This window comes from Mesoplodon bidens (assembly GCF_964165515.1).
Source record: "Mesoplodon bidens genome assembly, chromosome: 3".
NCBI lineage: Eukaryota > Metazoa > Chordata > Mammalia > Artiodactyla > Ziphiidae > Mesoplodon > Mesoplodon bidens.
The window spans coordinates 85816897-86256343 of NC_138178.1; the positions used below are offsets into that span (position 1 = coordinate 85816897).

Genomic DNA, 439447 nt, shown 5'->3' on the forward strand with positions numbered 1-439447 from the left:
AAGAACAGGAACAAGACAAGGTTGCCCACTCTCACCACTCTTATTCAACATAGTTTTGGAACTTTTAGCCACAGCAATCAGAGAAGAAAAGGAAATAAAAAGAATCCAAATCAGAAAAGAAGAAGTAAAGCTGTCACTGTTTGCAGATGACATGATACTATACATAGAGAATCCTAAAGATGCTACCAGAAAACTACTAGAGCTAATCAATGAATTTGGTAAAGTTGCAGGATACAAAATTAATGCACAGAAATCTCTTGCATTCCTGTACACTAATGATAAAAAATCTGAAAGTGAAATTAAGAAAACCCTCCCATTTACCATTGCAACCAAAAGAATAAAATATCTAGGAATAAACCTACCTAAGGAGACAAAAGACATGTATGCAGAAAATTATAAGACACTGATGAGAGAAATTAAAGATGATGCAAAAAATGGAGAGATATATCATATTCTTGGATTGGAAGAATGAACATTGTGAAAATGACTCTACTACCCAAAGCAATCTACAGATTCAATGCAATCGTTATCAAACTACCACTGGCATTTTTCACAGAACTAGAACAAAAAATTTCACAATTTGTATGGAAACACAAAAGACCCTGAATAGCCAAAGCAATCTTGAGAAAGAAAAACGGAGATGGAGGAATCAGGCTCCCAGACTTCAGACTATATTACAAAGCTACAGTAATCAAGACAGTATGGTACTGGCACAAAAACAGTAATATAGATCAATGGAACAGGATAGAAAGCCCAGAGATAAACCCCCACACATATGATCACCTTATCTTTGATAAAGGAGGCAAGAATATACAGTAGAGAAAAGACAGGCTCTTCAATAAGTGGTGCTGGGAAAACTGGACAGCTACATGTAAAAGAATGAAATTAGAACACTCCCTAACACCATACACAAAAATAAACTCAAAATGGATTAAAGACCTAAATGTAAGGCCAGACTCCATCAAACTCTTAGAGGAAAACATAGGTAGAACACTCTATGACATAAATCACAGCAAGATCCTTTTTGAACCACATCCTAGAGAAACGGAAATAAAAACAAAAATAAACAAATGGAACCTAATGAAACTTCAAAGCTTTTGCACAGCAATGTAAACCATAAAGAAGATGAAAAGACAACCCTCAGAACGGGAGAAAATATTTGCAACTGAAGCAAGTGACAAAGGATTAATCTCCAGAACATACAAGCAACTAATGCAGCTCAATATCAACAAAAGAAACAACCCAATCCAAAAATAGGCAGAAGACCTAAACAGACATTTCTCCAAAGAAGATGTTCAGATTGACATCAAGCATATGAAAGAATGCTCAACCTCATTAATCATTAGAGAAATGCAACTCACAACTACAATGAGATATCATCTCACACCGGTCAGAATGGCCATCATCAACAAATCTAGAAACAATAAATGCTGGAGAGGGTGTGGAGAAAAGGGAGCCCATTTGCACTGTTGGTGGGAATGTATATTGATACAGCCACTATGGAGAAGAGTATGGAGTTTCCTTTAAAAACTAAAAATAGAACTAGCATATGACCCAGGAATCCCACTACTGGGCATATACCCTGAGAAAACCGTAATTCAGAAAGAGTCATGTACCAAAATGTTCATTGCAGCTCTATTTACAATAGCAAGGACATGGAAGTAACCTAAGTGTCCATCAACAGATGAATGGATAAAGAAGATGTGGCACATAATATAGAATGGAATATTACTGAGCCATGAAAAGAAACGAAGCTGAGTTATTTGTAGTGAGGTGGATGGACCTAGAATCTGTCATACAGAGTGAAGTAAGTCAGAAAGAAAAAAACAAATACCGTATGCTAACACATATATGGAATCTATAAAAAAAAAATCAGAAGAATCTAGGCTCAAGATGGGAATAAAGATGCAGACCTACTAGAGAATGGGCTTGAGGATATGGGGAGGGTGAAGGGTAAGCTGGGACAAAGTGAGACAGTGGCATGGACATATATACACTTCCAAACGTAAAATAGATAGCTAGTGGGAAGCAGCCACATAGCACAGGGAGATCAGGTTGGTGCTTTGTGACCACCTAGAGGGGTGGGATAGGGAGGGTGGGAGGGTGGGAGATGCAAGCGGGAAGAGATATGGGGACATATGTATATGTATAACTGATTCACTTTGTTATAAATCAGAAACTAACACACTATTGTAAAGCAATTATACTCCAATAAAGATGTTAAAAAAAAATCTGCCTGCCAATGTAGGGGACACAGTTTTGAGCCCTGGTCCAGGAAGATCCCATATGCCGTGGAGGAACTAAGCTCGTGTGCCACAACTACTGAGCCCACGTGCCACAACTACTGAAGCCCATGCTCCTAGAGCCTGTGCTCCACAACAAGAGAAGCCACTGCAATGAGAAGCCCGTGCACCGCAATGAAGAGTAGCCCCAGCTTGAGGCAAGTAAAGAAAGCCCGTGTGCAGCAACGAAAACCTAATGCAGCCAAAAATAAATAAATTAATTAATTTTAAAAAACCAGTAATTCTTTAGTTTTCTTAGCTGTCTTGGTATTGAAGCTAGACATATTCACAGGTTCTAAGAAATATAATGCTATTTTTTCTGTTCAGAAAAGCTGTGTGGATTTAGATTCTTAAGTATAAAAATTTCCATCTATTCCTTGTTATGAAATGTGTGTGAAGTTGTAGGACTAGGTAAGAGGGTGAATAAGTTAGGAAAAACTTTTCTCTCAAGTGCTGAGATATAATGCTCTGAAAATTCCTTTAACATAATTCACTGGATTGTTGTGAGGACAAATTGAGGTGATCATTGAGAATGCTGCTTGGAAACTCTAGATTATAGACAGGTGGGACATTTGTGAAAAGTAAGGTTTTAAAGCAAAATAAGGCCTTTTAAACACACGGAACTTTTGGTGTCCGACAATGTATATGCTGCCTAATGAAGATTAAAGATTAATCCCTGTTCAGGTAATATTATCTAGTGGGAATAGCATAACATTTACCATTTTAACCATTTTAAGTATATGGTTCAGTGGCATTCAATGCATTCCGAATGCTGTGTTAACTATCACTGCTCTCCATCTCCAGAATTTTTTCATCATCCCAATCTGAAACTCTATACCCAGTAAAGAATACTTCCCGTTTTCTCCTTCCCCCAGTCCCTGGTATCCTCTATTATTATTATTATTTTTTACCTACTCTAGGTACATCCTATAAGTGGAATTATACAGTATTTGTCCTTTTGTATCTGGCTTATTTCACTTAGCATATGTTTTCAGGGTTCATGCATGTTGTAGCATGTATCAGGATTTCATTCCTTTTTAAGGATGAGTAATATTCCATTGTATGTATATACCATATTCTCCTTATCTGTTTATTTGTTGATGGACATTTGGGTTGTTTCTATCTTTTGGCTATTGTGAATAATGCTGCTATGAACATTGGTGCACAAGTATCTGTTTGAAACCCTGTCATCAATTCTTTTGGTTCTGTACCTAGGAGAGGAAAAAAGCAGAACTTTTAAACCCTTATTTTTGCCTGTGACTTTGAGCAGAGATATACTTTTCTTTTGGGTTATCCAGAGCAAGTATAGATCCTCTGTTCGTGCCCTGAAGAATGAGCAGATGATTTCTTCACCTTTGATGTGCTATAGGCCTCTATCCTTTCCCCTAGCCTCCTCCCCCTCCCCTGAATTTGATGCTGCAAGATGTAGCTACAAAGGGTTCTGATATCTCACTCTAAGCACATGCCTGTGATGAAGTCTATTTAAATTAGGCCTGTCAACTGGTACTACTTTGGGGACTGACAAGGTGAGCTGAGAGAAATTAAGTTGAGAGCACCATATAAAGGGAAATTTAATAGAAATGGAAAGTGTCATAAAGATAACTATACTTGAAAGTTCAACTTTAATTCAATTGTGAATGAATTACTCTCTGCTGGTCACTGTTAAAATACAACAGAGAATGAGACAAGAGCTCACGTTGTAGAGGAGGATGCATACATATTTAGTAAGCAGCAAAGAGCTACCAACTATGTTATTACTACTCATTTGTTTATTCAACATTCATCAAGCACCTACTAAGCACAGTTCTAGGCCCAGGGTATATACATCAGTGAACAAGACAAAGTCCTTGCTCTCCTGAAGCTGACCTTCTGGAGGGGGAAACTGGACTAGAAACAAGAAAATACACAGTATGATGGCTGTGTATTTTTCCTATGGAGAAAAAGGAAGATAAGGGATAGGGAGTGATAGGGGTGTGTGTATTGTTTTAGGTGGGCTGACCAGGGCAGGCCTCTTGGAGTGGGTGACTTTAAGCACAGATCAGAATGAAATGAGGAAGAGAGTCAAGGGGAAATATGGGTGACAAGGGAGCCTGGCAGAGGAATAGTGGTGACTGCTGTAATCTTATATTTTGGAGATGGATAAAGAGCTTTGGGGCTTAAATTGATGGGACAAATCTGATGCTCTTTGATTTTAAGTACATAATCCTATGACACTGTAAAATTATTTTTTTATTTAAACACTCAAAGATCTATTTGCAAGAGAATATTCAGTGGCAAGATACTTGCATTTAAAAATAAATGAATATTTCAAAATGATAAGGAATCAGTGCTAGAAATCTCTCTCTCTCTCTCTCTCTCACACACACACACACACACACACGTGTGCATTTTGAGAGCTTCTGTGCATGGAATAAATGTGAGGTGGGTCTTTTGTGGTCTTGCTGTAGGCATGGCAAGCCCTTCTATACTTTCTCCTCCCATTAAGATTCCTCATTCTGTCAGTGTCATTGGTTAGAAAGAAATATTATATTTTAATCAGTTCAGACTAGGTAGTACATGAATAACTAGAGCATTTAAGACCAAATAATATCTCTTAGAAGCATTTAACAAAAATATGCTTAGTAATCCAAAGAAAGCCAACTCTAGTCTTGAAATTTCAGGAAGGATGATAAGAATGTCAGAAACTTTTGAACAAATGGAAAAAATCACCACATGTAGCTCCTTAATGTTGACTCTCTCCTTCACAGTGTAGGGCTGTGTGTGTGTGTGTGTGTGTGTGTGTGTGTGTGTGAGGGGGGGGGCTTGCAAAACTGAAGACACAGTTCTTACAGTCCTACCTTAAGCAACCTATAAGCTGGGAGGGAAGATAGCAGACATTGTAGGATAAGGACCGGTGGACAGTACCAAACCTAAACCTGGTCTCTGGCAGTGCCCACGAGAGGGGGATCAGAGATGCTAGGAAGATGGTCAGAAAAGGGGTGAGGAGGGAATGTGTGATCTGGTCCTTTAAGGACAGGTTGGGAAAGGTCTCCCAAAAGGAGAGGATGGCCTGAGCAAAGATGCCAACATAGGGATGTGCAGTTGATGTTTAGATAATGGAAAGGGGTCCCCATGGACTAAGGCAGAGGATCTGGCTTGGAGATTATAGGAATAACTTTGGAAAGATCAATGTAAGGCCAAGAAGAGAAAAAGAGCTCTTTGCTCTCCTTCTTTTGTAAGTTGCTTTCTGACTCATTAATTTATCAGATTATGGGGAAAATCATCACTTGCTTCCCCATCAGTGTGCTGCTAGTGGGGTCAGCCGTAGATCTCAAGATGTTCCCTGCACACAAAATCACTATCTTCTAAGAGCTGCATTTTCATTGGTTGGCATACAAGCTGACTGTGAAAAATTTAAGCAGTACAAAAGGGTAAGAACCAATGAAAATGGTATAGGGGTGGAGAGGCCCACCAGCCCCTCCACCCCTATACCATTCTTCGGAGGTAGTTGTTATTAATTATTTCTTCTTGCTTGGCTTTCCTGTTATCATTCATTCAGTCAACAAATATTTATTAAATGCCTATTATGGACACTGATGTTACAACAGTGAACAAAAGTCCCTGCTCTCAAGCAGCTTATATTTTAATTGGAAGAAACTGACAGAAAGCAGCAAGCACATTTAAAATGTTTTTACCAAATGGGATTACCCTATATACACTCTTTTGCAACTTGTTCTTTTCACTTGACAATACCTCTTAGACATCTTTCCAAGTCAGTCTGAAGAGGCCTACCTCTTTCATTGATAATAGCTAATAATTATTGAGCATCTACTATGCTCCAAGCACAGTCTTAGTCACAATAATCCTCTATGGTAAGTACTATAATGATCACCTTTCTACAGATGAGGAACTGAGGTCCAGAGAGATTTGGGAACTTGTTCAGTCACCTGGCCAGTTACTGATGGAGCCAGATCTGAACCCAGACCATCAGATTCTTCACTCCAGTTCTATCCCCTCCTGATGGCTATGTAGTACTCCTTTGTATGAATGTACCTTGACTTACTTAGCCAGTCCCCTATATTTAAGCCATTTTTAGTTTTTTGCTATCACAGTGCTATAATGAACAGATATGTTTGCATATGTTTGCATATGTTTGGGATTATCCTAAGAGATAGAAACATACACATTTCTATATTTGATAGGCATTACTTAGTTTTCCTTTGAAAATATTTAATCAACTTCTATTCCCACTAACAAATGTAGGAAAAGGTGTAGATTTCTTTAAATATTCTTCAGCAAAGGTAATTACCAGATTTATAATAGTTGTCAATATGAAAATTAAAAAATGGTATAGAAGCTATACTTAATTCTTTTAAAATTTGAAACAGTTTTTCATTGTAAATATTTTAAAGAAATGATTTCTTCCGCATATAGGCTGTTCTTGGTCCTTTTTATCATGCAAGGAAGAAAGCCATCACTCTTGTGTCAAGAAATCTGTCCTTTTTTTTTGTGACTGTGGAGCCCTGGCATGGAAAGTCCCTCCCTTCTCTCTGATCTGGCTCTCTGTGGAAACCTGAGGGCTCAGTACCACATTGTTTCAGGAGAGTGGGATTGACACACGGGATCAACTTGCTCTGGTTAGAGAGACATGATTAAAACATATTTGGTTTCAGTATTTAACAGCAAATCTGATGCAACTTCTGGAAAATCCATAAACGGCTTTAGATGTATTGAAAAATAGCATAATTCTTTCTTTTAAAAATAGCTACGAACCAAAATATTTTGTTTTCATTTAATCCCATCTTAAAAATGAGAACCATCTCAAAGCGATTCTAAACTAAAAAGTTTAAATCTATTTCCCGTGTGTGTTTGTTCTTCAGCATCCTTAGAGTTAATCGTTTGCTTCCTCTGAGCTGAAATTAAGGATGTTGGGAAAGAAGTCATCGCTCTGCATATTACATGTTGCTTGAGTGTGCTTAGCTTTCATCCATAAGAGAGTTGAACTCCCCTTGTAATAATTAAAAAAAAAATTGGCATTGCTAATTCCTTCATCTCTAGGAAAAACAGGTGGGAACTCCAAAGATATTTACTAATCTTCCTCAGTCGAGGGCTGATAAAACTTTGCTAAGCAGAAGCCGTAGCTGGTGACTCCTTTCGTTGTCTGCGTCTGTCCTTCTGAACTCTTGATTCTCACAGAAGAAGCCATCCTGGCGAAGACAGCCTCTAGGGAGCTTCCTTTTGTTTCTCCAAGATTAACTAGTTCTGCCCTGGTAGCAGCAGTAGGCAACTATTCCAGGAGAAACTCTTCTGGGCTTTTGGTATTTTTCCAAGGACCGTTTTTACTCCCTCAGTTCTTCACTGGCAGGGAAGCTGCTTTCCTGCAACACCTTCCTCTTTTTCTGATGAGATGCTGATTCTGATCTGCCATCTAGCAGCTTCCGGTAGTGGTAAGTGGTCAAGAGTGTTTTTCCGGGAGTTGGTCTCAGGGTTTCAAGAATGTCCCCTAGAGACCCAGTTTCTTTTCTATGTAATTACTAGAGCTTTCAGAATAGCCTTGCTTTTCTCGCTTTTCGCTCTTCTCGTTCTTCTCATTGACATGGTCATGGAATGGGTACCTGTTTGATCTTGCTGCACTGCTGGGAAATCTCCCTTTTGGGCGAGAGGCTTAGGTCCAGGCTGAGGTGAGTCTGGGGAGCATTGAAGGGTTGGTGAGACCAAGAAGAGAGGTAGCTCTGGGCTGTTTGGTGCTTTTGGTTTCTCTTTTCCAGGTTGCTGTTTTGCTTTGCTGTTTTCATTTTCTGTGTGTTGAAGTTTAGCAAAGAGTATTAATTATTCTTCTCTCATTAAAAAGTAATTTTGAGGGGCTTCCCTGGTGGCGCAGTGGTTGAGAGTCCACCTGCCGATGCAGGGGACACGGGTTCGTGCCCCGGTCCGGGAAGATCCCACATGCCGCGGAGCGGCTGGGCCTGTGAGCCATGGCCGCTGAGCCTGTGCGTCCAGAGCCTGTGCTCCGCAACGGGAGAGGCCACAACAGTGAGAGGCCCGCGTACCGCAAAAAAAAAAAAAAAAAAAAAAAGTAATTTTGGGGGAAATTAGTTGGATTTGGGAAACAGAGCATTTTCTTTTTTTCCTTTGAAGGTCAAATTTTTCTTCTGTTAGCATCACCTATTACATGGCCAATGGGAGTAACATCAATGTCCATTTCTTCTTGGTTTGTGGGTACTTGTCACTTCCTTTGATAGCAGTTGGTTTGAGTTTTTTCCCAGCGGGTTTGTATCTGATGCACCTATTCAAGATATTGTTCATTTTATGATCAATTTATGCTTTGGACATAACAGTTTGTCACTAAGCTCTCCCTCTGAGGCTTGAGGGGTATGTTTTTAGGGCTGAGATTTGTCTGAACAGATAAATGGATTCTTCTAGCTGTTTTGTTGATAGACATGAGAGAGTCTCAGGTCCCTGGCTAACAATTAGCTGTTTCAAAAAAAAAGGAGATGGGCAAGAAACATTAATTAGGGGCTGAAGGCTTATTAGAAAGGAGGTGAGGAAATACGGTATTGTGTATGAGATTACCTGTGTCCAAGAACGGCCACCTGTGTGCCTGTGTTGTTCCCTGCTTGCCTTTATAGCAAAATGTGAATTCAGAGGGATTTTTGGACATATATTTATCTATCTTGTGCTTTTATATTGTTTCATCATGCATTCATGCATCTTTAAAAATGAGGGACCAAGTGATATTTTTGTGCCCCGGGGGGTTTTTTTGTGCTCAGGAGGATTTTATTTTTTTTCTTACGTGGTAAATTGGAAATTTTCATTTAGAAGGAAAAGACTTATCTTTTCAAAGAAAATTAGAAATTGTTGCTGTCCTTGAAATAAAATTTCTTAATGTATGTATCCTAGATGCTTGCACAGCGTGTACAAGAATCAGATGCTAGTATTTGTTTTCAGGATTTCCCAAGAAATGATGTCAAAGAAAACAGTATCCTCCAAATGTTCCACATTTGTAGCGTATGCCTAAAGTCTTACTTGACTTCTTAGCAATATTACGTATTTTCCAAATATTAACAAATAAAATTCGAATTAAATGTTAAATATAAATATTATATTGGTCAATAATGAATATTATTGACCATTGTGTTTTTGGAAACATAGTCCTTCTTTAATTTGCGGCTACCTTTTTCTCCTCTCTCCTCTTCTTTACTCAGTGCTGGTTTGTTGAGCACCTACGTAGCCTGTGCCAGGCTCTGTGCTAGATGCTCTGAAGAAGAGGGCGTAGGAGGAAAGCCACAGCGTTTTGTTTCAATACATGTTTCTCTAACACTTCTTTTGAGGTTGGGTGTTCCCTAGGACTCTGTCCTTGTCCTCTTATTGACATCCTCACCCGCTGTCCTCCCCTCACTTCTCTTCATTCTCGTTCTTCCTGAATGAGATCATTCATTCCCCGTGACTTCAATGTTTCCTCATATGTTGATGATCCAAGTCTACAAATCTGTCTTTTCTCTTTCATGCTGAGGATATTTTCCATGATCAAGAGGCATTTCAAGCCTAGTGTGTTCAAACTGAACTTAATATTCTCCCACATCAGTTCCTGCTCCTGCTCTCCCACCTTCTCCCTTCACTGCTGTATTTGTCATTTTCGTTAATGGCACCTCTATCCTCTCATTGTCCTGAGCTGAAAACGTGGAAGTCATCCCAGATTCCTCCTTGTTTTGCACCCCAGCATATAGACCCCTTATAAAGTCTGTCAATTCCAACTGCAGGAATATTTCCAGAATCCAGCTCCACTTGCCTGTTGTCACTGTTCCCCCACTTCTTTCCATGCCAGTCCTTGTCATGAGAGTAAAACCTTCCTAAAAACCCTGATGGCATACACTTGCATAGAGAGACACGAGGAAGCAACGACACTGGACAAGGGGGCCTGGATTCTAAGTGTACCATTCTGCAGAGAGAGCCCTTCTGCCTCCCCATTACCTGAGGATCAACCACAGGATCTTGCTCGTGGCAATGCTCTGTGTCACCTCATCTATCAAATAGGGATAGTCCCTGCCTGTAAAATTTTGTTGAGGATTAAATGAGATGATACATGTCAGTGCTTAGCATGAGGCTAAGTACCAAGTGAATGGGAGTGATGATGATGACAATGATGACTTCTTTCAGAATCCATCTCTTATCTACCTTGCCAGCCCCATATCACACTACACTCCTCCATGCCCCTTGTAATCTGGTTGCCATGAATATCACTGCTTCCTATCACAACACTTGGTCTTTCCACATGCTGTTCTTTTTGCCTGTACTTACCTTGTTTTACCAAGCAGACTCTTCTTTTCAAAAGGACTTGACTTGGAATCGCCATCTGTGAGCTCATAGCTGACTCTGCAAAGCAGGCTTGGTGACTCCCTTCCCTCTGTCTCCATAGTTCTCAGTCCCTCCTTCTGTCATAGTCCTGCACTAATGAACTTTCTATGTATCTGGTCTCATCTACCCCAGACTCTTGGTTTTTGAAGGATAGAGATAGGGCCTGATGATCTTTTCCTCCCTCTACCCAGCCCAGGTTTGACATAGAATAGGCATCTGATAAGTGTTTGATAATTGAATATCAGTAAGGATGCTCTCAAATTTGATAGGTTTTCTACGTATGTAGAGTTAAAAATACATTTAAGAAAAATAAAAATAACAATAGCTTTCCTTTCTTGAGTATTAACTTTGTAGCAGGAGGCACTGTGCTAATTTTTTTTTTCCCCCACAGGCATGACTTCATTTAGCTTGCTAAATGATCCCATGAGTTACCCTGATTGTCTCTGTTTACAGATGAGAAAACCAGGGCTTAGAAGGGAGGGGAACTTGCTGGAGGTCGAGAGATAACAGGACCAAACCTGGCCCCCTGACTCCAGGCTCGGGGAGGAACGGGAAAGTGAGAAGGGGAAGGAAGATGACCAAGCCAGGGGAAGTGTGTTTGGGAGAGAAAGGGAAGGATGAGAAGGACATTGAAAATGCACAAGAGAGGCAGTGAGAGCAGGAGAGGAAAGGAAGAGAAAGGAAAGAGAGAAGGAAACTAGGAGACCAAGTTGGAAAATAAGCAGGACATAAACAAGAGGAGAAAGGGAAGAAGTGTTCCCACCACTTTAGAATTTTGTGGTAACAGCTGCGTGCCTAACAGAATATAAACAGACTTCAGTGTCGACATGACAACTTACAACAAAAGCAATCTGATATACATTATATGGGAAATAGAATAATTTATTGTTGAGGCATGGTAATTAGATATAATTGGTAAGCAGTTTATAAATTTGGCTGTGCTAGCCATCACTTTGACAAACACATACACAGACTAGCTTAAATATTTTTACTTCTATTTTTGTCCAATATCTATACTCTGTAAGCCCTACAGCTGTTGGCAGCTGTCAATATGATTAAAACATTATCTATACCTGATTCACTTTGCTGTACAGCAGAATCGAACACAACATTGTAAAGCAACTATACTCCAATAAAAATTAGTTAAAAAATAAATACAACATTATCTATACCTCCTACCCTCACGTCACACTCAGAGCTGCACACATGTAGGACTGAGGCCTGGGCTTATTCCTTACCTTATCCCTCACTGGTCTAACCTCCCAAGGCTAAGATTTCCCTTTTGCATCAAGATGTCCCTTCCCTGGAGTCTTAGAGGTGTGTTCCATCTCCCACCCCCCATCCCTTAGGGACCTGGAACAGGGGGCTCCTGGGGAATATTCTTGGGCTGGTAGGCAGGGTTGCCAGCTGATATGTTGCAAGGTCACCATGTCCAGAGGTGGGAAGACTCACTGAGGCTTTGCTTTTCAGGCTTTGGGAGCTTACGGCCAGAGGGAGGAAAGGGGCAGGGGCAGGACCAGAGAAGGTAGAGGGCAGCAGGAGGAGAGAAGGGGCTGATTCCCTAATCCTGCCATCCCACTTCCCATCCTTAGACCCCACTATTACTCAGGAGATGGGTTCTCCATTGTTCACCTAAGCCTTCCAGGCAGCTCCCCTACCCTCCGCTCTTGGTGGGTCAGTCCTCTTGGTGGGTTGTGTTGAGAGGCAAGTGCCTGAGTGAGGAATATGAAGGAAAGTCAGGGAAACAGGGAAAGGAAACTGAGAGAGTGAAAGCGGAGAAAAGGGGAGGGAGTAGGAGGAGAGATGACAGATGGGGAGGAAGGAAGGAGGGGGAGGAACCACATTCTTATGGAGTGAGCTGTATTTACATGTATATTTATCCTGGAAACAGCCCTGGGAGGAAGGAATTATTACCTCTATTTTACAGATTCGGAGATTGAATCTTAGGAAGGGTAAGTGACTTGGTCAAAGTAACACTAGATAGAAAGTAACTGAGCTAGGATCGGGGTCTGTTATCCTAAAAGTCTCTCCTGTACATTACAGTGTCTCCGAAGAGGAGGAGAAGGCAGAGTTGGGGAAAGAGAGGCAAGCAGAACAGAACGGAGACTGGAGAATAGACGGGTGGGGGACAGGAGGCCCTCACAGGGGCTGAGGACTGGGGTTGGGGTCCTTGAAGCTGTGTGGGACCTTTCCCCCTTGGCCCATCTTGTCCCTGAGTCCTGAGTACTGGAGAGGACCCACTGCTCAAAGGACGTAGAGGATGCATGCCCCTGCGGGGACACCCCAGCTCCTCCCTTGACCCTGAGTTGAGGCCAGGCCTAGGGGCGCTCCCTGAGCAGCACCCTGGGCAAGGAATGAGAGCTGCCAAGAATCTGCCTGTGCTACTCTCTGGCTTCAACTCCTCCTCCTGTCTCTTCCCCCACTGTCCTGGCCCCTACCTCTTCCCTTTCTTTCCCAATCTCCTCTGATTCCTTTGTCTTCCTGTCACTCTCCCTCATGTTTTCAATCTGTCTTCCCACTGGTTCTATCCCCTTAGTTTATTGCCATGGCCCTGGCCTCCCACTGTAAGCACATCTTCTCTTTAAAGCCTCATTACCCATTCACACTTACCTCCTTTATTTTGCTGCAGAATGTCTTACAGGGGTTATACTCACTGTCCTCAATTCACCCTAATGTGTATATAGACATTTTGACAGGGGAAGTTCAGAGGGCTGCCTTCAAGATAACTATCTAATGAGCATTTTCATTATGTGTCACTGTCCCCAACAACCTGTCCAGGTATGTTCTGAGGCTCAGAGAGCTTACTTGCCCTGGATTCTGTAATGTTAGTAGAAAAAGCAGGAATCCAAGATCAGGTTGTTTGACTCCAAAGGACAAGCTTGCAGCCACCACATCCTGCTGCCCCTTGAGCAGGTCAGCAGGCTGTTCCCCTGGTTGCCAGTTGGTGAGTTTGTTATGGCTAGAGTGGGTCATATGTCCTGTAGACTTTGGACCATAAGTCAACAGCATACCAAAAACAGAGCTACCTTTCTGGGGAAGACTAATATTAGCTCAGGAGACTGATGATCTAGAGTAAGATGAATGACAATTTATTAATTGAAAATATATAATATATAACTGTCAGGAGGACCAGAATGTTCACTTCAGCATGCATGACTGGTGTATTCTTCCCCTGTAGGCAGACTTCTGGGGGAAAGCAAGTTATTATCAGTAGGTTGCTTGGTGATCGTGGAACTGGAGCAGGGGGAATTAACTATAATAACTTGATTGTTGAATGGCCTCTGATCATTAAAGAGAATCTCCATTTTAATCCTTGGCTTAAAGCGTTGAGTCACCTGCAAGCAGGTGTACCCATTTTCACTATAAGTAGGGACCTCTTTGAGGAATCATAATATGACCAGTATGCACTCTTCTGCTCACAGCTGCTTAAGTAGCATTTCCAACTTGGATGTCTTGTTATGTCCTCAATCTCAAGGTATCTGAAACCAACTTCTTATCTTCCCTAAACAAATTGGAGTTTTCTCATTACTTTGCCATTTTTTCCATTAGAAGAATTACTTTCTGTGACCAAGATTCAAAACCTGAACTTGAAATGTAAAAAAACCCAAATTCTTCATGCAAGCGTCACTCTCAATCTTTTCCCAAAAAAGTACTCACTTAAATGAATTAATATACGTGAAACACTTAGCTATTTTGGGTACATTTACCTCTCTACTTACTTTCCCCAGACCTGTCTTTCTGTAAAAACCCACTAAGACTTTCACACAAGAAAACCACCATTTTAATCCCTTGCATAAGGTGAAGGCGAGGGTAAGATAAAACATATTCAGCAACTTAACTTTTTCTATTTCTTCTGCTTCGGGGTGATTTCATAAAAGGAGGAATGTTTTTATGTAAACAATGTTTGCTTCAGTACTTGTAAATGTTGAATTTCAAAATCCTAAGTTCCTACTTCTAGAGCTAGATTTCGTTTTAACAAATCCTTCTTTGTCACCTGAGTTTTTTCAGTGTATTTCCATAGACCCTCACTGATCTGAAAGTTCAATAAAAGATGGCTTTTTCTTTACTCTGACATCCTTTAGAGGTGGAGCGAGTGTCAGCTGGGGTATTTTGGTGAATTGATAAGTGTACAACAATAAAAGGACTAAATTTTACTTCCTCAAATTTACACTAGAATCTGCTACATTAGTATAAATCCTCCATTAAATATACCTGGGTTGCTGCTATTAAAAGGAAAAGATTTGATTGTAGGAGACATGGACTTGAATCCTTAGTTTTTGTTGTAACCACATGTCTTAGAGAGTAAAAACACTTGAATAAGATCATTAATAAGAAACACTTCACAAACCTTAGAGAAATATTGTTTAATTCGTACAACTGTAATTATATTATCACTCTGGATTAAACATGAAATAGAGAATATTTTCTTCAAAAATAAAAATGGGTAAAATTTAAAAAATGGATTTACTCATTATTTTAAAGATAAAAGGTTTCAAAGATACTTTGGAAGATGGTATTAGAGAAATTAAAAGCAAAGAAATAATTGGATGGTTTAAAGGTAATTTTAGGAAGGATATGGTTTTGCTTTATGTTTAATTGTCTAGTGGCTTTTAAAGTGAAAAGTGCTTATAAGAAGATCTAAAATAAGAGAAGGTTTACATGGATATTTTCTCTTTAGTTACCTTTATATTACACAAATACATATTTAAGTTCATCCTTTGTTCTGGCTATCTGTTAGTGCTAATCCCTCAAAGCAAGCTAGCAAACCAATAAGGAGAAAGAAAGAAAAGGTTGGCCAGTGGCCGGTACTCCTAATAACTTCCTGAGAGATTGAATTTCTTTCTTCTGCCTGCATTCTCATTGCCACCTGTCAGGGTGGAGAGTCCCTTTTGCCATCCTACTTAAAGAATCATTCTGCTTTTCACCAGCTCGAGGGACTCTGAGCCCATGAAAACAGAATATGTTTACTTAGTCCCCAGAGAGAGTTTTCAAGCCCTAACTAGTTGGCTTAGAACTTGCTGATGAGCCTTAACCCTCTGGCCAGGTGGGGCCACCAGATCAAGGTGTCATTGTCACAGAATCCATTCATCCTTCTCCATGTTGCCATTTTGTATTGGTTGTGACTATTTGTTGGAACAAAGATAGTCCCTCATGGATAAAAAACCCACTTTTGTCCATGTTATTTCTCACAGAAAGGCTTTTCCTCAAAAGATCCTTTCTGTTCATCTTCTTTTAGAGCCAGAGTGCCTCCTCTTGCCCTTCTACCCCAAGATTTGCAAATTCCTCCTCCTTTCTTGTGCTCTTCAGTTTGCCTGCAACACTCTTCTTATTGCTAACCAAATACTTCTCATTTTTTGAGGTTCTTCCTAGGCTGGAGGTGGGGGATGCACAGGACGATAGGGACCAGCCAGAGGTAGGGAGCAGCCAAGAAAGCCATGACGGTTCCCAGTTTGGGAAGATCTAAGATGTTCTTGAACTTGGGGTTGGGGTCTAGGAAGGGATAGTTGCTAAAAGGGAAATAAATGCCTTTTAGCATCTGGAAGCCCTTGCTTCATTCCTCATAGACACTGAGAACATTAATCATTCTTTCATTTAGCAAATTTTTATTGAGCACTGCCACATGCCAGGCATGCATTAGACACTGAAGATACAACTATGGACAAGACAGATTGGGTCTCTGCCCCACTGGAGTTTGTAGACTAATGGGAAAGCAGCCAATATAATAGGCAAATACATTCTAGAATGATAAGGGCTCTGAAATGGGAAGTTCTGGATTCTATGGGAGCACATAGGAGGTGCTCTTACCTCTGATTTGGGGGACCAGGGGAGAACTCCTAGAGGAAGTGATGTATGAGTTGATATTGAAAAGATGAGTACAAGTTAGTCAGGTGAAGGGGCTGGTGATGGGGTTAGATTATGACAGGCAGAGAGAAGAGCATGTGTCAAGGCCCTCAAATAAAAAGAAGCTGAGTGGGCTTCCCTGGTGGCGCAGTGGTTGAGAGTCCGCCTGCCGATGCAGGGGACACGGGTTCGTGCCCCGGTCTGGGAAGATCCCACATGCCGCGGAGCAGCTGGGCCCGTGAGCCATGGCTGTTGAGCCTGTGCGTCCGGAGCCTGTACTCCGCAACGGGAGAGGCCACAACAGTGAGAGGCCCATGTAACGCAAAAAAAAAAAAAAAAAAAAAAAAAGAAGCTGAGTTATATCTGTAGTATAGACATGGGGTGGCGGAGCAAGGAAGAATGGGGGCTGTAAGGAGAGTGATGAGAAATCAGGGTAGAAAGACTAGCAGGGACCAGGTTGCAGAGGGGCCAAGGAGTCATGCTGCAATTGGATCTTTTTTTCTAAGGCCAGTGGGACGTTATTGAAGGGTTTTAAGCAGGGGTGTGATATGATACCATTTAACTTTTAAAAAGATCACTGTGGCTTCAGTGTGGACCCTAGTCTATGGGTGGCCAAGGCTGGAGCGGGGAAACCTGTTAGAAGGAATGCAGGGGAAAGCAGTCACTGGTCAGCAGGCATGTCCTAGAGGCATCTGCTGCTTAAAACTGGGGTAGGGGGAGCAGTGAGGAGGGGGCGGGGGGATTGTTTTAGGCAGCCTTGGTGGCCGTTGGTAGAAGGCATGGGAAGAAGAACAGAAGAGTTATTGATGGGTTATATTTGAGGACCTATCCCTGCTTCTAGCAGCACCTGGCAGCAGTACTCCCATCTTGTTGCATTCATCAATTTTAGTGACTGGTTTCTGGAAAAGCAGTAGGTTTTACAAAGTGTTGATGGCCCTACTTGTCAGGGGCACCCCAGGGGTGGCTATTCCCTCAGTGGGCTGCTGCTTTTCCTGGAGGTGGTGGAAGGGAACTCATGAATCTGGGAGCACAACAGGGAGAAATATTGATGGTTTCAGGCCTTTTAAACACTAGAAATTTGTAATGGAACAGTAGGTGTTGATGAAATTCCTCTGCATCCTCCATTCTTGTAGCTGCTAAACCATAAATGCTGCTCTTCCTCTTTTCTGGTCTCCATATGACTGACCAGCTTCTTCTTTCATGGGTGTTTAATGCATCCTGCCACACCATGTCTTTGAGCAGGAACAAACAAGTCATGTCTCTTTCTAACCTAAAGAGTATGAATTCAGAACCTCTGCCTACCCTGTCATGTGTTTGCAAAGGTGCTTGAGTTCATTTCCATGGTCCTTTGGGTTCTAAATGTTGAAGTTATTTGTTAGCCCTTTATTTATTCACTCTAAATCCTTAATAGAGTTTGCCATATGAAGGAAATTAGACATGTAGGGAAAAAATAAAAGATAATAATGACATATTTCTGCCCCCTATTTATTTATTTCTAAATAATTTTTTTCTTCCAGTTTTATTGAGAAATAATTAACATACAGCACTGTATAAGTTTAAGGTGTATAGCATAATGATTTGACCCACATCATGGAATGATTACTACAGTAAATTTAGTGAACGTCCATCATCTCATATAGATAAAAAATTTTTGAAAAGTTGTTTTTCTTGTGATGAGAACTCAGGATTTATTCTCTTAATGACTTTTATATATAACACACAGCAGTGTTAATTATATTAATCATGTTGTACATTACATCCCTAGTACTTACTATCTTCTAACTGGAAATTTGTACATTTTAATCACTTTTATCCAATTCCCCCTCCTCCCACCCCCTGTCTCTGGTAACCACAAATCTGATTTCTTTTTCTGTGAGTTTGTTGTTTGTTTTTTGAAGTGTAACTGACCTACAACACTATGTTAGTTCCTGGTGCACAGCACAGTGATTGCATATTTCTGTGCATTACAAAATGATCATCATGATAAGTCTAGTTACCATCTATCACCATGCAGAGATATTATATTACTATTGACTATATTCCCCACACAGTACATTTCATCCTCATGACTCATTTTGTCACTGGAAGTTTATACCTCTTAATCTCCCTATTTCACTCATCCTCCCTCCCCCTGCCCCCTCCCCCACAACTACCTGTTTGTTCTCTGTACCTATGAGTCTGTTTCTGTTTCGTTATATTTGTTCATTTGTGTTGCCCAGTAAGTGAAATCATACAGTATTTGTCTTATTTCACTTAGCATAATACCCTCTAGGTCCTTCTATATTGTCAAAACTGGCAAGATTTCATTCTTTTTTATGGCTGAATAGTATTCCATTACATATATACATCACATCTTCGTTATCCATTCATCTATCAATGGGTACTTAGGTTGCTTCCATATATTGGCTATTGTAAATAATGCTGTGATGAACATAAGGGCACTTAATGTCTTTTTCAAAAAATAAATTTATTTTTATTTATTTCTTTTTGGCTACATTGGGTCTTCGTTGCTGCGCACAGGCTTTCTCTAGTTGCACCGAGCAGGGGTTACTCTTTGTTGCAGTGTGCAGGCTCCTCATTGTGGTGGCTTCTCTTGTTGCAGAGCATGGGCTTCAGTAGCTACAGCACATGGGCTCAGCAGTTGTGGCTTGCAGGCTCTAGATCGCAGGCTCAGTAGTTAATAGCACATGGGCTTAGTTGCTCTGCGGCATGTGGTATCTTCCCAGAACAGGGCTTGAACCCATGTGCCCTGCATTGGCAGGCAGATTCTTAACCACTGAGCCACAAGGGAAGTCCCTCACTGTAGTTTTGATTTGCATTACCCTGCTGATTAGTGATGTTGAGCATCTTTTCATGTGTCTGTTTGCCATCTGTATGTCTTCTTTGGAAAAATGTCTCTTCGGGTCTTCTGACCATTTTTTAATGGGATTGGTTTTTTTTTTTTTTGATGTTGAGTTGTATGAGTTCTTTGTATATTTTGGATATTAACCCCTTATCAGATATATCATTTACAAATATCTTCTCCAGTGCAGTAGGTAGCCTTTTTGTTTTGTTGATAGTTTCTTTCACTGTGCAAAAGCTTTTTAGTTTGATGTAATTCCATTTTTTGCTTATGTTTCCCTTGCCTATTATCATACTAAGTAAAGTAAGCCAGACAGTGAAATACAAATATCATATGACATCACTTCTATGTGGCATCTAAAAGAAAAAAAAGACACAAATGATCTTATTTCCAAACAGAAAGAGACTCACAGACACAGAAAACAAACTTATGGCTGCCAAATAGGAGAGAGGGTGGGGGAGGGGTTATATTAGGAGGCTGGCATTAACATATACACACTACTATGTATAAAATAGATAGCCAACAAGGACCTACTGTATAGTACAGGGAACTATACTCAGTAGTATGTAATAATCTATAAGGGAAAAGAATCTGAAAAAGAATATATATATATATATATATAGATAGATAGATAGATATAGATATTGATGCAATTTATGGCAGAGTGTTCTGCCTATGTTTTCCTCTAGGAGTTTTATAGGATCTGGCCCTTACAGTTAGGTCTTTAATCAATTTTGAGTTTATTTTTGTGTATGATGTTAGAGAATGCTCTAATTTCATTCTTTTACATGTAGCTGTTCAGTTTTCCCAGCACCACTTATTGAAGACTGCCTTTTCTCCATTGTATTCTTGCCTCCTTTGTCATAGATTAATTGGCCATAGGTGAGTCAGTTTATTTCTGGGCTTTTTATCCTGTTTTAGTGATCTATATCTCTGTTTTTGAGCCAGTACCATATTGTCTTGATTACTGTAGCTTTGTACCATAGTCTTAAGCCAGGGAGCCTGATTCCTCCAACTGTTTTTCTTTCTCAAGATAGCTTTCACTATTTGAGGTCTTTCATGTTTCCATATAAATTTTAAAATTTTTGCTTCTAGTTCTGTGAAAAATGCCTTTGGTAATTTGATAGGGATTGAATTGAGTTTGTAAACTGCCTTGGGTAGTGTGGTCATTTTGACAGTCTTGATTCTTCCAAATCAAGAACATGGTATGGGCTTCCCTGGTGGCACAGTGGTTGAGAGTCCGCCTGCCGATGCAGGGGACATGGGTTCATGCCCTGGTCTGGGAAGATCCCACATGCCACGGAGTGGCTGGGCCCGTGAGCCATGGCCGCTGAGCCTGCACCTCCGGAGCCTGTGCTCCTCAACGGGAGAGGCCACAACAGTGAGAGGCCCGCATACCACAAAAAAAAAAAAAAAAAAGAACATGGTATATCTTTCTAGCTGTTTATGTCTCCTTTGATTTCTTTCATCAGCATCTTACAGTTTTTGGAGTACAGGTCTTTTGCCTTGTTAGGTAGGTTTATTCCTAAATATTTTATACTTTTTGATGTGATGGTAAATGGGATTGTTTTCTTAATTTTTCTTTCTGATCTTTCATTATTAGTGTATAGGATTGCACCAGATTTCTGTGTATTATTTTTTTTTCCTGCAACTTTACTGAATTCATTGATGAGCTCTAGTTGTTTTCTGGTAACATCTTTAGGATTTTCTATGTATAGTATCATGTCATCTGCAAACAGTGACAGTTTTACTGCTTTTCCAGTTTGTATTCCTTTTATTTATTTTTCTTCTCTGATTGCTGTGGCTAGGACTTTCAAAACTATGTTGAATAAAAGTGATGAGAGTGGACATCCTTGTCTTTTTCTTGATCTTAGAGGAAATGATTTCATTTTTTCACCATTGAATATGATGTTAGCTGTAGGTTTGTGGTATATGGTCTTTATTATATTGAGGTAGGTTCCCTCTGTGCCCACATTCTGGAGGGTTTTTATCAGAAATAGGTGTTGAATTTTGTCAAAAGCTTTTTCTGCATCTATTTAGATCATATGGTTTTTATTCTTCAATTTGTTAATGTGGTATATCACACTGATTGATTTGCAGATATTAAAAAATCCTTGCATCCTTGGAATAAATCCCTCTTGATCATGGTGTATGATCCTTTTAATGTATTACTGGGTTTGGTTTGCTAGTATTTGTTGAGGATTTTTATGTCTGTGTTCATCAGTGATATTGACCTGTAATTTTCTCTTTTTGATGGTATCTTTGTCTGGTTTTGGTATCAGGATGATGGTGGCCACATAGAATGAATTTGGGAGTGTTTCTTCCTCTGCAATTTTTTGAAATAGTTTCAGGATAGGTGTTAGCTCTTCTCTAAATGTTTGATAGAATTCACCTGTGAATCCATCTGTTCCATGACTTTTGTTTGTTGGGAGTTTTTAATCACAGATTCAATTTCAATACATAGAATTGGTCAAGTCATATTTTCTATTTCTTACTGGTTCAGTCTTGGGAGATTGTACCATTCTAAGAATTTGCCCATTTCTTCTAGGTTGTCCTTTTCATTGGTGTATAGTTGCTTGTAGTAGTCTCTTATGATCCTTTGAATTTCTGTGGTGTCAGTTGTAATTTCTCCTTTTCATTTCTGATTTTATTGATTTGGACCCTCTCCCTTTTTTTTCTTGATGACTCTGGCTAAAGTGTTATCAATTTTGTTTATCTTTTCAACTCTTAGTTTATTGGTCTTTGCCATTGTTTTCTTTGTCTCTATTTCATTTATTTCTGCTCTGATCTTTATGATTTCTTTCCTTCTGCTAACTTTGGGTTTTATTTGTTCTTCTTTCTCTAGTTGCTTTAGGTGTAAGGTTAGGTTGTTTGTTTGAGATTTTTCTTGTTTCCTGAAGTAAGCTTGTATCACAATAAACTTCCATCTAAGAACTGCTTTTGCCACATCCCATAGGTTTTGGATTGTTGTGTTTTCATTTTCATTTGTCTCTAGGTATTCTTTTTATTTCCTCTTTGATTTCTTCAGTGATCCATCAGTTGTTTCATAGCATATTGTTTAGCCTCTATGTGTTTGTGGGTTTTTTTTTTTTTGCGGTACGTGGGCCTCTCACTGCTGTGGCCTCTCCCGTTGAGGAGCACAGGCTCCAGACGCGCAGGCTCAGCAGCCATGGCTCACGGGCCCAGCCGCTCCATGGCATGTGGGATCTTCCCGGACCGGGGCACGAACCCGTGTCCCCTGCATCGGCAGGCGGACTCTCAACCACTGTGCCACCAGGGAAGCCCTGTTTGTGTTTATTGCATTTTTTTCTTGTAATTGATTTCTAATCTCATAGTGTAGTGGTCAGAAAAGATGCTTGATATGATTTCAGTTTTCTTAAGTTTACCAAGACTTCCTTTGTGGCCCAGCATGTGATCTGTTCTGGAGAGTGTTCCATGTACACTTGAAAAAAAGGTGTATTCTTCTGCTTTTGGATGGAGCACTCTATAACTATCAATTAAGTCCATGTGTTCTAATGTATTATTTAAGGCCTGTGTTTCCTTATTGATTTCCTGTCTGGATGATCTGTCCATTGATATAAGTGGAGTGCTAAAGTCCCCCTCTATTATTGTATTACTGTGGATTTCTCCTTTATGTCTGTTAACATTTGCCTTATATATTGAGGTGTTCCTCTGTTGAGTGCATATATATTTATAATTATTATATCTTCTTCTTCGATTGAGCCCTTGATCATTATGTAGTGTCATTTGTCTATTGTAACAGTCTTTATTTTAAACTCTATTTTGTCTGATATGAGTATTGCTACTCCAGCTTTCTTTTGATTTGCATTTGCATGGAATACCTTTTTCCATCCCCTCACTTTCAGTCTGTTTGTGTCTCTAGATCTGAAGTGGGTCTCTTATAGACAACATATATGTGGGTCTTATTTTTGTATTCATTCAGCCAGTCTATTTCTTTTGGTTTGAGCATTTAATCTGTTTACATTTAAGTTAATTATTGATATGTATGTTCTTATTGCCATTTAAAAAGTATTTTGGATTTGTTTTTGTAGGTCTTTTTTATTCCTTTTCTCTTTTGTTCCCCTCTCTTGTGATTTGATGATTATATTGTTGTGTTTGGATTCTTTTTCTTTTGTGTGTGTATATCTATTATAGATTTTTCATTTGTGGCTACCATGTGGTTTTGATATAGAAGTCTATATGTATACATGATTGTTTTAAGTTGCTGGTCTCTTAATTTCAAATGCATCTCAAATATCCTGCATTTTTGCTCTCCTCCTCTCACAATTACTGTTTTGATATCATATTTGTGTGTAGATTATTTCCTACCCTTACTGTATGTTCGCCTGTACTGGTGAGCTTTACCATTTTGTAATTTTCCTGTTTCTAATTGTTGCCTCTTCTATTGAAAGAGTTCCTTTAGCATTTGTTGTAATGCTCATTTGGTGGTGCTGAATTCTTCTAGCTTTTGATTTTGCAATCAATTCTGAATGAGAGACATGCTGGGTAGATTATTCTTGGTTGTAGGTTTTTCCCTTACATCACTTTAAATGTATTGTGCCACTCCCTTCTGGCCTGTAGAGTTTCTGCTGAAAAATCAGCTGATAGTCTCATGGGGATTCCCTTGTATGTTATTTGTTGCTTTTCCTTTGTTACTTTGGATATTTTCTCTTTGTCTTTAGTTTTTGTCAATTTGATTACTATGTGTCTTGGCGTGTTCCTTCTTCAATTAATTCTATATGGGACTCTGCACTTCCTGGATTTGGGTGACTGTTTTGGGAAGGAATTACTTTTGGTACTTGAATAAAAGGAAGGTAATGGAGTGTCACCTCTGAGATAGTCTGATTCACAGGGTTTTGGATATGTTAGAACATTTGGCTCCATTTTAATGCCAAATTGAATGTTATACTTGTGCTTACCTTACATTGTTCTATATAGCCACCATAATACAAATAGATAATTTTTGAATAGAATTATTTGTTTCCTTAAAAATTTTTTTTATTGAAATATAATTGATTTAAAATGGTGTGTTAGTTTCAGGTGTACAGCAAAGTAATTCATATATATATATATATATTCTTTTTTAGATTCTTTTCCATTATAGGTTATTACAAGATATTGAATATAATTCCTGTACTATACAGCAGGTCCTTGTTGGTTATATATTTTATATATAGTAGTGTGTATATTTTAATCCTGAACTCCTAATTTATCCATTCCCCCTTTCTCCTTTGGTAACCATAAGTTTGTTTTCTATGTCTGTGAGTTATAGAATTATTCTTATCTTGTTAGATTTAAGTCTCATAAATGGAGTCTATTATTCCTTATTGTGTTAATGACTTCCTAGTCATCTAGATTTGACTAGGAAGAAAGCTGAATGATGGCAATTTATGGTTAATGAGCATTTCTCAAATACTAATGTTGTGTACATTTCTTATTTTCTTATGTAGGCCAGCTGTTGAGGCCTGGTGAAAAAAAATCAGGTGCAATAATGTTCTGCAGTAAAAAGAAATCACTTGGTAAGTACTGAGTTCTTTAGGTGACACAAAGCAAATATGATTTTTTAATATTTATTTTAATTTCACGGAGGTGTAATTTATAAACAAAAACCACACAGATCTTAAGTGTTCCATTTGATGAGCTTTAAAGGCTGTATGTAAATGTGTAATTACCACCAAAAAGCAAGAGTTAGAACATTTCTATCACCTGAGAAATTTCCCTTGTGCCCCTTTTTATTCATTCTCCCTGTGTTCTACACAACCACCTTCTGATTTCTATCAGATTGGTTTTGCCTGTTTTTGAAATCGATATAAATGAAATCATATGGCATGTATTCTTGTATTTTGCTTCTTTCACTCAGCATAAGGTTTTTTTTGACATATATCCATATGGTTGTATGTATCAGTAGTTTGTTCTTCTTCATTTTTTTCTTTTAAAACAGTATTCCATTGTATGAATACACCAACACTTAAGACTAAGTTCATACGTTTAGAAATAATTTGGGTTCATGATGGCAAGTAACACACTTTGATTTTGGTTGAGTAATTGGTCTAGCTGAACAGTGTTAATAGTATTCCAATTTTTAAAAATACAGCATCCTGACCAGAGAGTATTAATCTTGTCTTATGTCTTGTTAGTCAGCAACAGAGTATTCTGTAGTTTTTCCTTCAATGGAAATGTGTTCAGTTTATTACTGCTATTTTCTTTATTATGTTAAAAACTTTAATTAATTAATTTTTAAATGGCTGCATTGGGTCTTAGTTGTGGTACACGGGATCTTCATTGAGGCCTGCAGGATCTTTTGCTTTTGTGCGCGGGCTCTTTGTTGAGGTGTGCAGGCTTCTCTCTAGTTGTGGCGTACAGGTTTTCTTTTCTCTAGTTATGACATGCAGGCTCCAGGGTGCAGGGGCTCTGTAGCTGGCAACATGTGGGCTCTCTAGTTGAGGTGTGCAAGCTCAGTAGTTGTGGCAAGTGGGCTTAGTTGCCTCACGGCATGTGGGATCTTAGTTCCCTGACCAGGGATCGAACCCGCATTACCTGCATTGGAAGGCAAATTCTTTACCACTGGACCATCAGGGAAGTCCCTATTTTCTTTATTTTTGACTATGGACTTGTTAGAGACCAAAGGCTGGATTAGAGTATATCTAATACCCTATCCCTCCTTCTAATCATATCTCTGACAGGTGGTTAAGCTATTTTGATAGGCAATTATTTCATGGTTCAGTCTGTTCCCTTGTTGGACACATTGATTGCAATGTTCAGTCTCATAATGAGCTGAAATCTGTCTCAATGTAATTTGCACACATAGGTCATTAGTTGTGCCCTCTGGGACAATACTTTCATATTCCCAGTGCCAATTTAAGAGTCTAGAATTATTGTCATCGTTTTTTTCTTTTTCAAATAAAATGATTTATTTATATCCAGTCACTGGTATAATCTTAATAGTGTAAACAATAGATTAACCAGTTTTGACAGGGACAAGTTTCCAACAGAATATATTGTTGCAAGGTTTTGATAAGTTCATTCTCACTCTTTTAAAATAATTTGTACATATATGTGAATGTATATGTATAAAATAAGCAATTTTTTTATAAATAAAAATAAGAAAACAGAAGTGACTGTAATTGGACAATCCAGAGATAAACACTCCAGACTGCCAAGCTGCACAATTTAGAGGGCTCCAATTCAGTGACCTCTATTAATACATTAATGTATATTCATCCATATATTCCCAAATGGAACTGTGGTGTGCATTACTTTGAACCTGCTCTTAAAACATAATACTGTAATCGTAGATACCTTTTCTGTCTTTAAACCTTTCTCTATAACATTATTCTTTTTTACATTTTCCTCTAACTTTTAATTTTGAAAATGTTGGATTTTACAACAAAATTAAAAGAATGGTAAACACCCAAATACCTTTCACCTAAATTCTACAATTATTACCATTTTGCCACATTTGCCTCCTCTCCTCCCCCTCACTGCCACCAGCACACACCCACACACATGCACACACATACACTTTTTGTTGTCATTAGGATATTTGAAAGTAAGTTGTAGACATCATGACTCTTACCCCCAAATATTTTTTTAAACCTCTTTATTGGAGTATAATTGCTTTACAATGTTGTGTTAGTTTCTGCTGTATAACAAAGTGAATCAGCTATATGTATACATATATTCCCATATCCCCTTCCTCTTGCATCTCCCTCCCACCCTCCCTATTCCACCCCAAATATTTCAGTACAGATCTCCTAAGAACAAGGACATTCTCCTATTTAACTACAATATCATCACCACACCTAAGAAATGTAACATTGATGAATAAGTAACATACATTCCAGTTTTCAGTTTTCCCAATTGTCCCCATGTCTCATGTCTCAGAGCTTGTTTTTATTTTTGGTACAATATTTAACCAATGTTCACACATTGTGTTTGGCTTTTAATCCCTTTATTTTCTTTTAGATTTAGAATAGATTTTCATTATATTGAATTTTGGAAAAGTCCAGTCCAGCTCCTAAATCTATTTGGATTGAATATTCTGGATACAAATACTATATAGATTATATATAAATATTTATAAATTTTATTTATTTATTTTTGGCTGCATTGGGTCTTCATTGCTGTGCACTGGCTTTCTCTAGTTGCGGTGAACGGGGGCTACTCTTTTTGCGGTGTGCAGGCTTCCATTGTGGTGGCTTCTCTTGTTGCTAGCATGGGCTCTAGGCACATGGGCTTCAGAAGCTGTGGCACGCAGGCTCAGTAGCTGTGGCTCACAGGCTCTAGAGCACAGGCTCAGTAGTTGTGGCGCATGGGCTTAGTTGCTCCATGGCATGTGAGATTTTCCTGGACAAGGGCTCGAACCCATGTCCCCTGCATTAGCAGGGAGATTCTTAACCATAGCACCACCAGGGAAGCCCAATACTTGTTTTTTAAATGGACAATTAATAAATTAGTTACTTGAAACTGTTTTGATTGGGAATGCAACTTGCTGATCTTCCTCATACAGAATTTCATTTTACAGTCAGTCATAGGTATTTGTAATGAGCTGTAAATAGCTCATTTGTAAATAGCTGTGTAATGAGGCTAAATGTTTTGGCTACATAGCTGGGTCTGTATCCACTGTGGTGCTGATTGGCAGAGAAAGCTGAGGTCAGTTCCTTCCTCTTGGACTTGTTAGAATGGCCAAATGACTTGAGGGACTGACATTGGTGTCACCATCATTTACATCATCATGATTGGGAATGAGGCATCTTTAGGTTATATCAATTCCTATAGATCTAGTTATAGACTGGAGACCGTTTTCAATCTAAAATATTCATTTACTTATTCAGTTGGTCAGCAAACATTTTTGAGTGCCTATGATATGCTAGGTAGTACCAACTTTTCTTGACTTCCTGTAGCTTTTTATGATTCAATAAAACACATGTATCCTCACACAAATAAGTTTACAGTAACAATGATAACTTAATAACAGTTTACTAAACATCGCTACCAGTATATTTTCCAGAGAAGCACAAACTAAAGAACTTCTAATCAGCCTGGGGTTGTCAGGGGGAAAATCATGCAGAAGTGATATTTTACCTCAGTGAGTTATTCAATATCTGCAACATTTAAGAAAGGTGCACTTATATTTATATAAACTTCTACAACATTATCAGGAAGCTTGGGACATTGATGATGTATGTCAGAATTTAACAAGCCAACCATGAATGTTGTGGGAAAACAAAAATTTTCTCCTAGATATATGCTTTATTATTTATTATCTCCATATTCACATAAATCCCACATTCTTCAAGATGTAAAAAATTCTAATTGACTCAAATATTTAAAACATGCTTACAATCTATTTTCTATTTGTTATTTGTAATTCACCCTTTCTGTATAAGCTCAAATATGAGGTCCAGAGACAATTACTTTAAAGTGTATATGTGCTTTTCTACAAAGCAATCAGGAAGAGCATTGTTCATGTGTAAAATACCTAATTCAGATTTTAGGTACTTTGGTAATATGGGAAGCAAAAAAAGCAGATAATTTGAGGCTTTCTTTAAGCTAGCTAAAGCTGTTCTTGATTCCAAAATGTGAGGGTTGTGGAGCAACTTGCATTACTCCACAGTGAAGCCCTTAGCATGCTCATGGGGTATGGGATGGGAAGAATCAGACTAAGGTCACACATGTCTTTCATGGGGCCTTCATGGGCCCCTTCCTCCAAAAAATATTAAAAATAATGTTTTACAATTGTGTGGGTATAAAGACAAATATAAGCCAGGTTGGGTTCATTATTATGTAACCATTATTATTATATTCTTTTTTTCTTCTAATTTAAAAACAATTTTATTGGAGTATAGTTGATTTACAATGTTGTGTTAGTTTCAGGTGTACAACAAAGTGAATCAGTTATATATATACATATGTCCACTCTTTCTTTTTTTTTAGATTCTTTTCCCATATAGGTCATTACAGAGTATTGAGTAGAGTTCCCTGTGTTATACAGCAGGTTCTTATTAGTTATCTAATTTATATATAGTAGTGAGTATATGTCAATCCCAATCTCCCAGTTTATCCCTCCCACCCCCCACTTATCCCCTCATAACCATAAGTTTGTTTTCTACATCCACGACTCTACTTTGGTTTTGTAAATGAGTTCATATGTGCACTTTTTATTTAGATTCCACATATAAGGGATATCATATGATATTTGTCTTTCTGTGTCTGACTTCACTCAGTATGACAATTGCTAGGTCGATCCATGTTGCTGCAAATGACATTATATTTTGTTCTTTCTTATGGTTGAGTAATATCTGCTAGAATGAGTTTAAACTTTAGCTATGACACATACACAAATATAAATCTATCTTGAACTACCTCATTACAGTGAATAATAAAATAATAAAACTCAGAATAGCAGTCTATGTCATACATATTTATTGTGCTTAGAACATATTTCCAAATACATTGCTCCAATTCTCTATTTCTTTATTATTTAGGATTCCCAAATGTATAATATTAATTGTCATACTTTGGTTTTGTAAAAAAAATTTCTTAATTGAAAAATTTCATCCCAAGAATTATAATCATTTATTATTAAAAAATGCTTTTATATTCCTTCCATAGACCCACACCTTAGACCACACCTTTAATTTAGTATTTGAGCCAGTATCTGGCATATAGCAAGCACTTAATGAATGGTGGCTGTCATTATTATTTTAAGTAGTTTTATTATATGCTACTTGAGTTATAGTTCTCTGGTGGGCCTACTTCTCAACTAATGTTGCTTTCACTATTCATTCGAACAGAACTTCCTAATTTATTTTTGTTATTTTTTATTTATTTATTTATTTATTTTTTGCGGTACACAGGCCTCTCACTGCTGTGGCCTCTCCCGTTGTGGAGCACAGGCTCCGGACGCGCAGGCTCAGTGGCCATGGCTCACGGGCCCAGCCGCTCCGCGGCATGTGGGATCTTCCCAGATCAGGGCACAAACCCGTGTCCCCTGCATCGGCAGGTGGACTCTCAACCACTGCGCCACCAGGGAAGCCCCAGAACTTCCTAATTTAAAGGAAAATAAAATTTTTTATTTCTTGGTTTAATTTTGAAATCTGGATTTCCTTTTGATGGTGGAATGAAATCTGAAAGTTTATGAGATAATTGGTATTTTCTATAAAGAAAAATACTTTTAATAATTCAGAAATTAAAATCCTACTATGAATTGTAAATCTAACTTCATGTGGTGAATAAACCAATTAAGACATCACATTTCAGTGACTTTGGCTGGAATGATCTTGTCTCACTGTGGTAGTGCTGGTTGTCTTATGATAATCTAAACTTTGATTTGTACTTCATTCATTCATTTATTCATTTATCCATTCATCCAGTCAGCCAGCCAGCCATTTCACAGATACTTACTGAACACCTGTTATGTGCCAGACACTGTTCCAAACAGAAAAAAACAACTATGGACAAAACAGATTTAAAGAAATAAAAGAACCTTCAGTCTGTATGGAGCTTACATTCTTTTGGGGGGAGGGAAAGATAGTCAGCAATATAAATGAATAAGTAAGTCATCTTGTACATTGGAAGTGCTGCAGTTTTAAAAAGGGTAATCAGGGAAGGCTGAATTGAGAAAGACATAGTTGAGCAAAGATTTGAAAGAAGTGAGAGGGGAGCTATGTAGTTATCTGGAGAATAAGCATTCTAGGTGGAAGGAGCAGCAAGTGCAAACGCTTTGAGGTGGGAGTGGGCCTGGCGTGTCCAAGGAACAACATAGACGCCACTGTGACTGGAGTTGAATGAGCAAAGGGGAGGGTGGTTATGGCTGGATCCAGTTTTTTGAGGCTTTAAACTAATACAAAATTAGGTATGAAAGGACATGTTCATTTAGCATGAGAAAATAAATCCCTATATATCACAAACTTGAAAATCTGAAACATACCATACATTTCACAAAACCCCAAAAAATAACATAATAGCTTCATTAATTCACTGCCTGATACACTTCTATAATACCTTTCTTCCTGTATTTTTGGCCCCATATTTTTTGACTGCCTCTGTCATGACCATTATTTTGTTATACAATTTTCTATAGAGACACTAGAAAGATAATTCAATTTTTCCTCTAGCACATTATTTAAATTAGTTTTTCTTTTTAAATTGAGGTATAGTTGTTTTACAATGTTTGTTAGTTTCTACTGTACAGTGAAGTGGAGTACCCTGTAATACACAGCAGGTTCTCATTAGTTATCTATTTTATACATACTAGTGTATATATGTCAATCTCAATCTCCCAGTTCATGCCCCCCACACCCACCTCTGCTTTTCCCACTTGGTGTCCATACATTTATTCTCTACATCTATGTCTCTGTTTCTGCCTTGCAAACTCATTTGTCCCTACCATTTTTCTAGATCCCACGTACATCTGTTAATATACAATATTTGTTTTTCTCTTTCTGACCTACTTTACAATGTATGACAGTCTTCAGCTCCATCCACGTCTCTACAAATGACCCAATTTCATTCCTTTTTATGATTGAGTAATATTACATTGTATATATGTACCACATCTTCATTTTTTTAAACATCTTTATTGGAGTATAATTGACTTACAATGGTGTGTTAGTTTCTGAGTTATAAAAAAGTCAATCAGCTATACATATACATATATCCCCATAACTCCTCCCTCTTGCATCTCCCTCCCACCCTCCCTATGCCACCCCTCTAGGTGGTCACAAAGCACCTAGCTGATCTCCCTGTGCTGTGCGGCTGCTTCCCACTAGCTATCTATTTACATTTGGTAGTGTATATATGTCTATGCCGCTCTCTCACTTCATCCCAGCTTACCCTTCCCCCTCCCCGTGTCCTCAAGTCCACTCTCTACATCTGTGTCTTTATTCCTGTCCTGCCCCTATGTTCTTCAGAAACTTTTTTTTTTTTAGATTCCATATATATATGTTAGCATATGGTATTTGTTTTTCTCTTTCTGACTTACTTCATTCTGTACGACAGACTCTAGGTCCATTCACTTCACTATAAATAACTCAATTTCATTTCTTTTTATGGCCGAGTAATATTCTATTGTATATATGTGCCACATCTTCTTTATCCATTTGTCTGTTGATGGACATTTAGGTTGCTTCATGACCTGGATATTGTAAATAGTGCTGCAATGAGCATTCAGGTGCATGTGTCTTTTTGAATTATGGTTTTTTCTGGGTTTATGCCCAGCAGTGGGATTGCTAGGTCATATGGTAATTCTATTTATAGTTTTTAAAGGAACCTCCATACTGTTCTCCATAGTGGCTGTATCAATTTACATTCCTACCAACAGTGCAAGAGGGTTCCCTTTTCTCCACACCCTCTCCAGCATGTATTGTTTGTAGATTTTCTGATGATGCCCATTCTAACCAGTGTGAGGTGATACCTCTGTAATTTTGATTTGCATTTCTCTAATAATTAGTGATGTTGAGCAGCTTTTCATATGCCTCTTGGCCATGTGTATGTCTTCTTTGGAGAAATGTCTATTTAGATCTTCTGCCCATTTTTGGATTGGGTTTTTTGTTTTTTTGATATTGAGCTGCATGAGCTATTTATATATTTTGGAGATTAATCCTTTGTCAGTTGCTTTGTTTGCAAATATTTTCTCCCATTCTGAGGGTTGTCTTTTCATCTTGTTTATGGTTTCCTTTGCTGTGCAAAGCTTTTAAGTTTCATTAGGTCCCATTTGTTTATTTTTATTTTTATTTCCATTTCTCTAGGTGGTGGGTCAAAAAAGATCTTGCAGTGATTTATGTCAAAGAGTGTTCTTCCTATGTTTTCCTCTAAGAGTTTTATAGTGTCTGGCTTTACATTTAGGTCTTTAATCCATTTTGAGTTTATTTTTGTGTATGGTGTTAGGGAGTGTTCTAATTTCTTTCTTTTCCATGTAGCTGTCCAGTTTTCCCAGCACCAGTTATTGAAGACACTGTCTTTTCTCCACTGTATATCCTTTCCTACTTTGTCATAGATTAGTTGGCAATAGGTGGGTTTATTGCTGGGCTTTCTATCATTTTCCATTAATCTATGTTTCTGTTTTTGTGCCAGTACCATATTGTCTTGATTACTGTAGCTTTGTAGTAGTGTCTGAAGCGAGGAAGTCTGATTCCTCCAGCTCCGTTTTTTGTTTTTTTCCTTCTCAAGATTTCTTTGACTATTTGGGATCTTTTGTGACTCCATACAAATTTTAAGATTTTTTTGTTCTAGTTCTGTGAAAAATACCATTGGTAATTTGATAGGGATTGCATTGAATCTGTAGGTTGCTTTGGGTAGTATAATCATTTTCACAATGTTGATTCTTCCAATCGAGGAACATGGTATATCTCTCCACCTGTTTGTTTCATCTCTGATTTCTTTCATTAGTGTCTTATAGTTTTCTGAGTACAGGTATTTTACCTACTTAGGTAGGTTTATTCCTAGGTATTTTATTTTTTTGTTGCAGTGGTGAATGGGATTGTTTACTTAACTGCTCTTTCTGATCTTTTGTTGTTAGTGTATAGGAATGCAAGAGATTTCTGTGCATTAATTTTGTATCCTGAAACTTTACCAAATTCATTGATTAGCTCTATTAGTTTTCTGGTAGCATCTTTAGGGTTCTCTGTGTATAGTATCATGTCATCTGCAAACAGTGACAGTTTTATTTCTTCTTTTCCAATTTGTATTCCTTTTATTTATTTTTCTTCTCTGATTGCTGTGGCTAGGACTTTCAAAACTATGTTGAATAATAGTGGTGAGAGTGGACATCCTTGTCTTGTTCCTGATCTTAGAGAAAATGCTTTCAGTTTTTCACCATTGAGAATGTTTGCTGTGTGTTTGTCTTATATGGTCTTTATTATGTTGAGGTAGGGTCCCTCTATGCCCACTTTCTGGAGAATTTTTATCATAAATTGAATTTTTTCAAAAGCTAGTTCTCCATCTATTGAGATGATCATATGGTTTTTATTCTTCAATTTGTTACTATGTTGTGTAACATTGATTGATTTGCGTATGTTGAAGAATCCTTGTATCCCTGGAATAAATCCCACTTGATCATGGTGTATGATCCTTTTAATGTGTTGTTGGATTCTGTTTGATAGTATTTTGCTGAGGATTTTTGCATCTATATTTATCAGTGATATTGGTCTGTAATTTTCTTTTTTCCTAGTATTTTTGTCTGGTTTTGGTATCAGGGTGATTGTGGCCTTGTAGAATGAGTTTGGAAGTGTTCCTCCCTCTGCAATTTTTTGGAAGAGTTTGAGAAGGATGGGTGTTAGCTCTTCTCTAAATGTCTGATAGAATTCACCTGTGAAGCCATCTGGTCCTGGACTTTTGTTTGTTGGAAGATTTTTAATCAGAGTTTCAATTTCATTACTTGTGATTAGTCTGTTCGTATTTTCAATTTATTCCTCGTTCAGTCTTGGAAGTTTATACCTTTCTAAGAATTTGTGTATTTCTTCAGGTTGTTCATTTTATTGGCATATAGTTTCTTTTAGTAGTCTATTATGATGCTTTTTATTTCTGTGGTGTCCATTGTAACTTCTCCTCTTTCATTTCTAATTTTATTGGTTTGAGTCCTCTCCCTCTTTTTCATGATGAGTCTGGCTAAAGGTTCTTTTTTTTTTTTTTTTTTTTTTGCGTTACGGGGGCCTCTCACTGTTGTGGCCTCTCCTGTTGCGGAGCACAGGCTCCGGACACACAGGCTCAGCGGCCATGGCTCACGGGACCAGCTGCTCCACAGCATGTGGGATCCTCCCAGACCGGGGCACGAACCCGCGTCCCCTGCATCGGCAGGCGGACTCCCAACCACTGCGCCACCAGGGAAGCCCCTGGCTAAAGGTTTTTCAAGCTTGTTTATCTTCTTAAAGAACCAGCTTTTAGTTTTATTGATTTTTGGTATTGTTTTCTTTGTTTCTATTTCATTCATTTCTGCTCTGATCTTTATGATTTCTTTCCTTCTACTAACTTTAGGTTTTGTTTTTTCTTCTTTCTCTAGTTACTTTAGGTGTAAGGTGTAGATAGGTTATACCTTTAGGTGTAAGGTTAGATAAGTTTAAATTTCAAATCTTTATTTGAGATTTTTCTTGTTTCTTGAGGTAGGATTGTGTTGCGATAAACTTCCCTCTTAGAAGTGCTTTTGCTGCATCCCATAGGATTTGAATCATCATGTTTTCATTGTCATTTGTCTCTAGATATTTTTTGATTTCCACTTTGATTTCTTCAGTGATCTCTTGGTTACTTTGTAGTGTATTGTTTAGCCTCCATGTGTTTCTATTTTTTTAGTTTTTTTTCCTGTAATTGATTTCTAATCTCATAGTGGTGTGGTCAGAAAAGAGCTTGATACAATTTAAATTTTCTTAAATTTACTGAGGTTTGATTTATGACCCAAAATGTGATCTATCCTGGAGAATGTTCTGTGTGCACTTGAAAAGAAAGCGTAATCTGCTGTTTTCTGATGGAATGTCCTATAAATATCAATTAAATTTATCCTGTCTGTTGTGTCATTTAAAGCTTGTGTTTCCTTATTAATTTTCTGCCTGGATGATCTGTCCATTGGTGTAAGTGAGGTGTTAAAATCCCCCAGTATTATTGTGTTACTGTAGATTGCCTCTTTTATAGCTGTTAGCAGTTGCCTTATGTATTGAGGTGCTCCTATGTTGGGTGCCTATATATTTACAATTGTTATATCTTCTTCTTGGATTGTTCCCTTGATCCTTACGTAGTGTCCTTTCTTGTCTCTTGTGACAGTCTTTATTTTAATGTGTATTTTGTCTGATATGAATATTACTACTCTCTCATTCTCATGATCTCCATTTGCATGGAATACCTTCTTCCATCCCCTCACTTTCAGTCTGTATGTGTCCCTAGGTCTGAAGTGAGTCTGTTGTAGACAGCATATATACGGGTCTTGTTTTTGTATCCATCCAGCCAGTCTGTGTCTTTTGGTTGGTGCATTTAATCCATTCACATTTAAGGTAATTATTGATAGGTATGTTCCTATTACCATTTTCTTAATTGTTTTGGGTTTGTTTTTGTAGGTGCTTTTCTTCTCTTGTGTTTCCCACTTAGAGAAGTTCCTTTAGCAATTGTTGTAGAGCTGGTATGGTGGTGCTGAATTTTCTTAGCTTTTGCTTATTTGTAAAGTTTTTGATTTCTCCATCAAATCTGAATGAGATCCTTGCTGGGTAGGGTATTCTTGGTTGTAGGTTCTTCCCTTTCATCACTTTAAATATATCATTCCACTCTCTTATGGCTTGCAGAATTTCTGCTGAGAAATCAGCTGTTAACCTTATGGGAGTTCCCTTGTATGTTGTTTGTTGTTTTTCCCTTGTTGCTTTTAATTATTTTTCTTTGTCTTTAGTTTTTTGTCAGTTTGATTAATAAGTGTTTTGGTGTGTTTCTCCTTGGGCTTATCCTGCCTGGGACTCTGTGCTTCCTGGACTTGGGTAGCTATTTCCTTTCCCATGTTAGGGAAGTTTTCAACTATAATCTCTTCAAAGATTTTCTCGGGTCCTTTCTCTCTCTCTCTTCTCCTCTGGGACCCCTATAATGTGATTTTTAGTGTGTTTAATGTTGTCCCAGAGGTCTCTTAGGCTGTCTTCATTTCTTTTCATCCTCTTTTCTTTATTCTGTTCCATGCAGTGATTTCCACCATTCTATCTTCCGGGTCACTTATCCATTCTTCTGCCTCAGTTATTCTGCTATTGATTCCTTCTAGTGTGTTTTTCATTTCAGTCATTGTATTGTTCATCTCTTTTTTTTGTTGTTCTTTAATTCTTCTAGGTCTTTGTTAAACATTTTTTGCATCTTCTCAATCATTGCCTCTGTTCTTTTTCTGATGTCCTGGATCATCTTCACTATCATTATTCTGAATTCTTTTTCGGGAAGGTTGCCTGTCTCCACTTGATTTAGTTGTCTTTCTAGGGTTTCATCTTGTTGCTTCATCTGGAACATAGTCCTCTGCCTTTTCATTTTGTCTGTCTTTCTGTGATTTTGGTTTTCCTTCTGTGGGCTGCAGGATTGTAGTTCTTCTTGCTTCTGCTGTCTGGCTTTGGGTGGATTAGGCTCTCTAAGAGGCTTGTGCAAACTTCCTGATGGGAGGGACTCGTTATGGGTAGAGCTGGGTGTTGCTTTGGTGGGCAGAGGTCAATAAAACTTTAATTTGCTTGTCTGTTGATAGGTGGGGCTGAGTTCCCTCACTGTTGGTTGTTTGGCCTGAGGTGACCCAGCACTGGACCCTACAGGCTCTTTGGTGGGGCTAATGGTGGACACTGGGAGGGCTTACACCAATGAGTACTTCCCAGAACTTCTGCTGCCACTGTCTTTGTCCTTGTGGTGAGCCACAGCTGCCTTCCGCCTCTGCAGGAGACCCTCCAACACTAGCATTTACGTCTGATTCTGTCTCCTACAGGGTCACTGCTCCTTCCCCTGGGTCCTGATGTGCACACTACTTTGTGTGTGCCCTCCAAGAATGGAGTCTCTGTTTCCCCCAGTCCTGTCAAAGTTCTGCAAACAAATCCCGCTGGCCTTCAAAGTCTGATTCTCTGGGGATTACTCCTCCCATTGCCAGACCCCCAGGTTGGGAAGCCTGATGTGGGGCTCAGTACCTTCACACCAGCGGGTGGACTTCTGTGGAATAATTGTTCTCCAGTTTGTGAGTCACCCACCCAGCAGTTATGGGATTTGATTTTATTGTGATTGCACCCCTCCTAGTCTCTCATTGTGGCTTCTCCTTTGTCTTTGGATGTGGGGTAACTTTTTTTGTGAGTTCCAGTGTCTTCCTGTCGATGATAGTTCAGCATTTAGTTGTGATTCCAGTGCTCTCACAAGAGGGAGTGAGTGCACGACCTTCTACGCTGCCATCTTGAACTAATCTAAATTAGTTTAAAAATTATGTTAGCTTATGATAGATTAGAATAGTTTTTCAGCTTCATGACTTCGTAATGTCATGTAAAGATTTAGAATTGTCAACGTTGGGAAAACTTCCATCAAGTTTCCTTCATATCTGAGCTGTGACAGATGTACTTACTATATTTAGTACTAGTACAAATTGGTTTGTGCTCTATAAGCACAGGAATACTAATAAATTTTATATTTTGCAATGCCTATGTAAAAACAATATATGATATGCTTATTACATATAGTATTGAGGATACTCAGCACTTCATTCTCCTAATACTGCTAACATGAGATAAATTCTGTTTTGACTAGTAGTTGATGAAAGTTAAATCTTCCCCATACAATTTTCCATGTGTGATGATTTGAAGAATCCTGTGTAGGCTACCTTCTGTCTCTGTGTTGAAAACCCCTGTCTCCTCCATGATCCACATTATTTTGGTGCCAGGTGCTATCAGACACAGTCATGCTGCCATATGACCTTGGGCCCTGCACCTTCATCTTGCAATGCTGGGTGATTCCCCATGGAGATAGGAGAACCATTCCTACTCTGGGGTGACCACCAGTAAGTTAAATCTATACAGAAGTGACAGTGAATCACATAATTACACTCCACTAAACACAGCCTCAATGTATTTCCCACTTGACAGCCCCTCATGTGGATTCCAGCATCGTCTCATACGAGGCAAAATGTGACAGGCGGAGATAGAGTGGAGGAGACAATGGTCTTAGCTCTTGTGGCTAAAATATTTTAATATTGCAAATCAAAAAGCAAAACAGAGTAAAAGCAATGCAAACAAATTTCTAGTGCTACTCCCAGGGCCTTGGGATGGAAAGTGCAAGTGAGGTGAGCTGAAGCTTAAGCTTCATTAACTTCATGGAGGGTCTGCTTCTGGTAGCTATTTGAGGTCAGAGAGGTAACAGGGTGGGTGTGTGACGATCAAGCAGGGCCCTGAAGCCTTTGTAAGAGCTGGCTTCTCTCTTGAGATAGAGCAACAGTGGACATTTTGTGCAGAGAAAAGAGATGATTTTTGTGGTAGGCAGATTAATGCCCCCTCCTGCAAAGATGTCCATGTCCTAAACCTCAGGACCTGTGGCTATATGACCTTACATGGTAAAAGACACTTTGCAGATGTGATGAAGTTAAGGATCTTAATATGGAAAGATTATAAGGGTGGTCCCATTGTAATCGCAAGGGTTCTTATAAGAGGAAGGCAGCAGAGTCAAAATCAGAGAAGGCAATGTAATGGTGGAAGCAGAGGTCAGAGTGATGCACCCATGACCCAAGGAGTGTGGCAGCCTCCAGAAGCTCAAAAAGGCAAGGAACAGATTCTCTTCTAGAGCCTCCAGAAGGGACTCAGTCTTGAGGAAACTCCTTGATTTTAGCCTTGTGAGATCCATTTTTGGACTTCTGACTTCCAGAGCAATAAGACAATATGTTTGTGTTGTTTAAGCAACTACATTTATGGTGATTTGCTAGAGCAGCAATCGGAAACTCATGCAATTCTAAAAGGGTCACTCTGGTTGCTCTGTTGAAAATAGGTGATAGGGGCAGGGGTAGAAGTGAGGAAACCTGAGGAGGGGTTATTAGGACAGCTGGGAGGAGAGGTGAGCTGGCTTGGACCAGAGTGTGTGCAGAGGAGGGGCAGAGAAGTAGGCAGATTTCTTTTCTGCCCAAAGTTCTGGCTCTATTTTATCTCCTTTAAAATGTGTATTATCTGAATGCTTCACGAATAGGTAAATAAATCGAGGCCCCTATTTTTTTCTTTCTGTCTTTTCACACTTGGTCCAATATTCTACTAGAAGGCACATCCGAGGAGGAACTGTAGATATCCTCTTACAAAGCCCATATTTCACCCCATCTCAGGTGGCAGACCACCTCTACCAAATGTCTTCTCTTTTCAGTAAATGACTATGGCTCAGCTTAGATAAGGTGCTTGGCAAAAACAACCTACCACACTCCACAGTTTGTATACAGCTGCCTAACTTCCCTTCAGAGCTGCCTAGGACAGGTGGGGATGCCTTTTGACCACCCACCTGGACTTGACTTTCCTTTTCTCTGCTTTCTGTGGCTCCCTAGGCCTCTCTTCTGCTTCCTTGCTGTGCAGGTATTGTAGGCACGTTTACCCTTTGAAGACGATTGATGTCTTGTTTGTTTTTCCTTCACTGTCTAGAATAGAGCCTTGCTCAAAGGAGTTCATTAAATATTTCTGCAATAAATCACTTTGTCTTGGCTCCAGCAGATTTTATTTGCCACACGGTTTCAGGGATTGAGACCTGAAACCGATATGTACTAAAGAAACTCATATTTATAGCCCTATGCATCTCAAAATGACAAACACAAGCTTTGAGAAACACAGCTTCCTGTGTAAGCTGATAAGGTATGAAGCAGATAAGAACCCTCCTCAGATTTCCTTCTCACATGTCTCTGTCTTCCCCACCTGGGGTTCTTTCCTCTCACTTTGTGACAGGTGGCTTGATTTTCCTTGGATGGCTGGAATGTGTCTCACAAAGGGAAATTAAATGTCCTTCAGCTTTTTCTAGGCTCTTGGGATCCTTGGGGTAGATCCTGCGGGTTTTTTTTTTTTTCTTTTTTGCATAGGCAGGCTATGGAAAAATATAGCTGTTTTTCATCTGTACAGAAAACATTCTGATCCTGGCGTAGTTTATAACAATGCAATTTTTGCTGTATATAATCAAATTGTAAAAGAATGTAGATTAAAAAACCAGCAGTCTAGCACCGGATCCATAAGAGAAAGGTTGCTAAGAAAGCAGTAAGTTTTGGACAGGGGTTTGGGAGAGTCTTCTCAGCAACGACTGCTGAAAGTCTCCAAGGAGAGGGCAGTCAGGTTCTCTGACGGGGCCTCTACTGTGAAGCAGAGAGAGGGCTGGAAGGAATGAAATATAAGAGGTCCCAGGGCGCCAAGGTTAATTGGGAAGGAGCCTGTGACTTATAGTACATCCTGGAGTATCACTTTTGTCTAGAGAGGCCTCTTTTCCCTCTCCTTGACCTCTGGCCACAGGCATACATTAATTTACAGTTTCCCAATCACCTCTGCATGGTACCACCCACCATCTCCTTATACCTAGAATCTCTTCCAAGCTCCTTTTACAAGGTTGGAAGTTCAGTGTTTTAAATCTGACTCTATTGCATAATCGTGCTAGGCCTTTATTTTTCTCACTTGTAAAGTGGGGCTAATAATAGTGCATACCTAATAGGATTGTTTTGAGGGTTAATGCATGTGAAACACTTCATATAGTATCTAGCTTTTAACCAGTGCTCAATAAATGTTAGCTGTTACTATCTTCACTATATTACAGTAAGTCTTAAATCTCTAGTTGTGAATCTATACTTACAGAAAACCACATGGTGAGGGCTCAAAAGAAAATTTTTTGTCGATTTTACTTGTAATGTGTATAATATAATTCACGTATGCTTGAAGAAGAATGAATTGGTAAAATATTTTTATTTTTCTTTGTGAAGATTTCGTAAGCCATGAGAGGAACAAAGCTCCCAATAAATCAAATTTTCCAGATATCTGGACCTGATGAGCAAATTGGCTCAGCCCAGAGGAAAACAAAACCAAGGCCCTTTAGTATTTGTTTGACTCCCCTAATTCTGTTTCCAAGCTCTTTTTTGAGGACAAGAATTTTTTTAAAACTTGTGGAAAGATTTTTTTTTTTTTGCCTCGATTCTCTCTTTAGTTTGCTGATTAAATGTCAATAAATCCCAGCAGCTGCAGGTCACCACTGGGTTTCAATAGGAAACCCTGATTCAGGACACATATTTTTCAGTTGTATCAGAACGTGCTTTTGGAATCAAATCAGGAAATCTTGAAGGCTGGGAAACTCTTTTCTTTAAAGTTCTCCCTACTCATTGTTCTTTCCTCATGTCTTTAATGAATTGCTTTGGCTCCCAACCACAGACCAGATTGTGACAAATGAAAGAAAATTAAGAAGGGAAAAAGCTTAAGTTATTGATTTGGCTTGAGGGAATTTTTGTGAGATTTCTGACCCAACCCAAAAAACCAACAACTCCAAACCCCAAATGATTCTCCATGTTTCGAGACCTTCTTCAGCTTCTGGACTGGGACCAACCTTGATAAAGAAATATCAGTCCATGCCATCAGGATTATATTCAGAGACCCCTAAATTCTCTGTGGTGCTTCATCATTTCATGATTTTGGGGAGCTAAAGCCAACTGCCTGGAGGCTGTCTCCTAAACCACATTTGGTAAAGGGCAAAATGCTCTGGAGTTAATTGAAGAAAGACAGTGTGTTCATTAATTGTGGGCTCATAGTTGCTGTGATCACTCGTGGGCCTGGTGGAAGCCTCCTAAATCTTCCCTTTACTCTTGGTCTTGTTAACAGAGTTGCTGCATTCACTAACTAGTCTTAAACCCTAAGGTGTTATGCATTGTTCAGAGACAAACTCATCAAAAAAGATGTAAGTGACCTGCCTTCTCTTGTCTCCTGGAAGTGGAAGCTGGATAATGTAAAATTTATTTTGTTATGAGGGAGAAGAGCCCAGATTAGGAAGTGGGTGTTGCCTTTGAGGACCTAGAGTAGAATCAATGGGCATTTGTCAATTTCTACTGAGAATATTCAGAAAATTACTTCAGACCCTCTTCAGCAATAATAGTAATAGTGACGTTAAGACTGACTAGCCAAGCTTGGATGATTTCCTTTTTTTTCACCTCTTACTTTCTATTTTTTTTCATTAAAAAAAAGACTCTTCAAGTATTTTTCTGTTTATAAAGTGCTTTCCCTACATTTTCTCACTTAATGATGGCAACAGAAAGTGGCATTATTTTACAGAGGAAGCATAGGTAAGGAGAGGTCCTGAGTTAAAATGTGCTCACGCAGATGGTTTGGTGGAAGATCTCGGGCCTCTTCTGAGGGCTCTTTGATCAAACCTATTTTTATGGGTCTAAAAAGTCTTGGTGACGTGAGAACAGCATCTTGATTGCAATTAAAAATTCCCAGCAGAGTAGTGTTAGGTCCCTCCCATCTTTTTTAATTTTTTGTTTTGTTTTGGTTTTTGGCTGTGCCATGTGATTCTGGGATCTTAGGGATCTAAGTTCCCAGACAAGGGATTGAACCTAGGCTCCCTGCAGTGGAAGCGTGGAGTCCTAATCACTGGCCCACCAGGGAATTCTCCCCCCTTTTTTTCTCCCACCTTTTAAACTTATGTCTTAGTTATCTGATAACACTGTTGGATTTTTCTAGATGCATCTCCTGCTTCCAAAAGGAAAGACAAGCACACATGCATACATAAATGGATATGGTTTCATTGTCTGAAACCAAGTCAAACAAACTGTCAGCCCTATAAGATAATTATTTCAGGGAGGGAGGGGGTACCTCCAGGTCATATTCTGAAACTCAGGTTATTCTTTTTGATAAATGTTCCCTAACATTTAACTGACTTATAAATAACCATTTCATAAAATAGGTGAGGTATCCTCAGTTAGTTATCTTGGATTAAGTAACAGGAAGCACGTGGCTCAACAATAAGCATTCTATGAGTGCTTCATTGATATTTTATTTGATTGAGGCAGACATCAAATTATTTTGGCCTTGACGAGATTTGGGGAGTAAAGGCTATTTCCAACACCCTGTGTGAAACAGAACTTTGAAGGTTTAATGACCTCTTTTACTATATTCTGGAGCAGATTGAAAACAATGTCTAAGATAATTTTGCCTGTGCTAATGGCTATTGTCTTGGCTCACTGAAATGGTGAAGGATGGCTTCCTGTCCAAACACGTGTCTTGGTAGGCTCCTCAGCTCTCTCAAAAGAATGCTAACACTATTAAGCATTGCTCTTCTGTCTTACACATCTATACTCAGCTAGCAACACAGCATAGCAGCTCTCCAGGTATTTTCTAGGAAGTTCAATCTCAAGCTTATAGTCATTTAGTGTTTAGCGCAAGTGCATTTGAGAGAAATAATTAGGATGATTGCTCGAAGGACATGTAGTTCATATGTTCTTTTAAATATCCTAAAATACATTTCTGAATTTCATCAGCTCAGCAGGGACTGAGTACAGAGACTCTGTCATTGGGCCCTTGGAATTGTGTTTGAGATGATATCCATAGGCCTGTTATAAAACACAGCTCTAAAATTCTCATATTATATTCTTTATCTCAAACAATGACTACTTTATGAGGAGTTGTTAGAGAAATTATTGTTTGAGCCAACAAGTAACACATAATTGTACTTTCCCAAAGAAATTAGTTTATTTTTACCTTACAGACTATGAAGTAAAGGGCAATAGACAGGCCTTCCCTTTTTCTGTAGAATTGGTGGTCCACCTGGAACAGGTGTGTGGGTCATCATGTCAGGCATTTTTATTTTCATTAGGGACACTAGCTGATCATCATCCTTCTATATTTTCTTCCAGTTAACTTTACTTTAAAAACTTAAACCATTATTTTTCCTGTTGTACATTCTTGAGTACAACATTACATTATTTTGGAGATGATCTTGTGTGTAAACCCTCTTGCATGTCTGAAGATGTTTTTATTGCCCTTTCATACTTGATTGATTATTTGCCTGAGTATAGAATTCTAAGTTCAAAAACATTTTTTCCTTAAAACTGGAAGGCATCACTCCTGTGTTTTCTATTATCCTGTTGCTGATGAGAAATTTCATGTTGTTCTAATTCTCATGACTCTGGGGCTACCCATTTTTTTCCTTCTGGAAGTTTTTAATATTTTTCTCTTTGTTTTTTATCAAAATTTTATGAAGATCTGTAGGTCCATTTGCATTCATCCTGACTGGCACTTGATGGCCCTTTTGCTTTGAAGAGTTGCCTTACTCTGGTGCAGAGAAATTTTCTTCTATTTATTTAATTATTTCCTCCCATCCATTGTTTATGTTCCTTTCTCCTAAGTGTTTTTTTTTTCACATTTCTTTTTTGTCATTTTCTTATATATTTTAAGAGATTTCTTAAGTCTTATTCTTCATTCTGTCTTTCCTACTATACAGTTCGTGCATTAAATATTTTTAATTTCCAGGAGCTTTCTCTTGTTCTCTGTTTTCTTTGTTCCTATCAGCTTGTTCTTGTTTCATGGATGACGTGTCTTGAATATCTTTGAGGTACTAATTAGAATTAAAGAGAAAAACAACCCTCTTTCCTCACCTGTTTTCAGCATTATCTCTTCCTCTTGGATCCTTCTGTTTTGTGCTCTTGGTTTTTCTCAGATGTCTGGTGACTTATGGTTGATGGTTTGTATTTACAAATGAAGGACTAGATGGATTAGTGCAGTTTCGAAGGTCTTTTTCCCTGTCAGGCCTCTCCTTTAAATAGGAGGACCAGTGATATATCCAGCACACAGAGAGGTTTTTCTGTGTGTCTTAGTCCATTCTGTTTGCTATAACAGAGTACAAAGACTACGTGGCTTGTAAACAATAAAAATTTATTTCTCACAGTTCTGGAGGCTGGGAAGTCCGTGATCAAGGCATCAGCAGATTTGGGGACTGGTGAGGGCTGCTTTCTGGTTCATAGATGGTTATCTTCTTTCTGTGTCTTCAAATAACGAAAGGGGCAAGAGAGCTCTCTGAGACCTCTTTTTTAACGACACTAATCCCATTCATTGGGGCTCCACCCTCATGACCTAATTACCTTCCAAAAGCTTTCAAATATCATCACATTGGGGATTAAGTCTCAATATATGAATTTGGGAGGGGCACAAACATTCAGTCTGTAGCATTGTGGTTTAGTCAGGGTATCTGGCAAATCCCACAATTGCCTCAGTAAGGCAGGCTTTACGAGGGCCTGAGTCTCCTATAGCTGATGTGGAGGTTCAGAGCTTCTTCTCTCTTAGGCCTGAACATCCCCTCTTGGTTTCTTCCCTAGGCATGTTGCCTGGTCTCTTAAGTGGGTAAGGGAGGGGTGTGTGAGAGGGCCCAACTGGCTCAATTATAATTATTTTGGTAATTCTCCAAAACTAAGGTGATCAGATAATTTATGTTCCAAACTGAGACACTTTTGAGAGTACAAGGCCACCCTATTAATTATTTTGCCAAGACATTAGGCATCACTGGGACTGTCACCCTATCTACAACACACTCTCAATCTTTGTATTTATTGGCTGAATTTGGAACTTCTCTGGGGCTCCATTGGGAAAACAACTCTCCTAAGTCTTTTGGCTAGCATTGTTCCTATCTTTTTTTCTTTTTTTTGGTCAAATTGATCCCATCTGATTTCTATTTTATTTTGTAGACTTTCTTTAAAATTTATGAGCCTCTGCTAGCCCCATTCTTATTTTCCAGCACTGTTATGTTTTTATTCTTAAAAAAATATTTTCTGTCATTTCAGTGGGACCTGAGAGGTAAGGGAGGTAGAAGGACATGCTAACTTGAACTGGAAGTTCTTTTATTCCACTGTAAACATATTCTGGTTTACTATATTTTATACATCCATGTGTATCACTTTACTCGTTTTTGGAACCAGACACATTTAGTGATACCAGTTGTGCAGGAATGAGCTTACTGTGTTAACTCATAAATCCCTTGATGAACACTTTCCTTTTATTCCTCTCACACCTGGAAGGATGCCTACAAAATGTTGGGCATTAAGTCACTGAACCTCTGAGCAATCCATAGTGGGCGTTGTTTATGGGGAATTTGTGCTCAGCTTCCCCTTCTTGCAGGATGTGACTTATTGCCAACAGGGGTTTATATCCCCTCATGCACTGTTGTAGCACATGGAAGAATGTAAATTCCTACAAAGACAATTCAGGCCTAGCATATTCAGGTTAAAGGCAGAAAACTGTAGGGATTTAAAACCCAAAGCCAGAATTTTGCAGAGCTTAGTGAAGGGATGGAAAATCTTCTCCCAGAATTTATCCATGAAGGCTCAGTTCAGAAAGATAATACTTAATGGAAGTACAGAGACAAAGATGAAGTCTTAATAAGAAGATTTTAGAAGCAAAAAGAGGAGAGGACTTCCTGGCTCTGACAAGGTCTCGTGGGATAAGAGCAATGTGGATACCCAGGAGAGGATCCAAACTTTCCCAGCACAGAAATTACTCCTTTGGCCACTTTGGGAAAGGGCTATTCTCAGTCCTTGGGGAGGATGGTTACATGGAGACACTGGACAGGAGTCAAGATTCTGGTGTTTGGAATAAGTAAAATTAGACACAGAACTATAGAATTCTATTCTTAGATGTGCTTCATATAAATGTGAAATTTAAAAATGATCATCATCTGAATGTATATGCTCTAAACTAAAGCCATCAATATACAAGTTAGCACGTCTGATTTTTGATTTAAGCTAAAGTTAATCTGTAAATTACATGCAGGAGGCCAGTGGGCCAGGTTAGCCTTCGCCATGCGGAAGAGACCCCCCCCCCACCCAATCCCAAGTAATATCCACTGTTCTCCTGTCGGCAGTTTTACTATGCCTGGGTTAAGGTGGGGATGAATAAACAAATCATCTAGCTTTCTAAGCTTTTAAGTCTCTCAGCCTCCAAAATTCCATTTTGGGCTTTGATATTTTTGCTCTTTGTTGGGGAATGGTGAGAGAGGATGATGCTTTTACAGTCAGACTTTGAAATCTTTCTTTCAGGGGATGGTTGGTTGAGAGGTTGCTTCCTGGTGGGTTCTCAATTTCAGAGTTATACACAAGGAACTGACTTTATTAGATGGTAAAGAAGGAAGCCATGTAGGCGGATATCAAACAGATAAACACTCTATGGAGCCCAACCATAACCAAAGACAGGGTGTCATTTGTCAGGAGCAGTCCTCAGAGGTGAACTTCATACTTGAAAGCTGAGCCACGGGGACTGTAGAGACATTTAGATTCCTCTTGGAATTTTGGGAAAAAGGAATCAGTTCTTATAACTCGTGGTACCTGGTATACAGGGAGCAGGTGGTAAGATATTCTCCTATCTTCCTTCTTTCGCTATTCACCTCCGTCTTCTTTCTCATCTCCCTTCTACTTCCAGCTCTCCTTCTCTTTGCTTTTCTCTTGCTCTTCCTTTCCTCATTCCTACTTTTCACTCTCCAGTCTCCTTTATCTCTGTGGTTGTACGTACCTTCTCTAAAGTCAGACTCTTACCACATCCCTATACTTTTTACAACCTGTCACTTACCCAGGTGGGGAACTGTGGGATTAAGGGACTCCCAGGTTGAGATGGTCAAGTTAGTTACTAGGAGAGTCCAACATTGATGTCTGTTGGTTACTTGGCTGATCTTCCTTCCATAGCTTTCATTACTCCACCGTTACCCTTTTGCCAACTCTGGATTAAGTAAACATGGAGCAGGAACGTGCTACCCTTACTACAAAAACATGCTCTGCTGGTGTTTCTGGGGCATTGTCTTTTCTTGCCCTCTACAAATTTTAATTTCTGCACTATGATAATCTTTGGGTTTGTTGTCCTATTGTTTTGTTATTTGTACTTGCTTTCAGGTGATATAGAAGTGTCCCCTGGCAGTAGCCGGAAAAATTGGGGCACCAGAGAAGGGTATAAGCTCCTTTCTGGAAGATCCTGGCGAGCTGGAGCGAGGCAGAGAGAGAGCACAAAGATTGTGTCCATTGGCCTCCATTCCCTGAGAGCCTCTCCGTAGTCCCCTGTAAGAGTACCAAACCAGAAGCCTGCCCCACAGGCCAAAGCTTTTGGACGTGCAAACAGGCCTCTTTCTCAGAAAGACTGAGAATGTGTTTCAGTCAGCTGTCTGTGCAGTGCCCTGGGGGTGGTAGTCTGCCAAGAATAGAATCTTTGATTGTTACAGTCCCATGGGATCCAGAAACACAAGCCCATGGGCTTCAGAGTCAGGCAATCAAGAAGTGTTCCCTGGGTGGCAGCTGTGAAAACCAGCATCAGATGTAAAAACTGGGGCACCAGGTGTGTGTTGACGCTCCCCTCCAGGAGATCCTGGGGCTCTGCAGTGTGGCAGAGGGGGAGTGCAAAGACGGCACCCAGTGGAAAATAAAAATAAAATAAAAAAAGAAAAGGAAAAGAAAAGAAAAATAAGAAAAAAAAGACAAGGGGGATAAAAGAATAAAGGAAGAAAAAAAAGAAAGATGGCGCCCGTCCGCATTAGCAAGGCAGAGGGAGAGCAGGGAGATGGTACCCACCAGCAACCGTCCCTGGAGAGTATCCCAGAGGTCCGTGCCCCTTAGACCAATGCTTTAAAATTAGTGAGTCTTTTTCTGGTGCTTTTCAAAGGGCTGCTTCTGTGCTGGGCCCTGGGGTGAGTCTGCCTGAGGGCACTTGTAAGAGCTCCTCCTCAGTTTGCCACAGCCCTGCCCCACTGGTCTTCAAAGCAGGTGCTTTGGAGGCTGTCTCTCAGGTACCTGTCTGAAAAGTGGGGGTGCCCGATGTGGGGTCTGAACCCTTTGCTCCTCGGATTGAAGCTCTGGGTTTTGAGTTGCCTCCCGCTTTGTCTGAGGGTGGGGTTTATAGTGAGATTGTGTCTCAGCGTTTCCTACCTGCTTTGATTGGTTTCCCTCTTGTTTGCCCGATGTGAAGGGATCTCTTAGCCAGTTTCTAGGTTTTGTTCTGAGGAAGTTGTTCCAGATATATCTGTACATTCAGTATGTCCATAGGAGGAGGTGAGGTCAGGATCTTCCTAAGTTGCTACCTTGGACCGGGACTCTACATTTGCTTTCAGAAGAGATTTTATTTTTTTGGCCACTTCCAGCTAAGGGTAGGTCTCAGTCCCCTGATACTGTCAAGTTCCTCTCAATATGCATGGGTTGTTTAGAAATATCACCTTTGGCTTCGTGACTATAAGGTCAGTGACCTCACTGGCCACTTCAGTATGGTTTTGTTTGGGTATGTTATATCTTGTAACTCTGAAGCAAAAAAAACAAAAACAAAAAAAGATTCCTTTCCAGTGTGGCATTTGACTTTTAGCAGCTCCTTCTTTTTTAGGAACTACTTGAGGTTAACAGAAAGGGTCTTTGTGGAGTTGAAGGGATATAGAAATTGGAGACACATACTGTTTTGCTTTATGGCTGGCATCAGAAAGACAATGAAAAACATTTCAGCTTTCCATTTTGGGATTTTCCAATACACGTTCCAACATTTAGGCTGGAAAAAAACCAATGCCCTTCAAATTTCAAAAGAAAGAATTCTTGTAACCTTGATGACAATCAAAGTAACCTATTTGATATTAGTTTAAAGAGTTGTATGTTTCTTTTGGTTGAAAATTTAATTTCATACCTGATTTCTCTCTCTTTAGAAGTGGAACGGATAGTAAAAGCCAATGACCGTGAATATAATGAGAAGTACCAGTACACAGTGAGTAAAACACTCATAGCACACACGTGCTGGGGTAGGTCTGATCTTAAGGATAGTAGGATTCTTGCCTTCTAGAACTTTGATTTCACTAAAAACTTTGTTGGCCCATTTTAATAGCAAGGTGCCATATGTTTCCATAAATTCAGATTTTAGTAATGTTTATACATTTATTTCTATTCTGTGCTGAGTGGTTGGTATTCATATTGGTATGGGAATAAGATGAAGTATCTTCTTTCTCAAGAATTTATGCTTAATTCATCTTGGTGCCCATTGGGCACTCAAATAATGTAAGAATACTATGAAAGCAGGCCTCCATGGTAGTACTTGGTGATAGAAGTGGTAATAGTGGCTGATGGGTGATGAATAACATTTGGGGATTTTCTCAAAGCAACTCAGGCTGAATGTGGAAAAGTGCATGTAGGAGAAAGTTCCCAGACCTGAATGATTGTATTTATCAAGTGAGCAGTGAGAATGATTAGTTAAAATGTGTGATCTTTAAGCTTGTACTGAACTACTTTTTTTTTAATGAGAGCTTTCTTCATTCACATAAGAACTATTTATTGAGAGTCTACTAAGTGACTGGCACTAGTCTAGAAACTTGGGATACTCTGGTGAGCACTTTGTGAATTATTTCATGGGCCCTCATAAAAATCTCCTCATCTTTCCTTGACTCAACCTAAGTTGCTACATGAAGTTTTTAAAACAAGTTCTAAGAAAGATAATTGGTAGAATTGATGCTGTGGGTGACATGTGGCCTAGAAGACCTGCTGTGATTGAGTATACCAGCACATTAATGAAAGAAATTCTCAATTCACAGAGGGGTTTGATGACTATCAAAGCATAGAAATGTGAGTGTCATGGGGCAAACTTTGGCAGTCTCCATCTAGGAACTAGCTAGAGGAGAGAGAATTTTGGCCAATGGATTATTTTTAGTACTTAGTTCCTGTTGGCAGTGTTTTTCCATATGTGTGGAAGGCTACATTGGGCTATTGTAGCTTGATACCAGTAGAGGTAGCTAACAACCCCTCTTTTCTCATACTGTGATAATCACGTAAACTTGTGATAATAATTTGATGTTCAATGTAAGTGTCTCTACAGGGAGTCAGCACACTGCCTCTATGACAGATTTCTCATTAAAGTAATATATTGGCACCCTGATTTTATTCATCAGCCTTGTAAGCTTGGTTCAAGTAAATCTGTCCTTGAGAAAAGGAATCCCTCGCAGGAGGCTGATGAATGTGCTTTGTTGCCAGGGGTGGGGGGTGCCGAGGACTACTTTCTCCATGGTGATTAATGTCACTTTGTGCAGCCTTCTGACCGCTGGTTATTTAGCCCTACTGGTCATCACCAGACTTGGCCCCATGCCTTTCTATCCATTCTACCACCAGTTCTTTAATTCTAGAGGATGACCCTTGAAAGCCTTGACCATCAAACCCTAAATCAGATGAGTAGATGTCTATATTTTAAGACCTTGGGGGCAAAAACCCAGTAATAAGTAATGTACTACTGGGTAATTATGCATTTATGTACTTGGCTTTATCCTTATTTTCCAACGTGTAAGAGGTATTTTCATTCTGTGAGTAGTAACTAGATAAGGAAAGCCATATTTTGTCTGCATTTTGTAAGATGATTCTTTTATATTTATAGTTATTTTTACTTGATTTATGAAATATTTCAAACTTAGAGGAAAGTACAAGGAATAATATGACACCAGTGTGCCTACCACCCAGATTAAATAGATGTTAACCATTTGCCACATTTGCTTTTGATCTTTCTTTTAATAATAACATGCCAAGGATAAAGAGACGGTTTTCTCTTGAGCTTGCATGATATTGAACAAAAGCACACAGGTGTGTAGCTGGGGCTGGGTTTTCTGTTGGGCTTCCTAACAATGACAAGGCAGTGGAACAATATTCTGCAGCTACAGCAGACGGAATAAGGCAGCTTTGTCTCGGAGTTAAAACATACTAAGGAAAACACCAAAACCCATTATGGGCTGGCAAAACCAAGAATGAGAGCAAAAGTTGAGAAAGGGAAGGTGCAGAGCAGAGAGGGGCATGAGTATCTCAGGTCTAATGACCCCTACCGTGGCTCAGAGGGGATGAGCCAGGCCCTCCTAGAATGAGCAAGGGTCCCCACTAGACCTGGCTGGTGGTGTGTTGATTTGGGAACTCCCAACAGGATGTCTGGCCACACAGTGAACTCTGGAACCCTTCTCAGCCTCAGCCTATTCAGATACAAATTGGGGATAACAAAAGTACCTATTTCATAGAGTTACTGAACAGACTGAAGTAGAGTAACACACAATGACTCTATGAGCTAGTCTTTATAGAGATGGGATTTGAATCTATATCTATCTGATTTTTAAGGATTTTTGAGCACGTCATACGTGGACTATCCTTTTAAGAAAGGCAGAACCCACGGGTCTTTTGCTCAGTCTTGCCTAGTTTAAAGGGTATTACTGCAAATGGAAATGGATTTGAAGAAACCCCAACAGATCTCAGCGCGAATGCTTATAATAATTGATGAAGTAGTCTTCCCCTGTAAGGCTGAAAAGGAGATGGGAATAAACTGAAAATTATAAAAAAGGTGAAAGGAGAAATGGTGAAGTTTCCTCAAATGTAGTGGAAAGAGTGTTTGTGGATAAGATAGACCACAGTTTGAATCTTTTCTCTTTCTCGTTTGCTAACTTGTGATCTTGATTTATTTATTTTTCTGCATATCATTAATTTCACCTGTGAAATGGGGAATTTTCCTTATAGGATTATCTACCAAAGGGTTAAATGAAATAATTTATATAAATATTTGATAATAGTAAGACTAGCTAATATATATTAGATGCTTACTATGTACCAGGCTCTCTGCTAAACTTTTTACATGGATTTTTTCTTTAACCTAATATGGCTGGGCAAGTATGCACGATAAACTTTAGATTCCCTATAAAGTACTGGATAAGGTAAGATATCAGTGAAAATAATGTTCAGAAGATACTGAGAAGTTGGCTGAAGTTGTAAACTTTTTGCAGCAGATATCATGCTGAAAAGTTAGCAAATCTGTGATACTGAAGGTGTGGAAGTTGCTGATAAATTATGCAGGGAATGCAATAGCAGAGATACAAATGCACCTAAAGCAAGAAGATTAACAGTGTGAACAACTGTGGTTGTAGAGAACAGCCCCCTGCACCTGCTGAATAAGCAATATGGCAATGATAATGATTTGATGAGATACTTACTGATTACCTACTCTGTGAAAAGCATTTGATGAGTTCAGGAAATAGTTCTGACACTCTCAGTGTGGATATTGACAGATATATGGTTAACAGTGATGATAATAACAAAGTTAGTTATAATAATAATAGTAGCTTACACATATATAGTGCTTACCATCTGAAAGGCAGGGTTCTAAGCACTGTATTATATTAAACTAATTTAATCTCACAACTCTATGAAGAGAGCACTTTACTTATCTCACTTTTGTATATGAATACATTGTTGCACAGAGATCTCACTTAAGTGATTTACTCAAGGTCACACAGCTGGATAATGGCTCCCATTCTTACAGCTGTGAGTCTAACTGTGTACCAGGTACTTTACACATATAACTAATCTTCCACAAATCCCAGAGAGTTGAAGTGGAGTTCCATTTAGTAACTTGTCTGAGGTCACACTGCTAATAGGTAGAATTCTAATGTAGACTGGCCAGATTCAAAGCGTGTTTTGTTTCCATGATACCCTGCTGTTCTTTTGACCAATCTTGAAAGACAAACTGCAACAACAACAAAAAAACCCCAAACAAATCCTCTGAATCTCCTCTCCTTCTCTTACATACCTGCTGGTAAAGTTTTTATACTCAGAAGAAAAAGGCAGATAAAGGAGATTTAAAATTTTACAAATGTGAGACTAAGAATGACCTTAAATCTTACCCTTAGTGTTTGTAGATGAGAACTTGGGAGAAAAATTTACACAAAGCTCAGATAACTGGTATGATTTCCACAAACACAAAGACTGGCCAAGCAAACTTTTCTCTTTGAAGGCTGAAGGAAGATATTTCAATACCTAGAGGACATTAATTTATCAACAGACCCTTAAGCTTCAAAGCACTTTATAGGACATAGCACAGGCTTAAAAAATGATCAAAAGTGCTTTTAAAAGATAAAGCGTTTAGAACACAAAAGACAAGGTTAATGATTCTAAGTGAAATTAATTGGGAAATGACACATGATATTGTGAAAACTGGAAGGTGGAAAACATAAAACAAGTGGGATTTCAGACTGCCAAGATGTGTAACACAAAGTGAGATTGGAGAGTGAGGGAAGAGTGAGCCGAATGCTAGAATTATTATTCTCATTAGAAAGGAGTTCAAAGTTTTCTTGGTTAATGATAGGAATGAATAATAGAAGTAATGAGAACAGTTGTTGCATTAAAATATGTTAATAATGTTAGAAAAACGTGAGAGCGAGCCAGACAGCCACTCATGATCCCTATTAAAAGGAGTTCAGAGTGAATGGTAGAAGTACTGAAAACAGTTGTATTAAAATGTGTCGATGTCAAAAAATGTCAGAAAAAGTGTTGGATTAATTATAGCTATTTTCCAACTTTATTAAAAAATAAAGAAATGGAAAACATTGGTTCCCACTGGCTCCTGTTATTTTTATGTCTCACATCAGCACAGGCATACCCTTCCCCCATTCAATTCTCTTGAACTCTAACAGAATTTGAGAAGGGGGATGAACTTGTCTGAGTGCTGAGAAACTTACCCTGCCTCAAACTCAGAAAGTTCAGTAAATGTGAACGCCTAACAACTTCTCTCTGAATGTATTTCATGCACGAATGTAGATGGGAAGTTTCTAAAGCGCATTTTCCTGAGCTGAATTATTGATCCTATTTCAGGAAGTGTACAGCCTTATATAAGTTGGTGAAAATTTAACCAAGTAGTTTTGGATGCTTTTAAAGAAAGCTTTCCATCCAAAAACTGTGATTCGAACACCTTAATTTATTCCTTGAATCTTGAGATGGCTTGTTGATATTATGGTTATTGGATGGAAGCTCTTGTTGCTCTTATGATTTTTGTGATTGGTAGAACAATGACCATTTGGGTTTTCCAAAAAGTGTTAATTCAATGTGGCAATATGGCTGATTCTTATCAGTCAGTGTTACAATGATGCCACCAAGATGCCCTTCAGCATGAGCCCCTTCCATGTCCCTCCCACCCACTTAAATGGGACTTTCTGTGTTTCCACAGTCACTTCTCTTTTAACTCAGAATCAATGGTTTGAGTGGAGTAAAAAATTATGGCTCACCATCATTCTGGGTGTGTGAGCTTGGACAGTCACTGGACCTCTTTAGACCCACATCGTAATGATGTGTCTGTGTTTCTCTGAGACCAGACTGGCATAACAGTAAAACCTGTATTCCTGTGTGCGTGGGTGAATCGATGAGTCCTAGTCCCTTTTTTTTAATAGCAATGATTTTTAAAATTCAGTATGTTCACAATGTGCCTGCTCTATGCCGAGTAACATGTGTGTTTGTTGACTTAATCACTTTCCAAAGAGGTTTTGAGGCCATGAGCAAAAAGAATGTGAAGCTCAAAGGAGTAGAAACACATGAGGAAACTGGGACGGGCAGGGTATATTTAGGTGGGCCCCAAACTGCACGCGACCTATTGCTTAGACTGGCAATGTGTTGAGTGCTACCAGGGTTATTAAAAAAGCAGGTATAAATTTTGCTTTCCACCTTCAAGGAGCATGTATAATCTCCTTCAGAAGAGAAGACCAGGACATAAGAACGAATTTGACAGTAGGTAAAACTGAAAAGGTAATGCTAAATTTTACTTGTGTGATGTGGCCTGTAAGTGTTAGGGGAATGAAGGGTGAGTGAAGTATTTGAGGAAGTGTCACCAGAGGAAAAGGGAAATGATTCGAGCCTCGTTTGTTTATTTGTACCACCAATGTTAGGAACGAGAGACAGGAGCAAAGTCCCGAAGTCCAACCTAATTCATGGGAAATGATAGTTCAGGTAGGTGAGACATGACTGTTTAAAATAAGAATTTGAATATGAGGTAATAGGCTCTCAGGAGCTGAGTAGTCAACAGAGTGAAAAAGGATGTTATTAGCACTTGGGGTTAAATAGATTCGATATCCAAATTGAAATGCCCAGGTTAATATGGAATGTAACTTGGGTGGGGTTAGAGTTGTAGATTCGGGATATCCATTGGAAGGAGGTGCTTAAAGCTAGGAGAAAAAATAGAACTGAAGGCTGGACAGCTGAAAGGTGTGGCGGTAGAAACTCCCCCACAGTTAAAGGGGGAGGGAGGGAGCCCAAGAAGCAGTGGAGAGCTGAGGAAAGCAGAGAAAGGGTGAGGCGAAAGCTGGGGTGGGGTGGGGTGCAGGGTGGAGCCCCTCAGGCAACAGGGAGCGGGAAACCATATCTGATGCTAGGCGCTCATGAGCTAAGGCAAAACATCTTTAAGTCAGAAGGAAGCAGTTGGAGGACCTGAAGAAAGCAGTTTAAATTTGTTTAAAAGTCCGGGATTTGGAAGTCAGAGGGCAGGGGAAAAAAACATGCAAAAAAAGAAGGGAGTGGGGTATAGCCCCCTTAATTAATAATTTGCAGTAAAAAAGAGAAATAGTATTTAAGCGTTCAGGCTCATTGAAATGAAGTGAAGCATTTTTGAATCAATTTTCTGACATTTTGACTATCCAAGTACAAAAAGCCTGTGGGAAGGTAAAACTCTAAACATTTTCTTTGGGAGACTCTTGGGATATCCACATGCTGGGACACATCCTAGTCCTGCTTTAATCCTTGGCCCGATGGGAAATTTGGATTTCTCTTTCTTTTTTTCATGAGCAGCATAGTAGCACTGCCAACATGCTATATATAGATCCTCACCAAGAAGCCTGATAATCAAAGCAATTTCTGCACCAACCAAAGAGTACAGATGATGAGAAACTCTGTGACCAAGCTGGAATTAGTTGTGGAAAGTGCCAGTAACTTGCATTTGTTATCGGTTTCTGGTTGTTGGTTGTTGCATGTTTTGTTTGTATTGCAGCGTTACTATAGTAGCAATGGCTTTTTAGCAAACATTGAAGTGCCTTCTGTTTTGTGTGCTGTTAATATCCGTGTAAATTATTCTACATTCTACATGACAGAGGTTTTTATCTTTATAAATAATTACTTGGAGAGAAAAGATAATTTTTGGACATCTCTCAAATTCATTTTCATTCTGGATTCAGGACTTTAAAAGTATAAATGTTTTATCTTTTTAACATCTGATTTATTTAAATAGTGTTATTCTTTGGCTAAGCATTTGGCTGATTTTTTTGTTTCCTTAATTTGGTTGATCTGTTTTAATCTTTTGTTTTAGCCTCTGAATTCCTATTCCTAAACGTTCTAAAATGACACATTAAGGTAATTTAAAACTCCAGTTAAGCTCTAAAACTCTGAAGTGTTTGTCATTTACCTGTTCCAGGATTGAGATAATTTAAGCATCCTCATAAACTAGTTCCATTCCATCTGCTCTGTGAAGTAAGTTTCAAGTAAAGCCACGTAGATTAGGTTTATTTATTTGTTTATTTTACTTTTACTTTATTCGTTGCAATGATATAAAATTTAAAAGTTTCCAAACAATGTGTAATTGGAATTAAAAGAGTTAAGATAAGCTAATTTTGCTGTTAGAATTTTGGAGCTCTGCTGTAGCCTCGCTGTGGTGGGACAGATTTAAACTAAGACTGAGAAATGTAAAGATGGAGCAGGAAGGAAAGTAACCTTCTGTGTGAAGCAAGAACTACAACTGCAGTTTCCTTTGTTGGCAAATGGTTTATGAAAGTAATCCATAAATCAATCACGTGGATAACATTGGGCAAGTTCAGTAACAGTTGGGAGGTTAACGGAAAAACCCCAACCCCAACGGTATCAAGGTTTTTAACCCTGTTTTGTAATTTTCTTTACTGGACCAGATAGTTTGTTTCTGTGATTCATATTATTAAAAGATAGTAACTCTCACATTTTATGTTCTGTAGTGGAAAGATTAATCAAATCATTTGTGTTAACAATGTAGTCTCAAATTCATGTCTACTATTATAAAACCTGTGCTCAGGTTACTTTTGAATTTTACAAAAGTAAACTATTTAGGCATTAAAGTTAAATCTGGAGGTAATTTAAAAATGATACTAGGAGTTGATTAGGGGCCATATATATAAATGTTTGTGTGTTGCATGTTTATGTGCATGTAGAAAGGGTTGTAGTTACAAGAATGTGTGTATATCTTTGTAAGAATGTTCTGGCTTGAATGGTGAGAGACTGTTCTTTGAAGCACAGAACAGCAATCAGATTCTTATATCTAGATCGGTGGTCTAAATTTCTACTTGCTGATACCCTGATTTGACATCTCTAGCAGCCCTAGTTTTTCTGGATTTTACGTGTGCTCTTTGGTTGTAAAGTTTGCTGTGAATCAAGGTCACCTCATTGTAGATGTGGCTGTCCAGGTACAATATAGATATGCTGCAGGTGGTGATATCATTCTGTCCCAATAGCCCAAAAGTGCATGGAAGAGGAGTTGTTTTATACAAATGGGAAAGCCTGACTAGTACAGTAAGGAAGTTAGCTGAAGTTCATCATAGAATCTCAGTGTAGAATTATCCTTTAAAGCTTTTCCATCAACTTCTCTCCACAGAATTTTTAGTGATGACATATCCAGTCTGTGTCTATATCCCTCTAGAGGAGGAAAACACACCACTTCTGAAACGGGCCTTTTCTGTCTTTGCATAGTTTTGATCATTAGACAGTTTGTCCATCATTTGATCCAAATTGATCTTCTTTTGCTTTATTAGTCATTGGGTTAGTTTTTCTTCTGAGGCCAAAGCAGAGCAAATGTGTCTCCTGTTTCATGTGACAACCCTTTTGATGTTTGGCTCACTGAGTAGACTAGTCTCCAGAACAATCATCTCCAATTCCCTTTCTTTTCAAAGAGCTTCAGCTTTGCTATCATTTCTTAAAGTGGGTTGCTCCAAAGTCAAGCAGTATTCCAAAAGCTATTTGATCAGCTTGAAGTAGAAGGATTATTAATGCAGCCCAAGATTGCTCTGGCTTTTTGGTGATTGTTGACTCCTATTAATCTCCTATTAATCTCATTTTCATTATTAATGATCAGGACTGTGCCACATTTATCTCTGCATCTTGCTTGTCATAGAACAGGCCTTACTCTGCTGTGTCACGTGTGGACTTACGAACATGTCTTCTGAATCTTCACTGAATTCTAAACCAATGGGCTAATCAAAATAGAGGCTCTGGGGGGTGGAGTCCAGGCATGGGTATTAAAAAAAAAAAATCTCCCCATGTGGTTCTAATGAGCAACCAGTTTAAGAGTCACCAATATAAGCTCTTAATTAAAATATTGAGCACAACACAGTTGAGGACAGAGTCATGTGCTGTATCATACCTCCCAACAGGTTGTCACTGGGCCATTAATAATTATGTCTTGTTGCCTTAACTAGTTCCCGATTTCTATAATTAACTGTCCTTGTCCTGTCTGCCAACCCAATTTTTGTTTAATTATGCTATATTATTACTCTCTATCTTAAAAAGCAGAGAGCCTTTTAAAAAATATTAAATCTATTATACTGCTGGTTTAGATAACTTTTATATGGAAGCAGAAGGATAGAATGAATAATTGAACTTTGAAGATTCCTTTCCAAGTCATGTTTCTATGATTCTTGCAAACCACAAAGTCCTGTGCTGCAATATTTTAAACACTCTTGTAGGCCAAATGCCACAAAAACGCCATTGTTATAAGCAAGACATTTGTGAGTTTAGGAGCACAAATGGGCTGGACTTCATAATGTCTGGCAGAGAAAGCACTGCTCAGACTTTTCTAGGTGAGAAAATAAGCTAAAGGAATGTTTGATTTGTTTTCTTCTCCCTTAGTCTCTGATATGGAAAAGTTAATGAACTGCACAAAGATGTTATGCTAAAAAATGTGAAAAATCTATATTTATGCTAGAGCCTATCTTTCTTTGGCAAATGTACTTCTCAAAGTTATGTACTGAAAATTACTTGTTTGTGTTGTGAATTACTAACAATTATATTAGCTCCTGTTTGTTCTGATAAATGGAATTGCATTTCCCTCATGTATTATTTTGCATTAAAAAATTGGGTTTATTAGGCTTGTATTGAGTAATTAGGAATTGTTTATCACTTTGTTAAATCCTTTAGAGACTTAAAAAAGTATAAGGTAGGGTCTTAGCTCCTCAGGGATTTGCTATCCCCTTGAGATTATTTATATACAGAAATGAAATAACAGTACAAGACATTGTAATATTAAGTATAAAATTGAATAGTGTTAGACTTACAGTTAATGTTTTCACTATATCTGGGTAAGGGAGATAATTTTCTAATAAGAGATAAATTCTTTTTTTTTAACATCTTTATTGGAGTATAATTGCTTTACAGTGGTGTGTTAGTGTCTGCTGTATAACAAAGTGAATCAGCTATACATATACATACATCCCCATATTCCGTCCCTCTTGTGTCTCCCTCCCACCCTCTCTATGCCTAACACATATATATGGAATCTAAAAAAAAAAAACAAAAAATACTCCAAAAATGGTTATGAAGAACCTAGGGGCGGGACAGGAATAAAGAGGCAGACGTAGAGAATGGACTTAAGGACACAGGGAGGGGGAAGGGTAAGCTGAGACTAAGTGAGAGAGTGGCATGGACTTATATACACTACCAAATGTAAAATAGATAGCTAGTGGGAAGCAGCCGCATGGCACAGGGAGATCAGCTCGCTGCTTTGTCAGATAAATTCTTTTTAAAAAACTTGTTCATGTTGTTAATAAATGTCTTTGAAAAATATACCATGTTGCATTTGTATGGTATAAAAATGGTCTAACTTGATTTGGAAACTTACTAATTTGCACTGCACTTTGAACCCTTGTCTGGATTTGTGGAACCATTGGCTACTCAGAAAGCCCAGTATCAGTCCCCTATAAGTCCATCTAAATAAACCTAAACTGACTGAAGAAAATGATGTGCTCCTTCGAAAGTTCTAGGTTATTCTGGAATTGAATGTTTTGAGTATGAAAGGCAGTTGAATTTTTGTTTGTTTGTTTAGTTCAAATGTGAATTTCATATGTGTGATTATTAAAAATAACTAAAGTATTTTGACATTAGGAATAGTTCTGAATTTATGCTTTATGAGCAAATAATTATAAATAAATTCCTGAACCTATACAGGGCCTATATGTTATTTCCCGTGCAAATGGTCAGGTGTTTTGCATTTTTTCATTTTTAAAAAAGGGTTCCTGGGCTTCCCTGGTGGTGCAGTGGTTGAGAGTCCGCCTGCCGATGCAGGGGACACGGGTTTGCGCCCCGGTCCGGGAAGATCCCACATGCCGCGGAGAGGCTGGGCCCGTGAGCCATGGCTGCTGAGCCTGCGCGTCCGGAGCCTGTGCTCCGCAACGGGAGAGGCCACAACAGTGAGAGGCCCGCGTACCGCAAAAAAAAAAAAAAAAAAAAGGGTTCCTCCTGCCCTCTTCCCCTTCTTTTCCTGCCATGCTCCCCCGTGCCTCCACATACCTGTGGAATTTCTTCCACGGTCTTTTGTTTTCCAACTCAATGCTTGATCTGATCTTTTTATTTGCCAGAGCTTTAACTGAGAATGCATGAAGAATCTCTGATTTTTATTTTCATCCAATGTATTTTTCTAAGGATTGAATGAGAAATCTAGAAAAATATCTTCAGCTGAGTCAAAAGGACATTTTCTTTCTATAGTGTAAGCAGTGGTGTAAGGCATTTCAGTGTTTTAGCTCTGATGTTGATTCCGCTCCATAGCCTACTGGTGAAATCAAGTATCTCCCAAGGTTCCTCATCTATAGTGGACAAATGGGACTTTTTTGGATATGTACGAATTTCACTAAATTATTTGCACAGCCTTTTGAAAAATACATGTACGTTTCTTATATCATAGAAATTTGTATTTATCAAAACTCTTAGAGGCTATTTAATACTTTGCTTCTTGAAAAGCGGGCCTCTAACAAGCATCATCTTCTCCCCTGGAGCTTGTTAGAAATTCAGAATCTCAGGCCACATCACAAAACTACTGAGTCAGAATCTGCATTTGAACCCAAATGATTCATATACACATTTGAGTTTCAGAAGCACGGGACAGATCCTCTATTCTTATTTCAGTTAGGAGTGCCCTGAAGATTCTGGCAAGAGCAAAGAGGTGAGGAGGGAGAAAAGTATTTAATTAGGAAGCACAGTGCCAGTGCTTTTATATGCATTACCTCATAGGATCTTCCCAACTCTGCATGGTAAATATTATTACTCACATTTTACAGATGGGGAAACTGAAGATTGGTGGGACTAAAATTTTTTTCCAAGGCCACTTAGTTGGTAAAATGTGGAGCCACCTTTCAGATTCAGGACTCCAAGACCTCCCTTTTTCCTTTTTCAGTTATCTTCTGGGACAGTTAGCATTTACCCAGTCCTTATTAATTGGATTGTTGTTTCTTTATGGTGAATATGACTTAGATTTTGGGGGAAAAGGTCTTCAGGAAGCTCTTGAAGATTTCCTGAAACAAGGTATGCAAGGAGGCTCTTCCTTCTTTTTTTTTTTTTTTTTTGCGGTACGCGGGCGTCTCACCGCTGAGCCCTCTCCCGCCCCGGAGCACAGGCTCCGGACGCGCATGCTCGGGACGCGCATGCTCCGGATGCGCAGGCTCAGCGGCCATGGCTCACAGGCCCAGCCGCTTCACGGCATGTGGGATCCTCCCGGACCGGGGCACGAACCCGTATCCCCTGCATCGGCAGGCGGACTCTCAACCACTGCGCGACCAGGGAAGCCCTGAGGCTCTTCCTTCTTAATCTCTGCATCTGAAGTTTGAGGTTTGATTTGTCCTCTTCCATATGTAACTCCTTTCTTTATGGCATGTCTGCCTTCCTCCCTCCCTTTCCTTCTGTTCTCTGCCTCTTCCTTCTTCTTTACAATAGCTCCTGTCAAAATGGTTGTGTGTGTCTGTCATGAGTAAGAATGCATATGTTGAAAGTATTTTATGTTGTAATTTTGCAACAGAAACTTGCCTTATTTCAATGGCATTTTCAGGGAAACTGTGGGGCTTTGTCACAAATGCAAAATCCAGTTTGAATTCGCAGTGATTAGCACTGTAGGTTGTGATAAGCCCTTTCCTCAATTCTATGTTAATGGTAAGTGAAGTGCTTTCAGCTGAAGCTAGTTATGGGTGGACTGTGTCACATCTGCTTTCAAGCTTGCTTGCCCAAATCTTACTCCCCATGTCTGCCTAGTTGCCTGGTGCTTTCTTGTTTCCAAGATCTTTCTCACAGGAAGGATATCCTCCTCACATTGACATGTTAGAAATTAATGTGTTGTTTTCCCTGGGTATTAGGGTTGTACAGTGGAGGACAGTGGCCAAGAACAGTGTTTAACACAAAGTGATGCATCTGTATCCTCCTTCACCCCCTACCCCATGCCTAGCACATTGCCAGGCATGTACTAATAGGTGTGAACTTTTTTTTGGTAGAAGGTTTCTCTGGATCATTGCAACAGTGAACTTCTTATTTGTTCATTTATTCATGCATTTATTTAAAAAACACAACTATTATTAAAAATTTTTAAGTATTATTACGAATTAAATGACTAGCGACAAAAATGACTGAAGAATTACTCTGCTCCTGGCACAGGGGTGAGGTACATAGAGGTAGATAAGACTCATTCATATCAACCTTCAAGGAGCTAAACCACAGGCCCCTGGGGGCTTTTCTTCAGGTCTGGAACCAGAAAATTTCCTAGAAGCCTGCGTTGTGCCATGGGCCTTGACTCTGGCATGGCCTATGCAAGTGTTTTCTGGCTTTCTAGATGTCACTTTCCTTACTGAGTATATAAACAAATCATCTCACTGGAAGGGACTATTGAGGGAAGATAATATCTGAAATGGGTTTGATATCCTTTGTTGTTATAAACAGTAACCATTTTGGGAAGACCGGTTTCCCAAAAAGGCTTCAGGCTACATGCCATAGTCACACCTTTAGGTTTTTCCTCCTTTATTCCCTTCAAATTCCTCGTGCTATTTCTGGTGCCACTGGTGACCCTCCGTGGGAGGAACACAGAGCACAGTCTTCCATTCTCATGAAATGCCTCCTGATTCTGTTCTGCCAAATCCATCAACGTCTCTGGCTTCTTCCTCCCCCAAACCAGCACATTTGTATAAGGGTCTGGGTGACCTTTGCTTTTGAACACTTACCCCAGGTGGAGTGAATCAGGAGGAGGAATGTGGAAGAGGAATTTGAAGGATGTAGGATGAGATGTTGGAGAAGGTACAGGTGCTGCAGCTGGGAGCCCCTCAATTCATTCATCCATTCATTTATTCAGGGAGCAGGGGAAAGGATCTGGTCTGCTTTGTTTCAAAGCAGCTTTGTACCCTGTTGTACAGTTCCTAGCTGGCCTCCCCAGCTAGGAGGCAGGGGTGGATCATTAACTACTAAATAAATAAATGCCCACTGTAACTTGCCCTGGAACCTGGTTCTTGGAATTGCTCCTCTGAGAAGCAGCTCAGTTGCAAATCAGTTCAGAAACTTAGTGTATCTGTCCTAGTGAGTTTTCTGGTTTTTTTTTTAATAACATCTTTATTGGAGTATAATTGCTTTACAATGGTGTGTTAGTTTCTGCTTTACAACAGTGAATCAGTTACACATATATATATATCCCCACATCTCTTCCCTCTTGCGTCTCCCTCCCTCCCACCCTCCCTATCCCACCCCTCTAGGCGGTCACAAAGCACCGAGCTGATCTCCCTGTGCTATGTGGCTGCTTCCCATTAGCCATCTGTCTTACATTTGGTAGTGTATATATGTCCATGCCACTCTCTCACTTTGTCCTAGCTTACCCTTCTCCCTCCCCATATGTCCTAGTGAGTTTTGATTGGAGACTCACATATGAAACCACTGTGCATTTTCTCTGTTCACGTCTTGGCAGCTCTTGCTCTGCTCAGCACTCGCTTGAGCTTCTTAATCTATTTGTCAGCTCCTACAGAGGACACCTGCCTACTTATATGTATGTCATTAGGGAATCCCATTGCCAATTACTAGAAGCAAATTTAGGGTAGTCTTTATTTTAACCTAAGCCATCCTAAGTAAAACTTGCAAATTTGATGAAAATTCATTAAATATCACACACAAAAAAGATTGACACTTCCATTTATTTATAAATTATTGTTATTGTGTTTTAATGATAGAAGGTGGTTTTAAAGCCTCTCTCTTCCCCCATTCCATGTAGACAAGTTTCCTTCCCTCTTTCCCAACTTGTCCTCCGTTCTTTCCCTTCAATACCTTTATTCCCAAACAAACACCACTCAACAACAACAACAAAATCACAAAGCCAGGTAGTGTGGGTTTGTCTAAATTTAGGTTTATCATCCTACCCTGAATGAGAATGGGCTGGAGGCCAGGAAAGCCTGGAATGTTGGAGGAGGACACCTCCATGAGTTGGCCAGGGGTCCCAGTTGCCCCAGCATCCTGCAGAGGGTGAGAACTCAGAGCTGCACACATTTCTCATCTGATCCTCAGGGGTTCAGGAGAAAATTGCATACTTCCCCAGAGCTGGTGTTATTTGTGTAGAACCCTAGTGTAAGAGGTAGAGTCTTAGGAAGGATTAGACTCTATGTAGTATGTTATTATAACCCCTTGACTCTTTGGGGAATTCTTTATGGGTGCCTTTCCTCATTAACTGGACTTTTCCACTGTGCCTTTGTTACTGTCATAAATGCTGAGGTCCTGCCTGAAATTTGGCCTAGTTCCCAGGTTGTACTACATGGTCTAATTTTTAGTCCTAATAAACAAAGCGGTTTGTATGCACTAAGTTATCCAAAGGCGCCCTTGTAGTTCAGCAAGCCAGCCCCACATCAACTCAAAGAAATGCCCACTTAGGTCGTCCAAGGCCTCTGAAGCCCTAGACTGAGATGAAGCAATGAGCCAAAGCTGAGGGCCTGCTCCCCAGCAGATAGCAGACTTTCAAAGGGGAGGCATAGAACAATTTTGGAAAAGCAGAACTAGCAGACAAACAAATCATTAGGGATGCCCTGTGAAAGTCCCACTGAAATACAACATTTGACTTCTTTTTTCTTTTCTATGCCTTTCTTTTGTTTTACCTCTTATCTCTCTGGAGAAGGCGTATACTAGATCTGTCTCCCTCTGTATAATTTTAAGAGCATTTTTAGTCCTTTTTCAGAAGTCACAATAGAAAAGTTAACATTTTATCTGGAAAGATTTAAAAGTCTTTTATATTGTATGCATCTAAACACCCTGGAGAAAAAAAGTTTAGTGTGATTAATCTCAGAGGGAAATTTATTTTGTTCCCCTGGTAATTGTCCAATATTAGTTTTTTGTAGATATATTACTATTCATAGGCCACTTACTAGCTCTAGAACAGTCTTTAAGATGCTGGAACACTAAACCAAGGCCTGAGAGTGGAAAACAGAACAGGGTTTATGACATTGTCAGGCAGATGGCTTTGCGGCGAGACTGAGACCATTCTGAAAGCTTGCTGACACTGTGATTCTGAGGTCTAGATGGGAAATGATGCTCCCTAGACAAGGCCTGTGACATTCTTCCTAGATTGAAAAGGCTGAAAGCGACTACTCTAGCTGATTGGATTAGTGTGCGTCCTTCATTGTGCTTTGGTTTAGGGAGATTCTTTTCTTCACCAGCTGAAGAATGTTCTATGAGGGTCAGTGAGTTCACTGATCAAGAGAGAGTCTAAGGACTTCTTGTTTCTGACTCATTTCCCAGGAAAAACATACCATTTGGGAGAACACATGACTCTATGAAGCATAACTCTTATGAGCAACCCTTGGAACTGCTCTGAGCCTCAGTTTCTTCATCTGTAAAATGGTGCTAAAATTGTAACAGCTCCCTGAATTTTTAGATTACCTGAGATGATGTATGTACAGTGCTCAGCACAGTGCTTGGCATATGTAAGGAGCAATGCCTGTTAGCTGGTGTCATTGTGTGACACGGAGACACCATTACACACACAGTCACACGTTCTCCATTGTGGGTCCAAGTCTTGGTGACACATGGATCTTATTCATTTCCTTTGACCATGACAATGTTTAGTCTGACACTCTTCAAAAAAAAATTTTTTTAACATCTTTATTGGAGTATAATTGCTTTACAATGGTGTGTTAGTTTCAGCTGTATAACAAAGTGAATCAGCTATATGTATACATATATCCCCATATCCCCTCCCTCTTGCATCTCCCTCCCACACTCCCTATCCCACCCCTCTAGGTGGTCACAAAGCACTGAGGTGATCTTACTGTGTTATGTGGCTGCTTCCCACTAGCTATCTATTTTACATTTGGTAGTGTATATATGCCCATGCCACTCTGTCACTTTGTCCCAGCTTACCCTTCCCCCTCCCTGTGTCCTCGAGTCCATTCTCTACATCTGCGTCTTTATTCCTGTCCTGCCCTTAGGTTCTTCAGAAAAAAAAATTTTTTTGATTCCATATATATGTGTTAGCATGGGGTATTTGTTTTTCTCTTTCTGACTTACTTCACTCTGTATGACAGTCTCTAGGTTCATCCACCTCACTACAAATAACTCAATTTAGTTGCTTTTAATGGCTGAGTAATATTCCATTGTATATATGTGCCACATCTTCTTTATCAATTCATCTGTTGATGGACCCTTAGGTTGCTTCCATGTCCTGGCTATTGTAAATAGTGCTGCAATGAACATTGTGGTACATGACTCTTTCTGAATTATGGTTTTCTCGGGGTATGTGCCGTAGTGCGATTGCTGGGTCATATGGTAGTTCTATTTTTAGTTTTTTAAGGAACCTCCATACCGCTCTCCATAGTGGCTGTATCAATTTACCTTCCCACCAACAGTGCAAGAGGGTTCCCTTTTCTCCACACCCTCTCCAGCATTTATTGTTTGTAGACTTTTTGCAGATGGCAATTCCGACCAGTGTGAGGTGATACCTCATTGTAGTTTTGATTTACATTTCTCTAATGATTAGTGATGTTGAACATCCTTTCATGTGCTTGTTGGCAATCTGTATATCTTCTTTGGAGAAATGTCTATTTAGGTCTTCTGCCCATTTTCGGATTGGGTTGTTTGTATTTTTGATATTGAGCTGCATGAGCTGCTTGTAAATCTTGGAGATTAATCCTTTGTCAGTTGCTTCATTTACAAATATTTTCTCCCATTCTGAGGGTTGACTTTTCGTCTTATTTATGGTTTCCTTTGCTGGGCAAAAGCTTTTAAGTTTCATTAGGTCCCATTTGTTTATATTTGTTTTTATTTCCCTTTCTCTAGGAAGTGGGTCAAAAAGAATCTTGCTGTGATTTAGGTCATAGAGTGTTCTGCCTATGTTTTCCTCTAAGAGTTTGATAGTGTCTGGCCTTACATTTAGGTCTTTAATCCATTTTGAGTTTATTTTTGTTTATGGTGTTAGGGAGTGTTCTAATTTCATTCTTTTACATGTAGCTATCCAGTTTTCCCAGCACCACTTATTGAAGAGCCTGTCTTTTCTCTACTGTATATTCTTGCCTCCTTTATCAAAGATAAGGTGACCATATGTGTGTGGGTTTATCTCTGGGCTTTCTATCCTGTTCCATTGATCTATATTTCTGTTTTTGCCAGTACCGTACTGTCTTGATTACTGTAGCTTTGTAGTATAGTCTGAAGTCAGGGAGCCTGATTCCTCCAGCTCCGTTTTTCTTTCTCAAGATTGCTTTTGCTATTCGGGGTCTTTTTTGTTTCCATACACATTGTGAAATTTTTGGTTCTAGTTCTGTGAAAAATGCCTTTGGTAGCTTGATAGAGATTGCATTGAATCTTAATAGCAGATTGCTTTGGGTAGTATAGTCATTTTCACAATATTGATTCTTGCACTCCAGAAACATGGTATATCTCTCCATCTGTTTGTATCATCTTTAATTTCTTTCATTGGTGTCTTATAGTTTTCTGCATACAGGTCTTTTGTCTCCTTAGGTAGGTTTATTCCTAGGTATTATATACTTTTTGTTGCAATGGTAAATGGGAGTGTTTCCTTAATTTCTCTTTCAGATTTTTCATCATTAGTGTATAGGAATGCCAGAGATTTCTGTGCATTAATTTTGTATCCTGCTACTTTACCAAATTCATTGATTAGCTCTAGTTGTTTTCTGGTAGCATCTTTAGGATTCTCTATGTATAGTATGTCATCTGCAAACAATGACAGTTTTACTTCTTCTTTTCTGATTTGGATTCCTTTTATTTCTTTTTCTTCTCTGATTGCTGTGGCTAAAACTTCCAAAACTGTGTTGAAAATAGTGGTGAGAGTGGGCAGCCTTGTCTTGTTCCTGACCTTAGTGGAAATGGTTTCAGTTTTTCACCATTGAGAATGATGTTGGCTGTGGGTTTGTCATATATGGCCTTTATTATGTTGAGGTAAATTTCCTGTATGCCTACTTTATGGAGGGTTTTTATCATAAATGGGTGTTGAATTTTGTCAAAAGCTTTTTTTGCATCTATTGAGATGATCATATGGTTTTTATCCTTCAATTTGTTAATATGGTTTATCACATTTATTGCTTTGCATATATTGAAGAATTCTTGCATTCCTGGAATAAACCCCACTTGCTCATGGTGTATGATCCTTTTCATGTGCTGTTGGATTCTGTTTGCTAGCATTTTGTTGAGGATTTTTGCATGTATGTTCATCAGTGATATTGTCTTCTAGTTTTCTTTCTTTGTGACATCTTTGTCTGGTTTTGGTATCAGGTTGATGGTGGCTTCATAGATTGAGTTTGGGAGTGTTCCTCCCTCTGCTATATTTTAGAAGAGTTTGAGAAGGATAGGTGTTAGCTCTTCTCTAAGTGTTTGATAGAATTAGCCTGTGAAGCCATCTGGTCCAGGTCTTTTGTTTGTTGGAAGATTTTTAATCACAGTTTCAATTTCAGTGCTTGTGATTGGTCTGTTTATATTTTCTATTTCTTCCTGGGTCAGTCTCTGAAGGTTGCTCTTTTCTAAGAATTTGTCCATTTCTTCGAGGTTGTACATTTTATTGCCATATAGTTGCTTGTGATCTTCTCTCATGATCCTTTGCATTTCTGTAGTGTTAGTTGTTACTTCTCCTTTTTCACTTCTAATTCTATTGATTTGAGTCTTTTCCGTTTTTTTCTTGATGAGTCTGGCTAATGGTTTATCAAATTTTGTTTATCTTCTCAAAGAACCAGTTTTTAGTTTTATTGATCTTTGCTATCATTTCCTTCATTTCTTTTTTATTTATTTCTGATCTGATCTTTATGTTCTTTCCTTCTGCTAACTTTGGGATTTTTTTGTTCTTTCTCTAATTGCTCTAGGTGTAAGGTTAGGCTGTTTATTTGAGATGTTTCTTGTTTCTTAAGGTAGGATTGTATTGCTTTAAACTTCCTTCTTAGAACTGCTTTTGCTGCATTCCATAGGTTTTGGGTCATCATGCTTTCATTGTCATTTGTTTCTAGGATTTTTTTGGTTTCCTCTTTGATTTCTTCAGTTATTTCTTGCTTATCTAGTAGTGTATTGTTTAGCCTCCATGTGTTTGTATTTTTTACAGATTTTTTCCTATAATTGATATCTAGTCTTATAACACTGTGGTCAGAAAAGATACTTGATACGATTTCAATTTTCTTAAATTTACCAAGGCTTGAATTGTGACCCAAGATATGATCTATCTTGGAGAATGTTCCATGAGCACTTGAGAAGAAAGTGTATTCTGTTGTTTTTGGATGGAATGTTCTGTACGTATCAATGAAGTTCATCTTGTTTAATGTGTCATTTAAAGCTTGTGTTTCCTTATTTATTTTCATTTTGGATGATCTGTCCATTGGTGCAAGCAGGGTGTTAAAGTCCCCTACTATTATTGTGTTACTGTCGATTTCCCCTTTTATGGCTGCTAACATTTGCCTTATATATTGAGATGCTCTTATATTGAGCGCATAAATATTTACAATTGTTATATCTTCTTCTTGGATTGATCCCTTAATCATTATGTAGTATCTTTCTTTGTCTCTTGTAATAGTCTTTGTTTTAAAGTCTATTTTGTCTGATATGAGAATTGCTACTCCAGCTTTGTTTTGATTTCCATTTGCATGGAATATCTTTTTCCATCCCCTCACTTTCAGTCTGTATGCACCCCTAGGTCTGAAGTGGGTCTCTTGTAGACAGCATATATATGGGTCTTGTTTTTGTATCCATTCAGCCAGTCTGTGTCTTTTGGTTGGAGCATTTAATCCATTTACATTTAAGGTAATTATCGATAGGTATGTTCCTATTACCATTTTCTTAATTGTTTTGGGTTTGGTATTGTAGGTCTTTTCCTTCTCTTGTGTTTCCTGCCTAGAGAAGTTCCTTTAGCATTTGTTGTAAAGCTGGTTTGGTGGTGCTGAATTCTCTTAGCTTTTGCTTTTCTGTAAAGGTTTTAATTTCTCTGTTGAATCTGAGTGAGATCCTTGCTGGGTAGAGTGATCTTGGTTGTAGGTTTTTCCCTTTCATTGCTTTAAATATGCCCTGCCACACTCTTCTGGCTTGGAGAGTTTCTGCTGAAAGATCAGCTGTTAACCTTATGGGCATTCTGTTGTATGTTATTTGTTGCTTTTCTCTTGCTGCTTTCAATATTTTTTCTTTGTATTTAATTTTTGATAGTTTGATTGATATGTGTCTTGGTGTGTTCCTCCTTGTATTTATCCTGTTTGGGACTCTGTGCAGTTCGTGGACTTGATTGATTCTTTCCTTTCCCATATTAGGGAAGTTTTCAACTATAATCTCTTCAAATATTTTCTCAGTCCCTTTCTTTTTCTCTTCTTCTTCTGGGACCTCTATAATTCGAATGTTGGACTATTTAATGGGCTCCCAGAGGTCTCTGAGACTGTCTTCAATTCTTTTCATTCTTTTTCCTTTATTCTGCTCTGCAATAGTTATTTCCACTATTTTATCTTTCAGGTCACCTATCTGTTCTTCTGCCTCAGTTATTCTGCTATTGATTCCTTCTAGAGAATTTTTAATTTCATTTTTTGTGTTGTTCATCATCGTTTGTTTGCTCTTTAGTTCTACATCCTTGTTAAGCGTTTCTTGTATTTTCTCCATTCTATTTCCAAGATTTTGGATCATCTTTACTATCATGACTCTGAATTCTTTTTCAGGTATACTGCCTATTTCCTCTTCATTTGTTTGGGCTGGTGGGTTTTTACCTTGCTCCTTCATCTTCTGTGTATTTCTCTGTCTTCTCATTTTGCTTCACTTACTGTTTTTGGGGTCTCCTTTTTGCAGGCTGCAGGTTCATAGTTTCCATTGTTTCTGGTGTCTGCCCCAGTGGGTAAGGTTTGTTCGGTGTGTTGTGTTGCCTTCCTGGTGGAGGTGACTGTTGCCTGTGTTCTGGTGAATGAGGCTGGATATTGTCTTTCTGGTGGGCAGGACTGCACCCAGTGGTGTGTTTCGTGGTGTCTGTGAACTTATTATGATTTTAGGCAGCCTCTCTGCTAATGGGTGGGGTTGTGTTCCTGTCTTGCTAGTTGTTTGGCATGGGTTGTCCAGCACTGGAGCTTGCTGGTTGTTCAGTGAAGCTGGGTCTTAGCTTTGAGACGGATATTTCTGGGAGAGCTCTCATCAATTGATATTATGAGGGGCTGGGAGGTCTCTAGTGGACCAGTGTCCTGAACTCAGCTCTCCCACCTCAGAGGCTCAGGCCTGACACCTGGCCAGAGCACCAAGAGCCTGTCAGCCACACAGCGCAGAAGAAAAGGGAGAAAGGAAATAATAAATAAATAAATAAATAAATAAATAAATAAATAAATAAAATAAAGTTATTAAAATAAAAAAAGAAAAAAAGAATTAAAAGAATGAGAGCAACCCAACTAATAAAGAAATACACCAATGATAACAAGCAAAACTATACAGTCTTCAAACTTTTGGGCATGCTTCCTACTTGTAAAAAGAAAACTTTCCCAGTATACTCGTATTTACTTTATATATACATATAATTGTAATATTTACATATATATGTATTTATATAAGTGTATATATGTTTGTATGATTATATATGTGTATACATATATAATAAAGACAATCTGCACATTAATCATTAGGGAACCTTAACTGTTATGGAAGTTCTTCTTAATTTTTTTTTTTTTTTCTTTGTGGTATGCGGGCCTCTCACTGTTGTGGCCTCTCCTATTGCGGAGCACAGGCTCCGGACGTGCAGGCCCAGCAGCCATGGCTCACAGGCCCAGCCACTCCACAGCATGTGTGATCCTCCTGGACTGGGGCACGAACCGTGTCCCCCGCATTGGCAGGCAGGCTCTCAACCTCTGCACCACCAGGGAAGCCCCTCTTCTTAATTTTTTTCCTGATAGCCTGAAGAACTGTTTGGGGCATCCCGTGGGGACACAGGTACCCCAGCGGTCTCATCAGATAGCGTAATCCTGAGTTTGCATTAACCTGGAAAGCCAAACAAGCTGGCTTCTTAAGGGAATCCTGTCAGGCCAGGTGCTCTTGCTCTATTGCTCACTGTTTTCTTCGTAGCATTGATCACTATCTTAAATTGTGTCATCAGTTTACAAGTTTATTGTCTGCCTCTCTCTCTACAACTAAAGTGCAGACTTGCTGTAGGAGGGTAGGGACTTTATTCAGTTCTGTAGTCCTGGCTTAATGACACAGTGCCTGACACATAGAAGGCCCTTAGTTGAATGAATAGATGAACGTTGGGGGAATTGTGGCCTCTGCTCTTTCACTCCCACAAGTTTTTGTTCATGTTGGGGAGCCCAGGCTCAGGAGAATGTTATACTGCTGCTGATGGTGGTGATGGTGGTGGTGATGATACTGATTGTAGCCAAGGTTTGTCGCCAGCTCCCTGTAAAGCCCCTTCTGTGGGTTGACCCTCCCTTAATAGTTCATAGAGGAGCATTATCACCTCTCCATTCCTCCCAACCTGGAACGCTGTAGACTCCTCAGTGGGCAACATTTGACTAATACTGAGGAGTTGTGCTTCTGCCTGGTACCAGTGAGGTGCCAGACAACCAATCTCCAGGCCCTCTTGCCCCATACATGCATTCTTCCGGGATCTTTGCATAAACATTGGTGTTTTGCATATTTCCTGCATGGTGCAAATGCCTTTAGGCCACTTCCTTTTTAATGCAAGTAGTCTGTGGGCACAGTCTCTTTTTGGTTTTCATTTTATGGTTTAGAGATAATTTCTCCCTTAAGAGTCAGGCTATTTCTCTCTCTGGAATCCAGATTGTACTGTAACAATTCTATATCTGTCTCCTCTTCTGGTAAGAAAAACAGGCTTTTTCCCCACTCAAGATCCCTCAGTTACTTTTTATACCTGTCATGACATAAAAATGTTTCCTCACATGTGGGAAGATCTTTTGCTAGTGCTGAAAATTTGGTACTCATTGCGAAAACTCCTGGGGTTTGGCCTGTGGGATTCACAGATGCAGGCAGTGTCCCCAGACAACCGCCAAACACATTTAGGCTCAGCCTTCCATGACTCACTGTTTAAAGCAAATATAGAGATAAAAGTAAACTACTATATAAAAATGTAAACTGATCTTGTATATATTATTAATGGTCTTACCTGGCATTCAGTTGGTTGGGTGTAAAAGAAAAATCAGCTCAAATTGACTTAGACAATACAATACATGGACAGATCATATAACTAAAAAGTCCAGAGATGGGGCTAGCCCCAGGAGAGGCTTGGTCTAGTTTTGTTCTCTGCATTTCCTGGCCCTGCATCTTCAGTGCAGGATTTATTCTTTGCAGCCTCCTCCACTCATGGTCCCGAGATGCTGTCAGTGACGGCGAAGGCTACTTGCTTCCAGATTGGAATCTAGTAAGAGAGAGAAAGCCTACATCTCCAGCAAATTACCAGAACTGAGTGTTAGTAAGACCTTAATCACATGACATAGTGACGTGCTAATCCCTGAAATCAAAATTGTAATTAAGAGGATGGGCCATGTAGTTAGTTTAAACTAATCTGGGCCTGACCCTGGAGTTATGGAGGGGAGTTAAGTCCATCCAGATCACAGGACTAAGAAATTTGGAGCACTGTTAGCTGAGGGGAAGGGGGAAATAGTCAAATGTCTCTTATACCTGGCATTAAAACAGGACTGGATTGGGGGCACTAAGGTTTGTTTTTAATATTTACTTTTTGTAGCTGATGTGTCTTGCACTCTTCAGATATTAGGGTTAGTTTCCATTTCTGGTTGTGATAGCCATTAGTGGTGTCCATTAGTGTTTCTGGCTTTCTGCCTTTTGGACACATGGTTACGCTTTCTGGTCAACGAGCTGTGAGCATTTGGGTTGAAGCATTAACTTGTGGTGTGAGACTCTTCAGAACTTTCTCTTTCCCTCTGGTATGGCAACTGGAAGCCTTTGAGATGGTGGCTGGTCCATTGTGAGTAACTATGATGAGCAGAGTCTCCCTGCTGGCTCATGCTGAACAAGTAGTATGAGCAAAAAATAAACCCTTATTTTATGTTAAACCATGAAGATTCTGGGTTTGTTACTATGGCATACCCGGTTTATCCTGCCTAGGACATTGGATTTCCTAAACCCATTTGGGTTATTTGAGGATTGCTCACAAAAATCCTCTATTTGTATAATTTTTTCAACTTAGCAAAGATGCTTTCATGTCTATGATATCACCTTATCTCCACAACAATTGTATAAATGTATAATGAGAAATATTATTAGCTCCATTTTGCCAGTGGAAGGATTGAGGCAAACTCCTCAAATGCTCTGTTTCCTAGTTTAGCAGTGTTTGTTACTGTCTATTTGCTTTGTTTTCTTAAGCAATATGATTATACAACAAAATCTGATTATAAAAAATAATGCTTCTCATTTTACGAATATTTTATTTGATGACCCCCTTGAAGAATATATCATTTTTTACTTTATTCGTCCCCTCCACCAAATAGTCAGTGTTGCAAATGTAAAGGACCTCGGCTGCTTCTGTTGGAAAGCTGAAATAAGGGAGTGGTTAGCTATACTATTTGTGTATATTGAGCTTTGGGGGAGATTGAAAGGGAGTACAAGGACGTTGTGGTCATACATTAGGCAGTAGGTAACTGGGGCTCCTACTGAGGGGATTGACTCAAGAGGAGGGGGTAGACATGACACTATTTCTTTGGTGAGAAAGTGACAGCAGGCCAGAAATACAGAGTAGAGGAGAAAGCAAGGGCTGATTGCTCTGAAAGCAGAAGAGGCATCTGCTTTGCAGTGAACTGGAGAAGCACAGTGGTGAAGAGAATGGGTTCTGGAAGCAGAGTACCTTGATTCAAATCTTGGTTCCACTACTTATAAGCTGTGCAGTCTTGCATAAACTACTTAATATCACTGTACCTTGGATTTCCCTTCTATAAAATGGGGATAATAATACCTATTTCATAAGAATGTTATGAGGATAAAATGACCTATGAAATGTAAAGCCCTTAGAACAGTACACACAGTAAGAGCTTGATAAATATCAGCTATTATTATTGTTGTTGTTGTTATTATTATTATTCATTGCTGCCCCTTCTACCATCACCCGGTCTAAGCCACCCATCATCTCTCATCTGTACTAAGTGAAAGACCTCCTCATTGGTCTTCTCACATCTATTCTTTGTCGCCTCCATCTTTGTTCTCCCCCTCCCCCACTACCCCCATAGCTAGGGTAATCGTTTAAAATTAGAATCTTATCAGGATTACTCAAGACATTAAAATAAAGACAAAAATCCTTAGTATAGATTGCAAGAAACTTCTCTCTCTAACTTCAGTTTGTGCTGACCTCTGTAGTCCAGCCTCATAGTCCCTCTTGTAGATCTGCAGGTGTGCCACCTTCTGCTCATCTCAGGGTCTTTGTATTAATGTATTTTAGAGGAGCAATGCTTTTTCCTCATTCTGATGTTGCCTTCCAGATGGAGGGGTCTCTACAGGGGTGACATTTCTCTGTCCACCCGTTTTCTCACTCTGCCCCATGAGACGTGGAATTATTCACTTGATGTATCAATCTTGGTGGAATATCTGGGTCTCTTCAGCTCAGCTCTGCCCTCTTCCTCTTGGAAGTGAGCTTCTTACAGGGAGAAGATGGTCCCTGATGCTCCTCTAGGGTCAGGCTCTTTCCCACCACATGGGAGGCCTGTCTTGGTCCAAGATTCCTTGTGACCGTGTGGTTAAACCTACCTCATCATGGGATCAGTTAACTGGTCCACCTGGCTAACAGACTAAAGCCATGACTTCCAGCCTGATGTATGTCAGCACTAAAGATGCTCTACAGATTCCCTAGATGTTCTCCTTTCTCCTTGCCTTCCTCCTCCTCCACTTCCTCCTCCTTTCTTCTGAACTGTGATATTTCTAGTTATCCTTCGTGGAAAAGTAGTGCTAAGAGGATAGTGGTGAAGATCTTCCGTGCTGTATTATAGAATGAGTTGTGATACAATTTGACTGTAAGCCAATAGACTGGCTCAGTGAAGTGACTGAATATTAAGGTCTTACGCTCACATTCTTGGATAGGACAGTGGAAGTGGAAACGTTTTTTTCCTTTCGATTGAAAAACAAAGAAAGGTAAAAGGGTGCAGAGATTCTCCAGGAGGGGGAGCCGTTGTTCCTTGTTCCCAGTCAGCTATGAGGGTTCACATCATCTGTGACTAAGTCACAACAGAGCCCGTAGAACAAACACATCATTGCTATACACCAGTTTAAATAGAAATGTCACAGTCCCCATTTGGCATTATCACTTTATCCCATACAATTTACTCTTCACCTATGTGGAATTCAATTTTGTAGGAGAGTTTCTTTATAATTCCTGCTATAGTTTTGAATGTCGTGGTCCCAGCAGATGTTCTGTCTGTTTTTAGCAAGATACAGGCTTAACCTCTATTTTAGTTTCAACTTGGAAGGAAAATGTAAAATAGAATTAGGAATTTGTGATCCTTTTGGTTAACTGCTTTTTCTCCTTAGCTTTCCTCTTCCCCATTATTTTTCCAAGTCCCTTTTTTAGAAAAATGTGTTGTGACCAACAGCTCTCACAGCCTTCCTACCCAGTCCATCTCTTGGGTAGAGAACTCACTGCAAAATAGTCATCATCAGCTCACAGACAGTTTTCAGCACAGTCCTATGCATCAGACCAACTAAGCTGCATATCTTTCTCTTGACACCTCTCCTACTCTCCCACAGCTTGTTTCACAGAGCTGGATGCATTGATTCCTGGTAGATGTTAAAAATGGCCATTTAACAGATGACAGTATTTTCTTTAAACAGGTAGTAGTGATTGCTAGGAGTCAGTGTAGGTTCATTTAAAACAAGTCACATGGCAGGAGGCTCCAATCAAGATGGCAGAAGAGAAGGAGGTGGAGCTTACCTCCTCCCACAAATGTATCAAAAATATTTCTACATGTGGAACCATTCTCACAGAATACCTACTGAATGTGGGCAGAAGATCTCAGACAGCCAGAATTGCAAGAAAGATTACCACATAACTTGGTAGGATGAAAGAAAAAAAAATAAAAAGAATCAGGATAGGACCTGTTTCTCTGGGAACGAGCTGTGAAAGAGGAGAGGTTCCCTTACCCTGGAAAGTTGCTTCACTGGTGGGGAGATCAGCTGGGACAGAAAGGGAGCTTCAGAGGCCCAAAGGAGAGTGCAGCAGTGGGTTTGCAGCAGGCAGAACAGAGAAAGACCAGTATCGACGGTCTGTGCCACCTCCCTTCTGTCCCCAGCCCTAGACACATGTCTGCTGGTGCATGTGGGGGCTGAGTGCTGAAAGTCAGGCTTCAAAGGACAGACCCAGGGAGAGGATTGAGGTTGGCTGCACAGAGACAGCCTGAGGTGGCTGGAGTGTGATACAGGCTGCAATCAGGGAGTATACATGGAAGGAGCCCAGGCCCACCATAGAAGTGAGGTGCCATTGTTAATGGGGGCATGAAGGGAGGAGTGGGGCCCCCACCATAGCAGCCTCACTCTTGGTGTGCTCACAGTGGGTGTGGCTCCACCTCCGTGAGCTCTGGGAGAGTGCAAGAGCCAGTGGATTGCCCACAGGTGGAGGCGGGGCTGAAATCAGAGCTGATCCCCAAGGGGTTGCGTGATGTAGGAAGTAGGGCTGAAATCTGAGCCCTCTCTCCATGGCTGTGCGATCCACAGATTTACACCACAGGCACTGGGGCCTTTGTGAACTCAGTGTGTGCAGGATATTCTAGTGGACTATGGGTGCTCCCGTGTCTGGGGCAGGTCCAGCATAAGTAGCTGTGGGCTTTGCGGGCAGGCGTATGCACATGGAGGTGGGGCCGTGTCTGGGCTGCTTCCATAGCTCCCATGGCAGGTCCAGGTGCGTGACTACTGAGGTCTTGGTACTTGACTTTAGTGAATCTGCACCTATGGATCTGTGCTGGTGGCTTTGTGAATACAACACTGGAGGAACACCAGGGCCAACTGCCTGCATTCCCACAGTTGAGGCAGGACTGTGTACTTTGTGAGCCCACACCACATGTATCAGGCGACACCACAGAGCATACTCACTGGTGGACAGTTCCAGGGGAGGAATACTCAGTGGCTTGTCCCCCAGCAGGAGTGCCCTAGTCCTGCCTACCTCACACCACAGCTCAGAAATGGATCTGGGGGCTTCTACTCCAATAACTGGGGAGCAGGCTCTGCCCTTGACAGAACTGTGACAGTCACAGAACAAAGAGGAGGCCCTCAATATCCAGTGCAGGCTCTCATCACCACACCAGTCACACCCTCTACCAAAGAGAAAATGGCCAGCACACACTGAGGAAAGATGCAGCAGGCATCCATACTAAAAGCAACCCACACACCAAAAATATTAGACTCATTCAAGGCTACACAGGGATGCTCCCACATAAAAACATCTCTCCAAGACCACAGTAGATAACTGTTTCTCCTAAACTCATAGAGTAAGAGAAATATAAGTAAAATGATGAAGGAGAGGAACCATTCCTAATTAAAAGATCAAGAGAATTCTCCTGAAAGAACAAACAATGAAACAGACCTCTCCAGTCTAATAGACTCCAAGTTAAAAAAGGAAGTAATAAAAATACTGAAGGAATTAAGAAAGGCTGTTGATAGAAATGCAGATTATTGTAAAAAGGAACTAGAAACTATAAAGAGGAACAAAGAAAAATTAGAAAACTCACTTGCTAAGATGAAAGCTGAGCTAAAGGCAATAAGTAGCAAACTGAATAATGAAGAAGAATGAATAAGTGATATGGAAGATGGAATAATGGAAATCACCCAATCAGAACAGCAGGCAGAAAGAAAAATGAAAAAAAAAGAGAAAGCAATATACACGGCCTATGGGATAATATAAAGCATGCCAATCTACACATAATAGGTAGGAAGAGAAGAAGAGAAGAGGGGATCAAAAATGTATTTGAAGAAATTATGGCTTAAAACTTCCCAAACCTAAAGAAGGAAACAAATATCTAGGTACTGGAAGCACAGAGGGTCCCAAACAAGATGAACCAAACAGACCTACACCAAGACATACTATAATTAAAATGGCAAAAATTAATGGGAAGATTCTAAAGGTAGCAAGAGAAAAAGAGTTAGTTACAAGGGAACCCCCAAAAGGCCAGCAGCTGATTTCTCTACAGAAATGTTGCTGGCCAGAAGGGAGTAGCAAGATATATTTAAAGTCCTGAAAGGGAAAAATCTGCAACCTAGGATACTCTACCCAGCAAGATTATCATTTAGAATAGAAGGAGAGAGAAAGAATTTCTCAGACAAACAAAATCTAAAAAGAATATAGCAATACTAAACCTATCCTAAAAGAAATATGAAAAGGTTTTCTCTAGGTAGAAAAGAAGCAAGAATCTATAGGAAAGAGAAAATCACAATCGGAAAGTAAATCACTTAAGCCAGTACACAGATTTTAAAATTTTTTTTTAAATTTTGTGAAAGTGATGATAACCACAATGAAGAGCAAAAGGATATACTTGAAGATGTAAAAAAGGGCATCAAAATAATAAAATGTGGGGAGGAGGGTAAGAAAATGTAGATTTTTTTTAGAATGTGTTTGAGCTCATATGACTACCAGTCTAAAGCAAGTAGATATTGGAATGGGTTAACGTACTTGAAAAATAAGGTAACCACAAATCAAAAGCATACAGTAAGTTCACAAAAACCAAAAAGAAGAGAACACAAGCATAATACAAAAGAAAACTGTCAAACCACAAAAGGAAGAACAAAAAGAAAAAGAAAGGAACAAGAATTAATACAAAACCAACTGGAAAATGAGGTTTAAAATGGCAATAAATACATATCTATCAACAATTACCTTAAGTGTCAATGGACTAAATACTCCAATCAAAAGACATAGAGTGGCAGATTGGATAAAAAAAACCAAGAGTCTACAATATGCTGCCTACAAGAGACCTACATTAGGGCAAAGAACACACATAGATTGAAAGTGAGGGGACAGAAAAAGGTATTTCATGCAAATGGAAATGACAAGAAAGCAGGGGTAGCAATACTCATATCAGACAAAATAGACTTTAAAACAAAGGCCATAAAGAAAGATAAAGAAGGACACTATATAAGGATAGAAGGATCAATATAAGAAGAGGATATTACATGTGTTAACATATATACACATAATATAGGAGCACTCAAATACATAAAACAAATACTAACATATGTAAAGGGAGAAATTGATGAGAATGCAATACTAGTAGGAGGCTTTAACACCCCACTCACATCAATAGACAGATCTTCCAGACAGAAAATCAATAAGGCAACAGAGATCCTAAATAATACAATAGAACAGTTAGACTTAATCGATATTTTCACGATATTACATCCAAAAATAATGGAATACACATTCTTTTCAAGTGCACATTGAACATTCTCTAGGATTGACCACATACTAGGACACAAAACAAGCCTCAACAAATTTAGGAGGAGAGAAATTATCTCAAGTTTATGTTTCCTTACCACGGCATTAAACTAGAAATCAACCACAGAAAGAGAAATGAGAAAAAAATGATTACATGGAGATTCAACAACATGCTACTAAAAAAAAACCAATGGGTCAATGATGAAATCAAAGAGGAATTTTAAAAATACCTTGAGACAAAGGACAATGAAAGCACAACCATACAAAATCTGTGGGATGCAGCAATAGCAGTTCTAAGTGGGAAGTTCATAGTGATACAGGCCTTCCTCCAGAAATAAGGAAAGTCTGAAATAAATGACCTAATTTACCACCTAAAAGAATTAGGAAAAGAACAAACAAAACCTAAAGTCAGAAGAAAGAAGGAGATAATAAAGATCAGAGAGGAAATAAATAAAATAGAGATTAAAAAAACAGTAGAAAAAATTGATAAAACAAAGAGCTGGTTCTTTAAAGGGGTAAAAAGTTGACAAACTTCTGGCCAAGCTCACCAAGAAGAAAAGAGAGAAGACCCAAATAAACAAAAGAAGAAAGGAAAGAGGAGAAATAAAAACCGATACCGCGGGGAAAAAACAAAACTTTAAGAGAATACTATGAACAATTATATGCCAACAAATTGGACACCCTAGAAGAAATGGACAACTTTCTAGAAATATACAGCCCACCAGAATTGAATTAAGAAGAAATAGATAATTTGAACAGACCCATCACTAGAAGTGAAATGGAATCTGTAATTAAAAAAAAAAAAAAAACTCTGGCAAGCAAAAGTCCAGCACCAGATGGCTTCACTGGGGAATTTACCAAGCATGCAATGAAGAACTTATATTGATCATTCTCAAACTCTTCCAAAAGATTAAAGAGGTGGAAGCACTCCCAAAGTCATTCTATGAAGCCACCATCAGCCTGATACCAAAACTAGACAAAGACACTACCAAAAAAAGAAAATTACAGACCAATATCTTTGATGAATAAAGATGCAAAAATTCTCAACAAAATACTAGCAAACAGAATCCAACTACACATAAAAAAGGTCATACACCATCATCAAGTTGGATTCATCCCAGGGTAACAAGGATGGTTCAACATATGCAAATCAATGTGATACACCACAGACACAAAAGGAAAGACAGAAACCACATGATCATCTCAATAGATGCAGAAAAAGCATTTGATAAAATTTGACATCCATTCACAATAAAAGCTCTTACCAAAGTGTGTATAGAGGGAACATATCTCAACATAATAAAAATTATTTATGACAAATCCACAGCCAAATTAATACTCAATGGTGAAAAGCTAAAAGCCTTCCTGCTAAAATCTGGAACAAGACAAGGATGTCCACTGTCACTTAACATAGGATTGGAAGTCCTAGCTACAGCAGTCAGACAAGAAAAAGAAATTAAAGGTATTCAGACTAGTAGGGAAGAGGTAAAACTGTCATTATAAGCAGATGACATGATACTATATATAGAAAACCCTAAAGACTCCACACAAAAAACTACTAGAACTGATAAGCAAATACAGCAAGGTAGCAGAATACAAGATTAACATACAGAAATTGGTTACATTTCCTTACACTTACAATGAAATATCAGAAGGGGAATGCAAAAAAACAATCCTTTTTAAAATCGCATAAAAAAATACTTAGGAATAAACCTCACCAGGGAGCTGAAAGACATATGCTGAGAACTATAAAACATTGATAAAGGAAATTGAAGATGATTCAAGAAATGGAAAGATATCCCAGGCTCTTGGATTGGAAGAATTAATATTGTTAAAATGACCATACTACCCAAAGCAATCTATAGATTTAATGTGATCCCTATCAAATTACCCATGAGATTTTTCACAGAACTAGAACAAATAATCCTAAAATTTATATGGAACCCAATTCTGTGTCATAAAAGACCCAGAATTGCCAAACCAATTCTGAGCTAAAAGAACAAAGCAGGAGGAATAACCCTCCCAGACTTCAGACAATACTATAAAACTACAGTCGTCAAAACCACATGGTATTTGCACAAAAACAGACATATGGATCAATGAAATAAAATAGAGAGCCCATAAATAAACCCACACACCTATAGTCAATCAATCTTTGACAAAGGAGGTGTGAATATACAATGGAAAAAAGAGTCCGTTCAGCACGTGGTGTTGGGAAAGGTGGACAGCTACATGTAAATCAATGAAGTTATAACACACCCTCACACCATACACAAAAATTAACCCAAGATGGCTTAAAGACTTAAATATAAGATGTGACATCATAAAACTCCTAGAGGAGAACATAGGCAAAACATTCTCTGACATAAATCATACAAGTGTTTTCTTAGGTCAGTCTCCTAGGGCAACAGAAATAAAAGCAAAAATAAACAAATGGGACCTAATCAAACTTACAAGCTTTTGCACAGCAAAGGAAACCAGAAACAAAAAGAAATGACAGTCTACGGACTGGGAGAAAATAGTTGCAAATGGTGCGACTGAAGAGAGCTTAATTTCCAAAATATACAAACAGCTCAGCAACAACAAACAACCCAATCAAAATATGGGCAGAAGACCTAAATAGGCATTTCTCCAAAGACAACATACAGATGGCCAATAGGCACATGAAAAGATGCTCAACATCGCTAATTATTAGAGAGATGTAAATCAGATCTGCAATGAGGTACCACCTCACACTGGTCAGAATGACCGTCATTAAAAAGTCTACAAATAACACGCTGGAGAGGTTGTGGAGAAAAGGGAACCCTCCTGCACTGTTTGTGGAAATGTAAGTTGGTGCAGCCACTATGGAAAACAGTATGGATGTTCCTCAAAAATCTTAAAATAGAGTTGCCGTATGATCCAGCAGTCCCACTCCTGGGCATATGTCCAGACAAAACTCTAATTTGAAAAGATACATGCACCCCAATGTTCATTGAGTAATATTTACAATAACCAAGATATGGAAGCAACCTAAATCTCCATTGACAGATGAATGGATAAAGAAGATATGGCATATATATAACGGAATACTACTCAGCCATAAAGAGGAATGAAATAACACCATTTGCAGCAACATGGGTGGACCTAGAGATTATCATACTAAGTAAAGTAAGTGAGAAAGAGAAAGACAAATACCATATGATATTACTTATATGTGGATTCTAAAATATGACACAAATGACCCTGTCTACGAAACAGGAGCAGACTCACAGACATAGAGCACAGACTTGTGGTTGCCAAGGGGAACAGGGGGTGGCGGATGAATAGATTGGGAATTTGGGGTTAGCAGATGCAAACTATTATGTATAGAATGGATAAACAGAAAGGTCCTACTCTATAGCACAGGGAGCTATATTTAATATCCTGTAATAAACTATAATGGAAAAGAATATGGAAAAGAACATATATATAAGAATATATATATAAAGAATATATATATATATCTGAATCACTTTGCTGTACACCAGAAACTAACACAAAATTGTAAGTAGAATATACTTCAGTAAAAAATAAAAAAAATAGGTCACACAGACTACCCTCCATTTAAAAATATTAGTGGATGGAAATTCTCTGGGTATGTTGATTCTGAATGTCAGTAAGATCTGTCACCCCAAATTTTCCTGCTATCTTTGTGAATAAGATAGAGTTAAGCCTCATGGGAATATAGTTAGGTAGATATAAACACCTGAAAAAGATATTAACATTAATCTGTGGAGAAGTCTCTAGTAGCTTGCCATAGTTTTATTTCCTTAATTAAAAAATTGTTTTTTTGGTTTTTAGCTCTGAACTTTTTAATGTATTAGTTTTATATAGCTTTGGAAGACTATATAAAAGGCATGTGTTTGAAATTTTTTGATGACATAAAGCTGGGAGGAATGTTTACTACTTTGGGATAGAACACTCATGATTAATTGCTTTCATTTGGCTTGTATAGTAGGAATATATGAAATATCATCAGTATTTAAAACAAAATCAACTGTGAATGTTTAGGAAGGGGAACCCTGATTTGTTAGTGATTTATGAAGAAATGACCTAGAGATTTTAGTTCATCAAAACTCATGAATATATATGTGGAACCTAGAAAAATGGTACAGATGAACCGGTTTGCAGGGCAGAAATAGAGACAGATATAGAGAACAAACGTATAGACACCAAGGGGGGAAAGTGGCAGGGGGGTGTGGTGGTGTGATGAATTGGGAGATTGAGATTGACATATATATACTAATATGTATAAAATGGATAACTAATAAGAATCTGCTGTATAAAAAAATAAATAAAATTCTAAAATTAAAAAAAACCTCAATATGAATAAACAGTGAGATTAATTGACAAAATGCTAATGAATTTTTAAGGCATATTAGTACAATAATCCAGAATATGGAACATCAAAGTTTCTTTTGTACACGGATCAGTTGAAGCAGATCTGCAGTATGTGTTTAGTTCTGGACACCATGTTTTAAGAGAGATGCAGAGAGGTTGAGATGGATGCAGAAAACGCTGACCTGGAAAAGATGTCCATGAAAAGTCATGGAGAATGGCTGAGGGTTTTGGGAATGTCTAGATCATAGTGGAGAAGATTTAGGGGAGTCCTATGAGTCATCTTCAAGTATTTGAAGGTTGTCAACATGGAAAAGGCTTAGACTTGATTTAGGTGGCCCCAGGGATGGAATTTGGCATATGGCAAAATTTACAGGGAGGCAGATTTGAATCTCTCATAATAAAGACCTTTCTAGCAATTCCCATTCTGAAATGGAAATAGGCTGCCTGGCAAGGTGATCAGTTTCCTATCAGAAGACTTTCAAAGACAGACCTAGGGGCCCCTTGTCAGAGTTATCTACAGGGTCATGCTTTGGGAAGGTGAACCAGGTGATCCTTAAAGTTCCTTCTTACCTCACGAGACCCAGCATGAGCTCAGTGTCCGCGTACAGTAGGTTCTCAAGAAATAGCTGCCAAATGAATGAAGCATAAGAATAAAAAAAGTCAGGGGCAGACTTTTGCACTTGATAAATTTTTTAGTCATGGATGATTTTATGGAATGAAACAGTAATTGCACCTAGTATCAGGAGCATGTCATCTTGGGAAAAATGAAACCCTTGGCCCACACAGAGTTTGAAATTTCCTAGATAGTTGACTTATCTTTCTTGCTCTGGCATAACTCATGCTCAGTCTTGTAAGTTTAGAGCTATTTGATAATGAGCAATGCTTCGCCCCAACCTAATGTGATTCTGTTTCTTTTTCAGGATAATCGTATCCACACATGCAAGTACAACATTCTCACCTTCTTGCCCATTAATTTATTTGAACAGTTTCAAAGAGTGGCAAATGTGTATTTCCTTTTCCTTCTGATTTTACAGGTAATGTTTAGGTTGTATTTCATCATCTGTTTGTTTAAAATATTCATATAACTTGAAAAAATAAGTTATTTTACTTAGCTAAATAAGTGCTTAGAGAAATGCTTAGAGAAAATCAGCTTTATCAGATTTTTAATTATTTAGTTATTATTGCTGTTTCTCTTCACAACGGTGGGAGGGCTAGGAATGGGTAAAAACTAGTACATTCATCATTTTAAACACTGAGGTCATTTTAAAATGCTGCCTTGTACTTTATTTGAACCAAACCAGAGCCTAATAATTACTGTTCATAGCCTCCTTCCTTTTTTTTTTTTTTTTTTTTTTTTAGCTAATTGGGCCTCTCACTGTTGTGGCCTCTCCCATTGCAGAGCACAGGCTCCGGACGCGCAGGCTCAGCGGCCATGGCTCACGGGCCCAGCTGCTCTGCGGCATGTGGGATCCTCCCGCACCGGGGCACGAACCCGCGTCCCCTGCATCGGCAGGCGGACTCTCAACCACTGCGCCACCAGGGAAGCCCCCTTCCTTCCTTTCTTTATCTCCCTATCACATTCACAGTACGGGTATTGAGAGAGTTGAAGCAAAGAGTCTAGCTGAGTAGTACTTTGTGGAATTTAATTTGGCAAATTTCATTTGCATCTAAGAACAATGATGTATTTTACATATATATATAAAATAAATGATGTATGCTATATGTTATTTCACTGTGACTATTTTTGATAGTCTTGAGTGGTTAATTGGTAGTTAGAAACCTTTCTTTTTCTTCCCATTTGACTAAATTTTGAACCTAAATGAAATTTCAGCTTTTATTGATATTTTAGGAAGAAAGGGCATAAATCAAAGAATGTACATACATATAAACAGCTCATGTTAGCCAGTTATTTACCTAGTATTTACTTCAGAGTGATTTAATGAGATCAGACTGGTAGATTCAGAATGTACTGGGCTATGTGTTAATTATAGAAAATAAGAAGATGGACTAGATACATACAATCTGGATTATACCTTGAGTACTATTTTTTCTTTAATTGAATAAATATTCAATAGAATAACTGTGTTAAGAATCTTTTGGTTGTAAGTGGTAGACATCTAAATTCACTTAATGTATTTTATGTATGACAATTCATGGGCAAACTATTTTAACAGGATGTGACTCCTCTTTCGATTTCCTCCATGTTTATTTACAGGCCCTCTCTACTTGGTGATCCTTGAAAACTTTAGACTTTTATTCTCCTAGCTTCAACTCCCACGTAAAACAGAGGCAGAGGCAGAGGGGGAGAAGGGGAGAGAGGAAGAGGGAGGGGGAAGAGTAAAGAGGGAGAGGGAGAGAGAGAATGAGAATGAATCACTTTTTCTGTTGCTCCAGCAAGTCTTGGGATTAGTTGTAATTGGACCATGCTGTTACCTTCCTATCCTAAATCAATCACTGTGGCTCAGGAATTGCCTTGACCTAGATCACATGCCAAAGCCTAGGAGCCAGCTGGATGGAATCAGTCCACCAAAATTACATGTACAAAATTACAAGTAGAGGGGTGGGGTAGTTCTTTAAGAATTAGGGTAGAGTTGAGAAGAACTGGATGCTGAACAAGCAAAAAAAAAGCAGTGAAAGTATACCTTACAATTTTTTTTTTTTTGCGGTACGTGGGGCTCTCACTGTTGTGGCCTCTCCCGTTGCGGAGCACAGGCTCCGGATGCGCAGGCTCAGTGGCCATGGCTCACGGGGCCAGCCGCTCCGCGGTATGTGGGATCTTCCTGGACCGGGGCACGAACCCATGTCCCCTGCACCAGCAGGCGGACGGGCTCTCAACCACTGCGCCACCAGGGAAGCCCTACCTTACAATTTTTGAGGAGGCTTTCTTTTTCCCCCATGAATTTTGGTTTCTTCATAGAACCCTTTACACTGTTACAGAATTTTGAGCTCATTTCTCTAATGGGTTTCTTATTTATGACCAAAGGCTCTTGTTCAGATAGTTTTATATCTGGAAGGGATCTTTGGCATGGTTCAGTACAACCTCCTTTCTTTTATTGGTGAAGAAATGAGACCTGGAGAAGTTAAGTGAGGTGTAAAGGTTTTACCATGAGTTAATGATAGAACTCAGACTAGAATCCAGCTTTTTCTGCCACCCAGCCTAATATTTTTGTTGGTACTTCAGAGGCTTTTGAGGTTTGTTTTTAAAAAAATTTTTTTTGGAAGTTATTACATAAAATTACATAAAACAGCACTACAATAAATTTATTGTAGTGCTGTTTCGATGGGGCCTGATTGCCACACTCTGACCATCTCCACCCATCCTTCCCCGCCTGATGGCCCTGACGTAGCTCCATAATGAACCCCACTTGAAAACTACCTTTGTAAGGGAGTCATGTCAACTGTCACTATGTCTCTCTCAGATGGGTGGCTTTACAGGTACAGGTCCAAGCTTTGGAGTTAAATAGACCTAGGCTCGAGTTTTAGCAGTGTATGTTCTTGGCTTAGTTGTTTGACATCTCAGATACTTTTTTTTTATAAAATGGGAATATGATACCCAGGGCCGTGGCATTTCCTGACTCCAGACTGCCATTCACAGTGTATTCTATGCTGTGCACACCTTTGGTACAGAATCTAACTCAAAAAACTTCTCTGAGGATCGAATGGCATAATATCTAAAAGTACTTGGCACAGTGTCTGGTGCAAGGTAGGTGCTCAAAGATTCTCTCTTGGGTTTCCCTGGTGGCGCAGTGGTTGAGAGTCCGCCTGGTTCGTGCCCTGGTCCGGGAAGATCCCACATGCCGCGGAGCGGTTGGGCCCATGAGCCATGGCCGCTGAGCCTGCGCGTCCAGAGCCTGTGCTCCGCAACGGGAGAGGCCACAACAGTGAGAGGCCCGCGTACCGCAAAAAAAAAAAAAAAAAAAAAAAAAGATTCTCTCTTTGGAAATTGGTAAAACTGTGAAAAGTTGAAATGAGAAGCTGAGAAAAGATAGGTGACATTTATCATCCTAGAGAAAGATCATCATTTGTGAAAGATTTCAAGAAGCTTACTTCTCAACTTGTTATAAAGATTTAATTTTTGTCAGGCAGTCTGAAAATTGTTTCAATGATACTTCTGTTCTATGTGTCTTATACCTGAGTGCAAACACTTAAATTATTGAAAAGCTGTTCCATATTTGTACAAATATCTGAATATCATTTCATTAATTTCTGTCAAGTCATAAAATTGAGTGACAAAAATGGAAAGCTATCTTTATGAAATTTAAAAGCCCTAAACTACTTGAAATATTTGTTTCAGCTGATTCCAGAAATTTCCTCCTTGACCTGGTTTACCACCATTGTACCTTTGGTCCTGGTGGTAACTATGACAGCTGTCAAAGATGCCACAGATGATTATGTAAGTATTTGCTTTTGAGCATTCCTAAGGTCTCAGTTTGAATTGTGACCTCTCAGAAGTAGAAGATAGAGATCCATTTGAAATTTTTGAATGAAGCTCTTTTGGTAAGTACCATAAGAAACTGTATGGTTACTTATTTGATGATTAAAATAGATGTCATAGAGCCAGAGCCTGTTTATGATAATAGCAAGGGGGCTTCAATAACTAGACTCACACCCTCATTTTATACTTGAGGAAACTAAAGCCTGTAAGGAACTAAGGATTTTCTAATAAACATACAGCCAGTTAGTGGTAAGACCAGAATTGGATCACAAACCTGCATCCACCTAGTGAAGTATTATCCTATATCTCTAGTCTTTGTCTAAGTTTTGGGAGTTGGTAGATATTAGGTATTCTTACATCCTCTGCTCATTATACCAGAAATTACAATATCAAATAACTTCAAAAGTCGGGTAACTAATGTAAATAATTAAGGTATAAGACAGCAGAGAGTTTTGAAGTCTCCATAATCCAAAGGTCATTCAAATTCACAGATTTAAAACAAAGCCTTGGGCAAACCAAATAGTCTAAATCCAGACAAGTTCTATTCTCTCCTACGTGATTGCATGCACCCTAGCCTCAGTAGCTTTCTATTTGCCAGTGACTGACAGATGTATATCTCCTCTGAACTCATACATGGGATTACTGTTTCTAGCCCTTCCAGTATCCATCTGTGCCAATGCCAAGACCCCTTGGCAAAGCCTGAGCATCCTGAGGCCCAGAGAGTGGGCCCCTCAGCTTTTAGGTGGTAAACTGCTTGGTCCTTTTCTGTGATGCCAGCTAGTCAATTTAGGGGACTATTTTCAGGTTAGATACAGACGTGACTAAATACTAAGTCTCTTTTTGTGTCTTCTGCAGTTAGTGCTTGAATATGCTTTTACTTTTGTGATAGTATGTGCCAGTTAGTCTGGGTCCTGGCAGGAAAGAGATGTCACATTGGAATGGGGGTAGATTGGAGAAAGATTAATAATGAAGGGACTACTTAAAGGGTTGTGAGTGAGAAAAAGCACATAGGGTAGCAAAAACATAGGTGGCAATACTACTTCTAGACCTGAAGGAGCAAAAGGAGGAAGCAATTGCTGGACCTGGAGCTGTAGCTGAGGGCTACCTGTAGAGGAAGTGGCCACTGCTGACTCAGCTCAAAAGAAGTCAGGAATACATGCCCCACTTTCCTCTCCTCTGGCCCCATGAGTTTCTGTCAGTACCACCTATTGGCCAAGCCCGATGAATAGCCGAAGGGCAAGGATTAAATAGGTCAGCTTCCCCTGGCACAGAGCAGAGTGTAGGAGGACAGGGTGTAGGTATGGAGGAGCAGAGACTATACACCCCTGTCAAATTATATACTCTGTCAAAATGATGTTCCCCGTCTATGGCAGTGTTGGTGGAAGGAAGTTTGCATGCCAATGATGGACTAGCTTAACTTACTCCTCTACCGGCAATATAAACTCTTTTCATGTTAACCAATGCTAAGTATCTTTATTTCCCTAGTAATATTCATTGACTTATACCTGGCAATCAGTGTAATTGTAGGCACTGAGCATAGTCTAATAGAAAGATTGGGATGAATTTGGGAGGGACATTGAAAAAGGGAAGGGCTAATGAAAGCAATCTATATATTGTGATATTGATACAATATTATGAGTTTTTCTTAAAGGAAAAAGTAATAATCCTGATGATTATAATATATAAAATCAAAATTTCTTATCTCTTGTTCATCTGTGCATTTAGGCTAATTGATTGAAATAACATCTTATCTCTACTTCAGCCTATTACTATCTGGTCTTGGCAGCTCATGTAGAAAGCCTTATCTGAATGGTTGCTAATTTATGAGTTTAGTAGAAGGCTCATAATATGTGGATTCTTCTAAGTAATATAGGATATTTTCATTACTGGAATACAAAATAAGAAATAAGATCACTTGGGCATAAAAACATAAATCCACACCAAATGTGGTTCAGTATTGTATTCTGATTTTTGTTTTAAATGCTCAGTATTTCATAAGATCACTGTTAACAATTAGAATTTCTGGAGAACAAGAATACATGTTGTTACAAGTAATTGCTTGACTTCAAAGAAATCCATAAAACAGAATGAATGATGTTCCAGTAAAGTATTGAGCACATATGTGAGAGAAATGGAAGCCCCATTCCTTGTTGAAGACATCAAAATTAATGTATGGTTTTCTCTGGAACTGTGTGGCAGAGTAAAGGGCACACTGTCTTCTTCAAAGCAACTATAAATGTGTAGGAATTGGAAGAGCATGTGGCTAGACTTGTTGCATTGGTGACACCTAGAATGAAGTTTAGTGGGAAGGGTCTTGATTCAGATTTAGAACACGTGGAGCTGGGTCCAAGGTAAGCATAAATCATGCTCATTTTAGACTGGTGGTGATATTGTCCAAGCAGATGAACTCAAAGTATTTTCAGTGTCACTATTTGTGCTGACAAAGTATGATTTAATATGTTTTTTCACAAACACTTTGATTTTCAGTTTCGCCACAAGAGTGATAATCAAGTGAATAATCGGCAATCTGAAGTGCTCATTGACAGCAAGTAAGAAATATATTCTTTATGCTATTTTTAAGATATCTGGTCACAAAACAGGTCTTGACAATTGGTGGCTTTCTCATTTAATTGAATATATGTTTCTTTCCCCCTTTAACTTTTTAAAAAAATTTATTTATTTGCTTTTATTTTTGGCTGTGTTGGGTCTTTGTTGCTGTGCGCGGGCTTTCTCTCGTTGCAGTGAGCAGGGGCTACTCTTCGTTATGGTGCACAGGCGTCTCATTGTCATGACTTCTCTTGTTGCAGAACAGGGGCTCTAGGTGCTTGGGCTTCAGTAGTTGTGGCTCGCAGGCTGTAGAGCACAGGCTCAGTAGTTGTGGCGCATGGCTTAGTTGCTCCGTGGCATGTGGGATCTTCCCGGGCCAGAGATCAAACCCGTGTCCCCTGCATTGGCAGGCAGATTCTTATCCACTGCACCACCACGGAAGCCCTCCCCCTTTAACTTATTAAAAATTACAGTTGTAAGTCCTTTGTATCTTCATGGCTCTTTTTTAAGTTCAGCAAATGCTTGTGCTACCCACTCAACTTTTACTTCAAATTCCTTTGGAGTTTCCTTTGTGGAACACAGACATATTATTGTTACTTTTCATTTCTAGATCTAATACTATTTAGAACTGGCACACATGTGATGTTTGTAGCAGATGTTTAATGTATTTGAATTATTTGCTTTGGTAATTTCTGGGAATATTGCTAGAGAGACTTCAATACATATCAAGTGATAGTGATAAGCATTTTTAATTAACTTGACAGTTTAGAATGAATTATCCACCATAACACAGATTTTGAATTGCTGTTAAATTCATCCATCTATAAAGAAGTATAAACGGGAATGGTTCTTGAATCTGAAATGGTTTAAAATGTGTATTTATAAACGAACAACAGCAAAAACACCTCCAGAAAACTTAGCAAAAAGGGAAATTTCAAACCTTCATTCCATGTTTCTTAGTCTCTTTCTTTGTCCCTTTTTTTTTAACATGTGACAAAGTAAATTTTTAACATTGTACTTTAATCTGGCAGTCAATCACATCTGCTGATGATTTTGAAGCATTTGGATACTGTGAAGAATGTAATTTTTAAAGGGAATATCATAAAACATATTAATCACATGAGATGGAAAATTCCAAGAAATGGATATCAAGAGGGGCTAGGTAGTCTAGACAATAACTGGTAGGATTAAAGTAATTAATCTCCTTCTGCAACCAAAACCATTGACTGATTATTAATAATGTAATGAATACATATAGTTTTCCTTTATTGGATTATTTTAGAAAATGGCATTAAATGCACAGTGAAAAAAATAATCTTATTCTAAAACCACAGTTGTAGAAACACAGCCTCTGAAAGTGTGATCTTGATGTGACATGGATAGGCCATAAAGATGCCTGGAACCATGTGGTTCATTTCCAATGTCAGCAGGTTTTGAATTGTTGCCACTACAGCATGGTGTTTAAAAGTATGGGTTTTGCACTCAGGGAGACTTGAATTTAGTCCTGACCCTGAATAATTCTATGGTCTTGAGCAAATTCTTAAGAGGTGGTGACTCTTTGTAAGCTAATGTAGTGTGTGACTTTGAGCTGGACTGTTGCCTATCCTGATTTTCTCAAGCCTTGCAGTTCTGACTGGGAATTACATCTGACAATATGATCTAATTCCGCAAGGAACATTTGATAATCAGTCTCATTACTTTGAAGTATCATCTCTCATGAAGTATTTTAAAAATATGTACAATTATATAATGAATTTGAACTAATAGCCTGAGCATATCTTTTAATGTCTCTCAAATTACCAGTTAAATTTTGTGACAGTATTTGGGCAGTGATAGATATTGGCACCTCTACCTGGAGGCCATGGGAGTATCCAGTAACTTAGATATTCAGAAACTTGATGATTGTATGTGTCCCACACATGCTCGCTATCATTGTCATTATAAGTAGCATTGGTCTTACTTTCTTGTGGTTTCATTTAGCATCTTCTCTATTCCTTATGAGGTAACATCTCTTTGTAATTTGATATGGGGTGATGTTTTGAAAAGTATTGTTGCTGATCCTGTGATGTTGAAGGTAGAAGCACATCATTGAGAATGGAGTATTCTTTGGGATTCGGTTAAAAATCACACAAAATTTTCCATTTGTAAGATTACCTTCTACTGTGAGCTCCTTTAGGGCATCTCTCTTGATCATGTCTCTGTCCCTTGAGCCTAGCACAGTGTCTATGGAATTTTCAAACTGAGCAGTAACTACCAGAGGAGCTTGATCTGTAAAATTTTCCTGAGTCCCATTACTAGCCAATTCCAGTGGCTGGGGTTGTGGTCTTTGCAGAATGTTCTCAGGCTATGGAGACTGGCTTTTCATTTCTTGGAATTTGAGAAGTTGGAGAAATCAAATGGGCTTAGATTTGAGATAGCCCAGGGAGCTCTGAGTCCTCTTTTGGAGCTGGTGGTCATAGAGGATGCTCTCAGCGCTCTGCACAGACCACTACTGTCTTGCTGTGCTCACCCTCAGCTCCTGTCTGCATTATTTGCTACTTCAGAGCACTGTCCTTGGGCTACTGGAGCCAATGACCAATTGGTGCAGGAGTAAGAAAGAGCAGCACCCCTGCCTCAAGTTGGACAAGCTCTGAGGTGCAATTAGCACCCCAAGTGCCTGTTGAAATCAGGGTGAGGATGGGACTTTGCCTGCAGTCATACCCTTGCGTGGCTTCTTCTCCTTCCATGTGTTGCTTCTCATCTTCCTTACCAGTTTCTCCCAGAAGTGATTTCCTAAAGAACCCTTTACATATGAATCCTCATCTCAGGATCTGCTTTTAGGGAAGTTGATCTAAGACAGTAGTTAATGCATACTTAATCCCATGGCAATGTTAATGGAAAATGTTAGGAAAGTGCTTTGGGGTCTATGCTAGACACCAATGGGTCATGATGCACAGATAAAGTAAAAAGCCTGGAGGGGATCAGAGGCATCCAGATGTTGCTGGATGTGGGTATCACACTGGGGTGGGCACTGCTAAGTACTGTGGTTTCCCTGTGTTCTCTGGCAGAGGGCTTCTGGACTTGAGGTTCATGCTAGGGCAGGAAACTTCACTGGCTTGTCCTGGAGGGAGGGGAGGCATGGTCCTCTTCGGGGAGGATATTCCTGAGGGAAAGGGGGTACGATGAAAGCACCAGTCAGGAAACCTGGTCTATGTAAGTGATCGATGTGCTACTCTAGGCAATTAGTTGTCATTCTGGCCTTCAGGTGTCCCTTCTCCTGTGCTCAGAAGCAAGGAACATGGCATTTACATTCAGGTTCAACTCATGTTTATTCAGCAACTACCATGTGTGGGCTCCAGTGCTTCCACATTTAACTCTCATAAAACCCCAGGGTGTGGGTGATAGTGCCTCTTTTTAGAGATGGAGAGATTAAGGCCTAGAAAAGGAATGACTTTTCCAGAGTTCCATGGCAAGTAAGAACCTAGATTAGACTTTTACCTACTCGTGTTGTGATGTGTAAATGTAGACTTTGTGGTCTGACCACTTCTTCTTTATTTATTTTGCATTTGAAGGGCTTTGCACACAATATAGAAATATAAACATAATATATATATATATATAATCTAAATGTAATATATATGTGAATAAATATATATGTCCTCATTTTTAGTGCCTGGAGCATTATTCATCTATGTTCTTAGCATTGTGCAAGCGAATGAACAATGTAAACTTAAGCCACACAATAATTAGAGAGACAAAACTCTCCCTTTATAACATTCCTTTTCAAGGTTTTGTTACTTATATTCCTTTCCAGTCAGGACCAATCTTCTGTATCCACAGTCTGTTAAATATGTGAAAGTGCTTAAGAAATAGGTGTTGAATTAGCCTTTGATAAAATCTTTTGGTGACTTAAGTTTTAAAACTAAGTAGAAGCGAACAATTCCAATTTCTAGAAATTACTGTGCCTGCTGTATAGGAAGTTCACATTCTCCCCCAGGCTACGAGTGCCGTCTGCTGACTGAACCTGTGGAAAATGTACCAGGAGATACTTAGTGTTTCTCTTGAGGGTTTCTCAGGTTATGCTAACATCCCGGGCCACTGGCCACCATGAGAGCACCTGGGCAGGTGAGGGGCAGTGAGAGGGAGTCTGAAACTTTCCGCAGAGGTCATCCCATACGACACTCCACAACCTGGGCTGCCCATTGTATCTGTACCCCAGCCATGCCCAGAGCAAGTAAATGAGGGGCTTGCAGGGGAGGCTCTGGTGTTTTATAAAGTTTCCAAGATGATTCTACTATGCAGGCACAATCGAGAACCTCTAGTCAAGGCCATCTCTTTACCTACGCTTTTATCTCTATGCCTGTATCTCTCAAATTTTAAAAGACATCCAAGGGAAGGTATTCCATTAATTTTTTAAAATGATAAGCATAGTTTTTCACATAAATCCTCACAAAGGAATAATTCTGTAATGCTGATTTACACTTTTTTTTGTAGTAAGGCTCACATTTTTAGTCAAACACATGGCCAATCAATAATTATTTTTGCCATATTTTTCTTTCCTTCAGAAATCCAGATTTTAATTTTTCTCATTTTCATCTTTTATTTCTTTCCCCATTACATGTGTTGTCCTCAACTCTGAATCATTTTCTGACTTTCATGTATTTATGCAACTTCCAATTTTTGTTCTGTTCCATCAGCATTTCTAGTCATATGGATTTGGGACAAGGGAAGGAGTGTGGAGGTCTTCTGCTACCCAGCTAGGTAGCTGTTTAGTCTCATGTGGCACTTGAGCACTTGAAATGAGGCTGGTCCAAATTCAGATGTGTTATTAAGTATATAGTATATGCCAGATTTTGATGGTATAGTACCAAAAAGAGTATGTAAGATATGTCATTAATAATTTGTTTTATATTGATTCCAGTTTGAAATTATAGTATTTTATATACATTGGGTTAAATAAAACATATTATTAAAATTAAATTTACCTTTTGAAAAACTTGTTTAAATGTGGTACCATAAAATTTATTTATTTACTTATTGGAGTATAATTGCTTTACAATGGTGTGTTAGTTTCTACTGTATAACAAAGTGAATCAGCTATATGTATACATATATCCCCATATATCCTCCTTCTTGTGTCTCCCTCCCACCCTCCCTATCCCACCCCTCTACGTGGTCACAAAACACCGAGCTGATCTCCCTGTGCTATGCAGCTGCTTTCCACTAGCTATCTATTTTACATTTGAGATTACCTTTGTGGTTTATATTTGTGACTGGCCTTCTATTTCTATTGGATGGCACTGCTCTTAGTTACAGGTGAGAGAATGAGTCGAGAAGAAAATGAGCTCTATGCTATAAACCTAGCCTCTGGATTCTCAGCTCAGGATTATCTGTTTGATCTTGCTGGCTGTCGGCATAGTGGCTTGTGTCACTATGAACAAATAAAGTCAGCGTTACTTTTTCTTAGTATTTTTTACTTCCCTAACATCTTCTGAACTTACACTTGTGCATTAGAACAATCTGAGCTCAGATGCTCTGGTGCAATCGTCCCTCTTTCATGCGGGATGTTTTTCCGCCTTCTCTAGATTTCAAACTGCTCTTGCCCATCAGCTTTTTGTGTAACAAATTCCACTTTATACTTTCATGAGCTTTGGTATGCTTGGCTTAAATCTCCCAGACTCTTTCACAGAACTCTTCCCATCAATCTTCTTCAATCATTTCTCATTTGGAAACTGTGAGTATTTATAGGGAGAGACAAGGGCTTTCTTTACTGCAGAGTATTGTCTGTACTCTTCAAGTCTGGTATTCCTAGATGCTGCATAATTATGCAAACAAATATATTATTTCAGTAGATGCAAATTTTCTGTTTGTTTAATCAACTTTTCTGGTTTAAGTGATAACTCCCACTGGATATTAGGATAGAAAATTTCGTTTCATTTATTTCTTTAGTATGTAGGGTTTTTTTCCATTATAAAAGTAGCATATGTTCATTAAGAGAAATTTGGAAAATAGGAAAAAGTAGAAGGAAGAAAATAACATTCATGCTTCCACTATCCAAAAGTAATTATTACTATTTTCTTATATTTCCTTTCTGTCTTTTTTTTCTATGCCAAGATTTCTCATAATTATGTGTATATATTTTTATCCTTCTCTTTTTACTTTTTGTTTTTTGGCTGCACCATGCAGCTCGTGGGATCTTAGTTCCCTGAGCAGGGGTCAAACCCCGGGCCCTCAGCAGTGAAAGCACCAAGTCTTAACCACTGGACCACCAGGGAATTCCCTCCTTCCGTTTTAACTTCACATCATATCATTACCGTTTTCCAAATCTTTTTCTATTGTCTTTATATACCTAATTTTTAAGGGCTGCATTTTTAAGGGCTGCATTCCTTTGAGTTCATGTCTTATAATTCACATAACCATTTCCCTATTGCTTGATATTTAGTCTGTTTTTAATTTTAAAGTATAGTTTCTTCATCTTTCTAAATTGATAGTTACCCTTTTCCATAAGACTGGGTTTTTGTGATATATTTACAAAATCCACTGAGAATGATTACATTGAACCTGTTATTTCCTATATTAAGTAATTGGAACTTGAAGCATTATTACTCAGTCTACTGATAGCAACTTTTATCGGAAGGTTTAAGAGTGAGCAGGAACAGGTTGGGCGTATTGACTAAAGCATGGGAGGTTTCACTTCCGTCACACATGGGAGTTTCCAGAAACAAGGGTTTCATGTCAGACCACCAACCAGCAAGTTTCAAGTTTATCTTTTCTTAATCATAGCCAATATGAAAAAAAACCCCAAATGTTCTGCTTTAAAAAATGTATTAGTGACACATGTAAAGCCCCAAACATCAATAATGTGAAACAGTTTGAATATAAGTTTTATACTGCAATTACTAGCTATATTGCACTCATCTGTAAAGTATCTGCATCAGTTTTGGTTTGCAGAATTCCCTGAGTAAATTTGGGCAGAGATTCAGAAGTGTGGCTAGCAGATCCTTTCAGGCAGCTCTGAAGGAACTCTTCCCATCTTCTTTGTCCTCCCAGATTAGAGGTATGTAGAGGTATGTGATCAAAAGCTCTATCATTTGCTGTTGACTTCTTGGCAATAACTTACTCAGGAGAGGAGTAATTCATGGATGTTATCCCCCTGTATTGGATTTGATCCACAATGTTGGTCTTGGGTAAGAGTGGCTTATTATTCTTATTAAATATGCTCTTTTTGTCCTTGAGCTCCCTCAACAAAAAATGCCCAAGGTCATTGAACTTAATGAATCTGCAGCTGACACATATTTAGTGTGTCTCTGTGCTTCTTGTAAGTGGGGGAGTGGGAACGTGCAAGGTTCTGGAATCCTATTGATTACATGGGAGAACAGATGAACCCTGCTTTGAGTTATTTCGTCTTCATCAGGGCCTGTGGACTTGCAGGGGGAGTGGAGACTTCTGTGGTTAAACACAAGGCAGAGCACCAACTCAATTTTTTTTTTTTTTTACCTCTAGCCCATGTAAATAATTTATGTTATGATGGTACCATTGGGTCTAGGGGACAGCTATTCGGGGTCTATATGAAAAAATCTGCATATTTGAAAGGAAATTTTGAGGTGAAAAATATTGATTCTTCTTTTTTTAAACAGTGTTAATAAAACACACTATTATGGGCTTAAATGACAATGAATTGAAAAGCAAACTAATGGGAGTAGTCTCAGTACTTTTTGGGCTCAGTGCAAATGGTTTAAAATTGATTTAATTTTTAGCTCACAGTGCTACTCAGAGTAAAAGTGTTTCAAAAAGAGTTTCACCCCCGATAAATTAATTTCAGTTTCTTAAGTCTTGGACTGATCATTTCTTGGGCGATTCTGCATGTCAGCTTTGCAAATGGAAGCGTCCATTTGCCAATGCGCTGGTTTCTGTATGTGAGCCGTGACATTGCTGTAGTTCTTATAAGTGATTTTCCATTGTAATCAATTATTACATTGCATGAATACAATTTTTTGTGTTGAATTTCTAAATGGTGACTGTTTCCCCAAATGAGGTGCATCTTGAAATAACAGGAAATTATAGTACTTTCAAAACTCTGCACATGGGTTTTTATCAGTGGCATCTCCTAGTTTCTTTTTAAAGTTTATATAACCCAGATGTTAGTGGCTCTCTTTTTCTCCTCTTAAAGCTCCCTTGAAGAACCCCCCAGGTGAAAGCATTAGAGAGCAAGGTAGAGTTGAATGAAGACTTTGTGGGGGATATAAATGAAGTTTATTTCACAAACTCCATAGCAAACAATATGAAATCCCATTTTGACATTTTTCTTCCCCAAAGTTCTCTTTCTCTGCTGCTGGCCTTTATCATCTCTCCTTTCCCCATTCAGTGCTCAGTATAGCTGTCTCCAGTCTCCTCTCAGTATCTGGGGTCCCTCATATTTGTCTCCTTTTTATTAATTAGAGTAGTTTGGTTCTGCCTTGGCTCTGAACTCAAACCCATGCAGCTGCTCACCAAAATAGCAGGCTTTTCTGGAGCTAGGACCCACTTATCTGAGATGACAATGGAAGTTAAAAATACACCACATTCTATGTAACATTTAAAACTTGATTCTCTTTTTCAAAAATAGGTTTATGTATCTCTTCTCTGTTGTTATAGGGAGAGATCTAGAATTTCTTTTGAAAAAACAAACCTAAACCTAAGCCACAGAGGCCTTGGAGATTTTAGAACATTAACTTTAATAATGTAAAACCTTCTTAAGATCTTAAAATCTGAAAGCTGAAAGAGATCATAATATTATAGTGAGTAAATTTGGTTTCAGTCAGAGCCCACTGGTTGTCTATACCAAACCAAACAAATGTTTTGACAGCATTTGTCAATTAACTACTTACTGCTGATGAACTGTATACACATTTCTACTACAAGGGCATTTTGCTTTAGATCTCCTGAGATAATCTCCATGGCTTCGTTTCTCCCATGCATTTTATTTATTTATTTATTTTTAACATCTTTATTGGAGTATAATTGCTTTACAATGGTGTGTTAGTTTCTGCTGTATAACAAAGTGAATCAGCTATACATAAACATATATCCCTATATCTCCTCCCTCTTGTGTCTCCCTCCCACCCTCCCTATCCCATCCCTCTAGGTGGTCACAAAGCACCGAGATGATCTCCCTGTGATATGCAGCTGCTTCCCACTAGCTATCTATTTTATATTTGGTAGTGTATATAAGTCCATGCCACTCTCTCACTTCTTCCCAGCTTACCCTTCCCACTCCCAGTGTCCTCAATTCCATAGTCCATTCTCTATGTCTGCATCTTTATTCCTGTCCTGCCCCTAGGTTCTTCAGAACCATTTTTTTTTTCAGAGTCCATATATATGTGTTAGCATACGGTATTTGTTTTTCTCTTTCTGACTTCACTCTGTATGACAGACTCTAGGTCCATCCACCTCACTACAGAGAAGACAATTTTGTTTCTTTTTATGGCTGAGTAATATTACATTGTATATATGTGCCACATCTTCTTTATCCATTCATCTGTTGATGGACACTTAGCTTGCTTCCATGTCCTAGCTATTGTAAATAGAGCTGCAATGAACATTGTAGTACATGACTCTTTTTGAATTATGGTTTTCTCAGGGTATATGCCCAGTAGTGGGATTGCTGGGTCATATGGTAGTTCTATTTTTGTTTTTTAAGGAACCTCCATACTGTTCTCCATAGTGGCTGTATCAATTTACGTTCCCACCAACAGTGCAAGAGGATTCCCTTTTCTCCACACCCTCTCCAGCATTTATTGTTTGTAGATTTTTTGATGATGGCCATTCTGACTGGTATGAGGTGATACCTCATTGTAGTTTTGATTTGCATTTCTCTAATGATTAGTGATGTTGAGCATCCTGTCATGTGTTTGTTGGCAATCTGTATATCTTCTTTGGAGAAATGTCTATTTAGGTCTTCTGCCCACTTTTGGGTTGTGTTGTTTGTTTTTTTGATATTGAGCTACTTGTATATTTTGGAGATTAATCCTTTGTCAGTTGCTTCATTTGCAAATATTTTCTCCCATTCTGAGGGTTGTCTTTTTGTCTTGTTTATGATTTCCTTTGCTGTGCAAAAGCTTTGAAGTTTCATTAGGTCCCATTTGTTTATTTTTGGTTTTATTTCCCTTTCTCTACGAGGTGGGTCAAAAAGGATCTTGCTTTGATTTATGTCATAGAGTGTTCTGCCTATGTTTTCCTCTAAGAGTTTGATAGTGTCTGGCCTTACATTTAGGTCTTTAATCCATTTTGAGTTTATTTTTGTGTATGGTGTTAGGGACTGTTCTAATTTCATTCTTTTACATGTAGCTGTCCAGTTTCCCCAGCACCAGTTATTGAAAAGGCTTCCTTTTCTCCATTGTATATTCTTGCCTCCTTTATCAAAGATAAGGTGACCGTATGTGCGTGGGTTTATCTCTGGGCTTTCTATCCTGTTCCATTGATCTATATTTCTGTTTGTGCCACTACCATGCTGTCTTGATTACTGTAGCTTTGTAGTATAGTCTGAAATCCGGGAGCCTGATTCCTCCAGCTCCATTTTACTTTCTCAAGATTGCTTTGGCTATTCAGGGTCTTTTATGTTTCCATACAAATTGTGAAATTTTTGGTTCTAGTTCTGTGAAAAATGTCATTGGTAGTTTGATAGGGATTGCATTGAATCTGTAGATTGCTTTGGGTAGTATAATCATTTTCACAATGTTAATTCTTCCGATCCAAGAACAACCCATGCATTTTAGATTGGTATATTATCTGTCTTTTGTGGGTAGAAAATTAAGAAAACTTAAAAGAGTATAAAGAAAATACAGAAATTTCTCTTGATTCCATTATCCAGATCAGAGTGAACTACAGTGAACTTGTGAAGGCATTTTATTACTCCCTTTTCTCTCCCATCTTTGTATCTTTGTCTTCTCCTCTTCTTATTACTCTCTACTCCTCCACACACTATTTATTTAAAAAATAATTGAGGGCTTCCCTGGTGGCGCAGTGGTTGAGAGTCCGCCTGCTGATGCAGGGGACACGGGTTCGTGCCCCGGTCCGGGAGGATCCCACATGCCACGGAGCGGCTGGGCCTGTGGGCCATGGCCGCTGAGCCTGTGCGTCCGGAGCCTGTGCTCCGCAATGGGAGAGATCACAACAGTGAGAGGCCCGCATACTGCAAAAAATAAATAAATAAATAAAAAATAATTGAGATTATACTATACCCTATTGTCATGGCTTGAATGGTGCCCCCAGCCCCCCCCCATAAAAGGTAGGTCCACTGGAGCCTGTGTATGTGATCTCATTTGGAAAAAGGGTCTTTGCCTATATCATTAAGTTAAGGATCTTGAGATGAGATCATCCTGGTAATCCAATCACAAGTGTATAAGAGAAGAGCAGGGAAGAAGATACATAGACAAAAAGATAATGTGAAAGCAGAGGTTGAAGCTATAGAGCCCCAGGTCAAGATGCCTGAGGCTACCAGGAGCTGGGGGAGGGGTGTGGAACTGTTCCTTCTCTAGAGCCTCTAGGGAGAGCACCACTCAGCACACACCTTGATTTTGGACTTCCAGCCTGTAGAACTGTAAGAGAATAAAGATTTACTGTTTTAAAGCCTAGTTTGTGGTAATCTGTTATAGTGGACTTAGGAAACTAATGCTCTCTGGTTTTTAGCTTTTAATCAGAGGTTCTATGTTTGTTCATTTGTTCATTTATTCACTCAGTAGACATTTATTAAGTGCCTACCATGTGTCAGGAAGAATGCTATGTGCTGAGGGTTCAGAGTTAAATAAAAGGTAATTTCTGCCCCCAATAGAATGCAATCATACCTATATTATATGTAATAGGTTTATCTCTAGAATTTCAGGATACTCTCACATTTCATTGTTTTTACTCACAGGTAAGATGAGTGAGCAAAATGACTCATCTCATTAGGAATGTGCAGCTTTCAGAAATTCTTGTTGGTATGCAGGCTCTGTTGATAAACCAAAGCCAGGTGGTAGAAAACCTTAGTAGGACTTTGGAGCCTGGGTGGAAATGGTGCCTTGAAGCTGTGATTCAGGGGAACATTAAACCACCTTTAAACTTGAGCAGAATTGTCAAAAACTAAGATCTAGTTCCTTATTCCATGTCAGGAACTTAAAAAATTCTCTCTTTAATTTTGACAAGGAATAGAGGTATAATAATGGAAGAAAAAAAAAGAGGGCAGTGTGAATAGAAAGTAAGAATAATGATCTCTAAATTAGATCTAAAGACTCAGAAGCATCTGGGAAATTTGGAGGCTATAAGAGTGATATTGTCAGCAACACATGGGAAGAAAACTCTGACAGTGGCATTGTGGACTAGTTACTAGAGGTAAGGAAGAAAGGGAGAGTGTAACTGGGATTGTGATGCTGAACATTGCAGAAGGAATGGACTCTAATGATGGAGAAAGAATAGATTTTGAAGATGTGAAGAAAGTTGAAAAATAGTATCAACTTAGACTTAATAAAATACAGTAGTCTCCCTGTATCCAAGACCCCCCCCCCCGGGGGATACCTGAAATCGTGGATAGTACTAAACCCTATATGTGCTATGTTTTTTCCTATACATACATATGTATGATAAAGTTTATAAATTAGGCACAGTAAGAAAATATCTGAATCACCAGCATCACTGCTCTTGCACTTTGGGACCATTATTAAGTAAAGTAAGACTACTTGAACACAAGCACTGTGATGCCCTGACAGTGATCTGATAACCTAGTCAGCTCTTAAGTGACTAAAGGGTGGGATACACTGAACAAAGAGATGGTTGACATCCCAGGTGGGATGGAGCAGGACAGCACAATATTTCATCATGCTACTCAGAACGGCGCACAATTTAAAACTTATGAATTACTTATTTCTGAAATTTTCCATTTGATGTTTTCAGACTGTGGTTGGCTGCAAGTAACTGAAACTGCAGAAAGTGAAACCGCAGATAAAGGGGAACCACTGCAGTCACGCTAAGTAGTGTGTAATTACATGCCAAGGCAAGTGCTGCTAAGGAAAAGACTGTGATTCTAAGAAAGTGTTTTTTTGTGTATGTGTCGGGGGGCAGTAGACAGGTAAGGAAGTTTAGAAATGGGTTCTTTGAGGAAGTAGTAAATTTAAGCTGAGAACTTATGACAACTAGGAGTTAATCAGACAGTGTGTGGGGTGATGGGATTAGAAGGAGAATTACAGACAGAGGGAGCAGCATGTGCAAAGGCCCTGTGGAGGGAAGGAGGATGCGATTATGAGGGACTGAATGGCAGAAGCACAAAGAGCAAGACTGAGAGAAAAGCAGTGTGAGGCGAGGCTGGAAAAGTGGTCAGAAGTCAGAGCCTGCAGGGCCTTGAAGACCACATTGAGAGTTTGAGTGTTTTTCCTAAGAACAGAGAGAATACATGGAAGGATTTGCCTTTGGAAAAGCTCACACCTGCTGCGTGGAGGAAGAGCCAGTGGAAGGGGGCCAGGATAGATGTGGGAGAGGGGGATTGTCCTGCTGTGCTTGTCTGTCTGTCATGCCACTGTGAGTTACTGGAGACTGAGACAGTCTCTATTTCTGTCACCTGACTGAACAGCATCCTGCATGTAGTTGATGCTCAATAATTATGTGACAGATGAACCAAATGCATTTAAATTAAACAAATGATTTTGAGGCAAGATCAGAATATCTTTTTAGTATTCTCTACCCTCCTTCTTCCCTGCAACTAATATGAGACAAGAGGAGGTGTCCACATATCGCATGTTCTGTGAACATCATTGTCTGCTGTCATTACCACTGGAGAATGATGTCTGCTATAGGGTCATTGGATACCAGACCCATCTTTAATCCAAATGCTCTCTGTTACTTGGAATCTCCCTGATGCCTCTGCACCTTAAGGTGCATGAGACTGTGCCTGACATTTAAAGAAAGAGAGAGAATTAGCTCCATCTGGGCTTCATTTCTGAATTGGCAGAGCTTAAGGAAGTATTTGAAGCAATGCTTACTGTTTCTTTCTCAGCTGCTCCCAGGTTGTAGCATGTCAGAAAAACAAAAATGTGGGAAACTGGGCAGCCCTAGACACTGGGAAGGGGATGCGGAGATGGGCTTCCTTGTGTCTGCAGCAGATGTTTCCCTCCAGCAGGACTTTCTGAATTGCCTGGCTAATGAATCCTGTTAACCCAGCTTGCCTTATCTGGTTACCTTGCCCTGTGCCAGGCATTTGTGTTCAGGCATACTTTCCCCTTTCACACTGCTAAATTTAAGGCTTAATTTTCAAATCAAATGTCCATCTGGCTGGCTGCCTGAGAAATCACATGTGGAGAGCCGAGAGACCCAGGCAGGAAACTGCCCTCGCTTCTGGAGAGCAGGTCTGGAAACCATATGAACTGTAAAGAGTTTTAAAATGTAAAAAAGTAAAGCTTTCTGCCAAAGGGGAGAGCTGAAGTTTTCTTCTTTCTAGACTCAGTTATTAGATATCTGTTGGAAATTACTGACCTCTGCCATATAGTCTGTTTACTGCCTCTATCGGCGGGGCCTGGACTGTCCAGATTTAATCCCCTTGAGGATTTAACTCTGCCAACACTTGCTTTATTAGATATGGGTTTTAGGGTGACAGCTATGTAAGTTATTAGGTATATGATTTTAATGGAAATTTGCCTTCTTTCACTTAACATTTCCTTCTGAAACTTGGATGATAGAATTAGGTTAATATTTTAAAAAATAATAGAACATAATTTTCCAGTAAGAGGAAGAAAAAGAATAAATAGAAAAAGGGACCTGGCTTCCTTTGTTTGCTCCCCCTCAGGTAACTCATATGCTACAACATCACTTCCCACTTTGAGAAATACGCTCAGCATCGGTCCTATTTTCTGTGTTGGGCTTTCTCTTTTTCACCTGACACTTCATTATAGAAAGTAGTTCCATAGAATTTTTTTTTTTTTGTCTTTGGTGTTAATTCTTGTGGGTGCCAGGGCACAGAGATGCTGTCATTCTTTCTTATATATAGACTATCAGTGATGCCATTTCATTGTGTATTGGTGAATATCTACAGAGTTTTTGTTCTTTTTCTCTTCATTCCAAATTTTGTCCTTTCTCTATATCACTTTTCTCACTCTTCTTCTAGGAGTAAAGAAGAAAGAAGACAAATTGAGATACAAAGAATGATAAGAAAACAATACTCAATATAGGCCTTTTAAAGTAGAGAGCATTTTAGAACATTAGATGTCTAAAATGGTAGAAATTGTAGCAGAGCTTGTGCAAATAAATACAAAATATCCCAGCATAAATACTTAGAATTGGCCTGCAGATTTGTTCATGTTCAGTTTCAAACCTGGTACTGATAATGTCGACCTAATGTAAGTCCTACTCAAATGGTACCTAATTATTGGCCACCATCCCTGGCTTAAAATCTCCCAATTAACCAAGTCGAAAATACAATTCCCAGCAGTGGCTCTTGTGATTAGGAAAGAAATTCTGAAGAGAAAAGATTGTTATATACGTATTTAGATATATATTAGCAGATTACAAATAAAACCATAGGGCCTGAAACCCCCTGATAGCTAGAAAGCATAAAGGGCTGTGACAAGCATAGAAGCCATCTTGTCATTGCTCTGAAGCAGAAAAACTTCATCCTGGAGCTGTGTGGAGCACACAGTGTAGAGTATTTTCCACAAAGAATTCAAAGGGCAACTTTCTGGCAGAAAGTTTTCATCTTTCTAACAAAGGAAACCAGAGTCTACTCTAGACAGATCTATCTATTATCTAGATTGATCCAGGGATCAGAAAATTCTAGAGGCTTTGGGACTTGAGGAATACCGGAGAGAAATGAAGGGATTGTATTAGAAGGCCTTTACCATCCCTCTTGCCTCTAAAATATGAGAAATGGAACTACCATTTGATAGTCCAACCCTTGACCCAAGCCATCAGCTGTTCCAGGGACTTCCAGAGCTGTGGTCTATGGGGTAGCGGATGAGGCAGTGCACGTGTTAGGACCTTCAGCAGAAGCTGGGTTTACCTAGGCCTTCAGGGTCCAGGTAGAGTGGATTACTTTGGGAGTTCTAGTTCATGTCCTAGGTTGGGGTAGGGGAGAATGTTACAGTTCCTGCTTACACCCAACCCTATTGGCTTGGATAGGGCTCAACAATAGAGCCAGTCTTGTTGGGGCCACTTGAATTATTGTCCCAGCACTATTAAAACCAGACATATGGCTGTTCTGAGCCAAAGAGGAATGTTTAGGTCTGTCTTAGTTCCCTAAATATTGAGTATCTTCAGTGTACCAAGGATGATTAAAATGCCATTGCTAGTTTCATGAATTCTCATTTTGTGGGGAGAGAGATAACCAAGTAGGTAGTTTCAGTATAATGTGAACAATGATGGGGGTTTTCATGGACAGACATGGAAGTACTGAAGAGGGGGTACTTAGCCCAGTCTAGGAATCAGAAGAGGCTTCCTGGAAGAGGTGAATCTTTACCTAAAATTAATCAATAAAAAATGTGAAAACACAGAAAAATCAAAAATTCTACTTTTTGGAGAAAAGTATTATCCCTTGTGTTGTATTTTTTTGTTTTTTGAAAATATGCATATATATAGCTTTGTATTTTACTTTTTTCTTTTGATATAACTCATTTATGTCATTAAAAATTATTTGAAAACATTTTTAATAGCTAAATAATAGATGTGCTATAATTGATCACTCCCTTATTATTGGGAAATTAGCTTGTTTCTAATTTTTTGTTTTAATAAATAATTCAGAGAAACATTTTTGAATGTAAGTTTCATATATATCTTTGTTTCTTTAGGGTATATTTCTAGGGAATCTAAACTTTGCCTCTTTTAAAGATTCTTAATACATACTGTTAAATTGCTTTCTAGGAAGTTTGTGCCCATTTATCCTCCCATTTGAATAAACAAGTGGTTTTACCACAGCACCATTACAACTTTGAGTATTATCTTTTAGAAAATCTAGTCCAACTGCATAAGTTGTCTTGCATAACAGATGTCTTGTTGTTTTAAAAATTCATTGTTTTCTAGTGAAGGTGATTATTTTTTCAAGTATTTATCAACAGTATTATTTCTCGTTTTAGTGACTTGTCTATTTATATTCATTGCCTTTTGTTGGTCTATAGTATTTTTTGTGCTCTGTTTGAGAATATATTTAAAATTTTGTCTTGTAGTAAATTTTTCCAGTGGAAACAATGACATCCCTACATGGTGTATAGAGATAGTACTTCAGGGTCTTTGCTAGCGAACTGTGCATGTTGAGTATAGTTCCTGTGAGCAGGACTGGGTTATGCTAAGCCAAATATATTCCTGACAGTTTTCTTTCAACAAAACAACTCACATCAAAACATATTGCTGCTAAAAACTCCTTAGTAACTTCCTATTCTATCCTTACCATCAAAGCACCTACTCCCATCAAGATTCCAGCTAGTCTTTCTAACATTATCTACAATCACATGGAGCTACTTGCCTTACTTCAGCCTGCAATGTTACACTTTCCTTTCCCCGCTTTTCATCCATTAGTGCTCAGCTCCTGTGTTAACTGTTTCTGGAAATCCTTCCAATATCTATTTCAGTCAGGTAGAATGATCAGTACCCTCGTTTTACTCCCAGAGCAGGTACCTGTCACCAAGCTAGAGTTAAGCATAGCATTTTAGTAGTCTATTTTAGGCTCCCCCCTAAGAGTAGCGGGGGCTACTCTTCGTTGCAGTGTGTGGGCTTCTCACTGCAGTGGCTTCTCTTGTTGCAGAGCATGGGCTCTAGGCGCAGGCTTCAGTAGTTGCGGCACGAGGGCTCAGTAGTTGTGGTGTGCAGGCTCTAGAGCACAGACTCAGTAATTGTGGTGCACAGGTTTAGTTGCTCCGTGGCATGTGGGAGCTTCCCGTACCAGGGATTGAACCTGTGTCCCCTGCATTGGCAGGTGGATTATTAACCACTGCACCACCATGGAAGTCCTCTTCAGGCCAGGAACCATACTGTGTTTATTCTCAGTACTTGGTCTACTGCTTTACATGTAGTAGGTGTTCAATATTTGTTGAATTCAGCAGAATCCACTTACTCTTTCAACCAGCAACTTACATTCGTGACGTAGATCATAATGAAGAAACTGGAAATGTAAAGCTATGAAAGAAGTTGGCGTCCCTTTGGGATGTGCCTCTTGCCTTACAGCCGTTAAGAAACAGAACTCAGAAGTACACACTTTGAGGAAAATGAATAATGCTTTTATTTTCTAAACTGTTATCCTTTGCCCTGCAATGATTCATCCTATACTTACTATCTTTCTCTACTTTGTGGGTATCTCTACTAGATTTTTAGGGCCTTCCCAGCAGGTGTAGCCATGTGGAACTATTACTCATTGCAACCCTAGAGCTAAATGTGCTAAGCACACAGCACGAGTAACTATGTAAATAACTAGTCCATTCAAATATTCATTCAGCAAACACATATTGCACCCCTGATATATGTCAGGCACTGTTCTACATACTAAGGATACAGAAATGAGCAGGACAGAAAAATACCTGCCCTAAGGAGCCTACTATCAAGTGAGAAAGATGGACAGTAAACAAAATATTAATAAGTAATATGGTTTCAGTTATAACTTCAGTTACAAGTGCAACTAAGAAGACAAAATAGGATAATAAGATAGTAAGGATACAGAAATGAGCAGGACAGAAAAATACCTGCCCTAAGGAGCCTGCTATCAAGTGGGAAAGATGGACAATGAACAAAATATTAATAAGTAATATGGTTTCAGTTATAACTTCAGTTATAAGTGCAACTAAGAAAACAAAATAGGATAATAAGATAGTCAGTAATAGGATGAGAGGTGGGGAGATGATTTTAAATAGGGTGGCCAAACAGGCACGTGAAAAGTTGCTAATATCGCTAATCATCAGAGAAATGCAAATCAAAACCACAATAAGATATCACCTCACACCTGTCAGAATGGCTATTATCACAAAGAACACAAATAACAAATGTTGGCAAAGATGTGGAGAAAAGGGAACCCTACACTGTTGGTGGGAATATAAATTGGTGCAGACATTGTGGAAAACAGTATGGGGATTGCTCAAAAAACTAAAAATAGAACTACCGTGTGACCCAGCAATTCCACTGCTGGGTATATATCCAAAAAAACCAAAAACACTAGTTTGAAAAGATACAGGCACCCCAATGTTCATAGCAGTGTTATTTACAATTACCAAGACATGGAAGCAGCCTAAATGTCCATCAACAGATGAATGGATAAAGAAGATGTGGGATATATATATATATATATATATATATATATATATATGATGGAATACTCAGACATAAAAAAGAATGAAATTTTGCCATTGCAGCAACATGGTTGGGCTTGGAGGGCATTATGCTAAGTGAATTAGGTCTGAAGAAGAAAGAAAAATACTGTATGATATCACATATATGTGGAATCTAAAAAATGCAACAAACTAGTGAATAAAACAAAAAAGAAGCGGACTAACAGATACAAAGAAAAAACTAGTGGTTACCAGTGGGGAGAGGGGAAGGGGGGCAATAAAGGGACAGGGGATTAAAGAAAGGGGTTATTATGGGGTTATATGAAATCATGTGGGTGGAACTTTTGAAAATTGTAAAGCACTATAGAATTTAAAGAATCTTTCATTCAATTAAAAAAATAAAAGTGATCCTTCAAATCTGAAAAACAAACAAACAAGTAAATAAATAAATAAGGTGACCAAAGAAGGTCCCTTAAGAAGATAAGGTTTGAGTTGAGAGGGAGCTAGCCATGCCAAGATCTTGGGTAAAAACAATAAGTATAAAGGCCCCAAAGTGGCAATGAACTCAACAGTAAAATGTCTACTGTGGCTAGGGTATTGTGATAAAGGGGAGTTCTGAGGGGTTGGCAAGAGCCAATTCTTATAGATCATGGTGGGAAATTCCAATTTTATACTAAATGTAATGTGAAGCTGGTTTTAAGCAGGAGAATTACATGGTGTGACCAAAAGATTTCTCTGGCTGGTATGTGGACAGTAGACAGCAAAGAAGGGCAAGAGCAGAATGGGGATGACAAATATTGAGTTTTCTACTGTTTCCCAGGTGAAATGATGGTGGTAGTAGTGCAGAAGATACAAAGTAGGAATATTTCTTATTATGGATTGTCAAATACATGAAAATAGACCAGTACAATGAACTCTTTTTTATGTATTACCCAGCTGAAGACACCATCAACTTTTTGCTATTTTTGTATCTATTCTCACTTTTTATTTTCTGGGGTATTTTAAAAGTAAATCCTATATGTCATACTACATTATTAGTAAACACCACTATAGCATTTCTCTTGAACAGATAAAGACTTATAATATATTTAACCATAATACCGTTACTACACCCAATGAAGTAGCAGTACTCCCTTAACATTATCTAATACCCACAGATTGAGATGAATTTTGAAGGTAGAGCCAGTAGGAGTGCTGCCATGTTGGAAGTGTATGAAGAGAGAAATTAGGAGGAGTGGTTCTTGGCCGAGGTTCCAAGACGGGGAAAACTGGGAAAGGAGCGTGTTATTGTGGTGTTGACTTTTTTTGACTGGACTGGGAAACCAGAGTTCTATTGAGATATTAACCATTCTGTAGAGATGTAGAATGGGCATCTGAAGCTTAGGGGAGAAGTCTGATCTGAAGATATATTTGAAAGTCATCTGGCCACCTGGGGTGAGAGTCCAGACTCTAGAGAGTGAAGAGAGGAGCTCTGTGGCACTCCAAGGTTTGAAGATGTGAAGAAAAGAAAGGGCTGGCTAAGGATTTAAGGAGTGACTAATGAAGTAAGAGGAAAACCAAGGGAATGTGGTACTCTGGATTTAAAGAAAAGAAGGTGTTTGAAGCAGGAGGGGGTGGTTAACTGTGATGGGTATAGTGAAGACTGAGAACTGATTCTTGGATTTAACACCATGAAGAGGGATTGCAGTTGGAGGGATGGAGACAAACTCCTGATTGGAGAAAGCAGGGGTAATCTTGAAGTGGAGATACTAAATATAGATAGCTCTTTTGAAGACTTAAAAATTGGAATGTGCCATCCTTATAATGAGGTACTTAATAATAAGTAGTCACAATACTTTAAGGTATATGTTATTTTATGGTTTACAAAATTCTTCATAAACTTCTGTAAAATTCACTGGTAGATACATAATATAGATACATGTTTGAATGTCAGGTGGGTTTATCCCATTTTAAAAGCTTAGTATTATGAATAAATAAGCATTCTGAGGAGCTGGTATGAGCCAATTAATGTAGTTCATAGTGGGGAATTCCAGTTTTGGTCAACTTCTTGACCAAGTGACATGGTTGGTTGGTAGTAGACTTAGGCTCAAGTCTAGGTCTTCTGCTTCTCATGACACAGACACTTCCTACTGTTACATCATGTCTTTCATAACTTAAGGTCAAGATTCTCCTCTATAAGAATGTAAGGATTAAAAAAAATTGATTCCTACTTCTGGTCCATTCAGAATAGTATTCTGTTTCTGCAAGTATCAAGATTCTCCCTACAATGTCATCCTCAAAGGACAGAATCTTTTTTTTAACATCTTTATTGGAGTATAATTGCTTTATAATGTTGTGTTAATTTCTGCTGTACAACAAAGCAAATCAGCTGTATGCATACGTATATCCCCATATCGCCTCCCTCTTGAGCCTCCCTCTCACCCTCCCTATCCCACACCTCTAGGTCATCACAAAGCATCGAGCTGATCTCCCAGGACAGAATCTTTACTTTAAAATTTCCTAGTTTTTGTTTAAACAATCCATTAGACTTTGTCGTTCATGAATTTCAAACATTACTTTGAACTTTGTTTCTCCTCATAATGAAAGTGTCTAGGGTACAAAACTAGCCCAATGAAAGGAAGTATTCTAGTAATTGCGAGCAATAAGATTTATCTTGGTCCTGAGAGAAATGTGAATGACATAATGGCTGAAGACTCAGAAAGCAGAGATATTTTACTCATGACCACAAGTAAATCCTGATTGAAATCTGTTGGCGTGACGTTAAGTCATGATTCTGAGAAGCTAAGTCTAGAGGGACCAGAGTAATACAGTCCAGGCATATAGTTTTCTGATGAGCTCACAGTATAAGGGGACAAAGCTGGGAATATCTTGAGGAATGAAAGTTAATATATCCTTTATTAGACAATTTCTCTGGTCTGTCAATTTTCTCACTGGGCGTTTGATGACAGCTTTATGGCAAACAATCTAACACTGAGATCATTCTCTTGAAGTACAGGTACTCCTCACTGCTGAGTGGAAGAATGTCCACATGCTCTAGGTATTAGAAAGCAAAAATAATTTAATTAGGGTTATTTAAGAGCCAGATTTATATCCCACTAGTCTCTAGGTTTTTTGAAACCACGGTCTGTATCTAATTCTACTTGTAGCTTCAATACTCAGCTCAATGCCTGGCTCAGAATGCTCATTTTGTATGTATGAAGCAGTCTTTTGTTTTTTTTTGGTTGCACTACGCAGCATGTGGGATCTTAGTCCCCTGACCAGGGATCGAAACTGCACCTCCTACATTGGAAGCACGGAGTCTTAACCACTGGACTGCCAGGGAAGTCCCCTATGGAGCAGTCTTGAACTCATTAAATGAAGGGTGATGGTACCTCACATGCCAGTGGATGATGATCTAATGAAGAGTTCTACCTACATGCTATCTTATTTCTGAGGAACTCAAAGTGATAAATATTAGAACCTACTTTAAAGTAACATTTTAACATTTTCTTAAAAATTGTTTAGGACTTAATATGACTGCAAACCTAGTAAGAAAATTAACTCCCAATCTTCCAGTGATATCCTTAGCTGTGTTTTGTGCTGCAGAGTCAGGAATGCTATTTCCAGAGATGCTAGGTTTTCTGACCAGAGTGAAATAAATCACCCCCCCCAAGAGACACCACCTAGAGACACCTTTGCTCTGTCTGTGTCAGTATGGTACGTATTATTACTTGGCATATTAAGCAACTTTTTTTTCTGGTTTAAAATATGTTTGCTTCTCTCTTAATTTGGCTCTATGTAGGAAAAATTATTAAGAACATCATTAGAGGCAATGGGAAAATATAATACAGGCCTTCTATCCTGGAACCAAAATTCTCAGGTTTTATTTTCCTCCAATGGAACCGTCTTTTTGGAAGTATTATTCAGAAATAGAGGTTGTCATTTAATACGAGCTAGATAAGAGCATATTCTCTGATTTCTCAAAATAAAGTGTGGCAATATAGGTGAAGAGAATGGTTGATCTGCTCAGGCTAAAGTAATTGCATGCAAATTTTTCATCAAAATATATTCTTCAAAATCATATCAAGTATCTTTTCCGACCAGAACACTATGAGATAGATATCAGTTAGAGGAAAAAATCTGTAAAAAATACAAATACATGGAGGCTAAACAATACACTACTTAATAACCAAGAGATCACTGAAGAAATCAAAGAGGAAATCAAAAATTACCTAGAAACAGGGCTTCCCTGGTGGTGCAGTGGTTGAGAGTCCGCCTGCCGATGCAGGGGACACGGGTTCATGCCCCTGTCTGGGAAGATCCCACATGCCGCAGAGCGACTAGGCCCATGAGCCATGGCCACTGAGCCTGTGCGTCCGGAGCCTGTGCTCCGCAACGGGAGAGGCCACGACAGTGAGAGGCCCGCATACTGCAAACCAACAACAACAACAAAATGACAACAAACAAATGACAATGAAAACACGATGACCCAAAACCTATGGGATGCAGCAAAAGCAGTTCTAAGAGGGGAGTTTATGGCAATACAATCCTACCTCAAGAAACAAGAAACATCTCAAATAAACAACCTAACCTTACACCTAAAGCAATTAGAGACTGAAGAACAAAAAAAAGCCTAAAGATAGCAAAAGGAAAGAAATCATAAAGATCAGGTCAGAAATAAATGAAAAAGAAATGAAGAAAACAATAGGAAAGATCAATAAAACTGAAAGCTGGTTCTTTGAGAAGTTAAACAAAATTGATAAACCATTAGCCAGAATCATCAAGAAAAAAAGGGAGAAGACTCAAATCAATAGAATTAGAAATGAAAAAGGAGAATTAACAACTGACACTGCAGAAATACAAAGTATCATGAGAGATTACTACAAGCGACTCTATGCCAATAAAACGGACAACCTGGAAGAAATGGACAAATTCTTAGAAACCCACAATCTTCCGAGACTGAACCAGGAAGAAATAGAAAATATAAACAGACCAATCACAAGCACTGAACTTGAGACTGTGATTAAAAATCTTCCAATAAACAAAAGCCCTGGACCAGATGGCTTCACAGGCAAATTCTATCAAACATTTAGAGAAGAGCTAACAACTATCCTTCTCAAACTCTTCCAAGATACAGCAGAGGGAGGAACACTCGAAAGCTCATTCTATGAGGCCACCATCACCCTGATAACAAAACCAGACAAAGATGTCACAAAGAAAGAAAATTACAGGCCAATATCACTGGCGAACATAGATGCAAAAATCCTCAACAAAATACTAGCACACAGAATCCAACAACACGTTAAAAGGATCATACACCATGATCAAGGGGAGTTTATCCCAGGAGGCAATGATTCTTCAATATATGCAAATAAATCAATGTAATATACCATATTAACAAACTGAAAAATAAAAACCATTTGATCATCTCAATAGATGCAGAAAAAGCTTTTGACAAAATTCAACACCCATTTATGATAAAAACCCTCCAGAAAGTAGGCATAGAGGGAACTTACCTCAACATGATAAAGGCCATATATGACAAACCCACAGCCAACGTCATTCTCAGTGGTGAAAAACTGAAACCATTTCCACTAAGATCAGGAACAAGACAAGGTTGCCCACTCTCACCACTACTATTCAACATAGATTTGGAAGCTTTGGCCACAGCAATCAGAGAAGAAAAATAAATAAAAGGAATCCAAATCAGAAAAGAAGAAGTAAAGCTGTCACTGTTTGCAGATGACATGATACTATACATAGAGAATCCTAAAGATGCTACCATAAAGCTACTAGAGCTAATCAATGAATTTGGTAAAGTATCAGGATACAAAATTAATGCACAGAAATCTCCTGAATTCCTATACACTAACGATGAAAAATCTGAAAGAGAAATTAAGGAAACATGCCTATTTACCATTACAACAAAAGAATAAAATACCTAGGAATAAACCTACGTAAGTAGACAAAAGACTTGTATGCAGAAAACTATAAGACACTGATGAAAGAAATTAAAGATGACACAAACAGAAGGAGAGATATACCATTTCTTGGACTGGAAGAATCAATATTGTGAAAATGACTCTACTACCCAAAGCAATCTACAGATTCAGTGCAATCCCTATCAAAGTACCAATGGCATTTTTCACAGAACTAGAACCAAAAATTTCACAGTTTGTATGGAAACACAAAAGACCCCGAATAGCCAAAGCAATCTTGAGAAAGAAAAACGGAGCTGGAGCAATGAGGCTCCCGGTCTTCAGACTATACTACAAAGCTACAGTAATCAAGACAGCGTGGTACTGGCACAAAAACAGAAATATAGATCAATGGAACAGGATAGAAAACCCAGAGATAAACCCATGCACATATGGTTACCTTATCTTTGATAAAGGATGCAGGAATATACAATGGAGAAAAGAGACCCTCTTCAATAAGTGGTGCTGGGAAAACTGGACAGCTTCATGTAAAAGAATGAAATTAGAACACTCCCTAACACCATACACAAGAATAAACTCAAAATGGATTAAAGACCTAAATGTAAGGCCAGACACTATAAAACTCTTAGAGGAAAACATAGGCAGAACACTCTTTGACATAAATCACAGCAAGATCCTTCTTGATCCACTTCCTAGAGAAATGGAAATAAAAACAATAATAAACAAATGGGACCTAATGAAACTTAAAAAGCCTTTGCACAGCAAAGGAAACCATAAACAAGACCAAAAGACAACCCTCAGAATGGGAGAAAATATTTGCAAATGAAGCAACTGAAAAAGGATTAATCTCCAAAATTTACAAGCAGTGCATGCAGCTCAATATCAAAAAAACAAACAACCCAATCCAAAAACGGGCAGAAGACCTAAACAGACATTTCTCCAAAGAAGATATACAGATTGCCAACAAACACATGAAAGAATGCTCAAAATCACTAATCATTAGATAAATGCAAATGAAAACTGCGATGAGGTATCACCTCACACCAGTCAGAATGGCCATAATTAAAAAATCTACAAACAATAAATGCTGGAGAGGGTGTGGAGAAAAGGGAACCCTTTTGCACTGTTGGTGGGAATGTAAATTGTCACAGCCACTATGGAGAACAGTATGGAGGTTCCTTAAAAAAAAACTAAAAATAGAAATACCATATGACCCAGCAGTCCCACTACTGGGCATATACCCTGAGAAAACCATAATTCAAAAAGAGTTATGTACCACAATGTTCATTGCAGCTCCATTTACAATAGCCAGGACATGGAAGCAACCTAAGTCAGATGAATGGATAAAGAAGATGTAGCACATATATACAATGGAATATTAGCCATAAAAAGAAACAAAATTGACTTATCTTTATGAAGTGGATGGACCTAGAATCTGTCATACAGAGTGAAGTAAGTCAGAAAGAGAAAAACAAATACCGTATGCTAACACATATTTATGGAATCTAAAAAAAAAATGGTTCTGAAGAACCTTTGGACAGGACAGGAATAAAGACACAGACGCAGAGAATGGACTTGAGGACACGGGGAGTGGGAAGGGTAAGCTGGGACGAAGTGAGAGAGTGGCATGGACTTATATATACTACGAAATGTAAAATAGCTGGAAGCAGCCGCATAGCACAGGGAGATCAGCTCGGTGCTTTGTGACCACCTAGAGGGGTGGGATAGGGAGATTGGGAAGGAGACACAAGAGGGACGGGATATGGCGATATATGTGTATGTATAGCTGATTGACTTTGTTATAAATCAGAAACTAACACACCATTGTAAAGCAATTATACTCCAATAAAGATGTTTAAAAAAATTGTTCTTCATAGTAGGAATATTTCAGGAATAATTTTTCCCATTGACATTACTCTTAGGATATTTGGGTAGTCAGTGGTTATCTGTAGACTATTTTTTTTTTTTTTTTTTCTTTTTGCGGTATGCGGGCCTCTCACTGTTGTGGCCTCTCCCGTTGCGGAGCACAGGCTCCGGACGCGCAGGCCCAGAGGCCATGGCTCACGGGCCCAGCCGCTCCGCGGCATATGGGATCCTCCCAGACCGGGGCACGAACCCGTATCCCCTGCATCGGCAGGCGGACTCTCAACCACTGCGCCACCAGGGAGGCCCTGTAGACTATTTTTAATGGAAAGGTAATACAATTCTATCTTCCAACTTCTTTAATAATCTTTGGAAAAAAGGATGAGCCAAAGTTTCACAGATTTTTTTTCCCCCAAAGTTTTAAAATGAAAGTAGGGAGCTTAAGGACTCAGGGCAGCTGGTTGTATTGACTTTGTGGAATTGAAATTGGAACTAAAGAAAGGTGAAATAGCCTAGAATTAAAAAGGAATATTCTAATTACAAGAGTATGTTGATAGCAGAATTGGAAAGTGAGCTCCCAATTTGTCGAGGGTGGTCTGCTGTTCCACCTACATCCCTCCTCCAGACTGCAGAATGCATTTCTCCAGCTGCTGGGTGTGCTGCCTACATACAGCCCTCAGCTGTCAGCTCTCTCTGGGAATTGCCCTTGGCTGAGGAGAGCTGTTTTTCTTAAGGTCACACCTCATTGCTGGGGTCAGACCGCATCCCATGACTGAACAAAGCCAAGGTATAAAGGCCTGGTCCCCTTGATCCAACTCTGAAGGCCCGTTCCAGCTCCAGAGCTTCCCTGGGGTTGGCTGAGCCTTTACTGTGACTGAATCAACAGCCTAACTCCTCCCTCTGCCCAGCTGTTTCCTTCACTCCCCACAGGTGTTATTCCCAAGAGAACTTGCCAATAAATTTCTTCCACACAGATCTCCCTCTGACTCTGCTGCCCAGGAATGTGACCTAGGCCTAAATTACTCTGTTTTCTCCGTGGTCAATCTAACGTATTCCCTCAGCATTAGTATGTGAGAGCAGATGTAATAGTCTTCCTTTAAAATAATTTTCTTCTGATTTCCTTGGGGTTTCTTCATCTATTAGCCATATATTAATGGAATTCTACTAAGAATTTTCAGAGAAGACAGAAAGGATCTAGAGACTCATTCAGGAGAAGTGTTTCAGTTTATGGAAATGATTAAAACATGTAGATTTTCTGCACAGCTGTCAGTGGGCTTATTTATTGTTCAGGTAAAACTTAGTAAGTGAATTGATCATTCTGTTTTCAAAATAGTAAGGCCAAATTGTGTGTGTATTTCTGCACCCAAATAATGCACAAAAGGCTCTACAAGGATTTGTATAAATTAGGCAGGGCCTCTCTGATATTGATTACTTTCTCTCAGAAAATTTTTAAACGAAATTATCCATGCTGTAGGACTCTAACTTTTATCATTTCTCCTTCTTCTCACCCTATCCCCCTACAAAATGGGTGTGAGACCTAACCCTCCCTATGTGGTTCTACCTCAGCATGAGCATGGTGCTAATAAGAAGGGAGGAAAAGGAGGAAAACATCTTCATTCTTCAAAATAAATAGATTCCAAAGATGTGAGTATTATGCTCATTCTCAGTGTAATGAGATCCTGTTTACCAGTCTGTTGTTAGAGGATTAGGGCCAAACTGTATCTCTTACTGTAGTGTGGCTCTGACAGCAATGGAATTGAAAAGAACCAGGAACTGCTGCTGTCCACTGGACACTTTTGTCAGGGGACCATGACGACCAGCTGTCTTTGGATCAGCTGGATTGAAACACTGGGAGTCTGCACTATTGCTGTGCTTGAATCTCTTCAGCTCCTTAGGGGCCATTCTCTTTCTAAATAGGCAATACATAATTATCATGGAAAATAAAGTTAAAAAAAGAACAATAAGTATAGATTTATTAAAAGCATGGCTTTGTAGTCAGGCAGATTCAGGTTGTAGTTCTGATTCTGCCACTCACATATGAATTTGGAGGAGTTTTCTTTTCTTCTATTTTTACTCCCCAATTGCCCTTTAAAATACCAATATTTGTAATGCCAAAAATTCAAACAGTCCAGAAAAGTATACAGTGAAATGGAGTCTCCCTTACATCCTGGTTCTCCTTTTCATTTCCTTTCTCTAATGGCTACCACTGAAGAGTTTCTTGTGTGTCTTTCAAGAAATTTTCTATGCATGTAACAACAGACATATGTGTAGGTTTATCCTTGCTTCAAAACACAGTTAGAGGGCTTCCCTGGTGGCGCAGTGGTTGAGAGTTCGCCTGCCGATGCAGGGGACACAGGTTCATGCCCCGGTCCGGGAAGATCCCACATACCATGGAGCAGCTGGGCCTGTGAGCCATGGCCGCAGAGCCTGCGCGTCCGGAGCCTGTGCTCCGCAACGGGAGAGGCCACAGCAGTGAGAGGCCTGCGTACCGCAAAAAAAACCCCACAAAAAACACAGAATCTTACAGCACATGTGCAGTGTTGTGCATGTGCTTGTTTTCAACCTAATAATGTAACTTGGAGGATATTTCACATCAGCGCATATAGACCTATCTTATTCTTGTTAGTGGCTGCATTGTATTCCATTGAGTAGATGGGCCATGTTTGGATAGGTGTACCCTGGTATATCTATCTAATTCTTATTGATGGGCAGTGATGGTTTCTCATAGATTGCTATTACAAATAATACTGTAATAAACATTCTTATATATCCATCTTTGAGCACCTGTATGATCAGTTTTTTAAAGTGGAATGTCAAAGTATGTGGACATTTGAATTTTTGACAGATGTTGCAAAATAGGGCAAATGTCTCAATTTCTTTGAACTTCAGTTTTCTATTCTGATTAAAGTTGCTAAAATGGGGGTAGAAACAGTACCTATCTCATAGGGCTGCTGTGAGGATTAAATGAGATAAGATACTATTCAGTGTTGCCAGATGTAGCAAGTTAAAATATAGGATATCCAGTTAAATTTGAAATGCAGATAATGACAATATTTTAGTATAACTATATCCCAAATATTGCATGAAACACACTTAAACTAAAAAATTATTGGTTGTTTACCTGAAATTCATATATAATTGGGTGTCATTTATTTTTATTTGGCAACCCTATACATTAAGGGATCAGCACACTTCCTGGAATACAGTAAGCACTAAATAAATTGTTCATTGCTATAATTCTTATTAGACATTCAGAGAAATGCTGTCATTCAACAACTGTTTTTAGAAATAATGATTCTATATTCATTAATTCACTTATCATTCATTCAACAAATACTGAATGCCTACTCTAAACTAGGCATTATTCTAGGTCCTGAAGATACAGTGGTGAATAAAACAAAGTCTGCATGAGCAGTTGAATACTTTTGTATGCTATAGATCTGACATGGGCTTGAGATTAAGGAAGAAAGCAAGCTCAGTGTATGTGGATTGTTTGGTTAATTAGGTGAGGTCAATTATACTGACCTTCTTTATTATCTTCTTTCTCTAGTATGCCAACATAACTTCTGTAGCTTTTGAGGAAATCTTCTTTTCAGGAATCTGTGATGCTAATGGGCAATCAGGAGAATTAGATTGTGGAAAGGATGAAAGAAGCCTTGAGGAGACCCATGAAGATCTCTTCCTTCTGCCCCTTAAGCTTCAGCAATGGGCTTGGTATCTTGCTCATGGTAGTAAATACTTGATTTCTAGCCCCTGGAGCCAGGGATTCAGTGACATGGAGAATGGGACATGCTATCCCACTCTCATTTTCTCAAGGAGGTCTTCAGCAAATTGTAGCAGCTCCTAGTATGCTATGCCTTATCAGGAAGAAGCAGGTTCAGACAAATTTATCAACAATTATTAGATACAGCTGCTATCTCTCACCACCTTTTCTCAGAACTCAGATTCTCTGATGTTCTGAGAGTAGATATATAGTTAGTGGGTGTGTTTTTAAAAATTCTTTCCTCAAAATAATTCTGGTCGCTATTCTGTGACAATTAACCCCATATGTTTTATGGTACCTTTGGAATTTAAATTTTATGAGTCCTTTTCTTGAATTTTGGCTTATTATGTAGTGATTGGCTTGTGAGCTTATAAGGTAAAAGCTAACTTATTACCCCAACTATTTTTGAAAAATCTGGTTCAAAGAAGCATTAGCTAGATTATGTCCATTTCAAAAGCTGAAGCAATTATGTGGTGATACTGATAATTGAAGCATTTTTTAAAATCTTGGAGTTTCTTGATTCAGTGCAATTACATGAATTAACTTGCTTACAGAGTATATACTACAAATCCTTTACTAGAGTGGGAGGGCTTTTCTTGACAACGGTAAAAGCAAAGTTTGAAGGTGCCGAGTCTATGGAGCCAAGTGTCATTTTCACATCCCACAAGGCCACCCTGTGTTCCCTGCACAGAGCTATGACGCAAGTTTGCTTCAAACATGAATCTTGGGAACAGCTGCACCACACATTGAGGGCCGGGGAGTGTGTGTTTTCGTTGTTTCAGGATGATGGCAAAATGAAATTACTATACAAGCTAAAATCTTAGAAGTCTAGAAATATTTTGAAGATGAGCCTTAAAGGAAATTTTCCTATCTGTCCTTCCAGTCTTCTGATATGCGTTTGATGTTATGAAGTCAGTGGTGGTTGTAGTGTGTAGGAAAAGAAAAATGGTGGGATTTAAAATATATTCGATTTAAATTCCTTTGCAGATCTTTATCAGTTTATACTTGTTAGTAAGTTTGGGTACTTTTGTAGCTATGATCCTTAGTGCTAACTGAAGTGTATCTCTGAGGTCCTAGTTAAATGAAATTATCATTACCTGGTAAGAAAGAATAGGAAATAACATTAAAAAAACTCCTCTGATTGTGTTATACATATTGATTGTTCTACAGATATAGATTCAAATAAGAGGCTTAACCAAGACATCACACACAACGTATGGTTTACTGATGTCTCCAGGCCCTTTTTCTTCAAAACCCTAATTAAATCTGTGGAGTGTTACTTTCTCCTCTCCAAAATAATCTGTTTTGTACTTCTTCCTCTTCGTTCAGTTTCTGGTAGCCTCTTCAAGTCATAACTTTCTGTCACAATCTTTTTTTTTTCACAATCTTCTTTGTAAGAGTTATGCTCTCTTCTTGGTAGGATGCTGTGTACAAGTCTGACAAATGTGTCTGTGGGTTGGTTGTGTAGGTTATTGATGAAATAGTTGGATAGCGCTAGGGTCAGGGTCAACATCCAGGGAATACCACTTGCTGTTTTTGTCATATTGATCATTAGTTTTGGATAATATTTCCTTTGAGGAAATTTCTCCCATGTTTGTGTACCTTTGCAACAATATTTTCCTTCAAGTTCTGAAAAATTTTGTCGCAAACATTGTTGCCTTGTGAACTTCTCTATAGCTCATAGCCCACAGAGGTGATATTTTGTCCTGTGGAATTTGTACATGTACATACCAGAAGGTTTTTAAGATTTCAAATACTGTTAGTCATAGACTTTGGAAGTAAAGTGTTTGGAGTGCTCATTTTTAGGGAAGGAATTTCCATTGGAATAGGTGGAAAGGGGTAGGTGACCAAGGATAAGAGTAGGTGTTAGAAGGGGTTACAAAGGGGCCTTTTGGGAAGAGGAGTTCCGAGGTATATGTTCTGGTCAGAGGGCAGACAGGTGGCAAGAGAGAAAGAGAGAAAAAGGAGTAGAGTGAGATAAAGTAAGGGAGACTGGGCTCATACATGGTATTACAAATATTTTCTGCTTTCTTGGCCTGTTGGATGACATTAGCAGACTAATGGTCAAATCTTAGTGGGGGTTGGTCAGATGATTTATTCTGAGTGTTTTTCTATTTTTGGAAATATTTAATAGGTTAGAAAGTAGAGGGTAAAATACAGATGGGGTGCATGTGGGTAGGAGGAGAATGGGCATGAGAATTTGGCATGAGGGAAGGGATTTTCCTCTGCTTTATCACTTCTCTGTATTGTCCCAGTAGGAATCCATATTGACCATATTAGATTCTTCCTTATCAAGGATTCTTTGCATGCCCTGGGATTTTGCAAGTTTTTTTCTTAAAGAGATTTTATTCCAGTATTTTTCCAAGTGTATCAGTTAATTCAACTAATTCCCATGGATATCACCAGACTTTTAAAAACATATTTCCAGTTGCTTTGGTTTTATGGGGGGAAATATTATGACACTAGACAAGTTAGAATTTATTACCCCAAATAGTGGCTATTGTTACTTACCTGTGCAAACTTAACTCTCAAGTGTGCATTTTAAAATGTATAAGAGATCCCGTAGAGTTTCCTTTTACCTTGGGTTGATTTTTCCATTTTGGTGGAAGAGGTAGGACGTGGTCCTTTGTAGAGCTTATAGTATACAGGTAAGAGGAATAGAAGTTTGCAAATGAGACTTAGTATCATCTCAGCTTCTTCTTGAAGCAGATGCACTTTCATTTTATCTAAGATACTGTCCCCTGAGAAACGTGACTAATGCTCCAAAGGAGATACCCCAGGAGAAATAGACCAGCACATAATCTATCCATACCTGTAAAAATAAATAAAATGAGATTTAAAGACTTCCTAGGATCTTTCATTGTCATTGAACTAGATAAAATGCAGAAAAGTATGGCATTGGAAAAATGATTGAATTCTGGCTAGAGATGAAAATGCTGCAATTGAAAACTTTCCAGAACAACATGTACTTGGATCCGTATTAAAGAGAAATTCTTTGAGTGTTTAAGCCAAATGACCCAGCAGGGTTGATAGTGTGAGGCATATTTTACAGTTGTATAAATATTTAAAACTGTTTTCCAGCTTATAAAAGAAGTAAATTAGGTTGTTTTTTAAAAACTGCACAATGAAATTAACCTGCCCACCTTAACTTGTTGGGGAACCTGGCCTACTCGTCCCAGCCTTCTCTCCTAGAAGGGAATCGCTGAGAAAGAAGTGTGATGAAGGTCTCCAACTTGGAAAACAAAGCTGGTTTACATTTCAGAGAACTTCAGAGGGGATGATTAGCATCACGGATACTGCCACAGGTGGTCTGTTTCCAGATGGCCTGTCTGCCTAACTGTTTCGAGGGGCCTGACCAGCTAGACACAATAGCTTTTTGTCATAAACCCCTTTGAACTTGGTGAAGGGTAGACCTGTGACTCCATTATATACATGAGCCTTGAAGAAAACAGTGCAACATCTTGACTGTGTTCTCAATTCTGAGCTGTTGGTCCTAGCCGTTAGAATGCCACCAAGCCTGCCCTTTGGCCAGAGTGCTGTGGATGATTTGTAGGTGGTCTTTCTTGTTCAGTTTTCTAAGGCTTCTTTTGTCACCCATTGCTGTTCTTGTCCTTTCCAGAATTTTTGTTCTTTTCCTCTTACTTGCATTTTAGCTATTGCCCCCTTGCTTCTGTCTCCTTCACTTCTTGCCTCCAGTTAAACAGACTTCTGAGACAACAGCAGTGATGTTTCTATATTTATTAATACAAAGGTTGAAAAGAATGTTAATGACTGAATTTCTTTCTTTCCTTCCCCCTGAGTATTTTTTTTTTAATATCCTGCCCAAGGATATGCAAGTAAGAGTTAATAGCTGCTGTATAAAGCTGGTACCATGGAGTGGTGGAAAGAGCACACAGCCAAGAGTTAGGCATTTTGAGTCTAGCCCCAGGGATAACTAACTCACTGGGTGTCTTTGGGCAAATCACTTGACTTCTCTGGGCCTTAGTTCCCACATCACTCAGGTAAAGGACTTTGTTATGCAAGGTTCTTTGAATTTAGTATTCTAGAAAAAAAGTCTTATCTGCTTCTTCTGTCATATGATGCTCCATTGTGAATACATTCTCTTGATTCTTCTCTGTTCCTGAAAAAAATTAATTTTGTTTTTGTTCTTAGACTGCAGAATGAAAAATGGATGAATGTCAAAGTGGGAGACATCATTAAATTAGAAAATAACCAATTTGTTGCTGTGAGTATTTAGTATTGTTTAAGAAATTTATCTCAGCTTAAAATAGCATATGTACTAAAATATTTACATTTGCAAATTTAATAAATCTGTGCTAATTTAGCATAATTAAGGAGGGAATACCAGGATGTATTATTAAAAAGTCTCAATTATAAAATATTTGAAAGACATATTGATTAATTACTTTCAATAAGCTGATAACTCAGATAAGGCTGAGTGATTATCACCTTGTTATTTCCTTTGGGAAATTAATAGATAAAAAATATTTAAAATCAGGCTGTCAATTGTTTGATGTAAATAAGAGCTTTTAAAATTCTCCAGAGTACTTTAAAAATAGTTTGTTCTCAAATAGTTTGAATATTATCCCCCCAATAACGGAATTAATACTGTTGATGGGCAGTATCATAGAAGAAAAGATTTGCTATAGAAAGAGAAAATGGATGTTCTTTCCTGGATAATCACGATTGGAAAATGTTGATTGAATGTTCTTAATAAATGCTATTTATGAGGTTTTCCTTTGTATATCAAATGCACTATAATTTATATTCTCAAGCTGCCTGTGTTACAGTTTCCTTAATAAAATTCAGGGGGTCAGTTAAAACTAAAATATATGTGACTAACTATAGTTTGTATTAAATGCAAGGCTATAAAAGCTATCCAGATCAGAGATTAAAAATTATAACTATTGTAGTCTTTATGTCAAATATATATTAGATTACTCATGAAAATTTTTGTGTTTATGCCATTTTATTTATCAAGCTGTGTTCTTCATTAAATTTGAGACATTTTCCCACAGCATAAAACAAATGGTCCCAAGATCTATTTACAAGAACAACTCAGTTAAGACTCTTAAACATTCACTTTCAGAAACAGTCTTCTTTCATTAATGTATCATCTGTGTATACTGATTCTCTGGAACAACCCATGCTAAGGTGACTAGTCAGTGGATAGGCCATTCAAAAAGAGTGCACAGTTTAAATAGAGAAGTGCTTATTTCTCTGACAACCTCAAGTCTCTAGAAAATAGCCGAGAGCCAAAAATAAGCAAAAAGGTGTTGGTGCAGCCAAAACGGAGGTCTCAGAGCCCACCAATGTAACCTGGGTTCCTTAGACCTAGGGCAGTCTGCCAGGTTTTCAAAACCTATTTACTTTTTTTGGACACAATTTAAAGTAGCATGTCCAGCTTATTTTCCAGCTCATTAAATACTAGGAGCAGTACACTGAGGGTAGCATCTGTTAGAAGAACATACCCTGTGGGAAAGATTGAGGCTTAGTGTAAAATACAGTGTAAGGATACTGGGTGGGGAATTGGATGAGAACTGAGTCTTTGCTCCATTCCTTCAGTGATAGCACTTTATCTTCTTTGCCTTTCGTTTGTTTCTTCACGTGTCAAATCAAGGTGCAAGAGCACTATATGATCTCAGAGATCCCTTCCAGCCCGTAGTTGCTGTGATTCTCTGTCTGAGCTGAGACTAGACTACAAGATTCTTACAAGCAAAGAGCACATTGATTTGCCTGATCCGTAACATCTAGTGCCATGTGAGATCATAGGGGGCAGTCAGTAAATGTTGGCTGAATGAATTAATGTCAATATTTTCTAAGAAAGAAGACAGAAAAATAAAAAGAAAAGTGGTTATAAATTTCCAAAATTCAGGGTGTTCTGGATCCATGAGGTACTAATATGCCCTAATTAAGAAAAGATCACATATATTCAGGGTTCTTTGCTTAAGAAGAAAGGGCTCCATATAACTCATTTTGGTTCTACTTTCAATTAAGATAATTACAATGAAAAAGTTTTGGTGCTTCTTAGTGGATAATCTTAACTTTTTTTTTTAATGGGCATATATAGAATTCTAGGATGTGTGCATTCAAAAAAATTTTTTTGGAAATTACTTTATGCCAGGCATGGTGCTAGATATAGTGGAATTAGGAAAAATTAAAGTATCCCAAACACTTAACTATTATTTTGTTTGGAATTATATTTCAGGGGAAATGCTAGGTAATTTCTGCTTAAGGTATTCAGTAAAAATAATGTTTTAAGAGCCCTGTGGATATACTCTAACTGGGGTAAATATTGGGCTGAACTCACTTGTTCACTGATAATATACTATGTTCATTTATCAGATTCTTTGAGGTGAATCCCATAAAGGCAGGAGTCAAATTTGTGTCTCAAATCTCTTAACTCCAGGGATCTCATGGACAGCATATCTGTGCTCCAACTTGCCCTCTAGCCTTAATATTCTAATTTGCGCTTCCCTTGGTCTTTGTTTTTAATTTAGTTGTATTTTCTGCGTTATAGAAAATAACACATGCTTGCTTGTTATTGCAAACCTTTCTGTGGAATGAAGCATGGAAGTCAAGTGTAAGTGCAAGCATCACATGGAAGGAAACCAGTTCCATGCATGCATCATTATCATTGATTTAAAATGAATCCCACATTTAGATGAGTTTCCATGAAGTCAGTGATTCACGTGTCCCAGCACTGTCCAATAGAAATTTCTGCAATGAAGAAAATGTTCTATATTTGTGCGTCCACATATAGAACAGCCAGTAGCACCTTGTGGATACTGAGCACTGGAAATGTGGCTAGAACAACTGAATGTTAAATTCTATTTAATTTTAATTAATTTAGATTTAAATAGCCACGTGTGACTTGTGGCTACCTTACTGGACAGTGCAGATGTAGCCTTTGTATTGTGGCTACATGATGGGGTAGAAATGCTTACTCCCTACTCTTTCCTAGTTCGTCCTTCTTGTTTTCACTTGGAGGGGCAGCCCCAAAATAACACTAAGCGTCTTGCACCCCCTTGCTTGTTCCCCTCTCCCAGGAGTGACTTCTCCGATTTTTGAGTGCTGGGGCAGTGAGTGGTGTGCATGACCTGGCACCTCCTTCCTTCCCTTTCTCTTTGGGCTCTGTCTGTGTACAGAGAGTACATTCTGCCCTGTTCGTTCGAAGTACCAATTTTACAGGAGTAAATCCCCATGGTGGGGGTAGCAGGAGGGTCCAGGTAGTTTCGAGCTTCCAAAGAGCTTCAACTATGACTAGATGAGTCTAACAGGGGTGAAGTGTTAGCAAGCCCACTGGGCCCACAGACCTAAAGCCTGGTCTCCAATAGCTTGATCAGTGACAAAGATGATACTTTTATCTCCATTGATCTCTGTCTGACTCATACAATTATAGCTTGTTGGTTTAATCTTTGGATAAGTGAGGAAGGGATTCCTTCAAACGCCAAAACACCACAGTGCCTCTTGATGAGGTCACTTTGTTCAAAGTTTATCCATGTGTAGCTGCGCGGCACTTATGAAACTGTTTTCGAGGACAAATAAATGTTTCTGTGGGTGAACTGCTGTAATCACTTAGGAGTGCTAATATAACTTCCTATTCCCTGGCATCGGTTGGCAGGGGCTGTCAGAGAGCTTACATTTGGGGAGCAACAATCACAGGTCTCTAAAAGAGACTCACTTCGGAGTTACTGCACAGAGGTACATCTTGGGAAACCAGATCATGAAGATCATGATAATAATAGCTCACCTTTATTGACTATGTGCCACATGACAGACAATATTACAAGCTCTTTATATAACTTAACTCATTTAATCCTCACATTATCCCAATGGCAGGTTAGGTACTATTATTGTTTCCATTTTACAGATGAGAAAATGGAGGCACAGTGCCATCAGATAGCTTGTCAGTAGGAGAGCCAGGAGTTTTAACCCCTCCCTTTACCGTACGCTGCTCCTGCCTCCACTGGAAAAGTTGGTCCTGATTACCTTGCGACTGGGCTTCCAGAGTCAGGGCCTCTAGGCTTGGATGATGGAGGTGAAGTGGCCAGAGAATGTTGCACCCAATTCTGACGCATAACCTCTAGCTGTCCAAACTTAGAACTTCTCACTGGATTTATGTCATCATATCAGTACATTTTAAGGAAGGAAAAAGGAGCTTGCCTGAGATGATGAGTTAGCTGGCATGTTCAGAAGTTACTCACCTTTGTTTTCCCAGTAAGGAAAACTGCCCCTTACCTTTTTAAAAAAAACTCTAAAACACTTTTGAGCTGAATTTCCAGAGCTCCTATTTTTACTTCGGGACCAAGAAAAAAAAAAACAACGTAGAGCATAATTCAGTTATCACAATGAGATTGACTTGCATTAGAAGAATTAAGTAAACTGTGTGAGAAAAACACACTGCAGAGTTCTTGATACTGCCAGAGCCTGGACCCTGGGAGCCAGGCCTACCTTCCTCCTTTACTTGACAGCAGTGCTCTTGTCTTGTTTGGCTTTTCTCATCTGGTGGTAGAAATAAACCTCTTACTGGACATGAGCATATTTGAACATCACATGAATTTAATTGTTTAGCTTATTTGAAAAACAGTCCACCCTCCATCCCCTCCACAGAAAGGCCTTCATGTTTTAGGTGTTTACAACAGTAAATTTTTGCTTTAAAACAAAGACATTCTTCTGTTACAGAACTGAAAATTTCACCGTAAGAAATGAAAGGGCTAGTTTAACCTAAACTCCAGTGCTGACCATGGGCAGGCTTTGGCTTTCTCTTGACCCATCATCAGGGCATTTTCTCCAGTCTTTTTCAGCACTGTTTTTGGACATCCTTCGGGGAGGCCATTTTGTGGTTGAATTGCCTTTTTTAGTTATTTTAAGTTTTATAGCTTCAAATCAGAGTTAGTTGTTTTACTCTAATTGCTGAAATAAATCTTCCTTTTTAAAAGATATGTGAGACATTCAACATTCATTTGCTGGATCTGAAATTTAAATTTTAAATGAAAACATTAACTATAATCTTACCCATTTTTATGACTTCATTCTGACTTTTGTCCACATCAACATATTTTTCCATAAGTATACTCATACTGCATGAGCCATTTTGTATTCTTATTTTTGCACTGTAAAAGAATAAAAGAAAAGATAATTTTGTAGATGATAAAGAAAATAAAGAAGAATTCCACATGTGAGAATGGCTTAAAAAAAATGAAGGGAGATCCAAATATGGTGTTCCAATTAATTCTGCAAATTTATCTTTCTATCACATCATGAATCGAATCCCAGTATTCTTTTACCATTGTAGTTTTGGTTTTTGAACACCAACAAAGTGAAATGCTGTCTGTTTTTCATAGTTGTATTCCAGTGATTTTGTAGCCAACCAGTGGAAAGAGCATACATTTTGGGATCAGAGTTCTGAGTTCTAGCTTTGCCCTTAACCTCCATGTGGCCATGAGTATGGCCTTATATTGCTTGGAGTCTTGGGATCCTCTATTAGATGTGATAAAACTTTCACCATGACTTTGTAAAGGGTATGGGCATTACATGGGTTAATTTAGCTCATCTAGTGCTTGTGAGGCCAGAAATTGCCTTCCCAGGTTTCTTATACACACAATGGGAACAATATTATCACCTAATGGGGTTGTTGAGAGAATAAAGTGATGCAATTATGTGAGAGTGTTTTGTAAACCCTTAAAGAATTCTACAGCTTTCAGGTGTTATAACACTTGAAGTTTTGCTTCATTTGTTCTTTAATTCAACAAACATTAATCATGCCTAGTAAATCTAGGAGTCCAGTGTCATTGGCGCCTAGAACTCAAAGATGTTCAAGGTTTTCAAGGTTCCTCTGGCTGGTATATTTGTTTCAGTTTTCCGTGAAGCCCCTGCTTGGGCTTTTTGTTACCTGTGGAAGGTGGGAGAAGAAATATTGTGTTGAAAAACATTCCTTAATTTTTGGGAGACATAGCTGAGCCTTTCCTGGAAGGACGTGGGGAAAAGGCACCAATAATTGACAGCAGAAAGTACAAATGGGGGTCTAAGGAAGATGGGTATGGTTGGAATTAACTGCTGCCTGGTCCCCCCGTGAGTTCCAATAATCACACCTTCCCTTCCCTGTGCTGCATTCCTGCTAACACCTCTGCCCGCGGAGACCTGCCCTCCATTCCACCCAGAATATTCCATTAGGCCCTTCCTCAACTACCAACCCGACGTACTCCCTTTCTCGTTTGCATTCCTTCCACAGCACTTTGTTAATAAGACACTTAGAACCCTTGTCATATTCTGCCTTTACTAAACTATAAAATCCTTGAAGGTAAGAAGTTTTTATTTAACTAGTACTCCTGGCAGTAAATGCCTTAGATTGCCTAGATTCACATCCTGGTGCCCTACTTACTATATGGCCGCAAACAAGTTACTGAACCTCTCTGAGTCTCACTTTGCTTATCTGTAAAGTGGAGATAACAAGACCTACATTTAGGATTTCTTTGAGTTAAATAAAATATTGCATGTAAGGCTATTGGCATAGTGCCAGACACATAGTAAGTCCTCACCAAATTTTGGCTACTGGTATTATAAACACCTACAGCTCAAACACCAGTTTCTGGATCGACTAGGAATTGGGTCCCTGAGAGATACCAAAGGGATCAGTTTAAGGAGGACTGACCTGAGGCTCACAGAGTCATGGGGTTTGTTGGGCCCTAAGACCACCCATGTGTTGCTCCACTCCCTTCCCAGAACCTCTGACCAAAGGGCTACCCAGGACTAACAGGGCTGTTACTACAGCTCTCTTGCCCTTCCTTTCCAGAATGACTACTGGGTGCACGTGGAAATAGGACGGCATGATGATGAGTGAGCTGGTCACTTATTCCACTGGATGCCACGATGGTCCTGCCCCTTCACACTTCCTCCTCAACTAATGAATTTAAAAAAACTTGAAGGGAGAAGTTAGCAAAAGGAAAGACCAAGGCTCAGCAGTAGGGCAGGGAGAACAGAGGAAGAATGAGGGGAGGCAGGACAGAGATCAGGGAGTGGGAAAACAGGAGGAAGGTTCAGAGGACATAGAGAAAGGTGACAATGGAGGTGACAGGAGGAGGCGGGGAAGGTAGAAGACAGGAAGGTAGAAGTCCCAGGTTCCCAGCGGGTAGAGAGAACAGGAAGAGTTAGCCCAGAACCCATGGGGTTTACAGTTCTCAGTTTATGCCTCTAGGAAGTTGAGTCACTGCTTAGGAAAGAATCTGGTCAGAAGGTGGCAGTGGTGACTCAGTCACATGTTCTGAGCCAACTGTGGCCAACAATTCCTCTCTTTGTTTATCAAAAGTATGTCTTAAGGCAGCTGAGCTCAAAATTAAACTGTAACAAGAAAAAAGTAATGGTTCTTACTAGGCAGAGTTTTGAAGAAAAGCAACTCTAGGTACAAATGGGTATCTTTCTCTAAACTTCACAACTATTTCAATCACAGATGATAGAATTAGGGAATTGTGGATTTTTTTTGAAATGATCCTGTTAAACTTGGGGAGGAGAACCATAGGCCAAAGAGCATGAAGCTCTACTGCTATTGTGCTTTGTGCCTTTATTCATTGGAATTTAAATGTGAGAAGTAAAATCAAGGTAAATTTTCGTAACATTTTTTCACTTTAAATGCAAGATGGGTAATTTTTGGCTCAAGAGTGGCATACATTCTTCACATGTTCTCTTCAGAGCGGGTTTGCTTAGGTCACGTTGTGAGAAGTCAGAAAATAAATAACTTCTGCCTTGACAGGCGTCTCTGGCTTTTTCATCCAGAGTTGAGGCGGAGCCTTGATAGTGCAAACCCATTTATTCAGTTAGGGGTTGTCACTGAGTTGTTTTTTAGTTCTGTTTTATTACAACTTAGACAAAACTATACCCCCTCCCCGCCACATGCACCTACACCACACCTATTTTTGAGTTGAAAATTTAAAAGCTTGAGACAATGAAATGAGTGGATTGATTCTAAATTTAACCTCCAAGGTTTGAGAATGGGACAATTCAAATATTTAAAAAGCAAAGGTAAGAAACGTTTACAGTTTTGGAATGCCAGTTGTACATTTAGACAGAGCTAAAAAATTGTTAGGCTAATATGTCAAAATAAATTGCTAGGATTTTAGTCAGTTCTTTTTAGACATGTAAAACCTTCAGAATTTCATAAAAACCCTCATTTAAAAATCTATTTTGAAATTTCAAATACACAATTTCCCAATGTAGAAAGCTACCAGAATTCTAAAACTGAATTGTGATGGGTCATTCCCAAAACACAAATGGATGGCCAAATAGAATAATTTATCTCTGTGAAAGACCAGCTTCCCACCTCTGAATGTTTTCTGTTTACCATGTTTTCTATACTATCCTGCCCTCTTGCTTATAGCCCCTGCTTTTCTTCTCTTTCCCTTTTCTTACATGCCAACATCTTTTTCTTTTCTCTTGTTTATGTTTTAATCTTGTTTTTCCTTTAATCCTTTTCTCTTTTAAAAATTTCCTTGCCTCTCTTATTTTTTCTATTGTTTTCAGTTTCCTCCATCCTACTTTACTTTTGTCTTTCCCCATCTTCTTTTCCTGCCTCCGCTCTTAACTGATAACCACGGAATTAAAGTATGTGCATATAAGTGTTTCCAGTTATCTTATTTATTGGGGAAAGTTTTGTATTTCCCATTAGTAATTATCAAAGAAAGAAAATAGAATTTTATATATTTCTATGAGATATATACATTTTATATAGAAATATATAAAAATGTAAACATTTCTATTAAAAAAATAAAGTGGCTATTAATTTATATGCTATCTCTCCCCTTGCTTATGTTCTGATGGTCAAGGGCGTGCAAACCAGGAACAAGGAAGTAGAGGGTGGGTTTGATTCAGGGCATGTGGTAGAGAGGTGGAACAGAACTTCACCTCTCACTTTTTTTCTAAGGCTCTGATGGCTCATTAGTAGTGGAGGGATGATACAATGTAGAAGGCTTTCAATCAGTCTTCCCTTTTCAAGTATTCTTTATCCTGGTTTTTCAAAATAGGCTGATCTGCTTCTCCTATCAAGTAGTGAGCCACATGGCCTCTGTTATATTGAAACTGCTGAGCTTGATGGGTAAGTTATTAAGGTCAAAATAATTATTTAGATTGGTTTTCAATTTATTTAAGAGTAATAGCTTTAGACAGCCGCATAGCACAGGGAGATCAGTTTGGTCCTTTGTGACCACCTAGAGGGGTGGGATAGGGAGGGTGGGAGGGAGGGATATGCAAGAGGGAAGAGATATGGGGATATATGTATATGTATAACTGATTCACTTTGTTATAAAGCAGAAACTAACACACCATTGTAAAGCAGTTATACTCCAATAAAGATGTTTTTTTAAAAAAAGAGTAATAGCTTTAGAGACAGGACCTAACTTAAACCTTATTCTTAGATGTGGTATATGTATACAATGGAATATTACTCAGCCGTAAAAAAGAATGAAATAATGCCATTTGTAGCAACATGGATGGACCTAGAGATTATCATACTAAGTGAAGTAAGTCAGACAGAGAAAGACAAGTACCATAAGATATCGCTTATACGTGGAATCTAAAAAAAATGATACAAAGGAACTTATTTCAAAGCATAGACTCACAGACATAGAAAACAAATTTATGGTTACCAAAGGGAAGGGGGGCGGGATAAATTAGGGATTTGAGATTAACGGATACACACTACTATATATAAAATAGATAAACAACAACAAGGACCTACTTTATAACACAGGGAACTATATTCAATATCTTGTAATAACCTATAATGGAAAAGAATCTGAAAAAGAATATATATATATATATATATATATATATATATATATATAACTGAAGAACTTTTCTGTACACCTGAAATATTGTAAATCAACTCTACTTCAATAAAAAAAAATTCTAAAACGGCCCTAATGCTTCATTTTATTTTCTTGGAAGAAATAAGACTCTAAATTGCAAAGTCCATTTGCTAATTACTTTGCAGATCTTGTGAAACCTCTGTTTTTCTCTTGAATTTATTTCTTTCAGAAACAGCGAGCTAAACATATATACGTAAATAGCTTTACACAGGGACTTTTCACTCAGATTCCCTGGAAGGGTTTTCTGTTTGTTTGTTTGTTTGTTTGTTTTTAATTTCAAGTGATTGTCTAAGGAAAATGAGAGGAGTGACAATCAAGATCCGTTGAAGAAAGAGGACTGATGTTACTTTAGAAGGCAACTTTTGGAACTGGGTCAAATGAAGATGTAGAGAGATAAGAGAGAAATGGAATAGGATGCAGTTTTGACATTGATGCTAATTTGGAATTTAGTTATAGACTGTATAGTAATTCTGTTTCAGTGGATTCAGTTTGTCTGACATCAAAATATTTATTGAATGCTTACATTTTAAAGATACTGTATGTGTGCTTTAGATGAATTTCATCATTTAATCCTAACTTAGGTACTATATAAGCCCTGTTGTACAGGTGAGAAAATGAAGGCTTAGAGAGATGAAAGAATTTGTCCCAAACTTCTAGAGAGTGAAGCCAGGACTCAAACCTGGCAGCTGACAAAAGAGCCCATGGTTTTAACCACTGCCTTCTAAATAAATGCTGTATTGAGCTATCCAAATAGAGTTCAGTCTGTGTGATCTTACCTTTGGTCTGGGCAGAAGCTAAAATAGTGCTAAGAGGGAAATTTATAGCAATACATGTATACACTTGAAAAGAGAAAAAGCCTCCAATCAATGATATAATCTTCCATCTCATGAACCTAGAAAATAACAAAATAAACTCAAATCAAGCAGAAGGGAGGAGATAAAGAGTGGAAACCAATGTATTTGAAAATAGAAAAACAAGAGAAAAGTCAGTGAAACAAAGAGCTAGTTCTTTGAAAACATTAATAAAATAAACAAACTTTTAAGAAAACAGGGAAAGAAAAAAAGAGAGAAGACCCAAGTTAACAATATCATGAATGAACCAGGGGATATTATGACAGATCCTGAAGTCATCAAAAGAGTATGGAAATACTACAAACCACTCTATACACATTAATTTAACAAAGTAGATAAAATGGACCACTTCATTGGAAAACAAACTATCAGAACCCATCCAATATGAAATGGATAATTTGAATAGCCCTGTAACTATTAAGGAAACTGAATTCAAATGTAAAATATAAAACTATAAAATCTTTAGAGAAAAACAGTAGAAAATCTTCAAGATTTAGGGCTAGTCAAAGAGTTCTTAGATTTGATCCCAAAAACATAATACATAAAAGGAAAATTTGACAAACTGGAATTCATCAAATTAAAAATTTTTTCTGTGTAAAAGACCCTGTTAAGAGGGTGAAAAAATAAGCTATGGACTAGGAGAAAATATTTGCAACCTATCTACCTGACAAAGAACTTGTATCTTGGATATATTAAAAATCCTCAAAACCCCACAGTAAAAAAACTAAACAATCCAGTTAGAAAATTGGCAAATGACATGAAGGGACATTTCACTAAAGATGACATACAGATGGCAAATAAGCACACGAAAAGATGTTCAACAACATTAGCCATTAGGGATATTAAAATTAAAACCACAATGACATATCACTTCCCACCTATCAGAATAGCTAAAAGAAAAAATAGAACTCTAAATGCTGGCAAGGATGTTGGGAAACAGGGTCACTCACACATTGCTGATGGGAATGTAAAATGCTACAATCACTCTGGAAAACAGTTTGGCAGTTTCTTAAAAAACTAAGCATGTAACACCCAGCAGTTTCATTCCCAGGCATTTATCCCAGAGGAATGACATATGTTTACATAAAAACTTATATACAAATGTTTGGGGCAGCTTTATTTGTAATATCCAAACACTAGAAACAACTTATATGTCCTTCAACAGCTGAGTGGTTGAACAAACTGTGGTATATCCATATCATGCAATATTACTGAGCAGTAAAAAGGAATGAACTATTGATACATGCGACAACCTGGATGAATCTTCACAGAATCATTTTGAGTGGACAAAAGCCAATCCCAAAGGGTCACATACTGTATTATTTCATTTATATAACATCACTATAAAATTAGAGTAGTGGACAACAGATTAGGGATTGCTGGGAGTTAAAGATGGGTTTCAGGAGGCAGGGAAGTGAGTGTGTCCATAAAGGGAGACTGAAGGAACCCTTGTGGTGATTGAAATGTTCTGGATCTTGACTGTCAATGTCAGTATCCTGCTCATGATATTGTGATACAGTTTTGCGAGATGGTACCAGAGGGGAAATTGAGTAAAGGGTACAAAAGATCTTTCTGTATTGTTCCTTATGCTGAAACTCATTTTGAAGTTTATCAAGATATTGAGGCAGATTAAGGAAGAGTATGGCATGACACTGAAGGTAGTAATCAAGAGTTTTGGAAAAGAAATTTTTTTTATCAGTAAGGTCTATGTGTGATTATTCTTCCCCTTTAGCTTCTACATCTGCAGGTGGAAGTGAGCTGGTAGAGAGAATCCTGAGGAAGTAACTTAACATGATGATGAACTTTGATGAGTGACGGGATTTATGGTCATGGAACGAGGGCTGTCTGGTCCAGCTGGTGTGACTGACTGTTTCAATTATTTGAAAAGTTGTTTAAATGACCAAACTCATTTTGGTCCTTTAGCCTCAACACCACTGTCTCACTCTTTTCCATCAAGCTCAGCTCAATATCTGCCTCAATTATGAAGTTATTCTTGACTATTTCAATCCCTACTCATCTCTGCCTCCTACGAATTGATAGATTTAGAGCAATAAGATTACTTTTAAACAAAAACATTTCAATTATACATTCAACTTAATGTTTCATGCAGAAAGCTATTTCACCAATGGGCATTCCTTGGGTTGGGTATATATTGTCGTAACATCATTGTGAAGCTCACTCATGGGAAGTTTAGATTAAATGCAGTCTCAGGTACCTGCTCAGTTCTCTAAATTCAATTATTTCATGGTTTGACATGTACTTCTAAAAGGCGATATTTGCTTTTTTACCTACCACTTGTTTCCTGCAAGAGGACAATAACCTTTAGTGGCTGCATTGAGGTTCATGAGTGACTATGATATATATTCAATCAATATTTGTTGACTAAATTAGCCCACTACTAAAATCCCATAAAGGTAGAACTCTGACAGATGATCTTAAGTTACAGTAGAAGAGAATTAGGTTGAACTCAGTGAGGAAACTGGCATTGCAAACTCTTTAACACAAGACTTTAGTGATGGCCATAGAATCTTCACTGCTGGTCATTTCACAAATACCAGAGAGCCATCTGTCCAGTGTATATGTGGTCTTGCCTGGAAGACAATGACCAGCTCACTGTGATCTACTTAGTTCTTGTCTAGTTGTATGATTCTAGACTTATGGGATTCTTGGCTTGATTCTCCAAGAAAAAGAAAGCTGTATTCCTTTTCCCATTTGAATTTCAGCTACTGTGAAATTAGCCATGACCATCTCTTACAAGTAAAACTCCTGCATAGATAGCAGACTCTGGAGTGATACTGGCCTCCTTTATTTGGCAACTGTGTTCCCATTCCTAATGTGTTTTGTAACTCATGCATGATGTCTAAGTAGGTTTGAATGAAAGCATATTTATTACATCCTCTGTTTTTTCAAATAGCAAAACAGATTACTCTGTTGTTACACAGATGTGCCGTGGGTGGAATGCCAGCTCTTAGGAGCCTGCAAAGCCCTGTCCATTTTCCAGAGGTAGTGTGGGAGGTGTGAATGACATTCAGGGGGAGTTTCTTGAATCTCTTGTGTTGGATTTTGCATGTGCTGAGATTGCTGAAGTGTCTCTGATGACTTTGTGTAAGATGCTGTTGGGCTGTTCCATTTAAAAGTTCATGCCGTGTCAATTAATTTCACAGGGAAACGAACCTTAAAGTGCGCCGTGCGCTATCAGTTACCTCAGAACTTGGAGCAGATGTTAGCAGACTTGCAAAGTTTGATGGTAAGTGTTTAAAACTGACAAACAAAAATCTCAAAAAGCTTTTGTAACAAAGCAATGTAACAAACTAATTATATGAAATTCAATTTATGTTTCTTTTTATTTGGTGGAAAGACATAAAATTCTCCAGGCATCAAAGCCTGTAATCTCTTCTCACACTAAAGAGTAAAAGTGTTTTACTCTTTTACTCTCCAAGGGGAGAATGGCTTTATCAGTTCATCGTTCCTTTCATCCATGTTTCCTCTTCTCTAGATCTCGTTCTCTCTAGTCCCACAATACCCTTCACTTGCCTGACCTAGGTCTCCTTGGAGCCTTATGCAGACATGCTGAGGATGAATACAGGCCACACTCATATTTCTAGCTTTAACCAGCCATCCATTCTCTGGCTCCATAACAAAGGCCAAACACTAGACTGCAGACTTCACGAAAACAGTAATCCTGCCTCATATACTTCTGTGTCTTTCAGAGTGCCTGGTATAATGTCTTAAAGATAGCAGGTGTTCTAGAAGAATATTCTGATTTATTAATCAGTTGGTCAGCTGTTGCACTTTATTTTAGACCATGGTTTTGCTATCACCATCTTCACATCATTCAACCCAGTCCCCTGCTCCTCAGCATGGTCTCTCTTGCCTTTTCTACTCCAGCTGTGTCTTGTTCTTTTCTATTAAAGCTGTTGCAGAGAAATAAAATCCTTCGAGTCAAAGCAGAGAGCCATTAATGGTAGGATTCTAGGCACCCTGACAGACGGTGGGAGAATCTTTGGTTCTTTCTGGCACCCCTCAGTGGTTTCTTGCTTTACACACTTATAGGTCTGGCCTTGAATATCAGTATTTCCATATAGATTGGTTTTATTTATTAACAAATATTTATGAGTTTGAGACTATCTTTCAGAATGTTTTCTTTGGAGTCCACTAAAGGAAAATGTGGACAAGGGTCTTAGCATGATCCCATGATTTAGAGCACAGGCAAATTTAATTTTAAAGTCTCTCAGTGGACAGCTTAGAGCTTATACTGCCTGTGCTTTGCATTTGCTTGTAAACTCCCTCTGATACTGTTAATATTTTAGTCTTTCTTAAATGAGTGGTGTTGTAGAAAACGTTTATAGAAAAAAAATTGTTCCTCCAGTGTGAGTCAAGGGAATAGCCAGGAAACTGAATGGCCCAAGAAATATTTTGATTAGATTAAAACAAATTACACATTTTCTACTAAGTAACTTTTTCAATGAAATGTTACTGTTACATGAATCCAAGAAAAGTAAATTGTGCTCATGAATCAAAATACTTTCTTAAAATATGTCATAGAATATTTATGGAGTCCTAAAAGGGCAAACTAAATGTAATTTACTCATTTCTTTCCTGGCAGAATTGTACCTTTACACCTCTGTCCGTCTATGAGGAGGTAAAAATTCATGACTTTTTGCTTACTTTACCATCAAAAAGAAAAAAATGATGTTATAATTACAAGTTCATTTTCTTTCACAGATACTGGTACAGATAGCCTACACTATGATTCACTTACAAACAACCCTTAAATCGTAGTGACATAAACAGTTGAAGTTTATTTCTTCCTCATGTCACATCTGATGCAGGTTGGGTGGCCTTCTTCATCTTGTAGCCATGATGCCTAGACTAATGGACTTTAAGGTGAGCACATCAGAGTAAGGATGAGATGAAAGAGACAAAATGACTTTCAACTGCTCTTCCTCTCACATTTCGATGGCTAGTGTGGGTCACATGGGCCTGACCTAACTGCAAGGGAGACTGGGAAATAACGAGTATGGATATTTGTTGAGTAGTGTCTCTACCACACACATCCTCTGACCATAGGTCAGTTCCAGGGTAGTGTATAAAGGGCCAGGCTGGATTAGGTAGACTTCTTACTTGGAATTACAGGAATGGGGCCAAGAATCCTCCTCCTCAGCATGACTCCTTATAATCTTAGCCCCCCTTCCCTGCTTGACTTTTTCTTCTCATAGCACTTATCACCATCTGGCATACTCTACAAACTGCTTATTTTCTGTTTATTATTTATTGTCGATCTCTACCTGCTGCCATGTAAGCTGCACAGGGATCTTTGTTTTGCTCACTGATATATGCCAAGTCCCTAGAACAAAGCCTAGCACAGAATAGGCGCTCAATAAATACTTGCTGAATGCATGAATAAATGGTCACAGGTGCTGGAGAATGGGGGACAGGATCAGCCTCAGGACCCAGAGAGATTTGATAGAGCAAAGGAGTGGCCTAAAGTAAGGGATTGAGAGTGCAGTGTGAAACGATGGGGTGAGGAGGAGGCTTCCTGATGGGAACTTGTAAGACACAGCAAGGGTGCTGGGTCCCCTTCTCCTGGAGGGCAGTGGCTAGGAGAGGGGTCACCTGGTGGTTTTACAATGTCTTTTCTTCAGAATCCTTTCTCCAAACACAATTTAACACAAAAATCCCAAATTTAAACCAATACAAGTGCTGCTGCTTGGGCTGAAACAGGAAAATACTTCCTCACCTAAAATAATTCCTTTATCATAGATGGGATAACAGGTCCTGAGAGGTCAGAGGATTTGCATATATATATAAATAGTCTTTTGTTAATGCTTCATAAAATTTATTATAAAAGTGTATTAATAATTATTACCTAATAGTTGTGGCCTGAATCTGCTTCACATAGCACAGATAATTCACCAAATCTCCAACATATAATCGTTTTCCCAAATAAAGGCAACACAGACCTCTCTTTTCTCTCATTTATACGTAAACTGTGGTCACTTTTCAGAGAACATGTAATGCCACATTTATGAGGCTGGTACGCTTCTGGGCTAAATACCAGATTTCTGCTAAAGTTACTCTTTCATTCTTAAATCTTGGGTTGAATTTCAATCTACCTTAAAGTTCAAGGCAATTTGATGTTCCGTGGGTTTAGCCATATTAAAATATGATTTTTGGGGCTTCCCTGGTGGCTCAGTGGTTGAGAGTCTGCCTGCCAGTGTAGGGGACGTGGGTTCGTGCCCTGGTCCGGGAAGATCCCACATGCCGTGGAGCGGCTGGGCCCGTGAGCCATGGCTGCTGAGCCTGTGCGTCTGGAGCCTGTGCTCCGCAATGGGAGAGGCCACAACAGTGAGAGGCCTGTGTACAGCAAAAAAAAAAAAAAAAAAAAAAAAAATATATATATATATATATATATATATATATATGATTTCTTGTTTCCAAGAAAGCATCTGAAAATGAACGGAGGGATTAGGGGGAAATACTGTAAATTAGATACAATATACAAATTAGATTTCCCCTGTTGGCAGCCAAATTTAAAGATGAAGAGAGTGATGCAAGATGTGGAAAAGTCTTTCAAAGAGTTGGGACAGTTAACAAACCCCAAATCCTTCCCACAATTGCTTTTGCTTTCTTATAACCTTCAACTTTTCCTTCATTTCCTTTTCTCCAAGCCCTAGTTTTACGTTCAGTCTCTCCCTGCCTCTGTGACACACACATTCACACACCGTATACTATATACACACATTTCTCTAATGACCCCATTTCACCATTTTTCTTTCCTCTGTTTTTACATTATTTCTAACTATTCTCTTTGCATCTTCCTCTTTCACTCTTTATTTTAGTTTACTTATCTCCTCTACCCACATTGTCTCTTTTTCTGTTATTTTTTATCTTTTCTGTTTTCATCACTCTCTATTAATTAGTTTATTAAGCTTATTCATTAAGCACCCCTAAGGACAAGATACAATACAAAGTATGTAGAATTATAACACATCTTCACATGTATTATCAAGGTTCTTTAGATCCTTTTACTCCTCCAGTCTTCTTCTATCCCCTCTTTTATGTCTCCTCTGTTAACCTTTGTCATAATGAGGTATCAGTAGATTTCAAGTTTTCTTCTGGTGACTAAAAAAAGATTTCCTTGAATCATGGGAATTAAAGCCAGATATTGCATCTTTTAGCTTAAATTAAAACTATGATATCAGCATTCTGTACATTTGAAAATGCCCTGCCTGGCTATGGTAAGGTCTAATAGATGAGACAGACGTGTGAGGCATGCCCTTTCTGTCTGTGCTAAGAATATCTTTTAGCTTGTGACTTCTGGGCAAATCTGGGTATGGCCTTATTTTTGCTTCTAGTTACCATGTGGTTTTTCTTCTGAGATTTGTCAAAATACTTTCTTAACACCAAACTACAGTTTTTTGTCCTTGTGTCGTAAGGGCATATCACATCTTCTAAGTAGCTGAAGACCTGAGTTTCCCAGTCCTAACTCTAGAGAAGTCCCCACTGGGAACTCCAAACTGGGGACAAGACCAAGAGTCAAAACTGAGATGGGTAGGGCTCCAGGATGTCTCTTGTAAGTCTTCCTGCCTCCCCACTTTTGCTCTTAAACCCAAGGACAGTGTCTTGTTGGTGGCCTCTTTAGGCATGGCATGAGCTTTTTTTTTTTTTTAAAGATTGTCACTTCAGACTACTTAAAATTTATTTATTTATTTATTTATTTTTGGCTGCGTTGGGTCTTCATTACTGCATGCAGGCTTTTCTCTGGTTGCAGCGAGCAGGGGCTACCTACTCTTGGTTGCGGTGCAAGGGCCTCTTGTTGCGGTGGCTTCTCTTATTGCGGAGCATGGGCTCTAGGTGCATGGGCTTCAGCAGTTGTGGCTCGAGGGCTCTAGAGCACAGGCTCAGTAGTTGTGGCACACGGGCTGAGTTGCTCTGCGGCATGTGGGATCTTCCTGGACCAGGGCTTGAACCCATGTCCCCTGCATTGGCAGGCAGATTCTTAACCACTGCGCCACCAGAGAAGCCCAGGCATGGCATGAGCTTTCATTCATTCTTTTCTTTCTTTTATCCATTCACTCAGTCACCTGTTCATTTTTCCACTAAATGTATATTTAACACAATGGCAAGGAGATACAGTATTTAGTAAGCCTGGGGATACAGTGGTTAATAGGTCAGACGCAGACCTTGCTTTCATAGCACTTATAGCCCAGGGGAGAAGACAGACTTGAACAAGAGCTCATTCCCAAGGAAGCCTTTAATTAGATAAAAGTCCTAAAGTTCTCAGTCACTACACATGATGTTGACACATGAAGAAGTACTCACTATGTACCAGGCACCATGCTAAGTAATTGCACATATTATCTTACTAAATCCTTACAGCCCTGGGAGGAAGAGATTATTATTACTTCCAACTTATGGGCAAGGAATTTGAATCTCAGATAAATTGAATAACTTTCCCAAGGTCCCAGGGTTACTAAGTGGAGGAGTTAGAATATGAATCTAGGACTGCTGGCAAAGCCTAGTCTATGAAAGGACATGAGAGGCTCTAAACTGCAAACAGAAAGGCAGCATGGGAGAGTCAGGGGAATCAGCATGACTGCTTAGCTCCTGATCAGGGTAAGATACACATTTCAAGAATATTTTAAACCTGAAAATGCAAAATGAATTTCCAGAGATCAAGTCCATCCAGGACTCAGATGACATCATCATGTTTTTAAAAAGTAGCCAATGTTCGGGCTTCCCTGGTGGTGCAGTGGTTGAGAGTCCACCTGCCGATGCAGGGGACACGAGTTCATACCCCGGTCCGGGAAGATCCCACATACCACGGAGCGGCTGGGCCTGTGAGCCATGGCCGCTGAGCCTGCGTGTCCGGAGCCTGTGCTCCGCAAAGGGAGAGGCCACAGCAGTGAGAGGCCCACGTACCACAAAAAAAATAAATTAAAAAAAAAAAAAAAAAAGTAGCCAGTGTTCTCAGTGATCTTGAATGTCAGGATCCCCGAGAAGAGCTCATAGAAGAGCTGGCCAAACGTAGAGACCAGCACACGCAAGACAGAGGTGGGTTTTGGTAGGTAAATCCATTTATTTGAAAAATTCTCATATAAATATTTTTATACATTTCAAACATCAGAAAAAAATTGATATGTAGTCTGTTGAATTTTATAAAAAAAGATACATAACTTGACTTAAAATTATAATAAGTATAAAAATAGAGTGGATCTTGATTTTTCATTTTGAAGTCTTATAGGAATTGACAAGATTTACAAATAATAACTGGAAATAGTTTCAATTATACATTTGTAAACTGGTCATTCTTATGCCTTGGGGAAAGCCCCGGATGTTAATTGTCCAAATGTGCTTAAGAATCTTTTGCATATTGTTACTGGCTGGACTAAGATCTGTTTTTTTGCAAATATGACAAGTTTACATATTTTGTATGACTGTTAATACTGAGTTTCGAACCAGGGAAAGGTTGACTCTTTTTTTTTTTTTTGCTGTACGCGGGCCTCTCACTGTTGTGGCCTCTCCCGTTGCGGACCACAGGCTCAGGACGCGCAGGCTCAGCAGTCATGGCTCACGGGCCCAGCGGCTCCACGGCATGTGAGATCTTCCCGGACCGGGGCACGAACCCGCGTCCCCTACATCGGCAGGCAGACTCTCAACCACTGAGCCACCAGGGAAGCCCCCTTGGTTGACTCTTTATTTCAGGAATCTTTGTGTGTTTTTGTGATCCTTTCTAAAGAACAGCATGTGTGTAATTAAAACACAGAAAAACAAGCATCTCTTTTTGGTTAAAAAAAAAACACACACACACAGAAAGGCTTTGTTAGCATCTTGTGACTTTTTAAACCTATCAGATATGTTTCCTATTCACCTGGACAGAAACACAGCCTAACAGCAAAGCTGATGTGACTGTGTAAGGCATAGATGCCTTGTGAAGACAAGGAGGAATAACTCTTCTCTTTACTGCTGGTGTTGATGTGACCATTATGGTGGTGATGCTGGGTGGCTAAGGCTTAATAGTTGAAGAATAATGAGGTTTTAGAAAATGGGAAAGTGACATTCTTCTAAGAAAAAAGTATTTATTACAATCATCAGGGCAACAGTAGAGGGCAGTCTTCTAAAAACTCTAAGAAGCTCTTGGCTGGAGGAACTCTTGAACAGCAATGATGATGTCTTATTTATTTATTTATTTTTAAATTTACCTATTTATTTATTTATTTTTGGCTGCGTTGGGTCTCCGTTGCTGCACGCTGGCTTCCTCTAGTTGCGGCGAGCAGGGGCTACTCTTCATTGCGGTACGTTGTGGTGCGTGGACTTATCATTGCGGTGGCTTCTCCTGTTGTAGAACATGGGCTCTAGGCATGCAGGCTTCAGTAGTTGTGGCTCGTGGGCTCAGTAGTTGTGGCACACAAGCTTTAGAGCACAGGCTCAGTAGTTGTGGTGCACAGGCTTAGTTGCTCTGCAGCATGTGGGATCTTCTCGGACCAGGTATCAAACCCGTGTCCCCTGCATTGACAGGCGAATTCTTAACCATTGTGCCACCAGGGAAGTCCCATGATGTCTTATTTAATAGGTAATTGTCTTAGGGAAGAGTTTTAGCACAGATAATCAAGAAGCATTGCTAATAATAATATCCATAAAGAAATAAAGCCAACTGCTCTGGAAAAATCTTGAAGTATTGGGTACTGAATTCCATTTTCATGATAAACTATAGATTTCCACTTTAAGATAAACACTTTAGTTTGAGAAGGTTATTAGGATGGTAATTAACCAACAATCCAGCGGACTAAATTTAGAATGCCGGCAGGGTTCAGAGTGAAATCTCATGGATTTTGTTCGGTATGGCCTAGAGTATTTCTGTGCGATTGCAAACTGGATGAATTGCTATCTGCTTACACGTCTGTTATCTTCAGAGAAACAAACAACTGTGACTAGCTAGTTTCATTATACTTATACTTCATTATTGACATGATTTTTTCCCAGTTATTTTATTGCTCATTAAAGATGACTTTGTTCTCTAAACATGTGTTCAGTGAATAATTATGTGAGAAACAATGCTATTTTTCCTAAACTGTTTTCTCATCCATTGTCATCTGTTAACTGCCTCTTACTCTTTGACACAATTAGCAAAGGGAAGAAAGGTCCTACAGTTTTTCTCTAGTCCTTATTTTGCTTTATGAGAGGAATACAGTTTTGATTGCTTCTGATGTGCTTTAAGTTGCCCACCTTGTTTTCAGATCTATTTGTATCCCTTTAGAGTTAGGCCAACCTGAGTCCCCCGTTGTGGCTGGGCGATTAGGTCTTCCAATCCCCTTTATCATATTACCATGGAAATATACCACTTCTTTCATTCATCTTAGATCTGCTCTAATACTCATATCATCTCCCAGTCTTCTCTCTTAAAACCATCTTTCCATCCATCTCTCCAACAAGTATTTATTAAGAACCTATTATGGAGCCAGTATGATGGGTTATGGGGATATAGAAGTGAATCCAGTGCTCCCTTCAAAGAAACCTGCTCACCCCTTTTGGAAAGAGTCAGAAAAGACATTGGGAAGCTTGTGTTTTGTGCTAACAGGGCTAAAAGGGGGAAGCTGAGCACTTCTAAAGATTAAAAAAAAAAGTAGTTTGGCTTTGTTCTTGCCACTTTGTTTTGACTAGGCCCTGTATTTAGTATGTATTGAAATCACTGGGCCCACACTCTTCCAGAAGGGCTGAATTGGAGTTTGGCTGCCAAAAACTGAGGCAGAGCCCTTTGGCCTTACTGCCTGTTTCTGTCTAGAACCACACCCTTGGTGTCAGGCCAGAAGTGGATGAGCCTTGGGGCCAGGGAGGAGCGAGCCAACATGTTCAAGGCTGTATTTGCCTCCATGTCAGTCTTTGCTTACGACAATAAAAATGATCAAATGAGCCTGTTTTTTATATTCCTGTTGGCAGGAACTGTGTATCATGTTGTTTTTGCCCAAAGCACTTTTTTTTTTTTAGTGGCAGAGTTTGAAGCCTGAGAAATTGAGTCTTGGGTCAAGAATTTGGAATAAGCTTTGAGGGTTGCTGTCGACCCGTAATTTTATGTAGGTTTTGCTGGTGACACCCAATTCAAGGTTCTACAAAATTCAAGAATGCATATTATTGGTCAAGAAAAAAAGATACTGAATTCTTAGGGTTTAGAAAAAGTCTTCTCTTCTACAATGTAATTGTCTAAACAACTTGGGCCAGTTGAAATCAGTTTTCATTTACTTTTGAATATCTGTGATATATGCTGTAATGGGAGCAAACAAGGACTTAGCCACTTCCCTTCGTATAAAAAGTGACTTTGTACAGGTTATTTAGCCTCATCCAAATCCTCCTGCCAGCACGCTCACAGTTAGCAGTGGATGTCTGGGAAGAAGCCAGTGTGTGTCCCAGTTGGGGGTGTTCAGGCAGTGACACTTTTATGATACTGGAGAAAGGTAGATGGAGTTGGAAAAGCAGCCTGAGCCCTCGAGTCTCTCATTCCTTCCAGACTCTTGTTTTTGTTTTTTCAAGCAAGGTCTATGAATATTAGTAATCTGGTTGGTTAGGAGTGATCAGGCCATGTGAAAACTGACTGCTGTCTCCTCGGTCCATGAGTTTTAAAAGGAAAACATATCATCCTACTAAGGAAGGGAGCCCATCTAAGAAGGCTCTAGGTTCAGGAGGTGTTTGTTAGGGGTGTAACAGTGCAATACAAGGTTCTGTAGGCCTGGCTGGCCTCTCTTCCTTTCAGTCAGTGCTGAAAATGTGCTTCCTTTTTTCATTTTCCAAATGACACTTTTTATGTTGCAATCTACCCTTTTGGCTTCTGATTAAATAAATGTATTTTTATTGTCTTCAAGAGAGAATTTTGTAGACACTAATCTTTCCCCTGGCTGGCTTGAACCCTGTTTGGATCTACCCTCAATCTCCTTTTTCATTCCTTCCCTCTCTCTTTTTCTTCCTCTCTTTCTCTGTCTTTCAAATCTTTGTACTCATAACTTATAAAAAGTTAACCCCAACTGTTTGCAATGCAAATGTACTTGAATCTAATAGATATATTTTGTGACAGGGCCCATGAAAGATTATTTCTGGTTTGTTTTTCTATCAAGAGAACCCGCACCTAAAAGTGTATTTCCTTATTGAAATAATGGAACGAATTGATTCATTGATTTAGAATGGGCATGCCCTTAGTTTGGAATGGGCTTGGTATTAAAAAAAACTAGAAACATCTTCTGGACAGTTTGGGGCAAGTTATATGGTGCCTCTGAGAGCCCCCAGATCTCTGAATCTAATCAAGATAAGAAGCATAGAACAGCTGAAAGGAATCACACGCATTCTCAGGCACATGTGGCAAACAAGACCCAGGTTTCTTGGGGGTGGAATATAGTAGGAACCCCAAAATTCTGATTATCAGCCTAGAAAGACCCAGTTAACTTTGGTTGTGAAACTGGAAGTATGCCACTTTAACCTGTGTGAAAGTTACATTAAATACAAAGACATGAAATAAGAAAAACTTTTAGGATCATCCCTGCTTTATCTTTTCAAAAATCATTTGTTACAAACCAAAAGTAGAGATTAGTGTTTTTTTTTCTTTTTAGAGGAATAAACATCCCATGGCTCTTGAGGTTTCTGTTCTTATTTGGACAGTGCAGAAAATAATGTTTCAAAATATCTGATGGATTTCCATCTTTGTACCCCTCCCACATGATTTTTCCTAGCACAGCCTAGGATATATGTACATATGTGTATATATGTGTATTTTGCTGTCCAAAAGAGAAGGAAACTGTACTGTATGTTAGAAGTTGGGTGCTAAAGCAGTACTGTGGACCTCTAAAGAGAGTTTGAGGTGAGTCATAAAGATGTTTGTTTTTTGTATTTTACAGGGATTGTTGTCTGTGAGGCGCCTAACAACAAACTAGATAAATTCACTGGAGTCCTCTCTTGGAAGGGCAGCAAGCACTCCCTCAACAATGAGAAGATAGTCCTGAGGGGCTGTGTCCTGAGAAATACCAGCTGGTGTTTTGGAATGGTTATTTTTGCAGGTACAGAAGACTCCAGGGTCTGTTATGGGAGGGCCCTTCCTGAGATCTGGGTGAGCACAGTCTGTGGCTCTCCAGGTTGGATGAGCACGGTGCTTTTATTGCGTGCAAGGTGCCCTTCTGGGTTGACTGCAGAGTAAAGGGCACCAGGATAAGACACCGCTGCTCTGGAAATAGTTTGTGTGGCCCCAGTCTGCAAGGAAACACTGACATCATGAACTTATTCTTAAGAGTGCATGGGCCTTAATTACTCAGATGCTAGATACCTACTGGTTTTTTTCTTTTTTTTTTTGGATAGATGTTTATTGGAGTATAATTGCTTCACAATACTGTGTTAGTTTCTGTTGTATAGCCAAGTGAATCAGCCATATGCATACCTATATCCCCATATCCCCTCCCGCTTGAGCCTCCTTCCCACCCTCTCTATCCCACCCCTCTAGGTCATCACAAAGCACCGAGCTGATCTCCCTGTGCTATGCGGCTGCTTCCCGCTAGCTATTTTACACTTGGTAGTGTATGTATGTCGCTACTCTCACTTCGCCCCAGCTTCCCCCTCCCCGCCCTGTGTCCTCAAGTCCTTTCTCTATGTCTACGTCTTTTTTTTTTTTTTTTTTTTTGCGGTAAGCGGGCCTCTCACTGTTGTGGCCTCTCCCATTGCGGAGCACGGGCTCCGGATGCGCAGGCCCAGTGGCCATGGCTCACGGGCCCAGCCGCTCCGTGGCATGTGGGATCTTCCCGGACCGGGGCACGAACCTGTGTCCCCTGCATCGGCAGGCGGGCTCTCAACCACTGCACCACCAGGGAAGCCCTCTATGTCTACGTCTTTATTCCTGCCCTGCCACTAGGTTCATCAGTACCATTTAAAATTTTTTTTTAGATACCATATATATGTGTTATCATACAGCATTTGTTTTTCTCTTTCTGACTTGGTTCACTCTGTATGACAGACTCTAGGTCCATCCACCTCACTACAAATAACTCAATTTCGTTTCTTTTTATGGCTGAGTAATATTCCATTGTATGTATGTGCCACATCTTCTTTATCCATTCATCTGTTGATAGACATTTAGGTTGCTTCCATGTCCTGGCTATTAATTCAAAAAGAGACATGTACCACAATGTTCATTGTAGCACTATTTATGATACCTATTGTTTAATTTCTCATTCTCTAACCCCGTCTCAATCATCCCCATCATTATGTGTATTAATCAGCCTGCCTTTAAAGTGGAGATGAGCATGAAAGGAAGCCCCAGCTCTGCTGTTAATTTTGTAGTTTGCCAAGTTCAAGCAATCCTTTTGGAAAAACCTTCGTAGAGATCCTGCAGTTATTTCTGTGTCTATTTCAGAGCTTCTTCTACTGTTCGTCAACAGGACAGTGGGTCCTGGAAAGCCTGTGCATGCTGGAGGTGGGGATGGGACTTGGGGGAGGGAGGGGAGTGCCTCTTCCTCTGCCTGCTGCCACTTTTCCTGTCTCTACTTTGTCTCTATGGGCCCAAGATGGCACTCTCCTGCTAAGGAAGCTTACAGTAGCACCATTTCGTAAAGCCTCTCAAATTTCACTCATGGCTTCAATTGCCAGTCCTTGATTTTTTAAAAATCCTGTTTATTGTGACACCAAATTAAGATGTGTTTTGGGCCCATTGACTATATGTGCAATCAAAACTGGAATGTTCTTCTTAACTGACTTCCTTCAACAGCAACAAAATGTTCATTAAAGACTCAAAAGTGTTCCAAATCTAGAGAAATCCTCCCAATTCCTCTTAAATACTCTCAGCTGTGGGTGTTAGCAAGGCTCTTGCTGCTTGGGGCATTGCCATTGTAAGGACTTGAGAAATCCCTAGAAATGAGGCTGTATATACAGTTTTATCTGGGGATGAATCTGGTTTCATAATGTTTTCACCAGATGCTTTTACTCTTTAGTCAGGGGAATAAACCTATGATCATCTATTTCCTTATTTGCATCTTGTACTGAGAAAAAGAGTGCTAGGCTTATACGTCAACGTCTCTTTACCTTCCCCCTTTAGTCTTTCCATTTAATGAAGGGGAGATTTCTTGGAGGTCCTCTGATGTGAAGGACCCTCTTGGTTTGCTCCCTATCATTAGAGAAATGGGGGGGTGCATCATCCTAGGAGTGGGCTGTAGCCCAAACTTTTGTTTGCATTTGTGTGATCTTGTTTGGAATGACTAATTCGGAAGTATGGTTCAGCTATAGCATGTTATGCTAGGACAGCTGCTGAGAGCCCCTCAGGGGTCAAGCTTTCCTTCATAATGTTGGCTCTGTGGGAAAATGCTCCTACATAGAAGAAAGTGGAGTGGTAAGCTGGACAGGTCTCCCTCCAAAAAAGTGTAACAGATAGTTCACAGAATTTGGATTGGACAGATCTGGGTTTAAATTTGTTTACCAGCTGGAGAATGTTAAACCTCGGTTACTTAAACTTCCTAAGCTTTAGTTTTCTCTGCTATAATATGGGGATAAGAATGAGTACATTAGGGAGTCACTGTAAAGGCTCAGTGAGGCAATGCATATGGAAGAGGATGCTTGACAAATGCTATTTTCTTTCCTTCCCTGCGTCTCCCTTCTTTCAGCATCAATTCAGAGCGCATTGTCTGCTTCATAGGCTGAGAGTTGGGAAAATGTACTGCTCTTGGATCTCGGCAGGGAGAAGTGGGGCATCACCTTCTTTTGTGATGTGACCTTGATGTTCACTGGCAGGGGATCTTCATGAGGCAGATATTTGTAAAGCAGAGCATGCCTACATTGACTTTAGTCTAGGCACAAACGTTAATAGAAAGTTCAACTAGAATAATGACAGGCTGAGGAATCGTTGGTTTCGTCAATATCAGAGTTGAACAAATGAGTGTCTCAGAACCCCTAAGTCATGAGACATCTAATTTGGGGAACTAGTTCTAGGTGAACACCTCGATCTTATGAAAGTTACCCAGAACAAATTATTAACTATTCTTTCTGTATTATTACTCTAGTTATACCTGCCATTAAGGATTGTGCAAGGAGTATAGTTGACACAAACATGGTTTACTTTACAAATCTATAATTTATGAGGGTCTAATATACATTAACAGCCAGGCCATGCCTCCCTGCTATGGTTTTCCTTTATCTCAAGAGAGGAGAAAGTCCTGTTTCTGAGGGTACAAGTCAGAAGTCTTATTCATTTAAGGCATCCATAGGAGTCAGGACCATCTTGGTGCAATGTAGGTTTTTGTGCTGGATGCCTTCCACTTGCCCCTCCAGATCTACTCTCACCATTTCACACTCTTTGTCTGCCTTGGGAGGCTGACTTGTATGGTTTACACTAATAGGTTTCCTTGAACTTTGGTCCTATCATTGGGGGTCCCTGGGAAGAGATCAAAGGAAGAAGATTGAGGTCAAGGTATTTATTCCCCCAGACTGCCTACCTTCAAGCTGGCTGGGTCCCTCAACATAAAGTCACTCTTCCTCTAAAGGCTGCAGACTTTACACAACTCTCTCCTTAGGGTCTAATAACCACCCCTTTCCCTCATCCTACCCTTCTGGTGTAGATAGAGAAACATCTTGATTGCTACCAAGTCCTTGGTTACTGCATTAACCTTTTACTTCTGTACCTCTGATACACCCACTCACACTTTTGTAAAGAGTCCCTTTATAAATAAACCTTTCTCTAATTATCCTTGATCAATGTGTCATCTGTTTCCTGTTTGGACTCTGAATGAGTCACAGTCTTAAACACACATTGTTTGAATGAGTCAGTGAATTAATGGACTATTTCATATAGCTTTAAAAATAGTGGTTAAGAGCAAGAGCCTTAGAATTAGATATATCTGGGTTCTAAGTTCGGCTCTGACGCTTACTAGACAAAAAAAAAAAAAAACTCAGGCAAGTTATTTAAATTCTTTAATCCTGAGTTTCATTATTAGTGAACTAAGGATAATAGTACCTAATTTTTTGGCTTGTTTTAAGCCTTAAAGAGCCAACATTATGAAGGAAAGCTTGACCCCTGAGGGGCTCTCAGCAGCTGTCCTAGCATAACATGCTATAGCTGAACCATACTTCCGAATTAGTCATTCCAAACAAGATCACACAAATGCAAAGTGAAATAATAGGTGAAAAGGACATATGCACATTGCCTAAAACGTAGCAGGTACTTCATAAATAAATTCATTCATTAAACAGTTATTTATTGAGTACCTACTATGTGGCAGGCACTATGCTACTTACTTATTTGCAATTAAGAATGTGAACAAAAAAAGTGTGGTCTCTTCACTCATGTGGTTTTGAGTCTGGTAGGAGAGAGAGACATTAATCTTAAATAATTGTAGTAATGAGTATATAATCTGAAACTGAGATAAGTGCTCTGGACAAAAATAACATGGACTCACAGGAGTATGTAGTGGAGGAATATGAAGGGAAAGAACAAGCTAGCTAAAAGGCATGCCATAGGCAAAGGCTCTATGGTAGGAATGAGGCTGGGGAGGTAAAAACAAACAAATAAACAAAAAACTTAAGAAGGCCACTGTAGAGCATGGAAAACTTGGAGGATAGAGATGAACATGTGACTAGAGACAGGGATAGGGGCCAGATCATACAGGTCCTGTGGTCTGTATCCAGAATTTTGGTCTTTATCCTGAGAGCATTCAGAAGCCATTGCAAGTTTTTCAAACAGATGGCGTGTGTGTAAGTGTTAAATTTGAAAGTTTCACTCCTGCCTACAGTATTTTTAAAGTTGGTAAATAGGGTCCTGGAAAAAGTGTATGATTTGGGTGGTGGCAGAGTAGATGTGGGGAGACAAAGTTGCTAGGCTTTTACTACAGTCTAGTTGAGAGATGACGGTACTTTGGATTTAGGGTGGGAGTGATGAGATAGACTAGACTCTTAGGTTTCTCCCACTCTTCACAACTGGATGGATGGTGGTGCCATTCACCGAGATAAGGAACCCTGGAGAAAAAGGTCACAAGTTGGGCTTGACAAGGGCCACTTGAGGGGCCTTAGAAAGACCAGGTGAAGATATCATATAGGCAATCAAATATATGGATTTAAATATATGAGTTTAGGGCTCAGAGGAGCAATCTGAGCTGGAGATATACATTTGGCCTACAGATGTTAATTGGAGCTGTGGTCTTAGATGAGATTGCTCAGGGAAGGTGGATTGAGAAAGAAGAGAAGATGGCCTATGCCTGATTCTAAAGATGTCTCACTATTTAATGGCTGGGAAGAAAGGAATGAGCATAATGGAAGACAAAAAAGAAGCTACCAAAGAGGTAGGCGGGAAAGCAGAACATGTAAAATGGAAGCTAAGGAAAGTGTATTTCAAAAGAATGGAGTAGTCAACAGTGTCAAAGGCTGCTGAGAGGTCCAAGAAGGCATGGAGGATATTGATGATAACACCAAATTTGTTTTGGTGGAGTGACTGGCCCAGAAACTAGCTTGAGAAATGAGTGGGAGATAAGGAAAAAGAGGCTGTTGAGTATAGGAAGCTCTCTCAGGACTGTGACTATGAGGGGAAGAAGAGATGTGTATGTCAACATCTGTGGATATATTTAAATAAGTGCTTAAGAACCCATTCAGTGGATTCTTTGCTAGTCTGTGTGTGTATGTATGCCTAAGAAATGTAAATTTTTAGCACAAAACTGGTCTGTCAATATTTCAGCTTTTAGCAATCACAAACTCTATTTGCTCTTTGTGATCTTTACTAAAAGAAATACTTCCCACACTCAGTGTCCATATGATTTTAATAAATGATTCTGAGAAAATACGGGTGGTCTCCCTTACACAGCAGTGTCTGGGAATAGGACACTGGGGTACAATTTCCAACTCAGGACAGTGAATTGTTTGAGACCCCAATCTTTGCTCCAATTTGTCTTTCAAGTAAAGGAGTCTTTTAACGATGCTCCCATGCTTCCCTGACTTCTAGAATGGCGTATAATTCCCATGTGTGCCCCGCTTCTCTTTTCTTCCCTTTCCCTTCTCCTCTGCTTTTAAGTGGCTGCGTGGATTGGTGATAATTGTGGAAAGATGAAGTGGAGAGGGAAGACTAGGGAAATCTGATATAATTAAAATGTAATCGCTTCTATTGAGCATCTTCTTTGTCCAGAAGGAATTTCCTTAGCAGTATAATCTAATATTCTTTGTTAATCATCTAATAATCTACCTCTAAAGCAGTTAATAATATTCTCAGAATTTCTTGAACAAGGCACTTAGTAAATATCTAACATGGGATTTAAGAGAATTACTTGAAATAAATCTAACAATTTAAGACAATTCTTGCCCTTACAAAAAATGCATATTATATAAATAGTGTGCAATACACAATAAAGGTTTAAATTACTTGCTGTTGTATTGTTGGGAGTTATTTTAGTTTCTCCATTAAACGCACCTCACATCTTTTTGGGAAACACATCCAGAATTTGATTTCTTATCTTAACTTTCCATTCAGACCTTAGTGTTCTGAATTGTGTTTATTACTACATTCTTTTAGACATTTATAAATTATTCCTCAGTTTGACTGACATCTTAATCTTTAATTGCTTCAAACTATAAGCACATCCACACACAGATTTTTGAAAAATAGCATTTCTTAAACCTTTTAGCTGCAAGTTATGTCTGGATTTATCCCCTTCTAAGAGGACCAGTTCCCTTGCAATTTCCAGGATTGTTGTTAAGCCACCAGATGAGAATCATAAACAACTTAATAATAATCCTGTTCTTAATAAAAGTCAAATTATTTTGAAAAACATATTATTTTCCTTTCAGAAACATTTGATATAAGTAGGAATTAATAATAATAATAATAATACATCATCTAATCATTTCAAAGTTATATCTTTTTCTTTCTTTTGTTTTTTTTTTTTTTTTTTGCAGGTCCTGATACTAAACTAATGCAGAACAGTGGTAAGACAAAGTTTAAGAGGACAAGCATTGATAGATTGATGAATACTCTAGTATTATGGGTAAGTTACCTTAACAAAATTAGGCACTATCATTAGTCATTGTTATCTTAATATATTTCTTACATTCTTCTGAGAATTCTTTCAGAAATCTACATTCTTCTTGTGGAATTTGTATTTGGGGACTTTGCATTTGGGGCCCAGTTCTACTGTCTTCTATTTCCTAGATTATGATTTCTCAGCCATTGGTAGAGTTTCTCATGAGACGTAAGTTAGTGCTTATGGAGGCCTTCATGGCCTTGCAAGACCATTTGTTTTTGAAAAACAAAACATAATTTTTAAGGTAGTTTGGTCTTTTGGTCATGTTACATTTGCTCATGCCCTCTCTACATAGCTTGTGGACAGGGCTGGCTTCATGGATAGGTGGCCTGTGAAATCACACAGGGTCCCCACTCAGAAGGGCCTCACACTTGGCTTATTGATCTGTTGTTGCTGTGTAGAAATTCTTCATAATTTTTGGAGAAGGGGTCCTGCATTTTTATTTTGCACTGGGCCCTGATAATTATATAACTGGTTCTGCTTATAAATCTTCTGAGGCCCAAGTCACTGTTCACCTCCTTCATGAAGACTTCTAAACCTCCTGGGCCCATGGTTATCTCTTTCCTCTGAATTTTTTTTCTCCTCTGAATTTTTTGAAATGATTTTCTCTACCACTTGTGAACTCCAAATAGTCAGGTCTTCTTCACACCTCACCCCTTTTTTTTTTTTTTGCGGTACGCGGGCCTCTCAGTGTTGTGGCCTCTCCCGTTGCGGAGCACAGGCTCCGGACGCACAGGCTCAGCAGCCATGGCTCACGGGCCCAGCTGCTCCGCGGCATGTGGGATCTTCCTGGACCGGGGCACGAACCTGCGTCCCCTGCATCGGCAGGCGGACTCTCAACCACTGTGCCACCAGGGAAGCCCCACCCCACCCTTTCATCAGTTAATCTCGTGCTTTCTCATGCTGTGGATCTGATTGTTATCTGACTTTTGTGTCATACTGCTTTGCCTCCTTATATTAGGGTTGAGTTTAGAACATTGACTTTGAAATATAAGGACAGTGACTCTGAACCATGTTTCCCTACCAGCCCCATCACAGACTCACAAGTAACGTTAAAGAATCTGCACTCAGTAAATATTTGCTCAACTGATACATAATGGTGGGACCCTGAATAGGGAAAAAAGGGAATGAACTCTTTGGGGGCACAAAATATTGTCCAGGCTCTGTGTTTTACTTTCAGTGTCACCCTCAGACCTGGGCTTTCCTCATCTCATACCCATAGAGTCCATGAGGCCAAGGGGACATTCCCAGAAGGATTCTGTGCCCACCTCCTAGAATTCCCCATTTAAACGGACTTGAGCCCACCTGTAGGGCTTGCATGGGGATTGTATATGTATCCACCACAGAGTAAGCTTACTGGTTGTGAAGCAGGCACTGTCCTAGCTTTTTCTACTAGAAAATTGAATGATCCATTGGGGAATTAGAAGCCAAGTCCATCCTAAATTAGGGCATTTGATACCAAGCATCACCAAATTTAATGTTCTTAAAGTAATTTACTTCCATTAATTTGTAGTGTTAGCCGTTGAAAGGAAAGAGGATACTGTGAGACAGGTACCAAATTGGTAGGATTTGGGGATTCACAGTATTACTTTTCTCCAATACCTGGTTTTCTAATATATTTTAAATTAGGTTTTCCTGATTTAAAGTATATTAATATACTAATATATTTTAAATCAGGTTTTCCCCAACTTTCTCTTCTTATGTGCCTATTTTGTCCATGAATGAATAAAGGAGGCAGTCCTAGAATGCCTGAATATTCTTTCTTGGAGGAAAAAGGAAATAGGAGAGAAATATGTTCCTGTTTTTAGCCCCACTCCTCCCTCAACAGTGACTGGTATCTGCTCCTAACATGGTGACACTTAGCAAGGTCCCCAGAACATTGTGTTCAGCTCAGGTGTTATATGTTTGGTGACTTTGTGTCCTTCCTTTCCAAGTTCGGGATTTTGGACTTACAAGGGACTGGCCTTGCTGTCTTCCTAGTTACTTTACCTCTAAAATGTCTGCTTTCCTAATACTGATACTAATCATAATGTAAGAGTTGGCTAACAGTTTTCAGGTTGCTTCCTACTTTTTAAAAAAATCTCAGAAGCAACCTGAAAACTGTTAGTATATGTCATGCCATATTTTAATTAATCCTTATCTTTCTTGTTGACTTTAAGTAAGGATTGTGCAGCTAGGTCTGTAGCCAAGAGACTTGACTAGTCTGAGACAGTCCTTTATTACTGATATTTTCTTCCTTTTGCTTTAATTCCTTGGGTTACCATATAGTTTATCATTCAAACAGGATGCTTTTGAAGGTGAAAGAAGGGAATACTATTAATATTACACCTGGAAAATAGATGTAAACTGGGATTGACCAGAGCAAATCAGTACATATGATCTTCTTTACTTAAGCCACTCAAATATATGCACTCTTCACAAATAGAGGATGTGAAGTTATTAGCTTTGTGACCATAAAGAAGCTATATAATCTGTCTGGGCTTCTGCTTTATTTTGGTTTTGGCCTGTAAAGTGTGAATAGTGTTTCTTCCTATCTCAGAGAGTCAATGGGAGAATTAAGTGAGAAAATGTATGTAAAATATTTAGCCAAGTTCCCAACATAAATACATTACATTTCACTTGTATGATTAATGATAAGTAAGATGAGCTTTGCATAACTTGCTTTTCAAATGACAATTTCTTGGAGTTAGAAGTGTTAGATTGCCTTGATATGACCAGTTTGGGATTCAAGTTAACCTTAACCAGACCTCTATTCTCATTTCAGATTTTTGGGTTTCTGATATGCTTGGGAATTATTCTTGCAATAGGAAATTCAATCTGGGAGAATCAAGTTGGGGACCAATTCAGAACTTTCCTCTTTTGGAATGAAGGAGAGAAGAACTCTGTGTTCTCAGGATTCTTAACATTCTGGTCATATATTATTATTCTCAACACAGTTGTACCAATTTCTTTATATGTGAGGTAAGATGAGAGTTTATACTTTGGTGAAGCCATTTCATCAAAAGCCTTTGTTCTGTGTAATCATTTTTTTTTGTTTTAAAATTACAACAGTGAGATAGATGTCTCCCTCTAACTGCTCATGATCTGCTACATCTGTTACAAATGAGGCAACTAAGCTGTTCAATTCGTTTAACTTTTACATTTTCAAATTTTAAAAAATGCATTTCATTTTCTTCTTGATTTGGTTTCTTAGGAATGTTTTCCTTTGGAATACATGGACTATGATATAATCTCATGCAACCTGATGAGTTAGAATTGGGTTGATGTTGGGAAAGAAATGGAAGAATATTTGGGGAGATCTATTGAGATGGTACCTCTCTGGCACTAGTCTGGCTCCAGATACCTGGATTCAGACCCTATTCTACCACTTACTAGCTCCATAACCTTGGGCAAGTTACTTCACCTTCTAGTACCTCAGTGTCCTCATTTTAAAAATGGAGAAAGTAATAGTTCTACTTAAAAAGATTGTATGAGGAATAAACAAACCTGTAAAGCTCTAAGACAAATGCCTGACACATTGTAAGAGCTTAATGAATATTAATTTTTACTATTATTATTAGTAACTATCAGTGAGTACATGGAGGAGTTGAAATATAGTTGGTGGCACTTATTCATTGTTGAATAAGAAGTATGGTTCATAACTCCCTCGACAACTTGATCTGTCATTTCTAGATTTGGTCCTACAAACTAGAGCTAAAATGGTCTACCTATCTATATATAAGCACACTTCTCTCTGTCTCTGTCTCTCTGTCTTGCTGTCTCTCTCTCTCTCTTGTTTCTCTCTCTCTCTATATATATGTATATACATATATGTGTGTGTGTTTATATACATATATATATATATATATATTTGATAAGGCTTCGAAGTTGGCCCTAGAATCTGTACCTGAGACATTCCTGATCCTAATCCTACCAAGACTGAGTCAGATGGTCCCAAAGACACTGGAGCCAAGATGAGACTTGGTTGTTTGACATTATTATTATTTTTTTAAATTAATTAATTTTTTTTTTTTTTTAATTTTTGGCCTCGCCGCATGGCTTGTGGGATCTTAGTTCCCCAATGAGGGATCAAACCCATGCCCTCAGCAATGAAAGTGAGGAGTCCTACCCACTGGACCACCAGGGAATTCCCTATTCCCCCTTTTTAAGGGAGAAAAAGAAGAAGGTGGTAAATCCAGGATGAACAAAACTATTAAGAAGTATAATCTTAAAGGTAGCTCCTCTCCAAAAATAGAAATCATAACAAACAGAACTGCATTGCTTTAACTTAGACTGTGTTCATCCAGCAGCCCTCTGCTGAGTGCCCGCTGGGTGCCAGGCACTGTGCTAGGCATGGGGACATGCACGAATATGGACATGCCTTCCCTGGAGCAGCTCACAGTCCAGCCTCCCTCAACAGATTAGAATTGAAGTCCCTTGGCAGCACGGTGTCCCCATGTTTTTTTGTTGTTGTTTGTTTGTTTTAGTATTAGTTTTGTTGTTGTTTGTTTCTTTGTACTGCAGGTTCTTATCAGTCATCAGTTTTATACACATCAGTGTATACATGTCAATCCCAATCGCCCAATTCAGCACACCAACACCCCCACCCCACTGCGGTTTTCCCCCCTTGGTGTCCATACATCTGTTCTCTACATCTGTGTCTCGACTTCTGCCCTGCAAACCAGCTCATCTGTACCATTTTTCTAGGTTCCAAATACATGCGTTAATATACGATATTTGTTTTTCGCCTTCTGACTTACTTCACTCTGTATGACAGTCTCTAAATCCATCCACGTCTCAATAAATGACTCAATTTCGTTCCTTTTTATGGCTGAGTAATATTCCATTGTATATATGTACCACAACTTCTTTATCCATTCATCTGTCAATGGGCATTTAGGCTGCTTCCATGACCAGGCTATTGTAAATAGTGCTGCAGTGAACATCGGGGTGCATGTGTCTTTTTGAATTATGGTTTTCTCTGGGTATTTGCCCAGTAGTGGGATTGCTGGATCATATGGTAATTCTGTTTTTAGTTTTTTAAGGACCCTCCATATTGTTCTCCATAGTGGCTGTATCAATTTACATTCCCACCAACAGTGCAAGAGGGTTCCCTTTTCTCCACACCCGCTCCAGCATTTGTTGTTTGTAGATTTTCTGATGATGCCCATTCTAACTGGTGTGAGGTGATACCTCATTGTAGTTTTGATTTGCATTTCTCTAATAATTAGTGATGTTGAGCAGCTTTTCATGTGCTTCTTGGCCATCTGTATGTCTTCTTTGGAGAAATATCTATTTAGGTCTTCTACCCATTGTTGGATTGGGTTGTTTGTTTCTTTAATATTGAGCTGCATGAGCTGTTTATATATATTGAAGATTAATCCTTGTCCGTTGACTCGTTTGCAAGTATTTTCTCCCATTCTGAGGGTTGTCTTTTGGTCTTGTTTATGGTTTCCTTTGCTGTGCAAAAGCTATGAAGTTTCATCAGGTCCCATTTGTTTATTTTTGTTTTTATTTCCATTACTCTAGGAGGCGGATCAAAAAAGATCTTGTTGTGATTTATGTCAAAGAGTTTTCTTCCTATGTTTTCCTCTAAGAGTTTTATAGTGTCCAGTCTTACATTTAGGTCTCGAATCCATTTTGAGTTTATTTTTGTGCATGGTGTTAGGGAGTATTCTGATTTCATTCTTTTACATGTAGCTGTCCAGTTTTCCCAGCACCAGTTATTGAAGAGACTGTCTTTTCTCCATTGTATACCCTTGACTCCTTTGTCATAGATTAGTTGACCATAGGTGCGTGGGTTTACCTCTGGGCTTTCTATCTTGTTCCATTGATGTATATTTCTGTTTTTGTGCCAGTACCATATTGTCTTGATTACTGTAGCTTTGTAGTATAGTCTGAAGTCAGGGAGTCTGATTCCTCCAGCTCCATTTTTTTTTTTTTTCCCTCAAGACTGCTTTGGCTATTTGGGGTCTTTTGTGTCTCCATACAAATTTTAAGACTTTTTGTTCTAGTTCCGTAAAACATGCCATTGGTAATTTGATAGGGATTGCATTGAATCTGTAGATTGCTTTGGGTAGTAGAGTCATTTTCACAATATTGATTCTTCCAATCCAAGAACATGGTATATCTCTCCATCTGTTGGTATCATATTTAATTTCTTTCATCAGTGTCTTACAGTTTTCTGCATACAGGTCTTTTGTCTCCCTAGGTAGGTTTATTCCTAGGTATTTTATTCTTTTTGTTCCAATCGTAAATGGGAGTGTTTCCATAATTTCTATTTCAGATTTTTCATCATTAATGTATAGGAATGCAAGAGATTTCTGTGCCTTAATTTTGTATCCTGCTACTTTACCAAATTCATTGATTAGCTCTAGTAGTTTTCTGGTGACATTTTTAGGATTCTCTATGTATAGTATCATGTCATCTGCAAACAGTGACAATTATACTTCTTTTCCAATTTGGATTCCTTTTATTTCTTTTTCTTCTCTGATTGCCGTGGCTAGGACTTCCAAAACTATGTTGAATAATAGTGGTGAGTGTGGACATCCTTGTCTTGTTTCTGATCTTAGAAGAAATGCTTTCAGTTTTTCACCATTGAGAATGATGTTTGTTGTGGGTTTGTTGTATATGGCCTTTATTATGTTGAGGTAGGTTCCCTCTATGCCCACTTTCTGGAGAGTTTTTATCATAAATCGGTGTTGAATTTTGTGAAAAGCTTTTTCTGCATCTATTCAGATGTTCATATGGTTTTTATTCTTCAATTTGTTAATATGGTGTATCACGTTGATTGATTTGCGTATATTGAAGAATCCTTGCATCCCTGGGATAAATCCCACTTGGTCGTGGTATATGATCCTTTTAATGTGTTGTTGGATTCTGTTTGCTAGTATTTTGTTGAGGATTTTTGCATTTATATTAATCAGTGATATTGGTCTATAATTTTCTTTTTTTGTAGTATCTTTGTCTGATTTTGGTATCAGGGTGATGGTGGCCTCATAGAATGAGTCTGGGAGTGTTCATTCCTCTGCAGTTTTTTGGAAGAGTTTGAGAAGGATGGGTGTTAGCTCTTCTCTAAATGTTTGATAGAATTCGTCTGTGAAGCCACCTGGTCCTGGACTTTTGTTTGTTGGAAATTTTAATCACAGTTTCAATTTCCTTGCTTGTGATTGGTCTGTTCATATTTTCTGTTTCTTCTTGGTTCAGTCTTGGAAGGTTATACCTTTCTAAGAATTTGTCCATCTCTACCAGGTGTCCATTTTATTGGCATAGAGTTGCTTGTAGTAGTCTCTTAGGATGCTTTGTATTTCGGCGGTGTCTGTTGTAACTTCTCCTTTTTCATTTGTAATTTTATTGATTTGAGTCCTCTCCCTCTTTTTCTTGATGAGTCTGGCTAATGGTTAATCAATTTTGTTTATCTTCTCAAAGAACCAGCTTTTAGTTTTATTGATCTTTGCTATAGTTTGCTTTGTTTCTATTTCATTTATTTCTGCTCTGATCTTTATGATTTCTTTCCTTCTGCTAACTTTGGGTTTTGTTTGTTCTTCTTTCTCTAATTCCTTTAGGTGTAAGGTTAGATTGTTTATTTGAGATTTTTCTTGTTTCTTGAGGTAGGCTTGTATAGCTATAAACTTCCCTCTTAGAGCTGCTTTTGCTGCATCCCATAAGTTTTGTATCATCGTGTTTTCATTGTCATTTGTCTCTAGGTATTGTTTGATTTCCTCTTTGATTTCTTCAGTGATCTCTTGGTTATTTAGTAACATATTGCTTAGCCTCCATGTATTTGTGTTTTTTAAGTTTTTTCCCCTGTAATTCATTTCTAATCTCATAGCGTTGTGGTCAGAAAAGATGCTTGATATGATTTCAATTTTCTTAAATTTACTGAGGCTTGATTTGTGACCCAAGATGTGATCTATTCTGGAAAATGTTCTGTGTGCACTTGAGAAGAAAGTGTAATCTGCTTTTCTTGGATGGAATGTCCTATAAATATCAATTAAAACTATCTGGGGCTTCCCTGGTGGTGCAGTGGTTGAGAGTCCGCCTGCCGATGCAGGGGACACGGGTTCGTGCCCCGGTCCGGGAGGATCCCACGTGCCGCGGAGCGGCTGGGCCCGTGAGCCATGGCCACTGAGCCTGCGCGTCCGGAGCCTGTGCTCCGCAACGGGAGAGGCCACAACAGTGAGAGGCCCGCGTACCGCAAAAAAAAAAAAAAAAAAACTATCTGGTCTGTTGTGTCATTTAAAGCTTCTGTTTCCTTATTTATTTTCCTTTTGGATGATCTGTCCATTGGTGTAAGTGAGGTTTTAAAGTCCCCCACTATTATTCTGTTACTGTCCATTTCCTCTTTTATAGCTGTTACCAGTTGCCTTATCTATTAAGGTGCTCTCATGTTGGGTGCATATATATTTATAATTGTTATATCTTCTTCTTGGATCGATCCCGTGATCATTATGTAGTGTCCTTCCTTGTCTCTTGTAACATTCTTTATTTTAAATCTATTTTATCTGATATGAGTATAGCTACTCCAGCTTTCTTTTGATTTCCTTTTGCATGGAATATGTTTTTCCATACCCTCACTTTCAGTCTGTACGTGTCCCTAGGTCTGAAGTGGGTCTCTTGTAGACAGCATATATATGGGTCTTGTTTTTGTATCCATTCAACAAGCCTGTGTCTTTTGGTTGGAGCATTTAATCCATTCACGTTTAAGGTAATTATCGATATGTATGTTCCTATGACCATTTTCTTAATTGTTTTGGGTTTGTTTTTGTAGGTCCTTTTCTTCTCTTGTGTTTCCCGCTTACCGAAGTTCCTTTAGCATTTGTTGTAGAGCTGGTTTGATGGTGCTGAATTCTCTTAGCTTTTGCTTGTCTGTAAAGCTTTTGATTTCTCCATTGAATCTAAATGAGATCCTTGCCAGGTAGAGTAATCTTGGTTGTAGGTTCTTCCCTTTCATCACTTTAAGTATATCATGCCACTCCCTTCTGGCTTGTAGAGTTTCTGCTGAGAAATCAGCTGTTAACCTTATGGGAGTTCCCTTGTATGTTATTTGTTGTTTTTCCCTTGCTGCTTTCAATAAGTTTTCTTTGTCTTTCATTTTTGCCAGTTTGATTAATATGTGTCTCAGCGTGTTTCTCCTGGGGTTTATCCTGTATGGGACTCTCTGAACTTCCTGGACTTGTGTGGCTATTTCCTTTCCCATGTTAGCGAAGTTTTCGACTATAATCTCTTCAAATATTTTCTCTGTTCCTTTCTCTCTGTCTTCTGCTTCTGGGACCCCTATAATGCGAATGTCGTTGCATTTAATGTCCCAGAGGTCTCTTGGGCTGTCCTCATTTCTTTTCACTCTTTTTTCTTTATTCTGTTCCACAGCAGTGAATTCCACCGTTCTGTCTTCTAGGTCATTTATCCGTTCTTCTGCGTCAGTTATTCTGCTAGTGATTCCTTCTAGTGTAGTTTTCATTTCAGTTATTGTATTGTTCATCTCTGTTTGTTGGTTCTTTAATTCTTCTAGTTCTTTGTTAAACATTTCTTGCATCTTCTTGATCTTTGCCTCCATTCTTTTTCCGAGGTCCTGGATCATCTTCACTATCATTATTCTGAATTCTTTTTCTGGAAGGTTGCCTATCTCCACTTCATTTCGTTGTTTTTCTGGGGTTTTATCTTGTTCCTTCATCTGGTATATAGCTCTCTGCCTTTTCATCTTGTCTATCTTTCTGTGAATGTGGTTTTTATTTCACAGGCTGCAGGATTGTATTTTTTCTTGCTTCTGCTATCTGCCCTCTGGTGGATGAGGCTATCTAAGAGGCTTGATGAGAGGCTCTGGTGGTGGGCAGAGCTGACTGTTGCTCTGGTGGGCAGAGCTCAGTAAAACTTTAATCCACTTGACTGTTGATGGGTGGAGCTGGGTTCCCTCCCTGTTGGTTGTTTTGCCTGAGGCAACCCAACACTTGAGCCTACCTGGGCTCTTTGGTGGAGCTAAAGACAGACTCTGGGAGGGCTCACACCAAGGAGTACTTCCCAGAACTTCTGATACCAGTGTCCTTGTCCCCACGGTGAAACAGAGCCATCCCCCACCTCTGCAGGATACCCCCCAACACTAGCAGGTAGGCCTGGTTCAGTCTCCCTCGGGGTCACTGCTCCTTCCCCTGGGTCCTGATGTGCACGCTACTTTGTGTGTGCCCTACAAGAGTGGAGTTTCTGTTTTCCCCAGTGCTGTCGAAGTCCTGCAGTCATTTCCCACTAGGCTTCAAAGTTTGATTCTCTAGGAATTCCTCCTCCCGTTGCCAAACCCCCAGGTTGGGAAACCTGATGTGGGGCTCAGAACCTTCACTCCAGTGCGTGGACTTCTTTGGTATAAGTGTTTGCCAGTCTGTGAGTCACCCACCCACTAGTTATGGGATTTGATTTTACTGTGATTGCGCCCCTCCTATCGTCTCATTGTGGCTTCTCCTTTGTCTTTGGATGTGGGGTATCTTTTTTGGTGAGTTCCAGTGTCTTCCTGTCGATGATTGTCCAGCAGGTATTTGTGATTCTGGTGTTTTCGCAAGAGCGAGTGAGAGCAAGTCCTTCTACTCAGCCATCTTGGTTCCTCCATCGACATTCCTCATCTCCAGTATTTTAACAATAAACAAAATCACCAGCTCTAAATCCCCACTAATTTTTACGAGCTTCTTTTTCACTCTTTCCAAAATCCTAGCTATGAAGAAACAAGGGAAGTTTAATGTAGAAAATCCACCCTTGTTTTGGAGAGCAGTCAGGAAACTGAAATGTCAAGTTGTGGGAAATTGACTGGAAGTAGTGGCATGTGGTCACAACACCACAAAATGCTTTGGGCCTTCTGGAGCTGTGGTCAGAGCGGGCTCTATTTAAAATGTATCCTACTGGCTCATCTTTGATTCTGAGGACCTCTTATGCTTGTATCCAATTATAAAGTCTGTAGTAGATCTACAGTCTGAGTAGTCTGAGTAGATCCTGCTCTTTGCCAGAGGAGCTATGGTCAACTTTTATAGCTTTCCTTTTATGTCGAAATAAATAATAAATGCTCATAGTGGCTTACCATCTGCACACGTGCAGTTTCACGTGTCCTCACGAAGGAAGTGTATTTCGTATACACTCTTTCTTTGAAGTGCACTGACATTTTTCATTTAATGATTTTTACGATTGTTTTTTTTAAGACCAAGGCTAGAATCCCAGGTTCGTTTTCCTTCTAATGTGTCCCCCACAGTGGCAGAATGAAAACCTATTTGGAGTAGTCTGAGCCCAAGTTCTGGTCTTGTCACTGCCACTAATAGCTGTGTGACCTTGGAGAAAGCACTTGGCTTCTCTGGGCCTTAGTTTGCCTATAAAATATGTACTCTAAAATGAGCAGATTGAGATAATTGATTTCTGAGTTCCTTTCTGCTCCAAATAATATCACCTTACCTCTAGATAGTATTTCATATTTTACATAAAGTGCTTTTACATGCATTATCTCACTTATGTCTCCCCAAAATCTTTTGAAGTAGTTATTGCTGAACTTCTTTTATAAATGAGATGATTTTTTCAGGATTGTGGAGCTGGTTAGGGACAGAGCCAAGATCCAAACCCAAGTCTTCTAACACTTGGCACATTGTCTGTGTCTGAGCTGTGCATGATTTATTAATCAGCCAAGACATCAAGCAAAAAAAAAAGAAGCTAGAATTTTCTACCTGTTGGTAAGCCATGGTATTGATGAAGATAAACGTGAACATTTTTGCTCACCAAATAAGAACAGTGATTCTGAGTTCAGCTTGAGGGAAAAAAGCATTCCAGGGAATTTCAGGTTGCTAAGACAGAGATCTGGAAAAAGAAATCACAGGTATTTCTGATTGGAGGGATGAAGGCCTTCTACAAAAGCTTCCATTACGCCTTTGAATAGGTACAAGGAATAAATTAGTGCCATGTCAGTTGAGGATAAAAGTGTAGAATTTACTTTGAATGCTTAACAATTCCATGTGAGCATAGGACATTGATTTTGGTAGGGTATTTCTATGCTGTCAATTTATCTGTAGTGTTAAAACATACCCAGCTACAGTTTTTTAATACATCATCTTAAGAAGTGCAGCTGTTGTACTCCCAAGGAATTAGCTTTTTAGTGTTTTTTCCAAAACAAAAGAAACTCGTTTCTATGTTGCTTATTTTGCCTCAGAATGGGCGGAATCATAAGCCCTGTTCTTTGACCGTCCAGGCAGAAAACACTAAGCAGCTTGATTATACTGACTCTGAGCATTTGTCTCCTTTTCTCTGCTATTATAAAACAAAGAGCTGAATGTTCCATTGTGACTCTCCTAAATGCTCTTTTCCCAAACAAAAAGGATACTCTTCCTCTCTACAGACTTTTTTTAAAAATTTATTTATTTTATTTATTTTTGGCTGGGTTGGGTCTTTGTTGCTGCACGCAGGCTTTCTCTAGTTGTGGAGAGCAGGGGCTACTCTTCGTTGTGGTACACGGGCTTCTCATTGCTGTGGCTTCTCTTGTTGCAGAGCACAGGCCCTAGGCACGCAGCCTTCAGTAGTTGCAGCCCGTGGTCTCAGTAGTTGTGGTTCACAGGCTCTAGAGCACAGGCTCAGTAGTTGTGGCGCACAGGCTTAGTTGCTCCATGGCATGTGGGATCTTCCCAGACCAGGGCTCGAACCCGGGTCCCCTGCATTGGCAGGCGGATTCTTAACCGCTGTGCCACCAGGGAAGCCCTCTACAGACTATTTTAAGGTCTAAGAATTCAAATTAATTTAGAGTACTTCCACTGACTTGAACTGTAACACAAAATGATCAAATTCTGTTCTCCATTAATTTTGCTTAGATTTTTAGGGAGATACTTTACTTTTAGATAAATGAAAGCTTCAAATGATTGATCAGTTACCTGCATAATGCCATTTTTATGGCATTCTTAAGGTCAGGTCTTCATTCACTTTACCAAATGCCTGAATTCTAGTCTTGGTTCTGTGGTTAATTATTTGTGTGACCTTGGGTTAGTCACTTAACCTCTCTATGTCTTAATGCTCTACTTGGTGAAATTAGGGAATAGAGGGTCAGATTTCTCATTCAACACTAACTGACTGCCTATGACAGGTAAGGCACTCTGCCTGGTCCATGGTAAGTGCTAATGCTTTCTGAGTGAATGGAATTGGAAGAACAAAGCTGAATTAGAACAGCCAGCAAGGAACTTACAAGGAAGTGGGGTGGGAATGATATGAAGAATAAATCATGATAAGATAAGGTATAAATAAATACATGCAGAATATGACATTCATTTTTTTTTTCTTTTTGCGGTAGGCGGGCCTCTCACTGTTGTGGCCTCTCCCTTTGCGGAGCACAGGCTCGGATGCGCAGGCTCAGCGGCCGTGGCTCACGGGCCCAGTCGCTCCGCGGCATGTGGGATCTTCCCAGACCAGGGCACGAACCCGTGTCCCCTGCATCGGCAGGTGGACTCTCAACCACTGCGCCACCAGGGAAGCCCTGACATTCATTTTTATATCTTATGATTCTACAGAATCATAGTGTGATTTTTTAGAAAAAAAGTGTTACCATTTAAATAGTTAGAAATTGCTGGGGAGGGAAATATAGATGTGTCATGTACTTATAGAACTAGAGCATAGGATTTAGTGCCCAGAAAGGACTTGGGTGTCATCTTTTGCCTTTAAGGAGACAAATGTTCAGAGTTAGCATAATCAGGCTGCTGTCAACTTTCTCAATTTACAGATGAGAAAACCAAAGCTTAATTCTCATTAACATCAGAAATAAGCTATGAGTCCCTGCTTTATTATTAGTATTTTATACTGTTCTGGATCTTCTTGTTAATGTACTAACGCATGCAACTAAAATATTTATGAACAAAATGAGACATGAAACTGAAAAAAATCTCTTAGAAAGAAGAGCAGAGACAATGTGATTATAAACCTAGAAAATCCAAAAGAATAACTGTAAAACTCTTAGTAAGATAATTCAGTGCAATGTTGTATTTTGTAACATAATCACTTTTTTTAATATTAAGAAAAGCTTTTAGTATTAAAAACACTTTCCTTTAAGCCAAAAGCAACTAAAAAATTTTCCCATCAATAAAAAGATACAATGTCCAGGAACAAATCTATCAAGCTATGGTGTGGACCTATGTGAAAAACAAAGCGAAACAAAACAAAACTAAACACTTTACCAATAGAAGTACTTTTTCAAATTTGAACTCCTGGGGAGATTTATCCTTTTTCTTGAAGTTGTGTTTAAATGTTATAAAATATCCATTCTTTTCAAATAATTAAGAGGTTAATGTAACTTTAATAAAAATTCCAAATAAGTTGTATGAGAAAGTTGATACGTTGATTCTATCAAGAGGAATAGAGTGATTACAGCTAAGAATTTTTGAAAAAGAAGAGAATAAAGATGTTCTTAGCTCTTTCCAGGTATGCCAAATTTTATAAAGCTACAATAATGAAAACAAGAGGTACATTAATTAACACATTAAGGAACAAAATTGAAATGCCTAAAACAGATTCTACAGAAGAAATAATTTATATGTGACATGGAAGCATCTCAACACAGTAGGGGAAAGGATTCAATGTTCAAATGGTGATGAATAAACTTTGTAAAAATTGAAATTAGCTTCTCTATGCACATCCTTCAGAAAATTCTAATTGCAATAAATAATTAAATGTGGGGAAAATACCGACAAAGAACTAGAAGAAAAGTATAGATATCTGTATATATATAATCTTGCCATAGAGAAGGCCTAAGCAAAGCTCCCTGAAAAGAAACTATAAACAGAAACTATAAACTATTGATAAATTTGATTGATTAAAGAGAGAAAAGTTCTTTGTGTCAAAAATAGTGGAAACAAAATTAAAAGATGAATGATAAACTGGGTAACATATTGGCATAATGTATATAGATACATGTGCCATATATATATATCTACAATTTTTACAAATCAATAAGAAATACACTAATACCTGAATAGGAAAGATGAAATAGGCAGGAAATGCAATTAGATAATTCTGAGAAGAAATATAACTGGCCAATAAAATTTGAAAAAAAAATTCAACTCACTGATAAGAAAAGAAATGCAGTCAACAGTAATGAGATGCCTTTTGACTTGGCATAGACTAAAAGATATTTCAACAATCTAGTGGTAGAAACTTACATTGTTGTAACTTTTTTGGAAGATGATTTGGCCTTGTGTACAAAGACTGAAAATGATTATACCCTTGGCTTCAGAAATTCCACTTCTAGAGCTGGAAAATCATAAATCACCACTAGATCATGAGACAATGCTCTTTTCAATGGGCAAAGTAATATGACAACACAACCTGTTTTTACTCAATAGCTATTATGGTTTGCTTAGTGCTTCATGGAGATACTCCTTTCTACCTCTTTTGGCAAAGTGAAGCCACATCAAACAACTAAAATGCTATACAAGAAATCTCTACTGGGCCTGTTTAATGTAAGTAGAGAAGCATGGAACATTCCCTAAGGCTTTATGCAAATCCAGCTCATTGTTTCAAGGTGCTACAAGGAAATGACTTAGAACATTTTATGAACAGACTCTGCTGAGATGCCTCTGAAGGTCATTAAGACCTGGAGACAGAGCATCCACATTTTCTTCTAAACTCTGAAGACTTTGGCAGACTTCTTGCTTTGGCAGAGCTTTGTATCTTCTGAAATTGATGGAGTATTTCTCTTTTTTTTTCCATTTTAATGATGAAAGTGTGGAAGTAATTCGTCTGGGACACAGTTATTTTATAAACTGGGATCGGAAGATGTATTACTCTGGGAAGGCAACACCTGCTCAAGCTCGGACGACCACGCTCAATGAGGAACTAGGCCAGATTGAATATGTTTTCTCTGACAAAACGGGTACCCTCACTGAAAACATCATGACTTTTAAAAAATGTTCCATTAATGGGAGAATCTACGGTAAGGGAAACAGTTCCTTTTTCCTGATATTGTTAACAGTCCTTAAAAAAAATAAGCAACACTGTTTTATTTTTTAATTAAAAAATCTCTGTTTTTCTGATGAATATGGGCACCACCAGCATCTAATAACGTAGTGCTTGGCATATAATGAACACTTGCTAAATATTTGTTGGATGAATGTTGAATAATTCAGATGATACTTTGAATCTGTTACCATTCATGGGTAGAGATGGGGGTTAGACGTGATACTGTCTAAGGTTCCTTTCAGTGCACCAACTGTGTGATCTGTTCGGTGGTGCTTGATAGACCCATATCCCAGGGAGGACAAGTTCTTCATAGCCTGATTTATCTCAGTAAAAGCAGTATTTTATACTTGCTTCCTAACAGCTCTGGAATTGATGTTAGTGTCTGTATTCATAAGAATTTACAATTCATTCCTGAGAATTCACACTGTATAGGGCTACTCTGAGTGGTCAAACTGTTTCATCAATATCCAGTTCCTATTTGTATGCTTCTTTTAGGATACGTGCTCTGTTTTGGATTTTCAGGCATTCTAGTAATATGTGACCCTTGTCACCCCGACTTTGGCTAGTTAGCAGACAGTTCCTTCTGTTGAGAGCACGGAAGCTTCCCGGAAGGGTCCTGTTGGGTTCCTCTGGACTCCCAACCTCACTTCACTGGACTCTGAGTGTACAGTTTTTCAATACAGAAATCTCAGGAAATAAAGGAAATCTGAGAAAGAGAGGGAAAACTTTCCTTTGTCTCCTGATGGGAAACTTCACACATTGCCAAATATTTTAAAGTAAAATTTGACCCTGAACAAAACTAAGAAATACAAGAAGTTGATTTTCATACTCTCCTACCTTTTGACTTCCCTCTGCTATCCCACCCCCATAACCCATGGTTGCCATGGTTTCCTCACCTCTCTTCTGCCCTGCCCCTGTCCTGCACCACCCTTCTCTGGTAGTGGACCAGATGATTTTCAAGCTGGACTTCCACAAACCCTCAGTTACATTGTGCATTTCTGATATCACTCTCATTAAGATGATGAATAAAATAGAACCTTTTCTTAAAATTTATTCTTTTGATATTATTTTCAGAGGCTTTCAAAATATACAACCCAAAGAGCAGTTTAAATGAGAAAATTTCTGTTAGAGTATTGGAGATATTTTGAATTTTGTAGACCTTTTGGATTCTTTTGCCATGGCACTTGTTGATAATATAATAATTATAATAATATCCCTTCTAGGAAATGACCCTAAAGAAATTATCAGACATGTGGACCAAGATTTATTTGTAGATATGTTTGTCACAGGGTGATTTTTAGAGAAGTCCCTTGCTTTTCACAAAGTATATATCCCAAGATCTTTGCAAATCTCCAAATTTACAAATCCCATGATAGCTTGTAATTTCCCTCATAAAAGGCAGGAAAGTAACTGAAAGATTTAAGTAACCCCTTTAGACCCTTAAATTTATATAGCCATTCTAATTTATAATACATTTACTATTACTAAAGCACTCACAGAATGTTCCAGAATCACTTTTCCCCCCCCCATACAGTTGGCCTTGTTTATATCATAGATCCAGGCCTTGGGAAAATTTGATATTCTACTCTGATTTATCTAAAGCTTCTATTTTCTTTCTCAGAACTATTATTTTCTTAGACTTCTTCCATTTTTCTTCACTTTCATCACCAGCCTCGTGAAGAGGCTTTCTTTGGGAGGACCATTTTACACAAAGACAGTTTTATTTTGCTTTTAACATTTATCAGAGTTATAGCCTAAAGAGCAATGACTGGCATATAACCGTGGTGAGTTTGGGATTTAAATTCCAGGTGCTGGGCTAGGTTCACTTTCTAGCTCAGGGACTCTTCCCACACAGCAGCCTCACAGTATCCTAGATTTAGACCTGAGCCCCAGAAAAACAACCAGTAACTCTTTATCAAGTGGTTTTTAGGTCACAGTATTGTGTAGTGAAAAGAGAGAGATTTGAATTTAAAAACCTACTATGCTGACTTTTTAGTTTTAGTTGAATCATGTCACTTTGAATTCTGTTCTTCAGTCCTGTCCTCTATAAAACAGGAATGAAAATCTGTTTTTTTGTTTGTTTTGTTTCATTTTTCTTTACAGGTTTTCGTTCCTGTTTTTACAACGCCTATATTTTCCAATATATTTGTAATAAGCACATATCGGCTTTATACTAAGAATAGTTATTTTTAAATGTTTGGCACATAGGTGGCTATGTTTTCTGACTGCAGAAGGCTCTGACATGGTTTCATGTTTACTTGCTAATTTTACCTTGCCATTATAGATATTAAAGATGGATCTGGCCCAAACCAAGATAGACAAAGATGTACTCACCAAGCTCTAGCATTGATGAGAATTGGTCTGTCTTGGATATCATTTTGGATTCCCCAACAGTGGGTATAAAGTGAAAAACAAAATTTGTCTCTTGCAAACATCATAGATAATGTAACAACAGAATGATAAAACTTACAGATAAACATGATTGCGATCTTATTTTGTTTTAATGTGTACTGCATTTTAGTTCTATCTTGGGCAAACATGAGTATCTTTCTGTGTTAATCACTGTATCTACCGTTACAGTTTGAAAACACTCCTTAAAATGTCTAGGTTTGAACTCATAATGTCATCTAGTAGTAGTGCTTTAATAAACAAGTATATTTCTTAAAACTAAATGACTAAATCTAGTTTCAATTTCATTTATTTTTAATTCTCAATTTTTGTTTTTTCAGGCGAAGTACATGATGTCCTGGGTCAGAAGACAGACATGACAAAGGTGTGGAAGTGATAAAAATTCATTCTTACTTTTAATTTCAAATTGTATATGCTTTTTAAAAATGATGAGTTCCTAGACGCCTGATTTCCACTATGACCAGATGAGATACCTAATATGTAACATTAAAAAAATAGATTCATATGGTTCAAAATTCCTTCTCGTCCAGGTTTCCCAACCACAGAGTTCCCTGTTTTTTTTTCTCTTTTAGAGATATTTATTACATACAAGCAAACATATTTCTCCATTTTTTACATAGTTGGTAGTGAAGTATACATACTGTTCTTAACTTTCTTCCTCAACAATGATCAAGATCTTTCTATATCAGTGGAAAAAAAGTGCTCCCTTATTCTCTTTACGGTGAATAATAGTCTGTTATACCAATGTTCCTTAATTTATGTAAGGAGACAGGAATGGACATTCAGAATATTTTCAATATTGTGCTTGTAAAGAAAATGCAGCAAAAATAACAGTGTATACATTATATCACATGGATCCTATATTCTCTAACAAGTTCCATTTCTAGAAATGGAACTGCTCAATCAAAATATATGCATTTAGGGCTTCCCTGGTGGTGCTGTGGTTGAGTGTCCGCCTGCCGATGCAGGGGACATGGGTTCGTGCCCCAGTCCGGGAAGATCCCACATGCCACAGAGCAGCTAGGCCCGTGAGCCATGGCCACTGAGCCTGCACGTCCAGAGCCTGTGCTCCGCAACGGGAGAGGCCATAACAGTAAGAGGCCCGCATACCGCAAAAAAAAAAAAAGTGCATTTATAATTTGATAAATATTGCCAAATTGTCCTCTTTAGAATTTATATCAATTTACCCTGTCACAAGCAATGTACAAGAGTGCCTGCTTTCTCCTACTTTCACCAACACAATGTTTTATCAGTGTTTGATTTTTGACAAGAGTATGTAAAAAGTCACTTTGCTGTGCAGCGGAAATTAACCGCAACATTGTAAATCAACTATACTTCAGTAAAATAATAAAAAATTTGTTCTTTCCTGTTTTAAAAAATATTTATTTATGGCTGCATTGGGTCTTAGTTGCAGCACGCAGGATCTTTTGTTGTGTCGCGCAGGCTTCTCTCTAGTTGTGGCACGTGGGCTCTCTAGTTGCTCCAGAGCACACGGGCTCAGTAGTTGCAGTGCATGGGCTCTCTAGTTGCAGAGTGCAGGCTTAGTTGCCCCACAACATGTGGGATCTTAGTTCTCCGACCAGGGATCGAAGCCACGTCCCCTGCATTGGAAGGTGGATTCTCAACCACTGGACCACCAGGGAAGTCCCTCTTTCCTTTTTTTATACAAGTATTTGTGGTTATTAATTTCCCTCTGAACACTACTTTAGTTTTAATTACATGGATTTTGGCCTGTAGTGTATTAAAGTATCTTTATTTTTGTTATGTCAATTTGAATATCCACATTGAACCATGAGTTTTTAAGGAAGAACTTTAAAATTTCGAAGCGGTTGGGACTCCCCCCCCCAACCTTTATTGTACTTTTAATAAAAGAATAGATTTGTATATACACTAATACGTGTAAAATGGATAACTAATAAGAACCTGCTGTATAAAAAAATAAATAAAATTCAAAAAACAAACAAAAAATCCATCACTACTGAAATTACAAGTTATTTTTTCTTGTGATGAGAGTTTTGAAATTCTATTCCCTTAGCAACTTTTAAATATAAAATAAAGTATTATTAACTATAAAAACAGGGGCTTCCCTGGTGGCGCAGTGGTTGGGAGTCTGCCTACCGATGCAGGGGACACGGGTTCGTGTCCTGGTCTGGGAAGATCCCACATGCTGCGGAGCGGCTGGGCCCGTGAGCCATGGCCGCTGAGCCTGCGCATCCGGAGCCTGTGCTCCACAACGGGAGAGGTCACAGCAGTGAGAGGCCCGCGTACCACAAAACAAACAAACAAACAAAACAAAATGAAACAAGAAGAATAGATTTGTATTATTTCTACTTTTTTGGAATTTATTTGGGTTTTCTTTGTGGCATAATATGATCAATTATTGTCTGTGTTCCAGGGTCCTTAAAAAGAAAGCTTATGTATATTCTGTTTTCAAGGTATAAAATTAGCTGTATGTCATTTTAGTTCTACCTTATTAATTATATTATTTAGGTCTTCTGTTTCATTATTTATCTTTTATCTATATTATCTGTTTGGATTAAAGAGGTTAACTAAAGTGTTCTGATAATTTCTCTCTCTCTCTAGCTCCTATATATCCTGAAGTCTTCATTTTATGAGTATTGATGCTATCTTGAGGTGCATTGATGTTCACAGTGGTTATATTTTTATTATGAATGTGCTCTTCTTTGACTCATTTAATTCTCCTTGGCCTGGATTCAGCCTTATTTAATATCAAGGTCATGTCTCCTGGTTTCTTTTGATTTGCATTTGCCCACCTCTTATTTTCAATATTCCTAAATAACTTTGTTTTAGCTGTGGCTCATGTATAGCAGAGGGTTGGATTTTGCTTTGCATCCAATTTTTTAATAAGTGAGTTTGGGCCATCTACATTGGCTCTGTTAAATATTTTAGGTTACACTTTGTGTCTTTATAATTTTTAATAATTCTCTGTATGGACTCTGCTCTGTGTGTGTGCTTCTCTTGTAATATTTAGGAAAGTATTTTATTGTTTCTCTACTGTATACTTTCAAGAGTTTATACAATACTCAATTCTTTTTTCATAAGCAGTGTCTATCAATTTCCTAATATGAAAAATGGTAAAATTATTATATTTGTCCTTCTTTCCCTCATATTTTCCTACTACTTGTATTAATGATGCTTCTTAATCTTAAATATACATAGATTTCTCTTAGTTGGTTTGAGTTTTTAAATGATATCTTCTGACCTTCAGATACTAAAATGAGGAAATCAGGATCTTCTAATTTTTATCAGTCTTTTCTACATAGTCAGTGTATATAATATATACATTTTGTTTTGCCATCCTAATCTATTTCTTTTATATTTAGTTCTTCACTTAGAGAGATTTGGTGCTTACCACTAACTGCTCCCTTTCCCACTGTTTTTCCAGTTATCTCTTATTTGGCTGAAGTATCCTCTAGTTTCAAGACGGGTTCATGAAAAATATCTGTTCAGAACTATCTGTTGACTTTATATTTGAATGACAGTTTGACAGGCTGTAATCTCTTTAAGTCATAGTTTCTTCCCTGGGCGGGGTTTAGGGAAGTCTAAAGCCAGTGTGTATTTTACTACTTACTAGTGAGTTGATCATTTTTTCCCCCTTATGTGTGGTTGTTTTCAAACTTTATTACATGAACAAAACAATCTGTGATTAAATAAGTCTCTATGATTCTGGGATAAACACAACTAATGGAGTATCTTCTATACTGGTATGTCTTCTCATATACTTGGATATATAAGTATTATATTTAAAATATTATTCTGTGATCTCCAAGACAGAGTGTATATTAAAAGTATTTTCCCATTAACTGCCCTTGCAAAGACATGATCACAGGTCTAGTGCTTTGAATAATAAACATTTAAAAGTTAGAAGTACGTTTTGTGCTTTTCAGAAGTCAGTGAATTAACAGAGATCTTATTTAGTATTGGATTATCTACTATTTTGTTCTGTTCTTTATTGAACCCTATTTCTTTCATCTTGTTTTTTTTTTCAGTCAACAAATTTTTAAGTGGACAGTAAACTATTATTAACAATGAGCACAATGTTGTACTGCAGGTCCCAGAATTTTTTCACCTTGCATGTCTGAAACTCTGTAATTCTCATTGAACTGCAATGCCCCACTTCTCCATTCTTCTAGTCCCTGGAAACTACCATTCTACACTCAGTTTCTGTGAATTCTACTACTTTAGATACCTCATATAAATGGAATCATGCAATATTTGTTCTTTTGTGAGCGGTTTATTTCACTTAGCATAATGCCCTCGAAGTTCATTCATGTCATAGCATAAAGACAGGATTTCTTTTTTAATGGCTGAATAATATTCCGTTGTATATATATAACCACATATTCCTTATTTATCTGTTGATGGACATTTATGTTGTTTCTACCTCTTGGCTATTGTGAATAATGCTGCAATGAACACGTGAGTACAAATATCTCAAGATCCTGATTTTAATTCTGTCATTATATTATGCAGTAACTCTAGTGAGATCAGAGAAAGTACTCTGTAATCAAACACATTAATATTTTTATAACAGAAAATCTTAATTCACACTAAGTAGACTTTTAAAAGTCTATAATTAGGCACATACCATTCCAGGTCAGATATTGCTGCCAAAATGAGTTCAAGTCAGGTCAGGTTTTGCCATCAAGTACGTTTTGAAAAAACTTTCAGTTTTCAGGGCTTCTTTGTATTTTGGAGTTGAAGTAAACATTTGAGAATCTGTACATCCATTGGATATTTTTCTTTCCCATATGCTTTTGGAAGGTTTACTGCTCTGGTGATGAAGGTTTACATAGCTCTGAAATGAGAAGATAATATTTAACGGTAATGAGGAAACAGAAAGCCATTTTAGTGCCAGGCTTTTGAGGCTGAAAAATCATACAAGCACTAAAAATACTTAGAGGAAGTGTTTTTGAATTTTAAAAGATTGTTGTTGGAATGAAGTCTACAGTTTCGTTGTTGTTGTTGTTCTCCTACAGAAAAAAGAGGCTGTGGGTTTCTCAGTCAACCCCCAAGCAGGCAGAACATTTCAATTTTTTGACCACCATCTGATGGAATCCATTAAAATGGGTGATCCCAAAGTGCATGAATTCCTTAGGTTACTTGCACTCTGCCACACCGTAATGTCAGAGGAAAATAGTGCAGGTAAGTGCAAAGTGTGTCTGAGTAGTGAGCCTTGTTTTTTAAATCAGTATTGATATTTTTATTAAAAATGTTTGGAATTGGAAGGATTTTCTAATTCAGAATATAGCATTGCAGGAGGGGTTTACCTATCACTTAAAGGAAAAGAAAAAGAAAAGAAATAGGAACAACAAAAAGATGAGGGCCTAGATATGCCAGTTAAAGGGGATGAAATATTTTTTATGATTGAACACCATATTTGACTGTGAGCTTGCTGGTAGGCAGGACAATCAGAGAAACACTCTTGAGCCACTTAGCTTTCGCTATTAACATGCATATCTAATAGATGCGGATAACCATCAGGTATATGCTTAGAATGAATTTTCCCAGTAATGGGACAGATTTACACTGATAGAATACTTGTGTTTAGTCCCCATTATGAGCAAGTTCCACACTACCAGGGTGGTTGTTCAGAGCTCAGAGTTCACAGAAGAGAACAAAATCACCTGGGCCGCTTTAATATTGAAGCAATGAGGCAGGTAGACAGTGGACGGTGAATTGGCTTCTCGCTCCATTTGGGCCCAGTCTACTCCATGTACAAGTTTTATTTCTTTCTACTATCACCTGTTGGGTGAAAATTACCACTCAAGTAATTTCAACTCAAAAGTGAAATATATATAGTCTGCAGACTATATATATGTATATGTGTGATATATATATGTATGTGTGTATATGCATATGTACATTTGAATATATGTTTTCTTTCTCTCTATATATTTTTTTCTTCTTTTTTTCTTTGTTGGGACTACATTCAAGCCATAGTTTTGTCCTTGATGATGCTGGACTAACTCATTCCTCTGATTTTAATTGCTGTGAGGATTCACATAATTATATTTATAACTTAAACTAATATTTATAATACTAATGTATCTGAGGATAGCACAATGCCTTCAAATAAATTTCTTTTATCTCTGACTTTGAGTTTATTTCATTTTTAAAGCTCTATTTTATTTTAATAGCTATCTTTTAATTTCAACATCATGATATTTTCTTAGATCTCTTTGAGGATATTAATTATTCTTAATTTGAAATCTTCTTTTGTTTCCTCTATTATGTTTCATTTTACGGAATGTTGTTTTTTGAGTTCTGTGTCTAACTTTCATGTTGTTCTCAAACGTTTGATGGTTTGTGGTTGCCTGTTCCTACTTGTGTTTGAGAATCCCTGTTTGCCTCGTGGTGAATGTAGGTTCTGATTACAGTGGCCTGTCTCCCAAGATTGTGGGGGAAAGGCACAATACATAGATCGTCCTCTGGGTATGGGGTTCCCCTCTCCTGGAATTCATATGATACCTCGGTTTAGCTATCTTACTTTTTCAGATCTAGTGCTAGGAGTCTGTGCCAGAACCCTAATGTGAGACAAAGTTATACTTAAGGTCTGGGCTGGAAGAACATATCAGAGTCATGGAGTTCCTTTCTGTCATTAATTTATTTCTCTTATCCTTGTGGAATTCTAAAGCTACTTCTGGCTGTTTTCAGCTTTGGTCTACAGCCCCAGCATTCAAATCTTAAAAGTTTCCTTAGGTGGATTGTGTACTTTGTGTAGAAGAACATTTTCAAGGTTTCATCCTGGGGCAAATGTCACTGCAGCCTGCTGTTCGGAGTAAGCTGGCAGGAGGAAGAGCCCAAATGGTCTGGGAGAGCTGAATGGAATTCTTCAAATAATTTTATTCATGGTGCTTCCAAGACCACTTCTGCTTTTCTCATTTGTTGACTCTGATTTGGAGACTCTTCGGGGGTTGCTCTGACCTCTGTATTGATTTTCTTTTTCAAATGCTTTGAGCTGTGTTTTTCTCCTTTCTTATTTGTTCATTTATCAAATCTACTTTTTATCTTTCAGACGTTTCTCAGATTTCTATTTTACTGACAATATTCATTCTTTTTTTCTTTAAACATCTTTATTGGAGTATAATTGCTTTACAACAGTGTGTTAGTTTCTGCTTTATAACAAAGTGAATCAGCTACACATATACGTATATATATCCCCATATCCCCTCCCTCTTGCGTCTCCCCCCCACCCTTCCTATCCCACCCCTCTAGATGGTCACAAAGCACCGAGCTGATCTCCCTGTGCTACGCAGCTGCTTCCCACTAGCTAGCTATTTTACATTTGGTAGTGTATATATGTCAATGCTACTCTCTTACTTCATCGCAGCTTACCCTTCCCCCTCCCCGTGTCCTCAAGTCCATTCTCTACGTCTGCATCTTTATTCCTGTCCTGCCCCTAGGTTCTTCAGAGCCATTTTTTTTTTTTTTAAGGTTCCATATATATGTGTTAGCGTACGGTATTTGTTTTTCTCTTTCTGACTTACTTCACTCTGTATGACAGACTCTAGGTCCTTCCACCTCACTACAAATAACTCAATTTCGTTTCTTTTTATGGATGAGTAATATTCCATTGTATATATGTGCCACGTCTTCTTTATCCATTCCTCTGTCGATGGACACTTAGGTTGCTTCCATGTCCTGGCTGTTGTAAATAGAGCTGCAATGAACATTGTGGTACATGACTCCTAAAGGGAGCACTGATTTTCAGTTTACCTTTATACTGAGAGAGTATCCTTTCTGGGGGCTCAGTTTTAAGAGATCGTCTCCCATTAAACTTCTTTCCCTGGCCTGTGTCTTTTCTAACCAAAGCCTTGAGAGACTGGAAACCAATGAGCAAGTTCTCTTGGTTTAGAAAATGCCCTTCATTTATTCCATATTTTTTTTCAGTCTTTGACCTGAACAATGACTGCTTTCTAGCCAGTCCTGGGTGCATTCCAAAATATTTAAATGTTTTGTCTTTATGGAATATGTAGCTCTTTGCAACAGAGGAGGTTGATCCTGGCACCTACTCCACAGTGTTGCCAGAAGTGGGAGTTATCATATCATTTCATGGGTAGATCAAGAAATTGCTTTGGGCTTCCCTGGTGGCGCAGTGATTGGGAGTCCGCCTGCCGATGCAGGGGACACGGGTTCATGTCCCGGTCCGGGAGGATCCCGCGTGCCGCGGAGCGGCTGGGCCCGTGGGCCATGGCCGCTGGGCCTGCGTGTCCGGAGCCTGTGCTCCGCGGTGGGAGAGGCCGCAGCAGCGGGAGACCCGCATACCGCAAAAAAAAAAAAAAAAAAAGAAATTGCTTTAATTTTTTGAAATTTCGAAAATTAATTTATGCCTGTTGTAACAGCAGGTGAAACCATACAATACAAAGATTTATAAAGGCAGAGCTAATAATTTCTTCCCTGAATTTTGATTCCACCTCTACAGGGGTAACCAATGTTAACATTTGGTGTGCATACTTTCACACTTTCTATTTGCTCGTATATATATGAATATATGTAGATGTGTAAGTGGTTTGTTTTTAACAAGAAGGAATCATAATATATAGATTAATATGCAACTAGTTTTCTGAACAATTTATCTTGGACATTACGATAAATCAGTAAATATGGATCTAGCTCTGCCTACTTTTTCTAATTTATTTTTACATACAAAGGTAGTACAATTTTATATAGAAAGGCTTACTTTATTCATGATGGTTTTAAAGTATACTTTTATGTTTTTCCCCCCCATTTCATTCTTTTCCTCTCTTCTCCCCTCTTACCCTCACTCCAACACATACACAATACCAGATACCAATCATTAACATCCTGGTTTGATTCCTTACATTTCAAGGGATTTCTTGTATGCGTTCTCATAAAATGGTCATTAGTAGCAGACTGAAGAGGAAATTGGAATGTCTGCTCTGTCACTCTGGCTGTGTGATCTTGCAAAAATCACATAATATTTTCAGTCATAGTTTTCACCAGTGTAAAATGGGAGTACAGGCATACCTCATTTTATTGCCTTCACATATACTGTGTTCTCTACAAATTGAAGGTTTGTGGCAACCCTGCATCGAGCAAGTCTGTTGGCACCATTTTTCCAACAGCATTTGCTCACTTTGTGTCACTATGTCACATTTTGGTAATTCTTACAATATTTTTAACTTTTTCATTATTATTATATTTGTCATGGTGATCAGTGATCTTTGATGTTACTATTGCAAAAAGATTATGACTCACTGAAGGCTCAGATGATGATTAACATTTTCTCACAATAAAGTATTTTTTAATTCAGTATGTACATTCTTATATATAATGCTATGGCACATATAATAGACTACTGTATAATGTTAATGTAACTTTTATATGCACTGAGGAACCAAAAAAATTCATGTCACTCGCTTTATTGTGATATTTGCTTTATTGCAGTGGTCTGGAACCAAATGTGCAATATCTCTGATGTATGCCTATAATAATTTTAATAATCCCTACCTCATTGCCATGAGGATTATGTGCATTAATATATATAAAGTGTTTTAGTTTGTGAAACTTTCATGGCACATTTCTAGTCACTGAAAATACAAAGGTGTGGTCTCTGCCCTAAGAAACTTTCAGCAGAGTAGGGAGGCAGGCTCAGGAATGAGCCTTTTCCTGTAAGACGACAAGGGTTCCAGTGGTGGTATACATGGTGTCCTGTGGATCCACAGCACAGGCACCTGGTCACCTGGTTGGTGAGTGGAAAAGGTCTGATTTCTAGAGCTGACACTTGGGTTGGGTGTTATAGAATGAGTTGGAATTGGCATTGGTGTTCTATGAATGTTATTATTCTCAGTATTAATACCTTTGTTTCTTTTCCTTTTCTTGTTGTTATTTAATCCACCTGTTTCTTTTCCTTTTAGGAGAGCTGATTTACCAAGTTCAATCACCTGATGAAGGGGCTCTAGTGACTGCTGCAAAAAATTTGGGGTTCATTTTTAAGTCTCGGACCCCAGAGACAATAACAATAGAAGAATTGGGAACACTAGTTACTTATCAATTGCTTGCCTTTTTGGATTTCAACAATTTCAGAAAAAGGATGTCTGTCATAGGTACGGTTCATGGCTGAGAGTATTTTTGATCTTTTGATAGTACTATGGTTATATGGAAACTTCTCAAGGATGATTTTACTCTTGGTTATGTGCTGAGAGTTGTGATATTTATTAACCTTTGAACTTCTGTTATCCTCAACTTAGCCTCAACTCAGTAGTGGTGAGTATAACTAACATGTAACAAGTCCTCAACCTTGCCATGAATCTCCTTTACTCTTGGAAGCTAAATTCATCTGCTATTTCTTTAAAAAAAAGAGGCCCTCAGAGATGCACACTATCACCTTACCCATTTCCCCATCTTCCTCCTTCATCCCCAAGCTATAACTTTACTCAGTCTTTTTCCTGATTCAGAGAAAAATTCCTCTTGCTCCTTTTCAATGCTAAAGATTCTACCTCTTCCCATCCCTTTTCCTTCCCTGCTTGCTCCTTATTCTTCGTCACTGGCTCCTTCCTTCAGCCTGCAACTCTGTCATCATTCTTTTTCCTTAAAGATATTGTTCATGTTCTGACCTCCACTGATTTTGCCACCCCATTTTTCTTCTTTCCATCACAACTTAATTTTTCAAGGTCAGTTTTTGATCCTTACCTTGATTTCTCTTTTCAGCCTATTAGGGTCAGTCTTCTGCTTCCACTGTTCAAAAAGAAATACCTTCTCAGAAGTTTGCAATCACCTCATAACTGCCCAATGCAATAGCCCTCCCTCTCTCTTTCCTTCTTTCTCTCTTTCTTTTTCTTTCTTTCCTTTTTCTTTCTCTCTCTCTCTCTTTCTTTTCCTCTCTCTCCCTTTCTTTTCTTCCTTCCTTCCTTTCTTTCTTCCTTTCTTTCTCTCTCTCTTTCTTTCTTTCTCTCTCTCTTTCTTTCTTTCTCTCCCTCCCTCTCTCCCTTCCTTCCTTCCTTTCTTTTTCTTTCTTTCTTTCTTTCTCTCTCTCTCTTTCTTTCTTTCTCTCTCTCTCTCTCTCTCTCTCTCTCTCCCACTTCCTTCCTTTTTTTCTTTCTATCTATCTATCTAATATCTATCTTCTACTCTCATCTCTCTATCTTTTTAAACTTAGTGATATTCGGGACTGTTGACCTTCTTCTCTTGACACTCCTCTTTTGGCCTCTGTGAACTCGCTGGCTCCTGGTTCTCCTCTTGTCCTGTGTTTTTGTTCTCAAGCTCCTTTTCAAGCTGACTATTCTTTGTCCCACTCTTCAGTGTTGGTGTCCTTTTCTCTTCTCACTTCCTGTGTTCTCCTTGGATAATCTTGACCACTCACATGGTGGTAGCTATTGCTTATATTCTGTGTCCTTCCCATATTGTTCTTCAGTTTCAATCTCTCTCTGAGGTCCCCACACACTCTTTCAGCCTTCTCCTGGATTCTGCCACTGGGTTGTACTACAGTTACCTCAAATTTTGTATGTCTAATATAGAACTTTCTTTCTCACAACTATTGCTCTTTATGTAGTTCTTATTAAAATTGTTAACTACCTTTTGCTATATGCCTGTGTGAGTGCACTGAACACTTTACAATGAATTATTTTATTAAATTCTTGTGATAGTGTATTACCCCCAATCAGGAGATGAGGCAATTAAGGCTCAAAGATTTTAAGTATCCTGCCCGAGATTGTCACACAACTTGTTACAAGTCCAGTAAGATGCAGAGGAAATATCTGAACCCAGGTTTCAAATATTTGAACATCGTTCTCCAGCATCTAGCCTCTTAATCCCTATTGTAGCTCACTTGCTTTTGATACTTCCATCTCCTTTGTGCCCCTAGGCTAGTGATTCTGAAACTTCAGTTCCCATCAGAACCACCAGGAGGGCTTGTTAAAATGCAAATTGCTGGGCCTAGGCCCTAGAGTTTCTGATTCAGTAGGCCTGGGGTGAGGCCTAAAAGTTTGCATGTCTAACAGGCTCCCAGGTATTGCTGATGCAGATGCTGCTGGGCGGAGAACCAGTCTGGGGACCATTGCCCTGGACTAGGAGATCTTCAAATACTACTCATTATTTTCCCCTGAGATACTCTGCTACTCTCTTCATTCAGGCTTCAGCATCTCTTGCCTTGTCTATAGGATCCTCAGTAGTCATCCTGTTTCTAAGTCTCTCCTCCTCAAGGCAACAGAATAATCTTTCTAAAAATAGCCTCAAAAACCCATTTTTATCATAAAAGCCTACTGTGCTTTTCTCCTAATTCCCAGTGCCACTCCTTTAGTTAAGCCTGTCATCACTGCTTGCTTATATTATTGCAATATCTTTAAACCTGTTTCCCCTTAAAAGAATCCTCTATGCTGACATCAGGGTATTCTTTTTAAAACATTGGCCTGATTTTGCCATCACCAGCTTAAAAAATCTTGCTGGTTTCCTAGAACTTAAAGGATGTCCTTAGCACGACATTCAAGATTGTTTGCAATCTGACCTCAAGCTGCTTTTCTTCCACTTCCTGAAACTATGTGCTCCAGCCTCACTAGGCCTCACCATTCCTGGCATGCATTGTGCACTTTCACACCGTTTGCATGTACTGTTTCCTCCGCCTAGACCTTTCCTTTTCTCTTCTCTTCTTGGAAAACTCATACTCATCTGGTAATGTCTGATTCAGGTATCACCTGTTCTCTCAATTCTTTTCCTACCCTCCGAATAACCTCATTCTCCTTTGTTCCCCAGAGCACCTTGTTCATAGCACCAGTGTGATGCCAATCCCGGGATGCTCACGATTTTCTCAGTTATTAGAGTGGTGCTGCCTGAAGGCAGGAGCTGTGCCATAGTCTTCATAAATTACTCAGGGCCAAGCACAGAGCTTAGCACACAGTGGGTTCTCTATGAATGTTCATTAAATAACATTTAACCCAACACCTTGTAACTTATGAATATCCTGATCATCATATTAAATCAATTTTTACTCTGAAAAACATGTGTGTATATGTAATAGCAGGGCCTTTGGTCTCTAGCTGCTAGAAACTAGCTCTGGGAGATTGCTCTCAGCAGGAACCAAACATCATCTGAGGATGTTTATTTATTTATTTTTTTGACAACAGGCTGTAGGCAGTCACTATCAGTGTTAATGATGAGCACATATGCTGCTCTGGGTGTTGGCTTAATGTTGTATCAGCCGGAACTATCTTCTATTTACAGCTTCAGGGGAAGTGTTATTGATGTTGGGTTGGCCCAGAACTGGTTTCTCTTTGCTCTGAGGGTGTTGACAGAACCTAAGATTGCTACACAGGGAAACTTTCAGCTTTTCCCCAGTGTTGGTCACCATTACAGGCTATGGGGAAATCACAGCCTAACCACAAATATCGGATGTTTGCCTTAATGGATCCCATATGAAGAAAGGTAATGTTCCACCACAGAATGCATGGAGGCTTCGGGCTTTATTTCATTTCTGTTTGTTTTTTAATCAGGAGGAATTTGAAAGAGAGACTCCACGAGGGTAGACAAGTCTCTGTTTGATAACAAGATTGAAAAACAATGTTAGCCTCATGATTGTCACGGGGCTTGGTTGGGCAACACCCCAACCTGAAGGCTCAGACATTTGTTGCTGCTGCTGCTGCTCTTTCTCCTCCTCCCCCTCTTAGGTCTTCTCCTCCTTCTTCGAGGTTTTCTTTTTTTGACAGTCATTCATTGAATCATGAATGTGTAGTTTAAGTACCAGTGGTACTTTCATTCTGGGGCAACAGCCCTGATTTAATCCAGAGGTATCTAAATAAAAATAGATTTCTATAAAGAATTTTGTCAGGAGGTATAGAATATACTATATTGATAAGCATGTAAATCTCAGTATGTAGTTTTGGAAGGATTAATACTACTAATTATGTAAATAAAAATACAGAGATAAAATTCAAAGATAGTTATTAATAGGGGCAAGTGGCAGATAATTATTAAAGAAGAATAGATTACAATAGCTCCTTGTAAAGCCCTTAGAAGATCTTTACATAAAGGTTTCTTAACTCTAAACCTTTTAAGGATTATCAAAGTACAAATCACACTGACATGTGACAGGCATTTCTCTATGTGGATGTATGAACAGCCACCCAACTGAGATATAACAAAGTAGAATTATTCATCACCCTTCACAGTGTTGCTATTGTATTTACCCTTACAGCATAAACCTGGAACCATTTCTGACTTTCTTCTTTCCTTTGTATGACAAAGGCATAGCTGCTGCTTTCAATGAATTTTGCATAATTATAATTCAACTCAATCAAGCAAATATTTATTAAGTACCTACCATGTTCCAGGAACTTGAAGCTAAAGGAGAATGTGAAATTGAAAAATGTATTTTGTGGTTGCATCCAGGAGAAAATGGTGAAGCAGGATAGGAAATAGGCTAAAAAGGGGCCAGATGATCCCCGGATGATTATAACATGTTTATGACATGTTAAAGAGTCCAAACTTGATCTAAGGGCAGAAGAAAGCTATTGTGGGATTCTAAGCAATGGTGTAAAGATGACTCTGGCTGTATTGCAGAAGAGTTTGGAGGGAAGGAGTAAAACCATTTAGGTTAATGTGATAATCTAGGCAAGAGAGAAGGTGTCAGAGAGAAGTTCTTGGCTTCAATTGGATGTATGGGTGGTGAAGGGAGGAGCTTTGAATGATGGCCAGATACCTGATTTGGGAGACTAAGTGAATGCTGAAGCTGGTTATTATTTTTTTTAAGACTTTTTTTTTAATGTGGACTATTTTTAAAGTCTTTATTGAAATTGTTTCAATATTACTTCTGTTTTATGTTTTAGTTTTTTTTATGGCTGTGAGGCACGTGGGATCTTAGCTCCCTGACCAGGGATCAAACTCGCACCCCCTGTATTGGAAGGTGGAGTCTTAACCACTGGACCACCAGGGAAGTCCTGAAGCTGGTTATTAGGACTGGAGACATAGGAGGAGTAACTAGTCACTGGTGATAGATAACATGTCCAGTTTGAGTTTGATGTGCTTGGGCACATCTAAGAGGAGATGTCCAGTTGGTAGTTGGATGTACAGGCAGGGAGCACTGGAAATGGATTTAGGCAGGAGATACACATTTGAGAGCAATCATCCTGTAGATGAAAACTGAAGCCATAAAAAGAATGTGACTGCCCAATGAGAGTGTGAAGGATGGGAGGAAAAGTCAATCCTGGGTAAATCTCTGAAGAACACCAGTATTTAAAAGACAGGCAATGGAAGCAGATTCTATAACTAAAAATGTATGACCTTTGTCCAGGCTCTGCCCACATGTTATCTTGAACATTTAAAGCTGCTATGTTATTTTTAATTTATTTTTAAAAGCTAACTTCTGAAATGACAGAGATTTTATTAGCCTAGAGATTTCCTAGCAGAAGTGACTATAAGCCTTGAATGAAAAGGGATATAAAACTTGCTGAGCTGCTAAAGGAAATGTTTAGTGAGTAAAATTAAACAGGATTCCATGAAATTGGGTTTACATAAACTCAAAATTTAAAGGGGCTAATGCTGGGTTAAGGGAAGGCAGCAGATATGGAAAATCTTTATTAAATCAGAAAATTGTAGAGCTAGAAAGACCTTAGAAGTTAGGTTATTTAAACATCTCCTTTTCACAAGTAGAAACTGAGACAAAGAGATGGTGAGGGATTTGCACAAATCAAGATCGGTCTGTGATTTCCCTAGACCAATGGTTCTCAATGAGTGGTCTGGGGAACCCTAGGAAAACTTGATAGTTTTTCAGAGGCTGCACAAGGACAAAAATATTTTCATAATAATACTAATATTTGTCTTTCAATTTTTTTTCTCATGAATATATTGTGGAGGTTTACAAAAGCCACATGACATATGATAATACAACAGGTTGAATGCAAAAGCAGATATGAGAATCCAACTGTCTTCTATTAAGCCAGACATTAAAGAGATCTGTAAGGGACTTCCCTGGTGGTCCAGTGGTTAAGACTCCACACTTCTAAAGCAGGGGGTGTGGGTTCAATCCCTGGTCTGGGAACTAAGATCCCACATGCCATGTGGCATGGCCAAAATAAATAAATAAATAAAATAAAGATATCTGTAACCATATGAAACAATGCCCCTCCCCAAACTAAGTGTTTTTATTTTGGAAAATATAGTTATTTTTCATAGAATTGTTATTTATGTAAATATATAATAGGTTTATTGTTATAATAATTATTCTTTTGGTAATATTATAATTAATGTCTTAAGACTATTGATACAATAAAATTTCTCAGTTTGAATTTCTAATGTGGTAAATATTGATAGATAGAACCTATATGGAGTCCTCATGAAGTTTTAAGAGTATAAAGGGGTTCTGAGACCAAAAAGTTTGAGAACCTATATTCTACCTTGGACTATAAGAAATAAACAGCCATAGAGAAGTCATACTGGCAAATGTGGGATATATACACTTTGCCTTTATAGCTCTGGTAATGGGAGGGAGAAAATACGGGGGAAATTATTAAATTGGATTGTTGTATAAGAAAAGAAAGAGACAGACTTTCCTAGGATTAAATGTTCTGGAAATTATAAAAGTTGACCATGGGTCTTAGAAGAGAAGACAAGCCCTAGACAAATTCCAATAAAAAAAAATTTTCCAGGGTACATTACATCTATTCAAGCTAGGAGGAAATTGGATTAGATTAAGTGTTGACTAAGGGTCATTAAAGATTAGAGGAAGTGAGAAAATCATAATTCAAAGAGTCATGTACCACAATATTCATTGAAGCTCTATTTGCAATAGCCAGGACATGGAAGCAACCTAAGTGTCCATCGACAGATGAATGGATAAAGAAGATGTGGCACATATATACAATGGAATATTACTCAGCCATTAAAAAAACCCAAAATTGAGTTATTTGTAGTGAGGTGGATGGATTTAGAGTCTGTCATACAGAGTGAAGTAAGTCAGAAAGAGAAAAACAAATACCATATGCTAACACATATATATGTGTGGAATCTAAAAAAAAAAAAATGGTTCTGAAGAACCTAGGGGCAGGACAGGAATAAAGACACAGACATAGAGAATGGACTATGGACTTGAGGACCCTGGGAGTGGGAAGGGTAAGCTGGGAAGAAGTGAGAGAGTGGCATGGACATATATACACTACCAAATGTAAAATAGCTAGCTAGTGGGAAGCAGCTGCATAGCACAGGGAGGTCAGCTCGGTGCTTTGTGACCACCTAGAGGGGTGGAATAGGGAGCGTGGGAGGGAGACGCAAGAGGGAGGGGATATGGCGATATATGTATACGTATAGCTGATTCACTTTGTTATAAAGCAGAAACACACCATTGTAAAGCAATTATACTCCAATAAAGATGTTAAAAAAAAAGATTAGAGGAAGCAACCTAAGTGTCCCTCAACAAATGAATGGATAAAGAAGATGTGGTATATACAATGGAATACTGCTCAGCCACAAAAAAGAATTAAATTTGCCATTTGCAACCACATGGATGCACTTAGAAGGTATTATGCTAAGTGAAATAAGTCAGAGAGAAAAACAAATACTGTATGGTATCACTCATATGTGGAATCTTAAAAATACAACAAACTAATGAATATAACAAAAAAGAAGCAGACTCACAGATATAGAGAATAAACTAGTGGTTACCAGTGGGGAGAGGAAAGCGGGGAGGGGAAATTTAAGGGTGGGGATTAAGAGACACAAACTATTATGTATAAAATAAGCATATATTGTACAGCACAGGGAATATAGCCAATATTGTATAATAACTATAAATGGAGTATATCCTTTAAAAATTGTGAATCACTATTTTGTACACCTGTAACACATAATGTTGTATGTCAACTATACTCCAATTAAAGAAAAGATTAGAGGGAAAAGTAATTTATTGTACTATGTTATTTATATTCCTTTAAATCAAGCTCTAAACTTTGTATCCTCTTAAACTAATAGTAGTCAATATTTATGTTCATCTGTTCTGAGGCATTCTATTTTTAGAGAAAAGGTATAATTCAGTGGAAAGGATGTAATAATCTTTGACTCGATGAAGCTTGTGAGGGTCAGTGTTCAGACCATGAAGTTGTGACACAGGCAGTTGTCCTAGATTGTATCAGCCCTTCAGAAATAGTAGGGGAGAAATACATTGCTATGTCATTCATTCATTCAATAAATCATTAGGTGTCTGGTGTCTGCCAAGCTGTAAAACCAAGCCTGCAAAGGTAGGCTTAAGGAAAGATTAGCTTAAAGAAAGATTTGTCTGACAGCAATATGTGCAACAGCCAGGGGAGGGCACAGGGATTGGAGATGAGGGATTGGAGCCTAGTCAAGGCTATCATTCCCAAACCTGAGGGGCAGGTTAAAAACACAGCCCTACTAATACAGACTTCCAGTGGGAAGAAGATAGAAACTTTAATTTTGAAAGCCCCCTGTGAAGTGTGCTTGTAGCCAGGATTGTGACCCAAGAATGAAAGGGCTTTTCCAAGGAGTAAAGGGGGTGAAGAAACATGTCAGCAAGGACTGCGAACTAACGCATAAACCATGGCTTTGAATGGCTAGAATTCCATATGGAGATCATTTGGCATGACACTGATAGCTGATTCCTACAGTCAGTCTTGAATTTCACATTAGGAGACAGGCAAAAAAAAGCTCTCAGTTCTGCTCAATACAGAAGGCTTAATTTAAATGTATCAGCCCTTCAGAAATAGTAGTCAAGGAAAATAACAAGGTTGTACACATCAGAATGAAAACACTTTTTCCTGTAGATGGAATATTTCTAAGTTAATAAAACAGGAGTAAAGCCAGGTGACTTGGGTAATGACCTTTTAACCAACAGCACTGAATATTTTACTACTGGCTAAAACATGCCCATTTCCAACTTGCCTGGCTAGAGCCCAGGGACAGTCAAGTTTTGATGGATTTCACTGAATATAATCTACTTTCCCAACTTTTTTTTCAGTTCAAAACCCAGAAGGACAGATAAAGCTTTATTCCAAAGGAGCAGACACTATTCTGTATGAAAGACTTCATCCATCCAACGAAGACCTCCTGACCTTGACATCAGACCATCTCAGTGTAAGTGCCTCTGTCATAAGGTTAGCACGGTGGCCCTTTGGCTGCTTCCTGTGGTTAGGTCTTATTTTTAAAATATCAGTTAAATGATCTGACTTCTGAAATAGAAAGCATGTGAAGAACGGTTCCACAGGAAACTGTGCCAGTGAATGTTTAGAAGCTGGCACGTGGACCTACCCCCTACCCTGCTGAGAGTCTGGTCGGTCTCACCGCAGGTGGATTAACACACAGCAGCTGAGAAGTAGCCACTGAGTGTGGGCTCCTGAACTCCAGCCAGAAGAGTCAAGACCCCAAGGGAAACCTGCTCTAACTTCCCTACAGCTGGGGACTGTTTCACATGGGTGACTGGACTGGTTTAGGGAAGAGGAACAGCAGGAGGGTTGCTTTCCCTTGGGTTCCGATGTGTCTGGTACTAATGGAATCTCTTATGGTTACTTTATATGGTGAGGGGAAAATAATCTCTGTAGCCAACTTTCTCCTCTAAGGGTTCTTATATTCAGGTCATGATGAGTCACTAGTGTTCCCTAGGTTGAAGTTACCAAATGCATACATCCTAAGACTATGCATAGTTTCTTTCCCAAAGGTTTGTAAAGGGAGCAGGGATGGTCTTTGGCACGCCTTTTTTTTTTTTTTTTGCAAAAGAGTAAGAGTCTATGAATTAATATGAACATTATCTGATTTAAAGCTGAGATTCAAGGCTCTCTCTATCTGTTTGAGGTTCTGTTTAACCCAATATGAAATTTAAGGGCAATTGCTCAAAACTCTTATTTCCTCCTTGGTTTCTCTCCTTTAAAAAGCTATTGAGGAGTGGGATAGGGAGGGTGGGAGGGACATGCAAGAGGGAGGGGATATGGAGATATATGCATACGTATAACTAATTCACTTTTTTATACAGCAGAAACTTTCTAACACAACTTTGTAAAGCAATTATACTCCAATAAAGATGTTAAAAAAAGATTAAAAAATTTTTAAAACTTCCAAAAAAAGAAAAAAAAACAACTATTGAGGATTCATTTTCTTTGCCAAGCCCTATATTTAATATAAAACATTCCCTGACTCTTTAAACAAACAAACAAACAAATAAAAAAACTCTGGCTGACTTTAAGTTTAAAGAATGATGGTTTGGTAATATGGGTTACAAACATAGCTATTGTTTTTGTCTTTCCAATAGAGCATTCTTGATTTTCTTTTAATCTGTTCCAGAAGGCTAGCATGGTCTTCTTAAATTTTTTTTTTTTTTATGGAAACAACATTGGAATCATAAGTATTTGATTTTGCCATTGCTCAAACACCAAGGCCCTGGATTTTCATACTAAAGTATGGGAAGCCAAATTTGATCTTTTTATATTTCTATGCAAAAGATTTATTTTCCAGGTAGTATCAGTTTGACTTGCTTTCGCTTCGTTCACTTTATTCATTTTGACTTCTAAATTCTGAGGTTTTAAATTTATATTTAATTATTGATTTTTGAATTGTTTAATGATAGGAAACGACCTTGTTCAAATGTTCATTTAGAATTCAACTTGTGTTTCATGCACTAATTAAATAACTTAAATCATCTGTCCCCTTTTGTAGTGTCATCTTAGAGTTGATTCACTGCTGTGCAGAACAAAGAGAAAGGCACTGTAATGCCCAGTGGGGTTGCAAGGGAGACGCAAGAGGGAGGAGATATGGGGATATATGTATACATATAGCTGATTCACTTTGTTATACAGCAGAAACTAACACACCATTGTAAAGCAATTATACTACAATAAAGATGTTAAAAAAAAAAGTTAAAGTCAAAGAAATGTTTGTGCAAATTAAGAGGATAAAAGATCCTTATAAAGGATCTATAAAAAGGATCTATAAAAGGCAGTAACTAAATTTTCAGATCAGTAGGGGACCCAGTGGTGGTCTTGGAGGAGGGCTTGTACAATGTGATTGCAATATCCAAAGTGCTACCAACTGCCTACGAGATAAATTTGGATAATTTTTCTCATGGTCTCTCTGCGCTAAACCACATCACTGCAGTATGCACTGACTTTTCTTTCCATTTACCTAATTAGGGTGTGTCACGGTTTAATATATGCTTGATTGCAAACCTGTGTCTGTCTCATAAGCCAGAACACAACAGAGAAGACATGCTCTGTGGCAATGCCCAAAGGAGCAGAAATGGCTATGAAAACGCTTACAGTGTAGAAGCCCATAAAATGACCACTGGAGGCCTAGGCAAAGTGGGAGGTTTTTAGCATTTCCCCAAGCATTCAACATATGTTTCTAGCTATTGCAGCTGTGTGAAACACTTAGCAACTACCAGCCTCCTATTTTTATTTATTTATTTTCATGTTAGAAGGATAAAAGCACTAGAGGTATAATTTAAGATTGTTGGCTTCCTGAGACACTAAATGAAGAGTATGATCCTCTGATAAATTTGACCTATTATTAAATACTAACTCCAAAGAAAATAGTTTCTAGAAAAATAATGATTTTTAAAAATACTAACTGGACTTGACTGTCTCTTTAAACTTTCAAACAGTTTTATTAAAATTGGGCTTTAATATAGCAAGAAAAGATTTACAGAAGTTCTAGGATGAAAAGTAAAAGTCAGCCTCCATTTCTAGTACTACTTCCCAGAAGCGAACATTTATATTAAACTTTTCTGCCTTTCTCTCACTTTTCCCCTAGAGTTATTATTATAACTTTAATTTATATCCTTAAATTTCTATCACCTGACACCTATTTATTCATCTATTATTGAATAAGTGTATTTTATTATGGAAAATTTCAAACATAAACACAAGTAGGACAGAGTTAATTTTAGATGTGGCTGTATTATTAGGAGGAAGGTGACAAGATTTTGGTGAGATGTCATGCTGCAGCCCCTTGAGAGAGCCTCCTACCTTTGATTTGAGAGCTATGGCTCCTCTGAGGGTCCTTTCTTCTCCCCTAAAAGCCGAGGGCCATAGGCCTTGAAACAGGCTGGGTCCCTCACATTGTCAGCAGTGCTTTCTTCAGGCAGAGGATAGGTTAGAAACCAATATGTTGCTTCAGATGGTTATCTCAAGTCATGGGCACCATCGATCACCTCTCAACTAGGACCCTTCAGAGGGCATTTCAGCAGTCTTAAGGGGGAATGCTAGGTCCCTTGAATGTTTCAACCCAAACAAAACACAAAATAAAAATATCATCTCCCCTTTCCAAGGGAATTAGAAAGTTGGAGGTCAGGATGACTAAGTAGTGCTCTTGAGATAAAATGAATTTGAGTGCAAAACTTCTTACCCATTATTGTCGTTGTTGTTTTATTGCTGTGATTATTGTTTTGGGATGGTTCCTAAGTCTCCATTTGTCCTGGCAGGAATTTGCAGGAGAAGGCCTTCGAACCTTGGCCATCGCATACAGAGATCTGGATGACAAGTACTTCAAAGAGTGGCACAAGATGCTTGAAGATGCAAACGCTGCCATAGATGAGAGGGATGAACGGATAGCAGGGCTGTATGAAGAAATCGAAAGGGATTTGATGGTATGAGTTTAGAAGCATGATGGTTTGTGTTTACAGAAGGGATAATATGTGTTTAGAGATCTAGCATGGGAATAATCCATTGGCTAAATCATCTTGCACACAGCAGATGTTACTCTTTCAAACAATGAATCATGCTTTATATGTTGACTTTGAGCTTGCCATATGTGGCCAGAGGATTATTTCTATTAACAGTAGCTTATGCAATTGGAAGTCCCCCAAGAGTAGAAGGTAGTAGACTCCCTATTCTTTGTCGGCCTCTGGTATGTCATGTGTGTGTGTGTGTGTGTGTGTGTGTGTGTGTGTGTGTGTGTGTGTGTGTGTGTGTGTGTGTGTGTGTGTGTGTGTGTGTGTGTGTGTGTGTGTGTGTGTGTGTGTGTGTGTGTGTGTGTGTGTGTGTGTGTGTGTGTGTGTGTGTGTGTGTGTGTGTGTGTGTGTGTGTGTGTGTGTGTGTGTTTTCCTCCATGCTTTATAACCCACCTTTTTAGAGCAGGGCAAGTTTGCCATGAAGAGTGGCGCTCTAGCTGTAAACCATCCTAGACCCATGAGATTCTGATGATATCTGTACTGTCCAGAGTGTGATATATTCTAGAAACAACTCTTCCCTGAGGCCCTAGTGGCCAGGATGCTTAGCTATTGTGAGGCACTAGGGAGCACACCTTGCTCATCTTTGGATGAAATGTTGCACAAGAACCTTCACTTTTTAGTTTATGGCATCTGATGGTTTGTTAATTTAAGAGAATGGCTCTACTTTTTCTGTGATCCTGACTCTGAGATGAGGGCTCTCCTTTGTACCCTTCCATATTAATATAACTGGGGGATTCTGAAGTCCTTAGAAGTCCATATTATCATATTATCCTAATATGTTATCTGAGCATATCAGATCCCTCATGTAAATTCTAACTCCCAGGATCTCTGCATTAATTGGAATGCCCATCAGTTGCCTTGATTAGGGAACCTCCTTCTAGGGTCCTTCCCAGCCCACCTCTGTACATAATAGGATGCTTGTTATATAAGTGCATCATACTCTCCATCTTCATGTCCCTTGACCTCTGAACTCTGTGATTGAAAGCTGTGGATGTTATGGGTATTTTTTGCATGCATTAATGTGAGGTATTCTTTTTTAATGAAGCTACTAGGTGCAACTGCTGTAGAAGATAAGTTACAAGAGGGTGTTATTGAAACGGTTACAAGCTTATCACTAGCCAATATTAAGATCTGGGTCCTAACAGGAGACAAACAAGGTAATCTGAAAATAGATGATGATGTTTTGACAAGGGGGCAATAATTTCTGTGGTAAAATTTTAATTAACCAGAAAGCTTAATTAAGGAGACATTTCCCCAGTCCTCCGCATAGGAAAGAGTTGAAATACAAAAAGGAAAGCTCATATATTGCAAGAATTTACTCTCAAACTAACAAAATATCTTCTATAGTATACCCTGGGGCCAGTTGAGTTTCAGCTCAATTGCCTCTTAAAAATAATAGTTATACCCATAGGCAACAATGGTATTAAAAATGTTGAACTATTGGTTTGTATGTGCACTGCTCCTGGTTAGGAGAGGGAGTGGCACAGCTCTGAAGCAGGACATTGGAGACCTCAGCATTACTTCTTTAGTTTCTTCAATGGTAGGAAGGTTTCGGAATCTTAGAGGAGGGGTAGGCTTTGGAGAGGCTCAAGGAAGCAGCTGTTTATCAGCTGGTATGGAAATATTTTGGTATTTTAACAACTGCCACAGCTGTACCAGTGCAACCTGGCTGAATTTCAGGACTGCCCATGCAGTTGTACAAGGAGAGCTGACCCACTTTCAGGCATGACAATATGCCAAGTCATCAGAGAAAGAGTCATTACGTTCAGAATACTGTGTTTCCTAAGAAAGAAAAGGGGATCAATACATTTTGGATCTATTGCTAGCAGTGGTTAAAACAAAAATGATTTTCTGCTTGGCCATCAGTGTACCAGAAATATTCAGTTAACTGGCACACACGTTTTTAAGATTCTATCTAACTTTTTTAGAACATTGGAGTATTTGCAGATATGATAAATCAGTTGTCTATATGTTTACTCAAATCACTGATTACAAAAAATAAACCATAGAGAGTCGAGCTCTGTGTTGTGTTATTAGACTTCCTAGAGTTTGATGTTGATCAGTGGGTACAGCTGTTCAATTAGTTATGAATATCCACAAGTTTACTGTTTAGCTTTCATTTCTGTGGTTTCTACAAAGGACATGGTGAGGTTTTATCAATTGTCTTCCTTGACTTAGGACAAACCTAATGATTCTATAGAATTCGCTGAAGTCTAACGACTCAGTAAAATTAGAATCAGATGATTATATTGCAGATGAAAGGGGGTACTTAACTATCCTAGGCTCCATTTCTACAAAATTAGAGGAAGGACTGGTCAATATCATGTAATACTCCAGTTATCTAGTAGCAGCAGTCCTTGTTTTCTTTGAGGTGATAGCCAAATTCCAAATTTCTATTCACTTAATGGAAATATGGCAATGTTGCATGTGGAAGAACTAAAAAATTTTGTAAGATCATTTTTTCTGTTCAACTGAACATTTTGTGAGATTTTTCTTCAATTTGTCTATTATATCAGATTGTATTTCAGCTCTCTAAAGGCAGTATTTGTGACTTCTGGTAAAATTTTTTAAATGGATACATTTTACTAATCACAAGATCTTGGGGTACTATTTTCATGAATACTCATTTTGGGAATCAAAAAGATTTTTTTAAAAAACTAGATGAGAATGCTGAGGATTCACAGATGTTGCTATTTCTCCATGGATTTAACAAATCTTTGAATTTCTCCCTGGGCTTCTTGTATTTCATCACCGATCATGCTCTCTTTGAAGTTAAGGAGGCCTGTAGGCTATAAGGAAATAGAGCAAGGGCCTCAAAACTTTTATGAAAAGGTACTTATGTTATTAAGTAATGTTCTAACTGAAGTCTGCTTTATTATGTATCAGAAACTGCCATCAATATTGGCTATGCCTGCAACATGCTGACTGATGACATGAATGATGTGTTCATCATAGCAGGGAACACAGCCGTGGAGGTCAGAGAAGAACTCAGGTAAGTGCTAGAGGAAGGAGGAAAGGAAGAGAGGGAGGGGGAGGGGAAAGGAAAATCTGATAGTTGAGAAAGAGGAAAATCCCCTTTGAAGAAGAACATTTCAAAAGTCTGCCTAATTATTTCCCCAGAACTTCAAAAAGTGCTGTCTTATAACAATTTTTGCTTGCTGGTGCTCGTTGGAGCTTCTCTAAACTCAGCCCACTTTGGGTCTGGCCAAATGGCTTAGAGGCCAACTGCTTTGCCGCTTTTGCTACAGTCTCAAGGGGCTAACACAGCCACCTCAGCAGAGCAGTGGGGCATGATGGGCTTCCTTCACGTGCCTCCGTCGTTTAACTTTTGTTCCTGAACTTTGAAAAGAAAGGAAGCCTTAACTGTCAGCACCCCACTTGATACTTATAGATGAAATCTCCCAACTTTTTTACATTGCCTTACTCACTGTAGAAAACGGCTATATCATGCTGGTTAGAAGCTATGACTGGAGACTGCATATGTATTTGCCAGATCAAAGTTGGGAAATCTCATGACATACTTGACATACATGACATACTGACATAATTTTATTATTATTATTTCTATAAGTTTAACAAGAGAGTCCATACGGTCTATTGGGAAAATATTAAAAATTTATTTAACAATTAATAGTAATTAAATATTTTACCTCAAGAAAATCTTTTTCTTTAAATGACTTTTTGTTTCGGGGGGAATTTAACTCTTGCTGAAGGAGGATAGATGTAAACAGATCAAGATTCTAGCGAGCCTATTTCTAAATGCTTTGAGATAGTGCCTGGGACCCTATGGTAAGCAGTAGACATGTATTGTCTTGTTTCATTCTCAAAGCAACCCAGTGGAAAGCGTTATCATTATCCTTGTTTTACAGATTAGGAAGTTGAGACACACATAGGGTAAATAATGTGCCCAAAGTTTCACAGCCAGTCAGTGGTTCAGCTGGGGTTGAATCTAGGCAGCCCCAGAGCCTGTGCACCCACTCACTTGTCACGTATCTCTCTAAACACACCTTGGGTGTATTCTTACTCTCTTTAAATAGCTAATATAAAAAATGCAGTCGTTGAGGCATATGGCTGCTTCACTTGAGGTAAGACACCAGGTTAGCAACTATAGCAGAATGGATTTCAGGGAGAGACAGCAGGTGTAAGAGGAAGAGTACAGACTCTGTGTTAACTGGAGCCAAGTTGGAATCTTGTCTTCGTGCTCCTGGCTGGCTAAGTGACTTTTGGGATGCTATTCAACCTCTCTTTGTTTGGTTTCCTCATTTGTAAAATGGGAAAACATACAAACACCTACCTTATAAATTATTTTATTTGGGGGATTAATATAAGACCATAAAGCTTTACGGCCATTCAGTGAGCATCCTTCTTGCCTTCCCTCCTCTCTTTCCACTTCCTCCCTTCCTCTTGCCCTCTTTCTTCAGCCATTGTTCTCAATCTTTCCACCAAAAAGGACTAATTTTTTTTTTTTTCTTTTTTTTTTTTTTTCTTTTTTTGCGGTATGTGGGCCTCTCACTGTTGTGGCCTCTCCCGCTGCGGAGCACAGGCTCCGGATGCGCAGGCCCAGCGGCCATGGCTCACGGGCCCAGCCGCTCTGCGGCATGTGGGATCCTCCCAGACCGGGGCACGAACCCGTATCCCCTGCATCGGCAGGCGGACTCTCAACCACTGCGCCACCAGGGAGGCCCAAAAGGACTAATTTTTAAAAATATTTCCCCAGGGGGCTTCCCTGGTGGCGCAGTGGTTGAGAGTCCGCCTGCCGATGCAGGGGATACGGGTTCGTGCCCCGGTCTGGGAGGATCCCACATGCCGCGGAGCGGCTGGGCCCGTGAGCCATGGCTGCTGGGCCTGCGCATCCGGAGCCTGTGCTCTGCAAGGGGAGAGGCCACAGCAGTGAGAGGCCCGCCTACCGCAAAAAAAAAAAAAAAAAAATATTTCCCCAATAGACCCTATGGAGTCTATTATTAAAATTATATAAATAATAATAATAAAATTATATCAGTCATAGTTAATTAGATTTCCTAATTTTTATTTGGCAAAGACACACATAATCTTCAGTCAAGCTTCTAACCAGTGTAATATAGCAGTTTTTTACACCAGGTTGATGTAAGATAGCTGAAAGGAAAATAAAACTTTAAACACTTAGGGAGTCTCTACATTCTTATCATAGAAAATTCTACACTTTTCATTAACCTTCTTAAGATACTGAAAACAACATGCTGACTCCCATTACAAATTTTATGGATCCTCTTCCTCTGTTGACTACATCGAATAACAATATTGCAGGTTGATGGAACAGCACACACAAAGGCATACAGACGTGAAAGATATGTTATATTCCAGAAGCAACCTGTCAAGTAGTAGCTGGAGTGTACTACAGAGTTATGGGTGGGGATAGTTTTTCAGAGATGAAGTGGTGATAGATTGAATGATAAGCCAAAGTGAATATACTTTATCCTGAAGGTACTGGATGGATGGAGAGGACTTCTAAGCAGAAAAGAGACAAATCCAATTTTGCACTTTAGAAATAACACTCTAGTGGCAGGATAGATGGAGTATGTTTGACAGAAAAATGAATGGGATGGGCAGATGGATCAGGAAGCTGTTGGAATACTCAAGTTTAGGGATGATGAGGGTTGAACTAAGGCAGTGAGGCGGTAAGAATGGGCAAAGAAAAAATGGAATGAAATTGACAGCTGTTTCAGAGGTAGAATGGATAGGACTTGGAATTCGATTTGATGTGAAGAGACGTAGAAGGAGGCTCTGTCATTTCTAGCTTGTCTGACTTCACAGCCTGGAATACACTGAGCTGTGCAAGAACAGAAACTCATTAAATTTTCTAAAACTGAACTTGAACCCCTTTTCTGCCTGATGACAGAACAATTAAGTTAGGCACTTTTGGTAAGTTTAGTTCACGTCTAGGATGTGCAATTGCCTTACCTGTCACTGATCCTCAGCGTCTATCCTGTGGCATCTGGCACTTCCCATTTCTGTGTCCCTGTCTGGTCTCTGGTCTCTGGTCTCTGGTCTCTGGGTTGCTGGCTATCCCTCTTGGTTGACTTCCGCATCCTCCTGGGGAAACATGGAAGTTTAGGGGCTCTTCCTTACCTCTCTGTGTCTGAGACGTGCTCTCACATGGTTACCTCTCTTCCTGAAATCCCTTTCTTCTACTACCCTCCATGTCACCATGCTTCAGTGGCAACGCGTCCATACTCAGATTCCCAAAAACTTATCTGAGAATTCCATTATCCACTCCCAGTCCAGGGTGTGGGTCAGCACCCAGGCTTCTTTTAGTGATTCACAAGCATCTAACCTCCTCTTCAAAGTCCCTCTCCTCTAGGCTGGATGGGAAATGGAGAAAAGGAGTCATTTTTTTCTAGTCTGTTGCTTAGGGCAACATTTTATGCACTGATTCCTTTAAGGATTAGTTTTTTGACACTTGAAGAAACTTTTCTCTTCCCTCTCAAAAAGCCCAATTAGTGGAATTCCAGATTGCTGGAATTCAGGATGACAATGCTGCTATGAGTTCAGGAGTCCATTTTGGTACTCAGAAAACAAAATCTTGACTCTTCTGTTTTCTCTGTATTTAGCTCTTTCAGATCCCCCGAGGCAAGGTATGTTTCTGAGTAAACAGAGAGGGCCACCTGTGGTGGCCGTGGTAATTGCAAGGGGTGGGGAACCGAGGTTAATTCCTCAAGATTTTATCCAGCCACATGTGGTTGACTAAGTAGGTGACATAACTGTCATTACGTGGAAGGAATGTGGAGAAATATGAATTCCTATATACTATTGTTGGGAGTGTAAGTTGGTAGAAACTTTCTAGAGGGTGAACTAGCAATATATTTCAAAATTATATATGTGCACAGTTTTGACCCAATGAGTCTTACTTCTAGGAATTGTCCTTAAGAAAAATAAATGGACAGATGTATGTGTGTGTGTACGTGTGTGTGTTTGTATACATACATACATATTGTGGCATCGATTATGATAATAGAAAATTAGAAATTGCTCAAATACCCAGCCACAGGGATTTTAAGTACTATGATATATACATGGAGTGAGATACTATGTAGTCTTAAAAGTGATTATGTGGTTTTTGACATTGGAAGATGTCCACAATATATTTAAGTGAAAAATGAGTTTATGAAATTTCATGCATAACATGATCCATTTTTTCAAAAAAGTATATAGGTATGTATGTATGTATACATATAAAACACTATACATCTATATCCATATCTATCTACCTACCTCCACAACAAGTTCTCGAGAACATATACATAGAGTTGTTCTCTCTTGGTGATACAATTATGGATCATGTTTGCTTTCTTCTTTATGGCTCTTTGTGTTATCTGAAGTTGTAATAGTGTCCATACAATACTTTTACAATTAGGAAAAAAGCCTAAAGATTATCTCCATTTTTTTTAGTGAGAAGAAAAAAATATTCAGAGGGAAAAAAATAAAGATTTTCCATCTAGACTAATTATTTCAGGACTCTTGAGGCCACCTTGTTTAACTTGCTGGCAAATAATGTTTATTTCAACTCAGATTTGGAGATTACCCCATTCTGAGACTCTATGACAGAGAGGCAATGAATGATAGAAAATTCTGTATGAGAAGAATCAATACATTCATAGTATGCATTTGCTTAATGTTAGGGGGAAAAAAAGAGCATCCAAGAAAAGTTATTACTGGAGGTGTTGCTCTCTATAATCCTAATCTTGGCTACTTATATCTAAAGCCATGGTTTTGGGGATGAAATATTGAAATCATAAATTGACACCACTCAGTTTTCTTGTGTTACACCTTTGAGTTCAGTGGGTTTGAGTTTTGCTTTTCCATGCAAAAACATTAAAAAGAAGTATCAGAAGAATAGGATCTAAGTGATAGTAACTATTGGGAGGAAATGACCTAAATGCTCATATTTAAACCTGTCAAATACGTTTCAATTATTTCATAAACATTGATATGTAATCTTCATGCATATCATGCATGCATACAGCTTGTTTCAAATTTAATGTCATGAAAATGTTTTAGACACATTGAGTCCTGGGTTAACTTTGCTTCCATAACTGCTTTAGTATTCAGGGCATGCCCAGAAATCTACAATTAAACCCTGTTATGCTTTCTCCAAAGATTACTGCATTGATTACATTTCTTCAGTACATATGTCTTCTGCCCAAAGAAAAGCAGACTGAGGATGTAATTTCGCTTGGGCTGACAAGCAAGCCCATTACATGTTTCATTTTTGTTGCATTGATCACATGTTTTATTGTTAGGAAAATTAATTAAACCATGAAGTGATTCTACTGCTTCTGAGTAGTATCCTAGTGATATACCTAGGAACTGACATTTCCTCTTTAATCAACAAAATACATATTGCATTTTTTGCACACCTACTTGATGGAAAGTTATTGTTTGAATGAGCAGGGTTCATAAATACAAATGGCTCCAGGGCCAGGCAGGTAATATTAGTTGTGTGATCTGGGCTGTACAAGGCATTATGGAGTGTTTGGGGCTTTGGTGAAGGCGAGCAACACGTTGTCCGTAAATTCATACGGATTCTTAAATAAACATTATGCAGGCCAAACAAAATGCACCTTCTTCCTAATTCCCGATTTCCCTGGCAAAATGTTTTAGTAAGTTTAGTTTCTATCATAAATTGTAAAATTTTAGAGTACTCAGTAATATTGGAGACCTTCCAGTTCAGCCTGGTACAGCTGCCTGAGTTTTCATAATGGTATCAACCAGTGTGATTCACTGGTATCATTCCCCTAGATTCTAATAAAGATACTGCTTCAGGGGTTGAGTATCCTATAGGTCACACAGTTAATAAGGGATGAAACTCGGGCTTGACATCAAAATTTCATGTACTTTCTCTCTTTCTCTACTGTTGGCAGGGTACTCTTTTACCCTAACTGGTGCTCTAGCACTATGCCTTTTTCCCAACCTAGAGGCAGCCTGTGGCTAACTATGCGTAAACCTTTTGGTGCAGTAGACAGAGCACTAGGAATCTGAAGACCTGGGTTCTCGCCTGGGTCTGTAACTGACTAATCAAGTGGCTAGAGGACAGATAGCTCAACTGCGGGCATATGAGATATCAGAGGCAGACCTCGGGCCTGAAGCCAGATCTCCAGGTTTCCAGCCCAATGCTCATATCAAAGTCAAAATTGTATTCGTCTAAACATGACGTCATGGTTTCAGTCTATTTTCTAACAGGTCGTTTTAAGGTTTGAATATAGAGCGCCTTAAGACTGACAAAATGACCCTTTCTCCTACCATCTCTTTTCTTTATAGATTGCATGTAAGCCAACGTGGGCATAACTGTGCTTTGCTCTGTTTGTGGTGGCATGGGGCTGTGAATGCCAAGGTTGCCTCAACCGATAATACCTTTCTGTGTGCCAACATTGTAACAGCCTGCCCTTCAGTGCAGAGCTTGGAAAAATCAGGCACTCTTCTGTTTTAGCATTTGTGACTTGTATTCTGTAGTAAAGCGCTGTGTATCATGCCTGCAAAAATGTATAATTCATATTCCATGAAGGGAGTTATGTGTTGCTTCTTCCCTCCTAATAAATTGTTTGGTGAGGACCAGCTGGTGTTTGAAGAGCTAAGTTCCAGGAAGAAAAAGAAATGACAGCTATAGAGCATGGGCAAAGGGCTGGCCTGTATGGAGGGAGTGCGGTGGGAATTTAAGCAGAGCCGGAAACACTGTCCCTTTTCTGCCCGGAAAAGGGTTCATGTGAGATGTTAGGAAGACAGTTTAGGGGAAAAAAATCCTAAGTAAATAGAATTTCAGCCAATACTTTCATGAACTTCACCCTTCTTTGGAATGTTTTCATTCTCTGGGGGAAAACAGAGTTTGAGTCATTTATACAGCAAGTGAGAACTTTACTGAAAAGGAAACTTCAGGAGATGTTTGCCCTTTGGTGCTTTCTGAGGTCCTAATTTATGAGCTCTGTAACACTGTCAGAGAAATGTTCATTTTGGAGGAACTTGTCTCTCTTGCTTTCTTCATTATATGGACTGTAAATTTTCATGAGTGTGAGGAGGATTCCCTGACATGATTATCTGATGCAAAAGCCCTGTATCTCCCACTTAAAACAATGATTTTTCATGTCTGTTCTCCCTCCCGCCCCCCTCCTTAACTCCCTAAACTTCACACATAGCACTCTGACTTTATAAATCTTTTTCTTTGATTCTGCAAACTGATTGCTAAAACGTATAATATCATCCCTGGAGCCAAGGGCATGTAACCTTTGGGTTCTCTGGGTTCCTTAAATGCAGGATGTGATTTTGGTCCTGGACAGCAGAAGATGTTGAGTCAGAAGATGTGTTTTTCTTTTTTTAAAAAACTTAACTTGTAAACAAATTAGTGTTACATTTTCAAGTAATTAAAAAGCTGAGGGCTAAAATGACTGTTTTTGTAATGTGAACATTCTCTTCTTTCAGAGGAGCCACAGCAAAAAACCATTTAAATAAATGCTCTTTACATAAGATGAGTCTTTGGGGAACCATTTCATTTTGCTGTAAGACAAAACATCCATTTTCTGGCCTGTCTCTCACTCCCCATTCTCTCCTGGGCACTTGTTTCGTATATGCTAGTTGTGGCCTAAAGTGTTGGTGGCTGGCTTTGGTGCTCAACTTCCGGAGCGCCGACTGTGTAGTTCCCTGGTTGTGATTGAAAGTTCTAGCAGTCATGTCAGCTTGCCCTATGTTACTTCAGAGCCTGTCATCCAAGGGGTTCGGAGAGGAAATTTTCCTTCCTTTAAAGGCATTGTCTTTCCATTTTGAAGAGGAGAATAAAATGCCACTTCTAACGGTGTTAAGTCACCGTACAATCTTCCTCTTAAGCAGCAAAGATGGTTGAGTTGTGGGCAGGGTTATTCTAGTGCTGATTAGATCTAGGACACTGGAGGGAGTTTCCATTTGGAACTACCCTCTACACTTTGGTGTCTGTAGTGTCTTTCCCAGAAGATTTATTCTATTGTTTCAGCTGATGAGTACAATTTCACTTAAAATATTCCATTATGTTATAATGACTATGCCAATTCAGTAAATGCCTTTATTTGTTTTTATCGTCAAATTTCTAAAAGATGTGCTTCTCAGAAGACTGCCGTTTTAAGTTGGATCATGTTACATTGTTCTACAAGTTGATTAATTTATTTTATATACAGAATTCCGTGGAATTCCTAGAAGATTTCATCAATTGTCTTTAGTCTTTCCCTTTCCACTGTTTAACAACATCAGGTGCCAGATCAGTGGTTCTTAAGTCCATGAAGCTCAGGTAACCTTATGTATCAAATTTATCAAGAGCCCATAGTTCAAGCAGAGCTCAAGATGATGATTTAGCTTTTAGGTAATTTAAAACGTTCGAGATGATTCTGTTTTCCTTATGTTTACCCTCCTACTTCCTGGAATTTGCAAATTTGCTATGGTATCCCCATCGCAAAGAATTATCCAACTAGCTTACTGAAACTGTATCTCATGCAGCAGTCTGTCTGAATAGTGATGAAATGAATTTACCTCTAGGCCAGTCTCTCCTTAGAGTTAATAGGTATGCTCTGTATACTTTGTTATGATTTGCCTTCCTCCCCTCTCCTTTAAGGAAAGCAAAGGAAAATTTGTTTGGACAAAACAGAAGTTTTTCCAATGGCCATGTAGTTTTTGAAAAAAAGCAGCCGCTGGAGTTGGACTCAGTTGTAGAAGAAACCGTAACAGGGGATTATGCCTTAATCATAAATGGCCACAGTTTGGTGAGTTTGCTTAAGGCTTTTTTGTTTCTTTTTCTCCACTCCAATAATCATTTCTTTTGTGCTGTCATAATGAAATCTTTTTTTGTGTATTCAAAACAAATGACACTACTAGAAATAGGGCATATGCACTGATTTCCTGTTTGCAAAGGAAAGGGAAACTTCTAATATATATTTCATACATTATTGCTTGAACCACCACAGTGAAGGGGAGGATCTGAAGAAATACTGAATTCAGAGGATATCAATCTTGTCTAAATGACTACAGACCGTTTAGCAGTACTGTTTAAGTGCTTTTCTGAGGGAGAGTGTCACAGCTCCCTGTTGTTTAATTAAAATAATGCAACTGGACAGATGTATTGCAATTATTGCTCTTGCTAATGTTTGTGATTTGCAGAGCACAACCTGACCTTCATATAATTACCACACCAAATTATTGCCATTAAGATACCTCTAGTGGTCTTTCTAAATAGCAGCATTTTAGAGCGATGCCAAACAATTTGCTTTGATTAGGAAATCTGGTTCTTGTCGTAATAGAATAAACTTGCATTGTACTTTTAATGTAGTTCAGGTTCCAAATCTTGAACAAATATCAAAAGTTCTTCTGAGTTTCTAACTTAGAAAACAAAAGCTCTGATTGTACTCCAGTGAAATTATCATTTATATGCACAAAAAGCTAATCTCACATCTTTCTCTGGCTTTGATGATCATTTTTCACTTTTGGGAGTTTGGAAAATAAACGTATCTTCTTGTAGACAGTTTCTTAGAGGACAAAAGAAGTTGGAAATGAGTATATTGTATTTCCCCCCTTGTGATCAGCTGTCTGTTAGCTCTTAGTGCTTAGAGCGTTATCCAGCTGGATTCCAGACGTAATGATGTGTTGCCTTCTACACCATGGAAAGTTACAGAGCTCAGTTGCAGGCCAAGCTTAGTTGAAAGTTTGTCCAGATGACACGAACTTCTCCTTTGCACAAATGAGCAGCAACTGAAAATTCTAAGCCTGTCAGCTGGGCTTAGAGCTGGTGGTCTTCCAGCTGAATTGCCCAGGGACCAACCACAATAGGGAAAGGGTCCCTAATGACTTGTGCTTTGACTTTCTCTCAGGCTTAAAGAGGCCTTTGTGTGGGCAGTTAGAGTACTAAGGTGATAACACACATGATTCTCTCTCTGTCTCTAAATCTGTTGAAAGAAAGAGCTAAGATAGACACTCTTCAAGAACCCCCTCAGCTTCAAAGCCTGAAGCTTATGAAACCATGAAATGTCATTTTTAATTTAAGGAGAATTGACTGTGTTTCTGCTAGTATGGTCAGAAGTTTTTTTTAAAAAATCATGATTCCAATTTGCTCAAATCTTGATGCTTTGCGGAATGTAATTGGGTCTTTCTTTCTCACAGTCTGTGTCTAGGTTTTTCACTTGTTGATAATAAAGAAAAAAGAAAAGAGAGAGATGGGAACCATTCTGAGCAAGACAGCAAGTTACACGCTTTCTCTTTCAGAGAGGGTAATTATATTTGAGAAAGCTAACTCACAATTTCCCCTAAGAATTGTAGGCTTTGACACGAGAATTTTCTACATTAAAGTCATGTTTTTATACTCATTCACCCATCCTTCCATTCGTCCCATTAACATTCATTAAGCATGTCCAGGTCACCGTGCTAGAGGCTGAGGATAAGGATGTGAAGAGAGCACAGTCCTTGTTTTAGGGATTGTCATCTGGTGAGAGCTAATCTCACACTGGTATGACAAATACTACAAGGAGGAATGGACACAGTGCTTTTTTTGCTGTACGCGGGCCTCTCACTGTTGTGGCCTCTCCCGTTGCGGAGCACAGGCTCCAGACGTGCAGGCTCAGCGGCCATGGCTCATGGACCCAGCCGCTCTGTGGCATGTGGGATCTTCCCAGACTGGGGCACGAACCCATGTCCCCTGCATCGGCAGGTGGACTCTCAACCACTGTGCCACCAGGGAGGCCCGGACACAGTGCTTTGAGAGCATAGAGGCAAAACAGCACATTTAGTTCCTCATGGGAAAATCAGGGAAGACTTCCTGGAGGAAGTGATGTTTTCAGGTAGCAGAGACAGCAAGTGCAAAGGCACAGAGGCAAGAAAGAACCTGCCAAATTATGGAAACAAGCAACTTGGCCTGACAGGAGTAAAGAGTAAACCTGAAGGTGGTGGTAGAAGACAGACTCAAAAGGAATATAGGGGCCAGAGTGTGAATGGGCTGTGAACATCTTGCTAAAGATTCATTCAAAGATAATGATGACTCAAAGTTTAGGTGGATTCCTGTTTTCTCTTAATGTGTTTATTAAATAATGTAGAGATGTTTTCTAGAAAAAAATTGTACTTAATTACAAATGATTATGTTCTCTTTTTCAGTCCTTCTTTGGTATGTCTAAAGGCTCTGATGTATTTGGAGAAGTGCAAGGGTGTAAATGGTTGGGGAACCCTGTCTGAGACACAGGTTGCATGCCACCCTTTGCACAGGCCTCTCTTGATTTCAGTCGCTATGTTCTTCAAGGGCTAATCTCCAGGTCATCTGCTTCTCATTTGCTCTCACATTAACAACCACAACAACAAACACTAAATATATAAAACAACAATGCAAAGGAAACAAAAATGTCATCATGTAGAACAGACAAATCATCATTTTGTAGTTCATTCTAAACTTGGTGAGGTGATGGATTGGTTCTGGCCTTTGCTTTTCCTTATTTTAGTGGATTCCGGACCTTTTCCGGCATTCAACTGTATCTCTCCAGTGCAGCATGATAATGCATCAAGGAAGAAACACAGGGCACTGTGTCTTTTACTTTTATGGTAAAATTCCTTGGCACTAAGTAGGAGTTCAGTACTCTTTTCTTTTGTTGTTTGTGTGGCCCTGAGTCAACAGTGACTTGTTGAAGTGAATTAAACTGTTTAGAAATCAGCTGAGAAACAAGAAATCTGCTTCCCAAATGACATCTCTCATTTATTATTTCTCGTTCTATTGTGGATTTAAAAAAAAAAAATAACGTAGGCCCATGCTCTAGAAAGTGATGTCAAGAACGATCTTCTAGAACTTGCCTGCATGTGTAAGACTGTGGTTTGCTGCCGAGTCACCCCTCTCCAGAAAGCTCAAGTAGTAGAGCTGGTGAAGAAGCACAGAAATGCTGTCACTTTGGCCATAGGCGATGGAGCCAATGACGTCAGCATGATCAAAAGTAAGGGGACATTTGCTCAATGGGGCGTGCTGCAGACCTAGAGCTCCCAGGTCCAGCACTTGGCAATATGTAATGGAGATTGCATTGCAATTTAATTTTCCCAGTGTTTCTGAAATGAATACTTTTATGGCTCAATTCATCCACCATTATTAGCATTCATTAAAAAAAAACCTTTAATTAAATCATTTATGTATTGGTCACTGTTTAGAGAAATAAGTAGCTATGGTGTAGAGGAATGAACCTTATATACACAGTCCCAACACTAAGGTTTAGTCCCAGCTTTGCCACTTACAAATTGTAAAACTTTGTTCAAGTTACTGAACTTTCTGAGTCAATTTTCTCATTTGAAAAACTAGGATAAATACCTATCATGAGTGTTTCATGAGATAATGTATGGGAAAATTATAAATGCTGTGGGTTTCTGTGAATAAATAATAACATACAAGAAGAGTGATAGGGGAATTCCCTGGCGGTCCAGTGGTTAGGACTTGGCGCTTCCACTGCTGGGGGCCCGGGTTTGATCCCTGATCGGGGAATTAAGATCCTGCAAGCCAAGTGGTGTGGCCAAAAATAAAAAAAATAAATTAAAAAAAGAGGAGTGATAGGTTCCCCAAAGAGGTTGTGTCTTTGTTTGGGGAGTGAAACTGTCCCTCTTCTCCTTTGTAGGTGCTCACATTGGTGTCGGCATCAGCGGCCAGGAAGGACTGCAGGCAGTCCTAGCCAGCGACTACGCATTTGCACAGTTTAGATACCTCCAAAGGCTTCTCCTTGTTCATGGAAGGTGGTCCTATTTCCGAATGTGCAAATTCCTATGCTATTTCTTCTATAAGAATTTTGCATTCACACTTGTGCATTTCTGGTTTGGTTTCTTCTGTGGTTTCTCAGCCCAGGTTGGTAAAAAAGTTTCTTTCTTTTATATGATCCCCTGGATTGTAGATGACTGTTCTTCATGGCTATTTACTAATCAATAGAGATCATTTTTATATATTTAATATAAATGACAGTGTGACAAATTATGTAATGGATAGTTGACTTGAGCTTTGAACCTAAGAAGAATATATATTTAGCTAGAGTTTTATTTTTTGCTTATTTACATAGTAACTAATGATGACTCCTTCCTGTGCATTTTAAAGTTTTTATTGAAATTTTGGGTATGGTGACAGGTAAGCTTGATGTAGAGTTTTAATTCAGAATCTGAGAAACACTAATAAGAAAAGTTGAGGCATATCTGTTGGAAAGGTGATCACTCACCCAACACACTGAAGGTAAATATTTTAAATCAGGGGAAGGAATTGCTACCCTGACCTCAAGGCTGTTTGCCAGCAATTCGTCAGCTAAAAATTGATCCATAGGTTATGTTGGTAGCAAGGAAGAAAAATTAGCAAATTTGTAAATTAGGATTCTATTTTTATATCTACTTTTACACATTTTAAAGGTTACATAACCCCATATCTTGGATATCAGGAAAATTTTGACCCTGGGTATCAACTGTGAAATGTAAGACTTATAGCATTTAAATATATTTATGAATAAAAAATGGCATCAATATTTTAAACAACAGCAACAAAAGAAAAAGGTTGTCCTTGAGAATGAAATGGTAACCGTAACTATCATTAGAGATTTCTTCAATTGTTCTTCCTTCCTCTTGTTTTTTTTTTAACATCTTTATTGGAGTATAATTGCTTTACAATGGTGTGTTAGTTTCTGCTTTATAACAAAGTAAATCAGTTATACATATACATATGTTCCCATATCTCTGCCCTCTTCCATCTCCCTCACTCCCACCTTCCCTATCCCACCCCTCTAGGTGGTCAAAAACCACCTAGCTGATCTCTCTGTGCTATGCGGCTGCTTCCCACTAGCTATCTATTTTACGTTGGGTAGTGTATATATGTCCATGCCACTCTCTCACTTTGTCACAGCTTACCCTTCCCCCTCCCCATATCCTCAAGACCATTCTCTAGTAGGTCTGTGTCTTTATTCCCATCTTACCCCTAGGTTCTTCATGACCTTTTTTTTTCTTAGGTTCCATATATATGTGTTACCATACGGTATTTGTTTTTCTCTTTCTGACTTACTTCACTCTGTATGACACACTCTAGGTCCATCCACCTCACTACAAATATCTCAATTTCGTTTCTTCTTATGGCTGAGTAATATTCCATTGTATATATTTGGCACATCTTCTTTATCCATTCATCCGATGATGGACACTTAGGTTGCTACCATTTCCTGGCTATTGTAAATAGAGCTGCAATGGACATTTTGGTACATGACTCTTTTTGAATTATGGTTTTCTCAGGGTATATGCCCAGTAGTGGGATTGCTGGGTCTTATGGTAGTTCTATTTGTAGTTTTTAAAGGAACCTCCATAGTGTTCTCCATAGTGGTTGTATCAGTTTACATTCCCACCAACAGTGCAAGAGGGTTCCCTTTCCTATACACCCTCTCCAGCATTTATTGTTGCTAGATTTTTTGATGATGGCCATTGTGACTGGTGTGAGATGATATCTCATCATAGTTTTTATTTGCATTTCTCTAATGATTAATGATGTTGGGCATTCTTTCATGTGTTTGTTGGCAATCTGTATATCTTCTTTGGAGAAATGTCTATTTAGATCTTCTACCCATTTTTGGATTGGATTGTTTGTTTTTTTGTTATTGAGCTGCATGAGCTGCTTGTAAATCTTGGAGATTAATCCTTTGTCAGTTGCTTCATTTGCAGATATTCTGAGTGTTGTCTTTTGGTCTTGTTTATGGTTTCCTTTGCTGTGCAAAAGCTTTGAAGTTTCATTAGGTCCCATTTGTTTATTTTTGTTTTTATTTTGTTTTCTCTAGGAGGTGGGTCAAAAAGGATCTTGCTGTGATTTATGTCATAGAGTGTTCTGCCTATGTTTTTCTCTAAGAGTTTGATAGTGTCTGGCCTTACATTTAGGTCTTTAATACATTTTGAGTTTATTTTTGTGTATGGTGTTAGGGAGGGTTCTAATTTCATACCTTTGCATGTACCTGTCCAGTTTTCCCAGCACCATTTATTGAAGAGGCTGTCTTTTCTCCACTGTATATTCTTGCCTCCTTTATCAAAGATAAGGTGACCATATGTGCATGGGTTTATCTCTGGGATTTCTATCCTGTTCCATTGATCTGTATTTCCGTTTTTGTGCCAGTACCATACTGTCTTGATTACTGTAGCTTTGTAGTATAGTCTGAAGTCAGGGAGCCTGATTCCTCCAGCTCCATTTCTCGTTCTCAAGATTGCTTTGGCTATTCGGGATCTTTTGTGTTTCATACAAATTGTGAAATTTTTTGTTCTAGTTCTGTGAAAAATACCAGTGTTAGTTTGATAGGGATTGCATTGAATCTGTAGATTGCTTTGGGTAGTAGAGTCATTTTCACAATGTTGATTCTTCCAATCCAGGAACATGGTGTATCTCTCCATCTATTTCTATCATTTTTAATTTCTTTCATCAGTGTCTTATAATTTTCTGCATACAGGTCTTTTGTCTCCTTAGGTAGGTTTATTCCTAGATATTTTATTCTTTTTGTTGCAATGGTAAATGGGAGTGTTTTCTTAATTTCACTTTCAGATTTCTCGTCATTAGTGTATAGGAATGCCAGAGATTTCTGTGCATTAATTTTGTATCCTGCTACTTTACCAAATTCATTGATTAGCTCTAGTAGTTTTCTGGTAGCATCTTTAGGATTCTTTTATGTAGAGTATCATGTCATCTGCAAGCAGTGACAGCTTTACTTCTTCTTTTCCAATTTGGATTCCTTTTTTTTTCTTCTCTGATTGCTGTGGCTAGAACTTCCAAAACTATGTTGAATAATTTTGGGGAGAGTGGGCAACCTTGTCTTGTTCCTGATCTTAGTGGAAATGGTTTCAGTTTTTCACCATTGAGGATGAAGTTGCCTGTGGGTTTGTCATATATGGCCTTTATTATGTTGAGGAAGGTTCCCTCTATGCCTACTTTCTGCAGGGATTTTATCATAAATGGGTGTTGAATTTTGTTGAAAGCTTTCTCTGCATCTATTGAGATGATCATATGGTTTTTCTCTTTCAATTTGTTAATATGGTGTTTCAGGTTGATTGCTTTGCATATATTGAAGAATCCTTGCATTCCTGGAATAAACCCCACTTGATCATGGTGTATGATCCTTTTAATGTTGGATTCTGTTTGCTAGTGGACTCACACCAGTGCTGTCGGATTCTGTTTGCTAGTATTTTGTTGGGGATTTTTGCATCTATATTTAACAGTGATATTGGTCTGTAATTTTCGTTTTTTGTAGTATCTTTGTCTAGTTTTGGTATCAGGGTGATGGTGGCTTCTTAGAATGAGTTTGGGAGTGTTCCTCCCGCTGCTACATTTTGGAAGAGTTTGAGAAGGATAGGTGTTAGCTCTTCTCTAAATGTTTGATAGAATTCACCTGTGAAGCCATCTGGTCCTGGGCTTTTGTTTGTTGGAAGATATTTAATCACAGTTCCAATTTCAGTGCTTGTGACTGGTCTGTTCATATTTTCTATTTCTTCCTGGTTCAGTCTCTGAAGGTTGCTCTTTTCTAAGAATTTGTCCATTTCTTCTAGGTTGTCCATTTTATTGGTATAGAGTTGCTTGTAGTAATCTCTCATGATCCTTCATATTTCTGCAGTGTCAGTTGTTACTTCTCCTTTTTCATTTCTAATTCTATTGATTTGAGTCTTCGCCCTTTTTTTTTCTTGAGGAGTCTGGCTAATGGTTTATCAATTTTGTTTATCTTCTCAAAGAACCAGCTTTTAGTTTTATTGATCTTTGCTATTGTTTCCTTCATTTCTTTTTCATTTATTTTTGATCTGATCTTTATGATTTCTTTCCTTCTCCTAACTTTGGGGTTTTTTTGTTCTTCTTTCTCTAATTGCTTTAGGTGCAAGGTTAGTTGTTTATTTGAGATGTTACCTGTTTCACAAGGTAGGATCGTATTGCTATAAACTACCCTCTTACAACTGCTTTTGCTGCATCCCATTGGTTTTGGGTCGTCGTGTCTCCATTGTTTGTTTCTAGGTATTTTTTGATTTCCTCTTTGATTTCTTCAGTGATCACTTGGTTATTAAGTAGTGTATTGTTTAGCCTCTATGTGTTTGTATTTTTTACAGATCTTTTCCTGTAATTGATATCTAGTCTCATAGTATTGTGCTCAGAAAAGATACTTGATACGATTTCAATTTTCTTAAATTTACCGAGGCTTGCTTTGTGACCCAAGATATGATCTATCCTGGAGAATGTTCCATGAGCACTTGAGAAAAATGTGTATTCTGCTGTTTTTGGATGGAATGTCCTATAAATATCAATTAAGTCCATCTTGTTTAATGTATCATTTAAAGCTGTGTTTCCTTATTTATTTTCATTTTGGATGATCTGTCCATTGGTGAAAGTGGGGTGTTAAAGTCCCCTATTATGATTGTGTTACTGTTGATTTCCCCTTTTATGTCTGTTAGTATTTGCCTTATGTATTGAGGTGCTCCTATGTTGGCTTCATAAACATATACAATTGTTATATCTTCTTCTTGGATCGATCCCTTGATCATTATGTAGTGTCCTTCTTTGTCTCTTGTAATAGTCTTTATTTTAAAGTCTATTTTGTCTGATATGAGAATTGCTACTCCATCTTTCTTTTGGTTTCCATTTGCATGTAATATCTTTTTCCATCCCCTCACTTTCAGTCTGTATGTGTCCCTAGGTCTGAAGTGGTACTCTTGTAGACAGCATATATATGGGTCTTGTTTGTGTATCCGTTCCGCCAGTCTTTGTCTTTTGGTGGGAGCATTTAGTCCATTTACATTTAAGGTAATTATCGATATGTATGTTCCTATTCCCATTTTCTTAATTGTTTTGGGTTTGTTATTGTAGGTCTTTTCCTTCTGTTGTGTTTCTTGCCTAGAGAAGTTCCTTTAGCATTTGTTGTAAAGTTGGTTTGGTGGTGCTGATCTCTCTCAGCTTTTGCTTGACTGTGAATGTTTTAATTTCTCCATCAAATCTGAATGAGATCCTTGCTGGGTAGAGTAATGTTGGTTGTAGGTTTTTCTCCTTCATCACTTTAAATATGTCCTGCCACTCCCTTCTCGCTTTCAGAGTTTCTGCTGAAAGATCAGCTGTTAACCTTATTGGGATTCCCTTGTGTGTTATTTGTTGTTTTTCCCTTGCTGCTTTTAATATGTTTTCTTTGTATTTAATTTTTGATAGTTTCATTAATATGTTTCTTGGCGTGTTTCTCCTTGGATTTATCCTGTATGGGACTCTCTGTGCTTCCTGGGCTTGATTAACTATTTCTTTTCCCATATTAGGGAAGTTTTCAACTATAATCTCTTCAAATATTTTCTCAGTCCCTTTCTTTTTCTCTTCTTCTTCTGGGAACCCTATAATTTGAATTTTGGTGCATTTAATGTTGTCCCAGAGGTCTCTGAGATGGTCCTCAGTTCTTTTCATTGTTTTTTCTTTATTTTCTCTGCAATTGTTATTTCCACTATTTTATCCTCCAGGTCACTTATCCGTTCTTCTGCCTCAGTTATTCTGCTATTGATCCCTTCTAGAGTATTTTTAATTTCATTTATTGTGTTGTTCATCATTGATTGTTTCCTCTTTAGTTCTTCTAGGTCCTTGTTAAGTGTTTCCTGCATTTTCTCTTTTCTATTTCCAAGATTTTGGGTCATGTTTACTATCATTATTCTGAATTGTTTTTCAGGTAGACTGCCTATTTCCTCTTCATTTGTTATGTCTGGTGGGTTTTTACCTTGTTCCTTCATCTGCTGTGTGTTTTTCTGTCTTCTCATTTTGCTTATCTTACTGTGTTTGGGGTCTCCTTTTTGAAGCCTGCAGGTTCGTAGTTCCTGTTGTTTTTGGTGTCTGTCCCCAGTGGCTAAGGTTGGTTCAGTGGGTTGTTTAGGCTTCCTGGTGGAGGGGACTAGTGCCTATGTTCTGGTGGATCAGGCTGGATCTTGCCTTTCTGGTGGGCAGGTCCACGTCTGGTGGTGTGTTTTGGGGTGTCTGTGGCCTTATTATGATTTTAGGCAGCCTCTCTGCTAATGGGTGGGGTTGGTTTCCTGTCTTGCTAGTTGTTTGACATAGGGTGTCCAGCACTGTAGCTTACTTGTCGTTGAGTGAAGCTGGGTCTTGGTGTTGAGATGGAGATCACTGGGAGATTTTCATCTTTTGATATTATGTGGAGCTGGGAGGTCTCTTGTGGACTAGTGTCCTGAAGTTGGCTCTCCCACCTCAGAGGCACAGCACTGACTCCTGGGTGGAGCATCCAGAGCCTTTCATCCACACGGCTCTGAATAAAAGGGAGGAAAAATAGAACAAAAGAAAGAGGATAAAATAAAATAAAGTAAGATTAAATAAAATAAAGTTATTAAAATAAAAAATAATTATGAAGAAAAAAGAATTTTTTTAAGTAAAAAAAAAAAAAAACGGACAGACAGAACCCTAGGACAAATGGTGAAAGCAAAGCTATACAGACAAAATCTCACACCAAAGCATACACATACACACTCACAAAAAGAAGAAAAGGGGAAAAAATAATCTATCTTGCTCCCAAAGTCCGCCTCCTCAATTTGGGATGATTCGTTGTCTATTTAGGTATTCCAGAGATGCAGGATACATCAAGTTGATTGTGGAGTTTTAATCCGCTGCTCCTGAGACTGCTGGGAGAAATTTCCCTTTCTCTTCTTTGTTCGCACAGCTCCCGGTGTTCAGCTTTGGATTTGGCCCCGCCTCTGTGTGTAGGTCGCCCTGAGGGCGTCTGTTCTTCGCTCAGACAGGACGGGGTTAAAGGAGCAGCTGATTCAGAGGCTCTGGCTTACTCAGGCCGGGGGAAGGGGGGAGTACGGATGCGGGGCGGAGCCTGCGGCGGCAGAGGCCGGCATGACGTTGCACCAGCCTGAGGCGTGCTTTGCGTTCTCCCGGGGAAGTTGTTCGTGGATCCCGGGACCCTGGCGGTGGCGGGCTGCACAGGCTCCTGGGACGGGAGGTGTGGATAGTGACCTGTCCTTGCACACAGGCTTCTAGGTGGCGGCAGCAGCAGCCTTAGCGTCTCATGCCTGTCTCTGGGGTCTGCGCTGATAGCCGCGGCTTGCACCCGTCTCTGGAGGTCCTTTAAGCAGCGCTCTTAATCCCCTCTCCTCGTGCACCAGGAAACAAAGAGGGAAGAAAAAGTCTCTTGCCTCTTCGGCAGGTCCAGACTTTTCCCTGGACTTCCTCCCGGCTAGCCGTGGTGCCCTAATCCCTTCAGGCTGTGTTCATGCAACCAAGCTCAGTCCTCTCCCTGGGATCCGACCTCCGAAGCCGGAGCCTCAGCTCCCAGCCCCGCCCGCCCCGGCCGGTGAGCAGACAAGCCTCTCGGACTGGTGAGTGCTGGTCGGCACCGATCCTCCACGCGGGAATCTCTCCGCTTTGCCCTCTGCACCCGTTTCTGCGCTCTCCTCCGTGGCCCCGAAGCTCCCCGCCACCTGCAGTCTCCACCCGCGAAGGGGCTTCCTAGTGTGTGGAAACCTTTCCTACTTCACAGCTCCTTCCCACTGGTGCAGGTCCCGTCCCTATCCTTTTGTCTCTGTTTATTCTTTTTTCTTTTGCCCTACCCGGGTACGTGGGGAGTTTCTTGCCTTTTGGGAGGTCTGAGGTCTTCTGCCAGCATTCAGTAGGTGTTCTGTAGGAGTTGTTCCACGTGTAGATGTATTTCTGATGTATCTGTGGGGAGGAACGTGATCGCGTCTTACTCTTCTGCCATCTTCCTCAACTCCTCTTTCCTCTTGTTTTAGTTACTGGTTTCAATGATATACATGCAGCTAATTTTTTCAATTATTTTATTCCAGAAAAATTGAGTATGAATTAAATCTTGGCATTTTATGTTATCTTAAATGTGCCAAGGGAGATTAGCAAATCCTTTTTGTAATGAAAATAGGTTTTGTACATTTTCCCCTTTTTCTGAGAAGTTGAGATTTCCTAAAGGCACATCCATACCCATTTCTAATTTTCTCTTTTAAGAATAACATTCCCCAAACTAAAAGAAAATTCTGTTGATACTTTTGGTAATATCTAGACAGTTGAAATAAAGCATAGTCTTGATTTTAGTTTCTCAGAAATAAAAGTTTTCTTAGCGCCGCTTCAGAGAAGGCACTGGGGTGGGGATATTTACCTGCTCACGGTTCCACCTTACTCCAGCAAAGACAAGCATGGGAATGTGGCCTGTGCTCTCCTAGGCTTTTTCTCCACATGAGAATGCAGCAAGGCTATTTGCTAAGTGGTGTTTTTGAGCGATCCAGTTTTCATATTATAAAAGTTTGGGGCTTTTGAAAGATCACAAAACACAGAAGAGATGCCTTAACCATTATTAAGAGCTCTTAGGACGCAGAGGAGTAGTTAGTGGTTTGAATGGGTAGACAGACACACCAAGCTTAGATAGGCAAGTTTACTGCCAAAGTTGTCTTTGTTAAAACTATGAAGTTGAAATGAATGTTCAGTGACTTCTAATCTCTACATTTAGGTGATTTTCTGCTCTGCTTTCAGGATCTGATAAAACTGGTCAGAGTCAAATGTTAAGCAACTAGATTTTTAGTCTTCTCAACAGTATTTTCAGTTTAAAAGAGAACAGCAAGGGAGAACAATGATTGCTCGAAAGACATGAGTATCTGATATAAACTCAGCTATGACACACCACCTGGCTGTAATTAGGTTTCTTAAATGTTTGATTTAATTGAGCATGTGTCTTTTCTGAGTTCTTCTTTGTTTTATTATTTATTATTATTATTGTATTATTTACACTGAAAACTACTTAATCGCACAATCTTCATTTGAATCCATTGTCGGTCCTAAACGGGCTTCTGTGTTCTTCCTGATGCTAGTGAGTTGAGCTGGACCAGTGGTTCTCAAGCTTTAATGTGCATGGGAATCACCTGAAAGCCTTCTGAAGCACAGCTCCCTGGGCCCCACCTGACTTTCTGATTCAGCAGGTCTGAGGTAGAGCTCCCAAATTTGCATTTTTAACAAGTTCCCTGTAGATGGCTGATGTTGCAGGTGGGGTACCATACTTTGAAACCATGGGGCTGGCCAATATAGAAGAAAATCTGAAGGTTTCCTTTTTGAACCCAGAGCCTGGAGTGAAATCCAATCTGATGACTTTTCATTTTGTCCACTCTGGACTCTACTCATCTTTTCTGAGGCAGAGGGGCCAGTTAAGCAAACAGCTTTTCCCCCCAAAAGAATTGTTCCAGAGGGCTTAGAATCTTCTTATCAACCCTACCAAAGCCATGGCCCCTGAGGCTTATACATGCACTAAGACAAGGTCAGGAGAAAAATGGGTCTCTGTTTCAGGGGAGAGGATTTCTTTTCCCAATTCACCCAGTCTCTTATGATTTTATCTAGCTTAACCCTGAGTTTCTCAAGGAAAGGAAGCACATCTGAGTCATCCATACAGCCTATAGTCTTGAACGGCGCCTGGCATATAGAAGGCGTATAGTCACTTCAGTGTTGTTGGTTGTTTAGTCTAGAGCCCTTTCCTGTGCTTGCTTGAGGTAGATCCAGCAAGGAGAGTCCTTCTAATATGCGTCCAGTCACTCCTGCAGGTGCCACTTACTCTACCTGTACCAAGGGCCATCTCTACACGCTTTGCATCTGGTCTCTGTAAATGTGTGCAGCCTGACCAGCACTGTGGGCTCAGTGTCTTAAGATCTTAGTGTGATTATGGCATTGATTCCAGAAAGTAGAAAGATGTCTTTTTGCAGTGGTGTTAATATTAACATATGATGGCTAATTGGACCACAAGTAATACATTTCTTATTTATAGCTTCATTCTAGGAAAGACATAGAGTGGATTTTCTCTGGTTTATTTTTCTTTGCCTAGGTCTTTGCTGATTTAAATAAGCCAATAATCCTCTTTAAGGAGGGGGAGGAGTCACCACATAAGACCAATTGGGCTACTGAGTAGAAATCTTGGACTGCTACCCATTTTGCCCTAATTTTTATGATGATATAATCAAATTGAGACTTCGATTTATACTTACTGGACAGTATCCCTGAATCCTACTATTTAAGGCTTTCATTCATTCAGTGAATATTTACTAAGCCCTTGTATGTGTCAGACTGTGATGCCTGCTGGAACTTACATCTCAGGTACGGAAAGGGATGTCTAAGAGGTGTATTCTTTGTGGACATGGCAAAATGTGATCTCACAAATTTTATTGGCTGTCCACATCGTGGAGAATTGAAGGTTTTATTTCCAGGATTTTCAGAAAAGTAGATAGGCTTGTCAGGAGAGTGGCAAGTAGTAATTGGTTATGTTCTGTTGGAGAAGAAAAGGCAGCAAGTCAATGACAGTGCCCATGTAATGGCATAAACGTTTTGATGTCATCTGCTAGGTGGAATCATGATATTTGTTGACACCAACAGGTAGGGACAAAAGCAAATTGCAAGTATAGCTAACACTTAGAGAGCACTTACTATGTGCCAGGCATTGTTTAAATGTTTTGACTGTATTAGCTCAATACTTATAATAACCATATGAAGTAGATTTTTTAATTGTGGTCTATGTCCGTTTTTAAAAAATAATTTAAAAATATTTTTAATTGTGGTAAAAAACATAAACATAAAATTTACTGTCTTAACCATTTTTAAGTGTACAGTTCAGTAGTATTAAGTACATTCACATTGTTGTACAACAGATCTCCAGAATTTTTTCATCCTGTAAAACTGAAACTCTATATCCATTGAAAAACAGCTCCCCATTTCCCTCTCTCTGCAGCCTGTGGAAATCACCATTCTACTTTCTATTTGTTTGAGTTTGGATAATTTAACATGACTTATGTTCTAGTTTACTGATTCTTTCTTCTACTTGATTGAGTCTGTTGTTGATGCTCTTTATTGCTTTCTTCTCTCATTGTATTCTTCAGCTGTAAGATTTCTATTTGTTTGTTTTGATGATTTCTACTTCTTTGTTGAACTTCTCATTTTGTTTATGCATTGTTTTCTTAATTTTAGTTGCCCGTGTGTTCTTATAGTTCACTGAAATTCTTTAAGAGGATTATTCTGAATTCCTTGTCAGATAGTTCATAGATCTCCTGCAGCTTGGGGTACTTGATGGGTCAGCTGGCAGCATCTGTGGGCAGTGGGGTTTGCTGTCAGGGTCTCTAGTTGGGTGAAGTCACTGCCTATGCTCTGAGGTCAGGGGGCTGCTGCTGGCTGGGCTCTGTGATTGCTCATGGTAGATGACATTTCAGGCTGTGCTTCCTGACCAGATGGTGCTCACGGCTGGATTCTTTGTTTATGCAGGGCCATAGGCAGGGCTTTAAGGTTGGATGGGACCTCAGGCTGTGCTCTGTGATAAGGTGGGACCAAAGGGTGTGTCCCAAAGTTGGACTGGGTCCCTGTCTGGGCTTCCGCACCAGATGGGACCCACAGACTATGCTCCATGATTGGGTGGACTCACTGGCTGAGATCCCTGACTGGGCTGGGCTATAGGCAGCATTTAGCAGTTGGGCAGTTCTGTATGCTGGGCTTTGCTTCAGGGTGGGGCTGTAGACTGGGTTTCTTGACTGGGTGGTACCATAGGCTGGGCTTTGAGGCTACCCAGGGTCACTGTTCTGACTCCCTGGTCATATGAGACCAGAGGCTATACTTAAGAGTTGGGTAGACCTTCTGGCCTGGGGCTCTGTATAAGCAGGGCTGGAGCATGGAGGGCTTCCTGGCTACCTGGGTTCTCTGGCCAGGCTTCCCGGTTGGGTAGGACTGGGGGCTATACTCAGTAGGTTGTGAATTTTCTTCTCTGCCTAGGTGGGGCCACAGAACAGTCTCCACAGCAAATATAGCTTGTTGACTGGTTACCCATATCAGGCAGAACTGCCTGGACCAAACAAAGTCCCTGGCCAGAAGGGGCTACTGGCTCAGCTCTGCAGATGGGCAAAGCCCCTGCCTGGCATCTCTGCTTCAGTACTGCTGAGTACTGATTGCTGTAAGCCCTGTCCCCCCCCCACCCTTATCTGTCTCTATCTGATCCACTTTGGGTTCTCTTTCTCCAGTGGAGAAACCATAGGCCCAGAGGGGCCCTTTTGGTGCAGTGCTGTACCGGCCTGTGGGAGGGGTGACACAGGGTATAGTTGCTCCTCCTTCCCTTCTAACGTGATGCTTCTCAGTCTCTGTGATCCAACAGGGCGCTTCAGCTTCAGCCCCCAGTTCTGGGATTTTCACAGTGGTGTCTTGTCTGTGGATAGTTGCTAGGTAGTCTTCTTGTGAGGGGGACTGAAGCTGGGAATGACCTATGCTGCCATCTTGATGACATCACTCCTGAAGTCTCTTTTTTTCCAGAGAGCATTTGTGTGTCATCTGCCAGTTCCCTGGGGATACTACCTACCTGAGATCTTTCTCTCTGTTCCAGGATTTTTTTGAATTTGGGCTGTAAACACTGGTGAATACCATTTGAGAGTCAAGTTTTCAGGAGAAATTTTTTTGTCTCTCCCTTTAGCTAGTTCCAAGGTTGACACAGGCAAGTTTCCTTGCAGTCCCTTTCTGCATAAAGATTTGTTTCTCCTTTACTCTCACACTAAAGATTTAGCCCTTTGCTGCCTTAGCGTTATGAGAATGTTAGATTCTCCATTTGGTCTAATCTTGGCATCAATAATGGTGTCTCTTAGAATAAATAGTGTCTCAGGGTCAATGATATTTGGTATTATTACCCAAACTCATGTGACATGGAACCTTGTTTTCCCCCAAGCAACATGCATAAAGTCCTACAGAGCTCTACAGTACCACATAGAACCCACTTAGGGAAATTCTGAAATAGACGTCTATGACAGTTTCAAAACTATTTATCCTAGTTTCAATGTTTTGAGGCAGTAAAATGTACAAAGGACAAAATGATGCTAAGAATATTATTCCCAGAAGAATAGGCTATTTATGTTCCTCTCTTTCAAAAACTTCCATTTTCTTAATTAAATCTAGTCCAGGGATAAATTAGTCCTGTTTTATATGCTAAAGGAATCAGGGGGGGTGGGGGGAGGTTTTCATTTAAACTTCTGTAAAATCTTTTTCACTATCCTCAAAGTTTTTTCCTTATTATAAAGATAATTTTATGTGAATATATATTGACTTTTATATATCTGAGAACATACTCTTTGCTTTTTTCTTATTAAAAAATCACATTTTGAGAAATCCCTCTTGTTTTACATTCTTCAAAAATGTTATTTTTCTTAATGATATTCTGAAATATGAATTTATTACAAATTGTTTATTCTGATTTTATAAACATTACAATTTTTGTCATTTTAAATTGCATAGTTCATCCCTTGCGTATAGCCATGAGTCACACAACATTGTATTGCTAGTAGTAATGCTTGTTTACTGTCTTGGGAAGAGAAAAAAATGATGAATAGGACAAGTTCCTACCCACCTGGAACTCATTTTCTCATTGGGAAACAAAGATATGCACAAATATGTCTGATAGAAGTACTGTATTTAAGCTTAATATGAGAGCATGGGAAAAAGGAGGGATGTGTGAGGATCTGGTGTGACTTCAGGGGCTCAATTAATCTCAAGTGAGTATATGAACATTTTCAAAATTAAGTGGAGGTCTGGAGGCCTGCAGGTGTAGCTACCTGCAGGGATGCAGGGGCTGGTTTGTGTAAAGGTGTGAGACTAGAGTAAAAGGAGAGAAAGCCTCCTGATATACCTGAACACTTTCCAACTGACCTGCAGTTAGCTGAATTTAATCTCTTTTTAATTTCTAAAATTCCATTTAAAACCAACTCATTCAGAAAAATACCTTTAAAAAACTGCATGGCATTACCTGTGGCATACAGCAAGAAGTATCTTCTAGAACAGATGTTATACCACTATAAAGATGGAAACGCTGGTCTCCCCCCACCCCACCCCCATGTGAGCGGGCTGGTGTGTTAGTAATTCTGAGAACTGGCTGTGACAGCAACTCGGATATGGAATTGAGGCTGGTCAGGATCATTGTCTCTTTTCCATTCCCTGTTTTTCACTAGAAGCTCCTGATTAACGACAGGTTTAACTGAAAAATCTTTTGGCTCTTTTTCTTAGCCCTGTTTTTCTAAGGACAATATGCTGTAAATATGAGGCAAGTGAAAAGAAAACAACCTATTTGGGAGAAATGCTAGTCTACAGAGAATGAGCATTTTTGAATAGGGGACATTTTTGCAGCGACACTTTTTCCCCCATTGAAATCATTTAGCTGGCTCGGGCCTCCAAAGCCACGTGTTGGGCGACAAGCCTTTCTTAGCTCCTAGAGCCCATTAGAAAGCTGCTTACTTCCAGTCTGTTAATGAAAGTCGGCCGTCTGAGGTCTTCCCACCGCTGCCATCCTTCTCCTAAATTGCTTCAGTGGAATTGAAAGCTCCACGGTGAAATGGAGCCAGTAGTAATAAAAGCCCCAGGACCCGGCAGATTCAGTAACAGCAGGCATGTGTTCATTGGCCCTTGCTTGTCAGGCCTGATCTTCAGTCACTTCTGTGTCTAATCCCCATAGGAGTGAGACTCACTCACATCCTCCAGCACAGAACCCATAGTCTCTGAATGCTCATTCATTTCAAAAGAATAAACTGAGTACCAGTTTGGGGCCAAGGGCTCTGCAGGCATCCAACGACACAAGAATGAACCAGAGGGATGCAGTTCCTGCCCTCAGGGAACTTAACAGTCTGGGAACGATTTTATTTTCATAAATGTGAAACTGATGTTGAATAACTCTGTAGTCACCTTTCGCTTATTTTTCCACCAAGACTTTTTTAAAATTAAATTTGTCATGGACGGGCCATATCTTGGGAAAAGCCCTGTCCAATCTCAGCATGATTCATAAGCACCTAAGTATTTCTTCCCTGCGTCTCTCAACAGATTGCTTTGAAGTAATCTACTCTGCAGCCAAAAACACCTGACTAAACGTAAATAGATTGTTCTTTCACAGACACATTGTTGACTTTTAAAACACCAACTTAATTACTTAATGAAGTGACATGTGCTATTTCTTTACTCCCTTGGCCTGTGTCATGGGGCCTGGTGAATTTTTTCCAGTCTCTTATTCTCTGATGATAGCTCTGGTAGATTCCAGGCAGTGCCCCATCCTGGTAGGTGGGCTGAGGCAGGTGTGCAAGCCCATCCAGCTGTGGCGTGCTAGGCTCCAAGGGGCCGGTGGGTGGGACGATTCACTGCTCGTGAGATGGTGACACTTAGGACATCTCGGATGATGATGTGGTGCAGGCTGGGCTGGGCTTGGTTTATGGACTTTCCTCTGCTTGACTTCAGTGCCTCACCTTTGTTGTGATTGCTTTAGGACACATGGAGAAAGAATCTGCCTGGGAGGGACCAGACTCCTTTTGTTCGCTTTGCTTGGTAGGCTTTCCTGGGAGAAGCAGCTGGGACACAGAACAAAAAGTGTATGTCTTGTGGAAATCTAAAATCTTTGCTCTGGCAGGGAATGTCAGAGATACTGAGTCTAGCCCCTCATTTGATAGAGGAGGAACCTGAGTCCCCCAAGATCTGAGGATCGGTGGTAGACAAGGCTGAGACTAGAGCTCATCATGCCTTCTGACTTTTTCTTTAGTGCCCCTTCTGCTCCGCTTGATAAATGGCCACTGGAATTGTTATAGACTTGAGAGAATGGCGATCTCTTTAAAAAAACAACAACAACAGTATTCTCCTAACCCCTAATCAGGCAAATGTTTGCTTTATTTGGAATCTAAAGGAGAAATGTCCAGAAACAGTCAGTACACTAGGACTATGGGGGAGAAAATGAACTCTCTTACTGAGAGAGAGCTTATGCTGTAGGGAGTATCTCCCACAGCTTAGATCCTTAGAAAGGCGGCAACTTCCTCCTGAAATCATCTGGAAGCTGGAGGCCACCTTCTGCCAGCAAACACTCCAACCAAACTGCCACTAAAAGACCATTTAAATATAATCCATCCTGATGAGATTTCCAACCAGATTTCTGGACCAGAGGGGTTTGGATAAAGGTCAGATAAGTCTTTAAACTGAATCATGGACCCTTTATCTCAATCTGTTATCAAAGCCTGCATGATTTTCGTGGAATCCACTGTGGATTTGTGTGCACTGTTTATACGTGTAACTTATTTTAAAAGTACCTTATGCCCTCAGGACTTTCAATAAACTATCCCCCACCAGAGATAGAGCCATAAGAACCCCTCAACCACCTGCCTCACCCACCAAAAAATCCCCCACAACAAAAAAAACCAAACCATTGGTTGAAGCCCTATTTAGGAAATTCACATTTGAAACTGTGCAACTACTGGCACTGTGTACTTCTGATATTATCTGATGACAATTTATCATTGTCAGTGAGATACAGAGCTGTGTACTTTTTTTTAAAATTCTGCTGTGATATGGAAACAATTATCTTGTCAAGGCCAGAAAAACATTAGTTATGTCAAACAATATAAGAAAACTCACAAGGAAAAGTTTGGAAAGTGACGTGAAAGAGTGTGACTAACCTCAAGGCTTGGATGACTTCATGGATTTGGTTACCTGTGAGCCCATGTCAACCAGGCTGGCGGTTCCCCTCCCCTCCCCTTCCAGATGTGCTCTGCGGAAAACCGGGGGAAGGGTGGGTGCTCAGGTCTGGGCCATTCCTCCTGGATCCTGCTGGTGGGTTTCTGCTAATTACACAAATCAGTAACAGATGTGCTGAGGGTAAGCACCTCATATTTATTCCACAATGTGTTTCCTTTAAACGACAAATTTTTTAAGGCCAAAAAGAAAAAATATCATTATATAGTTTTCCTCTGCAACACAAAGCAAAAGGGGGGAATACATGTCTCCAGAGAGGTAGTTCATCCTGTCATTTGAACAAGGAGCTAAGCCAATGGTCTCAGAAGAGAAAGCCCTTTGTAACTGTTTAAGATCCTTATTAAGGTTTATTTAAATGTGGTATTCTATAAATCATAGATTTTGTGTTCCCCAAGCTGTTAGATTATAATTTATAGCTGGAGTATTTTTACTCTATATAAAATGGTTGATAAGGTTGATAAATTGCTCCCACAGAGAAGGGAACCAGGAGGAGCTTTCCTTAAATAGGAAAACAGTGAAGTTGGAAAAATGAACATTCCACTGTCTTTTTTCGATCTGTGAAGAGACACTTTTAGGTTTCCAAACAGACTAGTGGCATGGCACAGGAGCCTGGCTTTTCCATCTTATTAAGAATATTGGAAATGGGTAACAGAAAATTTGGAAGTAGAGGTGGTATGGCTGCCCCTAGGAGGACGGGGGCCTCTGCACAAATATTTTTGTTCAGGACCCCTGTTTATATAAACAATTTGAGTCACCCGAAATCAGAATGTCAGCACTAGTCTGGTCTAGTCTCCGGTCAGAATGCTTCCCACGGGAGAGGCTACAGAGGAATCATTCCCCCTCCTTCCTTCACCCCACCCATATCTTTGGGGCATCTGATGAACCCACATGTGAGGAGGGGAGGGAGGGAGAGAGTGTTTGGGGGTGGTAGTGGAAATAGTAGAGGGCTTGAGCATGTGTGGAAGGGGAGACACAGGGATGGGGTCCATGTGGGTCATGATGTGGCTAGTATGCCCTTCTCTTTTGGTCCTAGTCACCAGAGGGGGTCTTTGAACTTTTCTGAGTGTAGCTAAGGACTTAAAGGGGAAGTGGAGCATTTACTAGGATAACTATTTGAGTAGTTGGAGATCTCTTGCAAGGAGAGGAAGAAGCCTGTTGTAGAAGAAATACTGCTTGTGATTTTATTTTTTATGGAAGCCCCTAAAGACTAAGCTGTGCTAAATCAATACACATAAGTGGGAAAGGTGTCTTTTATTTATTTATTTTTTTTGTGGTATGCGGGCCTCCCACCATTGCGGCCTCTCCCGTTGCGGAGAACAGGCTCCGGACACGCAGGCTCAGCGGCCATGGCTCACGGGTACAGCCGCTCCGCGGCATGTGGGATCCTCCCGGACCAGGGCACGAACCCGTGTCCCCTGCATCGGCAGGCGGACTCTCAACCACTGCGCCACCAGGGAAGCCCCGGGAAAGGTGTCTTTTAAAAGTGAATGACTCAGTTTAACACATTTGAGGCAAAACTAGAGTTAGAGTGAACAGTGATTGATATAATTAAGTATTCACGAGGAAAATGATAATTATATCAAGGTATTTGGTTTTCTTTAAATCGTGCTCTAATTTTCTGTTGATTTCATTAATATAGTAGTTTATTATGGATAGAAATATCTATGGTTAGTTGTAGCAATAAAGAATTGTATTTTCATAGAAAACTGTAATTTGTAGGAAAATATACCTTTTTATTTACCATTAAACATATCACTTGAAGCTTGAATCCTTGCATGCTCCTCCCTCCCTCCCTTCCTTGCATAGTAAATGTATTCACTATCTGTTTGTCAGGTGCTGCTGTACTGGCATTTACTCATTTCATTGAATACTCACAGCCCCCCTCAAATCCCCATTTTATAGCCAAGGAACCTAAGACTGAGAGAGATTGAGTATTTTGCTCAGGGACACGCAGTTCTATCAGAATTCTGACTCCAGTACCTTTACCCTTAAGATACCAGCTTCCTTCTGTTGAATACTTACCATCTGCTGGGCACTGAGTTAGGTTCCTGAGCTCCCACAGATGAATAAATTGTATGACCTGCTCTCAGTGACACCAAAAACTTGGCCTCTGTGTACGAGTGCTGAATTGAATCTTGGAGACAGTTCTGGGTGAAGTGGAAAAGAAGAGCTTTATTGCTTTGCCAGGCAAAGGGGGACACAGAAGGCGCCTGCCCTCAAAAACTGTGTGTCCCAACCCAGGAGGATTTGGTGAGGAGTTTTATAGCAATGGTTCAAGGGTGGGGTTGCTGATAAGATTAGGGTGTGTTCAGGGCCTGCACTCCTGTAATCTGTAATCTGGTCTCAGGTAATCTCTTGATGAGCTTCTGTGGTTCCTTTAATCTGGCCTCAGGTGGTCCTCTCTGGAATGAAGAATGCTGACATCTTCCATTTGTTGGGGGTTTTAGTTCTGTAAAGAGCTCAAAGAGATTGTTATGTGTACCCCTTGAGGCAGAACCAGGACCCTGCCTCAAGGCTGCGCTATTGTTTCTTGGCTGCTCCTCCCTTGTCTTGGCATCCCCTCCCTTCCCTGATTAGCAACTCTTCAAATCTTCCCTTTGGAACTCGGGGAAGGTCATGGAGGCTGGAGTCTGTTTCCTACAAACAAGAAATGGGGGACAAGGAAAGGCTTCCATGCCCAGGAGCCCCACAGGGTCCTGCTTGCTTTCACCAAGAAGCTTGAAGTCTAGTGGAGAGGGCCTGAGAACCAGCATATAAATAATTGTAAGTCGACAGCTATGAAGTGGTGAGGTGTGGAGTGTCATGGGACTACAAAGGAGTGGCCTGGAACCCAGCCCTGGAGGATGGAAGTGGGCAGGGCTCAGAAAGTCTTCCTAGAAGATCTGTCTCTGGGCTGACCCTTCAAGGATCAATCAGAGCGAAGCAGGTGAGGAGGGAAAGGATGGCCATCCCAACGGGGTGGGGGGGACAATAGGAGGAAAGTCACAGAAGTGAAGAGTGGTTTGGGCTGCAGCACAAGCCATCTGGCATGGTTAAATCAGTGGGATCTGGGATTAATTTGATGTCGGGTGTTGGAGAGAGGGAGAGAGATCATATTTCTGATTTGGGCCCTGGGATGGAGGTGGTGGTGTCAGAAACTGATACAGGGAACACAAGAAGGGAGCCTGGTTAAGGAACTGTGAGAATGAGTCCAGGCCTGGGCACAATGAGTTTGAGAAGCCTGTGGCACATCCTCAGCGGAGGGTCTGGTAGCAAGTTAAATGTCTAACATTTATAAAAAGTTGTAAAATAATTCATCAGATATTTATAGAGCACCTACCATTGGCTAGATGATGCTCTAGACACAGGAGTTAGTGTTGTGCGTAAGTCTCTGTTTCATGGAGATTATATTCTAGTGGGATGAAGACAGATAATAAAGAAGTAAATTAGTGAGCTGATTTCAGAATTGTTATTAAGAAAGAACTGGGTAATGTAGAAGTTCTCATTGAGAAGGTAACACTGGAACTGTGACCTGAGTGTTTAGAGGGAAACTTTCATTTGAATACCCCGGGGTTAAAGTATTCCAGGCAGATGGCATGGCAAGTGCAATTGTCCCTTGATGTAGAAATCAGCCTGGTAAGTTAGAGAAAGACAATCAGTGAAGCAAAGTTGAAGAGGCAGACAAGCATAGCTCAGGGAGAGCTTTACGTCATGGTGCAGAGCCCGGAGGTTTTTAACTTGGGTAAGTGCTAATGTTACCATTTCAAATGACAAAAACCAGCATACAAAACTGTATTTATTGCATACTCTCAACTGTATAAAATGATGTGAGCAAAGAAGATTTTAAAGAAACTTGCCAGATGATACCACTGATTGAGACGTGGTTTCATGCCATGGTCAGTGCTGTGAATGCTGAGTACCAGAGCTGGAACTTGGTCCTAACACTTGCTAGGCCAGCATTCTCAAACTCTGTGATCTCAGGACCCTATCTATCAATATTTATCATATCAGAAATTAAAATGGAGAAAAAATTTAAACATTTATTAATTTATTAAAAAGTAATGAACCCATGATATGTTTACGTAAATGACATATTTTAATGAAAAAAATTACTGTACTCTCCAAAAAATAAGCTGTGAGAAGAGAGTCAATTTTTATACTTAAGTTCTTATTATTTAGCACAATAGGAAGCAGGTGGGTTCTCATATCTGCTTCTGCATTCAGTTGGTTGTGATATCGCAAGTCATATATACTCATGCGAGAATGAAAGTGAAAAGGGCAAATAATCAACTTCTTAGCATCATTCTGAAAATAGTTTTGCCATTGTGGACCCCTTAAAAGTTCCATACCCCACCTTAAAAATCTTTGTGCTCAGTGTGACGTTGGGCAGTCTCCTAACCTAATGGGTCTCAGACTAGTTTCCCCATCTGTAAACTGGAGGCTGTTGATAGCACCAACCTCACAGGATTGTTGTGATTACTTAATGAGTCAATATATGTATTTAATGAGTCAATATACGTTAAAATAATGCCCGGTACATACGGTGTTCAGTACATACCAGCTAGTTTTCTTTTTGTTGTTGTGATTCTGGGTGGCAGCAAAAAACTCTCGCAAGAAGTTGCAAAAACTCATTTAAACTTTATTCTCACTGATTTTCCTTCCTGTCCTCTCTTGCTCCAGTTGTGAAATGAGGCTTCAAATCTGAATGCCAGCTTACAAATGCTACCGTCAAATAATTGCAGGTTTGATCAGTTACTCATAGCTTAGCTTGTAGTAATTTTCCAGATTCTTTCTTTCTTCCTTGTACCTAAAATCATCTCTTCTCAGTGAGTAGACGTTTGATGGTAGATGAGGTGGAGGAAGAAGAGATCTGACAGTACCAGGTTCTGCCTGAGGCTACAAGACTTCAATTTAATTGCTTTCCCCCTCGTCTGTTTTCCATACTGCAGTCATAAAATGAATTGAAAGTCAGAAGACGCCATCAGCTACTGCTTGAGGATTTGTGTCAGCTAGTGCTTTTTTTTTTTTTTTTTTTGGATGGCGGTAAGTGAAATTCTCAGTCTTGGCTTCACAGTGGAATCACCTGGGAAATTTTTTAAATTACCAACACTTGGATCATCCCACCTCCAAAGATACTGATTTAATTGGCCCGGATATGGCCATGGTCAGCAGGATTTTAAAAATCCTCCCAGTGCCCAAAGTCTCACCAGGCTATGACTAAAAAATAAGGTCATGTGTTTCCTTTTTTATTGTAAAATATAACAAATCTACCCAAAAAGTACATAATACATAAATGTCAGCTTAACAAATTGTAAAGTGAACACGCATGTCACCACGATCCAGGGCAAGAACCAGAATGTTGCCAAACCACGGAAGCTCCCTTGCCTTTTCTCAGTCACACCTCATTTTCCAACTCTCTGGAGTTAATCATTGCCCTGATATTTTATAATCACTTTGTTTTATAATTTTATCCTATGAGTATAAATCTCTAAGCAACATAGAATAGATTGGCACATTTTTAAACTTTATCGAAATGGAATCATACTTTTTTGTCTGGCTTCTTTTGCTCAACATTGTATGTATTTTTTGATTCATTTGTGGTTTTGGAAATAGCTGTAGTTCCTTGCTTTTCATTATTCTGTAGAATTCTGTGATATCAATATACTACAGTGTCTTTCTACATTCCACTCCTGATGGATGTTTCTGGTTTGGGACTGTTATAACCAGTTCTGGTATGAGCATTTTCATATGTCTCCTGGTACATGAAGGCAGACATTCTGAACATATATCTCTAGGAATAGATTTGTTGGACACCTTTGCTCATCCGAAGGAAGAGAGAGAGGCTGAGCAAACAGGAGTCCAGAAGATAGGAGTTGGTGTCTGGGACTCTGTTAACACTCTACTCTGGGCTGGGACCCTGGAGGTTTGCACTGCTCTGAGCCATGTGCCCTGAGGATGTTGATGATCTACAGGAGGCAACTGTGAAGCTCAGGATCCTCTCTTTTAATCATTTCCTGAGACTAGAGGGAAAAGGTTCAGTGCCTGTCAAGGGTAGAGATCCTGTTGAAATACTTCCCACTCTGGACTGGGACCCAAGGGCAGCCTCCTGGCAATAGGGTCACAGGCAGGACAGCTGGGTGGTGCAGAAAACATCAGGCCTTCATCCCAGCCTCAGCAGCTGATAGAAGGAGATAAACACAGTCTCTGGAGAAAGAAAACATCATCCTACGCCTTGAAGTGGTTCTTAAATTCTTATCCTCTCCTGTATCTTGACAGGTATTCCCCACTAGTTAGTTCATTGAAGCTTTGATGAAGACACTATTTTTCCTTAGCTTTTTTTGTTATCTTCAGTGGGGAGTTTGGTATGAATCAATTGCTACCGATGGCACATGCCCCTATCTTATATGCATACCATAAACCCAGGCTTGTTTCAGATACCTCTGCTAAAATATCCTGGGGTTTCCAGGGAGTGCTGACAAACTTTTCTGGTCTATTCTCATGGTTGCCTGATACTCCAGGCTATTGCCCTGCCCTTCTGTAGGTTCTCTCTTGCCACATTGAGTCTAAGATCCTCTGGGTCGCTGCTGCTGTCTGTACTACTTTGCTCCAAGCATAAACATAGACTGTGGTATGCTAGAGCTGGCCCATATTGGTGCCTGAGAACTGATTGTTAAATTCTTAGGATTTATGTGAGCCAGTGGTTAAACACAGCTGTTATTAAAAATTAAATTATATAAACTTACAATTTAAATAAATTATATGAAACACAAAGTTCATGAATACTCAAAACTCATCCCTTTTAAATTAGCTTACCATATTTTGCTGATTATGCTCTTGAGGTTATTTCTATCTGTTGGATCTGTGTGGTGGAAATACTATATACAATGGCATGCTATGGCACATCGCTTCGCAACTCAGTGATATGACTGCTTGAACAGTCATGGGAAAATATTTACACCATGGAAATTGGTCAGTGCTACAAATCGGGGCTTTTTCTTTCTTTTTAAGAGCTAGTTGTTAAACACTTAACACATCTCCGGACATAGGACCCCCTTTCAAATGCTCACAGCAGAGTCAGAGTCGAACAGAGTTTAGCAGGCCTCAAAGAATAACAACAGGGAATTACTATTCAGAGAACTTAAAAACTGGTTACTAGAATGGTTATTCTGAGTCACAAGCATAGGCCTCTTGGTGGTAGTTACTAATGTTGCCGCTTTGCCTAAATCCTGTCTCAGCTGTTTATTGGTGGTTGAATTCAACTTTCCTGCCTTGTCGTTTAGCCTACCCTCAAAGAGAATGACATTGAGCAGGTCTTTCCTATGTCGATTCCAGGCCTCAGTTCTCTGAGACACACAGAGAGTAAAATAATTTCCTTCCTTCCCTCATCTACCCCACTCCTCTTTTATGTTATTTTTTTTTTTTTTTTGCCCTAAGAATGAACTCTCCTTGAGATGACTGACAGTGGGAATGTCCATGCTCTTTACTTCTTACCATGGGTCTAACCTGGCTCAGAATACAATAATCACCATTTTTTCATAGTGTCTGGTTTATTCAGTATTGAATAAAGCCACCTGTGGAGCTTCAACAGAACAGTCCAGATTGAGATTTGGCCTTTGAACACTGGCCTTCACTTCCCCTTTCCTTGAACAAATATACACCCATCTCAAGAATAAACAATAATGCTAAGACATAGAGTAGTCCAAATCCAGATTTAGCAATAAAGACACCAAAATATTTTGTCTTCAATATAATGTACATGTACAGGACATGATTTAAAGGATTGCCTTACCTATATAACTATGTAGAACCTACCTTTAGTTTCTCTGTCTGGAACATTTGCATTTAAGATTCCTCATTGCTTTCAGAATTGCCCTAAGAATAAAATATGCTTCAGAATGTATTCAAAATCTAGCACTTCTCCCTGCTGATCACCTGATCCAGCCCCCTTCGTCTTTCATCTGGACCACTGCAGTGGCCTCCTAATTGGTTTCCCAACTTCCACAATTGCCCCTCTTCAGTCTATTCTCAGCACAGCATCCAGAGTGCTCAGGTTAAAATACAAATCGGATCAGGATGTTTCTTTGCTCAAAATCCTCTAATGTCTTCTCATTTGACTTAGGGAACAAGCCATGGTTACCTCCATAGGATCCTCCTCTTTATTTCTTTGACATCATTATACTCCCTGTAGGTCACTCTCCTCCAGCCAGATGGACTGTCTTGCTGACCTCCGAACATACCAGATGCATACCTGATGCCTCAGGGATTTTTCATGCACTCTACTTGCAGTATGAAATTTTCCTGTCCCAGAAAGCTGCAAATTTCGATTCTTTATTTCCTTCAGATTTTTTCTCAAATATTACTTCTTAGTGAGACCTTCTCCAATCACCTTATCACAATTACAGCCCTCCTATATTTCCTATCCCCTTTTCCACCCTAGTACTGATTACCATCTCACTCATTCACTCACCAACTATATATATCTTCATTATTGTATAAATTGTCTGTTTCCTGACACCATTACAAGGCATATTTCATATGGAATTTTTATCTGATTGTATCATGTTCAAATACCATTGCCTAGAACCTGGTACCTGGCACATAGTGGTTTCTTAATAAATATTGAATGAAATGAATGAATGTATGACAGAGTGGTAGAACAGACATTGGTTAGGATCTGGAGACCTAGGTTTTAATTTTTGCCTTTGCCTGTGATAAGCTCTATAACACTTATTACATTCTGTTTCTATATCTCTAGGTACTTATTAATACAATGGGGATATAATGACTGTTGCACATGCCTCATTGACTTTTAGTGAGACTCATGCAGGGAAGTGCTCTCTATAGGTGTGAAGGGATATTTTTATTGTCTTATTTATACCCACTGTAGTGAGCAGCTAGTTCCAGGTCCACCTTGCTTTAAACCACTCCCAAGAAAAAGCTCTCCATTTGAACAGAGGGTGGGGCTGACAGGTTCTTTTCCATATCTCCCTCTGAAGATGTTAGCGGATCCTTGCTTATTGCTTAGATCAGGTAACTGGACTTACTATAAGCCATTAAAAACCCAAAGAGTGAAATAACCCACCACAGGGGCCAGGGCCTTGTGTGTGTCCAGCATTGTTTTATGTGTTCTGCATGTATGATAACCTTTCATCCACCCCCACTGCAACTCTGCAAGTGAGAGTATGGCTTCATTTTAGAGATGAAGAAATTGAAGTTTAGAAAGATCTAGTACCCCACTAAAGCAGTGGAGCTGATAAGAGACAGAGCCTGGGGAGAACTCTCTTGTCTGTCTGACTCTAACACCAAACTCCCGTCCAACTCAGGAAATTGAGATAGTCAGTCCAGGAGCCTAAAAGTGAATATTCTCACACCTATGGATGATGTTTCTCACTGATGTGTTCGTTTCTTTTCAGACTGTCTATGACCAGTGGTTCATTACCCTTTTTAACATTGTCTACACATCACTGCCTGTTTTAGCCATGGGGATTTTTGACCAGGTATGTGTTTTTCTCTGCCTTTATAACATATTTTGCTCTGTTGATGCCTTTTAGTTGCTTTTAGCTTCTAAGTAGAAGACACAAATCATAGAAAGAGTCCTAGGAATGCAGTTGTTTTAATAGCTATTGCATGGCTCAAAAACCCTTCCAGATCTCCCACCTCCACCAAAAGATCCTCTGATCAGAGCTTGATTACTATCCTCTTAAAGATTCACACCCTACATTATTTCTCTAAAGGCTCTGAGACATCCTGCAAGAAACAGTCTCTTTAATTTCATTGTAGCCCAGCATTTCCCAAACTCATAGAACTGCACGTTTACTTATTTATTTTTCATGTAGAACTGATCAGTATGCCTCAGAACTAGTACCTGTGGTTCACACACCAGGGAATACTGTATTAGCCTCTGAAAGTGCAGAGAACCATGCAGTGATACATAGAAAATCATGGAGCTGGGTTGGAGTGCAGAGAGCTAGCATCTGTGGTGAGACTGTCCAGCACAGCCCAGAGCAGGAACTCCAGGCCAGAGGAACACCCTGCCAATGGGAGAGGAAGACACGGAGCCCCACAGCCATGGAGAGAGAAAGTGAGCAGTTTTCTTTGGTTTAGCTCCACATGCTTGAGGGGAGAGAAGGGAGGGAATCATTTATAAAATGGTAGATCCTTGGCACATTCAGACCCTTGGAGGGTACTTCCTGGGTGGGGACAAAGTCTGGCTGCCTATGGGGAAGTGAAAGGCTAGCCAGAGGAGCTTCCATGGCACAGAGTGTATTGTTTAAAAAATTTTTTTGAAGTATTTTTAAAGAGACCAGATTTTCTCCAGGCTGTTGTTAGATCCATTTGCTAGGCCTCATTTTCTGGCCCAAAGCCATCTATTGCAAAATATAAATCTTCGCATTATGAGCTCACTCTACTCTCCCATTCTGAGGCTTTGTAGTCAGTTGTAAGCCTCACTTCTTGTATGTAAAAAGGGCAGTTTGTGAACAACATATTTTGTGAAATTCTACAAAAAGTAATGAACTCTTGAAGACCTTAGATGTAAGGGATTAAGCTCATTCATTTCTAAGTGTCCATGTTTACAATTGTTCCTTTCCTTGGTACTTTGTAGCTGCCCAGAATGTGGGGTAAAGTATTAAATATAAAGCAATTTCTGGGAAAAGATGGTTATTGTGCAATTTGAAAAAAATATATAATAAGGGGAGAATTCAAGATGGTGTTATAGGAAGATCCTGAACTCACCTCTTCCTATGGACACAGTGGGTCTACAGCTACAGAAGGTAAAATTTTCTCTTAAAAAACCCTAAAGCCTGGCTGAAGAAAACCACATGGAAGAGGAGAGGCTGGCACACAATGTCACCATAAACCCCACCCCCGCCCTCAGCATGACAGTCCTCAACAGGGAGAAAACTCAAAACCTGAAGCTTCTCCCTTAGGAGTGAAGGGTGTGCACCCCACATTGGGCACCTTAACATTTAAGACCTGCACCTGCACCTGAGAGATGAATCTCCTAAAACCAATGAGGCTCATGTCCCAAGACCCACAAGACTGAAGCAATCTAAGAAATGGCTCTGAATGAGCCCGTGTGCTCAGACCCCCTTGCTCCTTGGGCCCAGCTCAGAGGCAGCAGATCATGCCCAGTGATGGAGGCTCACCAGCTTATGTTAAATCATCAGCCTGGGGGAAGGCATCTTATTGAACACACACATCTAGGAGCCCGCTGGAACACACTCCAGGGACAGAGATTGGTGGGCGCCATCCTTGTAGTCTCCCTTTGCCATACTCCAGAGCACCAGTATCTCCTGAAAGGGAGCTGTTACATGTGTCTGGTGCCTCTATTTTTGTGGCTGCCGTCCAGGGGACACCTCTTGACTGCTTGGCTCTGGAGGCCAGGGGAACTTGCATTCCTGGTCCCATGGGACTATAGTAATCGGCGTTACCCAGAAAGGAGCTCGTATTCCTATCTGGTGTCCTGATTTTTACGGCTGCTGCCAGGGAACACTTCTACATCCTCTGGCTCTGGTGGCCAGTGGGGCTTACACTCGTGGGTCTCACAGGATTGTAACCAGTGGAGAGAGAGTTATTAAATATCTACCACCCCTCCCGGGGCAGAGCAAGAGGCAACAGACTCAGGAGCTCAGTCTTTCTGTGAAGGAGGCCTATTAGCTAATCATTATAGCTGAGGCCTGAGGGGCAGCCGTCTAATTAAACATGCATCTAGGGGCTGACTGTCATCCTTTCCAGAGACCTCAGAGGGCAGGCAGTATCTTCATGCTCTCCCTATGCCACATTCTAGAGCTCCAGTGTCTCCTGGAGAGGAGCTTCACATGTGTCTGGTGCCCTGGTTCTTGTAGCTGCTGCCCAGGGGACACCACTTGATCACCCGGCTCTTGTGGCTGGGGGCTTGCGTTCCTGGGTCCCATGAAACAGTAGCAAATGAAGAGTTGGTTCTTGGCAGGCTACCCCCAGGGCACTGCACAGACAGCAGACTGAAACACACTCCCAGTCTTTCTGGAAAAAGGAACTCTTTGTTTGTCCTGGAGCTTCAGCCTGAGGGGCAGGCTTCAGGTTTGACACACTCCTAGTGGCTGAGGAAGCTGCTCTCAAGGAATGTAAGCTGTGGATGCCATCTTGGTCTGCTCCCTCTGCCTTGCTCCAGCTTTCTGCGATCTCCCAGAAAAGAGCTTATGCATTAATCTGGAGCCCTGCCTTTTGTGACTGCTGCATAGGGAACCTCCTAGATTGCCTGGGTCTCGTGGCCAGCGAGGCTCATTCTTTCAGTCCCACAGGTATATGTTTGCATGGTTTTAAAAACTGCTGCTTGAGGGTCTAGATTCCAATCAGCCTGAATCTAGGTGCTGTAATCTGACCCTGACACTGACATGTCTTGGCACATTCTCAACTACTGAGAGCTGTTAAAAATATAATAGGGTGTTTGAACAAGCATGAAGGTTTCAGAGACAACAAAAAGCTGGGGCAGGGTTGAACAATAAGGTTTATCTCCTACATGAGGCCACTCTTGGAGACAGGGAGAAGTGTTTGTTTTGTCAGCTGTATGAAAACAAACACAGAGTCAAACAAAATGAAGAAACAGAGAAAAGCAATGATCTTAGAAGATCTTAAAGAGGGAGAAGAATGCATGAACACAATAACTTCAACAAAAAGATGAAAAATATAAGAAAATACCAAATAGAAGTCATAGAGCTGAAGAATACAAGAGCTGAACTGATTAATACACTACAGGGGTTCAACAACAGACTAGATGAAACATGAGGAAGGATCAGTCAACTTGAAGACAGGAACTCACCCAATCAGAGCAGCAAAAAGAAAAAGGATGAAAATAAGTGAAGACAGCTTAAGGAACTTACAGGACAACATCAAACAGACCAACATTCACATTATATGGGTCTCAGGGGAAGAGAGAGACAACGGAGCAGAAATTGTATTTGTAGAAATAATGACTGAAAACCTCCCCAACCTGGGAAGGAAACAGACATCCAGACCCAGGAAGCTCAGAGAGTTCCAAATAAGATGAATCCAAAGAGACCCACAGAAAAACACTTTGTAATCAAACTGTCAAAAGTTAAAGACAAAGAAATAATATTAAAAGCAGCAAGAGAAAAACAACTTATTATATACAAGGCAACCCCCATAAGACTATCAGCAGATTTTTTTCAGCAGAAACTTTGCAGGCCAAAAGGGAGTGACATGATATATTCAAAGTTGAAAGGTAGAACTTTCACCAAGAATATTCTACCTGGCAAGGTTATCATTCAGAATTGAAGGAGAGAGAAAGAGCTTTTCAGACAAGCAAAAGATAGAGGAATTCATCACTACTAAGCCAGCTTTATGAGAAATGTTAAAGGGGCTTCTTTGATCTGAAAAGAAAGGTGCTAATTAGTAGCAAGAAAACATGTGAAGGAATAAATCTCAGTCAAAAGGTTTGAACAACACAGTTTTGAACTGTGTGGGTACACAATCCACAGTTGGGTGAATCCACGGATGTGGAACCATGAATATGGAGGGCCAACCATAAAGTTATATTCAGATTTTTGACTGTGTGAGCATTGTTGCCCTTAACCCTGTGTTGTTCAAGGGTCAACTGTATATAGTAAAGGTAGTGGTTTAATCGCTTATAAAGCTAGTATGCATATTAAAAGACAAAAGTAGTAAAGATAACTATGATTATAATAATTAGTTAAGTAATACACAAGATAAAAATGTAAAATGTGATATCAAAAACATAAAATGTGGGGGGAGAGTAAAAATGTTGAGCTTTAGAATGGAATCAAACTTAAGCAGTTATCAACTTAAATAGACTATTATAGATATGGTTTTATTTATAAGCCTTGTATTACCACAAAGCAAAAACCTATAGTAAATACACAAAATATAAAGAAATATAAGCATATCACTAAAGAAAGTCATCAAACCACAAAGGAAGAGAGCAAGAGAAGAAGAAAGGAACAGAAAGGAATTACAAAAATAGCCAGAAAACAATTAACAAAATGGCAATCAGTACCTACCTATCAATAATTACTTTAAATGTAAATGAACTAAATTCTTTAATCAAAACAAATAGAGTGGTTGAATGGATTAAAAAAAAAAAACCCAAGACCCATCCATATGCAGCCTCCAAGAGACTCAGTTTAGATGCAGATGCACAGAAACTGAAAGTGAGGGGCTGGAAAAAGATATTCCATGCAAATGGAAACCAAAAGAAAGCTGGAGTGGCTATATTTATATAAGACTAAATAGACTTTAAAACAAAGGCTAATAAGAGACAAAGATGGGCATTACATAATGATAAAGGAATCAATCCAACAATAGAATATAACATTTGTAAATATTTACGCACTCAACATAGGAGCACCTTAGTATATAAAACAAATGTTAACAGACATAAAGTGAGAAATAGACAGCAGTACAATAATAGAAGGGACTTTAATACTCACTTAGATCAATGGATAGATCATTCAGGCAGAAAATCAATATAGAAACTTTGGCCTTAAATGACATGTTATACCAGATACATCCAATGTATATATAGAATATTCCCTCCAAAAGCAACAAAATGTAAATTCTTCTCAAGTGCACATGGAACATTTTAAAGGACAGATCATATGTTAAGCCACAAAAAAGTTTTAATAAATTTAAGAGATTGAAATCATCTCAAGCATCTTTCTAACTACAGTGGTATAAAACTAGAAATTAATTACATGAAGAAAACTGGAAAATTCACATATATGTAGGGATTAAGTGACATGCTACTGAACACCAGTGGGTCAAAGAAGAAATCAAAAAGGAAATTCAAAAAAACCTGAGACAAACTAAAATGGAAATATAACATACCAAAATTTGTGGGATACAGTAAAAGCAGTTTTAAGAGGGAAGTTCATAGTAATAAATGCCTACCTCAAGAAACAAGAAACGTCTCAAATAAACAACCTACCTTTATACCTCAAGGAACTAGAAAAAGAAGAACAAACGAAGCCCAAAGTACACCTCAACGAACTAGAAAAAGAAGAACAAAGCCCAAAGTTAGTAGAAGGAAGGAAATAACAAAGATTCGAGCAGAAATAAATGAAACAGAGACTAAGAAAACAATAGAGAAGGTCAGTGAAACTAAGAGCTGGTTCCTTGAAAAGATAAACAAAATTGACAAACCTCTAGGTAGACTCACCAAGAAAAGAAGAGAGAGGACTCAAATAAACAAAATCAGAAATAAAAGAGGAGATATTACAACTGACCACAGAAATACAAGGATCGTAAGAGACTAATATGAACAGATATACACCAACAAATTGGACAACTTAAAGAAATGGATAAATTCCTAGAAACATACATCCTACCAAGACTGAACTATGATTAAGTATAAACTCTGAACAGAATGGAAAACAGTATGGAGGTTCCTCAAAAAATTAATAATAGAACTACCAAGTGATCCAGCAATTCCACTTCTGGGTACTTATCCGAAGAAAGCGAAAACACTAATTTGAAAAGATATATGCACTCCTATGTTCATTGCAGTATTATTTATAATAAATAAGATATGGAAACAACCTAAGGGCTAAGAGATATAGAGAAAAAATATACAGTTGATCCTTGAAACAAGAGAAGGGGTAGGGGTCCCCCTCACCTTGGCCCCCATCCCCATGCAGTCAAAAATCCTCCTATAGTTATACAGTTGGCCCTCCACATCCATGATTCCGCATCTGCAGTTTCAACCAACAGTGGATCACATAGTACATATTTATTGAAAAATCCTGTGTGTAAGTGAACCTGCTCACTTCAAACCCATGTTGTTCAAGAGTCAACTGTGTGTATAGTAAGGCCCCTTATTGCCATCAAGTTGAGTGTATACCCCTATCCTTTCCTGCTTTGTCAACTCTGGCGCTTAAACTGATCTCCAGATCATGGGATGCTATGCTGGAAGGCCTCAATGACCGTCTATGGGTCTGCTCATTTTATTTTATTTATTTATTTATTTTTATTATTATTTTTTTTTTTTGCGGTACGTGGGCCTCTCACTGTTGTGGTCTCTCCCGTTGCGGAGCACAGGCTCCGGACGCACAGGCCCAGCGGCCATGGCTCACGGGCCCAGCCGCTCCACGGCATGTGGGATCTTCCCAGACCGGGGCACAAACCCGTGTCCCCTGCATCGGCAGGCGGACTCTCAACCACTGCACCACCAGGGAAGCCCAATGTGTCTGCTCATTTTATAAGGAGGAAACCAAAACTCAGAAGTTCAGGTTACTTTCCTAAAGTCACATGGCCAGTATGTGACAGAACTCAACCTAGCAGTAGGCCACTTGACTCTGAGATTGCAACACTATTACTGTTGTTACTATTACTATCATCATTCTTTGTTATTATTTATAGAAGCATCTGTTTTTTTAATTACAAGAACTGTGGTAAGAGCTCTGCTGAATACATACCCATTTCATCATGACAGTGATCCTGTGAGGGAGATGCTGTCGTTTATACTCCTGGAGATGAGGAAACTGAGGCTCACACAGCTTAAGTGACAGGTCCAAGACTACACCCCTGCTAAGCAGCAGAGCTGGGGTTTGAACTCAGGATTGTTTGGCTTCAAAGCCTGTGTATATAACCTTATCAGTCACTGGACTGGGGAAAGAAGCACCCACTAGCATCTCAGAATGGGACTTCCCAAAGAGACTGTATCAGTGTTCTTCATGGGACTCCATTTGGCAAGGCCCGGGTCATCCCACAAGCAGGAAGGGGAACTTGGTCTGCTCGCAGAGTTCATGCCTATGTTGCTCCCTCTTTGCCTGCTTCACCGTACCCATGATCCTGTGATGTTGCCAGTGGTCAGTCCTTGCCATACTTTTTGGCTGGGGTGTTTGGCTATGGTGCTCACAGTGTGGTCATCAGCATTGCTTTGGAGCTTGTTGGAAATGCAGTCTCAGGCCCCACCCCAAACTTACTGAATTATAATCTGTACCCCAGGTTATTAGTGTGTACATGAGTTTGAGAAGCACAGCTTTAGTTTCTCCCAGGACTCTGTTGGGCCCAGACATGACTCCTTCTCATTCCGTCTAAATTCTTTGTCCTGAACGCCTGGTAACTGCCCGTGGAATCCTCCCTGGGTAGAACACTCACCTCTTCAGGCTCAGCTCCCTTCCACCTGGAATCCCACATTCAGTTCCCCCTTTCCCAGTTCCCTTTCTCCTGCTCAGGCTTCCCCCAAAGTTGGGAACTCAGGTTGGCCAATTCTGACTCTGCAGCTCTCTGCTGACATCCCCTGGTCACTACCACTCACTGCGTTGGCAATTAACCCCTGGGGCCCACTGGCTGCACAGGATGTACTAAAATTCTGGGAGCATGAATGCAGCTGCAGGAGAGTACAGGAAAAAAACTTCAATTTGAAGCCAAATATCTGTGTGCAATCAAGTTCTGGTTCTGCCATAAGAGCTGTGTGGCCTCTCATGAATCTCTCTTGGAGATTCAAGTTCCCTATATAAAATAGGGATCATTTTATTATCCTTTGGGTTACTGTGGGAATGAAAACAAAATAATGACTAGTGTATATTAGGGCATGCTTAGATATGCATGTGCTATTTCTGGAGATAGGAAGTTCAGGGTATCTCTAAATTCTCAAGCCTCTTCCACTGAAGTAACTCTGTTGACAGGATGTTAATGACCAGAATAGCATGGATTGTCCCCAGCTCTACAAACCTGGACAGCTGAATCTACTTTTTAACAAGCATAAATTTTTCATCTGCGTGGCACATGGAATCTACACCTCATTAGCCCTTTTCTTCATCCCGTATGGGGCCTTTTACAACGTGGCTGGAGAAGATGGACAGCACATTGCAGACTACCAGTCTTTTGCAGTGACCATGGCCACATCTTTGGTCATTGTGGTCAGTGTGCAGGTAACCTACTGGTGAAAATATCTTAACTTGATGTCTTTACACCTTTTAAAATTCTGTTTCATTTATTGACAGTAATTTTAAAGGAATACTGGGGTTTTCTTTTTAACTACACATTTTGAGATTAAAACAGGAAGCTTTAACATAAATTTCCAGATGTAGGAGATTAGCATTGGATGTCTATAACCTCCATGTTAGTGGAAACCTCACAATGAATCAATCACTTCTTGGGACTGCATGTTGTACGTGAAGAGAAATGATTATACTACTACTTCCTCCTTGTGCTGTCTTCTTGGAAGAAAATTTTTCCAATGATAACAGAAACTTTCCCATGACTTCTATAAGACTTAGTAACTTCCAGGTTTCAAAGTGAGATATAACGTTTACTTGGCAGTACATTTCTGTGGAATTATCAAGAGGTTCAATTCTATGTATGTGGCACATCCGAATCTCAAATTCATAGTTTTCCTGGTAAGAATGATTTTTTAAAAATTCATTTTATTGGGCTTCCCTGGTGGCGCAGTGGTTGGGAGTCTGCCTGCTAATGCAGGGGACACGAGTTCGGGCCCTGGTCTGGGAGGATCCCATGTGCCGTGGGGCGGCTGGGCCCGTGAGCCACAATTACTGAGCCTGCGCGTCTGGAGCCTGTGCTCCGCAGCAGGAGAGGCCACGACAGTGAGAGGCCCGCGCACCGTGATGAGGAGTGGCCCCCACTTGCCACAACTAGAGAAGGCCCTTGCACAGAAACGAAGACCCAACACAGCCAAAAAATAAAAATAAAAAAATAAATTAAAAGAAGGCTCAACAGTAAAAAAAAAAAAAAAAAAAAAAAAATTCATTTTATTGAAGTATAGTTGATTTACAATGTTGTGTTTCTGGTATACAGCAAAGTGATTCTGCTATACATAAATATATTCTTTTTCATATTTTTTTAAACATCTTTATTGGAGTATAATTGCTTTACAATGGTATGTTAGTTTCTGCTTTATAACAAAGTGAATCAGTTATACACATACATATCATATACTTTTCCATTATGGTTTATCACAGGATATTGAATGTAGTTTCCTGTGCTATATAGTAGGACCTTGTTCTTTATTCATTCTGTATATAATACAGTAAGTCCCCTACATACAAACGAGTTCTGTTCCGAGAGTGCGTTCGGTTCGTAAGTCAGTTTGTTCCTAAGTCCAACAAAGTTAGCCTAGGTACCCAACTAACATAACGGCTATATAGTACTGTACTGTATTAGGTTTATAATACTTTTCACGCAAATAATACATAAAAAACAAACACAAAACATTTTTAATCTTATAATACGGTACCTTGAAAAGTACAGTAGTACAGTACAACAGCTGGCATACAGGGGCTGGCATCGAGTGAACAGGCGAGAAGAGTTACTGACTCGAGGAGGGAGAGGAGGTGGGAGGTGGTAGAGCTGAAGGATCGTCAGCAATAGGAGACGGAGGACAAGCTGCAATTTCACTCATGCCTGACGTTGATGGCACAGGTTCTGTTTCCTTGCTGGATTCAATTCTATCTACCCTCTTGAAAAAACGATCCAGTGATGTCTGGGTAGTAGCTCTTTTTTTCTAGTCATAGATGACATGGTAGCACTGGACTGCATTCTGAATGACCGCTGCAACCTTAATGTACCATTCTACATTCAGGTCCTGTGCCTCAAAAACTAACAGTGCCACCTCAAATAAAAAACAACCCCTTGCCATTTCCTGCATTGTGAATCTCTTTGGTCCTTCAGTTACTTCTTCTTCCTCTTGACTCTCTTCATCCTTTCTCAATTCCATCAGGTCTTCATTAGTCAGCTCCTCGTGTTGCACAGCAAGGAGTTCAATGAAGTCGTCCTCTTGCAGATCTAGCTTGAAATAAAGATACTGTACTACTGTACTCCATACAGTACTATACAGTAAAGTACACAAAAGCACAACCAGTTGTAGAGGATGCGCACACGTGACAATGTACGCCAGACACATGAACTAACTTAGGTGATTGGACTTGTGAACGCACGTTTGCATCTTTGAAAGTTCGCAACTTGAAGGTTCGTATGAAGGGGACTTACTGTCGTTTGCATCTGCTAATATCAAACTCTTAATCTACCCCTCTCCCAACCCCCCTCCTCCTTGGCAACCACAAGTCTGATCTCTATGTCTGTGAGTCTGTTTTGTAAATAAGTTCATTTGTGTCATATTTTAGATTTGACATATAGTGATAGCATATGGTATTTGTCTTTCTCTTTCTGACTTACTTCACTTAGTATGATCATCTCTAGGTCCATCCATGTTGCTAGAAATGGCATTATTTCATTCTTTTTAATGACTGAGTAGTATTTCACTGTGGGGGTGTACACACACACACATCTTCTTTATTCATTCATCTGTCAATGGATACTTGGTGTTGATGGACACTTGCTTCCATGACCTGGCTATTGCAAACAGTGCTGCTATGAACACTGGGGTACATGTATCTTTTCAAATTACAGTTTTGTCCAGATACATGCCCAGGAGTGGGATTGCTGGACTATATGACAAGTCTAGTTTTAATTTTTTGAGGAACCTCCCTAATATTTTCCGTAGTGGCTGCACCAATTTACATTTCCATCTGGTAAGAATGATTTTTGATGATCCATTGATCCTCTTCGGGCATCTTGAGTTTGTTTCTATTTCCTCTTTTATGCAAATGGTGGACAATACCATTAGATATTGAGTTAGAATTTACAAAAGCTTTCCAATCCATTAAAGTCTGTACCTCTGGGTGGATACATTAAGCCACGTGACCTCTGTTTTTTGTCTTTTTGTGTGTGTGGTTTTTTTTGAGGGGGGGTTTTTTTGAGGGGAAAGTATAAATCAAGGGCTTAATTTTTATAGAGTTTGAATTGCCTGTGGTGAGTCCTTTTTCTATCCTATAAACAATGTGTTTTACAAATCTTAGCCTCTTATATCCAATGAAAGATCTTGTTAAACCCCAGACTTTCTCTTCATGACTCAATAAATATTTAATAGATTGAATGAATCAGATGTAAATATACTGCATTTAAATGGCATCTCTGCCATGCCTTGGTCCATCTAAGTGAGTATCATTAAGTCCAAACCAAAGCCATCTAACACTTGACATCTTGCAAGTCCAAAATTCAGTCAGACAGGTAGCATCCAAAATCAGAACCAGATTTCTCCACTGAAAGAGGAGTTCTGTTTGTCTGTTTCACAACTAAATAAAGCGTATGGGTGCTTTGTGAACTCTCCATGCCTAGTTCCCCTGTGTTCAATTCTGTAGCAGAGGAGGAGATAATGGAGTGACTTGGAAGCCTCTAACACAGCTAAGGCACCATCATGAAATCATGGCTTCAATCAGACACTGCTGTCCTTAACACACAGAATAAGTTTCAGGAATTTTGTGAATAAGCTCATTTTGAGAGCAGCATTAACATCCTTTCCTCTCTGTCTAAGCTTGAGTAATTTCTGCAGAAGGGGTACATAGATGTTATACTTTTGAGTTCAAATCTTTCTTTATCTTTACTAAATGATATATTGGATGGGCATAAGATTCTTAAATCAGAGCATTTTTCTTTAGGAACTTTGTAAATGATTTTCCACTACATCCATTTCAGTGTAGCAGTTTGATATTAAGTTGATTCTCTTTCCTTTGTAAATAATATCTTCTGTGTCTAGAAGCTTATGTTCTGTATCCTTCGACTTCACAAATGTCACCAGAACATAACTTCTTTCATTGATTTTCCTAGAGTTTACAGTACCCTCCCAATCTGAAAATCTTTGCTGTTTGTTATCCCAGAGCAGTTTTCTCTGTCATTTCTTTGATTGCTACTTCTCTCTTTCTTTCTTTTCCTCTTTCTATGATGCCATTATTTCTTATATTGGGCCCATGGATATGACATCTATGGATTTGCCATCCATGTCTCATATCTTTTTGCACATGGTTCCCATTTCTTCAAGTTTTTGCCCAGTTATGAAATATTGTTTCCATTTGTTTTTCCCAGAATATTAATTCAATTCTCATCACTGACTATTATTGTTTGGTTTCTCTACTGAATTTTAAAATTCAGAAATAATGCTTTTACTTCTTCCAGAATTTTTTACTATGATCTAATTGCATCTCCTTAAGAGTTCTTATTACTTTTTTTGTTGTTATAGTGCTTGTCTGTCTTTCCCATTAGTTCTGCCTCAACAGGAGCCACCTGTTCTTGTTTTTTTTTCAATTGCGTCCTCTTAAATTGGTTGTGATTTTTCTTTGCCTACTCATACCCACACAGGTCAGGCCCCTGGTGTCTCTTAATGGTGATGAACTGACAGGTGGTGAAAGGTACAGCTGCAGATTTTGGTCTAATGTCTCGACAAATGAACTGGAAAGCCAGCATCTCTTTGCTGAGGCATGGAAAGCAGAGCTGTCTGTTCTCAGGCCTCTTGAGGGAAGTAAAGGCTGTCCCTTTAGCACCCCTGCAGTTTCATCAAGGCTGCCAGCATTCTTTTTATGGGGCATCATTTTAAAGGACAGTAAACGTCATGTGGGAAGGGGAAGTATGTCTCCATGTGCAGAGAGGAATCTGTTTACTATGTAGGTAGAGCCTCCTCAGGCAGGCAATAAATCTGTGGCCTTGCTTCAGACTGTGCTAGAAATGCAAACCTTCGCTTGGACCATTTGGTGCCTCTGATATGCAAATAAGGATGCTAGAACCTACTTTTTTTTCTCTGAGAACTCAAGTGTTCATATTCACCAGTGGCTGTCTTGGTTTCCCCATAACAGGTTACTCTTTTGCAGCTGCACTGCCGTAACAAGTTATTGGAAGGGAGAAGGGCTTGTGAGCATGTTCCCAGATCACCATGAACCCCAGCTTCTGAATTTTACGCCAAAAGTGGATTAAGAATTTTTCTTTGCTATTATTTGAATAACTTAAGAGAAATGAATTAGAATATTGATGTAAACAGATTATACCTGTGTCAAAATGGTCATATAAAAATCTATGTACAGATTTTTTTTTAGGTTTTTTAATTAATTAATTTTAAATTAATTTATTTATTTATTTTTGGGACTGCGTTGGGTCTTCGTTGCTGCGTGCGGGCTTTCTCTAGTTGCGGTTAGCGGGGGCTACTCTTCCTTGCAGTGTGCGGGCTTCTCATTGTGGTGGCTTCTCTTGTTGCGGAGCATGGGTTCTAGGTGCACGGGCTTCAGTAGTTGTGGCTCGAGGGCTCCAGAGCTCAGGCTCAGTAGTTGTGGTGCACAGGCTTAGTTGCTCTGCGGCATGTGGGATCTTCCCACCCCAGGGCTCGAACCCGTGTCCCTTGCATTGGCAGGTGGATTCTTAACCACTGTGCCACCAGGAAAGCCCTATGTACAGATTTTAAAATGTTGCACTTGCTCACTATGAAAAATAGTTTTCCAATAGAAAAATTTTGAGAGCAATTTGGAAAGTAGCTTTGAAATTAGAAACCATTCTGCTTTCTTATTTCTCACTTAAAAGAAGTTTAACATTTTATTTCCTGATTTTTGATTCAATGTTGCTAGACATAATGGCTTGCAGATATAAGTCTTAAAGTCAGTTGTCTACCAGGAATGTCACATTAGTCCCCTGTGTTGTGCAGAAAGTGGTAAGGCCTATGGTTGGCTGGAAACTAGACATGTACCACTGTCTTCTCACAGAACAGTTCTGAGGAAACATTACTCAGTAAAATGATGCCCTTTTAATCCTCAACAATCTCCCCTTTGTGTTTGACTTTATTTACAGATAGCCTTGGATACCAGTTACTGGACTGTCATTAATCATGTCTTCATCTGGGGCAGCATTGCCACTTATTTCTCCATTTTATTTACCATGCACAGTAATGGCCTCTTTGGCATCTTCCCAAGACAGTTTCCATTTGTTGGTAAGTGAGTCCTACTATTTGCTGGGGCCTAGTGTCAAGTTGTCATTTATTTGTCTTCGTAATTTATTTTCTTTTTTTTTTTGGTGGGATTAGGGATGACCAATAATTCTGTCTCTAGGAATTGATTGAGCCAGACATCTGAGGGCTTACAGGCTTGAAGTGAGCTCCAAAAGGTTAGGTTTTGCTGCCCCTACTAGATGCAGAATCACTGAGATAGCTGCTTACAGGTTCCTAACAGCCCAGATGCAGTAGACTGTCCCTTTCCAAATAACAGGCATAGGACATATAGATCAGGGATACCTGAAAACCTGTGAAGTTCATGTATGATAGAGGGAAGAGAAAGAAATGCCAGGCTTTCCCTTTTATGCCACATTATCACCAATATTTCTGCCTAAGTTTACCTGTGGAACTTATTTGTATTTAGAAAAGAAATAATGTGTAATTTAGAGCCTTTTAAAAATTGCTGGACATAGTCCATGAGTGGCACCAAGAATAGGCTCTGTGTTCAGTAGCCAGTGTTCAAGTGTCATCTCTGCCACTTATAAGCTGTGTGACCTTAGGCAAGTTTCTTTTCCTTTTCATGGCTTAATGTCTTCAGTTCTCAACTTGGGTATGTTAATAGTTCCTACTTTTATAGGAAATTGGTGAGGGCTAAATGACATAATGCATATGAAATGCTTAGCATGTAGCCTGGTACATAATACTTTTTTAGTAAATGTTAGCCATGATGATGATGAAGATGGTGATTAAAGCAAATGTGGCTTGATTACTGGTTGGGGACATCGAACAGCAGATGGGTAGCAAAAGACCTCCTAAAATCCCTTAAACCCCTGAGATTCTATGATTCTACAAAGAGTATATATCTGGTCTATCTTTGGAGTATACTATCATTGCACTCCACATTTCAAAGTGATTCCCAGCAAGGGCCACTGAGCTTTATTTACACAGTGGGGCTATTAATAGACTTTTAAAGAAGTTTTGAAATCTCTAGTGTGTGTGAAATAAGTTGGTAACAGGGATGTTTCTGAGTTCATCCCAGCAAACTGTGGAAAAGAGAGATACACAGTGACAACCTACTTGAGCTCGATTAGGCAAGACAGATTTGCATCCACTAGTTGGGAAATCCAGTCTAGAAAAATAATTCTTAGAAGACTGATTCATGTAGAAAGCAAAATAAGAGCAATTATAAGGTTATACATTTCCAAAGGCACCTGAAATTGCAATTCCATTTAAATGCATGTATATGCTTAAGAGTATTGTATTCAATTTTTGCCTTCCTCTGTGTGTACATGGAAATCTTTAAATTGTACCTCTCTTACTTAACATGTAATGTTAATCCTTTATTTATCAAAAGATTCCAACCATGTATAAACATGATGGTTGTGAATAAGAATAAACATATTAGGGAAAAGAGAGCCATTTAAACTACTTTTAAGTTTTTTCTTTTCTTTTTGGTTGCCAAATCTGAAAGTTCAGTGCATTAACCAGAAGTCCTAAGACAGCATTCGAACATGCATAATGAGACTGGAATGCCTCAACTGGAGAAAGTAGTTTGTGTGGGGACCACTCTCTAAGCACATGCCATTCCAGGAATTAATTACTGGGTTCCAATGAGACTTTTCAAAACTTAAATCAACATTGAGGTTTAAGAAAATTTTTTTTTCCTTAGTAGCCAGCAGCAAGCAGGAGTGTGGTTTTAAAGTGATGCTTGTTTTTCCAGCCATGCCTGGGGGTACTGAGCTTCAGGGAGCTCAAAAAGACATTTAATTTACTGAGTCAAATTTGTTTCTGCCCAGGCAAATGGAATCAAGTGCTCTTTGGTAGGCAGAGTCTATCCTCCTAAGACAGAAAATGCAGACATTCCAATAAGGAGCCAAGCATCACACCCAAAGCCCATTAAAATTGTGTTAACTATAGCACTGGGAGGGGGAACCTGGATAATTGGAGGTACCATATGCCTAGAAAACCAACAGGAACAACAGTTCACAAGTAGGGTTGACATCTTCCATATAGTTTGTCTGCGTGCCTTACTGACCCTTATTGCTTTGTTTAAACAAACATCCCAGTATTTGAGGTGTGAGTATAAAATAAGAAAACTGGCTCCAGGCTTGGAAATGAGTTTCACTACTCAATTGAACTAGAATATTGAATGGCTGAATCAGTGGTTTCCCAGTGTGGAGAATGCTCTTTTCACAAACCCAGGAGCATCTCGGATCTCCTTGGAACCTTGAGTACTTCATAACCGAGTGAACACTAGAGAGATTGGTAAGTCCCTTTGAGGCAGGTTTTTGGGGGCTGTTGCCTGAATTTAAAAGGTTGACCCTGTAGCAGATACAGCTCAACTTTTATGACATAGCCAGTTGAGAAGACCAGTATTTGCGATTGTACCTGCATCCAGAACATACATTGTGTAGTTTTGATATGATAGTTTTGTTTGAATCCATAAGGGTAAATGTGCCTTTAAAAATAATGGCTGCTTTGTAGTTGAGGGATTTTGGGGCTGGATGAGAGAATTCTGCTTCATGAGTGAAGCTGGACTGAGCCTGGATCAGAGAATGCTTGGCTCTGGCTGGCAGTCCCCTAGTGATCAGGCCATGAAGCAGTTCCCAAGGGTGATCTTACCATTCTTGCACTTTTATCACCACTGAGCATATGATATACTGGGGAAGATACCCAGTGGTTCTCCTAGGTAGTCCAAAAGTCCCTTTCAAAAAAGACCTTATGGGAATAGACAAAAAACCAATTAATTCAATAATTCTGTTCTATTTATAATCACAGTGTTTATTTTTCTTTAATAATAGGAAATGCACGACATTCTTTGACCCAGAAGTGCATCTGGCTTGTTATTCTCTTAACGATAGTGGCTTCAGTTATGCCTGTGGTGGCATTCAGATTTTTGAAGGTGGATTTATTCCCAACCCTGAGTGATCAGGTATGTTGTAGTGCTGCTGGGTACTTGAGGGGTTGGTTCTTTGCTCTTGGAATCATGTCCTCTGCCTGATTAGAAGTCCAGAGAAGAGCTAATGAACTTCCCATCAGCAAACACCTACAGGTGCATGGCATCACATCACAGTAGCTGGAACTGCCCACAACTGAACATACTAGCCCTGGGAGTGCCAATGAAGATAACTGTCTACACTAAATGTGGGTGGGGAGTCATAAATTACAAGTTAAATTGGATATTTTTAAAAGTTGACTTTTAAAAAACAAGCTTGCTGGCAGCATTTTGGACATTTGCTCCAAGGCAAAGGCAAGCTAGAGGGAAAGTTACTGACTTGGGGAAAGTAAAGCGTACAGTAAAAGAAAGACAAGCAAAGTATGAGGTGAAGGGGCTCTAAATTTCTGTAGAAATATAGTAGCAGATTGTTAAACATGGGAGAGAGGTTACTTTCTGAACAGATTAAGAAAGGGAACAGCAACATGATAGCTGGATTGGAAAATATACAGTTAGAAGAAAAACAGAAAGAACAGATTCTAGAAATACCTAAGTCAAGGGATTGACAGAACATATTTCAGTATTTTATGGACAGAGGAGTATAAGCAACACAATATCAAATTAGGTCAGGACCCATATAGATGAGAAAAGGAGAAAGAGGAGATGCATTTGTAGCTATGTCTTGAGAAGGGGGAAATATTGAGGGGGTGAGTGACCAGGCTGATGATGCTGAGAAGAACTGAGGTAGAAATTCCCTTATCATGAAATCCTTCATGTTCTGGGGCCAAAGAAGTACCAAGAGATTTCTTCTGAAATGATTCGTGGATTCCCCTCTTATGTTTGTCCTTTCCCTTTGGCTCTGTGAGCTCATTCTGCTGTAAACTCAGAAAATGATGGATGAGCTGAAGGAAGATGATGCTCATTTCTTCCTACGTTTATACACATCATGATTTTCTGCTTAATGGCTTTCTCCCGACATGAAAGTCAGAAGCCAAGCAATCGATCAGCTCACCTAAAGAACAAGGTGCTGAGCACCAAACCTTGGATCTCTTCCTCCTCAACGTTATAGCGAAATGAAAGAAATGCTAGAAACACACCCAAACAATGTTGAGCTCTTCAAACGACCACAAAAAACCCCCAAACAAATCAAAACACTGAAAATCCCATGGTACTTCGACCTACCACAAGAGTTTGAAATTTTGTGACTCTCATTTTCTTAATTTTCTCTTAGTCCAGTTACTAATGACTACTGGATCCTGAGAACCTCTAAAAGAGAGAGGAAAGACTTATTTGGGGCATATGGATCTGTAAATTTTTATACTGACTGTACTTGGCTGGTGCACATTAGAAAATCTTTCTGTACAGAAGTATGTTCCTGTTCACTTAAGGTGGATGTATGAGATGGGGACAATAATGAAATTTGTCTTAACACTTCTTGTTTGCTTAATAGTCTCTCAGTAGAGACAAAAACTAACCAGTATCCAGTGTAATCTTTTGGGTAGAAAATTGCTTGGCTTTTAGGTGAAAAACTTGATTTTGCAGTGAACTTGAGTACTTGGTTATCATTGATGTTGTTTTTACAGAAAAGGCTTTCACTTCACAAAGTGGCCAACTGTGTGGCGTCTATCATGTGGATGCTTCATCTCACTCTGGGTCTCCTTTGTCTCCAGATCCGCCAGTGGCAGAAGGCTCAAAAGAAGGCAAGACCCCTGCGTAGCCGAAAGCCTCAGACTCGGAGATCAAGCTCGAGAAGATCTGGATATGCTTTTGCTCACCAAGAGGGCTATGGAGAGCTTATCACATCTGGAAAAAATATGCGAGCTAAAAATCCACCCCCGACATCAGGGTTGGAAAAGACACTGTATAATAGCACTAGCTGGATTGAAAATTTATGTAAGAAAACCACAGACACAGTGAGCAGCTTTAGCCAGGATAAAACAGTGAAACTGTGAGTCAAGATGAATTTGAGCCACACAGTTATCTTTTCACTTTGGCTGGAGCTGAAATTAACTGGCTCCAGAGTTTAAGATCAGGGGCTAGGGGTGGGGCAGATGGCCTCGCTTAACCTAAATCTGTATCAGACAGTGGCCAGTGCCATCCAACAGAGATGTGCTCTACTGAAAACCAGGTCAGAGGTCACTGTCCAATTCATGAGTTGGTGGACAAAACCCTCACAATACCAGCACAGGTTTTTTTAATCAACCTAGATACCAATCGATCTCTACTTTAGAATCTTATTTATGGAGAAACACTTGTAAATCTGCATATACAGAGAATGGGTCTTCAGGTGAATAAAAGGGTGCATTCACAAGGTATATATCCCAGCTGAAAAGCATCCTTGTGACAGATTAACACTTATATGTAAGATCAGCCTTTCCCAAGATACACTTTTAAGATTTAAAAGGTACACATTGTACACTAAGGTGCTTCCAGACTTGCAGCAGCTTGTCACTGTCCAGTCTTGATCCCTACCTGTGTGTTCAGCCAGGATAACAAATCACCTTCATGCCCGAAGATTAGAAAAACATGTTGGTATTCCACATTTTTCTGCTAGTCTAGAGATGAAGTAGACTGAACATCTTTACAGTGGAATAGGCTGACAATTTGGTCAAATATATTCAAAAAATTATCAGGGACATGTTCATGACATGTCAAAGAGAGACTCTGGAAAGTATTCTAACTACTTTTCAATGACTTTTATAACAACTTCAGTAGTTATTTTCTCTGCCTCATCTAGAGCTATTAATGGACTCAGCAAAGCACTGGAATTTCACACTTTGATACTATTCCATGTAATGTATGTGCAGATACTTTCAACATCTCCAGTTTTAAAAAGTTCAGATTTGAAACCAAACAAATGAATAAACAGTCTTTTAAATTACTTATTTAAATATGCAGGTTTAGGTCATTCAGAGTTAGTTGGTTTTGATATTCAGCTGTCATTTATAATTCAAACACATGAGGTTGAGTTTTTAGAGATGTTCCAGTCCAAATTTGAGTCCATATGTGAGTCATCAATATAGTATCTGTAAAAGAATTCATGCATATTTGTGTTCAAACTCCAGTTCTGTCACTTCTTACCTCTGTAAGCTTGGGCAGGTAATGTGCTTCCTCTGAGACTCAGTTTCTTCCTCTGTAAAATGAGGATATACTACCTACCTCATGTGGTTGTTCGAGGATTGTCAAAGCACAAATTCTTAAATCATTGAAAACATAATTCTCATGTGAATAGATGATGAGTTAAGTGCCATTTAACTCAATCAGAATACAAGAGCAAATGTGAAGAACTGGAATTTAAGTAATCAGTGGAAAAGGCATTGATGAAATGAGATTGCAAAGTAAGATCTAAAACTGGTTAGTATTCTAAAGGGAAATAACCTTGGAGGTATTTTTATATAGTAACTATAACCTTGGAGGTAAAGTTCTCTATCAGAAAACAAAAATAAATGATCATCATGCCTTATCAATTTTCTATAAATCATCCTCCAACTTTACAGAATCCTTAATCTAGTCCTTATTGCATTATTGGTCAAAGTTATATTTCCCAAAAGAGTCAGATGGCCCTTAGCTGGGCTTGATGGATAATGGGCTAGCATGATATTATGGATCACACAATCCTTTTTTTTTTTTTGGCCTTAATTTCCAAGTCTGGGATAACTTTTCCTGAATGGGATCAAATGAGATATATATAAAAGAGCCTAATACAGTGGTTTAATCATAGTTAATGCTTTTAGATATTCCCTGTTCTCCTACATGCCTGCATAGACTTAACTAGATGTTAGTTTTCAGTGTCTAATTTGTCATTAGTTTCACTGCATTGTAACATTTTTGAAAGATTTGCAAACTTTTACTAAATATTTTGGCACTTGTGGTGTTTGATGTTTGGTCTATTTATTGGAAACTCATTGGGGAGAGATTTTGTTCCATTGATCAACTGATTTTTTTTTTCTGTCCTTTACATGCCTAGGGAAAATGTACATCATTCTTAGGATCAGAGTCAAGAATAAAATGAACCAATTTGACCTATGTTTAAGGGATGGGAAAGATGAGGAATGGTCCACGTTTGCAAATTCAGTTCAAATTAAATAAGGCTGTTTATAAACAGATAATGTGGATAGCTGTGAGAGAAACACATTTATCAGTTTACTTTGGCCCCATGAGATCCAAATGAACTCACATACCCATTGCGAGGTCATTCAAGTGCCAGGGATTATTTTGAGCCTGAAGATAAAAAAGCCTGAAGGGTGATGGTGATGCACTGGGGAATAGTACAATTTTAGATTTACATAAACATTATCAGATTATTTGGAAAGAAAAAATTCTATATTCAGGACTAAAGTTGATAACTATGTGTTTTTAAAGTCTCTGTCCAAGTTTTGAACTCTTACAGGCAATTACAAATTGTGTTTCCCAGAGGAGGGATCAAGGTGGCAGAGTAGGAGATGTGGAGCTCACCTCCCCATACAAACACATCAGAAAAAAATCTACATATGGGACAATTCTTTAGGAAAACTAATTGGAAACTGGCAGAAGAACTCCTATACCAAAGCTGCAGGAAAGATCTCCACGTAACAAGGTAGGACAGAAAAAATGCATAGGGTAGGGACCCCCACCCCTGAGAGGAATCTGAAAGGAAAAGAAGTTCTGCATTGGTGGACCCTCACCTGGGGGAGCGAGCAGGTCGAGCCACAATCTGGGTGTCCCAGTCCTCGGGAATAGCACAGAGGAGACAAGCCCTGTTGGCTACTGGGAGAACTGCTGGGACAGGTGGAAGGGCTGGAGAAGCCCAGGCTCTACTCCAAGGAGTGTGCGTGTGCTGTCTCACCAACAATCATGACAGAGAGAGACTTGCACTGGCAGCTGTCACCTCACTGCACTCCCCAATCTGAATGGGGCAAACACCCACTCCTGCTCACTCCATACCATAGATTGGCATGAGATCTGGGCCAACCAGCCCTGGGAAAATACTTGGGATAGCTACACAGAGACAGACTGGGGTCTGGGGTGTGACCCAGTTAGGGTGGTGGTGGTGGTTGTCAATGCGTGCTTGGGCGGAGCTGCAGGAGCATGCCACAGTTAGTCTCCCAGCCCAGTGAGTGCTCCAGCTCCACCCACTCCACACTGCAGCTTAGCACTGGATCTGGGGTAGACAGGTCCTGGGAGATGTCTGCCACAGAGGCAGCCCAGATCTCTGGCAGCAGCTCAGCCACCTCAATTCCTGCAGTCACAAAGCCCCAACCCCAGTCCTAGACTAGTGAATGCTCTGGCCCAGCCACTCCACACCACAACCTTGCGCTATATCTAGGACCAACACAACAGGGGAAGGGATGTGACCTTAGGCTGCATCCAGGTGGAGCTGCAGAGGCCTACACAGGCAACACATCGATCCTCTGTGAATGCATGGGCTTCACTTGCTTTAGCAATCACCTCCTTTGGGTCAGGGCATGCAGTTGGGGAACAGAGCCAGATTGAGCCTGAATAACAGGGTTTCTACTCTAACTACTGGGGACCAGACCTCACCCCTGACAAGACGGCGACAGCCATGGACAGGAAGTCCCACCTTATACCCTGCACTGACTTTAGACCCAACACCAGCCACACCCCCTATCAAGGGGAAAACAGCCAGCACCCTAAGGAAAGATGTGGCTGATGTCCATATCACAATCAACCCTCTCACCAAAGATATTACACACACACAGTCTACACAGGGATGCTCCCACATAAAAACACCCTTCAAGCCCACAAAAGATGACAGTTCCTCCTAAATTCATAGAGACACAGAAAGTTAGATAAAATGAAAATGCAGAAACTACTCCCAATAAAAAGAGCAAGAGAAATCCCCTGAAAGAAAAAATAATGAAACAGAGCTCACCAGTCTACCAGATCCTCAGTTCAAAAGGTGGTAATAAAAATGCTACTGAACTAAGAAAGATTATTGATAGAAATGCAGATCATTGCAACAAGGAACTAGAAACTATAAAGATGAACCATCAGAAAGGGATAATTCAATTTCTGAGATAAAAAGCAATCTAGAAGCAATGGATAGCTGACTAAATGACACAGAAGAACAAATAAGTGATGTGGAAGATAGAATAATGGAAATCACCCAGTCAGAACAGCAGACAGAAAGACAAATAAAACAACGAAAGCAACATATGCTATCTATGGGATAATGTAAAATGTGCCAACCTATGCATAACAGGTGTTCCAAAAGAGAAGAGAGAGATGGGTATCAAAAATATATCTGAAGGGGCTTCCCTGGTGGCTCAGTGGTTGAGAGTCCGCCTGCCGATGCAGGGGACACGGGTTCGTGCCTTGGTCCGGGAAGATTTCCACATGCCGTGGAGCGGCTAGGCCCGTGAGCCATGGCCGCTGAGCCTGCGCGTCTGGAGCCTGTGCTCCACAACGGGAGAGGCCACAACAGTGAGAGGCCTGCATACTGCAAAATATATATATATATATATTTATATCTGAAGAAATTATGGCTGAAACTTCCCAAATCTAAAGAAGGAAACAGATATCCTGGTACAGGAAGCACAGGGGGTTCCCAAACAAGATGAATCCAAACAGACCCATGCCAAGACATATCGTAATTAATATGGCAAAAGTTAGAGATAAATAGAAGATTCTAAAGGCAGCAAGTGACAGTCATTTACAAGGGACCCCCCCCCCATAAGGCTATTAGTTGATTTCTCTGCAGAAACTTTGCAGGCTAGAAGGGAGTGGCACAATGTAGCCAAAGTCCTGAAAGGGAAAAGCTTGCAACCTAGGATATTCTATCCAGCAACATTATTATTTAGAATAGAAAGATAAAGGATATATCAAACAAGCAAAAACTAAACGAATTCAGCATACTAAACCTACCCTAAAAGAAATATGGAAGGGTCTTCTCTAAATAGAAAAGAATCAAGAATTTATAGGAAAGGGAAATCCCAATATGAAAGTCAAATATATAATAAGGACTGAAGATCACTTAAATAAGCCAGTACATAGATTAAAAGACAAACAAAAGAAATTGTAAAAGCCATTATAACTAAAATAAACAGTAAAAGTAAAAGCATGAAGATGTAAACTAGGACATCAAAAACAAAATATGTGGGAGAGGAGTTAAAAAATAGATCTTTTAGAATGTATTTGAATTTAAATGATTATCAGTTTAAAGCAACTAAAATATAGTTATGGGTCAACATAATGAGCCTCATGGTAATCACAAATCAAAAAACTACAGTAGATTCACAAAAGCCAGAAAGAAAGGAACTCAAGTATACCATAAAAGAAAATCATCAAACCCAAACAGGAAAATCAAAAAGAAGAAGAAATGAACCAAAAACCAAAAAAAAAAAAAAAAAAGGACTGGAAAAACAAGGAATAAAATGGCAATAAGTACATATCTATCAACAATTACTTTAAATGTCAATGCAAAAATTGTTCCAATTAAAAGAGTGGCTGACTGGATTAAAAAACAAGACTGTTCAATATGTAGCCTACAAGAGACTCACATCAGAGTGAAAGACACACACAGCCTGAAAGTTAGAGCATGGAAAAGATACTTCATGCCAATGGAAAAAACAAGAAAGTGGGGGTAACAATACTCATATCAGACAAAATAGACTTTAAAAAAGGCTATAAAGAAAGACAAGGAAGAGCATTATATACGATAAAAGGATCAATACAAGAAGATAATATTAAACTTGTTAACATATATGCACCCAATAGTGGAACACTTAAATATATAAAGCAAATGCTAAGGGACATAAAGGGAGAAATTGACAATAATAAGAGTAGGAGACTGTAGCAGCTCACTGACATCAATAGACAGATGACCCAGACAGAAAATTAATAAGGCAACCGAGGCCCTAAATGATACAATAGACTGGTTGGACTTAATTGATATCTGTAGGACACTACATCCAAAAACCCCAGAACACATATTCTTTTCAAGCACACATGGAACATTTTCCAGGATAAACCACATTCCAGGTCACAAAACGAGGCTCAACAAATTTAAGGGGATAGAAATTATTTCAAGTAACTGTTCTGGTCACAACAGTATAAACATAGAAATCAACTACAGGAAGAAAAATGGGAAAAGAACAAACACATGGAGACTAAACAACATGCTAATAAAAAACCAGTGGGTCAAAAATGAAATCAAAGGAGAAATCAGGAAATACCTCAAGACAAAAGAAAATGAAAACACAACTTTACAAAACCTATGGGATGCAGCAGAAGCAGTTCTAAGAGCAAAGTTCATAGTGATACAGGCCTCCATCAAGAAACAAGAAAAGTCTCAAATAAACAAGGTAGCCTACTACCTAAAAGAATTAGAAAAAATACAAACAAAGCCCATAGTCAGCAGGATGAAGGAAATAATAAAGATGGGAAAGGAAATGAGTAAAATAAAATAAAAATGACAAAAGAGCAATGAAAGCAAGAGCCAGTTTTCTGAAAATATAAACAAAATTGATGAAATTTTAGCCAGGTTCACCAAGAAGAAAAGAGAGGATCCAAATAAAATAAGAAATGACAGAGGAGCAATAACCAATACTACAGAAATACAAAAAAATCACAAGAGAATACTATGAACAGTTATATGCCAAATAAACTGGGTAATCTAGAAGAAATGGACAAATTTCTAGAAACATACAGCCTGCTAAGAGCGATTCAAGAAGAAACAGATAATTTGAACACACCAATCACTAGAAGTGAAGTAGGATCTGTAATAAAAAACAAACAAGCAAAAAAATATCTCCCTGCAAACAAAAGTCCATGACTGGAGGGCTTCACTAGGGAATTCTACCAAACATATAAAGAAGAACTTATACTGATCATTCTCAAACTATTCCAAATAAGTGAAGGATTACTCCCAAATTCATTTCACAAGACCACCATTACCCTGATACTAAATCAAAAAAAGGCACTACAAAGAAAGAAAATTACATGCCAATATCTTTGTTGAATATAGATGCAAAAATCTTCAATAACATATTAGCAAACAAAATCCACAATAGAAAAAAAATAATCATACACCAATTTGGATTCATTCCAGGGTCACAAGGATGGTTCAACATGTGCAAATCAATGTGATACACCACATTAACAAAAGGAAAGATAAAACCCGTGTGATCATCTCAACAGACTCAGAAAAAGCATTTGACAAAATTCAACAGCCATTCAAGATAAAAACTCTCATCAAACTGGGAATAGAGGGAACATATCTCAACATAATAAAGGCCACTTACAACAAAACCACAACCAGCATAATACTTCAATGCTGGCAAGCTGAAAGCCTTCCCTTAAATTCAGGAACAAGACAAGGATGCCCACTCTTATCACTTCTATTCAACACAGTATTGGAAGTCCTAGCCACAGTAATTAGACAAGAAAAAGAAATAAAAGGTACCCAAATTAGAAGGGAAGAGGTAAAACTGTTCTATTTTCAGATGACATGATACTCTATATAGAGAACATCAAAGTCTCCACACAAAAAAATATTAGGACTAATACATGAATTCAGCAAGGTAGGAGCATACAACGTTAATATACAGAAATCTGTGGCATTTCTATACACTAACAACAAAGTATCAGAAAGGGAAATTAAGGAAACAATCCCATTTATCATCACATCAAAAAAAACAAAACCTAGGAATAAACCTACCTAAGGAATCAAAAGACCTGTACTCCAAAAACCATAAGACATTGATGAAAAAGTAAAGATGACACAAACAAATGGATAGATACACCATCTTCTTGGACTGCAAGAATCAATATTGTGAAAATGACTATACTACCCAAGGCAATCTACAGATTCAATGCAATCCCTATCAAATTAGCATTTTTTCACAGAACTACAGGAAATAATTTTAAAATTTGTATGGACACATAAAAGAACCTGACTGGCCAAAATGATCTTGGGAAAGAAGAAAAGGGCTGGAGGAATCACGGTCCCTGACTTCAGACTATAATACAACACTATAGTAATCAAAATAATATGGTACTGGCACAAAACAGACACATAAATGAATGGGACAGGACAGAGAGCCCAGAAATAAACCTGTGCACTTAGGGTCAATTACTCTATGACAAAGGAGACAAGAATATACAATGGAGAGAAAACAGCCTTTTCAATAAGTGGAGCTGGGGAAACTGGACAACTATATGTAAAAGAATGAAATTAAAACATTCTCTAACACCTTGTACAAAATTAAACTCAAAATGGATTAAAGACCTAAATATAAGACTGGATATTATAAAACTCCTAGTGGAAAACATAGGCAGGACACTCTTTGACTTAAATTATAGCAATATTTTTTTGAATCCATCTCTTAGAGTAAGGGAGATAAAAGCAAAAATAAATAAATGGGACCTAATTAAACTTAAAAGCTTTTGCAGAGCAAAGGAAACCATTGACAAAAGACAACCTAATGAATGGGAGAAAATATTTGCAAATGATATGACTAATAGGGGTTAATATCCAACTTATATAAACAGCTCATACAACTCAACATCAAAAAACAACTGATTAAACAATGGGCAGAAGAACTGAATAGACATTTTTTCAAAGAGGAAATGCAGATGGCCAAAAGGCACATGAAAAGTTGCTCAACATCACTAATTGTCAGGGAAAGGCAAATAAAAACCACAATAAGGGCTTCCCTGGTGGCGCAGTGGTTGAGAGTCTGCCTGCCAATGCAGGGGACACAGGTTCGTGCCCCGGTCCGGGAAGATTCCACGTGCCGCGGAGTGGCTGGGCCCGTGAGCCATGGCCACTGAGTCTGCACGTCTGGAGCCTGTGCTCCGCAATGGGAGAGGCCACAGCAGTGAGAGACCCGTGTACCGCAAAACAAACAAACAAACAAACAAAAAACCCACAATGAGATATCACCTCACACCTGCCAGAATGACTGTCATCAAAAAGTCTACAAATAACAAATATTGGTGAGGATGTGGAGAAAAGGGAACTCTTGTACACTGTTGGTGGGAATGTAAATTCATTCCACCACTGTGGAAAGCAATATGGAGGTTTCTCAAAAAACTAAAAGCAGAACTACCATATGATCCAGGAATTCCACTCCTGGGCATATATCCACAAAAACTAAAAATACTAATTCAAAAAGATACATGCACCCCAATGTTCATAGCAGCATTATTTACAATTGCCAATATATGGAAGCAACCTATGTGTCCATCAACAAATGAATGGATAAAGAAGATGTGGTATATATATACAATAGAATATTACTCAACCATAAAAAAAGAATGCAAAAGTTGCCATTTGCAGCAACATGGATGGACTTGGAGGGCATCATGCTAAGTGAAATAAGTCAGACACAGAAAGACAAATGCCATATGATATCACTTACATGTGGAATCTAAAAAATACAACAAACTAGTGATTGTAACAAAAAAGAAGCATACTCACAAATACAGAGAATAAACTAGTGGTTACCAACAGGGAGAGGGTGGGAAGGAGAAATATAGGGGGGGGGCAGAATGGGACGTACAAACTACTGGGTGTAAGAAAGGCTACAAACATGTATTGTACAACATAGGGAATATAGCCAATATTTTGTAATAATAAGTGGAGTATAACCTTTAAAATTGTATAAATTGGAGTAGTCTCTTATTGTCCTTTGTATTTCTGTGGTGTCCATTGTAGTTCTTTTTCATTTCTACTTTTATTGATTTGAGCCCTTTCCCTTTTTTTCTTGATGAGTCTGGCTAAAAGTTTGTCAATATTGTGTATCTTTTCAAAGAACCATCTTCTAGTTTCATTGATCTTTCTATTGTTTTCTTCATCTCTATTTCATTTATTTCTGCTCTGATCTTCATGATTTTTTTCCTTCTACTAATTTTGGGTTTTGTTTGTTCTTCTTTCTCTAGTTGATCTAGGTTTAAGGTTAGGTTGTTTATTTGAGTTTTTTCTTGTTTGCTGAGGTAAGCTTGTATCGCTGTAAACTTCCCTCTTGAACTGCTTTTGCCATGTCCATAGGTTTTGGATTGTCGTGTTTTCATTGTAATTTGTTTCTAGGTATTTTTTTTTATTTCTTCAGTGATCCATTAGTTGTTTAGTAGCATACTGTTTAGTCTCCATGTGTTTGTGTTTTTTTTACAGTTTTTTTTCTTGTAGCTGATTTCTAATCTCTTACTGCTGTGGTCAGAAAATATGCTTGATATGACTTCAATTTTCATAAATTTACCTAGGTTTGCTTTGTGGCCCAGCATGTGATCTATCCTTGAGAATGTTCCTTGTGTACTTGAGAAGAATGTGTATTCTGCTGCTTTTGGATGGAATGTCCTATAAATATCAGTTAAGTCCATCTGGTCTAATGTTTCATTTCAGGACTGTTTTTCCTTATTGATTTTCTGTCTGGACGATCTGTCCATTGATGTAAGTGTGGTGTTAAAGTCCCCCACTATTATTGTCAATTTTCTTTCTCCATTTATGGCTCTTAGCATTTGACTTATATATTGAGGTGCTCCTATGTTGGGTGCATATATATTTACAATTGTTATATCTTCTTGTTGGATTGATTCCTTGATCATTGTGTAGTGTCCTTCTTTGTCTCTTGTAACAGTCTTTATTTTAAAGTCTATCAATGTATTCAGTAAAGTTGCAGGATACAACATTAAGACACAGAAATCTCTTGCATTCCTATACACTAAAAACAAAAGATAAGAAAAGAGAAATTAAGGAAACAATACCATTTGCCATCACATCAAAAAGAATAAAATACCTAGGAATAAACCTATCTAAGGAGACAAAAGACCTGTACTCTGAAAACTATAAGACACTAATGAAAGAACTCGAAGGTGACACAAATGGAAAGATATACCATGTTCTTTGATTTGGAAGAATCAATATTGTCAAAATGACTATACTACCCAAAGCAATCTACCGTTTCAATGCAATCCCTATCAAATTACCAATGACATTTTTCACAGAAGTAGAACAAAAAATTTTTTAAGTTGTATGGAAACACAAAAGACCCCAAATAACCAAAACAATCCTGAGAAAGAAAAATGGAGCTGGAGGAATCAGGCTCTCAGACATCACACAATATGAGAAAGCTACAGTAATCAAAACAGTATGGTACTGGCACAAAAAACAGAAATATAGATCAATGGATAGGAAGCTCAGAAATAAACCCATACACCTATCGTCAATTAATCTATGACAAAGGAGACAAGAATATACAATGGAGAAAAGATAGTCTCTTCAATAAGTTGTACAGGGAAAGCTGGACAGCTACATGTAAAAGAATGAAATTAGAACATTCTCTATCATCATACACAAAAATAAACTTAAAATGGATTAAAGACCTAAATGCAAGATTGGATACTATAAAACTCACAGAAGCAAACATAGGGAGAACACTTTCTGACATAAATGAGAGCAAGATATTTTTTAACCCACCCCCTAAAGTAATGAAAATTAAAAAAAATTAAAAAATGGGACCTAATTAAACTTGAAAGCTTTTGCACAGCAAAGGAAACCATAAAAAAAATGAAAAGACAATCCACAGAATGGGAGAAAATATTTGCAAATGATGCAACTGACAAGGGAGTAATCTCCAAAATATATAAACAGCTTATACAGCTCCATATCAAAAAACAAATAACCCAATCAAAAAATGGGCAGAAGATCTAAATAGACATTTCTCCAGAAAAGATATACAGACGGCCAAAAGGCACATGAAAAGATGCTGAGCATCACTAATTATTAGAGAAATGCAAATCAGAAATACAATGAGGTATCACCTCACTCCAGTCAGAATAGCCATCACTGAAAGGTCTACAAAAAATAAATGCTGGAGAAGATGTGGAGAAAAAGGAACACTCCTACATTGTTTCTGGGAATGTAAATTGGTACAGCCACTATGGAGAAGAGTATGGAGGTTCTTTAAAAATAGAGCTACCATATGATCCTGCAATCCCACTCCTGAGAATATATCTGGAGAATAAACAACCATAATTTGAAAAGATACATGCACCCCAATGTTCACCGGAGCACTATTTATTTATTTATTTATTTATTTTACTTTTAAAATTTTTCTTTTTTGCGGTACACGGGCCTCTCACTGTTGTGGCCTCTCCCATCGTGGAGCACAGGCTCCAGACGCGCAGGCCCAGCGGCCATGGCTCACAGGCCCAGCCACTCCGTGGCATGTGGGATCTTCCCGGACCACGGCACGAACCCGTGTCCCCTGCCTTGGCAGGCAGACTCCCAACCACTGCACCACTAGGGAAGCCCTGGAGCACTATTTATAATAGCCAAGACATGGAAGCAACCTAAGTGTCAGTCGACAGATGACTGGATAAAAAAGATGTGAGATATATATATATATACACACACACACACACAATGGAATATGACTCAGCCATAAAAAAGAAATGAATAATGCCATTTGCAGCAAGATGAATGGATCTGGAGATTATATACTAAGTGAAGTAAGACAGAGAAAGACAAATATCATATATCATTTACATGTGGAATCTAAAAAATGATACAGATGAACTTATTTACAGAACAGAAACAGACTCACAAACTTCGAAAACAAACTTATGGTCACCAAAGGGGAAAGGTGGGCTGGGGAGGGATAAATCCAAAGTTTCGGATTAACATACACACCCTGTTATATATAAAACAGATAATCAATAAGGACATACTGTATAGCACAGGGAACTCTACTCAATATTCTGTAATAACCTACATGGAAAAAGAATCTGAAAAAGAATGGATATTTGTATAACTAAATGACTTTGCTGTACACCAGGAATTAACACAACATTGGTAATCAATGATACAAAATAAAAATTAGATTAAAAAATTTAATTGGAAATGGGGGCCACAGCTCTGGCCTCTTGTGGCAGTGATGCTGCTGATTTGTGTGGGGCGGGGCATGCCACCCAACTTCCCCGGGCCTTAGTGTCCATCCATCAATGGAGAAATTGGTCCACATGGTCTCAAAGATCCTTTCTTATTCACCCATTCTCTGAGCTCTTTTCACCAGTATTGCCTGCTATGCATTTGCAATTGTTTTTGATTGGAAGGAGGGAGGGAGGGAGAGAGGGAGGGAGAAAGAGAGGGAGGAAGAGAGAGAGAATGAGAGAAAGAGAGAGAGAGAACGAGGGGGGGGAGGGAGAGAAGGAGGGAGGGAGGGAGGGAGGGAGGGGGAGAGGGAGAGGGAGAGGGAGGGGGGAGGGGGAGAGGGGGAGAGAGAGAGAGAGAGAGAGAGAGAGAGAGAGAGATCAGATCGGATGCTTTCTTGAGGGCAGGACTTGGCTTTTCTGCCGGCTTCTATTTCTCTAGAACAATCCCTGGTGTCCTGTTATCTCCAAGTCTTTCTCAGCCTCACCACACAGGTGCTAAACCCTATAGAAGTGCTTTTGTCTGGGTCAGTTGAACCAATTTCTTACTAGTGATTCATTAAGATCTTCTATCTGCTTTCCTCTCTGCCCTTTAAAATATCAAAAGTATAAGGAAATAAAAGTAAGATATTCATGGCCAGTAAAAACAGGCCACTTTAAAATTCTCTCTACCTGTCCCTGGGCTTAGAGGAGATCCTTTGGGTCCCAGCTTCCTCAGGATTCCAGTTGAAACAACAGAGCTTGAGCTATTTCCTTCATAGTTATTTAGAACTTTTCAGTTTATGTATTCTTTGAGACTTACAACAACCCTGTGAGGTGAGCAGAATGTTCATGTTGAACCCACTTTTAGGAAGAGGAAACTCAGGCACAGAGAGGTTAAGCACTTTGTCCAATATCACACAGGAAGTAAAAGAGCTAGAACTCACTGAGATGTGACACCAAATCTACAGCTTCTTACCTGCAACGACTCATTCTACACCAAGCTCTCCTCATAAATCTGAAATTTCTAAATAGTCCATCCTCCTTCTAAAACAGTCATTCTACTTCTTAAGGATACAGATTCAGGGAAGGAGTGAAAACAAATGTTAAATTGTCTCTTTCCCTCTCGATGCAAGTTAGCAAGATCTCCTCCTTTCCTTCCTTTCCCTTATGCATTTCATGAAGTTAGATAGGGGTGGAGTACAGACAAGGGGAATAAACATGCCTCACACTATTTTTTTTAAATTACTAGAAAATGCAACAAATCAGAATTGTTTTACTTCTGATTTTTATGGTTAGGAATTGCATTACTCTGTTAGTGTGTGCACAAAAGGCCTCGAGACTGATATGATCTAATTATCTCAGTTAAGTAACTCAGAATTACTATTTCACATTAAAAAAATTAGACACAAAGTTTAATAGTGGAAGAAGCCAGAAATGATTATGCCTTTTGGACTGTAATGGGTTTTTGCGGGTCAGGGATCAGATAATCATGTGAGGCCACAATTTTACAATTTTTACATTAACATCTGGTATTAAATGTCTGCAGTGTGCTCTACTGCGTCACATTTCATTCCTCGGTGAGAAATCATAAACTTTTGCAATTCTCTAGGCTAAGCGTTTTGCTGAACAGCATGGAAGCCAGAACTAAATGACCCATGTGTTTCAAAATACTCATTGCAAAAGATTTGGAGGACCTGGCTGGGCTGATCTGTAGGACTGGAGCTATGAATTAACCAAGAAAGAGGCCTATCTGTCCTCGCATTTCAAAACTTCCTGGCAGATCCATTCCTGTAACTGGTGCAGAATGCAAATCAGCTTGGAGCTGCGTACGTAAATGTCCCGAGTTCAAGAAATAATAACGATGAGTTGGCCAGAAATCTCTGGCTATCTAAATTTGGATTCCTGTAAGGTTTATAAGGGCAAGTTTAAGTTTTTAATAAACTGCAGCCCTGGGTCTATTTAAAAAAATGTTATTAGACCAGGATACATAGTAAGATGGTGGTTAACTTACTTTGGAAGATAAAGTAATGACCAAGGAGAAATGTAGTCGTTTCATCCTTGTCACAAATGTTCCTATCCTCCCTGTCTTCTTAAATGTGAGCAGAGAGTAGGGTGTTTCTTTGATGGTTGACGATTTTACTTATGGTCCCCTTTCTGACTCTCTCCTCAGTGTGCAGCACTATATAAATATATAAGTACAAAGTGATGCACAGTGATTGGACAGAAATTACATTGACTCCAGCACATCCTTGGAAAGGTTTTGAATAAAATTCCTGTTACTTTCTTGAGATGATGACATTTTTATTAAGCGATGATTGAAAAAGAATTAATTTGGGATCATACTTAGGTGATTGGAAGAGATATTAAAATTATTATCAATCAGTTCAGCAAGACACTGACCAATAAGAATGGACAGGGCCATTAATGACTGGTGCTGCCTTACTGTTAGTGGAGGCTGGTATTCAGCCCCGTTCTGATCACATTCTAAGTCACATGTGAAAACAATACCTATTTTTCTTTATAATGTACCTACTTGGTCTGAACTAGATGAAAACAAGATTTCTAAGCTAAGTAATCCATAGATACTATAGGGCAGGTCAAAATATTTTCTTGGTATTGCTTTGCTATATCAGCTAATAGTTTGTTTTCTAAAGCTATAAAACCATGTGTCTGAACAATAGGAATAGTTTCTAACTGTACAACATTAATAACAAAATATCCTGAGGTATTGTGAATAATTTCTTATCTGTATGAATTACTGACATTATTGATCAAATATTTTTATAAATAAAAATTTTATAAATAATTATAGTTCAGGAGTTTGGTGGTTTAGATTTTCAGTGGTAGAAAAGATCACTGGAAGTACCTTTGTGATTGACAGGACTTTGTCAAAGGTTGACACATAGTTTACATCTAGTAGACATTTCATCATCTCAAATGAAATGTGCTAAAACACTTAGCACTACTGGGCTAAGCACTGAGTGTGGGAGATGAGGGCACTAGATAAATAAGAAAGTTTTTCTTACCTGACCTTGGGGAGGTTCTAATCTGGAATCTTTCCACTATACATTATACATATCATAGTTCACTGACTCTTAATATGCCATCGTTTCAAAGATGCACCATTCATTTATACACTACTTGAAAACAAACAAAAGAATGCCGATTAGAGTTGTAAAGATGCCACTGCATGTAAGATTTATTTCTAATTTCAGAGATATTAAAATATGACATATAGTAAGTACTAGACTCTAGGAAGTTGAAGAATGGCTGGTGAAAAAATACTGCATATGGTGACTACCTTTTAAAAGATGTTTGAAGAGGATAATAGTTTTAGTAGTTATTAGGGGATAGAAAATATTTTTAATTTTTAAGAAAAAAGAAAAGAAACACAATGATCTCTTTTGCAGCCAAGGGACAGGGAGAGCCTAGAGAGGCAGGAGCAAGGAGTGTTCTCTCAAAGGAACACTTCAGAGGGTCTCTTCACAGAGCATTCATGATGCCAAGAACAATGAGAACACTGCTACAATTAACCCAGGCAGATGCACTTCCCACCCCCGACTCTGCCCTGCAGCCCACAGAAAAGATAAAAAACCTCCAGGGCAGCTCCCCAGGGCCTACGGGGTCTGCCGAGTGCTGAGAAAGCATCTCAGGTTCTTAAAACCCTACTGTGTGGAGTCTCTGGGATTTAACTGGTATCATTCTGGCATGCTAACCTGATTAATTTACCTGTGTCTTATTTTCTGCTGTAGCATCCTCACAAAAAGAATGAGAAAGTTACATATTGATGGATTAATTTATTAATTTCATAGAGGCAAGTACATGGTGTGGTGATTGTGAGTCAGGGCTCTGGGATCCATAGCCTGGGTTTAGCTCCACCTCCTCAGGCAAGTTCCTTAACCATCACTTCAAGCTTCACTTGTCTTACACATCTGACTGGAATAGTAATCTTACCTACCTGTATGGCTTTTGTGAGGATCAGATGAAACAATGCTTATTGCAAAACCACATGTCCTAGTGTCTGGCTTATATGAAAAGCTAAATAAATACAAATAAATAACTAAAAACTGTCCAGGTCATCAGAAGAGCAGCCACATGTTTGCACTCCAGAGGGCTGTATTTCGCTTTCCCAGGAAGAGATTTACCAGCACTTTGTTTTGAAATTTTTGGCTCAGGGAGCCTAGATAGAGTTGGATTGTTGGAGAGATGGAGGGACTTTGAGGGTTAAGGAGAAGCCCCAGTAACTGAATGCTGGAAAGATCGATCTGCATTTCTCAAACTTGGGAGATGAAGGGGTTGTACATTCTATTCAATGGCAGAGATCATAATCCCACTTGCCTCCCAAAACCCCAAGAGGTGGCAGGTAATGATGTCTGGAGTGTGATCAGCAAGTACCAAGGTCTTCAGAGCAATGGTCCATGTTCCCTGTGGCCAGCTGAGAGCTGGGAGATCCAGACACAAACAGTGGTGACATGGGAGCCTTGGAAATAATAGCATCCATTAGGGACTAAGGACCAGGCCCTCTCCTGGTTCCTGGGACCAAGTAAGACCTGAGATTCTTATAGAAGCCACGGGGATGGGGTGGGGAGACTAGAGGTTCAGAGCAAGTCTAATTGGATATAGAAAGATAAAAGAATGTGATACCTCATACATCTAATTTCTGTGGAGCAAACCCATACCCACTGAATAATTCTTTGACTTGCTATTTTGTATAGTAATCATCATCATCAGCCCATTCTGAGGAGTTCTAATGTGAGGTACATGCATCCAGTCCAAGCTGCCTGTCGGGCTCTTGTGCTTTTTTTTTTTTTTTTTTTTTTGCGGTACGCGGGCCTCTCAGTGTTGTGGCCTCTCCTGTTGCGGAGCACAGGCTCTGGACGCGCAGGCTCAGCGGCCATGGCTCACAGGCCTAGCCGCTCCGCAGCATGTGGGATCTTCCTGGACCGGGGCATGAACCCATGTCCCCTGCATCGGCAGGCGGACTCTCAACCACTGCGCCACCAGGGAAGCCCTCTTGTGCTTTTTATCACCCCATGCTTACCCCCAACTCTGCCTCCTTTTAGCTACACTGCAGTGGTGTTCCTTAATCCATCCACCCATTAGCCTGAAATCAAGGATATTAGATCTAAACCCCCAAAGGCTATTCTCAATTACATACTCATTCTTATTTATTGCCATTTACCCTTTACGTGGACTTTCTACCTGATCCTCCAGGCCTGGGGAGTTTCTCCAAAATAGCATCATAGAGCAGCTAGAGGCATTTAGTTGACTTGCTGCTGGATGGGAGGGCCCACCGGAAAAAAGGGGGAAGAGGACGTGTAGAGTGCCTTCTCTGAGTCTTGGGTGGCTCCAAAGAGGAACTATGTTTCTCTGGATATCAGTGATGATTAAAACAGAGTGGTGGGCTTCCCTGGTGACACAGTGGTTGAGAGTCCGCCTGCCGATGTAGGGAACATGGGTTCGTGCCCCGGTCCGGGAAGATCCCACATGCCGCGGAGCGGCTGGGCCCGTGAGCCATGGCCGCTGAGCCTGCGCGTCCGGAGCCTGTGCTCCACAACGGGAGAGGCTACAACAGTGAGAGGCCTGCGTACCACACACACACACAAAAAAACAGAGTGGTAAGGTGGGTAGTTTTTCTTAAGCATCCCCCTTTACTCAGCCTGTACTCTTTTCACCACCTAATACCCCATCCAGGTTGCTCTTCATAGTCTGTCTCACTGTTCTTTCAGTTATCTGCTAAACACCTATAGAACTATTCCAGGTGACACTCCTGCATTCTAACAGGGGACAGTATACTTTCTACTTCATGCAGGGACCCCCTTCAGAACAAGCCTACAGGTGGCATTCAACCTCTGCTCAAATGTTCCCAGTGATGCAGTGTTCATGAACTCAAGGCAGCCAACCCCCTAACAGTGCAGCCCCCTAGTGATGAAACAGCTCCTTCTCTCAACCTGAGATCTAGTTCCCCACAGTCACCACCCAGTGCCTGCTTCCACCCTTGGAGAAGAGGCTGAATCAGTCTCTCTTCCTCATGACAGTACCTCTAATATTTGAAAACAGGTGTTCTCCCCTCTGGCCTCCTCTCTTCTCTGAGTTACATAGCAGGTTCTATTGACTGCCTGTAGTCTTTAAAGTGGACTGTAGTCTGATAATGGAAATTAGAATCATCTGTGATCTCTAAAATGTTTTCATCTTCCCTGGGAACTTTGTTCAGATATGGAATGGAATATTTTGAGGCTGACAAAATATGGAAAAATAGAAACTAAGGAAAAGATAATAGTGGGAGAAGTATCCAAAGACTGGCAGGCTGTCATCCACATAGTCAAGGTGGTTTCCCTAAAACCAGTACTTAATGTGGAGTAGTCCTGTGTGTCCTTGGCATAAACAAGTTGATGAACAGGATCAAGACGGTGGAGTAAGAGGATGTGGAGCTCACCTTCCCCCACAAACACGTCAAAAATATATCAAAACATGTGGAACAATTCACATGAAAAACGAACTGGAAACTGGCAGAGGAACATCTATACAAACAAACCTGTAAGACAGATCTCCACATAAATGGGTAGGATGGAAAAAAGGCATAAAGTCGGAACCTCCACCTCTGGGAGGGATTTGAAAAGAAGAATAATTCCACAAAGGTGGACCCTCACCCTGAGGAGTGAGCAGGTCAAGCCAAAGACTGGGGCTCCCAGTCCTGGGGTCTATGTGGAGGAGACAAGCTCCCTCAGCTGTTGAGAGAACTGCTGGGACAGATAGAAGGGCTGGGGAAGCCTAGACTCTACCTGCGAAGAGTGTGTGAGTGCTGGCTTGCCAACAATCAGGCAGGAGAGAGCTTTGCACTGCTGGCTGCCACTTCACCATGCTCCTGAATCCAAGCGGGGTGAACACCTTGGCCCTGCTCACTCTATACCATAACTTGGTGTGAGATCTGAGATAGCCAGGCACTGGGAAAAGACTTGGTATAGCTACTCAGAGACAGCACGGGGACCTGGAGTGAAGTCCGGGTGGGAGAGCAGCAGCCATTGTCAATGATTGCTGGAGTGGCACCCCTTCAAGAGCACGATAGATAACTGTTTCTCCTAAATTCATAGAGACAGAGAAAGCTAAGTAAAATTAAAAGGCAGGGGAACTACTCCCAGTTAAGAGAACAAGAGAAATCCCCTGAAAGAATAAATAGTAAAACAGAGCTCACCAGTCTAACAGATCCCGAGTTCAAAAAGGTGGTAATAAAAATGCTAACTATATTAAGAAAGATTATCAATAGAAACACAGATCACTGCAACAAGGAACTAGAAACTATCAGGATGAGCAAATCAAAAAGAGATAATTCAATTTCTGAGATAAAAAGCAATCTAGAAGCAATGTATAGCTGACTAAATGACACAGAAGAATGAATCAGTGATCTGGAAGATAGGATAATGGAAATCACCCAATCAGAACAGCAGACAAAAAGACAAACGAGGGCTTCCCTGGTGGCACAGTGGTTGAGAGTCCGCCTGCCGATGCAGGGGACGCAGGTTTGTGCCCCGGTCCGGGAAGACCCCACATGCCGCGCAGCGGCTGGGCCCGTGAGCCATGGCCGCTGAGCCTGTGTGTCCGGAGACTGTGCTCCACAACAGGAGAGGCCACAACAGTGAGAGGCCTGTGTACCACAAAAAAAAGAAAAAAAGAAAAAAAAAAAGAAAATGACAAATGAAAAGAAAGTTAAAGCAAAATACAAGATCCATGGGTTAATATAAAACATGCCCACCTATGTATAACAGGGGATCCAGAAGGAGAAAGAGAAAAGGGTATCAAAAATGTATTTGAAGAAATTATGTGCTTTTTGGCCATCTGTATGTCTTCTTTGGAGAAATGTCTATTTAGGTCTTCTGCCCATTTTTTGATTGTGTTGTTTGCTTTTTCGATATTGAGCTGTATGAGCTGTTTGTATATTTTGGAGACTAATCGCTTGTCAGTTGCTTCATTTGCATATATTTTCTCCCATTCTGTGGGTTGTCTTTTCATTTTGTTTAGAGTTTCCTTTGCTCTGCAAAAGCTTTTAAGTTTCATTAGGTCCCATTTGTTTATTTTTGTTTTTATTTTCATTAGGAGGTGGATCTTAAAAGATTGCTGCAATTTATGTAAAAGAGTGTTCTGCCTCTGTTTTCCTCTAAGAGTTCTGTAGTATTTGGTCTTACATTTGGGTCTTTAATTTATTTTGAGTTTATTTTTGTGTATTATGTTAGAGAATGTTCTAATTTCATTCTTTTATGTGTAGCTGTCCAGTTTTCCCAGCACCACTTATTGAAGAGACTATTTTTTCTCCATTGTACATTTTTGCCTCCTTTGTTGTAGATTAACTGACCATAGGTGTGTGGATTTATTTCTGGGCTTTTTATCCTGTTCCATTGATCTATATTTCTGTTTTTGTACCAGTACCATACTGTTTTGATTACTGTAGCTTTGTAGTATAGTTTGAAGTCAGGGAACCTGATTCCTCCAGCTCCATTTTTCTTTCTCAGGATTGCTTTGGCTAATCGGGGACTTTTGTGTTTCTATACAAATTGTGAAATTTTTGGTTCTAGCTCTGTGGAAAATGCCATGGGTAATTTGATAGGGATTGCATTGAATCTTGGGTACTATAGTCATTTGGCAATATGGATTCTTCCAATCCAAGAATGTGGTACGCCTTTCCATCTGTTTGTGTCATCTTCGATTTCTTTCATCTGCATCTTATAGTTTTCAGAGTACAGGTCTTTTTCCTCCTTAGGTAGGTTTATTCCTAGGTATTTTATTCTTTCTGATGCGATGGTAAATGGGATTGTTTCCTTAGCTTCTCTTTCTGATCTTTTGTTGTTAGTGTATACAAATGCAAGAGATTTCTGTGTATTAATTTGTATCGTGCAACCTTAGTGAATTCATTGATGATGTCTAGTAGTTTTCTCATAGCATCTTTAGGATTTTCTACGTATAGTATCATGTCATCTGCAAACAGTGACAGTTTTACTACTTCTTTTCCAATTGGTATTCCTTTTATTTCTTTTTCTTCTCTGATTGCCTTGGCTAGGACTTGGAAAACTATGCTGAATAAAAGTAGTGAGAGTGGACATCATTGTCTTGTTCCTGACCATAGAGGAAATGCTTTCAGCTTTTCACCATTGAGTATGATGTTAGCTGTGGGTTTGTCATAAATGATCTTTATTATGTTGAGGTAGGTTACCTCTGTGCTGAATTTCTGGAGAGTTTTTATCATAAATGTGTGTTGAATCTTGTCAAAAGGTTTTTCTTCATCAACTGAGATGATCGTATGGTTTTTATTCTTCAGTTTGTTAATATGGTGTATCACACTGATTGATTTGCAGATATTGAAAAGTCCTTGCATCCCTGGGATAAATCCCACTTGATCATGGTGTATGATCCTTTAATGTATTGTTAGATTTGGTCTACTAGTATTTTGTTGAGGATTTTTTTAATCTACATTCATCAGTGTTATTGAAAAGATGCTCACCATCGGTAATTATTAGAGAAATGCAAATCAAAACTACAATGAGGTATCACCTCATACCAGTCAGAATGGTCATCATCAAAAAGTCTACAAACAATAAATGCTGGAGAGGGTGTGGAGAAAAGGGAACTCTCCTACATGGTTGGTGGGAATGTAAATTGGTACAACTATTATGGTGAACAATATGGAGGTTCCTTAAAAAACTAAAAGTAGAAGTAACATATAATCCAGCAATCCTACTCCTGGGCATATACCTGGAGAAAACCATAAATCAAAAAGATACATGCACACCAATGTTCACTGAAGCACTGTTTATAATAGTCAAGACATGGAAGCAACCTAAATATCCATTGACAGAGGAATGGATAAGGAAGATATGGTACATATATACAATGAAATATTACTCAGCTATAAAAAGGAATGAAATAATGCCATCTGCAGCAATATGGATGGACCTAGAGATTATCATACTAAGTGAAGTAAGTCAGAAAGAGAAAGATAACTGTCATATGATATCACTTATATGTGGAATCTAAAAAGATGATACAAATGAACTTATTTACAAAACAGAAACAGACTCACAGCCTTCAAAAACAAACTTATGGTGTTTCCCTGGTGGCGCAGTTGTTGAGAGTCCGCCTGCCAATGCAGGGGACGCGGGTTCGTGCCCCGGTCTGGGAAGATCCCACATGCCGTGGAGCGGCTGGGCCCGTGAGCCATGGCCACTGGGCCTGCGTGTCTGGAGCTTGTGCTCAGCAACGGGAGAGGCTGCAGCAGTGAGAGGCCCACGTACCACAAAAAAACCCAAAACAGAACAACAAAAAAAACAAACTTATGGTTACCAAAAGGGGAATGTGGTGGGGAGGGATAAATTAGGAGTTTGGAATTAACATATATACACTACTATATATAAAATAGATAATCAACAAGGACCTACTCTATAGCACAGGGAACTCTACTCAAAATTCTGTATTAACCTATATCAGAAAAGAACCTGAAAAAAGAATGGATATATATATATAAGACAGAACCACTTTGCTGTACACCTGAAATGAACACAACATTGTAAATCAACTATAGCCCAATATAAAATAAAAATTAAATTATAAAAAAGAAATTATGGCTGAAAACTTCCCAAACCTAAAAAAGGAAACACATATCCTGGTACAGGAAGCACGGGAAGTCTCAAACAAGATAAACCCACACAGACCCATGCCAAGACATATCATAATTAATATGGCAAAAGTTAGAAATAAAGAAAGGATTATAAAGGCAGCAAGAGACAAAGAGTCATTTATAAGGGAACCTCCATAAGTCTATCAACTGATTTCTCTAGAGAAACTTTGCAGGTCAGGAGGGAGTGGCATGATATATCCAAAGCCCTGAAAGGGAAAACCCTGCAACATAGGATACCCTACCCAGCAAGATAATAATTTAGAATAGAAGGAGAGATAAAGAATTTCTCAAACATGCAAAAGCTAAAAGGATTCAGCAATACTAAGCCTACTCTAAAAGAAATATTGATGGGTCTTCTGTAAATAGAAAAGAACTAAGAATCTATAGAAAATAGATATAAGAATCAATAGAAAAGACAGATATAAAGTAAGGATTGAAGATTACATAATTAAGCCAGTACACAGATTGAAAAACAAATAGAAAAAATTGTAAGAGTGATTATAACTACAGCAACCAGCAGTATAAGCATGAAGATATAAAACGGGACATCAATGAAACAAAGAAAAAAAAATAAGAAAAAAAAAAACGGGACATCAAAAACATAAAATGTGGAGGAGAGGATTTAAAAAATAGATCTTTTAGAATGTGTTTGAACTTGAATGACTATCAATTTAAAGCAAGTAGGTAAGCTACGGATCAACATACATGAACCCCATGGTAACCCAAATCAAAAACATACAATAGATTCACAAAAACCAAAAGAAAGGAACTCAAGCATGCTACAACAGAAAATCGTCAAATCACAACAGAAAAAAATAAAAAGAAGAAGAAATGAATAAACTACAAAAATCACTGGAAAGCATGGAATAAAATGACAATAAATACATACCTATCAATAATTACTTTAAATGGCAATGGAATAAATGTTTTGATCAAAAGAAACAGGGTGCCTGATTGGATTAAAAAAACCTGGAATAAGCTGCTGGTAAGAGACTCACTTCAGGGTAAAAGACATACACAGACTGAGAGTGATGATATGGAAAAACATATATCATGGAAATGGAAGCAATAAGAAAGCAGGGGTAGCAATACTCACATCAGACAAAATAGACTTTAAAACAAAGGCTCTAGCAAAAGACAGAGATGGGCATTATATAATGATAAAGGGATCAATATAAGAGGAAGATATTACAATTGTTAACATATATGCACCCAATACATGAGCATCTCCATATATAGAGCAAATACTAAGAGATATGAAGAGAGAAATTGATAATAATTCAGTAATAGTAGGAGACTTTAACACTCCACTGACATCAATAGACAGATCATCCAGACAGAAAATCTGGAAAAAGTAGGGCAACAAAGGCCCTAAATGACACAATAGACAAATTGGACTTAATTGATATCTACAGACCACTACATCCAAAAAAAGCAGAATACACATTCTTTTCAAGTGCACATTGAATGCCCTCTAGGATAGACCACATACTAGGACACAAAACAAGCCTCAACAAATTTAAGAGAACAGAAATTATTTCAAGCATCTCTTCTGATCACAAAGATATGAAACTAGAAATCAACCACAGAAAGAAAAACGAGAACAGAAAAAACACATGGAAACTAAACAACAAGATACTAAAAATCCAATGGGTCATCAAAGACATCAGAAAATACCTCAAGACAAAAGAAAATGAAAATATAACTTTACAAAATCTATAGGATGCAGCAAAAGCAGTTCTAAGTGGGAATTCATAGTGATACAGGCCTTCCTCAAGAAACAAGTCTGAAATAAACAACCTAACGGTCCACCTAAAAGAATTAGAAAAAGAAGAACAAACAAAGACCAAGTCAGCAGAAGAAAGCAAATAATAAAGATCAGAGAGTAAATAGAGATAGAAAACAATAGAGAAGATCAATAAAACTAAGGTTTTTTTTTTCTTAAAGACAAACAAAATTAACAAACCTCTAGCAAGGCTCACCAAGAAGAAAAGAGAGAATATACAAGAGAGAATATACAAGAGTAATTCAGAAGAAACAGATTATTTGAACAGACCAATCACTAGAAGTGAAATAGAATCTGTAATTTAAAAAAAACCTGCAAACAAAAGTCCAGTATTGGAGGGATTCACTGGGGAATTCTACCAAATATATATAAAGAAGAACTTATACCTATCCTTTTAAAATTATTCTAAAAAATTCAAAGTGGAGGGAACACTCCCAAATTCATTCTACAAGGCCATCATTACCAAAAGCAGACCAAGGCACTAACAAAAAAAAATTACAAGCTAATATCTTTGTGATGAATATATATGTAAAAATCCTCAACACAATATTAGCAAACCAAATCCAAAAATACATAAAAATGAACATACACCATGATCAAGTTGAATTCATTCCAAGGTTTCAAGGATGGTTCAACATATGCAAATCAATCAATGTGATACTTCACATTAATAAAAGTAAAGACAAAAACATGATTATCTCAATAGATTCAGAAAAAGCTTTGATAAAATTCAAGAACCATTCATGATAAAAACTCATCAAAGTAGATATAGAGGGAACATATCTCAGCATAATAAAGTCCATTTATGACAACTCACAGCCAACATAATACTCAATGGTGAAAAGCTAAAAGCCTTCCCACTAAATTCAGAAACAAAACAAGGAGGCTCACTCTTACCACTTCTATTCAACAAAGTTTTGGAAGTCCTCACTGTAGCAATCAGATGAGAAAGAGAAATAAAAGACCTCTAAATTGGAAAAGAAGAGGTAAAACTGTCCTTATTTTCAGATGACATGATACTCTATATAGAGAACCCTAAAGTCTCTGCCCCAGAACTATTAGAACTAATAAATGAATTCAGCAATGTAGCAGGATGCAAGATTAATATACAGAAATCTCTTGCATTTCTATATACTAACAGTGAGATATCAGAAAGAGAAAGTAAAAGAAAAAAAATCTCACTTAAAATTACGTCAAAAAAATACCTAGGAATGAACTTAACCAAGAAGGTGAAAGACCTTTACGCTGAAAACTATAAAACATTGGTAAAGGAAATTGAAGAGGATTCAAAGATATCCCAGTTCTCTGATTGGAAAAATTAATATTGTTAAAATGGCCATACTACGCAAGGCAATTACAAATTTAATGCAACTCCTATCAAAATACCCATGAGATTTTCCACAGAACTAGAATGATCCTAAAATTTCTATAAAACTACAAAGTATCCAGAATTTCCAAAGCAATCCTGAGAGAAAAGAACAAAGCTGGAGATATAACCCTTCCAGACTTTACACTATACTACAAAGCTATGGTAATCAAAACAGCATGGCTCAAAAAGATGTACATGGATAAATGGCACAAAATGGAGAGCACAGAAATAAACCTACACACCTCTGGTCAATTCATCTATGACAAAGGAGGCAAGAATATACAATGGAGAAAAGACAGTCCCTTCAACAAGTGGTGTTGGGAAAGCTGGACAGCTACATGTACATCAGTGAAATTAAAACATTCCCTCACACCATACATAAAAATAAACTCAAAATGGTTTAAAGATCTAAATGTAAGATATGACACCATAAAACTCCTAGAAAGGAACATAGGCAAAACATTCTTTGACATAAATTGTAACAATAATTTCTTAGGCCAGTCTCCCAAGGCAAAAGAAATAAAAGCAAAATTAAATAAATGGGACCTAATCAAACTCACAAGCTTTTGCATAGCAAAGGCAACCATCAACAAAACAAAAAGACAACCTACAGATTGGGAAAAATATTTTCAAATGATGCTACCAACAAGGGGTTAATATCTGAAATATACAAACAGCTCATACAACTCAATATTGAAAAACAAAGAACCCAATCAAGAAATGGGCAGAAGACCTAAATAGACATTTTTCCAAAGAAGACATACAGATGGCCAACAGGCAAATGAAAAGATGTGTAACATCACTGATTATTATTGAAATGCAATTCAAAACTATAATGAGGTATCATCTCACACTGGTCAGAATGGCTATCATCAAAAAATCTACAAAATAAATACTGGAGAGAGTGTGGAGAAAAGGGAACCCTTGTACACTGTTGATGGGAATGTAAAATAGTGCAGCCACTATGGAAACCAGTATGGGGGTTCCTTAAAAAAACTAAAAATAGAGCTACCATAGGATCCAGGAACCCCATACCTGGGTATATATCTGAAAAAAACAAAACTAATTTGAAAAGATACTTGCACCCCAATGTTCAGAGAAGCACTATTTACAAGAGCCAAGACATAAACAACCTAAGGGCCCATCAACAGCTGATTGACTTAAAAAGATGGGTTATACATATACAATGGAATATTACTCAGCCATAAAAAAGGATGAAATATTGCCATTTGCAGCAACATGGATGGACCTATAGAATGAAGTAAGTCAAACAGAGAAAGACAAATATCATATGATATAACTTATGTGTGGAATCTAAAAAATAATACAAATAAATGTATATACAAAACAGAAACACTCTCAGACATAGAAAATAAACTTATGGTTACCAAAGGTGAGAGGGAGTGGGAGAGGGACATATTAGGGGTATGGGATTAAAAAGACCCAAACTACTATACATAAAATAGATAAGCAACAAGGACTTACTCTATAGCACAGGGAATTATACCCAATATCTTATAGTAACTTATAATGGAATATAATTTAAAAATAAATGTTGATGAACAAAATTCAATAACAAAACAAAATATGTTTCCATAGTAAAAGGAGGGACTTGAGGATCATGGAGAATTATGAAGGGGGAATAGTTGGGAAGAAAGCCATGGGACAGATTGAGGTTTGGGAAACAAGTGAAAGACTACACTACGGATAGCATGGCTTCCTGGGAAAAGGAGGGGAGGAAGAAGGCAGGGCGTGGCTATCACTTAGAAAGTCCATCACCTGTGAGAATGTTTAGCTAAGACATTTACCTTCCCCATACCAGGAAAATGAGGATCATTGGACATTCCATGCAGGGTTGTGAGAATTATGTGAGAGAATGCTTATAATACAGCAGCTGAATTTTTTTTTAACATTTACTAAGTGCTGGACATTGCGCTAAGCCTCACGTGTATTATCTCATTCAATCCTCACAACAACCCAGTGAGGTAGGTGTCATTATTTTCAAGTGAGAGAACTATCAGTAACTTGACCAGAGACATACAATGGAGGAGCTGGGAGTCTAACCCAAGGGGTCTAGTTCCCCTGTGGCCTGTACTCTTAACTGAGTGTCATCTCTCATAAACACTTAAGTCATGGGTTCAATCTTTCTAGTTCCTGGTGGCTTAGTTTTTGGTCACAAGTGTGCACACTTCTCTTTAAGGCTCTCCACTTTATCTGATTCCCTGATAGATCCAGTATTCAGTAATTCTTAGATTTTTAAGTTTGTTTTTCAACTTCCAACCTATGAGTTAATACAAGTAAGAAAAGAGAAGGTTATTTTCTTTAAAAGTTACCTTATCTGCTTTCATTTCTACAGGAGAAAGTCAACACATACATTGAGCTAACACCAAGCATGTGCCAGTTTTCCATAAAGCTCTGCTCTGGGAGTTCTCCAGACACATATACTGGAATCAATCACAGTAAACTCTATATGCAGGTCACTTTTGCAGCTATAGATTTGTAAATTCTTCAGCATTCATACTACATTTTTTAATAGCCATTAAAATTTTCTTCAGCCAGGTAAGCCAGAAGAGATTGCTCCCAATTTTTGAATCTGCACCAGAGATCCAAAGAATTAAAATATTTGGTCACTTTTATTACTAGCTCTCAGTTTTTGCTGCTGATCATTGCACACACACCTGCCGTTTTCCGTCTCTCTCAAGATGCTAGACTTTTGTTTTAAATGTGATCATAGGTGGTTCGAATGGATGCCAAGTCTGCTAGAAAGTTGATTTTGACTCTGAACGTGCCTTTATCATATGGAGGACTGCCAAGAGTAAAATGCCTATGCCATGCCAAGAAATCAGCCTCACTAACCCAGATATTACAAAAATATTTGTTACAGCATTCCTTTACATTCCTTCATCCTGTTCCTGCTGGCCACCATGTTTTGGCTGGTACTGCTGCCTTTTGCCTGCCTATTTCTTCACACAAACAAATCAGAAATAAGGGACTGTTCAGCAAGTCACAAAGGTAAGTTATTTATGCTATGATTTCCCCCAGGTCCACTTTACTAAGGATGGCCCCCTCAACCCAGAACCCCAGTGCTCCTGTAACCAGATTGTTGGTTAGAAGAAACACCTGCTAATCTCAGTGAAGTGGTTGTCCCCATCTCTGCTTTATACCCCTTATAGATACCTCTAGAATCCCCTTACAGTTGTGCCGATTATATATTTATAAGCCTGTTTATTCCTCTTGACAGAGAAGTCCTGTGGCAAAGTGTCCATGTCTTATTTGCCTTCGAATTTCCAGTGCATTGCCCAGTTCCTGACAGATGACTTATTGTCACAATATTTGCTAAATGAATGAATGGACATGATTCAGACTTGCTGAAATAAAAATTCTGTTCTGCAGAAAGCAAAGCATTGACGTGGTCTTTCTGGCAACATTACACTTGGAGGACACATCTCCTGTTTAACTACAGATGCATGAATACAGTGTGCTGACCACATCCTGGGGATAAATTCTATAGTTTCATTGCGTTAATCATTCTTCTGGGTCAATATCTGGCATGGAGTAAAACCCCACAGGAATTACTGAGCCCTGAAAAACACCTCATCAACTGAACCCTACGCATGGAAGATCTATTTTAAATTCACTGCAGTGTTTTGGGCTTTAGGCACTGTTTCCTATCTGACTAATAAAGTAGATTTCCTTGGACTTGACTTTATATTTACGTTTTTCTCAGCCTTGGTTGCCTTTACTTGTGTCTATTTTATCTTTACTTGTTGTATCTATTCATATTGCAAACCGCTTTGAGTCCTTTGGGAAATGAGTTTGGATATGATTAAATAAATAAAAAGGTACTGCTATGTCATAGGTAGGTGACTGGGATTCAAATCAGAGACTTTGGAAGGAGGAAGATGGAAATTTTCTCTCTTCCACTGGTTCGTTTCATGATCATAAGCAGGTCACTTAATTCACATGGCTCTTTTCTTCTGTTAGCTGATGTAGATAGTTGAAAATCATGCTTTCATAAAGAGTGACTGGAAGGCTTTTTTTTTTTTTTAAAGAACATGACTTAGCCATGGCACTAAAAAGAACCAGTCATGCCTCCTCAGCAGTTATTTCCAGTCCCAAAAGTGTTTTTAGCATTCTGTTCTTCAGGTCCTTAGGGACAGCATGCCTCATGAGGACATTCTTGCTACTTCTTGGCAAATCAATCAATAAAGCAACAGGCTGTATATCTGGTATACAAAGGGAATACAGGAGAAGAACAAAACACAGTTTAGACCCTCATGGGACTTCAGGTCAACATGGAACGGAGCTTGGCCCATGGCATATGACAGCAGTAGAAATAGTCCTGCACTTGGGATCAGCATAACTGGGTTCCTGGCTACGCCATGGGATTTTGAGCATTTTACCTAATTTTTCAGACTTAATTCCCTTGCTTGTCAAATAGAGCTGATAACAGAGCTATAGCCAGGATTAAGTAAGAGAATGAACATCTAAGAACTTTACAGCTTGCATCAGGAGTACATGTTATAATAAAGAAATAGTGTTTATATTTGATATAAAATGATGCATTTGAGAGAATTTTGCAGGCATACAGATTCATACGTCCTTACTAGCTATCTGGTTTGGGGCAACATACTTAACATCTATGAGTCTCAGTTTCTTAATCTGTACAATAGGTATATTGATGCCCTCTTTGCAGAGCTCCTGGGAATATTGGTGGCAATGTATAGAAGGCATAAAGCAGAGTTGCTGGCACATAGTATACACTGAATAAATGGAAGCTTCCATTTCATAATTACTACAGCATAACAATAGAAATCATATGTAATTTGGTGAGGAATTGTTTGCCTAAAGCCTGTGGGTAGTGTAGGAGTTCAGAGACAAGGTATGCCAACTTCATTTGGGGTCTCGTTAAAAAGGCTTTATGGAACAGGGGTGATTTGAGGTTGGCCTGAAAAGGGGAGCAAGTTTTACGTAGGTGGAATAAACAGTAGTGTTTACCTGGATTAGTCTTCTGGGCAAAAAATGGTTAGCACAGTCAGGATCACACTTGCATTCTTCTTGGACCATCTAGAGCACCTCACATGTGAGCTTGGGAGTTATTTATATATTTGCCAGCACAGTCCTGAGCTCTCAATCCTATGCATGTCACCTGGAGAGCTTTCAAAAATACCCATGTTGGGGCCTCATGCCAGACACCCACTAAATAGGAATCTCAGGGTATGACTCCTGGGTATTACTGGTGTTTCTTCAAAGCCTCCTAGGCATTTACAACATGCATCCAGGTTGAGAACCATTGCTTTAAAGCATCAACTACACATGAGTAGATGTGTGTTCAATTGTTGAGATGGTTGTGTGGAATGGAATATGCCAGAAAGCACCCTGGACTGGGATTAGGAGTTGCAGGTTCTAGCTGCAGCTCTGCCCTAACTGCTGGTCGAGTTCTTTGGCCTCCCTGGGCTTTGTGTCCTCATCTGCCATACAGGGAGGCTGGACTCTGTGCCTCCTCAAGCCGTGACAGTCTATGATGCAGCCAAACAAGCATCGTTTAGTTTGGGGAAGCAGGTTTGGTGGTGGGACTGTGGAGGTCTCCTCTTGGTTTCCGCATAAATGCACTTGTATCTTCCCCATGCCAGCCCCACACAAAGGTGCATCAGAGGAGCTCACCGAACACATCTGAAGACGGTTTTCCTCTTTTCCTGAGAAACACCATGACATTGTCCATTTGGGTTTGTTTTCTTTCTAATGAAGGAAATGTACCCTCTTCATTGGAAACACCTTGTGGAAGGAGGCAGGGCCTCTGCCTGCAGCCTGGCCACTGAGAGCCAGGCTGCCAGGTGCACCCCACCTGTCCCCACAGCCGAGACTGACACAGCCCCAGATGTTTTCCATATGCAAACCTTTGTGAAGGGGACATGGTGCAGATTGGGCCCCAGTTGCTCTTTCTGGCTGAGGTAACTTGAACCACATGCCTGGAGGGGAATCAAGGTGAGTATCGTTCCCCCACAGGCAAGAAGTAAGCAAGTGACCCCTTCTGGTCTGCATTGTGGACCCTCTCCCATGGACCAGGTATTGCTCAAAACTATCAAGTAATCAGAAATTTCAGTCCTGAAAATTATTGTGCACTTGTACTAGGCATCTGATGCTCCTGAAAAGGCAGCCATCCATTTTCACCCCTTAAAAAACAACAGAGGGGGCTGGGAATTAGAGGGAAGATAGTACACACATCAGGGATTTCATCTGGCATCGCAGCTTCTCAGTCTGAGCTTAGGGTCAGGGCTGGAGCACAGATGGGGCTTGTGCCCTGGTCTCTGAGCTCTTTCCTGGGTCCTGAAGTGAGTGTCAGAGAGCCATGCTTGGTGGAGCCAGGAGCCAAGCTGGCTCGCCTCATATTTGGGAGAGTTTTGAGGAGGGACATTTGGCCTGCTGGTGGGTGATGGCAGCAGCCATTCTGACAATAGCATATCACACAAGGACAAAATCAGTAGCCCTAGCACCTCTAGAGAACCGTCCCTAACCATTCTGCCCTTCTAGTGATTTGCAAATATTTTCTGTTAGAGACCTAATTTGAGCTTCAAGTCTGCATGATGCTGGGGAATGAGCTCAGGCTCTGGAACCAGAACATAGTCATATTCTTCCTATATCAGTTAATTGCTTCTACATCTCACCCTGGTCATTTAACATCCTTAGAACCTTGGCTTCCTCATCTGCATATGGGAAGAATAATAACCACTGCAAGGGCTTTTGCAAGGATTAGCTTATATACGTAAATAGTTGAATGGGCTCTGAAGCCAGGCTGCTCGAGTTCAAACCCCTCTCTACCATATTCCAGCTCTGTGGCCTTGAGCAAGTTAATTATTCTCTCCCTGCCTTGGTTTTCTTACCTGCAAAATGGTGATGGTAATAATAGGACCTACTTCATGGGATTGTGGTGAGGATTAAATGAGTTAATACTTCTAAAGTTCCTGGAATAGTGACTGGTACAGAGTAATCACTCAATAACAGGAAGAGTGAACATTTATTGTGCATTGCAGCCCTTGACACTGTGGCTGGCATACCAGACATGCCCAAAGGCTTCTGGTTATTGTGACTACTAAGACTGTTATCCACCCAGCTGGGGGAAAGGACATCAGTCCTCACCTCTCATTTCCTCCCTGTTGACCTCCTGATATGATTCAGATGTGAGTCCCCTAAGGTGTCAGCCTGGCCCTGAGGAAAGAGAAGGAGGGGCTGTGGAGCCAAGTGAACAGAGCAGAGACATCAGGCTAGCAGCCCAGGCCCCATGAGAAGCCCAGGCCCAGGATCAACTGATCTTTCCACAGGAAGAGCAGAAACCACAGCAGCCCTCACTTTCCCTGGGCTCTCACTGATTCATGCTAAGTCACTCTTGGGTCTTGCCCCATGGAGAGAGATATTTTTGCAGAAGCCAGAGAATGTGTGCCTACAGCCTCAGGATCGGTGCTCAGACCAGGATGCTCTGATGGGGCTGACTGGGGGCTGGGGGTTACAGGAGAGGGTTCTGGCTTCCAGGGGTCCTCCAAGCCCCTGTGGCAGCTGCAGAAGAGGCTGGGTACCTGCCTCAGATAAGAATGTCCTCTTCTGGGGTCAGAAGGGGAGGAGAAAGTAGTCTCCAGTCAGCTCGTGAGCATAATTGCTATTCTCTTCTCTAAAGTTAGTGCATGCTTTGTTCCTAGGGAGAAATGACCTTAATGTGCATTTATTTATTCTATAAATACTGGCAGACCCACCATGTGCCAGGCACAGTGGTAGGGAATACCCTCAAAGAGAATTTCATGAAATCCTAAGTTACTACTATATAATAGTTTCAGTTTGTAATAAAAGTGGGTTCAAAGTCCGATGCGGGCAGAGTGGGCAGGGAACTCACACAAGCTTTCCCAGAAGAAAAGACGTTGGGGCTGAGCTGTTGAATCCCAGAAATAAACCTACCTGAGTTAAAATTGTATTTTTGCTGCTTTTACTCTGGGATCTTGGAGAAGGTTTCTTAAACGTTCTGAGCCTTAGTCTCTCCATCTGTAAAATTAAGATGATGGCATCATCTTAAAGGGCTTTGTGTGTGGATTGAGTGACATGACTCATATAGTGTTCCAGGAACATAGGAAGTAATTTTTAAATGGTGGCCATTTTTAATCACTGAAAATCTGCATATGCCTAAAAATTCCATGTGGGTATTTTTTTTCCCCAAGATTAAGGCATATTTGGAATTTGCTGTTCAAGTTGTTGTTTCATGGATGGTTGCATTTGAGCCTATAATCCTGCGGTCAGGACCACTGAAGACTGTCAGGGTGGTCCAAGATCCATTGAAATTCCAAGTATTTAGGAGTGAGTTCAAGAGTCCAATTCCCAACACTCATATGGCCAAATAGAGTTAATGAGCAGGACTTTCATTTATAAGCTCATGCATTGCCTCTTCTGCCCATATGACCTATTCTCTTACAGGAGGTCTTCTGGGGCCATCCATACAAGTTGACTGTATCTTAAAGTTAGGGAGGAGAGGAGAGAGAGACAGAATCTCTAAATAAGGCTCCAGGATGCCTAGAGTTCATAAGCTATATAATTCCTCCTATGGAAACCTCTATGCCCACGGTGGGCGAAGGATCTCCTATATGATAAATGACCCTTCTCCAAACTGTTCAGTAAGTGTATACTGACCATCAACTTGTGCCAGGCACGAGTCACTTGTGTCTGCCATCCTCTATCATTTCCGTACAAAATGAGCAGAACTGTTCCAGTATCCCTAAGAGAACAGCAGAGTTCCCTAGAAGTATCTTTGATTCTTCTCTTGCTATCTTCCATCAGGGCCTTGTTTCACAGGGCCTTGTCTCCATTTCTGTTTTTGGAGATCTCTTCCTCCCCTCTCATGGTCCAGACTGCACCACAGACATCTTTGAGAGGACTGATACTCACTGGCTAGCCAAAGAGAGGCTTGAAAGTGGGCTTGTGGGGGAGCCAAGTCTAAATGGGATTTACTCATCATTCATCTCCCCTTTATCCTCTAGGGTTATTTAACTTTGAGTTCTCTATTGGCATTTAGGGGTTTGTTTTATTATTTTATGTGCACTGTATTATTGTGATTCAGAGACTGGTAAGATTTTTCCATGATGAGTCCCCAACTAGAACACTCACTCTTTTTGGTCATGGGTCATGTCTTTTCATTTTTTCATGGTCCTTATTTCTTTCCAGGGTACCATCAAATCAAGCTTCAAAAAGTAACATACCAGGCTTCCCTGGTGGCGCAGTGGTTGAGAGTCCACCTGCCGATGCAGGGGACACGGGTTCGTGCCCCGGTCCGGGAAGATCCCACATGCTGCGGAGCGGCTGGGCCCGTGAGCCAGGGCCCCTGAGCCTGCGTGTCCGGAGCCTGTGCTCCACAACGGGAGAGGCCACAACAGTGAGAGGCCCACGTACCATTTAAAAAAAAAAAAAAGTAACTACCTAAAATAGGACTAAAACATATTTGGGACCTGCTGGGCTGTAATGACACCAAGAGAATGCAGTTGTAATACTGGAACTTTCTGGATATTCCTGAAATGTCCATTATTCGAAGATGGCCTAGAAAAGATAGGATCAGGTCTAACCCTCATCTACCTCTTCACTCATCTCACATCACACTCTTCCTTGTTTTTTAATCTCAAGACTCATGGACTCTCAAGTACTTCAAAGACTACTTTGCACATTCTGTTCCCTTTGTCTAGAATGCTTCCCTCCTCCCTCTGTCCCCCACCCCCTGCTCACTTTTGCTAAGTTAATGCCCACTCAGTTTTGAAAAATTAACTCAGTTGTCACTTTTTCTGAACATCTCCCCTGATTTCCCTTACTAGGTAAAATCTTTATTTCTAACCTTCTTGCAGCATCTTTACCTCTCCTTCAGGGAACTTAGTGTCTTACACAGTTGTTGTGTAAATGACCAGTGCAAATATCAGCCTCCCTCTCCAGATGGTAAGCTCCATGAGGGCAAGGCTTGTGTATATTTTTACTCATCAATTCATTCTTAGTACCTAGCATAGAATAGGTATTCAATAACTTTTAAGTGAATGATTTGAAATGAATGTTTACATCTAAATCAATCCACAATTATTTACTGAGCATCTACTATAGAAGAATGTGCTGAGGCTTACTGATGATAAAGAGAAAGGAAAATGCTATGAGCTATTAAGGTGCAACAGCAGAAATGATTTTGAGTGGTGGCAGAGTGGACTAAGGAACAGGACAAGAAAATATGGAAATTGAATGACATTATAAAGCAAAGTACACAGAATGAAATGGGCTTCATTCATAAGGGTGAGAGAATGCAGATGCAGCTGGTGAGATGAACTGATGTGTTACAAGGTCAGCTTCATAGCACAGTTGAGTAAGATTTTCTGCATTAGTTATCTAATGCTGTGTAACAAATCACCCCCAAACTTAGTAGCTTAAACAACACTCATTATCTTATAGTTTCCATGGGCCTGGCCTAGTTGGGTCCTCCACTCTGGGTCTCTCACAAGGATGGGATTATAGTCTCACTTGAAGGCTTAATTGGAGAATATCCATTTCCAAGCTCACTCACATGATTGTTGATGAGATTCAGTTCCTTGTGAACTATTGGACTGAGGCCCTTTGTTCTCCACTGGCTAATGGCCAGAGGCCTCCTTTGATTCTTTGCCTGTGGATCTCTTCATAGAGTAGTTTACAACAGGGCAGCTGGCTTCATCAGAGTAAATAGGTGAGAGGGCAAATGAGAGTACAAGTGAGGGAATGAGAGGAAGACAGAAATCACAGCCTTTTGTAATGTAATCTTGGAAGTTACATCTCATCATTTTTGCCATATTCTATGAGTTAGAAGCAAGTCATCAGATCCAGACCATACTCAAAGTGAGGGAATTACACAGAAAGTGAAGATCATTGGAAAGGGGAGTTTCCAATATTGCCTACCACAGTCTATGATTGCTATGGCCAGCTAGAACTGGAAAGAAGAGCAAGATCATTATGTTTATATTTCAAGGGTTATGAATTGTGTTATGGCTAATAAGCACGCATAAAAGATGAGGTAAACTAGGAAAACTTGACTCACACTCTTGCGCATTGTAGAGATTCAAGTGGAAGGAGAAGTGCTGTGATAAAATATACTTTCTGTTTGAATCTGTCTTAGGAAGTCCCCCCACCCCAGATAGAGGGAGCAAATTGTGATAAAGATGGAAAAAGATACAGAGAAGAAAGGCAGGATTTTGAGATAGGTAAACTCATCAAACTCATGCTCTGAGACCAGGGATAAGCCTTAGAACAAAGTCCCTTCCCAGTCCTCACTAGATCCTGCCACACTCCAACACTCACTATCTTTATTTTCCTTTCCCAGTCACTTTTGAAAGCCAGGAGGAGTGCAAATCACATCAATGATCAAATGTGTATTTTGCTGCTACCCTGTTAAGATAATATTCCTGTTGTCATTAGGGACCTGTATTTGTTTTATTAACTCTCTACTGAACATGCGCTGATTAGGAACAGAAGATTGTAACCAAAGGGGTCAAGACTGAATAGTATCACCTAAAACAGACAGCAGAAAGCTCTTGGAAAGAAGCACAGCTGTTTCAATAACAATCTTTTCTACCTTGATTATTTTCTTGCTGTGGAAAAGAATTGCGTGTGTAAATCTTTCTCCTCTGGCATGTTGTGGCTTCCCAGGGTTATCAGAGCTGTACCTGATTCAGATGAAATTGTGTGCACTGCAGTATGCAAGAGAGAATTGTAACCTGACATCAAAGGAGGAATTCAGAATGGTTATAAGAAAATTGTGTTTCCTCCAGTTGTCTGCCAGTTAATACACTGGCCCCGTCCAAAGGACATGGATTAAACTCTGGAAGATGAGCTTGGAGACGGGAGGCTGCACTCTGGCTTCTGTGACAAGTGGGTAGCCTGCAGGTTTTGAGAAGTGAAGTAAGACCAAATTTATGGTTCACTTCACAAATAGTGGAGGATCGACTAGATCAAAGAGAGAAACAATCCGGAGGAGGATGCCTCCTAATTTCTGAGCCTGAAAAAATTCCATTTGTATTTTTTACAAGAATTGAAACAAATCAGGCCATGAACACTGGTCCCCATCATAGAGCAGACCTGTGGGTCTCTCAGAATAGAACACACCAACCCCCTGGGTTCTTTAGACATCCTGGATTCATTTAGATCTTTTGCCACTCTATTTCCTTACTGCAGTTCTTGGGGCTCTAAAGGACTAAGGCGTCATATGGGGAGAGAGGCTAGGAACACAATTTTTCACCATATACCCACAATCTTGGCCAAGGTTGAGGATGAGGAGTGAGGGGAGAATTGCAAATAAGCTCTTTTTGGTAGGTTTTTTTTCAATTATAGAAATATGAGTGAAGCAATTCTGAAATTATTTTAGATGTACTATAGGACTGAGCAAATGAGTAAATGGGTTAATGTTGATGAGAGTCAGAATTCTCACTGTGGCAGAAGGGACATACAAATATAGCATGAGAGAAGGCATGATAGAACTTCATGGATATAGACTGGAATTAGAGTTATCAGTGTGAACTGATGATTTCTTAATTATGTCTATGCTTGTAATATGCACATGCAAACATACAAGTATATGTTTGTATGTATGTATGTTTGTATGTATGTTTGTATATGTATATATACAGGTATATTTTCATGTAACTATTTCCTAGCTCTATCTGTTGAAATGGCCAAGAATCAAAGACCCCTCAGTAGCAATGATCATACCTAAAACCCAGACCTTGGTCTCAAATACCATTATCTACTCAAAGGAACCAAGGCTCTTTGGAGAAATGGCTGACTCCAGGGATGGGGCAATGTAGGTAAAATGTGAGCCTGGAACATCTTGTTATTCTTGCAAATAAGAAAGCATTAAAAAAGATGGGGTCATGTCACAAGGACCAAGGTGCTAGCTGAAAAGGGTTCCAACTGGCCAAATATGGGATAATTTGAGCACCAAAATACTTAAGTATGATGATGAATTATAAACCTTTGAAAAAAATTAAAATCCATGCGCCCATCCTGGTAATAAATGAATAAATGAATGAGGAAGAATGGAGGGCCCTTGCTTACCATAGAATGCTGAGAGCCAACCTGTAAATGTGGTGGGGGTATGGGAGCTGGAAAGTTATCATTTTCAATCATCACAGTAAAAATTACATCAGGCAAGAATTATCAATAACTGCTAAATATAGGGGAAAGTTTTGATGATGAAGAGAAGAATATTCGCACAGTCTTAAATCTCTCCACAGATTACCTATTAGTTGTGATGGAGAAAGAGCACTAATTGCATAATGGAGAAACTGAATAACAACTTGACAGAGTAATCAAAATCAACATGACTATTGAGACAGATGGACATCTTGTGGCTCCATGTGATACCCTGAGGATATACCATCATCTATGCAGTATTCTGACTGAGAATATACAACATGAATCTAACCATAAGGAAACATAAAAAAAAAAACCCTCAAAATGCGGAATATTCTATGGGTTGGCTAAAAAGTTCGTTCGGGTTTTTCTGAAACATCTTACGAAAAACCCAAACTTTTGGGCCAACCCAATACTAACAAAAAAAGGAGAGGGACTGTGTCCCTAAAACATGACAAAGAAAGCCTGTGGGAATGCTTCAGATTAAAGGAGGTATCTCAGTCCTTTTGGGTTGCTATAACAAAAATACCAGAAACTGGATATCTTAAACAACGAATATTTATTTCTCACAGTTCTGGAGGTCAAGGTGCCAGCAGATTCGGTATCTGGCCAGAGCTTACTGCTTGGTTCATAGATGACTGTTGTCTTATTTTGTCCTCACATGTATCTCAAGCATTGTGTCAGACTATATATTAACATTATCTGCATGATTCTCACAATGACACATTTTACAGATAAGAAAAACTAGGCTTATAGATATTAGAAAAACTTTCCCAGTATCATGCAACTAATAAAAGGAGGAGGCATGATTTAACAAAAAATTATGTTTTTTCCACTATGTCATGTCAAAAAGAAAAGTACAGTTTCCGAATAAAAGCACCCCAAAGATGTTTTTTTTTTCTTGCCTTTCTTCCTAAGGGATGCAGTAAAGTGCCAGGGATGATATTAGATTTCCATGGTCAGGGTGATAAAATTAAAAGTATGACCTAAGCGTGATTTTAATTGTGTCTCTTGGGTTTACAAACTATGGTCCACCAACTGCTTACAGTCTTTAGGTGGAATTTCTTAACTTTCCCCAGAAGGTGGTAATTGTACAGCAGAGAGATCCCTGAAGCTAGAGGGCTGGGTTCCATCCCTGACTCTGCAGTTTGCTGGCTGTAAAATGGTACCTCACAGGGTTATTGCAGAGGTTAAATGAGATAACGTACACATAAGCACATACAGATGGAGGTGTGAGTATTACTGTTTCACTCGGGTCCCTGTGATTCTCAACTCTAGCTTGCCAAAGCAATCCCTTAACTCATTAAAAATAAAACAAACTTTAAAAACCAGGTCTATGAAAGACTTCAGTGAGATCCAGTGACTCCCACTGTTTCCTCCAACACCATGTCCAGAATGTTCCTTTCTCATCAAGGAGTCAATCAACTGCAGTTGCATCAAGAATTCTAAAGTGCTAGAAAGAACAAAGGGGCAGAGTCTTGGTAGTGATTTTCTCTAAGACCTACAGTCCTGAACCTGGTGTGGTTAGTCTGCTTCAAGAACGTAAGTCTCATCTTAGTTCTATTACCAATGACCTCGTGACCCTGTCATCATCTCCCTCTCCTTGACCTCAGTCTCATCATCTGTAAATGAAGGCAGGTGCTGACCTTCCTGAGCCAATGTTGATTATAGCCATCTTTTCAGATCACCTTTAGCCAAATCAGCTGGGCTGCTTTGCTAAAACACACATATTCCCCAGGTCCCACACCATAGCTCCCAAATTAGAACCCTTTGGTGAAAGAGCTAGAAATCTTCATTTTACCCCCAACCACCAGGTAATTCTAATGCATACAAATTTGAGAATCACTGATCTAAATTCCTTTTCAGATAAAGATTTCTGGGTAGACTAGGGCTTTGTAAATTTTAATGAATCCCTTGGCAATCTTGTTAAATTGCAGTGGAGCTTGATCTGCATTACTACTAAGCTCTCAGGCGATGCTACTGGTTCCTGGACCACACTCTAAGTAGCAAAGCTTTCTTTGACAGGACATAGTCACATAGTAGGTTGATTTACTTTGGGGGATGAAAATAACATAGGTAGTGGCTCAAGGATGGGAGAAGGGCATATGAATGGATAGAAACCACAAAGATTTGCTTGGCTTGAGTGAAGACTTTGTTAATTGATCACCTTTGGAGGACAGGTCCTTATGGCAGAGACTACACAAATTGGGAGATAACTGACTTTGTTAAGTCCCCCATTCTGTCACTTCCTAGATATGTGATCTGCAGAGATTGATTTACGCTTTCAGAACCTTAAGCTCTGGATCTGTAAAAACAGAGACAATAAGATACCCGTTTCATAGAATGGCTGTGACCATTAAATGTGATCACATATATAAAATTCCCAGCCGAGTGCAAAAATATCGGGCCCTCTAGGTTTTCTGGAGACCCTTCCTAACCCTTTACTTAGTTCCCTGCATGGGACTATCTGCTCACTGGGACCTGTCCCTCTCACACAACCATCACTACCTGGAGGGCAGCCACCTCTCTACCACAAGAAAACTCTTAACTTTCCCAGGCCACTGAATGATTTATCACACAACTGCTCTCCCAGACTTGGAAGGCTGACGTCAACCCTGCCAGAGACAGATGGGAGAGCTGGAGTCTAGTTGCTTGTCAGTGATGTTCTGTGGACACATTTATAAGGCTTTCACACTTTTTTGGCATCCTCCACCATCAGCCAGACACCAAAGGCAGCCCGCTGCACACCACATGCTGGCAAGGAAAGCTGCATGCACACGTGCTGGCTGGGGCCCCCAGCACAGCTTCATTTTTCTCTCCTGCCTCCTTTCACTACTCATTTCTATGTGGTTGTGGTCAACATGCCACCTGACTTCTCATGCCAAGTTCTTTTAATGTTTTTGACAGACACTATCATCCTTTGCCCCCAAATAACTCACTAAACAAGAAATGAGTTGCCATAATATGGACTTAATGTGAGGAGTTTTCAATTCTTTTCATAGTCATTCAGAGAGGTTATCAACAGATATTTCCTTAGCAATTGCAACGTGCCTAGAAGCATCTCAGGTGCCTGAGGGAACTTATAACCAAATCATTTGTTAAGTTGCTTGGTCAAGCTACAGGAAGCAAAGCATGAAAGTGTTTTTCTTTTTCCTTGAGTCATTCTCAAGTTTGACTGTATAGGAATCACCTGGAGAGATTTAAGAAAATCCTGATGTCTGAATCCCAATTCTAGAGATTCTGATTTAATTGTTCTCAGTGCAGCTTGGGCATTGGGAATCTTAAAAGCAGCTAAGATCGAGTATTGCTGTCTTAGGAATTAATAAAATCTACACAGAATCTTCCCATGTTGTCTAAATTTTGATCACCATTTGTTTTTAAGACCACCCCTTACAAAACATTTTCACAGAAATAATCTATTTTTAAGCTTCAGAACAACCCCATGAAGCAGTTCATCTGAATTTGTATATTAGTATATTTATACACTTGGACATTAGTCTCAACCTGAATATTTTAAAAAATGAAGCTCAGAGAGGTTAAGTATTTATAACTTGCCCTGGGTCAGACAGTTGGTAATGGCAGGGATAATCCTTGAAACCATGGTTCCAGCCTCCCTCTACTCTTTCCATTACTTTGTAACTCCCTAAATTCAGAGTTTGTCAGTGGACACCATTCGTTGGACCATAATACATAACACATTTCTACTCTAGACTGTGTAAATGTTCAGAACAAAAACTCTGATTTCCTTATTGACAGATTTAAGTAACAGTAGTAAGGAAAGAAGGGCAGTGCTAATGAGAAGATAGGGCCTTCCTGATTTGGTGGCCAATATATGCACATGACATTCATAATGTGTTAAGCATCAAGAGACATTCAGCACATGATGCTACTTATAGGGGAAGTCACTGTATGTCAGCCGAAGGCTGGGTACCCAGAGCTCATCTCCAAGAGCCATAAATTATTTCAGGAAATAGATCACAACGTTCTTCCTTCTGTGATGAAAGACATTCCAAGTTTTCTGGAAGGCTGCATAGATCCTTGTCTGAAGACAGAATCATCTGTCAATTCCCATAAATACAGGGATTAGTTTGAAGTGTGGCTTCTCTCCCAAGCAGGCGGGATAATACATTGATTTGATTAATAATAACTCCATGCCTGAGTTATTATTCATTTGACAGGAAATGATACAAATATTTAAAAAAAACTATAACTCTTTGGAGACATAAAGTTATCATCTTATCCACAACTCCTTGAGTATTTTATTAACCCTGACAGGATGGAATAGAGCAGGATTGGCTGATAAAACTGATTCTCAGCAATCTCTCTAAACCACATTAGGGAACCTAAAGATTAGGTGTCATGCTCCTGTCTCAGACTGATGCCACAGCTAATGGGAAGCTTATGGTAAAGGGTGTCTATCGACCCATGAGTCAGCATGGGACAGAAACTTAATGAGCTTAGGGTGGCTCATGGCATTGATCCAGTTAGGCTTCCATAGGCATTTGGGCTACAGAAAGACACCATCCCAGTAAACCACCAGTCATTCTGAAAACAGTTGTTTGAATTAATTCCAACATACAGTTTGCAATCATCCTATTATTCTAATCAGTTTGTATATGTGGGGCTACAGCCATAAATAAAGGTATGGATATAGCCATAAATGAAGATGATAATATGCACATTAGGCTCACAAACAGGATTGTTACAATTCCTAACAGCACTCAAAAAGCCAAAGAGTTTTGAAACTGAAAAAAATTACTTGAATTGATACTTCTTAACCAAACTTATCCAAATTAGCCATTAACTGAATCCTTAATGCAGTTGAAGTCTGGTTTCTCTGTATAGTTTCCTATCTCAGAAACCCTGGAGACAGGTGTCTAAATTCAGACCTTGCAAATTCCCTTTTGGCTGAACAAGCTGTATAATTTGTGGGGCCCAGTGTAAAATAAAAGTGCAGGGCCCTTTGTTAAAAAATTATTAAGAATTTAAGGATGATAGCAGAGCATTAAACCAAGTGTGGGGTCTTATGTTTGATGGCCAAGTTTGTATACCCACGAAGCAGGCCCTGTCCTCAGGGCAACAAGGCCTCAATAATGCTATTCCAGCTACCCTTCCGTTGAGTCATTGGGAGCACACTGGGACACTTCACTGTGTATTGCCAACTGTTATGTGAGCAGACGGCCCCGGCTGTCCATAGGACACCTACAGGGACAGCAACAGAAGGAAAACATGATGGAAAGTAAATGCAGTATGTCTGTCAGAAGTAGCAGTGGAAAGACAAAGGTTTTGTACAGTTGTTATAAAAATCAGAAAAAGGGCAGGTGGCTACTGAAGACCCAGCCAAGTACCAACATTGTCCAGAGAAGGCCTTGGACGTTCTCATCTCTAAATGAGGTTATGTGGCAGCATACCTTGAGGTTCTCTCTCTCTTCCTTCCTTCCTCTCTTTTCTTTCCCTTCCTTCCCTCCTTCCTTTCCCTTCCTTCCCTCCTTCCTCTCTCCCTCTTTTGTTCTTTCCTATATAAATCTGCACAGATCTATACTTAATTTTTTTAGTATTTCTAGTTTTCTACCCCAACCCCAAGCCAACAGTTGTCTCTGAGGGAGAGGGAGATATCCACCAGTACAAAAAGAAGAAAAGTATCCCAATAGTTGTCTTAGATGGGTACACAAGCCTAAGTCCAAGGGAGGAATGCCGAATGAGTATAGAAATTGGCCAGAATCATGAAGGCAGGATTTACCCCACCTAAGAAAGGCATTTCTCCTGGTGTTGCCTGGGAGAATGAATGAGAAAGGAGGCAAGTATGAAGGCCAGTGTGTCCCTGATTGAGAGGACATATACCCCACATCCCAGGAATGGCTGCACAGGCAGCTAGGCTGATGGAATGACAGGCAGCCTTGGCCCCGAGTGGGGTCTGGGGGCAGTTGAAAGCTTCCTGTATGCCATGAATGGCAGAGAAGTAGCAGACAGCATGCTGGAAGGGACAGAAAATATCTCTGGCAACTTAGGTAGCTTGATGGTAGAGGATCAAGGACCACATGACATACCAGGTAAAGCCCACCCTTACCCCAACAAGCGTGGCTTTGCATAGGATTCCAGAAATCACTGGGAGGAGAGGGAAAAAAGAAAACAAAGTTAGGTTTCCCAGTAGCTTGGTGGGAGGAAGATTAAGAATGAAATTACATTATTAAAAAGTCACTTTTTCTTGTACCCCTGTGTTTGTGGACTGGGAGTCATTGTAACTACTCTGTGATGACACTATTTCCCAAGCTCATCCATTTCCCATTGCTTTTACTCTGCTCTCACTGAGTAAATTTTAATCTTTAATCTGGTTTCCAGTTTAGACTTTCCCAGCAGGAAGAGCATGTTTGGACTGCTGTGCATACTGCATTTCTCTTGGCAATGAAAGCTCTCAGTATTAATGAACAAAATTGACATAGTTCTTATAGGCAGTCTCTCGTGAGTTTGGTTAACATGGCTTGGTTCCCTGGGACCTGGCCACACTGATGTACTGTCGGACTGTAGTTTATGAACTTGCAAAGTAGAGGGCCATGATGACTACTAAGGTGCAGATACCCCATGAAGATCCATGACTGAAAAAGCCCCCCAAACTCTCTCTACTGGTATTTTTTATTGTAAAAATAATAACATGAAAATGATAAAGAATTTTTAAAAGTTATATTAGTATAATGTAGTAGTTAAGAATGCAGGCTCTGGAATCAGACTGCTCAGTTTTATCAAATCCTGGCTTTGCCACTTATACAAACTGTGATTTTTAGTGAGTTCAAAGAAATCTAATAGGGATTGTTCTGAGGAATAAAGGTATTAATACAACACGGGAAACATTCTGATCAGTGCTTAACATCTGTTAAGTGCTATGTAAATGTTAACTCCTATTTCAAAAGCTTTGTTGTTATTATTTTGTGTTCCCTTCCAGCCTATGTTGAAATGCATGAATATTGTTACATGTTGCACATAATTTATATTCTTCCCTTCAATTTAATACTATGTCATAAATACTTTATGTGTTTGTATGGAGGATTTAATTATTATTTTTAGTAGTATAATTCAATTCACTAAATATTTGAGCACTTATCTTAAAACTGACTCTGTTATGTGACAGGGATATCAAAATGATGATAAATTAGAAAAATTGGCAAAGGTGACAAACAGGTAACATGTCAAAAAATATATATAAATGGCCAGAAGAAAGGCTTACCCTAACAAGAAGTCAGGAAATGCAAATTAAAGCGATAATTATGATGTTTACCTTGCAGATTGGCAATATTAGAAAGTTTGATAACACCCACTTTAGAGTAGAGTGTAGGACAATGGGTGCTGCCCTCTCCTGCTGGCCAAGAGGAAGCCAGTACAGTCATTTAACTACTAACACTGGAAATGCACAGACACTCTACACCCAACCATTGATTGCACTCTTCCATATCTGCCCTCAAGAAACATGTGCTTCAGGAGACAGAAACAAGGGGGTTCATTGTAACATTTGTAATCTTGAAAATTGAAGACCACATAACTGCTCATCTATACTGGGAATGGTTAGATAAACTGAAATATATTCATTCTAAAAAGAATGTGTTCTATCAGTACTGACATGGAAACTTTCCAAGGCTTGTTGCTAAGAAAATGAGCCAACAAAGAAACGGACTTGAGCACACAGGGAGGGGAAAGGGTAAGCTGAGATGAAGTGAGAGAGTGGCATGGACATATATACGCTACCAAACGTAAAATAGATAGCTAGTGGGAAGCAGCTGCATAGCACAGGGAGAACAGCTCAGTGCTTTGTGACCACCTAGAGGGGTGGGATAGGGAGGGTAGGAGGGAGACGCAAGAGGGAGGAGATATGGGGATATATGTATAGCTAATTCACTTTGTTATACAGCAGAAATTAACACAGCATTGTAAGCAATTATACTCCAATAAAGATGTTAAACAAAAAAGTTGCAGAAAAATGAGAACAGCAAGATGGCATTTTCTTAACACACACTCTAAACAAAATATATAGCTCTACAGATATGTGTATATACATATGTAAGTGTATATGTGTGTGTGTGTGTGTGTGTGTGTGTGTGTGTGTAAATATACTAAAAAATGTCTGGGAGAGTCCATACCAAACTCTTAACAGTGGCCACATTTAGACAGGAAACTAAGATTGGTCAAGGGGACTCTAAATTTTTCTGTATTTTTAAATGTTTTAAAATATTCTTTGTATAATTAAGGATGAACTTTTAAAAATTAAAAGATGAATAAGACAAGGTTCCTGAATCCCAAAGTTAATATTCCACTGAGTAGATGTTTAAAAGTTTACTTAGCCATTGACCTATATTTGGCAATTTGGGTTGTTTCCATTCTTTTATATTATAGATCTTTATACAGTGTAGCTTCTTTTTCTTCTGTTGATTTATTTCTCTAGGATAAATTCCAAGAGTGGGATTATTAGATAAAATGGTATAAACATCTTTCTGGCTCGTGATATATTTTTCCACATTGCCTTCCAAAAGTGTTGTGCTTCTTTTTCCCTATTATTACTACAAAAAAATGAGTGAGCTCTCCTACCACCTGGCAGCAATCTACTTTTCTATTGCCATCTCCTTGTTCTCAGGGATGAGCACTTTTCACTTCAGTTTTCAACCTGTTTTAGAGCTGGTATCTCCTAGAGGACTGTCAGCTCATAATCTTTCTCCTATGCCTAGGGTACGTATATTCCTGAAAGACAGAAAGGATTAGCATTCCCATTACAGATGAGAGCACCGAGGCTCACAGAGGTCGAGTAACTTGCCTGGGGTCCCAGAGCTAACAGGCGGTAGAGTCCATACTTTTACTCATGTCACTCGACTCCCTCTGCATCTGGATGTGATTCTCCATCAGACTGGTGTGAACAGAGTTGGTTGGAACCCAAACACCTTTTGCTGACACATAGGGTCCACTTGTGTCAGGGCTCTTCTACCCCATCTGATCTCTTGGTACCAGTCCATGTTTGCATCCTCACTGCCTTTCTGCCTGTGTCCCTCTTTGTGGCCTGGTTCTCAGATTGCCAACTTGTGTTTTATGTACTCAAACTCCACTCCTATCTGTTTCATCTACCTTAATGGAAGGTGCTAGACCAGTGGCTTTCATTTTGGGGGAACTTAAAGCAAAAGGAACCAAACAAAATGAGGCCTGGACTTCATCCCCAGAAATCCAGATTCACTGATATGGGTTATAGTCTGGGCCTGGGATTATTTTCAAATCTCCTTGGGAACGTTGGGGTAAGAACCTCTGCCCTAGGTGCTATTCTTGGTTTCTGCCTCTAGGTTTAGGTAGCAACATGGCTGGTTTCTGTTTGTTTGTTTGTTTGTTTGTTTTGCCCAGATACCCTGTCTTCCTGGGCTACCACCACCACTCACAGTCACTTACCTGTCTGCCTTGCTGTCATTCTACCCATTCTGCTCTGTTCCTTTGTATCCTCCCCTAGCAAAAGCAACTTACTGCTCTTACTTCAAACCTTTGCCCTTGCTCTTGCTGCTGCCTGCAGCCAATCCTCTTTCCTCTCTCCTAATCCTGTTGAGCCAAAGTTTTGCCCCTCCACACAATTCTATTGCATCAGAGCCCACACAGGTGGCTGCTTCTTCTGAACTCCTGTTTCAATTCTCACCTGCTTCATTCTAGTGGCTTTTCATTTAGCGATGGAAGGTAGTGTGTGATTTTTTTTGTATGGACAGGAGGAAGATCTCCTAACAGTGGTTAAGGGTACAGGACTGAGAATTAGAAAGACTCATGTTACAAATTCCAGGCTGCTGCTGACTTAACCACTTTAAGCTTCAGTTTTCTCATTTATATATTAAAGGTAACAATGATACATATCTCACAGAGCTTGGATAAATGCATGGAAAGCATTTAACACAGTGTAGGCTACATGAAAAAAGTTTGAGAACTTTTATCAATAGGATATATGGTAATGACACTGATTTCTTTCAATTAAAGTAGTGGAAATTAAGAATTTATGCATCCAAATGAGCCATCTCCCTTATTGACTTCCCCATAACTATTTGTTATATGAATGAGTGGAAGATACCCACTTATTCTGATGATGTTACATTGCCTGGTTCTCTTCCAGAAATCCTCTTTTGGAGTTACCTACAAAGCCAGTTTATGAGTCAAAAGAAAAACAGCCCTATTACTGTTCTCTTTGCTTCTTTTTACCAAAAAGTACTATCCAGTTTCATTGCCCACTTTATGGTTTGGTGATAAGTGACCTTTGGCTTTTTTTTTTCTTATAAGTTAAATCTAAGCCAGGAGGATAAAGATGCTACTAATAAGATTATGCATGAAAAGTGTTATGATTCTTAAGGAATTTCAGAACAAAATTTCTCAGAAAAGTTCCCCCAAGGAGACTGCAAATTCCTTGAGAACAGGGACCTTATGTACAAGCAGGTTTTTAACCTGCAGTTAACTGAATTTGGGTGCAGACTTTTGTCTTGTATATTTTTCCAGCTAGAGGAACACTTATTTTATTATTTCTAAAGGTATTTATGACAAAAGGGAATAGGAATCCTTTAAAAATATTTTATAGGTGCCAAAGCTACTAGAAGAGTGCTATAATAATAAGTTTAAATACTTAAGGCAGAAAAAATAAGCTATCTTTCACACACTAAAATGAGGATATTCATCTATTGTTAGAGCACACGTTATTGTAATGGTGAGGGATGGGTTTGAATGAAACTATAAACAGTCCTTCAACCTCTCCTCCTTGACATGTACACGTGTTCATGAAACAGCTGTTAGTGTTCTAGTGTATGGAGTGTGACCTTGGAACAAAGGCTGGTTTTTCTCCCTTTGAACGAAGAAAACTGGAGTGTCTGGATTGCTACAGTTACTTTTCTGTTACACAAGTGACACATTTTAACACATTAAGTTAACTCAAACAAATGACACTGGAGTTATTACTTGAAAGAACCAAGAAGTTAGTTTTCCAGTGCTTTTCTTCCAGTTCCCAATGCTATATTTTTAGGAGCATTTATTTTCAGTGGAGAGAGTCCAAAGAGAGAACACAGCTATCATGGCTAAAAAACAAAATCTGAACATGGGAATTGGGGGGAAGATTCTTTTATCATTGTGGGGGTTTTTGTTTTTGTTTTTTGTTTTGTTTTTTTTTTTTGTCCAGTGGGTGCTGGTAAACTGGCTCTCTGAGGGGAGAAAAACAAGCCCTAATCTGTAGTGTTTGCCAATATCTGTGGTGTAAATACTTCCACCATGGCAATTTCAAGCTACCAATGTGAGGTCACTGAATGGAATTGAGAAGAGATGCACAGAATTGCATTTGAGCAAGTACAAATTGGTTTCAGTAAACCATTACTTGTAAACCTTATAAAAGGGGAGGCTTAGGGGAAAGGTTTCTAGGAGAGGTTGATTTACAAAAGTGCCCTTTGGAAGAAGCATAGTCCAATTTAAGAGAAAAACAGTAATTAGAAATGAAGTCTATTGAAGAAGATCAAGACATATAGCTTAAAACAAATTTCTCAAACACCCTGATGAAATTTGTCCTCCTCCACCTCAAACCACTAAGACTTTTTCTCTTCTTCCTCCTCTGCCTAACTCCAATTTTTTGTTTTTGTTTTGTTTTTTGTTGTTGTTTGTTTTTTTATTAGATTGATTACTCTTCTGGAGAAAAGAAGTCTTCCTCTTTGGAATCTAATTGGAGGTGGAATGGGGAGGGATGGGTTGCTCTTTAATGGACACAGCAGGAGGGGAGGTCTGGGAATAGCAGGACACTAATAACTGGTATTTCATGTTACTTTCCCATGTTTAAAGAAAAAATTGAAGAGGAAAATGTAAAACTACCTCCTCTTAAAGTTTATGGTTTATGAATCAATGTCTTTATAAACATTATCCTTTAGAGAACAAAAATCAGTATAAATATGATCCAAGTCTTTTTATTTTCTTTCCATTCACTTATGGGCATTTCTTAATCTGTGTCTACATCTCTAAACCAATTTGACTGATCCAGTTTGAGTTAATAAAAAGTTAAAAGCCAAGCCAATTATTTGTCTGTCCCAACTAATTTTATTTTGGCTACCTGGTCAAACTTGCAATGTTCCCATGAGCAAGTCATTTGGCCTTTCTGAACTTTGAGTTACATCATCTGACAAACAACAGGATTGAACTGAATGGTCTTTAAATTGCCTTCTAGCCATGAGAGTTTGTGGTACTTACATTGCATTTAATAAGCACTTCACAATTTTCTCTTATGAAATAGACAAATAATCTCTACTTTCAAAATGCCATAAACCTCCTAGTTTCAATAAGTAGACATATTTTATCTGACTTGACTAGTTAACCAGGACTCTTCTGCCAATAGGAAGAACTTTTTCTGTAGACTCAAGTTTTCTCTGCTGCCCCTCCCAGACTTTGAGATTCATCAAACTCATCTGGAGGAAGAAACCCCTGTGGAGTTGGAGGAAGGTGCTCATATATAGATTAAGGATGCTCCTCTAATGGTCATCAGAAATTCAAAGTCTATCCCTAGACCATTCTGGCCCTTGAGGATTTATATTCTTTCAACACACTTGTCTTCTATGTGTTTCCTTCTTTTCCTGTTTCTGGCCCCTCATCCTCTGCCCCCCTCTGTGGGCTCCTAGTGGTCTAGGAAAAGGATAGGGTGAATAGGCAATAGGCATGTCTTTCCATCCTCTTTGGTATTATATAACTTGGCTCTTACCTGTTAAATACCTGATGATTCACTTTGTCTAGGAGACTTCCAAAAAATAATCATAGCAACCACAATAGCTAATATTTATTGAACGTCTATTACTTGCTAAGGACTTTACAGACATCTCATTTAGTTTCTAACAACCACGTTAATTCTAACCCTGTTCTGTCCATAAGAATATTTAAACTCAATGAGGTTAACCCAAGGCCAGAATGAGTGACAGAAGCCAGATATAATAAACAATCCCAGGACTGCTTGGCCTGTGCTCCTAATGCTGATTCTTACATGGTTATATCCAAAGTTCCTAAAACAAAACTGGGCGGGGGGTGGTGAAAAGCATAAGACCAAATAAAAGGTCTAAGATGGGGAAGATTAGAAAGGAATTGCATTTCACAAGTTTTTCTGGCTAAAGAGAAGACTTGGGCTGCACAGATGAAGGGGGTCACACATAGCTCTGAGGACCTGCTTCTTTCACTTCCCTCCTTACCTTATTCAAGGATCTTCAGGCTCTGGCTCCTCTGATTATCAAACTCAATATAGGCAGTTAGTAGGGAAGGGTCACGACTCCCTGCCCAATTATTCTTGTTTCCTTGCCTTGCTATCACTTACTCAGGTATGTGAAGACTCATCTTGTGAGTAAACACTGGCAAAAGTTATCACAAAACTATGTATGCAGGGTCTTCTCTGCTGGGCAGAAAGACTGACACTAGGGTCATAACCTCATTTTTATTCCTAAAGACTTTGAAACCCCAGTCCTAAGGAAATGATACATTGCAGAAAGTGTCCAGCCCTTCGGGGGCTACAAAGACATACATCTTAAATGTCCCCTTCCTGTATTCTTCCATTTGGAGACTAGCAGTGTCCTGAGTCATGGTGAAGGGCTAAGAGCTGTCCCCCAGTTTGACTTAACCCTCCATTTTGAAGATAATAAAGTTACAGGGAGAAGCCAAAAGTTTTTAGTTTGGGGCTAGATTTTTATCAATTGATAAGAAAACCTGATGGCACATATAAGTATGGGAAAAACTGAAGAAGAAAGAGAAGGTGCCTTTAAAAAATCTTTTGATGAATTGTCTCTTTGATGGAGAGACTCAAAGAAAAAGTAAGTTTGGGGGCTTCCCTGGTGGCGTAGTGGTTGAGAGTCCGGGAACGTCCCACATGCCGCGGAGCGGCTGGGCCCGTGAGCCGTGGCCGCTGAGCCTGTGCGTCCGGAGCCTGTGCTCCGCAACAGGAGAGGCCACAGCAGTGAGAGGCCCACGTACCGCAAAAAAAAAAAAAAAAAGTAAGTTTGGTTCTTCTTTCATTGTATTTTGATTTTAAATGAATTAATGGGTAAGAGAAGATCTGGGGGTAAGTAGAGACCAGTGGCAGATCTGGGTTTTGTGGGACCTGAATCTTATATGATTTATATATGATTTATCATATATAAATATGATATGATTTAGGGGAGCACTTTTAAGAAAAATGATATTAAAAAATTAGGTATAGAACCTTGGACAAAGCTCATGCAAGTGAAGAATCTTGAGATGAAGCTTTATTAGCTTCATAGGGTGGTGCAGTGGTTAAGAATCTGCCTGCCAATGCAGGGGACACGGATTCGATCCCTGGTCCGGGAAGATCCCACATGCCGTGGAGCAACTAAGCCCGTGTGCCACAACTACTGAGCCTGCACTCTAGAGCCCGTGAGCCACAACTACTGAGCCTGCGCACCACAGCTACTGAAGCCTGTGCACCTAGAGCCTGTGCTCCACAACAAGAGAAGCCACCGCAACGGGAAGCCCGTGCACCACAATGAAAAGTAGCCCCTGCTCGCCACAACTAGAGAAAGCCCATGCGCAGCAATGAAGACCCAACACAGCCAAAAATAAATAAATTTATTTAAAAAAAAGAAAACCTTTCTATGGTTGAGATAGCTAAAAATTTTTTTCCATCTAGCTAGGAACATGGACACACCACTCTGAGAGATTGTACACTGAGAGACTGAAGGGTTAGTGAGACAGACGCAAAGGGAATGACACGAGGAGGCCAATAATCTGCAGAGGAATTACAGGGAGTTTACTAGGTGGTGTTGGGCAATATTCAGAGAGAAGGGTATATGTGTACATGATTTTAAACATCAGGATCTTCTTTAAGAAAAGAATGCCTGGAGATGTCAACATGGACTACCTATGTGGTTTTCTTACCCAGAATCTGAAAGGGGAGATAAGGATCAATAGCTTCACAGCTAAAGTTACTTTTCACTCTCTCTTCTGGTTTCCTAATTATGTTTTGTTTCATACATGTATTCAGCATAGGCAAGAGAAACAGCCTTTATGAAACATGTAGAGGCCTTTATGAAACATGTAGAACATTTTAAACTTTGAAAACATTTTAAACTTCATCAAATTTTTGACAACTATTTTCACCTATCTCAAAATGTAGGGTTAAACTAAACTGGCGATGCCCCTTTTAAACTGAAGCAATAGGAAAAGAAAAAGGCCCCAAATTGTTCCAACTCTCCAGACTGACCAGAGGTGTGGAGAATCCTAATTTTATAGAGTGGGATTGATTTGGATGGTCTTGTTACTAGTCATAAGGATCTTAAACCCACTCAGCAACTGACAGCCTGCCTTTAAATTGGAAAAGAAAGATTGTCAGAACCTTTAGTGGTGACAGCACAATCCAGTGACAAATTCCACACTAGTAAAAGTAATAGAAAAGATGGTACCTTTAGAGGAAGAATTAATGAAACTCACAGAAGAGTCACACACAAAAAAATCTAAGCTTTAAAATATTACCAGAAAATGAGCAACAAAATATATTGCAGGTCAAATACAGATGGGAGACAGAGGAGGTTTCAACAAAAGCAGATGGGCAAGAGAGCTTGGGCGACACAGTAATAGGTTCTCTATCTCCTGAAGGGAAGCCAGTGGAAGGCAGGAAGGCCAAACTTCTCTGAAGATTGGCATTCAGCTCCTCATAATAATTGATAAAAGGAATGTTGGATGTCTAGTCTCTAGTTCTTGCAAGATTGTCCAAAGTGCCTTGAGCCAAATTACTCATGTAGCAGGAAGGGAGTATGAGAAAGGCAGGAAAGGTTCTTGACATCCCTGCCCTAATGCAAGGGGGAAGCAGAGTCTCTCACTATGCTTCTGTTCAGCCCCCTTTCTACGTGGCCCAAAGAAAGGGGAGCCCAGGCAGGGGAAGTGCATTTTCCAACATAAGAGACATAGGTAGGACACTCTCAGCAGGAGAGGTTGGAGGAGCATTCTTAATTTTAGTCCAGAAGGAGACTGAGTGACTTTAAAGTAGTGAGGGTGAACGAGGGAGTAGCTTTCCTTCATTCCTTCTTTCTTTCTTTCCTTCCCTCCTCCCTCCCTCCCTTTATATCTTCCTTTATCATTTTATTTTTCTTGTATTCCTGGAAATGGCTCAACTTACACACCCTGGAGTCATGGTTTTACAGAGTATAAGGCTTATCCAAGTCTCTTCCCGTTCAAAATATATACAGTCATTATTCTGTTCCAAGTCAGAGGAGGCAGCCTGATTGTCCATATACCCATCTATTAATTAATTCATTCATTTACTAAACCATTATGGTCTTCCAGGTACAAGGTGGTATTTTTAAAAGATCACAAGATACAAATTCTTGTCATCAAGGAAAGTATGATCCAGTTCAGGGCTAAGATAATAATTTAAGTTTACCATAGAGGTAAGTAACAAATGGGTGATACTGACAATATAGGAGATCACAAAAGGCTTGGGAAGGCCAGGGAAGGCTTAAAGGGGGGAACGGGACTTGATCTAGAATCTGAATGGGTGGGAAGATTGAATATCTTGTAGAAGGTAAGGAAATGTCCTTTGGGTGAGGCAACAGCATAGAAACCTTTATGTAAGCTATAGACTAAATGTTTGTGTCCCTTTAAAATTCATATGCTGAGGCCCTAATCCCCAATATGATGGTATTTGGAGTTGGGGCCTTTGGAAGGTAATAAGTTCATGAGGGTGGAGACCTCATGAATGGGATTAGTGCCCTTATAAGAAGAGACATGAGAGATGATCTCTCTCTGCCATGTGAAGATACAATGAGAAGGAAGCTTGTCTACAATCCAGAAAGCATGTCCTCACCTCACATTGGATCTGCTGGAGGCTTGATGTGGGGCTTACAAGCCTCCAGAACTGTGAGAAGTAAATAAATGTTTGTTGAGAAATAAATGTATGGTACTTTTGTTATACAGCCTGAACTGACTATGACCATGTATATGGTCTTGGGAAACCCATGTAGGAAGGCAAATGGGTGCTTGAGGGTTGAGGGAGACTGAGTGCAAAAGTGGTCACAATTCTCTGTGACCCACACCCTTTGCAGTGTGACTTTGTAGCTCTTCTCATCAAAAGATGAAATCTATTTTTTACCCCTTGAATCTGGACTGCGCTTATAATTGCACCAACCAATGGAATTAGGCAGAAGTAATTTTGTGCCAATCTTGAGCCTAGGAGTCAAGAGACCTTGCACCCTGTTCACTCTCTTGGAACCCTGGCTAGCTGCTATGAGAATGAGCCCAGCTAATAGACTGGAGGATAAGAGATCATATGGAAGAAGTCCAGTTGTCCCAGCCAAAGCCATCCTAGACTAGCCAAGAGCGAGCAAACTCCAAACAAATGAGAAAACGTTAGCAGAGCTGCCTACTTGATCCTTAACTAACTGTAGACACATGAGTTGGCCCTAATGAGATAAGAAGCACCCAGATGACATGTGGACTTGTGAGAAATGTTTATTGTTTTAAGCCACTAAGTTTTGGGGTGGTTTGTTACCCAGCAATATCTAACTGATACAAGTATCAAGCTAAGAAGCTTGTGATCTTTGTCCTATAAATAATGTGAGGATTATCAGTCATAAGTATTGTGATACAATAAAGAAATTTCATTAGGAAGTTTCCTGTCACCACAGTAGTAGTGGAATTTAGTGACAATTTTAGTCTATTTTAAATTAATTTTTATTTTTATCAAAATAATGCACATAGTTTAAAAAGTTAAATAGCACTACAAGGCTTATAAAGGAAAAATGTAGTCCCAAGCTATATACATATGTATGTTTCTTGGCTTTCTCTTCTGGAATTTATCTTCACTTTTATATATACTATGTTTATACTCTTTATAGAAATTCTCCGTTGACCTCATGTTTTGACAGATGAGAATTTTTCTGTCTCTTTCCTACCCGATATCCCTTTATCCCAGTATATCACTTTAATAATTGACATTATCAATTTTAATATCACTAATTTTTGTTAAATGATTATTTAATGTTTATATTATTTTATCTATATAAATAGTGTTGATTATTAGGCAGATAGAGTAGTATCATAATTTCTTTTTATATAAATTTTGTTTTTCTCCATTACTGCCTCATTCTTTTACTTGCTTAGTTATCTACATACTTATTATTAATTTTCACCAATATAGTAATAGATACTAAAAAGCTCTTTCAATTCTCTTTTTCACATAGTAAAAAGCATCAGTATTTTATTTTACTCATTTCATTTAATTTCATTTTATTATTTGGACTGGTTTTCTAGCATTTCCTGTGCTGGACACCCCATTTCCTGGTTCTCATGTCTTCCTCTCTCTTGATTTAACCTCTTATTATGGTGGAGCATATCCTTCAGTAGCTTCTGGAGGGTGAGAGCTTGCATGACTGAAATATCTTTATTCTACCTCAAGCTTAATTGTTTGACCAAGAATAGAAAATAATTTTCTCTCAGAATTTCTAAAGCATTGCTTCACTGTTTTCTGGCTTTTAAAGCTATTGTTGACAAATTCCTTGAAAGATACAGACTATCAAAGTTTACTCAAGAAATAACCTGAATAGCTTTATATTTATGAAAGAAATTTAATTTGTAGTTTAAAAAAACCTCTGACAAAGAAAATGCCAGGCACAGATGACTTCACTGATGAATCTACTAAATATTTAATGGAGAAATAACACCAAATATACACAAATTCCTACAGAAAATATTTTTTCTGTAGAAAAATATTTCCTGATTCATTCTGAGACCAACATTATCCTGACATCAAAAACAAATACAATGAGAAAATAAAACTATAGACCAATATCCCTCCTGAGCATAGATGCAATAATCCTAAATAAAATTTTAACAGATGAAATCCAGCTATCTATAAAAATGATAATATATTATGATCAAATGTTATTTGGCTTGTGGAGGAACTGGAACTCTCAAACATTGTTGGCAGGAATGTAAAATGGTATAATCACTTTGGAATATAGTTTGATAGTTTCTTATAAAGTAATGTCTATACTTATATAACCCAGTTATTCTTGTCCTAGATATTTACCCTAGAAAAATGAAAGCATATGTTCATGTAAAGACCTATCATGAGTTTATATAGCAGCTTTATTTGTTATAGCCCCAAACTAGAAACAACCCAGTGCTCATCACCTGGTGAATAAACAAACTGGAATGTCTATACTATGAAATACTAGGTAGCAAACAAAAAGAAAAAACTATTGATAAAATAAGAGTTTAGATGAGTCTAAAATTATGCTTAAAGATGCCAGACAAAAGAGAGACCATTCAGTGATTCTAATTACATAAATTTCTAGAAAATGCAAGCTAAATTGATAGAAAGCCTATCATTGTCATTGCCTGTGAACAAGAAAGGGGAACAGGGAAAGTTGGAAGGAAGGGATTTCAAAGGGACCTAAGGAAAATTTGGAGGGTCATAGATACATTCATTATCTTGATTGTGGTTATGGTTTTATAGGTGTATACATATGTCAAAACTCACACATGCAGTCATTTGTATGGCAGTTATACTTCAATGAAACTGTTAAAAATGTGGGTCACTTTGATTTATTCAGCTTGACAATCATCTCTATTGTTTTTTGTTTGTTTGTTTTGTTTTATTTTTATTTTTTTCTATTGGGTTGGCCAAAAAGTTTGTTTTCTGTAACATCTTACGGAAAACTCCAAACAAACTTTTTGGTCAACCCAATATTTTGTTTTATCACACCTTTGAAACACTTGTGTGGTATCCAGCCTCTTCTTTCCACCACTTAAGGGAGATAGGAAAGCAACATCGTGAAATCAAATTTCAGAATGACATCTTAAAGGAATGAAAGCAGTAAGCTCAAGGATATTCTTACTGGTTTCAGTTGGACAAATAGAAGTGCATATTTCCTGTATCTACATTAGCAATGGAATTTGCTGACATTAATTTCCTAATAACTGGAGACCTGAAATTCAAATTGACCCAATCAGCCAGATTTGGATGACCACGTGAATCATTTATCGATTCTAAAATAAAAATATTTTGCAGCCCCCATTCCTAGAGATTCCGATTTAGTAAGTCTGGGATGGAAGTCAATGAATTTGTGTATAAGCCAAGATTAGAAACAACAGCATTAGGCAAAATTAGCATTCTCACCCTTGTCTCCACTAGAACCCTCCACCATCATCAGACTGCTATCCTTTCTCCCTCTCATACCATGTTAAATCATCTCCCATTTGCCTAATTTCCACCTATGCAAACCATGGTGATCTACCCACTGCAAATTCCACTTCTTCTTTTATGACTAACCATCTCTATCCACTTCATTTCTTCTCACCTGTCTCCAAGCAGTGCAGCCATTCTGATCCTTGAGTCAAAACAACTCAAAGATCCCTGGCTAATCAAAGAGGTATTTTTTCTCTGGGCTCCATGTCACTACACAGAATGAAGGCTCCGGGGTTTTAAAACAATGATTTAATTTTAGAAAATAAGCTCTTTTGCAGCATACTTGTACCAAGTTCTCTTATGCACCACTAGTGTTTTTTCACTTGCTCATTGCTTTGGACTCTTCTATGGACAACTAGTACTATTCTGTTTTGGTTTTAGGGAAAATGATTAAGGCCTGGAGCAAAGTTGTTTATTTTTGCCATCCAGATTTCTGAGAAGGAGATATTTTAGATAAGCAATTTACCACTGTCTTTGATCTCAAGCTATCAGCTTCAAAGTATAACATTTAAAAGTAATTTTATGTGGTTTCTATTATTTTGCCTGCATTGAAACTTGTTTTAAGATGTCTCTTCTGTTTTTGAGCATTTTTGTAAGATGGTCAAGTTAGATGTTTGTCCTGTGTGATAAAACTCAACAACTCCCTTATAGAAATATCCCAGACTTTATTGATTATCATATCACACAGTGGTAACATGAATGCATTGGTCTTCTCTACATGACATTTACTGAGAGTACAGGGTTGATGCCCACTCTTAATCTTTCTGGAAGAGCATTGCCTTCTGTTTTTTCTCTCCACTTTGTAACTGCTCCTGAAGAAAAAAAAAGATTCTACTTTGTATATCTAATACATTTGGTGAGAGGGAGGGCAGTTAACACTATTTCTTCTGCATGGTTGTTGCAAACTTTTCTGTTTTTTGTCAGGCCCAAGAAAAAAATTGTGTTAAAGATAGAACATTTGGACAATATGTTTCAGAAGAGATGTAAATATACCATGTAGGCCCAATCAAGGATACATAACTGATTTTATTTTTTCTGGTTTATAGTCTTAGAGACAGTATAAGATATTAGGCATAGTCAAAAAGCACCGGTAGCACTTAATTATCTGAAACTGGAGAAACTGGTTCCCAAATTCCGCTCTTCCACCTATGTGATCTTGGGCAGGATTCCTCACTCTTTTGTTTATTCATTCATTCATCCCACAAGTATGTCTTAAACATCTTCTGTATATCAGATATCATGGGAAGTGCTGAGAATAGACAGAGAGCACACTGTCCTTGTTCTTGTAAAGTGTGGCAGGCATGAAAATGTGCCTTATAGGTCTCCAACTATTGTAGTATAATTGACCAAGCACCTCAGATTCTGTACTCTGAAATTCAGTGTATCATTTGTACCAGACCACACTTCGCATGGGTTGCTCCATGCCTCTGACTGGCTGTGGCTCTGTGACTAAGGCAAGTCCATTCCTAGGAGATGTGGTACTCATAAGATGGTCAACTACAACTTAAGAACTCAGCGATGGCCTTACGGAGTATTCCTAAGACTGTACAGCAGTCTAGTTCACTTCAGCCTAACCTTCTTGCCCTCTCTCCTTCACTCAGGTTCACACTTGAGTCACGTTCTGATGACTATCTCAAATTTGTGTTCCCTTTGCATTTTCTCTCTTGGGAATTTCTACTAAAAACCCTTGCACATCTATTCCCATCTTGGTGTTTGCTTCTTAGAGAACTTAGACTAACATATGGAGTATATGTTCTAGTGGACGAGACACAAAAATAAGTAAATAATATGGTAATTTTAGATAGTGATAATTGTGTAGGTAATAAAATAGCATGGTGGCATAGATGATTGCCTCAGACGGGGTGTTGGGAGGAGGCAGTTTGTTCTTTAGCTCAGATGGTCAGGGAGAATGTTGCTAAGGAGGTTACATTCCAGCTGAAAGCTGAATAATGAGATGAGAACATGCTGGAGAGGAGCAGGCTGAGCAGTGTGGAGGGCTGGAGCCCAGCAGAAGCAGCATCTTTGGGGAATGTGAAGACAGGGATTTTAGAAGCATCATCTGGGATATCATGGGAAGAGGAGAGATCAGAAAGACAAATAAATACCTGGTTCCATAGGACCTCAAAGGCCATAGTACGGAGTCAACATATTATTCTGAGTGCAGTGAGAAACCACTAGAGAGTCTGAGTAGAAAGGTGACATTATTTGTTTTACATTTTTGAGAGATAACTTTGGCTGCTGAGAAGAGATTAACTGGGAGGGGCAAGAGTGGAAACAAATAGAGCAGTTAGATTACAAGAATCTAGGTGAGAGTTGGCATAGGCTTTGGACTATTGTAGTGACAGTGATGGTAAGAAAAATAAAAGGATTCAAGATATGCTTTGGAAGGATGCAGTACCAGTGGATACAGGGGGCTGACAATCTCAAGGACCTATTTTCAAGTGCTGTCAAAGGACCCACCAAGAAGAAAGTCAACAGATGCTTGGGGAGACAAGATAGCAAAGTGGAAGGACATGAGCTTAGCTCTTCTTACAAAAACACCAAAATCACAACTAACTGCTGAACAACCATTGATAAAAAAATACTGCAACCTACCAAAAAAGATACCCTACATCCAAAGACAAAGAAGAAGCCACAATGAGACAGAGTGAAAATTCTGAGCCCCACATAAGGCTCCCCAGTCTGGGGGTCTGGCAATGGGAGGAGGAGCCTACAGAGAATCTGGCTTTGAAGGCCAGTGGGGTTTGATCACAGGAATTCCACAGGACTTGTGGAAGCAGAAACTCTTGGAGGGTGCACACAAGGTGTTGTGTGCACCAAGACCCTGGGAAAAAAGTAGTGACCTCATAAGAGGCTGGGCCAGATCTACCTGCTAATACTGGAGGGTCTCCTGCAGAGGTGGGGGGAAGCTGTGGTTCACTCTGGGGACAAAGATACTGGGAGCGACAGTTCTGGGGAGTACTCATTGGCATGAACCCACCTGGAGGCTGCCATTTTCTTCCAAAGACCTGGCCCCACTCAATAGCCTGTAGTCTCCAGTGCTGGAATGCTTCAGGCTAAACAACCAACAGAGAGGGAACACAACCCTATCCATCAGCAGACAGGCTATTTAAAGTCTTCATAAGCACAGCCCTGCTCACCAGAGGGACAAGACCCAGCTCCACCCAACAATGGGTAGGAACCAGTCCAGCCCACCAGGAAACCTGCAAAAGCCTCTTAGACAGTCTCATCCACCAGGGGGCAGACAGCAGAAACAAGAAGAACTAAAACCTGCAGCCAGTGGGACAGAAACTGCAATCACAGAAAGTCAGACAAAATGAGACAGCACAGGAGTATGTCCCTGACAAAGGAACAAGATAAAACCCCAGAAGAACAACTACGTGAAGTGGAGATAGGAAATCTACCCAAAAAAGAATTCAGAGTAATGATAGCAAAGAAGATCCAAGATCTCAGAAAAAGAATAAAGTCAAGGATTGAGAAGATACAAGAAATGTTTAACAAAGACCTAGAAGAACTAAATAACAAACAAACAGAGATGAACAATACAATAACTGAATTGAAAAATACACTAGAAGGAATCAATAGCAGAATAACTGAGGCAGAAGAACGGATAAGTGAGCTGGAAGACAGAATGGTGGAAATCACTGCCATGAAGAGAATAAAGAAAAAAGAATGAAAAGAAATGAGGACAGCCTAAGAGACTTCTGGGATGACACTGAACACACCAACATCCACATTATAGGAGTTGCAGAAGGGGAAGAGAGAGAGAAAGGACCTGAGAAAATATTTGAAGAGATAATAGCTGAAAACTTCCCTAATGGGAAAGGAAAGAGTCACCCAAGTCCAGAAAGCACAGAGAGTCCCAGGCAGGATAAACCCAGGGGGGAACATGCTAAGACACATAGTAATCAAATTGACAAAAATGAAAGAGAAGGAAAAAAATATTAAAGCAACAAGGGAAAACCAACAAATAACATACAAGGGAACTCTCATAAGGTTATCAGCTGATTTCTCAGCAGAAACTCTGCAGGCCAGAAGGGAATAGCAAGATAAATTTAAAGTCATGAAACCTATAAGAATACTCTACCCAGCAAGGATCTCATTCAGATTCAACAGAGAAGTCAAAAGCTAAGAGAATTCAGCACAACCAGACCAGCTTTGTGAAAAATGCTAAAGGAACTTCACTAGGTGGGGAAGAAAAAAAAAAGCCACAACTAGAAATAAGAAAATTATGAATAGGAAAGCCCACCAGTAAAAGCAAACATACAGTAAAGGTAGGAAGTCGTCCACGCACAAATGTGATATCAAAACCAGCAATTGTAAGAAGAGGAGAGCACAAATGCAGGATATTGGAAAAGCATTTGAAATTAAAAGACCAGCAACTTAAAACAATCTTGTTTATATAGAGACTGCTATATCAAAACCTCATGGTAACTGAAATCCAAAAATCTACAATAGATACACACACCAAAAAGAAAAAGCAATCCAAATCCAAACACAACACTAAAGTTAGTCATCAACACACAACAGAAGAGAACAAAATAGGAAGGGAAGGAAAAACACCTGCAAAAACAAATCCAGAACAATTAACAAAATGGCAGTAAGAACATACATATCAATAGTTACCTTAAATGTAAATGGATTAAATGCTCCAACAATAAAACATAGACTGGCTGAATGGATACAAAGCAAAACATGTATATTTGCTGTCTACCAGAGACCCACTTCAGATCTAGGGACACATACAGAAAGTGAGGCAATGGAAAAATGTATTCCATGCAAAAGGCAATCAAAAGAAAGCTGGAGTAGCAGTACCCATATCAGATAAAAGGACTTCAAAATAAAGACTGTTACAAGAGACAAAGAAGAACACTACATAATGATCAAGGGATTAATCTAAGAGGAGGATATAACAATTGTAAATATATATGCAGCCAACATAAGAGCACCTCAATATATAAGTAAAATACTAAGAGCCATAAAAAGAAAAATTGACAGTAACACAATAATAGTAGGGGACTTTAACAGCACGCTTTCATCAAAGGACAGATCATCCAAACAGAAAATCAATAAGGAAGCAGGCCTTAAATGACACATTAGACCAGATGGGTAATTAATTGATATTTTTATATATATATATAAAAAATACATTATTCATATTTATATGTTAACATGTTGGTATATAATATATATTTTAATAATATATAATAATATAATATATAATGATAAATAATATATTACATATAATATTTAACATATTGATATTCATATATTTAATATATTGATATTTATATAGCATTCCATTAAAAAGCAGCAGAATACACATTCTTCTCAAATGCACATGAAACATTGTCCAGAATTGATCACATACTGGGCCACAAAGTGAACATTGGAAAGTTTAAGAAAGTTGAAATAGTTTCAAGCATCATCTCCGACAAAAACGCTATGAGATTAGAAATCAAATACTAGAAAAAAGCTGTACAAAAGACAAACAAGTGGAGGCTAAACAATATGCTACTAAATATCCAAGGTATCACTGAAGAAATCAAAGAGGAAATCAAAAAATACCTAGAGACAAATGAAAAAAAAAAAAAGCATGACAATCCAAAACCTATGGGACACATCAAAAGCAGTTCTAAGAGGGAAGTTAATAGGAATACAATCTTACCTTAGGAAACAAGAAAAATCTCAAATAAACAACCTAACCTTACATCTAAAGCAACTAGAGAAAGAACAAACAAAACCCAAAGTTAGTAGAAGGAAAGAAATCATAAAGATCAGAACAGAAATAAATGAAATAGAAATGAAGAAAACAATAAAAAAGATCAATGAAACTAAAAACTGGTTCTTTGAAAAGATAAACAAAGCTGATAAACCTTTAGCCAGATGCATCAAGAAAAAAGAGAGAAGGCTCAAATCAATAAGATTAGAAATGAAAAAGAAGTTACAATGGACACAACACAAAGGATCATAAGAATGTACTACAAGCAACTATATGCCAAGAAAATGGACAACCTGGAAGAAATGGACAAATTCTTAAAAAAGTATAATTTCCCAAGACTGAACCAAGAAGAAATAGATAATAGGAACTGCCCAATAACAAGCACTGAAATTGAAACTGTGATTTTAAAACCCCCAACGAAATTCTAGGACCTGAGGTTTTCACAGGCAAATTCTATCAAACATTTAGAGAAGAGTTAACACCTATCCTTCTGAAACTCTTCCATAAAATTGCAGAGGAAGGAATATTCCCACACTCATTATATGAGGCCACCATTACCCTGATACCAAAATTAGACAAAGATACCACAAAAAAAGAAAATTACAGGCCAATATCACTGATGAACATAGACACAAAAATCCTCAACAAAATACTAGCAAACCAAATCCAACAATACATTAAAAGGATCATACACCATGATCAAGTGAGATTTATCCCAGGATGCAAGGATTTTTCAATATCAATCAGTGTGATACACCACATTAACAAATTGAAGAATAAAAACAATACAATCATCTCAATAGATACAGAAAAACCTTTTGACAAAATTGAACACCAATTTATAATAAAAACTCTCCAGAATGTGGGCATAGAGGGAACCTACCTCAACATAATAAAGGCCATATATGACAAACCTACAGCTAACATCATACTCAATGGTGAAAAGCTGTAAGCATTTCCTCTAAGATCAGGAACAACACAAGGATGCCCAGTCTTGCTACCTTTATTCAACATAGTTTTGCAAGTCCTAGTCGAGGCAATCAGAGAAGAAAAAGAAATAAAAGGAATCCAAATTGGAAAAGAAGTAGTAAGACTGTCACTGCTTGCAGATGACATGATACTATGCATATAAAATCCTAGATGCTATCAGAAAACTACTAGAGATCATCAATGAATTCAGTAAAGTTGCAGGATACAAAATGAATACACAGAAATCTGTTGTATTTCTGTACACTAACAATGAAAGATCAGAAAGAGAAATTAAAAGAACAATCCCATTTACACATTAAAAACAATAAAATACATAGGAATAAACCTACCTAAGTAGGAGGATTATTAAGGAGGCAAAAGACCTGTACTTCAAAAGCTATAAGATGCTAATGAAAGAAATCAAAGATGTCACAAACGGATGGAAAGATATACTGTCATCTTGGATTGGAAGGATAAATATTGTCAAAATGACTATATTACCCAAGGCAATCTACAGATTCAATACAATCCCTATCAAATACCAATGGCATTTTTCACAGAACTAGAACAAAAAAAATTTTTTAATTTGTATGGAGACACAAAAGACCCCAAACAGCCAAAGCAATCTTGAGATACAAAAAGGGAGCTGGAGGAATCAGGCTCCCTGACTTCAGACTATACGACAAAGCTACAGTAATCAAGAGAGTATGGTACTGGCACAAAAACAGAAATATAGATCAATGGAACAGGAGAGAAAGCCCAGAAATAAACGCACACACCTATGGTCAATTAATCTACGACAAAGGAGGCATGACTCTACAATGAAGAAAAGACAGTCTCTTTAATAAGTGGTATTGGGAAAACTGGACAGCTACCTGGAAAAAAAATGAAGTTACAACATTCTTAGCAGGACTTCCCTGGTGGCGCAGTGGTTAAGAATCTGCTTGCCGGGCTTCCCTGGTGGCGGAGTGTTTGGGGGTCCGCCTGCAGATGCGGGGGACATGGGTTCGTGCTCCAGTCCGGGAGGGTCCCATGTGCTGCAGAGCAGCTGGGACCATGGGCCGTGGCCGTTGGGCCTGCGCATCCGGAGCCCGTGCTCCTCAGCGGGAGAGGCCACGACAGTGAGAGGCCCGCGTACCGCAAAAAATAAAATAAAATAAAATAAAATCTGCCTGCCAATGCAGGGGAAATGTGTTCAATACCTGGTCCGGGAAGATATCACATGCCATGAAGTAACTAAGCCCGTGCACCGCAACTACTGAGCCTGTGCCCTAGAGCCCACGTGTCACAACTACTGAGCCCGTGTGCTGCAACTACTGAAGACCATGTGCCTAGAGCCCATGCTCTGTAACAAGAGAAGCCACCACAATGAGAAGTCCACACACTGCAATGAAGAGTAGTCCCTGCTCACCACAACTACAGAAAGCCCACGCACAGCCACAAAGGCCCAATGCAGCCATAAATAAATAAATTTAATTAAAAAAAAAACACACTCTTAGCACCATACACAAAAATAAACTCAAAATGGATTAAACACCAAAATGTAAGACCAGATACTATAAAACTCTTTGAAGAAAACATAGGCAGAACACTCTGACATAAATCACAGCAATGTCTTTTTCGGTCCATCTCCCAGAGTAATGAAAATAAAAACAAAAATAAACAAATGGGACCTAATTAAACTCAAAAGCTTTTGCACAGCAAAGGAAACCATAAACAAAACATAAAGACAACCCTCAGAATGGGAGAAAATATTTGCAAACGATGTGACTGACAAGGATTAATCTCCAAAATATACAAATAGCTCACACAGCTCAACATCAAAAAACAAACAACCCTATCAGAAAATGGGCAGAAGACCTAAATAGACATTTCTCCAAAGAAGATATACAGATTCACAACAAACACATGGAAGGATGCTCAACATCACTCATCATTAGAGAAATGCAAATCAAAACTACAATGAGGTATCACCTCACACCAGTCAGAATGTCCGTCATCAAAAAACCTACAAACAATAAATGCTGGAGAGCATGTGGAGAAAAGGGAACCCTCTTCCACTGTTGGTGGGAATGTAAAGTGATACAGCCACTATGGAGAACAGTATGGAGCTTCCTTAAAAAACTAAAAATAGAACTACCATACAACCCAGCAATCCCACTACTGGGCATATACCCTGAGAAAACCATGATTCAAAAAGAGTCATGTACCACAATGTTCACTGCAGCTCTATTTACAATAGCCAGGACATGGAAGTAACCTAAGTGTCCAACAACTGATGAATGGATAAAGAAGATGTGGCACATATATACAATGGAATATTACTCAGCCATAAAAAGAAACGAAATTGAGTTATTTGTAGTGAGGTGGATGGGCCTAAAGACTGTCATAAAGAGTGAAGTAAGTCAGAAAGAGAAAAACAAATATTGTATAACACATATATATGGAATCTAAAAAAAAGAAAAAAATGGTTCTGAAGAACCTAGGAACAGGACAGGACTAAAGATGCAGACCTAGAGAATGGACTTGAGGACACAGGGTTGGGGAAGGGTAAGCTGGGATGATGTGAGAGAGTGGCATGGACATATATACACCACCAAGCATAAAATAGATAGCTAGTGAGAAGTAGCCGCATAGCACAGGAAGATCAGCTCGGTGCTTTGTGACCACCTAGAGGGGTGGGATAGGGAGGGTGGGAGGGAGACACAAGAGGGAAGAGATTTGGGGATATATGTTTATGTATAGTTGATTCACTTTGTTATACAGCAGAAACTAATACACCATTGTAAAGCAATTATACTCCAATAAAGATGTTAAAAAAAAAAGAAAAGAGAAAAAACTACAATGAGATATCACACCAGTAAGAATGGCCGTCATCAAAAAGTCTACAAAGAATGAATGCTGGAGAGGGTATGGAGAAAGGGGAACCCTCCTACACTGTTGGTGTGAATTTAAGTTGGTGTAGGCACTTTGGAAAACAGTATGGAGATTCCTCAGAAAATAGAGCTACTACATGATCCAGCAATCCAACTCCTGGGCATATATCTGGAGAAAAACATGGTTTGAAAGGACAGATGCCCCCCAATGTTCGTGGTAGCACTGTTTACAACAGCCAAGACATGGAAGCAACATAAATGTCCATTGTAGATGAATGGATAAAGAAGATGTGGTACATATATGCAATGGAATATTATTCTGCCATTATAAAGGATGAAATAATTCCATTTGTATCAACATGGATGGACCTGGAGATTATTATACTAAGTGAAGTAAGTCAGACAGAAAAAGACAACTATCATATAATATTGCTTATATGTGGAATATGAAAAAAATGATACAAATGAACTTATTTATAAAACAGAAACAGACTCACAAACTTAGAGAACGAACTTATGGTTACTAGGAGGGACAGGTGGGGGGAGAGATAGATTGGAAGTTTGTGATTGACACGTACACACTGCTATATTTAAAACAGATAACCAACAAGCACCTACTGTATAGTACAGGGAACTCTGCTCAATATTCTGTAATAACCTAAATAGGAATAGAATTTGAAATAGAATAGATACATGTATATGTATAACTGAATCACTTTCTATACACCTGAAACTAACACAACATTGTTAGTCAATGATACTCCAATATAAAATAAAAATTTTAAAAAAGATATGCTTTGGAGGCACATTTGTTAAATTGCTTAGCTTTCTGTGCCTTAATTTCATAATTTTTAAAATGGAGATAGTAATAGTACCTGCCTTATAGTAGGTTATACTAAGGATTAAATTATTTGTGATATGCACAATGTTCAGCACACTCAATAAATTTTAGCTTCTCTTGTGGAAAGAGTAATGGGTGGAAGACAGTAGATCCACGCTTTAGTTTAATTCAGCCATGAACTGAAGGTATGGCCTCAGCTGGGAAGGGATGGTGATTATAAACCAGATTATTAGAGCTGTATGGGATCTTTGGGATTATTGATGTCATCTTACCAGTGAGGAAAGAATAGGCAGCACAGAGAAGTAAAACCGTATCCTGGAGGAAATCCTTGGCATTGAACTATGTGACCCCATAAGGCTGTTTCCATTATGAAACTACAGTGATTCTAAGTACACCGTAATGTTACTGACAATTCTTCTATAAGGGCTCTCTGGGGTGTTTGTCAGAACTTCTCTTAGTGCTTGGGTCATTTTACTCCTTTTCTAACCTGATCTGAGTTCACAGGTTTCTCAGAAGCAATGCAGAAAATAATATGTGAAATCAAAATTTATTTTCTTTCCTTTAGCTCCACAATTGTGCATATTCAATGTCTCATCCCACTGAGAGATGTCCTACTTTCAACGCCCCCTTGAGGTACTGACTTCTGCCTGGGCTGCTTGCAAATCTCCAACCAGGTACAGTGATCAGTCTTAATATCATTAAAAGTAGAACAATAAAACATTATGCTCATTTTGTCAAGTAATAGGAAGTAAGCAGCACCACTCATGAAGTAATCTTTTCATTTAAAAAGTTTAAGGAAAAATTCAAACATTTTCAGAAGAAGAGAAAATACTATAAATGCTTTCATGCACCTTCAACTCATATTCAATTTCTACAGTGGGTAAATAGCATGAGGGAAGGTGGGATCATTTTAAATTAAAACTCACTTAATGGGGTGTTGAAGCTTCAGAAATTGTTGGAGACTCTTGGTGGATCTAACTCTCCCTCAGATGGCAATTGTAAAATCTGGACAATATATATTTTTAAATTATATTAAGAACTGGAGAGTGACCAAAATCAAAACTAGAGGAAAGCCTATCCTTAAAAGAAGAATTTCCATGAGTGTGATTTAAAGGTTTGCAGGCTCCTGCCTACACAGCTGCAGCAGCAGAAAGCCACCATCTTACTGGTTTGAGGTATCAGACATAGTTTGGGCCAGGCAAAGCAGAAAGTTAGAGGAATAATCTGAAAGGGAGGGAGCTGCACAAGGGGAAATCCCCAAACATATACATACAAAATCTGCCTAGAACTGTGGATGACCACTAAATTATACATGCGTAGGGAAGACCTGAAAGGGTTTTGAAATATACAGTAGCTGGGAGCTGAATAAACTGAGTGGGGAGGTCATTTCCTGTCCACCACAAGGAAGACACAGTTGTGAGTTTGAGTCCAGCCAAACTAACTGCCTTCTAAAATAAGAATTACTGTTCAGAAGAACATAACATAATCCAGATACCCTACACTGTATAATTCATAATGTCCAGTTGTCAATCAAAAATCACTGGATGTGAAAAAAAAATTTTTTTTATTTCAAAAAAAAACATTCAGTAGTAACTGACCCAGAAGGGATCCAGGTGATGGAAATTGCACACAAGGACTTTAAAGCAGCCATAGGAAATATGTCCAAAAATTTAAGGGAAAATATGCACACAATGAGTGAAAAGAAGGGGAAATTTTTAGAAGAATTTAAGGTAGAAAAAGAAAGCTTTCCCAGTCTTAGTATCTGTCCTACCTGCCTAGGCTTGGAGCATCTCTTCTAACACTAGGCTCTAATTTACTCTCACTAGACATTATGGAGGCACAGTCAATACTATCCAATATAGCATCACCTACTCCAGTTGACATAGGTCTGATCTCAATGGGATAGAGGGTATATAGTGGTATTGGTTGTGTGGTAGTGTTAACAATGCTGGTGATAGTGGTGGCAGACAGAACTGAAATTCTTGCTGAATATCAGGATGTAAGAGACGGTAGTCTAAATCTTTGCTCTAATTAAAGAAGCTTATACTTCCAAAGTTATTTCCCATTAACTTTGCTATCTGATCATGGCCTAAATTATGTTTCCTCCAATGTTTCCTAGTAAAGGGAAGGATTTACACAGCTAGTAATATCGAAGAATAAGAAGACTTAGTTCTAATACTCTAGCCAATTTGGAGAAGCTAATTAAAATCCCAGGAAACCCAAGTTTTTTCTCCGCTAAAACAAGAGAGAGATTGAATGAAACAATCTCTTTGTAGCTATTTAATGTAATTAAATATCACTTAATGAATCCCAGACCTGGATTGGGTTTTATCCAATCTCCTATCTTGGTAATAAGAGCGCCTACTCTGCTTACTCCATAGAGCAACTATGAAGAACAAATGAGATAATGACAACAGTAGCTTACATTTATTGAGGGATTACCATTTTCCAGGCATAGTTCTAAGTGCTGTCTTTTATGTATTAACTCATCTACTACTAACAACAATGAGGTAGGTAGTATTTTTATTAGTCTCATTTCATAGATAAGGAAACAGAGATTAAATAGCTTGCCAATTTAATAAGAATTAAAGGTGGGATTCCACCCTGGGAGTCTGTCAGTGAAGATGTGCAAATCAAATGCTCTCAGCACTCTTAGCCTCTGTTGTTAAGAATGTACACTGGTACAACCACTATGGAGAGCAATTTGGCAACAGTCTTACAATTAGATGCTCACTCTTATGAACAGGTTATTCCAATCATGATATTCACTAAGAGAAACTCTTGTACATGTGTAGGAGAAGACATAGAAAAAAATTTTCAAGTAAATATTATTTGCAATAGGGAAAAAAACCTAACTGTTCATCAATAAATGAACGGGTAAATCAATGAGATGTTCTACAACAATTAAGTGAATGTGTATCAATATAAATAGATCTAGAATTTTCATCTCCAATATGGTAGCCACTAGCCACATAAAGCTAATAAGCACTTGAAATATGGTTAAAGATGTATGTTAGAAGAGTAATATTTTGGATATATTGAGTTTAATAAAATATATACTAAATTTAATTTTGCTGGTTTCTTTCTGCTGCTTTTCTGTTTTATTATTTTTAATTTTTAAAATTTTAATTAATTTATTTATTTTGGTCACATCACACGGCTTGCAGGATCTTAGTTCCCTGACCAGGGATTGAACCCAGGCCCACGGCAGTGAAAGTGCTGAGTCCTAACCACTGGACCACCAGGGAACTCCCTCTCTTTGCTTTTTTTAGATGTGGCTATTAGAAAATTTTAAATTAATATGTGGCTTATATATTTTTATTGGACAGCACTGACCTAGAAAATATAATCTGAGTTAAAATAAGCAAGCTATGAAAAAATCTGTAAACTCTACAAAGCAGATAAAGCAATACTATCTGCTGTTCATGGAGCATCTACACTCAATTAAAATATACAACTATGGAGTGAAATGGTACCCTTCAAATATATAATAATGGCTTCCTATAGAGAATAGATAAGGGGATGGAACTTGGAGAGGAAAACAAAGAGAACTTGAATTTTATTTGTAATATTCTACTTTATTTAGATAAACAAAATATCTGAAGCCAAAAGGATTAAATAGTAATATTTGATTGTTCTTAAAGGGGGATATTTTTACATTTTGGTATTTTAACATTCCAAAAATGAAAGAAAGCAAAAAATTGAAGATCAATAACTTCACACATGCAGCACACATTCATTCACACTTTTAACAATTCTCCAGTCACTAGGCACCATATTTAAACAGAGGGTCTAGCAAAGATGAAGACAAGTGTGAGGACGTTGAGGAGAGAGGTTAAAATCCACACACTGTCATCTGATAATTGTGTATATGAATATTTATAAAACACAATGATTTTTCCTGACTATAAAAGTAATATGTGCTCATTGTAGAAAATTTGGAATTTATGAAAAGTATAAAGAAAACAACAACCTACCACAATCCCATCACTAAAAGAAAGTCAGTGGATATTTTGGTTTATTTTCTTTCAGTCTCTTTGAATATTTGGCTTTTTACTTTTGCTAATATCCGGCAGATATTTTGAAACAAACCCCTGAATGAAATATGATTGTCTTTGATCAAAATAACCTTTGCCTTGGGGTTTCAGATTGGGCTTGTGATATCTTTCTTTTTTAAAAATCAAAACAAAAATAAGACCAATGGCTAATACTGACTAAAGGCTGTACCCAGCACGCTCAGCATGTTACATGCATTATATAATTTAAACTACTTTCTAATGTAGGAACTATTATAATTCCTATTTTATACAGAGAAATGAGGCATAAAGAGGCTTCCTAAGTGGCCAAGGAAGAGCCTGGATGAGATGAAGCTTGGGATTCAAACCCAGAGGGTTTGATAAATACATCTCCATCTCCATGGCAGGCCCCCTAAGAGTGAGTCTTTGGGTTTGTGTTGAATTTAAATGTGTGTGAATGTGAATGTGTGTGTGTGGTGGTGATGGGAGTAGTGGCATAGAACATATTCTGCTGCCATTACCTGCCCCACCAAGCCACTCTCTAGGGGCCCCTACACCTCCATTACACTAACCTCAGACTAAAAACTGTACCTGGCCCAATCTAAGGAGATTCAGATCTCAGATAAGCTGTGAAAATGTGGCACATAAACAGGTATAAATGAGTCAGATGAACTTTGTTAATGAAAAGATAATTTTATCTCACATTTAACATTTGTTGAGCCCTCATTATACTTTTCCCTGGACTAAGTACTTTACATGTTTGCATTATTTCATTTAATCTTCATAACAATCCTATAAAGAAGGTTTTATTATGATTCCCATTTCACTGATAAAGAAACTGAGGCTTAGAGAGGTTGAGGAAACTGCTCTGGTCACAGAGATAATAATGATGGAGTGGTCCACACTTCCAAACTGAGGACTACAAACACCAGAGTCCATACTCTTCCTCTATCTTTTACCACCACCCACCCCCCAGCATATAAAGACTTCTTATTTCCCTTTGCTAAGTAGTGTAATGTAACAATGTTTGAGACCAGTAGAAGAAACATTTGATATGGAATCCACCAGACACTGGTATAGCCAATCAGATGATTCTTATCTTTTATAAAGACACCTTTTCCTTCAGTTTCTCCTACCAGACCTGCCACGTTTGGGTTGGGTATCTGTTACCAACTCCTGGTTCTACCTAGTTGGTATTCAGGAATGGTCCATAACCCAAAGAAGCAGATTTTAAATGACTTGTTTTTGTGTTGCACATTGCAGCCTAGGAGGAAACTGGATGGCTACCAGCTTATAAAAATAAGGAAATGAGAATCATGCTTAATAGGAATGAGGCCTGCCAGTGATCAGAGACAGGGATTAACATTTCAAAATATGATGGGAGAAGTTGGTAGGGCAGGGGATGAGTAGGCAGAAGGATGAATCAGAGGCAAAGGCAGCCTTAGCCAAAGAACTGACCAACAAAGAGATTCTAGGCACTTAACAAACTCTAGTAACTCCATAATAGAGTAGAAGATATTCTCAAGTTAATTTTTCTTCAATTTTTGTCCATTGAAGGTTGAGGAGCAGTCATCATCGGGGCCTTTAGAGTTGAGATGACATGCTGATTGGGGTGGACCAAAGGAGAGATGAAAGCAAATGCACCTGCTGCTGGGATCCAGCCACTCCCTTGGCCTTAAAGCAGCACTTAACCCCAGTACCGTCCCACTGTATTGTTAGTATGTGTCCCAACAAGCAGTGTCTTTGAATTTCATCACTATCCCAGGTTCTACTAAAGGCCTGAGTCTTCATAATATTGCCTACACATGATGAGTATTAAATAGCAGGAGAACACCATTGTCCTTGATGAGATATAGAACACAGTATCTGAGGTCAGGAAACTAATGAATTAATGGGGGGGGGGAAGCCTGTATCTGAGACCTTGATTATTGAAGCAGAGATAAAATGTACACAGAAAAAAGAGAGCAAAATAAAGTGAAGGGAAGAGCTCCTACTTTTCCCACTCTTCAGACCTTTAACCTAGATCAAGGAATGGGAATTAAGCTTCAGCTACATGTGTCCGTATCAATTCTCTCTCCTGCCAAGGGGTCATACTGCAGGAAGAAGAATTGTGTATTTTAAGAGAAATGTAGCCAATGCACCACTTCTTGACTGAAAGAAGGAAAATGACAAGGCAAGGAGGAAATAAAAGAACTGGAAAGTAATGTCTTTGAAATTCCCTCTGCATACGATTTCCCAGGCTCTAAGAGCAACTTTTATACTCGTACTCCATGTGCAGCCTTAAAGTGAGTCTCCATAGTCATCCAAACATCATAAAAAGCTGTTATCATTATTCCCACCCTTCCTAGGAGTGGGATTAAGTAGTTGATCTGAGACAGCCCTGCTAGTTACTCTGACCTCTTTCTTGACAGGAGCTATTGACACTTGCTCTCGTTCCTCCTTTTACAGGAAAGTGGCACTGTACCTGTATCTCAGTGCAACACTGTCATTGGCAAGGCCTCCAAGAATAGAAAACAATGAGTGACACAAAGGGGGTATAAAACCTCATAAAATGGGACTATTGGTCAAATCCAGAATTGACTCAGAGTACCAGCAGCTCCCCTCAGTGACAACATGAACCTCCCAGCAATTAGGCAGTGATTAGGCTAAAGAGAGATGTGTTTCTGGGCCGCTGAGGCACCTCTGGCTCTTCAGATTTCTAAATTCATGGACCCACTTTGGATATCAGAATAAATAGCTTTGGGTAAGAGAAGAGTGGTGAATTCCTGTGGCAGCATAAGGCTGGACCCTACCAAAATGTTTTCTTGCAGAGGAAAGCAGCCTGCACTTGTAAATCAGCTGGACTTCCCACTCGTGGTCTGCTGTTCAGTACTGAAGTTTCATAGCTCTTCCTTACGCTGCGTGCTTGGCACTGTCACTCTTCCTGACAGTCTCTGTAAGCAAACACTCCTTCAAGGTTTCAGTAAACTTGTCCCTCTGCCTTCTTTAATAAAATGCATCCTTGGAATTCGGTGGATCTTCTGTTTACTTATTGGTTTAAAAATATACAGAAAGATTTCTATTAGATACATAGCTTCTGGGTTCATCAGTTCTACCTGCATACTATTATAAACATGTTCTATTGGGCATTTATATGGTTAGGAAAGATCTTGCCTTCAATGTCAAACCTTTATTAAGCACCAAAGGACTTTCTCAGAGGTGAAATTGCTGAGATGGAGAATGTGGATAAGAATTAGGCTCTGGATTCAGACAGACTGAGGTTCACTCTCTGCTCTGTCACTTAAATTGCTGTGGATTTGGGGCAAGTTACCTCACCTCTCTGACTTTTTCCTTATCTATAAAGTGAACATGACACAAATATCTATAACAAAGTTTGTTGTGAGGATTATATTATGTGCTTGGCACATAATAAGAGCTCAGTATAATTATTAAAAAATAAAACATGGACCCTAATTTTGTGGAGTTCATGGTATATAAGGGAAAGCAAATATTTAAAGAGATAAACAATTACATCTGAACAAAAGTGCTATAAGGGACATGATAAAACAAACAAACAAAAACCCCAAAAAAACAAACAAACAAAAAAACAACAGTAAAGCACAGACAAATAGCCATTCATTTTTGTCAGAAAGGGTCATGAGTCTCAGGGAGGAAGTACTATTTGATCTCACTGGGTTGATGAGTGAAGATGGGTGTTCTATGCAGAGGAAAAAACAAGAGAAGAGGCAGAAAGCCATGAAGCAGAAGAGAATGCAACCATGTGGAGCTGAGAACCCAATCCACATGAAGGAATGGTAGGCTTTCTGAACTTTGTGAATGATTAACTCCTATTAATTCCTAAGAGTCAGAGTATACATTTTTCTTTAGCCTGATGACTAATCTACTGCAGAAGATGAATTGACCAGAAAGGGAAAGGTGAAGCGCACTATGGAAGAACTAAGACAATGGATACCCACCTGACTTTGGTTGAGTAAGTCAAAATCCAATCAAACTTGGTATTATGGCTCAATTACTTCTCATTCAAGAGCACTGCATCCTAATTATGTATCGTCATTCACTAAGTCAGACAGGGCATAAGCCAAGAAAAGGAGCTTCCCAGTCATAGTTACCTTGAATTTGTTCATTAACCAGTTCATTTGCTCATAGAACATCTTATTTGTCACACCAGTCCTTTCAATTTGTTGTTTGTTCAGCCTGATTCTCCCAAAGGTCAGGACTGAATTGCCCATCACTATTATTGAATACAGCCTGGATTAATCCTGTTTCCAACGCCCAACTGACTTTTTTTTCCTTTACACTTATGTGCAAACGTACACTAAAAATTACAAATACAAAACTTCCTCTAGGTAAAAATTCAAGGAAATGGGGAGACTTGCAGTGAAAGTCAGAAGAGCTTTCTCTCTCTGCAGTGCAGGAGAACACTCAGCCCTTGAGAGGATGGGAGAATCAAGCTTAACAAATGCATTAGTTAAAGCATACAGATAAATCCAGAAATGTTTCAAATGAAAAATGGTGACTGAGCCAAGGTTTTGTACATTCTCTCAATACTCTTGAACATGTTCTAGTCTACTTAGTGCTAAATGTCTTTCTTAAAGAATATTTTCAGTTATTTTAGGAATAATCTATTTATATTACTTGTTTGTTTCCACTATGGTCAAGAAAATTACTTTATGATTTCAATTCTTTATCACTTATTGGAAACTGTTTTATTTTCCAGCATATGGCCAATTTTGGCAAATCTTCCACGTGTATTTGGGAATATTGTGCATTCTGTAGTTATTGAATGCATGACTGTGGATTTGTTTATTTCTCCATTTAATTATGTTAGTTTACATTTTAAAATTAAGGTTATTTTATCAGTTGATTGTAAACTTAGGTTATTACATCTTCCCTTTAAATTGATTATTTTATCACTATGAAATGTCCCTCTTTATTGCTATTAATATAAAATAATACAGTAATTATTTATCTCTAATATTTAATACTGAAATAGTTAGAAGTATTAAAGTTCCTTCTAAATTTGTCAAAATGAAGAGATCTTTCTCTTTATCTCTAGAATTGTTGCATACAGAGGTTTTACTTTATCTCTAGTAATACTATATAATAAAGTATTTGTAATTAGTCAATTTTCTTTCCTTGTTAGTTTGTAATACTGTTTTGTATCTCAATTATTACAACATGCATCTTTGACTTATTAGTATTTACTTTAAGTTAATATTTTATCCACTTTCCAGACAATGCAAAGACCTTATAAGAATTTTTAAAAATATTTTTCTAATTTTATTGAGATATAATTGACATATAACATTGTATTTGTTTAATATGTATAACAGAATGAGATTTGATGCATTTACATATTGTGAAATGATTACCACAATATGTCCAGTTAACACCCATTACCTCATATAATTACAATTTTTCTCATTTTATGAGAACTTTTAAGATCTACTCCCTTAGTAACTTTCAAATATAGAATACAGTTTTGTTAACTAGAGTCATCATGCTGTACATTATGTAACTAGAATTATTTCTCTTATGAATGGAAGCTTGTACCTTTTGACCACCTTCACCAATTTCTCCCACCCCCAATTCCCTGACTCTGGCATCCATCAATCTGTTCTCTGTTTTATGAGTTCAGTTTTTTTTTACATTCCACATGTAAGTGAAATCATACAGGATTTTCCTTTCTCTGTCTCATTTATTTCACTTAGCATAGGGCTCTCAAGGATTTATAACACCTTAACACCATTTACCTCTCTACTTTCTGTGCTTTTGCTATTTTGTGTTTCAGTTCAACATATATTTTAAAACCCACAAACATTAGTATTATTGTTTTAATTAATATGTATTTATATTTCTATTGCTGTTATTCTTTCTGTTGTCATTGTTCCTTTTTGCATTTTTTTGCTTCTATCTAGGATCATTTTCCTTCTGCCAAAGAACTCTCTTTAGTATTTTAGTGAAGGTCAAATGGGGATGAATTCTAAGTTTTTGTTTGTTGGAAAAGTATTTATTTTGCCTTAACTTTTGAAGGATATATTCATTAGGTATGGAATTCTCAATTCACATTTATTTTCTTACATTATTTCAAAGATGTGATTCGATTGATTCATGGTTTCTGTTGCTTCTATTAAGAGGTCAGCTGTCAGTCTTGCTGCCTCTTTGAAAATGTGTGTTTTTCCTTGCTTTTTAAAATATTTTTCTGTTTTTCCTTGGTTTGCAGCAGTTTTACTGTGATGTGCCTAGATATGGTTTTCTTTGATTTTATCCTATTTGAGGTTTTCTTTGATTTTATCTTGTTTGAGGTTTGCAGATCTTCTTGAATTTATGGCAATATCTCTTGGTAGTTCTAGAATATTCTCATGCAGTAGCTCTTCCAGTATTGCATCTTCCACAATCTCTCCTCTAATTACATGTATGTTAGATCTTTACATGGGGTCCCACATATCTCTTATGATCTCTTAAAAGTATTCTTTATATTTTTTCCCTCTTTAGACTTTATCTGGACACTTTCTACTGACCCATGTTTCAGTTCACTAAGCCTCTTTTCTGCTGTGTCTAATATGTTATTAAATCCATTCTTTAAATTCTTAATTCAATTATTGTATTTTTTGTTTGAAAATTTCGCTTTAATTTTTTTCACATACCCTAGTTTAATGAAATTCACCATCTTTTTATTTGTTTTGCCAAAAATCAAAATCATAACTATTTTAATGTCTACATTTGATAATTCTAATATGTAAATCATTTGTTGGTTTGTTTCTATTATTTATTTTTCAGTCACAGTTTCATTTTGTTTTGTTGTCTGATATGTCTAGTAAAGTTTAACTGAATGTTAGATCTAATGTCTGAAGTGTTATAAGCTTTCTGAATAGTTCATCATCTTCCAAGAGGGATTTAATTTTCTTCTGGCAGTCTGATAACATATGGGCAGATCTTGATCTGCTCAAGGTTGGTCTGTTTTAGTCTGCTCTTATTTTTAGAGTATATCTCTTTTGAAAATCTCACTTGAGTAAAAGTAAAACACCTGCACTTGGAAAATTATAAGACACTGATGAAAGAAAATGAACATATAGAGATGGAAACATGTACTGTAGTCATAGATTGGAAGAATTAATGTTGTTAAAATGACCATACCACCCAAGGCAATCTACAGAGTCAGTGTAATCCCTATCAAAATATGAGTGGCATTTTCCACAGAAATAGAACAAATGATTTTAAAATTTATACAAAAACACAAAAGACCCCCAATAGCCAAAACAATCTTGAGAAAGAAGAACAGGGCTGGAGGAATCATGCTTCCTGACTTCAGACTATATTACAAAGCTCCAGTAATCAAAACAGTATGGTACTGGCCAAAACCAAAAACCAGACACATAGATCAATGCAACAGAATAGAGAAACCAGAAATAAACCCACACACTTACAGTCAATCTACAACAAAGGAGGAAAGAATATACAATGGAGAAAATACAGTCTTTTCAATAAGTGGTTCTGGGAAAACTGGACAGTTACATGTATAAGAACGAGCTTAGAACATTTCCTAATACAAAAATAAACTCAAAACAGATTAAAGACTTAAAGGTAATCTTAAATGTAGGACTTGAAACCATAAAACACCTAGAAGAGAAAATAGGTGGAACACTCTGACATAAATTATAGCAATATATTTTTGGATTTGCCTCCTAAAGCAAAGGAAATAAGAGCAAAAATAAACAAATGGGACCTAATCAAACTTAAAGCTTTTGCACAGTAAAGGAAACCACTGACAAAGCAAAAAGAAAATCTATGGAATGGGAGAAAATATTTGCAAATAATATGACTGATAGGGGTTAATATCTAAAATATAAAGAAAGAACTTCCAGACAAGAGTGTAGAAGGACCTTGAGCCCACCTCCTCTCATGAGCACACCGAAATCACATCTAACTGCTGAACAACCATTGGTAAAAAAGACTGGAACCTACCAAAAAAGATATTCTACATCCAAAGACACAAAAAAGAAAGCACATGTGATGGTAGGAGGGGCACGTTCATGATATAATCAAATTCCATACCCCCTGGCTGGTGACCTACAAATGAGAGAATAAATATATTGCAGAAGTTCTCCCACAGAAGTGAGAATTCTGAGCCCCACATCAGGTTACCAAGTCTGGGGGTCTCACATTGAGGGGAGAAGCCCGCAGAGCATTTGGCTTTGAAGGTCAGCAGGGCTTGATTGCAGGAGCTCAACAGGACTGGGGGAAACAGAGACTCCATCCCTGAAAGGTGAACATAAGGTCTCATGCACACTGGGATCCAGGCCAGGGCAAAAGCAGTGACTTCACAAGAGCCTGGGCCAGACCTACCTACTGGTCTTGGAGGGTATCCTGGGGAGGTGGGGGTGGCAGTGGCTCACTCTGGGGACAAGGACACTGGTGGTGGAGGTATCAGGGAGTATCCATCACCATGAACTCTCCTGGAGGCTGACATTTTGGCACCAAGGCCTGGCCCCAGCCAACAGCCTGTAGGCTCCAGCTCTGGGATGCCTCAGGCCAAACAACCAACAGGTGGAAAGACAGCCCTACCCATTAACAGACAGGCTGCCTAAAGACTTCCTGAACCCATAGCTGCATCTAGACATACTCCTTGACATGGCCCTGCCCACTAGAGAGCCAAGACCCAGCTCCACCCACCAGGGGGCAGGCACAGCTTCTTACCATCCAGAAGCCAGCACAAGCCTCTAGACCAGCCTCATTTACCAGGGGGCAGACACCAGAAGCAAGAAAACTATGATCCTGCAGCCTGCAAAACTGAATCTGCAAACACAGGTCAGAATCTACCCTGGGACTAGTTGGTCCCTGGTCCTTAAGTGACAAGAGGGGAGTGTACCACTGGGATACATAGGACATCCCCTACAGAGGGCCACTTCTCCAAGGTAGAGGAATATAACTAAATTTCCACATACATAAAACTACAAATAGAAATCTAAACAAAATGAGATGGCAGAGGAATATGTTCCATGTGAAGGAACAAGATAAAACCCCAGAAGAACAACTAAGTGAAGTGAAGATAGGCAATCTACCCAAGAAAGAGTTCAGAGTAATCACTGTAAAGATGATCCAAGAACTCAGGAAAAAATGGACACACAGAACAAGAAGTTACAAGAACTTTATAACAAAGAGTTAGAAAATATAAAGAACAACCAAACAGAGTTGAGGAATAAAATAAGTGCAATAAAAAAATACACTAGAAGGAATCAATAGCAGAATAAATGAGTCAGAAGAATGGATAAGTGACCTGGAAGACAGAGTGGTGGAAATCACTGCCAGAGAACAGAATAAAAAAAAAAAAAAGAATGAAAAGAATTGAGGACAGTTTAAGAGACCTTTGGGACAACATCAAACACATGAATATTTGCATTTTAGGGGTTCCAGAAGGAGAAGAGAGAGAGAAAGAACCTGAGATAATATTTAAGAGATAATAGCTGAAAACTTCCCTAACATGGGAAAGGAAACAGTCACCCAAGTCTAGAAAGAGCAGAGAGTCTCATACAGGATTAACCCAAGGAGGAACATGCCAAGACACATAGTATTCAAACTGACAAAAATTAAAGATAAAGAGAAAATGTTAAAAACAACAAGAGAAAAGGAACAAATAACAAAGGGAATCTCCATAAGGCTATCAGCTGATTTTTCAGCATAATTTCTGCAGGCCAGAAGGGACTGGCACAATATATTTAAAGTGATGAAAGGGAAAAACCTACAACTAAGAATACTCTACCCAACAAGGATTTTGTGCAGATTTGACAAAAAAAAAAATCAAAATCTTTACAGACAAACAAAAGCCAAAATAATTCAGCATCACCAAACCAGCTTTACAACAAATGCCAATGAACTTCTCAACGTGGAAAAGAAAAGGCCACAACTAGAAATAAGAAAATTACAAAATGGGAAAGCTCACTGATAAAGGCAAACATATAGAAAAGGTAGGAAATAATCCACATACAAATATGATATCTAAACTACTAATAATAGTTTCGAGGAGGAGAGTACAAATGCAGGATACTTGACATGCATTTGAAATTAAGAGATCAGCAACTTTTAACAATTTTATATAATGTGTGTGTGTGTATATATACATATATATACTGCTATAACAAAAGCTCACAGTAACTACAAAACAAAAATATATGTGATATACACACAAAAAAAGGGAATCCAAACACAACAGTAAAGATAGTCACAAAATCATAAGATGAGAGAACAAAAGAGGAAAGGAAGAAGAAAGACCTACAAAAACAAATTTAAAACAATTAACAAAATGGCAATAAGAATATACATATTGATAATTACTTTAAATATAATTACCTTAAATATAAATGAATTAAATGCTCCTACCAAAAGACACAGACTGGCTGAATGGATACAAAAACAAGACCCATATATATGCTGCCTACAAGAGACCCACTTCAGATCTAGAGATACATACAGACTGAAAGTGAGAGGATAGAAAAAGTTATTCCATGCAAATGGAAATCAAAAGAAAGCTGGAGTAGCAATACTCATATCACACAAAACAGACTTTAAGATAAAGACCATTACAAGAGACAAAGAAAGATACTTCATAATGATCAAGGGATCGATCCAAGAAGAAGTTATAACAGTTGTAAATATATATGCACCCAACATAGAAGCACCTCAGTATGTAAGTCAAATATTAACAGACATGAAAGCAGAAATTGATCGTAACACAATAATAGTGGGGGACTTTAATACCCTCCCTACATAGATGGACACATCATCCAGACAGAAAATCAATAAGGAAACACAGGCATGAAATGACACCTAAACCAGATGGGCTTAACTGAGATTTACAGAGCATTTCATCCAAAAGCAGCAGAATACACATTCTTTTCAAGTGCACATGGAACATTCTCCAGAATTGATCACATGCTGGGTCACAAAGTGAACCTCAGTAAATTTGAGAAAATGGAAATTATATAAAGCATCTTTTTTTTAAAAAAATTTATTTATTTATTTATTTTTGGCTGTGTTGGGTCTTCGTTTCTGTGCGAGGGCTTTCTCTAGTTGCAGCGAGCGGGGGCCACTCCTCATCGCGATGCGCGGGCCTCTCACCATCTCGGCGTTTCTTGCTGCGGAGCACAGGGTCCAGACGCGCAGGCTCAGCAGTTGTGGCTCACGGGCCCAGTCGCTCCGCGGCATGTGGGATCTTCCCAGACCAGGGCTCGAACCCGTGTCCCCTGCATTGGGAGGCAGACTCTCAACCACTGCGCCACCAGGGAAGCCCTAAAGCATCTTTTCCAACCACGACACTATGAGATTAGAAATCAACTACAAGAAAAAAACTGCAAAACACACAAACAGGCGGAGGCTAAATAATATGGTACTAAACAACCAATGGATCACTGAAGAAATCAAAAAGGAAATTAAAAAAATACGTAGAGACAAATGAAAATAAATACATGATGATCTGAAACCTATGGGGAGCAGCAAAAGCAGTTCTAAGAAGGAAGTTAACAGTGATACAAGCTTACCTCAGGAAACAAGAAAAATCTCAAATAAACAGCATAACCTTACACCTAAAGCAACTAGAGAAAGAAGAAGAAACAAATCCCAAAGTTAGAAGAAGGAAAGAAATAATAAAGATCAAAGCAGAAATAAATGAAATAGAGAATAGAACAATAGAAAAGATCAATGAAACTAAAATCTGGTTCTTTGAAAAGATAAACAAAATCAATTAACCTTTAGCAAGACCCATCAAGGAAAAAAGGGAGAGGGCTCAAATCAATAAAATTAGAAATGAAAAAGAAATTACAACAGACACCACAGAAATACAAAGGACCATAAGAAACTACTACAAGCAACTATATGCCAATAAAATGGATAACCTAGAAGAAATGGACAAATTCTTAGAAATGTACAATCTCCCAAGAGAGAACCAGGAAAAAATAGGAAATATGAATGGACCAATTGCAAGTACTGAAATTGAATCTGTGACTAGTAACCTCCCAACAAACAAAAGTCCAGGACCAGATGACTTCACAGGTGAATTCTATCAAACATTTAGAGAAGAGTTAACACCTATCTTTCTGAAACTATTCCTAAAAAATTGCAGAGGAAGGAACACTTCCAAACTCATTCTATAAGGCCATCATTCCCCTGATACAAAAACCAGGCAAAGATACTAAAAAAAAAAAAGAAAATTACAGGCCAATATCACTGAAGAACATAGATGCAAAAATCCCCAACCAAATCCTAGCAAACTGAACTCAACAATACATTAAAAGGATCAAACATCATGATCAAGTGGGATTTACCCCAGGGATGCAAGGATTTTTCAATATGGCACATCATCAATCAGTGTGATATACCACATTAAGAAATTGAAGAATAAAAACCATGTGATAGATGCAGAAAAAGCTTTTGATAAAATTCAACATCCATTTATTTTAAAACCTCTTCCAGAATGTGAGCATAGAGGGAACCTACCTCAAAATAATAAAGGCCATATATGACAAACCTACAGTTAACATCATACTCAATGGTGAAAAGCTGTAAGCATTTTCTCTAGGATCAGGAACAAGACAAGGATGTCCAGTCTTGCCACTTTTATTCAACATAGTTCTGGAAATCCTAGCCACAGCAATCAGAGAAGAAAAAGAAATAAAAGGAATCCAAACTGGAAAAAAAGTAGTAACACTGTCACTTCTTGCAGATGACATGATACTATGCATAGAAAATCCTAAAGACGCTACCAGAAAAGTACTAGAGCTCATCAATGAATTTGGTAAAATTGCAGGATACAAAATTAGTACAAAATTAAATGAAATCCATCACATTTCTATACATTAACAATGAAAGATCAGAAAGAGAAATTAAGGAAACAGTCTCACTTATGATTGCATCAAAAAGAATAAAATATCTAGGAATAAACTGACCTAAGGAGACAAAACACCTGTACTCCAAAAATTATAAGACACTGATGAAAGACATTGAAAATGACACAAAAAGATATACTGTCTTCTTGGACTGGAAGAATCAATATTGCTAAAGTGACTATAATACCCAAGACAACCTACAGATTCAATGCAATCCCTATCAAATCACCAATGGCATTTTTCATAGTACTAGAACAAAAAAAATTTAAATTTCTATGGCAACACAAAAGACCCCGAATAGCCAAAGCAATCTTGAGAAAGAAAAGCAAAGCTGGTGGAATCAGGCTCCCTAAATTTCAGACCATACTACAAAGCTGCAGTCATCAAACAGTACGGTACTGGCACAAATACAGACATATAGATCAAAGGACAAGATAGAAAGCCCAGAATTATACCCACACACTTATAGTCAATTAATCTATGACAAAGGAGGCATGAATATACAATGGAGAAAAGACAGTCTCTTCAATAAGTGGTGCTGGGAAAACTGGACAACTACATGTAAAAGAATGAACTTAGAGCATTCTCTAACACCATACACAGAAATAAACTCAAAATGGATTAAAGACCTAAATGTAAGACTGGATACTACAAAATTCTTAGAGGAAAACATAGGCAGAACATTCTTTGACATAAATCGCAGCAATATTGTTTTGGATCCGTCTCCCCGAGTAATGAAAATAAAAACAAAAATAAACAAATGGGACCTAATTAAACTCCAAAGCTTTTTGCACAGCAAAGGAAACCATAAACAAATGAAAAGACAACCTACAGAATGGGAGGAAATATTTGCAAACTATGTGACTAACAAGGGATTAATCTCCAAAATACACAAACAGCTCATTCAGCTCAATATCAATAAAAGCAAACAACCCAATCAAAAATGGGCAGAAGATCTAAGTAGACATTTCTCCAAAGAAGACAAACAGGTGGCCAAAAAACTAAAAATAAAGCTACAATATGATCCTGCAATCTCACTCCTGGGCATATATCTGGAGAAAAACATGGTTCAAAAAGATACATGCACTGCAATGTTCATTGCAGTGCTATTTACAATAGCCAAGACATGGAAGCAACCTAAGGGTCCATCGACAGATGAATAAAGAAAATGTGGTATATATACACAACTGAATATTACTCAGCCATAAAAAATAATGAAAGAATGCCATTTCAGCAACATGGATGGACCTAGAGATCATACTAAGTGAAGTAAGCCAGATGGAGAAAGATAAATATCATATGGTATCACTTATATGTGGATCTAAAGAAAAAAATTGAAATGAACTTATAATATTTACAAAATAGAAATTAACCTATAGACATAGAAAACAAACTTATGGTTACCAAAGGGGAAAGCGGGGAAGGGATAAATTAGGAGTTTGGGATTAACATATACACATTACTACTATATATAAAATAAATAACCAACAAGGACCTGTTGTATGGCACAGGAAACTATACTCAATATTTTGTAATAATCAATAAGGAAAAAGAATCTGAATAAGAATATATATATGTGTATATATATATATATACACACACACATATATATATGAATCAGTTTCCTATATACCTGAAACTAACACAGCATTATAAATCAACTATACTCCAATAAAAAAACCCAAAAGTAACATATATATATATATATATTTACACATATATAAACAGCTCATACAACTCAACAGCAGAAAAACAACCCAATTTAAAAATGCATAGAAGACCTAAGTAGACATTTCTCCAAAGAAAACATACAGATGGCCAACAGGCCATGTTAAAAGATGCTCAACATTGTTAATCATCAGAGAAATGCAAGTTAACACCTCAATGAGATTTCACCTCACACCTGTCATAGTGGCTATCATCTTAAAGTCTACAAAGTCTACAAATAACAAATGTTGGCGAGGATGTGGAGAAAAGGAAACTCTGGTACAGTGCTGATAGAAATGTAAATTGGTTCCACCACTGTGGAAAACAGTATGGAGGTTTCTCAAAAGCTAAAATAGAACTACCTTATGACCCATCCATTCTACTCCTGAGTTTATAACAAAAAAACAAAAACAAAAAGGCTGCCAATTCAATGAAATAATGCCATTTGCAGCAACACTGATGGACCTGGAGATTACCATACTAAGTGAAGTAAGTCAGAGAGAGAAAGACAAATACATGATATCGCTTATATGCAGAATCAAAAAAAAATGATGCAAATGAACTTATTTACAAGAACAGAGACAGACTCACACACTTAGAGAATGAACTTATGGTTATCGGGGGGAAAGGGTAGGGGTGAGGGATAGACTGGGAGCTTGTGATTGACATGTACACACGGCTATATTTGAAAGAGATAACCAACAAGGACCTACTGTAAAATAAATAAATAAATAAAACTAAATAAAAAACCCCACTAATTTGAAAAGATACATGCATTCCAATGTTCACAGCAGCATTATTTACAATTGACAACATATGAAAGCTACCTAAGTGTCCATCAACAGATGAATGGATAAAGATGTGGTATATATGTACAATAGAATACTACTCAGCCATGAAAAAAAATGAAATTTGGGCATTTGCAACAACATGGATGGACTTGGATGGTATTATGTTAAGTGAAATAAGTCAGAGAGAGAAACACAAATGCTATATGATATCACTTACACGTGGAATCTAAAAACTAAAACATACTAGTGAATATAACAAAAAAAGAAAGTGACTAACAGATATAGAGAACAACCAGTGGCTACCAGTGGGAAGAGGGAAAGGGGGAGGGGCAAGATAGGGGTAGGGGATTTAGAGGTACACACTACTATGCATAAAATAAGCTATAAGGATATATTGTACAACACAGGGAATACAGCCAATATTTTATAATAACTATAAATGGAGTATAACCTTTAAAATTGTGACTCACTATTACATACACCTGAGCCTTGTATAATACCGTAAATCAACCATACCTCGATAAAAGAAAAAAAATCTCAGTTGAAAATTTGGGTATTTCATTGGCCTTTTCTACTTGAAGGGTTCTGAAATCCAGCTTTTATATCCTCAGCACCAAAGACTACTAAAATCTGTTTAGCATTTTAGCTTGGTAACAGATTTCTGAAGTTTTGGTCTCTTAACTTACACACATATAGCTTAGAAGACTTAAAAATGCACCAAAACAAAAACTGCACACAGAAAGTCAGACTCATTTTTCCTCGGTTCCCTTTTCTCCAGAAACTTGCCTCAAGTCCCGGATGTTTTGTAGCTCTGGCTTAGTGAGATTATCACAGCTCTAGGCCACCACTTTCTTCCTTATTTCCATGCCCTGTGATTTGAATTGAGAAATGCCCTGGGGGAAAAAGCAGTGTAATATACAAGGCTCTCTTAATACATGCACCTACTCTCTGAGATCTGGGCCCCTCAAGTTTTAGCTGTCTTAGTTGCTCTCTTATCTTTATAATCTATTGTCTAATGGTATTCTGTCCAACTTTTATAATTGTTATCAATTACTCTCATAGTTAGAAATGTAAATGCATATACTCTCTGGAAGTACTGATTTTGAAATTTTGTATTTTGTTTAGAGAGAAAGTCCAATTATTTCTGTAAAAAACATGGTCCTGATGTCTAGTTTGAGTTCTAACTTAATAGCAACATAAATGATTCCTAGGATTATTCTTTATCTAAACCTTACAAGTAGATCTCTTCTTTTAGTCTTTCATCTTTGAAGCTTGAGAATGGTTTTTGTACTAAATGGATCAGAGAAATATGTACTTAATCCTTCCTACCACAATCCTATTGTTGCTTTAAAGATGCTTATGTCTCTTTCCTTCTACATATAAGGAAGTGTATGACCTTCACCCTTGTCATCCTTACTCTTTTTTTTTATCTAGCTTTAGACAACTGGAAAACAACTAGCCCACCTGGTACAAAATAAACACAAAACAAATGTTGATGAAGGGAAGAATAAATGAATAAATAAAATTACTTCATTATGTGAAAAATAGTTGAGATAGTTCTTTGATTCTTCCCTTTCATTGTCAACCTATCTCTTATTTTAATAAAAAGTCATCTAAAGTATTTAATAACTTGAGGCCACTCTCCCAGGCTCTGTATTTATTGAGATCCAAGGGACTGAATTTCACAAATTTTTAGTCCATATAAAGTTATGCCAACAAATTCACTTATTTATTCTGAATCATTTATTTGCTTGTCATTTAGGTGGTCATCCAGAAGTGTTTTTTGACAAAAATCTCACTGTATACACTTAGCTAATCTTGACTAGTATAAACAGCTTTTGTCATGTGAATTTCTATTTGGGGATATGAGATAACCGGTGAGACATTGCTAGACTGTTCATTGCCTGGTCTCATTTTTTTTTTTTCCCCAGTACGCTGGCCTCTCACTGCTGTGGCCCCTCCTGTTGCAGAGCGCAGGCTCCGGACGCACAGGCTCAGCGGCCATGGCTCACGGGCCCAGCCGCTCCGCAGCATGTGGGATCTTCCCGGACCGGGGCACGAACCCGTGTCCCCCTGAATCGGCAGGCGGACTCTCAACCACTGCGCCACCAGGGAAGCCCCTGGTCTCATTTTTAAAAGTACCTCTCTTACAGTAAATTTAGAAAGAGGAACTCACTGTGTTATGGACTGAATGTCTGTCAGGGCCTGCTCTGTCATGTTTCTAGATCTTTGAGCATTTTTTCCTATGCCTTGAATGTTCCTCTCCCTTTTGCCTGTCTGGTGAGCTGCTTCAGTGCCCAAAAATGTTACCTCCTTTGTGAAGCTTTTCTAATAGCTCAGCAACATTATATGCTTCCTCTTCTGGTTTCCCTGTTTCCTGGTTTTCATTATAGTAAATTACAGTTGACCCTTGAACAATGCAGGGGTTAGGGGTGCCAACCATCTGCACAGTCAAAAATCCACATGTAACCTATAGTGGGCCCTCTCTACATGTGGTTCCTCATATCCGTGCTTCCTCTGTGTCTGCGGATTCAACCAACCATGGATTGTGTAGTACTGTAGTATTTACTATTGAAAAAACTCCATGTGTAAGTGGACCTTTGCATTTCAAACCCATGTTGTTTAAGGGTCAACTGTATTTATGTGTCTTGCTTCTTCACTAGACTCTCACAAGGGCATGGAGTGTGCCTTACTCTTCTCACTAACTTCAGCGCCCAAAATAGCAACTGATACTAGCTAGATCCTCAGTAAAATTTTTTTCTTAAAGATAAATCCACCCAATGTCAAATTCATCCTTTAAAGTGCACAATTCAGTGTTTTTTAGATTATTCAAAGTTGTATAACCATTACCACTATATAATCTCATAAGATTTCATCACCGCCAAAAGAGATCTCAACCCAATAGCAGTCACTCCCAATTTTACCCTCCTTCCAGTCCCTGGCAACCACTAATCTGTTTCCTATCTCTATGGGTTTACCTATTCCAGACATTTCAAATAAATGAATTCATACAATGTGTGGCTTTTGTGTCTGACTTCTTTCACTTATAAAACTTTCACGCTTCTTCCATATGGTAGCATGAATCAGTACTTCATTGCTTTCATGCATGAATAATATTCCTTTGTACGGATATAGCATATTGTGTTTATCCAGGCATCAATTGATAGCCGTTAGGATTGTTTCCACTTTTTGGCTATTATGAATAATGTCACTATGAATACTCATGTAAAAGTTTTTGTATGCATATATGTTTTCAATTCCCTTGTATGCATAGGAGTAAAATTTCTGGTAACTCTAAGTTTAACTTTGAGCAACTGCTGAACTGTTTTCCAAAGTTGCTGTACCATTCTACATTCCTACCTATAGTGTATGTGGATTCCAATTTCTTAAGATCCTCTCCAGCACTTGTTACTGTCTGTCTTATTGATTATAGCTATCCTAGTGGATATGAAGGGGATCTCATTGTGGTTTTGATTTGCATTTACATAATGAATAATAATGTTGAGCATCCTTTCATGTGCTTATTGGCCATTCATGTTTTCTTTGGATAAATTATTATTCAAACCATTTGCCCATTTTAAAATTTTGTTGTCTTTTTATCGTTGAGTATTATGAGAGTTCTTTATGTATTACGGATACTAGACCCTTATCAGATGTGTAATTTGTAAATAGTCTATTGTTTGCTCCAAATGTTACCCACTGCTTCAGGCAGCCATAGCTACCTGTAATTGTTTTTGGCAAACACCCTTGGAAAAAAGCTGTTTTCACTGGGTAAGCTCTGTGTCAGGTTAAATAAAGACAGCCTTGAAGTGGTGTCTTCCATGGAACCACTGAACAGGTCAAAACTTCTCTGGGAAGATAACTCTGGAGGAGTTCCAATCCCATTCTGTCTCCTCCAGTTACTGCCAAACTGTTGGTTTTTACCATGATTGTCAGCTGTAGGGTTTTAATGCTACCACAGAGTTGGAGCTGTGAGGGGTGGGGGTAGACTAGGGCACATTAAATCACTGCAAAGTTTGCTATTCTTATCAGGATTTGGCCATTTTTCTTGAATAAATACTCCCCATGTTGCTGTAAGCCTTTGATTAATTTCCAGAGTTCTAAAAAAACTGATTCTGATCATTTTTTGGGAGGGGGGGCAATGTTTATGTCACTTTCAAGGAAGAAAGGTTTTTTGGAGGCCCTTCCTCCATCATTTTTACTGACATCCTCAGGACATGTTTGTGAATAAGTGAATGAATAAATGAATTAATTACATGCATGCCCACTGAAGTGCCCTTATACTCCCCAATTCAGCCAAGATATTCATTTTTTGAACTGGTTAATCTGCTACAACCTGCAGACTCTGGGTTAATTGAGCCCTGGAGCTGACTGCTGTACCAGGAAGTGAGAGGGGATAGAAGTTGTTCTCACTGTTGAGGCGATTCATATTGGTTGTCCAGATTTTTTGCTCTGGTATAGAGGGTACCACTTGCTGCATTTCCTGCAGGAAGTGTAATTACTTCCTGTTTCCTTTCTAAGGCTTTCAACCATGGTTTTTGATATTGTTTTGGTATTACATAGTTTCGGTTCTTTTGTTTTTGCCTTATTTGAGCAGCTATCTTGTCTTGAATTCAGATTCTGTGAAACCATTGCCTTATTAATCAATTTTTGTATTCATTATGTTTTTCCAGTGCAAATATCTTAATGAATTTTGAAGTTGAATTATCATCTTGTTTTACTCTTTCTGATCCTTCTTGGCCATCAGCCTTTACATTTATCTGGTCTCTTGCCTGACTACTAACCTTGTATTTTTGCCTTGGAGATGATGCTAAACCTTGTACCCACTTCTTAGTGGTCCTTTGCCACCGATGCACCCTGCAATGACATCCCCTTAGCAAAATGTAAAATCTCTTAAGTGCTTAAGTTCTTTGGCCTAACACATGAAAAATTATGTGACTAGCCTTTTGGAGATATACTAAGTCTTTCTGGCCACTAGGATCCAACACACTGAATGAGTACCTTTTAAATATGTTGTTTTTAAAGCAAATATTTGTATATCAGATTGTAATATTCCCTCATTGAAATATATTCTAATTCTGAAGATCAGTTCCCATAGATGAAAAAATAGTTCTTGTGTTAAAAGATAAACTAAAGTACATTAAAATTTTGAAGAGTTTATTTGAGCAAACATTGATCTGAATTGACCAATGCCAAACCGAAAATGATTAGGAATTCTCTAGAGGCAGGAGCTAAGATAAAGCTTTTATAGATGAGACACAGGAGAAAAGCAAGGAAGTTATTTGATTGGCTATTGCTTAATCTATTGCCTTATTTGGCAAAGTCTAGTCAGGTGTGATTGGTTGTCCTTAAGTTTCTATTTCTTAGTCTTGAGGCTTTATAGTAATTGATTCTTGTTTAGGTTTCAGTTTGCTTACTTAGGCTGCCAAGGCATTAAAACCACCTTGTTCTAACAAGCTCTTTGCTTAATTACTTTAACACTTGCGTACATTTAAAATCATTAAAATTCGCTACCTTGGGATCCTTGAAAATGCTTTTTGTTGTTATTTTATTGTGTTAATTAAGATTATATATTTTTTCTTCTCTTTCTCCTCTCTAAGCTTCTCTTAGCTTCTGTGTTCAACCAAAGAAATGTATTCAATCTAATTAAATTATTGCTTTGGAGTTTTTCTTTTAATTGACTAATTACTTTGCTTTTCAGTAGCTATGAAAGCATCAAGTAAACATAGCCTGTTGCCTTTAATTCATCTATGAAATAGAGTCTAATGGACTATTACTTACCTAACCTTCATAGTTACGTTAAGAGTTCACATAGATTATCTACCAATTTCTTTATTAGGTACTTAATTAGGTTTCTTCATTCATTCTTTATGGGATTTAATATTGAAATAGCTAGATAGCAATATTGTTTTGAGTTCTGAACTCCACTCCAAATCTGGGGAGAAAGGATGAATATCTCCATGGAGATGCTTTTATTAGACTTGACTCAAACATTCGTTACTGAATGTCTAGTATTTAAAAACACAGCTACCTCCTTGCTGAGGAAACTATTCTTGCTTTCATTCTAAAAGTCATCACCACTGTCACTTCAATTAAGTGTTTATTCTTGATAATTTTGGAAATTACTTGTAGATACTAACTCATTGCAAGTACTTTAAGAGAATAAAATGAGACCCTAGCTTGGTTCCTTTAAGGATTTATTTTTATTCCAGAAAAAGAGATTAGACCAGGAGACCTCGACAAAAAAAATCTATGGAACAAATTACTATCTTCATATCTTAAATTTGTATATAGTCCAAACTACGCTAAATACATGAAGTATAAAGCAAGATTGGTTTTTAGTGAAGATTCCCCATGCTACTCATAAATGAACAATTCCCTTCTCTTTTTCTTCTTCTTCTTCTTTTTTTTTTTTTCTTTAAACAGTATATAAATCAGACCCAGTTACTTACTTTAGGGGATAAGGATAAGCCATATTTTCCAGATGTTGATACTGGGGAGGCATGGAGAATTTGGACCAATCTCATTCTTTACAAAATAAAAGCAGGATAGAAAGGAACAGATGAGACAAGCATCCTCTCTGTGTTCTCCAGAGTTCTCACACAAGTACAACTTAAGATTTGTTACAGTTCATACTATTGTAGGAATTCAAGTTTTAGTCTTCTTCCAAATAAACAAACTTGTTGCCATGGGTGGTGGGCAGAAAAGTGACTTTTAAAAATCAATGCATTTTATCCACTGTAGTTCTTATTGGAAAGTATTGCCAGACAAATTAAGTAAATGTCAAGTCTCCCTCAGGACCCCAGTGATAAAAAGGAATTTAAAGCCCCAGGTGCTAACACAAGTATTGAAACCTGTTTAGTTTGGACGCTACCAATTGCAACATGGAACGTAGAAACTCTCCCAGAATAGTCCTTCTTTAAGATCCTCAGAATGAATTAGAACATGATGAAGAGGTATCAGAATTAGTGTCTCTTGTCTTTTGACTTTATGCCTTACAAAGTCAGACATAAATTTTGGAAAGGACCTCCCTGAGATCTGAGATTTGAACTAGTATTTTTCAAGGGAATGAAGAATAGATGCCAGTAATTGGCCTTCAATATTTGTGAAGATGTCTACAACATATTTAGAGACCAGCAATAAAATCTACCAGATTTGAGGCCTATCATCTAAAGAACATAAACAAATCATGATAGCTTCTTCCTTAGCTCAGATAGTTTATTAACTAAAAGAAAATATTATGAGTTTGTAATTTAATTTGATGAGTACTCCAAGAATTTTCAAATAGTACCAAGTGCCAAGAGTCTATAGAAGTTTAAACAAAATACGAGACTCACCAGGGGAAACTTTTGCTACACAGATCATCAAATCTGTACACTTCTTTTTAAGTTGGAAATGAGCTAAATGTGTTGGCTAAGTACTTTGAGACAGCATTGTTGGTTCACTTTTGATCTTCACCTAGGGCCACGGTTTTGATGAGAAACAAGATTATTTGATCATGATCCTACAGGTTTTTTGTTTTGTTTTGTTTTCGCGGTACACAGGGCCTCTCACTGTTGTGGCCTCTCCCGTTGCGAGGAACAGGCTCCGGACGCGCAGGCTCAGCGGCCATGGCTCACGGGCCCAGCCGCTCCACGGCATGTGGGATTTTCCCAGACCAGGGCATGAACCCGTGTCCCCTGCATCGGCAGGCGGACTCTCAACCACTGTGCCAACAGGGAAGCCCGATCCTACAGTTTTATGTAGAATCCTACCAAATATGTACAATAACCCTCTTGTCAGCTATCCTGGCAAGGGCATAGAAGTATAAAGCAATAAATGATATCCATTTGGTTCTTTTGGCTTAAGGAATTCACACAACTCACTTTGATATTGCCTATAGAAACTAAAGATGGCAACTAATCTTCCTACATTTTTAATGTGCTACTGAGCCATTAAATCTCTCACATCCTAGTCATGAGAATGTGGGCTTCATCTTCTGATATGGAAATAATCTTTAGAAAAAAGTTATATCTAAATATCTGGTGTACATCCAAGTTTCCTGTAGTCTCAGGATTCCAAATAATCCCATATCTCTCTTAAAGTTTTTCCTAATGTCACTGAGAATTGATTATTTCTACAGAAAACAGCCTATTTTATATAGAGTCAGAGTCATTGGTTGAGTTCTCTGAGTAGCACTCACTATCACCAGCCTGTACTCCCCTATTTGTACTGAGTCCTTCTGAATATAGATTCCAGCTTTTTCATGATTCTCTTTCATACAGACACAACCCCAGACCTGGACTTGCTTTCCCCCTACAGATGAAAAAAGTAAGGGAAACTTTGGAGACAAACCAGCCTAAGTTAGAATATTTTACTGTGAGTCACAAGCAGGGGCAGGCTGCACTCAGTGGACCAGTGATAGCTCTGTGTTCTCTGGCTTGGAAATACTGGACTGTCTGGCTACAGAACCCACCAGCCACCAAGTAATGGATATATAAAGATCCCACTGTTGCTCCTGTCCCAGCCCTCCCACATAGCTTCACAGGTCTCCATGAAACAATCACCCAACCTGTCATCATTCAGAAGTAGTCACAGTTTGAATCAATTCAAGCCTGGAAATGATTCCAGAGTCATTTGGATCTGGAATAAGGATCTCATTAAATGAAAATCCAAACTGGTTCAAATATTGGACCAATTATAGTCTGATACAAACTACATGCGGAAATGGTTTCAGATTTGAATCCCTTCAGACACTGAGCAGATTCAACCCAGTAAGAATATTAAGTATTATCAAAGTATCTGGGGAAAAACAAGAGCCACCTCTTACCAATCTTCCCTATTGCTCCATCTCACATTCCTATATCTTATAAGCATTCAACATGATTGCATTGTCTCAAGGATATACTCGAGCTGGGTTTCTTGGCTGATCTGGCCTACTCTCCAGGATATCAGCCACACCCTGCAACTAACAAGGCACAAGGAATCCCCATCATTCATTGGCTTTCACAAGCATCTCTTACTGGAAGGCATCAAATTGAAATCTGTCTTTCCTTGGACACTTGTTTGTGTATTTTCAGAGGTTGACAGAATTGCAAGACTTAAAGGACTACAGGGGTCAAGAAAAGACAGGGTGTTAGCCACTGGAAACTGAGCCAGTTCAAGAAACCCTGTTCTCCTTTGAGGTTCAGGCCTGTGAGAGGGATTGTCTCATTTACCTCACATTTGGAAGGTCTTTCTCATTTGAATCTACTCATCTTGCTCTATTCTGTTCTCAGCTTAGGAGACTAATGAGGCAGACCAGTCTATCCTTCCAAGTGAAAAGTGTCAGTAAAGAACAGCCAGTCAGATGGCTGATCTTGTGAAAAATCATGAGGTAGATAAAGGGTGCCTAAGGGTGGTGGTTCTTAAACTTGGTTGGCTCCATCCCAGGCTCACTGAGCCACAGTATCTTTGGATGGAGTCCTAGCATTTGTATTTTTTTTTAAAGGTTCCCCCAAGTGATTCTAAGGTAGTTGTATGAACATTTGGGAAATGCTGATATAAGACACACACTCTCTCCTTTCCTTACCTTTCTCTTCTAATACCTTCTCACCACACAATGCCAGGTCTTTAGTGCTGTCTCTGGTTTTCCAGACTACCCAGACTGTCATCATAACAATGAAAGACCTCCCTATTGCCTTCCCCAGCACCTCATACACATATACTCACCCAATATTCTCAGCCCTAATAGGGTGAGTATAAACCAATGAAATTATACTAAATTGCAACTGAATCCCAAACAAGCTTAATGTGCTAAATCTTCCAGGGGTAATTGTATTTTGAAAGAGGATAGAAAGTTTAGGGAGGACAATGGGGGGACTGCAGATACTATCAGTAAGGGCAGCCTTCTTTAAGACCTATTCAGAGTTCCAGTGCAAAAATGACAGCAAAGGAAGACCCTGATCTCATCTCCTTCTGTGGACACATGGAATCTACCTCTACATACAGAGCAATTCCCCCTGAAGAACTGAGGGCTGACTGAAAATCATTTGCACAACAAATCAAAGAGGGACCACACAGAGATAGGTAGGAAAGATGGAGACACAGTACTGAAGGGACCCCCACCCCTGATGCAACAACATGCAGTAGGGCAGGACCTCACTGAGGGGGCCCATGCCATACTCACCTGCCCTGAGGCACAGAGGAAAAACAGCGGTTAAAGGGCACCTAGATTATACATGAAGGAAATCCACTTACTAACCCTAAAGCACCTGACAAATGGGTGGGGAAGGGTTGGAACTCTCTTCAAGGGTCAGAGGAACTAGAGAGCACCATATTTTGCATTTCCTCTCCATTTTGAAAGCACAAGCGAAACACATTCCAGGCACTCTAGCCCTGCCAAAGCCACCCCAATGTGCTTCAGGCCTCTGGGGCACAAAAGCTCCAGCTTTCTGCCCAAGGTAGCCCCAGTGCAGGGTACCCCAGGGCCCCCTGGCCTGTGCCCATTGCAGCTCTACCCAGTCTGCCAAAGCTGCCTAACACACAGTCTACACAGAGGATGCTTCCACACAAAGCCACACCTTCAAGAATGGGAGAGGTAGCTGTTTTACCTAATTCATAGAAACAAACAAAGTCAAACAAACTGAGGAGACAAATGAAATAAAAAGATAAAATCCCAGGAAAAGAAAACCCCTAATGAAACAGAGATAAGTACTTTAACTGACTAAAAGTTTGAAGTAATAGTCATAAAAATGCTCACTGAACTCAGAGAAGAATGGAGGAACACAGTGAGAATGTCAACAAAGAATTAGAAAATATAAGGAAGAACTAATCAGAGCTGAAGAATACAGAACAGAAATGAAAAATACTGTAGGGGGAATCAACAGCAGATTAGATAACACAGAAAAATGAGTCAGGAATCTGGGAGACAGAATAGTGGAAATCACCCAACCAGAACAGCAAAAACAAAAATGAATTAAAAAAAAAATGAGGATCGTTCAAACAAACTCGGGGACACCACCAAGCATACTAACATGCACATTAAAGGGGTCCCAGAGGAGAAGAGAGACATAAAGGGGCAGAAAACTTATTTGAAGAACTGTGACTGAAAACTTCTTTAACCCGAGGAAGGAAACAGATATCCAGGTCCAAGAAGCACAAAGAGTCCAAAACAAGATGAACCCAAAGAGATCCACACCAAGACATATCATAATTAAAATGGAAAAAGTTAAAGACAGAGAATTTTAAAGACATCAGGAGAAAAACAACTAGTTGCATAAAAGAAAATCCCCATTAGCCTATCAGCTGATTTTTTCACCAGAAACTTTGCAGACCAGAATGGAGTGGCAGGATATATTTAAAGTGATGAAAGGAAAAAGGCTACAACCTAGGATATTCTACCCAGCAAGGTTATCATTCAGAATTAAGGAGAGAGAGTATCCCAGACAATGAAAAACAAAGAGTTCATCACCACTAAACTGGCCTTACAAGAAATGTTAACCGGTCTTCTTTAAGTGGAAAGGAAAAGGTCATAATTAAAAATAGGGAAATATATGAAAGAAAAAAATCTCACTGATAAAACCAAATATATAGTAAAGGCAGTGAATCAGCCACCTAAAAAGTTAGTATGAGGATTAGAAGACAAAAGTAGTAAAATCAACTATAACTACCATAAGTAGTTAAGGGATACACAAAATAGAAACACATCAAATTGAACATCAAAAACAAATGTGGCAGAGAGTAAAATGTAGAGCTTTCAGAATGCACTCAAACTTAAGTGACTGTCAGCTTAAAATAAACTGATACATATGAAATTCATGGTAACCACAACCCAAAAACCTACAACACATACAGGAAAAAATTTTTAAAAAGGAGCCCAAACATAATACTAAAGAAAATCATCATATCATAGGGACGAGATCAAGAGAAAAGAATGGAACAGAGAAGAACTACAAAAACAATGAGAAAATAGTTAACAAAATGGTAATAAGTACATACCTATTAATAGTCACTCTAAATGTAAATGGACTACATGCTCCAATCAAAAGACATGGGGTGCCTGAATGCATCAAAAACAATACCCATTTATATGCTGCCTACCAGAGACTCACTTCAGATCTAAATATACACAGACTGAAAGTGAAAGGATGGAAAAAGGTATTCCAAGCAAATGGAAACAAAAAGAAAGCTGTGATAGCAATACTCATATTACACACAAAATAGGCTTTAAATGAAAACTAAAAAAAAAAAAGGCAAAGAGTGACATTACATAATGATTAATGGTTCAATCCAAGAGGAGGATATATTTATGCCCCCAAAACAGACGCACCTAAACATATAAAGCAAATATTAACAGACAGAGAAATGAACAGTAATACAATAATATTAGAGGACTTTAATACCCCACTTACATCAATGAATAGATCAGACAGAAAAGTAATAAGAAAACACTGGCCTTAAATGACACATTAGGTCAAATTGACTTAATTGATATATATAAAATATTTCATTCAAAAGCTGCAGAATACACATTCTTTTCAGTGCATGTGAAATATTCTCCTTTCTTCAGGAATGACTCTCACCTTCCAAATGGACAAGGTGGGCCCCAATCAATCATATTCAGGAAAGCCAAAACTGGCTCACTATAGTAACATGGAAAATAGAGACAGCTGTGCTATTGCTCCTAATTAGCTCCAGACAGCACTGGGAAAGAATTCCACCTGCTAAGGTTGCCTAATGTTGCTTTGGCCAGTGGCTGTGGCATATTCAGCTGGGATGATGCCATTGCAGGGGTGGCATCCTAAAGCATAGGCTTCTCTTTCTTGCTTTGCTTGCTAGCTGCCCCTGACTGCACTCCAAAGCCATGCTCAGTGCCCCACTGGTTTGTGTGTCTCAAGCCTCAGTTACCCCCACAGAAAAGGTTATGCAAATAACCTCTAATGGGCTACTATGTAAAAAGCTGAGAGAACTAGTAATTTATTTAAATGAAAAGAAAATGGAGTGTTCCTTGGGATCCGGAGAACAAGGTGTATTTATATTACTGGCCATGTTAAATCCCCTCTTGCCTTCTGGAACATAACTGAAAAAGCAGCTGCATAATCGATGGAAAGTGATAGGCAAAGCAGAGACCCTTGTTGAGGGGTTTGCAGTCTTCATTGCTTCCATATCAGGAGCAGGGAGTCCAGTACCATTGCCTTTTGATTTGCCCTTCTCACGTAAGGCTTCCAAGGCCCTTACTGTTAGTTGAGATGCTGGTCTCCCAAGAACTAAAGAGAGTCCAGGGCTCAGCTCACCATAAACACAGGAAATTTAACTCATGCTAATGACCTGAACTAGACACTAGACTCAAGAAGCCAAAGGTTCCATGTCCTTCCACTATCCTCTGGAGTCATCTCCTCTCTGCCTTGCAGTTTCACTTGATGTTTCCCAAATAGTGATACACCATAGACTCCAAAAAGTCTTCAGCCAAATTTCAAGATAAGACTGAGCTGGAAAAGGCTATGTCAAATCTGATATTCTCTTCCCTCACCTATACTCTGCTCATACCTATCAATCTGTCTTTGCATTTATTTTACTTTCGGCTTATGGTGAGTTTTTTCTAGAAAGAGCCAACTGGAGGCTTCTAAGCTCCTGAGATTGACTACAGCTGATGTCTTTATGTCTTAATTCCCCGAACCTTGCTGAGCATCAGAATGTTTTGTGATTCTTAGGCCCAATCCCAATGCTATTATATCAGAATCTCTGTGGTGGGGTCAGGTATCAGGGCCATTTTCAGTGTCCTAGGTAATTACATGATAACGTGGTACTACATTCCCACTAGACTATTCACCCCTCTCCTGTTTCAGACTGAGATTGGGTCTCCTAACTTCTAACCCTTGATTTGCCACTATACTTGCTACATGACCTTGCCTAAGTCACTTAATCCTCATGGGCTTCAAGTTCCTTATCTAAGGGAGGCAAGGGTGGCTTGGGGAGCTAGGTCTTAGCAGTGATCATCAACTTGTTTGCTTCTGGAGCTTTTAAAAATTTTGGATATGATGGTTCAGGTTTGTTTCTCTTTGTATCCTCCTCCAGCCCCCACCATCACACAACCATTCTGAGGCCTGGCACATTCTGAAACTAGGATGCACTCTTTTAGCATAATACATGGGAGCCACTCTTGTAGGACGTTAATCTTGTCAAGGGAGGGTTAGAAAAATATATAACCTGAAGGGCCTTGGGAGAGAGGAAAAAGGAAAAAGAAGGCCCACAGGAAAGGGGCTTCTTTGCTGATCACAGAATGGGTGGCATATGGGGGCCACCAGTGTTAAGACCTCAAATATATTGGAGGGGACAGGAATAGGGATATTCAGAATAGAGTGAGAAAATCCATTCAAGACTCTTCGCTGCTCTGTGCTATTGCATGTGTTGAAATATACCGCTCAAATTCAAAGAGCTACAGTCTTCTGGATACTATGTAGGTGTGGTAAGATCTGAGATCTTAAGGTCTTTCGATGTTGGAATGTACAATCCACCCATAAGTGCTAGAGTACATAGGTGATCATTCTTGGAGATTCTGATATAATAGGTCTGGAGTGGTGCATAGCCCTTAGTGCATTTTTAAATAATGTAGTTAAATGCTCAGATTTACTTTAAAATTTTTATCTTTTGATTTGTCCAGTTTCTTATCACTCTCCCTCCTACTGCCCCAAGTCTGTCCTGCCTTTGTGAGAAGAGATACCCCCTCCCCAAGTCAGACCCCTCCCTGCTCCAGATCAGGCTTGGCAGGCAGAGCACAACCTAACTTCCTCCTTGACTAGGTGCCTGTGTAGAGCACAGCTTGCATAACTGTGACCAAAGGAGGAAAAAGAGCATTGGCTTTACAGATGGCAGATTTGTGTTTCAGCCACAGCTCCCACTTTCTAGCTGTCTGAACTTGGGCAAGTTGCTTAATCTCTTTGAATTTCAGTTTGATTATATGTCAAAGAGGGATAAAGACACCTACTAAAATGACCAGATCCAATGGCAATAATAAATCTACCAAATCAATTCTGAGCCCTCAGAATTGAACCTATTAGCAGCATTTGACCCTTTTGATCATTTCTGTCTTCTTGAATCACTTCCTCTGCTTAGGTTCTGGGCTACCACTCCCTCTTCGTTCCTTTCTTGCCTCCATGACCATTCTTTCCCAGCCTCTTTTGCTGAATTCTTTTTACCTTCCCAGCTTATAATCATTGGAGTACATAGGACTATGTCCTCAGACCTCTTTTCTCATCTGTTTACGCTGATTTCCTAGGTAATCTCATCCACTCCTTTGACTTTAAACATCATTTTTATGCTGATGACCTTCAAAAGGCTGTACCTCCAGACACAACTTGTCCCATTAATTCTAAACTCTTAAATCAAATTGCCTACTCAACAACTCCATTTGAATATATAATAGGTATCCCAAATTTAATATGTACAAACAAATTCATTTTCTTCCCCAAACTTATTCTTCCTAAACCTTCCCAACCTCAGTATGTAGCCTTTTCATTTGTCCAATTTCTCAGGCCTAAGGCCTCTTTATGTCATGCCTCACTTCCAATCCATCAGCAAATCTATTGGCTCTACCTTAAACTACATTCAGTACCTGGTCCCCACTGCTGTCATTCTAGTCTCATCTTCCATCATCTCTCTCCTCTATCCTCGGCTATTGCAATAAAGGAGTAAGTGGTTCATCCATCCACGTTACTTCATCAAAGTCTATATTCCTCACAGCATCCAAATAAATCACTTTTCTAGTCAAAATCCTCCCATCCCTTCTCCTCTCACTGAGAACAAAATCACAAAGTTTTCCCATGGCCTTCCCATGAGGGTTTATATGACATTCTTCTATTATCTTTCTGACTTCTTATATTATTCAGCTTCTTGATCACTCCTCTCGACATACTGGCCTCCACGTTGGCCTTCAAACATGTGACATGTGTTCCTGCCCAGAGTCTTTGCACTCCTAGCCCTCTTTGTGGAACATTCTCTTTTGAGATATCTATAGCCCATCAACTTATTTCATTCAGGTCTTTGCTCAAAAGTCATCTTATCACAAAGTGCTTCCTTGGTCCTTAACCTAAAACAACATTATCCCAACTCCCATATCCTTTATTTTCTTATCCAGTTTTATTTTTCCTCATAGAATATATCACTACTTGACATATTTATATATATATTTTTTGCTAATTTGTTTGTTGTCTGTCTCTCCTCCCTTGGAATTAATCATGTAAGGGTAGCTGTATTCCCAGCATCTAGAACAGTGCCTGGCACATAGTATAGGGTTCAATAAATATTTGTTAAGTGAATAAATACATGAAAAGATGTTAGTGATATAATAATTAAATGAGATAATGTATATGAAGGGTGTGGTACATGCCTGATACTTATTAGATACTCAGTAACTAGTCATTTCCTCTCCACTTCCAGCTTTTGTCTCTCTCTCCCCCCAAAATATTTATTGAGCTCCTCCTCTAAACCACTCACCCTATTAGGTGATGGTGATAGAAAATGTCTCCACTCTAAGAAACTCATGTCCTAGTTGCTACATATTGGTGGGAGAGACAGAGCTATAAAGAAATAACCACCAGACAATGTAATAAGCACTGCAAAAGAGACAGTATACTGTGAGAACACAGATAAGGGGTACAGTTAGGGAAGGCTCCAAAGAGCAGTGACATTTAAGCTGAGCCTTGAAGGATAAACAGGGATTCTATGCAATAAGGGGGAAGGATATTCCATTCAGAGGAATCCCTGGGGGGGGGGCGCATAGAGACACAAAAATAACCCCCTCAAAGAGAACAGTTTCTTAGCTCCTTAGTTTAAGAGAAAGAATAGCAAAGTGAAATGAAGCGAAAGTGTACCTATTAAAGCATAATTGTTGACATCACCAGCTGTCTCCTCACCTTGGTATAGAACATCATATTTTTCAGATTTCTTACACTTTCTCTATTTCTTTTGGCTTAACAATATATCGGCAGGTAGTGATCTACTTATTACACAGCCAAAGAAACTAAGGCTCCAAGGCCACACAGAACACTAATGGAGGATCTAGGGCTAGAATTCAAGACTCCTGTCTGGCTGACAATTTCTAGCAATATGAAGTGAAAGGCAAAAGATTCTCTTCTCCAACTGGTTGAAAACATTTCTAGAACAGCTTTCTAGAGGTAAGCATTTCATGTTGCCTTTTTAAAAAATTTTTTCAAGTTGGCCACATCCAGCTGCCATTTACTGAGAACCTATCCTACTACACACTGTACTAAATTTACCACATATATCATTTCACTACTTTTCACAATGACCCTATGGTAGGTGATGTCGTTATAGTTATTTTATAAAATGAGGAAACAATTGCCTTAGTAGATTTAAAGTTCTTAGTTTGTCCAACGATACTCAATAAAAAAGAGGCCGCACCAGGTTTTAGAATCTGGTTTGACACCAGTGCCATGTTCTCCCAGCTCTGTTACATTTCTGAAATGAAATCTAACCAAATGCACAAGTCCATATTCTATCTGTGCTTCCTCTGAGTTATCTATATGGCAGGGTATGGCGTTCTTGGCCCTGTACGTGTAATGCAGAATTGTTTACTCACGGAAATTTCATCTTCCACTGTAATTTTATATTTATACATTTCTCTAGTCAAGTTATACCACATGTACTCATGAACTATTTTTCAGCTTTTGCTGCCATATAAGTGTGGTCATATGAATCATTCTCATGTATATAATTATAACACTGCTAAATAGGAAAAAAATGACCACCAATGGTAAAGCTAGCCTAGTCAATATCGTTAGCTTCCATAACAAACCATAAACAAAATCAGGAAGAAAATTTTTTTGAGAATTTGGTGACAGCTTTTGCATAAGCCAGTAACCACAGGAGAATATGGACATTTCCTTAACCTACATCTAGCCTTCCTTAGATGAAAAAATAAAATAAAATCCTATTAGCCATAGACTTGCCTCCAAAAAGGTCCTTCTCCTGTGATGAAGCCCAATTATGTCTCTATTTTTCAAGATTTCTTTTGTGTTCTTAACTTTGGAGATGTGGTGACTGGTTTTTCTACTGCCTCCAAAGGCATTACTGAGCAATAAATTTGTTGATGGTGTCCACAGAAAGCAATCAGATGCACTGTCCTGTGAAGGAAGTATACCAAACTTCATCTATTAAGTCCTTGTCCTGAGAGATGAGAAAATAAGCACACTTCAGTTTATCCCAACGTGCCTTTTCTCTAATTTATGATTTTTGTCAGTTATATTATTTTTACAATTTAAAGATCTGTAAGTTATATTTTTCTGTAACCATATTTTCATAATTGTTTAGTCTTAATTCTAAATTTAAATCTATTTACTATGTACCACAGTTGGCTTTTAAACCAGTTTCTTTATTTCCAAGTTTTAAATTTTAATTCATATCTTATTGGCCTGGTTTCATTTTCAAGAAGTTTTTTCTTTTTTTGATGAACAAATTATGGGTGCTATAGTCTGTGGGTTTTTGCATGCTTGAGAATGCCTCTTCCCTTAATATTTGAAAAGCAACTTACTTGGGCATAAAATTCGTACTTCCCTTAGATTTTTTCGAGACTGTTCCATTATTTTCTGGTATCAACAGTTGCTGTGGACAAGTTTGAGGAAAATTCAATTTCCCACTTTAATGTTAAACTTCTTCTGCTTGGATGCCTATATTATTTCTTTACCCTTAAAGTTCAGTAACTTCATCAGAATGTGTCACAGCAATCTTTTGTATTAATTTTTCTTGGCACTGGGCATGATTTTTTTCCTACGTACAGATTCACATCTTTATTTCAGGAGGGTTCTTTCTTATAGCTTTCTGAATCTTTGTTGATTGTGTGTGTGTGTTCTTTAGGAACACGGGGTATTTTGTATATTTTACCTGTCTACTGTCTTCTCTGTAAGTTACAGATATCTTTTTTTTTCATTTTCTCTGTATACTCTTCCATAGGCTGTTTTATATTCTATGCGTCATTTAAAATTGTACTTATTCTATTCAATGTTTTTATTATCTTGTTATGATCTTCCTCTAATGTAATATTTTTCTTTGCTCTTCCAACTTGCTCTATTAATTTCCTTATTATCCTTCATTGTTTTACACCTTCTTGTTATCTCTAATTGAGCCTTTATAAGTTTCAAATTTCTTTGAAATTATAATGATTTGAATTATTTATCTTTTTCTTTAATTAATTCTCTATCTTCCTTGTATTTATCTCCCCTACCTTTCCCCACCTCCCCATCCTAATCTGTGTTTTATGTTGATTCTTTTCTGGTGATTACATATCTCTGATTGGGGTCAGGTATTCTTAAAGAACATAATGGGAAGAGATGGGAAATGAAGTTAGGAAGCCCATAGCTTCAGTTCAGTTTGTCCTACTGGAACTCATCTCCAGAGCTCATCTTCCTTTTGCTCTTAAGGCCTATCTCACCTCAGCCTTAGCCACCTGGCCCACGGGAAAGCTTCCCCTTCTTCCCGTGCTCTCCTGTAATTAATCTGTATCACTTAGGAGGAGAGACTACAGGAAAAAACCGGAAGGTCAGCGTGATTTTGCCTTCAGCTATCTTGTACCAAGTAAGGTCTCTCTGGGAAGATCATTCCCTTCTCTTAGAGTTGGCACATGCCTGTGGATTTGATTGCTCTAACTGAAGGAATATTGGACAGATACTTTGAACCTTTAATGCTCACTTGTAGAAAAATCTGTGTCCTACTGGAAGTCCGAGGGCAAAGATATTGGATGTCAATGCCTTCCCTCATTGAAGTTTCGGTTGTAAGCGGGAATTGCTACTTTTTTCATGAAACAAAGACTGATAAACTGGGTCAGTTTGGGTTTTCAGACTTGCATATTTGGCAGCAATTTTTAAAAATGAATGAAGTAAGCATGTCACATCATGGAAAACAACTGACAGTATTTGCTGACAACAATAAAATTCAAGCTCTCAAAACTGGAAGTTTTAAAATCTTCTATTCATCACTACAAACTTGATAGCTTCTAAATACATAAATACTTTTCTGATGATATTGGTGGTGATTTTAACAAATGTGATTTTTTTCATATTGCATAATGAAATTGTTTCAACACTTGTAAGATTTGCATAACTCCATAAACCAGTATTTTCCAAATGGCCAATCATGTATGCTACAAAAAATTCCATTCAAAGTGCAAGGGAAATCAATGGATTTTAACGTAACAGAGTAGTAAATGACTCATTGATATAGTTTCAGATTCTACATTGCAGTTAACCTTTAAGAAACTATCACCTATCGAGTTTTGGTGTAATATCAAAGAAGAATATCTAGAATTATCTGGAAACGCTTTTAAAATAATTTCCCTTTTATGACTGCAATCTGTTTGAGGCCAGAATTAGTCTTCAAATACTTTAACCAAAACAATATATAGCAATAGATGGAACACAGACTGAGAATCCAGCTGTCTTCTATAAAGCCAGACATCAAAGAGATTTGCAAAACTGGGAGACAGTGCCACACTTATTAAATTTTATTGTTTTGGAAAATACAGCTATCTTTACTAAAATATGTTATTTATGTTATCATGAAATGAGCTTGTCATTGTTATTTAAAAATAAAGTAATAAATAACTGCTTGAAAAATTTCTTTGTTTTAATTCCTAATACAGTAAATATAGGTATAATTCACATAAACAGAAGATTTTTGGAACCCTTAATAATTCTTAAGAATGTAAAGACATCCTCAGACCAGTAAGTTTGAGAATCTCTGTGCTAGGTGTACAATGTAGTATAGCAGTAAGTGGTGCAGGAGTGCAAAAGTAGAAGAAACACTATGGGTTGGAATTGGCTTTGTTCCAGAGTGGGATGCAGCCCATAGATTGCGAAGATTCAGATGTGAGAAGCAGAGAAGCAACAGTGTGAGAAAAGGTGTGGTGATAACAGTGAGGGTGGATTTGCAGGCCGTTGAGAGTCCCTTTCATGCTTCAAATCTCTCCTTCTTCCGCCTCATCTCTCTGACCCTTCTTTTGTCAGCACATTCCCCCTCCTCTCTCTTTCATTTGTTTGCGCTCTTGCTCTTGCTCTCTCATCACAGCTGGAAAAGATTCTCTGCTTTTAAGGACTCATGATTATATTGGGTCCACCTGGAAAATTCACATTACTCTCCCCATCTCAAGGTATTTACTTTTATCACATATACAAAGGCCCTTTTGCCATGTACAGTAACATTTACAGGTTCTGGGGATTAGAACATGGACGTCTTTTAGGGACCATTACTCTGCCCACCAGTCTTACTCAGTTCAAGAGGCTATAATAAAATACCATAGATTGGGTGAATTATAAACAATAGAAATTCATTTCTTACAGTTCTGAAGGCTGGGAAGTCCAAGATGAGGGTCCCAGCATGGCTCAGTTTTGGTAAGGGCCCACTTTCTGGTTCAGAGTCAGCACCTTCTCGCTGTGTTCTTATGCGGCGTAAAGGGGGAAGGGAGCTTTCTCAGGCCTCTTTTATAAGGGTACTAACCCCACCCATGAGGGCTCTTCCTTCAAGATCTAATCACCTCTTAAAGGCCCCATCTCCTAATACCATCACCTTGGGGATTAGGAGTCAACATATGAATGGCGGGGGTGGGGGGGAAGCACAACATTCAGACAATAGCACTACCAAACCATGGGATATTTTTGAGCAAGGAAGTGGCATAATGACAGTGGTATTGAAGGAAAAAAGTTCCCCAATAATTATCCATTATGGAACTGACCTGGTGCCAAGTTTGGGGCAGAGCTCTGAGCTGTGGAAAACAACTTCCATGTGTTTTTAATGCAATACAGATGACGTATCCAGGAGGACATCTGCTGACATCCTGGAGGGCAGATCACTTTCCCATTGCCTGTGCTACCCACATTTGTCATTCAGGTCACCAAGGGGACAATCCTCCATAGCTTCAAGAAGCAGCTTCTCCTAATTTCTTACCTCTGAAATATTCCATGAAAAGAAAGGATGCAGAACTGCCATACTGGATCTTAGAAACCAACATGTTAGCAGAGCAGGGAATTTTCCCCTCTTAGGACCTGGGGTCTTAGGGGTGACCTTTCACATGAAGCATTTAGTTAAATAGTGTGGTGAGGTTACTGAACCTTAAAGTCAGAGGCAACATCTGAATGGGTATTGGGTTGCCACCAGTATTCTGAAGAAGGAACAATAAGCTTAAATGCTTTTGAGTAAGAATCTATCAGGAAGGCTAACTTATGAAAAAATGCTTGAATCAGACAAAAGAAACCCACAAGATGGATGTAGTTCAAATATTTTCCAACATAAGCTTCCTTTGGAAAGTAATTTAAGTGTTTGTTTGCCTTTCCATCGCATTTATGTGTGATATGTTGAGTAATTAACTAAGGAGGACAGAAAGGGAATCCCTGTGGTATAAATTCCAGGAACAATTGCAGACTCATCCAAAGGTCACTTATAAATCAGAACAAGCCCAAATTTATAAGCTAGCCTCAAACAGAATCAAGTATCCTATAAAAATAAGACAAAATTACAAGAACCATTATTTCCACCCTCTCAAAATATTTACAAGAAAACAGGACACTGTTTCTTCAGTCAGGCAAATAACTTACCCAGAGCATTCTTAACTATTGATGCTGAATATTACAGCACAAGAAGAGCTTTGGCATTTTGCAACTTGCATTGTGCAAAGTATATTATCTGTTCAATTCTCTTGGGTGTGTGCAGTTGACTATTTTTGTCTATGCATATTTTCTTGGGGAAAGATGTCATAAAGTCAGGACTGTTCTTAAGGAGAACAGGCAATATTTGCTCTAACACTTTCTCAATTCTCTTCTGCAAGGTTTTCTTCTCCTGAGGAAGCTATCGCAGCCTTTCTCCCTGGAACTTACCCCAGGCAGCCATGACATTGTTACCTAGAGCTCTGCACTCTCCTATCCCTAGTCCTGTGACAAGTCTCTAAATTGTATCTTCTCCTTTTGGACCCAAGGTGTTGTCCAGCTAATTGCAGACAGATGTAATGGATTAGGTTCCCTTTTAGGCAATGTAACATCTGTAGCCTATGGACACCCCCACTCTCACTTTAGTTTTTTTAGCTCATAATTTGGGTAGGTTTTTTGAATATGTGAATAAAAGGTGAGGTGGGTAGTGATACCCAAAAAGGGAGGGCCAGGAAAAAGTGCTAAATTTGGGGACCCTGGGCATCTAGTTGGGAGAATGCACATACTGAGGCTCCAGAAAGTAGGTGTGAGGACAGTGGAGAGAGTTTCTAAAAGGAAAGTTTTAGTATATTAAAGAAAAATTATGTCTACTTCATAGGTTTGCCCTTGCTTCTGGCCTGCCATTTTCTGTGGGACTTTTCAGTGTCTATCAGTTGCACTGAGATGGCAGTTAGGTTCAGCCATATGTCTAAATAGTTTGTGACCTACTATGGGAATCACTCATACTTGGCAATTTTGTTTGAACTCCCAATTTCATTTGGGAGTTCAACGAGCCTTGGGAGATGTGGGTTTATAGCATGCCACATCCAGATCAGCCAAGGGAAACTGTCTGTTATAACCCTCAGAACACTCTGCCTAACCTTGGAATGCAGAAATGGCATATCAGTGCCTCAAGCACTAACCTTGTTATAAACTGGACTCTGGGTTTGTTCATCAGAGTCATCTTTCTCTGTTGTTTCACACAGAACTACATGCATTGCAGATGCCCCTTCTTAATACCAATTTATTTTGATTCTTCATGTATTAATACTCTTAGATGACTTAGAATGTGATTTATATATTTATTAGGGTTAAAATTGGGGTATTATAGTATTGTCATGTAGATTTGTGGTTTGAAGGGGACAGAACTGAACTAGGAGTTAGGAGACTTGGATTCTACTCTGTATTAGTTTAGATAATGTTATCTGCTGTAACTAACAATCCCCAAATCTATAAAGGCTTAAATGCAATGGAAGCTTATTTCTCACTCAAGAAAGGTCCAAATGTGTATTCTTTTTTTTTTTTTTTTTTTGCGGTAGGCGGGCCTCTCACTGTTGTGGCCTCTCCCCCTGCAGAGCACAGGCTCCGGACGCGCAGGCTCAGCAGCCATGGCTCACGGGCCCAGCCGCTCCGCGGCACGTGGGATCTTCCCAGACCGGGGCACGAACCCGTGTCCCCTGCATCGGCAGGCGGACTCTCAACCACTGCGCCACCAGGGAAGCCCCAAATGTGTATTCTTGATTGATGTGCTGCTCTCTTCCAAGTGGTGATTCAGGAACCCAGGATCCTGCCATCTGGTGGCTCTTCCATCTTTAAGATGTGCCTTCCAAGGTTGCTATGTTCATCTGTATCAAGCTGAAAGAAAAGGAAAGAGCAATGAAGGATTTTTCAGTTTTTAAAGTGCGTTATTTCTTTTAATTAATTTTTATTGGAGTATGGTTGCTTTACCATGTTGTGTTAGCCTCCACTGCACAATATAATGAATCAGCCATGCACATATGTTTATCCCCTCCCTTTTGGACTTCCCTCCCCTTAGGTCACCACAGCACATTAGGTAGAGCTCCCTATGCTATACAGTATGTTCCCATCAGTTGTCTATTTTATACATAGTATCAATAATGTATACGTGTCAATCCCAGTCTCCCAATTCCTCCCACCCCACCCCTCTCCCCCTTGGTATCCATACATTTGTTCTCTATGTCTGTGTCTCTATTTCTGCTTTGTAAATAAGATCATCTATACCATTTTTCTAGATTCCACATATATGATTATATGATATTTGTTTTCTCTAACTTACTTCACTCTGTATGACACTCTCTAGGTCCATCCATATCTCTACAAATGACCCAATTTCTTTCCTTTTTATGGCTGAGTAATATTCCATTGTATATATGTACCACATCTTCTTTATCCATTCCTCTGTTGATGGACATTTAGATTGCTTCCATGTCCTGGCTATTGTAAATAGTGCTGCTATGAACATTGGGGTGCATGTGTTTTTTTGAATTATGGTTTTCTCTGGGTATATGTCTAGTAGTGGGATTATTGGGTCATATGGTAGTTCCATTTTAAATTTTTTATGGAACCTCCATACTGTTCTCCATAGTGGCTGTATCAATTTACATTCCCACCAAGAGTGTATGAGGGTTCCATTTTCTCCACACCCTCTCCAATGTTTATTGTTTGTATGGGCCAGACATGAAATGGGTGCATAGCATTTCAACTTACCATTCTTTGACTAGAACTCAGTAATTTAGCCTCAGATAACTGCATGGGAGGCTGAGAAATTTAATCTCACACTGTATCAAGGATGAAAAGGAAACAGGTTGGATGACCAGCTAGCCAGTCTTTGCCACATAATTCTAGTTCTGCCACTGTTTATTTGATCTCTCCCTTTAGATTGTTTTAATAGTAAGAACATTTTCTTACCCATTTTTCCAACTCCAGCATATTTAGAGAATTGCCTTACATATAGTACATGCTCATTACTGCATGCTTACCTGATAGACAAAAAATGAATAAATAGTGTTGAATAGTCAAAATTCTGCCCTCTCTACAGCTCAGGACATTGGGTGTTATTCTAAAGGACTAAGAAATATTTTCCCTCAATAAGTCACAAAATATCTATCTCAGGATCTCTTTGACTGTGGAGGAGACTAATATTAATGCTGCAGCCAGGACAGGGTGGCTCAAGAGGAGAAACTGCTGTGAAGAGCTAAATATCAGAAGAAAATCTGATGAAAGAATCAGTAACTAATTAGGACCAGAAGGTGGACTCTCCAGTACTGTCTTCATGCTGTCCAGGTTCCCTGGGAGAACAGAAACTGGTCTAGATGGGTTGCAGAGGGCTCTGACTGGGTTTGGAGCTTTATCAACAAAGGAGGGAATGTATGATGGTCATGAAAAGAACAGACCTATAAGGATATCACAGCCTGTAGAAGAACTTGCAGCAGTCTGCATGGGAATAATTAAGCAATGATAGATCCCAGAACAAGAGATGTCCTCTCCAAAAACTACAGGCGATGCTGGGGACATTGTGGGGGCCTAGGCTGGAATCATACTACTGTCTACACCTAGTACCTCTCTGTTCTATGAGTAGTTTGTAGCAAGTATGCTTAGCAGGGAACATTAATTTGGGAGTCGAAACATCTGGGTTGTATTTCCAGACCCATAACTAACGAGCTATGTGAGCTGGGCAAGTCAGTCTACCTCTCTGGGCATCATGTTCATATTTATGAGGAAGGGTTGGATTAGATGGGTGATGATCAATAATAATTTCAGCAGAAATTATTCCAAGTAGTCAATCTTAAACATGCTTACCCTGGCTTGCCTGTTCCCTCCCACAGATCTTGCTCACAGTTCTCCCCTCTCTCACTCCCTCTTGCCCAACTTTGGTGCTTCCAATTCATGTGCTGAAGTCCTAACCTGACCCCCATGGCATCATATGCCCCCTTCTACTGGAATCTATGAACATTACAAGGTATCTTTTCAATGGCAGGCATCTCGTGATCTGTTGGCCTTACCATACCCAAGCAATAATAAAACATATATTAAAACAACATAGGATGGAACCTACCTATCCCCTGAAGCAGATATCTCTAGAGTCCTTCTACTTTGAGCAATCTTTTATCCTCCTACTTTAGATAGGAGAGTATTGTACTGTTTTAACAATAGATATTTCAATTATAATAAGTTATTGATCTTCTGAAGTAACCCAGTCATTAATTCCAATTTTTTTCTGAATCAGGAATTACAAAAAGAGAAATTCCACAGAAAGCCTTGTGTAAAAGTCATTGCTTAAATGGAGGCAGGGGAAAATGGGGTCCTGTGTTAGGAAGCCTCTCATTTTGCTTTATTATAGCTGATAGTAAAAAATCATTCTGGTGTGCTTTTTTTGGACTTCTGTTAACTTTTTTTTTACTTTCCTCAGCTCTTCTCTCTTCTTTGCTTTTGGGTCAGAGCAGTAGAAGCTCCCTCCTGATAGTATATGATGGGATAGGTTTGGAATGTATGCTGGGAAGAATCAGAAAAATATTGGGGTAAAATTATCCTTTTAAAAGGTATATGAACATAGTGCTTTGTATGCAGTGTGTCCTCAATTAATAATTTTAAATGAATCTATTAACAATAAATGAACATGTGCTTTTGTAATTATTTTACCACATAGTATCTGTATTGAATTGTATCCCCCCTCTCAAATTCATATATTGAAGTTCCAACCCTGGTACCTCAGAATGTGATCTTATTTGGAGATAGGGTCTTTACAGAGGTAATAAACTTAAAATGAGGTTATTAGGGTGGGTCCTAATCCAATATGACTGATATCCTTATAAAAAAGGGAAATTTTGAAGGCAGACATGCATACAGGGAGAACACCCTGTGAACATCAAGGCAGAGATCAGAGTGATGCTTCTACAAGTCAGGGAACACCAAAGATTGCCAGCAAACCACCAGAAGCTAGGGGAGAGGCCTGGAACAGAGTCTTCCTCACATCTCTCAGAAGGAACCAACACTGCTGACACCTTGATCTCGGATTTCAAGCCTCTAGAACTGTGAGACAATAAAATTTTTGTGTTTTTTAAAAAGGACATGAGTATAAGACGAAACACAAGAAATATATCCTAATATCTGAAGAACTAGATTACTAATGGGAATATTATGGAATATTTCCTGAATGAATGAACTAAGCTATAAACTAGTATAAACAGTGATTGACTGTGTAGTCTTAATTATTCACCTCATCCTTCTTCGCCTTTACTTTCTGTTTGAAAAACAACTATTCCAACCTCTCTCTAAATATACTTCATAGAGATGTTGTGAGGAATTATTTGACTTTCTGGAAATTGCTTTCAGTTACTATAAATTTGCCGAGAAAGGTTATGTGTAAAGCAAAATTATGTAAGCATTTGTGTAAGGGAACAAACACAGAAGTGTTTTTCAGTTCAAGAATTAATTCTTTGACTCAAGTTATAGTTAAAAGGTACCATAGGAGGGTTGAGGAAGATGGCGGAAGAGTAAGACGCGAAGATCACCTTCCTCCCCACAGATACATCAGAAATACATCTACACGTGGAACAGCTCCTACAGAACACCCACTGAACACTGGCAGAAGACCTCAGACCTCCCAAAAGGCAAGAAACTCCCCACGTACCTGGGTAGGGCAAAAGAAAAAAGAAAAAACAGAGACGAAGAATAGGGACGGGACCTGCACCAGTGGGAGGGAGCTGTGAAGGAGGAAAAGTTTCCACACACTAGGAAGCCCCTTTGCGGGCGGAGACCGCTGGTGGCGGAGTGGGGAGCTTCGGAGCCACGGAGGAGAGCGCAGCCACAGGGGTGCGGAGGGCAAAGCGGAGAGATTCCCGCACAGAGAGGATCGGTGCCGACCGGCATTCACCAGCCCGAGAGGCTTGTCCGCTCGCCCACAGGGGCGGGCGGGGCTGGGAGCTGAGGTTCGGGCTTCGGTCGGATCCTAGGGAGAGGACTGGGGTTGGCAGTGTGAACACAGCCTGAAGGGGTTAGTGCACCACGGCTAGCCGGGAGGTAGTCCGGGGAAAAGTCTGGAGCTGCCAAAGAGGCAAGAGACTTTTTCTTGCCTCTTTGTTTCCTGGTGCGCGAGGAGAGGGGATAAAGAGTGCAGCTTAAAGGAGCTCCAGAGACAGGCGCGAGCCATGGCTATCAGCCCAGACCCCAGAGACGGTCATGAGACGCTAAGGCTGCTGCTGCCGCCACCAAGAAGCCCGTGTGCGAGCACAGGTCACTATCCCCCCCCTCCCCTCCCAGAAGCCTGTGCAGCCCGCCACTGCCAGGATCCCGGAATCCAGGGACGGCTTCCCCGGGAGAGCGCACGGAGCGCCTCAGGCTGGTGCAACTTCATGCTGGCCTCTGCCGCCGCAGGCTCGCCCCGCATCCATACCCCTCCCTCCCCACTGCCTGAGTGAGCCAGAGCCCCCGAATCAGCTGCTCCTTTAACCACGTCCTGTCTGAGCGAAGGACAGATGCTCTCCTGTGACCTACACGCAGAGGCGGGGCTAAATCCAAAGCTGAACCCCGGGAGCTGTGCGAACAAAGAAGAGAAGGGGAAATTTCTCCCAGCAGCCTCAGGAGCAGCGGATTAAAGCTCCACAATCAACTTGATGTACCCTGCATCTGTGGAATACCTGAATAGACAACGAATCATCCCAAATTGAGGAGGTGGACTTTGGGAGCAAGATAGATAATTTTTCCCCCTTTTCCTCTTTTTGTGAGTGTGTACATGTATGCTTCTGTGTGAGATTTTGTCTGTAAAGCTTTGCTTTCACCATTTGTCCTAGAGTTCTGTCCGTCCGTTTTTTTCTTTTTTTACTTAAAAAAATTTTTTTCTTAATAATTATTTTTTATTTTAATAACTTTATTTTATTTTATCTTACTTTATTTATTTTATCCTCTTTCTTTCTTTCTTTCTTTCTTTTCTTTCTTTCTATTTTTTTCTCCCTTTTACTATGAGCCGTGTGGAGGACAAGCTCTTGGTGCTCCAGCCAGGAGTCAGTGCTGTGCGTCTGAGGTGGGAGAGCCAACTTCAGGACACTAGTCCACCAGAGACGTCCCAGCTCCACATAATATCAAACAGCGAAAATCTCCCAGAGATCTCCATCTCAGCACCAACACCCAAATTCACTCAATGACCAGCAAGCTACAGTGCTGGACACCCTATGCCAAACAACTAGCAAGACAGGAACACAACCCCACCCATTAGCAGAGAGGCTGCCTAAAATCATAATAAGGCCACAGACACCCCAAAACACACCACCAGACGTGGATCTGCCCACCAGTAAGACAAGATCCAGCCTCATCCACCAGAACACAGGCACTAGTCCCCTCCACCAGGAAGCCTAAACAACCCACTGAACCAACCTTAGTCACTGGGGACAGACACCAAAAACAACGGGAACTACGAACCTGCAGCCTGCAAAAAGGAGACCCCAAACACAGTAACATAAGCAAAATGAGAAGATAGAAAAACACACAGCAGATGAAGGAGCAAGATAAAAACCCAGCAGACCTAAGAAATGAAGAGGAAATAGGCAGTCTACCTAAAAAAGAATTCAGAATAATGATAGTAAAGATGGTCCAAAATCTTGGAAACAGAGAAAATGCAAGAAACATTTAACAAGGACCTAGAAGAACTAAACAGGAAACAAGCAATGATGAACAACACAATAAATGAAATTAAAAATGCTCTAGAAGGGATCAGTAGCAAAATAACTGAGGCAGAAGAACGGATAAGTGACCTGGAGGATAAAACAGTGGAAATAACTACTGCAGAGCAGAATAAAGAAAAAAGAGTAAAAAGAACTGAGGACAGTCTCACAGATGTCTGGGACAACATTAAACACACCAACATTCGAATTACAGGGGTCCCAGAAGAAGAAGAGAAAAAGAAAGGGACTGTGAAAATATTTGAAGAGGTTATAGTTGAAAACTTCCCTAATATGGGAAAGGAAAGAGTTAATCAAGTCCAGGAAGCACAGAGAGTCCCACACAGGATAAATCCAAGGAGAAATATGCCAAGACACATATTAATCAACTATCAAAAATTAAATACAAAGAAAACATATTAAAAGCAGCAAGGGAAAAACAACAAATAATACACAAGGGAATCCCCATAAGGTTAACAGCTGATCTTTCAGCAGAAACTCTGCAGCCAGAAGGGAGTGGCAGGACATATTTAAAGTGACAAAGGAGAAAAACCTACAACCAAGATTACTCTACCCAGCAAGGATCTCATTCAGATTTGATGGAGAAATTAAAACATTTACATACAAGCAAAAGCTGAGAGAGATCAGCACCACCAAACCAGCTTTACAACAAATGCTAAAGGAACTTCTCTAGGCAAGAAACACAACAGAAGGAAAAGACCTACAATAACAAACCCAAAACAATTAAGAAAATGGGAATAGGAACATACATATCAATAATTACCTTAAATGTAAATGGACTAAATGCTCCCACCAAAAGACACAGACTGGCTGATTGGATACAAAAACAAGACCCGTATGTATGCTGTCTACAAGAGACCCACTTCAGACCTAGGGACGCATACAGACTGAAAGTAAGAGGATGAAAAAAGATATTCCATGCAAATGGAAACCAAAAGAAACCTGGAGTAGCAATTCTCATATCAGACAAAATAGACTTTAAAATAAAGACTATTACAAGAGACGAAGAAGGACACTGCATAATGATCAAGGGATCGATCCAAGAAGAAGATATAACAATTGTAAATATTTATGCACCCGACATAGGAGCACCTCAATACATAAGGCAAATGCTAACAGCCATAAAAGGGGAAATCGACAGTAACACACTCATAGTAGGGGACTTCAACACCCCACTTTCACCAATGAACAGATCATCCAAAATGAAAATAAATAAGGAAACACAAGCTTTAAATGATACATTAAACAAGATGGACTTAATTGATATTTATAGGACATTTCATCCAAAAACAACAGAATACACATTTTTCTCAAGTGCTCATGGAACATTCTCCAGGATAGATCATATCTTGGGTCACAAATCAAGCCTTGGTAAATTTAAGAAAATTGAAATTGTATCAAGTATCTTTTCTGACTACAAGGCTATGAGACTAGATATCAATGACATGAAAAGATCTGTAAAAAATACAAACACATGGAGGCTAAACAATACACTACTTAATAACGAAGTGATCACTGAAGAAATCAAAGAGGAAATTAAAAAATACCTAGAAACAAATGACAATGGAGACACGACGACCCAAAACCTATGGGATGCAGCAAAAGCAGTTCTAAGAGGGAAGTTTATAGCAACACAATCCTACTTTAAGAAACAGGAAACATCTCGAATAAACAACCTAACCTTGCACCTAAAGCAATTAGAGAAAGAAGAACAAAAAACCCCAAAGTTAGCAGAAGGAAAGAAATCATAAAGATCAGATCAGAAATAAATGAAAAAGAAATAAAGGAAATGATAGCAAAGATCAATAAAAGTAAAAGCTGGTTCTTTGAGAAGATAAACAAAATTGATAAACTATTAGCCAGACTCCTCAAGAAAAAAAGGGGGAGGACTCAAATCAATAGAATTAGAAATGAAAAGGGAGAAGTAACAACTGACACTGCAAAAATACAAAGGATCATGAGAGATTACTACAAGCAACTCTGTAAATAAAATGGACAACCTGGAAGAAATGGACAAATTCTTAGAAATGCACAACCTGCCAAGACTGAACCAGGAAGAAATAGAAAATACGAACAGACCAATCACAAGCACTGAAATTGAAAGTGTGATTAAATATCTTCCAACAAACAAAAGCCCAGGACCTGATGGCTTCATAGGTGAATTCTATCAAACATTTAGAGAAGAGTTACTAACACCTATCCTTCTCAAACTCTTCCAAAATATAGCAGAGGGAGGAACACTCCCAAACTCATTGTACGAGGCCACCATCACCCTGATACCAAAACCAGACAAAGATGTCACAAAGAAAGAAAACTACAGGCCAATATCACTGATGAACATAGATGCAAAAATCCTCAACAAAATACTAGCAAACAGAATCCAACAGCGCATTAAAAGGATCATACACCATGATCAAGTGAGGTTTATTCCAGAAATGCAAGGATTCTTCAATATACGCAAATCAATCAACGTGATACACCATATTAACAAATTGAAGGAGAAAAACCATATGATCATCTCAATAGATGCAGAGAAAGCTTTCGACAAAATTCAACACCCATTTATGATAAAAACCCTGTAGAAAGTAGGCATAGAGGGAACTTTCCTCAACATAATAAAGGCCATATATGACAAACCCACAGCCAATATCATCCTGAATGGTGAAAAACTGAAACCTTTTCCACTAAGATCAGGATCAAGACAAGGTTTCCTACTCTCCCCAAAATTATTCAACATAATTTTGGAAGCTCTAGCCAAAACAATCAGAAAATAAAAAGAAAAAAAAAGGAATCCAAATTGGAAAAGAAGAAGTAAAGCTGTCACTGTTTGCAGATGACATGATACCATACATAGAGAATCCTAAAGATGCTACCAGAAAACTACTAGAGCTAATCAATAAATTTGGTAAAGTAGTAGGATACAAAATTAATGCACAGAAATCTCTGGCATTCTTATACACTAATGATGAAAAATCTGAACATGAAATTAAGAAAGCACTCCTATTTACCACTGCAACAAAAAGAATAAAATATCTAGGAATAAACTTACCTAAGGAGACAAAAGATGTGTATGTAGAAAATTATAAGACACTGATGAAAGAAATTAAAGATGATAGAAATAGATGGAGAGATATACCATGTTCTTGGATTGGAAGAATCAATATTGTGAAAATGACTCTACTACCTACCCAAAGCAATCTACAGATTCAATGCAATCCCTATCAAACTAACACTGGCATTTTTCACAGAACTAGAACAAAAACATTCACAATTTGTATGGAAACACAAAAGACCCTGAATAGCCAAAGCAATCTTGAGAACGAAAAATGGAGCTGGAGGAATCAGGCTCCCTGACTTCAGACTATTCTACAAAGTTACAGTATTCAAGACAGTATGGTACTCTCACAAAAACAGAAATATAGATCAATGGAACATGACAGAAAGCCCAGATATAAACCCACGCACATATGGTCACCTTACCTTTGATAAAGGAGGCAAGAATATACAGTATAGAAAAGATAGCCTCTTCAATAAGTGGTGCTGGGAAAACTGGACAGCTACATGTAAAAGTATGAAATTAGAACATTCCCTAACACCATACACAAAAATAAACTCAAAATGGATTAAAGACCTAAATGTAAGGCCAGACACTATCAAACTCTTAGAGGAAAACATAGGCAGAACACTCTATGACATAAATCACAGCAAGATCCTTTTTGACCCACCTCCTAGAGAAATGGAAATAAAAACAAAAATAAACACATGGGACCTAACGAAACTTAAAAGCTTTTGCACAGCAAAGGAAACCATAAACAAGAACAGAAGACAACCCTCAGAATGGGAGAAAATATTTGCAAATGAAGCAACTGAGAAAGGATTAATCTCCAAGATTTACAAGCAGGTCATGCAGCTCAATAACAAAAAAACAAAGAACCCAATCCAAAAATGGGCAGAAGACCTAAATAGACATTTCTCCAAAGAAGATATACAGATTGCCAACAAACACATGAAAGAATGCTCAACATCATTAATCATTAGAGAAATGCAAATCAAAACTGCAATGAGATATCATCGCACACCGGTCAGAATGGCCATCATCAAAAAAACTAGAAGCAATAAATGCTGCAGAGGGTGTGGAGAAAAAGGAACACTCTTGCACTGTTGGTGGGAATGTACATTGATACAGCCACTATGGAGAACAGTATGGAGTTTCCTTAAAAAACTACAAATAGAGCTACCATATGACCCAGCAATCCCACTACTGGGCATATACCCTGAGAAAACTATAATTCAAAAACAGTCATGTACCACAATGTTCATTGCAGCTCTATTTACAATAGCCAGGACATGGAAGCAACCTAAGTGTCCATCAACAGATGAATGGATAAAGAAGATGTGGCACATATATACAATGGAATACTACGCAGCCATAAGAAGAAACGAAATTGAGTTATTTGTAGTGAGGTGGATGGACCTAAAATCTGTCATACAGAGTGAAGTAAGCCAGAAAGAGAAAAACAAATACTGTATGCTAACACATATATATGGAATCTAAGAAAAAAAAAAAAAGAAAAAGAAAACGTCATGAAGTACCTAGGGTAAGATGGGAATAAAGACACAGACCTACTAGAGAATGGACTTGAGGATATGGGGAGGGAGAAGGGTAAGCTGTGACAAAGTGAGAGAGTGGCATGGACATATATACACTACCAAACGTAAAATAGATAGCTAGTGGGAAGTAGTCGCATAGCACAGGGAGATCAGCTAGGTGGTTTGTGACCACCTAGAGGGGTGGGATAGGGAGGGTGGGAGAGAGGGAGACGCAAGAGGGAAGAGATATGGGAACATATGTATATGTATAACTGATTCTCGTTGTTATAAAGCAGAAACTAACAAACCATTGTAAAACAATTATACTCCAATAAAGATATTTTTTAAAAAGGTACCATAGTTATTGGAAATCAAGAAAACAATTTAGTCTTTCTTTCAGAAGTTCTGTGTGGATTTTCTACTTTTGTTATTATGTTTGGTTTTGAAAATGCACCTATTCACAAAACCTCTGGGAAGTTGGACACAACAGATGTATAATCCTCTGAAATGGGACAGGACTCAAGTTAAAGTATGATTGGGTGAACATTTAAGAACACAGTGAGGGAAAGGTTCACCTTTCTCCTCTATCTGAAGTTGCCAAGTGAAATCTTCCAAATATTCTAGAGAAAGGGGATGCCTCTGACTCACATTCTGTTTTCCTTCGAGTCTTGCTCAACTTTTTTTTCCAATGGAAAAAGGAAGGACAATGGAAACAGGGTAAAAGTCAAGGAACTAATTTTGCATGGGAGGAAAGTACAGCTGTGTAATCTCTAGGCTATGATTGTATAAAAAGATAAACTTTGTAAAAGAGCCCAAACCTTAACTTATTCAATGCTTTAATTTGAAGACAAAGGTAAGATGTTAAAGAATGGTGGGACCGAGTTGCTCCTTCAGAATCATGGCCTTTCTCTGTGTCTCATAGACACTTAAAAGATTGCAAAACTTTCCTCCAGAACCATTTCTAAAGCTGGAGAAACTGCCTTCTTCTGCATACTTCAAGTCTATCTGTCAATGGAAATTTAACACCCCCAAAAAATGCTAGCTTCGGATATACAAGGATTGAAATGTTCACAGAACCCTCTAGGAGTGTATGAGTTTGGCTGGATTTATCTTGCTCTAAGGTCAATTCAATCCTGAAAATCCTAAAGTCCCTTCCCTCAAATAGGGAACCATAGGTTCAGGTGAACAGTACTCTCTCTTGATACAAAAAATAAATTGATATCGTCTGTAGGACCAAGACTTCTGGGGCAAAAAGAACAAGTAAAAATTAAAATACTGGGTGTACCATTTAGCCCAACTCTTTCATTTTGAAGATGATGCAGCGGAGGCTCAGAGATAGAAGTACGCACTGAAACATCCTGAGGTCTCTTCTGTAGGTCATGTGGAACTAGCCTCACCCCCAGGCCTCACTCCTGGTCTGCCCACCCTCTTGTTGCAGAGATGGGAGAACTGTAAATATCTCATCAGGTCTCAGTGAATCCTTGCCTGGTTGACTGAGTCAACTAGAGAGGAAGAGTTAGGGGTCCTTATGGCCACCCTTCCATCCACACCCCTGCTCTCTAGATTCTGAAACAATAGGGGTTCTGGGCGCAGGCCTTTGAGCAAGCTGAGGGGGTGGTAACTGAAAATGTCAGCGAGGAAGCAGGGCCTGGCACTCGCAAGGGAAAAACTAAGTGGTACGCATGGCCCTTGCATTTTCCACCTTTCCTTCACTTTTTCTTTCCTTTGAAAATGTTTTGTTTTGAGCAAGACTAAAGGCAAACAGAATATGCATCAGAGGAATCTTTCTCTCGAGACTTTGGAAGGTCTCACTTGGTATCTTTAGATGGGGAAGTAAGGTAAGCTTTTTCCTCACTGGACATTGCGTCTAGCCAACCGTCCTTCAGCTTGAATCCTGGCCCATTTCAGAGGCCCCTGGTTGTACATCCATTTTGCCTGACTGCCCAGCGGTTTTATGAATGGACATATTTTCAGACAAAATGACTTGTTTAGAATGATGTTCAAATTTTAATATGCATAGACATCACCAGGAGGGCCTGTTGAAACACAGATTGCTGGGCCCCATGCCTAGTTTATAATTTAGGAGATGTCTGGGTGGAACAAGTTCTAACAAGCTCCCAGGTGATGCTGCTGCTAGTTCCAGCATTCAGGGCTAATGGGAACAATGGCCCCCAGGACCCAGCCTTAGATGTGCTCACCTTACCTGCTTCCACATCTCTGATAAGCCCCCTTTTCATACTGACTCAGTGAGAAGCTATAGCTCATGTGAGAGGGAGACAGTGACAATAATGAGATTGTCATCTACTCAGAGGAACCACCTTGCTGCTCTTATTCCTAACTCTTAAGGAACTCTTAGACTTCCTTTTAGGCTCTTTATTTATCTTACTCCTCACATATAAATGACCACAAAGTCCTATAGATTCTGTATCCTAAATATCTACAGAAGCTCTCCCCTACCTCTCCATCTCCTTTCTTCACCTCCTTGACCCAGGTGAACATGATCTTTAGTCCAGAATTCTGCAGCAGCTCCCTATTTGGTCTTCTCTTTCTCTCCACTATCAGAGCAAGGTTCCTAAAACAGAAATCTGATCCGAAAACTGGTCTGCTCAGAATTGCTCCAGTGTGTCCCCTTGGCTTTCAGGAGAAAGATAGAGAGGCAGCGATATCTTGGGGACATTTATTTTGCCTTTCCATCATCCTCTTCCTTCCTCCAATCATATCAACACTCATAGCATTCAAGATCACACTTGGCAGAAGGAGAAAAGGTTCAACTGGTAAACCTCCTTCCACTTAAAACAGCTACCTTTCATTTTAGTTTAATGAGCATTTATAGCTACCTACTATCTGCAATGCCTGACACTTTTTGCTAATGCTCACAAAAATCAGGTGGGTTACTGGGAGGAAAGAATGAGACATAGAGTTAAGGAGCTGACTAAGGTTATATCGAGCTAGTTAGATGATAAATTTGGAAGAGAAAACAGTCTCTTGTTGCCTATCCAGTTTCCTTGCCATTGAACCTCACAACAGCCTTCATTTGTTTTTCAAATGTATGAGTTAGGAAGTAGAGGGTAAATGAATAAGCCCTGGATTCAGACACTCCAGATTAGAAAACTGGTTCTGCGATGAGGTAACCATGAGTACATTTCTCACCCTTTTGAGCCTCCATTTCCTCATCCTGAATTAACCTTTGTTCATTTTTTATTATCCTTCTAATAATCCCCTTGTGGTAGCAGTGTTCTAAGATGACCCCAGTGATCCCTGCCTCCTGGTATCCATGCCTTCATGAACCTTTCTCCTGTGGAGTGTGGACAGGATATGCAACTTGCTTCTAACTAATAGGATATGGTGATGGGCATGAGGTATCCCTCCCATAACTATGTTGTGTTACAGAAGGGATTTTGCAGATGAAAGTAAATTCCTAAACAGTTTGACGTTGACTTAATTAAAAGGCGATTATCCTAGATGGGCCTGCCCTAATCAGGTAATTCTTTAAAAGAGGGCTTCTTCTTTCCCTGAGCTCAGAGACTCCAGACAGCAGGGCTTCTCTTCCTCCTGCTGGCTCTGAGTTGTACAGATGTAAGAAAATCAGTTCTTCCAACATCCACATGAACTTGCAAGAGGACCCCTGAATCTTGGGTGAGACTGCAGCCCCTTGAGTGCAGTCTTGTGAGACCCTAAGCAGAGGAGCCAGCTAAGCTTTGCCTAGACTCCTGACTCATGGAAACTGTGAGATAATATTTGCATACTGTTTTAAGCTGCTAAATTTGCATTAACTTGTTATGCAGCAATAACTAACTAATATATCCCCCTTTCCCTGTAATTTCACCACCATATCCCCCTCACCCCTCAAAAAAAGGGGTAGGAGGGGACAAAGATCAAAGAGCAGACTCTATGGACCGAGTGGAGCTGGTTTGAGAGCAATCACGTCTTTACTCACCTGTAACCCTAGTTAGATTGAATGGTTTTCAGCAGTGCTGCTCTGAGAAACCAGATGGTGTGTGCTGATGGGGTATAGTCTACCGGGGACAGAGGAGTGTGGGGTTGGACTAGAGGACATTTGTCTTTACTTTTTCCATAGTTGTGCCTTTTTCTGGAACTCCAGGAGGGAAGGGTCATGCCAGGGAAGAGGGTAGAACAGGCTCTGGAAAGTTAAGTAACAAAGAAGGCCATATCAAATGACTGGCACAGCAATAATGCAGGAGGTTGAGAAATGGAGCTGGGTTTGAAGACATAACACCCACAAGTCATAGTTTGATTCTGTCACTAGTTGTTTTAGGACTATGTTCCTCACTGCACCTCTTGGGATTTTGATTTCCTCAACTCTAACACAACAGAATTATATGTTTGGTAGTTTCTAATTTCTTTAGAAGTATACTGCCTTTCTCAAGTGAAATAGAGAAAAGAGATGAAAAGCGGAGCTGTTCTAGTTAAAGCAGAGGACCCAGCATAAAAACTACTGCAGGGGATAAGCCCCAGGCTCTCTTCTGACTCAGGTATCTCCTCATGATGCTATGGCTCTCCAGCAGAGGCTGGCCAGGATACAGACTGGGAGGATGCATGCAGGTTTAAGCACCTTGCCACTTTCGCAGGGGCCGTACAAGTGTGGTAGGGCTGGTGGGGAGCCAGCTCATGTACAAGAGCATGAGCCCTACTCCTGCAGGGCCTCCAAGGCTCACATCAAGAACAGACACAGCTGTCTTGCTTCTAGCCATTCCTTCACTGGGCTCACAGCTGGTCAGCCAGAACTTTCTCTGAGGCTCCAAAGACTGCTCTACTCTGAGTCCCAGCTAGAAAGGGTGAACAACTTAAGTTTCATTTTCATTATATGAACTGTTCCAGGAAAGTCAGTCTGTCCCTCAGAGACTCCAGACAGCAGGGTTTCTCTTCCTCCTGCTGGCTCTGAGTTCTACAGATGTAAGAAAAGCAATTCTTCCAACATCCACATGAACTTGCAAGAGGACCTGCATTTCAACTTCACATGGCATCAAGTAGAAACTCCCAGCCGACCCGTACTCCCATCCTCAATACTTGGTTTTGCAATTTGTCTGTTCCTATATTATACACATCTCCACCCCCACCAACCCTCAAGGCCAGCATTATAAACACAGACAGTAGAAACAAACCTCTCTCCAGACCTCGTCATTTGGCTCCAGCCAATTCCTTGCATAAGAGCTTGTGTGTCTATAAGTTGTCTCAGATAGCTTCTTGTAGTGTGTAGAGAGAAGACTCAAGAATGAAAAGGATGTTCATGTTTTCATCCAGTGCATTTACCGAAAACCTACCATATGTCTGGTGCCATTCCAGTCGCTGTGGATACAGCAGTGAACTAGATTGTTTCTACCTTCACGGAGCTTGCATTCTGTAGGGGGAGAGAAGAAATTTTAAAAAACAGTTGTGTAGGAGACATAAACAAACAAGAACATTTAGGGTAAATTAAGACCATTGAAAGAAATAAGCAAGGATCTGGGATAAATGGGTATCAAATGGTGTGGGGGAAATGACTTTGGTTATGGGCGTTCCAGAAAGGCTTCCCTGAGGATGCAGCATTAAGCTGAAACTTTGAGGCTGAGAAGAAGCCAGTCAAGCCAAGATCCAGGAAAACACTTCTAAGATATAGGTGACAGCAAAATCAAAGGCCCTGAGTCAGAAGAGAGCTCACTCTGTGTGAGGAACTGAAAGGTCAGTCTGGAAGCAGTGTGGGGACATTGAGAGGGTGGCATGCCTTTCGAGTGGATACAGCTCTCTTTTGAAAACCTTAGCTGGAGCGGAATGTGTGGATTGAGCTCTGGCTTTGCCACTTGCTACTCATTAACACTCTGTAAGAGTCAGTACAGGGAACTCTGCTCAATATTCTGTAACCACCTAATTGGGAAAAGAATTTGAAAAAGGATAGATACATGTATATGTATAACTGAATCACATTGTTGTACACCTGAAACTAACACAACATTGTTAATCAACTGTACTCCAATATAAAATAAAAAGTTAAAAAAAAAAAGAGTCAATACATTTCCCCAAGTTCCTGAATCAGCCGCAGTGGCAATCACCTGACCCGAGGTGGCGCAGGCTGGTTCTTCAGGCCACTGTAATGATTAGATTGAATTTCTTCAGTGTCTTAAGGTGAGTCCCCTGGGAGACAGACAGTGAGATGGAGATTTGTACGCAGGAAGTAAATGGGGTGGCACACTTGAGAACGACTCCTGTGAGGGAGTGAGGAAAGCAAGATTTGGTAAAGCAGTTGCAGGAAACGTCACAGCCAATCCCAAAGGGAGCTCTGAAGCTGGGAAGGCTTTTTAGAGTCATCTCAAACTGTGGTACAGACACCAGGCCTTTTGCCTCCGTGTTGCCCAGTCATCAGGTGTGGGCTATCCCTAGGTAGGGAATGTAACTGGGCCAGACAGCTCCTTTTGGCTATAGGAAAGGCCTAGAGAGGGACTCAGCTGTGAGTCATCAGCAGGCAACACTCCCAGCCCTGGGAGAATGTGTGGGAATTGGGCGACACATCACAACGTTCGCTACACTAATAGATGTTCTGGCCAACCTGATAGCAACCAGCCATCACTGAGAGTCAAATACCACTGGAATTTCTCTGTAGCTGAGACCCTGGCTATTGGGAGGAGACTATTTTGCTAGTCTCCATTTATTTTAAATATTTTCTGAGATTGCTTAGAAGTGTATTAAGGTCAATATTTTTAAGATGTTCTGTTAGGTAGGCCTCCAGGCAAATACCTTCTGTGAGGGTAAAGTAAACAAATTGCAAAAGATATGTGTTCCTGGTCACTTATATGCTCTCCAGGATTTCTCAGAACTGGCCATACCCCTGGACCCCACTTTGCTGGATGGATTTCAGAGCAGGGACATCTGAAGTCCACAGAACCCAGTTCCTGGCCCTCAGAGAACAGTTTAGTACAGCTCAAAGGAAAGGCTTCAGATTCACAGATGAGCTGTGTGGCAGCTCATGCTCCAATGAGGTGGCTGTATGTCTCTGTGCAAATCCAATGGCAGGCTGTCACTGGGTAGTGTGGTTGAGTACAAGACCAGCATCGGGGAATAGATAATGATGGGAGTGCAAGGTGCCATATTAAGGGAGGTCAGAAAGGTCTCTGGGATGAGAAAGTGACATCTGAGTAAAGTGAGGAAGTGAGTCATGTAGATTTCTGGAGGTAGGAAGTTCCAGAGAAAGGAAAAAATGTGCCAATGTGCTAAGGCTGAAGAATGTTCAACTCACAGTAAGAAGGTCAGTGCAGCTGGACACAGTGGGCCAAAGGAGGAAAGGTCAGAGGGCTGCTGGGGGCTAGATCATGTGGGGTCAGGAAAGCAGGCCATGGGGAGGACTGGGGATTATTACTATGTTTTTGTGAGTGAAATGGGAAGTCATTAGAGAGATCTGAGCAAGGAGTGATATGATCTGACATTATGTTTTAAAAGGAACACTCAGAGAACAGACAGTAGGAGGGAAGGGTAGGCAGAGCACAAGTAGGAAGCTACTGTGGTAATTGGGACATGAGAATAAGATGGTTTAAACCAGGGTAACTGCGGAGGTGGTGAAAACTGATTGGGTGCTGGATAAACTTTGGAAATAGAATTTGCTGATGATTTGGCTATAGGTGTGTGAGAGAGCGGAGTCAAGGATGACTCCAAGTTCAAGTGTCATTTCTGTGTACAGTCACTCTCCTTTCTCACCTCCACCTCCATTTTGTTTTACTACCCTCCTCTTCTAATCCTGAGGACTCACATTTCCTTACCCAAGCGCTTCAGCGTCATCTCACTCTCCCACCCCAGGCCCTCCCTCTTTGATAGTTCCTCATACTCTGCTTCTAAATGCCTTTTTATATTCCAAACTTTTCTATACTGTGTCCTAGCTTATGAATTCTCTGCATAGTGACTGGTTAACTAGTTTGCAAAAGTAAATAAAGACCAAGGTGCTAGTTTGAAAATGTCATACACCCCTACCACCAACACCCCATACATTTCTATTTTTAGTGCATCACCCCTGCCTTATCTCACAGTCATGACCAATAAAGGAATTTTAGGCACTTGAGAGTCAATGGTGAGAGATGTGAGGCCTGGGGGCGTTTTCTAGAAGGAGCTACTTCATTTATATTATCCTCACAGCAATCTGATCAATATTTTTATTCCCATATTACTGAGCGAAGAACTGAGATTCCAAGGGCCTGGGCCCAAGACATGGCTGGTAAATAACAGAGCTGGGATCCAACCCAAACTGTCTGACTCCAGGGTCCGAGCTCTTCCCCTCCATCCCAAGCCCTGCTGGGGCAGAAGGGTGTGCAAATGATTTCTGGGTTATAAGGATACCAAGAGTGGGCCTGCTCTCTAGCTGTGGCACATTCCTGTTATTTCTGAGCTTAAGGCAAAGAGGAGAGAACTCAAAATGCCACCTGGTAAATATTTCTAGTGTTTGTTTCTAGTGCTCAAGACAGTTTTACAAATGACTGTTACTTCAGAGCTATGCTCTGCCAATTCGCTAAAACTCCAAATTGCCTGCTTTAGAGTCTAGAAGCCCTACATGTGCTTTTGAGCAAAAGCTCTGGTCATTTTCAGTCCTCTGGAACATTCTGATAGTGGAGAGTGGTAAACTAAAATTATAGTTGGAGTTGGGATTTTTTTTTCTCACAGACACCTTGAAATGTGGTGTTTAGTATTTCCTGGCATGAGCTTGGGATCTACTCACATCTGTCTTACCACTTGTAATGTGACTGTAGCACATTAGGTCTATTCTGAATCTTTTTATCCTTCACCTCTATCTATAGGTTCAGAGAAAGAATGAACCATTAATGACCTCATCAATTTAATAGACTATGTCAACTTCTCTATCTAGTCCTATAAACAGAAAATCAGACTTGTGGTTTCCTGCTGCCCATCTGGATTTCCAAACTGCCTTTCAGCCATGATCTTTATTCTTCCTGATTAGAAACAGAGACATTATGGGCAAGGGGGATGGGGAGAGAGGAAGGAAATAGTAATGAATCTTATCAAGGCAACTTCCAACCCTGGGATTATGTCATTCAACTAGGATATGCTTTTGCAGGTAAGGATACCAGTTGGTATGTGTTTCCTTTCCTTGGAAAATCCTTTGTGTCAAACTATTTTTCATATAATACTAAAGTTTACTCATTAGCTCACATTGGTAGTCCATTTACCTTTTAGGAAAAGCTCACCACCACAGATCTATATTAATTTTTTTAGGTATTTAAAAGATAATCTTATGTTTTAGTAAGAGTAACTTTTATGTATGTTGCTGTTAAACTTCAGCAGACAATCAAATAATCATACAGGAATGTAGCTGTAGCTTGACTAGGGATTATTAGCACTCAAATTAATTGATTTTAAACAGTAGTAATAAACTTTATAAGTATTACATAACATTTTTAAAGTAACAAATAAAACATCAATGTTTATTTTTTGTTTCCCTGGGCTAGCTACTTTTAAATAGTAGCATTTAATGATCTTTGCTAATAAAGTAGAACGGTGGTCTAGCAAAAGAGAATTACCACGTATTCAACCATACCCTCTGCTGTTACCATGTAAAACAAGACTAATTGATGTGCTAGGCATTTTACATATGTTGTCACAGTTAAATATCCGAATGACTAAATTCAGTGCCCTGAAAAGCTAATAATATCTTTGGACTACATTATATGGTAGAGGATCTGCAACAGTTAAATTTTATTTTGCTCAATTTTAAAATTGGTTTGCAATTCTGAGCATAGTTAATGCTTATAATGGGCTCATTGTCCTGAAGCTTAGAATTGTCATCTTTCATTTAGTCAATAAAGTGTTTATGGAGCAACTACAATGTAATAAAGTCTGGGATGAATCAGATACAAATTTAATTCTAATAAAATTATAGTCAAATGCAATCTAAATCAAAACATTTCATGGAACAAGGTCTTTCATGGAACTTTTATAAGGTGACTCAAAAATTTTGATGGAAAAGCAAATGGCCAATAATTGCCAGGATTATTTTGTAAAAAGAGAACAAGGTAAGGAGTCTCCATCTACCAAATACCAGACTTATAATACAGACAGTGTGCGACTTCCCTGGTGGCACAGTGGTTAAGAATCTGCCTGCGAATGCAGGGGCCACAGATCTGAGCCCTGGTCCAGGAGGATCCCATATGCCGCGAAGCAACTAAGCCCGTGCGCCACAACTACTGAGCCTGTGCTCTAGAGCCCACGAGCCACAACTACTGAAACCTGTGCGCCTAGAGCCCATGCTCCTCAACAGGGGAGGCCACTGCAATGAGAAACCCATGCACCGCAACAAGGAGTAGCCCCCACTCGCCGCAACTGGAGAAAGCCCATGCACAGCAACCAAGACCCAACACAGCCATAAATAAATATATTAATTAATTAAAAATCCTAATAATACAGACACTGTGTACGGATACAGGGATGAATAAATAAACCAATGCATCACAACAGAAATCCCAGAAAAACAGACAGACATATATAAATATATAAATATATAAATATATAAATATATATATATATATATATGCTTTAAACATCTTTAAAGTCCTATGAACTGGATCAAAACACTCAAGTTTGGTGCAGCCATATGACTGAGTTCTGAGCAACAGAATGTGGCAAGATGGCTCCTCCAGGCCTGGTCCATGAAACCTCCCTTGTATACTACATGTTCTTTTTTCCCTGGCCTTCTAGACAGATGTAGAAAATTTGGTGGAGCTCTCTGAGGACCAAGAAAATGACAGAGCCACTAGATGGAAAAAGCCTGAATGACTGCATAGAGCAGAGACCCTGTGCCATCCTCTTTGTGCCCCCCCCAGTGTATGGCGACATAACCAAGAAATAAACCTCTGCTGTGTTAAACCACTGAAATTTAACACTGCTTGTTTCAACAGTTAGCCTAGTTTGACTAATATACTCTATAATTACATTCATATCCCCGTCTCTTCCTACTAAACAATGAACTCTTTGAGGGCAAAAACATACAGTCCTTCAACCAATGTTGCTTAGCAAACAGATGATCAATAAATACTTATTGAATTAATAAATATTCAATTAAGCCAGGAGAAAGGACTAATATATTTTATAATGTTTCCTTGCACCTACTTCTCCTAAAGTGACTATTAAAACAACCATGCAGGGCTTCCCTGGTGGCGCGGTGGTTGAGAGTCCACCTGCCGATGCAGGGGACATGGGTTTGTGCCCTGGTCCGGGAGGATCCCACATGCCACGGAACGGCTAGGCCCGTGAGCCATGGCCGCTGGACCTGCGCGTCCGGATCCTGTGCTCCGCAACGGGAGAGGCCACAACAGTGAGAGGTCTGCATACTGCAAAAAAAAAAAAAAAAACAACAACAACCATGCACAGAAAAAAAAATTCTTAAACATCAGAAAAATAAAATAACAAGTTAATCATATTTCACTATTTCTCAAGTATTCTAGTATCTGATATTTTGCCGTAGTAGAAAATAAGAGATTGATCTGGAGGTTTCCAAAAGACACAATCATGCATTCTTTAAAGCAATTAAAAAAAGAAAACTTTCCATCCACTATTCTCCTGAGGAAAAGAACAAAATTTGCTACATTCTGTAGGTCCAAGTTAATTCTGATCCCTAGGTTTGCATTTGAAACAAGAAAACTTTATGGAGTCACTTTCTCAAGGCTCTTTTGACTACACAGGCATTTCGACACATTTACTGGAGGCAGCCATTTGCCACAGTGTGGCAATAAATAATACACTAAGTCAAAGTGTATTAAAATGGCATTTAATGTACAACCTTCTCCCCCCCTTTTTTTAATTACTAAGAAATATTTGCAACACATTAACCCCAGGCAATCTTAGGAGAATTTCAATTTAAGAATATTAATATATGTGTTTTATTGAGTACTGAGAGAATCATTTAGTATAAATGAAGGATTCCCTATGGAGAGTGATGCTAATATTAATAGATGAAATTACTGCCCCAATATCCTCCCTTTCCCAAATATGATATATTTCAGGAAGCCCACAGAAAGTATACATGCCTATCTTCATTTTCAGATTTAAAAAGCCAGTTGTCACTATTAAGCAGAAGTTACATGTATTGATGTAAAATAAATTAGTATATGGAAAAAAGATATATATGTAGGTATTACTGAATCACTTTGCTGTACACCTGACATTAATACAACACTGAAAATCAACTATACTTCAATTAAAAAAAGAAGTGCTCCAAAAACTAAATAAATAAAATAAAATAAATTAGTATGGCCATTATAGCTTTAAAAGAGAAATCAGAATTTGACACTTGAACCATTCACTCAGTCATGTAAATTCTTAGAGAATGGACAGTTGCTTTAGTGAAGAATGATTGGATGGCCTTTTTGGAAATGAGCAAGTCTGGTAAATACATATCTCTTGATTATGTGTACTGTGTCTGCAACATGATGTCTGGGTGTCTCCTCATCCCTACCCTACCTTACCCTTACCTTGTGCCTTACTAGTTTCTTTGCCAAGGGATGGGGTAAGGATATTTAATATTTAATATTTCTCAATATTAAAAGGAGTTGAAATTTTAATATGGTTTGTTTTGGGATTGTCTGAAAAAGTCCACACATTAAAATGGCTCCTTAAAAAGGCAACTGCAAAGTGCCATTTATCCCCTCTATCATTTTCTGCCCAAATCCCACCATTTTCTCAACTTTTGTTTTGCCTGAATGGCTTCATGCCAAAGCAACTTCAGGTGCTCAGTTGGGTGATTTGGGTTTCTAATTGTTGAGCATCTTCTATCTCAGCACAAATAAAAGCACACATATTTTCTTAATATACTTCCATGTATGTTACTCGTATTGTGAATGTTGTTTATGACTTTCATCCTGTTCAAAAAACAATCCTTGCTTCAAATATAAGGAAAGTTTTAATATGTTTCTTGGAAAAAAAGTAAGGAGAACATTTTGAATTGAAGTACCAAGAAAAAATTGAATGGCAAAGTATATCTACTATTCTGTTCAATGACATGTTTAAATTCATGTTAAACAACTCAATGTATTAAAATATACATTTTCAATTTTCTAATAATTCAAAACTAAGACATGAATTTTTAATATTTTTCCAGGTCAGTCAGTTTCATTATGAAAATACATCTGATTTGCAAGATGCTGGGCTATAGGTGTCATATATACACTCACAAAGGCACCAGTCCTGATCACAAAAGAGGTAATGAAAGCAGGGAAAGATGGTTCTATAATTAGGAGCTTGAATTAGATGCTAGCACAAGATGTAATGTGCTGAACTTAAAATGTCTGTAGAATCAAATCTGACTTTTAAAAGAAACAGCTTTACCACAGAAAGTCCAAATAGTGTCATCATTGTTCAAATCACGAAGTAAAAAACCTCATAAAAGAGAAATAGCAGTGTTTTTTCAGAGCCATTTCATGTCTGCTCTTACAATGCTTACAAATGGAAATAAAGCACATTATGATTCAGAAGAAGTGAAACAACAAATTAAATATTATCTAGACACACTCCATCTCTGAGGGCTATATGCTCTGTTGTTTTTATGAGAAGGATTACTCTGTTGTGGATATCCCTATCCAGAAATGTCCCCAGGAAAATACCCCAGGCTTTTACAAGGTAGTGGAAAAACTGTAATCCAAAAATAGTTGGACAGGGGCAGGAGGCATCAAGGAGTATGAGAGACTTCTCAGCATATTCCTTTGATGAGATGTGAAGACTGATGATGAACTGCTTTTACTATTTTCTCTCACAGTTACTTTTACAATTATGGAATGACAAGTGGCATTTTATGAGAAAACAATGTTGTCATGTTGATTAAGCATAGTTATGAAAGAGAGGGAGGTCCCCTGAACAATTTAGCAGAATAATTGTTCAGCTTTTCTCCTTTGTGCTTCTATAATCTCTCTCTATGACCCTATCAAAACCAAAATTTTCCCATCTTATGATGGCTCAAACTCTTAGCTTTATTTACCCAGAATAGACTTCTATCTTGTTCTACAAATCCATGTATCCATATATCCCTTCCTACCTGACATTTTTGCCTCCTAAACATCCTCTAGGCACTTCAAACTCCACTGAACACATCCTCATTATCCTCACTGTAATTTGTGGTCATTCTGAGAAGTGTTGCAATTATTACTGCATTCTGAAATGCCTCACCCTTGACCTTCCCCATAAAGAATACAAATCTCTGTATACAAAGAGACATAAACTGTTAATGATAGGTTTAGGTTGTTTCTCAAAGTGGTTCTTGTTCTTGCAGCAAAAAAAAATGGTATATTCCCCTATAGCCTTTACAAATATTAAAGAATAAAATGCTTTAAATTCTTTTGATCTTGCTGGCAAAAACTATCTATGTGTTAAGGCTATCTTCTATTAAAGCAGCATTATTTTTGTAGATAGGTTGGTAGGCAGAGGATGGTTAGATAGACAGGCAGATAGAGGGGAAAAATAGAGAAATAGAGAGGTATGGATATTGGTGTGTTATAAAATAAAGGAAAAAATGGATGAATGAGTCACTGATTCTCAGTGGAGTGGAAAGACTTCCAGAATGTAGTGAGCCAATCTCTCTGCTGAGGGCTCTTTCTTGGTCATTATCTACACAGCTTGAGTTTTAGAGAACAATCTTATTTTCAAATATTTTGCTCCAGTATTATACCACCTGTATCAATTTTAGTCTTTAGGAAATTTGGTCACCAAATTTATAGTGGAAATTAATAAATGTGTCTCACATATTTCTGTCAGGGTCTTCAAATTTTTTCTTTAAGAGAAAATACATTAAAAGTTCAGTTGTAGGACAACTTCCATTTTTCAACTTTCCACTTTAGTCATTTCTCAGTTCTCCTCTTTCTTGACCTAACAGCAGCATTCAATAAAGTTGATCCCTTCCTCCTTCTTGAATAGTTTCTTTACTTGGCTTTGGCACATCACTCTCTCTTAGTTCTCTCCTTACATCATTGGCTGCTCCTTCTCAGTCACCTTTGGCGACTCTTCCACAACTACTTGAACTCTAAACGTTGTCCTGCCCCAGGGCTCAATCTTTGGATGTCTTTATATATCTACAATTTCAAGTTGTTGCATGGCTTTAAATACCATTTATATACCACTAATGCTCAAAATTATAGTTCAGCCTGGACATCTTATGTGAAGTCTTTTCTGTCTACTCAAATTCTCCACACAGATGTTTAACACAAATTTAAATTCAATGTGTTGAAAACAGAACTCTTGATTTTCCCCTCAATTCTTATTCTCCCGCAGTTAGCCTTATCTCTACCAATAGCAATTCATCAATCCAGTTGCTTGGGCCAAAACCCCTGCACTTTTCTGTGATTCCTCTGTTGTCCTCAGACCCTACCATCAATCTTTTAGGAACTCTCATTGGCTCCACCTTAAAATTATATCCATAATACTACCAATGCTCAGCATGTCTTTCTGTTCCAATTTTCTCACCCACATCCACTGCTATGATCTTTGTTAAGCTATTATCATCACAAACCTGGATTATTGCAATAATTTTCTAACTGTTTTTTTCCTTCCTGTTTCCCTATAGTCCATTCTCAACACAGCAGGCAGTGATCCTTTTAAAACTCAAGTCAGCTCATGTCCTTCTGCTCAAAACTCTCCCATGGTTTCCTGTCTTTCCCAGAGTAAAAGCCTCTAAAACCTTAAGTGATCTGGCTCCCCAAGAGCTCTTCTGTCACTCTTCTTATTTGTTGTGTTCCAGTTATACTGACTTTCTTGCTTTTCCCTGAATACATGCCTAGCACTCTGCCACCTCAGGGCTTTTGCACTGGCTGTTCCCTCTGCCTAGAATAATCTTTCTTTAATACTTCCAAGTATCACTGGATATTTTATTCAATTATCTGCTCAATTTTCACCTTATCAAAGACACCTTCCCAGACAATGCTAATATAAAATAGTAATACCTCATTTTCTACCTCACTAATCATGGTTAATTTTCCTCTAAGGCACTTTAAAACCATCTGACATACTACATTTTGTGTTAGAGGGGACTCCCTGAACTGTATTATTGGATGTGGAGAAAATGTGGAATATTATAACAATGAGGAGGCAGAATCCTGGCAGGAATAAGGAGGACTGGGCAGAGGCTCTGAGGAAGAAGAATGTGGTTTGTGAAAAAGAACTTTCTCTCTGCAGACAGAGCCTGGTGTTGCCAGACAACCAGCTCTCATGGCCCCCAAATTGCCTTAATGACTCTGAAAGGGGTTAGTGGAAAGGTGGAGAGATTTGCAGGCTTGTATTTTTTTTTGCATATGAGATGCCAGAGGTGGAATCTTCAATCATGGTTAGCATCACTTTCCTCCAGTCTTTGCCATGTTGAACTATACCAATGCTCAAACTGAAGGGTTTCCCACATCAGAGCAGGTATCCCAATGGCCTAGGGCAATTCCCTGATTAGGATGGCTCACTCTTTTCTTATCCCCTTCTTCTGAGGCAATGGTTTCAATGGAAGGCAGTGAGTTGTAAATGCCATAAGACATCACAAGTCTGGGAGCTGGCGCTGGGCCCACCATGGCTTACCTCCAAATACCTGGTTTCCCTAAAGCTGAATGCCTGGTTCCCAGCTTATCAAAGTAACACTCTGGCAGAGACCACTTTGAAAATCTGCACCCAAACTACAATTTCAGGGATTTGAGAAATCACACAACTACCTTTTTCTTTCCATTTCTGTAAGTGGAGAAATGGAGGGTATTTTTAAGGGTAAAGAGCTTTTCTGATTAAGTGGCTCCTTGACTAATCCTACTGCCACCAGAGCCGGTATTAACTGTCACAATCCCCAGACAGGATTGTAAAGTGGGAGAAGTGTGTTCTGTGTACCGTTCCACTCTGGAAACTCTCTCTCCAACTCTGTTCTCTCATCCTCAACCAAAAGGCCTCTTTAAGGCTATTTACTTTGTTTCCTCTCTGTGAAATATGTTTTAGCTCTGCAGTAATATGAAGGCGACCATGAGTCATCAGAAGGATGGAAGTAAAACGTGGGGGCAAACTTAGGTCACATGCTAAGACAAGCAAGACACAAAGGCCAAAACCTTGTCAGTGAAGCAAAACCAGGACAGGGGGGCTGTACGGGAGTCAGAGCAAGAAGCATTCATCTGGGGAACTAGGATACACAAAAATGATTCATGAGCAAATAAATCCAAGATCAAAGTGAGTAAAGGGTTGAATGAATTATGTTTTGGTGTAAGGCATAGGAAATAGGGCATGTACACAGTTGGTCTGAATGAATGTTCAGCTTTGTGTGTTTGTTTTGTGTGTGGGGGTGTGTGTCCTCTTTGGAAAACTAAAGACTCCCGTGTATTAGGTGCACTTCTACTGTTCTTATAGAGAGAACTAACATTTACCGTGTACTTTCTCTGTGACAGGCAGGGGCTTTACTTGCATTATTTTATTGAATTCTTGCAGCTATGGTGTAAGCGCTATGTTTATCCCCATCACTTGTTTAAACTTATAGAGTAATACGTGTAGACTCTAGGCTTTGAATCTGACTCTGGCTGATTCTAGAGACAATGCTCACTCTAAACAGCCATTTGGTCTCCATATGGTATTGTGTTGAATTAACAAACAGCCTGCATTTGACACACAGCAACACTCCCCAGGGTCTAAGTCAATAAACTGGGACTTTCTCAAAACCCTCCCTCATGTAATGCTGTTCCCCTGAAACTTTCAATGATCCTTCTAGTTCCCCAGGTTCTGTGATAATAATTTATCTGATTTGATATCTCAGAATTTAATGAACTAGCCTTGGCCTGCAGGATCTGGTCTCTGGAATATTAGCTCTGATATGAAATCTAATATAACTTTAAATTCAATCCGATGTACCTAACAGAATCAGCCTTAAATAGGTATTACCATAAAGAAAACTATTACAAAGGCATAGGTGATGACAATTATATTATAAATTTTATCATCTCCTAATAACATGCCAGGTTGACCAAATTCTCCACTGGGATTCCTAAATCCCCTAAAACTGTGACCCAGAGGACACACTGCCCAAAGTCCCTGAAAGGATTTCTCCTAATAATTGGAGTACAATGCGTAACTTCATTTCTAATTCCCTAAACTCTATTCTGGAATACAACAATATTGAATCAATATTTGCCTTGGGTCTCCTCAGCCCAGGGACTCATGCATTATCACACCATTTATTGGCATTCATTCATTCAACACGGAATCACTGAGCATCTCTGGGCCATGCCTTGGGACTAAACAGTGAACAGGTCAGGCATTGTCCCTTGTGAAGCTTATGGTCCAAAGTGGGAGCTGAGTCATGTTGTAGTGTCGAGAGTACTAACCATGAAAGATTCCCATTCTACCTCCTAACAAGCTGCACTTCCCAGCCATGTTTTTAATCTTACTAAAAATGCTATAAGGTCCTTCACTCAAGTTGATACTGCTCTGGGGTCTCACTGAGATGAAGACTACTCTTGAAAGACTTGAGGTTCCTGGCCATAATATACTCCATTTCAACAGAGAGTGAATTTATTCCTGCTTCTGTATATTCCTATTGTGTATACAATTTTCCCTTTCTGGAAAACTTTATCCTTCCACTTTTTTTATCTAATTCTTGCCTTCCTGAAAAGCCCAGCTCAGGTTCCCTTCTTTTCTGAAACACTCTGTGACATAAGGGAGTTCTTCACCTAAACTCGCAGGACTTTCATTATTTGTGCCACTTGTTATCATGACTCCTTAGATTACTTATCTTTTCTTATATCTACCCTCCAGGGTTTTTTTTACCTTTTCATCTTGTATTCTGTTGTTTAGAAAATTGCCTAACACACAGTAACCATTTTAGCCATTTCTGGGTAAAATGGTTATTGATGATAAAAACACATATTTCTCTATGAAACTGGTGATTACCAGGCCTAAAGAGTAAACCTTTCCAAGGTAAACACTTATGACAATTAGCTTTTGGCCAGAAAGATTCACCCTTAGACTCAGGATCTGTATATTTCCTTTTAGGTATCTTTTCATGCCATGGGTCATGAGGTCAGCTTTTTCAGCACTGGTTTCATGTGTGGTGGTGTATTATAGAGAGGGAGCAAGAAAGAAGAAAGGAGAAATAAGGCTTATTGTTTACTGGCTATAGTAGCTGATGCTCTGTGGGAAGTGGCTGGCTATTTGGTACCAGGGATTGTATAAGCACTATAAATAAGACTGAATAAAGAACCGAGTGAAAATCCCAGACGAGGCACTAGGAATTGGGAGAACAAGATACGACGGTGAGTTCAAATACACTTTGTCAAAGAAATGTCAAGAACATAACAGAGAATAGGACAACTCATTTGATCAAAGACAGGGAAGTTATAAGTATCCAGACCACAGTCTAGGCAGGGAGGGAATGTGGAACCAAATCAAGTAAAGAATCTGAACAGCAAGGATCAGGAATTCAGGACAATAATTCTAAATGGTCTCTGTAGTAAGTGGTACTCAATCAGTATTTGTTGAATAAGTAAATGAACAAAAAGGACACACTGGGACCTGACTGTAATCTAAATGAATCCATTTGCCCTCAGATGCGTTCCCTGCCCTTGCCCCACTCCACTCCATATCACAGGAAGATTGACCCCTGGGGGCTGCCATTTTCCAGGTGACTTCCTGTTGGGTTCAGCAGCACTGACAGGAGATTGGGGTGGCAGGGTAAAGCCAGGGTACTCTTCCCCTTCTATACGGCTCCGGTTGGCATTTCAAGCAACAGCTGTGTTTCCTTCCTGCCTCTAGTTCTCAGTGGGTCAGCCCATTGAGGTTCTGGACCCTGAGCTTTAGTAATGTCACCCTCTACATTTGTCTCTCTAGCCCAACACCATCAAACATATATATAATGTAAGAGCTATATATGTAAGTTTTAATTTTCTAATAGCCACATTTAAAAAGTCAAAATTAAAGGGTGAAATGAATTTAAATACTATATTTTATTTAACCCAACATATTCAACATATTTCTCTGTGTATTCAATATAAAAACTATTAATGAGCTATTTTCCATTCTTTTTTTCATATTAATTCTTCACAATCTGGCATGTATTTTACATTAAGAACACATCTTAGTTCAGACTAGCCACATTTCAAGTGCTCATCAACCAGGTGTGGCTGGCTACCATACTGGACAACATAGTTCTAGTCTACTGGTAAGAGGGGTTTCCTGCTACTGCTAATTTTGGGGTTGCTTCATCATTACTCCTTGTTTTGCTTTTAAGCTATGACATCACTTGTGTAACTAATTTCCTGAATTAAAACCCATTGTAAATACTTGAAGCAGTTTCTGGGTTTTTTAAGAGCCTGACTAAAACAGATTTACTAACAATACTAAAGAAAGAATATCAGATGGTCAGCCATGAAAGAGAGAAAAGGAGAGTCAAAAAATACTAAAATTCATATGGAACCACAAAAGACTCTGAATAAATAAAGCAATCTTGATCAAGCAGAACCAAACTGGAGGCATAACACTTCCTGATTTCAAATTATATTGCAAAGCAATAGTAATCAAAACAGTATGGTACTGGCGTAAAAACAGACACAGACCAATGAAACAGACTTGAGAGCCTAGAAATAAACCCACATATATATGGTCAAATAATATTTGACAAGGAAACCAAGAAGATTCAATGGGGAAAGGAAATCCTGCTATTTATCACAACACGGATTAACATGAAGGACATTAGGCCCAGTGATATATAAGCCAGACAAAGAAAGACAAAGACTGCATGATCTCACTCATATGTGGAATCTAAAAAAAAAAAAAAAAAAAAGTCAACTCATAGTAACAGAAAGTAATATGGTGGTTACTAGGGGCTTGGGAGGGTAGAGGAAATAAGGAGGTGTTGGTCAAAGGGTACAAACTTTCAGTTATAAGATGAATAAGTTCTGGTGACCTAATGTACAGCATGTTGACTATAGAAATTAATAATATTATGTATTGTATTATATTGTACACTTAAACTTTGCTAAGGGAGTAGTTCTCACCACAAAAATAAAGGAGGGTAACAATGTGAGGTGATAGATATGTTAATTTGCTTCATTGTGGTAATCATATCACAATGTATACATATATCAAGACATCATATTTTACTACCTAAGTACAAACAATTTTTATCTGTCAATCATACTTCAAGAAAGCTGGGAGTGAGGGGGAAGGAAGGTCACAGAGGCAAACCTCAACAGTGACCACCATAGAGAGCAAGTTTTGCCAATCCCACTCTTAAAATTATGGTTAACAACATTATAGTCATGCTGGGAAGGGTGTCTCAAATTCTTTTAGCAAATGCACATTCTCATTCAAATATCATTCAACTTATCAAGAGACTCCTTTCCTTCCCCTGCTCCATTGCTGTAATTCCATGCACACTAAGAAATCCTCATTACAGTTTGGCTTCCCATGCAGGCCTGTCTGTAAAATAGAAACCACAAGCTATGCAGATTTAAAAACTTCGTCTTTCTCTTCATATCCTCATGGGATACTTACTTCAAGGTGTCTTTACCACACAGTATCCTGCTTCATGCACATGGCAGACCCTGGCAGGAGTCTGCTGTAGTGCTTCCAATCAGACACTTGACCTGGCAGGTCTTAGCTCTTTGGGCCTCCACCACCTCTTCTGTGAAAGAAGAGGAGATGGATTCAATTCAGCTTTTATAGCCATAGAGAGCTGGAAGGAACTGTAGTGTCTACTGGTCCAAACCCTTATTTTTTACAGATGGGGATAGTGAGGCCCATGGGGATTTAAAACACTGACCAAAGTAATGCAGCAAGTTAGTAGCAGAATGGAGATTAAGACCCATGTTTTCTGCTTCTTGGAACAGTGTTTTTTTATACTGTGTCACATATTAGATTATTATCTTAGATCCTAGATAAAAATCTCAAAGTTATATTTGTCTAGCATTTAGATTCCCCAATGCAGAAACTCAAGTACTAGTTGGCCTACTAACAAATGACAGTTTATTTGAAGTTTTATGTGTGGTATGTATTTGGGACATTGGGTTAGGATCTGAGATGCTACATTTAATATGATGGACATGAGCATAGTGCACCAGGTTGGTTAAAAGTGCATTGTTCTAACATATGGACACCAAGGGGGGAAAGTGGCAGGGGGTGGTGGTGGTGGTGGGATGAATTGGGAGATTAGGATTGACATGTATACATTAATATGTATAAAATGGATAACTAATAAGAACCTGCTGTATAAAAAAATAAATTAAATAAAATTCAAAAAAAAGAAACAACTACTATTATATCATAGTTTTCAAAAGCTTCATAAGGCTACTTACTGCTTATTGAAGAAAATTGGGATTTCTTACTCCAGTAATAAAAGTCCACAGTGATACTTTCTGATTTATATATCTTGATGACCTTGCTGAATTAGTGACCATTTCTTCAATATGTCCTGTGGACTTTCTCCATTCCCTTTCTATATAACTATGGAAATTCCATCAATCCTTTAAAAAAAATAAATGAGTAAAATATATTTTTTTAAGGTGCATTGTTCTCTCTCTCCTATCTTTTGCTGGATGATGCTGAGAATGGTAGTTTAAAAGTGGAAGGTAATCCATCTCAAATAATGAACTATTTTGTTTAGGTTTGAAAATAAAATATATAAAGATTCAAACTGACAAAATGCAATAGGATTCATTCATTCACTGGGTGTCTGTACTAATTCAAGGTCTTGACAATAAGGAGAAAACAATGAGCAAAAGAGAACAAATTTCTGCCCTTATGGAACTTAGATGCTGGGGTAGAGGCCACATAATAAACAAGTGTCAGATAAAAAACAATTACAGTCAGTGATAAATGTGAAGAAAATTGCAGGTTGCCATGATAGAGAATATCAGGGCATTTACTTTGGATAAGATGGCTAGGGAAGGCCTCTCTAAAATGATGATACTTAAGCTGAGTTTCAAACTGAAAGGCTGTGCAACTCCCCAGAAAGAGAGAACAGCATTCCAGAAAGAGGGAAAATGTATAGAAGTGCTGAGGTGATAAGTTCTGGGCTTTTAACTATACGTGATAAACTAGAAAAATTTGGAATGTAAGCAATTCTGTTTTGTAGTAAAATGCCATCAGTCTTAATTCAAATTTGTCTTATCAGACGAGGAGTGTAGACTCAATAGCATGTATGGACTTAAGGAACTGAGTCTATTCATAGCTCTGGCTCACATATGATTCCCAGAGACTTCCCATAGAGTGCCCAAAGGTTGCAACAGAGAACAAACAGACTAAAATAAAAAAGGCCCTGGATAAGGGCCCTGAAAATAAAAGGGAATATTCCCTCTTAATAAATAGCAGTTCGAGTTTGAGACTGTAGAGGGGAGGGCACTAATCATCTCCCCACCCTCTCTCTGATCCCTCAGAAAGGCCATTTTAATAGAGAAATTGCCAACAAAAAGCACAAAAATGTGAAAAACATCATACTAAATAGACTGCAAAAAGGACACTTGTTTATGGTATGAGAGCTGAAGTAAGAAGGCAGAGTGTTGCTTTACTCTACCTCAGCTGGGAACATGCTCATTGGGTGACAAATTTTTCTCTGTTATGAGCATGTCTGTGAATGATCGTGAAAGTGCCCTGAGTATTGATCTTGTGGTTATAAATAAATGTTAGCAAGTAGGCAGATTCACAGGTACAAACTCCATGAATAGTAAGGGCTGACTGTATATATATTGAGTATGTTTCAGGTTCCGTACCAGCACTTTATGTGTATCGCCCTATTTAATCCTCATAGGAACTCTTATGAGATAGGTACTCCTTCTATAATAGTGTGCAAACTGTCATTAAATAAATTTCCAGAAGTCACACAGTTTGTAAGCAGTGGAGCTAAGACTCCTACCCTGGGGTCTCTAAATCCAATGCCCATGTTCTTAACCATTATGCTGAATTGTCTCCATAAATATGATGCCTCCCATAAGATTTTCTTGCCTTGGTAGAGGCCAGTGGATGAAGGGCATGTTCTATATATCCAAATGGTTACTTCTTTAGAGGATGAGTGTAATCTAGAGCTGACTAATCCTGTCAATCATAGCACACTATCTTCTCAGCCTCTATGCCTAAAACACTAAAACACAGACTATCCATAGGAAGAGTTGGCAAGATGTTCAACTCAGATATTTAAGTTTGAATTGTTTACTAAGGAGGATACTCAATGCTACAAGAAAATCTCTGAATTTAAGGCATAGGGTCCAAAGTTTAAATCCTTATAGTTTGAAGTAGTGGAATTGGATTTCCTGCCATCATTGAACCACAAGTATCAATTTTAACATGATAAGAAATAAGAAATTCTGTTTTAAAAATATCAAAAATACATAACTATAAAAGGTATCATTTATTGAAATCCTATTTAATGAGTGAAAGAAAACACAATTGATGAGGCACTCACTGCTATGTGTAAGTGGTTTTGGATAAGCAATGAAAGTTTTCAAAGCTTGTGAATACTTTGGTTTTTTTCCAAATAAACACTATATGGATCTATATGCTCAATCCTTGACTGGCTCCCAAAATTTTCCTCCTATTGGCTTATTGATAAAGTGTTCTGTTTTTTTTAATAGATTCTGCAATGAGCACTAGTTTCATGACTGAATGCAGAGCTTGTTAAACTTAGAATACTTGTCTCCAGCAATTCACAATCACTGATTGTTCTGTATTATTCTGTACCAAGTGTATATGTCAGTCCCCACAGCATATAAATAGACTGTAATAATATTTAGCAATATAAAATGAGGACAATGACTATCCCTATCCCTCACTCCCTTTCTCATGAGGGTGTGGTGTTCATTGTTTATTGCTTGGAGAGATTTGCCAAGAACAATGGCTACTCAAGCCAGTAGCATTTATTCCAGCTGCATCTTGAACTGATTAAAAACTATTTCTCCATGCAAAGAGTATTTTTCACCTTGAGCCAAAGGATGAGTGTGATTAAGGGATTTGATTGGATCATCAGAGAAACAATGACATGGAAACTGAGAGTAAAATCATAGTTGTGCTTGTCTTCTCAGTTACAATATGAACACATAACTATTTAGGTTTGACTGAACCAAATATCCAACTTTTAACTTAAATATGCAGATATTACTTTTTCATTCATTAGGTTTTGATATTCAAGCAAAATCTGAATAAATAAATTGATGATAAAACTTAGGAGATTCATTTGGTAGAGACTGGGCACTCTGTGCTGTATTTTCAGTTTGTAATTGGTACACAAGTAAGAAATGTTCCATTTGGGTACAACTGGTAATACCATGGGATAATTTAGGAAAATTATTAACAAATACAAAAGGAAATCCTAATTCTGAGGAATTGGGGTTGGAGAAAGGGTGAGTTGGCATCTTTGAAATAGTTCATTTATTCCAGGGAATAGGCAAGTGTTGGAGCTGAAGTAAGTTCCAAAGAAATAAAACCATCCCAGCTGGACTGGATGAGGAATAGATATGCTTCAATAATATTCATATGCAGGAAAAGAGATACTTTGGATAAAGATTTCCTTAACTACTCAGAATGGTTTCTAACCAGTCACTAGAAAGTATATGAATTTAGAGGCTAATGCATAGATTAATTAGCAGAACACTGAGAAAAAAATCAAAGTAGGTATATTGGAAATTGTATGTTTTCACCCGCAAAAGAAAACAGAAATTTTCTAATCCTCATGAGCACACTCCAAAGAGAACATTTTTTTCCTGAAAAGTCTAGTTTAATCTAAGGGCCTTTGCAAAGAAGGCAGGGAGATTTTGTCCAAAGAGCAGGTAATTTAGAAAAAATATGAAGTTACAATTGATTATTGAATACCTGTAGGCTAGCATTGCAACAGGGGAAGGGGGGTTGTTGAACAAAACATTAGAATTTTAGCTTAAACAATACTTAATGAATCTCACATGTTTCTAAATATACATCATCATGTAATACATATGCACTAGTGTTATAGGTGTAGTTTTCCTCTTACTAATGTTATGTGGCAAGACAGCAGGTTTGATAGGTTATTTATGTATTATCTACCCTAAATCTCTCCTTTGAGGGACAGAGGGACAGGCCATTCTGACTCCCTGAAGACTGCCTTCAGCCAAGGAAGAACAGAGGCAGTTTTTAAAATATGTGGCACTCTTTTTTTCTGTTTCTATTAATATTTTCACTGTTCCCTCATAATATATGTGAGCATTTCTTTGAGGAGCTTTAGGCTTGGATTCACTCTTTATAACGAATATTGTTCAAATTATTACATTTTATAGGACTATCTACTTGAGTCTACATGTAGACTCATGTGAAGTACTTAGTTCATTCCAGGTACAGTGTAAGAGCTGAATAAGCTTTAGCAAGCTTCACAGTTCACATATTTCATAAAAATAGCTATTAAGGTCTTTACTTGTTAGTTAGGAAGTGACAACATTGATCATTGAAAAAGTAAATATTTGTCAATTTTGTGATAATATTGCTGTCATTATCATTTTGTTCTTAGTTGATCATCAGTCAAATCTGTACTTAAACAGCTCACCTAAAACTTCATAGGGACTTCCCTGGTGGCACAGTGGTTAAGAATCTGCCTTCCAATGCAGGGGAAATGGGTTTGAACCTTGGTCCAGGAAGATCGCACATGCCACAGAGCAACTAAGCCCGTGCACCACAACTACTGAGCCTGCGCTCTAGAGCCCTCAAGCCACAACTACTGAAGCCTGCGCACCTAAAGCTCACACTCCACAACAAGACACAACAAGAGAAGCCACTGCAATGAGAAGCCTGTGCACCGCAATGAAGAGTAGCCCCCTCTCTCCACAACTAGAGAGAAAGCCTGCACGCAACAACGAAGATCCAACGCAGCCAAAATAAATAAATAAAAAATTATAAAAATAAATAAATAAATAAAATAAACTTCATAAAGAGTTGTGACTTTAGCCTTAACATATGAAATAAATTCGTGCCTGTTTTCATCATGTATTTTATATACTTTTCTGCCTTTCTGTCTCCAAAATGTACAACAGTAGACTCCTTGGAGAGACATCGGTAATTTTGAGTGCTTTATCCACCATGTCTTAGCTCCAAATATGTGACAAACTCTGAACTTGGTACTGGAGATGTCATGGAAGCTCTGACCTGGTGGAAAAGATAAACACAGTTGGATATTTGCATCACAATTACTGATAGAATGTGTGCCAAGTGCCATGAGAGCACAGAGAAGGGAATATCTAACTGTGCCTGTATTAGATGAGGGGATTGGTCTAATGGGTCGAGGAATGCTTGAACTTGGTATTGAAAACAATAGAAATTGGGTAGGTAGACAATGGCTGAAGCACCTTTCAGGAAAAGGGAAAAACTTTACTTGAAATTAGGTCAGGTCATGAGGTATGTGAGGAGAAGTAGGAAGAGATGAGGCTGAGTTGAAACTTTATCCTATAGCTCGTTGAAGGAGACTCACTGAAAGGTTTCATGTCATAGTATGAAGGACAAGTTGTGAGGAACAAGAATGAAGATAGAAGAATCAGTTAGAAGCCTGTTATAGAAAAAGTCCAGGTGATTGATAAGGTCCTGAGGATAACAGGTATTTGAATTTATTTAACAAATATTTGCAGAGTACTTATGTATTAAGCCCTGGTCCAAGCATGTTATAAATATTAACTCACCCCCTATAACTATAACATCCCTATGAAGTAAAGTACTATTATTATCATCCCTTTTTTGACTGAGGAGACCAAGGCACTGAAAGGCTAAGAATTTTGTTCAAAGTCACACAGCTAATAAATGATAAATCCAGTATTTAAATCCAGGCAGTTTGGTTCCAGCATCCTTCCTCTTAACCATTATTACCACATTGCTTTTTATAATCCAGATCAGGAGTTCATTCCATGGCTTGGGTAACTAGGTAGATGGTGGCACCATTTATGGAGACTGGGAAAACAGAAGGAGGAACATATTTCTTTTGGGCAAGTATAGAGCTAATATGTTCAGTTTTAGATATGTCAAGTTTGAGATCCTTCTGCCCAACACTTTGTTCAGGCCTAATCACAATGGATAATTGTTGACTGTAGCCAATCATTTCTAGAGCCCTAGTAACTGGGATAAGTGTCTATGTCAAAAGTGGTGTGAAAGCTTCTTGGGGACTTGATGGTTTTTATGTAGGTTGAAAGTAGTGGTATACCAATGAAATTGGTAGGACGTGTACTCATACTCCTGCTTCCCCTAAATTAGACCCCCAACACGGGGCAAACCACTGAGAGCTGTACTACTGTATATTTTTAGTGGAAGTTCAGGAATATGCAGTTCTTTTTCCCTCCCCTCAAATCCCATTGCAAAGATAAAAGACCTTTCATATATTATTTAGCACATTTTGAGCAACAGTCGCAACCCAAAGTTCACTGAGTTAGGATCACTGTGACAAAAATTTCAAATGAATAGACATCTAGAAGATTTCACTGTAATTCATTTAAGACAAGGCAGTGAAAATAATATCTGCCTAAGAGAACTAAACTCAGCCGAAACTCTGCCCAAACCCTCAGATTCAACTTCCATTGCTGTCAGTTGGAATTATCCTGAAATACTTAAAAGAGGCAAGTCAGGTCTATGATACATTATTGTGCCAGGGCTTTTTGTCTGTTGCTTATTGTTAGTTTTATTTTTTCCACTTGCCAAGGTTTAAAAATGGGTACAAGATAAAACAAATTTTTGAAGCAGATTTCAAATCTTTGGTGGTTGTTGAATTCCATTCCTTAATATTCTTGCCTCAGGAGAAGAGGGAAATAAAACATTTCTCAACAGATAGGTAAATCTTGACATATTGTCCTGTCATGCAACTAGAGGATGGGACAGGGAACGGCAAGTTGTTTTATATTTGAGCAAATGTTCTTTCATGTGCCGTGAGTCCTCTGGGAGTGTCTCTGAATTCGTTCTGTGACTCCTAGCTCTTCAAGTTGCACACAGTTTTCTCTAATTAAATTTTTGTGATGTAAGGGCTCATTGAATAGTTTGCTCATTGTCCTAGAGTGCAGTGAGTTCTCCCTTAATTTCTCCCAGAAGTTCATATGTCAGGAAGTCAGCAAACCACTGTAGACAAACACTCCTAAGTTTTTGGCTGAGTTTCTAGATTATATTAGAGGTATCTCTCTCCAAGTACAGGCTGTACCCATAACAGAATGATAGGCATGCCAAGGTACTCAAAATAGTCCTTCCAATACCAACACATGGGTCTGTATTAAAATACTATATTATTATCCTTGGAGAGAGTGAAGTAAATTTTTCTTTTAGATCCTACTTATAAAAGTAACAAGTAGAATAAATTTTGTAGAATTGAAAATAATAGCTTATAAATCCAATTTCATCTTTTCCGCTGGACTCATGACCAATATATTAGACTGCACACCAGACAGATTCACCAGGATGTCATAGATCCTCAGTCTCAACATGACCAACATCTTCTCTGCAAGACATGTTCTTCCTATTAGAGTTTCTACTTCAGTTAGTGGCATTATCATGTACCCAAACCAGAAATCCAAGCGGGCTTTTCAATTCCTCATTTTTCCTACTTCTCCACACCAATCAACAGCCCTCACTTTGTGTATGATCTTCTAAATAGCTCTCAAGTACATTCTCTCTTCTTCATCACCACTGCCACAACAACTGTTGTTTAGGCCAACAACATCTCTCCTCTGGATGATTCCAATTGCCTCCAAACTAGTCTCAACTATTTCCAGTTTCTATTCTCCCTCCACAAAGCCACAGAAGTGAAATTTCTAAATCACAATCGTATCACACCCCCTTCTTAACTCTCTCTCTCACCCCTGCCTCAGTGGCTCCTAAATTCTTACATAAGAAAGCCCAAGCTCCTTGGTATAGCACCTAAGGCCCTTCATGGCTTGGCTCCTTCAAACCATGTGCTCATTTTTGTTTATCCTCCATTAATGATGTATCCAGTTCAGACAGGTCTCTGAATGTTCCTAGTTATTCACACCTCCATCCCTATACAGAATAGGTCAGTTCCCTCAACAGCTACTATTTAGGTAACATACAAAACCTCTATAAAGACCCCTCACAGCTATTTCTTTAGCTCTGGGAATTGTCCAAGTTTCCCTTATATCCAGACTCCTTGATTGTCATCATGTTTTACCCGTATTTTCCATTATTATTTACTTTTACTCAGCTTCTCCTTAATATTTTCTGGTCTGTTTTTCTCCCTCCTGGTTCCAAGCAGGAAAGCCCTCAGGCAAGTGACATTCCATCCCTATATCCTACTCTAAGCCCTTCATACTAAATGCCAGAGGTCCATCTGGGGGGTGGGGTGAGTCTCTGCCTTTGTACAAGAATACCTTCTCCCTCCTCTACTGATTATAAATGCCTTGCATTGTCCTTCAAAACCTAGCTCAAATGTCCCCAACTTTAAAAGGACTCCCCTGTTATATCAATTAAGATAGTTGTACCTTCCTATTTGCAGCCCTATACCTTGTACAAGTTTCTATTTCATTTATCACTCTCTATTGAGTGATCTTGGGCAATATGTTTAAGGTTGTCGTGTGGCTGATCTATAAAAACAGGATAAATTAACTCTCAGGGTTGCCATCACATAGTAGATACTCAGTAAGTGTTTACCAAGAACTGGTGGCAAGGATGCTTCTAACTAGGAACAGAAAGCCATATAAAGGCTGGGGATACATTCATGCCATGACTGTTTTAGGGACTAGGTGTAGCACTTCTGTAATTTGAAGTTCCTATTACCTATGTTTAAAAACTTATGGCCTTGCAGAATTAATGTGACCCCTATCAAATTAACCATGACACTTTTCACAGAACTAAAATAAATAATCCTAAAATTTATATGGAACCATGAAAGACCCAGAATTGTCAAGGCAATCCTGAGGAAATAGAACAAAGCAGGAGGCATAATCCTCCCAGACTTCAGACAATACCACAAAGCCACAGTAATCAAAACAGCATGGTACTGGCACAAAAACAGACAGATGGATCAATGGAACAGAATAGAGAGTCCAGACATAAACTCACACACCTACAGTCAATTAATCATCAACAAAGGAGGCAAGAATACACAATGGAAAAAAGTCTCTTCAGCAAGTGGTGTTGGGAAAGTTGGACAGCTGCATGTAAGTCAATGAAAATAGAACACACCTTCATACCATACACAAAAATAAACTCAAAATGGCTTAAAGACTTAAATATAAAACATGACACCATAGAACTCCTAGAAGAGAACATAGGCAAAACAGTCTCTGACATAAATCATACCAATGTTTTCTTAGGCCAATCTCCTAAGGCAATAGAAATAAAAGCAAAAATAAACAAATGGGACCTAATCAAACTTACAAGTTTCTGTACAGCAAAGGAAACCATAAACAAAACAAAAAGACAACCTAGGGACTGGGAGAAAATATTTGTAAATGATGTGACTAACAAGGGCTTAATTTCCAAAATATACAAACAGCTCATACAACTCAACAACAAAAAAACAAACAACCCAATCAAAAAATGGGCAGAAGACTTAAACAGACATTACTCCAAAGAAGTCATATGGATGGTCAACAGAGACATGAAAAGATGCTCAATATCGCTAATTATTAGAGAAATGAAAATCAAAGCTACAATGAGGTACCACCTCACCCCGGTCAGAATGGCCATCATTGAAAAGTCTACAAATAACAAATGCTGGAGATGGTGTGGAGAAAAGGGAACCCTCCTACACTGTTGGTAGGAATGTAAGTTGGTGCAGCCACTATGGAAACCAGTATGGAGGTGCCCTCAAAAAACTAAAAATAGAGTTGCCATGTGATCTAGCAATACCACTCCTGGGCATATATCAAGACAAAACTATAATTCAAAAAGATACATGCACCCGCATTTTCATAGCAACACAATTTACAATAGCCAAGACATGGAAACAACCTAAATGTCCATCGACAGATGAATGGATAAAGAAGATGTGGTACAAACATACAATGGAATACTACTCAGCCATCAAAAAGAATGAAATAATGCCATCTGCAGCAACACAGATGGACCTAGAGACAATCACACTAAGTGAAGTAAATCAGAAAGAGAAAGACAAATACCGTATGAAACCACTTATATGTGGAATCTAAAATATGACAGAAATGAACCTATCTATGAAACAGAAACAGACTCAGAGACATAGAGAACAGACTTGTGGTAGCCAAGGGAGGGGGTGAGGGAGGAAAGAACTGGGAGTTTGGGATTAGCAGATACAAACTATTATATGTAGGATGGATAAACAACAAGGTCCTGTTGTATAGCACAGGGAACTATATTCAATATCCTGTGATAAACTATAATGGAAATAAATATATAAAAAGAATGTGTATATATATATGTATATACATATATATATACACATTCTTTTTATATATACAAAAGTTATATATATAACTTATACATAACTTTATATATATATATATATAAAACTGAATTAATTTGCTGTACAGCAGAAACTAACACAACATTGTAAATCAACTAAAGTTCAATAAAAAAATAGGAGGAAAAAAAAAAAACTTATGGCCCTGGACATGTAGAACTGACATAACTGGGTCCTCAATTTCACAAAATGCCTTTAGAGAACCTTAGCAAAATTAGACAAAGAACATTAATGCTTGTGAACACAGATTATCTCTGTGTATCATTAGGAGTAAATGGTGTATTTATTCACACACTGGACTGCTTAAAATGAAGTTGTTCAATGAACTTATGAGTTGACTCCATTGGTGAAGTGGTCTCTGATCTGTGGTAAAGTTAGGACCTTAGATCCATTATTTATGGATAGTGTGTCTTTGTACAGACATACCCCAATATCAGGGCTTCCTATGTAACTGGAGAGAGTCATTTGAGGATTTCCCCAAGGATGGTTCTGTTCTCTAAATGGAACATATCCAAAAATCTGTTTTCTACCCTCATTAGATCATTTAATAGTCACTCAGTAGTCACCAACGATGACTTTTTCCTCAATGTTTGTACTTCTTGCCCTCTTTGCACATTTTGGCACTCTTGAAGCCCACCTTATTCCTTAAAATATTTTCCTCCTGGCTTCTACAATACGCAGCTATCCTGATCTTTTTCAAACCTTGCCTCTTCTGATTTTTATTTCTTCAGTCTAAAAATGTGAGTGCTTTACCTGCTTTGATTCTAGGAATTCTGCTTTACCTTCTCTCTCTCTTCTCTCTGCTTCCCTTGGATGGATAGATGATACCAAAGCAATATCTTAAGCATTTCCTCTATCCCAAGACTCAGTCTGGAATTTCTTTTGTCTGCTGCATATTTCCACAAAGATGTCCTAATCATTACTTGAAACTCAATCTCCTATGTCCAAAGTCAATAACTGTAATATCCCTCCCAAGAATGGATTTTCCTATCTCTGCTAATGATCCCTCCTGTTTCAGTTGTACAAATATTTGATTAATGAGCAAAGGTTACAGAAGCATCTGAAGTAACTTTTTTCTTCAGTCACTTGGAAGGCAGACAGAGTCTGCACTTTTGCATAATTTTTACTTTTCAAAATTTCTATCATCAACAGGGTTAGGCTTATCCAGAAGAATATTCAACCAAAGAAATAGCTGCAAAAACGATTTCTAAGAAAATATACCTATATTTTTTTCCTTTAAGGGGAAAATGGGAAATCAGGAGAAATAATGCATAAAATTCGGTGCTCTTAAGGCAGCAATAGTATGTTACATATTTATTTTTTTCAAGCAATTTTCATTATCAGTTAGGATTGCTGAGTTTACTATGTCCCATTCTTAAGTAATAGCATTTTGGTTTCCAAGATCTTTAGTCAATGCTAATTTGTAGATCAAAGTTTTCTAATGCAAGGATCTTGAGGATTCAGGTTTACAAAAATTTTAAATAACACATTTCCCTTGGATCTATACTCACTAAAAACAATCAAACTCTCATCACTTTCTCCATGGTACCTAACAATATCCTACAAAGCTACTGAAAAGAGAGAAACTCCTTTGTTGCCCCTGCTGGTAGAAGGTGAGTGGTCAGTTCTATTGTTCTTTAGGCCCATGAATATCATATGTTTAAATAAAACTCACAATTGGGTGAACCTTCTCATTCCATCATTTAAACCTCAACCAGAAGATGATTCAGACTGTGTTTATTCAACTGCTAACTATTTTCTGAACTCAATGTAGAAAATCAGTCAAGCCAGTTGTTGGGCTGCAAGTAGATAGAAAGGTCACAGGAAGTCTACAGAAAGCAGACAGGAAGAAGCAAGTTCTTTCTAGAAACCCAGAGACCCTTGTCTTTAGCTAGTTCCACGGAATAAAGCATGGAATTTAGCAAATTAATGGTTTTAGCATTACAAATGTAAAGGCCTTAAAATGCTAAGCAAAGATGCCAGGGTAATTGTTGAAGGTGATTATAGGCCTCATATAGAAAAATCTATTTTTCCTCCTTTAAAAAAATTTTTTTTCTCCTGTTTTTCCCCTAATAATAAAAACAAAGGGGTCCAAAACATGTCAAAGAGTGATGAATGAAAGGAGACAATGCCATTTAGAAATCATTTAATGTTTGTGTGGTCGTTCTGCTTTAATAATATTCAGATGTTCAACCACTTTCTTTTTTTTCCCAGATTTTAAATACACAGCCGTAAAAGATGTGAGAGGCCATTAGGAAATCTATCTAATGGTCAGAATTTAGGACAGCTACATTTTGTTCATTCTCCTCTCCCCCTCTTTTATTGGTCTCAGGACCCTTTAGATATTTGCATAAAACAAATATTTTACAGTTGGGAAAAATTTTTTAGTACAGTTTTTCTGTGTAAATTGCCAGAAGTCCTTGGCTAGGCAAACTGCTCAACCAAACGTAGCAGTATAGACTGGGGCAGAATGTGGGTTACCGTGAGAAAAGATCATCTACATTGTCTGTGGTTTTGAATACTGCCTGAAATGGAGTTTGTGTTTGTTTCTTTATTTGTTTTTGCAATTCTGGATCCATATTTTATTTTCAGTCTAGGAAAGCATTCAGGGTGGGGAATTTTCTTGCTTTTACTTGATAACACTCATGGCCATTTTACTAAGAAACACTGCTATTGGGCCATCTGAATCAAATCCATCAACAGTTGGTGCCCATTTCAGGTATCAAAATAGCTTCTGATAAGGATTCTCTAAACATTACTAAAATTTGCTTCTTATTAGAATCAAGAATATCACTGAATCATTTTTAAAAAGCTGCATGAAAGGTCATTTTTGGTTACCTGTTTGGACATAGAGTTAATCACAAAAAGTTTGAGTCATTGACTTGTTTTTAATACCTCATGATACTCATGTATTTGGATGATTTTGTGGATTAGACCACTATTTCTTCATAAGGCATCTGAAATTCATTAAGGCTTCAGGTTTTTTTTTTTTTTAAGTAAAGATGCCTGATAGAGGCAGTATATGGAAATGTGCTCTATTCAGATAAATAATGAAACTGACTTATCAAACCATGTTCAGAACCAACTAATATTTGTTAAATCCTTCTAATATTTGTTTATTATAATATACTGAGTTGGAGAATGAAATAGCTAACTAAATCACTAACATAAAGCTATTGCTTTCTGTATTTGTTCATTCAGTGGATAAAAGATGCTGTGGACCATCAATATATAATATATAAGAATGCAGGATATATGAGAATGGAGTCTTCTAGGGTAAAGGAGTTTACATCACTGGGTTTTTTGCTTGTTTATTTTTTGTCTGGTATATGCTGTTACTATTTTGTTTATACACTACCATATTCTAAATAAAGTCTTCAGTGAGTTTGGCAAGCAGGGGGAAAGAAATTGAGAGACAGTAATCAGATTTGCACCTGAAAAATTCAGAGTCTGGGAAAGTCATTAACAGTGTTTACCACTCATTAAGCCCAGCAACTAAAGGAACCCCCCACTAACACTTAGGCATGGTAGGGTTGTCAGATTTAGCAAATAAAATTACAGGATGCCGGGGATCAGGGGAAGATGGCAGAAGAGTAAGACACGGAGATCACCTTCCTCCCCACAGATACATCAGAAATACATCTACATGTGGAACTGCTCCTACAGAACACCCACTGAACGCTGACAGAAGACCTCAGACCTACCAAAAGGCAAGAAACTCCCCACGTACCTGGGTAGGGTAAAAGAAAAAACAGAGACAAAGAATAGGGATGGGACCTGCACCAGTAGGAGGGAGCTGTGAAGGAGGAAAGGTTTCCACACACTAGAAGCCCCTTCGCGGGCGGAGACTGCGGGTGGCAGAGGAGGGGAGCTTCGGTGCCGCGGAGGAAAGCACAGCAACAGGGTGCGGAGGGCAAAGTGGGGAGATTCCCGCACAGAGGATCGGTGCCGACCGGCATTCACCAGCCTAAGAGGCTTGTGTGCTCACCCGCTGGGGCGGGCGGGGCTGGGAGCTGAGGCTCGGGCTTCCGGTGGAGCGCAGGGAGAGGACTGGGGTTGGCGGCGTGAACACAGCCTGAAGGAGTTAGTGCGCCACAGCTAGCCGGGAGGGAGTCCAGGGAAAAGTCTGGAGCTGCCGAAGAGGCAAGAGACTTTTTCTTCTCTCTTTGTTTCCCGGTGCGCAAGGAGAGGAGATTAAGAGCGCTGCTTAAAGGAGCTCCAGAGACAGGCTCAAGCCGCGGCTAAAAGCGCGAACCCCAGAGACAGGTGTGGGACGCTGGGGCTGCTGCTGCCGCCGCCAAGAAACCTGTGTGCGAGCGCAGGTCACTGTACACACCTCCCTTCTGGGGAGCCTATGCACCCCGCCACGGCCAGGGTCCCGGGATCCAGGGACAACTTCCTCGGGAGAACGCACGGTGCGCCTGAGGCTGGTGCAAAGTCACACCGGCCTCTGACGCCGCAGGCTCGCCCCGCACTCCGTGCCCCTCCCTCCCCCCGGCCTGAGTGAGCCAGAGTGCCGAATTAGCTGCTCCTTTAACCCCGTCCTGTCTAAGTGAAGAACAGATGCCCTCAGGTGACCTACACGCAGAGGCGGGGCCAAATCCACAGCTGAGCCCCGGGAGCAGTGCAAACAATGAAGAGAAAGGGAAATTTCTCCCAGCAGCCTCAGAAGCAGCAGATTAAATCTCCACCATCAACTTCATGTACCCTGCCTCTGTAGAATACCTGAATAGACAACGAACAATCCCAAATTGAGGAGGTGGATTTTGAGAGCAAGATTTATTATTTTTTCCCCTTTTCCTCTTTTTGTGAGTGTGTATGTGTATGCTTCTGTGTGAGATTTTGTCTGTAAAGCTGTGCTTTCACCATTTGTCCTAGGGTTCTGTCCATACTTTTTTTACTTAAAATTTTTTTTTCTTAATTATTTTTAATAACTATTTTATCTTACTTTATTTTATTTTATTTTATCTTCTTTCTTTCTTTCTTCTTCTTTTCTTTCTTTCTTTCTTTTTCTCCCTTTTATTCTGAGCTGTGTGGATAAAAGGTTCTTGGTGCTGCAGCCAGGAGTCAGTGCTGTGCCTCTGAGATGGGACAGCCAAATTCAGGACACTGGTCCACAAGAGACTTCCCAGCTCCATGTAATATCAAACAGCAAAAATCTCCCAGACATCTCCATCTCAACACCAAGACCCAGCTGCACTCAGTGACCAGCAAGCTACAGTGCTGGACACCCTATGCCAAACAACTAGCAAGACACGAACACAATGCCACCCATTAGCAGAGAGGCTGCCTAAAATCATAATAAGGCCACAGACACCCCAAAACACACCACCAGATGTGGACCTGCCCACCAGAAAGATAAGATCCACCCTCATCCACCAGAACACAGGCACTAGTCCCCTCCACCAGAAAGCCTACACAACACACTGAACCAACTTTAGCCACTGGGGACAGACACCAAAAACAACAGGAAATACAAACCTGCAGCCTGCAAAAAGGATACCCCAAACACAGTAAGATAAGCAAAATGAGAAGACAGAAAAGCACACAGCAGGTGAAGGAGCAAGGTAAAAACCCGCCAGATCTAACAAATGAAGAGGAAATAGTCAGTCTACCGGGAAAAGAATTCAGAATAATGATAGTAAAGATGATCCAAAATCCTGGAAAAAGAATAGAGAAAATACAAGAAACATTTAACAAGGACCTAGAAGAACTAAAGAGGAAACAAGCAATGATGAACAACACAATAAATGAAATTAAAAATACTCTAGAAGGGATCAACAGCAGAAAAACTGAGGCAGAAGACGGATAAGTGACCTGGAAGATAAAATAGTGGAAATAACTACTGCAGAGCAGAATAAAGAAAAAAGAGTAAAAAGAACTGAGGATAGTCTCAGAGACCTCTGGGACAACATTAAATGCACCAATATTTGAATTATAGGGGTCGCAGAAGAAGAAGAGAAAAAGAAAGGGACTGAGAAAATATATGAAGAGATTGTAGTTGAAAATTTCCCTAATATGGGAAAGGAAATAGTTAATCAAGTCCAGGAAGCACAGAGTCCCATACAGGATAAATCCAAGGAGAAACATGCCAAGACACATATTAATCAAACTATCAAAAATTAAATACAAAGAAAACATATTAAAAGCAGCAAGGGAAAAACAACAAATAATACACAAGGGAATCCCCATAAGGTTAACAGCTGATCTTTCAGCAGAAACTCTGCAAGCCAGAAGGGACTGGCAGGACATATTTAAAGTGATGAAGGAGAAAAACCTACAACCAAGATTACTCTACCCAGCAAGGATCTCATTCAGATTTGATGGAGAAATTAAAACATTTACATACAAGCAAAAGCTGAGAGAGTTCAGCACCACCAAACCAGCTTTACAACAAATGCTAAAGGAACTTCTCTAGGCAGAAAACACAACAGAAGGAAAAGACCTACAATAACAAACCCAAAACAATTAAGAAATGGGAATAGGAACATACATATCAATAATTACCTTAAATGTAAATGGACTAAATGCTCCCACCAAAAGACACAGAATGGCTGATTGGATACAAAAATAAGACCCATATATATGCTGTCTACAACAGACCCACTTCAGACCTAGGGACATGTACAGACTGAAAGTGAGAGGATGGAAAAAGATATTCCATGCAAATGGAAACTGAAAGAAAGCTGGAGTAGCAATTCTCATATCAGACAAAATAGACTTTAAAATAAAGACTATTAGAAGAGACAAAGAAGGACACTACATAATGATCAAGGGATCGATCCAAGAAGAAGATATAACAATTGTAAATATTTATGCACCCAACATAGAAGCACCTCAATACATAAGGCAAATACTATCAGCCATAAAAGGGGATATTGACAGTAACACACTCATAGTAGGGGACTTTAACTCCCCACTTTCACCAATGGAGAGATTATACAAAATGAAAATAAATAAGGAAACACAAGCTTTAAATGATATATTAAACAAGATGGACTTAATTGATATTTATAGGGCATTCCATCCAAAAACAACAGAATACACATTTTTCTCAAGTGCTCATGGAACATTCTCCAGAATAGATGATACCTTGGGTCAGAAATCAAGCCTTGGTAAATTTAAGAAAATTGAAATTGTATTAAGTATCTTTTCCGACCACAATGCTATAAGACTAGACATCAATTATAGGAAAAGATCTGTAAAAAATACAAACACATGGAGGCTAAACAATACACTACTTAATAACGAAGTGACCACTGAAGAAATCAAAGAGGAAATAAAAAAATACCTAGAAACAAATGACAATGGAGACATGACGACCCAAAACCTATGGGATGCAGCAAAAGCAGTTCTAAGAGGGAAGTTTATAGCAATACAATCCTACCTTAAGAAACAGGAAACATCTCGAATAAATAACTGAAACTTGCACCTAAAGTAATAAGAGAAAGAAGAAGAAAACAACCCCAGGGCTTCACTGGTGGTGCAGTGGTTGAGAGTCTGCCTGCCAATGCAGGGGACACGGGTTCGTGCCCCGGTCCAGGGAGATCCCACATGCCACGGAGCGGCTAGGACCGAGAGCCATGGCTGCTGAGCCTGTGAATCCAGAGCCTGTGCTCCGCAACAGGAAAGGCCACAACAGTGAGAGGCCTGTGTACCGCGAAAAAAAAAAAAACCCATAGTTAGCAGAAGGAAAGAAATCATAAAGATCAGATCAGAAATAAATGAAAAAGAAATGAAGGAAACGATAGCAAAGATCAATAAAACTAAAAGCTGGTTCTTTGAGAAGATAAACAAAATTGATAAACCATTAGCCAGACTCATCAAGAAAAAAAGGGAGAAGACTCAAATCAATAGAAATAGAAATGAAAAAGGAGAAGTAACAACTGACAGTGCAGAAATACAGAAGATCATGAAAGATTACTACAAGCAACTCTATGCCAATAAAATGGACAACCTGGAAGAAATGGACAAATTTTTAGAAATGCACAACCTGCCAAGACGGAATCAGGAAGAAATAGAAAATATGAACAGATGAGTCACAAGCACTAAAATTGAAACTGTGATTAAAAATCTTCCAACAAACAAAAGCCCGGGACCAGATGATTTCACAGGCAAATTCTATCAAACATTTAGAGAAGAGCTAACATCCATCCTTCTCAAACTCTTCCAAAATATAGCAGAGAGAGGAACACTCCCAAACTCATTGTATGAGGCCACCATCACCCTGATGCCAAAACCAGACAAGGATGTCACAAAGAAAGAAAACTACAGGCCAATATCACTGATGAACATAGATGCAAAAATCCTCAACAAAATACTAGCACACAGAATCCTACAGCACATTAAAAGGATCATATACCATGATCAAGTGGGGTTTATTCCAGGAATGCAAGGATTCTTCAATATATGCAAATCAATCAACGTGATACACCATATTATCAAATTGAAGGAGAAAAACCATATGATCATCTCAATAGATGCAGAGAAAGCTTTCGACAAAATTCAACACCCATATATGATAAAAACCCTGCAGAAAGTTGGCGTAGAGGGAACTTTCCTCAACATAATAAAGGCCATATATGACAAACCCACAGCCAATATCATCCTGAATGGTGAAAAACCGAAACCTTTTCCACTAAGATCAGGAACAAGACAAGGTTTTCCAGTCTCACCACTCTTATTCAACATAGTATTGGAAGTTTTAGCCACAACAATCAGAGAAGAAAAGGAAATAAAAGGAATCCAAATTGGAAAAGAAGAAGTAAAGCTGTCACTGTTTGCAGATGACATGACACTATACATAGAGAATCCTAAAGATGCTACCAGAAAACTACTAGAGCTTATCAATGCATTTGGTAAAGTAGCAGGATACAAAATTAATGCACAGAAATCTCTGGCATTCCTATACGCTAATGATGAAAAATCTGAAAGTGAAATCAAGAAAACCCTCCCATTTACCATTGCAACCAAAAGAATAAAATATCTAGGAATAAACCTACCTAAGGAGACAAAAGACCTGTATGCAGAAAATTATAAGACACTGATGAAAGAAATTAAAGATGATACAAAGAGATGGAGAGATATACCATGTTCTTGGATTGGAAGAATCCACACTGTGAAAATGACTCTACTACCCAAAGCAATCTACAGATTCAATGTAATCCTTATCAAACTACCAATGGCATTTTTCACAGAACTAGATCAAAAAATTTCACTATTTGTATGGAAACACAAAAGACTCCGAATAGCCAAAGCAATCTTGACAAAGAAAAAGGGAACTGGAGGAATCAGACCCCCTGACTTCAGACTATACTACAAAGCTACAGTAATCAAGAGAGTATGGTACTGGCACAAAACAGAAATATAGATCAATGGAACAGGATAGAAAATCCAGAGATAAACCCTTGCACATATGGTCACCTTATCTTTGATAAAGGTGGCAGGATTATACAATGGAGAAAAGACAGCCTCTTCAATAAGTGGTGCTGGGAAAACTGGACAGCTACATGTTAAAGAATGAAATTAGAACACTCCCTAACACCATACAAAAGATAAGCTCAAAATGGATTAAAGGCCTAAATGTAAGGACAGACACTATCAAACCCTTAGAGGAAAACATAGGCAGAACACTCTATGACATATATCACAGCAAGATCCTTTTTGACCCACCTCCTAGAGGAATGGAAATAAAAACAAAAATAAACAAATGGCACCTAATGAAACTTAAAAGCTTTTGCACAGCAAAGGAAACCATAAACAAGACCAAAAGACAACCCTCAGAATGGGAGAAAATATTGGCAAATGAAGCAACTGACAATGAATTAATCTCCAAAATTTATAAGCAGCTCATGCAGCTCAATAACCAAAAAACAAACAACCCAATCCAAAAATGGGCAGAAGACCTGAATAGACATTTCTCCAAATAAAATATACAGATTGCCAACAAACACATGAAAGAATGCTCAACATCATTAATCATTAGAGAAATGCAAATCAAAATTAAAATGAGGTATCATCTCACAGCGGTCAGAATGGCCATCATCAAAAAATGTAGAAAAAGTAAGTGCTGGAGAGAGTGTGGAGAAAAGGGAATACTCTTGCACTGCTGGTGGGAGTCTGAATTGGTACAGCCACTATGGAGAACAGTATGGAGGTTCTTTAAAAAACTACAAATAGAACTACCATATGACCAAGCAATCCCACTACTGGGCATATACCCTGAGAAAAACATAATTCAGAAAGTGTCATGTACTAAAATGTTCATTGCAGGTCTATTTACAATAGCTAGGACATGGAAGCAACCTAAGTGTCCATCATCAGATGAATGGATAAAGAAGATGTTGCACATATATACAATGGAATATTACTTAGCCATAAAAAGAAACGAAATTGAGTTATTTGTAATGAGGTGGATGGACCTAGAGTCTGTCATACAGAATAAAGTAAGTCAGAAAGAGAAAGACAAATACCGTATGCTAATACATATGTATGGAATCTAAGCAAAAAAAATGTCATGAAGAACCTAGGGGTAAGACGGGAATAAAGACACATACCTAGTAGAGAATGGACTTGAGGATATGGGGAGGGGGAAGGGTAAGCTGTGACAAAGTGAGAGAGTGGCATGGACATATATACACTACCAAACGTAAAATAGATAGCTAGTGGGAAGCAGCCGCATAGCACAGGGAGATCAGCTTGGTGGTTTGTGACCACCTAGAGGGGTGGGATAGGGAGGGTGGGAGGGAGGGAGACGCAAGAGGGAAGAGATATGGGATCATATGTATATGTATAACTGATTCACTTTGTTATAAAGCAGAAAGTAACACAGCATTGTAAAGCAATTATACTCCAATAAAGATGTAAAAAAAAATTATAGGGTGCCTTATTAAATTTGAATGTCAGATAAACAACAAATAAAATTTTAGTGTAGACAATCTCATTTCTACAAATGTAAATGAAGGATAAAGTATAAGCACCACTCTGAAATAAGGTGAATCATTCTGTCTCGGTAGAAACAGTTGCCAAATGGTGGTGTCTTTCTCCTGAACATACATAAGATACATTTAAAAACATTTTAATTTTTTTTGAAGTAATTATTGCACATAGTTTGAGAAATCAAATAGCAGTACAATGCTATCAGGGAGAAGAGCGGTCCCCTGCCATGTCATCCCCACCGTGGAATCCCACTTTCCAGAGGCAATCACTTTCAACACATTTTGTTTTTTTGCCTTGTGTTTATTTCCGTATTTCTAAATTGTGTGCATAAACTGCTATTACTACTTTAGATAATATCTATTGATTTCTGGCTATGAAATATTAGGATACAGCTCTCTTGCACAGCCCAACTCCCCTCACCCCCCTGCCACACACACACGCATGCTAACACACACGTATGCATTTTCTTTCTATGACCTCCCACCAATTATCATAATATAATTACAATGCAGACTTTAGTTGAATAAAGAGTAACATCTACATCATTATCAAGATATGAATATGGTTTACAGTAGAATCACGTAGTGTGTATTGCATTTACTCTCTTGTACAACTTTTGTTTTCCCTGGAGTTAATAACAAATTAATTTTTCAATGATTACTTTTCTATGCACTAACTCTAATTTATCCTCAAATTCTTTTAAGAGAATTCTAAACTCCTTTTCAATATGGCAAACACAACCAAAAAAATTATAAGTTCCATATTTTTTCCTTAAGGTAGCCTTTCTGAAGCCCTCTGTCCTCTTGTTTTGAACTCGATTAGTAACGGTATAGTCCTGCTACCCAATACTGTCCTAGGATTTTTGTTCACTGTCATAATTGGACTTCCTCATGTCTACTGTATGGACATCATTATATCCTAGACCCTAGGTCTTCCTCTTTCTTGCTTTAATTTCTGTTAGTAGAGTACATTTTTTTAGGACGTTTTTAGGACTTTGGGAGGAAGAGCACATGGGTGGTACACAAAGACTCTTGACTATCACAGACTTACTTCATTCATTAAAAAAAACTCCATGGATCATAACACTTTTAGAGCAAGAAGAAATTTTTATACTTCATTTTACAAATGAGGAAACCGAGACTGAAATAGGTGAAGAAACTCTCATTTAAGTCACACTGTTATGAAATCTATGAGAGTCTATTCTTAAAAAGAAATTTAAAAAATCTTCTTTAACTTTGAGAGGAAGCTTGTGATACTCTCAACTACCAGGTTAAATATGGACAGAGCTGAGAAAGAGGACAAATGTTTCTATACTAAGGCAACTCTTACTAGCTCCTAATTGGTACAGGGTGCTGACTTATTAACAATGATCCTGAAATGAAATATATTTACTAATTACTGTTATAATTCACTGACCTCCATTGACTAATAACCAAAGAGAGAGTTTAAGATTGATGGTGGCTCCATTAATCTCTTTGAAATCAATTAGAAAAGATTAAAAAAAAAAACTATATTCTTTGGAGGATTCACATCCCAAAGTGTAAGGCACCTCAAAACTGTTCTCCTTGAAGCAATAAAAGACACTTTTTAACCCATAATGAGCCTGATTCAAGTAAAACTGTAGTATCCTAGGATTTCTCCCAATATCTGGAATCTTTTAGTAAAACTGGAGACCAATCATCTCTGAGGATCCCTTTACCTTTAAAAAGGAAAGTCCAGACATCCACAGCAATGAAAACGATCTCTATCTCATGTAGGGAGCATAGAATAAGAATATTGTTTCGGTTGAGTCTAAAGAAAATAATTTTGGACAGGACAGTACCTTTGTAAGCCTTCAAATTACACTATGGACTGGGTTTGGGTTTGAAAGCAGAAGCTTTTTTTACCTTAAGGTAACAAAAGGCCTTTCATTGTTAAGAAATAACATCAAATTTAAATATCAAAGAATTCTCAAAGTTGTCTAGTAAAACAGTCACAACTGATCCAGAGGGCTGTGCTATGGTTTACACCTAATTAATTAAAGTAGAACCTGTGTTAGCAATATTAATTTTGGCCTGCACTGTTATAAAATCTTTTCATCAGTTCTCGAAGTTTTCCTGTATCCAAGGAATTTTTCCAGCTTCTGAAATCATGTGTCAAATTGTTTGTAATCTGTTGAAAGATATTTGTGACCTTTCTCCAAGCTTAAAAAGAAATAACTTCATCTGTTGGCTGCATCACCAGAGAATTCTGGACAGGGAGAAAGCTAAAAAGTAAAGAGAGAAGAAAGGCAGCCTTTTCTCCTGACCTTTGAAATTGTAATGTTATGTTAATTGAATCTGAATTTCTTGTTAGCAGCTATTTCATTGAACATTTCTGGGAACTGTATTAAGTCAAATGTTTACAGGAAAGCAGGTGTTTTCTCTCACATTTGTTTGTCTCCCTGTTTTCTACACAATATCCGTTTTCCCTTTTTCTCTCTGAGTAATTCATTCTCACAATGAGCTCCTGACTTTTTACCCTGTAAATCTTCCTTAGTGAGCAGTTCCTGTTTCACAAATATTTGGTAAAGAAATGAGTGATTAATAGTTGAAAATCATTGTATTCCCCAAAGTGAACACTATTTGTAGCTTTATCAGTAATCATTTGAGTCATAGGATAAATAATGAATTTTTGAGAAATCCCCATATAAATATGGTTTTTCATTTGCATCTTATTTTATTTTAAGATATAATAAGTCAGACAAAATCTATGCCTATATTTTTAAAAACTAAGGAAAAGTGCCTTTTATAGTTAGCCTATTTTAACTATTTCTTGGGATCTTCAATTCTTTGCATAAATTGGAAGGAAGAAAAGTAAGAAATGATATAGAGAGAGAATGTCAGGTGGCCTGTAGGTTTCTATGATTTCTCAGCTGACCTTGACTGTTGATTGGTAAATACTTTAACTCCTCGGTAAGCTTTCAACTCCCCTGCCCTCTGTGAAGGAGCATTTACGATCACAGACCCAGTGAATAGCACACCACTTCTGGGACTCTGGGAATGAGGTAGGGTGATGTTGGAGAAGAAAAGAGCAGTACTGGGAAGGTTCTCAGAAAGACTGACCTTTGTCTTGGGTCCATCAGATAAGTCAGTCATGCAGAAGAGCTGGCTGGAGGCCTTCAACAGCTTGTCTTAACAAGGACAGAGGTCCATTTGCAGAAGTTGAAACAAGAGCATGTGGGCAAGAAGATAACACCAAAAGGTAAATTTGGTATGATTTGTTGAACAGCAAACAGTAAGTGGAACCGATCTTCAGGGTCACTGATGACTTGGTTGCCACAAGTAAATCCTGTGAATTATCCTGGGGGCAGTGCCGTAGGACTCCAGAAATAAAGTGTTCCTCTGGAACATATTCGCTCTGATCAACTGGGATACTACAGGATAATCCAAGTTCAAATTTTCCTATAGGTTTTCCTTTAAATACTCAGCCTCTCCTGGAGACTCTCAGTCTTAAGAAGCTCAAGTAGAGTCTCTTTATTTCTTCAGGAACCAGCCCTTGAGAATTCACAGGCCTCAAATGCAAGTGGGCATAAAACTGAGCAGCCAGCAATGAACGAAGTTTATTTCATCCCCACTGTCAATATTTCAGTGATCATCAAGGTCCATAATGACTCTCCCACTCACCTCCATTTTTATTTCCACTACCTCCACCAAGAAATAAATAATAATTACATATACTTTGGGGGATTGTTGATGCACTGTTTCTGGAATCTTCCTGTAAACTAAATTTTCTTAGGCTGTTGTGTCATCTTGTAAAATAAATAAGATGTGATTACAACCTGGCATTTTTACAAAGCCAAGGGCTGGACTTACTGCTGCTCCCTTTTGTCTGATTTTAGTCTGCGTCTCAAAATGTTAGAAAATCCTGTCACAGATCTAAAACATGCTCTCACTTACTGTATACTACTTTGTACTTCCATTCCAGCATTTCTGATAACACAGAACATATTTTCTGCTCTTTTGGATGGTGCCCAAGCATTCTGACTTGATGTAGATATGTCTAGATCAGGCCTCTTGCAGGAAATGTCTTTCAAATCAGGCATCTTGTTCTGGGCTGAGATCAAGGGAGTATGAAAGCTATTAGTAGAAAAAAAAATTAGAAATAACAGGAAGAATCAAATATTCTCTTCCTTTTAAAAGAAAGCACTTGAGAAACTAAAGTTTAGTTCAAGTACAGAGGATCAACATCAGGCAAGCTAAAGGCTTTTTAACGTTATCAGAAGTCAAAGCACTAGAATTAAATATGCAGTTTCTCAAAGACTGACTCTTCATTTTCCTTCATCCTCAGCTGAATATAACAAGACAGGGTTTTGGTTTTCTGTTTGGTTTTGGTTTTCTGTCAGTCTGGCAGGGGCTGATTTGCACTTTTTCGCAGCTCCTTGGTCAATGGAGCAATTTTCCATTGCCCATTTCAATCCCAAAGCAGAAGAATTATCCCTATTCTGTTTTATAGCCATAAACTTCTACCTAACAAACTGCCTAACTTCTGTCTTATAAATTCATGTTCCATGTCACAAAGTTAAACTCTTCCAGAGAGAGAGGAGATAATAGTAAGAATAAAGTCATCCCAATTTAAAAAGTCAACTCTATGTGCCTTACTGATGCTTGGTTAGGGCCATATTCATTTCATTTTGGTAAACACAGATCACCTGTTGTGTGCTGAATGTTGTGCCCGGTTCTATGAGGGATACCATGTCCTGCCCTCAAGGAGCTCAAAATCATGTGACAGGGATGGGGAAAGCATAATGAAAAATAAACACAAATAGCTATCATAGAAGACATGATGTGATAAATACCACAAAAATGACATATAAAGAAAGACATGTATAAAAGCAATAAAAGATTGAGCCATCTCATGTTCGTTTCCTCAATGTTTTGTAATATACGTCTATATACATCTGTGTACATAGAAGAAAACATAAATGAATAATATTATCTGAGCTTTAAACTTTCTGCTAACTTTTTACATGGTCTTTGACATACAAGAAAATCAATTATCTTAGTTGGTAAAAATGTTTTCCCTTATACTCTATATCCATAAAGAGAAACCTAGGATATAAACAACTTATACAAATTCATATGACTTGGTTTTCCCAACCACATTTCACTCCCTCTTCTCTCTTGGTGACATATCTCCCTCAACCTCTGTCATCTCTGTCTTCATTCACAAGGTCCCCATTACAAAGAGATAGGTTATGTGCCAGATTGAATTATCATTTCAACCTTCTGCCAACAGAATTCCACCCATCTTGTTCCTAAGGGATGGATCCAACATGAAGCTACCTTGACCCACAGCAGTTGGTACTTTGAGGATCTTACCAGAGCTGGCTCTGTATGGCTCAGGAAATGTTCAAATGTCAAACTGTCTGACAGTGACAACAGTGGAGAGTAAGAGCGCTGAATCTTCTCTACCCCACAACAAAAAGTAAGGACACTTCTAATGTGTGTTTTGGCTTCCCTATAACATGCATTCCAGCATGATAAGCACCTTACATTCTCTAATGGATTATAGTGAGTATATCTGGGGACGTGTATGCATTTAATGATCAAATGTTGTATCGTTAGTCAAGTTCCTTAGAGGCAGAAGCTGAGAAGGGGATTCCTGATCAAGTATTTATTGGAGGAATGCTCTCAGGAGACGGGAAGTGAGAGAAGCCATATAGTGCAAAGGAACTAAGTAAAGCAAGAATAGCTTCCTGGGCGAGATGGCTTTTGCTGGGCTGAGAGCAATTCTCTGGAAAAAGAAGTAGCAGTGAGTTGAGTTACTAGCATCTAGAGGATAGCTGTCCTGGCTGGTGAAGGGCATCTGTGCAGGACACCAGCAGCATCCCCTTCATGATAGGATTTCTAAAAGACTGTCACTTTTGGGTAAGAGAAAATTCACTTTGGGAAGTAGATGTCTGTAAAACCTGGTGAAAGTTGCTAAGCTGTAATTCAAATATACAATGAATTGTCCTGGAAGGGTAATTATTTTTTTTTAATTTTGCTTGAAAATTAATTACTTGGCCTTGTGTCTCCTCAGAAAGTCTAGTATGGTCTATAGGCTCTACTCAGTTAACAGATACTCAACTTATCAACATTTTATATGTAAAAATTGGATGTTTCATGCTTTACAGAGGAGAGCATAGAGACTTTCTGGAATTTACTCATATTGATACAGACAATATACCTACCTGATCATTGAGAATCAGTTATGATAATGGTCCAAAATGCTTTGTAAACAGTATATTACTTTAAAATGTAATACAGTTTTATGGTGATTAATAGATGGATAAATAGGTAATAGGTAGATGGCATAGATAGATAATTGGTTATAGGAAAAGGAATGGGAAAAAGTGGTTCCCTATATTTATATATTTATATTTATTTGTGTGGTATATTATAACCACCTCATATCAAAAGATTTTGTTTTGTTTTGTTTATTTTGGGTTTTTGGCTAAACATAGTAAAGATAATCAGGGCCAGCTTTGTTAAAAAAAAAAAAAAAAAGGATTTTAGCTAAAGACTTCAACAATAGTTGGGGGCCAGTATCTTGAGCCAAAGAACATGGCATCATCCTTGATGCCTCTCATTTTCTCACATCCAAAACCCAATTTGTCCGCAAATTCTTTGGCTCAATCTGTAAAATATATACATAATCCAACCACTTCTCTCCAAGTATATCTTTGTTGATACGCTGCTCCAAGATGTCATCTCACCTAGATTTTTGCAATAGCATCTTTCTCTGCTTCCACCCTTGCCCACAACAGTGTATTCTGAACAGGGTAACCAGAGTAATCCTTTTAAAACTTGTCATGTAATGTCATTTCTCTGCTGAAAACTTCCAATGGCATTTTATTACATCTGAGTGCAAGACAAGTTCCTTACAATGACCAACATCTTGCCTGACTTCGCTGACTGCATCTCCCCAAGGATTTCTCCACCTCATGCTCTTTCTACCCCAGATATGCCCAGCACTATGATTGCAATGGCTGTGATAACTATACAGGTTGTGCAGTACCCAATTGTAGAGAGCACCATTCACATTCACTGTCATCATAGATGTGCATATTTACTACCACACATTTCTGTCAAGTGGCAATGAAGTGTTTTGGGAAAGGAAGGCTATTTGGACTAGCAACAAAGCTGGTTCCATTTTAGGGTTTTGCAAAATTCTTTCTTCAGTCTTGGAATTCACACCCAGCTATATACATTTGGGGAACTCTCGTACCTCCTTTATGTCTCTATTCAAATGATACCTTCTCAAGGCCTACCCTGACCATCCTATTTAATATGCAACCTGCACTACCCTCTAACACACATATACAATTCCTGAAACCCCTAAGCCTGCTCTATTTTTCCCATAGCATTTGTCCCCTTCTAACATGCCATATTATTTACGACATTCACAGGTTTTTGTTTCTCTACCCCCACTAGAATATATGCTCCCTGAGGACAAAGTTTTAGTTTATTTTATTTATTAATGTATCTGGAGTAACTAGAATAATGTCTGCCATATAGTAATTTTTGTTTAATGAATGAATGTCTAATGACTAAGAATGTCTAATTACATATAGTAATTTTTGTTTAATGATCGAATATCTAATGACTAAGACTAATGTCTAATGTCTAACCTTACCTGAGTTCTCTTGGTTTCTGCTCATCTGTTACTGTTGAAGTGAGGATTCAGTGGTACCATAATGGTAATGTACATGCTAAGCACACAGATGAAGCCCTTTTGATGTTATTTCTCAGCGTATATTCTGCTGGTGGTAAAAGCAAGTGATGATCTCCAGAAAAGAAAGTGTCCAGAGTGCTCAGAGTCATATTCAAGACCAAGAAATCATATTTGTTTTGAGATCAAAGGTGGAACATTGTGAACTTCAGAACCGAAGCCACTCTCCTGGCAAGGTACTCATGTGTGCACGTGCTGCTCTCTTTTTCTCCCTCTGTCTTTATCTCCGCCTAAAAAGCCTCTTTGTTGACGTTATGCTCAGGCAGCAAAGAGGGCCCCAGGATCTTCAGACTTATTTAGTACCTTAGAAAAAGGTACTAAATAAGTCTGAATTTAGTACCTTAGAAAAAGAGAGAGTCTATGTCTCTCAGGGCCCATTTGAATCCCCCCAAAGAGGACTCTCTTTGTGCCTACCTGTGTTACATATGCAAGCCTGGATAAATCACTGTATCCAGGAGAATTGGCCAGTTTGGGACCTATTTACTCTTGATACGGAAAAGTCAGGGCTATATGACGAAACCTTAGCAACGGAGGAAGCATCAATTTAAAAACAAATGCTGAACATGCAGAAAAATTAACAAATATCTCAGAACTTAGAATAATGCCTGGATTATTGTGACACTCAATAAATGAACATGTGCATTATATTTTCATTATCTTGCTCATGTCTGTCAGTAGTTTATTGGTCTTTTCAGGGAACTATCTGTTTTATTTATTATCCACTTTTAAAACTTTTCCCTACTTCATTAATTGCTGATATTACCTTTATAAATTTCTTCCTTCTTTTTTCTTTTGGTTTTCTTTTGTTATTTTCTTTTTCAAAATTTTATTTGAATCTTAGTTCATTTAAATATTTTCCATCTTTTTTGGTTTTTAATAAATATATGTATTGGTAGCACACATATGTTTTGATGTATTATGTATTCATTGTTATATTTTTAAATAGATTTATAAACAATCTAGTTTCCTCTTTAGCTCAAGGAGATTATTTTTTTGTTATTGAAATCTAAACATTCTGAGCTATCTTTTTGCTGTAATTTCTAGTTTTATTATATTTTGGTCAGAGAATGTGGACCCTGAGATTTCTTCATTGGAGAATTTATTATGATTTAACTTATGACCTACTTGATCAAATTTTCTAAATGTTCCAAGAGTATTTGAACAATCTAATCTCTGTTGTATATATCTATCATTGCTTATTTTTTCATTTACATCTTCAATAACTTCACTTTTTCCTGTCTACTTGATCTATCAGTTTCTGAAAAGAATATGTTCAAGGCTACTATTAAGATTAAGTTTTTTTAAATGTCTTTGTGTTTCCAAAGATTTTTGTAATACATATTGTATGGTTATAATTTTTGTACATAAACACTTATGCTTAGTGTATCTTCTTTGTTATAATTAATGATCTTTTAAAATTCTACTTTCTCTGATATTAATATTACTGTTTATGCTTTATTTGAGTTATCATTTGCTAAGTTCAACCTGGTCTACCCTAACTTTTCAAATTTTTGGAACTAAATTTGGAGTCAGTTACTAAGGCATAATAAGTTTGGCACAGGGGGAGCAGATATCTCACTACAG

The 439447-nt window shown here is 38.9% G+C and overlaps 1 protein-coding gene across 5 annotated transcripts; it reads left to right on the top strand.

Moving 5' to 3' along the window:
* Nucleotides 1-7213: 7213 nt before the first annotated feature.
* Nucleotides 7214-264183, top strand: ATP8B4 (ATPase phospholipid transporting 8B4 (putative)). 5 transcript variants are annotated; one of them, XM_081226816.1, is made up of 28 exons: nucleotides 7214-7708; nucleotides 24750-24818; nucleotides 50392-50450; nucleotides 87605-87718; nucleotides 90979-91077; nucleotides 93607-93668; nucleotides 128583-128655; nucleotides 137447-137517; nucleotides 142305-142387; nucleotides 153021-153179; nucleotides 160030-160118; nucleotides 162919-163115; nucleotides 175847-176055; nucleotides 178811-178854; nucleotides 183491-183656; nucleotides 188393-188581; nucleotides 197431-197546; nucleotides 200881-201045; nucleotides 202175-202286; nucleotides 204016-204121; nucleotides 212732-212879; nucleotides 215891-216074; nucleotides 216741-216964; nucleotides 243019-243102; nucleotides 251251-251496; nucleotides 257246-257384; nucleotides 260186-260316; nucleotides 261990-264183. In XM_081226816.1, exons 1-28 carry the CDS (start codon nucleotides 7669-7671, stop codon nucleotides 262269-262271), a joined length of 3660 nt encoding a protein of 1219 aa, XP_081082942.1. In that variant the 5' UTR covers nucleotides 7214-7668; the 3' UTR covers nucleotides 262272-264183. The 5 variants fall into 5 exon arrangements, with proteins under 5 accessions (XP_081082942.1, XP_081082943.1, XP_081082945.1 ...); XM_081226817.1 differs by lacking the exon at nucleotides 251251-251496; XM_081226819.1 differs by lacking the exons at nucleotides 215891-216074; nucleotides 216741-216964.
* The last annotated feature ends 175264 nt before the right edge of the window (nucleotides 264184-439447 follow it).

Bases quoted from the DNA above. Each gene is read 5' to 3' on its own strand.
- ATP8B4 (XM_081226816.1), top strand. From the start codon at position 7,669: ATGCTGATTCTGATCTGCCATCTAGCAGCTTCCGGTAGTG. The intron at 137,518-142,304 runs GTAAGTTATTAA...TTAATTTCACAG, and splicing joins GAAACTGCTGAGCTTGATGG to GGAAACGAACCTTAAAGTGC. The intron at 201,046-202,174 runs GTATGAGTTTAG...TTTTTAATGAAG, and splicing joins AAATCGAAAGGGATTTGATG to CTACTAGGTGCAACTGCTGT.